This window comes from Lepus europaeus, chromosome 20, assembly GCF_033115175.1.
Source record: "Lepus europaeus isolate LE1 chromosome 20, mLepTim1.pri, whole genome shotgun sequence".
In the NCBI taxonomy this organism is placed as follows: Eukaryota; Metazoa; Chordata; class Mammalia; order Lagomorpha; family Leporidae; genus Lepus; species Lepus europaeus.
In genome coordinates, this window is record NC_084846.1 from 18,914,368 (window position 1) to 19,491,083 (window position 576,716).

The 576,716-nt window shown below is 40.5% G+C and overlaps 2 protein-coding genes across 2 annotated transcripts; both read right to left on the minus strand.

Annotated features, from left to right (window-relative positions):
- Positions 1-19,847: 19,847 nt before the first annotated feature.
- On the minus strand, positions 19,848-383,305 carry AGMO (alkylglycerol monooxygenase). Its single transcript, XM_062178333.1, has 13 exons — positions 382,933-383,305; positions 381,305-381,435; positions 371,932-372,083; positions 260,360-260,463; positions 237,861-237,956; positions 209,430-209,496; positions 206,764-206,829; positions 206,596-206,675; positions 203,304-203,438; positions 200,512-200,628; positions 186,066-186,148; positions 185,472-185,577; positions 19,848-20,720 (listed from the first exon to the last, which is right to left on the minus strand). Exons 1-13 carry the CDS (start codon positions 383,056-383,058, stop codon positions 20,646-20,648), a joined length of 1,338 nt encoding a protein of 445 aa, XP_062034317.1. The 5' UTR covers positions 383,059-383,305; the 3' UTR covers positions 19,848-20,645.
- Positions 383,306-465,147: 81,842 nt separating this feature from the next.
- On the minus strand, positions 465,148-540,852 carry MEOX2 (mesenchyme homeobox 2). Its single transcript, XM_062179218.1, has 3 exons — positions 540,339-540,852; positions 481,701-481,873; positions 465,148-465,372 (listed from the first exon to the last, which is right to left on the minus strand). Exons 1-3 carry the CDS (start codon positions 540,850-540,852, stop codon positions 465,148-465,150), a joined length of 912 nt encoding a protein of 303 aa, XP_062035202.1.
- Between the last annotated feature and the right edge of the window lie 35,864 nt (positions 540,853-576,716).

The following is a 576,716-nucleotide window of genomic DNA, read 5'->3' on the forward strand; positions in this document are numbered from 1 at the left end:
CAAAAAATAAGCAAATAGAAAAGTCAGTTTCTGAGTGAAATAAAATAAAAGGTGATCCTTGTAGTTTGATTGCACAAATGCCTTCAATCTGGTGTTTCCTTTAAATCAACTGTTTTCATTTTTATCAAAAATACATTTTTTAAAATTATCTTCCAGCCTTTCAAAAATTCTATTCACCCACAAGCAAAAGTCCTATTACCATTTTCAAGTTTTGGTTCCACTAATTTGGTTCACTATCTCTAAATTTTCTTTTGTATCACTTTTTCTTGATTCACAAAATGTAGATTCTGTCTACCGATCTCATGATAGGAAATTCGTTGGGTCCCACAGATCACCTGCTACACCTTTCGTACTAGTTCTGAAGACTTTCCTCCATCTGTTATCCACTCACCATAAGCATCCCATGCGGACCCTTCACTCTGTAAATGGGAAATCCTAGTTTCCACCATTCTCTCCACTTTTCTTTACCCTGTTCTGTCTCCCCACTTACCTTCTGAATCGCCAGTTTCATATTTCCAGGATTAATGATATATATGTTCTGTCCAATAGCTATAGTTAACATTGTCCATTATTATCTTATGGGGGATTCTAAGAGGTGACAATCAATAAAGACAGTTTATTATGTCATGATACATCTTTCTTATAATATAGCAGCACCCATTCCTGTGTCTCTCAGTGGAACATGTTCTGGGCACCAGTCCTCAGTTGTCTCCAAGTTCCCAATCATATTTTCTGTTTTTCTACCCCACCACTCCCTGTCCCTACTCTCTCAGCAGATCTCTTTCCTGGTTCAGTCTCCATGAGTGGCACTCAGCATTATCCAGGGGCATCTTCCTACTGCTCTCTTGGAGGAGCTGAACCAATCTTGTCCTTGACCACCCTTGCTTTGCTTTTGGCTTATTTGCTATTTGCCAGATCACTTCCTGAAACAGCTTTCTAAGAAAGGAATTCTCCAGTTCAGGCTCATAGGCCATTGCATGACTGTAAATTTACTCTACCTACTACATTGATGGATTGGCTGGCATTGCTTTCCAAGGTAAACTTCCCTTCATCCCAGACCTGTGGAGGCACCGTTGCATTGGCTGCCTGCAGAGTCTCACTACTGAGAGGTCTGAAACCCATTTCCTTCATAACCTGGCTTTTTCTCTGGAAACCCTCATGATCCTTAGATCACACAAATCTTAGGTGAGGAGTCTGTTTCAGATCTTTGTTGTTATTTTTGTGGCTCCTGTTTGTATGAGCCAGTATCTCCTTTTTGCATTCCTGGCTTTTCTTATATAGCTGCCGTTGAGTATTAAAAATGGCTTATGCCTTCATTGCCTGAGTGTAACTCCTTAACTCTCACAGTTGCAGGTGCATGAGCAAGAAGACTTACGTCACATTTTAAGGCATTAAATGAAGATGAAGAGGCTTTTTCCTGGAGTACCGACTCTTACACTGAATTCATTAGAGAATTATTTTTACTTTTCCTTTCCTGGCAATTATCACCTGGGTATTAATATTTCATGTTCCATATAGAAGAAGTCTTGGATACAAGATTCCACTCCTTTCTGATTTTTAATTCCCACATTTCATTCTTATCTTCCATTTCTTTCTGCTGAGATTCTTCAAGGAAAACCTATTTTTTCCTTAGCTGGAGTCCTTGGCATTCACATTCTTTTGTGGGCCTCTTGACAAACTACTACACCGTTCATCGTCCGTCTCCAAATGTGCTTTCTATTTGGAAAAAAAACTTCTGGCTACCAAGTCCTTTCTCCACTAATCTATTCTTTGAGGTAGATACTTTTCATTTCACTCAATGTGATAAATAGGTTTTTAAGAAGGAGTGGAAGATAGACTTGTGTAGTGTTTGAACTTGGAACCATTTATTGTTTTTCTTCAATTTCAATATTCACTGTAATAGGAGTTGACAGTTTTGGAAATGTGTGATTGTTGATGGTAGTTGTTTTGTTTTTATTTCTTTTGTTTAGCTTTGGTACATGCAGCTTCTGAGTAGGTAAACAGAAACTTTTTTTACTGCACTACTAGTAGGTGAAGTTGAACTCGGGGATTTCCATAGCTTCTAAAGGTATTGTAGATAAAACTTATAATCACTATTGTGAATAAAAACATATATGGAGTACTCATTATTACTTTTCATAATAACTGAAATGGTGAATCAACCAATGAAAGAATAAACAAAATAGGTATGCACAAGGGATGGAATACCATAAATTCATTCAGCCTTAAGCAGGAGACACATGACACAAACGAGTCTTGAAAACATTTTATTAAGTAAGATAATCTATTCGATTAAGGACAAATATTGTTAGATTCTACTTATGTGAGTTGCACGGAGCAGTTAAGTTATTAAGAAAGACAATAGGACAGTGGTTTCTTAGGGTGGAGGAAGGAAGGAATGGAGACCTAGTGTTTTCTGGGTGTAGCGTATCGTATAGGAAGATGAACTCTTCTGAAGATGGATGGAGCCACACTTCGACAGTCATGGAAATACACTTAACATCACAGCAGTAAGCACTTAAAAATGGCTAAAATGATACATGTTATATTCTGGTGATGTTTACCAAAGTAACACATTACTAAAAGCATATTGGAGACTATCATTCCTTTGTTGATATTTTTCAATTTTTTTGGTCCTGACGGCAAACATTAGTTATGGAGAAAGGTCTGCCTTGTGTTTATTTTATCTGCTCTATACACTCCTTGCTCCTTCTTGACTTCAAGGAAAATCAAATCTTTGCACTTCCCACACCTACACAGTTGGAAAATGGCACATGTAAAAGGATCTTAACTAATACCACAGGAGTGTCGGGCATTCGCCAGTGTGGCTGAGAGCAAGGGTCCAGGTCTTTGAAATTTGCGAATATTCATTGTTTTTACCTGTCACAATATTCTGACATCTGCTTCAATCTCCAATATACAAAATGTTAATTTCACATTCTACATAAATAGCTTTTTTGAAAAAGGGGGGGGGGGCTACTTTTTCAATTGCATCCTCACTTAAGCACTTTTGTTTACTTAGATACTCTTAGCTTTTAGTTCAGTGAGAAATCATGGAATATGACTATGATACTATCTAGCTTAAAGCACATCTGGTTCTCCTTTAAATTCTCGTATTTACCCACCATTTGACTTTTGAAAAGTTGGTGAACCTCTTAGAGGCTCAGTTTTCTCAATTACAAAGTAGAGATAATAACTACTTAAGAGGATCAATGTGAGAATTCAACGAATTAATGCACATGACAAGGAACTTATCATCAGTAGCATCTATTATCTATTTAGAGGAAAATGGAAGTGAGTTAGAGAAAACTGGGCATTTCAGCATCAAGTAGTTGTATTCTAATGACAATTGTATAGAATGATTTCTTTTTAATACCACAAGGGACTCAAAAAGACAACATGAGATTTTAATAATTTCAGTTTGTTATACACAAAAATTAGATAACTGCCCTTTTGCAAGCAGTTTTCTATAAAGAGATGGTTGTTGTTAAGCACATTTTAATTAGGCACCAAAACTCAGCATGTTTTAATAAGCTGTTTACAAACATTGTTAGCAATAATACCTCCTGGGAAGCAGTTTTTTTAATCTCCCCATTTCCTCCAATCTCACTGCTTTCACACACTTAATTTGTGTCAGATTTCAAACCATTTTCCAAAAACAGGGTGCCCATTTTTAAAGTATTGAAAGAAATTAAAATTGGATGTCCTTTTGAAAAAATAATTGAAAAGGAGAAGTAAGAAAGAACAAGAGAAGAAGGAAGGAAGGAAAGAGGGGGAGAGGGAGGGAGGGAGGGAAGGAGGAGGGGAAGGAGGGAGGAAGAAAGGCAAGAGGAAGGAGAAAATTCATATTATAATTCAACTTTTATCATTTTGAAAAATACCTCCAAAGAGGTCATCGTCTTATTTACTGTTAGTCTTCAGTGCTCTATTTTGGTTGAATATTGATTTTTACTTATTTTTTCTGTTTCTCTTTTCAGAAGTATAAAATAATAGATGTGAGACATTTGAATTGCAAAATCCAGGGTTATGGTTTAACTGGACTTTCATTTGCCTGGCTGATTATGGCCATACACACACAGGGTCTCAATATCACCCTAAACAGGATAATTTTTTCAAAACTCTTCTTTTGTTTCTGGTGGGTGAGCGAGGCTTGTCCAGGGCTTCTGAGCATGCTTAACTCTTTTTTTTAAAGAGATATTTATTTATTTGAGAGGCAGAGTTATAGACAGAGAGGGAGAGACAGAGAGAGAGGTCTTCCATCCACTGGTTCACTCCTGCAATGGCTGCAATAGCTAGAGATGGCCCGATCCAAAGCCAGGAGCCAGGAGCTCCTTCCAGGTCTCCCAGAGAGGCGCAGAGGCCCAAGCACTTGGGCCATTTTCTACTGTTTTCCCAGGCTATCAGCAGAGAGCGGGATTGAAAGTTGAGCAGCTGGGACTCAAACTGGCGTCCATATGGGATGCTGGCGCTGCAGACTGATGCTTAACCTACTATGTGACAGTGCCAGTTCCACATGCTTAACTCTTGCTAAAGCATCTGTGTGGATATGCAGGAGGCACAGACCCAGCTGGTCTTTCATGATGCATAGCCCCAGGGCAAGGACTTAACTTGTTCATGGGACACAATGTGAGGCTTTTGCCTTACACCTGCCAGGCAGCCACCCTGCTCAAGAAAGGTGACAGCTGGAAGAGAAAGTAGAGGATTCCTCTGAAACTCAATCACAGCAGCATTCGAACTTTCTTTTCGAAGACTAGAGCCCCAGAGCCTGGATCACTAAGCTTCTCTACCCAAGGTGAGTATGAAAACTGCAATCTATCAAGAATCTGAATTTCATTTCCTAAGAGAATAAAGTTAACAGAAATTCAGTACCACCACCCTTAAGAGACATCAAGTTGACCTAGGATCAGAAGCAATTAAGCAGGTTCCAACTGTTCATGGAATTCTTTCTTCATGTCCAGTCTTCTTCTTTTTTTTTTTTTTTTTTTTTGACAGGCAGAGTGGACAGTGAGAGAGAGAGAGACAGAGAGAAAGGTCTTCCTTTGCCATTGGTTCACCCTCCAATGGCCACCGTGGCTGGCGCGCTTGGCTGGCACTGATCCGAAGGCAGGAGCCAGGTGCTTCTCCTGGTCTCCCATGGGGTGCAGGGCCCAAGCACTTGGGCCATCCTCCACTGCACTCTCGGGCCACAGCAGAGAGCTGGCCTGGAAGAGGGGCAACCGGGACAGAATCCGGTGCCCCGACCGGGACTAGAACCCGGGGTGCCGGCGCCGCTAGGCGGAGGATTAGCCTATTGAGCCGCGGCACCAGCCTAGTCTTCTAAGTATAACTCTGCCATGTGTGATTTTCAAAACTCTGTACAATAAACTTTAATCATGCTCAGATATAAAGTATTTGGTGGGCAGGATGTCCAGGCACAAGTGCTGTAAACTAAACCAAACTGATCCACAGAGCTCTTCCAAGAGCCTCTGACAGGTGGATAAATACTCTTTCCCTCTCAGTACCTCGGCCCTTGCAGTCAGAAAGTGTCCCCTTTATTGGAAAAGTCAACGCTAAGGCTGGTTATTGTTTCTCTAATATTCTGTTGGTAACATGCCACTTTGTAAAGCTTTCTTCATCAGTTCCAGAAAGCATTTGGCTCCCAGCAATACAAAGGATGATGGCAAGCCTTTCTGGTCAGTTTTGATTGAATGCAGATTGCAGGATTGTTTTGCTAGACCACATTATTCTTTCTAATGTTTCTTCAGTAGTCCCCTATTACTTTCTAATGATAATCATTTGCATGTCCAGAGCTCTTTCTGTCCCTGATGTTTCATAATGAATTCACCCGGAATTCCTCTCTGTCTTCCCTGTGCTTCCCTCTGATCTGAGCTTGTGCTTGGCCACCGTAATGAGGGGCTGCAAAGGGTGAGTAGGACGATAATCCATGAAAACCACCCCCATTTAGGCTCTGGAGAGGGTGCTGGGCAAAGCAGAACCTTTACGGTTCTCACAGCAGGAAAAAAATCCTAAAAGCATGCTATGAACTGGACTTCTTCGCCACCGTTTTTCAAACTTGTTTTCCATGTGAATGCTGTGTGGCTCTTTGAGTTCTTATATAATGCGAAAGGTGAAGTGAAGGTTAGGCAATTCAGCTGGAGGACTGGGCCTTCCCAGCTCTGTTTTCCTTTTATTGTCTGCCGCCTCCGCCCCCACATGCTCCCTTCTCACTCCACTTCTGGTGGTCCACGGAGCGCTGAGCAGATGTTTCTCCCACACAGTGGGAACATTCCCGAATCTGTCTGTACGCCCGTCCAGGCTCTGCTCATATGGGAAAAGGAAAAGTTGGAGCGAAAGAACAAATTTCTGAATTGTTCTAATTTCCTTTTGTATCTTTCAAAAGAGCTGAAATAGGGGAAAATTTTTAATATAGACCTATTCACCTTTCCCACACTAGTAGCCATGTAAGCCGTTTTTAAAGTGATTTCCTTTTCACTTTAACAAATAAATAAATAAGCAAATGAACTCTAACATGCAACCTTCTAGACGTCTTACAGTAGCTTTACCTTGTTAGAAAATTGTACAGAATGATGTCCAAATTTTATTATATTTTTAATTCTTACAAATATTTTATTATAGTCTATTAGAAACGCATTACGTGCTTGGAAAACAGGAGTATCTGTAGGCAGTGATTTTCATATTCTTCCTCATTTACAAAATGGAAGAGAGGCCGGCATGCTGAAAACCCAAGACTTGTAGATAACAAGGCAGACATGGTTTCCATCTTCTCCCTTCCTCCATCCACTCTGCAGAGCTCTCTCTTCACCCTTGGATGACATCTTGGGTAGCATTTATGTTTTTACCTGATGACTCCTTAATAATGATACTTCATTGGTCTCCTTTGCCATTAAAAGCAAATCATCATTTCATGTGGTAGGTATCTGGCCTAGTGGTTGATACACCAGTAGGGACACCAGCATTTCCCCAGCAGAGTGACTGGGTTTGAATCTGAGCTGTGCTCCTGATTCTAGCTTCCTGCTAATGCTGAGCCTGGAAGGTTGCAGGTGATGACACAGGGATCTGGGTCCTCTTTACCAGTGTAGGAGACCTGGATTACATTCACAGCTCCTAGCTCTGCCCTAAAACTCAACACTGGTCATTGTGGGCATTTGGAGAGTGAAGAAACACACTCTCTCCTTTTTTTTTCTGCCTTTCAAATAAGTACATTTTAAAAAAGTAGAACATAATAAAAAGCCAAGTAAAGTAAAGGCATGGATTGGACAATTGGCTGAACCTGATGTTATGCTGGATGAGAGCAGTTTAGTGGAGCAGTGAGAAGGAAAGCACAGCCAGAGTGTGTCCAAGGGAGAAGGAGGGAGACATTGGAAGCACTGATTCCAGAAAACTCTTGGAAGGAAATTTGAGGGGGAAGAGATGGAGATAAATACAGCTACCTGGAAGCAGAGAAGGGTGCTAGAACAGTTTTAAAGTGGGAGGAGAATAGTAGCATTTTTCTGTGTGTTAACAGGAATGTTGCAGAAGATGGAGAAGCCTGAATCATTTTAGAAACTTGAATCAATCAGGTTTCTAAAGTTATACCCAAATGGGCCAGGGTGCAAGGGAACTGAGGCTGCAGTGCCGAGATAAGCTCCATTTAGGAGCATGGGCCTCTCCCTAATAGGAGCAGGCGTGGACGCTGGGTAAAGCAGGTGAAGTCCTCTTCGTTGGCTTCTGTTTGCTTCTCCAGCGAAAGAGGAACAAGGTTATCAATCAAAACAAAGGAGGTGTTCCAAGTTTGAAGGGTATGGAGCAGCTCTCCAGGAGGCAGAAGGATTGGGAGCCTACAGAAAGGTTGCTGGACAAAATTCAGAACACTGGAGGCGTGGACTCACGCTCAAGGGACACAGGTTTCAGGGTTGTGTGCTCCCCTTTGGTCACCCTCAGGTCCACGGGTACAGCTACAGCAGAGGCCTGGGTTTCTACTTCATCTGAACTGTATTTCAGGAAGACGAAAAGAGCAATGATACATTCTGGCCTTGTAAATCAGCCATGTATGGGAGACAGGAAATGCATGAGGAGGGCAGAGACAATGGAAGGTGGCAGCAGAGTCTCCTGGTGTGGGATCCCAGAGAGAGCAAGATGGAAAGAGAGGGTGCAGGATAAAATAGTAGTGTGTTGAAATCTTTACTTGGTATATCCTAAGTTGATCTTCTGTATATAAAGATAATTGAAAATGAATCTTGATGAAGAATGGGATAGGAGAGGGAGTGGGAGATGCGAATGGTTGCGGGTGGGAGGGAGGTTATGGGGGAAAAGCCGCTATAATCCAAAAGTTGTACTTTAGAAATTTATATTTATTAAATAAAAGTTAAAAAAATAGTAGTGTGTTAGACTGTGGCAAAGCTGCTGTTGTGGGTAAGGGCAATACACCTGACACAATCACTAGAACACGAATATTGGTGTCAGAGAGAGCATTCATGTGGATGTTGAGTTCCTGAAGATAATCACAGAAGGAATATTGCAGACTATGACAGTGAAACATCAGCTGAAGTCTATAGGAAACCAAGGAATGACCAGGAGCAGTGAGAACCACCATGTAGTTTTATTTATTTATCAGTCTGACTACAGAACTAACAGTTATACAAACTAAAACACAGAATGTTCCAGCTGACTTTAATATTTTTACTGTTGTTAAATATTTTTTTTAATTTGTCTTCATTTCTTTATTTGAAAGGCAGAGAGGCAGAGGGTGATAGACAGAGATTTTCTTTCTGCTGGTTCATGCTCCAAAGCCTTGAGAGAGCCAGAGCTGGGCCAGGTAGAAGTCAGGAGCCCAGAACTCCATCAGGGTCTCTCACAAGTACTTGAACCATCAGGGCTGCCACCCTAGATATGAATTATCAAGAAGCAAGATCACAAGTGGAAAACCCCAGACTTGAACAAGGTACTCTGATTTGGAGTGTGGGTGTCTCACTGTGATAAATAATATTAACCACTGTAACAAATGCCTTCCCATGATTTTAATATTTCTTTTTTTTTAAGATTTATTTATTTATTTGAAAGGCAGTTACACAGAGAGAGAAGGAGACACAGAGAGAGACAGATAGACAGAGAGACAGAGAGAGAGACAAAGAGAGAGAGAGAAAGGTCTTCCATTCGCTGGTTCACTCTTCAAATGGCCGGAGCTGTGCTAATCCGAAGCCAGGAGCCAGGAGCTTCCTCCAGGTTTCCCACGTGGTTGCAAGGGCCCAAGCACTTGGGCCATCTTCCATTGCTTTCCCAGGCCATAGCAGAGAGCTGGATTGGAAGTGAAGCAGCCGGGACTCGAACCAGTGCCCATATGGGATGCCAGTAAAGCAGGTGGCTGCTTTATGAACTACGTCACAGAGCTGGCCCCAATTTTAATATTTCTTTATGATTTTTTTTCTTTTCTAATGACGAAGGAAAACTGATCAGTTGTTTCTGAAAAAAGGTTATCCTAGTTCCTTAAGTAAATGCTGTTTACCATTCATAGTACAGATTAAACATCTCTAATCAAAAAAATACGAAATCTGAAAATCTTCCAAAACCCACAACTTTCTGAGCAGCAACAAAATACCAGGAATGGAAAATTCCACAACTGAGTTTATGCCATACATCATATACAATTTCCTTCAGACTATGTGGATAAGGTGTCTATGAGACAAATAAATTTCATGTTTAGAACTGGGCCTTCACCTCAACAGATCTCATGGTGGGTGTCCACGTGAATACTCCACAATCTGGAAAACTCCGAATTGCTTCTGGCCTCAGGCGTTTTGGAGGAGAGATGCTCAGTCGGTCATGGTATGAAAACCTGTCTTCTGACATCCCCGGAAGTCGTGGTCTGGGAACTTTCATCAGCTCTGCAGGGTTGTCCCTACCCCTATGCTCGGGTGACATGAACTCTGCTTGCTTTTGTTGTCCATATCCTCTATTTCCAAGGGCTATCAATGCAGCAAACAGCTGTTTGTTAGTAGCATCAGAGAGAATCCACATGAACAGTGCTATTTAAAAGTTCAAAATAGTGAATGGAAGAGCAGAGAGGCAACTGATCAACTAGGAAATCAAAATGTGATCGTCAAGATAGACACACAGAAGGTAAAGTAGACCATATTTCATATATAACATCTTTAATTTAATTGTAGTAGAAAGAATAGGAAAGGTAGAAAAAAATAGAAGTAACATAATAAAATACACAGAGCAAAGATGGGGAAATAGGTGCTAGAAAGGAAAGTGTACCTGAAAAACAAGAATTAGAATTTTTAAGTTCTTTTAGGAATCTTAAATGGAAAAAGGAAATTTTGTTTTTGAGTTATGATTTCTCAATTCCCTTATATTCTTTCCAAGGTTATACCCATTGGCTTGATTCTGTGATTGTACTATGAAATAAAACCTCATTAATTAATTACTGATGCAGTGTAAGTCATTGAAAAGTCCAAAATTGGTGATTAAATAAATGTAGTTTTATTTATTTAAAATATAAAATCAGGAAGGGTGTTAGGCACAATAGTGAACTCTCTTCTTAGGATGGTCGCATCTTGTATTGGAGTGCTGGGTTTGAGTCCAAGCTGCTCTGCTTTCAATCCAGATTCTTGTACATGCACACCCTGGGAAGCAGCAGGTGGTGACCCAAGAACTTACATGTCTATTACCCATCTGGGAGACCAGGTAGAGTCCCCGGATCCTGGATTGCTGCAGTCATTTTGGAAGTGAGCCAGCGGATGGAAGATCTGTCTACCTCTCTGCTTTTCAAATAACTATGTATATCATCTGAATTAACTGCTCATAGGAATGGCAGAGGTGGTGATGACCACAGACATGATCTGACCCAGGGATCTCACTTTCTTGATGAAGAACTAAGGACAAGGGACCAGCAGACGGGATTGTGAGGCTTACGTTCTAAAGACATCTTGGCCATGTTCTCTGTTCAAGGTCATATAGCTAGCAAGTGGTTAAATTGGCATGATAAACTAAACACAATTCCTTCTACAGTTTTCTCTCACCAAGAAAAAGTCATCTTTAAAGAACTCCATGAGAGGCTGATGCTGAGATGCTATGACTTAAGTCTCCTCTTGCAACACCATCATCCCATATGGGCATTGGCTTGTGTTCTGGCTGCCCTACTTCCAATCCAACCCCCTGATAGCGTGCTTAGGAAAGTACAGGAGGTTGGCCCAAGTATTTGGGCCCCTGCCACCCATGTGGGAGACATGGATGGAGTTCCAGGCTCCTGGCTTTTGCCCAATCTGGCCATTGTGGCTATCTGGGGAGTGAACCAGCAGTGGGAAAACTTCCCTCTTCCTGTCTGTCACTCCGCCTTTCAAATAAAATAAATAAATCTTTTTAAAAAATTCAATGCCTGTGTTTGACAATTAAGTCATTTCTTTGGGGGAAAAGTTATTTTAAGTAGCTTAAATATGACCTAAGGTATTTGGCTGAAAGTACTACTTATAATTCATTAAAAAAAAAAAACACAGAGAATAGTTTATTTGTACAGTGGGAAAGGAAATTTCAGCTCAGTCATGAAACTGATCACAAGCTTAAAGGGAAACTTCTTGGGGTGGGAGTTTGGCCTCACAGTTAAAATGTCAATTTGGATGCTTGCATCTCCCATGAGACTGCCTGGATTCAATTCCCAGTTCTGGCTTCTGATTCCAGCTTCCTGCTAATGCAGACCAGGGGAGGTGGCAGGTGAGGGCACTCATGGTTGGATCCCTGCCTCCTATGTGAGAAACCTGAGTTTCAGGCTTCTAGCTTCAGCACTGGCCCAACCTGGCCATTGTGCGTATTTGGAGAATCAACCAGCAGATGGAAGCTATGCCTGTCTACAAAAAAAAAATCTCTAGTTATAATTTGACTATATGCTAATTTAACATTGAAAATATTGGTAAGGCTGGCGCCGTGGCTTACTTGGCTAATCCTCCGCCTGCGCCGCTGGCACACCGGGTTCTAGTCCTGGTTAGGGCACCTGATTCTGTCCCAGTTGCTCCTCTTCCAGTCCAGCTCTCTGCTGTGGCCCGGGAAGGCAGTAGAGGATGGCCCAAGTGCTTGGGGGCCCTGCACCCACATGGGAGACCAGGGGCAGCACCTGGCTCCTGGCTTCGGATCTGCACAGTGGGCCAGCCACAGCGGCCATTTGTGGGGTGAACCAACGGAAAAGGAAGACCTTTCTGTCTCTCTCTCTCTCTCTCTCTCTCACTGTCTAACTCTGCCTGTCTAAAAAAAAAAAAAAAAAGAATGGTAAAAAAAAAAAAAAAAGGAACAAGGGTGACAAGACCTCTGGCTAAATCTTAGAGGGTATGTGGAAACTCTTTGCTTCTAGAGCAGAGATATAAAATATTGGATTGCAAATAATTCCTCTAGGGAGCTCCTTATTTATGCAGATACAGAGCTCATTTCCTGAGGAAGAGATTCCAGGAGCAGCAGGTGCTGCGATGCCCGTGAACTTGACTCAGTGCACAAACCCAGACACCTGCCCCTGGGTCAAGCTACTCAACAGAGGTTTTATCCAATGTGTTTTCCTGAAGGAATGATCCAACATCGTACAACTAAGAGGTACAAGATGAGTCTTTATTCAATTCAACAGAGGCCAGAATCCAACCATTGAAGGGCTCAATATATTAGGTCAACCTTTTGTCCCTTAGCAAGTGTTGCTGAGGCACGAACTCATTAATTCTCTCATGAATAAAGTAATGCCTGTAGAATATAAGGCATCAAAAGTGTAGAATAAAGGGGCCGGCGCTGTGGTTTAGTGGATAAAGCCTCCCCCTGCAGTGCCAGCATCCCTTATGGGCGCTAGTTCAAGTCCCAGCAGCTCCACTTCCGATCCACTTCTCTGCTATAGCCTGGGAAAGAAGTAGAAGATGGCCCAAGCCCTTGGGCCCCTGCACCCACATGGGAGACCCTGAAGAAGCTCCAGGATCCTGGCTTTGGATTGGCGCAGCTCCAGTCATTGTGGCCAGTTGGGAAGTGAGCCAGTGGATGGAAGACCTCCCTCTGTCTGCATCTCCTTCTCTCTCTGTGTAACTCGCAATAAATAAATAAATACTTCTTTAAAAAGTGTAGTGTAGACTGTAAGGTATCAAAAGCTCCATTTCTGGCACTTCAACACAGGACCCCTGAACTAGTGTGAGTGTAGATGGAAAACGATCCCTGCCCAAGGAGAGCTGTGAAGAGCTTCTGGAGGGCATATTGGTAGTGATGAGCTGAGTTATGGACTAGACAGAATCTCCCTCTGCTCCTTCATATACACACAGACAGAACCTATTTATCTACCAGAAGCTATGTTACTATGTTGGCAGGTTTATACATAGCAAATCCAAAACTTTTCACAAACACATACAAACACACACACACACACACCCAAAAAAAAAAAAAAAAAAACAGAATAGGGGCCTGCGCTGTGGTGTAGTGAGCTAAGCCTCCACCTGCAGGGCCAGCATCCCATATGGGCACTGGTTCATGTCAGTGCTGCTCCTCTTCCGATCCAGCTCTCTGTTATGACCTGGGAAAGCAGCAGACGATGGCCTAAGTGCCTGTGCCCCTGCACCTGCACGTGGGACCCAGTAGAAGCTCCCAGCTCTTGGCTTTGTATTGACTCAACTCTGACGGTTGCATCAAATGGGGAGGACCGTCCTCTCTCTCCCTCTTCTGCCTGTAACTCTACCTCTCAAATAAATAAAATCTTACAAAAAATTAGAATAGTTATCCTTGATATGTGTTAATCTTAATCAGTTTCTCAGTCACTTCTATCATTAATCACTGGTACTTACCTGAGGATGTTTCCAGCATGTTGTCACCATTGTGAGTTTTTACATAAAATTGCTTGTCCTCTTTTGTCAATGTTAACTGGGTTATCATATTCAAGAGTATTGGGACTTTGTGTTACATGTTGCGGCACAGTGGGTTAGGCCTCCTCTGAGGATGGCAGATTCCCATAATGAAGTGTCTGGTCGTCTGGTCCAAGTCCTGGCCACCCTAAGCTTCCTGCTAATGTGTACCCTAGGTAACAGTAGGTGATGACTGAAGTATTTGTGGGCATTTGGGGAGTGAACAAGTGAATGGTAAATTTCTCTCTCTCTCTCTCTGAAAATAAATAAATCTTTTTTAAAGAGTACTTTCATTTAGAATTGACTCTTCCGTACAATATTTTTAATGTGAACATACTCTTTGCAGTGACTGAAGTATCTGGTAAGCTCAGAAAAGTAAAATAAATGGCTGGTATTTTCTGTTTTAATTTCTTTTTATTGCATAATGCATTTTTTATGTCCAAAACTTATCACAGATCTTGTAATTTTACCAATTTTTAGAATAACTTACAAAATATTTTCCAAAGTAAAATTCAAGAAATTCAATTTTTATTGGTTTAACTAAAGATTAACTGCTGCAAAATCACAAGCTTTTTCTATTTGGGTCCTTTTAATGGACAATATAAATTTATTATTGCAAAAATAGGACCTTCACACACACATATACTTTTACAACAATACACATATGTAGTCCTCAGAAAGGAAAATATTCTTACGCTCCACTGGGCCCACAGTGTCCTTCTAATCTGTTAAGAGTCCTTTGCTGTTTTCTCCCTAACTCTTCCCTGATATTGCACTCTCTCCACTTTTTTTTTTAACTATCTTTCTTTAGAGTAGAGCGGCGAGCTCCTTCTCTATTCCACCATTTTGGAAACCTTTCCCAAGTCACATCTTAATTACTGAGCCAAATGCCCATATCTAGGCTTTTTAATTCGCACTTGACAAGATGGGCTGTTAGATATTACTCTGACTCCAAACTGAATAGAAATGCTGCTCTGAGCTTAGTATAAGTTGTCTTCATTAGGATTATCAGATGGCGCAGAGACAAAACCAGTATCTTGGGGTTGACGCTGTGGCTAGTGGGTAAGGCCGCTGCCTGTAGTGCCAGCATCCCATATGGGCACTGGTGTGAGTCCCGGCTGCTCCAGTTCTGATCCAGCTCTCTGCCATGGCCTGGGAAAGCAGTAGAAGATGGCCCAAATCTTTTTGCCCCTGCAGCTGTGTGGGAGACCCAGAAGAATCTCCTGGCTCCTGGCTTCTGGCTTTGGATCAGCGTGGCTCTGGCCGTTGCGGCCATCTGAGGAGTGAACCAGCAGATGGAAGACCTCTCTCTCTCTCTCTCTACCTCTGCCTCTCTGTAGCTTTTTCATTAAATAAATAAATCTTTAAAAAAATAAATAAATAAACTGGTATCTTTTAGGTGATCCCAGACCTTTAGCTAACGCTGCACATATTAACAGCTATATTTTCACTTCCTGGTTGTGAAACAGAAAATAACAATAGTTAAGTCGGTGAAATGAACTGAAAAGAGCCTTATAAATGAAGTTAGGTCTCAGAAAGTACAGAAACATAGCAACTACATGTTACATCTCCTGAAAGCACTGAATTTGGCATAGATGCTGATACCTTATTAACAAATGTATTTTTTTCCTGATTTTTGTGACTCAGTGGTTTCAGTAAGGCTGTTCCACTCAGGAAGAATACAAGTTTACAAACACTTATTGCAAGTTCAATATTTCGCATATATTCTCTAGAAAACAATTCAATACTTAGCTTATTCATCATACCTTAACAATTTGGGGGTGGAGTGGGGTTCAGTGGCGCAAACTATCAGCCTTGTGATGTGATGCATCTCATGGCTTGCTGCACCGGCCCAGGCAAGATTTCCTATGTGCCACATAGCTGCAGGTACCATTGATTGATGACCTTCAGACACCAGTTGTTAGCAGGTACTAACATCCTGGAACACCTATTGTCTCAGGACAAGCAATCTTACCCTGGGTTAAAATAAAGAGTGGGCAGTGTCTGAAAGGGAAGTGCTCATCCAACTTTGTTTACCAGTTCTGGATGAGATGAGTTACATTGTATCCTGATAGGATGGGGGTGGTTCAAGAACTGTTCCATGTGGACATTATTTATATACAACTCTGTGTGAAGGGAAGAGCTCTCTTGGCTGCACACAATTCTCTCACACCACCACAAGAGACCCTGGCAGAAGCTGGAAGTAAGGGTCTACCAAAATCCAATATATTTTAAAATCATAATCAATTCCTTACTCAAAATGGAAAATTAGGCAAACACAAACATGACCCATAGTGACAATATTTTTAACAGGTCTCCAGCTGTCATTCCCCATCCTGCTGAACATTTCCAGCTCAGTTTCTTTAGAAGCATACAGAATCATTCCATGCTAAACTGATACTCTTCTTTGAGCAGTGAATCTCAATATCCAGGGCTCCGTAATCAGCATCCCTCCTTATCTGTCCTTCCTTGGAGTTAAAATCTTTCCTAGAGGAACAACATTCCGTTATGTTGTACTTCTTTCCTGCTTGTTTCTAAAACTTAAGATGAGAACTTCAAGAGATCTTTCATTCTGGATTGGTTATAACTTTTTCACCCATTTATTGGCAAAGCTTTGAAAAACACAGACAGGCATCACTTTAATTTTATTAATCTCATGTCTCAACCAGGCCTTTGCATTTTTACAATGATCCACAGGTAATTCTCATGCATTAAGAGAAACATTATGGCTTTTTGTCTGCTGTAATGTAAATCTGTAATGTTGATGTATTGCTGAGAGAGAAAGAGAGAGAGAGAGAGAGAGAGAGAGAGAGAGAGAGAGAGAGAAACACATCCAAGAAACGAACTTATGGATATAAGGCTTCCTGGAAGAGTGGGAAATTATGACTTAAGTGGTGTTAAATCTGTGGAAGTTCAAAAAGAAGCATCCAATAAGAGGAAACCATCTACGCTGGCCAGTTTACACATCACGCTCTCTTATTCTGTATTTGGGGAGGGAGGCACATAAGTTGTGCTGTTGCTGAGAAGAAGGGATGGAAAAATAGAATGAAAAAAAATTTTAAAAAAAACCTCCAGTAATGGATAGAATACTGTTTGCTAATTTTCTTTCACTGAGGCAGGTGTGAGTTGGGGCCCAGTCTGTTTGCACATTGTCCCTGGGGATCATGGCAGCAACAATAGGTTAGGATTCTGAAAACCAGACTCGCCTTTCTGTTCTGTATCTTACGTTGGGATTCTGGGAGCTCTGGTTTTGAGACCATAGAGGTGGACCATAAGGAAAAGAAGTGCATGGGGGAGCCCTTGGCCCAGCAGTTAAGGCACAGCTAGAGATGCCTGTTATCTGTCACAGAATACCTGGGTGCTAGTCCCAGCACCACTCACGATTCTGGCTTCCTGTTAATAGGTGCTCTGGGAAACATCAGGGGAAGGCTCAACTGCCTGAGTTCCTGCTACCCACGTGGGAGTGAACACTTGTACAAAGGGAGTTCATTTCTAACTATTGTCACTCTCTTAATAAATCATGTTATAGAACATCATAATGTTCACCAGGCCTTAAAGAATATCACTGGGTTGTATCACAGATTCCATGCCGAATGACTGAATTGCATATCTGTAGGACAGTGAAATTTGAGAGCTCTAATAAATGATAGCATAAGTCTTGGGGCCGGTGCAGTGGTGCAGTGGGTTACCACCCTGGCCTGCATGCTGGCATCCCATAGGGGCGCCAGTTCGAGACCTGGCTGCTCCACTTGCAATCCAGCTCTCTGCTATGGCCTGGGAAAGCAGTAGAAGATGGCCTAAGTCCTTGGGCTGCTGCACCCACATGGGAGACCTGGAAGAAGCGCCTAGATCCTGGCTTTGGATCGGCACAACTCTGACCATTGTGGCCAATTGGGAAGTGAACCAGTGGATGGAAGACCTCTCTCTCTCTGCCTCTTCTCTCTCTGTGTAACTCTGATTTTCAAACAAATAAATAAATCTTTAAAACAAAAAATAACAAAAGCCAATAATGTTAAATGTAACAAAAATTCATATACCATGGTGATTAACTGAACATTTAACGTATATAGACTTGTACACTACTAACGACCGTGTGCCTGAGATGATTAGATTATGTTTATTGGGTTTAGAGGTGCTGAGACAGAATGAAATGATAGGAAGTAAATGAAGTGACAAATGGAACTAAAATAAAGGAAGATTCTAGAGAAAATTTAACAAACCAAATACAGAGAGAGTCTCTTTTAGAAATCCTGAAAATAAACTGATGGCTTATCCACTTTCAGACGGTTCAGAAATTCCACACTCATCCCCCTTGTCAACTAATATTTGCCATGTGAACTTCATTTTGCATCTTGAACCATCAAAGTGAATGGGAAACACTCTGAGCACAAACTCCTGGGGCTACACTTCCAAAGATTTGCCTTGGATATCTGAACCTGTGGGAGGGAGAAGCCTCCTGAACTGTGACATCATACTTCAGAGACTTTAAGCTTTCTTTTTGTCACCTTTTGTGCATCATGAGCCTCTTGTAGCCTCAGAGTTTTCATCCCCAAATGTGTTAACAGCGACTAGTCCACAAGACTTTAGAGGTTAAGTTAAATAATGTTGGTAGAGTAATACTCCATTCAGAGAAAAAAGTGCCCCTTCCCTCTGTATAGTCTTCCTATTGTTGATTAGCAAAACTGACTATCATCCTAATTATTTGTAAAGTCACTTTGCCTCTGTCCATTAGAAGTGCTCAGCAATGGATGAGACCTATTTTTAGGGCTTTCTGTCTTGGGAGAAAGACAAAGAATTAAAGTCCTTCTGGTCAAGAGCAAGCATAAATTACATGGCATCACTCAAGATTAGTTTACAACATTACTAATAGTTATAGGACCTGTCATCATGGATTAGTGCTGTGCAAGAGAAAAGGGACTGGGACATTAGCAGGGTTGAAGGTGAAGGGCAAAGCAGCCTGGTACATGCTGGCAGGCCCAAGGAACACTGCATTTACCTGGAAACTGCCTCCACGTTCAAAGACTTGGAGTGTTCTAGGTTGAAAGTACCTGCATTTATCAAAGCAAACTATTCCCAATCATAGTGAGCAAAGCAGATGGAGAATACAGAATGGGTAAATTTGAGGTTTCTCAAAGGAAACTAACCACTACCTCAAAGGTATCATTTATCATTTTTAATTATTTATTTCCATCATTAAATTCAGTTTAGGACACTCTTATAAATCCACATATATTCAAAAACCATTATAAACATATGCATAACTTTTTGGACAACCATTAAACTATTCCAACTCACTAAAAACCCATTTAAAGATTTTTTAAAAAAAATATTTTCTTTGTCATTACTGAATGACGTGACCTATAGATTGAAAACTCTTTTAAGATGCAAAAATCTGTGTCTTGAAATTTTCAAGCCATAAACTTAATAGTTTTAAGCCAGCAGAGGGCTCACAGCCATAGCAGGATTCTTTATAAGCAAAGTCCAGTGTGAATTGTTGGTGGGGACAAAAGTAGACTTTCATATTTGTTATGAGCTAAAGTACTTGCTCAAACTCTGTGTTTAATTAAGAAGTATGAAAGGATGAATGAAGTAAAGCCAAACCCCAGTTCTGACGCTTGAGATATAATTTGTTAATTCTTCCATCATGCAAACTGTAATTGGCCACTGCTGTTCCAGTGTGAGGGACAAATGTGCTGGACTCTTGCATCCTGAATGGACACCTGCAGCCAGACGCGGTTAACAGCCACATATTTTCCTCTGTTTATGGCTCAAGGAACGCATTCATATAGTGAGGTGAACAAACCCACCAGACTCCCTAACCCAGTGATGAAGACGTGCACAGCCCAATGACCAACAGCACTTTTTATGATTTAAATTACAATTTGAAACCTAAAAAATATTGAAAGGAGGAAGGGATAATTCTCTCTATTTTATTCTGCTTCTCCCTGTCTTTTCCCTCCTATGGAAATCCTTGGCAGATTTTCACAATTCCAGTGAACAGTGTACACATAACACTGTGGGCAATTTTATTTAGAGAATTTTATTAATATTAATCGTGACAACTCTTGATACAGGAATTATTGATAAGGAATGGTCCTTAACTGGCAAAGCAAATTGACCAAGCATATTAGATGAACATATCACAATTTAGTCAACTGAACAAACTACTTTTGACAAAATTTATTAATTTTCATTTCAGTGATGTCTTTTTCTGTAATGTAGCTCTTCATTTTACATGAGTTTGAAAAGATAAATCCAGCTTTAGGCAGACAACTAATTAATAAATTTTCATGATGACAAACACAAGGGTACCTTCAAATGAAATATACAGATAAGCTTATTTTGGTGCAAAGCATGCCTGAACCCCAAGCACGATTTTTTTTTTCATAATATGCATGTTCTGTGAACTTTTGACAATCCCTCATTTGCATGAATTTCAAAATTTTTGGCCAAAATTAGCTTATCATTTTAGTTTCACTTTGCCTTAGCTTTTTGTAAGTCCTTTGAAACATCAGGGCAATGTTGTCAAAAACAAAAAAAGCAAATGCAATATTCATCCTTTGTTCTTTTTTTTGCATTTTCTCTTCTACAAGTCTAAGATGCTACCAGTGAACATAGCTTTGTCATACTTGAAATCATTTGTTTTTCAATTATCAAAATAAAAGTAATTGTAACTGCTTTTAATTTTAATAGAAAGCCATAAATGTGAAAGCAAGAAAGCATAAAGAAGTAGTTCATGTAAGCATTACATAAGACAATCATAGTTCCACATGCAGGAATATACATTGTTATGAACGGACTCTTGTGCACAAACTCAGCTCATTTCCACGGGCTGGAGGCAAGTTGTTTCATGCTCCTCACTCCCCAGAAGGCAACGCAAATGGAGAAAAAAATCTGAAGAAACAGAACATAAAGAAAAAAATCAAGTAGAAGTGAATCAGTACTTTTGTCCAACTGAATTAAAAACATCTTAGGGGAAAACGAACACCAACATTTTAAAAAGGTAAATCATTTAAAATGAACGTAGCTGTTATTCACGAATAGAATTCTGCCAATTCAACTTAAAACGTGCTATTACGTGAAGACAGAAACAAGAGGAAAACGTTTTGTTTCTCTGGCTGTTTTCTTCTGCTCACAAATCTGAGTCATTTCCAGCGATGGGGTTCGCATCAGACAGCAAATGACATAAAACTCTCTTTGCATGTGGGTGGGGCTACTGCAGGCCCCTATGCACCTGAGGAAATGACGTCATTGCTTGTGTGCAGGAACCCTTTGGAATAGGAGACATGAAAACACTGGGAAAGAATCTTTGCTGTCTGAGGCAACTTGACCTTGCTTCAGAGGGACTGCATCCAACAGGAATTACATTCTAAGCACCACCGCTAACCTACCTTCCCGGGCTTTTGATCTTATCAGGTGTGAAAAGGTAATGGGAGAACTCCTTATCAGATGAAAGACATAACTAAATCATCACATGCAGCCTCCAGAGCACACTGAGACCACTCCCTCAGGCTCAGGAAACAGCAGAAACTCAACAGTAAACCTCAAGTCAGATGCACTCAACGCTTGAGGTCTAGGGATTCTACCAAGAAGGATGACGGTCCTGGCTGTGATTGTCCATTTTGCATAATCTGAGCCCTACAACGCCCGTTTACCCACGCCTTCTACTCCTGAGAGAACAGCCCGGTTAGCCTAGCCTTCTACTCCTCCTGCAGGAACACCAGGTCAGCCCACCCTTCTGCGCTCCAGAGATAACATCTGGCGCCAGTCACAGTCTCTGCACCCCTGAGATCTTCCTAAGCCAACCTCCCCCTTTCCCTTCCTGTATCTCCAATCACTAAGGGAAGGGGTTGCTTTCCCCACCCCCACCGCCGTGTTAGGGGTGTGGCAGTTAGAATGCGGAGTAAAGAGAGCTTTGTGTGAGGAGCTCTCTGTATTTTTTCTTGTACAAACTTCCTGCCAAAACTACTAAAATAGGATAGGTTCTCCTCCCCAGGAAAACTGTCACTATTCTTGGAAGATCTTTTAAAATATCACAGGGGCGCACGTTCAAGTACTAAAACGGAGGCACAGAAGCTAGTGTTCTTGGATTGGAAACTAAGGCAAAGCTGGAGCCATAAACTGAGGCAGGACATCAATGCACAGAGAATGCCCCCAGCCAGTGCTCAATCTACTATTAAAGTTTGAATAATGGCAAGGAATCTACCAATGATAATAAAACAAAATCACTCCCACCCGCTGATGCTTAGATTGATGACTGGGTTGTCCAGCTTCATGTGAGACTTCTGGTTCTTTCTAGAGAACCATCATCCTTTATGTTAGCTAGTCTGATAGCTCGCTTCTGATCTACACATTCCTTCTGGCCTATAACACTCACAATATGAAAAGGTATGAAAAATAAAATCAGCAGCAATTCCGAAGTTGAAGTCAAGAATAATATTAACATTTTGGAGTTGCCTCAGAAGTCAAATACAATATATTTAAAAGCTGGACTTGATTTTGTTTCTTCTGACTGTAATTCAAGAGAGATGACCTCATGGGATTTCTCACAGTGGTGCCAGGTAAAATAATGCCAGGATTGGAGAAATACATGTGAAAGCTTAGACTTTGCAAAGAATTGTCTTTATGGATGTGGATTGGCTAATGGTGACAGAGATGTGGCTAAGAAGACAGCCACTCAAGTGAGATGGAGGTGAAAAGTCGTTCGTATTGGAGCGAATGGCTTCATTTGGATCCAGAATATTCTAAAAGCACTTAATAGATACCTTGTGTTGTACAAGGTACTGGAATCTGAAATATATCTGGCAAAAGAAATTTTATCGGTTTTTGAATCTCGTGTCTATAGTTGCATGGATCAACCATGGAGAAAGGCTAAGGACTATTATTTCAGTGACAACTTGAAATCTGTATGTAAAAATGTGGGTGTCAGAATTTCCCTCTTGTCCACTTCTTATCCTCTATTCCACCCATTCTTTCATGTGGATGCCCAGTAATATTAAGAAGTCTGACCTAAAGAGAGTGGAAGAGATTGCAAGGCTAGTTCATGACGTGCTAGTTAATCTATGCCAAGAGTTGGACCACTGGAAATGGACCTGCCCTGGAGTCGAAGGATGCCCAGGTCAGAGCCACAGATCTTATTGGCTCTAAGCTGAAAAGCCCTTCACTCAGCCCAACTTCCAAAGTGACCACTGCAGCTGAGGGGATGGCCAAGTAGGGTCAGCAACATTGCAGGCAGAACTGTAAATTTCTTGTTAGAGATGCCCCCTGCCTTTACCCAGCCAGCTCTCCTCCCAGGCCAGCCAAGTCATGAAAGTCAACAGAGTGCCTTCCCCTAGGAGGTTCACACCTCCCTTAGGATATACCCCATGTGAAGAGATAGATAGGTCTGGGCCTCTTAACTTACAAGGCCTAAAGCCCACCAGATTATTATCAAGCCCCTTCTGTCAGGTCCTATTTGCCTCTCAATCAGAAAACTTAATTGTAGCTTAGACAGCACCTTTCTTAGCTCCTCTAAAATAACTCTGTCCTTTGTTCTAGACCCTGTCTAGCGCACTTGGGCCTCATTCCTTTGTAATCATAACCTCTACCACCAATGGCTCTACTCCCAACCTGTGTGTACTGATGGTCCTCTTCCCCCACTTAATGCTGTATAATTGTTCAAACCTGGTAAATGCCACTCTTAGGATCATTGGTTACTATCCTCACCCTGTCTTTTATGACCTTGTCTAAATATGATCAGAGTCGGCAAACTTGGAAGGCTTCCATAGCCTTGGCAACTCATGACAACAGCCTAGGGTGATTACTGGCGCCATAAACTAGAGTGTCAATTTGTTGGGTCAACAACAGGAGCCACTGTTCACTTGCTCCTCATGTGGGATCTCTGTCCTTAATGTGCTGTACATTTTGATTTAATGCTATAACTAGTACTCAAACAGTATGTTTCACTTTGTGTTTCTATGTGGGTGCAAACTGTTGAAATCTTTATACTAAATTGATCTTCTGTATATAAAGAGAATTGAAAATGAATCTTGATGCAAATGGAGGGGGAATGGGAGCAGGAGAGGGGAGGGTTGCGGGTGGGAGGGAAGTTATGGGAGGGGGAAGCCATTGTAATCCATAAGCTGTACACTGGAAATTTATATTCATTAAATAAAAGTTAAAAATAAAATAAAATAAGGGTTACTTGAAAAAAATTATTAAATGAAGACAGGAGAATTCCCAGTTAGGCAAATAGCATAATAAATGAAATTCCAGTGTGTTTTTTGCAATATTCTTCTGAGATCTACAGATATGATGTTTCTGGATATGTATGAACTCAGTGTACACTTATTTTGTCCTAGGTCTGAGCAAGCCCCATGATTTTCACAGCTGGATGCAAAATAGGAAACAAAGGAAGTTCATTCTCAGTGTCAAGTCCTCCTTGTGCTAACACATCATTAGTGGCCCTTGTCTTCAGTCCGTTTCCTTGACTTCCCAGGCATTTCAACTCGGATGCCTGAAACTTGGCCTGTACAGATGCTCTCGACGCTTCCTCCACTACTTTCCAGAACCTTCATCAAGTGGCAGGTGGCTAATCTAAGCCACTAATCCATATTAAAATGCTAGTGGGACATGGTGTGCTGTTCTGCTGCCCCTCCCAATTATGTCTGTGTTTTAAGAGGCTTTATTCCAAACGGCTGTAAGGACGAGGAGAGGAATTGCTTCTTAAAGGTGAGAGAACATCATCCCAGAAGCTGTGGTTTTTGCATGTGGCATGTCGTCAAAGCACAAAGCCAGTGCATTTGTCTTGCACCAATATACATGTCTGCCTCTACTGATTTTAACCCACACATTATATTACTAATTAATGACTTCATAAGCAAAGCAAGTCGAATATAACCTAGAGCTTTGGGCAATGTCAATTACAACTAGCACATTCCACAGCCTTCATGGCAGTGATGAGATGAAGTACACTTATCAACTCATCTAGCTTTTAGTTCAACTTGAAAATAAAATGAAAGCATTAAAGTAACTATTCATTAGACAAATTAAATCTCTGAAAAGTCATTTTGATTCTCAAACATGTATACTTAGTGTCACAAATATTTAAATGGGGAATATTCACTGAGATATCAAGCTACTTCAAAGTGCTTATGAAAAATTGAATTAGAAGAAAACTTTATTTTGTTACAAATAATTAAAATCCATGCATATTTTTTTCATGCCACACATTGTCTGCAAAATTTCTGAAGACCTCTTTTATATTTAATTTAATTTATACCTGTTGGCAGTAACAGTAAACTTATGTATACACCCCTGAGTCACTGATAATTTGAATAAGTATTTTGTTTATTTTTATAGTTTTATATTCTATCTTGCCAAGGAAAAAGCTAGATTTACTTTAAATATGAAATGACACTTTTGTTAAAACTTGAGACAGTCACCTTACAAAATATTAGAAAAATAATGTATGTTTCTCTGTTGATTTCCTAAAATTCTTTTGGAATGGATATAGTTATTTTATGTCCCTATCAAATTTGAATATGAATATGTTATAACCTAGTAGTTATTCTGACACTGACAAGACTCAGAAAAATGACAGTTAAGTGACTGATTGACAGAACTAAAACAATTATAACCGGAAGAATTTGTTTTTTGTTTTTTGTTTTTTTTTAATTTTTGACAGGCAGAGTGGACAGTGAGAGAGAGAGACAGAGAGAAAGGTCTTCCTTTTTTGCCGTTGGTTCACCCTCCAATGGCCGCCGCGGTAGGCGCGCTGCGGCCAGCGCACCGCGCTGTTCCGATGGCAGGAGCCAGGTGCTTCTCCTGGTCTCCCATGGGGTGCAGGGCCCAAGCACTTGGGCCATCCTCCACTGCACTCCCGGGCCACAGCAGAGAGCTGGCCTGGAAGAGGGGCAACCGGGACAGGATTGGTGCCCCGACCGGGACTAGAACCCGGTGTGCCGGCGCCGCAAGGCGGAGGATTAGCCTAGTGAGCCGTGGCGCCGGCCTGGAAGAATTTGTTTTAAGGGAAATGCATTGAACAGGTATTATTTTTGACTTAATTATTTGGAAAAAAATTAAATCCATTCTTTGTTAAGACAACAATGTTTTGTTATTTGCATGGTGATTATTCTTGCTGTAGAGATAAAAATACAGAAAGTTCAAACCTGAATTCTACAGCGCTTCTTTATTTCTTATTAATGCAAGAGAATAAATAAGCACAAACAAAACTAAAGTAGAAATTAGAGCCCAAAGTACTGAAGGAGGCTCCTACAATGAAAACTGCAGAAAGGTATTAGGTAGTGACAGATTTTGAGATTTGTAAGAACAAGACAAATGTCAACTCTGAAAAAATAGGAATTCTCAGTTTTACTTCTGGAATATTCTCCCAAAACACTTGGTCCTATGCAGCCAAAAAAACAAAGCCCCAGAGAGAAAGTTTCCAGACAATGCACCTATTACTTGGAAATCTTGCATTTTCTTTTTTTGCATATTTCTATAACCCCTTCCAGGGACAATTCCATCACAGCTGTGTTTTATATAAGATCATGGGAGGATTTATTGCTATTTAGATTTTAAATCAAACATAATTAGTTTTCACTAGTTTTAAAATATGTATTAAAGTTCTTAGCCGAGGAAGAAAAGTTTGCAAAGAAAGCTCATTGGAATCCCCTTGTGATAACAATGGCTGGTTTGAAAAAAAAATTTATCTTCCGCACCCTTAACTATTTACTTACACTTTCATTTTAAATTTATTTGATAGGCAGAGAGACATAGATACAGACAAACAGAAAGAAAGAGAGCTCCCATCTACCATTCCCAAAAAGCCTGCAAAGGCTGGGGCTGGGTCTGGCAGAAGCCAGGAGCTAGGAACTCAATCCAGGTCCTCAAAGTGAGTGACAGGAGCCCAATGCTTGAGCTCTCATGGCTGCCTTCCAGCGTTAACAGGAAGCCAGAGTCAGGAGATAAGTCAGGAACTAACTCCATGTATTTTGATATGGAATACCAGCATCTTATCCACTAGGCTAAATGACTTCTGATACTAATTTTTAAATGAGAGGTTGTAATAAACATGCACAATCAAGCTTTTTTTAAAAAAAAAACTGAACACAAAAATTAGAGTAAAGCTTTATAATCCCTTAGCTAAACTCTGAAAACAGAGAAATCATCTATCTCATTATTTGACTAGTCAACAGGAGGCAATTAGCCTGACAAAATCTCGAGGCTCAGTTTACACAACAAATGCAGCATCTTTCACCTCAGCTGTTTCTTAAGTTCCCCAGAACTGATTCTGTCTTATTATGCACAATGGTTATTCACTCCTAAAAGTCTAAACTTCCCAACAAAATGTGCATCCTTTGCAATGGTACTTCTGAAGACAATTCAACTGTTCATCTGGACAACGTCTGTGCTATCACAGTTACATTCGAAAACCATAAATACTAGAAGCAAGGTTAGAGATCACTTAGAGGTCTTGAAAGCATAACTACAATTCAGTGAATATATTTGAACACAGTTGGCATGAATTAGCTACCGTACATGCAAATCCATCTGGTCGAAATTGTATGAATCATAATTAGCATAAAGTGAAAATAGATGCTACATGTCTCCAAAACATCTGTGGATTTTTCATCTTTGAATGCAAACTTTTGAGTAAAATGCCTTTATAGTTAGTTTTTTTTTTTTTTTAATTTCCAATACTGCCCATGCTGTTGTAAGGATATAGGAATCTGATAATATGGTTTTTAAAATTCCCTTTGGTTAATTAGTACATTCTTGCCTCTCCTTGGAATCAATGATGTGTTGTCTTTGTCTAGTCACATTCTTTTCCTGGAAAATTTCTAAATGTTTTTATGCACAAACTCTGTATCTTTTCAATTTTATCTAATTAATTTTTTTTGTTTGAAGTCAGTCAAAAGGACAAATGTGAAGACAAGCCCAACTTCCTAAAATTAACATGTAGAAAAAATAGTTGGCAATCAAAATTGATTAGACACAATTGATATTCATGAGGCAGCCAACATATATCTTAAAAAGGAGGCTGACATATATTCATTTATTTTTTCATCATTCAGGTTCTCAATACTTCAGAACGATTACACTTTTTATCACTTTTCCTTCAACTGCAAAAGAGAAACAACACAAATGCAAGGAGAAAAGGGTTGCAATAAGGTGAAATTACCAAAAGGTCCAATATCATTTGTAAGAAGTTATGTCAGAGAGGATGTTGACCACTGTGTTGGGAAGAATATCTTAGGAAAGGTGTGCTTTTATTAAAAAGAATATTTTTACACCAAGAATCTTCCCCGTACTTGTACTTGCCATGGAACCTTACACTTTACTTTTTATGATTGTGAGAAGGAAGTGAAAAAAAGTGCAATGACAACTTTCAAGGATTTTTTTTTATAAAACTGGGAATAATTAAGAGATGGAAAATTACAAGGGACTTGGTGAACATTACCTAGTTTCACTCTGTGCTGAGATTCTTAAGCCTTCACATTTGAGATCAGCAAACCACTCGAAATAACCTAAACCTCATACCCTAAAAAATCATGGCTGAACTTTTTCTCTTTCAAGGGTTAAGAGCCCAGAGAATTTGAAAATTCATTATTTAAAGTTCCTTCTTTCCACTTCCATATTTCTGCAAATAATTTTTGGTTACAACTAGAAATAAAATTTCATCAGCACAAAATTATTTGCCTCATACTCAGTATGTTTTGCAACTGAAGAGGTTGGAGTCAAATCATGTGTCCTAAAAGAACTTTCTCAAACAATGAGAAACATGACAATTCACATAAATTCCAAAACGTTATGCCTTTCTAATACTCTTTTACTTCTATGAGGTTTAAAACATTCTATAATCCTAGCTCTGTTGTGACACAACTCATCAAGAAAATCAGTTCTGATCTTCTACTGAAATACTCACCCCAATTCTATCACAACAGCCCCCTGATCACCATTCTATTCTAAAGAGAATGCTTCTGGCATTTCTCTGACACATATCAAGAGCCTGAGGCATCTCACACGGATAACAGTCTTTAATACTTGATATACAGAGACTTAAATCCACAAGAGCATGTGCTTAGAAACATAGAGTATCAGCCAACACTGAGTCTCTGGAATTCTCAGTCTGCTGTAAAAATTTCTTGGTACCTGTCTACTATCTAGGAAGCAAAACAAGTTATCTTGAAAAACGAGTTCCATTTTAGGTCAAAAATACCGCATGTTTACAGAAGTCATCGCGATGTCTAGTTTTGAAAAACAGGACTATCTTGGAAAGCTGTGCTTTGAAAACATTGCCTCGTCCTGTGTGTGCTGTGTCAAAGCAGGAGTGGAGCCCCAGTTAATGGGAGCCTCCCCAAGTCGGCTGTGCGGAGGCCAGCAGCTCACAGATGGCTTGCAGCTTGGGGGATTGCTCTCCGTGTTCTGCCAGAGATGGGGCTGCCCAAATGGTGTCTCCTAAGTCATAAACCGCATCCTCCCCAGCCAGCCATGCCAGAACTGGGCCCGAGGGGGTGCACAGTCTTGGCTGATGGGAAACCAAGATGGCTTCCTAAGGAAGCCACAGCTGCTTTCCTGCGAGGCGCCCCTGAGGCCGCCTTTTCCCTTCCTTTCCATTTTTGACTACCTGTTCTGGCAACAGTTCCAACAAAGGCCGAGGCAGGCGGCAGGCACCCAGCTGTTTTCAATAAGCCTTGGCAACATAGGTGCTGATTACATAAACATTGCAGACATTTGAAGAGCAGGTTTTCTAGCTTTCAAGCTATAAAAAAGGTGTGAGCCTCTACCAACACCCCACATCTCTGTTCCAAATAATGGTGATGATGATGAGGATGGTGGTGGTGGTGGCTTTAATTATGAAAGCAAAGATTATTCAAGAAAATGATATCCCTAGCTGGTGGGTAGGACCTCAAATTATACAGCGTATTGGGAAGATGAGAAATCTGCTTTTCACAAGAAAGGAAACTCATAATTTTTTTTCCTCTTAAATGAAGCAGCAAGGTCAAAATGTGTACTTAATGTGACTTCCTATCTTTCCCATAACCAAGGCAGAAAACAATCAGATGTGACATTATCCATTTGAATCATATGATACATTTTTTTCATTGACATGCATTTAAAAACTGAATTTTAAAGTCTGTTAATATCTCCGCCTAATATATTAATGAAATATCATTATAAAATCCTTTATTTATGTTAATATCAACTCTAGAAATCTAGAGATGTGGATATTCATTTCAATTAAGATGAATTTTCTGAGCTTTTAGCGATTATAACCATTTAATAAATTTAATATCTGAACACTGAAAATGTAAATAATGCCCTCATATTTATAGTTAAAAAATGCAGTTTTTAATGCTTTCTATATTTGACATGAAAATAATAATTTAATACTGAAAGAAATAAATTGGAACTGCAGTATTCTGTATCTCCAGGTGACTGTTCAATTTCCTGTGAAATACAGTGATGTTACTATTAGAGTTGCATTTAATCTAAGATTCCCACTTATTTTGGATCATGCAGCTCACAAAAATGATCTTTGGCTATGTCAAGTCTCTTTAATACATTTCCTGTTCTTTCAATAATTTTCTTTCCTCTTGAGGTGGTGGAATATGTTATTTGATCTGGATTTTAAAATGGACCGTTTCAAAAAATGAATGCTACTGAATAAAAGCAGCCCAGGGAATTGTTTTCAGGTTCTTTTAGAAGTATAATTTTGGACACAGTGATTAATTGCTAATGCAAAAACACGAAGCTATTCATCATAAAATGAAAATATCATTGGTAAATTAGTGAAGAGACTATGAATGATGTTCTGAATAAACATCACAGTTCACTCAAGACACAAAATGACCTATTAAAACCAAAAGACTTCTGGGAAAAGAAGAGTGAGTTGTTCCAGTTCAAGGCTTTGCTTCATGAGGTTGTTTGGATTGTAAGTTTCTGCATCATCAATAGCTTCCCCAATTTTTCACACAATTACAGTGAATGCTGACGTGACATTTATAAATTGTAAAGTACTATCAAGATGAAAAACATAGATGGTTAAAGGATGCTAATTTTTGTTATAATGACAATATAGCAAAAGTAGAAGCAGAGGGAAAAGAAGATATGAACTATCAGCAAAATTTGGAACACAATAGATGTTAGCCAACAGGTCGTAACTTAAAAGGATGCCTTTGAAGTTTTGGATATATAATAATTGCTGGGAAAATACAAATCTATTACAATCTGAGTTAAGATTTTATTAACTACAATTATAGACCCATCGTTATTTGTTATATCCATTATGTAACTTACACTTTAAGAACATGGAGTTTGGGTCTGGCACTGTGGCTTAGAAGGTTAAACCTTGCAGTGCCTGCATCCCATATGGGCAACAGTTTGAGTTGCACCTGCTCCACTTCTGATCCAACTTCCTGCACCCACGTGGAAGACCTGGAAAAAGCTCCTGGCTCCCGGCTTCAGCCTAGCCCAGCCCTGGCCCTTGTGGCCATTTGGGAAGTGAACCAGCGAATGGAAGATCTCTCTCTCTCTGTATCTCTGCCTTTCAAATAAATAATTGATTTTTAAAAAATGGAGCTTAATGTATTTGTTGAGCTTTATGCCAGCCCTTTGTTATTCATCTTAGTCCTAAAATCATTTTAATAGTAATTCCTTCCTTATGTGTGATGCAAAAAATATGGAATAAATTATTTTTTAAAAAACCTTCCCACCCACTCCTATCACCAAACTTCTGTTTTCAACATTCATGTTGCATTAAATGCCTTATTCATAACCAAAGCCACTTCAAAACAATGATTTGTATACAGACCTTTTTCCAGAGAGGATCCTGAGCAATATAAAGAGAATATGTACACTAAAAGTTCTACAATAAACAGACAACTCTTCAGTGGTGGTGTTTCTTGAAACCTTCTTTGACAAATATAAAGAGTAGTACATTGAGCAAAGCCGAGTCATTCTGAGCAGAGACAAGACAATGAAATGCTAAATCCTTGGACCAAGCAATTGAGAACTGAATTGCTTAATAAGGGACTAAATTTGAAAGAAATAATGAAGAAAGGTAGGAAGACTGCCATGGAGGACTTTTTAATCCCATACCTTTGCTGTTTTGCAAACAATACCCTACTGCACGCAAACAATACCCTACTGCAACTCTTGAAAACTTATTAAAATTTTCAGTATAAACTCTACATAGGAAAAATGAATATATGAAAATCAAAACTGACAGCACAGTAAACTTCCAGGTTCTTTTCTAATCAATACATTCTTGTATTCATTCACTGTTTGGTTAGTGCTAGGTGTAAAATACATAAGGAAAAAAGAGCAATATCTACTTTAAAGTGAATGGATGTGCAAAAAATTACATGGACTCAGTCCCCACTAGGCAGCATGAATTCCCAAACATTTACCATAGTCTTGCTTTACTCTAGGTATTTCACCGTTATTGAGAACTTACTGGTGAGTAATACAGTCCTTTAATTCATGGAACTTAAATCTACAAAGTTGTGAATGACTGTATCTATTAAAGTCTGGTAGATTTGTGTCCACATATTCAAAAGCTCAGAGTTCTCTTCACAATGATATCATTAAACAGAAAAGTGTTTTCCTAAAGCTAGATCTATCACAGGGTTTAGGACATTTTCCACTGACTTAGGTTATTTGTGAAATGAATCACACTCCCTACAGTTGCCTACAGAATTCTTATATTAGGAAGCGATGAGTCATCTTCGTGTAGCAGATAGAGTGTTCCCTAAAGGAATCATAACTCAGCGCTGTGAGTGGCATTTCTGGATACAAAACAAGTGCATTTAAATCACAATTCCACCTTGGGCAAGTGATTCAATCTTACCAGGCCTCAAGATCTTCGCCTGAAAAATAGTAATGCTATAAATTTCTCCAGATGATTACTTGAAATCAGGTTAACGAATAACTCATCACAAGGCTTTCTAGATACAAACTTGCAGCCAATGTTAGTTTGTTCCTGTGTTTTCATGGTTGTTCTTGAGTTGCTGTTGATAACGGGCCAGCCCTGACAGCAATGCTTTCCAAACTCCGTTCTGTAAACACATCATTGCGGTTTCTCAGCATTATGTTTAACTTATTTATTTTTCAACTATTATTTACATAAGACAAATACAAAGCCATCATTTTTTAAGGGATAGGATGAAGCAAGTATAATGGAAGTTCCAATATTTACTCTTTTTCTTCCCAGTGGATCCTCTCACTGGTCATTTTGGAAGCCACAATCAGAAGTATCAAGAGGAGTGGGCATTTAGCTGAGTGGCTAGGACACCGAGTAAGACAATGGGGTGGGCACTGCAGCACAGTGGGTTCAGCCACCGAATGGGACACCCATATCTCCTAATGGTGTCTTCCTGGGTTTGGCCTGGCCCAGCCGTGGCTGTTTTGGGTGGCTGGGGAGTGAACCAGTGGATGGAAGATATCTCTGTCTCTCTCTTTTGTTCTTACAAGTAGATCGAAATATATGAAAATTTTAAAAAGTGACACTTGGGCCCCACATTGGAATGCCTGGGTTCAAGACCTAGTTCTACCTTCCAACTCCAGCCTTCCTGCTAATGAAGACCCTGGGAAGCAGTAGTGATGCGTTCCTGCCATCCAAGAGAGATCTGGATTGAAATCCTGTCCCCGAGAGGGACATTTAGGCAGTGGAACAGCGGATGAGATCTCCTCCTCTCTTTCTCTCCTTCCCTCCCAAACAACTAACTATCTAAACACATTTTAAAAAGAAGTATAAACAGATCTTCGAATTTCCAAAGTTTGCTGTTCTGGAAAACACCTGAGTAGGATCTCTAAAATCTGATTTCTCATCCTGTCACGGTACTCTGCATCCTTTTATTTTCTCAAAGTATCTTTCTTTTTCTGTCTGCTAAGACTGAAGAAATAGAAAATCTTTAGGGTCTGCTCTAAATCCTATTAACTCAAAAGCTAATAGATTGACCCCTATCCTGTTGGAGACATAGAAAGTTCCCAAGCTAGGTTCCAGAAATAGTTCCATGTGTAATGCAAATAACACATGAGAAAAACTTTGCCATCTTGCCCTAATGGCTAGCATTAAAAGATAATTGAAATAACAGAGGAGAAGACATGAAAAATACTTTCATAAAAGAATTCTCCACATGTTTGGAGTATGTGCAGAGCCTGGCCAGACTGGAAGAGGCAGATTTTCAACCATCAGTTCCTGATCTGCATGGACATGAGTGCCCTTTAGGAACCCTGCTACCTGGAATTCCATCCAGTTAAGAAACACAGAGGTTACTGATGAAAAATAACTCAGTAGACATTGCCAATGAGATGGCAGATAATGGATCCACAGCAGCACTGATTCTTATCAAGATGGTGTCAAGGGATTCACTGAAATAAAACCAAGAATTGATCATTTGATGGCTATTGGTAATGATGATTAATTTTAGGGACAAATTTCAGGGACAAATTGGTTTTAGGGACAAAATTTCAGAGCTGAGACACTATGCTTGCTTGTATTATGAGTCACAGAAAAATAGACTGTGGTCATTTATATTTAGCTATGTTGAGTTACAGAATGAAGCCCTGATTTTTTTTTCATTTTTTCCTAGTTCATAATTCTTTGTTGCTTATTTGTTTCCAGTGACAGAAAAAGGAGAGACAGAGAGGGTGGGAGAACACTTTTTTTTTTTTTTAGAAAAAGATTTATTTTATTTGTTTGAAAGGCAGAGTTACAGAAAGAGAAAGGAAGAGATAAAGAGAGAGATCCTCTTCAAATGGCCACAATGGCTGGGGCTGGACCAAGCCAAATTCAGGATCCAGGAGCTTTTTCTGGATCTCCCACGTAGGTGCAGGGGCCTAAGCACTTAGGCCATCCTCCGCTGCTTTCCTGGGCGTGTTAGCAGGGAGCTGGTTCAGAAGTAGAGCAGCCAGCACTTGAATTTGTGCCCACATGGGATGCTGAGATTGTAGATGGCTGCTTAACCTGCTACCTCACAACACCAAACCTTAGAAATCTTAAATTTATTAATATGATGATGTAAATAACCTGTTTTTTTAAAAAAAGACATTTATGGGAAATTCATAACATATATAAAATATTTGATAAGGGAAAATGATGGTTTTGAACAGTGTGAGTTTGCACAAAGTGACTTCATAGCTACAATTATGCTCATAATCACGTCAAAAGGTATAGTTTCAGGCTTCTAGGCCAATGTATTAATCATTCTCATGAATAAGTAGGGTAAGCAGAACCTTCTTGGTTAGTGTTTGAAGGTCACACATGCAACAAAAGTTGTCCAGAGTTAAAAACTGTGGGAGAAAAATCCTTTCAATAATCTCTGTAGCATGATACACATGATTAGTGATATGATCTCTCCATGGTAATTCTTGCACATGTTCAAGTTGAGAAACAATTTTTATTAGACTGAAGAAGGAACCCAAGGAAAGCCCTTGTGTGCACGTTTGGCAGCTCAGCCCAATCCTGCATGTAGGTGAGTGGGAAAACAGTGGAAGAAAATGAAATGGATGACAGATTCTCAGGAGTTCCTGCTTCTTGGTAAGGCTTCTTCACGTTATTTTCAGTGTTGAGCCTCTGTTGTTCTGTCCACGTGGGTTGGGTGTGGTGGCTTTTGTGAGGGTCACAGGATGGTGGGATGCATCTTGTATATAGCAGTGAAATCTGTTTTCAGAGTAGCTTAAATGCACAGCCGGTGTCACTCCACTTAATCTTAAATACAGAAGGATATTTAGTTTGGCTTCTTTGAGTTAGAAATTGTGTTTTAAAATGATGCTTTAACTGCTTACAGCTTTATGCACCCACTGCTAATTCCAACTGTGTCTCCAAGAGCAGGGATCCCATAAGAGCCTACACAGGCAGCAGTTTCATTTCAGACATTCCAACGAATAAATCCAATATAAATTCTGTCACAACAAATGTGATGTTTCAAGGCTTTCTGTTATAAGAAGAGTTAGCTAATTTTAGATTTGAATCCTGACTTTTTCTTTACCTAATTCTGATCCCCTGCGATAAACCAGTAGCCCATAATATTTATAACAGGGATTCCCTTTGCCAGGAAACAGGAGTCCTACAGAGAAACTAGAGGGCAACAGGGGAAGGGCTCTTGGGACGCTTGACAATGTCCCAAAAACAAATGTCTAAACTGTGTCCTAATGCATTGCATTTCTTTCTGTTCTTATCAGAAGAAAACACATATTTTCAGAAATGCTATCTCTCTCCGTTTTTCTTCTTTCTCTTTCCTCTTTTTTCTTTGCTTTGCTCTTTGTCAAGGGAGTTATATGTTCCCATAAGACTTGGAGACTCCACACAGCCTTGGTTGTGGATGGGAATTCTCCCACATGAGTCTGGCAGACGGGCAAGCCAGAACAATATTAGCGCATTTAATTCTCAAAACACATACAGTTGGAACACATGTGTTTTACAGAGACTACAGAATGAAGTTCAGAAGTAAAGCAGTCTGGGTAATGTTTCTGTACGACGTGCTTAGAGATCACTCCATGAAACTAATTCCTGTTGATAATGATAACTTGTCTCTGTGAAAACTAGTTTATAATATCTGTGTATAGCACTGTGGAGAATATCAAAGCTACCAAGGTTTGAAACAGTCCAGCAGGAGTTCCAAAAATTTATGTAAATTAACCCCACAACATGGAACACATTAGCTTGAGGGTTTTAGGAATTTGGAACTCAGAAGGCCTAGGATGTGGGTTTAATTGAAACACAGCAGTAGGACGATGGGTTTTTCTCTGGAGACAGAATTTTTTTAAGGTGCATGCACATGTCCAGTTGAGCACTGACATATTACATCATGGTGATAGATTTTAAACAACCCGTATCTGCTTCCCAATATTTGCTTCACTGAAACACCACTGGATGGTGGAACAGTCCTTGCTTCGAGTCAAGGCATCTGAATCAGTGAACAGGGCAGAGGTGGGCCGGTCCGCTCCCCAAAGGGGCCAGGCCTCAAAGGCTCACAGGTAAACAGAGAACTCCTTCTGGAAAAAATGTTTCTGGGTTTGCACCATAAATCAGGGTCCACACATAATACAATCACACTCTCTTGCATTTAAAAGCTGGAAAACAGGCTAACTAGTGCTGGACACGCCCAGTAACGCTCAGGGCAGGCAGAAATCAGAAAGAGTTCATTGGCTCCTGATCAAGTTCCAGCCCTGCTCTACCCAGGAGGGAGCTGCTTGCTCCCCTTGGGCTTCTCAAATGGGTGTTGGAAAACTGCCTTTTCTCCAGCGCTGTGGTTTTACAGGGTTTCTCTTTCTTTTTGTAACCTGTAGACACAAATGTCTACATTTCCAAGAGCTTTGATTGAATTTCAAGAGCTTTGATTGTCACATTGTAGTAAGAATGAACCTTTCATAATTCTGTAGTCAAATAAAAGACAATTTTTTCAAGGGAAAGTCTATATACATCACTCATAATAAACAGGAATAACAATTAAATTGAAGAATGACAAAAAAGGTTTAAAATGTCATGAAAATTCTATAAAATAACAAAGATTCTAGTTGGTCCATGTGCATACTAGATTCAAGAATGAAATAAAAAAATGCAGACAAAATGAATCATTTTATTGTTCCTTTTGATATAAAATTTATGTATATACTACATTTATAGATAGATAGAATAGAAAGACAGTGTATTTGCACTACACTGGAGGAGTAACCCTAGCTGGGACTCAAATGCCGGCATTCTGATATGGGACACAGGAGTCTTAACCGCCAAGCTAAATACCCTCCTCCATAATAAAATCTTAAAGGCATGGGCACACACATACCTAAAAAAGATATACAACCTGGAAGAGATTTTAACATAGGCAATATATGCAGAGTTCACATAAAAAGTAATGAAGTTGGGAAGGTATTATACAGTAAGAATTTTTTAAAACTTCACAAGATTAAAAAACAATAGAGGGGCTGGCACTGTGGCATAATGGATAAAGCCACTGCCTGCAGTGCCAGCATCCCATATGATTACCGGTTTGAGTCCCAGCTGCTCCACTTCTGATCCAGCTCTCTGCTATGGCCTGGGAAAGCAGTAGAAGATGGCCCAAGTGCTTGGGCCCCTACACCCATGTGGGAGACCTGGGAGAAGCTCTTGACTCCTGGCTTTGCATCAGCCCGGCTCCAGCCATTGGGGCCATTTGGGGAGTGAACTTGTGGATGGAAGATCTCTCTCTCCCTCTCCCTCTCCCTCTACTTCTCTGTGTAACTCTTTCTTTTTTTTTTTTTTAAAAAAAAGATCATTTATTTATTTGAGAGGTAGAGTTACAGTGAGAGGGAGAGACAGAAAGAAAGGACTTCCTTCCATTGGTTCACTGCCCAGATGGCTACAATGGCCGGAGCTGTGTTTATCTGAAACCAGGAGCTTCTTCCGGGTCTCCCATGTGGGTGCAGGGGCCCAAGCACTTTGGCCATCTTCTACTGCTTTCCCAGGCCATAGCAGAGAGCTGGATTGGAAGAGGGGCAGCCGGGATTAGAACTGGCACCACAGGTGAAGGATTAACCTACTGTGCCATGGCGCCAGCCCCCGTAAATCTGACTTTCAAATAAATAAATAAATAAATATTAAAAAAATAAAGTTAGGGGCCATTGCCGTGGCTCACTTGGTTAATCCTCCACCTGCAGCACCTGCATCCTATATGGGCACCGGGTTCTGGTCCCAGTTGCTCCTCTTCCAGTCCAGCTCTCTGCTGTCGCCCGGGAAGACAGTGGAGGATGGCCAAGTGCTTGGGCCCTGCATCCACATGGAAGAAACACCTGGCTCCTGGCTTCGGATGGGTGCAGTGCCGGCCATGGTGGCCATTTGGGGAGTGAACCAATGGAAGGAAGACTTTTCTCTCTGTCTCTCTCTTTCACTGTCTATAACTCTACCTGTCAAATAAAAATTAAAAAAAAAAATAAAAAGTTAAAATTAAATTGGTTGCTAGAAGAACTGGTCATACACAGAAGAAAATAAAATTAGTAAAATGGAAGATGAAATTACTATAGAAAGAATTCAATAAAAAATTACTAAAATGTTTGAGACGAGGAAGTTAAAATGGGAAATGCAACATATCTCTAATAAAAGCTCAAGAAAGGAAAAATTAAAAAATAGGTGACAAGGTAGCAAAGAAGTTGCAAAGGATTAGAATATTCCAGAACCCAAGTACATATAAAGACAAGCATCCCCTAACCAAAGAACTAAAATGAATCCCAGGAAAGTGAAAAAAGAAAAGACCACATGTATCTCAATGATGTTGCGAAAGTCTGATTTAAGGAGAAGAATTTGGTTGGAAATCAGAAACCAAGGACATATTATATTAAAAGGAAAATATGACTATGTTAATCAGATTTTTAGCTAAATAATAATGAAATGTATTCAAACCTCAACAGATCTCCTTAAGTCTTAATTGTCAATCTAATTGCACAATCCTGGCTAACCTGTCATTTAAGATTGAAGGTAAAATGAAAGGTTTTACGAGGAACAAAATCACTTCACTGTCTAAAACCTTTGTCGAATTACCCTGAGGAATTTATGCCTCAAATGAATGAAACTCAACCAGAGGGAGAGTGTAAAGCAGAAGAAAGAAAGCAATAAGGAAAGAAGAAGGGAGGTAGAAGGGAAGACAGGAGGGAGAGAGAAACAGATGGATGCAAGGGAGGAGGGAGGACATAAGTCATCAATCTATGATAAATTGAATAAAACAAATCTGTAATAACTAATGGGAAGCTGGAAAGTAGACATAAATAAATACTACAACTTAATACTGGAGATAGATGAGTTGGAGTTAAAGCATTATTAAATTCACTAAATGTTTAAAACGGAAGACTAATCACTAAAAGAATAGAAACTATAACTTCCAAATCAGTGAAACAAAAGTTTGTGAAATACACACACATGTACTCAACACAATCAATGTATTACATAGCATGGGGCAAAAGGGACGAAAAAAAGAAGCATAGTAAATGTATGGTAACTCAAAATCACTAAACTAAAATGTTAAAATGAGGTCAAATGCCAGGAATTGGAATGTATGTAAATGAATTTTACTTGTCAAATAAAATCCAACCCATGTGAACTAAAACGTTCAAACTGTTCATGTGATATTTATAAGGTGACTATTCTCATACACATTCACATATATACACACATGCACATGCAAATATAATGGCATAGAGAGATTTAAAGAAAAGTGGATGATATATATCAAGTCAATTATGTGAAAGAATAGCAATAGTGATATTTAACAAGGTAGATTTTGAGGCAAAGAGTTTAAAGATAGAACATTATTCTTATCATTCATGATAATGAAGATGAACAATTCACCATGAACATAAAATATATACTACATTACAATATAATTCTGATTCTCAATGTGCCATACAATATAATCTCAAAACCAACAAACAAAAATGGTAGAATTACAAAAAAAGAATTGATTAGAACATGAACAACACGTGATCTTAACATCTGGAAAAAAGGCATAGGTAAAGCAGATGCAATTTTACCAATGTGGATTTAAGTGTGGCTGATCAGATATATACACACATAGACACTCCCGTGTATGAGTTGATCAAATATACAAATTAATTCTAAACAATCAAGGAACATTAATATGAATCAAACACACATTAACCATTTATTTTTAAAAAATTCATGTATTAGGAATAAAGATTTCTCTCTTTTTCCTCTAAGATTTATTTAGTTGTGTAAAGCATTGCAGAGAGAGAAGGGGAGACACACAGAAAGATCTTCCATAAGGTGGCTCACTTCCCAATTAGCCATAACAGCCAGAGCCAAGCTAAAGGGCCATCTCTGATGCTTTCCCAGGCACATCAGCAGGGAGCTGAGTTGAAAATGGAATAGGAAGGACTTGAACTGGCAACCATATGAGACGTCAGTGTTGCAGGCAGTGGCTTTACCTGCTAGGCCACAACATCAGCCCCAAGATGTCTCATTTTATACTAATATAAGATGTCATAAAGACCTCAGTTTCTGATAAAAAGGAAATTACAATATAAAACAATAACAAAATTAGTATCAAATACTGTCTTAATAGCATATCACTTAACTACAGGTCACTCTCTCCTTTCCTCTTAAATCTTAAAAAAAAAAAAAGGAAAACAATGAATGGAAATCGATTATCATGCAGAACAAGAAACATTCGTACTATATTGACTACAGTGTGTGCGTTGCAGGGATGTGCAGAAATTTCACTTTGCCATTTTGGATGCCACAGAGTTCAGTTCTTTGCATGACTGTCTTCCAGTCAGCGGATCATCTGCATAGTGAGTACACCAGACAGAAAGAAAGAGGATGATGTTGAAGGGAACAAGCTCCGAATGTTCCAACAAAAATGCATTTCCTTAAAAATTGGAATAAAAGTCAACTCTACTTACACTGTAGATAATGTTAAATCTTTGATAATTTTATTTGTTTTATTTTTAGGTATTTATGCATTTTACACTGAGATCACAGCCCTGCTGGCCTGGGAGCTGGATGGGATCTCAAGTGAGTTAGTCCAGCTTCAATGAAACCCGTTTCAGGGAGTGCATAACCAACCTGTCACAACTGGCCTGACCCTTTTGAGAGTAAGGTGGAAATTAGCAACTCAGGAATCCCTAGAGAGTATGCAAACACATGGAGACTGAACTACATGCTTCTGAATGAACACCGGGTCATAGAAGAAATCAAAAAAGAAATCAAAAACTTTCTGGAAGTAAATGAGGATAACAACACAACATATCAAAACTTATGGGATACGGCAAAAGCAGTGTTGAGAGGAAAGTTTATAGCAATAGGTGCCTACATCAAGAAATTGGAAAGGCACCAAATAAATGACCTTTCAACGCATCTCAAGGATCTAGAAAAACTGCAGCAAACCAGACCCAAATCTAGTAGGAGAAGAGAAATAATTAAAATCAGAGAAGAAATCAACAGGATTGAATCCAAAAAAAAAATTACAAAAAATCAGCCAAGCGAAGAGCTGTTTTTTTTTTGAAAAAAATGAATAAAATTGACACACCATTGGCTCAACTAACTAAAAGAAGAGAAAAGACCCAAATCAATAACATCAGAGATGAAAAAGGAAATTTAACAACAGACACCACAGAAATAAAAAGAATCATCAGAAATTACTACAAAGAGTTGTATGCCAGCAAACAGGGAAATCTATCAGAAATGGATAGATTCCTGGACACATGCAACTTACCTAAATTGAACCATGAAGACATAGAAAACCTAAACAGACCTATAACTGACACAGAAATTGAAACAGTAATAAAGGCCCTCCCAATAAAGAAAAGCCCAGGGCCAGATGGATTCACTGCTGAATTCTACCAGACATTTAAAGAAGAACTAACTCCAGTTCTTCTCAAACTATTCAGAACAATCGAAAAAGAGGGAATCCTCCCAAATTCTTTCTATGAAGCCAGCATCACCTTAATTCCTAAGCCAGAGAAAGATGCAGCATTGAAAGAAAATTACAGACCAATATCCCTGATGAACATAGACGCAAAAATCCTCAATAAAATTCTCACCAATAGAATACAACAACACATCAGAAAAATCATCCACCCAGACAAAGTGGGATTTATCCCTGGTATGCAGGGATGGTTCAATGTTCACAAATCAATCAATGTGATACACTACATTAACAAACTGCAGAAGAAAAATCATATGATTATTTCAATAGACGCAGAGAAAGCATTCGATAAAATTCAACACCCTTTCATGATGAAAACCCTAAGCAAAATGGGTATAGAAGGAACATTCCTCAATATAATCAAAGCAATTTATGAAAAACCCATGGCCAGCATCCTATTGAATGGGGAAAAGTTGGAAGCATTTCCACTGAGATCTGGTACCAGACAGGGATGCCCACTCTCACCACTGCTATTCAACATAGTTCTCAAAGTTTTAGCTAGAGCCATCAGGCAAGAAAAAGAAATTAAAGGGATACAAATTGGGAAGGAAGAACTCAAACTATCCGCTTTGCAGACGACATGATTCTTTATTTAGGGGATCCAAAGAACCCTACTAAGAGACTATTGGAACTCATAGAAGAGTTTGGGAAAGTAGCAGGATATAAAATGCACAAAAATCAATAGCCTTTGTATACACAGGCAATGTCATGGTTGAGAAAGAACTTCTAAGATCAATCCCATTCACAATAGCTACAAAAACAATCAAACAAATACCTTGGAATAAACTTAACCAAGGATGTTAAAGATCTCTACGATGAGAATTACAAAATCTTAAAGAAAGAAATAGAAGAGGATACCAAAAAATAGAAAAATCTTCCATGTTCATGGATTGGAAGAATCAACATCATTAAAATGTCCATTCTCCCAAAAGCAATTTATAGATTCAATGGGATACCAATCAAAATACAAAACACATTCTTCTCAGATCTAGAAGAAATGATGCTGAAATTCATATGGAGACACAAGAGACCTCGAATAGCTAAAGCAATTTTGTACAACAAAAACAAAGCTGGAGGTATCACAATACCAGATTTCAGGACATACTATAGGGCAGTTGTAATCAAAACAGCATGGTACTGGTACAGAAACAGATGGATAGACCAATGGAACAGAATAGAAACACCAGAAATCAACCCAAACATCTGCAGCCAACTTATATTTGATCAAGGATCTAAAACCAATTCCTGGAACAAGGACAGTCTATTCAATAAATGGTGCTGGGAAAACTGGATTTCCACATGCAGAAGCATGAAGCAAGACCCCTACCTTACACCTTACACAAAAATCCACTCAACATGGATTAAAGACCTAAATCTATGACCCGACACCATCAAATTATTAGAGAACATTGGAGAAACCCTGCAAGATATTGGCACACCCTGGAGGCACAGGCAGTCAAAGCCAAAAGTAACTATTGGGATTGCATCAAATTGAGAAGTTTCTGTACTGCAAAAGAAACAGTCAGGAGAGTGAAGAGACAACCGACAGAAAGGAAAAGAATATTTGCAAACTATGCTACAGATAAAGGATTAATAACCAGAATATACAAAGAGATCAAGAAACTCCACAACAACAAAACAAACAACCCACTTAAGAGATGGGCCAAGGACCTCAATAGGCATTTTTCAAAAGAGGAAATCCAAATGGCCAACAGGCACATGAAAAAAATGTTCAAGATCACTAGTAATCAGGGAAATGCAAATCAAAACCACAATGAGGTTTCACCTCACCCCGGTGATAATGGCTCACATTCAGAAATCCACCAATAACAGATGTTGGCGAGGATGTGGGGGTAAAGGGACACTAACCCACTGTTGGTGGGAATGCAAACTGGTTAAGCCACTATGGAAGTCAGTCTGGAGATTCCTCAGAAACCTGAATATAACCCTACCTTCAACCCAGCCATCCCACTCCTTGGAATTTACCCAAAGGAAATTAAATTGGCAAACAAAAAAGCAGTCTGCACCTTAATGTTTATTGCTGCTCAATTCACAATAGCTAAGACCTGGAATCAACCTAAATGCCCATCAACAGTAGACTGGATAAAGAAATTATGGGATATGTACTCTGTATAGAATACTATACAGCAATAAAAAACAATGAAATCCGGTCATTTGCAACAAAATGGAGGAATCTGGAAAACATTATGCGGAGTGAAATAAGCCAGTCCCAAAGGGACAAATATCATATGTTCTCCCTGATCAGTGACAACTAACCGAGCACCAAAAAGGAAACCTGTGGAAGTGAAATGGACACTATGAGAAACGGTGACTTGATCAGCCCTTGCCCTGACTGTTGATGAACAACTTAATACGTTATCCCCCTTAGTATTTTTTTTTTGTCTTTTCTACTTAATACTATTGGTTAAATTCTGTAATTAATACACAGTTATTCTTAAGTGTTGAAACTTAACTGAAAAGTGATCTCTATTAAATATAAGAGTGGGAATAAGAGAGGGAAGAGATGTACAATTTGGGACATGCTCAAGCTGACTTGCCCCAAACAGTAGAGTTAGAAACATACCAGGGGAGTCCAATTCAATCCCATCAAGGTTGCATGTACCAATGATATCTCACTAGTCCATTTGATCAATTTCTGTTCACAATTGATCATAATGATAGGACTAAGAATCAAAGGGATCACATAAACAAGACTAGTGTCTGAAAATACTAACCGATAGAACAAAAAAGGGAGAGAATGATCCAACATGGGAAGCGCGATACACAGCAGACTCAGAGAATGGCGGATGTCCTAAACAGCACTCTGGCCTCAGAATCAGCCCTTAAGGCACTCGGATCCGGCTGAAAAGCCATGAGAGTATTTTAGTCATGGAAAGCCAAGGCACTCTGTCAAAAAAAAAAAAAAAAAGTGACCTAAATGAAAGATCTCCACGAGTGAGATCCCAGTGGAAAGAACAGGTCATCAAAGAAGGAGGTACCTTTCTCTGAAGGGAGGAGAGAACTTCCACTTTGACTATGACTTTGTCTAGATATGATTAGAGTTGGTGAACTCAAGAGGCTTCCATAGCTTTGGCAACTCATGACAAGAGCCTAGGGTGATTACTGATGCCATAAACAAGAGTGTCAATTTGTTGGGTCAACAACAGGTGTCACTATGCACTTACTCCTCATCTAGGATCTCTGTCCTTAATGTGCTGTACATTGTGATTTAATGCTGTAGCTAGTACTCAAACAGTATTTTTCACTTTGTGTTTCTATGTGGGTGCAAACTGTTGAAATCTTTACTTAATATATACTAAACTGATCTTCTGTATATAAAGAGAATTGAAAATGAATCCTGATGTGAATGGAAGGGGAGAGCGAGCGGGAAAGGGTAGGGTGGCTGGTGGGAGGGAAGTTATGGGGAGGAAGCCGTTGTGATCCATAAGCTGTACTTTGGAAATTTATATGCATTAAATAACAGTTTAAAAAAGAAAAAAAAAGAAAATATACCTGTATCAATCCAGACATACGAATAGTAATCCAATGTGCTTCATTAAATTTAAATTTTTGAATTATCTCAGTAGAAAGTTAATCTCATGTTAAAACAGTTTATATCTGGGGACTGATTGTAAAGCTAAACCTAGCCATTGGTTGATATCAATCTATGCAATTATCTTTAATGTCAGATTTGATTTTAGTCTAATTTTCAATGAAGTAGGTATTCAAAGAAGTATGTAGATTGACAGTGATGCTACTGTATATGACAATGAAAGCATTCAATAGAGTTGAGAGAATAGAAAAATAAAATTAAGATATTGGAATATTTAATAAGTCGTTTTACAGCCCTGGTGATAGAAGACGAGAGACACATTGCATGAACATTTTCCACGTTGCTTCTTTCTGGCTCAGTCAGCCTGCTTGGGACTGAGCCAATAAGAGAATGTAGAAGAATCCTTTGGCCTCTATTTGGCTTCTGGATATTGAGGACATGTGTGTCGGATCAGAGTTACAGGGTGATTTCCACGACGCTATTCCAATCCCTCTGGAACTCAAGTCCATCTGTCAGTTCCTTGAGCCAGAGCTGAGCTCTTGTAAGTCATCTATCAAAACTCTGGAACTGGCCGATAATGCTGACTGCTGAGGCGGTACAGTTCATGAAATAACAACTTTGCCTACATCATCATCACAGAAAGGGAGGGGAGCATGACATGATTCCAAAAAAAAAAAAATCCCTTCTTGTTTTGCTCTTTGGGTTTTTTATTCCCCTTGCAGAGACAGAGGGCACTGGTGGCAGCCTTACACGTAATCCTCTCCCTTTGCCAGGAAAATCACCACCAGCATCTTGAATTCCTTGCAGTCAACTCTAATATATATATATATATATATATATATATATATATATATATATATTTTTTTTTTTTTTCCCTTCCCAAGCTGCTTTGCCTCTTCTTGCAGGCACACTGCAAGGAAGGTGCTGAACTGGTGAGCATATGGAAGCTTTCTTTTGTAAAACAGTTGTTCAATTAAATGCTCAACAGATTAGCCATAAAATGAATGCAAGCATTTGCTTCCTTCAAGGAATAGCCACTTGCTCTCCCTGTAGAGAGAAACTTAACAGAAGGAAGACAGTTTCAACTCTTTTGCAGTATCCGTGACCTCACAGGTAATTGCTGGGTTTATGTGGAGCACTTTTACCAATTTTATAACAATTTCTCTCAATGTCAAAGTCAAGATTCTTAATATTTAGCCCTGTCCTCTTCACTTTCAAATAATCTCAAACTTGACAAAGTATATAGAGAGTTTACATAATTATCTTTCAATTAGTTATTCAGATCAGAAAGTAAAACTTGTAATTTAAACCTGCTGTTTCCTTTCAGATATTTTTGTTTGAAATAACATTCCCTGGGCAAAATGTAAGCTTCATACTAGTGTGTTTCACTTCTTTTTAATCATTGTTTTAATATATTTTGGGAAGAATATTAACACTATTAATACAGTATGCTTTGGGAACAGAATTTTTTTGGTCTAGGTAAACAGGATCCTGTGGTTACTCAAAAATTAGTGATCAGCCCATGTGAGAGTAGCAGGGGTCCAAACACTTGGGCCACCCTCCACGGCTTTCCCTGGCCATTAGCAGGGAGCTGCACTGGAAGTGAAGCAGCTGAGACAGGAGCTGGCGCCCACATGGGAGGTAGGCATCTCAGGCAGCCGCTTTACCTGTCCTGCCACAATGCCAACCCCTGAATTTTGGTTTTGGAAATCTGAATAAATTCAGACTCTGCTTGATGAATAGCAAACCTAGACAAGAAGCTCAGAGTATGTTCAAAATAAAACAGAAAAAGTGCAGTAAGTCGGGTGAGGGGATTAAAATTCGGTGATCTCAAACATTCACCCAAATAGTCCCTTAAAGCAAAATCATTTTTTCAAGGTTTGCACTCTTGCAATTTGCTATTTGGAGACTGATTTGCAATGGCCAGCAGTTATTAACAACCATTCTAGATACTTCTTTATGGAGGCAATTGTTACAACTATAAGCCTACTGCTTACATTTGATAAATATTTTACTTTTCCTGTTTTTGTGAGTAATGTAAAGCTTACAGAAAAGTGGAAAGAATAGTACTATAAATACTTCTGTCTTTACATCTTTGACACACACAGACATTGCTCAGTAGTCACAAGGACTTGGCTCCAGAACCTTCCTATGAATATCAAAATCTGCGAATACTTAAGACTCTTATATAAAATAGCATAGTATTTGCATATAAATTCCACGAATCCTCCCATATTCTTCAAGTCATCTCTAGATTACTTACAATACCTAATTGTTAGGGAACCATTCATGGAGAAAATAATTGTAGCGCCGTTTGAAAGAAAGTAACTGTGCAGTAGCACTGCTTGAAATAAAAGCAGAAAGGTAACCACGCTAGCTGGTAAGATTTGAAAACCGACAGCCTAACTAGAAGGCCTAACCACCAACTGTCGTTGCCATGACGACGGGACCCTGAGAGGTCGGAATGTGGGCGGGGCTGGCCTCTAGAAACTGTATATAAGGGGACCCTCAGACGCTGTAAACCGGAGGTTGCTCAGCCTCTCTGCCAGGTCTGTAGTGCCTAGTGCCCGGGGGGGAGGAGCTCCTGGTCCGTAGCGCCTATTTGCCCACAGGAGTAGGCTTGAGCGATCTCTCCTCCTAGTCGCCTAGAGTATCAATAAAGTGTGTTTAGCTTGACCTTCCTCAGTCTCCTCGACTCTTCCTTCCAGGCAACCTGGCCAGTTCCCGGAGGGGGAAATCCTGTCACTAATAAAATGTAAGCACTATATAAATTGTTATACTGTATTATTTATGGAATAATAGCAAGAATAATAAGGCTGTGCATGCTCCATACAGACATGATACTTCTTCAAGTGGTCTTCATCAGAGGTTGATCGGATCTATGGTTATGGAATCCATGGATAGAGCTTGGATTTCATTTTTCCAAGTCCTTTCTCCATCTGTGCTTCTTTCTCCTTTCTCTGCTTCTCTCTCCCAAATGTGGGCAGGAGGAAGGGTAGAGTAGGAAGTATCATTATGTTCCCAAATCTGTATATGCGAAATGCATGAAACTTGTATACCTTAGATAAAATTTAGATAAAATTAAAAACAGAAAACAAAAACATTTCTAACTCTGAATAACAAAACATCTGTTCCTATCAGTTTGTACTTTAATATGTCTTCACTAAGAACAAGAACTTCCTGGTACACACTTACAAAAATGCCATCACATGCAAGGAATTTAGTATTGATAGAATAATTATCTAGTATACAGCCTACATTCAAATTTCCCCAAAATTCTTAAAAGCATATCTCATATAGCTATGCAGGGAGATGTGCATGTATGTGTGTGTAACCTAAATTGCTCAAGAATCAAGCACTGCATGTGTTTAAGTCCTGTATTTACTTTAAAGAGCACTTGGAGAGTTTTCTGGGCATCAACAAATCACAGTAGTTAGAGTCCAGTAACTTTACAATTTTTAAATGAGTGACCAGAGGAAGTTTTAAAAAATACTGAAATCCAATTTTAACCAAGGCCCACAAGGTGAGGAGAAAATCCAAAATATCACAGTAACTAGCATTTCTAACTTGATCAATATTGTTGTCAAAGTTCATATTGATACTCAGAGTTACTATAAATGTTATCTGATATCCAAGAGATAATTATCAGATAAAATTTTTGATAAAATCAGTTTCATTGCTGTCATTATCACTAACATACTGAATTACCACTTTCTTTATCCTTATAAAATAATATCTAGAAAACAGTGATTCATATGTAGAGGTAAGAATGATGATATGTTAAAGATTGTATTCAATGAGGAAACCAGGCAAACACTGTAACTTGTTTAAAACAGAATATGAAGAATAGAAACATTTATCGAATATTAAAAGAAATGTCTGTGGGGAAACAAAGTTATATTTTCCCCAATAGGAGGTGGGTAAATCTAGACAGGACAGCATTCAAATGTCTACAGTTCAGAATTGTGTTCCCTTACTAACAGGTATCTATAATTTATAGAATTGTAGAAAACTTTCATGGAACAAGACTTCTACTCAAGGAGGTCTTCTGTAGCGTCCACACGATGCAATGTGTAATTTCCCACTGGAGCATCTATATTTTCCTACACCTTTATTAATTCCTGCCCCCATCCATTTTAACACTTTTATGATGCTGACTACATTTAACATTGGAAGAACAGCACTATTAGGACACCAGGACATGTGAACCATTTCAATCCATTCAATGATTTCCTAACCCACAGTAAAATGAGTTATGAGTATGCTAATATTAAAAATGTTTTTATCAGCAGTTTCATTGAAAACTGTGCTAAGACATATACTCCCGGCTAAATCAACGGAGCTGGGGAAATCTCACCTTTGGACTGTTAAATAAAAGCTTCATTTTGATGAAACTCTAATATATAACATTTCTTCACATTGATATGGCAGAATCATTGTATATGGATAGTAGGAATGGAGAGAGATCTAACTAACTTCAACAGAGAAACTTCATCATAGTCAGTGTGGTACACTTCATTGTCTACAGGTTTGCAAAGACTTTTACAACCTGCTCATAAAAAGGGACATTTTCACAGAGTTATACCATTTTTGGCAACTCTATACTCTGGCCAAATCTTTGAACTTCTATTATGGACTGAAGCTTTTGCCGTCTTTCAAATTGGAGGTTTGAAATATTCACCTCCAATGAGACGGTATTGGAGGAAACAATGACATTAGTACTCTTATAAGAAGAGGGAGGGGAGAACTTGCTTCTGCTTTCTCAGCTTTTGACAATGTAAGGATACAGGAAAGACAAGCACAGACATAGCAAATATTTCAATGTATTTTTATTAATTTTTTGAAAACTGTTTACACTCACTGATCTAACTTTTTGCATTCATTCTGTGAAAATGGACTTTTCTTGCTAGTTCATTTCTGCCCATATTTCTCTTATCTGGGCATCTAGGCACCCAGTCCACTATTGAACTCATAGTGCATCCTCAATTCATAGTTACTGAATGCACAAGAGATAAGTCAGCTTTTATTGCAGTGTGCAGATTCTCTGCAAATTTTCACAGCTATAAATGTGCCCAAAGTTTGTCCCTGCTTTATTTGCCTCAGTCTTGTTTATTGTCTCTCCTAATAAAAATTGGCTTTTCTCACATCAGATTTTATTGACTAAATCTTATCAAACTTTGATCTTGAGGATGTCTGAAAAGCAGGTCTGTGAGTTCCATGCTACCTCTTCATAATGCCTGGTCATCTACTCCTTGCTCTAAATATTACTGGATGAGACCAGTCTCTAGAGATGAAAACACCAGGATGATAACTCACTGGGAAGAAATCAGTTTTCCTCTTGATTTTAAACTATGATTTTAGCATCAGACCTGACCTTAGAAATACCAGTGAAACTGTAAGATGCCAATTTCCTTTAGAATTCATTCTGGGCCGGGGCCATGGCTCAACAGGCTAATCCTCCGCCTAGCGGCGCTGGCACACTGGGTTCTAGTCCCGGTCAGGGTGCCGGATTCTGTGCCGGTTGCCCCTCTTCCAGGCCAGCTCTCTGCTGTGGCCCAGGAGTGCAGTGGAGGATGGCCCAAGTGCTTGGGCCCTGCACCCCGTGGGAGACCAGGAGAAGCACCTGGCTCCTGACTTTGGATCAGCGCGGTGTGCCGGCCGCAGCGCACTGGCCGCGGCGGCCATTGGAGGGTGAACCAACGGCAAAGGAAGACCTTTTTCTCTGTCTCTCTCTCTCTCACTGTCCACTTTGCCTGTCAAAAAAAAAAAAAAAAAAGAGTAAAAAAAAGAGTAAGAAAAAAAAGAATTCATCCTGAGAAACTTTCTGTGTTCATTTTCAATAGGAAATAGTGCATAAGAAATTAATCACACCATGGTATTCTGCAGGATGTACATTAACAGATGACCCTTGATGTTCCAGTCTACTGCTTAGATTAGCAAGCCACGGGACATTTTCAGAGTTAAAATATGGGGTCAGCACTCCTGTTTGGGCAGATCTGGCATTTGTGAAAAAACATTCTCTGCTTAGGACCTTGACTTTATTATCACCAAGGAGACGAAAGGCCTGGTGCTGGCACCCAGGGGATGTCAGCTCGCTCTCTGACCCACAGCAAATCATGTTGATACCCAGAAGTCCATTCAATGACTCTCATTCTTTAACTTCCAACTAGGTTTAAGAGGAGAACTTTGAATTCTGATTATTCGGGATATCACTCTCTATTACGGATACTTTCTGAAGAGTTTCATATCCCTGGAAAAAATCCATCACTACAAAATCAATGGAAAAGACAAAAATCTGAAACATCTCTCAGACTGAATTATCTCCAATGAAATACCATCTACCAGAGGGAAGGAACTTCCTAGTTAGCTAAGAACGTTAATAACCAAGTTAACTACCTGAACAATGTCATCAGATAAAGGCAAAAGCCCTGCTTTAACCTCATCCTTTTTCCCAGAACCAGTTTATCTCTGATACCAGCTTCACCTACTGATTGGGATACAATCTGTGTTTCTTTGCACAGGAAATTAAAGTCCATACTTTCCAACAGGCCAGAGTCTGAGTCTCTAAACTGGTGGGCTAGTGATAAAATGTATGTTAAATTAACAGGTAGCTCCAGGCACATGTGGTTAAAACCTGAGTTGAAGGTTTTCTAACAGTTGATAAAAAACACTTCATGGAGGGCATGGGGCACCCTGAGTGATCCACAGAGGAAAGATAATTAAAAACAATCCCAAGAGTGGGAGAAGAGCCTGAAGGGAGGCAGAGTGTGAGGAAACAGGGATCCATGGAAGGAGAGGTCAGCAGAGATTGGAAAAATAAAAAGGGCAGGAGGAGTGGGCATGGAAGGGTCAACGGAACCAGCTGGTATATGCAAGTAGAAAATAAAGTACTAAGGGTTAGACAAAGTCACAGATTGGTGACAAGACAGAGAAGCAAAGAGGCATGAAGAGGATAAAAGGAAGGAAATAAAATATCTAAAGGAAAATAAGTAAAAGTCACCAAAAGATAGAAATGATCACTTAAAAAAAAAACACTTTCTGGCACTTATTCATGTTTTGCCATAGTAATTATCCACCAGAGCTGAAAGTAGAGAATTCCTCTGTGATTTCGCTTAACAGACTCACCCAGGTGCATTATCTGTAAGCATTCTCATCCTGGATACAAATCAGCCAATCATGGGTCTGGATGTGAATTGAAGGGACCAGAATAAGTGAAAGCTCTCCAAATGATATTTATGCAGTGCTCCAATCAAAATTGCATAAATTACTGAATTTCAATTGCCAGGAAAAGGGGTTAAATTTAATACAGCTAGACAGCTGAGCAGCTGCTTTCATGATTTAAATAAAAACAAGCTGAAACCCTTGCTGTCAGCTCAGTGATATATGACTTGTAATGGGATGTTTCCAACCTTTACTTCCATATGTCCGCCTACACTCTAGGTAATGCTCCCTGCTGCCCGTGCAACCAGCGTTTCAGAAAACATCTGGGTCCCATTCCTGCTCTATTAGCTACGACGTTGCCTCCTACAAACACAAATGATTCATTGGACCACATCCCTTCACTTCAGGATCAAATTAAGAAGTTTCATTGATAATTTTATCATGTTTACAGCCAGAGATAACTATACGCAAACATGGCATCCATTCAACCCACAGACTCCCTTCCCACAGTGCTCACATAGGGATCATTTTCCTAAGACTAAAGGTAAATTTTAATGGTTGGAATTAAGAAAAAACAGTAAAACTTCCACTCAATGTTGTGCTACCTTCTAACTACCTTATACATGCAAACCTTATCTCATCTACACATTCCATCTAATTGTTCAAAAAAAAAAATATGGGAAGAGGAAAACAACACAGCCTCTTGTAAAGTGTGTTCAGCACAGTGGAAAACTGACAACTTTGCAACCTTCACAAAATTGCACAACCTCACCCATTTCAATGTCAAAAACTTAGAACTGATTCTTTAGCAAAAAATTAAAATGAAATTCCTTTGCAAAAATATAGAAAAATGCAACACACTCACACACAGACACACACACACATGCATTGCTCAATGTTTGAATCAGGACATTTGTGTGCCCTGCAAACCAAACTTACTGGGAGGCTTACATTTTCTAACATGTTGGCTACCATAAAACCCAAAATGCACTAGATGATTCACTTCTGTAAAGGGAATTAAAGCATCCCTTTGATACACGATTCTCTGAGAGTGTGCCTCCAATTGTCCATTTGCAACTCCCAACAAGAGTTAAAAACAAATCCCATTTCCCAGTAGTCATTCATTAAATCGACTTTGAATGATAACTTTCACAGTTCACATGAATTCCTCCTCTTACAACAGGATCTATCCCTAGGCACACACTACATTTTAAACCCAAATTTGTCAAATGAGTATTTTCCCCATCTCAAGATGACAAAGACAAGGTACAAGGGAGAGGAGATGACATCCCATAGCATATTGGTGGCCAACTACAGAAACTAAGAATTTTGTGCCAGGAAAGGAGGGAAAAGACAAAAGTTGTCCTGTTCCTTGCACAACAAAGGTAGCAGGTGACACCATTTCTCCTCTTACAGTCTTAAGTTTATTGCTGCTCTGCAAAACTCAAGTTGTTGTGGAGTGCAGCTCCTGGTTGAAAACCTGTGTGTAATTTCTCAGGCCTACACAGAGGCAGATTGCATCTGGCTGGCATCTCAGGGTCAGCTGTTCTCACCCAGGCCAGGTGTGCAGCCAGGCCAGGTGTAGGGATTTCCCATGAGGGACTTGGGAGCCCCAGGTTGGGACCTTGCTCCTTCACATACTTCTGTTCCTTTCTGGGCAATTTCATTCCCAAGCCTCTTCAGTCAAGATGCGGGCAGAAGTCTTTCTCCGATACCCTGAGAGCAACCTCATCATGGGGGAAGGAGGAGAACCTTGCAGCCACTTTCCCTAATTGTCACCTGGTGCCTGGAAATTTTCACTGCTAGCCTTGCCTCTTTGCTGTTGCCTCAAACCAGAGAGCCTAAAACCAGTGGTGCTTTTTGTTCAAGGCTCCCTCAGAAGCGACAGGCCCACCAGGTCTGGACTGATCGGCCACACCCAGGACCAGAGCACCACGGGGCATGGGTAAAACACAGAGGGGGAGCCCTCACTCTCTGATTTTAGAATCTTGTGTATACCATCACGGTATTAACAGTGTAACTCTTTCACCTTGGGCTTGTTGCTTTCATAGGCTGTTTCAATCCTTGACAGCTCAGCTGTTCCCCAGCTTGGTTGAGTTCTGCACTAACTAATGAGCCAAACTGTCTCGTTTGTAATTGAAAGCACACCAGAACAGTTCATTCAGAGTGTCACAAAGTGTAGGTGGCCCTTCCTTAATTTCTTATTAAGTCCTGAATATATGAGTCTGATGGTTTCCCTAGTGTAGGACAGGAATAGGATGCCTCTACCTTTTGTTATATCGGGAGGTTTGCTCAACTTCTAATAGGTTGTGTCCTTCTCGTTTTACAGTTAAAACCTTTAAAAAGGATAGTTGCTGGGCTCAGCTTCCTTTGTTGTCTCCTGCCATCCCTGCAGTGTAAGCCAGTTCATACTCTCTGACGGACCACAGTCTCCAGCTATCTGAAAGCACTGATCAAACGGATACCTCAAAGCATGAGCTGTCCAAGGAGTCCCTTTATTTGAAGATCGTGCAAATGCTGTGTTAGACTTTATGATGTTAGTTTGTTTCAGATATCATATGCTAAGCAGCGTGCCATCTAAGAAATTGTCCTTCAGTGTTTAACAGCTTTGCCTTAACAAATGACCCAAATCAATTGATAGGCATATTCCATTTGGCAAAGCAAATTCTGAAGGAGCTACAGAGATCTGGGGTAGGATCACGGACCACATATGCATTACGGATTTATCTGTGAAGATAATATGACCATGACCTGTCTGACTGTGTCCACTTCAGAGCTTGATTGCCTATTTTGGCTCCTGACTCCAGTTTCCTGCTAATGCAGACCCCAGGAGACAGCAGTGGTGGCTCAAACAACTAGGTTCCTGCTACCCATGTGAGTGATTTGGATTGAGTACCCAGCTATTGTAGGCATTTAGAGTAGTGAATGCATGGATGGAGTTTCTCTCTCTCTCTCTCTCTCTCTCTCTCACTCTCCCTTTAAATAAATAAATAAATTTTAAAAATATGGATCCATAATTTTTGATTTTCTACACTCTTATAAAAATGCCAAAAGTTATGTATAAACAGAAAGAAAATGCTGTTAAGATGCATTTTTAACTGACCTTATCATTTTTACCCCTGAAGTCACATTTATCATATCATTGTATCTGCTTTCACTCTCTTAGAAAAATCTCAAAAGTCTTTGTTTCTTCCTTCCTTCATTTCTTTTTTCTTTCTATCTTTCTTTCTTTTAAATGATTTAGGCAGAGTTATAGAGAGAAAGAGAGAGAGAGAGAGAGAGAGAGAAACAGAGAGAAAGGGAGAGAGAGAAATAAATCTTCCATCTGCGGGTTAACTCCCCAGATGGCTGCAAAGGCCAGAGCTGGGTCAGGCTGAAACCAAGACAGGAGCTTCATCCTGGTCTTCCAAGTGCTTGGGCCATCCTCTGTTGCTCTTGCAGGCAGATCAGCAGGGAACTGCCTAAGAAGCGGAGCAGCCAAGTCTCATACATGTGCTCATGTTTCTCAAACTGGCACTCAGCCCGAATCCCAGGTGACAGCTAACGTGCTGCTCCACACCCCTGGTCCCATATCTTATTTCTTATCCTCCGACTTCCTGAATGTTTTCTTTTCCTCTCATATCAAGCCAGCCTCTTCATGGCAAGTGTTCTCCCTTTGCTCTTCTGTTATTCATTTGTTCACTCTGTACAACAGTGTCCCAAGACCTGGCTGGCTTTTCCAGTCTCCTCCTTACCAGGCATGCGAAGTCGAGGTGCACTGATTGTCCACATGCAGGAACAGGATTTGTGAAGCAAAGTGACTTGCACAAGGTCACAGACTTTGGAAGCGAAAGATAGATTTAGCACATGGGTTTCCTCCTTCTTCCGTCTCTCCTCCCTTCCTCCCCGCTCCTGTGCCACTTCTGCCCCCATCACACAGTAACATGTCAGAGCATGGGACAGTCAGAACACATGATGATCAGAACACAGAACACACAATGCTTACAAACGCGAGTCTTGTGCCATGCCTGACTTGATGGACAAGAGGGTTGTGGACAGGTTGGGAATGTTTAGTCACTTAAAATTAAAGTGTTTCATGGTGAAAACAGTTCTGCCTTCATGACATGGAATATCTATGCTAAGAGTGAACACTGTGTGCTACACAGCAGTGAATAAATATCCACCATTGAGCAAAACCGATACCAAAGGAAGCTTTACGCAACAGAAGTGACTCAGTTATAATCCTGCACTTCAGCAGTCCATAAAAATACAGCAATTACACCAATATTTAACTTTATCCCCCAGAAACCTTTTATTTAAGGTATGCAAACTTCATGCATTTCATAAATACAACTTTAAGAACATACCTTCCCTTCCATGCGCAATCTTGCCCTTCTTCCTCCTCCCTCTCCTATTCCCATTTTTTTTTACTATGATCTATTTTCAATTAACTTTATACATATAATATTAACTCTATGCTAAGTAAAGAGTTCGACAAACAGTATTAAAAAAGAAAAAAGGGGCTGGCACTGTGGTGCAATGGTTAAAGCCCGGGCATGCAACACAGGCATTCCATAGGGGCCTAAGTTGGAGTCCTAGCTGCTCCACTTCTGATCCAGCTACCTGCTAATGTTCCTGGGAAAGCAGTAGAGGATGGCTCAAGTGCTTGAGACCCTGCACATATGTGGGCGAAGCTCCTGGGAGCTCCTGGCTCCCAGTTTTGAATCTGCTCAGTTCTGGCAATTGCAGCCATTTGGGGAATAAACCAATGGATGGAACACCTCTCTCTCTTTCTCTCTCTCTCTCTCTCTCTCTCTAGCTTTCAAATAAATAAAATAAATCTTTAAAAAAGAAAAAATAAACCTGTTCTTCATTAGTTGAGACAAGAGCTATTCAAAGTTATCACATCTCAAAGTGTCAATTTCATTTCTATAGATTATATTTTAGGTGCTCTATTAGTTACCACAGGTCAGGGAGAACATATGGTGTTTGTTCTTTAGGGACTAGATTATTTCACTAGGTATAATGCTTTCCAGTTGCATCCATTTTGTTGCAAAAGACAAAATTTCATTTTTTTTTACCACTGTGCAGTAATCCATGGTGTACATATCCCATAAGCTCTCTATCTAGTCTTCAGTTGACGGACTTGGTTCCATATCTTAGTTATTGTGAACTGAGCTGCAATATACATGAAAGCACAGATAACTCTTCCATGTGCTGATTTCATTTCCCTTGGGTAAATTCCCAGGAGTGGGATCTGGATCATATGGTAGGTCTATATTCAGATTTAAGAGATATCTCTGTACTGTCTTCCACAGTGTCTGTACCAGTTTACATTTTCACTAACAGTGGACTAGGGTAAACACCCCCCCCCCCCGACATCTTCATGAGCATTTGTTATTTGTTGATTTCTGTATGAAAGTCAGTCTAACCAGGGTGAGGTGAAACCCCTTTGTGGTTTTGATCTGCATTTCTCTGATGACTAATGATCCTGAGCATTTTTTTTTTTTATGTTTCTGTTGGCCACTTGAATTTCCTCTTTTTTAAAAAAGGATTTATTTATGTATGTATTTGAAAGGCAGAGTTACAGAGAGGCAGACGGGGGGGGGGAGAGAGAGAGAGAGAGAGAGAGAGAGAGAGAGAGAGAGAGAAATCTTCCATCTGCTGGTTAACTCCCCAGATGGCCAAAACAGCCAGAAAGGCAGTGATCTGAAGCCAGGATCCAGGAGCTTCTTCAGGGTCTCTCATGCAGGTGCAAGTGCCCAAGGACTTAGGCCATCTTCCACTGCCTTCCAAGGCCATAGCAAAGAGCCAGATCAGAAGTGGAGCAGCTAGGATACTAACTGCACACATAATGGGATGATGGCACTACAGGCGTCAGCCTTACCTGATACACCATAGTGCTGACCCTGGATTTCCTCTTTTGAAAAATACCTGTTTAAGTCCTTTGCACATTCCTTAACTTAGTTGCTTGTTTTGTTGCTGTTAAGATTTTTGAGCTCTTTCTATGCTGTGGTTATTAGTCTTATTAGTCCTGTATCAGTTGATTAGTTTGCAAATATTTTCTCCCATTATGTTGGTTGCCTCTTCACTTTGCTGAGTGTTCATTTTGCAGTTAAGAAGCTTCTCGATATGATGTAATCTCATTTGGCAACTTGGCCTTTGATTGCCTGTGCCTCTGGGGTCTTTTCCAAGGACTATTTGCCTATGCCAATGTCTTTCAGGCTTTCAGGGTTTCTCCAATGTTTTCTTTCTTTCTTTCTTTCTTTCTTTCTTTCTTTCTTTCTTTCTTTCTTTCTTTCTTTCTTTCTTTCTTTCTTTCTTTTTTTGAAAGGCACAGTTAGACAGTGTGAGAGAGAGAGAGAGAGAGAAAGAAAGGTCTTCCTTCTGTTGGTTCACCCCCCAAATGGCCGCCGTGGCTGGCACACTGCACAGAGCCGAAGCCAGGAGCCAGGTGATTCCTCTTGGTCTCCCATGGCAGAGCAGGGCCCAAGCACTTGGGCCATCCTCCACTGCACTCCCGGGCCACAGCAGAGAGCTGGACTGGAAGAGGAGCAACTGGGACAGAATCCGGCGCCCCAACTGGGACTAGAACCCAGGGTGCCAGCGCCGCAGGTGGAGAATTAGCCAAGTGAGCCATGGCGCCGGCCTCTTTGTATCTCTTTTTTTGTTTTGTTTTCCAATTTTCCTTTTCTTTTTTTTAACTTTTATTTAATGAATGTAAATTTCCGAAGTATAGCTTATGGATTACAATGGCTTCCCCCCCCCATACCTTCCCTCCCACCTGCAACCCTCCCCTCTCCTGCTCCCTCTTCCCTTCCATTCACATCAAGATTCATTTTCAATTATCTTTATATACAGAAGATCAGTTTAGCATATATTAAGTAAAGATTTCAACAGTTTGCACCCACACAGAAACACAAAGTGTAAAATACTGTTGGAGTACTAGTTATAGCATTAAATCACAATGTACAGCAGCACATTAAGGACAGAGATCCCACATGAGGAGTAAGTGCACAGTGATTCCTGTTGTTGACCCAACAAATTGACACTCTTGTATCTTTTAACAGTTCTTGTGTTAAAGTCTATTTTGTATGATATTAGGATGACTACCTCAGCTCTTTTTTGTTTCTGTTAGCATGGAATATCTTTTTTTTTATCCTTTCTCCTTCAGTATGCATGTATCTTTGTTGGTGAGATGTGTTTCTTTTTTTTAACTTTTATTTAACAAATATAAATTTCTGAAGTACAGCTTATGAATTACAATGGCTTTTCCCCCCCATAACTTCCCTCCCACCCACGACACTCCCCTCCCCCACTCCCTCTCCCCTCCTATTCAGAGATGTGTTTCTTACAGGCAGCAAATAGATGGGTCTTTTTTTTTTTTTTAATCCAGTCAGCCAGTCTGTATCTTTTAACTGGAGAGTTGAGGGCACTTACATTCAAAGTGACCATTGGATAGGTCTAAGAGTCAAAGAGATCACACAAACAAGACAAGTATCTGCTAATACTAACTGATAGAATCAAAAAGGGAGAGAAAGATCCAACATGGGAAGCGGAATACACAGCAGACTCATAGGATGGCAGATGTCCTAAACAACACTCTGGCCTCAGAATCAGCCCTCAAGGCATTCGGATCTGGCGGAAGAGCCCATGAGAGTATAGCAGGCATGGAAAGCCAAGATATCATGGAAAAAAAAAAAGACCTAAATGAATGATCTCTGTGAGTGAGATCCCAGTGGAAAGAACGGGGCCATCAAAGAAGGAGGTACTCTTCTCTGAAGGGAGGAGAGAACTTCCACTTTGACTATGACCTATCGGAATAAGATCAAAGTCAGCGAACTCTAAAGGCTTCCATAGCCCTGGCAACTCATGACTAGAGCCTAGGGAGATTACTGACGCCATGAACAGGAGTGTTAAATTGTTAAATCAGCAACAGGAGTCACTGTGTACTTACACCCCATGTGGGATCTGTCCCTAATGTGTTGTCTAAAGCGAAGTGATGCTATAACTAGTACTGAAACAGTATTTTTATACTTTGTGTTTCTGTGTGGGCACAAACTGATGAGGTCTTTACTAATTATATACTGAAGTGATCTTCTGTATATAAAGAGAATTGGAAATGAAAAAAAAAAACAACCTGGTGTTAAAATGGAAATGGCATAGAAAATTAATTAATTTGAAAAAAAAATATGTAGGATCTCTGTCTTTAATGTGCTGTACATTGCTATTTAATGCTATAATTAGTAATCCAATGGTAGTTTTTTCACTTTATGTTGCTATATGGGCAAAATATTGAAATCTTTACCTAATATATACTAAACTGATCTTCCGTATACAAAGAGAATTGAAAATGAATCTTTACATGAATGGAAGGGGAAAGGGAACGGGAAAGGGGAGGGTTGCGGGCGGGAGGGAAGTTATGGGAGGGGGGAAGCCATTGTAACCCATAAGCTATACTTTGGAAATTTATATTCATTAAATAAAAGTTTAATAAAAAAAACAACAAAGTGACCATTGGTAAATAATGACCTGGCCCTACCATTTTTCCATAAATATTCCTATTGCTTACTTTGGATTTCCTTCACACTTTTCCTGGAAGATTTTCTGCCTTCACTTTGTCTCATAGTGATGACCATGTTTCTGTGTTTCTGTGTGTAGCACATCCTTAATCCCCTTTTATAAGGCTGAACGAGTAAACACAAATTCTTCCAATTTTTGATTGTAATGCAAGGGCTTTATCTCACCTTCATTCCTAAGTGATAACTTTGCAGGGTATAGTATTCTGGGTTGACAATTTTTCTCTTAAAACTTGGAATACATCTTGCCAGTGTGTCCTATCTTATAAGGTTTCTGATGAGAAGTCAGCTGTGAGCCTCACTGGATATCCTCTGAAAGTAAACTGGCATTCTTGGTGTTTCTCTAGTGCACATTTTAGAATCTTTTCTTTATATTTTACTCTGGCGATTTTGACTACAATATGTCATGGTGAAGATCTTTTCTGGTTCTATGTGCTTCCTGTACTTGGACGTCCCTTTCTTTCTGCAAATTAGGAAAGTTTTCTGTAATTATCTTACTAAAAATGCCTTCTAATCCTTTTTCTCTTTCCACATCCACCGGTTCACTCTTTAGAGTGACATGAAAAGAAGGAAGCTGTCATCATTCATTTAAAAAGTAAGAGATGCTCTAGCGACGGTGGAGGCAGTGTAGAAATTAACCATTGCAATGTATCGAGAAGCTTCCTCCCTAGGCTGAGGGAACCCAGGGAGGGACAGAGGTTACCAGATTGTGGGAGTCCATGTTCCAGCAGGAATGCAGCCATGGGAGCTGCTTTTCCAGCAGAAGCCGGAACCTCAAAGGAGACTCAACCAATCTGAAAATGCTCCCACACGGAGAAGGGGAAAATCCTCTGGCTTCTCTCTTCCTCCCAGCCACCAGTTTCCCCCTGGTGTCCTAAGGCAGCCAGAGTTCAGTCCCTATTCAGTGCACTAAGGCAAGGAAGGCAAAAGCAGGATACACCTGGGACCAGAAACACCCAACAGTCTGTCTCTCTCAGTGTAGTGGGCCACTTCAAAGCATTGTCATTCAAAGGGTCACATGCTTTGCCCAAAGTGTAACACATTTTAGAGAAGGGAAGTTCAATATAAATCTTCCCTGGAGACTCAACCTCTGATGACAACCTCTGTGAAGAGGATGAAACACAGCCCTTCCACTACTTATTTTTTTGACCATAGGCAAATACATGCTGATTAAATAACTCATGATTGGAATCTCCCAGTTGAAAACTCATGATTGTCTCTCTCAGGAGACTTCTTTTGCCATCCCCGTGCACTTTATTTTGGGCTAATGTTCTTCTTTCCCACGGTTAGTGTCACACTTTTCTTTATGCCTGCCACCACTTTCCTAGCACAAAAAAAGTACCCAATTATAGGCTTCAGCCTTAGTCTGCTCAGACACTGGTTCTGCACATATTCAAACTAACTTCCAAATATGCCATTTAAGAGAATAGATTGCAACACCACTCTACACAAGATACTCTCACCTCTAACATTTTTCGTTTGGGTTTTTCCTCTTGTAGCATACATTTCCAAAGTCTTTGGTCTACATTAAGGGTCAACAAATTTTTCTTGTCTGGGAAGAACTAGATAGTAAATAGTTTAGGCTGTGCAAGCCAGATGGTTTGTGTCATAACAACTCAGCTATGCCATCACATGCCAGAGGTACCTAATAGACAATTTGTAAATGAAGGGGAGTGGCCAGGCTCCAATAAAGTTTGATGAACCTTGAAATTTGAGTTTTACATCATTTCACTTGTCACAAAAGATCTTCTTTTGAATTTTTTATTCTACTATTTAAATGCCTATAAGGCATTCTTAGATTGTAGGCAGTACAGAAAGAAAATGCAAGCTGTGGACCCCCAGCTTCTAACAAAGTTTCCAAGATCTGATCGTAGCTAACTTTTTCTTTTTTTAAATTTATTTTCACTTACATAAAGATAAATATTTCATATACACAATTTTAAGCCCATAATCAAATTCTCTCACCCTCCCTTCCACTTCCTTCTCTCCTTTCTTTTTTTTTTCTTAATTCTTGCAAGAACATGCTTTCAATTTACTTTAAAGTCACAGTCTTGATACTTCACTAAATAAATAATTCAACAAGTAGAAAGACCACTGTTCCACAGGAATACAGACAAAGGCTATAGACAACAAACAAATCTCAAAATGTCAATTTCACTCATTTATATTGCATTTTTTGTAGTCTGTATTATAAGACCCCTGCTAAAAGTAAATATTAAAATAATTCTAGCAAGGGTTAAAAAGTTTGGCTGCTGACAGTAGCCATTCCTTAAGATAACTGTGTCTCCACCTGCCTGCAGAATAACCTTGGGAAACTGCCTTGTGAAGCTGCTCTGTGTAACGGTCTCACGCGATAACACTTGCAGGAGTCTGGAAAAGAGTTACAATAAGGTTCTGTACTGCCATCCTCGTCCTTGCTTGCTTCAGCTGATAAGAAGAAACTGCCCGTGACCCTCATCCCAAGCCCCTTACCTAGCAACCATTAACTTACCCAATAAAATGCTAGTAACCTGTAGCTTGCCCAATAGGATTGTAACACAATTAAGTATGCTAATGTTGTGGTTTTTAGCTTTAAATACTCTGTAAAGCTATTGTTCGCGGCCGCTCTCTCTCTCTGCACCTTACCAGTAGGTGCTGCTGAGACGGCCCATTTGCAAATGTAATAAACTTCCCTCTTGCCTTTTGCATCGATTGGAGTGGAGTCTGTGTTTCTGGGGTCCGGTTTGTGGGTTTGTGGGACGCCTGCTTAAGGGGTCTTACATTTCATTTGCTACAAACAAAACAAAACATGATATCTGTCTTTTGGGGTCTGGCTTATTTCACTAAGCATAATGGTCTCCAGTTGTACCCATTTTGTTACAAAAGGTAGGATTTTATTCTTTTTTATGGCTGAGTAATATTACATCATGTATACATAACACATTTTCTTTATCCAATCATCAGTTGATGGACATCTGGGGGGATTCCATAGCCTAGCTATTATGAATTGAATTGCTATAAACAGGGGGTACAAATAACTCTTTCATATTTCATATTTCATTTTGTTTGGATAAATTCCCAGGAGAGGGATGGCTGGGTCATATGGTAGATCTATTTTCAGATTTCTAAGGAATCTCCATAATCCACAACGGCCATACTAGTTTACATTCCCACTAACAGTGCATAAGATACCTTTTCTTCCATATTCTTACCAGCATTTAAACTCACTTTTTCAATTTTGTACTTTCCCATCCTCCCTCCATCCTACCCTAGATTTAGTTATGCCGAGTCACTTGGGTTCTCTGAGCTGATCAGGACATTTGAACAAACTTCTTGTCCTTTGATGGACTCAGCATCTGTCCATGGATTCAGCATACCCCTGTTCAAAGCGCTCCTTCTATGAGACTCTCACCCAGGCCCTTTGGCCATATTAACCCAACATTCCTCTTAGAAGCTCTTACGATCTCTAATGTCTGTTTATATAAACATAGCTCTCACTGCATTTAAATTATTTGTACATGTTTGTCTTCTCTATGGATTCTTGCAGGGGTGGGGAATCTTTATCCTGCCAAGTACCATTTAGATATTTATAACATCGTTCACTGGCAATAGAAAATTATCAACTTAAAAATTAGCCAGCTGTAGATTTACTCAATTTCAAGACCTGCCTGAAGTTGCCTTGGCAGGGCCAGATCAAATTATTTTGGGGACCTAACATGGTCCCCCAGCCAGACGATCCCCACCCCTGAATGAGTCAGAAACCTTGCTTTAGTTTCCTTTCATCCCCACAGTTTTGCAGATTTCATGGAGTATGACAAATGCATGGAGAATAATTTTACATTGAGCAGAGTGCTCATGAACTAAAATGCAATACACCTCTGTTTTATCAAGTAGGCACTCACTGCAAAAGTTGAACCTGGCAGTGTTTCCTCATCTGCCCCTTGGGGAGGGAGTTAGATTCTGAGGCTCATAAGGAATCCCCCAAACACACTTTGCTGTGCACACAGCCTGTGCAGCACTGGAGAGCAGTGGCTTCTATTTGTGTGCCTGTGATCAGAAATAAGCTGTTGCTTTTCTTTCATTTTGCTTTCCTAGAGATAAAATGAATTATTGTTTTTGGAAAACAGATCCTAAACCAGGATGATACAGAAGGGGCTCCTTGCAGGGACCAATAGTCATGGACCCCCTGGGACAGGCCATTGAGGTGTCCGGTAAACCAGGCAGGTGAACTCTCTCTATTTGACTAAGTATTCTTGGGTTTGAATAAGGGAGTCATTCCCTTTGGAAAGTAATTTAAAACATTGCTTTTTGGAACATACTGGTGAACAATGCAACGCTGTCTTTTTGAAAGCAACAAGTGCAAGGTGATTTTCTTTTCTAAGGACACATCAGCAGGTAGCAAAGAAATTCCCCCACCAAGGTAGCTTATTCTTCTCTGTCCTTTGTGTGCATTCCATGAAGCTTCCTAGGAACATTGTGATTCACAGGCAGGGCTTCGACAGCAACTACACAGGAGCCTTCGAACACTCTACAGAAATATTAAATAAAAGCCAGTGATATGCAGTTCTCTGAGTCCTGAGCAGGAGAGGAGTAAGGAATTCCCGTTACACACTGGAAAATATTACCAGTGTAGAAGGATTTAAAGATTTAAAGGCATTGGAATGATTCCTTAACTGAAGGCAATAATTCTGAAGATTTCAAGGAAAGTGGTAAACTTATATCCACGTGAGGTGGTTGGATAATACTGTCTAGAAATAATTAACTGGATTTAATGAAGTAAAATATCGCTGCGTAAATCTTGTTTTTTAAAAAATAATTTTGTACTGTTTATAAACAGGACTGTTTGTATTTTTCATAAATTTGAAGGATGACATAAGATGACCATGTGCATATTAACAAACAAAGGAAACAGCTTTTGACATTGAGTCTGGCAAAGGAACTTAAAGATCCCTGCCTTGAACTGTCTATATCAGCTTTTAGAATAAAAGCTCTGCTTTAATGTGCACATAGAAATATGAAGAGAAAGGAAAATAATTTTCAGCACTGAAGTGTGGAACTCAATAGGTTTCAAAGGTCAGCCCATAGGAACTGGCATTTGGCTCAGATGTGAAGACATTGCTTGGAAAGCCCATATCCCATATCACATTGCCTCCATTCCCATTGCAGCTCCACCCCCAATCTTAGCTTCCCACTAATGCACACGCTGGGAGAGAGCAAGTGATGCTCAAGCAGTAGGATCCTTGTCACCCATGTGGGAGACCCAAGGCTGAGTCCCTGGTTGCAAGCTTTGTTTGAGTCCGGTCCTGTTCACTGTGGATACTTAGGGAGTGAACCAGTGGATGGAAACTCTGCCTCTTTGTTCTCTCTGTCTTTCCGCCTTTCAAACATAAACAAATAAGTAAATAAAGAAACAAACAAACAAATGAAAGAGACCACCATAGATGATATAATTGGAAGGTTCAATGAAAGGAAAACCAACTATAGTGTATGTTGGGAATATATAGTTTAAATAAATAGATCTAGAGCAGCTTTCTCCTGTTAGACCTTATAAGTTGTCCTAATTAATTAACAACAACAAAACCCAACAGTCTACTTAGTAGTCACTGATAAAATGTTACCCTGATTCTCTTTATATACCTCTGCTTTTCATGCCATTTCCTGTCTCTTACAAATGTTCCAAACACTATGATTGCATGACAACTAAACTCAAGGGCATGGCAAGTGCCTCCATGACCTAAAACCTGACCAGTTCAGACTCAGACATCTCAGAAATGGATGATACTGAAACCCCAGTACAGAAAGTGTCACGATCCTTATGATTAAGGCAAAGAGAGTCCCTTTGAGCATTGTCCTCTCATCACCATTGCAAAATCAACCTCAAGGCTGCCTGGCAGCTCTTACAGCTTTCCTGAGGATGATTTTGCAGGGAGGCTCTGGGCTGCACATATTCACAACAGACGACGGGCAGAAAGCAAGTAGATTCCAGGAGCAGCAGCTGAGAGCTGGAACATGTAGGTGGGAAAATTATGTCTTCCATGTTTTGTGTCTTTTCTTCTCTGGCTTGTGTCAGAGTTTGTCAAGGTCATTCTGACCAGGATGGATGCAAGGGCCACAGGAAAGGGATGATGTTCATGCAGGCTTCTTTGTCATTACACCACCCATGTGTTGCACTCATTGTGCACAAAAATATCTCTCCTGGGTATTTAAGATCCTATCTCGAGTTTTGCAACAACATGCAGAAGAAAGTACTAGGTTTACATCTGGAGAAAGATATTTTTCTTGCATATAAAATAATTTATTTTCACAGTCTGACCATACCAAACTACAGAATGTAAAGCCTGCTGAAGGAGAGAGAATGGGAGAAGGGAGAGAGAGAAAGATGTGCTTTGCTGAGAATAAAGTCAAGATAGAAATTGGAATGGACATTTCCCTCACAGGTGCAAGTGTGTGTGTGTGTGTGTGTTTATGTGTCTGCCTCTCAAATAATTTTTAAATATATGCATACTATTTTAAAATATGTAAGTAAAATTACTATCTGTACTAAAGAATGTAAATTCAAAAGTCTATATTTCAGAGAAATGGAAAAGTAAAAAATTATATAACTTAAGGAAAACAATTCCAATTTTATATTCTATTACTACAAAGGAAGTGTTTCCATTTTATACAATAAAATGTTATAATAATCGATAAGTATAAGCAGATTTGAAATATAAGAAGCACATTAAATGTACTTTTGGGGTACATTTAATGGGTAGCTTACATCTTAGTTGTATATACTACCTGGTCTGAACTGTGGCATAGCAGGTAAAGCCACAGCCTGCATTGCCAGAAACCCATATGGGTGCCAGTGCAAGCCCTGTTTGCTTCACTTCCAATCCAGTTCCCTGTTAATAGTCTGGAAAAGGAGAGGAAGATGGCCCTAGTGCTTGGGCCCCTGCTAACCAGGTAGGAGACCTGGAAGAAGCTCCTGGATCCTGGCTTCATCCTGGCCTACCCAAAGCCATTGTGGTCATCTGGGGAGCAAATCCAAGAATGGACAATCTCTGTCTTTCCCTTTCCCTAACTCTAACTTTCCAATAAATAAATAAATTTTTAAATATATATATGCATTTTTAAACATATATATGCACATATACACATATACACCCCCTATTGCTACATGCCAAGCACTGTTTAAAATTGTCTGCAGAGGTAAATTTGTCAATCCAAAGGATGACTGTTTGAAGTAGGCATCATTATCCCCCATTTCACACATGGGGACATGAAAGCACAGGAAGAGATTTAAAAATATCCAAGGAACATAGGTAACAGCTGGCAGAGCTGAGATTTAAAGTCAGGATCTGACTCTAGATTTGAACTCCAAGGATGTAAGCCAATGAGGCAAAGTGTGCTGACTGTTCTGCAGGAACACTCTACCTCCAGACTCTGGCAGTCTCTGAGGAGCCAGTGCCAGGTCAGAATGTGTCAAAACTGGGAGGAAGTTTAAGGCAGGGCTGGCAAGGTGGTATCTTAGTTAGGTTTGGGTCAAGAACGAGACACAGTGGGTTAAGATCCATGGAAACAGCTAGGGGATGATATTTGAGGCAAAAGACTTAACGGAACTCAGAACATCAACTTTCCGCTCATGACTTCTATGACGATGGGTCAATTCAGAAGTCCCTATAATGAGATATTCAACAATTTATCAGGGCTAGAGCCTCCAGGGAGAGTAAAGCCATGATAGAAGAGAGTGGAGCCATAAAGTCATAATACTGCACACACAGTGGATGAGGTGAGCTAATTCTGTCCTGGGAAGACTAGGGAGGGTCCATGGATTCCTTAATCTCATAAAAGAACCCACAGTATTTCCTGTTTTTGCTTGAAACCAGTATGCCTGCTGCATAATTTCACTTTTTTAGGTTGACATTTAATGAGTTCAAAGCACTGTTTATGTTAATGAGCCATTCAAGACAGCTTGTAAATTAATTAGGGTGTTTTATAAATCATTTAACTTGCTGTCAATTAGCTCTCTGTAAATGTTTTTATGTACATTAATAAGTACACTTATTCTTATGTGCAATTCAGTATCTTAATATGTAGATACACACAGAATGAGCACCCTGTTGGATTGAATACAACTGTTTATTGAGCCTCACTTTTTTTTGGTCTTCCATCTAAACCTTATAGTTTTGGCTGGGACATGCATGAACAGGAAAAGTGACAGTGAGAGAGATACAGAAAGAGAGATTGATTGATTGATTGATTGATTGATTTTTTCATCAACTGACTCACTTCCCAAATGGCTGAAACTGCCCGAGCTGGGTCCAGCTGAAGCCAGAAGCCTGGAGCACCATCCTGGGAGCCCAAGTACTTGGTCCATCTTCTGCTCCTTTTTCAAAATGTTAGTAGGGAGCTGGATCAGAATCAGACTTGCATTGGTGATCCAATATGCAATGCCAGCCTCACAGAAGGCAGCTTAGCCAGTTGCACCACAACACTGGCTCCAGGCTCTTGTCATGTACAAATTCCCTCAAGTATTCATGTTGAAACTTATATCCCCCTTGAAAGTATCTGTTGCTTTGTTATTTGTTATTGGTGTTTTAATTCATTATCAGATGATAACTAGTGTGCCAACAGGAACGTAGAAACAAGAAACATGGCTTTCTCGCAACTGACAAAAAGTGGTAACATAATTAAATAAATACCTATTGATAGATTATAAAGGCCTGGTGTTCCAGGACTCTCCACATTTAACAAATAAAAGCATGGGACAATAAATGGTTTTAGATTGTTGGAAGGATTGAGCTCCTTGAGATTATAAAACTAAGGTTCTCTTCTTGTTGTGGTCAGTTTCACAATCCTAGTCATATCACTTGTCCAACTTCAAGCCAACAAGGGTGAAACATGGAACAATTACAACACATGGGGCATATATGACATATGGGGCATGTATGACACATGGGACATGCAAGTCACACAGAACTATGTGCAATCTCGGGAACTCTGAGGTCTCCTCCTCTGTTATCAGAAAAAAAATTCTTGTCCTTAAAGAACTAATACCATTAAATTAAACCCAGCCTGATACTTCTCTTTTGAGTAACACAAAATCAACTATCAGTAGTCTTAATTACATCTTGTCAAGCATAATCAGGGCATGATATGCACAGTTGTCAGATCAGGGCAGAACATTTTGGGAGGAAGTGTACTTTAAGATTTTTACCTCCTACATGTAATTTCTTGGACTCAAGAAAACTTAGAATGAATTGAGGGATCCTCTAGTTGATGGCTGCATTTAATAGATTGTGAAAAACGGATGCAAATCCTCACTCAGTGCATAGACAAGCATTTTCCATCATCAGGTAACAGCGATGAAATCTGGTATTGGATCACATTTATATTTTTAATGATAGTGCTTGGGATCAAATTATCATTTAGTAATCAGTAATATCAATAGTCTCTAAATGCTGGAGGAATGGGGCTGGCACTGTAGCATAGAGGGTAAGGCCACTGCCTGCAATGCTGGTATCCCATATGTGTGCCAGTTCGAGTCCTGCCTGCTCCACTTCCAATCCAGCTCTCTGCTATGGCCTGGAAAAGCAGTGGAAGATGACCCAAGTGCTTGGGCTCCTGCACCTGTGTGGGAGACCCAGAAGAAGCTCCTAGCTCCTGGCTTTAGATCAGCATAACTCCAGCCATTGCAGCCAGCTGGGGAGTGAACCAGCAGATGGAATACCTCCTTTCTCTCTCTCTCTCTCTCTCTCTCTCTCTCTCTCTCTCTCTTCCCCTCTCTCCCTCTCTCTCTCTTTCTCTCTGCATCTGCCTCTCTGTAACTATGCCTTTGAAATATGTAAATAATTCTGTTTTTAAAGATTTATTTATTTATTTGAAAGTCAGAGTTACATAGAGAGAGAAAGAGAGGCAGAGAGAGAGAGAGAGGTCATCCATTCGCTGGTTCACTCCCCAATTTGCCACAACAGCCAGAACTGCGCCAATCTGTAGCCAGGAACCAGGAGCTTCTTCCAGGTCTCCCATGCGGGTGCAGGGGCTCAAGGAGTTCGGCCATCTTCTGCTACTTCCCCAAGCCATAGCAGAGAGCTGGATTGGAAGTGGAGTAGCCGGGACTGGAACCGGTGCCCATATTGGATGCCAGCACTGCAGGAGACAGCTTTACTCACTACATCACAGTGCCAGCCCCAATAAATCTTTTAAAAAATAATAATGTTAAAGTAACCTGCCTCAGGTATTTTAGAAAATTTAAAAAAATAAATGCTGGAGGAAAAATACAAAAGGTTGATAAGGCTGAGCCTCTAACTTGCGGTTGTAAAGACCCAGTACCTCACCTGGGTGAATATTGGTTCCAAAGACCCAGACAGGGAGTTAAACTCATTGCTAAATAACTGGGTTGTGAAGTACATATCATAGAAATAATTGAGTTTCTTGGAGTCATCAGTTAAGCTGAGATTGTGTTGGAAAAAGACCTAAATATTTACGTGATTACCACCTTCCTAGGGACATTGTAAAATAAAAATATTCATGAGAAAACACATGGTGAGACAGATATCTAAAATATGTAATGAGAGTGTGAGGGCTGGTGTTGTGCCACAGCAGTTTAAGCTGCTGCCTGTGATGCTGGCATGCCATAAAACAGCTGGTTCAGTGTTGCTGCACCACTTCTGGTCCAGCTCCCTGATAATGCACCTGGGAAAGCAGTGGAAGATGGTTCAAGTGCTTGGGCCCCTGCCACCCATGTGGGAGACCCAGATAAAACTCTTGGTTCCTGACTTTGGCCCAGACCAGTCCTGGCCATTATAGCCATTTGAGGAGTGAACCAGGAGATGGAATATTACTTTATCTGTTTCTCCCTCTGTCTCTAACTCTGCTTTTCATATGCATAGAGAAATACATTTTAAAATAGTCTGGAATAATGATCAGAAGCAATATAATTTGACAATTATATTTTTGTAGTTATACTGAATTTATTCACTTATAGATACTACAATATTTTACCAGATTGTACTTCACCAAATTCTACCAGATTTTACTAATCTAAGATGTAATACAGATTTTAAGTGAAAAACAAGCATTATTTATAAATATTGGGGGAGGATAGGAGTGATAACATCTAAGTAGAATCATATCGCTTTAAAAGCCCATCCTAGTGGCCGGCGCCGAGGCTCAATAGGCTAATCCTCCGCCTGCGGTACCGGCACCTTGGGTTCTAGTCCTGGTTGGGGTGCCGGATTCTGTCCTGGTTGCTCCTCTTCCAGTCCAGCTCTCTGCTGTGGCCCGGCAGTGCAGTGGAGGATGGCCCGAGTGCTTGGGCCCTGCACCCCATGGGAGACCAGGAGAAGCACCTGGCTTCTGGCTTCGGATCAGTGTGGTGCACCAGCTGCAGCAGCCATTTGGGGGGTGAACCAACGGAAAAGGAAGACCTTTCTCTCTGTCTCTCTTTCTCTCTCTCTCACTGTCCACTCTGCCTGTCAAAAAAATAAAAAAATAAAAGCCCATCCTATCATTTTGTATTTATAACTCTACAAAAACTGAAATTTTTACTTTAAAAACTCATTGATATGCAGAGAATGGTCTAATCTCATGGGATTGCTTTTTTACAATCCCACTCACTAGATCCAAATCATCAGGAAAATGAATGTCTTCAAACTAAATCCTAGCAAAGTATCCTTTTAGAGTTGGGTGTTAAGCATTTGTCCATGGTTCTTTGTCCTGAGAAGCAGCCACAGCATTCTTATTCTCTAGACCACCACATTATTCTATCATCTGGAGACCCAGACAAGCATCTGGTAAAAACGCATGGACACAGAAGTCTCCCCAGAAGGCAGGGCAAAAAGTTAAATCAATCCAGATCCATCCATTTTATTCTCTGTTTGGGACTTTGCGAGTAGAATCTCTGGTTTCCTGGCGCTGCTATGTGATGTAGCTACGGGTAGCACAGAGGCCACTTGGCACCAAGCGGAGCTGGGCTTCCAGTAATCGACTCCGGAGAGTTTCAAAGAGAGAAGTTGTACGGTGACCAGAGATCCACCAGTGAAGCTTTCTACTAGGTTTTAAATGTTTTAAGCTGTAAAATAACAGCCACTGAATGACCAGAGGGGGAGACGGGGGCAATCATGGGAAATTGGAAATCAACAGCTCCAAGAACACAGGGGCTGCACGTTTTCAAAGCAGAAAGTCTCAGGGTCACGTGCGCACAGCTGTCCATGACTTCCCCTAAGCCGCCTGTGTGTCTCTGTCTCCCACTACCCTCCCCTCTTAACCGCAGTTCAGTCCACTACCGGGTGCTCTGAATCACTCCCAGCACTATGCTTTTCTGCTTATGGGTACCTTATACTCTTTCTGTATGGAATACTCTTCCCCTGTGCCTCCCTATCTTAGGTCAGAAATCAAACACAAAGTCCTCCTTGAAATAGCCCTAGCCCTCAATTTTTTTCTGCACTAGAAAACCCCTTTGTCCTTCCTAAGGCATTTTACTTAGAATTCCTTTCATACCTTGTTTGAGAGGCAAATTACATATAAAACTATATGTAATATTATATAATATAATATTATATATATTACATAGAACTATATAATTTTCTATATAGTAAGTTACATGTATAAGAAAAAACATAAAATAAAACACAAATATTTACTTAGATGTACAGAAAGAAATATTTGGAAGGTTTTAAAGCATAAACTATGAGGGGGAATACATTTTCTCAGTTGCAAACATTTGTCTATCAACTAGATATTTATTTTATCTTTTTTCAAAAGAGATCTTTTACTTAAGTAATACAAACTTCATGCATTGCATCGGTACAACCTAGGAATATAGTGATTCTTTCCACCATACCCGTCCTCCCACCCACACTCCTGACCCTCTTTGTCCTCCTCCCATTCCCAGACCTATTCTCTACTAAGACCTATTTTCAATTAACTTTATACTCAGAAGACCAACTCTATACTAAGTAAAGAATTGATACTTTGAGAAGCAATGATTTTGACGTGCAACTTGATTTTTAAAATCAGGTGGCAAACGCTGACACTGTGGCACAGGGGGTGAAGCATCCCATGTGAGCACAGATTCCAGTCCAGGCTGCTCCACTTCTGATCCAGTTCCTTGCTTATGTGCCTGGAGGGCAGGGAAAGATGGTCCTAGTGCTTAGGCCCTCACCATCTGTGACAGAGACCTAGATGGAGTTCCTGGTTCTTGGCGTAGGCCTGGCCAAGCCCCAGTATTGCAGCCATCTGGGGAGTGACCCAGCAGATGGAAGATCTCTCTCACTTTCTCCCTCTCTCTCTGCACTCTGCCTTTCAAATAAATAAATAAATCTTCAAAAAAACACAACAGGTGATAAGCCATTCAACAATGCCCTCAAATATAAAAAAGAGTATCTCACATCATGATTGTTTATTTATGAACATTCTCTCCTATATTTTTTGTAAATTAGTCTAGAAAAGGGTTATAAATTGCTCTTTTTATCCTATATGTTATTTATTATTTATTTATCTCAAAAGACAGAAAGATTGAATGAGAGACAGCTCCCATTTGCTGGTTCACTCCCCCAATACCTATAACAACCAAATGAAAGATGAAAGCCAGGTGCCAAGAACCAAATCAAGGTCTCCCAGGTGCATGGCAGAGGCCCAACTACTTGAGCCATCACGACTGCCTCCCAGGGTGTGCATTAGCAGGAGGCTGAAATTGGGAGTGGAGCCAGGACTTTGACCCAGGCATTCTGAAATGTACGTGGGCATCCCAAGTGGTACGATCTGCACTCCAAACACCTGCTCCTCCTGTCTCATACCTGATATCTGTGTGGTTTATGCATTAAGAGCATTGCAAAACAGCACCACCACCCTACCTGCAATCCAGCTTATATAGGGCATGTCCTAGAGCTAAAGCTAAAAAATATCAACACGAAATAAAAAGGATCCCTTCTTTATGCATACTAGTTCACAGAATAAACAGATTGATGATGAGACCAAAGCTGCTTTCCTATCTTAACTGAAGACAATATTTACTGATTCTTAAAGAGCTGAAAATACAATCCTAATTGGTTTAGCATCTTGAAAATAGTAACATATCCCATTGTTAGATTACAAAAGAGAAAAGAGTCTTACAGGCTGGAAAATTAAGGGTGTTGTGGACTTACCAGGAGAGGAATGATGGTCTGAGAACTCCAATTACCTGCAAACTGTAGCCCTCTGTAGCTCACTGTGTATCCTATGTATACGTTTCATTAACCATTGTTTCCTTCTCCTTGGACTACAATGAAAGATTCCCTTCTTCCATCTATTCTGTTGCCCCTGAGGTCTGAGACTTAACACTGAAACTCTCTTTCCCCTTTGACCTGGGAAACACTTAATAGACTCTAAATTAGAGCCCAAATTAGCCTAATTGACTGAGAGAGAAGATTTGCAGCCTTCTAAATTAGCCCTGGATTCCTAATTAGCTCAACAGGGACCCAAACAGTGTTTAGCCTTCCTTCCCTCTTCTGATCCTCCCCCAACTTGGCAAGACGCTCTGCAGTCTGCAGAGGCTCAGCAAAAATAAATCACCATTGCAGAGGTATAGCGCACCATTAATATTCACAACCCAGAATCACTAACCTCAGACTGCCAGGGTTTCACATGCATTTCGAGAGTGCCCAGAATTATAGACAATTTTCTCTGCTAAAAAGGGAGAAAATGCCACAGTGATTACTCATAATAATTTAATCACCTTTATTTTTAGTTAATTAAGGATTATTTAACTTTTAAGTGCAAGTCTAATTTGTCCGTGCAGAAAGAACATAAGTGCTGTATTTTCTCCATAGGCTTAGTACAAAAACCAGAGCTTCAAGGAATAATAGGGGAACAGAAAGGAATCCCCCAAAGTATTAAATAATAGGTCTGCATCTTATAGCTCATCATCCCTAGACAATCAGACACTACATAAATGTTTCCATTGTTCATTTCCTTTGTTGCACATACAATGAAACTGTCCAGTATGATTAAGGGATGTCTTACCCTAGGAAATAGAAACGTTTTCCTAGAATACATCACTGAAGGAACTTTTTAAGCTGATTAGACGGTTCATCTGTTTCATCACAAACCCTTACTTACTAAAGATAAAGAAATCATGCAATAATTCAAACTGCATTTTTAAGGATTAAGTTTTATGCCAAAATGATTACATATTCCAGCAATTGCTCTCCAAGGATGCTGGTTTGACAAAATAGCTTCCAGTGGTTAAAACAGAAAAGTATTTCCAAACTGAATGAGCTGCACTTGGTACACAAGAGAATGAATGCGTTCAATGAATGAAGAAATTTGCTCTTGTGACCTGATGTTCATTAAAACCACCTCCTCAAAGGTGTTGTATGTGTGAACATTTGAGGGGGGAACAATTATTGATAAAACGTTGTTTCTTTTTTTAAGATTTATTTATTCGAAAAGCAGAGTTACAGACAGAGATCTTTCATCCACTGGTTCACTCCCAAATGTGTCTACAATGGCCAAAGCAAAGAACCAAGAGCTTCCTCAAAGTCTCCCACTTTGGGAGCAGGGGTCCAACCATAGGTGGTTTCCCAGGCATATTAGCAGGGAGCTGGATCAGAAGTGGAACAATGGGGACTGGAACCAGTGCCTCCATGGAGTTCTGGCATGGCAGGCAGCAGCTTCACGTGCTGTGCCACAGGACTGGCCCCAAATCTTTGTTTTTTACAAGTTCATGATAAAGCAGATTTTTGTAAGTATCTTTTTTTTTTTTTTTGACAGGCAGAGTGGATAGTGAAAGAGAGAGACTCTCTCTCACTGTCTAACTCTGCCTGTCAAAAAAATAAAAATAAATAAATAAATAAAAATTAAAAAACCTCTATCCTTTGGTGTCTTTGATATGATTTTCATGTTTTCCCCTGATCCTTCAGACTAGAAAGTAGGAGCTTCAATCTTCTTTAATGGCAAATAAACATTTCTTTTATGTGGAAAACTCATGGGGAATTAAAGTGATAAAAATTAAAACTGAGCCTATAACACATCCTCCAAGCTCAGGTCCTGGAAGATCACCCCCCAATGTGATGATGTGAGAGCTGGTGGAGCCTGCTAGAGGTGGGGCTTCCTGGAGCGTGGTTACATCACCAGAGGTACTGATGGTGGAAGGATTAATGTAGTTCCCACAGGGTTAGTTTCCCAGAGAGCAGGTTGTTAGAAAAAGTTCAAGCTCGTCCCTGAAACCCTCTTGCTTCTATTTCACCATGTGACTGCTTTCTCTCTCATGCACTGGCTCCCACCACAGTGCCATCTGCCATGTGACATAACCAGAAGACCCTAACCAGAGGCCACACAAATGGGACCTCCTGATCTGGGACTTTCAGCTTCCAAAACTATAATCTCCATAAGTATGCTCTTTATTCACTAGCAAACTTAGAAAGTGAACTGAGACAATGGTTTTTCTATAATATTTATAAGGAAAACAATTCATACATCACTAGCAAGAATAATGTTGAAATAATGATTCTTAAAGGCAATTTAACAAAGTGTTTCAAAAACCTTAAAAAATTCAATTTAATTATATTGCTAATAATACAGCTTATGGCATGAATCATAAACATTTTAAACATTTTTCATGACATTTTACTTCACGGTACTGATTATACCAAGGAATTCATAAACAACTTAAATGTCCAATAGATAAGCCATAGATTATCAATACAAATAAATGCTAAGCAGCTATTTAAAATGTTGCAAATAATTATGTGTACCTATGATCACAATGCTTACTTTAGCACATTCTGTTCTGGGATGCTTTTGCTGAAGATAACTTTTCTCCGAAAAGAGTGTCATGGTACAAAATTACCTTTTTAAGAGTGGGCATCTAGTCTAGCATTAAGATGCTGGTTAAAAATACCCACATCCCATATGGGAGTGCCTGGGTTCAATTTCTGGCTCTAGCTCCTTATTACAACTTTTTGCTAATGTAGACCCTGGGATGCAGTGATAATAGATAGTTCAACTAATTGGGTGCCTGCTACCATGTGGGACACCTGGATTGAGATCCCTGCTTCCATCTTTAGCCTGGCTCAGCCTGGTCATTGAGGGAATTAGGGGATGAGAACCAGTGGATGAGAGCTCCCTTGCTCGCTCTCTTTCTCTCTACCCCCCCGCCCCATTCTCTATGTGTGTATGCATCTTTGTCTCAAATTTTTAAAAATTACGTTTTCAAAGGTATTCTAATCTTAAGGAGATCCTTATTAATTCATGTCATCCTACCCTCAATTTACATGTTCCCCCAGGTACTTCCTCTTTCCAAACCTGCACATAAGAATAGACAAGACTTCAGTTAGTTGAAGGACATGTACATTTGTAGGGAGCCACATAGACGTGAAGGAGGAGCAGAAGCCAGGTGAAGGGTTGCAAGAGATAAAGCATATCTGTTTCCCAATGCTTCCTAGAGCCAAAATCAGGCCTTGTAGAGGGGATAAGAAACTCCCTTCTCTTACAACATTTTCCCCAGATGTGAAATCGGGAAAGAAGTATGAACTAATAGCATAGGTTTAATGACTTCTAAAATTTAACTTGAGAATTTTTAGACTTACAACATTTATCTTAGGAAAATGTACACACACATACACATACAAACATGGGATTTTCAAACCTGAATTAGAAAGTAGCTTCTGCTAAACAACCCTGTATAGAGTTGCCTCTGTCTGTACTTATTCTGCAGCAGGAGACAGAAATTACCGTTCCACACGTGGTTTTGCCCCCAGTCTTTTAGCAATTACAGTTGAAATGTTCACAATTTAATATAATTGCGCTGAGTTATCACATTTTATAAAATTATAAACTGAAACTTACTATTCATATTCATTGGCTGACCCAGGATTCCCAAGCTGATCCTTAGGGGACAATGTCTATGAAGTTTGAGTTTAAACTATCAAAATTCATGAGTTTGTCTTAATGATCAAGTTAGTTGTCAAAAATTAAAGTCTCTTAACTATGTAGGAGTGGCTAGATTTTCTAATAAGACTCATATACATTAAGGAATTAAGACACACAACAGTAAAGTAGCATATACTTCTTAGGAAAAGCAATGATCTGTTTGCCTTGTACTAGGTAGACTTGTTATGCCCAGATAAGTAGATCCCCAAGAAGCTATCAGCGACCTGATCACACTGAAATGCAAAAGCAAGGTTTATTCCGGAGTACAAGCCGCGACAGGGACCCCATCCAAGGAAGGAGGGAGGCCCTGGTCTTTGTTTGGGAGAGTTTCCTTCCCTCCCCTCCCCTCCCCTCCACTCCCCTCCCCTCCCCTCCCTTCCCTTCCCTTTTTTCTTTTTTTTTTTTTTTTTTTTTTTTTTGACAGGCAGAGTTAGACAGTGAGAGAGAGAGAGACAGAGAGAAAGGTCTTCCTTTTCCGTTGGTTTACCCCCCAATGGCCGCTGTGGCCAACACACCGTGTTGATCCGAAGCCAGGAGCCAGATGCTTCTCCTGGTCTCCCATGCGGGTGCAGGGCCCAAGGACCGGGCTACAGCAGAGAGCTGGACTGGAAGAGGAGCAACCGGGAAACAGAATCTGGCGACCCAACTGGGACTAGAACCCGGTATGCCGGCGCTGCAGGCAGAGGATTAGCCTATTGAGCTGCAGCGCCGGCCTTGGGAGAGTTTTTAAAGGAAAAAAACCACAGGGTTACATCAGCGGGTCTTACAGTACGGGGGCTTTTGGTGATTGGACAGGGCTGTTCCGGGTTGCTCTTAGTTGGAGGGTGGGGTCTCCATTTGGCTTGGGTTCAGGGAGTTACCTCATTTGGTAATCTCTACTGAGCTGCCCTTGGTCTGCTGAGCTAGCAGTCCTTGGTAAGCTTTGATATCTCCCGAATGCCTGAATGCCTGCTTTTACAAGGTTTCGGGTCTGCTACGGGAAACGGAGGCTGCTTTTTATTTTATTTTTTTAAATGGAGTCATTGTGGCTCTTCAGACTCACAGTCTGGTAGCATTTAAACATTCTTCAAACTGTCAGATGCTTTGATAATATTTTCCAATAAGTACAATGATCAGAAGGAAATGACTAGAAATCACAGCCCTCACCCCCCACACATGTATGTACACACACAGGCTTATTTCACTGCATTGATTTGCTGATAAAAATCTAAGACTGAAGAAACTCTGAGATGACCCAATTAAAGACATTTAGTTTTTGTTTTTTGAACTCTTTCTTTAGAGGAGCATTCAGCCTTTGACTATAATACAAATTAAAAATGTTTTCTCAAAAAAATAAAAATAACCCTTGAAAAATATTCACCCCCAATTTCAAATGTGTGGAGTTCAACAGAGAAAGTTCAGTGAGATATGCAAATGAAAAACCTTATAGTGGGCAAAAATTGTTTCGGAATCAACAACATTTATTCAAACATATATCTAATATGCTTTTTATCTGAGACTATTTTGCTTGATTATATTAACATATTGGACAGCTCAATTAGAATAGCAGATACTCCACTTCATTTCAAAATGCTACCTCTTTTTCTGGGGAATAGCATTTTGTAGGTCCAAATAGCCATACCCTTACCACATGGCCCTGTCTCTTTGCCCATAGCTGACAAATTCAGGAATGGACATCTGACCAAACAGGAACCAATTAATGTCTCTCACAGAGATCTGGAATTCTTAAGTTAATCAGAGACTGGGGATTTCTGCCAATCCGAAATCAAGAAGGAAAATGAAAAATATCCCAGATGATTGACACAAAGAGAATTTACAGCAGGAAATTGGTTACATTTGAGATGAAAGAGCACAGAAACCAAATGGGGAAAAAGACCCAAAGCAGAAGGGAAGCCACTGTATTCCTGGAGTGGAGACAACAAGAAGGGCTGGCTTGATTAGCATCTCTGGGGAACAAAGCAGTCAAAAGATCTTGTTCTTGGGGAGCAAATGCTGTAAAAGAAAACATGCAGACAGATAATAATTTTAATCTAGGAGCCACCATTGTGGTGCAACAGATTAAGCCACTGCCTGCAATGCTGTCATCCCATATGAGCACTGGGTTGAGTCCTGGGTGCCAACTTCCAATCCAGCTTCCTGCTAAGAAACTTAGAAAGGCAGCAGAAGATGCTTCAAATACCAGGGCATCTGCCAATCATGTGGGAATACCAATTGGAGTTCCAGGCTTTTGACTTTAATCTAGGCCAGTCCTAGACACGGGAGTGAATCAGCAGATAGAAAATATCTCTCTTGGAGCCAGCACTGTGGCATGCTGGGTAAATCTGTTGCCTGTGACACCAGCATCCCGTATGTGTCCCAGCTGCTACATCCAACCTAGCTCCCTGCTAATGGCCTCGGAAAAGCATCGGAAGAGGGCCCAAGTCCCTGGGTCCCTGCCACCAGTGTGGGAGACCTGGGTGTAGCTCCTGACTCCAGGTTTTGGCCTGGCCCAGCGCTGGCTATTTGCGGCCATCTGGGGAGTGAACCAGTGGATGGATGATCTCCCCCACACCTCTTTCTGTAACTCTGACTTTCAAAAATGAATGAATAAATCTTTAAAGAGAAAAAGAGAAAATATCTTTCTCTCTCCATCTCTCTGCATAACTCCACTTTTCAAATAAATAAAGCTTTAAAAAAAATCCTGGTAGAGGATATTTCCTTTTTTTTTTTTTATTTTATTTTTCACTACTAGGCATTCAGACTTAACTGACAACCGATTCTATGGAGAAGGATATAAGATAGGAGCCACAGTTTTCTAGAAGGGCAGTGTCAACTCATTTACAGTGGAGCTCTTGTAGCAGCCGGTTAAGGTATAATGAGCCAGCGCCACGGCTCACTAGGCTAATCCTCTGTCTGCAGCGCCGGTACCCTGGGTTCTAGTCCTGGTCGGGGCGCCAGATTCTGTCCCCCAGTTGCTCCTCTTCCAGTCCAGCTCTCTGCTGTGGCCCGGGAGGGCAGTGGAGGATGGCCCAAGTGCTTGGGCCCTGCACCCGCATGGAAGACCAGGAGGAAACACCTGGCTCCTGGCTTCGGATTGGCGCAGCGCGCCGGCTGCAACACGCCGGCCAAAGCGGCCACTTGGGGGGTGAACCAACAGAAAAAGGAAGACCGGAAGACCTTTCTCTCTGTCTCTCTCTCTCTCTCACTGTCTAACTCTGCCTGTCAAAAAAAAAAAAAAAAAAAAAGGTGTAATGAAAGCAGGTGCAAAAACCACTGGCTAGCATAGCTCTGTCTAGAAATGTCATGCCCTAGAGGAGTTAAAGCTTCCTTTAACAATTACACAGGGATATCTTTCTATGTTCCTTACAAGAAGCACCATAGTGAATAGACTGGAGGCATCCAGATAAGCCCAAACTATCTTCTTATGAGCTACTTACAGTTTATTCTTAGGTTTTCCTATTCTGATGGAAGTTGCCAATCTAGGACCTTAACACCGTCTCTAGATCTTTTCAATCAAATAGAGCCAGGATTTTAATTGAAGGTCTGATTCCCGTACCGTAGGGAAAGAAAATTAAGTCTTTTACCCACAATAACCCCAATTGACAGATAATTAGACAATGTGTAAGGAGTTGGTAAGTTTTACAGAGAAAAGAAATCAGAAGCAGATGAGGAAGAAGTCCAAGGTGGTTACAGTCATTGTTTAGGGAGATGGGAGGTCAAGTCTAACCACCAAACTCCTAAGTCAGGTTCCCTGATCCCTGACTTCTATTTGTGATGCCCTTGTTACATCCTTTCCCTTTAAATGTGGATGGAGCCTGTGGCTTCTTCATAACAAATCAAATAGGGGGCATGCTGTGGACTACCGCTTCTGCGATCCCATTGCCTGTAGCAATGGTGATTTTCTCTTTCTGTCTATGATGTTGGAAAGGCCCATGTGGAAAGGAGCAGTAGGTGGGCTCCAGCCTAGGAAGTGAAGCTGTCACTCCAACATCCCATGAAGAATTGAACGCTGCCCGCAACCACGTGTGTGAGGAAATGGATCCATCCCCAGGCAATCCTCAGATGTGACCACAGCCCCTTTTACCTAGCAGAGAGCATCAAGCCAAGTCATGTCTGGACTCTTGTCTTTTAAAAACACTGTGAATAAATAAATGTATGCCTTCTTTAAAAAAAGATTTATTTATTATTTATTTGAGAGGCAGTGTTACAGAGAGGCAGAGGCAGAGAGAGAGAAAGAGAGAGAGGTCTTCCATCACTCCCAAAATGGCCTCAGTGGCCAGAGCTGAGCAGATCATGTATGCTTTCCTAAGCTGTTACATTCGTGATAACATTGTTATGCAGCAGAAGCAACTGAGACATCAAAGGAGCTCCTCCCTGTTCCCCCAATTACTGTTAATGATGTGCTCAAATGTCCTGTTGCTCTCAGGAGGAAGATGATTAGGGGCAGAAGAAACAGAGGGAAAGTCATCAGGAGGTTGGAGTGTGTGTGGAATATTCTGTAACCCTCCAGGAGACAGAAGGCTGTGGGAACAAAATGAGCAGGGAGATGGTGATGGGAGAATAATAATTGTGTTTCGGGATTTATAAGCTAGAGTAGAGACTGAGCTTTTAAGTAAAATTGAGTCTTATTTAGCATGTACTAACCCAGAAAGGCAAAAACTGAATGTTCTCCCTGATATATGGGAGCTAAAATTAAAAACAAACCAAAGAAAGAAAGAAAAAAAAAGAAATGTTTGTGTGTATCAGCATTCCTGCAAAATTTTATAAAACTTTGTTTTATACCTTTGTCCAACCAATGGTTAAGAATGCTATAGTACTATCGTTTTACAGATCTGTGATTACGTAAAATTTTTTCTGTTGGGTGAAATCGTCATTTTTCCATTCAATTATTGGTTATAGCCATTGTCTATATTCCTACTAAACTTGTTTATTATTGCTTTTTACCTGTTAAACTTATTACGCAAAGCATTTAGCCTAGTTACTGTGATATATATTAAAAATGTAATCTCAAAAACTAAATAAAAAGACAAAGAAAGGGAGAAGGAAGGAGAGTGGGAGGAAGAAAGGGGGGAGGGAGGCAGGGAATATCTTTATGTCTTAGAATTGTGGAGCCGGCACTGTGGTGTAGCAGGTAAAGTCCCTGCCTACAGTGCTGGCATCCCATATGGGCACCAGTTTGAGCATCCCATATGGGTGCCAGAGCTGCTCCACTTCCGATCCAGCTCTCTGCTATGGCCTGGGAAGGCAGTGGAGGATGGCCCAAATCCTTGGGCCCCTGTACCCACATGGGAGACCCGGAAGAAGCTCCTGGCTCCTGGCTTTGGATTGGCACAGAGCTGGCCATTGCAATCAATTGGGGAGTGAACAAGCGATGGAAGACCTTCATCTCTCTCTCTCTCTCTCTCTCTCTCTCTCTCTCTCTCCCTCTCTGCCTCTCCTTCTCTCTCTGTGTGTGCGTAACTCTGACTTTCAAGTAAATAAATAAATCTTAAAAAAAATGAATTGTATGTACAAGTCATACTGAATGTGTTTAAACTAATCAAAAATTAAAGTGAAAAAAAATTTTAAAATTTTAAAAGATTTATTAAACTACCAGGGTATAGTAACACTGTTATACTGGTTGTTGTGTAGAAAACAGCTTCAGGATGTTACAATAGTATAATAAATGCCAGCTAAGAGGCCATTGCAATACTCTGTATTAGAGAATTGGGCCATAGTGAGAACCAAAGCTCTTCCCTTATTCTTCTTTAATCAGTGAGAGGTGCTTGGACTCTGGTTGTGTGTTTGCAGCTATTGCCAACAGGAATTTGTGATTAATTGGATAGGAGTGTGGAAAAAAAAAAGAAGAAGAAGATCCAAGGATGACTCCACAGTTTGGGGCAAGAACAACAAAGGTGGGGAAAAAATATGTTTGTAAGAATTGATTGTGTTTTTGTCTTATTTTTCCACGGGAGGGTGATGAACATCAGAACCTCAGTTAAGTGCACATGGCACACGATACTTCTAGCTGGCTAGTGCTGTTTCCACATCATTGTATCAGGAGTTCTGAGGGGAGGTGTGGCCTGAAGGAGGCAGTCAGGCAATTAAAAACTTTCAAGAACTGTACAGTTCAGGGGCCGGCGCCGTGGCTCACTTAGTTAATCTTCTGCCTGTGGCACCGTCATCCCATATGGGCGCCAGGTTCTAGTCCTGGTTGCTCCTTTTCCGGTCCCACTCTCTGCTGTGGCCCGGGAGGTCAGTGGAGGATAAGCCAAGTGCTTGGGCCCCTGTACCCGCATGAGAGCCCAGGAAGAAGCACCTGGCTCCTGACTTTGGATCAGTGCAGTGCGGGCTGTGGCGGCCATTTTGGGGGTGACCCAACGGAAGGAAGAGCTTTCTCTCTATCTCTCTCTCTCTCACTGTCTATCTGTCAAATAAAAATAAATAAATAAAAGAACTGTACAGTTCAGACATTTTAAGAAAAGAAGGAATTGGTGTTAGAGATGGAGAAAAAGAGACTGAATTAGAAGAAAAATAAAGAGAGTGTAGCTTACAGGGAGCCCAGTGGAAACAATGTGTCCAGCGTGAGGATGTGAGTCATGATATTAAATGCTGGTGAGAACTCAAAGTAATTGAGAATGCTGGATGTAGTAGACATCATGGATGGACTTCCTAAGAACAGATTCAGAAGGGTGGTGTGATTAAATTTGGGCAGTGGCTCATGGGATGTAGAGCAAGGATTCATTTATTACTGTAGCTGTATTGAGACAAGAGAAATAGCAGCTTAGAGAGACTGACAATGTGGAATAGAGAGAAGAGTGGGTGGTGTGACAGCTTTGTGTAGCTGAGAGAGGATGCCTTCTGTAAAGCAAAGGCTTGGGTTAGGAACAAAGAGAATGTGTCTCAGAACAAGAGAGGTGGCAGTATTTGGAGATTTGGAATGCTGGTATGTTAAGTTCACCAAAGTCCTTTCCTCATTCTTCTGATTTTCTCAGTTAAATAAGAAATGAGATTGTTGGGAAAGAATGAAGATGAAGGGAGTCTATTGGCAGCTCTAGTAGAAGCCAGGTGATGCAGAATGACTTTTTGAGAGAATGGGAGAGAGAATAGATGGGAAGGGAGCAAATTGTATTTGCTGATCACAAATTTGAAATGAAATGAGTTAGGACAGTATGCCTTTTCCCCTATCCACATGTAGTTGGTTAGATGCAGGCAAGGAATAGATGGAGGTATGGAGTTGAAAAGGTCAGTGCTTTGAAAAGCAAACTCGACCATGTAATGGTGGCAAGAGGTATTGACTGTACTGATTATCTAATTGAAGCTGAATAACGAGGGTAAATTGGACATCAGGGATATACAGACAATGAAGAGACAAAGCACTCCATCAGCTCAGTTCCACAGTGTAGGGAAAGGACTGCCACAAATTGGAGTCAGTGACCAGAGAGTGAGATGAGTGAAACTGGGAACTTGTAGGTGCCACCAATTGCTGACAATCATGATAGCCTTGATATCTCTAAGTGTCCAGGCAGGCTATCAAGTGAATCCTTTGAAAAATAGAGATCAGAGTTCTGGAATGAATGTAACCCTGTATATTGCAATTGCACAGAATTTAGTTTAGATTTGTATTTGGTAGAGTGAATATACCCAGCGGTTAGAAAACGTTAGGAAATGAGGGGATGTGTCCTGGTAATCTTAGGAATATAACCGAAAGAGATCGTGATTGATATAGTCAGACCACATAAGATTAAAACAGAGTGATTTTATTTGTTTTGTCTTGCCTTGTTTTCCTTATTTATTGGAAAGAGGGAGGGAGAGAGGGAGGGGAGGCGGGAGGGAGGGAGGGAGGGGAGGAAGGAGGGAGGGAGATAGAGAGAGAAACAGAGAGAGAGAATGAATCTGCTGATTAGCTGCCTGAATGCCCATAATGACAGACTGGACTGGACCAAAAACAGGAGCAGGAAATGCAATCCAGTTGTTCCACCTGGGATGCAAAAACCCAATTACTTGAGCCATCACCACTGCCTCTGAGGGTCTGCGTGGGTGGGAAGCTTGGGACAGAAGCCAGTGCCAGTAATCACACCTGGGCACTCCAGTGTGGGCTTTAACTGTTGAACTAACCACTGTAAACAAAGGAAGGATAATGGGCTCAAGACATCAATAAAGAAAAAGGAAGCCACACAGCTCATCCCCAGACACCCTGGTTCGATGGATGTGGGAGAAGGAAAAGCCACCATCTGTCAGAGGACTTGGGGAAGCAGCATCCCAGGGGAGTAACTGTTTTCACTTAGACAGGAAAGTGAAAAGAATTTTCAGATTGGCTTGTTCAGAATTCCATTTACCAGTGCCCCTTGTACTCATCAAATTATTCTCCAAAGCACAACAAACCCATTTTTTTTTTAATAAGATAACTCCGACTGTGGGAATCCTTCCATTAAATTGCTTTAATGGCTTGTAATTCCTCTCAGTATAAAGTTCAAATCCCGTAGCTCACACAATCCACTCAGTCTGACACTTGCTCATATCCCAAGCTCAACTCCCACCACACTGCCCCTTCTGTACTAATACTAGGCAAACTAAAGTCCTTTAAGTTCCCTGAAAATCCCAGCCACGTCATCTGGCCTTCCAGTCTTCACAAACGATGGGCTCTTTCCTTTACTTAAGCCCTCTCTGAAACTCCCCTCTCCCACAGTCCTGGTCAACCATATCTCCTTGGCAAGATTCTTTCAGCTCCAAGCTTTTAATACAGCTAATATATTAATATGGTTCTAGCAAGTTTTTCCATGACTCTCGCAGTTCAGGCTGTGCCCCTCTTATGTTCGTCTAGAACAAGGTATGTAGTCTTCTATCTCCATCAGTGCTCTCAGCCCAATTTTAAGATTCGTGACCAGGTAAAATGTCCATGTTCATTCTTCCAGATGTGGTACAGAGCATCATGCCACGTAGGAAACACATTCTCTATAACTAATTGATGAATATGTTAATGGATGACAAAGTACATATCAGTGTATTAATTTGAAAGAAGAAATATCAAAGACATCTCCAAAATGTCCAACTTATTTGTATTCAAATAAGTACCATAGAACATAGACCAATATGGAGCAAACGCTTAGGCTGGCAGTTAAGATAACCACATCTACTGTTAGGATACCTGGGCTCAATTACCAGCCCCAGTTTCTGATTCCAGTTCCCAGGCAGCAGTGCTGGCTCATGTAACTGGGCTCGTCTCAGCCATGTGGGAGACCTGAATTATGTTCCTGACTCCTAGTTTTGGCCTCAGACCAACCCCAGCCATCGTAGGCATTAGGATAGTGAATCAGATGAGAGCTCTGTCTGTCTGTGTCTCAAATACATTTTTAAAGAAATATAAAGGATTGGTGTTTTAATTTGCTATGAAATTAACACTGTATTCACAGAAAAAAGTAAATAAATAAATTCTAAAATGGTATTGGAAAAATAAAAATTATTTAACTGTCTTGTACTCAGTAAACTCCCATGAAGACACATTTAGGAATGTGTGTGTGTGGATGTGTGGGTGTAATGTACGGTGTTCTTGTAGTAAGGCTTTAGACAAACAGGTTCATTTCTTTGCATTTCCAAAGTCCTATATTTTTAAAGGTAAGAAAAATAAAAGCAATTTTTGTTTACTTTTTAATTTTTTTTGCTTGATTTGTTTTTAGTATGAATTTTACTTTTAATAGAGTGGTTCAAATGACCACATGCACAATAACTCATGAACTGCAAAGAAGTGAAAAAAAATGCTGTAAATGTATTATTTACATAAATATTTGGATCAATATGGAATGAGTGGCTGAGAAAATCACTATAGCAAACATAGTGAGCCTAATTCACTGGATTGTGTATATAATCCAACTATTAAGGTAGGAATTAGATATCTATCATATTGTAATGTTTTAATGCCATAATTATAAAGATAATTTGAGAATTATTGTATTGAAGTGCCAATTCCGCAATGCTATTCTTAGAACAACGCAATATTTATTGATGTTGCACTATTCTGAGCCATAGGAAAGAAGGAGTTTTAACTAAATCTGAAATGTCTTAATTGCAAAACACAAAGAAAGCAATTTTGTACTTGTTAAGTATAAAATGCTGTTTATTTTTCCCTTTTAATAACTATGAAGACAATTTCTTTAAGGCACATAAATTATTACAACAATCCAATATAACAAGAATAGTTCTAAAGGATATTACATTTTCCCTATGAACATAATTTATCTGAAAAACTATCTGTTTAGGAAGTTATAGTAAAATGAAAGGTAATTAAAAGTCTTGGGTTTGGGGCATGGAAGGATAGGAAGAAAAACTTCAATGGCTACCCTATCAAAAAGAAATCCTACACTTTCAGACAGCTTGCTAAAACCTCTCTGAGCAATGGCTGTGGGCAGTGGAGTTTGCCACCCATCTCATAATTTATGCTAAAACATAAAGCTGCTATTTAGTACCACACCCAACCACATATCCCAAACAGATTTACTTTATGGTGTCTTTCTTTGTAGCTAGCCAAAACTGTATTTTAAATGATCTGTTTAGCATAATATAAAAATTCAGAATCATGAACTAAAAACACATGATTCTCTATTCTTCATTAAATTTCTAACAGTACTAACCAGATTGCCATCTTATGATAATGTGGCATCACTAACCATACAAATTCCTAATATCAAACTGCTGTGTTAGATTATAATTTTAAGATATCATCTTAAATGTCAGCCTGCATGGTTATGTTTTTCCGTGGTTTCTAATTTTAAGCACAAACTCTGAAATGCAATCTTGAAGTAGGTCTTGTCTATGTAGGAGCAAAGATGAACTTTGCAGCTGGAGGGCTTTGGATATTGACTCATTATCTTTTCTTTCTCTTGTTTTCCTTTAATTATTAGATAATCAAATTACCTACACTGGTTTTAAAGTACTATATCTGTTTTGAAATACTGATTCCACTCAGATTTTATTTTAGTATGTTACAAAATCCCAATGTTCACCTGAAATACCTTCTACAATCTTATTTCTTTGCTTTTGTAAGATCAGAGGGTCTAGCCTTGTGGCACAATGGGTTAAGCAGAGACCTGGCTGCTCCATTTGACCCAGCCACCTGCTAATGAGCCTGGGAAAGCAGCACAGGATGGCCCAAGCACTTTGGTCCCAGCCACCCATGTGTAAGACCAGCATGGAGCTCTGGTCTTTGGGCTTTGGCCACGGCCTAGCCCTGGCCATTTAGGGAGTGAATCAGCAGAAGGTTGGATCTTTGTCTCTGTGTCTGTCTTTCTCTGTCATCCAGCCTTTCAAATACATAATTTAATTAATCTTTTTTTTTTTTAGCAATGAGATCCTAACAGATTTAACAAAAGTACTCTTTTGAAAATCGCTGCCATTTTCCTTAATGAGCATAACGTCAGGAAAACAGACTGTAAATAAAATCATGAAATAATATATGCCACATAGGTAACTTCTCTGTGGATTAGAATGAGGATATTAAACAGAGTATTAAACAATAATAAAAAATAGAGGTTCAAAGTGTCAGAAACAAAAAGCAAAAAATATTTTAGGGCTTTATTCCTTAATGAGATGCATACATCTAAAATATTGATCAACTAGAAAAAGCCTTTTAAAACACTGATGTTATACATTTTCAAATGATAATTTTAGAAAGATCAAAAGATTTCATTTTATTCCTCAGTCAAAAATGGCAGAAAAGGAATTTCCTCAGTGAAATAATTGGTCTATATTCCATGTCACTTTATCTGCAGTAAAACTTAAGTCTTGAGTAACACCAGCCAAAAAATACTTAAAGTTGTATTTGCAAAAAGAAAGCACCTTAGATTAATGCATCATCAAAACTTCTCTGTGGTGTTAATGAGCATTAAATGCATCAAGCAGATTTTTAAGTAACAGTGAAAAACTGATGCCTATTTCTACCCTCATTTAAGAAATAATTCCAATGAACTGCAATGGGGCGATTATTGTGGAAATCTCTGCCATTGTAACTGTCAATCACCCTGTGTGCAGGGCTGCTATTTCCACTCTGTCCTTTGCTCAGTATTTGTGCTGTACAGATTCCTCCCCAGTAACTCACAGTTTCATAAACATAACTCAGAAGACTCTAGAGACTGACACAAACTTTTTATTTAGGAAGATTTTCTTCTTAAGTTTCAATGAAATTGTTCTCTTCAATGGCATAACTAGTACAGATAACTACTTCCATTTTTTTTTTTTAAAAAGAGTTATCTATTTATTTGAAAGAGCAACACAGAGAAAGCAGGGGGAGGTAGGGGAAGAGGGAGAGAGAGAGAGAGAAAGAGAAAGAGAAAGAGAAAGAGAGAAAGAGAAAGAGAGAGAAAGAGAGAGAAAGAGAGAAAGAGAGAAAGAGAGAAAGAGAGAGAGAGAGAAAGAAAGAAAGAAAGAAAGAAAGAAAGAAAGAAAGAAAGAAAGAAAGAAAGAAAAAGAGAATCTTTTATCCACTGTTTCACTCTCCAAATGGCTTCAACAAGTTGATGTCAGGAGCCTGGAAGCCCATCTGGGTCTTCCACATGGATGGCAAACATACAGCACTTGGACCATCTTCTGCTGACTTCCCAAGTGCATTAGCAAGAGGCTGAATCAGAAGCAGCCAGGACTTGAATCAATGGTCATGCATGATGTGGGCAATGCAAGCTTAAGCGGCTGCACCACAATGTGCACCCCTAAACGACTTTCCATACTCTTCCTTTATATACTTGCACTTGCCACTCTTCATTAACAATCTTTAAAATAAAAAGATGGTATTTGATGTGTCGACTAGTTTAACAAAAGATACAGAGATGGGATCACAGCATCTAGAGAGACAAAATAAAGGATCTACAATGACTAATCTCAAACTAGCTTAGCCAGTTTTAAAAATGGCAAGGAAGGTGCAATCTTCTGTCTAGTATGTCAACATAAGGGTCAATAACCTCCTTTACTTTTGTTACAACTGTCACTTAGTGGAAGAGAGAACATAAAACAAAAAGCTACTTTCTTTGACCTCTGCATGAAATGGTCCCATAGGAATGCTTCCTTTGTCTCAGAGAATTTTAGTAGGTGGAAGGGTGTTTCTCATTAAGAGGAAATCCATTAAGAGTGGGCTAAAAACATTTGCCAAAAAGTAGCAAATGTTTTATGTGTTAGAGCTAATCCTCATTATTTTCTTACTTAAGGGGGAAAAGCCAATTATACCCAGTTATTTCTTTCTTGGAAAAATACAGCACAGATAATTATAGAAAGATACATTGACCCTGCTGAACTGTGTCCTACACATCAATCTACAGAGAGCTGGAAACACTATTAAGCAAAAAAGTCATAGAATAAACTGAAAGTATTTTCAACTGTATCATGAAACAGTATAATTTCCCCTTATGTCAAAAAAGATCTTCAGATATAAAAAGGCATCAAGATTATGACATTAACAAGCTCCAATAACTATTTCAGCCAAACCCACGCATATTTATTTACATTCCCAGTTTTACATGTGGTCAGGGCATTATTCAGAGACAGATGGGAATATCTAGCTCTGACACTGCTTGTTCCCATCCATCTTTTGTCAATGGCTCCTTCTGCCACTGGATTCTCTAGGAAGAGGTCATAGACATCTATTTAAAACAGTGAGGAGCTGGAAGATAGAAAATGGTGCACTTGCTAAGAGATAGAAATGAGCAACACGTAAGAGCAGGGGCTTCCTTATTTAGTGAAGATTTAAGCTTGTGATTATGAAATAAACAGAGAGTGTGTCATTGTAAAAATGAAGGAGGAGGGAGTGGGAGCACGGGGTAGGGTGGGAAACATTAACGTCTTAAATCTGTATGTATGAAATACATAAAATTTGTTCACCTCATATAAATAAAATATTTAAAAGAACAGTGATGACACAAACTGAAAGCTTAGAAAGTCAAAATTTACTACCTTGTTCCCCCAAATGCTAAAGTAATATATTCCAAGATATTGCAAGCATTTGCAACTCTTAGAAATGTAAGAACACATCCTTCACTATTCTGAGCAACGTGGGAGGCAATGATACGGACTGCAATATAACCAGTCAACTGACTTCTACACTAAATTAAATTTCCACATCACCATCTCAAAGTCAGAAGCAAACACATATTAACAACTTAGTTGGGTACCATATCTAGGCTCTATGGCGTTAAGGAAGTGTTTTGGTTGTTCTTGACTGAACATAAATAGGATCATAACTTGTGGTGTTTTTGTCTCTGGGTCCCTGATAACAGGAGCCACATTACTTTGCCTTCTCCGTTGCTATCATGAGTAATGCAATGAGGAAAAACAAACTCACTTTAACTTCATGAAGTATTCATTGCCTTATCTTATAATCAGGATATGGATTTGAATTGTCTTTTAAAAGTTTATGGAATTAATCTTCTAGTTAAATCTCTTTTTATTCCCTAAAGATCATTCGTTTCAAACACACCTTATTCAATTTTTCACTGTCATTTCTAGCCCCAAACACAATCTGTATGATTGTCAACGTGGAGGCGAAAGTCAATTTAGGTTTTGAAGATTTAAGTTGGTGCCTACCGCCAATTGCTAATGTGTCAAAAAAGAAACTTTCTGTGTCTGTTCTACAGGGTTATGTAACTGTGTGGCGTCTTTTTATTTATTTGTTTGGTGTTTGAGGGGCCTGAGAGTATGTCAGATAATAATATAAAAACAATGAACTGATTACTTAATGAATACTGTTTTAAAATAAGCTTCGGGCTGGCACTGTGGCGTATGGAGTAAAGCCGCCACCTGCAGTGCTGGCATCCCATATGGGCACTGGTTTGTGTCCCGGCTGAGCTGCTCTTCTTCCGATCCAGCTCTCTGCTATGGCCTGGGAAAGCAGTAGAGGATGGCCCAAGTCCTTAGGCCCTTGCACCCACCTGGGAGACCTGGAAGAAGCTCCTGGCTCCTGGCTTTGGATCAGCACAGCTCTGACCATTGCAGCCATTTGGGGAGTGATCCAGCAGATGGAAAACTCAACTCTCTCTCTCTCTCAACTTTGCCTTTCAAATAAATAAATAAATCTTTAAAAAATATAAGCTTTTTTTAAAACTTGAAACCATGGGCAAAAGTTACTACAAACTATCAAAAGATTAGGACGAAGGTGATTTAACTTTTTTATGACTTCTGTTACTACAAATGTCCTGAATTTGATGTTCCTACTCCTACTCCCTTTGTCACCAGCAGGTCCTCTTTATCAGAGAGAGCAATGCTGTCATCAAGTCATCTACCCAGATCAAGAATAGAAACATTGACTTTAAAGTCCTCTGGCTCCCAAGACAATTCATAGTTTGTGCCTGCACACAACAGAAAGTAGATTATTTTCCCTAGCTTGTACCGGCCTCCATGTGAGTCAATTCATGAGCAGAAGAGAGCACATAAACAAAATGCTGAGAGTGTATATACTGCACTTGAGAAGTGAGTTGTAGCAATTTAATACAAACTACACTGAGATTTTGCTATCAATATGTTTATGTATAAGGGCACTGGTTCAAGTCCTGGCTGCTCCACTTCTGATGCAGCTCTCTGCTAATGAACTGGGAAAAAACAAGTACTTAGGCCTCTGCCATACATATGGAAGACCTAGAGGAAACTCCTGGCTCCTGGCTTTGGCCCAGCCCTTGACATTGTGGCCATCTAGGGAGTGAACCAGTGGATGGAAAATCTTGCTCTCTCTCATTCTCACTCTTCCTCTAGCTTTCTGTGTGTCTCTCTGACTTTCAAGTAAATAAAAAAAATCTTAAAAAAAAAAAAGAATATTAACTTAGACTAACTTGTAAGCACCAGAACTTCTGAAAATAATTATTCTGATTCATCAAGTGTATATAACTGTATTAGGGATATTTTAGATACATTAACATGGTCAAAAATACTTTTATCCAGCCTGGAGCCGTGGTATAGTAGGCTAAGCTTCAGTCTACATGCCAGCATCACATTTGGGCACCAGTTCATGTCCCAGCTGCTTTTGTTTCAAACCAACTCTATGCTTATGGCCTGGGAAAGCAGTGGAAGATGGCCCAAGTGCTTGGGCCCCTGTACCCACGTGGGATACCTGGAGGAAGCTTCTGGCTCCTGGCTTCAGATCTGTCCAGCTCCAGTCACTGTGGTTATTTGAGGAGTGAACCAGAAGATGCAAGACCTTTCTTTCTGCCTGTAACTCTGCCTCTCAAATAAATAAATAAAATTAAAAAAAAATTATTTTCTGGTTCTTTAGCATACCTCACCAGAGAGCCAGCATTGTGGTACAGCCAGGTTGTGCTTCCTTGTGCTGGGCCAGCACCTGAGTCCTGGCTGTTCCATTTCATATCCAGCTCCCTGCTAATGTGCCTGGGAAAGGAGCAGATGATGGCCCTTGAATGTAGGCCCTGCCACTCACATAGCACACCCAGATGGAGTTCAAGGCTCCTTTCTTTGACCTGGCCTAGCCCTGGGCTGCTGTGGCCATTTGAGGAGTGAACCAGCAGATGGAAGATCTCTCTTTCTCTCTCTCTCTCTCTCACATTCTCTGTCACTATGTCTTAAAAAAAAAAAAAAAACCCAAATCTTTAATAAAAGAATACCTAGGCCAGCACCGCGGCTCAATAGACTAATCCTCTGCCTGCGGCGCCGGCACACCAGGTTCTAGTCCCGGTCGGGGCCCCGGATTCTGTCCCAGTTGCCCCTCTTCCAGTCCGGTTCTCTGCTTTGGCCCTGGAGTGCAGTGGAGGATGGCCCAAGTTCTTGGGCCCTGCACCCGCATGGGAGACCAGGATAAGCACGTGGCTCTTGGCTTCAGATCAGCGTGGTGCACCAGCCGCAGCGGCCATTGGGGGTGAACCAACAGAAAAGGAAGACTTTTCTCTCTGTCTCTCTCACTGTCCACTCTGCCTGTCAAAAAAAAAAAAAAAAAAAAAAAAAAGAATACCTGTTGTGTTTTCAATGTGAAAAATTGGCCTTCCCCAGAACTGCACTGCTTTCAATCATTGGCATTATTATTATCAGTCAAACAGTTACGTACTCAGAATACATATTTTCTTTTTTTTTCCTTTTTTTAATTTTTTGACAGGCAGAGTGGACAGTGAGAGAGAGAGACAGAGAGAAAGGTCTTCCTTTGCCGTTGGTTCACCCTCCAATGGCTACCACGGCCGGCACGCTGCGGCCGGCGCACCACGCTAATCCGAAGCTAGGCCCTCCTCCTGGTCTCCCGTGCAGGTGCAGGGCCCAAGGACCCCGGCCATCCTCCACTGCACTCCTGGGCCACAGCAGAGAGCTGGCCTGGAAGAGGGGCAACCGGGACAGAATCCAGCGCCCCGACCGGGACTAGAACCCGGTGTGCCAGCACCGCAGGCGGAGGATTAGTCTATTGAGCCGCGGTGCCGGGCTCAGAATACATATTTTCAAGGTGTGTTACAGAAATCTTGACTCTCAGATTAATTTAATGAGTTTCTTACTTTCATTTTCTAACAATGCTAATAATTTTTTAAATTAAAATTTTTTGATTAAATTCTCACGATTTAAGATACAGAAATACATTATCTGTCTTTTAAAAATTATGCTTACATGGACTTTAATTAAAAAATTTAAATTTTACATAAAAATTGCTCATGTTTACTTTAATACATGTGTACACTGCATGATGTCCAATCAGGATAGTTATATCTATTTGCTCAAACATTTAACTTTTTTATGGTAACAACATTAAAAGTATTTGAGGCCAGCGCTGCAGCTCAATAGGCTAATCCTCCACCTGCGGCGCCGGCACACTGGGTTCTAGTCCCGGTCGGGGTGCCAGATTCTGTCCCAGTTGCCCCTCTTCCAGTCCAGCTCTCTGCTGTGTCCTGGGAGTGTAGTGGAGGATGGCCCAGGTCCTTGGGCCCTGCACCCTCATGGAAGACCAGGAGGAAGCACCTGGCTCCTGCCATCGGATCAGCGCGGTGCGCCGGCCGCGGCGTGCCGGCCGTGGTGGCCATTGGAGGGTGAACCAATGGCAAAGGAAGACCTTTCTCTCTGTCTCTCTCTCTCACTGTCCACTCTGCCTGTCAAAAAAAAAAAAAAGTATTTGAACTAGTTCTCTCTTTTGCTCTCTTTTAAAGAGACCTGCACAGGTAATTTTCATCCAGTGTGGTCATTCTACCACCCAGAACAACACCAAACTTCTCAGTCCTGCATTTGTTAGTGTTTTCTGGATAAAAATAAAGTGCTCCTTTCCTCTACTTGTCCTAGCTCTGGAATCCACCATTACACTATATTCTACGACATCACCATTTTTACTTTCCACATGTGAATGAGATTCATGCAGCAATTATCTTTCTGTGCTTGGTTAATTTCACATAATACAGTGATCACCAGTTCCATGCATGTTTTTCAGGTGACAAGATGTCATCCCTTTCAACGGCTGAATTGCATTCTGTTGAGGAAATGTACAACACACATTGTCTTTATCCATTCACCTGTGAATGGACACTTCAATTGTTTCCATTTTTTGCCTATTGGGAGTGATGCTGCAATAAACATGGGAGTGCAGTGGTCTGGACAGGCTGACTGTAGTTCCTGTGGCCATGTCCCCAGTAGCGAGATGATCGGATCACAGGTAGTCAAATCTTTTGCTTGTTGAAGAACCGCCATACTGTTTTCCACAATGACTGTACTCACTTTGATTCCTCCCAATAATATGCAAGAGACATTTTCCACCACATCCTCCCTATTGCTTGCTATCGTTTGTCTTGTTGATAACGGCCAATCTAACTGGAGTGACAGCTCATTCTGATTTTTATGTGCCTCTTCCCAGTGACTAGAGATGTTGAGGATTTTCCCATGAACCTATTGGCCATTAGTATATCCTGCTTTGAAAAATGTCTATTTATGTCTACTACCATATCTACTGCCTCCTTTTTAATTGAGTTGTTACTATTATCATTATTATTTTTTTAGTGTGTAGCTTGAGTTTCTTAGACATTTTGGGTATTACACTTTTGTCATATTTATATCTTGCAAATACTTCCTACCATTCTGTTTGTTGTCTCTTCACTCTGCTCTTTCCATTGCTGTGAATCGCAGTACTTCCTAAATTTTGAATAAAGTTTTCCTAATTTTAAAACATAAAACATATGAATGAAAGGATTTTCAATAAGTTCATGGAAAAATGGAATTAACAGGTAAGTTTATTTTGGTGCAAAGAAAGTCAAAATCCATGCCTAGTTTTTTCATCATATACATTGTTCCATGTGCTTTTATAGATCCCTCAAATATATGAATTTAAGTGTTTTGCACAAAATTTATCTTATCTTTTGATTCTGCTCTTCCATGTACTTCCTGTCTGTTTTTCCATATACTTCCTGAAGCTCTTTAATGTAAGACTTCATGTTATTCACTCACGTTTATCTGCTGAGCTGGAAATGTTTTGTGGCTGTGTGTTTCATTATGAGGCAGTTCTTTCCCATAATAGCTTGTGATACAATGAATCTTCATAAAAACTATGAATTATACCTTATTTTCTTTTTTGTTCCTATTAAATAGGAAAGGGTGAGTAAACAATTACAGAATTAATAAAGACAGGATTTTTTGAATCTAAATCAATCTGTGTATATCTTTATTTACTAAGTAATTTAGGTAAGTAACAATAGAAATCTCATACTTCACTATATATAGGTGCAAATTCTTATGTTTTTGTAAAGATTCTCATGCACAATTTTGTTTTTTATCATCATTTTTACATTTTTTCTAAATGAATTATTGAATGTGACATGAAAAAATTGTTTTAGTAATTAAGTCATCCCACAGAAGAAAAAAAAAAAATCGGGAGAAGAAAGAGCATTTCCATCTTTATAAACAGAAAGGTTTTTTTTCAGCCTTTTTAGGGCCTCCATCAGTTTTGGCAAACATTACACAAGTTTCATCCAACTTCTGAAGCTGGGAGTTGTTCCAAAACTCTGGTAGTCAGAGGTCTGTGAGTGTGTTGGGGTTCTATCACCTGACACTTTTGGCTCAAGTTGAACATTTTTTTATTCACTCTTTATATTTTATTTTCCTATTGTTGATGAATCCTAAGAGTAATGGAAGAGCTAATTTTTTCTTCATTACAGAAGACTTTTAATGCTGCATCTCCACAAACAAAGAATTTTTTAATATTGTAGTTCCATAGACAAAGTAATTCATTTGATTTCTAATTCAAATCATTGATATTTTTCTGGTTCTTTGTTTTAATTATACCAAAAAAAGGTAGAAGAGGAGGAGTGGAATTGTAGTTTTTGTAAAAAAAAAATCATTTAGTTGTAAGATAGACTTAACTGAGAGTACTAATTATAGCCTTTTATGGAACTAAAGAATGAATTACTATCTACAGTCTAATTTTACAATGTATAGTTGTCTCTGTGATTAAGACTGTGAGCTTATTTTGTCATAGTAGATATATTTTGAAGATTTTAAAGATCCTAGATAATACAAATAAATATGCAGTTTTACTCCAATATAATATGTCTTCAAAATATATATTATTTCATGAGAACCTCTATGGAATATTTAGTATCAGTTTCTTCTGACTTCCTTGGAAAATGAAACATGCCTAAGCAGTAAATCAAAGACAGAGGTAAATACTGAATCCTAGTACTCTTTTAAAAGATTGTTTTATTCATTCATTTGAAAGGCAGAACAATTGACTGGGGGACATTCAGAGAGAGAGAGATCTTCCATGCAATGGTTTACTCCTCACATGCTGCAACAACCACATCTGACCAGGACAAAGCCAGGAGGCAGGAACTCCGTGGGATCCAGGTGGCAAGACCAAACCTGGATCAGAAGCAGAAAAGCTGGAACTGGAATCAGCACTTCAATATGGAACGCTGACGTCAGGAGCAGTTATTTAACTTGATGCGCCACAATGCCAATGCCTGAATCTTAGTATTTAAGACTAATTTTTCATTGCTTCAATTAACTAACATATTAAAACACAGAAAATAAACAATGCAAAAACAAATAAATTCACTGTAATAAAAATGGATAAATTCTTATTTTCTTTGGTGGACATCTATGTAATATTTTGTCTTATTTTTTCACTTTTAAATGCCTGTTTTGAAATCACATACAAGAGTAGTATTTATTACAAAATTTTCTAAACTGTATCTCATGAAGCATTTTTCTTGTAGTTTATTATCAAGTTTTACTGAGGATAAAGGAGCACAGAAAAAGTTTCTAAGATATTGACTGTTGAGTTACATAAAAATGATTGCGATTTTTTTTTTTTTCTGTTTAAGGTCTAAAAGAAAAAAATCAACTGCAGTCTTTATTATCTTGCTACAAGACACAGCTCAATGGTTTTGGTGTGCTTCCTATTGTTCTAAGCAATTGAACCCTGAGTAAAAGGAGCAAATGTTGGGCTTCCTTGGATAGACATGGAGGAATGGGGCATCTGGTAGGCACACGTGATTACATACACATAAGCTTACATAGACATAAGTATAGAAAAATACAGCCAAAAGGCATACATTCAATAATTGCAGAAGAAAATCTTATAGTCCTACAATACCAAGTTATAAACATCTGAACTATGAATATGTATGCACTGTTGGCATCTTCCTCAGTCCTGAAACTTTTCTCTTTTTTTTTTTTCTTTTTTTAAGATTTTTTTAGGCCAGCGCTGTGGCTCAACAGGCTAATCCTCCACCTAGCAGCGCTGGCACACCAGGTTCTAGTCCCGGTCAGGGTGCCGGATTCTGTCCCAGTTGCCCCTCTTCCAGGCCAGCTCTCTGCTATGGCCCGGGAGTGCAGTGGAGGATGGCCCAAGTGCTTGGGCCCTGCACCCCATGGGAGACCAGGATAAGCACCTGGCTCCTGGCTTCAGATCAGTGCAGCGCGCCAGCCACGGCGGCCATTGGAGAGTGAACCAACGGCAAAGGAAGACCTTTCTCTCTGTCTCTCTCTCTCTCTCTCACTGTCCACTCTGCCTGTCAAAAAAAAAAATTAAAAAAAAAAGATTTATTTGTTTTATTTGAAAGGCAGAGTTACAGACACACACACATACATACACACACACACAGAGAGAGAGAGAGAGAGAAATCTTCCATCTGCTGGAGAAATCCAAGATGGAGGAATAGGAAGGGAGCACATTGATATTCTTCGGCAAGACACAGGTTAATAAAAGTGGAGATACTGCAGGGTCAAGGAAGAGTAGGGGAAGAAACAGCAGAGGAAACTCTTCCGGAACTAGTGATTCACAGTGGACCTGCGTGGAGAGCGTGGGAGCCCAAGTTCAGGACACCAGCAGCAGACTCAACGCACCAGCGCTGGAACGCGAGGTGAGCCGAACCTCCATAGCCCGAGACACCAGCGGGCAAGCGGAAAGAGTAGGCTAGAGGGAACAAGGCTTGAAACTCCGTGGGGAAAAGTTCACCAGGCTAACTAGAAGAGAGAGAGGGAAAAAAAAAAAGTGACCGAAACGGACACGAGTTTCTCTCTCTCCGCTCACCCCTCAAGGGCGAGCAAGACAAAGAGCAGGCGCCATTTTGGACATACGTCATAAGCAGGGCGACCTCAGGTCTGCACCAGCCCTGAGCCTAGCAGAAAAACCTGACTCGGGGGGAAGGGGTGAAATAACTGGAGATTCGCATCTAACTTGGCAACCCAGTGAGAGACTGCAGGAGAACTGGAGCCCACACCGAGGGCAGCAGAGATTCCCTGTGTGGTCCTTGGGAAAGAGCTTCCAATCTCTGGCTCCTGTGGGTATATCATTTGCCTGCTAACTACCTCCAATTACATTCAGCTGTGCGGAATTATTTCCCTTTTGAATCAACAAAAGAAAGAGACATTTACCACACCTAACCTGGGAGTGTCATCTTGACACACCCTCAACCCTGAGGAACCAAACACAGCTCTCAGTCCACACCCATCTCAAGCCTCTAAGGCTCCACCAAAAGCAGACAGTCCACTTAATCTAGAGTCATAGTATAACAAGAAAAAAAAAAAAACACCACAGTGAAGAAACCAATTATCTCCAACATGCCATACAACAAACGCAAAAACCGAGGTAACAAGAACAAGGAAGACACTATGACGCCCACAAATGAAAAAGACACCCCAACTCAAGATTATGAAGATGATGAGATAGAAGAAATGCAAGAAGCGGATCTCAAAAAATTGATAAGAACATTAAGAAGTTCTCAAAAACAAATTCTTGAACTACAGAAATCCTTTAAGGACAAGATAGAAAATCTCTCATGAAAATGAAATATTAAGGAGGAATCAAAATGAAATGAAACAACTAGTGGAACAAGAAATGGTGATTGTGATGAGAAATCATAATGAAATGAAGAATTCAATAGATCAAATGACAAACACATTAGAGAGCCTTAAAAACAGAATGGGCGAAGCAGAAGAGAGAATATCAGACTTAGAAGACAGAGAACAGGAAAGGAAACAGGCAAACCAAAGAAAAGAAGAAGAAATTAGAAATCTAAAAAATATTGTCGGGAATCTACAGGATACTATTAAAAAATCTAACATTCGGGTTCTAGGAGTTCCTGAAGGCATGGAGAGGGAGAAAGGATTAGAAGGCATTTTCAGTGAGATACTAGCAGAAAATTTCCCAGGTTTGGAGGAGGACAGAGGCATCTTAGTACAGGAAGCTTATAGAACCCCTAATAAACATGACCAAAAGAGATCCTCACCACGACATGTCATAATCAAACTCACCACAGTGAAACATAAAGAAAAGATTCTAAAAGGTGCAAGAGAGAATCGTCAGATTACTCTCAGAGGATCTCCAATTAGACTCACAGCAGACTTCTCATCAGAAACCCTACAAGCTAGAAGGGAATGGCGAGACATAGCCCAGGTACTAAGAGAGAAAAACTGCCAGCCCAGAATATTATATCCTGCAAAGCTCTCATTTGTGAATGAAGGTGAAATTAAGACTTTTCATAGCAAACAGAAACTGAAAGAATTTGTTGCCACTCATCCTGCCCTGCAAAAGATGCTTAAAGATGTGTTACACACAGAAACACAGAAACATGGTCACCAATATGAAAGAAGGTAAAGGAAGGAAACCTCACAGCAAAAGATCACAGGAAGCTCAATTTCTCTTTGACATAGAATTAAACTCTGATGCACTGTTAGAGCAATGTGTTAAAGTAATCTATTATGTTCTCTTGATGTCTGTTAAATTCTAATTGTTCAAAAACAGCTGAATTTTTATTCAGAGCTATGGGTTATTTAACTATGTGCTTATTTTCAAAGACTTGAATAATCACCTTGTAACAATGATCAAATTTGGTCTATGTTATGTCATGATTTTAAGGAATCTTAGTTCAACCAGATTTTGATATTGGTCTATTATGCTATGTTATATGTGTGTACATATTGTATGTCCACATGGGGAAATTTTATTAAGAGTTTTATTTTAAATGGCTTTTAGATAAGATTGTCCATAAATTTAAGCTGCTAAAATCAATCAAAGATACATTTTAATTTGTGTGACCTGAATCTGTGTATCATACGTTTTAAACTTGTTGGTAGAAAGAAACTAAAAACAATTTATATGGTTGTGCTTAAGTTTACTGGTTAAACAAACTACACCATCTTAGATATTTAAGAGGTGTTTTCAAATACATGATTCTTAAAATTTATAGAAGGCATTGGACCTTCTGGTAAATGTTTTATTAAGTTCTTATCTAAGGGTTGAAACGGTTTAATAAGTATTCATGTAATATTGCTATTGTCAGCAAGTGATCTAGGACTCGCTCCCTCATTTCTCTATTCTAAGCCCAACTTGTTCTTTCATTTCTCTATTCTCTTCAAGGTAGGGAACTAATTCTATTATGAAGGAATCTGTAGGACGCACAATTTAATCTTTAGACCTTATAAGAGATGGCTAACATTTTTCTGTAATAGCATAGCCAAAATAAGAGCTTAAATAATAATCTCATAGCTAGATTCACATCGCCATCAGCGAAGTATACAGTAAGTAGAAAAAAAACCTCCCTTTCAGACCAAAGGGAAAGAAAGTTTTAAAGTGAGAATATAATTTTCCTCATGGGCATTGTCTACCTTAGAAAAACTACTACAGAACATGCCTGTGACTATAGACTTGTAGTTCAGGCCACCGAAGATTAGAGATGGGACATGGGCACTCCCTTGACTTGCATCCTCTGGTCTGCTTTAACACAAACCAGGAGGAAAAGAAAGCTAGGCATCAGAAGCAATGGGTGGCAGGCCTATTAATGGCTGATCTGTACGGTGATCTGCCCTCAAGGAGACCCAACAGGCCAGTCCACTGCAGTGGCTTTCAATGTGGTAAGTCTGGGCTTCAGCAGAAGTCAGCTTGTGAAGAGCCCTGGCAGCTCTGCCAAGAGTTGGGTCACTGGAAATGGACCTGCCCTGGAGTCGAAGGATGCCCAGGTCAGAGCCACAGATCTTATTGGCTCCAAGCTGAAAAGCCCTTCACTCAGCCCAACTTCCAAAGTGACCACTGCAGCTGAGGGGATGGTCAAGTAGGGTCAGCAACATTGAAGGCAGAACTGTAAATTTCTTGTTAGAGATGCCCCCTGCCTTTACCCGGCCAGCTCTCCTCCCAGGCCAGCCAAGTAATGAAAGTCAACAGAGTGCCTTCCCCTAGGAGGTTCACACCTCCCTTAGGATATACCCCATGTGAAGAGATAGATAGGTCTGGGCCTCTTAACTTACAAGGCCTAAAGCCCACCAGATTATTATCAAGCCCCTTCTATCAGGTTCTATTTGCCTCTCAATCAGAAAACTTAATTGTAGCTTAGACAGCACCTTTCTTAGCTCCTCTAATAATGACTCTGTCCTTTGTTCTAGGCCCTGTCTAGTGCACTTGGGCCTCATTCCTTTGTAATCATAACCTCTACTCTACCACCAATGGCTCTACTCCCAACCTGTGTGTACTGATGGTCCTCTTCCCCACTTAATGCTGTATAATTGTTCAGACCTGGTAAATGCCACTCTTAGGATCATTGGTTACTATCCTCATTCTGTCTTTTATGACCTTGTCTAAATATGATCAGAGTCGGGGAACTTGGAAGGCTTCCATAGCCTTGGCAACTCATGATGACAGCCTAGGGTGGTTACTGGTGCCATAAACTAGAGTGTCAATTTGTTGGGTCAACAACAGGAGCCACTGTGCGCTTGCTCCTGATGTGGGATCTCTGTCCTTAATGTACTGTACATTTTGATTTAATGCTATAACTAGTACTCAAACAGTATGTTTCACTTTGTGTTTCTATGTGGGTGCAAACTGTTGAAATCTTTACTTAATGTATACTAAATTGATCTTCTGTATATAAAGAGAATTGAAAATGAAAAAAAAAAAAAAGAAATCTTCCATCTGCTAATTCACTCCCCAAATGCCTCAATGTCCAGAGCTGAGCAGATCCGAAGCCAGGAGCCAGGAGCTTCTTCCTGGTCTCCCATGTGGGTACTGGGGCCCAAATACTTGGACCATCTTCCACTGTTTTTCCAGGCACATTAGCAGCGAGCTGGATTGGAAGTGGAGTACTTGGGACTCGAACCAATGCCCATATAAGATGCTGGCATTGCAGGCAGCAGCTTCACCCACTGCAACACAACACTGGCCCTAAGTCCTGCTATTTTACGAACTTTACAGGTATAGAAGTCCTCTGAAATATGATCAGTCTTGGTAATACAGAATTATTTTTAAAAACTTGGAAAATATCCTCATTATTTCCCTAAATTTTTTTGAAAGAGAGATACAGAAAGAGAGTGTGCAAGAGATCTTCCATTCACTGTTTCACTCCCCAAAGGGCTGCCAACAGCCGAAGCTGGGCCAGGCCAAAGTCAGAAGCCAGGAGCTTTCTCCAGGTCTCTCACATGGGTGCAGGGGCCCAAGAACTTGAGCAATCTTCCACTGCTTCCCCAAGCCATTAGCAGGTAGCTGGACCAGAAGTGGTGCAGCCTGGACTTGAACCCATGCCCACATAGGATGCCAACACTGCAGGCAGAGGCTTAACCTTCTATGTTACAGTGCTGGTTCCTATTATTTACTCTTTAAAACCATTCACTTACATTAAAATATATTCACTTATATAAAAGATTCACTTATTCATAAATAAGTTAATTGAATATTTGATTAAAAATATAAAAAAACTCAAAAGACGGTGGCACCGCAGCTCACTAGGCTAATCCTCCATCTGTGGCGCCAGTACCCTGGGTTCTAGTCCCGGTTGGGGCGCCGGAGTCTGTTCCAGTTGCTCCTCTTCCAGTCCAGCTCTCTGCTGTGGCCCGGGAAGTCAGTGGAGGATGGCCCAAGTGCTTGGGCCCTGCACCCACATGGGAGACCAGGAAGAAGCACCTGGCTCCTGGCTTCGGATCAGCATGGTGGAAGGAACCAACGGAAGGAAGACCTTTCTCTCTGTTTATCCATCTCACTGTCTAACTTTGCCTGTCAAAAAAATAAAATAAAATAAAATAAAATAAAATAAAATAAAATGGCATGATATTTATCCTTCTTATTAAAAAGTAGACGATTCTTATTAAAAGTAGAAAAAACTAAAATCTAACAGAATTGATATTTTAGATATCTCAACAATAAAAAATAAGCAATTCTGATCTTGCAAGCTATAGAAATATTCACAATTACAAAAGAAAATACATTTCTACATTTAAAACATTTACATTGAAAAATGCACATACAAAATTATAAGTCAAACAACTAGGAAAAAATTTTCAGAACAAAACACATAGAAAACAACAGTCTATATGTTGTATTTAGACTTCATTCACTTTAAAAAAAGCATATACTCATTGAAATATGATTGGGCTAAAATGTCAGTAAAAAGAATATAGCTATCCATTTCTTTATTTAGCAAATATTTACTCGAGCCCATACTATCTGGTTATCACTGTTCTAACTCTGAAGAATTTGCAACAGACAAATAAGCAGAACATGCCTTCCATTCACACAGTATGGACAGTATTAAACAAGGTATGAAACCCTGATCTAACGTTAGGTGGTAACAATTGTCACGGAGAAAACTACTGCACAAAAAGATAAGAATTGCATGATTGGTTGGAGCAGGGGAGGACAGAGAGTGTACTTTATGGCTTCCAACTAATAAGTAAATGGTCAGGGGGCAGTGCTGTTGTGTAGCTGATAAGGCTACTGCCTGCAGTGCCAGCATCCCACATGGGCACTGGTTCAAGTCCTGGCTGCTCCACTTCCAGTCCAGCTCTCTGCTGTGGCCTGGGAAAGCAATGGAAGATGGCCCAAGTCCTTGGGCCCCTGCACCTGCATGGGAGACCCAAAAGAAGCTCCTGGCTCCTGGTTTCAGATAGGCACAGCTCTGGCCATTGAGGCCAATTGGGGAGTGAACCAGTGGTTAGAAGACCTCTCCCTCCTTCTCTTTCCCTCTCTCTCTCTCTCTGTCTGCCTCTCCTTCTCTTTTGGTGTAACTCTGACTTTCAAATAAATAAATAAATCTTTAAAAATAAATAAATAATAAATAAATGGTCAGAGAATGATATGTGACCTAAGATTCATAATTTTTATTGTAAATATATTTTGAATTATCCACGTAAATGTATTTTGATAACAGAGAGTGAGTACCTGTCATTCATGGAAATGTACAATGATATGACACTTGTGTAAAGCATAGTGATGCATTAGAATTTTTAAGACTTAGACCATTTTCACTCAGGAACGCCAATTCCAGAAACTGTTGGAGGAAAGAGTCAGAAATATAGAAATAGGCCCCAGAAATAACAAGACTTGACCCAGTTTTATTCATAACAGTCAAAAGTTAGAAATTTGGAGACCTGATTCTCCATCAACAGGGGATCTTAATAAAGTTCGATGCCATCTTCAGATACATGTTTTCTGTGATTATTAAAATTGTGCCTTCAAGTCTTAAACATATTTGAAAATTATAAGCAAACATGAGAATATTGTATATACTTATAAAATTAACCTTAGGCATGGGAACAGTCACAATACAAATATTTTATGAACTAAAATAATCTTCTTTAAGATGATACTTTTTTTTCCAGAATTACCAAATTTCACAGTGGATGACGGAATACAATCAACAGCTCTCACCTCTCCATTCTATGGAAACCACTCTACATTTTGCTTAAAAAAGATTCAGACTCCCTTTAGATAATGTCTGACAAATGTGCAACTCCCTCACAAGCCCCAGATTTTCTTTGGCTAAGGTCCAGGTTTCAGTTGGGAAACGTGTGGGAAGACATCAGACAAGGTGAGTTGCCTCATCTGCCCACCAGCCCATAAGTTTTCCTACTAGAAGCTCTACAATATTAACGGCTCCTTCTAAGCACACCGTGGGTGGTGACCAGGTGCCCACACAGTGGCAATTCCACCCCCAGGCTCATAGCTCTTGTCCACTCTTTGTCCCTGTTAAAGTCTTCCTCGTCTTTTAAAACCTACCTTCAACTCTCCTTGTCCAACGGTAAAAATAACCATTTGTAAAAGTAAGCAAGGCAATGACAGCAGCACAAACACTATAAAAGGATTATTGAGAAATAACAAGAGCCGATGCTTTATAAATGTTCACTCTGCACCAGTCCCTCGCCACCCCAAGCCACAGAGCGGGCATTTTCATTTCTGCTTTCCAAATTAGGAAACTGGTGCAGTGAGAGACCAAATGGCTCACCACAGTCAGACAACTGCAGAACTGTCTGGGATGGGATTTGTCCTTGGGCAGCAAGGAAGCCAGAGCTTGTGTTTTGTGATTCTTCCTCCCCAACACCACCATGGTCTTCCTGAGCTGGCTCAACTGGGAGAAACCTCTGCCTTCCTTGTTTCTCAAATGTGCTTTGGACTTAAGTACAGTGCTGTGTTTACACAATACCTTGAAACATGGGTCCCCCCCCACCCCATTCCACACACACAATCAGTCCACGGTAGAAAATCCTTGCTCAATAAATCCTTGCTCTGTCCAGGTAAAGAGAATCACGTTTTCACCCATCACTAGGAGGCGTTTTTTCACGTTTCTAATCCCAGTATAATGATAGCTGGGGAATGCGGACCTTGGAGTATATTATCAAAGAGCAGCCACACTGATGCAGAACTGGAGTGGTGCACACGGGAAATACTTCTAATACTTCGCAAGGACAGGAGCATATAAATCCTAGGTAGTACTGCATTTCACTATTGTAGTTATTGGCATTATGGAATGCGGTTTTCAATGGACTTTTCTCAAGTCAAATATCTTAATAGAAATGGAGCTGCAAGCTTACGGTGTGCTACGTTTTCAGCATCTAATGACGTACGAATGCTTGCCAAGATTGGTAGATTTTGAAAGAAAAGGTTCACCTCTGTCGTGATTTACTACAGAATAAATCACAGACAAGTTCATGTTGCATTTGGCCATGAAGCAGAGAATAAGACATACAAATCAGCACAAGAAAAATATCTAACAAGCGTATTCCCCTCCCCGGGAGATATGGACCATTATTGTGTGAGGATGTGAAAGGTTTTTAAACAATTATGGAAGGATTTACCTTGAGGGTATTTCCATGAAATCATTGACATGAATAAAAAGAGAAATATATGCATTTAATGAGTTCACAGGAAAGTAGGCAAACATGGAAGAGGGAGTTCTGTATAAAGAATAACTAATACATGTTGAACTAACATGAAATCCAAATAAACAGAAAGGTTATTCTAATTGGCTAAATATTTCTTCTTAGGACGAATGCTGAATCCAGTGTTGAAAGGGAATATTTCAGCCCATTTGTTCGATGATTCTCTTCTAAAAGCACTATATCCTTTAATTCAAGATAAATCAATAAAATATCCAGTACATTTGCTTTGGAATATTTGAGTAAGTTCATAAAAGGAGCCATGAAAATTATAGTCCCACGAGTTTCTGAAGAATAAATGTTTAAAATTGAGAAATAATGTGAAACATACACATACATAAGGAGATTACACTGGCAGACAGTATGCTAATCGACTTTCTTACAGTTTTATCAATGTGATATAAAAGGCATAAAGGATAGTTCTTGAGCTAAATACACACTTTTTTTTACTTTATCATCTGACTCACTAAATTTACTTTCTCTTCTCTTATTATTTATCATCACACTATTCCAATCACTCAAAAAGTCTGATCAGCTTCATTCTCTAATCACCTGATATCTCTTTTTGTGTTTTTCTATCATTAACCCAGTCACTCATTTCAAGCTATTGCCTCTTGTCATTCCTGTCTCCAATACATTTTATTCTTCTGTTTAAAATTTATGATTGTTGAGTTGACATACGAATGTCTTAGTGTAAACACCCTCTATGCTATTTCTCACCTCACGTCTGTCTGCTCTCATTGTCCCCAGGCCTGGCTCCTTTGCCGTTTCTAAGCACCTCGCAGTTCTCAGCTCAAACGTTGTCTGCTGGTGGAGTTGATCTCTAGCCTGCCTTTTCATCATCACCCCAAACTGTTAGTTATTTCTTCACATGCTTCTTTTCATTTAAGATTGGCTAGACCCGAAATTCAGAGCTTGTCTTGGCTACTTGTGAGTTAGTTACCGTGAGCAAATTAACTTTATTTAAGCTTTGGTTCTAATATCTGTAATTCCTACGTAGTATTGTTTCAATGAAGGCAGAGAACACTGTCTGGAGACTTTGGTTTCATTCCCCTTTTCTGTGCCTCCGATCCTTCCTCTATGATGATACTGATAAGAATGCGTTGTTATAAATTATTTTTTGTTGGTATTCCCAAGTTGATCCAGAACTTCTGGAGAGAAGATACACAGTAGATGACTCAACTCTGTTCTCAGCACCTACTCTAGCAGCAGAAAGGAGTGGTTTTGTTTTTCTCACATGAGTATCTACTAAGGGCGAAGTCTGTGCTCAGAGCTGTTTGGGTGAGAAGCAAGTACTCAACATACTGCTTCCTCTTACTTAGCAGACGAAAACACAGAAAGCCTAGGAGACAAGGACAAACAATTACATAGGACAGAGAGATGTAAATATCAATAAATAAACTTTACGAAATCCCCAGATTTCAGAAGAGAAAAAAAAACATTCCCATCCTAATAGGGAAGAATGAGGGGTAAATAAAGGTGGGAGTCACAGAGAAGGAAATGAAGAGCAATTTAGGGAATTTGCAACATTTGAATTGAGAGTTGAAAAGTTACTTAGGATATGAACAGGGAGACATCCAAGAGGTGAAAGTAGAAACATGGGGGTGGATTGGGGGAGGGGGGCGGGGAATACAAGTTCAATGAGAAAAAGGCTGAGTGTGTGTAATTGCCAGCAATTGGTTACTACAGAGCAATGTCCACAACAGCAAAAGTCAGGAGTGACCAAGGAGCTGGGGCCAGTGACTTGGTGGCCTAACTGGATGTGGATATGTCGAATGCCAAGGCTTCCGTGATTAACTAAGTAAGGTGACAGAAACGCAAACATTTTTAGGAAAACAGTTTTCTATAATTACTTAAAATCCTTAAAGAGTGAAAGCACCGCATTAGTCTTCAAAACAAAGCAGCCGTTTTTAATTGCTATCCTTTAAATATAATACCCACACTGCACTCATGTGTGAAGAGAGACAGAGGGTGACCTCATCTGGAAGAAGCTATTTTTTTCTACCCCTGACTGGCACGAGAAAGAGCAACACTGCTGGAGGAAATGAATACATCTTAAAGGTGTAGATGACATCCTATAGTGCTGCTTGTCCAAAACAAATGCCACAAATTATGGCGCTCGTCTCCTCAGCCAAACAACAGCAGAGGTTCCTGCCAGGGCGACATGCGCCTGTTCCAAGGGCTGCTCTCCAAACATGCCAGCATTTCTGTGTGGGTTTACTGTATGTTACACTTGAAGGAGTCGCTTGGATCTCTCTGGCTTCTCGACACACACACACATACACACACACACAGGAATTTTCCAGTGGAGAACACAGCAAAGCAACTTATAGTCCAAAAAGCAGCTGAATCTTTAAGAAATCCTTCCCATATTTGTATTGCCTTGTGATTGTGTTTTGGGCGCAACTTAACTGGTCATCAATGGTTATCAAAAAGCAAATGTTGACTGTGCCTATAAATTAAAGGCAAATACTGCTTTCCTTGAAATGCCAAAGCAGCATGACCACAACTAAGCAAATAGTTCTCAAAACATTACCTAAGGATTAATCATTACAGAGGAGTAGATAAGCAAAAGTACAGGAATGATAAAGACTGACCTTAGCCTTGACTTATCTACCAGGTACAAGAGCCACTGTACCGAGGATCCATAAAGCTTTTAGGGGATCATGGAAATATCTGTTCTCAAAACCAGGAAAAAATGAGTATTATATTCCACTGATAGTGGAACACTGAAGCCACACTGGGTTACCTCCATTTCTTTACTAGTATAATTGTGGAATACAAATTTTAAACCATTTTTTTATGATCTGGATGGGAGCTCAGCAACACAAAAGGGCCACAGGCTCCTGAAAGTCAGGAGTTTTCCTGCCTGTTGTTAGTTCTGGTGCTGAAAGAAGGGAAACAGGATTAGAGAGTAGGGAGAGAGAGGGAGTATGCCCCTCAACTGTTTTTGCAGTATTTTAACTACTTAAAGAGTCGTGAAGTTGACATAGTATAAGACATTTGATAAAACTCTTGGGCACATATAAGTTTGCAATATTTTCTCTATCATTTTGTCTTATTTTGCAATAATTTACAATTAAAATATTAATAACTAATCCTTTACAATTAATTAATCCATTCATACTTATTAGAATGTTAATAGTAACATTTAAGAATTTATCCATAAGATATTAGTTTGGTCTTCATAAATAGTTTTCATCTCTGAAATAAACTTTCCTCAGAAATATTTCATCTAAAGAGAAACGTGGTTGTAATTGATCGAATTGTTCTTCCAACCAAAACACTAGACACTGGACTTTTATTGAAAATCATGTTGATTTATGGATTTTTATAGGGTATTAATGTCCCCCAGTAAAACCGGTATGGTTACAAATGGTACAGGGTATTTTTGTCATATTTCCTCATTTAAAAATATAGTATTTTTTTTTCCAAATTCAGAACTAAGCAAGAGCAAACTCAAAAACCTTTAAAAAAGGCTGGAAATGTAAAAATGATTTAAAAAGTTACATCTGTAGAAATGAGACTTAGAACACATACATTGAGGAGACTCATATAGGGACATAGTTCAGTTTTCGTTACCAAGCAAATTGTTTTTTAGTATTTTAGCTGCTTTTCTTAGAAAGTCCATTTTCACTCATTAGCCTGCAAACTCCACAATCAGTAGCCTTTTAGATTTGTTTTGTTCATTGCTCTACACCCAGCATCTGCAGTAGTGCCTACTACATGCACATTTTTGATTAATATGCACCAAAAGAACCAATCAACTAGCATTGAACCTCTCTAAAAAGATGAGGTTCAAGCCACAAAATTGTTACTGGTAGAAATAATGTCTGCAGACAAAATTTCCTGACTGCTCTTATAAAAGAAACAAACAGAATTATCTATGCATTTGTGATCCGTGCAAGACTTCTACAAACATAGTTGTATTCAATCAGAAACTTCAAAGGATTGTGAACTACAGAGGCTGTCTGAGATGGTCAATGACTGGACAGGCAGAATCCACACAGAGGGACCGAAGTACATGCATTCGTAGAGCTCCTTCTCAAAAGATGGACCAGAAATGAAGGGGATCACGAAAAAAGTACAGCCCACAGTCCATATTCACGTGGCAGCATAGATACAGAGATAAATGCATGTTGATAACGAATACACGATATGCTAAAAACACCAAGATGTGTTTGGAATTATACATTCAATGTTCCCATCCAGTATTTATTCCCCAAATTGTATTTAGGTGCCAGGTGTTTGTTCGTTTGTTTTCTGCATTTAAAATGCATGAGGTAGAAATAAAGATCAATCTTTTGTCAACAGAGTGGGAGACAACTGGCAAGATGAACATCCAAGTATGTGTGTTTGGCCCCGACTAGAAGAGCACAAGCAGCCAAGAAACGGCATGGTGAACATCTGGGGTATTTTCTTTTCTAGGAACAGGAAAAAGGTTATATCCCACCCAGTGAGAAGAAGTGACCCCCTAAGAAATGTAAGTGATCTTGCGTGACCTGTGACACGAGCAAGGCGTGACCTGGGCTGTTTGACTGCAATGTGTGTTTCTTGTTAGAAAAAGTGAGAGAGCCGTGCTCTGCCATGGAAGAATGTGAGGGATAGGAAGGTGCTGAAAGGCAGAGGAAAAAACTGGAGCAGGGGGAACTTGAAGCGAGCTATGGAAAAATGGAATATTGGGTTGGCCTTGCCTTTTTTTAAAAATGTGAGATGGAAAGGAAAGATTTTTTTTTGAAACAGAAGCATATACAGTTTTACATATGTACACCCACAAAAGCACAGTGGTTCTTTGAGTGGCTTGGGAGGATCCATTCTCTGTCTGATAATCTCCTCTAAAATAGCGAAATTTACCTGCCTAGGAGCTCAAACTGTCTGGTCCTATTTTCCATGAACTTTTAGCATTCAAAGTCTAAAACATGAATTTGTTAAGTCAACTTTCAGTTCTTTTATAGAAAATAATATCAAGTCAGTAGCTGTATCCCATGCTTCATAGGAGCCCCCAGAATTTTGTATTCTATAAAATATGGAGGCCCTTTGGTCAAAGCAGATGAAATCCCCACATTGCAATATAAACGAAAGCCAACTTTATATGTCTTGACCTACATAAACTCATAACATTTGTTTCATCTTTTAAAGTCTCTTTCATCCCCTTCTCTTTTCCAGCTCTCTGCCTCCTCTCAATTCCCCTGAGATCTTCTCCACAGAGCCCCATTATTGATATAAGAATGAGTCCAGCAAACAGCTGTGAATAGGAACAGTTGGACTGAAGTTCAAGGCCAAACCAGGACAGTGATTTTAGGTATAATTTCAACTTATGTATTTCCATCAGCATAAGGAAAATTAAAGACTTTTTCAATTTTGTTATTATTAAATGAGGGCAATTTAATGCTTGTTGAATCACCTTTACAAAAACACAGAGAATATTTTACCATTGAAATATTTGAGTTTTTTCAGGTTATTATATAATAAAAAAATTCTATTTACTCAGTTATTGGTTATGAGTCAAGTGTTCTGTTTATCCATTTCAAAAGTTCCTGATTGAACTGTTATAGGGCTATGATTTTTAACAGTGCAATGAACTCAAAAAATCAGAAACATTTATTTTTTAGGATGCTTCCTACATGAACAGAAATGAAACTATTGATCAAGTTGTTTAAATAGAACCAGGAAATGATAACTCATTCTCTTCCCCACTGTTCAGATACCCACATGACAATGTGAGGCGATGTTAACTCTAGCAGTTACCTAAAACACTGAACAAGAAAATCAGCTCCTGCCAATGCTTTAGTTATACCCCAGAAAGCACTTGGAGAACAGTCTTCCTCTTAGTTTCTCCTTCCTCTGGGATTTCTTCCCATAGTCTTGAGGCTGCTGAAGCTGAGGAGGTAGAACAAAACTGGATATTAAGAAAATGACCTTATTTTAAAATATACAAATAAGTCTTGCTGGTAGTGATTCTCCAGTGACATGTGGTGACACCTCTCACGAAGCCTGTCCCGCCACTTGTCTTTCCTCCTTTCTTTTAATCATCCTACTGTTTTCCACAAGGGGGCAGACAGGGGCAAAGAGAAAGAAGGCAGCTGTTGGAAAATCTGATTTAAAAAAAAAAAAAGTTTGCCAGGACAGGAAGGGAAAGGTTTTATCTGAAACAAGATTTGAAGATTATCTGTGGCAGATTTTTTTGTATTATTCCATATCCCCATCTCTTCTTGGTATGGAAAAATAAGGATTGGCACTTATTGTGAGCAATTTGAAGAAAATGCTTTCTGTGCGTTTAGGTTCACTGGTGCAACACGGATGATCAAAGTTCAACATGTTGCATCAATTTCTTTTCACATGGCAAACGAGGGATTGTGCCAGTTGTTAAACCTTGTGATTTTATAGTTATTTCCTTTGACTCAGATGGCTACATTAAATAAATCTTAATAATAATTCCCAATTTCACTCTGAGGAAAATTACTTCAAAATTACATTCCTATACCTATATGATTTGGCTAAAACATCTAGAATTTGGACAGAAAAATCTGGATTTTACTTTAGACATACTAAGAATTTCCAAGGGTACCACGGTTATATAAGTGGTTCTGTTTTTGTACTATGTCACTGAAAATGAAGACAGGAGTTCTGGAGAAGTCTTATGGGAGAGTCCGTGACTCCCACATGTAAGAGGAATATGCAATGCATCATGGGTAAAAAAAGGCGCCATGGGTACATGGATGGGCACAAAGAACAGACCTTTAAAAATTGCTTTTATTTTCAATTTCTAGACAACACAAATTTTAAAACAGCAAAATATCAACTGCCTTATTTTGGGGGAAAGCCACAAACTCTAAGCATTTAAATATGAATAGGATAAATTTTACATTAAATAGAAAAGAACAATTTTCACTTTCAACCCATGAAAACTTTTCAGAATAATTTAAAGGCTACCTGGATGCATCTATCTTTAAGGAACTACTTCCATGATTCCTTTCTCAGTTCCATTCCCACCCTACTGCGCTCATCTTGGAGAAAATCAAAACTTCTGACATAGTGACGCAGTGACATAGTCTTCATTAAACGCAAAGGTCTGACGTTTTTGGAGAGATTTCCTTATTCCATACTAATAAATGGAAGGGTTTTGAATTTCAATAGCCGAAAGGAAGTCGGATTTTAGTTATATGAATCCAGGCTAACTTCATTCATGGATCAAAAAAGGACCCCTTGGGGCTTACAAAATCTTTATTATTTTCAAGCTACAAGAAATAGTTTGCTAGAGAGCTGGATAATAGGAAACACATTCTTCTCTGATCAATCCACTTTGGGGCACTTTCCAGGTGTGAGACAGTCCCTCAAACTCAAAAATTCTCCAGATTCTCTTTGGCCTGCAGCCTAAATTTACTTATAACAGAATATGACTGTGTAAAAAAATACATTACCAAATATAGCAATTTTTGTTACCTTGCTAAAAAGTTAATATGATTTATGACACGATTAAGGATTGTTAATGCTTCAAATAGTTAGATGTTAATGTTCAGAATTAGCGCAATTTAAGTTTTCACCTACTATTTTAGATCGCACTAATTCTTATAGGCTGAACTGTATGTTCCTAAACTGAGCTTTCTACTTTATTATGCTAAGTATGCTACTTTGGAAAGGGTTGTTGGAGAAACATGACTTATATATCCAGTATATAAAATATGAAAATCAATTATAGTCATTATAACAAAGTTAATGAACTCTTTCTTTGTATAAAGAAGTTTGCTATTTCAAATGCGTGAGTTATAATCATAAGAAATAAAGGTGACTGAAGTACATTATATTTGGGAGAGCTTTAAATTAAAAAATCAGTCCATTCTGAAAATTATCCAAATGTGAAGTGATAATGAAATGATTCCCAAAGGAAATACATAGTAACTTTTTATTTATATCTGTATAATTTTTCCTTCATTAATGACAAATCGACCAGAAATGATGGTGAGATTCATGTATCACCTAGTCCAGTTGCTTTCATTTTAATAACCCTACAACAAATAAAGACGTCATTTACATTTCTTTATGACAGATGGCTTTGGGGGCCCTAAAGTGTTGGCATTTTGTTTTTTTTGTTTTGTTTTGTTTTGTTTTTGACAGGCAGAGTTAGACAGTGAGAGAGAGAGAGAGAGAGAGAGAAAGGTCTTCCTCTTCTGTTGGTTCACACCCCAAATGGCCGCCACACTGGCAGGCTGCGGCCAGAACGCTGTGCCGATCCGAAGCCAGGAGCCAGATGCTTCCTCCTGGTCTCCCATGCGGGTGAAGGGCCCAAGCACTTGGGCCATCCTCCACTGCCTTCCTGGGCCACAGTGGAGAGCTGGACTGGAAGAGGAGCAACCGGGACAGAATCTGGCGCCCCAACTGGGTGCTGGCGCCGCAGGCAGAGGATTAGCCTAGTAAGCAGTGGCACAGGCCTATATTGGCATCCTTGATTGATATCACTTGTCTTCAGCCAAACCCATGCTTTTGGAACAGAATTTGAGTCACCAATTTTATCCATGATAAAAAGTTAAAACAGGCACACACCTCAACTTTAAAATACAGTTCAAAATAATCTAAAGGTGATTGGAAATGGTGGATATAGAATCTATTATATTTGGAAGAAAAAAATAATATGACTTGGGGCCGGCTCTGTGCTGCAGTAGGTTAATCCTCCCCCTTGCTGTGTTGGCATCTCATATGAGTGCCAATTCTAGTCCTGGCTGCTCCTCTTCTGATCCAACTCTGCTGTGGCCTGAGAAAGCAGCAGAAGATGGCCTAAGTGCTTAGGCCCCTGCATCCACATGGGAGACTGGGAAGAAGCTCCTGGCTCAGATTGGCCCAGCTCTGGCTATTGAGGCCATTTGGGGAGTGAATCAGAAGATGGAAGATCTTTCTCTCTGTGTCTCTCTCTCTTAGTCTGTAACTCTACCTCTCAAGCAAATAAATAAAATCTTTTTAAATAATATGACTCCTTCATTGACTTATTTTAAAGCTGTGGATGTTCTTAGATCACTTACAAAGCCTATAGGAAGGAGGCATCACAATTCCCTATTCATGTAATTGCACCCACGTGAGGAACAATGAGGACTTTCCTAGGAAGATTGCTTCCTCACATATGGTTTCAGCTATCATCTTCAACAGGATGCTCAAACCTACACCTCCATGTCTGACCTGATTTCCAGAGCTTCAGACTTGATGCAGATTCAGATGTCTCCTAGGTACTTTAGTACAAACACAATAAAAAAAAAATCAGTTACCTTCCCTTCACACCTTGGCCTTTCCCAACTCCCAGTGATAGAGCTGATAATCCCAGGATCCTCAGATATTTCCTGAGACATCCTCTCTGTTGTCTGACCCATCAGTAACCAAGTGTGGCGCAGTTAATTGTATCTGTCTCCATCCAGCCGGTCCTATTCACTCCTACTGTCTTACGTTTTGCTCTAATTCAATGCTATTTCTGCTTTTTCAATTCCTAGACTTTCCAGGCATTCCAATGGCTCCAGTCTTGCTTGTCCTTTTTTTCTACCATTCTCCTTTGAACCTCTGCCCACTAACCACAGACTACCAGAAAAATCTTCTGAAGGAGCAGATCTGCTCATGTCACTAAGAATTTCAGTTCTTCTCATAAGTTTTGAATGGAGCGAATTCTGCTTACCCTTTGTGTATAACCTTGATGACCAGAATGTTTTGTAAAATATTTATTTATTTATTTATATATTTATAGATCAAGATGCAGGGGGGAGAGGGAGAGAGAGAGAGGGATCCCATTCTTCTGTTTTCTCTCCAAATGCCCACAGTGTCCAGGGCTGAGCCAGAACAAGGCTGGGATCAGGAAACACAATAACACAATCCAGGTTTCCCCTGAGAATGGCACAAACCCCATTAGTTGATCCATCATGCTGTGTCCCAAGGTTTGCCTTGGCAGGAAGTTACAGTCTGCAGTCAGAACTGAGATTTGAACCCAGGGACTCAGTGGATATGCGCCTCTTACACTCTAGGCTCAACACTTCCTCCCAACCAGACCCCTTTTACTCCTCTCAGAAGTTCTCTGAATATTGATAACTCATTGTGACTGTCCATTTTTTTCCTAATTACAACGTTATCCTAACCTCTTCCTCCATTTACTTGGATCTGATCAAGTTCACCTCATTTCAGGGGATGATTCTGGAGACAAGATTGGGTTTCCCTTCGATCCCCTGTGGCATCTGATTTGTCACCTGCTGACTCACTTACTTGCTCAATCGGCAAACATTTTGTAGACAAGGATCATATCTTTAAATTCCTTTTCATTTTGACCCAGTGAAATCATAGAAATATTTCTCCTAAAGCAAACTCCTTTGATTTTCCCTGTATCTGTTGAAATCACTTTATTATTACACATAGAATGCAACTATAACAACTAATAACGTATGCTTCATAATTTACAAAGGATTTCATATAACTCTTGGAATCAAAGTTTCTACATTTTGTGAATAAAGAAACAAAGTTTCACAATGGTTAAGAAACTCATCTGAAAATTGAGTTTCAGTCCAATTTAAGTTTCGTTTCAAAATCCCGGGTGTGCTTTGGCTTAAATTCACAACTTCAAAACTCACTGTTCTCTTCTTCCTATTAAGCAGCCATAGGACTCATCCCTTCATCCCTGGTATTCAGGGTATAAGGCTGAAACCACTTGCAAGAAGCAGCCACATCCAGCGATAATTCCCCAGCAGTGACTCCTTACCGTGGTCATTTATCAAATGCTCTGGGTAGCAGAGCCTATTACAGAAAGGCAAGACCTGCCAAAGTCTTCTGGGGGAGCATCCTAATTGCAGCCACAGACGCACATGAAGAAGAGCTCTCATTATCCTGACAGAACACTTTCCCAGACGGGCAGGATGAGCGGAGCCAACATTTTTTCCGGAGGAGGACATCTCCGCATTTTTGAGTAGGTACCAATAAAAGGTGATCAGCAGAGGGGAAATAGTTCACACGTTTTAAACAACTCTCTGTAGGAGTGACAGGCTTCAGCTCTATCAAGAGTCACAAAACGAACATTCTAGTTGGGAGGAAAGTAGCCAGCCTTGAAGCCCCTTGCCCTCAGTATAAAGAAACACACTTGCTCGGTCTCCTCTCAAAAGACCACATCGAGCCAGAATTTGTCATGACTGGATTTGTCATTCAGGATGTTTTAAGAGATGGATGTAGAATGTTAGGGAAATAGGATCTTTCCTTGTTACTCTACTGCATAGAATATCACAAGGGTACTTGAGAAAGTTCATGAAAAATGGAATGACAAGATACATGTGGTTTTGGTGCCGAAAATCCAAACTCTGTACACAACTCTCTCATTAGTATACATTTACATGAACTTTTGGAAGAGCCCTTCTATGTAAACATTTCAATTTTCTTGCCTCAAAATTCATTTTTGGTTGCTTATTCCATGGACTTTTGAAGAACCATCAGACATGCATTTAGGGATGTTTTGTGTGTGTGTGTGTGTGTGCATGTGTTCTCTAAAGCAGAATACCAGTGAGGGAAGAACCTTAGTTATTAACATATTTCCACTTTATCATTTCACAGCTAAGATAAATAAAGCCAAGAGGACTTAATCGATTTGTTCAAGATCTCTCAGAGATTACAATGAAACTTCCTACACTCTATTCCTTATATTTAATAAAGGCCATCACACATAAGCAAGCACCCCGAGTCCAGGTTTAGCAGAAGTAAGCTCTGGTGCCATTTCTGCAACACTACACACATCTACATTCTTCAGCTTCGTATAAGTATATGCTACAATGAAACAAATCCATCTTCTAGGCCACCTGAAAGGAAATCTTTGCTCATCATGGTGTCACAGGATCCTGTTCCGGATTGCTCACATGCTCTGTGCCAGTCCTTTTAGGATTAGCAGCTGCTATGAGCAAACACATAGCAGGAAGGCTGAATAACGAGGCATACTCTAAATAGATCAAGTTTGGTTTCAATTTAAAGAATAATTTCATTCAGTAATGTTAGTTAAACAAATGTAAAAGCTCTCACAAAAGCTCACATGCAGTAAATGATCAAAGCTGTGGTTATTTAGGTTTTTATTTGCTAAAAATGTCAAGGTAATATTTTTAGCAAAAAAATTTCCATTTGATTCTAAATTGTGACTTTGGAATAAGGGGCCTAAAAAAAATTGAAATTTCTATCACTTTGCCAGAAGTAAGCATATTTTTTTAACTTTTATTTAATGAATATAAATTTCCAGTGTACAGCTTATGGATTACAATGGCTTCCCCCTCCCATAACTTCCCTCCCACCCACAACCCTCCCCTCTCCCGCTCCCTCTCCCCTTCCATTCACATCAAGATTCATTTTCAATTCTCTTTATATACAGAAAATCAATTTAGTATAAAGATTTCAACAGTTTGCACCCACATAGAAACACAAAGTGAAACATACTGTTCGAGTGCTAGTTATAGCATTAAATCAAAATGTACAGCACATTAAGGACAGAGATCCCACATGAGGAGCAAGTGCACAGTGGCTCTTGTTGTTGACCCAACAAATTGACACAAAAGCTCACATGCAGTAAATGATCAAAGCTGTGGTTATTTAGGTTTTTATTTGCTAAAAATGTCAAGGTAATATTTTTAGCAAAAAAATTTCCATTCGATTCTAAACTGTGACTTTGGAATAAGGGGCCCAAAAAATTGAAATTTCTATCACTTTGCAAGAAGTAAGCATATTCGGTTACCATTTGGAAATTTCTGTGTTTTGGCTTCAAATCAATCATCAGGATTTAAGGTTGAAAACATCAATCACTAATCCTAAAAAGTAAAATTGTTAAAGAAAAAATTGGATCAGACAAAAATGCCCTTACTCTCCACGGTAACACATTATTTTACTATTACAATGTTCTAAGCAGTAATAAGTGTCTGAAACACCAGAAATATGGAGATCACACTGCTATTTTCATATTTGAAATGTTTGCATTCTTTATAAAATATGGGGATTCTTTTCTTTCTAAAACATAGTATTAGCCAATCCTCGCTGTTAAAAGTTGCCACGAATCTCATGGCTTTTAACTACAGAAATGAAGGATTGCACAGTTCTGGAGGTCAGGATTCTGGTCAGCGCCTCAGTGTTGGAAAAGAAAGGCATTGGCGAGGCTGGGTCCTTCCCGGTGCTTCTCAGGGGAGTCAGGTCCTTGCCTTTTCAGCTTAGAGGCTGCCTGTCCTCTTTGGCTGAGTCCTCGCCCCACACCTTCCCTCTTCCCAGCGGTTACATACAGCAATACCCAGTAGGTCTTTCTAATGTCACCTCACTCTGACTTTCCAATCTGTTCTCCACTAACAAAAATGCTCGTAGGGAATGAGTGTTTGGTTCGCTACTTAAGACAACTTGGAACACCCATGTCCCACACCAGAAAGACTGGGATATAGTCCCAGCACTGCTCCAGGCTCAAGATTTCTATTAATGCAAACCCTGCGAGGCCAAAGGTTCAAATACTTGGGTCTCCTACCACCTACATGGGAAACTTGGGCTGATTTTCCAGCTCTTGGTTCAGTTTGGCACAGCCCCACTCATTGTGAATATCTGGGGAGTGAACCAATGGATGGCAACTCACTCTCTCTCCCCACCCCCTTTCTTTCTGTTGGTCTGTCTCTTTCCACTTCTCAAATAATAAAACCGAAATGAATTTTAAATTTTTTAAAATTTAAAAGCTTATGATGGCACTGAGCTTAACCAAGCAATTCAGGATACTCCCCACATTTCAAGGAAGCTGATTAGCGATTAGAATTGCATCTACAACCTTAATTTCCAGAATTAAAAGATGAGTTTATTTTGGTGCAGAGAAATTTGAAGTGCTTGCAGCGATTTTTCCACGGATGTTTTGAAGACGGCTCATACAAACATATTCATTCACAGATTCTGGAGTTAGAACATGGGCATGTTTGGAAGCCCATTATTCTGCCTACCACATTGGAGTGAAATGGCTGGACTTCTAAAGCCAGGGACACAAGTGCTAGATTTTTAAAAGAGTACTCAAAGCACAAAAGAGCTCATGAGAGAGTTACAGAGCCAACAATACAAGAGGAAGCAGTGATTCACAGCCTGTGAAAGTGGCTTTTGGGTGAGGACGAGGATGTCTGGTCCAGAAAGCACACCTTGTTTCTTAATGTCCTCACCTGGCTGGAATCAATGAAAACCCAGGAGCCATGAGCAGTGAGATCTAACAGGAAATCTTCCTCACATCCATCTGGAAACCAAATGGTTCAACGGTGCCTTCCAACACAAGGCTGCTATAGGGAAAACTGCTTAGGGCCGCTCTGAGCAGAGGCGGGACAAGAGTGTCCCAAAGAATTTACAGTTGCAAGCTGGCCTTGCTCACATGTGCAGCCAAGCTGACATCACTTAGGTGGGCTAAACATCAGGTCCGGCAGATGCTCCAGGCAAAAGCAGACACAAATGCTCTCTGGAGGATGTCACCCTCAGTCTAGGCCCTAGGGAATTACTGTAAATATATTCCTAAAATCAGTGACCAAAACATAACAAAAAGGAAACCAGGGGAAAGTATGCCAGTCAGGATGCTCACATCCCATATTAGAATGCCTGGATTCGAGTTCTGACTCTGGCTTCTGACTTCAACTTCCTGCAAATGTGTATCCTGGGAGTCAGCAGGGATGGCTTAAGTAGTTGGGGCCATGCCACACACATTTCCAGCTCCCCGCTTGAGCCTGGCACAGTCTGGTTGTTGAGGGCATTTGGTGAATGAACCAGCAGATGGAAGATATCTCTCTCTCTTTCTGTCTCTGTCTCTCTCAAAAAATAAATAAAATTTAAATGTCATTAAGCTCACAAGAAACCAAAGCAATTGAGAGCAAACACAAATAGAAGAAAACGGAAATATGTTAAAAATAGCAGACATATATTCTAAAATACCTATCTGCCATGTTTTAAAAAAGATAAATTTGAAACTATTTCCAAGAAATGAGAAAATACAAAGTAATATATTTTAAGAAGATAAACCTTATAGTAATAAAATCATAAAAACCAAAAATTTATAAAGTAAATTGAAAGATTATCAGCAGATTGTAATAGCAGATTTAGACACATGGGAAGAAAATAAATGCAAATTATTAAGGAAATCAAAATGTGACACAGTGAAAAATAAAGAAAAAACATAAAATGCAAAGAAGAGAAATATAGGAAAGAGAGAGAGAGCTAGAGAGACACAGCACAGACTAAAGAAACCTGGAGGGTATAGTAGAAGGCTTTACATAAATTTATCAGAGTTCCAAAAGGAAAGGAAGAGAGAATTGGATACAGGCAATATGTAAAGAGAAAGTCTGAAGATCTTCCAGGACTGCTATAAACACCACTCACAGAGTCCAGACACTGGTTGAATCTGAAGCATGATAGACAAAGTCAAGCCTGAACATATCATATTAAAAAGTGGAAAACTCCAAACAAAGTGCTTAGAGCTCCAGCCCTGAGGGAGAAGCAAAGGCAGGTTTCCTTCAAGTGACTGACTGCTTGGATGCGAGCTGGCCTCTTGGGCACTGTCGTAGATGTCATGGGACGATAGAATACACGGTCAGCCGGAAAAACAGCTGCCAATCCGGAAGTCTCCACCAAGTGTATGGAGGAGATTATCCATGTCTCCCTAACAGAGTTGTGAAATGAATCTACTTAAAGCAAACAGGACTGGGAGAGTTTACTGCCGGGGAAATTCTACAGAAGGAACTTCATTAGGAAAAAAAAAAGTGATCCGAACTAGACAGAGATGAAGAAAGAAGGCAGAAAAAAATTATAGAATGTACACTGAACTGTATGAACAGCCACTGTGTCACATAACTGTCATGGGAGACTAAGTGTGGACAAAGTTCTGAGTGCATAGAGAAAACCCTTCCTTAATTTGCCCTCTTTTCTGACAATAGACAAGTTTCCCACTGAGCCATTGCAATAATCACTTAACCTCTCACATTGATCGTCTATTTACTATATTCTAACTACAGTGCTAAGCATTTGTTTTACTTCTTTAAAAATTTACTTTATTATTTATTTGAAAGGCACAGTTACAGAGAGAGGAGGAGAGACGCACAGAGAGAGAGAGAGAGGTCTTCCATCTGCAGGTTCACTCTCCAAATGGCTGCAATGGCTGGAGCTGGACCAGGCTGATGCCAGGAACCTGGAGATTTTTCCAAGTCTCCCACGTGGATGCAGAGACACAAGTACTTGGGCCATGTTTCCGTTGCTTTCCCAGGCACATTAGTAGAGAGCTGAATCAGAAGTGGAGTAGCAGGGTCTCCAACAGTGTCACAGGTGGAGTTTTTGTTTTTGTTTTTTTTGTTTTTTTTTTTTTTGACAGGCAGAGTGGACAGTGAGAGAGAGAGAGAGAGAGAGACAGAGAGAAAGGTCTTCCTTTTTGCCATTGGTTCACCCTCCAATGGCCGCTGTGGCTGGCACATCTCGCTGATCCGAAGCCAGGAGCCAGGTGCTTATCCTGGTCTCCCATGGGGTGCAGAGCCCAAGCACTCCTGGGCCACAGCAGAGAGCTGGCCTGGAAGAGGGGCAACCGAGACAGAATCCGGCGCCCAGACTGGGACTAGAACCCGGTGTGCCGGTGCCGCTAGGCAGAGGATTAGCCTGTTGAGCCACAGCGCCAGCCCTCAGGTGGAGTCTTAACCTGCTATTCCACAAAGCTGGCCTCAGTGCTACGCATTTTACAGTCACTAAGCACAGTTCCCTAAAGCCTCATTCTACTCGTCAAGTCATTTTCAAATAAGGAAACAGAACAGTAAGTTTACATAAATATTCAAAGACCCTGAAACTGATAAGCACTTTGGCATACGTTTAATATTACTTCTGACTACCTTAAAAAAGCAAAACAAAACAAAACAAAAAAAACCGAAACTCACCTTTTAACAACTAGATACAAAACTTAAAAACTGGAAAAACTGGACTTTTTTTTTTTTACAAACAGATGTTTTACAAACAGCCTATAATTTGGAGAGTCAAAGATTTAAAGTTCTGGCAAAAACTAAAGTTGATTCAGTAACAAAACTGCTTCATGAACTTTTAACTTCATAAGAGGAGACAGAATGAAAGTGTAGTATAATGACATAATGCACAGTCATACAAGTTCTTTGTTCAGTAACTTACAAAATAGACAAAAAGAACCCATATGGAATGTAGATATATTTAAAGGTTTTGGTTTTTGTTTGTTTGTTTGTTTGTTTTTGATAAGCAGAGTTAGACAGTGAGAAAGAGAGAAAGGTCTTCCCTTTTCCGTTGGTTCACCCCAGAAGTGGCTGCTACGGCCTGCGCTACGCAGATCTAAAGCCAAGAGCCAGGTACTTCTCCTGGTCTCCCATGCGGGTGCAGGGCCCAAGCACTTGGGCCATCCTCCACTGCCTTCCTGGGCCACAGCAGAGAGGTGGACTGGAAGAGGAGCAATCGGGACAGGTTCTGGCAGCCCAACCGGGACTAGAACCCGGGGTGCCGGCACCGCAGGTGGAGGATTAGCCTAGTGAGTCTCGGCGCCGGCCAGATATATTTAAAGTTTGTAAGTGTTTATTTTATATAACAAACTAAAATTTTAAAAATAAAAACAATACACTTTAAATCAAATTTTATTCTTCAACAATTTCACCAAATTCTCACCATGTCTAGCCGAATCTTAAGGGTCTTAGTTAATTGCAACCTGGTTGAATAAAATTTTTTTGGTTTATTTCTAATGTTTTATTTATGATATATCAAAAAGCAGTCTAACAAAATGCGTAAGCTAAATGCTGAATGGTGGCCTTGCTGTGGGTGCCCATGCCGTAATCATGGGATGCTCTGATCACACTACCACGCATGGCAAGGAAACCTTGCAGATGTAATTATTACGAATCATAACATAGGTAGTGCATTCTGAATTATCCAAATGGAGCTAATCTCATGAAATGAACCCGTAACAGCAAATATCTGTCTCTGGCTAGAGGACAAAGAGCAAAAAGAGACATGGTTGAAGGGGAAAGTGGAGAGAGATTCCAAGAACGAGAAGGATTTGACACTCTGACACGTCATCACAGACTCTGCCATACATAGGGGTCCTGAGGCAGGTTTTGCAAGAAAGTATTTTGGAGACAACAGCAGCCTCCAGCTGACAATCAGCAAGGAAATGTGAGCCCCAGTCTTGCAACCACAAGGAGCTGGATTCTTCCAACAATGTGAGTGAGTGACCTTAGAGTGAACCTAGATTTTGCTCTTGTGAAGCCTAGAACAGGAATAACGACGGAACCAAGTCAGACTTCTGACAAAGAAAGGTGTGAAATAATAAATGTGTGTGTGTTAAGCCACTAATTTCATGATTGTTATGGTAGCAAAGAAAATTAATATATGTGGCAACATTTTAAAAGTATAATTAAAATAAAAAGAAAAATATATGGAGATATTTGTTGATTTTAGCAGTCCATAAAATATTAAGATAAAACATAGTTTTTTAAAATTTATTTGACAGATAGAGATATAGATAGTGAGAGAGAGAGAGACAGAAAGGTCTTCCTTCCATTGGTTCACCCTCCAAATGGCCGCCATGGCCAGCGCTGTGCCGATCCGAAGTCAGGAGCCAGGTGCTTCTTCCTGGTCTCCCATGTTGGTGCAGGAGCCCAAGCACCTGGGCCATCCTCCACTGCCTTCCCGGGCCACATCAGAGAGGTAGACTGGAAGAGGAGCAACTGGGACTATAACCTGGCACCCATATGGGATGCCGGCGCCACAGGCGGAGGATTAACCAAGTGAGCCACGGCGCCAGCCCCAAGATAAAACATAGCTTTAAAATTAATACTGTATGCATGAGAGATATGGATGAATTATTACTCAAGTTGAACTATTCTACCTGATATTGAGATCAGAGGAAGAGTCCCCTTCATAAAGAAGACAATAATATGACCTCTCCCCACCAATAGCTCATTAATCAAATAACCAAGAAAGGGTTCTCAATGAAGAAGGCATATTTTCTTTAAGACATTTTACAGCCTTTAATAGGCTAATGTGCACATCCTTTAATTTAACAGTAAGAGATGCAATTTTTAGTCAAAAAATCTTTAAAAATGGTTATGTGTGTAACTGAATAAATCTGCTAACTTTTTAGGTTTATAGTTCATTAAGTGCATACACTTAAATTATTTGGCTATGTAAGGTAATAAATCAAGTACCATAATCCATTGTCTGACAATGGCTCAAATTTTGCGGTAATAAAGGTAAAGCACCTTTGTGTCAAGAGATATTCAGCTTTTCTCTCTATATATCTGACAGGATTGACATAAGCAAAGGAAAGCAGGTCAAAGTACATCCATATGTGGCTTTGTTACTGAAGGACAAACATTTTTTTTAAAGACTTTCAGTTTACAACTCTGTTTCCCCTAATCAGTCAAGGGAGTCCTCTTGGTGATTCTCACCCTCAATGTAGAAAGTCTGACTTTCAACTTAGCAAATTCCATCACTGTTCCAAACAAGTTAGAAAAATATCTCAATATACTGGGGATCATGGTTAACTTGAAGTCTTTATCCTTTCGTTGAATATCATTTTTGATGGAAACTGTAGATATGCACTATATCTAACATATATAAGGTATGAATTTATGACCCAGACAACTAGTCAATTCCATAATCCCAAGACAGTGTAAAAGCTTTTTTCACTGTAACCTGACCATTGACAGATGTCTACATGAAACCAGATGCTAATATTTAGCTTTGGGACATAAAAACAAGTGCAAGCTAGAATAAATCATAATAGAGTAATCCAGCTTTCTTTATTAAATCAGGAGTGGGGATAGGCAAAGAGGTTCAAATTCCACTCAAGTTATTGGGTATAATATCACCTTGTAATAAGAGGAGCGTTCTAACCTATTGGTTGTTCTAAAATGTCTTACCATTTTAAACACCTGTTAAATCCCCTTATAATGAATACGAATCCATAGTTATTGCAGCTACTACTAATAAAGTAAAATGTCCCAGGAGACTCTGATTCATTCATGACTTTCCAGAGTAAACGTGATTTGACACCAGTGTATGGTACAGCAAGTTGTAGAAGAGAGTTTGCTACTCAGTAAGACAATGGTAATGTTCAATAAATAGATGATGCCATTGAATAATTTCCACCAAGATGGATTTAAAAAACTTCTATTCTTTGCTGCGTATGAATCAAAAAGGTAACAAAATCTAAGAATCATCCCTTATGATTTCTATTCTAACAAAAGTTAACCAAGTTCAGATTTCTGCTAAAAAACAAGAGTTCCTTATATATGGTATATAACTCAAAATGACAGGATTTTAAAAAATGGATCCCTTTATAGATAAAAATACCTTCCTGATCTTACATCCCTTGTCTACACAGTCCAGCAAGTTGATAAAATTGATTCAGATGAGTTCATTAATACTTGATCAAGTCCATAGAAATTAAGTGTACAAAATTAAGAAATATATGAAAACTATAATACTTCCCTCCATAAAGATATTGATTACAACTTAATTGTGTTATGACCTAATTTAAATTTTTTAAATATATGGCCTAAAATTATATTCCACATTGATTCAAAATTGTTTACTTTTCTTTCTTTTATTCAAAGTCTTAAAGAATTTGCAAAATAGGGTTTTTAGCTAACTAGCGGTTTTGAAAAACTATATTCAGGCACCTTCTTGAAGTTACCCACATTAAACTCAACTATCTTCTTAATTATAAAATTTGGTAATTGTATTCTCAATTCACCCTATTTATTCACTCCTACAGTGTTAATTACAGGGATCTTTTTGAAACTCTGTCTCTTTGACACACATGCTCCCTTTCTTCCTATTCCTAAGACTCATTTTTCCCAAAATCTTTCACTGGCTCTTTCTCCCTCCACACATATCTTCTTCTAGCTTTGTCCTATTCTAGCTCCCTTCTTTCTTTCTCCTTCCGTTCCTTCTTTTCTTTCATTCCTTCTTTCAGAGTTAGTGAGAGAGAAATACAGAGTTAGATCTCCCATCCACTGACTCACTTCCCAAATGCCCACAATAGCCCCCAACTGGGGCTGCAGCCAGGAGCCAGGAGCCAGAAACTCAATCCAGGTCTCCACATGGGTAGCAGGAACCCAAAGAGTTGAGTCATCATGCAGCCTCCCAGGGTGCTCGTTAGGAGGAAGCTGGAGTCAACAGTTGGAGCCATGAATCCAACGCAGACACTCCAAACTGGGGCATGTGTGTCTTATCTGATGCCTTTACCAGTACGCAAAAACACCCACCATTCATCTCCTTTATTCACATAGGATTTCTATTTTGTGTAATGACAATCTTGGTAACAAACTGCCCCACTAAAACTATTAAAAGCAATACAAAATGATTTTAAAATAACATTTGAGGGACATCATTGAATGCTAGTGCTGGACTGACAGAGCAAGAAAAGGAAGAGAAAGGAAATCCAGAGAAATGAGTTCCACTTTCAAGACCATTTTGCTAAGAAAGAAAGAAAATCAGTTTTGGGTCTTTGACAGGAGTAGCTCAGGGGAAATAACCTTGAATTTGTACCAGTTCTCCAAAGAGATGCACTTTACACAATAAGTAAGTAACTTGTGCCTGTTCTGAAGCTTGGTTTGGAGTCATATAGTTTTACAAAAACACCGCAGGCCTCAAGGATGAATTGAAGCCCTTACACTGATAAGGATGCTGATAGTGGTGTCTGAAAATCCACTTTGGTAGAAGTGACAAGTTGAGCTAGGAGTCAACACTGATTTCTAGCAATTGACCTTTAATTCAATACCCACCATACAATCAGAGATTACCAGAAACAAACAAAGACTTCACAAGTGAGGCAAGATAAATGTCAGACAACAAAATCTTACAGGTTCTTCCAACTCAAAAATTGGAATAACTTACATAGATTATAGGTATGTGAGTTCTCCCGAATAATTTTAAGAAGACAAATGCACAGCTTTAGTTTTGGGAACAGAAAATGATAAAGTTACAAAACATTTTTGGAAAAAAAATTTGTATCTTCCAAAACTGAAAAATACAACTAAAATTTAAAATGTAGCGATTTTATTTAGGAGTCAATTAGATATACACCCAGTGAAAACAAGTGAAGTAGATTATGAATCTCTAAGGAAATAATCCCAAATGAAACCCAGGAGATGGGGCAGGAGTGGAAGTGTGGAGACTGAGAGGGAGTGTCAGAGGGCATGGGAAGAAAGTGTTAAATACGTCCAATTAGGGTTTCGAAATGAGAGGACAGGGAGAACGAAGCAGAGGCAGTATTTAAGAGTTAAAGGTAAAGATTTCCCAAACTGCTCAAAAACATCAATTTACAATTTCATGAAACCAGAAGAATCCTAAGCAAGAGAAATTCACTTAAAAAAAAAAAAAATCAAAAGCAGGCCAGTGCCATGGCTCAATAGACTAATCCTCCGCCTGTGGCGCCGGCACAACGGGTTCTAGTCCCGGTCGGGGCACCGGATTCTGTCCCGGTTGCCCCTCTTGCAGGCCAGCTCTCTGCTGTGGCCTGGGAGGGCAGTGGAGGATGGCCCAAGTCCTTGGGCCCTGCATCCCATGGGAGACCAGGAGAAGCACCTGGCTCCTGCCTTCGGATCAACGCGGTGCGCCGGTTGCGGTGCACCGGCCACGGCGGCCATTGGAGGGTGAACCAAGGCAAAAGGAAGGCCTTTCTCTCTATCTCTCTCACTGTCCACTCTGCCTGTGAGAAAATTAAATAAATAAATATCAAAATCAAGATTTATCCCACTAGAACTAAGGAAAACAAAACCGAAATCTCTGAAATAGTCAGAGATAAACCAGAACACAACCACTGCCATTGATGAACACCCTTATTTCTGGATCCCTCCACCCCGTGGGTTCTCATGCAACTACACAGAACTTAGAATTTTTGCTTCTAGTTATTCTAAATGAGTTATGGTGAAATTATTAAAGAAGGTTTTACATCTCTCCACTCTCCATTATTTGTACAATACCAGACTCACGCTGAATCTTCACAACTGGGAAAGAATGAAAAGAAGCATCAAATGTAACCTTGGAGTTCATTTTCTAAATGGACAAAGTTTTACAGCAGTTCAACAGGCTTGTTTTCCCTGTCTTTACTGGAAAATGAGCTGACTGCGGTCACTGAATGAGATGCGGACTATCATACAATATTATAAATGTCTTATTAAATGTATGGATATAAATGAGCTTGAAATCTTTCTGATCAAGGACATCAAGTTGAAATGACTGTGTGTAGCAGAATCATCTAATATATGCTAAATTTGAGTTATATGGCTTTTTTTTTTTTACTTTTTACAAAGTATTAAAGTTGAACTGTTTCATAATTTAAATGAGTTAAGTATTTAGGCGAATTTTTGAAGCAGCTCTATTAGAATACCGTCTCCTGCCCTGAATCTCTGTCCTAGAAACAGAAATGGAAACAGATCTCAGAGGATTACCTGGCATGCATTTACAACTGTTTTTTAAGCAGTTCTGAAATACAAAAGCTCTGAAATTCAGCTGGGGTTTGGTTATTTTGTTTTTATTTGAGTCTGCCATAGAATCAAACTGGAATTGACAGAAGCCTGTTTCTATTTTTTCATTTAGACAATTCAGGAAGAAAATTCATTTAACTTTTTGCCAAAAACTATTGATCATCAGACACAAGGGCAGAACTGCTAAAGGCCACAAGGTTCCATGGCACCTTACACTCGCACCTTTCTAAAGTTCTGAAGTACTCCCAACTCTAAAAGCAGTTGCCACAAAAGGTTTCTGAGTGCAATATACTCTTGTACTAACCAACAGGGACCACCTGTTGGTTGGCAAATGTTGACAAATACATCACCACCTTTAGAGCTCCTACAGAATTTCTGGAGGCATAGAAGACAATGGAAAATAGAAGGAGAGAACTGTCACCGTCACAGCTTGCATGTGTGGCTAAGACACTTTGCTTAAAGCTTTGTATGTAATGGTTCAGGACCTGAACGTTTCTAAAAGGCATATATCACTGCTACATCTGGAAGACCGTATCTATCCAACAAAGTCAACTCTGAGTGCTGAGACTTTGTTTCCATAGTTTTTTTCTGCAACTGGAACTTAAGGAGATTGCAAAAATATGAGTAGAGTGGTTATTACTCTCTGTAGGCTAGTCAACTGGTGATTTTTCTCTGCTTTAGCCTTTATTCCAGATTCACTCTCTGAGCCCAAAATTTTGAGTTATGACAGTGGAAAATTAGGGGTCTATTTAATAAAGTTTTTTTTTTTCCTACAGGGTTTTCTAGAATAAATAAATCATTGAAAGTGGACATTAAGCAAAAGTGGTCAGGCTTTTAGAAAACCACCTTTAGTTACTATAGAAAATATTATTTCTTTGTTAAATATAAATATATGAACAAGAGAAATGAGATAGCAAGATAATCATGATCAGAAACCACTTTAAAAATTAAAAGTACTTATGTAAACTTGATAGAAAATTGGCAGATTTATGGTCTAGCAAATGGGAGGGAGAAAGAATAAAATCAAGGGACCAAGATTGATGTGTTTCAATTTAAATATATATTGATGTTTTCTGTAAAAGAAAGATTAGCAAATACACATCTGTGAAGGTTCTCTTGTGTGGCTAAAGGGTAGAATTTAGCAAATGTACTGTTTAACTAAACATAATTAGGGTATGTTATAATCCTTAGAGAATAAGAATTTCTTTCATAGCATAGATTAAGAGCAAGATAATTTTGCTTACTGAATAAGCTTCACAAACAGACACAATTTGCCTTGAGAAAATGTTTTAATGATCAGAAAAAAATTAACTGTGACTATGCAAGTTTTCATTTGTATTGCTTTATTTATTTACTTTTATTCTTTGGTTTGGAAGAATTGGAGGCAAGCAAACTGGAGGGAAATAAGCAGCATGGGAGAAAACCTATTACCTTCCTTTCCAGAGTGGTAAGAGACAAACTGGGAGAAGAAATAACATATACACAATATAAACACTTCACAGAGAGATGTCACAAGTGATGTTGTGAAAGGGTATTGATCAACTGTGCTTTATAATGCTCTTGTTTCTTTTAAATTATCAGATATGTCCAAATCCATGCTACAGGCAGCTGCCCTTAGCAGGGAGCTGGATCTGAAGTTGGAGCAGCTGGATCATGATCCGTGGCCCATAAGGGATGCTGGTGGCGCAGGCGGCGGCTTTACCATACAGCTGTGTCAGAATGCTGGCCCACCAATTCCTTTTCAACTCTACTTCTGTTTAATAAATTTGTCATTATTATTTTTTCATAATAAGTTTATTGTTATTTTATACATCATTAGAACCATAAGGCAATTAGAATGCTAGCTTCGATTTTCTGCAATTTCTGCCTCCTTGAGTTGTCACCATAAGAAAAACAAGAAACCAAAAAAATAAAGCTATATAAATGAATAGTCACTACAATAACTTTGTAAGCAGCAGAAATAAAATATTTTCAGTATAAGTAGCATAAAGCAAAATGCATATATGCTTTTAGTCCTGAATATTCATCTTGCTGAGTAATAATATGGGACTTCATCCATGAGGACCTCAAGGTACAAGTTCTGTTTACTCAGTCAATCTGAGTAAATCGCTGCTTAGGAAAATGGTAAAAACTTAGTGACTGATTGCCACTAGATGGAGCCTAGGCTTCTATCTGGCCCAGCTCTGACCATGTTTACACTTGGGTGTGTTTAATTTCTTAGAGAAACTCACACATGAGCAGGATACGCTGAAATAGCCAGGGCAGGGGTGAGAGGATGGACATAACACTCTAGACTCTAGGATCCTGACAATGTGAGTTCATGAAAGCAGACGTGACTTGTTCTCTCGAGGATCCTCTGCCTGGGTACAGACTTTCCTTCACACAGAACACACAGAGCTCTTTCCTTTTGTGCCTGCTTCTCCATGTTCTAACTACTCCCTAGGACGATCAATAACCTACTTAAGCTTACTCCTAGCTCCACTTTCCCTATGCTTTTCTGAACCCATCAATCATAGGAAACATTCACTCTTGATCTTGATTGGATCTATCTATTACATGTGGCTACAGAGACTTCAACACAGCCTTTCGCCTGTGACAAAATTCTACGATCATCCATATGGAATGGGTATCAGTTTCAAAAATACAAAGTATTGGCTTTGAACAAGCATGTCGCAATGGTTTTGTTATGTCTTTAGTCTTCAGCGAAGCAGGGCAATCACAGAGGAAGTGCTCTCATGCACTCAAGGCATGGTTAGAAAGAAGGCATTGGAGATTTGATGCCCCTGCCATTGATAATTAATGTGATAGGACTTTCGGAAACTATCTTGGAGAAAATTCAGAAACTAGAGGCCCAGAACTAGGATAGTAAAGCTTTTGTAACCTGCTGCAAAGTTTGCAACCTCCCGAAGCAAAAGGTTTTGGCATTTGTAGACTCAGTGTAAATTATTTTAATTGTTTCTGATCTGTGCTGAAAGTTCAGGACACAGAGTGTTTGCCGTTTTGTGGAGGCAGAGATTTGAATTCTGTGTTGTGTATGAAACCGTTGTGCAAAGTGAGCCTGCAAGCTAAAGAGAAGGTCTAATGAACATCCCAGAACATTGCACCACGACTTGGCTCTGTTGTGGTGGAAGAAATGGTTTTGGATTCATCTACTGAATCTCTAACTTGATATTTTTAAATGCTGGCATTTTACTTTATTTTTAGTTTTTAAAATCAGAGTTATTTATTTATTTGACAGAGGAAGAGAGAGACAGAGATAGAGAGAGAGAGAGAGATCTCTTCCATCAGCTGGTTCATTTCTCAGATGGCTGCAATGCCCAGGGCTGGGATATTCTGTTCCATATTTGCAATAAGTAGAAACATAGTTAAAATGAAAAATAATTGAAGTAGGGTTTTGTAAAGAAGGGAAAATTAGGTTGCAGAAGACAAAACACCCAGGGTAGGGAGAAACTATCAGAGTATTTAGGGGGGCAGCATTTTGCTATACAGTTATTGGTTTGGACATCCACATCCCACAGTAGAGTCCCTCAGTTTGACTCCCAGCTCTGGCTCCTGACTTCAACTTCCTGCTGATACAGTTTCTGGGAGACAGCAGTGATGGCTCAGTGTTCGAGCTCCTGCCACCCACATGGTGTGGTGACCGGGGTTGAGTTCCAGGCTCCAGGTTCTGGCCCTGGCTCTGTCCCAGCCATTGAAAGCGCTAGGAGACTGAACCAACAGATGGGAAATTCTCTCTGTCTCTTGCTCTTGTCTCTCTGCCCCTCAACTAAATAAATGCAAACTTATACAATTTAAAAAGGAGTATTTGGACCTGGACAGGAACAAGGATGGGATTGACTGGCCTGAGCCTGTGCTATCTTCCCATAGCTTCATTCACTCACATGCAAAAATCATTTGCATAGCGCTAACAATATCTCTGTGTGTGAACTAGGCACGCACATCCAAGGACACTAGACAGTCAGAACATGCAGGAGTTCAAAAAGGAAAGACTAGGAAAGAGGCTACTATAGCACAGCCAACACAGGAAATGTAATTAACAGTGGGGGACCATAGGATGGCTGCCTCTCTTTCAGGTGTGTACACTGGAGAGGTGAGAGGCCAGAGGAGACAAGGCAGCCATGAGGCCACTTCAGGCACTTCTGCGTCAGGCACACTAAGGGAGGAGGCCTATGATTGAAGAGCAAGGGAAGGAGATGCTTCCTAGGGAGACAGAGTTAACCATAAGCACCTACTTCTTTCAGTGAAGGGGGGACACTACAAAGAACAGTCTGACACTGGAGCACATAGCCCAAAGGAGTCTTATTTTGCTTATGTCTATTGGCCAGGGTTTTTACACAACTCCTGATGCTCTTATTTCAGAATAATCAATATTGCATTTCAAAGGCAAGTTTGAAGAGTGGTCTTTTTAAAAGGTAAGGTAAATCACCTTATCCCTTTGCTCACAGGTTTCCATGAGTTTTCTTAGGCCCTTATGCTGTAATCCAATAGGTGTCTGGACAGGCCACCTACCTGATGCCTCTTGTACTCCTCTCTCTCTGTCCATTCTTCCCAGTCACTCCGGTCATCCTTCTCTTCCTCCTGGAGCAAGGCTTGGAGCCTGTCCTTTCCCTCCACCTGGATTCCTGCTTGCTCCTTTGTCTCCTACAGGTATTGGCAGAGATCACACAAATATCCCTGAGAACTCATCCGCCCTGCGCCTGACTCCTTAACTGATCCCCTTGCCTGGTGGTTCCTCTCATTTTACTCATTATCATGGGATACGTGGTGTATTTTATTATTAACATATTATCTCATCCATAGCATAAAAAGCCACAGGGCTTTCTTTCTTTCTTTTTTTTTTTTTTTGGACAGGCAGAGTTAGACAGTGAGAGAGAGAGAGACAGAGAGAAAGGTCTTCCTTTTCCATTGGTTTACCCCACAAATGGCCGCTATGGCCGGCGCGCTGCACCATACGAAACCAGGAGCCAGGTGCTTCCTCCTGGTCTGCCATGTGAGTGCACGGGCCTCCACTGCACTCCTGGGCCACAGCAGAGAGCTGGACTGGAAGAGGAGCAACCGGGACAGAATCTGGCGCCTCGACTGGGACTAGAACCTGGGGTACTGGCGCCACAGGTGGAGGATTAACCTAGTGAGCCGCGGCGCCGGCCCAGGGCTTTCTTTTTTGTCCATACTGTGTTTAGTATTTCTTTCAAACTTACAATAGTTCCTGGCACATAGTTGATGCTCACTTTTTTTTGATGAATTAAATCATTGGTGGTGAAAACAAGTCATTAAAACTGTCAGAAATCTAGGAAAAGAGGTGATGAGGTTAAGTTTTGTTGTACAAAGAAACTCTCTAGTACTAAACCAGAAATTCCCAAAGAACAGGATACTCTCCTCATGCCATCTGGGGCCAGGTAAATGGTAAGCACTTGCACGATGGGAAAACATCTATTTCCTGAAATAAAAGGACAAAAGATAAACTCAAACATTCCTGAGCTATCAGAAAGGAATAATGCAGGGACTGGAAGGTGTCGTTGTATATGTTTAACACTTACTGGCACCACAGGTGTCATTTAGTGGCATCTATAACTGGTTGTTCTGTCCATCATCACATTTCATCCTCTCAAATCCAGTGCAATTACCTCCTCCCCATTTTATGGCAAGAAAAATGGAGATTAAGTTACTGGGTCAAGGAAATGGCCTAGGAAGTGACGGGCAAATGGTCTGAGTTCAAGTTCTGGCTCAGATGCTGTTTGCTGGAGTGGAAGGGAGTTCTATATTCCATGAACATCCTTTCTTTGCCTAGTTTGTAAAGAGCAGAACTTCAGCTCCGCTCAGTTAATGAGTCAGCAGCACTGAAACACAGATGCAGATAATTATTTGAGCCTAGGTCACGTGCACATGTAGTTTATGGTCTGCTGGAGGAAAAAAAATCATATATGGATAGAAGTTTAGGGCATCCTTGACATAGTAGAATTAGTAGTAGAATCCTTGACATAATAGAATTAATTCATTAATAGTAGAATTAATTCATTACAGGATGTTAAAGGATGATTTCTTACATGTTTTGAGTCTACTGTCTTAAACACTATATTATTGATCCTGCAGTCACTAACAATAAATTGAATTATTTCATAGTGCAACTACCTGATAACTTACAACAAGCAATAACAAAACAGGATCTTAAGCTCATAATTCAATTGCATACTCCCCACACTTGACATCAATGGCAAACTTTATATTTGGAAAAGGAGAACTTTGTTCAATTATCCTTGCTTCAGAAATAAACTCCATCCAAGTTGAATTCCAACCCTACCTGTAAACCCTACATACGTCTCAGTATCAAAATCAGAAACGATGACTTAGTAGCAAAACCTGTATGTATAAAACACAATGTTTTGACAATTGTTTACATTTTCATTTGTGGGTCTGAAAACTGGAAGTTTTTAAGTTTTCTTTTTCTTTTGATGTTAATCTTTCTTCTTATTTCAGATTCTTTATCTGAAACTATCTGTTCTACAAAACCTGTACTTTATGTTGGTGCTCAGTAGCTATACATATTTTTCTGGTAGAAACACAAGCTTACCCATTCTTTTTGCAATGGAGATACTATGTTTTCGTTGTTAATCTCAGGGATTTCAAAGCCACATATTCTTGCATGAAGGTGTAGGCTTCTAGTTATGTGACCTCTGGCAACTGACTTAAGCTCCTCCTAACTTTACCTTGTTTGTCTGTCCAATGAACAGGGAGGAATGAGCTTGCAAAATGGTTTCACTATCTGGTAGTCGCATTGCTACATGAGACCTTCCCAAATGAACCAGGGCTGCGACTACCTGACCTATAGAATATGTGGGAAATGACCACTTGTGAATTCTAAATTTAAGTTATAAAAGGCATTTCATTTTCTCCTGTAGCCTCAGGGGTCACTCTCTCTGCAGGAAGCCAAATGCTATAAGTTGAGGATCTCGAACCAGCCAAGAGGAGACTCTAATGAAGGAGTAATTGAGGCTACCCAGTATTTTTATTCCAGCCTGGGAAGAGGACCCTCCGACCCTACTCTAGCCTTTAAATGACCTCATCACCAGTCAATATAACCCCAACTGCATGAAAGACACTAAGAGATGACTGTCCAACTAAGCCCTTCCTGAATTCCTGGCCAATAAACAGGAGGTCTGAGGAATAAAATGGTTGCCATGGTTTAAAACACTATAGTTCAGGTCTGTTTGCTGTGCAGTCAATACTATTGGAACAGGAGTGACAGGCTGAACTGTCATAGGGAAGCATTGAGAAAATACATATAAAGGAATTAATATAATAACCAACACATACTGTGTGCCTGAGAAGCTGTGACAAGTGCTATTAAAATTGTGTGTGTGTTGTCTGAATAGCCAGATGCAAACCTCGGCGGGACTGCAGTGGACTTTCCAGATCCACTCCTAGTGCACCCTACTCCTACCAGCAGAAGGACAACAGAGATTGTATGTGATGCCCTAAACCTTGCAATGGGCAATCTTCTACTCTCTCCCCACTATTCCTGCAGAACAGGGAGGTGGGTGAAATCCTAAGATATCAGGACCCTGATTTCCCAAAAGACACCAAGGAAGGATAAGCACCAAACAGGAATAGTCACACTCTTCTTTTGTGAGCAAGACAAAACTTCAATTGTGTTAAGTCGCTAATAATTTGGAGTTTAGAACCTGCCTCCATATCTACTTCCTTCTGTTTTGCACAGTCTACTCTGTGTGCCTGGTTCTGTACATAGAGGCACTTAAGTATGTGAGGAATTAAATTGATCTGAACTATTAGGTTCCCTGGAAAGTAAGCCCTCCTACAATTTGGAACTTCCACTAAATCAGACTAAAGGAAACCACGCTTCAACACTAGATCCAATGTATTTTGCATCAATTTTTCACTGTTCTAATGGAATCATTTTGGGCCCTTTTTGATGTTTTAGTTCCTTGTTCCCCTTTCCCTTGACCAAGTCACCTATAGCTTCGGGCCCATCCTAACCTGTTATCCTGATTTCCCCATTTCCTAGCTGTGTGACCCTAGGCAAGTCCAAATGTAACATTAGGCCTCCCTGCTATAATTCCAAGAGTCATTAAAATAATAGGATAAAGCTAACGAAGCTAGGAGGCCTGGAATTACTAGGTGCTTAGTAAATAATACTAATTATTCAAAAGGAAAATATTTGCTCAAATGGCCTCTATTCACTACCAAAATGAAAATAGATTTTACTTTTTGAGGGATGTCTAATAATGTTTGACACCTTCCATTTTCATATCTCTGAGAGATATTCCATAGTAATATCTTATCTTATGTCACACATTGCATGGTGCTTTCAGGGAAATTGAAAGTTAAATGGATCAGTGTCTCTCTTGCTGGACTTTTTTTGTTCACCTTAATTTGAAATCTCTCTGGCACCTCAACCTTTCAGGAGGACAAGGAGGCAAAGCTTACAGTCCAAACAAGGACCCAGAAAGCTGCCCTGAATTTGACTTCACTGCCGTATCACTCATGGGATGACGCAGCTGACGAAATTTCATAAGCCTGCTGATACCTATTTCAGAGCTCCACTTTGTAGGCTGAAATGGATACTCGGCCCAGCAGGTGGCAAGACTCAACACTGTCCCCTTCCAAAGTTAAATGCAAATTTCACACTGCAGTTGTAGGGATTAAAAATAACACTCCACCACTTCTCCCACCACCCCACTCCCACAGGCTTCTAGTGCACCCTTCACTAAAGAGAGTGCTCTTAATTGATACAGGGACTGAACTGGGAACAATAGCTTCTGGCCTATGGACATCAAAGTCCATTTCATGAATGGGAAATCAAATGTGACTTCCTTTCAACCAAACACCTTGATGATGAGTCTTTATGACATTAACAAAGGACTTTGAACTTGGTAGTAAGTTTCAATGTGTGCAGCATGTTGGTGTTAAATGTAACCCTGACAAGTGCTAATGTACACCCTTTGGATTACTTGACACACTACAGAGATGCCAATACTGAATTAAAAAAAAAAAAAAGAAAAGAAAAAGAAAGAAAGAAGAAAAAAGTGAAAAAAAAAGCTTCTACTTGGGTTCAAACATTCATTTGTAACGAAAGTGATAAAAGAAAGCCATGAATGTTTTAAGCGTTTGAAAAAGAACTCCTTGGGCCGGCGCCGCGGCTCAATAGGCTAATCCTCCGCCTTGCGGCGCCGGCACACCGGGTTCTAGTCCCGGTCGGGGCACCGATCCTGTCCCGGTTGCCCCTCTTCCAAGCCAGCTCTCTGCTGTGGCCAGGGAGTGCAGTGGAGGATGGCCCAAGTGCTTGGGCCCTGCACCCCATGGGAGACCAGGAGAAGCACCTGGCTCCTGCCATCGGATCAGCGCGGTCCGCCGGCCGCAGTGCACCTACCGCGGCGGCCATTGGAGGGTGAACCAATGGCAAAGGAAGACCTTTCTCTCTGTCTCTCTCTCACTGTCTTTACTCTGCCTGTCAAAAACTAAAAAAAAAAAAAAAAAAAAAAAAAAACTCCTTGTGAAAATCATTTTACTCTTATCTAGATATCACCATCAATAGATTTTGAGATTATTGCAGGAAACAGCTACAACAAGTTGTTCAAGCGATTGTGGTTTGTTACTTAACAGTTATTTTTTCTTTGCAGAATTTCCTAACTTGTATTTATTCCTAAAATATCTCTTCCTGCAGTCACCTTGATGTATCCATATTTATGAATGATGTAACTTCTTAAGGTTCTCATGAAAGTTACTCCAGAAAACAAGTAAGTGTGAAGGAAGCAGTTCCCCAAGCAAAGTGGACTGTTGATGGCAACGATGCTCCACAATACAGTTGGATGTTTCACACCCACCTGCATTTTCTCATCATCTTTTATATGTAAAAACTACCAGCAAATTACTTTAAAAATTGCAAAGGAAAGGATGTAAAGAGAAAAGTAGGATTCAAAGAAAATTCGAAAGTCTAAACATCATCCTGAAAAGATACATCACAATGAAAAATGCCAAAGCATCCCCCAAATTGTTAACAATAAAAATACCCAACAGCATTATTTCCATCCTGTTCACTCATTTGTTAAGGAATACACATGTGATATATCGTTGATTTACAGTCACTAGGCTCTGCTTTCAAATAGTCGTATCTTTCATGCATTAAAAAAAATGTCACCTTATTCTCTTCTGCATTGGTGATGGGAAAGTGATTGCAATGTGGGTGATTAGAAAACAACAATCTGTTGTACTTCAACTTCTTGCTTTCCCCTGGGGGAAGCGGATTATTCCTTCATCATAATATCTGTTAGTTAATGCCAGAGGCTTTGCCCAACTTCAAAGCAGAGATATTAAAGGCTCACTTTCCACTACAAGGCAGGTGTATTTTTATTAGCTTTCTCTTTCAAAATTGCTATGACTTCACTTGCAGATAGCCCGCCAACAATCATTATTGAAAGCCTTGCTATAATTGCTAAGTTACATGCAGCGTCTGAAGCTGAAAACCAATGTCACTTGCAGCCCTCCAACAATTGACTGAAACCAAGTGTTACATCATTAAAGCTGAATTACAACACACCCATGGCGTGTTTGCCATGTGTGCTGTATTTTAAACAATAGTAGAGCAAAACCTGGCTATAAATTCACAGATCCCCAATTTGTTCAAATTCATGAACAATAAGAACTGTCTGAGAGCCTTTGCTGGCTCTCTTTTAGTCAGAAATGTCATGCACAGAAATTAAATGTCTGTTTGGATTTTATTGGAGATGGAAATGCTAGCTTTATGTTGTAAATTTAAACAGCCTGCCATGAAGGGAGCCTCACATTTGTATCGCTTGGGGAAACATATTCATCTCTAATTGCTCCGGGTAACACAAATAAACGAATGTAAAGTGTTCCATTTCTTAACTGGTTCTGTGTAGAATAAATCAGCGGAAGTGATGATAGCACAGGTTTTCTGTGGGTTCAGATTGGATTTCTTTTCTTTGATAGAGCTGGATGTGGAATCCTTGCCTTCAGCTATTGTTAATGATTAGGAAGTTTTCTGGAAGTTCACGAAAACCCAAAAAGACATCCATTCATGCTGATAAAAAAAAATATTGGCAGCCTGTCTGTGATACTGTCCTCTATTTATTTATTTTTTTCTAATTAGGTTCTACACATTTCATTATTTGGTGATCTAAGTGGAAATATTTCTTCTGTCATAGTGGTATGCAAAGCTATTATAATTACTTTTTTAGAAAGGTCGACAACTTTGTACTTTGCTTCAGGGATTTTATGGTGCCTAGATTCCACCGGAAAATATTTAGTCACTCGCCGACTTGGATAGAAATCCGTCACCTGGAATAGAAATCACGGTCAACGTGCCAGCATCTTGTGCAGACAGGCTCTGAAAATATATCCCAGGCAGAGCCACTGCCAAATGACTTGTGTCTGGTCAGCACTACCTTTGAAATGTTCCCTTCATACTAGTTACTGTTAAGATTTATTGTAGCCTGTCTAGATAAATATAAGCCTAGCTTTCAAATCCATAACTTAGATAATGCAGTAGCAATCTGCATTTTACCTATCACCTGCCCATTTTGGAAGCTTTAATATTCATTCGCAATATTCCAGTTCCTCACCCAAACCTAAAAGTAGTCATCCTATTACTCCAAGTAGATCACCCTAAACCAAATGTAAAAATCCCTTGCTCATTTTCTTTACTAATCTATAGAGAAATCAGCTTAACTTTTAAAGCCATGACCCCATCATGAAAAAAAGGGACAGCATAATAAATGAAACAAAATACATAAGTGAAGTGGGGCCTTATAAAAATATACAGCAATCTTAAAGCTAAGTGTGTGCCATGTAAGGCTAAATCAACTGCTCCCATACTTTCTATTTATTTAAATACTTGCATTCATGCGAAAAGTAAATAGCACACACACACCCCAAATTCCACAAGTCATCTGCAGTAACACATTCAGTTCACAGCACAAATTATGATCGCAAAAGAAATTCATCACAACCCACCAAGGAAAACAAAAACAAATGTATGCACTTACCACAAATATATATTCCCCCGAATCTTTTCTTTATTTAGAAAATATCAGTGCCAACTGAATCAAAGCAGTGATACCACTTTAGGGATTATTTGCTTTCTTTAAATTTGGTGGACACTGATCTTTCCTGTAGAATTGATGAGTCAATATGGAAAAAATATACACTGTTCTTCTTGAATCCCTGAATCAATCTTACCAATTCATGTAGAAAGATTGCTGTTGAATACAAAGTATTTTATGAAATTACTAGTTCCCAGTTAATGGTTTTGGGAAATTCAATTTTCATGTAAATTGTGCCATTGACTATATTAATGCTATTCTCTAGTTTCTAGGATATGGACTGTTATACTCATCAAGCATTTGTAATTCTGCTACATTGTGTGTTCTAAGTCCCACTGAGAAAATCCTAGAAAAACCATACTCTGTGTTATTTCCAACTGAGATGTTGATGGTGTCTTAAATTGTAAACTTTGCATCAGAATGCCCATTCTATCCAAAGTAATTTACAGATTTAATGGGATCCTAAATGAAATGCCAAGGACATTCTCTCAGATCTAGAAGGAAAAGGGACTTAAAATTCATATAGAAGCACAGCAGACCCTGAATAGCTAAAGCAATCTTAAACAATGAAAACAAAGCCAGAGGCACCATAGTACCAGATTTCCACACATATAACAGGGCTGTTATAATCAAAACAGCCTGGCACTGGCACAGAAATAGACACGTATACCAATGGAACAGATTAGAAACCCCAGAAATGGATCCACACATCTATAACCAACTAATCTTTGACAAATGAGTTAAATTCACTCCCTAGACAAAGGACAGTCACTTCAACAAATGGCGTTGGGAAAATTGGAAGCATGAAACAAGACTTCTACCTTATACCCCATAGAAAAATCAACTCACAATGGATGAGTGATCTAAGCCTAAGAACAGACACCACCAAATTTCTAGAGGAAAACATAGCAGAAGCTCTAGAAGATATTGGCATGGGCAAAGACTTCTTGAATAAGATCCAGAAACATGAAACAAAAACACATAAATGAGATGAAGTCAAGCTAACAAGCTTCTGTACAGCACAGGAATCACTGAACAAAAGAAAAGGTAATGGACAGAGTGGGAGAAAATATTTACAAACTAGATATCTGATAAGGTATTCATATTCAGAATCTATAAAGAGCTCAATAAACTCAACAACAGAAAAACAAACAATCCAGTTAAAAAATGGGCAAAGGAGATAAACTGGCACTTTTTCAAAGGATGAAATATAAATAATGCTCATGATCACTAGCTCTCTGGGAAATGATAATAAAACACACAGTGGGCTTTCACCTAGTTAAAACCATCTAAAAATAAAAAGAAGACAAATGCTGGTGAGGATGTGGAGAAACAGATATTCTAATACACTGGTGGTGGAAAGGTAAACTGGTACAACCATTCTAAAAGACAATATAGAGATTCCTGAGAATCTAGAAGTATATATGCCACATGACACAGCCATCCCACTCCTGGGAATTTACCAAAAAGAAATGAAATCAGCATACGGAACAGTTATTTGTAAACTCATGCTTGTGGCAGCTCAATTCTCAATAGCTAAGATATGCAATTAACCCAGGCGTCCATCAACTGATGATTAGCTAAAGAAATCATGGTATACATACACAATGGAATACTAAATGTTTTGCAACTAAATGGATACAACTGGAGAACATTATGCTTAGTGAAATAACCCAGACCCCAAAAACCAAATATCACATGTTTTCTCTGATCTGGGATTGCTAATATATAATACTAAAAGAGAAACATAAAACATTTGAGTTAAATCGATATCTTGGGATTTGAGTACTGTCAATTGCCCTTGTTAGCAATACACTTTGCTAAACAGTGGTTTTTCTACTTTTTACTTGTTGAGCTTTTTGTTTAGTGGGGCAATATGCCTGTGATTATAAAGTAAATTAAAAATATGTTATCACAAAAGTTAAAACAGAGAAAAGAAAGGAAGGATGAGGGTACAAAGTAGGGAAATATCATTATATTCTCATAATTTTATCTATAGCTACTTGAAATCTGTTCTGTTTTTAATAATAAAAAGTTAAAGAAAACAAAAACATTTTTAAAGTGCTTATGAAGAAATTGCTCATCAGTTCCTACATACATTCCAACAAATCTAGATGACCTAGATCATATTTTTGTTTAACATGTAGAGTAATTTTCCCAAACTACATAAACAAAACCATTTTGACACCTGGTCCCTCAGAGTTCATGAACTTGAACATCTAAATGCACGTGCGCGATTATCAAACATTCCAGTACCCTCCCTGGGGCACCCAGACATATGTAACTGTGTATATCACAGTGTCATAGCCCATCAAGTTTTCTTGAAAGAAAATTAGAGTCCTTTTATCAGGGTAGTGAGATGTCACAGCTTTGACTCTATGAGATAAGGAGCAAGGATTTCAGAAAGATGACGTTGAACTGCAACCCCGAATTTCTATAGTTTGTGTCAGGCATGCCCACTCGAAAAATTCCCTTTCATTCAAGCACACACAGTCCTTCCAAATGGGAGGGGCTTCAAAAATTTCAAGGAAAATGGAATTGAAAAGTAAGCTTATTTTGGTGCCAAAACATTTGAATTCCATATATATATATACATATATATATATATATATATATAAAGGGATCTTCAAAAAGTTCACAATAAGCATATCATGAGAAGCAATGCATACATTCCAAAACTTCGGAGATCAAAAGAAATTACTCCTTAAATTCTATTTTCACAGATTTTTCACTTTCATAATAATGTTGAAAGTGCACAAAAGGGAAGCCTTTAAGCCAAACATTATATTTCAATAACCAAATATATTTCCTAGTTGTATAAAACATATTCTCAACCATAGCAGGAAGGGAGGGATACAGAAGGGAGGAGAATAGGCAAGGAGAGGAGTGACTGCCCATAAAACAGCGGTATGTCTGATAGCTCAACACAGCTCAAGCAGTTACTTGATGAAATGCACTCCAGCTCTTAACCCCTGCATGCTCAGTCTCCCCAGCTGAGCACAGGAGTTTGGAGAAAAGAGCAGGTGAGAAGATTGATTGAATCAAGCACTACCTGCAATGCTCATGAAGCAGCTCCCCAGAGAAGAGCTTTTATGCTTCTGCGAAGAGCAGCAGGGAGGACCAATTGCAAGCCAGCTGCTCATCCTGAGCCATCTTAACTGTTGGTTAGCAATAGGCTCACAAAATGCAACAGCAACAGCAGCAGCAACAACAGCAACAGCAGAAGATCCAAGAGGCAAAAATCTCTTTAGTAGTAGTTGTCCACCTGTCTGAGTGCAGCAACTGGCTGAGTCCTGCCAGCTGTTTCTCACATCTAGCAGATTACTCACCCTTTGAGTCATGGGCAGATAAATCAAGGCACCTGGGCCGCAGCGCCCCAGCTTTGAACAGCAGGAGGAAGCCTCTCTGCAGTCAATTCGTAGCTCCAGCAATTAACTGGAGAAGCTACAGACATAATGGAGGATCTGGGGTTGTAATTAAGCAGTGACTTGGGACGGCAGCAGGGAATACCAGGGAACGTGAAAACGTTTGTGGAAAACAGAATCAGAAAGTGTTAAATGTTGTGCAAAAAAATCTTTAAAATTCATGCATAATGTCTCATTAAATGCATTTTTGTAAACTGTCTGAAGACCCTTGGTTTACACAGATTTTAAAAACTTTTTTTGTACCCAAATAAACTTACATCTTAATTTCATATTCCATGATTTTTTTTTTTTTATTTGAAAGGCAGACGGAGTGAGATCTTCCATTCCCTAGTTTGTTCCCAAAATGTCTGCAAATTTCGGACCTGGACTCTCCACCTGTGCCTTCCACAGGGGTGGCAGGAACCTGACTGCTTGAACCATCACCTGGCACCTCCCAGGGTATGCATTAGCAGAAATCTAGAATCTGAGCTGGAGCTGCGACCAGAACGCAGCTATTGCACACGAGGTGCAGGCATACCAAGCAGTCTCTTAATCACTGTGCCAAAGGCTCACCTCATCTATGAAGTTTTATAAATCCCCTCCTGTACCAGAAAAACTTAAAAAAAAGATTTTATTTATTTAAAAGACAGAGTTACAGAAAGAGGTAGAGACAGAAAGAGAGAGAGAGAGGTTTTGCATCAGCTGGTTCACTCTCCAAATGATCACAATGGCCAGAGCTGAGCCGATCTGAAGCCAGAAGCCAGGAGCTTCTTCCAGGTCTCCCATGTGGATGCAGGAGCCCAAGGACTTGGGCCATCTTCTGCTGCTTTCCCAGGCCATAGCAGAGAGCTGGATTGGAAGTGGAAAAACCGGGACAAAAACAGGCATCATTATGGGATGATGGCGCTGCGGGCCGGAGCTTTAACTCACTGCATCACAGTCCCGGTCTCATCAGTAAAACTTTAACCTTGAGTGAACAGGACTCTTTTCTAAGTACCTTAAGAGTGCTTTCATATATGAGAACAAAGGATGTTTTAAAAAATCATCTAGAGACATTTAATACATAGATTTCATGTTTTAACTGTGTAATATTAATTTCAAACATTTTTATTAGGATGATATTTGCATAATTTAAAATTAATCGTTTGAAAGTACATGAGGATACACCAAAAAGGCCTTAGGAAAAAACAGAATTCAAAGATAAGTATTTTGGTGCAAAAATCATTTTTTCATAATAAGTATTTTCCATTCATTTTGAAGACCCTGCGTGCAACTCCATGCAATTAGTACATTCACAATGCTATGTCACGGCCCCCTCTTTCAAGTTCCAAAACTTATCATCCCAGTGTTTGCCTATTCAAATGATAAGCAAATATTTAAAAGGAATATGAATATATTTAAAATGCAGATAAGAGAACTATAATTTCCTTGTGTTCATTCAGAATATTGTTAAATAAAATATTTTGTTGCTAGATCTCAGTTTTGGGATTTGGTAGCTGTGAAGCTTGGATTATAAATTATTTATGTTAAAATCTACACTTGATGGAGAGACACCCTCAACAGTCCTCCAGTAGGATCTAACAATCCCACTAGCGGGTAAACACCCAAAGAGGGTAAAATCAGTCTGTCAAAGAGACATCATAACTCCCATGTTCATTGCTGCAGTGTTCACAACTGCCAAAAAATGCAAACAATCTTAATGTCCATCTGCTGATGAATGAATCAAAAAGTGCAGTACAGATGCACAATGGAATACTACTCAGCTACAAAAGGGAGGAACCTCATCATTTACAATGATAGGGTTGGAATTAGAGGTCATTTTGTTAAAGAAAATAAGCCAGGGACAGAAGGACAAGTTCCACATGATTTCACTCATGTGAGGAACATTTAAAAAAAATTTGATCTCATAGAGTTGAGAATAGAATGGTAGTGACTAGAAGCTGGAGAGAGCAGGGGGAAGGGAGGAATGGGGAAAGGTCAATTAATGGCACTGAAATATGTAAAATAGATTTAAGAAGTTCTGATGTGCTATTGCACAGTAGGGCAACCACAGACAATAACATAGTGTATATTTCTTTAAAACAAACATAAACCCAAATCCAGGAGATAGGATTTGGAATTTTTTCATCATGAGGAACTGCCAAACGTTTGAGGAGATTGTTTAGGCTGATGGGACACCACACAATGAACACATGCTTCAAAATATCACATGGCACCCCACTGATATGTACAACCTTTACACATCGGTTACATTTTTAACTATCTTCCACAGGTACTCAACTTTATAGGTTTTCTCCCAATACATTCTCTACTTGGGAAACAGGAAACCTTACACTTCTGAGCTTCCTAAAAGTTCAACCAACCTTACAGCAAATTAATAATTTGTGGACACTCTTGCTAAAGATGTGTCTCCATGTGACGAGGAGCAAGGGCTGCATGCAGTCAGCAGCATGTGCTTCTAGAATGATCCATGCACACGCGTGCTCTTTGGGTCATTTGCGGCTAATGCCCAGTGTACTCCCTCTGGAAAAGGGTGCTCTCGTTCTAATATATTTCAGCTTCACCTTCACTTTACATATCCCACTCAGCAAACTCAAAGCAAAACAGTGGCTTTTAGCTGTTAGATAAAAAGTAAACCCTTCTACCTCCAACAGTACTGAGGAAACGGCTGCTTGTCAGGTGTGAGGTGGTTTCAGTTCTCCAGATGCGCTTTCCTACCTGGCTAACTCACAGAGTCAGCAGGAACGTTTGGGTGTTGTGGCCAGCGTTCTGCCGTTTCTCTAGGAGACCCTGGTGGATGCATTGCATGCAGTGGCACCTGCTGCTCATCTTCAGCTCTTTACTGCAGGAGCCGCCACCCGTTAGAGCTGGCAAATGAGATGCAAGAAGGCAGGGGAGGGACATTCTAGGTCAAGATTATTTGTTGATCAGTTCTTGCTGAGACAACTGCAAAAAAATATCTACAGTAGCAGGATCTGCCGCCCAAAGCCCTGAGAAGGGAGGAAAAATTTGTATAAAATCATCCTTATTGCTGTTTACAGAATTAGAGATTGGAATGGAATGCTTTTTTGTCCTTGAGCCTGAAGATCTGACCATAATGAACAGAAGTTTATAAGGATAGCTACACCTTAGTTTGAAGTACTTCCCTGCATATACAAGTGGGAGACACCAGTTTATACTTCTGTCTGGCAATTATAATGACAATGTTGGTCAGGGTCCTTAAGTCGGGAGTGGCTGCTCCAAGCTCAGTCAAAGCACAGCACCGTTTGTCAGATACAGACTTTGTCACTGAAAAGTGGGCACTCGCCACCCACTATAACAAATATCAGAATTTAATTTCTCCTGTTGGAGAAATTAAAGCTATCAAAGATACATGGAGGGGTTAAAGTGTCTAACTTTGCCACCTAGTATGAAAATTGTGTAAAGACCTAGTGAGAACTATAGCCCTTTTCCTTAAGAAATACCTTAAGCAAATCCAGCCCCTCTTTGCAAGTTCCTATGCTCAGCCACTATTTTTTCAACCACATTGTGTAAACAGGAGTGTGGGATTTTTAAGTAGGTCTTCTTAAACCAAGACTCAATCGTAATTTGCTATTCCTGCACCCTAGTTAACTGCTACATTCATCACTGACATTTAATGGAGGTCAGTAACTGCTAAGCTTATAATTTATCCAATAAATGCTAAGCTATCAACATGAGCATGTGACCGAGACAGTTAAAATGAACAAAGTGCACATGGCTGTTAAGACTTCTGCTCTCTTGTCAAAGGTGCCAGTGCATATAGCTACACACTCAGATTCCAGTTACCTCAGCCATGTGGATGAAGAGAGAAGGAAAATTACAAACTGACAAGCGAATAAGTTAAATAACTATTCATACATTACTCAAAAACTATTATTTATAAATAGTATTTGTTATTGATGTTAATTCTATAGCATTACTTACAGTAATATATTATAATACAGTATCCCAATAATAACAGTATGTGCTTTTTATTTATAAGTAAACTTCATTATTTGTACAGCATTTTTTTATTTAGTGTTTTGTTTCCTGTGCATTCAGCCCATAATGTAAAACTTGGATTCTCTAATTTTATTGCTTTTGAAATAAAATAAGAAGTAGTTGTTCTCTTTCAACCCTGTCAAAAACATCTATTCTGCAGTAGCGTGAGATGTGCTGCCCTCAAGAAAAGTCTCCTCCAGGTACCCCTATGGGGTAAAGACCTCCCAGGACTGTCCAGGCCAGGCACCCCCACTGGCACAGCTCAGCACCTGTGATGCCCTGATGACTGGACCCTGCATAGTCCTCCCTCGCAGCACATAGAAACTAAGCACATCCATCCCCACACTCTCAAGAAGATCCCCTCTCCCTCTGGGTGGTCCCCTAAGGGGAGTCACCTGTGCCTTCAATCTTTTGCCCAGGTTACAGGCTGGCCTCTAGATGTAAGGAGTTCTGAAAATGTATTCTTTTGCTTTTTAAAATATAACACACACACACACACACACACGAGAGAGAGAGAGAGAGAGAGAGAGAGAGAGAGAGAGAGGCTCTGATTAGTAGGTTCACTCCCCAAATGCCCTGAAGGGCTGGCCTGGGCTGGAGCTGAAGCTGAGAGAGGGGAACTCAACCCAGGTCTCCCACATGAAGGGCAGATATCCCAGCATTTGAGTCATTGCTGCACCTCCCGGTGTCTGCAAGAGCAGGAAGCTGCAATCAGTATTGGGGGCCAGGGATGGAACCTGGATGCTTTGATGTGGAGCCAGGACATCTTAAATCCTAGGCTGAATGCTTATTTCCTGCATTTTAGCTTTCCAGTTACTGCAGCAAACACAGGAGGAAAAGAGGCTTAACAGGAGAGAAGGACAAACCAATCTGAGGTGTTTAGCAAAGATTGATAGCAAGTGAGTTCTAACTCACTTCTTAAAATCTATCACAGCAGAGCACCAGCTATAGTGAATTTCTCCTCTAAATTACGACAGCTGCGTCCGTTTCAGTATATTTATAAATTTCTGTTCATGTTGGAAACTATGTAATCCCTTCTACTTTTGGGACACATTCTAAGTTTCACACCACTGTTGAATTTTTCAGTGCATATAGAAAACTGTCTTGTATTACAGAAACTTTAAAGTAACTACTTGCTGAGTTGTAAATGAATGAAAGAAAGCTTTTTTTTTTCAAAGTAGCTATCATTAGCACCTCCACTGAATTTTTCACTAAAAGCGCAGAGATCAGAAGGAATCATCTACAACTCACCACACTGCCTTTAAGTGTTCGTGTTAGGCCTGGTAGCTCTCCACTGCTGCTTGGACGGGTTTAAGAAACAGAATGTCAGATGCCTGATATAGTATTGAAGAAATGATGATACCAACTTTGTAGCTAATCCGGTCTCTACGTTATTTATTTGAAAGTGGGGGAAGGAGGAAGAGAGGGAGAATGCTGCCTCCTGCTGTCCCACGTGGGTGGCAGGGACCCATGTACTTGAGTCAGTACCTCCTGTTTCCTAAGGTGTGCATTAGCAAAAAGCTGGAATCAGAGGTGGAGCCAGGAGCCATAGGATGAGGACAGAACCCTGAATCACTGTGAGAGTTGAGGTTGGAGGAAAAGAGAACTCTAGCCAATGAGGTGGCACGGGGCGGCATGTGGAACAGGAAGCAGGACTACAACCTGCATGTGACTGTTGCCCTGGAGACCAGAAGACAGAAAGGTTGAAGTGGTTGCTCCAAAATTCAATTGAAACAAATTCTTCCAAATCCTTCTCCACCTAAGGAAAGTTCACTCATCCTTAAAATCCAGCACCTAAGACTTCACTGGCAAACTCTCCTCCTCTCCAAGGTTCCCTGCTCTGCCACTGGTCAGAACCTATCATGCCAGGGAGGGCAGAAAGGGCACACATTCAGCCTCATCGCGTCATGTCCTCCACGGTTTCACTCAGGTTCGTCAATAAAAATGCGCAGACTGGAAATATTTTGTTAGTGAGTGATTGACATGTGCTTCTTCTAATTCTTTTTTTTTTCTTTTTTTTTTTTACAGAAATAGCTTATTTCTTATTATATATGGAAAAGAAATTGTCCGGGCCGGCACTGTGGCTCACTTGGTTAATCCTCCACCTGCAGTGCCGGCATCCCATATGGGCACCCGGTTCTAGTCCCGGTTGCTCCTCTTCCAGTCCAGCTCTCTGCTGTGGCCCCGGAGGGCAGTGGAGGATGGCCCAAGTGCTTGGGCTCCTGTACCCGCATGGAGACCAGGAAGAAGCACCTGGCTCCTGGCTTCAGATCTGCACAGCGCCGGCTGTAGTGGCCATTTGGGAGGTGAACCATCAGAAGAAAGCCCTTACTCTTTGTCTCTCACTGTCTATAACTCTACCTGTCAAATAAATAGAAAAAAAATCGTTAAAAAATTGTTATGTGTATTCATAGTCCAATGAATAAATTCATGATTTTAACTCCTTATGTGGGAAGATAGTATAGTTGCAAAAAAGCAAAGAGGAAAAGGAGCTGAATTCTACCTAAAAGCCGACAGCTTGGCCAAGGGAATGGATTCTCCAAGTCTCAACAACCGTACTTGAACACTGTAGCTAACAATAGGTATTGACATGCACTACAGTAGATACAAAACAGCCAATGAAAATACAAGTTTAGAATGGAAGAAACACTTGGAAAATAGTGATGTGCTTCCTTTTTAGGAAAGTTTTGCTCTCTATATCTGCTGTGCTACATAATATTCTACTTACACAAATGGAAAATTTGAAAAAGAATCTATTGCCAAATGTCTCTTACACCAATAAGTAGAACCTGAAATTTACATGATATTCTGTTAGATACTGAAGACACCACTTACAATAATATATAAGCGTGATAATTTATCAACATAGTCCAATGTAAAATGAGCAATTCTATTTATTCACAACTATTTAACAGTAAGATGTTTCAAGGCCTATTTTGTGAACAACTTGAAAAGAAAACTGTCAATGAGATCTTATGCTTTCATTCAGTCTTTTTTAAAAAAGGTTTATTTATTTCTTTGGAAGTCAGAGTTACAGAGAGAGAGAGAAAGAGAGAGCAAGAATTTGCCATCCCCTGGTTCACTCTCCAGATGACTGTTAGGGTCAGGGCTGAGCGAGTCTGTAGACAAGGGCCAAGAGATTCATCTAAATTTCCCATATGAGTAGCAATCCTCTACAACAGTTGGGTCATCTTCTACTGCTTTTCCCAGGAACATTAGCAGGGAGCTGTATTGGAAGTGGAGCAGTTGGGACATGAACTGGCATCCATATGGGATGCTGGCATCACAGGTGGTGGCTTTACCCACTACGCCCCAATGCCGGCCCCTTCATTCACTCTTATTCATTTAAAATTAAGCATTCAATATCGCACAGTACTAATTACAGACCGTACTGGGTCAAATGTTTAGTTCCTATCCCAACACCAGCCTGCCTCTAAGCGATATGAAATGTAGGTCAGACAACCCCAAATCATGGGGTTTAAAGGACTGTAGAATGAAAAGAGTTGGAAAAGGAGTATAAAGAACTTTTAGTCGATATAGGTTTACTTTTAGAGCATTTGTGATAGCTTAGTACTTCGGGACTTGTTACCATCAGCTGAAGAAATATTCAAAAGCTCAACTTACAAAAGCAATACAGAACATTCTGAGTCACCCACCCAGCTCGTTATAACCACCTTCCTTCACCTCATTGCTGTTTTATTTTCATCTACATATGCCTGAAAATGATATGAACTTCATAGTTTGCTGTAATATTAACCACAAAACTGGTGCTTACCACTCACAAATGGTTCTGCAACATGGCTGGAGAGAAGAGACACTCCTGACCCAGACTGGCAGCAGTGGATGGAACTTGCCTTCCTGTTGAGTGTCTAAGACAAACACAGCTTAAAAACTGAAATGCGCACTCACTAATGAACACAAGGAACATGACATTTAGTCAGTACTGATTGTTTTTTTCCATTCACAAAATGCACCAGAAGTCTCTGGCTCAATTTTCTTTCCACAGTTTTGGGAACCGAAAAATAGAGATGTGTCAGTCCCGGGGGCTGACACAAACAATAAAGGAACAATTGCATGCTTGAGAGTCATTCAAGAATTTCCTGATTACTCTGAATAAACAAGACACTGGGGCTGGTGGTGTGGCATAGCGGGTTAAGCAGGTCTTCTCTGCCTCAGCCGACATCCTGGCTGCTCCACTTCCAATCCAGCTCCCTACTAATTCACCTGGGAAGGCAGCAGAGGACCACTCAAGTGCTTGGGCTCTCACACCCACGTGAGAGACCTGGAATAAGCTCCTGGATCCTGGCTTTGGCCTGGCCCAGCCCCGGCCATTGTAGACATTTCAGGAGTGCACCAGCAGATGGGAGATATCTCTCTCTCTGTCTCTCCTTCATTCTCTGTAACTCTTTCAAATAAATAAATAAATAAACAAACATTTATGATTGCTTTTATTTCTGAAGCCCTATAACAGTATAACAGTATGCCACATTTGTCAAATGAACAAATTGCATCATATGAATCATGCAATGTGTATATAATTGATATCATATGCATTATCTGAATATGATTTGTAAGCTTGTAATCAAATAATTCACAAATATAATTTATTATATATATTTTTAAAGATTTATTTTATTTATTTGAAAGACAGAGTTACAGAGAGAGGTAGGGTCTGAGAGAGAGAGGTCTTCCAATCGCTGGTTCACTCTCAAATGGCTGCAACAGCGGGAGCTGCACCGATCCGAAGCCAGGAGCCAGGAGTTCCTTCTGGGTCTCCCACGTGGGTGCAGAGGCCCAAGGACTTGGGCCATCTTCTACTGCTTTCCCAGGCCATAGCAGAAAGCTGGATTGGAGTGGAGCAGCCAGGACATGAATCGGTGTCCATATGGAATGCCGGCACTGCAGGCCAGGGCTTTAACCCTCTATGCTACAGTGCTGACTCCTATAATTTATTATATATACAAATAGAATTTGCATATACTTCAAATCTGCATACCCTACTTTTCTGAAAGAGTTTCTTTCACCTTCTCTACTCAAACTTACAGCAACACTTACTGAGGTGCCAACAAAACTGATTTTGCAACCAGACAAATGGTTTCAGTCCAGAGTTTATCCTCATAATAAAAAGATGTCACCATTTGAAATTAGAACTATGGCTGCAGATTTTCTTTGCTTTCAAGGAAGATTTTGCATTAGAAACAAGGCAAAACTGCCTGATTTGTATGATTTTTTTTTTCAATGTTTAGGGTATCTCCCAACTTAAATAAAACACCTGTCAACATTTTATCTGTACTAATGTTCTACTGTTTATCGGCTTCCTTTGTCTTGTGAATTTTTGTTTTCTTGATATGCAGAGAATGAGATGAATGGTCCTAAATTTCTTTCAGCTTTCTGATTCTATGCCTCTAACTTCACAGTGACTACTCAGGTTCAAACCACTGTCAGATCCTACCAGGATTACCGCAAAATATTCTTGGTATGTGTCCCTGTCTGTGACCTGTTCCCCATCAATTCCTTCTTTACCAAACCATTTCAGAGATTATGCAAAATGCAAATCCAATCAATCAGTTCTCCTGCTTAAAATTATAAAATGCGTTGTTGGCATGCCCTGAGGACAAAGACCCAAATTCATGTATGTTCCTTATGCATACACATCTTTTTCTGATGTCACTCTTGTTCATTTTTCTAGCATTATTCCTGGCAATGCTTCCACCCTCACTTAACACTCTCACCATAAGGAACTATTTTCAATTCCCCCAGGTATGAGTGTTTTCTCACCTCCTGGCCTAGGTCCAAGTTGCTGGGTCTGGATGCCCTCCCTCACACCCTTGAGTGTGACGGGAGCACAGTGAACTCATACTCCAGATATGAATCTTCCCCTCAGGAGATCTTATCACACACCACTGCTGGATTATTTATGCTTCCCTCTGTGTCCTTTCAGAGCACACTGTGAAGAACCCTAACATAGCAAGTACCAAACTCTACTGTAATTACTGCTTGGACCAAATGCCTCGAGGCTGGCATCATGTCTACATTGCTATTCCCCCCAGCATCTGTCTCAAAACTTGGTACTGTTGACATTATTTTTCCTCATCATCAACAATCGTAGTTGGCAACTGTTGAATATTTACCACAGATATTGACTGTGTTGCATCACTGTAGACCATGTAACAGTTGATACATATTTGGTGTACTCTAAGCCCTTGACACATAATATAATATTGAGTTCTTGTAGCAGTCCTGAGGGGTACATATTCTTAGCTATAGCAAACTTGAAAACTTACCAATATTCACACATTTGATAAATGCAAAGGCAGAGTTCAAATCAAATTTATAGCACAGGCATCATAATTTCCTTACAAAGTTGATACTTAATATTTTTTGAGTATGTGAGTGAGGGCTGGTGGATCTAAGTAAGATGAATGAAACATCAGTGTTTGAATAATAGTATGTTAATTCCTATTAAAAACACCAATACAGGGGCTGTTGCCATGGCTCGCTTGGTTAATGCTCCACCTGCTGTGCCGGCATCTCGTATGGGTGCCAGGTTCTAGTCCTGGCTGCTCCTCTTCCAGTCCAGCTCTCTGCTGTGGCCTGGGAGGGCAGTGGAGGATGGCCCAAGTGCTTTGGGTCCCTGCACCAGCATGGGAGACCAAAAAGAAACTCCTGGTTCCTGGCTTCAGATTGGCACAGCGCCAACCGTGGCAGCCATTTGGGGTTGAAACAACAGAAGGAAGACCTTCTCTGTTTCTCTCTCTCACTGTCTGTAACTCTACCTGTCAAATAAATAAAATCTTTTAAAAAATACTAATACAATGGTTGCTCTGTATAGGTGAATATTTTCCTTTTAAATCAAATAGTTTGTCATTTAAGCAAATTTTGTTATCAGTAGCAAGAAAAATAATGATCCATTCGTGGTAGCTGTAGTCAAGAATGTGTGAAATTCAGGTAAGTTTGAATATAAGATGGTAGTATCCTTTTCCATGTAAAAACTATACTTCTCAAACTGGAAACAGGCATCTCCAACTGCGCAGGGTGTATATCAGCTTTCAATCAGCAATGTAAACACTGTAATATAAGCATTACATGTACTCTATATTAAGATAAACCAAACCACTTTTGCCAACACATATGTAATTACTCAAATTCCACTGGGAAAGAGGTAACAGCATTATTTGGTCTACATCCAATATACTTTATTTAGTAAATAACTTGAGCTTTGTATACTCATTTCTTCAAAACGCCTATTTACAGTATCTAAACACTACAGCATTTCAAGTGTTCTGAGTGCAATTATAAAATAAGAAGTTTGCTACTCTCTCTTCATCAGACTGTTTTTATTTGATAGTTATAGGAAAAAGTTATTTTAATGACTCTTTCTCATATAACACCTACATAATAAAAGGAATACTGAATGGAATACTAAGAAGGAAAACATCATATAATAAAAAATACTACTCAGAAAAATTAAACAATTTGATTGTAGTCAAAGGGCTAATTTTAAAATGATTAAAGGCCAAAAATTGAGCCAATCATATGCAACATATAGCTTCAGAAAACATTTATTTTAGTGATAATCGTAAGTAAAATGACATTATATGAACTGCATTATACATTCTTATTCTTTTTTAAGCATTAGGTTCATTTGTTTGAATTAAAATGGTATTATCAAGCAACTGATATATCTAAATTTACATGCCTATGAATTATTATTTCTATTCCCTATATATTCATTGAAATCATCCTCTGGAGTGTCAGTTTAGGTTATTTAAAAACAGAATAGGTGGCACATTCACATGAATGAACTTTAGAAGATGTTCTTCCCACGAGCCAACATGGGAAGTGGGATACACAGCAGACTCATAGAATGGCGGATGTCCTAAACAGCACTCTGGCCTCAGAATCAGCCCTAAAGGCATTCAGAACCAGCTGAAAAGCCCATGAAAGTATTTTAGGCATGGAAAGCCAAGACACTCTGTCAAAAAAAAAAAAATGACCTAAATGAAAGATCTCCGTGAGTGAGATCACAGTGGAAAGAACAGGTCATCAAGGAAGGAGGTACCTTTCTCTGAAGGGAGGAGAGAACTTCCACTTTGACTATGACCTTATCTAAATAAGATAAGAGTTGGTGAACTCAAAAGGCTTCCATAGCCTTGGAAACTCATGCCTGGAACATAGGGAGATTGCTGATGCCATAAATAAGAGTGTCAATTTGTAAAGTCAACAACAGGAGTCACTGTGCACTTACTCCTCATGTGGGATCTCTGTCCTTAATGTGCTGTACATTGTGATTTTTTTTTCATTCATTAAACTTTTATTTAATGAATATAAATTTCCAAGTACAGCTTATGGATTACAATGGCTTCCCCCCTCCCATATCTTTCCTCCCACCTGCAACCCTCCCCTTTCCCGATCCCTCTCCCCTTCCATTCACATCAAGATTCATTTTCAATTCTCTTTATATACAGAAGATCAGTTTAGTATATAATAAGTAAAAATTTCAACAGTTTGCCCCCATATAGCAACACAAAGTGAAAAAATACTGTTAGAGTACTAGTTATAGCATTAAATAACAGTGTATAGCACATTAAAGACAGAGATCCTACATAATACATTGTGATTTAATGCTATGACTAGTACTCAAACAGTATTTTTCACGTTGTGTTTCTATGTGGGTGCAAACTGTTGAAATCTTTACTTGATATATACTAAACTGATCTTCTGCATATAAAGAGAATTGAAAGTTTAAAAAAAAAAAAAGATGTTCTTCCCCACATCTGTCCCCTTCACATCGCACTTTTTCTCCCAAGAGGGTTTCAATGTTACTGGTTTTTTGTATGAACTTCTGACAAATTTTATGCTCATGCCACCCTATGTACCTACAAATATTAAAAGACCTATACCCATGCACTGGAGATTCCCTAACCACGTATCTCAGAACAAGGAAGTTGGGCCCTAAGGTGTCCTTTTATATCTGTAAAACCGCGATGCTAAAAATGACAATTAGGCTTCTTCCACCAGCATCAGACAACAGTTTACCCTCCATTTAGTTCCATTTCAAAGTATAAACAACTTCTTTATACTGTAGAAAATAGAGTCTGATGTCCCAGAGGCAAGGACTCAAATTTATCAACCCAAAACGGTTCCTTAGTCCAACACATGGATGTCCAGAGAGAATGCAGGCTGAGAGCAGGCAGATCTTTGAGTTTTTCAACAGAAACTCTTTTTTTTTTTTTTTTTTTTTTTTTAATTTTTGATAGGCAGAGTGGACAGTGAGAGAGAGAGACAGAGAGAAAGGTCTTCCTTTGCCGTTGGTTCACCCTCTAATGGCCGCCGCGGTAGCGCGCTGCGGCCGGCGCACCGCGCTGTTCCGATGGCAGGAGCCAGGTGCTTCTCCTGGTCTCCCATGGGGTGCAGGGCCCAAGCACTTGGGCCATCCTCCACTGCACTCCCTGGCCACAGCAGAGAGCTGGCCTGGAAGAGGGGCAACCGGGACAGAATCCGGCGCCCCGACCGGGACTAGAACCCGGTGTGCCGGCGCCGCAAGGCGGAGGATTAGCCTCAACAGAAACTCTTAATCTAATTTCAATCGAATGCATTAGTAAACTGTGAAACTTTAAGTTAAAAATAAATAGCTCTGTGGAGAGTACACAGAGTACAACCCAGGCTTAGATTTAGCTTCTGACTCTGAAGTGTGTTTCAGCCTAGAACCTCTATTGCTAGGCAGCACAAGTACACAGTCACTGCTATGGTGCCCACCTTGATCCAAGATAGGAAGCTGGACCTGCCTTTGTGTCGAAAGTAGCTGCTCATAACCTCCTCTCTCACCTTCACTCAGAAAATAAAAGTCACTCACGACGCTCCCAACAGCAATTTCCCCACTTAACTGTTGTTGCTTTGTGACTTCTGTTTTCCCAGAATAGCCTTGATTTTCATCATGATGGTCTTTCCTCTTACAATCATTATTTTTAGCAGAAGTGGGGAGAACATGGACGTCCCCTTGATGTGTTAATCAAAGGGCATGGTGTACTGTTTCATACTCTCTCATTCTCCCCATAGCCTATATCGTAATGACTCAACCCCACTTCTAAGGACGGCTTGAGCTCATTCATCGATAGCCTGTCTCCTGGGAGACTTCCCCATCAGCATGCATCTATATGAGATCAAACACATGCTACTCAGAATGATCCTGGCCAGGGATAAGCAAGTGAAATTGCAGTCGACGACACATGAACCTGCTTGGTATGAAGAGGCAAAGAGAACCAAGGGAAAAATGTAATTGCCAGGAAAAAAGAAAGTGAGGAGCAGATGAAAGAAGGTTTCATGGAAAGAGTAGAAAGAATTTGAAACTGTGAAGTAAAATGAGATGCCTTGGAATCTACTCTCTGGTTGCTTGGGAAAGCTCTTCTACGATATAGACTATTCTGCCCTAGCTTTGTCTGAATTCCTTTGCACAGGCTGCTTTGTATATTATTCTTTGTGGACTTATATAGACAAAGAATCTATGAAGATACTTCAAAAAATCTGTGAAAAATGGAATTAAAAGATAAGTTTATTTTCCTATAAAACTTTTTGAAAGCATGCATGGTTGTTTCGTTATATACATTTTTGATGGACTTGCTGAGGATCACTCTGATTCTTTCAAGGCATTTTGACTGGAGTTAAATATAAGTAAAGCATTGCCTTGCAAATTTTCCTGCAGGTAATGCAATAAGCATAAAAGGACAACTGTAGGTAGAAACAAGTCTGCTGTTCAAGTTCAGGTGGGGTGGACTAAATAGAAAATGGAAACCACACACAAAATTATCCATAGCTTTCAGCAATCATCGGAAGTGTATTCCACAAACTGAAAAAGAAGTTAAGTTTTGCCCTGTGATTTCCACATAGGATTACCAGTAAGAAATTCAAAAGCAAAGCTCAAAGTTTTTCTAAATAATATGTCTAATGCATTGTGATTAATCAATTCCTCATGCTTATCAGAAACCACTGAAGTGTCTTGCATTACAGCTTCTTCCTATGAGTGACACTGAGCTCAGAGATTTATAAGTAAGTTTATGGGAACAACGTGGAAGAAATACTCATATATACCCATGGCTGCCTTTACTGTAGGCATATGGACCATTACTTAATCTTGCTGCATGTTCTCTAGGCAGAGCTATCATCAGCTCTTGGCACAAGGATTGTCAGAGAGCCTTCTTAAAGACTTGCTGTCATTTACATCAAAGATACCGGCTGTAGGGCTTCAGTCTCCAATGTTGTCCTCATCACAAATCTCTTCCAGGCTGCTGTCCAGTGATCTGACTCCATTTCCCCTGCACTGGACCCCTGTCAGCTGCAGCCTTGCCAGGAAATGAGCTTGCCTGGAATGGACTTAGAGAAAGCAAACTGCCCTTTATCTACCTTGATTACTCACTTATTTGGATGGACTTTGTAGGTGGAAATGGGACTTGTGGTGACTACACAGAGGTGCAGTAATTCTCTCAATGCACAGTTTGAATTATTACTAGCAAGTCCTGCTTTGCATGTTTTTTTTTTCATCATATACTGAAAAATCTCATGAACCTATAACTGTTGCCTTCATTTCTCACAAACTGCATTGTAATTTCACTCTTCTTGGTGAGCTGATAGGATGAATGTGGACCAATAGGAATTCTTTATCTAAAGCTTGTAATTGCACATCTAGTAGGAAATATTACACATGGAGCTTACTGCAGAAAGTCACTTCCTAATCCAAACAAAAAAAAAATTGGGGAATTTGGGTGTGGTTCATTAATTATTACAAATATACTAATGTAAGATGTAAATAATAAAAGCTGAGTGAGGGATAGATGTGAATTTTATTACTTCACAGCTTTTGTTTGGTAAATTTAAAAGTATTCCAAAATTCAAAAAAAAAGGTCAAGAAAGAAAATCCCTGTTTCCTTGATTTCAAAGATACTGAAACCGAGAACCCCGTGACTCTCCCTGCAATGTTAATTCATGACTGCCACATGTCTGGAAACTGAGTCCACTCTTTGCTCCATCTCATTATTTATTTTATAATGATATATTTATTAATTTATTTATTTGAAAGGCAAAATGGTGGAGTGGGGTGTAGGGAAAGGGATTTTCCACCTGCCGGTTGATTTCCCAAATGGCTACAACAGCCAGATCAGGGCCAGAACACAGTAATTCCATCTGAGTCTCTTACATGGGTGGCAGGGGCCATCTTCTGCTACTTTGCCAGGTGCATTAATAGGAAGCTGGATCTGAAGAAGCCACTGCCATAAGTAGGATACTGGCATCTTGAACGATGATTTAACCTGTTATGCTATAATGCTGGCCCTTCCATGTCATCATTTAAATATTTGTGTCAAGCGTAGGCCAAGCCAATGTCAGATGCTGTCAGACACAAACACATCTGAGCAGAGATACTACCTTCTTGCACTATCTCCTGCATCCTATAAAACGATTGATCAGTATTAAATTTTGGTGGAAAATTCAGCATATACAAAATGTAGGCAATATAAAAGATTACATTTTGTGGAGAAACTCACAGTTCTCATGTCTATGCATGGACCACGTAAACGTGCAGAGAAGACGATAGCACTTGCACACCAAACTTCTTTTTTTTTTTTTTTTTTTGACAGGCAGAGTGGACAGTGAGAGAGAGAGACAGAGAGAAAGGTCTTCCTTTACCGTTGGTTCACCCTCCAATGGCTGCTATGGCCGGTGCACCGTGCTGATCTGAAACCAGGAGCCAGGTGCTTCTCCTGGTCTCCCATGGGGTGCAGGGCCCAAGTACTTGGGCCATCTTCCACTGCACTCCCTGGCCACAGCAGAGAGCTGGCCTGGAAGAGGGGCAACCGGGACAGGATCGGTGCCCCAACCGGGACTAGAACCTGGTGTGCCGGCGCCGCTAGGCGGAGGATTAGCCTAGTGAGCCGCGGCGCCAGCACACCAAACTTCTGAGTGGCAAGTGTGAGGGTTTGGGGCAGTCATTTTCCACGGACAGCCACTTCCCCTGACATTTGCATATCCGAATGGTGCCTAGAGAGCTTGCACTATCTCTAGACATCTAGGAACAAGCTCATATTTGAGAGATAAGAGAGGAGATTTCTGCTTTCTCTCAAAAGAGCATGCCTTAGCCATCAATGGGTTCAATGTCAAGTGCAGATTCCAGCTCTTACATCTGAATACATTAAGGGAAACCTGGTGTGTGCCATCTTTCATTTCAGAGGAAAGCAATGAACCACAGTCAGCTTTTCCTTGTTGTGTCATTCTGACCACAGGGAAGTACATTCCAGAATATTGTTAAAAAATGATGTACAGATTTTGCTTTTTCTTAGCAGATGAAAGCTTGGTTTACCAGTAGCATATGGGGGACATTGAGAAAGAGAAATGAGGCATTGCTTTTTAAAGATGGTAATTAGAAGTTATGCAGCCTTGTTTCGTTTTGGTTTTGCTGTTGCTGGTATGTGTAACTTTGTAACATTATCCAGGAAATTATTAGGCAAAATATGTCTTTTTAATAGACTAAATCTCACAGTGACATGCAGAAGACATTGACTATTAAATATTACAAGTCACTGAATTTTTCAGTCACCTTAAGGTTATTGGCTATACCACAAGGTTATGACTATATGACTATGTATAACCTATACTATAAGGTTAACGACTATACCACAATTATAGTGTATTTTAGGTACACTTGATAATGCAACTGAATTAACTTAGTTTTACTACCTGATAAACTGAAGTCTAGAAATCAGTCAAGGCAAATGTTTGCACAGGGAGAAATGCTCTTTTTGATGAAGTTTTATGGCTACTTCTCTGTCTTTAACTATGGAGATGCTGCCAGGCTTCCTCACTCATCTCTCCAGAAATTGCAACACTTTGCAAAGTACAAACGGGTGTTTGAAAGTCTGATTTGATAATAGAAGTTAAAGGTAGATCTTGGGACTGAAGCTGCATTTAACAGTGATTCCAGAGCAGGAAGAGATGGGTATCATTCTGTATAAGCATGAGCGATAAGTTTGGTGATAAAAATGTACACTGGAAATCCTTTCTGATTGTTATCCCACAGAAGAAACCAAAGCAGACTTCCAAGTGGCAACTCACATAAGGGAAGAAAGAAAAAACCACGGAGCTTACCAAAATGACCTTAGTTGAAGGGGAAAAAAAAATCCTTTTTTTAATTAAATACTTAGGAGCACATTTAGCAAGAGAGTAAAAGCAGGCAAATGTACACAGCAGGTTATTTTCCAAAATGCCATGTTGAAATGAGTCATTGGGAAAGTGTTAAAATAGAAGGATGAACAGTGCCATGCACGATGATTTCTTATCATAGCAGCGTTTGAGTTGGGTAACATTGACTTGTTAAAGCCTACACAGTATTTAAATTAGACTAACACATAAGTAAAGCATTGTACTAATTCACATTTTTTGAGAGAAGATGAATTCTGATTTCTATTAACCTCAAAATTAGCATGATAATAGGAGAAATTTAAAAAAATGCCCCTTTACCATAAACTGACAGCAAGGGATCTCATTCCAGTATACGACACAATCTAAGAAGGCAGTCACAAGATCCCCAACTGAAAATCTTCAGTGTGCTCACTGTGGATTAAATAAATACACACTCCTAATTCAGCCTCATTTTCAAAGGCATACATGTCTTGCCTATTTAAAAAATTTTTATGATGGTAAATAAACCCTGGAAAATTCCTTCTCGGATTTTACCACCTGAAAACGCAGCTGTTGGCCGCTGCTATCGGAGCCTCACAGCTCCGTGCTCACGTGCAAGCCTCATCAAGGGCAGACATTTCTAATTGATTCCAGAAGTATTGCTTTTGCTTAGATCAGGGGGCAAAAGAAGAATAATGAGCAGCTTTTCAGAGGGAATTGGGGGCTAGGGTGTTGAGGGGAGGCGGGGGGTGGGAGCTTTTAAAATCTCGGGCTTGGCCAGAAATGCATAGCAATTTTACGGTCAATTGGCTAAAGCATCTGGAACCAGGCATGTTGGCCTCAGAGCTGATGGTAGTGAAACTAGCTTACAGGCAACAGCGAGCCGGTAATGAGTCCTTGTCATGTAAGGGTGGAAACCACTCTGACCCTCTGCCAACCATCCCTGCACCTTCTTCTCAGGGGCAGTGTCCTCCGGTCTGGGGTATGAGGTCCTGACCACACAGGAGTCTTCGTCTAACTTGGCCATTCTTAAAGACAATAGAAAAGGAGAGACTGAAAATTAGGAGGTATGTGTGCTAGCTTCTTGGTGTGCTGACAAGGCTTTATATCACACGGCCATGTTTGCTTTCATTTTGCAGATATATTTCAAACACTATAGGTCATCTTGCTAGTGCATGGCCAGGGGCTGATGCTCAGGTCATAAATCACAGGACAGTGCAGGGCACACACAATCCAGAGCAGGCAAAATGCCAGGCTCTTTGTTATCTCAAACCTAAGACAGGTGAATATTTAAAAATAAATAAATAAAACAGTGTGCAGTGTTTCTTTTGAAAACACCAACCATGGAACCAAGAGTGATAGAAAAGTAAGTTCTGAGGACTAGCTGATGCTTGCTTTAGACTTTGCCCCTCCTGGTGCATCCTGACAAAGGTGGATTACAGCCACAGTAGGTCAGAGGGAAGGACAGCCTAGAGAACGCAGATGTGAGTCTGCCGAGGTTGAAACTGGCTCTGTGGTGGAGAACGGACCACGGGGAGAGCTTGACTTCTCACAATCCCAGTCCCTGCCGGGTCCCTGTTTTCACCCAGAGAATACAACGCACAGAGATTGTATCCATTTTAGAACTGACTTAAAATCCCAGAGTTTGCAACTAAACTCAATGTGTCAGTTCTAGAATGATCGACTCTTGGCAGGGAAACACTCCCTGTTTGCGTATAAAAGGGAAACAAATCAACAGTCAAGATGAAATGAAATGAAACAAACAGCTAAAATGATGCATTTAAAACACATTATTAAAAAGCACAGTATGTTTTTGGATGTAAAATTTTCTTTAAAACACCTATATTCTGATGATAGCAGTAAACATTAATGACAAAGCTATAAAACTAACTTTGAATGCAGGAAAAGTTCTGTACCTGGTGGATGGTTGCACTCGTTTTTGTAAAACAAGGCCCCCAGTAGGAAGGGATAAAGGGATAAAAATATTCCTGCAAGCTGTGTGTATATCTTTCCATTTCCAACTATCTGAATAAAGGTGAAATATGGGAAACCATCATGTATCAACATTTTCTTGGATATGACTTCAATATTTGAAAATCTCACACAAAGACCAAAATGTTTCAGGAAACTTCATGTAGTAATCTGCACTCCACTGTGTCAAAACTAGTCTATTTCTCTTTCTGTGGACAGAAAAAGCAGTCCTCTATTCTAATCTTGCTTTATTAGTTTCTTGCCTGGTTATTGATCTAGTATTGTGGTCTTTATGGAAATAAAAAGAGATTAGCGGAAACGTAGGAGGTGGACAATATTTTTTAAAAAGAGATCACCTCATATAAATCACCCTACATGGTTTATTTTTACTTTCTAGTTACCTTGCTACATAAATCAGAACATCCGTTATTTTCCACCCCTCCTTACAGAACAGCAGGCCACTAGTACATGGGCAACAGAGACCCATTATGAATGAGATTACACAGAGACTGCTCTCCTCAGAGGATCTAGAGCAGAACCATTGGCTAATCAATTGTATATGGTGATTATGATAAATCTTAGGCCCTAAAACATGTGCAAGGACAGCAAGTGGAAGTGGAAGAATATAAATACTTTTACAGAAAGTGGCTGGATGCTTAAAGCACTGAGTAAGAGATGAGGAAGAGAGGAGCTAAGGAGTTTTGTTGTATTTAATGCAACCCAGCCCCTGAGATTTGCTATCAGCCATGCCGTTTGTGTATTTTATGCTATCCTCAGAGTTCTACATCTTTGCTAGAATTAAAAACACAGCATGTCCTATAAAACAAGGTCTCTTCTATGTCTTAGGAAGGAAATTTTCATATACAGAAGAACACTAGAAGGACGCCATCTGGGGCTATAGTTGCAGGTGGAGCATCTTATAGTGACCTGTGGATGGCTAAGGAAGAGCAAAATGGCTAAAACTTGGCCTATTTAAGAGAAAATTCATGGGCTCAGTAATATAGCACCATGGATATGGGAGCACTTCCAGTGGGCTTCAGAAATTTTGATAGAATGCAGGGTTAATTTTGAACTCATTTTCAATGCAAGTTCTTACTCCTATACAAGAACAGAGGTACAGCTATGCACTTTAAGTACATCTATGTACTTAACATTTGCAGAATAAACTTTGCTAAAGAAATCAAGATGGTGAAATTAATCTCAAGTTACAGAGTTTTTATATTTTCACATAACTATAACCTGTATTCATAACCCTGCTCAAAAGTGCTATAAATTTACACATGTTGCTACAGGAGAAATTGTAGCTGAATGAATCTAGCAGTATATGGGAAAAGTTTATATTTATCTGAATATTAGTGATTATGGATGGCTCAGTAGCTTAATCTTCAAATGTAGAGGGAGAATTATATTATTTGGTAAAAATATATTGGAGTTCAAAGGAGGACTGAAGTGACAGTACAATCTGGGAGATATTTTCATAAACATAAATGTCTAAAGATTAGACTTATCATCACTTTCAGAATTACTAAAAATCAAGAAGCAAACAACTGAGTAGAATACTGTGTAAAAGACATGGAAAAACAGACCACAGGAAAGGAAACACGAATGGCCCATAAGCATGAAGTCATGATTCAACCTCAGTAATAAACAGAAAATCAACAGGACAATAATAAGATACTTTTTAATTCCCCAGATGGACAACGTTTAAGCAATTGGATAACTTCAGCTTCGGCAAGGAAGTTTAGACTCTGATACTCATAAATTTTACTATACTTAGAAAACAACTGGGCATTTCTTAAGGATTTGAACAGATGCATCTCCTGCCAATGGCAATTCTACACTTTACAGTATACTCTAGAGAAACAACACACCTGACTTGTGAAAACAGATTCCAAGATGGCAGAATAGGGAGGGCACTCACTAGGAGAAGGTAGTTTACAAAAAAAGTGAAGAGGGTGAAATTTCAAGGAAGAGATAAGGGGAAAACTGCAGTTGAAACGCCACAGAAAGAGTTCTCTGTGGCTCCATGCAGAGGGTGTGGATGCACAGCACAAGCATGAACAGAACCCAGGACACCAGCAGCCAAGAACCTGAACATCAGCTTTGGAGAGTGAGGCTTGATCAGACTGTAGCATCCCAGGCCACTGGCAATAGCTGTGGGGAGAGCCTGCATGAGTCTGGCCTGGAGCCCTGTGGGGGACAGGGTATATGTCAATCTAGAAGAAAAAGGGGGCACATTTATCTTTCCTAGTCCCCCAAGAATGGTGCCCTGCAACTGGCTGATAGGGGGCAGGTGCCATTTTGGTTATACATTGCAGATGCATTAGCTTGTGTCCTCACACCCAGCAACCAGCTGAAAAAAGACAACTGAGTCTGGCTAGGAGGATTGACAGGAGTCTGAGCACCCATAAAGTACTGTGAGGAGCCACAGCCTTCCAACACATCCTAGGCTCTGGGGCTCAAACTCCCTACATGAAGTACCCATAGGCGGCTGGCTCTGGGAGCATCTACACCTCTCTGTAGACAGGACAGATTGACAGGGAGGAGTGGATCCTCAATATCTCATGACTGTGGGAGCCTTTTGTGCTGGGACTTTGGAAACATTTTCATTGTGTGGGAGGGTATAGAGTGTGGCAGGGTCTTTGGGCAGCTGCTGTGGGCGGCCCCACCTGCTCAGGGCTCCCTGATTGCCTGGGGTAGGATTCATGCTCACACTGAGGACTACATGCATCCTCTGCGTGGTTCTTGTAACACTGGGGGTGAATATTGCAACAGCTGTGGCTAGTGCTTGGGTGTTAATCACCTTGGATGTGAGGAGGTGAGGGTGAAACTATGCAATCAGAGTTCATAAAACCCTGCCTTCTGATTAAAAAAAAAAAAAAAAAAAGAGGGAACTCTACCATGTCCAACTTGGGTTTCATCCTGGATATTTCCCCTATCCTGGATCACTGAACAGTTACATGGCCCTACCCTGGACATGCCCCTGAGTATTCACTGAGAGAGAAGACCTTCCACTGAGCCACAAAGGCATAGTCTAAAGATAAAGCCATCAGAGGAAATAACAAAAACAACAAGTATCTCCAAAAATGCCTAAAATTAAATGCAGAAACTCAAGAAACAAGAATAAGGAAGGCAACATAATGCTCTCAAAGGAATACAACAATTCTTCAATACTAGAATGTGAAGATAAAGAGATGGATGAAATGTGGGAAATGCAATTCAAAAAGTTAATCATAGATTACTCAGAAGCAATCAGAAGCAAATCCATGAATTAAAGAAAGCAATACATGACATGAATGAAATTTTTCCTATGAAATTGAGATTTTAAAGAGAAATAAAAATGAAACATTAGAAAAAAAGAATGTAATATATCAAATAAAAGCCTTAAGAACAGACTTAGTGAGGCAGAAGTAAGGATATCCAAGTTAGAAGAAAAATCTATGGAAATTTTGTAGTCAAGCCTAAAACAAAAGAAGAAATTAGAAAAATTAAAAACAGTGTTGGAGATTTTTGGGATGCTATCAATGACCCACATATGGGTCTTAGGAGTTCCTGAATGTGTGGAAAAAGAGAATGGATTAGAAGGCTTATTTAGTGAAATAATTACAGAAAACTTCCCCAATTTGGAGAAACAAAGGGATGTCCAAATACAAGAACATAGAACTTTTAATAGACATGACCAGAAAAGATCTTCACCATGATACATTGAATTCAGACTCTCCAGAGTAAAACTTAAAGAAAGGATTATAAAATGTACGTGAGAGAAATTTCAGATTACTTTCAGAGGATCTCCAATTAGGCTCACATATGACTTCTCATCTGAAGCCCTACAGGCTAGTGAAGAATGGTGAGATACTGTCCAGGCTTTAAGAGAAAAAAATTGTTAACCTAAAATACCTTGCCCTGCAAAGCTCTCATTTATGAATGAAGGTGAAATAAAGACCTTCCATTAAAAACATAAATTGGAAGAATTTGTGGCCACTCATCCAGCCTTACAAAAGATGCGTAATGATGTGCTACATTCATAAACATATCATCACTATGAAAGAATGTGAAGGCATAGAAATCTCCCAGTAGAAGTCCCAAGGAAATCCAAAGTAAACAACAGGAATATTTATGGAAAAATGGCAGAGTCAAGTCATTACTTTTGATTAGTAACCTTGAGTGGCTACAATTCTCCAGTTAATACAAACTGACTGAATGGATTAAAAAAAAACAAGACCTGGCCAGCGCCGTGGCTCAACAGGCTAATCCTCTGCCTTGTGGCGCCGGCACACCGGGTTCTAGTCCCGGTCGGGGCACCGATCCTGTCCCGGTTGCCCCTCTTTCAGGCCAGCTCTCTGCTGTGGCCAGGGAGTGCAGTGGAGGATGGCCCAAGTGCTTGGGCCCTGCACCCCATGGGAGACCAGGAGAAGCACCTGGCTCCTGCCATCAGAACAGCGCGGTGCGCCGGCCGCAGCGCGCTACCGCGGCGGCCATTGGAGGGTGAACCAACGGCAAAAGGAAGACCTTTCTCTCTGTCTCTCTCTCACTGTCCACTCTGCCTGTCAAAAATTAAAAAAAAAAAAAAAAAAAAAGACCTATCTATTTGCTGCCAACAAGAAACACATCTCACCAACAAAGATACATGAGATTTAAAGTGAACTGATGGAAAAAGATACTCCATGCTAACAGAAATAAAAAATGAGCAGTTGTGGCAATCCTAATACCGGGCAAAATAGACTTTAACACAAAAACTGTCGAAAGTGACAAAGAAGGGCTCAATTGATTAAGGGATCAATTCAGCAGGAAGATCTGACTATAAAAAACCAATTACAGGGCATGTGGCTATTTAAAAGAAATGTTAATGGATCTACAGGGAAAAATTGACTACAACACAATAGTAATGGGGGACTTCAACACCCCACTTTCAGCAATAGTCTGATAGATCAACTGGACAGAAAATCAGCAAAGAAAAAACAGAGTTAATTGACACTACAGATGAAATGGTCCTAATTGATATCTACAGAACTTTTCCTTCTACTGGTACAAAATACACATTCTTCAAACCAGTGCATGGAACTTACTCTAGCAAATTAAAAAAAAAAAAATAGAAATCATACCATGCATCTTCTCTGACCACAATGGATTGAAGCTGGAAAACAACAACTCAACAATCTCTAAAAAATATGCAAACACATGGAAACTGAATAACGTGTTTCTGAATGAACAGTGCGTCATAGAAGAAATCAAATGATAAACAAAACAAATCTAGATATGAATGAAGACAACAATATAATATATCAAAACTTGTTGAGGGGGGGCTGGCGCTGTGGCTCACTTGGTTAATCCTCCACCTGTGGCGCCAGCACCCCATAAGGGCGTCGGGTTCTAGTTCTGGTTGCTCCTCTTGCAGTCCAGCTCTCTGCTGTGGCCCTGGAAGGCAGTGGAGGATGGCCCAAGTGCTTGGGCCCCTGTACCTGCATGGGAGACCAGGAGGAGGCACCTGGCTCCTGGCTTTGGATAAGCATAGCGCCAGCCGTAGTGGCCATTTGGGGGGTGAACCAACAGAAGCAAGATCTTTCTCTCTGTCTGTCTGTCTCTCTCTCACTGTCTAACTTTGTCAAATAAATAAATAAAACTATGAGATAAAGCAAAAGCAGTATTAAGAGGGAAATTTATAGCAATTGGTGCCTATGTCAAAAAATTGGAAAGTCACTAAATAAATGAGCTATCAATGCACCTCAACAACATAAAAACAACAACAAACAAACCCAGAAGTAGTAGGAGAAAATAAATAGTTAAAATTAGAGAATAAACAAAATTAAAACAAAAAATAGAAAAGCTCAGTGAATTGAAGAACTGGTCTTTGAAAAAATTTAAAAAAAAAAATTGATACACCATTAGCCCAACTAACCAAAAAAAAAAAAAAAGAAAAAGAAAAGACCCATATCAATAAAATCAGAGATGAAAAAGGAACTGTAACAACAGATACCACTGAAATAAAAAGAAGCATCAGAAATTACTAAAAACAACTGTATACCAACAAATCAGGAAACCTTGAAGAAAGGGATAGATTCCTAAACACAATAAACCTACCAAAATTGAGCCACAAAGACATAGAAAACCCAAACAGATCAACAATCAATAGTAATAAAGACCCTCCCATCAAAGAAAAACCCACGACCAGATGGCTTCACTGCTGAATTCTACTAGACATTTAAAGAAGAACAATTCCATTACTGATCAAGCTATTCAAAACAATTGAATGCAAAGAAATCCTCCCAAATTCCTTCTATAAAGCCAACATTCACCAAAAATCATAAACCCAAAAAAGATACAACAGAGAACTACAGATTAATTTCCCTGAAGAACACAAAAATCCTCAACAAGACACCAGCCATTCAAATCCAAAAACACATCAGAAAGATCATTCATTCAGCCCAAGTGGGATTTATTTGTGATATACACAGACGGCTCAACATTCCAAATCAACGTCCTTGAACCTGAACTTCTCCTCCAGTCTTAGTGACTGTGGAAGCAGAGGAGCTAGGGATTGACGCCATGATAAATACTTCGCTGTAGAACTGAACTCACGCAGCCGTTCTCTGATGTAGGTTCTATTATAATTATCTGCACCTTACAGAAGAGGAAATAAAAGTAGACAGAAGTGCTTGTAGTTGCAACGACTGACAACAAAATGAAAATGGCTATGAATGGCATCAAAGTATTATGTAGTTAAAAGTATGTATGCAAAATTGTACTAGCTTTGGGACGCAGTCATTTAGAAAGGCAAGTAGCTCCTGGTTTTTTTTTTTTTAGTAAACAGCAAATACATGTCCTCAGGCTCACAACTGGAATCCTATGCAGATAACATCAGGTTATGATCCCCATGAAAATAAGAAAAGCCAGATAAAAGTGATTTCAAAGCAATAATAAGTAGTCAGGGGCTGGCATGTGGCATAGTAGGCTAAGCCTCTGCCTGTGGCGCCAGCATCCCATATGGGTGCTGCTTCATGTCCTTGCTGCTCCACTTCCAATCCAGCCCCCAGCTGCTGACCTAGGAAAGCAGTGAAAGATGGCCCAAGTGCTTAGGTTCTTGAACCCATATGGGAGACCTGGAAGACGCTCCTGGCTCCTGGCTTCAGATCGGCCCAGCTCTGGCTGTTGTGGCCATTTGGGTAGTAAACCAGCAGATGGAAGACTTTTCTCTCTGTCTCTCCCTCCCTGTGTCTGTAACTCTACCTCTCAAATAAATAAACAAAATCTTTAATTCCTGTGCTGCCTCCCCCTCCGTGAGGCGTGCAGGATTCCCAGCACTGACATTTTTCAAAATCGTGTTTCCTTGGAACCATTCCAGGTACTCAGTGAACCCTCCTGTGACCTGGGTTCCCTGGAAACTGCATTGTCAACAGCGAGCTGATGCTTTTTGATGGAAGCGGTGACAATTCTGTGGTCACCAAACAATATTTATTTTACATTTCTTTGGAGCACCTATTATAAACTCTAAATATGCAATCTTAGTTGAAAAATACCAGGACTTCAAGATGTTAGATTAAAGGTCTTACATGTCCATTAAACACATCACAAAAAAAAAAAAAAAAAAAAAAAAAAAAAAAGGAAATGAGAAAGAAAAAAAAAAATGTTTAAGCTGCAGCACACAAAATACAACCGGTAATAAACTATGGGAAAAACTTCTTACCAAACACTTTCTCTGCATTGAACTGCTCATTTGTTTACACAGATTAGCAAGCCTTTCAGAAAGAAGATAAATAATTGATAGACAGAATCCCCCCAAACAAAATTGAGTTTTCATGGGGGTAGATATTAGGTACAGCATTTTAGATGCCTCCTGCTTTCATCAGAGCAGGAGTCTGAGTACAAGGTCACTCCCAATTCCACCCTATGCTAATACACCCCTGGGAGGCAGCAGGTGATGTTCAACTGTTTATGTCCCTGCCATTCACGTGGGAAACCTGGATTGAGTTCCCAACTCCTGGTTTGGCATGGCCCAGCCCAGCTATTGTGGGGATTTGGGGAGTAACCAAGTGGATGGAAGACCTCTTTCTGTGTCTCTCTCTACCTTTCTAATATATGATAATAAATAATGATTTTTTTTAAATTGAGCTTTGACCCTGCTAGTGGCCTGGGCAAGTAATGAAAGATGGCTCAACTGCTTGGGTCCCTTCCACCCATGTGAGAGACCTGGATGGAGCAACTGGCTCCTGGCTTCAGCCTGGCCCAGGCCCAGCCATTGCAGCCATTTAAGGATTGAATCAGCGAATGTAAGACTTCTGTGTCTCTCTGTCTTTCAAATAACCAAATATAAATAAGTGACAATATAATAATATATAATATAATAGATATGATATAAAGTAACTATAAAGAAAGAAAGAAATGAAAAATTAAAAAAAACAAGCTTTGAGACCTGTTAACCCTCCCAGTTCTTCCTCCTAGATCTTTCCTTCTCAACTCATGGAAACTCCACTCTTTATGATCTTCAGGCCAAACTCTCAACTCATCCGGTTTTTAGCGGACCTGGCAGCTAAATGTGGCTCCCTCTCCACTTTGAAAACTGCTTCCTGCATCCTACATTCTCTAGGGTGTCACTCAAGAACAGCAGCATCTGTCACCTGTGTGACGACAGTCTCCTGACTGCCATCCTTGCTTCCTCTCTTGCTTCTCCTCTTCCATGCGTCCTCAACCCCTCGGTGAAGGGACCTTTTAAACAATGTTAAGTCAACTCACGGACACCCTGAGCTCAAATTCTTCAGGAGTTTCTCTTCTTAAGGATTGAATCAGCGAATGTAAAAGTCGAGGTCATTACAGTAACCCTAAGTTCCTACGTGATCCAAGCTCAGTGCTGCTCTGACCACATCTTCTGCTTCGTTCCCTTAGTTTTGCAGGTGCACTCGTCTTGAGCACACCAGGTATACCCTGCCCCGGGGGCATTTGAGCTCAATATTTCCTTTGCTTGCTCTTTGCTAGGACTCAACACAGGTTTTGCCTCCACAACCAATCATTTTTTTTTTTTTTTAAGGAATGCATTTATTTCAGAGGCGGAGATATGAAGAGAAAGACAGAGATACACAAAGAGAAAGCTCCCATCCTCTGGTTTTTTCCTCAAATGCCTGAACCGCTGGGCCTGGAGAACTCATTCAGGGTCTCTGATGTGGGTGGCAGAAACCCAATCACTTGAATCATCATCCCTTCTTCCCAGGGTCTGCATCTGTAGAAACTGGGGTCAGGAGCTGAAGCCGGGAAAATTGAGTTCATACACTTCCGTGTGGGATCCAGTTGTCTTAACTGCCAGGCTAAACACTTGGTCGTCTGGTCAATCTTCAGTGAAATGCCACCAGCCTTCCCTGAGTAATGCTTTGTCTTTGACTTTTGTTTTTCCTAATTTGCCTCCTGTACCTCTGATCATTTTCTTGACAGTACTGACCATTTCCTAATAGATCATGTATGAGACCACGCATGTGCATGTATAGAGATGTAAACATTTGAATTGTACACATTCTCCCCAGCTATGACCAACAGAGTCAAGCATGGCTCTCAATTCTACCTCTGCTGTTCATGATGTGTCCTGAATCACCCCCGCCCTTGGAGTGGGAGTGGGCCCGTGACCTGCATTAGCCAACACAATGTGGGAAGCATGAAGAGATCTTGCAAATAGAATTCAGGTCCTCACTTGTTGTATTTGATTCTTTGAAACCAGAGACCACCCTGGAGGAGCCTGACTTCATCAGGGCAACACCTTTAAGGGAGATCCTGAGCTTCCCTGAAGCCAGTGCCCTGCCTGCCTGGATGGAGCAAGCAGTCTTGTTGTGGACGCACACATATTCAGGAGTACAGGCACCCTCTGGGCCCTCGAGCAGCCTCCAGGCCAAGGCTAGCACAGGGCACAGCCCAGAGTCATACACCTGTGGCAGGTGGATTCTGTCAAGTCCTGAGTAGGTGTGAAGTGATTTTTTCCTTCGTTGAGCCTCCTGATAATCCTGCAATGTGGCTGACACCTTCAATGCAGACTTTTGAGACCATGAGCAGAGTAGGGGGCCCACAAGGATGCCTGACCTCCTGAACTGTAGAAATTTACATGATTATCTAATACATGGATGTTGCTGTAAGCCACTACACTTGGGGTAATTTGTTGAGCAGCAGTTAAAAATTAATGTAACAATGAAAACGTAAGCTCCACAGAGACAGGGCTTTTGCTGTGATTTTGATGGACCAGGCTTAGTTGAATAAATGCTTCGGCTTGCAGTGGAGGCGCTGGGTGGGCAGATTCCACCTTATGTGGGCATTTGTTCATCTCCACAAGGACCCAGGTCCTGAGCTGCTGGTGCAGGTACATAGCATCCCTTCAGTGCTCCATGGCCACCCCTGCTTCTGAACTCCTCACTGCCTTCTTTCCCTTCCTACCCATCTCTTGTGTGTATTCTCAGCAGATACAAGCTGGTTTACCATTTAGCAGTGCAAGCTTCAGTTTTCAGTATTGAAACTAAAAATCTAAAAACTATAAGTCAGATTTTGTTTTACTGAGTTCTAAGTTTAATTTTAAAAACCATTCATCACTGGGTCTGGCTCTGTGGCACAGTGAGTTAAGCCTCCACCTCTGACAGTGGCATCCCAGATCAGAGCACTGATTTGAGTTTCGGCTGCTGTCCTTCCAAACTAGCTTCCTTCTAACATGCCTGGGAAGGCAGCTGATGATGGCCCAATCACTTGGGTTCCTGCCACTCACGTGGGAGACCTGGATGGAGTTTCTGACCCAGCTCGGCTGTTGTGGACATTTAGGGAGTGATACCTCTACCATCCACCTTCTCTCCCTCTCAAATAAATAAATAAGCCTTATTAATTTAGTTGAGTGGGAGGGAGAGAGAGAGAGAGAGAGAGAGAGAGAGAGAGAGAGAGGAATAAAGTCAGAGTGATGAAGAGAGAGAGAGAGAGTTCCCATCTGCTGGTTCACTCCTCAAATCCCTGCAGCAGCTGAGGATGTTTGGAAACTGAAGACAGAATTTGGGAACTCAGTCCATCCCCCCCCTCCCCCTTGCGGGTGACAGAAGCTCAGTTAGTTAAATGATCATCCCTGCCTTTCAGGTCTGTATTAGCAGGGCACTGTAGTCAGGAGCTAGAATGAATATTGATCCCAGGCACCCCATCTTACTTAACTGCTAGGCCAAACACATGCCCAAGATCACTACATGTAAAGTCATTACATCTTCTTGTAATTACATCATTTGATATTGACGAGCAGATATTCAGAGGTACATGTTTTATTTTTTAAATGACACAGATCTCAAAATAGTGTTTTAAAGGTACTCATATGCTTGTATATATGTGTGCATGGTATAGATCCTTAGGTGTAATTATTATTCCTAATATTCACACTGAAGCTGACGCTATGGCTTAGTTGGCTAAGCCTCTTCCTGCAATGCTGGCATCCCATATAGGCACCGGTTTGTGTCCCAGTTGCTCCTCTTTTGATCCAGTTCTCTGCAATAGTGTGAAAAAGCAGTGGAGGATGGCCCATGTGCTTGGGAGACCTTGAGAAAGATCCTGGCTCCTGGCTTCGGACTGGCCAAGCTCTGGCCATTGTGGCCATTTGGAGAGTGAATGAGCTAATGGAAGATCTTTCTCTCTGTTTCTACCTCTCTCTGTCTGTAACTCTACCTCTTGAATAAACAAACAAAATCTTTTAAAAAATAATATTCACATTTACACTACAGATACAATGTTATACTCTAGATTGTCTTGTTTCTTCTTTTGAATCTCCAAAGAACCTGCTTTGGTTATTAGTATTCTTTTTGCTGGTAGACTTAAGCTTTCCATTATCTTCTATATCTACATACTTATCAAAAATAACCCTTCACCTCTTCTCCTAACAGGTGTTCATCAGGCTGGACATGTTTAATGCTACTGACATGAGGGAATTAATTCAAAGATCAATTTACAGGTGTATGTTAAAAAGAACACATGATATGTGAGGTAGCAAACAAGACACCTGTGTGTGTTTGTGTGTGTGAGAGAGAGCGAGAGAGAGAAAGAGAAAGAAAAAGAGAGAGAGACAAGTGAGAGAATGCAAGGATAAGAAGCCTTTACTTTCTTTCAACTTTGTTCTGAATCAGAAAGCCAGCAGAAATGAAGAGATGTGAATTGTTGTGAAAGGGCACATACTAAAGTGACCAGTGCACATTTGGGGATACATTTGTATCATGTCTCATGTCTGTAAGTAGCAAGAACCCCCCATCGTTACTAACATTCGTGTGGATATGAGTTAAAGGGGTGTGGGTCATAGGATCAAATTCAAATTACACCTTGTATTTCTGATCCAGAATTGCCACTATAATCTAAGTGAAAAATAACTTTAAGGTCAATTTTCCATTTTCTGTGTGTGTGGCATGTGTTTTCTTGGTGCAGAAGCACTAATACCAAGCAAACTTTACATGATAAAACAATAAAGCAGAACACCATTCTAGACCCAGAGAGAAGGGCCACAGGAATACAAGCTGCTTATGAGAACAGACACAATGTTGATTTACAAGAGAAAGGGGAGTGATTGTTTCACTGACACTGGTTCTCCTGATAGCTTCAAGGAGAACAACAAAGACATTGTATCCTCTGGCCTGGTCACTCTTGGTCCAGCAGCCTTAGTTCCCAGTGAATGAAGCCACTGAGATGTTTGATGAGATATCTGTACTCTTGGTGACATGCTAGGAACAGTTGTTTTAAAAATATGACAAATGGCAGAGGCTCACCTACTGTTCCCAAAGGTAAACATTGGAAGAAAACACAGCTTTGAATTTCACAATTAAGAACTCCAAAATAGATAACTGTGTGATGCTTGGATTTTAAACAAAAAGTAGAAATGAGGAAAGGCTACTCCACAGGGCGAAATGTTGATAGTTAAACAGTTGCTTGATTTTACAACTCTCTACCTGTTAACCCCTGGTAAACTTTCTGGGATCACAAGTGGGGATTCAGAGGCCTAGTTTCAATAACAATAATGATGCTACAGTAACATTAATAAGCAATATGTAAATAATAGTAATAAGAGTGATGACAGTAACCAAAGTTTGTACAGCATTACCTCTGTTCACTCTTAATTTTTCTGGTGAACCACATGATATCAGCACTGTTCCAAGACAAATTTTGCTGCGAACCTTGGACCGTGTCTATTCTACGCTGATTTTGACTGTGTATGTGCCAAGATGGACAGAAACAGGTTCTAGGCAGAGGATGTGGGCATCCTGAAAGAGTTCTCCGTAAGTGACCTCTCCTTCTTGAATCATAAAGCAAAGCTAGCTCAGGGATAGAACTGTTTGAATGACCCGTCTTTCAGAATATGTTTGCAGTGAAATTCATGAGACATGCTTCACATTTTCCAACCTTGTTTTGCTACATTGCACCTAGGGCCTTGAATAGATAAGCATTGCTATCATTGCATGTTCTCTGAGGATTAAGGGTGATGGTGTCTACTGCCTGCACCCCTATCCTGAATGCTTTGCTTATAATCTCTGTGCATCATAACAGGTTCTTTGTCCTCCTTAATTTTCTCACCGTGAAAATAAAGATGAATTGTGCCACATCAGGGGGTTGGTAGAAGGGTTGATTGGACTGATACAATGAGGCCTTTGGAACACAGTAAGAGCTAATGCATGTTGGCTGCTTGTAGCTGCTCTTCCCACTCCTCATACCAGGTGTCTACACATTTGACTTGTTGATCTCAATGCGAAGCAAAGAATTATTTCCAAGGATATTAAGTTCATACACAATCATCATTGTAGCAATAAAGGTAATAGTGCCTAAGACTTATGAAGTGCTAATTGCTGTACTGTTTCTTTTATATGTAATTTCATTTAATCTTCAAAATCCTATTAGATAAATACCATTGCTCTGTCCTTTCACTAATGAGAAAGCCAAGGCTTTAATATTTAAGAGGCCAAGCACTGTCTTTGGGCACATAGTTGGTGAGTTCCTAAGTCAGGGACTTCAAACTTTCTGTCTTAACCATTCACTTTCACCTATGAACTACTTACGCATTTCACCTCTGCAGTTCATCGAACACAAAAGCTGCACAAACTACCCAGCCTTCCACCATCCATCATCAAAGAGCACCACACTGAAGGGGTTTTGGTAAGCACACACTCCCACATGTTTGAAACCACTGCTCGTTTAAAAGCCTACGTTCTCCATTTGCTTCTGAAGCATGTAAGACAAACTGCCACCACGTACCCAAGATGCAATTCACTAACTGTTAGAATTAGAATGTGCCCCTTGTTTAGAGTTCAATAATTTTATTTTTTTTCAATTGTATGGTTTTTTTCCTGGCATAAAGATTTATGAATTTCATTAAGTGGTACAGGTTATAGTCCCCCCCCCCAAACCCACAAAATATCTGTACACATTATGTGAGTTTTGTTGTTGTTGTTGTTGTTGTTGTTGTTTTTGACAGCCAGAGTTAGACAATGAGAGAGACAGACAGAGAGAAAGGTCTTCCTTCTGTTGGTTCACCTCCCAAATGGCCACTATGGCCAGCGCTGCGCCTATCCGAAGCCAGGAGTCAGGTGATTCCTCCTAGTCTCCCAAGAGGGTGCAGGCACCCAAGCACTTGGACCATCCTCCACTGCCCTCCCGGCCACAGCAGAGAGCTGGACTGGAAGAGGAGCAACCGGGACTAGAACCCAGTGCCCATATGGGATGCCGGCGCTGCAGGCGGAAGATTAACCAAGTGAGCCACGGCGCTGGCCCCCACATTATGTGAACTTTAATAACTATTTGATTACAGAATGTATGGGGCTGGAAATCTGATGCAGTGGTTAAAGCTGCTGCCTGTGACACTGGCATTCCTATGGGCATTGGTTAGAGTCTGATCCAGTTCCCTACTAATGCACTTGGGAAAGCAGTGGAGGATGGTCTAGGTCCTATGGCCCCTATACCCACATGGGAGACCTGGAAGAAGCTCCTGGATCCTGGCTCTGGACTGATCCAACTCTGGAAGCTGCAGACATTTGGGGAGTGAACCAGCAGATGGAAGCTCAATTTCTCTCTCTCTCTCTTGCTCTCTTTAAACTCGGCCTTTTAAATAAACAAATAAATAAAAAATAAATACAGAATGTATTTGGTTAGATGGTATCCAAGATACTGATTCTAATATTTTATGTTTCACTGTTTATATTCACATTTAAAAAAATAAAATAATCCCCATTGTTCAGAAATTTAAAGGTGGTAGGTAATATTAATTTAATAATAAATTTTCATCCTCTCTCTTTCCTCTAGTATACAATTCAGATTTACTCTCACAGGCAATCCTGCAAGTTCTTTTTGATCTTAATAGATATATTTGCATACACATAATAACACACATTTATACATTTATATACACATGAGTGTATCTCATGATATTTATACATATACATATTGAATGGTAGCATACTCCACATGTCAACCAGTATCATGTTGGATTATTACATATTATTAAGATCGCTTCATATTGATACCAAGGAGTTCCTGTTTTTATTTTATAGATGTGCACTTTATTTTATGAATGAACTGTAATTTCCCTCAGTCCCTTATTAATGGCCATTAGACTTTAGCAGTTTTATGCCATTCCAAATGAAGCTGCAATGCATAGGCTTGCATATCCATCAGTGCACATAAGGATGAGCCTTTCACTCCTGCAGCATAAATTTCTAGAAGTACAATATAGAAGTACAATACTGGGTCAAAGGGTATCCTTGTTGTCAGTTTTGATAGATACCGCCACATTTCTCCAAAGGAGACTATTCCAAATTATATTTATTATAAAGTGAGGAAAGTTTCTAAGTTAGTTTTCCACTGATGCTTGGCAGGGTAAGTACTGGTGTTTCATGCTTACTTGAACTTTCACATTATACATTTTGATGACATTAGTAGGCTGCTTAGTAACTACGGAAAACAATATAACCCTTAGATTAGAAAAAAAGATAGCAAATAATGGAAATAAAGACTTTTTAACTGTTGCCTCAGATCTGAGCTGGTAAACTTGCACCCAAAGCCCAGTGCAGATCTTGGAAGACAGCTTCAATCATCTCAGAAGATCATCTCACTAACATAACTTTCAGTTTCAGAAAAACCACACTGCCCTCAATGACTTTATTTCTGTACAAATATAACTTTTTGTAGTAGATTGACAAGGCATCTTACTTGCCATTTGCCCTTTAAGAGATTAAAAACCCTATCGAATAGCAAAGTTTACCAAAAAGTGTAAAATCACTTCCCGAGAACACACAACGTGATCTGATTTTTTTGTGACTGACTCGCCCAACAACTCCACCATGTATCAACCCAGATTCAGGGATGAGAGAACTTGCTCAGCACACTTAGCTCCAAGTGATGCAAGTAGCAAGAATAAGAAAGGAAGGGGAAACTCCCATAAGTACTGGGCACTAATGAAGTAGAAAAAAAAAAAACATCATCTAGTGAAAGAATTCAATATGCAATAGATGTATAATCCATGCTGGAGTCCTACCTCCAAAGCAAATGACAAGGAAGGGACCAGTGGCTTCAGATGACCAAGTCTGAACAGCATCAGGAACATCAAGCAACGAAGGGTTTCCACACTAGCAGCCTTGGGTCTGAAATAACATGTCATTTCACATGCATCAGCTTTGAATACATGCCTCGTATGTTCATAGGTTATTGTCAATATAGTAATAAGCATTTCTTTTAATTCTAACAAATATATAGTATTTGGAGATACTTGCATATCCGTGTGAAGCTGAGAAAGATAATGTGTCTTTATACAGAAATTCTGTTATCAGTTTATTGCTTAGTTTGAGCATTGATGGCCCAGTGAGGGTTACTGTCAGCTGTTCAGCAAAGTATTCAACTTTGAACCTCCAGCGTGTGAAATGAGGCTCCCATCACTGCCTCAATACCCTTTGCACTCACTCCCTAACAAAATGACCCATTTGGGAGGACTGATATGGTAAACGACTCTAAAATAACAAAGAGATAAAAACCAAGATCTTTATATTTATAGTAATTACACTATAAAGCCACACAAATACCAATATTTTACTGCTTTGAGTAAAAGAAAAAGTGAAATATCTTCACTTCTTGCCTTTGATCCAGAAGAAATCCAATGGATGTCAAGGTCAGGATAATGAAGCAGACCCTCAGAAGGAGCGTTACCTGTGACAGCACCTGTCAGACAAATACAGAGCTCAGTGGTCCCATTAGCAGTTATTAGAAGGAGCAATAAGAGTTAAAGCTGGCAATAAAAGAGCCCGAATTTTATTTCCCACTGCATCCTTCATCATATTTTTTTTTGACAGGCAGAGTTAGATAGTGAGAGAGAGACAGAGAGAATGGTCTTCCTTTTCCATTGGTTCATCCCCCAAATGGCCACTATGGTTGGCACACTTTGGGCGCGCTGCGCCGATGCGAAGCCAGGAGCCAGGTGCTTCCTTGTGGTCTCCCTTGCAGATGCAGGGCCCAAGCACTTGGGCCATCCTCCACTGCACTCCTGGGCCACAGCAGAGAGCTGGACTGGAAGAGGGGCAACCAGGACAGAACCCGGAGTGCCAGCGCTGTAGGTGGAGGATTAGCGAAGTGAGCCACGGCGCCGGCCTATTTTTGTTTTCTTAACGTCTTTTACTTACCTTGTTGGACACTTGGAGCATGAATGAGAGAATTCTATCATGATATTTTCTTAAATGTGTCCTTTCTAAATGTTCTCCTTTAAAGTTTTCATTTTGAGCAATGTAAACCCCCATGTGTGTAGAAATCACTCAACATTTTTACAGATACTACATTCCAGTAATGATTTTCAAGATCACCAGTTATTTTGCAGCTTAAATTCAAAGTTTTCTTAAATGCAGAAAATATATAAAGGAGAATAGATTATGAATGCAAACACATAAATGAAAGGGACTAGACTTATACACTTAAACACTCATATTTGATGAAATTTGCATATTCAAATGCACAAGATTGTATTTTGCAAGAATTAAAAATGAAGCATGCATTTAGTATACATGAACAAATTTGACAATGTTCACTGAGCATCTACCATTTTATAGCTTCCAGCTACAAGATTGATACACTATAGTTCTTTTTATTTTCCCGATAACCTTGCACAGTTGGTGCCATTATACATGCATTTTATATATTAAAGGAAAAAAATCCTAGGAATCAAAGTCTTATGTGACTTTTCCATCATCACACAGAAAATGAATAGCATCACTGAAATTCAAAATAGATCTGCTGATGTCAAAGCATGATAATGGTAGAACAGATTTAAAGGGGCCAGTGGCAGAAATCTATGTCACGTTATGCAGCCAAGGGTTAGAGCCAGGTGAATAGTGGTTCAGAATGAATGGGCATCAGTGAATTCCATGGTTTGTGTGCACACATGTTAGATGATTTTCCTATTCACAGATGGTACTTAAATAAGCAGTAGAATACAGGTTGGCTACAATAGTGGTCAAGATATTGTGAAAACACTCTCTCTCCTCTTTTTTCCCTTCCAGAAATAACGACAGGTAGTTTTAACTCAGTATTAGGCAATATCTTTACCTATAACTGCACTGCATCCATCCAAAGTGATGAGTAATAAATACAAGCCACCAGCTACAATGGCTGCTCACATACATCTCAACTCCACACCACCTTACAAACCAGCCCTGTCTCTTAGGACCACCCGGAATGGTAGCCAGAATTGTCAAGAGAAGCTTTGCTTTACTTTTTCTTGATTCATTTGAGAGGCAGAGAAAGAGAGAGCACACACACATTCCCATTCACTGGTTCACGCCCCAAATGGTGGCAACAGCAGGGACTGATTGAAGCCAGGAGCCAGAATGCAATCCAGGTTTCCCACATGGGAGGCAGGGACCCAACCACTTGAGTTGCCGACTCGGTCTCTCAGGGTCTGCATTGTCAGGAAGCTGAAATCAGTAGCTGAAACTAGGAATTGAACCCTGGCATTCTGATGGATGTGGGCATCTTAACTGCTCACTGTCAAGATATTTTAAACTCTCCAGACCAACAGCTTATTGAATCAAAAGTGGCAGACTTTTTTAGGAATATGGGGACAATGACAGGAATCAGATATAAAATGGGGAGCTCCATGGGGGCCCAGCGCCTTACAGGAGAGTAGGACAGTGCTGAATCTGCAGAAGTCAATCTTGAAAGAGAAAGGCAAAATATACCAGAAAAATATTGTATTGGTGTACAGTAACTAAGTTGTGCTTGAGTAAATTAATGTTCATTTAAGGGAAACTTTTTGCCTTGAAAAAATCTTTCTTTCCCTCTACTGCTTCATTCTGATTTTTTTTTTCAGGAGAGGGCAGGGAGATATTTATAGGGAAAGGAGAAACAATTTGCACCAAGAAAGCAAAGTGGGACTGCAAATGTTGTATAAATACATAGAATGTGCTGTCCATGTAGCTATGGGCAAATGACTTGATGTTTCTAAGGCTTGGTTCTACATTTGGTACATTTGAAATAAAATATGAGTTTGGTGGAAACGGTAATAAAACATTTGGAAGGTGCCTACCCCAAGTAAAAGTCAATTAATGCAATCACTATCAGTGTTGCTATGCTCAGGGGCTTAAGCAATTTTAAGGAATTACCATGAGATTAAGATGTGAGAGATTTAAATAAACAATCTATTTGTTCTTCCAAATATCATAGGAAGCTTACAGACAGGGTAAAGTACATATTTTGCTTTGGTCAGGATATTTACGCGCTTGGACCAAACTAAAAAACCCTCTTTCCCAAATTGCTTCCTAATTCCTGGATTCAGGGTGGAAATCAACCTAACATGACATCCACATCTGTGTATGGCTAATAGGGACTCGAAACCCAGCCTGCCTAAAACACTGACTTTGCTTTCGTCTTCCGCATCACGGATTCCCCAGTTTTCTTCATCTTAGAATTTGACACCTCTGCTTCCTCAATTGCTCAAAACAAAACCTGCGACTTGTCCTCAACTCTCTCACGTCCTTCTAATGCTTCAAAGGTGCATGTCAGCACCATACTGACTTTGTATCCAGAATAAGGGCATTTACGGAAAATAGCAGAACTAATGTTCTGTTCCACGCTCACACAATATCCACCACAATCATTGAAGTACCCGCCTAACAGTCTTGCTGCCTCTCAAATTTCCTGTTCACGTGGCCCCCTCACCACCCACCATATGTAAGGTTATCCTTTTAAAGCTTAAATCAGATCACATCAGTCTTGTTCCAAATCCTCCAGGAACATCGTCACTCTGACTCTGACACACAACACCCTAGCATTATCCCCTACAGTCTCTCTCTTTCATTCTTAAACCACATCAGTGCTGTTCTTGGAACATGACAATCATCTTCCCCACACAGACTGTTCCTTCTGCTTAGAATAACTTCTTCTGGGGACCCATAGGGTTTATCTCATGCAGGTTTCTATATAAACAGATATCTATCTCCTTTCTGAGTAGCGCAATCCTTTTCCATAAGGCTCTGTGGTCCTTTTTTTTTCGCCTGCCCGCCATATGGACGTATCACTTCAATATCCGTTGGTTGCTTGTGCCTTTATTTTTGTTTATTGCCTGTCTTCTCTCACTGAATTGCAATCTCTATGAAAGCTTTTCTCTCTTTATTCACTGCCATACTCCTAAATGCTGAGAACACTGCCTGGTACATAGTTAAGTACCCAACACGTGTTTGTTGAATGGCCAAATAAAAGAATATTTTATGTTTTCTATAATAGTAATACCTTCCACTTCAATAACTGACTACATTATTGATTTAATTACTCAATAATCTAACAATATTAAATATTTAATTATATTATATTAATTATACTATATATAATTAATATATAATATTAATTATATAATATATTAATATATAATTAATATGTATTATATTTAATTATATATAATATATAATATATTGTATATATAATATATAATTATAATAAATAATCTGATATTTTAATTGCTTAAGCTTTGAAATAAGTTCAACCATTCAATCAATAATTTAATGTTAAGATATTTTTTCAAATATTAAATATTTCAATTATGAATTACTTTAATATTCATTTGTTTAATTCCTTAAAGAATAGAGTTGCCCCATAAGGTCTAGGTTTAAAGGCTAAGATACTAAACTAAGATACTAAAAAAAGTAAATTCAATGTTTTCTTAAGAAAGTGTTTTTTTCCCATGAGGTTCTAACCTTTCTCCATATAAAATCCTTTGATAGATTAACGAAGGCATTTAGCCAATGGATTTCTTTCTGACTTCCACACATTTATTCCATGAGTATTTGTTGAGCATGTGCTGGGCACCACTATACCAAATACAAGCTTAAGACAGTGAGCGACAAGGACAAAACTGCTCTTGCATTCACAGCACTGTAATCTATGCAGATGGGACCTCAGCTGAGTTACACCAGAGCGGCAGAAAAAAAATATAGCCTTGTCCATTGTACATATTTAGTCTCCTGTGTTTTAGATAATACATAAGAAAATGTATACCTTGTTGGCTTTTTATAAAAGGAAAGGCTTTAGCTTTCATTGGTCTCACTCCCATTTCATATCTTGCTGCTGCATTAGTACACAGTCATCTTGGAAATGCACAGGGGATGGGTTGCAGGACCCTCCTGAGGATGCCAAAGTTCATGGAGCCCAAGTTCCTTATATGAAATGGTGCAGTGTTTGCATATAAGCTATGCACCTCCTCTGGATGATTTAAATCATCTCTAGTATAATGCTAAAACCTATTACAATACAACTGCTATGTAAATAGTTGTTCCAGTGTATTGTTGCGGGAATAATTACAAAAAAAAATTCTTTACATGTTCAGTATAGAAGCATTTTTTTTCAAATGCTCTCCATTCATGTTTAGTGCAATCTGTGAATGTGGAACCCATAGATAGGCATCACTGACTGTATTTGACATCAAATATCTTTGTCCTAAAGCACTAAAGTGGAGCTACTTTCGATTGCCCCATGAAGGTATCATTAGTTCCTGTGAAAAGTCTATGAGGAAGGTCATAACCATCAAAAGCTGAATGAAGCAAGGAATGACTTTTCCCCCTTTGAAATCATGTCTCAAATTCCAAGCAGTTCAGTAGCCCTTATTTCAACAGGTACTGAATAGCATCCTTCCTCCAGCTTCCTGCAACTAGATGGGAAAAATAAGGAGAGGCATGAAGTCCAGGAAGTCCAGTACTATGCGACTCTAGCAATCCATGAACGCTTTGGAGTCCTTCCTGTGCCCACAGACAGGGTAAAGGCCATGCTTCCCCTCTGTCCTCAGACAGGGCTGTCTCCCTCTTCCCAGTCCTCGGGAAAACTCTGGTGATCAACAGAACCACCTTTTATATTTGCCCACCCAACAACTCCCACCAAAGGAATGAGCAGCAGCATATACCATGTGTTGAGATAATAATATGCATGTATGCAAAATGGTTCCTGATTGTAAGCTTTATAAGTTGCCAAAAAATGATTTGGTAATATTTCTCACAATTTCATTCTAAAATTTAGAAGGGATTTGGTTATTATATCAATATGGTGCATTTATAGAATTTTCTCTAGAAGATGTCTGATAAGAGCTACAAAACCATTATTTCAATTCAAAGTACTCATTCTCCAAACATCTGTAATGTGAAGTTAGTATTTCCTAAGCCCTAACCCTCTATAGTTTCTGAAGTGAAGACAACAGATTGGGTTTGTTGGCCCCGCTACGTAACTTCTGTCATCCCTGCGTGACTATGAAGGTTGCACCCAGAAGAATCTAGAAGAATCTCAAGCTTCTGGACTTGTCATATGGACTCCTAAGAAATGAAGACACTTCTCAGTGTTGCAGCATAAATACAAGCACAGAACTCAACGGACACTGTCACATAGCTTCTAATCCTAGTGGATCTCATGAATCTCCCAAAATGAGACATAGCTCTCTATTTTTTTATTTACAGACCTCTTTAAGAGACTTCCACTGAAGTGTATTAAAAGTGATGATTAGAATGAATATTTCCTAGAATTTCAAGCAACAGCAAAAATGAGAACTATACTGAAGGTGAAAAAATATTAACTGAAAGTTCCAACGCAAATACAGTTCAGAAACATTGACTTGACCTGGAGTTAGTTTCAACAAAAAATTGAAAGAATTAAAAGCCAAAAATGACAATTTTAAAGAATTTTACTACAAGATTTGAGGTATTACAGTTATACTTTAAACTATGGCTTCACTCTATTGAAAAAAAAAAAAAAAGAATGCACATTGGACAGGAGAGAGAAAAAGGGAGTAGATTTACCCTTCAACCTGAAGAAAAAAGTAACAATATTGGAAGCAATTAATTTATAAATACTGGACACCAGGCCACAAAGGGCAGTGATCTCAGAGAAATGGAATATATGAGACAGGATCCCTGCAGCCATAACTTACCACCTCCAGAGCTCTATACTTTGATAGAAAACTTCTATTTTTTCACTAACAAGTGCAGATGTAAGTAGTATATCCTTCAGTTGTTTTCAAAAATACAAAAGAAAACAATGTTAAATACAGCTTCAGACAAGCATCCTTTTCGTGTACATCACTTTAGTAAGGGAATATGATTCCGAAAAGAACTGTTAGAATTTGAGCTTTAAAAACTGAATTAAAGCTGGCGCCGCGGCTCACTAGGCTAATCCTCCGCCTTGCGGCGCAGGCACACCGGGTTCTAGTCCCGGTCGGGGCACCGGATTCTGTCCCGGTTGCCCCTCTTCCAGGCCAGCTCTCTGCTGTGGCCAGGGAGTGCAGTGGAGGATGGCCCAAGTGCTTAGGCCCTGCACCCCATGGGAGACCAGGAGAAGCACCTGGCTCCTGCCATCGGATCAGCGCGGTGTGCCGGCCACAGCGCGCCTACCGCGGCGGCCATTGGAGGGTGAACCAACGGCAAAAGGAAGATCTTTCTCTCTGTCTCTCTCTCACTGTCCACTCTGCCTGTCAAAAAAAAAAAAAAAAGTGAATTAAAGTGTTTAATTTTTACATGGAAGAGGGGTCTTCCAAAAGTTTGTGGAAAATTAGTATTATGAAAAAAATCCATAATTTATTTCATTTTTAAATAATTTTGATTTATTTTATTTAGTTGAGAAGCAGAAAGAGAGAGAGGTAGATAAAGAGAGCTTCCATTTGCTGGCTCAGATATCATACCCCCCCCCCACCCAAATACCTCAGCAGGACTAAAACTGAATTCACAGTTAGGACTTGAACTCAAGTACTTGGTCATGGAATCCAGGCAGCAGCTTCACTTCCAAGCCAAATGCCCATCACATATGCATTTATTTAAAAAAAGAAAGTTTTTAAGCCAAAATAAATTCATGATAACTTTTGTAAATTGTCTAAACAGGACATAGCTTCAGGCACTAAAAAGGCTAATAAATCAGTTTGAAAGGACTCCTCATCAAAGCAACATGAAATCTGCAAAATTGAAGCAAAGACAGACATCAAATTTCTGATAAAGATTAGGTGGGAGAATGATGAGATCATTGATGTTTTGTGAAAAGTTTATGGGGACAATGTCTAAAGAAATCTGTTTATAAATGGATAACTTGGCCAGTGCCACGGCCCACTAGACTAATCCTCCACCTGCAGCACCAGTACTCCTGGTTCTAGTCTCGGTTGGGGCGCTGGTTCTGTTCCGGTGCCCCTCTTCCAGTCCAGCTCTCTGCTGTGGCCCGGGAAGGCAGTGGAAGATGGCCCAAGTGCTTGGGCCCTGCACTTGCATGGGAGACCAGGAGGAAGCACCTGGCTCCTGGCTTAGGATCAGCACAGCACACTAGCCGTAGTGGCCATCTGGGGGGGGTGAACCAACAGAAGGAAGACCTTTCTCTCTGTCTCTCTCTCACTGTCTAACTCTGCCTGTAAAACAAACAAACAAACAAAATGGATAACTTATTTTAAGAAGACAAAAGATACTATGCAAATAAGTTTCCCAGAAAAAGATTTATCTCATTTGTACCATGGTAAATAGGACTGACAATTAACAGCACAAACAATAGCAAATTCCCTGGGCTTCTCAGTTGGTTCAGCTTACACAGTTCTGTCTGTAAATTACAGCAGAACAAACTTTCTGCTGGATCTGTGCCAATAGGTTTTACCCAGATCATCTGTGGACAAGAGTAGAGCTTTCGATGGAAATTTCAAACAAGTGGGATCAAGATCTTGAACATTGCTTTGCAGAATGAGAACAGAAGATGAGAGACCCCTTTTCCAGGGTAATCCTGAAGGCAAAGAGCAATCAAAGCAACAGCTACCTAGAAGTAGAAGCTGACCAGTCAAAGCCAGAGTGAACCAACGCAGGGTGAAGCTCATGGCAACAGGATTTGGCGATGCTCAGGATATTTTCGTATTGACTTTTGAAGACTAAAGCACTAAAACATCTTCTGAAGATGAGAGTGTTTTGAGAAAATCAGACAAAGCTTTAGCAGGAAAACGTCCAGGTAAGCTTCTCCAGAGCACCATTGCCCATCTTCGGACAATGCTCCTGATCAACCCACTCATCAAACAATGTTGAGTTTTCAATAGTTTCAATGGAAATATCAGGCCTCCAAGTTACAGCCCCAATTTGCTCCTTCTTATTTCTTTTTGTTTCCTAACCTTAAAATATTTTCAAGGACACCTACTTCTATTAGTCAACATTTTACAAAGACTGCGTTGACAGGGGAAGATTCCCAGGACTCTCAGTTCTTAAAAGACAGACTAAATGGCTGGTATCATCCCTTGTAAAATTGAACTTGAACTTGAAGGAATCTATGCTAAGAAATGAACATTATATTTTTAATTTTCACTTTTTCTTTCCTTGTCTCCATATACTTTCTGAGATCAACTCATACTTAATGAAGTAAAAATAAAACTATGCAAATGACAAGCAGTGTGTCTTGATTGTGCTTATTACATCACAATGTTTAATAGAGCTGTTGCTGACACTGGACAAACCCGGGGACAACACTAACAGCATGAGGAGATATTTAATTTCAAAGTGAGCCTTTCATTACCTGACACATATGAGAGTCCTAAGTGTGCAGTTTCCCACTTCATTATAGTCTTTGATTCTAGTGGACAGGCGTTCCAATTTTCATGGGAGTGCACAATGATCACTCTCCTACATTTCTGAGGTCCCTGCTTATTGGAAAGGCAGTCCGTGCTAATAGCCTTCCCCCACCACACTTGCTACATTTATTTCATAGCTTTAAGTTATAATTGATGCTCATTGCAGATCACATTTCTTTTTTTCACGTTATGTTTGTTACCACCTAAAAACTTTAGGAAATTAAATGGAATCCCCAGGGACTAGACTGGAGGAAAACAGCGTACTCTGGATATTGACTTGAGAGGCTTCACTGGGGACCTAAGCTAGATCTAATCTAGTGCTAGTAACACACTCTCTTATGAGAGTAGAACTAAATATATTGACTTTTTTTTTTCAGAGGGTCTATTAAAAACTGTCAACATGAAAACATGAGTTTCAAAATTGTAGTGCCCATAATGTTTTACAGACCACAGCATCCAGGGGAATTTAAAACTGTGTAAATCTGTTTTCCAATTTATTTTGGATACTCTCAGATGCCTTGTTAACTTGAAATATATAATCAAAGTAATCTGTGTTAAAACATATCTGTAGAAACTTTATTACACACTCTATTATAACACATTATTAGCTATCCAAAGATAGCATTGCTTTTAGTGTAGAGATCATATTAGTATAGGCCGTATTTTTATTTCAAATGTGTACTCACGATATCACCCCATGAAGGAGACCCTGGGAGTTGACGGATTGATTTCTCAAGCATTTCTAAACCAAAATCAACACAAATGCCTGTGGTCGTATCGCTAAACTAAACTTTCTATATTCAAACGTACTCTTTGCAAGCTTCGGTGAGAAAGAATTGTGCCTTTTACACCTTTGTGGTGGCCATTTCTGGACGCCCAACATTATTTATACAGAACTTGCACACATACAAGTCAGTATTTATCTATTCTACTGAACGCATAAACAGTAAGGGCTCTGGGACCACAGCAGGATCCCCAACTACAAGTCAGACACAATTTTTCTATGTGATTATTGGCCACAGCAAATCCAGAAAACAAAATATTGCTGTTGGATTTTAAAGTCTTCGTGAGTTTTCAGACATGCCTGAGACGAGAATGGCACTACAGAATCTTGTGAATAAGCAACCTTTCTTCCTAGTCGCACAGCAAGTTTTTAGCAAAGAAAAATACATGTGGGGAATAAGCAAATGAACCTTTCAGAATTAATTTGTGTCAGGAATGAAGCAGTCTCCGATTCTGCCTCCAGTTTGAAAAGGGGTTTAACACTATTTATCTTCACCAACACATCTATACAAGTTTCTCATATAGTTTTAGGACAGTAGAAAAATCTTGTGAATGCCTTGTGATAGATCATATCTTCTAAGATACACAGTGCCTGGTAATATTTTCACCTAACAAATACTCAGACATGCCTATACATTCAAATTTTTAACTTTAACGTTAAGGAATTCTATTTCAAAATCATAATGGAGTCTCACACAGCTTTAAATGGGTAAATTTCTATTTTTCCTCCTATAAATTAGTATCATTTATTTAGCACAACTAACAAAGGTATCAGTAACGTAAATTTTACTCAATATTGGTCAGCGTATCAAGAGTTGGGCATTTTGACAGATGGTCTAAATTTTCTTTTGGTTTCATTCAAGTCTCCAAGGTCTATTAATGCTTGTATATCTTAGTCATAATTGGGGTGAATGTATTAAGATAACAAATGGGTATTAAAGAAAGCAATCTTGATAAGTTGATAATGTGAAGTAATGATTATGTGAAATTAGATTAAGTACTACAGTTGGGCCTCCGTAACCATGGACTCTTCCCTGTGCAGTCAGCCAACTGAAGGTTGAATATATTTGGGTTAAAAAGAAACTTAAGTTTGTACTTAAGATGTATACACATTTTTTTTGTCATTATTCCTTAAGCAATACAGAATAACAACTGTTTAAACAGCATTTACATTGTGTTGGGGATTATAGGGGATGTAGTAACTGAGGAGTTCCTGAGAGGATATGGACAGGTTATATACAAATACTATGCTATTTAATATAAGACACCGGAGCATCTTTGCCTTTTGATACGTGCGGTAGGAGAGATGTCTGTGTGAGCTTGGTAGTCTGGCTAATTGATGTCTATGTGTACAGTGCAAAGATTGAAGCAGTTCATGCATTTCTGTGAAAGCTTTGCTCCTGAAAGAAATTTTTGGGCTCAAATCTTATGTTTTGGGGGGCTAAATGCAAACAAATCTGGAACAGCATGGAGTCAGGTTCATCATTAATTGCAATACAGATAAGAGCAAGTACTGAACCAACCATTATACCCTTGACATTTCTGCTCTTTTTGCATCCTAGCTCTTATTTTCACTTTACAAGATGGAAGCTCAAATCTCAGGCATTGTCTCTGCTACAGCTGGGAAAGTCTCTTACACGTTACCCCATAGCATTTTCTTTACTTTTCCTTTAAAATCTTTTGTGGATAAAGAGTACATTTTGGAAAAGAGTCACTATATGGAGACATTTTGGTCATTAACTTTGAAAGTAAAAAAAAAAAAAAAACATAAAGGACAACACCAACCCTCAAGGTCCTTAAATGATGTTAAAAATTAAAATGGGGTGAGAGTTGTGACACAGCAGGTTAAGCTGTTACTTGGCACGTTCACATTCCATTGAAGTGCCTGGAATCAAGTCCCTCCTCTGCTTCCCACTCAGCTTCCTGCTCATGGACCTGGAGAAGCAGCAGTGATGGTTCAGCTACTTGGGTTCCTGGCACCCTCTCAGGACACCAGGGTGGAGTTACTGGCTGCTGGCTTCATGTTGGCCCAGCCCTGGCTGTGGTCGGCATTTGAGGAGTGAGCCAGTGGATAGAAATCTCTCTTTCTGTCTCTCTGCCTTTCAGATAAATGAACAAACTTTAAAACATTAAAAATAGGTTTCTTTAATATATTGTCTTATAATCTCTGTAAAAAAAATCTTTCCAAGCAACTCTTTTAATTTGGAGGACTCGCAAAGACATTTTCTACAGACCGAAAATCTTCTGTACTGTATCCCTGCAGATTTTGTCCTGCTCAAAGTCAAGACACTTCAAAGAGGGAAGGTGAGCCCTCTACCCTGAGGGCATGAATTATGTTTGGTATAATCCCCTGATGGTTAATTCGTATCCTGATGTGAATTATTGGTTCAGTGTGGGCTGTGAATTTGTCCTGAACAGTACAACACGAAGGGAAAGTTTGCTGGGGAAAAAAATCTGCAAGCATTAGGTTCTCATTGTAAGTGAAATGAGCAAGACTCTCTAGGAGAACAGAACTTGCTGGCTTTGGTCAAGGTCTATGAGGTCAGGATGCCTTATCTCATGGTAAGGAAATTCAGGACAATTAGGGAGAAGTGCTTGTGTCGGTTCTACATGCTTGAGCTGCTGAACTAGTCCCTTTGAGAAGCCCTTGCCTGAGAGTCTCCAGTTACATTCCAGCTGCCTTTAATTGCACATTCTTTTTCTTAGAGCACAAGACACCAAGTGAACATTCACACCAGAGAGACCTTAAATCAGATGAGATCCTAAAGGCAGGTCTCTCTGTCACTATGCATTTTTTTTTTTTTTTTTTGGACAGGCAGAGTTAGTGAGAGAGAGACAGAGAGAAAGATCTTCTTTCCGTTGATTTACCCCCCAAATGGCCACTACGGCCAGCGCGCTGTGTCGATCCAAAGCTGGGAGCCAGGTGCATCCTCATGGTCTCCCATGTGGATGCAGGGGCCCAAGCACTTGGGCCATCCTCCACTGCCTTCCCGGGCCACAGCAGAGCTGGACTGGAAGAGGAACAACCTGGACAGAACCCGTGCCCCAACCGGGACTAGAACCCAGTGTGCTGGCACCGCAGGTAGAGGATTAACCTAGTGAGCCGTGGCACTGGCCTATCACTATGCACTTTATAAGTGATTAAAGAACAATTTTTTGGAGACAATGTAAGTCATGTATTTGTGACATAGGAGGATTTACCTAGATCTAACATTTGTTACTCTTGCCTTTTCAGATCTATTTCCCTTTCTCTCTAAATAATTTTGTGCTGCATGATTGCATATTTAATGGCTACCCCAGAAGGAAATATCACCCATTGATGTTGCGGCCATGTCAGCTGCTGTGAGTACACCCTGCAACGCCTGCACAGTGGCAGATTCCCTAACGATGTATTTCTCATAATGCATCCTTGTTATTAAGTAATGGAACTTGTTATTCCTCCAAGCCCTCCCACCCCTCCTCTCACACTCAGCAGCTCCCTGCCTTCTGTTCCTGGCCTGGGAACAGGCCTTAAACTGTTGTAATGACCTGTTGTAAACCCCCTGGCCTTGACCATGTGTAATCTGTTCTGTGATGTGTACACGAGCCAAGCCATCCCACCAGGTCCAGTTTTGTTTGTTTGCTTTAACAATGGCCAGCACCACGGCTCACTAGGCTAATCCTCCTCCTGCGGCGCCGGTACTCTGAGTTCTAGTCCCGGTTGGGGCACCGGTTCTGTCCCGGTTACTCCTCTTCTAGTCTAGCTCTCTGCTGTGGCCCAGGAAGGTACCTGCAGTGCCAGCATCCCATATGGGTGCCGGTTCAGCTCTGATCCAGTTCTCTGCTAAGGCCTGGGAAAGCATTAGAAGATGGTCCAAGTCATTGGGCCCCTGCACCCACGTGGGAGACCCAGAAGAAGTTCCTAGCTTCGGATCGGCTCAGCTCCTGCCATTGTAGCCATCTGGTAAGTGAACCAGTGGATGGAAGACCTCTCTCCTTTCCCTCTCCCTCTCCCTCCCTCTCCCTCTCCCCCTCTCCCTCTCTTTGTCTCTGCTTCTCTGTAACTCTGCCTTCAAATAAATAAATGGATTTTTTTAAAAGCTAACTTTGTTTGTATGTGTTTCACATCTACAGTGCCTTTTGTACTTTCGTTATTTTTGTTCTCTCTAAATACAGACGATGCAAGTGTTCTTTTGTGGTCAAAAATTGGCTTCTGAAGTGATAATGCCTGAACTAAACCCTGATGCAGCACTCCTACCATACAAACAAAATATCCTCCGTGTTCTCAAAGGATCAAATAAAGGAAGTCAAGCTGGCATTGAAAACTCCGCAGTCATTCTATCAGGGTATTCTCTACATGAGGACCAGTGCATTGAAACTGCTGAGAAATCGGTGCTTCCCCAAGCACATCCTATTCTAATATCCGATGCATTTTTTTTAGAGTTGTTGTGAAACTTATGCCCGGCAAAATATTGCTTGTTGTCCCTTGGATAAATGGAATTTGGTATTCATGCTATACAGCAGCACTTTGGATGCAGTTAATTCATTTACATTTAGCAGGCTAGAAGAATCAAGTTAACTGTGTACATGTGAGATATCGCCAAAATTGAAGCAGAGAATTACTTAGAAGAATAGAACATAATCATAATAGGGGGAAGCTTAATTTCATTTGCAAACACAATGACAGAGAGGTTCTCCCACCCTATGCAAAACGGGTGTCACTTACAGCCGTATCTGCAAAGGTGTCTTCGTAAAATCCAAGCATCAGTGCAAACTGCACAACTGCGTAGAGCTTTAGCAGTTGAGATGCAGATGAGGAGAAGGGAACTTCTTTGCCTGTAACCTAGGGAGACAAGAAAGAAGTCTTTCCTTTATTTTTTCAGGGTTTACTCCTCTCTCAGAAATCCACACTGAGTCAAGAGCTATGCAAAAGCAAATGGAAAATTTGTTACTCATTCTTGTTTAAAAAAACACTGGATTTGGGAGATGGAAGATGGTGCATAAGTTGAAAAACTTGTTTCTCATTTCGGAAGCACTGCAGGGGAGCTTCAAACTGCTTGGAAGGGCAATGCAAGAACATACTGCACGGTAGGTACAGCCAATAAAGACAGTCAAAGTGAATGGGTCGGATCTTCCCCACCTGCCAATATGCCCAGCATCATCGCATGAGACAGCAAGCAAACAGGAAACAAAAGAAAAATGGCAGGGGACTCTGGGAAGTCATGATTCAATGGGAAATGGTATTTTATTAGAAACAACTTTCCTAATCTATCTCAGAAACGCTATACTTCTCTTGTCATAGTGTAGGCTTCTGCACTCATACAACTTTACTTTTTTCAAAAAGATTATTTATTTGAAAGGCAGAGTTACAGAGAGGCAGAGGCAGAGGGAGAGAGAGAAGAGGTTTTCCATCCAGTGGTTCACTCCCCAGATGGCCGCAATGGCCAGAGCCGAGCTGATCTAAATCCAGGAGCCAGGAGCTTCCTCCAGGTCTCCCAAGGACTTGGGCCGTCTTCTACTGCTTTCCCAGGCCATAGCAGAGGTGCTGGATGGGAAGTGGAGCAGCTAGGACTAGAACCAGCACCCTTATGGGATACCAGCACTGCAGGCGGCAGCTTTACCCACTATACCACAGCGCCGGCTGCACTCCTACAACATTGAGATACTCACTTTAACTATGTGTTGATAAAAAGAAAAGCCTAACTATAAATATAAACAAAACTGTCTAGAGAAATTTAAGCACAGTGTTGGTAAGAGGATAAGAAGGCATTTTTATTTTAGGACTGTTCTAAAATAATAATACTGAAATAAAGCAAATATATGATTTCATTTACTTGAAATATCACAAGCAGACCTTTACCTAATTTTGGAAGATTTATTTGATTTGAGAAGCAAAATGACAGAGAGAGAGACAGAAAGAGAGTTCTTCCATCTACTGGTTTCCTCTCCAAATGGCTGCAATGGCCACTGGGGTTGGCACAAGTCAAAGCCAGGAGCCTAGACCTCCACCCAGGTCTCCCACATGGGTGCCCACTTGGAATGGAGCAGGCAGGATACTAACCAGGGCTCTGATACAGGATGCTGGCATTGCAATCAGGGGCTTAACCTGTTGTGCCACAATGCAGGCCTCAATGCTAACGTTTACACTCATAGTATTATGTTTAAAATCTTTAGGGGTAGGTGTTTAGCCTCATAGTTAGGATGCCTGCGCTCCATACTGGGATATCTAAGTCTGGTCCTGGCTCTGGCTCTAGGCTTCAGCTTCCTGCTAATGAAAACTTTGGGGCTACGGCGATGGCTCAGGTAACTGAGTGTCTACAACCCACGTGGGAGACCTGGATTGTGCTCCGTGCTCTCAGTGTTAGTCCAGCCCAGGTCCGGAGACATTGAGGGCATTTACAAAAAGAACCAGTTAAATGGAGAGCTCTGTCTGTCTGTGTTTTCCCCCTCTCTCTTTTTCCTCTTTGACTCTCTGCCTCTCAGGTAAATAAATAAACAAGTAAAAGCAACAGTTTTATACATTTCTGTTGTTGTTTCTGTACTACTCTTCATGATATTTATTTGATAAAGATTTGACTTACGGGGCAGGTGCTTTGGTGTAGCTGGTAAAGCCGCTGCCTGCAGTGCCAGCGTCCCATATGGGTGCTGGTTTGGATCCCAACTGCTCCACTTCCAATCCAGCTCTCTGCTATAGCCTGGGAACGCAGTAGAAGATGGCCCAAGTCCTTGGGCCCCTGCACCTGTGTAGGAGACCGGGAAGAAGCTCCTGGCTCCTGGATTCAGATTGGCACAGCTCCAGCCATTGTGGCAAATTGGAGAGTGAACCAATGGATGTAAGACTTCTCTCTCTGCCTCTCTTTCTCTTTCTGTGTAACTCTGACTTTCAAGTAAATAAATAAAGCTTTTAAAAAGATAAGATTTGACTTATTTGCTAGAGAATCATATATAATCAATTACTAAAACAGAAATTTATTTTCTAGAAAAGAAACTGTATATTGAAACTGTATTTTTCATTTGATGCCCAGTGTTTAAAATTTCTACATTTCTTATTTCTGTATTTACTGCTTCTCTTTTAATATAGACTGCATATAGTTATAATCTGATTATCTAATTTGCACTCTGTCTTGAGGTGATTTGAGATCTTCCAGGAATCGCAATATGTTTATAAGCAAAATGAGGGCTACACAAAATCATTCCTATGCCCCCTGCATCTCTGCAGTCTGAGCATCCTCTGGGCTGTGTGAATCTGTGATGCTGTATTCTTGCATGGAAACTCTTGGCTCTGGGTCTGAGTGGGACTGCACACCAACCCCCACTGCTCTGCTCCCCAGACTGTGTTCCCTGGTGAGAGGCAGCAGAAGGCATGCCTTGTCACTGTTCATCCCTTTACACACCACAGGGCTGCATCTCAGGTCAGCCTGAAGGCAACATGTACAAGTGCTGGACAGTCTGACTGTGGACCTGACGTTAGGACATTGCTCTCCACCACTTCCATCTGTCTGCCTCAGTGTTGCTTACCTGTGGAATTTCTTCACTCAGCCCAAGCCTTGGTTTACCTGGACCCCATCCTGGTCCTTTAAATATGACAGAAAACTTATTGAAGAATCCAGGGGTGGCCCAGAAGGTAGTCCACATGTACAATAAATGATGGAACTAGGAAGAATTAAACAGAGTTTATTAAAATAAGACAAATGTAGCAAAATGTATTGAATGCAACACAGTGTTAACTAGTGATTAGATACGAAAATCATATATTTGATATTGTTCAATATAATTTATATACTTTACATATATTTTAGGTGTGATTATATTGATGCAGGTGGATAAGCAAGTACATTCCTTTTGTCATTCATTCTATGCTGCCTGTGTACCTCGAAGTGTGTTCTTGTCACTGCTTCTTAAAGTCACCCAAATTATAATTTGGGAATAAAAACATAGACTTTGTTTGAAAAATCAGCAAGGTACAAAACAATTTAAGTGGCTTTGCTTCTGATCTAATAAATGAGCAGCCTATGCCTCACATCCTTACTTGATTACACTTTTTCTTTCTTTTTTTTTTTTTTTTTTGTTTTGACAGGCAGAGTTAGACAGTGTGAGAGACAGACAGAGAGAAAGGTCTTCCTCCCATTGGTTCACCCCACAAATGGCTGCTACAGTCGGTGTGCTGCGCTGATTTGAAGCCAGGAGCCAGGTGCTTCCTCCTGGTCTCTCATGCGGGTGCAGGGCCTAAGCACTTGGACCATCCTCCACTGCACTCCTGGGCCACAGCAGAGAGCTGGACTGGAAGAGGAGTAACCAGGACAGAATCCAGCGCCCCAACCGGGACTAGAATTCGGGGTACCAGCGCCGCAGGCAGAGAATTAGCCTAATGAGCCACTGCACCGGCCTTGATAACACTTTTTCTAAAGTCTTGCTAAATGGATATTAAGGTGAGTTAAACATGGACATATATGATATTTGCATATTTGCCCAAATATGTCAAAAACAAACCTATACTTACTGTATTGTGCTATGAACAATCATATCATATACCCAAACTATTCAGAGATATTTTTGGAGAACAGACATTTGAGTTTTTAAAGTATCTTTACTCTATAATTAGAAAGGAAAAGTTTGCTTCTTAAGGGAAAAATTACTTTGAGTTTCTTAGCAGGAATCCACATTTCATAAAGAAAACACATTCAACAAAATATTCTTGCAGAGGATAAGTGTCCAGAAAATGTTAACTCTGGATAATTAGCTGTGTAGATGTGATTGTTATGCTCCATAGGATTGAAAAAAGTTCTAGTGTTTGGGCATCAGCTATAGATTCCAGAGATAAGTTCTGCTAGAAGTGTGGAATGCATACATGGAGAGGAAAATGTTTGTTTTTTTTTCAGAATCTATGGTCTTGTTGGTATTTTCATTCTGTCTTGAAGCATGTAAAATGCTAGGATTATACAAATGGATTTTAAAATTGCTTGAGATACTACAAAAACGCATGGAAGAAATTAAGGAACAAGACAGAATTTAATGGATTAAAGCTTTAGTCTGGGACATTGAAATAATAACAACACAGACAATTAATGTGTTAAGAGTTACAACACACGTTAGAATACTGACCTGTTTGCTTTGCAAATTGACTGCAATTTTATTTCTATCATTGCAGATAAAAGTCATAACAGTTTAAAGTTAGAGGTGTTTTTTGGTCACTTATTTGCTTCCCAATGCTGTGAAATGGTAGGAACCCCAGCAGAACAACATGAATGACAATAATAAAGAAATCATAATGATAATGTAGAAAGAAAACACTGGCCTGTCTAGAGAGAGTTATCTGGTATAAGTTGCTGTCGATGCTTCTTAGCCTTAGGTGAGAAATTTAGCCACAATAAAGGCAAAAACAAGGGAAAGTGACTACAGGTTTTTGTAAGCTCAAAAACTCCCAGTTGTCGCAACCTGCTGACTTGGTGTTCCTGACAATATAAATGAGCATGAAGAAGAGTAAACCTCACACCCACTGAAGACACAGTAAGGCTAAATTAAATGTTTACGTGAGTCAGGTGCAAACCCGGCGTCTTGGCCTAAAACCCACTTTGATTAAATTCAAGCTAAGAAGCTGTGGGAATTGGGTGAATTATGGAAATCCTGGGAGCCTCCATCAGCAAACAGAAATAACAAGAGCCACTGTTTCAGAAAGGTTTTTAGTAGTGGTTTTGTTACAGATTCTGGCAGAGCTGTGAGCAGTGCCCTATAGCTTCCTGACTTGGTGAAAGGAGGGTCCTGCATAGAGCTGTCTCGTCAGCTTCGTGTGAGCATTTTTATCTTTTTCTCATTTAGTAGACCCTGACCCCAGAAGGACTGGTGGCAGGGGTTGGGGTCTGACTCTGACAGACTGGGGCTCCACAGACATTCTTCATTTCTCTAGCACCAACCGTTGACGCCAAGGAACAAGCAATGCCACGTGTCGGACTTAGAAGCCAGTCCTGTGCACCAGCCATGAGCAGGTGGGGGATCGTACAGAAGGATCTAATCTGTAACAGCTTCTGACACTTAGAGCCATGGAGAGGAGGCGAGGGCTGCCCGGTGTATGTCTAACCATAGTCACACAGCCTGGAGGCAAATGATTTCTCTGATGTGGGATCTCTTAATTATCCACATCACTACTGCGCCTTCTGAATATATTTCAGGTGTATTCTGAGAAACAAAACAGTTGCTAAAAAGCCTCTTTCTTTACAATCTTGGTAGTAGCCAGATTTGAAAATTCTTATAACAAGTTCACTTCAAATGCACTTTGCCTGACTTGATTCAAAGTTTTGGTTGAGTGCCAGAGGTATTGACAGATTCTTTCACAGTTAATTTTTTTTTCTCACTGGAGGGTAATAGTCTCCATGTTTCCCGATTATTCTCTTTACTCTGTGATTTATGAAATGGTAGAATGTTAGAAAGAACAAAGCCAGCCGGCGCCGCGGCTCACTAGGCTAATCCTCCACCTTGCGGCGCCGGCACACCGGGTTCTAGTCCCGGTCGGGGCACCGATCCTGTCCCGGTTGCCCCTCTTCCAGGCCAGCTCTCTGCTGTGGCCAGGGAGTGCAGTGGAGGATGGCCCAAGTGCTTGGGCCCTGCACCCCATGGGAGACCAGGAGAAGCACCTGGCTCCTGCCATCGGATCAGCGCGGTGCGCCGGCTGCAGCGTGCCAACCGCGGCGGCCATTGGAGGGTGAACCAACGGCAAAAGGAAGACCTTTCTCTCTGTCTCTCTCTCACTGTCCACTCTGCCTGTCAAAAAAAAAAAAAAAAAAAAAAAAAAAAAGAACAAAGCCAGTTAAATTACCTGGACCTTGAAGGGTTCAAATGTATTGATGGGATGTGTTAGGCCATAGACAACCTTCTCATTCTCTGCTTCAAACGTCCCTGGAAGGTAAACATTAGGGAATAATCTTTGGCTCTTTATGAATGGAGAAGCCATATTAACTATTAGATTATCGTACGTTTTACTTACCAAACAGTCTATCCCAGATAATAAGAGTGCCAGCAAAATTTTTGTCGATGCAGTAACGATTTCTACCTGGGAGACAAAATAGTAAAAGATTTTTTCAAAACACTGAATAATGCTTTTTGAAACACTTTTTTGCCTTGTTTTGTGAAAATATTCAGCATGCTTCTCCTGAGAATGCCTTCTCACTGACAACACCAGATTTTGTTTGCCAATAATGCAGGTTTTGTTTTATTAATTTTTCAATTACTTTTAATTCAAGGGCAAAGGTTTTCTTAAAACAAAATGCATGGTTTTTTTTCTCACAACTTTTCTGTTAGGGAAAAATGAGATAAATTTAAATAATTGCTTTTCAGGATTATGAAAAAGTAATATGGGGCCGGTGCTGTGGCACAGCAGGTAAAGCCACTGCCTGCAATGCTGGCATCCCATGTGGGTGTTGGTTCTAGTCCTGGCTGCTCCACTTCTGATCCAGCTCTCTGCTATGACTTGGCAAAGCAGGGGAAGATGGCCCAAGTCCTTGGGCCCCTGCACCCGTATGGAGGACCCAGAAGAAGCTCCTGGCTTCTGGCTTCGGATTGGCACAGCTCCGGTCATTGCAGCCAATTAGGGAGTGAACCAGTGGATGAAAGACCTTTCTCTCTCTCTCTCTCTCTCTCTCTCTCTCTGCTTCTCTTTCTCTCTCTGTGTAACTCTGACTTTCAAATAAATAAATAAATCTTTAAAAATTACCTATTTAAAATATTTTTAAATATTACCTATTTAAAAAAAGGTAATGTGTAAAAATTAAAATGTGCCAAGAAAAGTAAATAGGAAACAGACTTTACAATAATACATGTGTGTATGTTTTTAGAAGTTTTATTTTATTTATTTATTTGAAATTGGGAGAGAACGAGAGCTGGAGAAAGAGGGAAAGAGAAAGAACCCACCTACTGGTTCACTTCGCAAATGCATGTACTGTCTGGATTTGGGCCAGGACCAGAGCCAGAAGCCATGAAAGTGCCCCAGATCTCCCATGGAAGTGGCAAAGACATAACTGTTTGAACCACCATGGCTACCTCCCAGGGTCTGCATTTGCAGCAAACTGGAGTCAGGAGCAGAAATCGGGACTTGAACCCAGACACTCTGATGTGAGGTTTGCACATTTTTACCACCAGGCTAACCACCTGTGCCCTCTGTATGTGCGCTGATTTTTAATTTTTGGTATGATGCACCCTTCCCCTTTCCCCTGCATCTGTTTTAGGATGAAAATTCTCTATTTAGAGGGAGACCCAGCTTTTTGTTTTTATACATAAAAGACAAATTAAAAATGAAATTACCCTTGCTTTTTAACTCACACATTTGAAACCTTAGACACAGGGAAATTTCTTTCCCAGTGAAAAGTGGAGTGAGATTGGTTTCTGGTATGCCCATCCATCGCCACACACCAGGGAAACAATGGTTATCACCTGGGTAGAGGAGCAGGTTCGCCCCTCAAGTGACACTGGGCAATATCTAGAGTTGTTAGTGGCAGGAACAAGGAGGACAGGGCACTATCAGCTTCCAGTGGGTAAGGCCAGCAATACGTTGACTGTCCTGCTGCACACGGCACAAGCCTAGAGAGAAGGATCAGTCTCAGGAGAAGGATTAGCCCCAAACTGCCCATAGCACTGAGGTTGAGAAATCCTGAAACAGCACCAGCAGCGTGAAACTCAAGTCACACACAGCAAACCAGCAACAATTATCAATACATTAACTCACATTTGCTCTTCTCCACTCATGCTTGTATTACAGAGGGAGCCAAAGGGTAGGATGCTGTTGGCTTCTCCTCCACAGTTGCCTGGGGATGGGAACACATCAAGGGGCGACTCGGCTTGTGCATCGTGCCTGTGCCCTAGCCTAGCCTCAGCTCTTCCCCCGTGAGATTTTGCTTCTGCTCTGCACCTGCTTGCTCCAGGGCTGCCTGTGAAGCCTACAGACTGACACAAACACAACAGGTGTATCTGTTCTCTAATTACTGGCTTCCTTCTCCCAGTGTAACATTTGTAAGATTTTTTTTTTCAGACCACTGAATGTAGCAGTGGTTTGAGCATTTCCATTGTTAGATGATTCTCCACTACATGATTGTGTTCTGCCACTGAAAAAAATTTGAATTCTTTCTCTTTTTTTCCCCTGATTTGCACATTCTTGGAAAGGTCTTATGAACAAATATAAATATTTCTGTTGTTTCTGAGGTTGTTATCTTTAACACTTAGCCAGGGGGATTTTCCCCTTGTCAAGTGAAAGTAGGTTATGTTGTTTGTTTTTGGAACTTAGAAAAGGAAGTTGCAATGATGTTTATCAGGTGATCCTAAAATCTCTACAGTTTCCAAGGCCAAGAATTCTCTAGACACAGGCAGGGATAGCCCTCATGGAATAGCCTTCAACAAAGTGACTGTCTCCTCAGCTGCTTCACTCATTTTTCTGCTCTTGCTGAGCTGCAATGGAGGAAGAAAGGAAAATCCAAAAGTCAGAGAGAGCTTCTGTAACCCCTGCATAGCCCATGCTTTGGGGATGAGGCTTGTCTGGATTCGCAAGAAGAAACTCTATTTGTGCAATGGGTACCAATTTCATTGGGCAATCCTGAAGAGTTAGCACAAAATTGTGACATTATAATTGTTAAAACAAGCAAGAAAGAAATAGATCCTTCTTACCATGGTGAACTCTATGGTGGCTGGGAGTATTAAGAATCAGTTCCAAGGGACCTAGGTTACTGATGACCTGTTTTAAACAAAAAGAATATTGATACACACAGTCATTATTGAAGGTATGTACAATGTATAAATATGTGAAAACCCTATGGGTTATGAGACACAACAAATTTTAGAGCTTGCATCACAAAGAAGTTTCCCTATCTGACTTGCAATGATAATCTGGACACTCTATAATGAGAGGCACTGTATTTATATTTTATATTGTGTTTTTGAGAACTACATTGACACAGTTTGCTTCTCAGATCCTCCATTTCTTTCTATGTGATGTTGGGAAAAGCAGTTAGGCTTTTTTTTTTTTTTTTTTTTTTTTGACAGGCAGAGTGGACAGTGAGAAAGAGAGAGACAGAGAGAAAGGTCTTCCTTTGCCGTTGGTTCACCCTCCAATGGCCGCTGTGGCCAGCACGCTGCGGCCGGCGCACCGTGCTGATCCGAAGCCAGGAGCCAGGTACTTCTCCTGGTCTCCCATGGGGTGCAGGGCCCGAGCACTTGGGCCATCCTCCACTGCACTCCCTGGCCTGGAAGAGGGGCAACCGGGACAGAATCCGGTGCCCTGACCGGGACTAGAACCCTGTGTGCCAGCGCCGCAAGGCGGAGGATTAGCCTGTTGAGCCGGGGCGCCGGCCGCAGTTAGGCTTTTTATAGCTCAGTGTCCTCAGCTTACAAGAAGCTATAACAGGACTATGTAGGTAGTAACATCCTGAGCATTGCAAACCTTACTGAACTATTGACAAGGCACATTTTCTTTGGGTTTCATGCTTTGTTGTGTGAGTGTGTGTGTGTGTGTGTGTATGTATTTTTTTTTAGTTTCAACTTTGGTAATTTATGTAAGCAGAACATAACTATAAGAAGTGAGACAATGTGCTATGCTTGTGTTTGGGAGTTAGTTTTCCCCTACAATCACTTACTATGTAGGTGTTGTCTATTGCATTAGGGTGACCCTGCTTATCCAAATAGCATCCTATGTGGCCTCTCACCTGTCAGAGCACGGTCATTCTCTCCTGGAGGCAAAATTTTGAGTCCAATATTTAAAGAAACCTTTGATTGCCGTTAATGCTGCTTCAATTCTGGTTTCTGATTCTCCCATGATTTCTCTCGGCATTTCTCAGTAAGAACTCCCTAACCCCAGATTCTCAGGATAATAGGAGCCAGGGTGATATCACAAAACCAGTTCAGAAGGTCATGTGTGAGTTATTTGGTGTGTTATACGATTAATACTGGGCAGTTTGCAGCAACTTTTAAGCTCAATTACATTATTCACTCTTTCACCAATCATGATAGATAACAGAATATTTTACATTCTTTTAATCACAATATAAACAGATTTGTCATAGCTACCAACAATAAAATCAATACATTGTCACGACAATCTTTTCCCTTCCTTTAAAATTTACTTTTTGAAACCCTAAAAAAATTCTGACTGACATATCTATGGGGTACAGTGTGGCATTTCAAAAATGTATAAAATGAGTACCGATCAAATCAAAGTAATCAATATTTTATTCTTCTTTATCATTATTTCGTGATTGGAACCTTGAAATCCTTCTTTACTATTTTCTCAGAAAATATACAATAGGCCACTTGAACAAGCCAAATATAAAAGACCTATTACAGGCAGCGAGTGAAATCTGATCACAAACAGGCTACTAGATAATTTTTTAAATACTGCTTCTTTGGGGAGTTCTGCTGGCCGTTTCACTCTGTAAGACAATGCAGTTCTTTTTTAAAGTGTATATCTGATGTGTACATGACATGATATCTAAAAGATTTGCTACAAAATATAATAGCAGAGGAAAAGGATAGCTAATCCAAATGAATCAAGATCTTGATTTCTGAACTCAAATGATAGGAACACATAAATGTACTCTATTAATCTCTCTTCTGAATGTTTGAAATTTTTAAGAGTTTAAGAGAAAACTTTCCATGAAAGAAATCCCTGCCCCTGGTCGTGTATAGTAAATGTGCATTAAGCCAAATTGATAGTATGACTGGATCTTCACAAGTCCCAAACCAAAAACTGTTTATCTAACAAGGTTGGTTAAGTGTTTGGCAATCTCTAACTTCAAAACACCCAACTTACAACTGATCTGCAAATGCAATTTGCAGCCACGCTGTCTTCAGTTTGTTGTACCTTCATTAAAAAAATTGTAATATTCTTTTAAGGATTTATTTATTTATTTGAAAGGCAGTGAGAGATAGAGAGATTTTCTGTTTGTTGGTTTCTTCTTCAAGAGGGCTGGAGTTGGCGGTGCCATGGCTCACTTGGCTAATCCTCTGCTTGCCCTGCCAACACCCCGGGTTCTAGTCCCAGTTGGGGCACCGGTTCTGTCCCGGTTGCTCCTCTTCCAGTCCAGCTCCCTGCTGTGGCCCAGGAGTGTAGTGGAGGATGGCCCAAGTGCTTGGGCCCTGCACCCGCATGGGACACCAGGAGGAAGTACTGGGCTCCTAGCTTCAGATCAGCGCAGCGCACTGGCCGTAGCAGCCATTTGGGGGGTGAACCAATGGAAGGAAGACCCTTCTCTCTGTCTCTCTCTCTCTCACTGTCTAACTCTGCCTGTCAAAAAAAAAAAAAAAAAAAAAAAAAAAAAAAGGGCTGGAGTTGGGCCAGGCCAAAGCCAGGAACCAGGAGCTTTCTCCTGCTCTGTCACCTGGGTAGCAGAGGCCCATCTTAAGTTGCTTTCCCGGTTGCATATCAGGGAGCTGGAATGGACAGGGAGTAGCTGGGACTTGAACATCCCATATGGGATGCCAGCGTTCTTAAAGCGGAAGCTGTGGTGACACTGCCACAGGCAATGCTGTGTGCTCCCTCAGACAGGTACAGTCATCATCACATTGACATTAGGCCCTGAATCCCTGCTCCCCAGCTGACTCACTTTCCAACGTGGAATAGACAGAAATGTTTGCATGCAAAGAAAGTGTCATATTATATATTGTAGGCTCATTTGGGTGTCTTCTTCCCCTCCCTCCCCTTGCTTCTCTCCCTTCTTCCCTTCCTTTTCTTTTTTCCTCCTCTTTTCTTTCCAATTTATTCTCTCTCCTTCGCTATCTCTCTGTCTATCCTTCTCCTCCCTCCCTTCCCCACCTCCTCCCTTCCTTACTTTTATTCCTTCTTTATTTTTCTTTATTCTGACCTCAGGTCTTATCTACTTTTTGATCATTTCAATAAGGAATTTAGTTTGAGCTCCAAACAGCAGACCTTTCAATGAATTCATAAAACTGAATTCATTTGTACACCAGAAAGTCTCTGCATTTTAAAATTTCAGGATTTCAAATGACTGTGAATGGATCACCCATATATCTGACTATATTCTAATGGGAAAAGGCACAGGAGAGATTAGTCGCAATTCCAGTTTTAAGCTCTGGGCACTGGGAAGGGAGCGTGTGGGAGTAGCCCTGTGTTTTCCTGGACTTCATTGCTTTGTACTTGGTGGGAAAACATTTGTGAAGGAGAATGGTGATGGATAGAGAGGAAGAAAGTGCGGTTCCCTGGCAGTCTCAGCACTGAAACCCGATGCTTTGGTGGGGCTTGGTATCTCTGGTGGAGTACCACATGGGGAAAGGAGAAGCCATTTTATCCTGTTTGTTTGGGGATAGCATATGTCACAAAAACAAACAACAAAAGGAGGTAGCATGGACTACACTGACCAAATTCTGCTTTCCAGATGCATTCCTGATTCTGGGCCCTAACATGTGTGCAACCAGTTTGAAAGCCACACAAATGGTGAGTGCATTCATATGACGAGAGCCTTAGCTGTGGTTATTATTATTATTAATTATTATTAAATGCCAAGCTCTTTTTGTCAGAGAAAACCTTTAGCTCCTGTAGGCTAGTGTGTGGTGATATCAACATTGAAGGTTCTATTTTTTTTTTTTTTAATTGAAAGCCAAGTACAACACAGGGAACCACAGTAAAATTTCCTGGTAGTGCCTGTGAATGTTGTGGAGCTGGTCAAGACCACCTCTGAGAGGCAGATGACTCATCTTTCACATGAGGGCCTCTCATGGAGAAAGCCCTTCTGATCAAAGTCATGGAGAATTCATTAATATTTAATAAGAGCTGAGCGTCACGACTTAATTATCGCCCACTTCTGCAGATTCAGCCGTTTACAGTTCAACCACGTCTAGTTTTGAATCACTTCCTGAAAACATGTTCCTCTGGGAATAATTGTAGCTATTCCCATTTTCAGAAAAAAAATATTTGTTTGTCTTACTTTTTAAGAATTAGATTAGTATGTTTATGTTATAGAATCTTAGAGCACATCAACACAACAGGGATTTAAATGTAATTTACTCCAGTTCTCTATTATAAAAAAGCATCAGACTGAAGCTCACAGAGATTAAATCATTAGCTTAAGTTTAAACAGCTCAGAATAAGACCTAATGCTTTTTTTTTTTTTTTTCAATTTCAGCTCAGGAATTCTACTTTTTCTGTCGTGATGCTTTTAAGACACACCATAATTTTCCATCAAATAAAGGTAACTGGAACTTTCAGTTTTAATAGAAAAATGACAATTAAATCACTCTTTATTATTTATCAATGAAAGGGATTTGCAGGTGTTTATAAAGAACCAAGGATTTCAGTTTCTGAACTGTCCCTGGTGGTATTTTAGTGATTTCTTGTGCTTTTTTTTGACTTCCAATTTTTTTATTTTAAAGTATTTTAAATAATACAGAGAAATATAAGTGAGAGGTCAATGAGCAGATGTAGATTTCACAGCATTTAACATTTTTCACCTTCACTTCCTATGTAAACATATACATACATTTTTTCTTGAAATAAAGGATGGATATATCAATATCACATAAAGTGAGATTCATGATAAAAATAAACTGATGAAAAAGGTGAAGCATATATTATCATGTAAGAGATATAATTCAGTAAAGAAAATATAAGTATCTATATTCCAGAAAATATGGCATCCACTATATCTATACATATGCATATATTCATATGTGTACATATGTGTGTATATATATAAATTTTCTCTTGTGTAAATATATATATATATTTATATATATACATATATATAAATATAAATAAACTTGTAGTATTGGTCTTTCTGTGTCTGGCTTGTTTCCTTTGGCATAATGATCTCCAGTTCCATGCATTTTGTTGCAAATGTCACTCTTTTTGTGGTTGAGTAATATTCTTTGACTTCTGGCACTTCTGAAGTCTTAGAAGGAACGTTCATGTCTTGCGCCCTGTGTGTTATTTATTTATTTTTGACAGTCAGTGTTTTTTAACCTGAAGACCACATATGCTTAGAAAGACCACGTATGCTTAGAAAGACCACAGATGGGTTTTAGAAGATCAGTGATATTATGAAAATTTTACTAAATTTTATGATTAAGTGATTTGTGTATTTAGGGGGAGAAAACTTCTACCATTTTCATTTCCATCAAATCTTCAAACAGAAGTGTAAGTCTCCAAGGGTCAAGAACCATTGAGCTGGACAGAGATGAATTTAGATTATTTCCTTTCCCTTCTTACTTACACTGTGTTCATTTTCATAACATTAAAACTTGGACTTTCATGGAAATTTCAAAACAGAAACTTAAATATATTTTGCCTACTTCTTGAAATCATTGATCTTTCCAATGACATCTTTTCTTAAGTGCTCTATGTTTGTATAGCAACAATGTGTAATAAAAAAAAAATACCAACCTTTCCACAATAAGCTCCACTGGTTCTATTAACTAACTTTGATGGGGGATGGGGTGGGGAGAGAGAGGGAGCTGCCATCCACTGTCTAGGACTGGGGCCAGGCAAAAGCCTTGAGCTGGGAACTCAATCCAGGTCTCATGTGGATGGTAGGAATCTCATTATTTGTACCATTACAGCTGCCTCTGAGGGTCTGCAATAGCAGGGAGATGCAGCCAGGAGCCGGACTGGGAATCAAACCTGTGCACTCCAATACAGGATGAAGCTTCCCTGCCCCTCAATTAACTTATATCCAACAGAAGTGCCGAGGCTCATTTTTTGCACTGGTCACAGACTTCTCATTTTTCCCCCTGCAATCCCTGGTGGGGATGGAGTAGCAGAGTTAACATCAGAGTAAGAGACCAGGGACTGCATGGCTGGCATTTCATCCTGTCATTCCCCCTGACGACAAGTAGAAATATGTTGAATGAAAGGCTTTTTGCAATGCAGTAGACAATGTTCAGAGCCTTCAGGATTCCAGGCTATTTAGTCTCTCCTGAGAGTGATTTGCAGTCTTTTGTTCTTCCTTTCAGATCTGAACCTACTGTCATACAGGCTGAGCTCCTGCTTTTCCCAAATGCCACATTCTCCAAACTCCCTCTTGATTTCTCCAAGGAGGACTTTTCTTTCCTTCCTCTGAATAAATGGTGACAGCATTAACTCTCATGTCTTCCTGCTCTGTGTTCCTAGTGATTTATGTTGCTTTCTCGTACCACGTTGCAAATTCTGTGAGCACAGAATCTAGTCTTACCCCTTTTCAGAGCACCCACTCTAGTGCTTGCACAAAGTGATTATTCAAGAAGATGCTGTTCAGTAGATAAACGACCCTCCCGCTCTTACACTCTCATGCCCATGTAGCAATGTCCTCAAGTAGAGGCCATTTTGCTTCCCAGGTGATCCTTAGCAATATTTGCAGATTTTTTTTTTTTTGTAGTTGTGACTGGAGGAAGTGTTATTGTCAATCCAGCTAGCTGCAGGTTTAGTGCTTCTCAACCTAAGACAAATTCCACAGTAAAAATGGTATGGCTCAAAATTTCAATAGCACCAAAGCTGAGTTTTGCCTATGAGTACAAATATATTTCAGAGAAGAACATTGCATAATTTCCATCTTCTAATAGGGTGTTGTAGGGAGGGACACCTTAAGGAGTGAGCACAGTGGTCAGAGGTCAAATATGATTCTGATCCCTTGCAGCTTAAGTTAAGGAATTCAGATCAAGCACAGCTATAATCAGATGAGTTAGAGGAATTGAGATAAACAGATAAGAACAGAAGGGTCAGTAAAACAAGAACAAAATGTCACAGAGTGGGACCTGTAAACCTGGTTAATGCCACAGCTGAATTCTAGTGAGTGCTTCCAGGAGAATACCTTTTCTGTTTGCAGTCTTTGAGGATAGCTTTGTATACCATTCATTTCAATTCATGGAGCCAGAGGTGGAGATAGCAATCTCGTATCACCAGAGGATGCCAACATTTCTTTTGACAGTTGTGATCTTCTTGCCCTACCCTCACATTCTGCATTGAACGACTTAGAGAGCTAACAGATGAATGAAACTCTCATTGTGTCTAGGTGACTAGTCTGGATTAATTTTAATACGGAAATAGACGAACCAAATACCTATGTCAAACTAATTAATTAATTGGCAGCTGTGAACTTATTGTAATTTTTTTCTACAATATAATTCTCCAGAGTTTTCTGTGTAGCATATGTTACCTGACAACCTATTCCTATAGGTATTTCCAATTTAAATTGAAATATTACTGATTGTTGAATGCTATCAAAGTAAATATTCAAAGCATCAAAGTAAATATTCATCATACATGTCCTGTCTGAAATTATTTCTTACACAATTAGCTCATTCTACCTTTCTGACTTAATTATTTTTCACAGGCTATTTGATTGGGAAAACACTGACTGATTAGATTGTTGTAGCTTTATTCAGAGTTCAAAAGTAATTAACCAGTGATCAAGATGGAGAATAACCCTTGCCTTAAAAAACGTGGTTAATTCAATGCAAATTATTTTGTTTGTTTGAATTTCTTTGAAAATGGCCTCATCTTACCTCATTGTGGCTACCAAGATAGAGAACAGACTGTCTAAACTTATTAAGAAAACTCTTCATTCTAGAAGGATACTGAAGGTACTATAAATTATTTCTATTCACGGGGTGGCACTGTGGCATAGTGGCTAAGGTCTCTCTGCCTGCAGTGCTGGTCCCATATGGGTGCTGGTTTGAGTCATGGCTGCTCCACTTCTGATCCACCTCCCTGCTAATGTGCGTGGGAAAGCAGTGGAAGATGGCCCAAGTAATTAGGCCCCTGAACTCATGTAGGAGACTTAGAGAAACCACCTGGATCTTGGCTTCAGGTCAGCACCATTCCAGCTGTTGTGATCATTTGAGAAGTGAACCAGCAGATGGAAGATCTTTCTTTCTCCCTGTCTCTTCCTGTCTCTCCCTCTCTCTCTCTCTGTAACTCTGCCTTTCAAATAAATTAATAAATATTTTTTTAAAATAAAATATTTCTATTCAGTTTTTCATCTGAAAATTGGCACTAAAATACTGAATATATATATAGGAATACATAGATTAAATGGACTGACAGTAATACATAGGAATATTTAAAATCATTTGCTAGTCAGGAAAAAAAAAGGCATGAGCCTAAAGTTAATTGTAAACTTCTTTCCAAATAAGAGCTGCTTAAAAATATTTAAGCATCTTGTCTGGTAGGAAAAACATCATAATAGGGAAAATATGTCCTAAGAAGTCTGTGTTGCACCAGAATCTCCGTTATAAAAATGAATGTGCAAGCAGTATGATGAATGCTGAGGGACAGAGGGGTTGCAGGTGAACTAAAACGAAATCTGCATGAAGAGTTTTCTTAATAAGTTTAGACAGTCTGTTCTCTATCTTGGTAGCCACAATGAGGTAAGATGAGGCCATTTTCAAAGCAATTCAAATAAACTAAAATGAAACCCACACTCACGTGGGTGCTGGTTCCACTGAGGGTGCTGACGGTGATGACACAGGCCTGTCCTTGACAGTGTTATGCATGAGGGGTGTTCCAGAAAGATCCATGTCATTATGGATCTTCTTGTTTCACTATTGTCAGTATTTAAGAGAAACACTAAGTCAGCCAAAAATACAGTCAGGAATAATGGTTTTATTTATTTTTATTTTTATTTATTTATTTATTTATTTTGACAGGCAGAGTGGACAGTGAGAGAGAGAGAGACAGAGAGAAAGGTCTTCCTTTGCCGTTGGTTCACCCTCCAGTGGCCGCTGCGGCCGGCGCACCGCGCTGAGCTGATGGCAGGAGCCAGGTGCTTCTCCTGGTCTCCCATGGGGTGCAGGGCCCAAGCACTTGGGCCATCCTCCTCTGCACTCCCTGGCCACAGCAGAGAGCTGGACTGGAAGAGGGGCAACCGGGACAGAATCCGGCGCCCCGACTGGGACTAGAACCCGGTGTGCTGGCGCCAGGGGCGGAGGATTAGCCTGTTGAGCCCCGGCGCCGGCCAGGAATAGTGGTTTTTAAATTAATTGTTGAATTCTTTATTTAGTGTGGATGATTTAAACACAACTTTTTAGTGTGATGGTGTGAGCATAAAGTAAACTGAAAGTATGTCCTTGCAAAAATTAAAAGGAAATTAAGAAAGGAAGGGGAAAAGATGATGGGAGTGAGGGAGGCAGGGAGAGTACAGTGGGCAGTATCATTATGCTACAGATATGAAATACATGAAATGTATTCCCTTTATATAAATAATTTTAAATAGGAAAGAGAAAATGCTTCTCAGGTAAATTTTTGACAAGATTCAGCACATGCCTAAACTAAAATTAAATGGAGTAACAGTAACAGCATGATTAGTTTTCTCCTACATAATATTCTTTCCTGTACCTTGTTCCTTCTCATCCCCCTCCCTCCCTCTCTATTTTTTTGGTTTTTTATTCCTTCATGTATTATCTACCTACCTACCTACCTACCTGGATGTATGCATAGCAAGTTGGGTAATTTTTCATCTTTAAAAGCATATATATTTTGGAGAAAAGGCAAACCTTATTATTGGTTAGAATGTAAAGTAGTACAGCCATTATGAAAAAGTATGAAGGCTCCTCAAAACAGGGAAAATTTACTGCATGATCTAGCTATCCTCTTTCAGGGGTATTTCCAAGGGAAATGAAATCAACATTATAAAGTGATAGCTGTACTCCCTATGTTTATCGCTGAATTAGTCATAGTACCTAAGATATGGATTCAACAGATGAATAAAGAAAATGGATACATAGGGGAATATTATTCAACTGTAAAAAAAAAAGAATGAAATCCTGTCACTTTCAGGAAAACAGATGGACCTGGAAGATTTGTTCAGTAAGTAAGTCAGACTCAAAAGAAACAAATATGGAACTCTCCCTTGGGTTAACTGAACAAAGTCAATCTGAATGTAGACAGTATTAGATGTTATGATAGGTGGTTGTGTAGAGGGAAGAAACATGGACACTGTGTCATGGGTATCAAAACAGAGTTAGAAAAAAAATACTTCTAGTGTTCTGCAGCAGTGTGGGTGAGCTCTATTTCACTATAAACTATTACCTATTGTATGAACATAGAGAAGAGCTCAAAGATTCCAGGCCTAGAGGATGTAGGGATAGGGGACATTGATTGCTTTGATTTGATTGGTGTACATTGTATATATTTGTTGAAATATTATAATGTATCTCATGGGTGTATACAAGTGTTGTATGTGAACCAAATTTTTTTAAGTTTAGGAGATAGAAATGCTAACTAACCTGATTTGGTCAAAATCCATTGACTACATGCTGTTAAATTATTACACTGTTCACAGTGGAGATAATTTTTAAAGATGTTTATAGTGAACTATAGGCTCAGGCATATCTTTTTGAAAATTGCTTATGAATAATTCTAGGATTCTCAGATTTATTTTCATGTATTTAGTCCCATTTAAAGACAGATAACCTGCAAGATACAAATACTAGTGAATATGCATGCATTTGCTCATAGATTCATCATATGTATTAAGTATTAAGCATATATTCAAATCCCAAACAACTACAATTTTAACTACCCAAGTATCATTCAGAGTTTTCTGTTAGCAGTAGGAATAATGTGTTTCAGAACACTAAACCCTATATTCATGAACCCTTACCAGAATCTCTTACTAAAAGCTATTTGCATAGTCAACAAAACAAGCAGTCTCTTGTTAGCCTTTCTATTTCTTTTGTAAGCATTTATAGAATTTCTATAGAATTTACTAGATTTTAAAACTAAAATGGAAATAAAGTAATACAGGAGCATTTAATAAAAGAAACTTATTTATACTTCAATAGATTCTTCAGTGAAAAGTTAAAACTGTTTCAGCAAAAAACTTAACCTTCTTCACTTAATTTTGTAGTCTCCAGATCAATAAAATTATTCAACTTTTTTTTCCAATTACTACTTCACAAAAAGAGATTTGGATTTATAATCAGTTTGAATTTAATAAGCAAAGAAATTACATAATAAGAAGAAAGTGAGTTTTCTTTTCAGGTATTAAGCTGAAAGCCACCTGTAGTGAAGAAGTTTGCTTTTATTTTGCTTCTTATAGTGAAGCTGTGCAATGAGCCACATCGATTTATTCCAGGACAATGCTTTAGAGAAATCTCCTGTTTTCATAGCTTTCTTCAACTGATTATGTGGAATTCAAAATAATCTACATGGGTATCGCTTACTTACTTTTATTTACTGAGTGCAAAATATCGTGCTGAGAGCTTTTGAAAAGCCACAAAGTGGAACAATGAAAATTACAAGTTAGTATCTTATAGTTTAGCTCTTTCCTAATTTAAAGATAGAGTAGCAACATAGATTTTTTTGTTTGAATATATGTGTGTCTATGTTTCTGTCTATTAGTAAAATCTATAGGAAGTATTAGGTAAAGTTTTAGAAAAAAGGCGAAATTTGTGAATATAATAAGTTGACATATTAAGAATTCCACTTCTTATTCTAAACTAATTGATCTTCAAATACCCATTAATTACCTTGTTAAAAGCTTAATCGATTTGTACATTTACAGATGACTTTATATTGAAGTGCATCTGGTGATGAAATATAAAAATAAAATCCTAATTATATCCCTCACTAGTTCTGCTGTGTTAATTCCAGACAGCATACTCAAGTATTTAGACAGATGGTAGTGGCAGCCATATTAGCCTTGAATTTCTCAACAGGGAAGCAGGGGAAAGCAGTGCTCTTAGGATATGTACTTGTCTGCCTAGTTTCACACTTTGAAATACTCAACAAATGCTGATTTATTCACAGCCAAATGTTTTCCTATCTGATTAGGCAGTTTTCTACTTCAGTAAGCATGTAATATGGAGGTAGCTGAATTTCCACACAGAGGAGTGAAAAAACAATATTTATAGTTTGGAAATAAAACAATCTGGAGGAATCTGGACCGTTGGGATCATAAAGAGCTTCATAGGGAGTAAATTTCTGATGAATCCATTCTGTAGGGTTAAAGAATGAAAGGCTTACTTTTAACAAAGAGTGGGACCAGGCAATGTTTAGACAGTAAACAACAGTGGTTGAAGGACTGGCTTTATAATAAATTATCTTGAAGGTTCAGCCTTGTCACATAGGATTACATTATCCCTCAAACAAGAGGACAAGGTCTGGACATGCTAGCATTTTATTTGAATTTCTTTCAACATACATTTTGAATATTTTTGGGGGGTTTCTGTTTAAAGAAATGAATAAAAGTAACTGCTAAACATGTTCCTTTAAAGGGAGGTAGATTCTGATTGCCTTTTTTTTTTTTTTTTTAGTTTTTTTTAGCAACACCAAAACTGGAAACCTATTTGTAAGCAAAAAATGTCATTCTTACAACAATTTGGCTTCCAGTAAAAAGGAACCATAATATTCTAAGAAATAGTAGCTCTGTATATTAAAAGAAGGCAACAGCCAACCTGAGGGATAAGTGGTTCATGTTCAACAATCCAATCCAGGAGTCTTATAAACCGTCCTCCACACTGTCAACTCATTAAAAACATCACATATTGTGACTACCCATATAACAAGATTTCCAATTTCAGGAAGACTTCTACCTTCAACAAAAGTGAATGGGTTACCAATCAGGTGCATGGCATTTCTGAGTTTTAATTAATACATTTTCCACAAAACCAAAGTGAATCGGGCTGGTGCCGTGGCTTACTTGGTTAACCCTCAGCCTGCTGCACTGGCATCCCATATGGCAGCCGGGTTCTAGTCCCGGTTGTTCCTCTTCCAGTCCAGCTCTCTGCTGTGGCCCGGGGAAGGCAGTGGAGGATGGCCCAAGTCCTTGGGCCCCTACACCCTCATGGGAGACTAGGAGGAAGCACCTGGCTCTTGGCTTTGGATCAGCGCAGCGCGCCAGCTGTAGCGGCCATTTGAGGGGTGAGCCAACGGAAGGAAGACCTTTCTCTCTGTCTCTCTCTCACTGTCTAACTGCCTGTCAAATTAAAAAAAAAAAAAAAAAGTGAATCGACATTTCACCCTCCATTCTCAAATGTCAGATTTCTGCACTCTTTCCCATCATAAATTTTGAGGCTCATTAAAATATTTCCAGTCCTTGATATTTTTAAAATAAAGACCTTCTCAGTGAGCACATGAGAATCCACAAGGACCTGCGTACCCTAAGTGCGCGTGCCCGCTCATGGCCATTTGCCTAAAGTCCCTGCTGAAGCCCTGCCATTTGCTCTGGTGTATGCTCTCCCATTTGTCCCTTCTGAAAGTGTTTGGGGATCAGTATATCCTTTCTGATCCAAGCCTCTGCTATGAGTACAAGTCTTTGCTATGTCTCTCCCTCTGCCCCTGTCCAACGCACACTTGCATCACAGCAAATCTAGTTGACACAATCGATTCATTTATTAATTTAAAAGATGCTTCCCAATGGTCAGCCCAGTTCTAGACATTGGGAAAACAGAGATGACTAAAACAGTCCTTGTCCTCAAGAAGTTTACTGTCAGCTTCCATATATATGGTGCTAAGCTTAATCCCATCTGTATTGTCTCATCTCTCTGTGTGCTAATGTGGATACCCATATTCACCCAAACAATCAGATTTTGTGCTTCTTGGAAGGAGAGTCATTCTATATCCTGAGTTAACATGTGCACAATTTTGATGCATCCAGGTAGTTCACACAATTTGCAGTTCTATTCTAGCTCTGACTTAATGTACCAATTTCAATACATAGTTAATTGGCTTTGGCTTTGTTACTATCTTCTATTTTTTTCATTACTATTACCATTTCATTCTTACTGCCATTCACTGTGGTTACTATTTCATTATTACTACCATTGCATTATTGCTACCATTTGTATATGAACTTTATATTTATTAGTTCATTAATTCTTAGAAAACTTTTATGGTGTGTCTTTAGTTAATACGTGAGGAAACCAGGTCAGAGAGTTTAAACAAAAGTTTAGTAAATATTCATATCCCTTCATTCAACAAACATTTATTGAGCTTCTACTATGCAGGTACTATTTTTGGTACTAAGAACTCACTGATAACAAGGTGAACTTCCAATGGAGCTAAAAGAGAGTGATTTCTCTTTAATTATAAAATGTGTACTCTTGTCCATTACATTACACGACTCTGTTGTCCATGAAATATCCCCTTCTCCAACTGTGGTACCTGGTCTCCGCTGTGTTCCTGTGTCTGCAAACTCAAATAGCGATGTTTTCACCAGCAAAATTTTAAATGGAAGTCCACGAAGGTTTAGACAGTCCACAGATAAACTTAAAGAAGCTCAATAAAATGCCTGAAATTTTGTTTTATATTTATATATTTCCATTACAAAAGAATGACCACAACCCAAAAGATTCTCAAAGAGGCTGTGATCCTCCAAATGTTAGTGGCAAGGAGTACCAATTCATGTCAGGTGAGTCCAATGGTATGTTTACATCTTTCTCTCTCTTTTTCATATTTATATGAGAATGTTTGTTGATTCAATGTGTTGTCAAACATTGCTAAAATATTTTATATCAGACACAGGAAACAATGATTTTTTTAAACTCATAAGAGAATTTGACATTACAGCTGTAAACTAAATAATCAATTACTTATAGACAACATGAGACGATTGCAGTAAAGTCAACTCTGAAGAAGAAAACCATAAGGAGAATGAGAGATGGAGCAAGAAATTCAAGAAGGAGTTAAAGGGAGTTGAGGACAGCAATACGACAATAGTGTCTTGAAATTTCTCAATTTACTTCAAGGGAAAAATGGACTTTCAGATTAGATACCACTTGGATAAATGTTTAAAGAAAAAGAACCATGAAATTTAATTTTTGTTGAAATATTTTCAAAAGCATCTATTTTGAAATAAAATTTACTTCTCACCCCAAATTTGCTAAATTTCCAAAAGGTAGGTGATTATAAGCATAAAAACAATTAAATTCTATTAGAGGAGCTATGGTATATTCCAAATGTAAACACGAGTGCACATATATATGATGTAATACAGTTACTAATATTTAGAGCTAATACTAATTATTATTACTTGTCCTTATTCAAACTTATGTGTGTATATACTCATATACCAGCATACACTCACATAACAGATGAGAGAATTTTTCTTTTGCTGTTAAAGAACCCAGATTAAAAATGGGAGAGACAGAGTTCAATAACAAATCCAAGAGTGGCATAAGAATTAGACGTCAATATTATTAACTGGATGACTCCCGTATGCAGGAAATAACGTGCTAACTCACTTATACCCCTCAACCGAGCTCATGTTGTAAACCCATAACTATCATTGTGGAAATAGAAACAAACACTGAGGTTGGGCAAAGACAAGTGCACTTAACTCTCACCACAAAAAAGGACATTCTTGAGGAAGTGGTCAGTGAGTTCTATTGAGGAAAATGGTTGGGAAAAAAGCAACACAGGGAACAGATAAATATTTGATCCACTTCAGGAGAAAATGCTCATGTACTTTAGCTGGACCAACTCACCCATGGAATGGGATGGGAGAGGTAAGAAAGGGCCTTGAAATCTTCTCATGAACCTAAGTTTTAAACATTTTTGTAGGCAACAGAATCCTTTAAGAATGCTCATTGTTGATGTCTGTTCTTGTGCTAGGAGCACTCTAATAGTACTTGTGTTATAAAATGGCATTCACTGTTCCTTGAAAAATATATAGAAGAGAAAAACACCTGCAAGGGTAGAGAGCCAGAGAATTCTGTTGTAAGCATTTGTGTAACCGATGAAGGAGCATAAATTAAGATGGAATAATAAAGATGGAAAGGCTCAGAGGGATCAAAGCACTGTTGGGGAAGAAAACTCCACATGTTGATTCTGAAAATTCTTCAAAGCCCAGCTCAAACACCCCTTCTCCATGAAGAGTTTTGCCAAAGCACAAAGACCTGCATTGCTCAGACCAGGTGTCAGTCACCATCCTAAGTATTTTTGATGTGTACTCTTTACTTAATCATAAGACAAGTTCATTGTCAAAGTGAGGAAATGGAAGTGTGTTGAGTTGAAGTGATGTGTTGTTATTTCAAAGAAAGCATGAGCTTTCTGACTCATGATCTGAGCTGAAGATGGCAGGTTTGCTCATAAGAGGGGCATATTTTATGGGAAAACAGGGAATTGAATCGGGCCTCATAAAAGGGGTGGGTGTTGTGGTGCTTTGGGTTACTGCTGCTTGGGACTCTCCAGTACTGCGATGCCTGAGATTGGGTCACCACTTCCAGTCCAGCTCACTGCTAATGTGCACTCTGGGAGGCAGCAGATGATGGGTTAGGTCCCTGAGTCCCTGTCACCAAGCATGAGACCCAGATGGAGCTCCTGGCTTCTGAATTTGGCCTGGCCTTGCCTGGGCTGTTGCAGGCATTTGAGGAGTGAATCAGATTTAAGATTCTCTTTCTCTCTCTCCCCAACCCCCCAGCACTGTCTGCCTTTCAAGTAAATAAAAATAAATAAATACAGCCAGCGCCGCAGCTCACTAGGCTAATCCTCCACCTAGCGGCGCTGGCACCCTGGGGTTCTAGTCCTGGTCAGGGCGCCGGACTCTGTCCCGGTTGCCCCTCTTCCAGGCCAGCTCTCTGCTGTGGCCCAGGAAGGCAGTGGAGGATGGCCCAAGTGCTTGGGCCCTGCACCCCATGGGAGACCAGGAGAAGCACCTGGCTCCTGGCTTTGGATCAGCACGGTGTGCCGGTCGCAGCATGCCAGCCCCAGCGGCCATTGGGGGTGAACTAACAAAAAAGGAAGACCTTTCTCTCTCTCTCTCTCACTGTCCGCTCTGCCTGTCAAAAAATAAATAAATAAATAAACTTTAAAAATGAAAATGTACAATGTGGAAAATATGAAAAGGAGATACACTGCAATGATTAGATGTTGGATGCATTTGGGAAAAAGAATATAGTCCTGTTTGACTGAATTGTACAGGATGGAAAGCAAGGGGATGGAGAACAGCAGATGTCAACTGGAAGCAACAAACAGGGAACGTGAAATGCAAAAAATTGAGTCTTCATTCAGTAATCAACCAAACATTGTCAAAACATCTGCAACACTACTGGTCTCTGGGAATGTGTTAGATTTTAAAGGTGGGAAGCAGATATGGGAAAAGGCCACAGATAGAACCTGTGTAGAACCTTGTTTGGTAGAACCAAGATTACTACTGAGCTCTGGTTCATCAGCAGCCTGATCTTTTCACTGTACCCATTCATTTCTTCACGAACTCGCTGTCTTCCATGGTACAATGAGGTATAAACAAATACATATCCTTTGAAGAGGAGGTGTAACGCTGAGTAGTGTCCAAAAAAAAAAAAAAAATCTCTGAAAGCAGCTGTTGTCGCCTTTTATAGAAACCACAGAAAATCAATATTCTTAGCCTTAAGAGGGATGGTGTTTGCTCACCGTTTGGTGGATGGAAAAATTCCAGTTTTTAGAAACGTAGTTTGTAAAATTCCTGGAGTAGTTTCCTGCTTCATGTCCTTCTACATGTACCCGTAACATAAAGTCCCATTACTGAACTAACTTGAACTTACATTTGCTCTTTATAACCTGTAAAAATTTAATTAGGCAGTAGTGATCCAAATTATTTTGTAAGAATTAAGCAATTCTTTTTAACCTAGCACATATGGCATATTTAATACATGGTGACTATTTTAATGTAAATTATAATCAGAAATGGCCCACGTAGAGGGACACTCCATAGCACAGTCTATGAAAGCCAAGAATTTGGGGGTTGAGTCCAAATTCCCTGCTCCAACCCTTAGTAGTCCTGGGACCCAGGGCAAAGGAATGATTCCAGAGAGCAGTTATGAAGATTTAGGTATTGCTTGTTTAAATGCCTAAAACACTTTCTGAAAAGTAAGTTCTAGATAAATACATAAAGAACCAAATGAAATAAATATACAGCTAAGTAAAAACAGCATCTCATCAAATTTCCCTTCAGAATTATCAGATCAATAACAACTATAAATGACAAAGTTCTTGGCCTTAATACCTGTGACATCTAAAGTTCAGATTTTTTTTTTTATATCCTTGGAAGTCAGCTACTTTCCCTTCATGCAGAATATCATATTTCATAGTTCCAGCTTTTAATTCTTTTCTGTACTTGTTAATATAGGCATGAGCAGAACTGCAATTGACACTCAGTAAGTATCTATAGAATGTAGTAACTCAAATGTCAAGAGTTTTCTTAACCTGGCAAATTACATAATTAGTATTTTCATCAGCTTCAAAATCAGAATATAAGAATATAACAAAAATTATGGGCCGGCGCCGTGGCTCAATAGGCTAATCCTCCACCTGTGGTACCAGCACACTGGATTCTGTCCCGGTTGCTCCTCTTCCAGTCCAGCTCTCTGCTGTGGCCCGGGAAGGCAGTGGAAGATGGCCCAAGTCTTTGGGCCCTGCACCTGCATGGGAGACCAGGAGAAGCACCTGGCTCCTGGCTTCGGATCAGCGCAGTACACTGGCCGCAGCACGCTGGCCGCAGCAGCCACTGGGGGTGAACCAACTGAAAAGGAAAACCTTTCTCTCTGACTCTCTCTCTCTCACTGTCCACTCTGCCTGTCAAAAAAAAAAAATTCTACTCAATCCATTTGGTGGTCAGAATCCCAAATGCTCACAGTGAAGAACGCATTTTCTAAAGTAAATCTGTGGATTAACTGTTTAAGTCTGAATCCAACTGTATTTATTCATGTTAGTATTTTATATTAAACAAAATACAGATTTCATCAAAATTGTCACAAAATATACACAAATAATCATAACAATAGTTGACATATAATAAAATAGGTATCTAGACTACAAAAAAAATGCTAAATAATACTGAAGACATTTTTCTCTTCTTTCTGTGTGTCAAGTACTGATCTAATTGTCAGATGAGAACATAAACTATCTTTTCTAATCCTGATGACAAAGCAATACATTGTTATTCTCTTCACTTAACGTATGAAGAAAATGAGAAATAGGAAGATGAAGGAAACTGCTCAAGTTCATAACCATAGTAACAAATGTAGTCAGGGTTTGAATTCAGGTGATTTAATCCCAGAAATCACAAAGGAAGATACAGTTTAGATTATAGAAATCATGTTGCTTATTTGTAATTTGTCTTATTTTTTTTTTTTTTAATTTTTGACAGGCAGAGTGGACAGTGAGAGAGAGAGAGACAGAGAGAAAGGTCTTCCTTTTGCCGTTGGTTCACCCTCCAATGGCCGCCGCGGTAGCGCGCTGCGGCCGGCGCACCGCGCTGATCCGATGGCAGGAGCCAGGTGCTTCTCCTGGTCTCCCATGGGGTGCAGAGCCCAAACACTTGGGCTATCCTCCACTGCACTCCCTGGCCACAGCAGAGAGCTGGCCTGGAAGAGGGGCAACCGGGACAGGATCGGTGCCCCGACCGGGACTAGAACCCGGTGTGCCGGCGCCGCAAGGCGGAGGATTAGCCTGTTGAGCCACAGCGCCGGCAATTTGTCTTATTTTTTAAAAGCACTTGAGATGACTTATCGTGTGCTTACGATATTCACATTTAAGTTTTTGTAATCAAAGTATGTGGAATGTTCAAGAATGTTTTCCCAGATGTCATCTTGCTTTATGCAAAATAAATATTTAAATTGTTAATGAAACCGATTTGCTGACTGCTTAATAATCCCAATACATTCTCCACCTAGACAAAGGGCCAAGTAGCAGCTGCAGAAAGCTGAGATAGTAAAAAAGATGAAACAAAATGTCTGCAGTTACTTTAAATACAATTGCATCTTTACCCATGACAGTGTCTTGAGTAGACGCTGTGTAAGATTTTGAAGAATAAACTCTTCCTGACTTTTGCAAAAACTAATTTTGGACACAAAAAGATAATAATCAAAACACTCGGTTGTATCCCTCAGATATACTAAATTCCTACATATGCTGATATCATCTTATTGTTCTTGCAGTCATAAAGTAACATTTTTGTGTTCTCCCCTATGTCTCCTAGCTTCTAACCAGTGTCTCATTGGTTACATTTCTTCAACTTTCTTATTTTGCTTATTACCTCTCTGCAGCTCTCCTAATACTCTGATTTCTTTTGACCTTTATTAATCAGATCTACATATCTCCAGAGAAAAGACACAATTGGACCAACTGCTTATGTACAGAGTACTGCTGACAAGAACAGTGTGTTTTCCTCACAGCTTCTCAAACAGGTCACCAAATGGACAATGTCATCACTCAATGTTTGGTGGACACAGTCAACACAGTCATATCCTAGCAGAATGGCTGCCCTAAGGCATGCCCTGATTGCAAAAAAAGGGAGTAATAGTCAAAAAGAAAGTATTAGACTTACCAGATTAAGAGTCAGGGATCAATGTTTGCAGCTACAACTGTGACTGGAAACCAAAAGAAGAAATTCCAGAAAGGAAGTCCAGAAGGAGAGCCATGTGTAAATCTCCTTCCAACCTTGACAGAGTCAAATTATTCGTGCTATGGCTCAGCACTGGGGAACCTGATGAAAAGCTACGAAAGCAACAAGCCAGAAAACTGCTGAGCAGGTCCCTTAACTGCTGAATGATGCCAGCACAGAATTTAGAGTTCAATTCTTAGCAAGGGAGGCATTGTAAACACCGCAGGCATTTCATTCAAACAATGTCGGTCTTTCCACAAGACCTAAGACTCCCCCAGGATAGGGAAGGTCCTTTAGTCCAAGGACAGGACTAAAGATTGTGTCAATGGACACACCTCCTAAGAAGGTCTATCCAAATAGACAGGACAGTTAGTTATTGCACTGCCTGCTAGAATGAACATAAAGAATGATCGGAGGAATATAAAGCATTCCAGAGCCTGTACAGCACATTTGTCTAAAAGAAAGGCATATATGATAAAAATGAATACCAAGACATTTGTCATGGAGATTGGCATATATGATAAAATCAATGACAAGACAAAAAGAAATGAAGAAATGTGAACAATGTAAAAGACAATTTGAAAAGAGCTGAAATAAATCTCAATACCACAATCAGATGTTAGATTTAGGAGACAGGAATTTTGACATAATTATTGTAATTGAGAAATTAAGGGACAGACAGTCATAATGAGTGACACAGAGACTCTCAGAGAAATGAATGTCATTTCTACATGAAAAAATTGAAACTCTTGAACTTGAATGTATTATATCCCTTGAATGGGCTTAGTAGTTGATTAGAGAGAGACCAGGTATAAGGGTAAATAAAGTTGGCTGGCGCCGTGACTCAACAGGCTAATCCTCCACCTAGCAGCGCCGGCACACCAGGTTCTAGTCCCGGTCGGGGCACCGGATTCTGTCTCGGTTGCCCCTCTTCCAGGCCAGCTCTCTGCTATGGCCCGGGAGTACAGTGGAGGATGGCCCAAGTACTTGGGCCCTGCACCCCATGGGAGACCAGGAGAAGCACCTGGCTCCTGCCATCAGTTCAGCGCGGTGCGCCGGCCGCAGCAGCCACTGGAGGGTGAACCAACGGCAAAAGGAAGACCTTTCTCTCTGTCTCTCTCTCTCTCTCACTGTCCACTCTGCCTGTCAAAAAAAAAAAAAGGGTAAATAAAGTTGAGGATCTGTTAACAGAAGTTGATAAGACTTAACAAGAGAGAAAGTAAAAATAATAGAGTGCTACTTCTGATGCACTATCAAGAAATATATTACATGTGTTATTGATGCCTCAAGAGATGAGGAAAAAAGAGATAGAAATACATTTAAGGAAATAACAGCCAAGTTTTTATGCTTCAAATTGGATTTTAAAAATAACAATGGCTAGGGGACCAGTGCTATGGCATAGCGGATAAAGCTACCGCCTATAGCACCTCCATCCCGTATGGGCGCAGGTTCAAGTTCCAGCTGCTCCACTTCTAATCCAACTCTCTGCTATGGCCTGGGAAAGCAGAGGAAGATGATCCAAGTTCTTGGGTCCCTACACCTTCGTGGGAGACCCGGAGGAGGCTCCTGGCTCCTGGCTTCGAATCAGCGCAGCTCCAGCTGTTGCAGCCAATTGGGGAGTAAACCAGTGGATGGAAGTTCTCTCTCTCTCTCTCTCTCTCTCTCTCTCTCTCTCTGCCTCTCCTTCTCTCTGTGTGTAACTCTGACTTTCAAATAAATAAATAAATAAATAAGTATATTTTTTAAAAATAACAATGGCTGGCACATGGCCCATGAGTAAGAGGTTGCTCAGGATGCCCAAACTCCATATCTGATTGTATGGATTTGCGCCCCAGTTCTGCACCAGATTTTAGCTACCTGCTAATGTGCACTCTGAGAGACAGCTAGTGTTGGCTCAAGTACTTGGTTTCCTGCTGCCCATATGAGAGACCTGGATGTTGTGGACATTTGGGGACTGAATCAACTGAGAAAGGTCTCTTTCTCTCTCCTGCCCCTCCCCTGTTTTCAAGTAATAAAAAAAAATGTAAAAATAATAAAATGTGCATAACCACAAATCTTAGTTCAGATTAATAGAAAGGAAAAGCATATATAGTAATCATAGTCAAGTACCAAAGCCAAAATAAAGAGAAAAATCCTGTAAACATTTAGGAGGAAAAAAACATATTACATATAGAAAAATAGTGGTAAGAGCATCAACTGAATTCTATGAAACTATAAAAGTCTAAATAAAGTAAACTGCTTTTACATGCTGAAAGAATGTAACAAAAATATCAATTAAAATTCTTACATCCATGAAAATATCCTTCAAAAATGAAAGGAAAATAAAGACATCTTAAGATACCTGAAAACTGGAGGAATTTGTTACTATAGATCTGCCTTACAGGAGATGCTCAACTCTTCAGAGTGAAAGTAAATGATAACAGATGGAATTTGGATTAAAAGAAAGAGTGAAGAGTAGTAGTGTATAAGGAGAATATAGAAGTGTACTTCTTTTATTTTCTTGATTTCTTTAAAAAAATGTGACTGATTAAATTCAGAATAATAAAAGTAATATGAGATTTATATCTTGTGAAGGATTATCCCATGTAAGAACACGAGCCTAGGTTGGGAAAGCATCAATTAAAGTATACTGCCATAAGATTATTAAATTTATAATAAATATTATTTATGTTAATTCCAGGTAGAATGTATACTTAACCTTAGAGCAACCACTAGCAGGTGTGTGCCTGTGTATATATACACACACACACACACACACACATACGCACACTATATCTGGGGGTGGGGAGGAGAGAAAATGAGAAACACGTTTAGTAGAGGATGCCAGCATCTTTCTCTAACCACTTCTTTGTGTTTTGTGTATTAGCCTCTTGCCAGAGGAACAAAGCAAGAAAAACAAATAAATGACATAAGTATAGGAAAGAAATAGAACTACTTTTGTTCAAAACCACAAAATTAAGCAAGAAAAAAATCCTAGAGAAGTTTGAAAAAAAAAAACCCTACAAATTATAGAAACATCTTTTCCTCGAAAGCTATAGCAATCAGTAAAGTGAAAGATTAGTATAGGAAGAGAAATCTATCAATGGAAGAAGAGAGCAGAAGAGTAAAAATAGACCTGACCATATACTGTCAAGTTCTTCTCAACAAAAGCATCAAGGCCATCTAATGGATAAGGAAAGTCTTCACAATGAGTGAATTTGTGCATATTGATGATGAATCTTGATCCCTACCACACACCGTACATAAAAGTTAATTCAAGAATATCTCACACCTAAAGCCCAAAGTTAAAACTGCAAAGTTCCAAAAGGAACCCTTGGGGAATACCTTTCAGAGTTTGTCACAGTGACCTCTTAAAAAGAATATTGCAAGAAAACGAACCATTAAAAAGGAAATGATAAACTTCTTCAAAATTCAGTATTTTTACACATCATCAATCATAGTGTAGAAAATGAATAGACTCCTACATGTTGAGGAAATATTTTAAAATACAAGTATCTCACTAAGGACTTGTGTCCAGAACCTATAAGTAATTCCAACAGATCAATTAGGCAAACCATGCAACTAAAAACTAAGCAACATGTTAAACAGACAGTTCATTAAAATAAATACACCAAATTCTAGTAAATGTAGGAAAAGCTTCCAGAGTCATTCAGTATTAGGGAAATAGCAGGACATGGAGATTATTCTTCATCCACATTAGAATGAACACAGTTGGTGCAAATGTCTCACGCCTTTCCTTGCCTCTCAGCCTCCCCGTGGACCCTTCTCTGGAGGACATTGCATCTATGGGTATCTTATGCATATCTGAACATATAAAACACCACAATGTGTAAATATTAGCACAGAGTGTATCCCAGTGTGTTACCAGAGCAGCCATGATATTCATCATATCTGCACATTGTTTCTCTTAGGAATTTCAGGTTGGCATTCTACAAATCATTGGCTCCGGTGTTTCAAATCTTCAATATCAATGAATGAATTTATTTCACTGTTGCAACATTTTTTTATTCAAATACCATGTGATATGTGTATGAATGATATGATATAAAATTTAAGAAAAATCCCAGGTCATGGATAATGTTATTGCTACTACTCGACTACATCAGCTCAGCTAACTCCAAAGTAACACCTAATATTTCAAAAACTACAACATCCTGCAGTTACGAAGTTAACAGCATGCATTAAATAAAAAGGTTTTCTTATTGTAATCATTAAACTTGAATATGTGCTGTGGACACTTTAGGTCAAAGAACAATAAACAAGCAGAAATGCGGTCATAAAATTTAAGTAACAGAATACAGTTTCAAGCCAAATGCTCTATAACTTCGAAAAAGAGGTCAGGAAGAGACTGTTATTTTTTCATCAAAATAGCTCAAAAGCAAACAAAATTTCAATAAACTATTCAATTTACTTTACAAGTTATTTTTTCCTCTCGTATGCCCTCTTCCAAAAGCATTTTTAGGTTTTTCTTTCCTCCTTCCATCCTAACTCAATTGATTTTAAGAGAATCAACTTTTCTTGATTTTTGGGTGACCTTGACCCCTTAAAACCAGATTTCCTTTATAATGAGAATTAGTCTAGAAGTCAAATCACCCTAAAAATCAAACCTTTAGAGCTGGCGCTGTGGCCTAGTAAGATAAGCCTCTGCCTGTGGCCCTGGCATCCCATAAGGGTGGGGCTGTGTGTCTGTTTTACTTCCGATCCAGCTCTCTGCTATGGCCCAGGAAAGCAGTGGAGGATGTCCCAAGTGCTTGGGCCCTTACACCTTGGAGAATTTGAGGAAGCTGCGGGCTCTTGGCTTAGTACTGGCCCAGCTCTGGCCATTGCAGCCATTTGGGGAGTGAACCAGCAGATGCAAGACCTTGCCCTCTCTGCCTCTGCTTCTCTCTGTCTGTAATTCTATTTCTCAAATAAAGAAATCAAATCTGTAAAAAAAAATGAATCAAACCTTCATGTCTGAGCCAGGCTCTTTGGCCAGCCCTGTTGTATCCATAGCTAATACAGTCTTTCTGTGGGGGCAGTGCCAAGTATGATGCCGATCTTAAAGTGTGTGCAAGTGGCTTAAGGGGGTTAACACATTTTATAGCAGTCAAGTGGGCTGTTTCTAGGCTCAATGTTATTATCCTCAGGCTTTTTTATTTTTCAATTCTTAATCTGTGTGTTAACATTTAATTGAAAAAGCAAGGCAAGCACATCATAAAAATAATATTTAAAAAATACTTGAGTCCTCTCCTCATTGCAATTCTCTCCTCCTGGTGCCCCCTCTCTGACAGCAGATACTGCTACACATCTCTCAGGCCTCCTTCTAGAAAAATCACTATTTGTAAACAAATGGCTGTGCATGGAATACAGTAAACCAGTGCAATTACACAGGTGTGCAAGAAAATCCAAGATGTGTTCCTGCACCTGTGCCACTCAACTGACGTGAATATGCTTGGCTGAAGGATGAGAGTCATCAGAAGTTTTCTTTGCATTCTAATTCTCATAATGGGTGGGGTGATGATAGTTCCCAATAACTGACTATAGCTGTATATAGGACTAGGGATCGGAAAGAGCATCCAAGACTCCAACATGAACCCATATGAGATGCCAGCACCACGGCCAGAGGCTTAGCTTACTACACCACAGTGCCGGCACTGAAAACATTTTTTTAAATCTATGCATACTAAGATCTTCAAAAAGTCTGTGGAGGGGCCAGCACCGTGGCTCACTTGGCTAATCCTCCACCTGTGGGCACCGGGTTCTAGTCCCGGTTGCTCCTCTTCCAGACCAGCTCTCTGCTGTGGCCTGGGAGGGCAGTGGAGGATGGTCCAAGTGCTTGGGCCCCTGCACCCATGTGGGAGACCTGGAAGAAGCACCTGGCTCCTGGCTTCAGATTGGCGCAGCGTTGCCTGTAGTGGCCATTTGGGGAGTGAACCAACGGAAAGGAAGACCTTTCTCTCTGTCTCTCTCTCTATAGAGAGAGACTCTCTCTAGATTCTATAACTCTACCTGTCAAATTAAAAAAAAAAAAAGTCCATGGAAATGTATACTATGAAAAAAATGAATCATGGATTTCTTTTTTCTTTTTTTTTTTTTGCACAACAATAAACTTATCTTTTAATTCCATGTTTCCACACACTTTTTTTTTTTTTGACAGGCAGAGTGGACAGAGAGAGAGAGACAGACAGAGGGAAAAGAGAAATGTCTTCCTTTTTGCCATTGGTTCACCCTCCAGTGGCTGCTGCGGCCGGCGCACCGCGCTGAACTGATGGCAGGAGCCAGGTGCTTCTCCTGGTCTCCCATGTGGTGCAGGGCCCAAGTACCTGGGCCATCCTCCACTGCACTCCCGGGCCATAGCAGAGGGCTGGCCTGGAAGAGGGGAACCGGGACAGAATCCGGTGCCCCGACCGGAACTAGAACCCGGTGTGCCGGCGCCACAAGGCGGAGGATTAGCCTAGTGAGCCGCGGCACCGGCCCCACACACTTTTTGAAGTGGCTTTGTAATTTCAAATGCATGAGGTGTCACACAGGCCAGAGGACTAATGCTTTGCTTTTGAACTGACAATAAAGCCACTGGTGGTGTGAATTTAAAAGGGCGCAGCCACCCCCCCCCACACACACACCCCCCCCCCCCCGGCTCAGGAGATGGGACTTAGTCTCAGAGGTTCACAGGAAAAGGCAGAAGTTACTTAGACACCATTGTTCTGCATGGAGAGTGACACCTGAGCCACACGTGGCATGACCCTGGGGCTGTGCCACTATAAAAATGTAACCCCTCTGTGTAAATCACCAGAAAGCTTCCCTCTACTGATTTAAACAAATTTGGTCTCTGACCTCTCGAGTCAGAACTGGCCTCAACAGTTCCTTCTGATGGTTGTTGTACTGACTGTTTGATGCATGCCAGCTATCATAAAATATGATAGTATTTCACAGCAGATCTTCACAGAATGCCCCATACATCCAAAGTCAGGGCAACAGTCTCTTTATTCCAGGTAAGTCAGTAGCATGAAATACTGCAGATTAATGAAATAAATGCACTTTGTTGCATCAGGATTTGGTGTCCAATGGCAACTGTGATTTGTGGTATTGTTCAACTAGCTGCAACATCCGTCAATGTGCTTCCTATAGGAACTTCAAAAGGTTTCAGTAAATACCAGAGTCTTGAAAGGGTTCTCATGTGTGCAAGGCAGAATTTTTCTGGTTCTGTGGTTTTTAATAGTTAACAACAAAGCTAGTACAATAGTACATAAAACCATCAGTCGCTTACTGCAAAGCATGCAGAATCTGAGAATTTGAGATGTCACTGACCCATGAAATTATATAGGTGCTATTTTCTGAAAGAAATCCTAATAGCATCTTGAACACCTTACATAAAACCTAAACTCTATAATGAAAGCAAGGTTTCCAATCAAAGAAAATATTTTACTAATTTCTGTAAACAAATTTTTCAAGGAGTTTTCAGAGAGTTCTCACTGATACATATGTATAAGATTTCTATCTTTAGATGGAAATGAATTTCAACATGTCCTAGGAAGTGATGTTTAATAAACTGTAATACAGGAAGATATGCTATTGAACATAGTATTAAAATGTTTTGGTACTTCATAGCTCAAAAATTGTTTTATTTAATTGAGACCAACTGGCCTCATTGGTTCTTATAAACTTTGCAATATATATTCAGAAAAAAAGGATAAAAATGAACAGATGTTTCTCCTTAAAGAAAGCACACAAAGATTTTTCTTACACAATAAATCAGCCGCTAGTAGACTTCCAGGACATTGCTTCAGGCTATTTAGGTACAAACTTTAAAAAAAAAAACAAAAAGGCTTACCTCTGTGTGGATCCAAAATTGGTAGAGGAGATTGAACTGGAGATGCACAGCATACACTGAAGGTGGTATGAAGAGTGCCAGAGGACAGTAGAAAATCTGCAAGATAAAAATTTTGCAACAATTTAATTTGTGTATATGCTTTCCCAACATAAATATTTTTCTATTATTGGCAGTTCAACCTTCTGAGTATATATTTCTCCAATGCATACACCTTATTCTGTGCATTTTATTACCTATTTGATTTTGAAATATTAATTTTCCATGTGGTGATAAAGCTGCAGATGTACTGGATTTTGTATTTAATATTATCTACCTACACTATCATATGTTGTGTATTATTCCCTTCATCTTGAAAAGGTTGGATATATTTCCTGGAAGTAAAGAAGGTGTTTTTTTTTAATATATACACACAATATTTATTTTATTTAAGTAAAAAAAAATGTAAGAGTATTTCCTTTATATCTCTGACCTCCCAAATTTTCTGTTATTATCTGGCATTTTCAATAATGCAACTAAATAAAAATAGGAAGTAATGTCATATAAGGGAGGACTAAGGAACTTTACTTCTTCACTCCTGCAGCTAATACGGAAGGTGGTAGGCTGTAGTGCCTTAGTGGAAACTAATTTTAAAGATCCATATTTCCGCACAGCCGGAAATGCCTCCACCTTGGAAAAACAACTTATGCTTAAGCCACAGATTGGTCAGAATCTACTAACAAGCATGCTCTGCTGTGTCCTGCTAATCACTTTGATCCCCAAGAGTGGTTTCATGTTGGAAGGAAACATTTTATTAAATGAAAAATTCAGCAACCAGGTCAAAGTCAAAGGAATCCGACTTCTGCTTGACATTTTTAATTTTGTACGGTCCTTATTTCTAAAAGACTAGGTACTTTTAAAACATTTCTTCTAAATATTAGCATTTTATTTCTACATTTATGATAAAGCATTAGCTCTCAAAAGAACAACATGTCTTTTCAAGTGTTTTGGCAAAGATCACGCATCTCCAATTGGATGTTTACATAAACCCTGTTAGTTTTCTCTTGTAAATGTAAGTCAGGGAAAGCTCAACTCTCACCCCAAGGCCTTCAGCTTTGTTATTTACTAGCGGATTATTGGATTATTCAGCAGTGGAGTAGATCAGTGACCAGCAGAATAGTTCTGGGCTATTAGTGTAGATTGCACTGTGAGCACTTCTGCCGTGACAGGCTACACTTGTAATAGTAGCAGAGTTCTTATACTTCTTTAGCTTCCCGTTGCCTCACATCAGTGGTGAGGGGAAAGCTTTTTGCAATCCAGCATTCTTTCAGTTCTGCAAAGACCTGTGCTATGATTTGTTTTGCTTTGCTTTTTTTTCTCACCATTTAAAGACAATTATCGTACGATAGGTTAATAAGGAATGTGGCTTGGGACACATATAGGGCCTATGACAAAACATTTTTAAGTTAAGGGGTATTTGGATTGAGAACTATAAGTTCAGGTCAGGGAATAATTCACAAAAATCACAAGTGGAGGTTTTTTGTAAGATACAATGTTATCAAAAGATTCCTGACAGAATCAAGGTCTTAATTTTTATAACTGGAAGCAGCTGAGTAAATGTGGTCCAGAATTCTCATTCACCTTCTATTCTACCTCTACTCTTTGCATTCCCAAATCCTCTGTGTCCTTTCAAGCCAATCCAAATGCCACCTCTGGTACGAATCCTTATATGAAATTTCTCCTTCCTCAAACTCAGAGTAACTCTGAGTACCTCAGTCAAGGTCTTCAAATTGTTTATCAGATATAACCGTTTCTATCGTGTGTCCAAATGCATTTCATTCCAATTACCAGGCTCTTTAATCTTTAATTACACTCTTAACCATGAGTCATTATATAATAATAAGGCAGAAGTCATACACACCAGGATCAGAAGGCAGAGAAATAACAAAGATCTATAAGCGCAGGGAAAGAATGAGGAAAAACTAAGAGGTGATCTTAGGCTAACAGGCAGGAGTTGAGTGGAAGTTCTGTTACAATTGAATGAGATTTGCAAGGCTTGTGTGACGTGGCATCAGAAAGCAAGAAACACCATGGCATTTAAGGGAAGCTACAAGTACAGGGGTGGCTTGCCGAGGTGTTGGAGAACCGTGTGGAAAGAGCTGGGTTAAATCATGGAATTCATGGGCAGAGCTCAGGCTGTCCACCAACCCTGATATCACCACAACGTGTGAGCTTGAGTGTGTGGGCAAATGTGCCATTTCTAAAGAAACAATCTGCACCTTTCATCAAGGAGCCTCCAGTGTGTCTATGACTCACCATAACAACAAAAAAACAAAAACAAAAACCCACAAAAATCACGCTAGACCATGGCCAAACTTGAGGAAGAAGCCGTCCAATATCATTCTAAGGAGATTGGGCATGAAGGAAAAATTAACTTCTTTTTAAACATTTAAGAAATATACAATACAAAAGTCTGTTTGAAAGTCACAAGTATATTTAATCACAGCAGTATACATGACAGTGGAGAGGTAAAATAAATATTTAATATATATAAGGACTCAGTTATTATTTAAACATAAGAGTGGGAGGGACTGAGCCATGTGTGATAAGATGCCCAGATCTCTGGTTTGTGTGTAGGTGATGCTGTACAGTTCCACTTTGGGAAGGTTGTGTTAGAGCCCTTGGGGTAGGTCACGAGGAAGCTACTCAGAAAGTAGCTGGACATGTGTATCAGGAACCAGAGTCCCAGGAATCAGAAAATACCTGGGTTGACCTTGCTGTTATGTGTGTCGTGCAAATATCAACTGTATTTGAGCTGTGGATAGATCCATAATGGGACAATAAATAATACCCTAAGATGCAACTCCATGATCTCCAGATAAAATAAAAGACTGCTAGTAAACTAGGTTGAAACCCAAGAGTCAAAGATGTAAGATCATCAGAGACCAGCAGGCAGTTTTTAAAGAAGGGCATAGAAGACTCCCACTGAACACTCAACTGAGGTGGTGAAAGCGCAAAATATCACTGGATTTGCAAGCAGGGGTCAAAGGAGTGGTAGGTCTAGAATTCAGACCCCAGTAAGCTAAGAATCAGCCAAGGGAGATGAGAAAGTGGAGGAAGGGATTGCTCATTATGAATATATTGATGGTTGCTCACAAGGAACCAGTGGAGACAGAGAGCAACAGAGGGTGGGGTCAGCTGTCTGGTAAAGACCACAAGTGCTGAGAGGAAGTAAGACAAATGCAAGGTTAGCAACCAAGAGTTAGAGCTGCTGAAGGTAAGTGAGCCTTTGTTTTTGTAAAACAAGAGGTAATAAAGCAGATCACTTGTCAACTCACAAGTTTTAACTGAAGATATACAAACTGGAAGTAGAGAGGTAGAAACCAGCAAAGCCCCCATTTTTGGTGAAGCTTTAATACATTCAAGAGGTAGCAGTGGAGAAGACATACTGAGAAAACTATGATATTTTATCTTATTTATTTATTCATTCATTTATTATAAGGAAGGGGAGAGAGAGAGAGAGAGAAATCAGTCACATCCAGTGATTCACTCCCCAGATGCCCACAACAGCTAATGCAGGGCAGAATTGGAACTGGGAGCTGGGTATTCAATCTGAGTCTCTCACTTGGGTGTCAGAGGCACAACAACTTGAGCCCCTACCAGCTGCATTCCAGTGTGTGCATCAGCAGAAGAAGGACACAGCTGAGACTTGAACCAGGCACACTGATATGACATATGGGCATCCCAAGTGGTGTGTTAACCACCAGGTCAAATGTCCATCTGAAGACTGATATTTTAGCAAGGTTTCTCCAAGGTAGAGAAGTGAAAATGAAACCATCTTCCAGTATTTCAAGGAAGATGCAATATAGGCTATAGGTCATACTGCTGGAGGAACAGAACTTAAACATCATAGGTTAGCTGATGCTGACAGTCAAGTCAGAAACAGGTTACAAAGCAGGAGAAAAAGCCGAGGTTAAGGAAGAATGCTTCTCCCAGATAAACTGCTAACTAAAATGGTTTAAGCTTAAGAATACATGCAGCTACATTGAAAGAATAGAAAATACACTTTCAAACTCCAGGATTCATGTCAATTATATTTTAATAGTTTAATAATTTAATTTACTTTATCAGTGTCAGCACTTCTAGCATTCTCATTTATAAGTATAATAGTATGATAGAAAAGTTTAATTTTTCTTCTAAGGAAATCACATTTTAGCACAGGTGTTAAGCTCGCTTGCCATTCTGACATCCCATATCCAAATGGCAGTTGGAGTCTCAGCTGGTCCACTTCCCATCCAGCTCCCCACTAATGCTCCTGAAAGGCAAGAGAAGATGGTCCATGTGTGTGGGCCCCTCCCACCCATGTAGGTGGCCTGAATGGAGTTCCTAGTCCCTGGCTTTGCCTTGGCTCAACCATGGCTGCTACAGCCATTTTTGGGAGTGACCCACCAGATGAAAGATTTTTTTTTCTCTATTTTTTAATCCCTGCCCCCTACATGGAACTCTTTCAAAAAATAAATAAATATTCTAAAATAACTTTCCTCTTGAGTACTGATCTCTATCCTTCAGACATTCATTTTTTTAAAAAATAGTTAATTAATTTGAGTTTTTTCTTTTTTTCTTTTATTTAAGGCATATCTGTTTCATGTATTTCATGTATATAGATTTAGGAACACAGTGATACATCCCCACCTGCCCTCCCTCCCACCCATGCTTCCATCCTTCATCCTCCTTCCTTTCATTCCCATTTTAATTTTTACAATAATCTACTTTCTTTTAGTTTACTTTATACTCATAAGATTAATCCTACATATGTAAGGAGTTCAGCAAATAGTATCTTATAGCTCTTTTCGCATCCTTGGCTAACTTCATGCTAAGATACCTAATTTTTTGTAAATATTATGAATGGGACTGATCTTACAAGTTATTTCTCAGCCATAGCATGGTCTGTGTATACAAAGGCTATGGATATTTGTGTGTTAATTCTGTATCCTGCCACTTAACCAAACTCTTTTGAGTTCCATTAGTCTCTTAATGGTGTCTTTTGGTTCCCCTATATATAGAATCATGTCATCTACAAACAAGGATAATTTCATTTCCTCCTTTCTAACTTATATCTGTTTGATTTCTTTTATTGCCTAATGGCTCTGGTTAAAACTTCCAGAACTGGCCAGTGCTGTGGCTCAACAGGCTAATCCTCCGCGTAGCAGCACCGGCACACCGGGTTCTAGTCCCAGTCGGGGTGCCGGATTCTGTCCCGGTTGCCCCTCTTCCAGGCCAGCTCTCTGCTATGGCCCGGGAGTGCAGTGGAGGATGGCCCAAGTCCCTGGGCCCTGCACCCCATGGGAGACCAGGATAAGCACCTGGCTCCTGCCTTCAGATCAGCGCGCCGGCCGCAGTGGCCATTGGAGGGTGAACCAACGGCAAAAGGAAGACCTTTCTCTCTGTCTCTCTCTCTCTCTCACTGTCCACTCTGCCTGTCAAAATTAAAAAAAAAAAAAAAAAAAAAAAAAAAAAAACAACAACAACAACAAAAAACTTCCAGAACTCTATTGAATAGTAGTGGTAAGATTGAGCATTCTTTTCTGGTTCTGGATCTTAGTGGGAATGGTTTCAGTTTTTGCCCATTCAATAAGATGCTAACCATGGTTTTTTTTTAATTCCTAATTGCCTTGATTTTGTTTAGGAATGTTGCTTGTATACCCATTTTGCTTAAGGTGCTCATCTTGAAAGGATGTTATCTTTTATCAAATGCTTATCTATTGAGATGATATGATTTTTGTTCTTCAGTTTTTTTAATGTGATGTGTCACATTTATTGATTTGTGAATGTTGAACCATTTCTGCATACTAGGGATAAACCCTATTTGCTCTGGGTGAATTATCTTTCTGATGTGTTGTTGAATTCAATTAGCTAGTATTTTGTTGAGGATTTTTGCATCTCTGTTCATTACAGATTTTAGTCTATAGTTTTCTTTCTAGGTTCTATCTTTTTCTGGTTTTGGAAGTAAGATGATATGGACCTCATAGAAGGAGCTTGAGAGGATTCCCTACCTTTAAATTATGTTCAATAGTTTGAGAATAATTGGAATTAGTTCGTGAAAAATCTGGTAGAATTCATCCATGAAACCACACAATCCTGGGTTTTTCCCTGCTGGGAGGGTTTGTGTTGCTTCTTCTAGGTTACTTGTCTGTTTAGGATTTTCTGTCTTTAAGATTCAATTTTGGTAGATTGTTTGTTTCCAGGAACCTATCCATTTCTTCCAATTTTCCAATTTGTTGGTGTATAGCTGCTTGTAGTAATTCCTAATGATTCTCATTACTTCTGTAGTATCTGTTGTTACTTTTTTTTTTAATCTCTGGTTTTATTGATTTGGGTCTTCTCTTTTTTTTTTTTTTTCTTTTTTGGTGAGTTGGGACATTTCAATTAAAATTCTGTGTCTGGAATAAGCATTTTTTTTTTTTACTTAATAAGTCATTTTCTTTATTTAAACTAGGACTACTTGTGGATCCATGATCTATTTCCCCTTTTCCCTTTCCATCTTCAAATGCATCCTGGATTCTAGCTATACTCATACATAATGAGTTTAATTATGACCCCTGCCCAAAGCTGTATGAGAGCCTAGTGCCCCCCCCCCCCCCCCGAGTTCACATATTGCTGGAGCTAAGTTAAAATAAGTGAATTAAGGTATGTGATTGATATCCTTATACAAAGGGGAGCTTTCGATGCAGAGACCTACATGCAAGCAAACACCATGTGAACATGAATGCAGGGGTTGCCATGATGCACCTGTACATGGAAGCATGCCAAGCTGAGTTGCAATGGTGTGCACAGAACTGATTATCCCATATGTCTCTCAGAAGGAACCAACACTACCAATGTCTTACACAACTCGTTTCTGATGTTCTATGCCATCCATTTTGGGGCACTCATTTACAGAAATTCCAGGCACACTCCATAATTAGGGAACTTACTGTTCCCTAAATTAATCATATTTCTCCATAAGTTTTATTTCTAAAGACATTGTCCTCTTCCACACTTTCCATTGTATACCTTGACCATAGCCAAATGTGTGCTTTTCTGACAGATTTGGTTCAAGTATCACTTTTACTGTGAAGCTTTTTTTGGCCGTTGGTGGTCCTTAGTGTGGCTGCTTCCCTCTAACACTTTAGCAGATGATAACAGTGCCTGTTAACCTGTCTGACCTCCTCCAGGAAAAGTGATTGCCTTGAGAACACAATGTCTTCTGTACTTCATATTCTCAACCTTGGCCATCATGATTGGCTAAGTCTGTTAGGAAAGAGTTGCAGATTGATGCCTCCTCACACAGGGCACCAAAAATGTTAGGAAAAAAGGTGTGGAATAGAGAGGATACAGTATATGAATCTACAGCCAAAATGAATTTATTCAGAGGAAATAAATTCTTATGTCCTTGTTCCACAAAAGTCCATCAAGAATATCAGGGTATTTCAAAAAGTTTGTGGAAAATGTAATTAAAATGCAAATTTGCTCTAGTGCCAAAAAATATTCAAAATCCATGCATAGGTTTTTACAATATGAATTTGCAGGCATTACTTGAAGATCCCTCATATACATGGATTTCAGTATTTGTGGCACCTATACCTTATCTTTTAAATTCATTTTCCAAGAGCTTTTGGAAATACTCTCACATATGTGGAAAAAGTGAGTGACTGCACTTCTCAAAACAGAAGCAACAGCATAGAAAGGCAGTTGAGTATTTTAGCCCACTGTACATTTTATAAAAGTGACGATAAGACGGTGCTGACAGCAAGCTCTTCCCTCTGCTTTCCCTTGCCCATTCTGAGGGCTACAGGTGGTGATTGGATATCTGTAAAGAAAAACACTAAGAACGAGAGGACAATTTTGTTTGTGAACATAGTGGCACTGCAGGTTAAGCCACCACTTTGGGAGCCTGGCCTCCCATGTCAGAGTGTCAATTCGAGTCCCAGCTACTCCACTTCCAACTCCAGCTTCCTGCTAATGTGCCTGGGAGGCAGTGAGTGATGACCGAGCAGGTTCCTGCCACCACATGGGAGACCTCGGCTCTTGGCTCTGAACTTCGGCCTGGCCCTGCACCAGCTATTGTGACTATTCGGGGAGTAAACCAGGGGATGGAAGATCTCTGACTGATTCCTCCTCTTTTTCTGTCACTCTGCATTTCAAACAAATACATAAAGAAATATTTTTAAAGATTTTTTTAAAAAATATTTATTTGAGAAGCAGACTCATAGAGAGAGGGAGAGACAGAAAGTTCTTCCATCTACTGGTTTACTCTTCAAATGGTCACAATGGTCAAGGCTGGGCCAATCTGAAGCCAGGAGCCAGGAGTTTCTTCCGGTTTACCACAGGGGTGCAGGGACCCAAGAACTTGGGACATTCTCTATTGCTTTCTCAGGCCATCAACAAAGAGTTGGATAAGAAGAAGAGCAGCCGGGACAAGAACTGGCTTCCATATGGGATGCCAGTGCTGCAGGCAGAAGCTTAGCCTACTACGCACAGCACCAGTTCCAAGAATCTTTTTAAAGCCAATGGCATGCAATAGCTAGCTCCATTTTCCTGATGTGGGCTAGAATTGCGGACCCGACGTTAACAAAAACTCCATCAGTTGAGCCACCTGTGCCTGGTGGTTCGGGTGGTTGAAGGGATGTCTTGGAATCCTCATGCCAGGCTCTGGGAAAAGTTATATTTCTTCACTCCATGGGGGCTCAAGGCTTGCTTTGCTTGCATGACAAAGAGTGATGGGGCTTTTATCCCTAGTGCGTTCATATGTATGACATCAAGGTTGGTAGTTTCTCGTATCTGAATTTATTCACATTTGTCTTTATATCACTCCAACTCCCACCTATTGAAAAACAGACTTTGCTTATGTAGTTTGGCAGGGAGTATGGTGTAGTAAAAAGATCTGAGATTTCACTAAGTTTCCTCTGATGCTTTGCACTTAATAGAAAAACAGTATCATATGGGAGAATAACACTTGGTGGATTTCCACACTCATTATTTATGGTGATCTTCAAAATATCCACATGAGAAGGCAGAGCAAATATTAAGAGCCTCATTTCACACATGACATCTCAAAGATTCTGACGTTAATACATTGGTTCAAAGGGGAAAACCTAAGAACTGAGTGAAGCCTAGGCTGATTTCTTTCCTTTGAAAAGATTTAGCTATTATTTTATTTGAAAGGCAGAGTGATAGAGAGAGAGGGAGATACGGAGAGTGAAAGAGAGATCTTCCATCTTCTGATTCTTTCCTCAACAGGCCAAACAACCTGGGCTCAGCCAGGCAGAAGCCATGATGTAGGAACTCCATCAAGGCCTCCCACATATGTGGCAGGAGTCCAGGCACTTGCACCATCCTCCACTGACTTGCCATGCTCATAAACAGGAAGCTGTCTAAGAAGTGGAGCAACCAGGGCTCTAACTAGGGCTCTGATATGAGATGCTGGCCTTGCAAACAGCAGCTTAATCCACTGCACCACAATGCTACCTTCTGACGTCAGATTTATCAACTGCCATGCACTATTTCCTAAATATAATGAAGATATTTTTAACGTATTACACACAAAATGTTATATTTACGTTTACAGCAGTATAACAAAAGTCTTCAAAATTCTGTAACTATATTTCTTTGTGCTGATGGTGTGTGAACTTCCCCTTGTTAGATTGCTAAGATGTTATAAGCATATTTTATGAATTCTTTTTTTTTGAGATTTATTTTTTATTTATTTGAAAGCCAGAGCTACAGAGAGGCAGAGACGGGTAAAGGGGTTCTTCCATCCACTAGTTCACTCCCCAAATAGCTGCAACTGCAACAGCTGTGTGGATCTAAAGCCAGGAACTTCGAGCTCCTTCCAGGTCTCCCATACATGTTCAGGGGCCCAAAGACTTTGGCCATCTTCTACTGCTTTCCCAGGCCATAGCAGAGAGTTGGATCAGAAGTAGAGCAGCTGTTATTTGAACTAGTACCCATATGGGATGCCTGTACTGCAGGCGGCAGCTTTACCTGTTACACTATAGTGCTGTCCCCTTATGTATTCTAATAAAATTAACTTCATACCAACATAAAGAACAAAGAAATTTTAATGATTGAAGAGACAAAATAGAGCTAAAAAGTCTTACTTAACTGACTCATTGAAATTAAATGCAATCCATATTGGGTGGATTTTTATGTAAGGTGTAAGGCAGGATTCTTGCTTTATACTTATTCATGTGGAAATTCAGTTTTCCCAGCACCATTCATTGAAGAGACTCTCCTCGCTCCAGGTGTTGCTTTTAGATCCTTGGTCAAATATAAGCTGGTTGTAGATGTTTGCATTGATTTCTGGCATTTCTATTCTGTTCCATTGGTCTATCCATCTATCCATGTTATTTTGATTCTAACTGCCTTGTAGTATGTCTTGTAATCCGATATTGTGATGTCTCCTGCTTTGTTTATGTTGTATAAGATTGCTTTAGCTATTTGAGGTCTCTGTGTGCTCATATGTATTTCAGCATCATTTGTCTATATCTGAGAAGAATGTCTTTGGTATTTTGAATGGTATCATATTGAATCTGTAAATTGCTTTTGGAAGAATGGACACTTTGATTATATTGATTCTTCCAATCCATGAACATGGAAGATTTTTCCATTTTTTTAATATTTTCTTCTATTTCTTTCTTTAATGTTTTGTAATTCTCATTGTAGAGATTTTTGACATCCTTGAATAAATTTATTCTGAGGTATTTGATTTTTTTTTGTAGCTTTTGTGAATGGGGTTGATCTTAGAAGCTCAATTTCAGCCTTTGCATTGTCTGCGTATACAAAAGCTGTTGATTTTTTGTGTATTGACTTTATATCTTGCTACTTTACCAAACTCTTCTATATTTCAATAGTCTCCTCAGTGGAATCTTTTGGATCCCCTCTATATAGAATCATGTCATCTGCAAATAGGGATAGTTTGACTTCCACCTTCCCAATTTGTATCCCTTTAATTTCTTTTTCTTGCCTAATGGCTTGGATAAAACTTCCAGGACTATATTGAATAGCAATGGTGAGAGTGGGCATCCTTGTCTGGTACCAGATGTCAGTGGGAATGCTTCCAACTTTTCCCATCCAATATGACTGGCTATGGGTTTGTCATAAATTGCCCTGAATGTGCTGAAGAATGTTCCTTCTATACCCAGTTTGCTTACAGTTTTCATCATGAAAGGGTGTTGTATTTTATCAAATGCTTTCTCTGCATCTATTGAGATAATCATATGGTTTTTTTTTGTTCAGCAGTTTATTAATGTGATGTGTCACATTGATTGATTTGTGAATATTGAACCATCCCTGCATAGCAAGAATAAATTCCACTTGGTCTGGGTGGATGATCTTTCTGATCTGTTGTTAGAACATAGATTTTTCATCTATGTTCATCAGGGAAATTGGTATGTAATTTTTCTCTGTTGCATATTTTCCAGGCTTAGTAATTAAGATGATGCTGGCTTCATAGAAAGAATTTAGGAGGATTCTCTCCCTTTCAATTATTTTTAATAAATTGAGAAGTATTGGAGTTAGTTGTTTAAATGTCTGGCAGAATTCAGCAGTGAAGCCATCCATTCCCAAGGTTTTCTTTGTGGGGAGGGCCTTTATTACTGATTCAATTTCCATCTTGGTTATGAGTCTGTTTAGGTTTTCTATATCTTCATGGCTCAATTTAGATAGGCTGTATGTGTCCAGGAATCTATCAATTTCTTCTACATTTTCCAGTTTGTTGGCAGACAGCTCTTTGTAGTGATTTCTGATGATCCTTTTTATTTCTATGGTGTCTGTTGTTACATTTCTTTTTCATCTCTAATTTTATTGATTTCGGTCTTCTCTCCCATTTTTGGGTTGGTTGGGCCAATGGTGTGCAAATTTTGCTTATTTTTTTTCATAAAACCAGCTCTTCGTTTTCTGATCTTTTGTAATTTTTTGATTCAATTTTATTTCTTCTCTAATTTTAATTATTTCTTTTCTCCTACTAGTTTTGGGTTTGGTTTGCTATTGTTTTTCTTGATCATTGAGTTGCATTGATAGCTCATTTATTTGATGTCTTTCCAATTTCTTGATGTAGGTGCCAATTGCTATAAACTTTCCTCTTAACACTGTTTTTTCTGTCTTCCCTATGTTTTGATATGTTGTGTTGTTGTCATCATTTGTTTCTAGAATTTTTTTTTTATTTCTCTTTTGATTTCTTCTATGACCCACTGTTCATTCAGGAGCATGTTGTTGAGTTTCCATGTGTTTGCATATGTTCTAGAGATTCCTGAGTTGCTTATTTCCAGCTAGACTCCATTGTGGTCCAAGAAGATATGTGGTATGATTTCATGATTTTTTTTTTAAATTTAATTTGCTGGGACTTTATTTTTGGCCTAGTAAGTGGTCAATCCTAGAGAAAGTTCCATGCACTGGTGAGAAGAATGTGTATTCTGTGACTGTAGGATGAAATGTCCTGTAGATATTTGTTAGGTCCATTTGGTCTATAGTGTTGATTAATTGTGCTATTTCCTTCCTGATTTTCTGTCTGGTTAATCTGAGTATTGCTGACAGTAGGGTATTGAAATCCCCCATTACTATTTTTATTTATTTATTTGACAGATAGAGTTAGACAGTGAGAGAGAGAGAGACAAAGATAAATATCTTCCTTCCATTGGTTCACCCCCTCCCCCCCACCAAATGGCTGCTATGGCCAGAGCTATGCCAATCTGAAGCCAGGAGCCAGGTGCTTCCTCCAGGTCTCCCATGCAGGTGCAGGGGCCCAAACACTTGTGCCATCCTCCACTGCCCTCCCGGGCCACAGCAGAGAGCTGGACTGGAAGAGGAGCAACCAGGATAAGAACCCGGTGCCCTAACCGGGACTAGAACCTGGAGTGCCGGTGCCGCAGGCAGAGGGATTAGCATAGTGAGCCACGTGCTAACCTTGATAACACTTTTTATAAAGGCGGAAGATTAACCAAGTGAGCCACGATGCCCCTCCCCCATTACTATTGCAGTGGGGTCTATGTTTCCCTTTAAATCCTTTAACATTTCTTTTAAATAGACAGGTGCCATGTAAGTAGGTACATATATGTTTATAATAGTTGCATCTTTCTGTTGAATTGATCCATTAATCATTACATAGGGCCCTTCTTTTTTTTTTATATTGACCAGTTCAAATGCATTTTTATTTCACCATAAATTTACAAAATTTTTACATACTGTGAACTCTAAACACTTAGAGCATAATTTCATTTTGTATTTTTTCAAAGGAGGGAAAACCACTGTAACATTAATTAGAATTTTTCCTCAAATCAAGTTGATAAACTAATACTAATTAAATGTCATCTTCCACAGTTAGATAATGAGAAACAAAAATTAAATCCTAATTATGGATTTCTAAACTTAAAAGGGCAAATATATAAAATTCACCATTTCTTGTTATGTAAACAAAGTCATGTTTCTAGATAGTATATATGCAGTATAATCCTTTTTGAACAAATTTGACACAAGAAAAATACATTTATGTATACATAATATAGAAAAATAAGAATGTTTAATTTACAGTCAATGGCCATACCACTCTGAATGTGTCCTGTTTCATCTAATTTAGAACAGAGATTTTACTTTCATGGTAGGTTCAGATATAAATGTTTTTTGTTTTTGTTTTTGTTTTTTAAGATTTTTAAAAAAACTTTTATTTAATGAATATAAATTTCCAACGTACAGCTTATGGATTACAATGGCTTCCCTCCCCCCATAACTTCCCTCCCACCCGCAACCCTCCCCTTTCCCACTCCCTCTCTCCTTCCATTCACATCAAGATTCATTTCCAATTCTCTTTATATACAGAAGATCAGTTTAGTATATGTTAAGTAAAGATTTCAACAGTTTGCACCCACATAGCAACACAAAGTGAAAAATACTGTTTGAGTACTAGTTATAGCATTAAATCACAATGTACAGCACATTAAGGACAGAGATCCTACATGATATTTTTTAAAATTTGATTAATTTTCTATGCAATGTCCAATTTAAAACCAAGTGCTTTTTTTTTCCATTTTCAATTATCTTTATATACAGAAGATCGATTCAGTATATACTAAGTAAAAGATTTCATCAGTTTGCACCCACACAGAAACACAAAGTGTAAAAATACTGTTTCAGTACTAGTTATATTCTCCTCCTGCAGCGCCAGCACACCGGGTTCTAGTCCCAGTCGGGGTGCCGGATTCTGTCCCAGTTGCCCCTCTTCCAGTCCAGCTCTCTGATTACAGCTTCCAGTAATCTAATTAGTAGAGACCCTGGAAGGCAGCAGCAAATGCTCAAGCAGTTGGGCCCCTGTAACCCATATGGGAGATCTGGATCACAGGCTCCTGTCTTCAGCCTTCTTTTTCTCTTTTAACAGTTATTGTGTTAAAGTCTATTTTGTCTGATATTAGGATTGCTACATCAGTTCTTTTTTGGTCTGTTGGCATGGAATATCTTCACTTTCAGTCTGCATGCATCTTTGTTGGTGAAATGTGTTTCTTGCAGGCAGCAAATAGATGGATTTTATTTTATTTTTTAAGCCAGTCTGTGTCTTTTAACTGTAGAGTTGAGACCATTTACATTCAAGGTGACTATTGATAAATAATGGCTTTGCTCTGTCATTTTTTCAAAAATATCCCTATTTTTTGCTTTGAATTTTCTTTGAACTTTTACTGAGAGATTCTTTACCTTCTTTCATAGTGATGACCATGTTTCTGTGTTTCTGTGTGCAATACATCTTTAAGCATCTTTTGTAGGGCTGGAAGGGTGGTGACAAATTCTTTCAATTTCTGTTTGTTATGGAAGGTATTTATTTAACCTTCATGCATAAATGAGAGCTTTTCAGTGTATAGTATTCTGGGTTGACAGTTTTTTTTCTCTTAATATTTGGAATGTTTCTCGCCATTCTCTCCTAGCTTGTAGTATTTTTGATGCAAAGTCCACTGTGTGTCTAATTGGAGATCCTCTGAAACTAATCTGGCATTTCTCTCATGCACATTTTAGAATCTTTTATTTATATTTTACTGTGGTGAACTTGATTACAATGTGCCTTTGTAAAGATCTTTGCTAGTCATGTCTATTAGGAGTTCTACATGCTTCTTGTACTTGCATGTCCTTTCCTTTCTCCAAATTAGTTAAGTTTTCTGTTATTATTTCACTTAAAAGGCCTTCTAATCCATTTTCTCTATTCACGCCTTCAGGAACTCCTAGAACTCATCTGTTGTGTTGTTTGATAGTATACTGTAGATTCTCAACAATGTTTTTTAGTTTTCTAATTTCCTCTTCTTGTTTTTGGTTTGACTGTATAATCTCCTGTGCTTTGTCTTCTAAGTCTGATATTCTTTCTCCTGCTTTACTAATTCTGTTAAGGCTTTCCACTGCATTTTTTATTTGTTCTATTGAATTTTTCATTTCATTTTGATTTCTCTTTAAAATCTCAATTTCATTGGAGAAATTTTCATGTCTTGTACAGATTTCAGTAGTTCATACATTTGCTTCTGATTACTTCTTCCCTGAGATTGCACTCTTCACTTTTTTTAAACTATCTTCTAGACTAGAGTGGTAAGTTCCCTCCCTACTCTGCCATCTTGGAAACACCTATTAACATGTTACTTTGCTACAGTTGCTACAACTGATAATCTCATTTTGCATTTCTTCATACATTAATATGAATCAATATGGACTAGTATGTAGCATCTGGTACATTTGTATAAGCTAACTTCCACACTTTATTTAGATTTCACTGACTGTTTTTTCTGTGGGTTTTTTTTCCTAATACCCCTTTTCTGGTTTTTTGGCCCCATCTGGAATGCAGCACACTTTTAGTCAGAAAAGTAACAGTTTCTCAGATGGCCCTTGTATTTCTTGAGCTTCATCATTTTGAGGAATACTGGCTGGGTATGTTGTAATGCGTTCTTCGATTTGGATTTGACACGTCTTTTCTCATTGGTAGAATGAGGTGGTAGATTTGAGAAGGAAGACCATACAGGTAAAGCATCCCTCTCATCACATATTGACAAGGTGCTTTCCAATAACATGGTTACCACTGACAAGGTGAACTTTGATCTGAGATCAGCGTGGCCAAGTTTCTCCCTCTGACATGTCCTTTTCTCAGTCAGCCTATACTCAAGGATGGCAGGGGTGTGGCTAGTTAAGCTCATTCACACATCTACAATATGTAGAGCTATGAAAGTATTTACATACATATAACGTGTAGATATAGCACAAAATCTGCATATATTATTTGAAATTCTTTAAGGAAAGTTTTTTTTTATTTATTTGTCCTTATTGATGTATTTATTCAATCATTTATCAACATCAAAAGAAAGTGATTTTAAAGATATATATTTCATATTTTGGGTTAAATCCCAAATTATGTCATATATTTTGTTGGTAAGTTTCAGATTTTATTCCATTAAGAGCTTCTTTATTTCAATTCCTGGGTCTCCTTGACATACTGTATTCTTTTATTTTTCTATATCTGTGTTTTAAATATAAAACTGTAACATTCAAATAATTTATCTATAAAGTTACAATGAAATGTGAATCCTGGCACTATTATAAATTACATAATGTCCATGGGTAAACATATTTCATTATTTGCAAGCTGGTTAGACTATTATCCTTAAAGCATTATATAAAGATGTGTCATCAGAGATTGAAACGGTGTGAAAAACCTTACATTTCACTATGTAGTAAATAAAATGGCACTGTATCAATTGAAGCTATTTTGGGTGGATAACATTGAGCTCAGAATTGGCTAGAAATGCAACTATGATGGTTAGAAATTCTGGAAAGCTGAATCTGAACCTTTAAGTATTTTAAATGACAGATCTGCCACCTAATTTTTCTTAATAATGAAAGAAACACATTCTGAGATTAATTTCACTTTTCTTTCCACAAAACAATTTTCTCCTCAAAAACAGGAACCCAGGACCCATTTTTTACTTGTAAAATACATTGTTACCTTGGTAACTGCCAAATTATAGGTGTCATGTAAGAGCACTGAATGAGAGAAGCTTACATACAACGCAAAGAAAATATCAAGACCTGAAATCTGCACTTTGATTTTATTGTCTAGAAAGACTCATTGCCCACCATTAACCAACACAGACCCTCAAACTGTCTCTTTGGTATTGCAAAGCACATAGAAGTGCTAGCCAGGAATGCATGCTGATTACAATCCCCACCTTACAGGTCCCATCATGCAAACTCCCATTCCTCTCCTACAAGGTAATGGACCAACTGGCAATGCATTCTCAATGCTCATTTCCTTATTTCCATACATTTCTCTGTGTCCCTGACAAAGTGGTGTGAGGCTATAAAGAGAATTAATTCTGGTTTTGAACCTGCCTTTTGCATAGAGTTCCACCGGTCTGCAGCTTCATTAGAAGGAATCTCCAGGGTGGAGGTTACTATAAACCAAGGTTCAGGATCTGGACTCTCATTCTACTTTGGAAATGTGCATTCCTACACGATGCAGTGGACTCCTCTGAGACCCAATTTTCTGACCTTTAAAACAGATGATTTTTCCTTTTGTAATTCCTCAGGTAATTAACTCAACAACTGCATTGATTTCCCTGGAGTAACTTCAAATATAGCTGCATCCTTTCTTGGAGATATTCTCTCCAAAATGCAACTACTGGAGATTTGAGCTGTCTTTAAAGAGAGAGGAATATCATAAGTCTAGAGAGAGTAAATATTGTTGAGATTATTATTTTAACCAGTTCTATATTCAGCCCATTTTGTACAAGATGACAACAGACAGGATTTAACACTGCCATTTCTGAAGAGGGGAAGGTGTCCATGCCCCCACCCTGCTCCAACCCGAGTGCTATTACCTGCATTCCATGCACTGGAGTCAGGCTTCATCCAGTCTTGAGCAATGCGGCTATCAAATAGGCAATATCTTCTTCTTCATTTGGTCATTCAGGGTTTCATCTCCATCCAGGAGATAAAAGTGTATTTATTCCTTTTCAATACATATTGCTTAGAACTATGTTATAGTTCAACTGGAAATCATAGCCTTTAATACCCATGAGTGTGGTCTATCTGATAATAGGGTCCTTGGTGGTATAATTAGTTAACTTGTGATCATGCTGAAGCAAACTTGGGCAGTGAAATAGGGAACAACATATGAGGGCTGGAGTTCTGTTGTCATAGACCAGAAACTATCAGGACTTGGGAGAAGAACCTAGAACAGGTGCTGCCACCAGCCACCTCTGCCGTTGTGACTTCTGGCTCCAGAACTGGGAGACAATAACTTCTGTTTTTGTAAGATGCCTGGTGTGTGATATCTAGTTATTGCAGTCCTAGCAAATGAATACAAGTTTGTGGTATGGAGGGACCCAGATGGATTTCTTCTATGATCCATTAAATACCATGTATGAGGGTACTTTAGAAAGTTTGTGGGAAAGTGCAATTAAAACAAGTTCATTTAGATTCAAAAAATGTTGAACTCTATGCATAATGTTTTCATAATTTGCATTTCCCATGAGTTTTATGAAGACCCATTTAATCAGTATCACCACTGGCCTGTGATTTGTTTTACATGTGCTGTGGTTTCGTTACTACACAGGAAAGTATATTTCTGTGTCAGTTATGAGGCATTTGGTTCCAAGTACCTGTGGCATTAGTGACAATGACATTCAGATCTCTGATAGGAGTAATATTTGATCTAGAGAAACATGGGTTCATTTACAAGGCTCAAAGAAGAGAACATAAATGAGAAACAATCCTGATAGAGGTGTGATAGAGGAATTAGAAAGTAAAGGTTAGGAATTGGACCCTGGAGCCAGGCTGCCTGAGTTCAAGTCCTACTCCATCACTAGATATATAATGGAACAACAAATACAATCCTACAATTTTAGAATGAGAATTCTAATAAATTTTGCTATAAAGTTTGTTGTGCAAATGAAATGAATCAGTATACGAAACCATCTTAGGAGATGCCTGGTACCAAGAAAGCACTCACTGAATGGTACTCAATTAGCACCCCCTGAAAATGATCTAGAAGCATATAAATGTTCAGATATTATTTATAGCTTATAAATAGATCATTGATTATACACACATCACTGAGAATAAATCAACATTTATTGCACACATTAATAACTGACTTTCTAGTGCACTTCTCAGCATTCATTTTAGTGTTATGTATTTTATTAGCCAAGAAGAGCCAAGTAGGGATGATCTTAGGAAAGCAACCAAGTAAATCAGGGTTGCTCAGTGGCTTGGAACAACTTTAGACCTAATGGCTGCTTCTGGAATTCATTTTTCTTATTATTTCCTTAAATGAGGATACTTTACAGCCAAACTTTTTGTTGTGCCATACTGTACTAATTGATATAATATGATTTTTTAAAAAACTAAAGCAAAGGAGACTGTTTTTTCCCCAATATGTGTGCTTGGCACCATTTTGAAACATCAATTGTTAGTAGACATATGTGTTTATTTCTGGGCTGTCTACTCCAATGGCTGATGTGTCTGTGTTAGTGGCAATACCTTGCTAGTTTTGTTACCATATCTTTTTTTTTTTTTTTTGACAGGCAGAGTGGACAGTGAGAGAGAGAGAGAGAAAGGTCTTCCTTTGCCGTTGGTTCACCTTCCAATGGCTGCCGCGGCTGGCGTGCTGCAGCCGGCACATCACACTGATCTGAAGCCAGGAGCCAGGTGCTTTTCCTGGTCTCCCATGCTGGTGCAGGGCCCAAGCACTTGGGCCACCTCCACTGTACTCCTGGGCCACAGCAGAGAGCTGGCCTGGAAGAGGAGCAACCGGGACAGAATCTGGAGCCCCGACCAGGACTAGAACCTGGTGAGCCAGCGCCACAGGCGGAGGATTAGCCTATTGAGCCGTGGCACCGGCCTGTTACCATATTTTTTAATGTATTTGAAAGTATAGTAGATTGAAGCCCCCAACTTTACAGTTTCTAGTCAAGATTGCTTTGAATATTTGAAATATTTTGTATTTCCATATAAAGTTTAGGATCCTTTTTTCTATTTCTGACATTTTGAGAGGGATTACACCGAAGAACAGATCACTTTGTGGAGTATGGACATTTTAATAATGTTGACTCTTCAAATCCATGAGCATAGGATATCTCTTCATTTATTTGTGTCAGCTTGTTTCGTTCATCCAGTGCTTTATTTTTCAGTAGACAGATCTCTGATTTCTATGACTAAATTTACTCCTAAGTGTTTTATCATTTTGGCACTTTTTAAAGTGGTGATTTCTCAATTTCTTTTTCAGACAGAGCATTTCTATTACAACATGCACTGCTGATTTTTCTAAGTTCATTATCTTGCAATCTTCCTGAATTAATCAATCAGCTCTAGCAGTTTTTTAAGGGGTCACCAGGATTATCTATATAGGGGAATGGGTCTTTATAGAAGAATCAATTCAAAATGTCTTGACAACTTAATGTAAGAACTGAAACTATAAAACTATTAGAAGAAAACAGCAAAAGTTTCCATGACCATGGTTTGGGCAGATATTTCTTATAGATTACTCCCAAGTTACAGGCAATGAAAACAAAAGTAAAGGAGACTGCTTTTACCTAAGCAGCTTCTACCCAGCATAGGAAATCATTAACAGAATGAAAAGACAGCCCATGATTTGGGACCAAATCTTTACAAATCAAATATTAGATAAATCACTCATATCCAAACTATACAAAGAATTCATACTATTGAGTATCAAGGAAACAAATAATCCTACATTAAAATGGTCAAAGTATTGGAATAGGCATTTCCCAAAAGAAGAGATACAATTGACTAATAGAGATCTGAAAAAAATTTTAATGTCACTTATCTTGAGAGAAATGCGAATTAAAACCTCAATGGGTTTTAATTTAACACCTTACACCTGTTAAATTGGCTGTTTAAAAAAATATGAAGGATAAAAATGTTGGGTGTGAAGGAAAAGGAACCTTCATACACTGTTGATAGTGCTATAAGTTGATACAGGCACCTTACAAAACAGTATGGGGGTTCCTCCAAAAACTAAAAGTAGAATCATCTTCAGCTCTGTCAATCCCAGTACTGGATTTACTACACCCCAAAGAATTGAAATCAGTGTTCTGTAGAGATGTCTGCAGTCCCATGGACATTGCAACCTCATTCACAATAGTCAAGCTATAGAAACAATCTAAGTGTCCGTCAGGGGACAGACAGATTTTAAAAGTAGAATCTTGTATAGACTGTAGAGACTTTAAAATCAAGTAAGCACTGTCGTTTTTAACAAGATGGATGAAACTGCAAAACATCATGTTCAGCCGGCGCCTTGGCTCAACAGGCTAATCCTCCACCTAGCGGCGCCGGCACACCAGGTTCTAGTCCCGGTCGGGGTGCCGGATTCTGTCCCAGTTGCCCCTCTTCCAGGCCAGCTCTCTGCTGTGGCCCAGGAGTGCAGTGGAGGATGGCCCAAGCGCTTGGGCCCTGCACCCCATGGGAGACCAGAAGCACCTGGCTCCTCCCATCGGATCAGCACAGTGCGCTGGCCGCAGCGCGCTGGCCACGGCGGCCATTGGAGGGTGAACCAATGGCAAAGGAAGACCTTTCTCTCTGTCTCTCTCTCACTGTCCACTCTGCCTGTCAAAAATAAAAAAAAAAATTAAAAAAACACATCATGGTCAGTAAAATAAGCCATGCACACAGTGAAAAATCTGGGTGCTGCATGATCTCACTTACATGTTTAAGCTGTAAAAGTCAAACTCATAGAAGTAGAGTAGAATTTTGGCTATCAGAAGCTGTGTGAGGCTAGAAAAGGGGAGATGCTGGTCAGTGGGCACAAAATTATCTTTAGGAGGAGTAAATTCTGGTGTTCTCCTGCACGATAAGATGACTGGGGTTCATGCTATGGTTAATGATGGTGGAGGGCATGATTCAAGATGGCTACAAGAGAGGAATTCAAATGTTCTTATCACAAAGACATGATCAAGAGGTGATGCATATGCTAATTACTGTGTGTTGTTTCACAAGGTTTATATATATATATATATATATGTATATATATATATATATATACATGAACATCACATTATACCCTATACATAAATATAATTATTATTTGTTAATTCAAAATTATAAAAACCCAAATTTTTTACTTGGACATACAGAAGAGGAAATTGATTTTCTAAAAGTTTCTGATGAAGTCTTTACTTGTATATTTCTGAGTTGAGATATGTTGCCAATCCGTCATCTTTCTAGTTTTGGCAGTAAGTGAAAAATAGCCAGAATTTTCCCACATTTCTGGATACCTCAGAGCAAGTTCTTGGTTCACACAAAACAACTACCATTGGAAAACATAACTTGCTCCTTGTGTGTCTGGCTTTACTTTGAAGAAAGACATTTTTCATGTCTGGCCTTACAGAAGAGAAGGAAGCATTTTAGCAAAACACCTTCTATTAGTTTACTTGGAGGAAACAGAAACAGTTGAGACTTCAAAAACAAATTATAGCCTCACATTTATTCAATTTCACACAGCTTCAACTTACCCAGGAAGTATATATCTGGAAGACAGATTGTCTCAGTGCTGTGGATAAGTTATAGTCTTCAGAACTGTGATGTGCTTGGTGTCCAGCCCACATAATATTAACCTCTGCAAAACACATAATTTGAAATGAGCCATGAGAAGAAGAACAAAGCGACTTCCATTTCCAGTTATGTCTGCTGCTGTGTTGAGTGTGGAAGAAAAGTCTGGAACATCTCTGAAAAAGCTAGCCAATACAATTATGATTAAAATAAGCCACCTCAAATCATTTTTGGAACAGGGAGTGTATAGATTATAAATAAATTAAAAACTGGAACACAGTAAATATGTTGAGTGTACATGATAATAAGCAAACACCTCAAGTGAGCTGAAATGACTTCCAAAATTTACACTTTGTCAACATAAAACACCATGATAGATCATAAAAGCTAACCAGGAAAGTTGTAACAATGGATAGCAATGATTTTCCAGTATATAGCATACTTCTAATTAAAGAAGAAATTTATGATGGGAGAAATTGGTAAATAATTTTGGAGTGAGATAATATATAATATTATTTCCTGGTGACTTTTTGAGAAGTCTCAAAAACTGTATATAGAAACAAGAAGCAACACATAATAACACCGGGTCCTAAGATTTAAAGTTTCATCTTTGTTTATCAAAATACATTAGCTCTGGGGCTGGCATTGTGGCGCAGCGGATTAAACCCCTGGCCTGAGGTGCCAGCATCCCACATGGACACCGGTTCTAGTCCCGGCTGCTCCTCTTTCGATCCAGCTCTCTGCTATGGCCTGGGATAGCAGTAGAATATGGTCCAGATCCTTGGGCCCCTGCACCCGCGTGGGAGACCCAGAAGAAGCTCCTGGTTTCGGATTGGCACAGCTTCAGCTGTTGCAGCCATCTGGAGAGTGAACCAGCAGATGGAAGACCTCTCTGTCTCTACCTCTCTCTGTAACTCTTTCAGATAAATAAAATAAATACTTAAAAAAATTACACTAGCACATAGTTATATATGATCCTTCCCATACCTTACCAAAATACTATACCATTTCTACAGCTTGCCCACATAATTGCTCTGTGTCTTCCTAATGAAGAAAGATGAACGTTGCTTATTTTCATCAAGCATTGCAGACAGCCTTCATGCTGCCTTGCAAATCTTATGTACCCAGCAGAATTGATTATTTTTCCCACGATAACCATGACAATATAATAGCCACCTACACAGACAGAACAGAAGCGGATAAGTCATTCCTTATTCTGCCCACAGTTTTCATTCTGTTGAAATGTTTCATTTCCCAACAGCATTACAGATCAAAATGCCATTATGTTCTATTCAGTTTAAAAATATATATATGTCTTACTTAAACTAACTGACATTTAAATGTTACTACATATCAAAAAGTGAGTTCATCATGTGATATGATCAAAGTATTCTTGACAGTAAATATGAAAATGAAATCTTTTGAGCTTGAGTGATTGGGACTGGAGCAGTAGGTGTAATCCTGGGAATATCAGGGCATTGGTCTCTATAATTGCCATGCGCTGATAGGCAAAATGTCAGAAGAGTAACATGTATGGTGCAGAACAGAGTGTGTTGCTGGAGATTATTATGAAGATCATGTATACATATTTATAAATTCAATATGGGTGGGATTTTGGATTTTTCATTTAGGAAGTCAAAGCTCTCTGGACAATCTGTGTAGACTGTTACCAAGCCAACTTTGCAAAAATAGAAGGATCTTGGGAAACAAAGGATGACTTCATCGATACAAGAAGGACCAAATTCTGTGAGCGTGAGGAAACTGAACAGGATTAGAAATAGAGAGCCCCATCACATTTCATCTCTATCAAAATCATGTATCTTCAGGTGGGGAAATCATCTTCATTAACCATTAGCAAATTTGTGAGCTTTGGTCCTAGCTGTTTAATGTTTTAAGCAACTTAATCATTCCTAAAAATTGCACTGCCTTTAGGAAATTTAGCAAAATGCCCTTACATAAATGAGAACTAGGACATGACAATGAACTCTAGAAGCACCCAGGTCTAATCTTTGAAATAATCTAGCTCCTAAATCTTTGACTTCCAGATTTGCCTCTATGGCTGTGAATAAGAGACACACACAGACTCTTGTGGTGCTTTGCATCCCCAGGTATTTTGTGAGAGTTGTTTTTTAAGCCATAAACCAATTTCATTAATCTCCTAATTTTTTTCAACTGCTTATAGATTGAGCCCCTACCATTTTCTCCATAGAACACAGCCATGACTAACCATTTCTGAACCTGTGGTTTCAATACCTTTGTTGCAAATCAAAATGGTGTCTAGTTTTTTGGGGTCCTTTCAGGATTTGTTTTCTAAAACTGTTACAAATGCATGCACCCACTGAGCTTAGAATGGGACGAGCTGTTCAGATGTGGTTTAATTAGAGGATAATAGGACATATTAGGGTTACTTCCTTTTACCCTCCACAGAAGCTCCTGGAGGAACAAAGGTGGAGGTTAAAGACCTGTCTCTCTAGTTGTTTTAAAAGCATTGACTTCCTATCACAAACTGTGTGTAACACAAGCCTTCCTGCAATGAAGCACAGCTGTATAAACAGGGGAGAGAAACTGGATCCTACTGCCTTACCTCTGTCACTTTCCAGAATTGGGAAAAACAAAAGAGGAATATGGGATTTTCCCCCACAGTCTATATTCTGCTTATTGGAAGCAAATGATTTTCTAAGAAGCTTTTTTTTTGAAAATTGCTCCAATAGCTCTTTTGTGAACTAAATGAGAAAAAGTTAACAATTTATTTGTTCATCTTCACTTATTCTTGAACTCCTTGAATTGAAACATTTGTTCTAAAGAGTGAAAACAAACATTAAGGAAGAAAAAGGAAAGATACTATTCTGAATAAACTACTTTTCTTGAAAGACAATATAATTATAGATTTCCTCCAGTCATACTATTTTTATTTTCCTATAAAAAATTGCAGATTATATATGCAAATGATAAGTTATTACAGCTTTTCCATAATCTAATTAGAGACAATTATGCTACATTCCTGAACTAAAAAGTTAGATTTGTATGAATTTATTTTATTAATACACTGGCCTGTAACTCCACTCATTTGCCCCAATGTAATGTAATATTTGTATGTGTGTTATATTCTTTAATTTGTTAACTGTTTTCAATATTTTTCAGTGAAGGTGTAAGTCACATACAGTAAAATCCACCCTCCTAAGTGGATTTTTCAGCTCTGTAAGTTTCCAGCAAACAAGTAAAGCTGTACAATCAGCAGCACCCCAAGACACAGAGGACTCTGCTCACCCCAAAAGTTCCCCATCCCTGCCCCCAACCCCCACCTTTGTGGCTGTGTCCGGAAGGTTCTTTCAGGGCTCATGGACCAGATGGTGAGATTCTGAACTTTGAACTGAAAATGCAATGGGATGGAACTTCAGGAGCCTTGGGAGAGGTGAGTGTCTTCTGAGTGTAGAGAAATATGAGCCCCTGGGGTCTGGAGGGCTAGCTGGGGGCAACAGCCTCTGTGAGACGGCTGCCGGCCAAGCCTGTCCACTGACATCCATGCCTTTTATGATGCCATTTCTTTGAGCATGAGCTGGGTTTAGTGGCTCCCTTCGTGGAAGCAGAATTTGGGGAAAGGCTATGGGCTGTCACTTCCGATATTAGGTTATAAAAAGACAGTAGCTTGTGCCTCAGGAGCTCTGTCTCATGTTATTCCAGGCTCTGTCTGAGGACATCAGCTGCCAGGCTGCAGGCTGCTCTCTGGAGAGCAGTGTGGTGGGGCATTGGGAGAAGATTCTGGTCAACCAGCCTGGCTGAAACGAAGAATCCCTGTTCAAGCCCCAAAGAAACGGAATCCTGCCACCAATCACATGAAGTGAGCCTAGAAGGAGCTCCACCCCAGCTGAGCCTTCAGATAACATTGCAACCTTCAAACAGCTGAACTATTTAACTGTGTCATTATGAAAGACCTCGAGCCAGAAGCATTCAGCTAAGCCGTGCCCTGATTTCTGATCTACAGAAACCAAGACAACATAAAGGGTCCTTGCTTTCAGCTGCTTATTTGCTAACAAAGGAGCACAGGATTAACACAGTGGTTATTCCAGAATCCTCCATTCTCAGTCCCACCATTCATCGGTTGGTTTTCTTTCCTTACAGTTTTGCCTTTTGGAGAACATCATATAAATGCAATCACAAGGCCCTTAGCTTTTGCAGTGGCTTCTTGCATTTAGCATACTGCGTTTGAGACTCCTCCATTTTGATACCTTTTTATTGCTGAGTCATATTCCATTGATATGAGCATACCATGGCTTTATTTTTACCTATTCACCATTCAATATAAATTCCAGTTGTTTCCATTTTTCAATAATTGTAAACAGAAACTTCTATTAACATTATCATTGAGGTTTTCTGTGACTGAGGTTTTGTTTCACTTGGTAAACACCAGTTATTTTTCAGAATTACTGAGTTGTATAGTATGTTTACATTTAACTTGTGAAGAAACTGTCAAATTATTTTTCAAAATGATCATGCATTTTTGGGTTAGCATCTGCAGTGTGTGAGAGTTCAAGTCCCTCTATGTCTCTGGCAGCACTTGATAGCATGAATTTTATTATTCATTTAATTGCTAGTCACTATAATATGCTTATAGTGTCATTACATTGGAATTTTAACTTTAAAAAATTTTAAAACTTATTTGAGAGGCAGAGAGTTTCGTAGCAAGGCAGAAAGACATACAAGGGGAGAACTTTCGTCTGCTGGTTCACTTCCCAAATACCCACAATGGCCAGGGCTGGGTGAAGGCCAAAGTCTACAGCTGGGAACTCAATCCAAGTCTCCCATCAGTTGCAAGAATTACATTACTTTGGGTGTCACCCCTGCTCCCTAGGGTCCACATTGGCAAGATGTTGGAGCCAGCTGTTGAACCTAGGTATTCCGATATGGAAAGAGGGTTTCTTAACCAACATCTTAATTGTTAGACTAAGTGCCCAACCATTACACTGAAATTGTTTTTAAGATTTATTTATTTTTTATTAATTTGACAGATAGAGTTAGACAGTGAGAGAGAGAGAGACAGAGAGAAAGGTCTTCCTTCCGTTGGTTCAACTCTCAAATGGCTGCTACCGCCAGCGCTATGCCCATCTGAAGCCAGGAGCCAGGTGCTTCCTCCACCCCCCATGCAGGAGCAGGGGCCCAAGCACTTGGGCCATCCCCCACTGTCCTCCCAGGCCACAGCAGAGAACTGGACTGGAAGAGGGGCAGCCGGGACTAGAACCTGGCTCCCATATAGGATGCTGGCACCACAGGTGGAGAATTAAGCAAGTGAGCCATGGCTCTGGATCCTATGTTTTATTATTTGAAAGGCAGCATTACAAAGAGACGAGGAGAGAGATAGAGAGAGAGAAGAGAAGAGGGAGAGAAAGATCTTCCATCCACTGGTGCACTCATCAAATGACTGCAATGGATAAGGCTTGGATAGGCCAAAGCCAGGAGCCCAGAGATTCTTCCTAGTGTATCATGTGGGTGCAGGAACCAAAAGACTTGGGATATATTATGCTGATTTCCTAGGAGTATTAGCAGGGAGCTGGATCAGAAGAGAAGCAGCTGGGTCTTGAAATGACACCCATAAGGGATACCTGTGTCACAGGTGGAGGCTTAACAATGCTGGCACCTCACACTAAAATTTTAAATCACATTGTCATACTGGCTAATGACAATAATTGTCTCTCCATATACTTATTTTCCACCTTTATACCTTCTGTTTGGGGTTTTGATTCAAAATTTTTAATGATTCATTTATATATATTTAATTTATATATAAATATTTAATTTATATATATATCATTTATATATATTTAATATTATATATATATATATTTCAGAGGCAGAGAGAGAGAGAGACAGAGAGAAGAGAGACTTCATCTGCTAGTTCACTCCCCAAATGATTGTTACCATCCAGGGTTGGGTCAGGCTGAAGCTAGGAGCCAGGAACTCCATCCTGCTCTCCCACATGAATAACAGTGGACTAAGTACTTGGCCCATCTTCGCCTGCCTTCCTGGGTGCATTAGCAGGAAAATCTGGAAACAGAGTATCTGGGACCCAAATGGGCACCCCCATATGGGATACTGGTGTTAATTAACCCCTGTTAATTGTGTTGTTTTTTCTTTAATTTTTGAGAGACCTTCATATATTCTGCACCCATATTTTATTAAATTTGTGATTTGCATATTTTTTATCCTAAGTCATAGCTTGACTTGATTTTCTTAAAGATTATTTATTTGAAAGCAGAGTTACGGAGAGAGAGAGAGGTTTTCCATCCACTGGTTCACTCCCCAAATCGTCGTAATGGCTGGAACTGGGCTGATTTGAAGCCAGGAGCGAGAAGCTTCTTCCAGGTCTCCCACATGGGTACAGGGGCCCAAGGACCTGGGCCATCTTCAACTGCTTTTCCAGGACATAACAGAGAACTGGATCAAAAGTGGAGCAACTGGGACTAGAACTGGTGCCCATATCGGATGACAGCACTGCAGATGGAGTCTTAACATACTAGGACACAGTGCTGGCCCCTTGACTTAGTTTATAATGATATCTTATAAAAAATAAAAGTCTTAATTTTCAGTGAATGCAAATTATATAATGGAAAGTTTAAGATTTTTTATTGTGTATAACAAATAACAATAGCTACTTTGAAGAAATTTTTCAGAATATTAAGTTTCTACATGTGTCCAGAACTGTCTATATGTCCTACACAATGAAAAAAAAAATCTAAATAAGTATCTTGCCTCCCACTTTGTCAAGCACGAAATGGAAAGAAGTGATCTTGCGATTAATCTGAGACCAAAGCCAAGTGCTATAAGGAATTTTCACAGTTCTATGAGCCAGCTCCAAGGGCATCCTTGCCATGATGGGGTTACCTTTACTGATAATCTGAAAAACTCCCAAGTTATTATGGAAGAAGTGTTTCCATAATACCTTCCAAATGGTAGTGATGCTTGGCACCACTGAAGGCATGTTAGTTACACTTTATGCAGCTTAAAGCATATTATGCAGAGACTATGGAACCTGACCACATAGGACCTGTGTCTCTCTTAGTTTGACTCTGCTGTAACAGAATGCCTGAGACTGAGTAATCTATACAAACAGAAATGTATTTCTCACAGTGCTGGACAAACAGTTAAGCTGTATTTTTCCCCCAATGTGTCTTTTACTCGATATAAAAACAAAATTTGTATGGCAGGCATTTGGCCTGGTCGTTCAGATACTATTTAGAATGTCCATGTTCCCTATCAGAGTTCCTGGGTTCAATGCTCAGCTCCACTCTACTCTTGCGAATGCAGACCTTTGAAGGCAGCAAAGGTTGGGTCCCTGCCACGTATGTGGGAAAAACAGAAAAGCATAAGAAGAAAAGTGAATCTATGGACTCATGTTGTGGCCCAGCAGATTAAGCTGTAGCTTGTCATGCCAATACCCCACACTGAGTGCTGGTTTGAGTTCTGGCTACTGTGCTTTGGATCCAGCTTCCTGCTAATGGGTCTGGAAAAGCAGTAGATGATGGTCCAAGTACTTGAGACCCAGCCACCCACATAGGAGACCAGGATGGATTTCCTGGCTTTTAGATTTAGCCTGAACAGATGGAAGATTTCTCTTTTTCTATCTCTTGTCTGTCTCTCCCTCTCTATCTCTGTCACACTGCCTTTCAAATAAATAAGTAAAACTTTTTAAAAAGGTGAATCTGTGAAGAGAAAGGAAAACGGGATATATTTCAAACCAAATGAGACAGGGAAAAGCCACAATGTAATTTGCCCCCATATGCAATAAGCATACTATGCATGTATTGTATATCAGTGTGTTTATTTGTTAAGATAGACAAATTGTGGGGTGGTGCCTTGGCATTGTAGGATAAGTTTCCATCTGTGACACCAGCATACTATATGGGCACTGGTTTGAGTCCTGGCTGCTCCACTTCTTTTTTTTTTTTTTTTAAGATTTTATTTATTTATTTGAGAAGTGGAGTTACAGACAGTGAGAGGGAGAGACAGAGAGAAAGGTTTTCCTTCTGTTGGTTCACTCCCCAGGTGGCTGCAATGTTCGGAGCTGCGCTGATCCGAAGCCAGGAGCCAGGTGCTTCTTCCAGGTCTCCCACACTGGTGCAGGAGCCCAAGCACTTTGGCTTTGGCCATCTTCCACTGCTTTCCCAGGCCACAGCAGAGAGCTGGATTGGAAGAGGGGCAGCCAAGACTAGAACCGGTGCCCATATGGGCTGCTGGCGCTGCAGACGGAGGATTAACCTGCTGCGCCATGGCACCTGCCCTGCTGTTCCACTTCTGATATAGCTCCCTTCCAATGGATTGGAAAAGCAGCAGAGGATGGCCCAAGTGCTTGGGTCCCCGCACCTATATTGGAGACCTGGATAAAGCTCCTGGCTTCAGATTGGCCCAGCTCTTGCTGTTGCAGCTATTTGGGGAGTAAACCAGCAGATGAAAGACCTCTCTCTCTGTCTCTCTCTCTCTGTAACTCTGCCTTTCAAATAAAGAAATAAATCTTTTAAAAAACAGAAAATCTAAAATAAGATAAACAAATAGTTATGAAAATATACATGGATCATATTACCTTCCATATTATATTACAGATATGTGCTATGGTGCTAATGGATTTTTATGGAGAGATTAGAAAGAAACATTGTGCTCCATTTTGCATCCAACATTAAGAGCACATTGAAATTTACTGTACGTCATCAACCAATACATTCTCTGCAAAACTTTCCACCTATGAGATAAAGTAGTTTCCTATTGGCCTAAGAAAAACACAGTGTAGGTTTTGACTTGAACACCCACTCTGTTGCAAGGTTATGGTCAAGGTTGACTGACAAGTACTAATTTAAGTGAGACAGTCTGCTCTCAGTATACACCCTCCCTTGTCTTGCCCCATCATTCTCCACTAATAACGCTACACTACCAGGTACTTTGTGTATTGATACCAGCAAGTTATCTCCTAGACTTCTCTCTCCTCAACTCAGGCTCATCATCTGCTAGAGGAGCCTGACATATTTTTGATAATCAGGGCACTATTCTCAACAGCTAAGATAGGGAATCAACCTAGGTTTTCTTCCAGAGATGAATGTGGTATATAGAAAATGCACTGTATATACCCAATAAAATATTATTCAGCTATAAAAAATGGAAATCTCTCATTGGGAGCAAAATGGAGTGAAATGGAAGGCATTTTGTTAAGTGTCATGCTCTTCCTCCTGCATGGAAGTTAAAACATATTTGATCTAAGCATAGAGTAGTGGTTGCTAAGGGCTTGGAAGGGCAGTGTTGGAGGGAGGGAATTGACTAAAGGGGAGCAGAGCACAGGCAGATGGGAAGAGTTCCACAGTACAGTGGGGTGACTGTAGATCACAGCAACCTATCAGGTACATATGTTATGAGCAAATAGAAGAGAAGAATTTAAAGGCTCCAAGTACAAATTACTAATGACAGGAAAGCATTAATTACCCTGGTTTGATAGTACACACTGCAAAATTTTGCTATAATATCAGAGTACTCCATAAATATGTATAATTATTTAGTGTTTATCAGAAAGTTTTGTAAATGTTCAAGAGCTAGAAATGCTAACTCAGTTGGTTTGATCATCATACATTGAGTAAAAGTATTGACTTATCCTACTACATCTCATAATAATGAACAATTAAAATAGCAAAAGGTTACCAGTGTAATGTTTTAAAAATAATAAACACAGATTCTAGTGCATTTGGTTCATGATCATAGCAGCATAGCTCACCTTGTGACCTAGCCTTGGTGTAGTTAGAGATTTTATCACGCTCACAACCACATTCAGCTGACATGGATTTAACACAAGAACTCTTCTTCCAGAATATTCCACAGAACAGATTTGTCATCCATACCGACTGGAGTATCACAAAGATGAGGCAGCAATGGGGTCAAAGATCTGTCTTTTTGCCAACAAGGTTAGCCAGGACTGGCAGGCACCCCCAGGACACCCTTTCTGGTGCAGCAGGTGCACCAGCAGGAGACACCATGAGCAGCCATTGTACCATGTTGGAACAATGAGAACCAAGAATAAATAACCTGTGAAGCTTGAAAGGAGAACAACAGGAAGAAGGGAACAGAAGAGCCAATCAATGATTGTTAGAAAAGTAAGGGAAAGTATCAAAATCTCTGGGTAGAAAGTGGTTTCAGGGTCTCCCTAATGGGCCTCCTGCAATGAAGTAGGTTGTTCCTGTCAAGAACAACAAACACCTCCCAGGGGCTCCTTGGCACCCCTTTGAAAACTTCCTATTTGTCTTACCACTTCCCCTTGTGTTTGGAAACTAATTGTTAGCACTTCATAGCAAAGTATCCTAGTTTTAACCTTAGAATTTTTCGGTGCTACTAAATTTGCAAGGAATAAGGTTGTGGGTTCAAGGAGAGTACAAGACTGAATCAGACCCGAATGCCACATGGAGACAGGACAGCCTGTGCTTCTGAATCCTGTCCTATAGATTAGCGTTGTCACTGGCCTTTGCAGAAGCAATCAGCACCACTGGTAGATTTCTATCTGTGCATTGGGAACTGTTATCTCTCACCCACAGGACATAGAATGGTTTTGCTTCTTTCTTGCATGACTTTGCCCTTTCCTCTACTCCTTGTTCAGTGCTGCCTCTATCTGAATGCCTGACTGATTGCAAAGGGAGGCTACCAAAGACTGTCAGATCTTGTGCCACTGCAGGAAGAGGTCTCCTGCGACATTCTTCATCCTTTGGGAACTGAGAGAGAGGTACAAGTAATCATGCAGGAACATCTCTCCCAATATCCTTTATTGAAGATGTAAAAGTTATTTTACTTATTTGAGAGAGAGAGAGAGAGAGAGAGAATCTCCCATCAGCCATGTTACTCCCCAAATGCCTATGACAAGTCTTGTTTGTGCCAGGCTCCTGGTCAAAACCTGGATCTGTGAACTCAATCCAGTCTCCCCACATGAGTGACAGGGACTCAAATGCTTGAGGTATCATCTGCTGCCTCCCAAGGTCTGCATTAGATGGAAGCAGGAATACAGTGTTTATGCAACCAGGGAGTCCTACAGGACAGTTTAACCACTACTCTGAATGCCCCACCACCGATAATCTAATAGGGTCACTTTATCTTGACACCTTACACCCTGCAACTAACACACTACACTGTTGTTACATGCACTCAAACCTAAAAGCTATTTATTGACTAAATTATTTATTTTCTGCCCACTCTCTTGGTTTATGATCTTGTAATGCAACACTGTGTCTTCACTCATTCTTCCCGACCTTCATCAAGACTCCATTCTTGACTTTCATAAATCTCCTGTGTTACTGGCAGCATCTTTTTCCTGCCCCACCCCTGCTCTCCTCATGGCCTTTCATGCAGTGAGCCCATGCTTGCCGAGTGAGTCCTTGTGTGAGACACACTGCCTTCCCCGCCCTAAACATCCGGTGTCAGTATGAGCACACACCAGCACCATGGGCCACTCCCAGCATGGCCCCAAAGAGCTAGGAAGAGGTGCATATTTGTAAAGGCTGAAGAGGAATAAGAGTAATAGCTTGTGACAAAAGGAGATTACCTGAAAAATCCTTTTTCTCACATCCACTCATTCTCTGGGTGTTTTGAACACCTTAGCACTGTCACAGTCCCCTACCTTTGTGCCAGCTGTCAAAATGTTCTCCATCTGTTAAGAACCCCTGTGTATCTCATTTTCTTCAGGAAACTCCTAGTCCACCCAGTTACAATTATTAATTAATAATTGATTAGTGATATAGAATTGATTAGGATTAATAATTAACCTTTATCCTCCGCTGGCAGGTCTCTGGCATCACAAACACTGTTATTTTGTGTTCTTCACTATTTTATAAGCTTTTTTTTGTGAATGGTGACTTAATTATTCCTCTTTGTATTTCTCAGCACCCACCAATATGTTCCTGTGTAATAGACACTCCCACAGATTGCTGGATTAAATATATGCTTATCAGAAAAATTGGTTCACTTAATTATCAATAACCAAGTCACACAACATATGTTTTTTGCTAAATGCTTCTATTTTCATGAACAAAGTCAACCCTTTGTTTGCTTCCCTTCACAGTGACTCCACCCCCCAAGTCACATCTGAGCATTCCATTTCACGATACATGGTCTCTTGACCCTCCCTTTCCTTAATTTGTTTTCATCTTAAGCATCTTCAAAAAGCAGATTATTTATTTCCTTACCTCCTATTCATTCTTAAGCTTGCTGTTACCATCTCTTGACTCTTTGCAAAGTCATTATTGAGCTCCTCCTTGCCAAAACCAAACGCCTTTTAAAAAAATGTGTCAACCTATCTGACCTTTCAGAAACGTTTGACCATTGCTTCTGTTTTGAAAAATCTGTTCCTTTGGCTTCAATAACATCCCTTGCTCCCAGCTCCCCTCAGCTCCAACTGGGTGCATTTCCCTCATCTTTTCCCTTGTTCTCATCCATCCTTAAGGGACTAATGCTTATTTTTCCTAACAACTCATTCTCCTTGTTTTTGATGGCTGTGCTATCAGATAATGAATAACCACTGCTCTAATAGTTCATGGCTCCCAGATCCGTAGCCTGCAGCTCTCCACTGACTTCCAGACGTGAATTTCTTTTGTGAGTCCTGTGCATATTATTCCTGTGCCTCTGCAGTTGACTTCCTGCCTGATCCCTGGTTTTCTTTCTTGCTTAATGGATCATCATTGTTTTGATCACCCAGGCGAGTACACTAACAGCCAAGGAGGGTCTCCAAAACAGAGCTGGATCAGAGTGGTATTTGTATCCTCTGACCTTTCCTTAGGTATTTATACAGTGCTTAGCACATAGTCAGAACTAAAATCAATATTCTTAATGAATACTGTCTTATTTATTTTGCTTGGGAGGTAGACAGATTGGCAGAGAGGCAGAGAGGAGGGCCTAAAGAGCACCCATCTGCTGGCTTATACCTCAAATGCCCGCAATGGCCAGGACTATGCCTAGGGACACAGCCAGGCACCAGAAACCCAATCCACCAAACAACTTAAGCAATCACTCCTGCCTCTGAAGGTGTAAATTAGTAGGAAACTGGAATGGAAGTCACAGTCAGAGCCAGGAATGAAAACCCAGGTCTCAACCAGCATCATAACTGCTGTGTTATGTGCTATGCCCCGAAAGAATACATTTTTACAGTGACTTCACATTAGCTTATAGTATTGTCTTCTAATACACTGTAGCAAATACGTATAAAATTTTGGTTTCATTCTTCACAGGAAAACAAGAAAAGAAACATGGGGTGGCAAAAGCAACATGGAGAAGCAATATTTGTGAAAGTCAGTAATAAAATATGTGGTTTCTTTTAGAAATCAAAGACATGTTTTAGGGAAATTTATTTTAAAAAAGGTTTATGAAGAACCCTGGAAACTATAATGCATATATAAAATTTGTTAAATTCTGAGCTAGCTCTCCCACTGGAAGATCCTTCCCTCTAATTCCACAAAGTGTCATCTCCAATGTGACACTGGCTGTGTTGCTCTCCCTCTGGTCCAGGGGTTTGACTATCACACTTGGGGCCTGACCACCTACAAGTTTTTTTTTTTTTTATTTTTGACAGGCAGAGTGGACAGTGAGAGAGAGACAGAGAGAAAGGTCTTCCTTTTGTCGTTGGTTCACCCTCCAATGGCCGCCGCGGTAGCGCGCTGCGGCCGACGCACTGCGCTGATCCGATGGCAGGAGCCAGGTGCTTCTCCTGGTCTCCCATGGGGTGCAGGGCCCAAGCGCTTGGGCCATCCTCCACTGCACTCCCTGGCCACAGCAGAGAGCTGGCCTGGAAGAGGGGCAACCGGGACAGGATCGGTGCCCCGACCGGGACTAGAACCCAGTGTGCCGGCGCCGCAAGGCGGAGGATTAGCCTAGTGAGCCGCGGCGCCGGCCACCTACAAGTTTTTTGTAGACGTCTTCATCATTCTCAGGACATCACTACAAGAGTTCACCCTGCTTGTTCATAATTAAGCTTATCCCATGTTAGAATTAATCACTACATGAAGATATGCATGGGTTTTGGTGTACTTTCATGCTTGGGAAATTCATGAATGTGATTCTTCACTCTTTGAATCATGTTTTCTTCTCTGTGGCATCAACCATGAAAACAAAAAATGGCTTCACAGAACTCCTGAATGATTTGCAAAGCCCCGGGTACAGAGGAAAAAGATGGTCAAACACACAGAGATGTCCCCATGGCCCTGCTGCCTGTGATCTCTGCTTATTCTTTATCTGAAGGACATCAGTCCTGTCTCCCAGGGGCTCCTCCTTCCCTCTCTTCGCATTCCAAAGCTGCATAGACCTATCACAAATAGGACTTAATCCTACTGCATCAAAAACCAAAATAAATTACCTTTGTGACTGAAAACAATATTCTTCCCTGAGAGGACCACTTTATATTTAAACACAATTTAAAAATCTACTTTTTGGAAACATTTAATGATGTCATCAGCTTCAGGAACTGTTCCATTGTAAATTATTATGGATGTGGTTAAGATTCATTGCCTTGATTCAATGTAGAAGAGAATGAGGCAAAATTCTAGCAAGTTCTAAGCCCTGTGTGGAACAATCTAATCTTGGAGCACGAATTTGAGTAGCTGCGAATCTATTAACAGGTAATGAGACAAATTGATATTGATCAAAACAATGATATAAACACCTTTCTCCAAATAATTCTGTTTCTCTGGGATCACCTTGCATGAAACTTGGTCAAACAACAAAACAGCAACTACAACCCACCACTCTTCTGGTGTTAGAGAATTGCATACCGTGATTTCCCAGAATGATGTCACATTGGATGCTGCAGACCATGTGAAACACATTAACTGCGACCAAATTAGCATTTTTCTGTAAGGCCAGCTGATACGCACATGTCACACATGAAATGCACCCGAAACTTGAGATACAATTCAACGATTCTCAAATGTTATGCTATAAATCATTTAATCCTCTTTAATATCCACCTTATAAAAATGACATTGCTCTCTGGTTATTTCTTTAGTGAACCGACATGAAAAATCTCAGTAGATTCACTGCGTGTTTCCCCCTGAGGAACTTACTAGGAAAATGCTTTGGTGGCATTTCTTTTCTTTCTTTCTTTCTTTTTTTTTTTTTTTTCTTGTTCATTGAATAATGCCTCATTTGTTCTTGTTTAAAGAGTTCTTATTTTCATGTGTCCTGGGCTGTCTCGAGGCAAGATTGATGTCCATGTCACTGCTAGGAAGTGCAAACTGTTCAGCCCCACTGCAGTCCAAGTCCTCATCCTCTTGCCCGGCAGGACACCATAGATTTTGGCAGTCGTAGTTCAGAGGGCAGCTCTGTGGTGGCAACAAGCGATGCCAAGTAAACCTTTCCCATAATGCTCCACATTCGTGGTGGCTGGACCCTGAGACACCCAATGGTGAGACTAAAGGGAGTAAATGAATTTTTTAGCCCAAAGATACTATTGCTGTATATCTAGCCATTGCTAAAAGGGATTCACAATTGAAAATATTCTCTTTTGTTAGACTTTTTGCCAAAATATTGTCCCTGTGATAGCCTGGGAGAATCTGGATCAGTTTATCAACGCATTGACCCTCTTCTTTCATACCTAAGAGCTTAGTGATCCATTGCGTTAATAATAGCAATTGTCAGTGTGTATTCTAGAAGTAATTTTCACAGTATAACATGTTCCAGCTCCACTTCCACCCCTACAGAGAGCAGAGCCGTAGGAGGGAACCCTTTGCAATGTGAAATGAAAGGAATTTATGCAAGCTGACATGGAGCAGGTGTTTAAGAACCACTGGGCTCTTACAGAGGGAAAAAGTGTTATTCTAGAAGCAAGGTGTTCAGGAAAGTGGGATCCTGGCACAGTCACGTGGCACCAGAGCATTCTCCCTGCCACCAGTGAGCTAAGGTCTTCCTTTCAGAAAGGATAATAGGGCTACATATGCAATACTGAACAGGAAAGGATGTGTGATTTTCTTTCTTTTAGGTAATTTGGATTCTGATTAATATAAACACATGACTGTTTCCATTGCCTTGGGTTAAAAATTTGCTCAGAACCACCAATACTATTGAAAAAAATGACCCACATGGGGACATTTGTCTCATTAGTTTTGTGCTTCAAGTAAATGACATGATTCTAGGAACCATGCAAACAAATGGATTGCTAATGTGTAAATGTGTGTGCCTTTAATAAACATGTGTTGGGCCAGCACTGTGGCACAGTAGGTAAAGCCACTCTGTGTGACTGCAGCATCTCCTGTGGGTGATGTTTTGTGTCCTGTCTGCTCCACTTCGGTTCTAGCTCTCTGCTCATGGCCTGAGAAACCCAGTGTTGGATGGCCCAGTACTTATGCCCTTGCTACCCATGTGGAAGACCTGGATGAAGCTCTTGGCTACTGGCTCCTGGCTTGGCTTGGCCCAACACTGGTTGTTGTGGCCATCTCAGGGACTGAACTAGTGGATGGAAGATCTCTCTCTCTCTCTTTCTGTATCATCTCTCCCTCTCTATAATTCATACTTTCAACATAAATAAATCTTTAATAAAAATAAATGAGTAAAATGCATATGTTAAAATTCTCACTCCCAAGGTGATGACAGTAAAAGGGGGTGCCTTTGGGAGGTGATTTGGGAGGTGAGTAGGCTATGACATTCATGTCCTTACAAATGAAACCTTGCTCCCAGGACTCCCCTTGCCCTTCTGCCAAAAGAAGATACAAGGAGATGACGGCCATTGATGGACCAGGAAGTCAAACCCTACTCACATCTTAACTTGGACTTCCTGTCCTCCAGAACTGTGAAAAATAAATGCATTTAGGCCTCCCAATTTATAACATTTTGTTAAAGCAGCCAGAAGGGGCTAATATATGAATGTCAGACAAAATGCAAGTACAAACCTTGATCATGAAAGTACTCACTGACCCTATCAGATAATGTCCCTACCAAATTCAAATTGCTTTTTCAAGTTTTGCTTTGGCTATTGCTAAGACTTCATCAAATATCAGCAAAATGCTGCCTGTTCCTTTATTTTGCTTTTGAACTTGGGTCCCTGAGAAGCCACTGTTTAAAGAGAAAAATAAAGAAAGTGATGAAAAAAAAATTTCTGACATCAGTGAATGTGACATGATTTGAAGGAGAAAAAAAGAAAAACATGAATTGAAGATTGAAAATGTGCAGAATCTTGGCAGGTTCTTGAGATGAGCCTCACTAATCATTAGGATATGTGCTAAAGAAGAGGAAAGTGACGAAGCAATTTTTCAAGACCATGGCTATTAGGTGCCAGAGCTTGGGTTTAAAACTTCTCCCTGGGTTCTGACACAGCTATCTTCACTCTGCTCTCCATGGGATGGGGCACACAGAGGTACTGGATGCATCATGTCTGCTTGAGTTTGCTCTGTAGATGGAAAGAGGAGATCAACCAAAGACATTCACATAAAAACGTTAAGTAACAGAAAACAGTAAATCACTAGCACCAGATGAGTCATGCCACTATTGCTTATCACGGAGCTCAACGAAAGAAAAATACACTTAAACTGTGACTGACAGAGTAAGTCCTCAGGAAAAGCTAGGACAGAAGCTCTGCCTGAATATTAGAATAACTATTTTCTGGTAAGACTGGAAGTTAGCATATTAAGTCTCTCTCTCCCTTTTCCCTCGGACCCTTCCCCACACAAAGAAAATTCAAAAAGTTCATAGAAAGATAGAATTGTGAGTATGAGTTTATTTCGGTGCAAAACTTATTGAAATCCATGCATTGTTTTTCCATAATGCATATTTGGAGTGTACTATGAAAAACTGGCACCCAAATAAATTCATATTTTATTCAATGTTCTGTGTAATCTTTAATGCACACTCATATATACAAGTAAATATTTGCTGCACATTGGCTTCTTTTAACACAAATTCAAAAAATGAATATTGAGATGAACTCAATTAACATATGCTTCTTGGTTTTAACAGAGATAAAGCACCACATAGTTTAAAAAATCATGTGCATTTTTTTACAAAGAATTCTGTTGAATAAAGTAAGTCTGCAAAATATGAACATCTAATAACATTTCATTTAAAAAAAGGAAAAATGGGATTCAAATAGAACTTATTTTAAATAAAGGACCAGTTAACCACATCGGAAAAGCCTCCTTTCTCACATTTCACAAAAAATTGTTCTAAGACACAGATACTTGGTGAATTTCCACTCAACTCCCTCTTCCAACTTAGTTTATATAATTATGGAACTTAATTCTTTAAATTCCTTAGCAGAGTTCTAGTTAAAATTCATAAATACCCTGTATTGTGCATCCTGAAGATTTTTAATTTCTCTTTCACAGTTTATGAAGTTTGTGAAAAATTATATTATTTTCTCAAAATGTTTATGCTGATGTTTTTAAAATGCTTCCAAACGTATTTACTCAAACATATTTTTTAGAAAGAAAGAACAAGCCTATCTTTGTATTACAGAGCAGCATATACATTAATGAGTTATGAATCTTATCCTTAAATAGGACCAATCCATGGGCAAATTTCTGACTTTTATTTTAAAGAAATATGAATCAATAAATGAAATATTAATAACAAAACAAATAACTACTTTTATGCAATACTGGAGGGGCAAAAATGAAATAAGAATTGACATAAAGAAAAATTCTAATTATGTTAACAGACAAATTACTTAATTGCACTGCTAATTTATATCAGTGAGGAATGAAGTTTAAAATGTCAGGAAAATTATCTATCATCACATTTTACTGTATGAAAATTAAATTTTTAGCAGAAGATTCTAGAAAGTCAATCTTTTGCTTTTTTGTAAGCTGAACTCGTCTGGGTTTCCAGTCTTCTCATCAAGGGATCAAGCAATAGTGTGGAAGGCTATGATGTTCAAGATGAAGGCACTGGCAGGTTCAATGTCCAATGAGGGCCCTCTTGTCATAATGGCACTTTCCAGCTGTGACAAAATCACATGGTGGAAGGGACAAGGCAGCTCCCTGGGGCATCTTTCCTGGGGGCACCAATCCTATTCCTGAAAGCAGGGTCTTCAGGATCTGACCATCTTCCTAAGGCCTCATCTCTGAACACCACCCAAAGGAAGATGAGATTTGAGCATATGGATTTTGGAGGTGCACTGACTTTCCAACCCCAGCAGAGCTGTCGATCTCATGAACTATTGATTTTCAAAGAATTAGGCTAACATAAAAAGACCACATGAATCTATACTAAATTAATTAAATCTCTGGTGTTTCCAAAAGTGTGTAATATTTAAGTCGTTAACAGTCTCTTCAGGCCCCAAGCAGCATCACCTAGTGTGTGTGTGTGCGCAGACAAGGCAATTACTGTAAGCCCAGGGGTATACACAGCCTGTGACAACATTTACCTGTTATCACAATGTGTTGATTGGCTTTGGGGAGTTATTGCCCACCGTGGAAACAAACAACACGTTGACCTGTGGCATTTCTGTTTATGGTGGTATCAATAGGCTGTGTGGTGATGGTGCTGGGAGAGTGGAAACTTAATCCAGTTTGTGGTTTGAGGAGGTCTGCTAGTGGCAGCCCCTTGGGTCACTGGGGCACGCCTCTTGGGTTGTCATACAGGCCTAAGCGTGTCCAGCCTCTTCCTCTGCTCCCAGCTCACCAGATGACCAAACCAATGCAGGCTGCCTAGCTTTGGACTGTGAATCTCCAAAATCATGAGCGAAAATAAACCACCTTCCTGCCTAAGTAGCTTGTGCAGGTATTTAGCTGCAATGATGAAAAGCTAATACACAGCTATTTGTTCAGAGCTGCTTCCAAACCAAATATTGTTAAGTATTGTCTAATACTTGGGTGTATGATAATTTTTCTCCTTTCCCATCCCTCCCTTCAACTTCCCTCCCTCTCTTCATCCTTCCTCCTCCTCCTTCTGTCTTTCACTACCTTTTGACCTCTCTTCTTAGTCTCTCCCTTCTTCCTCCCTCCCTTCCTCCCTCCCTCACCTTCCCCTTCTCTCTCTTTTTAATTCTTCCCTTTTCCTACTTCCTCCCTTGCTCCCTCCATCCCTCCTTCCCTTCTAATTCTCATCCCTCCTTTTCCCTCTATCTCTTTTCCTCCCTCCCTTCCCCTCCCCTCTCACTTTTTTTGGTCCACTGTTCCTATTAACCTATGCCTTCTTGGTGCTTTACTCTTAGAGAGAAATTAATGGACTATGTCTGCTTTCAAAGAGGATACAGCAGCTCTCTAATCCAAGGTGAGGATTTTTCTAGTAATGCATAATGCATGAGATTTTAAATGCTTTGATTTCTAGTTTAAATAACCACTGCATCACCTTAATTTATATTCTTATATCTCTTTTGGCTTCAATGTCTTCATTACAGGGGCAATGTCAAGTGTCTGCAGAAAAGCATTCTGACTCCACAGACTCCTATGTCAGCATATAGGCTGCCTTCTCTTTGATAGGGAACCAACAGTCCCTGCCTACTAATGCATTATATTCAGCATCTCTTTCCCTAGATAAATATAGGAAACTGGAACTCTGAAAACTAGAAATAAAAAGAAAAAAAAAATCGTTGCCTGATAGTAACCAATTAATAAATGTTACAGAGTTATTGCTGCAGTTACAACATCATTATTTTAGAATTAAATCTTGAATCCCAATTTTCACTATCAGTAAAGAATTAACATGCTGCTGAATTTTGTGTAAGCAATTCATTGCTTAGTCTTGTGTCAAAATATTTTTTTAAAATTGGGGTCTGGCATTGTGGCATAGCAGGCAAAGTTGCCAACTGTGATGCTGGTATCCCATATGGGCATCAGTCTGTGTCCCGGCTGCTCTACTTCCAATCCAGCTCCCTGCTAATGGCCTGGGCAAAGCAGTGGAAAATAGCCCAAGTCTTTGGGCCCCTGCCACTCATGTGGAGACCCAGAAGAAGCTCAGGGCTTCTGCCTGGCCCAGCCCTGGCCATTGCAGGGAATGAATCAGCAGACAGAAGATCTCTGCCTCTTCCTCTCTCTCTTTAACTATGCCTTTCAAATAAATAAATAAATAAAATAATGAATTATACACCTTTTCATTTGAATAAAAACTATTTTTAACATTATGTTCTTTCCTTCTCCTAGTTACGTGAATATGCTAGTCCTCCAGAATCATGTCCAAGATACTTCCTGAATGCCTTACTTCTTGGTGCACCTTCTTCCTGTTTGCTTTCCTTAAATATCAGTATACATGACACTTTGGCTCTGTGCTGGTTTCTTTATTCTTCTCACTACAATAAATGCAACCCCTGGACATTATCAACTTTTCACAAAGAGAAGAAAAGTGAAAGAGAAAATGAATTGTTTTCCCAAGAGCACAAAGCAATTTGGCAACAAAAGTGGACTAACACTACAAATAATTATCTCTAATATATGTGTCAAAATTTAGTAGTGAGCCACATGTTTATTATGTGAATTACAGCCACTATCTCAAAATTCAGCCACAGTCTCAGGTTCTAGAATTTTATTTCTATGTTTATCCTATATAACGTGATTGATGTGGTTTACAACTTTTTGAGGGATTTTATTTGAGAGGCAGAGATACAGAGTTCTCATCTTCTGGTTCACTCCCCAAAGGCCCACCGTAGTCTAGGCTGGGCCAAGCTCAAGTTGGAAGTCTGAGAATTTTATCCAGGTTTCCCCATGAGTGGCAGAGGCCCAACTACTTGAGCTATCACCTGATGCATCCCATGGTGAGCATTGGCAGGAAGCTGGAAAAAACAGTAGACCTGGGACTCAAAACCAAGCACTCTGGTCAGGAATATGGATCCTAAGCAGAGAAAGAACCACTGAAGCAAGCATCCATTCTTGGATTGGGATTCTTAATATCTACCTTTCGTCACCTAATTAGATAACTCTAAGTTTATATTTCTCAGTGAAATAAAATTCTGCCTAAAGACAACGGTATGGTCATCTCTCACTCATTTCCATTTTACCAACAAATGTTTTCTGTACATCATCCATTTATAAAATACTATATGCACATTATACTCAAAATTGATTAACTCAAAATCGATTCAAAGACCTAACTGTAAGAGCTAAAAAGATAAAACTCTTAGAAGAAACCATAAGTATATATCCTCAAGATCTTTAATTAGGCAATGGTCTATTGGATATGATAGTAAAACCCCAAGCAAACAGCAAAAAAAAAATTATGTTGTGCTTTATCAAACTAAGAACTCTTGTTCATCGAAGAACACTGTCAAAAAAGCAAAAAGAAAATCCATAGAATGGAAGAAAATATTTACAAGTTTTGTGTCTACTAAAAAGCCTAGTATCTAGAATGTATAATGAACTCTTACAGCTGAAAAGCAAAAAGACACACAATATGATTTTTACATGAGAAATGCATTTGAACATAACTTTCTCCAAGGAAAATATATAGACGGCCAATAAGCACATGCATAGGTAGTCATTTTGTAAATGCAAATAAAAACACAGGGAGATATCACATTGCATTCATTAACATTGCTACAATAAAAAAAGGACAATTAGAAGTGTTGATGAGGATGTAGAGAAATTATGATTCTCTTATGTTGCTAGTGTGAATGTAAAATGGTTCTTCTCATTTGGAAAACAATAAGAAAATTCCTCAAAATGTTTAATGCAGAGTTATCATACGGCCCTATGATTCCACTTCTCCTTATGCACAGCAGGGAAAAAGTGGAAACAACTCAAGTGTCCATCACAAATGGGTAAACAAAATGTGGTATAGCCATACAATGGACTATTATTGATTTATAGAACATAAATAACCAGGGTGTGCCATGGTGAGGACAAACCTAAAAGCATTATGCCAAGTGCAGGTGGTCAGATGCAAAAGACTTCATCTTTTTTTAAGTTTTATTTATTTATTTGAAAGTCATAGCTACAGGGAATGACAGGCAAAGGAAGGGAGAGGGAGAGAGGGAGAGAGAGAGAGAGAGCGAGCTTCCATCTGCTGGTTTACTCCCCAAATGGCTAAAACAGCCAGGGCTGGGCCAGGCCAAAGCCAGGAGCCAGGAGCTTCAACCAGATCTCCCATATGGGTGCAGAGTCCCAAGTACTTGGACGTCTTCTGCTCTTTCCTAGGTGCATTACCAGGGAACTGGATCAGAAATAGAGCAGCTGAGACTTGAACCAGCTCTCACGTAGGGTTCTGGGGCTGTAGGTAGTGACTTCACCTGCTATACTGCAGTCCCGGCCCCAAGACCTCATCTTTAATGATGGCATTTATATGAAGTGTCCAAAATAGGCAACTCTACAGAGGTGGAAAGCAGATTAATGGTTTCTAGGGGCAGTACGTAGAAAGAACATGGTCATGGCTAACAAACATGGAATTTCTTTTGTGTCCTGGCTCCTCTGCTTCCTGCTGATACATACCCTGGGATCCCTGGGATGCAGCAGGTGATGGCTTAAGTGCTTGGGTCCCTGACACCCCTGCAGGAGAACTAGAATGAATTCCATGCTCTTGGCTTCAGCCTGGCCTGGTCTTGGCTATTGCAGGCATTTGGGGAGTAATCTAAAAATAGCAGATCTCTGTGTCTCTGCCTTTCAAACAAAATGAAAATTATTAAAAACTGTAGAAACTAATAAAACATCACTTTTATTCCCTGTGTTTTTCTTTGACATGGCATTCTATTCTCATTTCATAAATTTAGTACCTCCTCTTTCCTCTCTAAAGATATTAATAATGAAATTTTGAAACTATTTTCTGCCCTTGACAATGTGTCTATGTTATTTTTGCTGTTAGTGTGCTTTCATTTCTTATTTTGATCTCAGAGAGACAGGCTTCAGTATTCTACTGCAGGGGGAAACGGTTTTATATTGGTGCTGTGGATGTGGGAACCACTACTTCTTATTCAGATTTCAGCCTATCCTCTGGTTTTCATTCTCATCCACATGTGTAGGGGATCCCCAGTTTTTGATATTTTTCTTGAGTTCTGTAGGGGCAGATCATCTTGTTTCTTGTCTCTAGTCCCTAGTGCATGGGTTTCAGCTTTCTTGGATAATTAGTTTAATTGTCCATCATCTCTCAGCTTTCCAAGGTTTATTTCAGGACTGCCCACCAACTACTCCTTGTTGGTGGGGATCCTGACTTTTTCTGTCCCATTATTGCAATGTTCAGGAATCTTGCTGAGAGAGTACAGATGAAAGCAGGTGATCACTCAGCCAGGCTTGCTTGGGAGCAGGCACTCAGCTGCTCACACAGTAACCTGTAATAACAGCCTACAAGGTCACCCTTCAGTAAACGTGATAATGTAACCGACCAATTGCAGAAGCTTTGGTATTCCAATAAAGGTTTGTGATGTTTATTTCAAGCCTATCAATTTTTCTACACACACTTCGAAATAGTGATTTCCGTGGCATTCCATATTGCGACTTCAGTGTTTACTAAAGTTCACTGGTCATGACATGCTCACATAACTTTCATGTATGTGTATTCTTTAGAGATAATTCATATTAGTCATGAAAGTGACAAAGTTTCAGATACGTTCTGCAGTTATAAGAAAAGGGTTAACTGTATTTAAGCTTGGTTTTCCTCAACTTGGTTGGCCATTCCACTTTTTTCTGCAAAATCCCTATCAATCTCCAGTAGATACTTTTCTGTGTAATACATTCTGGGAAACTCTGAACTGGGCTTAATATTCCCCTGAATACAGTTTTTTCAGATACAATTTGCAATTACCATTTATTGCCATTATGATCAATTTTTTTTAGTTAATAAATTTATTTATCTGAGAGGCAGAGGAAGACACACAGTTAGATGGAGAGTGCTCCCATCTGCTGGTTACTCTCCAAATGCCCATAATGACTGGGGCTAGTACATGCTAAAGCCAGGAATCGGGAACTGAATCCAGTTCTCTTTCATGGGTGACAAGGACCCAAATACTTGAGCCAGCACCAGCTGCCTCCCAGGGTCATTAGCTGGAAGTTGAAGTCAGAAGCTGGAGCCACAGTTCAAACCCAGACACTCCGAACAGCCCAGGTCAATTGTTATAAACATGTTAAAAGACAGTTGTAGTAGATTTTGCCTTTGATTTATTTGATAAACTTGGTAAGGATAAGAATTGGTTCTTAAAAATGCATATGCCTTTCTGGATGCCTACTATCAAGCATCATAGCTATATTTACTCAGAACAGACGAATTTGAAGGATAAACTATGCCTGTGGTGCTAACCACTTTAATCTCACCCTACATCTAATGCATAAGTCAGAACTTTTCCATGTTTTTTTCTTCAGTACTGACACATTTGTTGAAGATGTAATCTACTGGTGATGTCCAGTGTTGTTGTCCCAAGTATATACTATTTCATGGTATAAGATGGACTAAATTTGCATAGTCTAGTCATGAAGCAACAATTTTTTTAAAAAAATTACCTAAACCTTGGGACTATTTATCCTCTCACTTGCCTGCAAGAAAGCATCATTTGATTTACCAAAGTAGCTATTTTTCTGCTGCTAGCTCTTAACCAAATATTGGCACTTAAGAGCACTGTCTCTACTTCAGGGGACCAAGCCAAACACAACTACAGCCCAAAAAAAGACATCCTGTCTCCCTTTCGACAGCCAGAAGTCTCCTCTCACAGTTCCAAAGAAAAATAAGCATAAATATTTGCAAAGATTTTTGTCTTGTAACAAAACAAAATCAGCATTAATAAAGTCATGCTTAGAGCAAAGTGCTGAGAGACTATAAAAGTGATACTGTAATTTCAAAGTGGGAAACATTAATTCATAATATGCGAGAGTATTTTTAGATGGTACCGACAGTTTGCACGAAGCTTGGGAGTGGTGTGACTTGCTTTCATAGGAAAGGAATGGCCTAGCCTGGGAATTTTATTGGCAGATATCATGGCTTAAGTATGCACATGGGATGTCTGTCTTATAAAGCAACAAGTATAATCTTTTATTTTTTTCCTTCATTTTATGATAGGAATCGGTCATTATACAAGAGAAACGTTTCTTGCTTTTCTCATTACTCATCTCATTTTTGCTAGACAGTATTAAACAGAAGTCTGCATACACTCTTGAATTTTAATGGCTCTCCATGGTTTGCAAAATACTTTCACATACATCACCGACTTTCACGCTTGCAACAACTGTTGAGGGTGTTACTAGTATTTTCACTCTGTCTAGGAGAAAATTGAGCATCAGAAGGGATCAGGGGATTACCTACAAGACAATCTCCATAAACAGCCGGGTCCAGTTTGGGACACCCCTGAACTTCCACCCAAGTCTAAGGAGGACACTCCCCTCCACACCCCTGTAACACAGTCTTTCTTATAATTAGCTTCACATAACTCTGTACTTTCCAAAACTCCAGCCTGCATTAGGGAGTTGTTTTCCATCATCTATCAGATTGAAGTTCTCAAAATTACCAATTTTTCCCGAATATCCGCGATTTCCATAGTTCAATGGAAAGATATTGGGTTATTTATACTAAGTGTCCTGTTTCAAAACCCACCACAAAAATTGAACAAGTTCCTTTCTTTCCTTTTCCACTTTTGCTCTGAAGCTTTAGTCTTTGCATTTGAAGCTGTATTCAAGCACACATCCTGGATTGGTTTAGATAGTGAATTCTAATACAAAGCAACCAGCGAATTGTTTTATTTTGAATGACAGTTACTTCTGCTATTGGCGGTTTTCTAATGAGGGAATCAGGGGGGGAGCTGGTTTGAAGGAGCTGATGTGGATGGAAATGGTTTGAGGACGCGGCGCGGCGCGGGGGGCTCACAGGCGGCCCGGGAGGGTCCTCCGAGGACAGAGGCCCTTTCGCAGGCCTCAGGATGCTGGGAGGGAGGGAAGCGTGGTCGTGTTCCGAATGCTCTCATTTCCTGCTCGCTCCCCAGAGAGGCGTAGATATCATAAAAGGTCCTGGAATGAACTTCTCTGAATCTCAAAATAATTCTTTTTCAACTTTTAAGGGATCAGTAAAGTTTAGCTTTGGCCTCTCTTTAAAATTGCCACTCATTAACAAAAGAAGTCACAGTACCCAAGCCATGACGTTAATAATTTTTGCTCATACGCTTTATAATGATTCTGAGCAGTTATGTTTTTTTAAAACGCCTATATTTGCCTCGGCTTAAACCGAGATAGAAAAAAACGGTTAGAAAGAGAACTGACATACCTCTATACCAAGCTACGCAATCAACCTGTAATCCTTATTACTGAAGATAAAAACAAATATATTCTTTATTCCTTAAGATAAAAGCAGCCCATCGGTTCCCCTCGATTCTAGCAGGTGGTTGGCAGGTTTACAAGGTTTACAAGGCATGCTCTTTATTTTATTGTAAGTTAAACTGATTAATAGTTAACAATTTTCATAAATGAATTAATTCATTCACTGAATAAGTATTGAGTCATTCGCAAACATACATCTGTTGAGGGCTTTCTATGAGTACAGCAAGTGTATGTGGGTACTTTATGACCTTGGGAAGACAAAGATGGACAACAAAACCTATAGAAGGTTCTAAAGCAGCCACTGATGCCATTTCCTATAGGTGTTTTCTTATGGAACATATTTACCAAACCTCAGAGACAAGGCCTCACTTCTCAACTTTTCAGACTCAGAGTTTACAATCATACATTTCATAGCAATGTTTCTTTACAAATTACACTTATCATGATTATGAAAAATACTTTATTTGAATTACATAGAGTTCAAACATACTTGTTATTTGAAGAGATGAATATAGCTGTTACATGATTTATGTAAAAAATAATTTTATTTTGTAAGAGATGTATTTATTTATTTGAAAGGCAGAGATGCAGAGAGAAAGGGAAGACACAGAGATCCTCGATCCGCTGATTCACTCCCCAAATAGCCACAACAACCTGGGTTGGCATAGGCCAAAGACAGGAACCAAGAACTCCATCTAAGTTTTCAGTGTGAGTGTCAGGGGCCCAGGCACTTGTGACAGCCTAAACTTCCTTCCCAGGCACATAAGTAGGGAGCTGGATTGCAAGTGGAGCAGCTAGTACTCAAATGAGCTCTCATATATGATGCTGGCATTGCAGGATGTGGCTTAACCACTATGCTACAATGTTGGCACCTCAAGGCTCCTCAATTTTAGCAAAACATTTTAACGAGCGCTGCCAAGTTAGATAATGAGCTAGGCATTAATCTAACAAAATAAATATACACTGAGCTATATTAGCTATATAATTTCTTCCCTGAAGAATGTTCTAATAATTCATGCAACAGATATACTTTGTAGGACCTACTTTCTAACAGAGTCACTGTTGATAGAGACAGATGTAGTTCCTGTTAAACATGGATATGGGTGTTGTGCATGCCCAAAGATAATGGAAAACCCCTTAATGGAGCTTGATTCATGCAAACAAGCCATTGCTTCAAAATAGTTAGAAATTTCTGCCATGCAGATCCCTGCTTCATTATGATCATGCTGTAGACTTTTGAGATTGGGAAAATATTTGTTTGGAGTTTTATATCTAAGGATAATAATGTTTCCTGTATTTTATCCTATATATGTAAAAATGGCCTTTAAAATATTGCTCACTGATTTAATTATTTCATTTTATGTGAAAGGTAGAGAGAGGGAGAGAGATCAATATCCTCTGGTCCACCTCCCAAATGCCTGCAACAGCCAGTGCTGGGACAGGCTGAATCCAGGATCCCAGAACTCAATCCGGGTCTTCCAAATGGGTGGAAAGGACCCTATTACTTGAACTATCACCACCGCTTCCCACTGTACACATCTGCAGGAACCTGGAAGTGGAAGTGGAGTTAGGACTGGAACCGAGGCACTCTGAAATGAAATGTGAATATCCCTAGAAGCAACTTAACCTCTGCACCACCACCTCCTCAATGTAAAAATAGCCCATTACATAGAGGCTGCTGAGAAATGGCATCATTACTTCCTCTTGGTGTTACAAGTTCATCTTTAGTGCACTTATTTAGCAATAGCAAATACAAATAGCATTCGACCAACAGTCAAGCATAAAGAGATTCAGTGTAGTAAGATACGCCATGGTGATCTGCTCATTACTCAGGAGGGTCATGAAGGACCTGTTTCAATAGAGCCCAACTTGTCAAGACCTGAGCATCAGAGGCCGTCATTAACCTTCATCCAGTCCCTCCCACAGAAAGACCCAAGCAGCAGGTCTCCTTAGAAAAAAACCATGTCTTCTGGCACCTTGCATCTCAGCTCTCTTTAAGACAAGAAGGAAAGTACCCTGCACAAGTGGTTCAGGATTTCAGAGCTCATGGCCCTTGGCTAGAAGGGAAAATCAGTATCTTTGGGGTGGTGGGCTGAGAAGCTCACACATTTACACATGTATTTATTAAAGGAGTGTAGTGCAAATTCTTAGGACTCCTAGGAAAATACAAATGCTCTCTTGTGGTTGTATTTGGCAACAGGGCTGGAGATTCAACGTCATGATAGACAAATATAACCCACTTTGAAATAAATGAAATAAGACCTTTTTTCCTTATTTATGCACCACAAATGTTTCTAATAATTCACTATGCTTCTGCGAATGACCGCAGATCCCAAAATTCAAGGTTGAAAGATATTAGGGTAGACTCAGAAGAATCCTATTTGGAAAAGGTAAAAAAATTCTCTGAAATGAAAACAAGATGCAAAATAAAAAGCACTGCAAGTCCATTTTATCACTCACATCATCAGAAAATTCTAAGATAAGCTTTGGGGAATATCAGACAACTAACTTCATCATATGAATTCCCCAGCACCCTAATTATGCTTTATGAGCTCAAGAAGTGTTCTTGATGTTGAAGTATTGTAAAATTTCTTGTAAAGTGAAATTATGTTCTAATTGATATACTTTTCTGAAATAGAAGGAAGGCCTTAAGTCTTTAAAATCAACAAATATTTTATGCTATTGTTTAATTAGATATGTCATTGTGTTTATTTATTCTTTTAAAAAATTTTTTTTTCTAATGTGATACACATTTTTCTTTCTGTTGTATGAAGTCATTAGAAAAATTCTACCAAAAAATCTAATGAAGTAGTAAAAAATAAGTTGTTCAAAAGAAAAAAAAAATACTTCCTGCAGAAAAATAAATCTTGGCCACTGAACTCCAAGATCAATAGTTAATTAATGTAGCTAAATTACAGTAATGCAGATTGCAAGGTATGCAAAACCTGTATCCGCTCTAAACATGTCCACAATTTTAGCTCACTAACCACAAAAAGCTATAGATTTCTCTTTATTGAACTCTTCCCAACTGTGAGGAGAAATTAAGCTCTGTCATGTGATTGACCAAAATATCCTATATGAGAATTTCATTGATCCATTCAATATATGAATTAGAATAATTGATTATTTATTGATCAATCAATCCATGAAAAATACAGGGAAAGCAGACAAATAAACCAGTTTACAAAGTACAGTCACACCTATGTTCTCTAAAAGCATTTTGTAAAATTCATCAAATCAGATTTTGTCAAGGGTCAAAGAAATCAAGAGACATCAGCTGTACGATATCAGGCTACTGTCTTCTCTGAGTGGGACCCCTTTCATGGAATTCTTATAAAGATATGAATGAAGTTATCTGGATTGAAATATCTGACATATAAAGTTACTATGAATTAGATGATTAGAATAATTGAAAAAGGAAGGACTTTACACTGTGTTTTCCTCTAAATCACCAGAAAGGTTTTAGCATGCCTATTAAGGATATAATGCTTCATCAGTACACAGTAATTATTTAAAACATGAGGGCACAACAAATATATGAAAAAAGCACAATGTCACTAGCCATTAGGGAAATGCAAATCAAAACCCAATGAGGTATTACCTCACTCTTGCCTAATGCCTATTTTCCAAAAGACAGAGAGTAACAAATGCTGGTGAGAATGTGAAGAAATGGGAACTCGTATACACTGTTGGGAATGTAAATTAGTGCAACCACTGTGGAAAACAGTATGGAGATTTCTTCAAAAAATAAACTAGAAGTAGACTTGTCCTATGATCTAGCAATCCCACTACCTGTTGACTGTTTTTTTTTTCCCAATAATATACTCTATCAATCGCAAGAGAGATTATTTAAAATTTCCACTATTTTACTTAAATATGACAGGCATAATAGTGATTCCTTAAACAAAGTTCTAATGCCCAAATGCCTCAGATAACATGCATTCTATTTCAGGTTCCTGAAGTTCTTTGGCTGCACTAGAATGGGCCAGTAAGCTACCAGACTCCTTTAATTCAACCCTGTACGGAATCATGTAATCTTAGCCAGAATTATTGACTATTTGCCATAAATAAACTAGGTGATTGGCTGTTGACACCTTCTTAATATTAAAAATAATCCCATTGGTTCAAAGACAGACTGCTGACATGGTATGACTGGAAATAAGACACTCCTCATAAAAAGATTTTGAAAAACAAGTCAGTCATGTCCATGTTCATGAATTCCTTAATTCCTCTGGTAGTTTATCTATTATTATACTTCCAACATAAACCATGAAGACGCTGGCCAATTTAGCCTTCAAAAGAGGTAGTTGATTAATCTAATAGGAATGTCTTCCAATATAGAAACATTCAGTGGAAGGCCCTAGAAAAATCCAGGGTGAGGTGGTGGTTGACTGAGGGTGTCAGATCATGGTGGTGATCACCATTACACATTGTGTTGTGACTGGGAGCACAGACTTCTTATTAACAGGAATCACCAAGTATGATCAGAAATGAGTGAAAACTACAGAGAAGATCATAAAAGCAATAATGGAATTTCTCCAGGACAATAACTGATGAATAGAAGGTAATAACTTGTTGGTGACATAAAGCCATGCAGCTTTGGCAAGAAGAAATGTTCCATGCTAACAGCAACTGCAGCACCGACCAAAGTCACAGACCAATGGCACGCCTTGCTGTGCTGGCCTTTTCTTCAATAATTAGAAAACACAGCTTATGGGGGAAATTTATTGTGATAGAAATTTGACAGTAGAAAAGATTCAGTCTTTAGTATTTCTTGAGAAGTCACTTCATGCCCCTAACTTTGGCAAGTTCAGTGTCAGCCATTATGAACCAAACTCACCAACAGTGGGCTCCCAGAAACCCACCTGCATCACATTCTCTCTGCTTACTTCTTCCCGAGACAAACACCCTCACATTGTATGTGAATCCTACATCAGAACAAGTACAGGCATCTGCTCATATTAGCCGGAGGTTGCTATAGGGGGTTTGATATCGCATTGATAATATATTTCATTTTGACAGTCAAAACCTCAACATGAGTTTAGTACTAATGTTCCCATTTTTCAAAATAGTAAATCAAGTTTCAAAGATTATGATGAACCTGCCCAAATCACTCAACTGATAAACAATACTGACAAGCCCTTTCACAAAGTGCAGGGTAATATGGCGTCATTGGTTAGGACTCTTTGTCATGTTCAAGTGGCTTCTGTCCAAAGGTCTTCTTGGTGAGCCATTGTGCACAACACAACTGTGAAAGGCATCTGTTTGCCAAAAGTACAGCTCTGACTGTGACACGGAAAATTGTGAGAAAGTCAAAGTCAAACAGGGACAAGAGTCAGTCTCACATCTGCCTAGTCCTAGATGAAGCAGTAGTCATGTGGCTGTATTAGTGTAAATTATTATGTGGGAAGCTACCTCACTTCCATGTTTATCAGTCTCAATTCAAGACAAAACAAAAGCTTTTCATCTTTTTAATCCCAGGAAACAGAAACAGTTAAGATCAAATTTTCTACAATGCACACAGTTTAAATACAGTAACTACATATATTTAATGGTTAATGTATGCTGCCAATAATTGTTTTTCTTTCTTTACTTGATGTGTTGCTAGGATTCAACTAGGAAGAGAAACTAGAAAAATACAATTTTTTTCAACTAGGAAAAAAATAATTTAATATTGCAAAAGCCACTGAAAACTACAGGGAAAACCTCTAAGTAAGAATAAGACGCAATTTCAAGAATACAGATGGAACAAAAATACTGATATGTATATATTTTTAAAGATTTATTTTATTCATTTGAAAGACACAGTTACAGAGAGACAGAGAGATCTTCAATCTGCTGGGTCACTACCCAAATGACGACAACAGCTAGGGCTGGGCCAGGCCCAAGCCAAGAGCCAGGAACTTCACCAAGCTCTTCCATGTGGGTTCAGGGGCCCAAGTACTTGGGGCATCTTCTGCTGCTTTGCCAAGCTAGTTAGCAGGGAGTTGTATAGGAAGTGTAAAAGCCAGAACTCAAACTGGTGCCCGTATGGGATGCCTGTATCATAGTTGGCCCTGATATCTGTTTTTTCATTCATCTAATCATTCTGAAAATTTGTGTTGAAATACCTTCTAGGCAATACCTTCTAGGCACCCCTCCCCTGTAGGTGCAGGGATACCAATGAATAAAGATGAGGAAAATCCCAGTGTCCAGGGATTTCATGTTTTGTGATTCCAGAATCTACTCTGTGTGCTGGATCCTAATTACTGAGGGTACAATGCTAGGTGTAATAGTGATAGCACAGATGACAGTTACTATCTAACTGAGCCTGCCTCCTTTAGTATCCACAAAGTCCTGTATGCATCCTGATGAACACTGTGGATATGAGGCACAGAGAAATGAAGCAACTTATCTATGGAAGTCAGTGATTGCTGGAGCCAAGATCCAAATTCAGATCATCTGAATCTTATGCACTTTGCCTGTTCTTAGCATTCATTTAGTCTAGTGGAAGAGAAAAGTATTAGAGGAAATAATCTCATGAATAAATATATAATTGTTGATGATTAGGAACATTATAAAGGAAGGGAGACCTGGAAGTATAAACATTTACAACAGGGAATACTGTCCTGGATTTTGTACCATCACACGAGGAGCAAGTGATTTTCTTTATAATCCTAGATACCCTCTTCATGTTCTTCCTGAAATGGTAGGGCTAAGTTGCTCTTTCTGCTGCCACCCATGGCTCCCATTATGCACCGGGAGCCTGCTGTTGCGGCTGTTTCAGGTCTTCTGTGATCCATGGCTTTGGAAACACCCTTACACTGTCACCTTGTGGATTTGTTGTTGCCTTTAAAGACAGAGAATCTACTGGGTGCCCAGGCTTGCACATAACGACACTGCCTTTGACTGATGGAATGCAAGGGCTAGCGGAGTAAACTCTCTTCCCTTCCTGAGCTTGATGAACTGCTCTGGGAGTTCATGGTATCTCTGGTTAGAGGTCATGGTGGGTGGAGTGACCCATTTATTCCTGGTATGGGCTACCTCCTTCCTTCATCCTGGCTTTCTCTTTGCTTTCCCTGGGAAAATGCATATGCTTTTGTCTCAGGCTCTATTTCCTAAGGAACTACCAAAGGGGAGTTGGGAGGATGCTCACCTGGCTTGGGGTCAAGCGAAGCTTCCGTGGGAAAGGTACTTTCGTTCGAAGGTTCTCCTATGCAGACTGAGGTCAGGGAGGTCTGAGGTGGGCAGGGGTGAATGGCAGCTTACATGTGAAAATCTCTGTACAGGGCAGGGTGTAGGTAGTGCTTCTGAAGAATCACAGAAAGTGAAAAGGAAATCACAGAAAGGAAAACCACGGGGAAGAGAATGTATGCAAGTGTTGCACACACATATGTAAATGTTTTGGGCCTATTAGCATAGCTAATGTTCTCAGCTCTCAGGAGGAGGTGCCATTACTAGGCCCATTTTGTAGATGAAGAAAGGCTGAGGAAGCTTGGGAGTTTGCCTAGAGGCAAATAGATAAATGGAAAGGCAACATTGAAAAATTTAAAGACTTAAATTAGATTTAAAAAGAGTTTGCCTGGATTTGAATCGCTGCTCTCCTACCCATGAGCTATGTCACATTGACTTCTCTGTGCCATGTTTCTTTATCTGTTAAATGGATGTACAGTAGTATCTATAGCACAATATTACTACAGAACAAAATAAATGAATGTATGTAAAACATTTCAAAGAGTCTTAAGTACTCCATTTTGAGTGCTGTCTGTTTGGATAAAGGATAGAATGAGTTCAGCAGTTCTGAGTCCAGGTCTGTGCCTTCCATTCACTGTCTTTGAAGATGTAAACAGAAGGGAAGACAATGGTTAGTCACCACAGAGCAAGTACAGATTAGATGTATAACACAGCATTTAGTAATTTGGACCTGATGATTCTTACGTACTATTGCAATAAAATCCTAAAATATGAATAATGGAGTTTTACAGTGCCACTAAATTTAAAATATATATAACAAAGGGTGAAAGAATGTAAATCCTATTCAACATAATAGTCTCGAGGGATTTTTACATTGAGAGCACAACCCAGACAACAATGAAATGTTGTACTCTTACATGCCAACGGATGTTGAATTTACTATGACTTCCCCATTGCACATGGACATGTGGAATATATTGAGTTGCAAAAAAAAAAAAAAAAAAAAAGACACATTTAGGGAATGTTAAAGGCCTAAGAGCAAAAGATTTCTGTTTTTGGAATACAACTCGACCAGATATTTAAGACTTAATTCATGTGAGAGGAAGGCCAGGATAACAGCTATAGTATTTGTCTTAATAATATTAGTTACACTATTTTTATTTGTTTGGACATAGATGTTTCTTAATTAAGCTTGTTTTAACTGAAGACATTGTAAAGTTCTTAGTTTTTGAAGAAACAGAATCAAAGACATTTTAAATATATACAAAAGGACTAAACGTTCACAACAGTGCATGGAAATTTAATAATAGCAAGATTCCTGAAAATATTTACACCCCTACACTTGTGTCTATAATGGCTCTTCCAGGCAAATAGAAAATCCAGAATTTTACACAGGGTATTTGCACCATATTAAATAACAGGTATCTGTATTTTTTGGATATTATTTCTGAGAAAGTTATGGGATATGTTAAATAAGTCTACATTTGAAATCACTGTCTTATTTATAATTCTATGATTTTAAGGAAACACAAATGAAGAGGAAGATATTTAAGTATTTTTGAAGAGTGCTTTCCTATGTTCCTGTTTTAGGAAAACACTCATCTTTGAATAAGGGTCTGAGACTCTGGGTGAGGGATTTGTCCCACCCCTGACCCCTATCAGCCCCCTGCCACCCTCCCACACAAACTCAACTTCCCCTTTGACCTCAGCAGACCTAACAGTCTGTTTCTCATTTGTAACTCTTCCTTTACTTAACAAGATTCTCTAACAGATCTGCACAACAGTTCATCTCCCCCTTGCTGACTGGGCAAGGTGGGCAATTCATTGCATTCTCATATGCTTCTAGGATAACCCCTCGAGAGATACTGAAGTGCTGTCTCTAGTCACTAATGCAAAATGGTGATGGCAAAAATATGGTTACACCTCTCACATCCATTGTAATGTTCTCAGAAGTGACAGTACTATGTGAAGATTGCTTTTGTTGTTATGTTTGCCCTGGGTGATGACAGTGCCAGACACTGGCACCAAGACGACTCTATCCAGAAAATATTTCCTGGGAGTGGGTTTATAGCCTAGTAGGTAAGGTGCCCAGGCCCTTTCAGAGTAGTTGGGTTTGATTCCCAGCTCTGGTCCTAACTGCAGCTTCCCAGTCATGCAGACCCTGGGAAGCAGCAAATACTGATTCAACAAGTTTCCATGCCACCACGTGGACTGAGTTCTGGCTCCCAGCTTGGGCCTGGCTCAGCCCCAGCCCTTGCAGGCCCTGGGAAGTGAACCAACAAATGGGAACCTCTATCTGTCTGCCTTTCTCTCTCTGTGTTCCTCAAATTAATTCAAAAGAAAAAGAAAACATTTTCTATTTAATCCAACAATTACTTTTATGATGATCCAAAAGCAAGTTCACTCACATTTGGAATTTCTTGTGCTGCTTAACAATTGAGAAAAAGTGTAGTCACATTAATTGTTCAGTTATATGTTCATGTGTAATATGCACACACATATAATGAACATTTGATATTATCAATGTGCATTTAATATATATGTATATGTGTGGGTATAAACAAATATCATATATACATATGTGCTTTTGTTCTACACTTGGTAGAAACATACCTTACACATAAATTCAGGGCTTCTTCAAAGATATAGAAATATGTCTTTACATATTATATGTAAACATAGCATTTATATAAATTTGTATGAATACAGCACATGTTATTTGTCTTTATTTGTAAAACTACTTATCTGTGGGTGGTTGCATCTGATTTGCTTATGGAATGTTTAGAGTTGACATGGATGTGTGAATTGGGTTAAAATGCATAGAGATGATGATTTTACTCTTCAATTTTTTCTCCAATGCCGTGAACCAGGTTTTTTTTTTTTCCAGTATATTTGATACCTATTTTTATATTAACAAGCATATCACCATATCTATTTGCAGTTCCAGTTAATTTCCATATTATTTTCTTCCTAATTAGAATACATGTAAATGCATATGATATTTAGAAGTGAACTTTTATTTGAGAGTGCTTTGGGTTGCTCCCCTGGCATGTTGTGCAGTGAGGGTGCAATAATGTGGTTTGGTTTGAACAATTCCACATTGTACAATGACAAGGATCCAGGCTGAAGTCTCACACATGTCTGAGAGATGCCCCATACTCCTGGAGAGCATTCTTGGCAGTAACAGAACTACTTTTTGATATGAAAAATATTTTATCTCAACTTTCCTTTTCACTTCTGAGATGCTCCTTTTTATTAGATGTTTTAAGCTCTTACCACTTTTAGGGCATTTATGTTAAAATTGACTGGGAAACCTCATATATGACCATACAGTTTATTCTTCTTGTCTCAAGTTAGGCAGGTGAAACTTGTCACTAAATAATAAATCGATATATTATCTTAATCGATATCATTTTATCTTAATGTGCAAAAGCTGAGGAAAATTAATTAAAATGTATCCATAATGTCTAACCAAGGTTTAATTCAATAAAATCATACTTAACAAAAACAACCACAGCTACAGCAACAAAATCAATCACAAAAAATGAGTAGGCTACACTTCTCACTCTCTAAGGAAGGAGGTAGGAGTGGGAAACTCCCCAGGGGTCAGCGGCACGCTGTGACACACTCTGGCTATGAAATCTTGTTGATCAAAGGAGCTCTTCACATCTCATGGCAACAGTCTGAAACAGAACAGTAGCAGTGAAAAGGGATAGGGAGACTTAAAACCACCTTAGCAGCAAATTGACAGGAGTTTATCACTGGTTGCATGAGATAAATTAAAGAAAATAGCCGATATTATTTTTGGATGACAAGGAGACGCCTTTGAGAGTTATGAGATGGTGATGTTATTCATCGAGATGGGAATACACATGAGCCAAGGAGTTTTTTTTCTTAAGTTAATTTTGAGGAGGCTAGGAGATACACAGAAGACACGTTTGTTAAACACAATTAGAAAGAGGACTCCAGAACTTAGAAGCGAGAGAACAGGTTAGAATGGAGAATTGGATGACTGTTGTGTCTCAGTCATCCTTGGAAGGCAATTAATGGTATAGAAAACTAAAAGAATGACTTGTCCCATTCAGGAATAGCTAACTTATAAGTAAAAGGACCAAATAACAAAACCCTCCCTTATATGTGCAAGATAAATTTTTAAAAAGGAAAGAAAACACACAAAAAAAGAAATACTCAGATGTATCAGTTTTTGCACATACAGTGTTTTGTCAAACTGTTTTAAATATTGTCAAATTGATAAGAATTATATACTACTGTATATAATACTGTTAATGATTTTGTGACCATTTTAAAACTTACTTCATATGTGTGAAGGTGAACATCTTTTCATTTGATTATTACTTATAGTTCTTGCCTATTTTCTTTTTTTAAAGATTCATTTATTTATTTGAAAGTCATACACACAAAGAGAAGGAGAGGCAGAGAGAGAAAGAGAGAGATCTTCCATCCACTGGTTCACTCCCCAACTGGCCACAACGGCCAGAGCTGCACCCATCCAAAGCCAGGAGCCACGAGTTCCCTCCAAGTCTTCCCACGTGGATGCAAGGGCTCAAGGACTTGGGCCATCTTCTATTGCTTTTCCAGGCCATAGCAGAGAGCTGGATCAGAAGTAGAGCAGCCGGGACTCGAACCAGCACCCATATGGGGGGGGTGCCAGCACTGCAGGGGGCGGCTTTACTCACTATGCCACAGTGCCGGCCACTTGCCTATTTTCCTTCTAGATTATGGTCTTATGTTTTTTAGCAATCACACTATTTAGCAGAGCCATTAAATCTTCAACTATAATGTATATTAAAATATGCTAACTTTTAGAAAAAGTTTAATGAAAAGAATAGTAATTGGGCAAATTTCGTCTTGTTTTGACACATACGTGTACTATGTTCTTAAATCTTTCTACATTTTGAGATAACAAAAATTAAAACTTACAAATTAACAGAAGTTTATTTTATGAAGTCACTAGTGCTTTGATTCATATCCTTCCCCCCTTGGTTCATTTTATAATTTTGAAAGGGCAAAAATGGCAGGTGGAGCTTATTTTGCCAGAAACATCTTCTTTAATGTGAAAAATATATCTTTTGATAAGTCACTCAACACAAACGAGCCTACAAATATAGCTTCTTTTTCTAAGTTAAAAAAATTAATAGAAACAATTTTTAAGGTTTAGGCTAAAAAAATGGAATGTGCTAATAACTGAGAAAGTATAGTCAATGTAAGAAAACTAGACGAGCTGTGATGACACAACAGGTGGATTGTCCAGAAAAACAGGTAATATGTAAACTGCTCAAATAAAGAGGGAAAAAAATAGTATTAGGAAGCAGGCAGTCTAGCAGTTAAGGTGCCAGTGAAAAGGTTCTCTTCCCACATTGGAGTAGTTGGGCTTGAGTCTGGCTCCTGACCCCAGCTTCCTGCTCCTGTGGCTCCTTCGAGGCTGTGGTCACGGCTCATTAGTTGGGTCCCTGCCACCCACATGGGAGTCCTGGATTATGTACCTGGCTCTGGTCTGTGGACCTGGCCAGCAGCCATTGTGGGCATCTGGAAATGCTTTTTGTCTATCTCCATCTCTGTGTGATTCTCAAGGAAATGCATCCATTAATTTTTAAAAAGTAAGGTCTGGATATGTTAGGAGATTGCTTTGTGGGAAGAATTCTTGGTAAAGTGTTGGAAACAGAAAGTAAAGATGGCAGGAGTATACAGCACAAAGTTTGCAACTGGGGGCTGGTGCGGTGAGGTAGCAGGTAAAGCCACCACCTGCAGTGCTGACCCCATATGAGTGCCAGTTTGAGTACCAGCTGCTCCACTTCCAATCCAGCTTCCTGCTAATGCATGTGGGAAAGCAACAGAAGATGGCCAAGTGCTTGGATTCCGTACCTATGTGGGAGATCCGGATGAAACTCTTGGCTCCTGGCTTCGATATGGCCTAGGCCTGGCCATTGTGGCCATTTGGGGAGTGAACCAGCAGATGGAAAATCTCTCTCTCTCTCTCTCTCTCTCTGTGTCCCTCTATCTCTGTAACTCTACCTTTGAAATAAATAAAATAAATCCGTTAAAAAAATTTGGAAGTGAAGATAACACATTAATAGTCAAAATGACAACACTAAAATATCATTAGTCCTCAATTTTTATTTGTTAAAAAGTTTATCTATTATATTGGATTATGAATTTTAAGTAGCAAGAAATAATAAATCACTTATAATTTTTTCACTTTTAGCATGCATAATTAGAAAATTGACAGACTGCCTTTCACATGTGAAATCCCAACTTACAATCATTTTAAATTAAAGATGGAAAAAATTTAGAATATTTTAATGTGATCAAAGAGTTTTTCTTCTCAAACCCATTTAATATTAAAATTAAACTTCAAGCAGCTTTATCTCACTTAAATAGTCACTAACTTTTCATGATTATTTTAGATTTTTAAATTCTCTAGGACAGCAAAGTGCAGAAACACAAACTCTTACAGCATTTGAAAAACAGTGTTTTCCAGAGAGAAAACTTTAGATTTGGCCATCCGTCCTTATAAAAACCATCAATACCAATATACACTTCAAAAATAATCTTTTTTGTGGAGAATGAACAACTAACATATTTCATTTTCTGTATTGTAAACATAGATACGTTTGTAAATAATAAATGTGTTAAGCATTTTAGACCTACACTGTGTGTGTTTTGAAGGCATCTTCAGACCCTGTGGGACGGTGAGCGTCCTCTGAGTAAAAATGAAGTCCTCCGGGAGATCCATTTGCTCCCTGGCTCTCGTGATATATTGCAACTCCAACACATGAAAATGAGCACATTTCCCTACGTGGTTTATGTATGCCTCTAGAAGAGTGTGCACATAAATCAGAAACGTACACAGTTGTCATCATTATCAGTTCTCGATTGCCTCCAACATCCTTGGCACGGCTCTCACACACCCGCGCAGTCTCACAACACTGCAAGCTGGAGATGGGATTTTAAATACCATGGCCATTCGAGGATGGGGTACCAGTCTCAAGGGTAGAACATTAAATGTAGTATGTTGAGACTCCTTTGTATCTCCAAGCACTATGATACACATAGTATAAGAAAATGCAGCCTAATAATGATGGGTCTACATGGACTCCCAGAGCAGATTCTATTCTCTGTAAAAATGAGGTCATTCCCCACGATCCTTCCTTCCACTTTAATTATCAGTGAATAATGTCATGATTGTCATGTCTCAGCCATACTTGGCAAGGCATGGAGGAGAATCTGGATTCTTGAATATTTTTAGTAGCTTTTGCTATAAATGAGGATTACCCTGCAATAAAGCAGCATTGTTTCAGAGACAATGTTAACTTTGTGATTAACGAGGTGATGGATGAGGAACATATGACTGTTCCCAGGTTCACTGCAGCATTTTTCTTAACTCCGACCTCAGCCAAAACTGTCAGTACTAATGACGAGATGACCAGATAATGTTTCACCTGCAATTTAAAGTTTCCAAAACTTCCACAAGGCACAGCTCTTATGTAAAGCCAAGATTTTTTTTTTTCTTCCAAAAAACTTAAAAACAAGTGGGACTGCAAATCTCTGAGGAGGAAAAGAAACAGTTTAGTTTGAACTCTTGGAAGTCTTAGAAGTACAGGCTGATTAACAGGGTGATTAGGCTGCCCAGAGACCAGAACATGGAGACAAAGAATTTTCTATGATGAGGACTCCTGATAATAACCAGGGACCTAATTCTGAGTGACAAAGTCATTCAAACACTGGAGCCTACACTTTCTGATGAAAATTTTGTCAAAGTTGTGCTGAATTCTTCCTTCTTATGGTGCACTTAACACAACTTGAGGTTATGGACTCTGTCTCATCAAATCTATAAATTGTAGCTCCTACTCCTCAGAACTGTGGACTCTTGTCAGCCCTGGTAGGTGAGGTTCTGGCTCAGAAAAAAAACAATTGTGTCAACAATGATCACAGCATCATCCAGTCTCATGCTATTACCAACTTTCTATTATATCTGTACGAAGAACAGTTCATAATATCTCTCAAAATATTTTCAAAAATCTGAATGGGAATGTATCTTGAAGGTCCTCAGTTATACTCAGATGTACACAATCAGTCCCTTATTTTAACCCATTCCTTGTCTGTGCAATGAAATTACAGACCTACAAATGAGAGATCCCTTCTAGCTCACCGGGATACTCTAGAGCCACAAAAGTCCAGACTCAGCCATCCGTTTTATAATCGGAAGGTAATACACAGCACTGTCTTGATAAAGGTCACAAAAACCCCAATGTTCTGGTTGATTAAAAAAATTCTTTTCTGAAAAACATGATGCTATGTGATCATATTTCCTAGCACTAGTGGTTGGAACTTTATTGTGGCCGCAATAACTTATCCACAGTGCCAACAACACCCAGTGTTTTTCCAGTATGTATACATTCCTCAATCCCAATATTGCATCTCTCCACGTGAATTTACATTTTTATAAAATGGCTTAGCCTGTTCAACAACTGAGCAGATCTCAAAGCTGCTTTCTTCTGTGCAGTTAGAATAAAAGCAAGGACGAAAACAAACAGTGGGGAATCTGGTGTTTTCTTTTCAGCAGCAGGGAGAACTCTTTCGGTGTCTGTCATATATTTCATTAGCGTTGCCAAACCCGATTTTCCTCGGTGGAAAACATCAAGAAATAGGAAAAGTCTGTAAATCTACAGTCAGAAGGAATTTAGGTTTATTCAATGTGAGGGTACTAAAGCCTTTTCACCTCACACAGCTCAGCTAGACAAGAGCGTAGCCTAACAGAGAACAGTAAAATGATTTGAGAAGCAGGATTTAAACAAGAATGCAGTGAGATGCATTTTTCATGTAAGATCGGAACACGCATGCACTCATTTCTCCAAGAATGAACTGTGAGACCCTGGAGTGGGAATGCTGCCGATGCATCACACAGCAGGACCAGCAGTGAACTGGAGTCCCCTGCCCAAGGTAGACAGATAAGATTCCAAGTCTGCTTGAAGCTGGATGGAGGCGAAGATTTGGGGTAAGCCTTGCGCCAGTGTCCCTACAAGTGGATACTGATTGATAAAAACAAAGAGGCGAGAGGGGATACCTTATGCAGTCAAAATCCGATTTCACTCCAGGTTTGCCTTTAGCCATAAGGAATGGAAGATGAACTCATCATCCAGAATCCCTGGTATGTGACCGGAAACCCAGGTAACAGCTTTCCAAAAGACCATCTAAGATTTCAAAGATTTCGGTGAGATCACGTGGGTTCACATATGGCTCCTATCAACCTTGAGCCCCTGTTGAATGCAGGGGGGCCACAGCTTCCAGGCAGAGTTCAGTCACTGAGGATAGTCTTTCCGTGGAATGTTCCATGCCACAAGAAGTGTGCTTATTTCACAAGACGGTCTAAGTTGAAAAGGGTGTGTATCAGGGAAGTGGGGCTGTTTCATTCTAATCATTCTTTGGGCATAAAGTTATTCTCTCCATAACATTCTCCAACAAATTAGACTCTTTTCAGGGCAGGCATGTGGCCTAGTTGTTAGAATGCTGGGCAAGACACCCCCATCAGAGTTTTGGGGTTCAAGTCCCAGCTCTGCTTCTGATTCCGGCTTCTTGCTAACACACACCTTGAGAGGTGTGATGATGGCCCAAGTCATGGGACCGTGCCACCCACAGGAGAGACCTGATGTGATCCTGGCTCCAAGCTCTGGGCTAACCCAGGCCCAGTCATTGTGGGCATTTGCAGAGTGAACGTCTGATTCAGAGCTCTCTGTCTGATCACTCCCTCTTTTTCTACAACTCAAATAAGGAACTAAAAAATATTTTAAAAATTAGATTCTTTTCAAATTGGAAGAAAAACACAAACCTTTGTGGAGGCAGTGGTTTTGTTGCTTGCTTTTTCTTTCTGTAAAGAGGCCTTTCTGTGTATTTGCCTTGTGGAGGATAGAGTGCTTCAGAGCAAGTGAGCCTGTTTCTTAATTTAGGGCTTTTAAGTTGCTGACAAGCTCATGTCCACTGGACTTTGCCATTTTGAAGCACGTTTCCAGATATTGTGAAATACATGTCAAACAAACAGCTGAAGGCTTGTGCTATTTGTAAAACTTTGCATGTCGTATCATTTCATCCATCCCTTGGAGGTTAAGGTTACTATTATTATATCCCCACCAACACCGTGTTCTGGATAAGAAAATGGAAACAGAGATATTTAATATAGTTTGTTAACTGAGCCAGGATTTGAACTCCAGCATTGTGAATCATGATCTGTTCCTTACATAAAATCTACTTCTGCTAAGCCCCCAACAAACTCAGTGCTTTTCAAAGCTATTTGAGAGGCAGAGAAATAGATACAGAGGTAAAGACAGAGATTGAGAAATGGAGACTGAAGAAAAGAGAGAGAGAGGGAGAGAGAGAGAGAAAGAATCTCCCCCATCTTGTTCACTCTTCCCAAATGCCCACAACAGCTGGAGTTGGATCTCAGCCAAAGCTGGAGGCTGGGAACAGTATCCGGTCTCCACAGGAGTGGCAGGAACCCAACTGCTTGAGCCCTCACCGCCACCTCCCATGCTCTGCATTACCAGGGTGCTGGAATCTGGAGCTGAAGGGAGGAACCAGATCCAAGGCTCTCTGCTACTAGGCAAAGGCATTGCAATCAGTGTCTTCACTGCTAGGACTTGAGAGTGCTTTTCTATTGAGTGACATCAGTTTGGTCTAACCAAATTACGCCTATACAAGAAAATGGATTAGCTTACCACTCAGGGTCCATTCTACAAACTTCTTGTTTTTGTTTTTGTTTTTAAAGTCACATTCTCAAAACTACTTTAAGTGTTAAGGAAAGTTGAGAATCCCAAATTAAAGATATGAATAAGACATTAAAGCAAACCACTGAAGAACAACAAGGAAAACAAACAATAAGGTATAATTAAAAAAGAGTATTTTGACTATAGTAGCTGGATGCCACTGAAACAGGCAATGAAATCAAATTTTCCCCATGGATAGCAGGAGATGAAAGCAGGTGCTTTGATGTATGCATTGGTGTATGATCTTGCCATGTTTCAAGGTGTAATGACATTCAACAAAGCAACACATCATCAATATAGATGAGTGAGGTCATGGGGCAAATAACTATGAAAAGACTGCATACTGTTAGCAGAGTAAAAAAAAAGTCAGCATATAGACAGTGAAAAAACCATTAGGTGATTCCTGTGAGCCCCTAATATTGCTGTGCAGTTAGCATCTAAAATGCAAACTGCAAATAGTTCATGACGCTCACTGAGCCAGCAAAGTAACTTCTGTTCAGATTTCAAAATGGGCACTACTAATTATCTTATGAAATATCCTTGTCTCTGCATTCCAGACACCTGAAAGCGATGCTTCCTTTCTTTTCTAATTTGTTCATATCTCATTCAAATCACTGCCAGGAAACTAGTTTTCTCATATCTGAGATAAATAGAATGCTTAAGTCAACTTCCTCAATGCATAAATAAAAATATCAATGCCTCTGGTGATTCTGATACCTAGCCAAGACAGATGAAACTCGGGGTCACCTGAACCAGACACTTTTGTTATTTGCAGGGAATTCTAAAGTATAGTGGGGGCAGGCAGGCGCTGTGGCTTAGCAGGTAAGGCCGCTGTCTGCAGTGCCAGTATCCTATATGGGTGCCGGTTCAATCATTCTTTGGGCATAAAGTTATTCTCTCCATAACATTCTCCAACAAATTAGACTCTTTTCAGGGCAGGCATGTGGCCTAGTTGTTAGGATGCTGGGCAAGACACCCACATCAGAGTTTTGGGGTTCAAGTCTCAGCTCTGCTCCAGGGCAGGTTCAAGTCCTGGCTGCTCCACTTCCATCCAGCTCTCTGCTATGGCCTGGGAAAGTAGTAGAAATTGGCCCAAGTCCTTGGGCCCCTGAACCTGCGTGGGAGACCTGGAAGAAGCTCCTGGCTCCTGGCTTCAGATTGGTACAGCTCTGGCTGTTGCGGCCATCTGGGAAGTGAACCAGAAATGGAAGGTCTCTCTCTCTCTCTCTCTCTCTCTCTCTCTCTCTCTCTCTCTCTCTGCCTCTGCCTCTCTGTAACTCTTCTTTTCAACTAAATAAATAAATCTTTAAAGAAAAATAATGTATAGTAGGGGTATGAATCCTTGCCAGCCTGAAAGACACCTCCTCCAGGGAGGTGCTCTCTCTCTGGCCAGGTATTATCCACTTACGTGTGCTGAAAAATTAAATTTGCTTATACTGATGGTTTACACATATCAATGAATTATAAAAAAGAGGGAAATGAGCACAGAAGGGTAGAGAAAGTCTTGGGCTAAGAATTAGGAGTGGAAATCTAGAATCTAACTCCTTGTCTAGTCTGATATAGGACTTAGAGTGAGTCACGTAATCCCACCAGCTCTCAATTTCCCTGTCTGTCAAATGAGAAGGAAGGCTTAGTCTTGACTTCCATGAATATAGACTAGTGATCAGCAGAGGATGGAGAGGTTGGGAGGGGAGGGACAGAGAGATGTTGAATAATGGGTCCCAAAAACAGACAGAAGCAATCCAGGGCTCTATTGCATTGGGGAGTTGATTGAGGTTCACTTTAATCTATTACATATTAGAAAATGGAAGAGAGGGACATGGAGTCTCCAAACATCAAGGAATAGGGAGAGGTGAATGTTGATTGCCCTGATTTGAACAATACACAATGTATAAATTTATTGAAATGTCAAGCTGTAGTCCATAATTTTGCAAAATTTGTATGTTGATCAAAAATCTTGAAAGAAATGTTTAAGGAAACAGACATGCTAAATAACCTGAAATGTACACAATGCCCTGTAAACTTGAAATGTCACATTATACTCCATAAATATTCATGATTAAAATTTAAATAAATTTAAAATTAAATAAAAAAGAAGAAAAAGGAGCATGTCCCTCAAGTATCCTTGGAAACACATTGAAATGCAAGGGAGATATGTGAGTGCCTCTTTTGTTTCTAACCTCACTGTGGATCAGACTGTAAAGTAATCACCAGACCCAAAGCAGCCAGTTCATTTACGAAAACCAGGAGAGTCCAGCATTGCATCACAACGTGGCTGCAGCCTTCCTGCCTGCTGACAGACACAGATCTGTCACCAGGGCAGTGAATGGGGTGCAAAGTCCTGTGGAATGTGCTGTGCTGAACAGGACAGCACAGGCAGCCATGCAGTCTCAAGACACCAGCCACATCAGCCGTTGTCAGCACTGACTGTGTTCCTGTTCTCACTCCAGGGCCAGCCAGAAAGTCTGCTTTTTATATCAAAGACAAGGCCATTCAGACCAGATCAGATCTTATGCAATTATTTTTAACTTGATCAAGGCATTCTCTTCTATTTTCAAGTTAGCAATTGGATTCTTGCAAACAATACACCCCAGAAAAGTAGCTTTGCCCTACACTTGGTGCACTAGAACCCTAGTCTTCACCAGTGTAGATGCTTGAACTTGATCTTGTAAAGTAACTTCATAAGCTGTTATGGAAGACAAATGAGCTGATACACATTGTGCATACAGGTGATACAGCCCTCACCCTTGAGTTAACCTTTCAAGCATAGCTTCCATCAGAATCCATAGCAAAAGCTGTATATGAGGAAGCTGGGATGCACTGTGGTACTTAGTCAGTTGCTATGCAGAAAATACAGACATTAAAGTTATTTAATTGGCATGGAAGTGAGAGGGCATCCCCAAATAATGAATTCTTTTACATTTGAGATAAGAGATTTGAAAGTGGCAAAAGAACAACAGAAGGGCAATGTGGGGAAAGAGTAGAGCCAAATAGAATGGACCCAATGCAGGGAAGTCAGATAAAGGTCATCCTCAGTGCACAGAATTTTACAGGTAAAAAGACCTGAGAACAAGACATGAGAGAAAACAAGTCTGAGAGATTCCATGGCTAACTTAAAATCACGAGAGTACTCCAGACTCCCAGCCAGGATCCTTCCCACTTTAACCCATGGTCACCAGTTTGGATGAGTTATATGTGTCCATTGAAAAGAAATGGATCCAGTTTGGAAAAGATCATCCTGCTTTCTTCATGAAACAGCATGGAAGGAAAGCAAAGTTTAAGTCAACGCTTGCAAAACCCACTAAGAATCACTTAACAACAAATTGGCCTCTCTCCTAACACTTCATGCATTCTATCAACATTGAAGGCCTGCCATGTTCAGGGCTGTAGGCAGTGTTAAAAGACACAAAACTGAAGGCAAAAAGAGCTGTATTGTTGGAGCATTTTCTCTCTAGGACAGGAATAAGACTTTGTAAATGCAATAGGAATGAGACTGTGCAGGGGAACTAAAATCACAAGGAGGAGTCAGATAAGAAAGAACCTGCCCATGATGAGGATCTCTTTCTTTTTAAGACTTATCTATTTGAAAGAGTTACAGAGAGAGGAGATAGAGATAGAAAGAGAGCTTCCATCACTGGTTCACTCTCCAAATGGTTGCAAGGGACAGAGGAGGGTCAAGCCAAAGCCCAGAGCTGGGGGCTTCATCAGGGTCTCTCACACATGTGGCAGGGGCCCAAGCACTTTGACCATCCTTTGCTGCTTTCATAAGCCAAAAGCAGGGAGTTGGATCAGAAGTGGAGCAGCCGGGACTTGAACCAGCGCCCATATGGGATGCCGGTGTTGCATCTGATGGTTTCACTCACCACAGGAAAGTGACATGGAATGTTTGAAGCCACAGTCAAATGCCCTCTATGGTTGGGGTAAGTGTGTGCAGGCCAGGATAATGCACACTGATGAATGAGCAACCCTGAGAGGTCAAGTTCAAGGGCCAGAGATAAACGGAAGCATTACAGCCTTAATCTATGTTGCTCCATCCCTACAGAAGTAACTGTAAGCCTGAAGAGAAATTCATCGTATATTTCAATTCTGTCTTTACTATTTCAAACAAAAAATATGGTCAGTATAAGGAAAAGGAAATGGGGAAAGTAAGAGCTGATAATTCTTAACACAAAATACTGTTCAGTGCTAGGACTCCACCAGCAGGTCCTAATGAGGGCTGGGTCTGGAAAAGTGCAGCAGGCTCTCTGTCAGCAGAACAGGACCCTGAGAACACGGTGATGGAGACATAGGTGTTGGGAGTTACCGCCCAGTCTGCAAGCCTCAGCCAAGTCCATTACAACTCAACATGGAGAAAACGGACAACTTCTTCTATCTTAAAATGCCAAAAGCCTCTCTAGCAATGAAACATTTCATAGTGTGAACAGGTCACACCACAGGAAACTACAACAGTTACACCTTGTAAGGCATTTATTTTAATGTCCTTGTAGCTTTAGCATCTCCTGGTTTTTGTTTTGTTTTGCTTTGTTTTGTTTTTTGTTTTGGCTATTGTCATTTTATTTGAAAGACACACAGAGAGAAACAGCCAGACAGCTGACAGGGGTGGGCCAGGCAGGGAACCAGGAACTCCATCTAGGTCTCTCACGTACCCTAGTACTGGAGGCAACACCAGCCGCCTCCGAGGGTGCACACCAGCAGTCCCTGGAATTGCAAGTGGAGTCAAGTTTAAAATCAAGTTTCCATCCACTCCCCCCACTCCCAGCACTCTGCTAATGGATTCAGGCGTCTTAACTGCTGTGCCAAATGCCTCCCCTAACAATTCTCAACTTCTTACACCCAAGGACATAGCTTTCCAGTACCTGTGGTGGGGAGTGGGACTGGGGGATGGGGAGTGGGACAGGACTAAGGGATAAATAGGAAAGTGCACATTTAAAGGGGGCATTTAGCACATCTCTCAATGACAAATAAATATGCAGACAAAAACTTAATAAAAATACCATAAATTATGTCAAATTCATGAAGTGTGTTGTTTAGGATCCACCAATGCAGAATTGTTCTTTTCAAGAAGCTATGTTGGGGCTGGCACTGTGGCATAGCAGGTAAAGTTGCCGCCTGCAGTGCTGGCATCCCATATGGGCACCAGTTCGAGTCCCAACTGCTCCATTTCCGATCCAGCTCTCTGCTGTGGTCTGGGAAAGCAGTAGAAGATGGCACAAGTCCTTGGGCCCCTGCACCCACATGGGGGATCCAGAGAAAGCTCCTGGCTCCTGGCTTCGGATCAGCACAGCTCTGGCTGTTGGCAGCCAACTGGGGAGTGAACCAGCAGATGGAAGACTTTCTCTCTCTCTCTCTTTCTCTCTCTCTCTCTCTCCTTCTCTCTTTGTATAACTCCGACTTTCAAATAAATAAATACATCTTTTTAAAAAAAGAAGACATGTTGCCTTTTTGTACTGGATGCAGGATTGTGAATCAAGCTTGATACATTTCAAAAAGTTGAAATAAATTGTGTTCAAACACAGTGGGATTATTCTCAGAACCAATAGAAAAACTGAACTGGAAAACTTCCAACTGTGCAGGAAGCAGCCATATACTTGACAATAGCACACTGGTCCAAGAAGAAATCTCAATAAAACATTACAAATTGTGAAATGCAGAAAAAAGTTGTACTTTGAGGCTAAGTTACAGTTTGAGCACACACACTAATGGGAAAGAATACTGGAAATCAATAATATGAATATTCGTATTAAAAAGTTAAGAGTGATCAGTGTTTGGTACGGCAGATGAAGCCACCACTTGAGATGCCCACCTCCAATACTGGGGTGCCAGTGGAGCCCCAGCTCCTCTGCCTGACAATGCAGGTGAGAAGACACCAAAAGATGATCCAAGTACCTGACCTGGCCACTGTGGTCATTGGCGGAGTGAACCAGCAGATGGACAAGGTCTCTTCTTCTGTCTCTCCCCCTCTGTCATTCTGCACTTCAAATAACTAAATCTTTTTAAAAAATGTTAGAAAAGGAAATCAAATGAAATAATGAGTATAAATGAAGAAATTTAAAAGAGCAAAAAATGTATGTATAATAAAATAACAACATGGAGTGACCATGAAAATGGAACGGAACCAAAGCCAATGATAGTTCTTTGAAAGGATTAAAAAGTTGATGCATCGCTAACCAGGCTGATAAAGAAAATATGAAGAGAATACACATTATCTACACCAGGCATGAGAAATAACACTAAAAAATCTCACACACATATGAAAATGAACACACTACCGAGATGGTATTTTAAATGTTTTCATGCAAACGCATTTGAAAATTTAGGTAAATCAGACATGTACCTACAAGTAAAATTTTACCAAAAAGGAAACATTAGCATAGATAGTCATATATTTCCTAAAGTAATTAAATCTGCCTCAAATTGAATATCCAGGCCCAGATTATTTCAGAAATGAATTATCCAAAACATGTGAAGAAGAAATAGTGACAAATTTAAATACTCCCACAGAAAAGAAAAAGCGAGGGCACTCCCCACTTCTTTTAAGGCCAGCACTTGTTTTGCAGCAAGTCTAGAAAACAAAATTATAAGAAGGAAAATCATAGGACAACCTCAGTCATGAGAAACATTGCAATACCCACCTGTGTGTCTACTATATAGTATGTATGTTATATAGTATGTATATTACATAGTATGTATATTATATAGTATGTACAAAAAGGCTAGCAAGTAGAGGGCAGTTTGGATATGTTCCTCCCCAGCCAGGTTCGGTTAATGGTAGAAACCACAAGAAGCTAAATTGATTACATTAAAAACAATCAGAAGAAAGAATCATACAAGCATGTCAATGGATACAAAGAATTCTTTAACAAATTCAACATCCATACCTGATTTTTAAACATTTAACAAATTAGGAGTAATTCTCTTTACTTCATATGTATCTAGTTGGAAAATACCTCCCTACTCATTGTACCCACAGCATGAGACAACATAATCAGGCAAGAGAAATTACAGGGATTGTAAAGGTAGAGTTAGCCCTCCTACTATTAGCAGACACTAAAATTGCACTTTTAGAAAATCCAGAACTGTCAACTATTAAATCTGAAAGAGAATTTAGCAAGGTAGATAAAATTCAATATTTTAAATGGTGAAATTCAAATTGTAAATGATATCCAAAACATGAAATTCCTAGGATATGAGCAAGCACTCTACACATAAAATCAGAAAGGATTTCTGAAAGAAAGGTCACTACTGTGTAGGTGAATGGGTAAGCTATTTTCTATTTTACTGGATAGCCACATCCACAAATCTGTTTATAAGTAAAAGCAATTGTAACTGCAAGAAAAAAAGCAAAGCTAATCAAGGCAAAGCTTGAGGTTTATAAAGAGATTCAGGGTGGGGGGCGGTGCCGTGGCACACTTGGTTAATCCTCCGCCTGCGGCACCAACATCCCATATGGGCACCAGGTTCTAGTCCCAGTTGCTCCTCTTCCAGTCCAGCTCTCTGCTGTGGCCTGGGAGGGCAGTGGAGGATGGCCCAAGTCCTTGGACCCCTGCACCTTCAAGGGAGACCAGGAGGAAGCATTTGGCTCCTGGCTTCGGATCGGCACAGCGCGCCGGCCGTAGCAGCCATTTGGGGGCTGAACCAATGGAAGGAAGACCTTTCTCTCTGTCTCTCTCTCTCTCACTGTTTAACTCTGTCAAATAAATAAAAAAAAAAAAAGGGATTCAGGGGTCATGAGCAGTGAAGACAAATATGAACAAGAAGAAAATCAGAAAACATACACTTTAACATTAACTTATTATATTCCCAGTAATTCAGGAATGTTGAAGCAGGTTTCTTATCACATTGGGACAATAATAAGCTAACTAAGAATTCAGGTAAGATTCTTTTATTTTTTAAGCTTTTATTTAATGAATGCAATTTTCATAGGTACTACTTTAGGAATATGGTGGTTTTGCAGATAACATTCTAATACATGTCTCCGTGCATGTATTCATTTGTTTTTATTGAGGCTATTCCCTGTAGTAAAATTTCTGGGTCTTAGGATATGTGTAGGTCAAATGTTAACAGACAGTGCCAAATACCTTTTGAAAATGGTCTAATTTATATGTCCACAGGCAAAACGTAAGACACTATGACAGTACTTGAACATAGCCAAAAATAAAACAAGACACACAGGAAGCATTGAAGTCAGGATGGATTAAAGCAGCTCTCCTAGATCATTGCATACACTCATGGCAAATATCATCTCCCATTTTGTGGGCTGGCACATCGGAGTCCGTTTGTATCAGGTTCACAATGGAACAAACGCACCATAAATAAATAACCAGAATCCTGGTTATATTGAGGAGATAATGACTGATGTGGGTGAGGGAGTGTGAAGGATACCTTTAGGATACTGAGAAGTTCCACAGGGCTGTCCTGACCTGGTTCCCTAGTCACGTACACATCATTGATTTCGTCCAACTGCACACTTCAGATTCATGGAATTTTCTGTATAAACACTCTACTCAAAAGTTGCTTGCCAGAATTTAAAATATGTAAAAATAAATAAATAAAGCATCAACTAACTATCCTACCCCTGAAAAGCTTTTTCACAAGTAATAAAATCTTTTATTCCAGCCAAGAAACGTCAGTAAAATGAACTAGTACTGGAGAGGTAACAGAAACTTAAGATCTTAAGAACAGGTTTTCGTGAGTTTGCATTGTGGCACAGTGGGTTAAGCTGCCGTGCGGTAAGTCAGTATCCCATGGGGCCGCAGGTTCCAGTCTCAGATGCTGCACTTCTGATCCAGCTCCCTGCTAAGGCACCCGGGAAAGCAGCAGCAGATGTCTCAAGTGCTATTTTAGCCATTTGGGGAGTGGACCAGTAGAAGGAAGCATGCTCGCTCTCTCTCTCTCTCTCTCTCTTTTTCTCCGTAACTCTGTCTTTTTCAAATAAATACTTTTAAAAAGAAAGAATGGGTTTTCAGAAATGGGAAGACAAAGATTGCATATCCAAGGATGCCTGAAAAATGTGACAAAGGACAAATACAGGATGTCTTACAGCAGGACAAAATGGATAACTTCTCACCCTTGAAACTGTAGGTAAGGTCCAGTCTGTTCAAAAGGTCTCCTGATTTCCATTTAGCTGGATTTATACACCAGGGAAATAGGCAGAGCAGGGCACAGAAGTCCTAAGGGCTGGTAGGTAGGAAGCAATCACTGAGATGATAAGGAAGTAAAATATCATGGTACGAGTAAAGACAGAACCAAGAAGACAGCGGCAAGAAAACATGTTTTGTTTGAAAGTAAGGGAACACAAGAAGAACCAAACAGGAGAGCTGCAGGAGTGCTGGTCAACTGTGCCAACTGGGAACACAGAAACAAAGCCAGAGCCCAAATGACCTGGCTGTGTGGCCATGAGTTCCTAGCAGACCTCATCAATTTTCTCAGTTGGAGGAGGTCTCTGGAGGCGTCTGCCCTGTGGCAGGCAGGGAACTCTGCTCAGTGTTAACAAATGCACATTGTAGCTCCTTCCTTAAAGCATAACAGAGAGATTGCTCCCACTTTGGTGGGGAGTATGTGAGAAGCTGGGGTCTGATGGAGATGGATGGCAGCATGGAAGAAATCATGGATGACAAATGGCTGGCTTCACAGGCCTCGCCCGGTGCTCCCCTGGGCATGACCAGGGCTGGGTTACTGTTGCTCGCTGCTCCCATGATGGGCGAGGGGTAACTGTTGACAAGTAGGGCCATTCTCTGGGAAGCTTGGTGTTATTTCCCCATGCGGACCTCTCTTTTCCAACAGGGTTTCTTGGGGAATTCCAGAGTCTGGATATGCGAAGACATTTGGTACAATTCTAGTGATTTCACTGAAGTTCAATTCCATTTTACTGCATTTTTACAAGGTCCATGCTCGGGGAGGCTAAGAAATGCTCATTATCAGCAGTTTCTCAAAAATATTTATTTATTTATTTATTTGAAAGGAAGAGAGAGATAGAGAGAGAGAGGGAGAGACAGAGAGAGAGAGAGATCGATCTTCTGCTGGTTCACTCTCCAAATGACCACAACAGCCAGTTATGGGCCAAAAGTCAAAGTCAGAAGACACAAACTCCATCCTGGTCTCCCACATGGGTGGCAGGGACCGAGTACTTGGACCACCACCTGGCACTTTCCCAGGTGCATCAACCGGCAACTGGATCAGAAGCAGAGCAGCCCGACCACCATATGGCATGCTGAGACAGCAAGTGGCAGTGTAACTGCTGAGCCACAGCACTGGCCAGACGCAGCAGTTCTGAGTTTTGCACTGAAAGTTGCAAAGCTTGGATGCTTTGTGCTCTACCATGCAGCTCATACATTGCAGACTCCCTGCAGCATCTGGGAGACAATTCCACCTGCACACTGTAGAAACAGGTGTTTCCACTAAGTGTTTGCATGCAGACACTGGCTGGCAGGATGCTGCTCTGTAGCCTGACTCTACGGTACACACTCCGTCACCTCCCAGAAACAATCAACAAATAACTGGACTTGGGAAACAGAATATTGTTTGGAGAAAGAGATGTTGCTATGGGCACTTGAGACTTGTGACTCTGGGTTTATTTAAAAAAAAATTTACAGGGCAGGAGCCAGTGTTAAGTCACCCCTGTGACACTGGGGTCTCATCTGAGCACCGGTTCCAAGTCCTGGCTGCTGTTCTTCCCATCCAGCTCCCTGCTAATGTGCCTGGGAAAGGAGCAGAAAATGACTCAGGTGCTTGGGCTCCTGAAAGGAAGAGACAGAGAGACAGGGAGACAGAGACAGAGACACATGGGAGACCCTGGCTCCTGGCTTCAGCCTGGCCCAGTCCCGGCTGTTGTGGCCATTTGGGGTGTGAACCAGTGGAAGGAAGAGCTCTCTCTCTCTTGCTCTCTCTCTCTCCTTATTTCTGTGTAACTCTGCCTTTCAAATAAATAAATTAATCTTAAAAATAGAAACCTCCACAACACGTAGTAAACATAAACACATGGAGATTTTGCTTGACAGGGCAAAACAAACAACTCCTGGATTTCTATAAGCCCATCTAAGTAAGTACACAAAGAAAGAAAAACACCCCACAATGTCAGATCTGCAAAAAAGGAAAATCGAAATACAGACAGACAGCATCTGACAGTTGAAAAGAAACACTGCTATTAGGAACCGTAAACAAGTTTTAAGAATCCAGTTGTAATGTACCTTGCATTCCAATAGGAATTTTACTGTCATGCCAAATAAAATTAGCAACAGTCACTTTACATTTCTGAAAAGAAATAACAATACCTCATGGTTTGTTTTATCTTTGAAAGAGTCATGTTGGCTAAAATGGGACCACGATGGAGGAAAATTAGCTGTGGAAAAAAATGGACAAAATTATTTAGCTTTCACATACTCTTTTCTGTGCTTTCTGCTTCAGTGACATTCTGCCTTGTGATGCCAAGGGCCACTGAGGCACAAGAGTCTGTCTTTGCTGCTCTGTCTCCTGGACAGCCGTGAGGTGCCTCCTGCATCCTCCAGACTTTCCACCCTCTCTGGAAAATCTGTAACTCACATTCCACTCCGGTCAATGAAGAGAAGTCAAGAATTAACAAAGAGGATTCGAATTACTTATTCCAAGATGTTCTCTATTCAAACTGACGGTGGACTAAATTTCTCCAACAAAACTTTTTAAATAAAAAAAGTTGCATTTTGTGCTCCAGTTTGTGAAAAAGAGGTTCAAGCTAAGTTGTATGAAATAATTGAGCAAATGGGAAAATATGAATGCACAACTAACTGAAACGGTAATGATATTAGGAGTTAGGGTGCAGCCAAGAAACCTGACACAAATAAGGCTGTGGAATCATATACTGGGGCCGGCGCTGTCTAATAGCATGTAAAGCCACTGCATGCAGTGCCAGCAGTTCAAGTCCCAGCTGCTCCAATTCCAACCCAGCTCTCTGCTATGGCCTGGGAAAGCAATAGAAGATGGCCCAAGCCCTTGGGCCCCTGCACTCCTGTGGGAGACCTAGAAGAAGCTCTTGTCTCCTGGCTTCAGACTGGAGCAGCTCTGGCCGTTGCGGCCAATTTGAGAGTGAACCAGTGGATGGAAGACTTCTTTCTCTCTTTCTCTCTCTCTCTGCTTCTCTTTCTGTGTAACTCCGACTTTCAAATAAATAAATAAATCTTAAAAAACAAGCATTTGTGACAGACATAAGCTTTGCTGCTAGAGTACCTATGACCTCCTTGTTGCATTAACTTTAAATAGAGGGAAAAGTCAATGCATTAAATAAAATTAACTAGTGTAATTAATGTGGTGATTTCATTATAATTAACATATTTCACTTTAATAATCACTAGCATCTGATTCACTGAACAATAATTCTATATCTATGACCTGTTGTAATTGGGCAAACAAATTGATACATAATTATTTTTTAATTATATATTTCAATATTTGTGTTGTCTGTTACCACTAGGAAAACTAATAACAAATTTTATTATTTAATTTAAATATATTTTAGACACTTTTTGTTTCATATTTTAACTCTTATGCCAAATTATGTCAGACATCTTGAGGGGAAAAATCATATAAAATGGGCACGGCTTGCCAAAGTCATGAAAACTATATTCAGAATCCTTAAAAATATTTGGAAACAGTTTATACGTCCTTGGACTGCCAGTGGGAACTAAAGTATTTTCTCACCTACAATGAGATTACAACAGAAGCTGGGAACAGTGCACCAGCTCCTGATAAAAACAAACTAACTAAAGTCTCCAGAAGAAAGATCAAGTCTTCAGGCTTAATTCTTCTGTGATTTCCCCTTTTAAAAACATACACATAACTTTCCCCAAGCCATGTTTAGAATGGAACTGTTTCTCAGAAGCAAAGGGAGCGGCTCTTTTTATTGCCAGCCCATATCTAAGAGCCAAAAATCCACCATGATGATTGAAACATGGAGCACATTTCTCCAAGCTATCAAAGACTATTCCCCCTGAAATTCAGGTGAGGGGCCAGTGCTGTGGCATAGCGGGTAATACTGCTGCTTGTGGTGCTGGCATCCCATATGGGCGCCGGTTTGAGTCCCAGCTGCTCCACTTCTGATCCAGTTCTCTGCTATGGCCTGGGAATGCAGTTGAAGATGACCCAAGTCCTTGGGCCCTGCACCGGTGTGGGAGACCCGGAAGAAGCTCCTGGCTCTTGGCTTCAGATCGGCACAGCTCCAGCCATTGCAGCCCACTGGGGCGTGAACCAGCAGATGAAAGACCTATGACTGCCTCTCCTCTCTCTGTGTAACTTTGCCTTTCAAATAAATAAATAAATCTTTAATAGAAAGAAATTCAAGTGAGTAGATGGGAAAAGGGAAGCCCCAAATCCTCTCTCCATTCCTAGGGACTCCGTCCAGCTTTGGTTTTTTTGTGTAGAACTGTAGGTTGTTGGACAAATTGCTGTTTACAAATCACGTCGAATCTTTGGTCACTCACAATGCAAACTCAGAGAACTTTGTACGAAAGAAAGTTTGTTTTGTGCTGTTGTTTTACAGGGGCGTGCACCACAGGGCAATTGATTGTTTTACATTCTTCATGTTCTTGGTAATATGTGAAGGTTACTTGGAGCTAGTCTCAATGAACTTTAAACAAGTCCATTCTTGGCACTATCTAGTTAATTATGGAGCACATAACATAAACCTTATTTCATTATTTACTTGGCAAAGCATGGAATTACTGGATTTTGGCCTAAACTTAAAAAAGTTGCTAACCACAGCAAATATTTCATTTTTAAGTTACAAAGTATACATTAGAAGGCTGACCAGATAGTAGGTACTCAATAAATACTTAATGATTATTGAATGGAATTCTCATAAACTGTTTCCAGAATAGCTTACTATTACAGGCAAGAAAGTCTTTATCATTAACCCATTCATGTGCAACTGCTATGCAAAAAATATATGGCCTTACATACATATAAAAAGCATAGAAATACATTACATCAAATATTCCTCTTTGTTATGTTAATACTGAACAGATAATGATAATATTCAATAAACTGTATGCTGATTTGATTCAAATAGAGCTGTTTGGAAAGTTACCACACGACAAATGTGTTTGTCCTTACTTTCACTTGCAATAGCTGAGAAAACACAAAGAACCTTGGAAATCACATCCCACCCTCAAACTATGACTCCTGCTCCAAAAAGGGTGACATCTTTAGTTTTTACTGATTGTTTTAGAACTTAGGAAAGACTCTTGAACATGCTCAATACAAGTAGCTGAGAAACTTGACTTTCATGATGGCCATAAAGAAATGAGAAAATAGCTAGCCTTTGCTATAAAACTGGGCAGAATCATGGAGAAGCCTTCCTGGGAGGAAGAAAACCTTCCACTACCTAATGCAAATGGAGGATGACTTTAAGAAATTTCTGCAATGCAGAAAAGAAGAGGAACCTAAAACTTGAAACTGTTATTCGAAGCAGTGAAAGCAGGCAGGAGCTGAAGCTGTGCCATGCAGTCTTGGCCATTGTTGTATTATTGCACGGTCCCAGAGGCAACCTTCACATGTACAGTACATCCTGGATCTTTTGATTCTTTTGTCCGCCCTCCAATCTGCACGGCCAGGAACCTTCAGCCAAGAAAGATTTATGGAGCTCCCACTAATAGGGTCAACCCTGTTTTATCACCAGAGGCCTTCTCGTAACAATAATAACATCCATCTACAGCTCTGCTGGGCCAACCCTCTTGGCATCAACATTTCATGTTTATCTTAGCAACCAATGCACACTCAAAGCCCTCAGCGGAAACGAGCCTGTTCGTCAATTCTTTGAGGCACAGTAGCCCGGACTCCTGTGCTCTGTCACCCCGATGTCGTCTGGGTAATGGATAGGTCAGAGTGTTTGTGCACTGCAAAGGGTGGGTAGAGTTCGTGTTTTGGGATGAAGATAAGGGAGTATCACGGAGAAGAATTTGCAATGACAAAGGTGAAAGCTATCTCAACAGAATCACAACTAAATAACTTTCAGGCAGAAGTGAGATGTGCTAAAATGCAAATAGCAAAAGGGAGACGATCTAAAATATTTTACGAAGTGAATGGTTTTTTAGAACATCCTTTTTATGAACATGACACAGAATTGAGAAATGTCTAATTTGATGACACAGATCAATCTTATTCCAGCATAATCTTAGTCCTACCTCTACATATCTTCTGCACACTATTTTAAAAGAGTAGAGTTATACAGAAATAGACTTCTGAGCTGTACGCATTCCATATTTTAAGATGGGAAAGGCTCAGTCATTCTAAGCAACTCAGTATTTGGATATTTCATAAATCAATTAAATTATTATTCCTGAAATTTTGATAATTTGTTTAAATCATTACTTTTACTTTCGGGTAGTATTAAATTTGTAAGATTTCGCAAAATGTTTTGGGATTTCCTCTTGGACAGGAATGTGCATAAAAATCCAAAGTAATGCTCAATATTTTATTGTAATTGCATAAAGTAGTTCTTTCACAAAGATCATTCTTAACAATCCCAGTCCCCTCTGCTATGATGAGAGAGGCTTTTCATGGGTATTTGGCCAAAGGTTTTTTTTCTTTTCTAGAGTTAATACTCCCACTCTTCTTCCTTAAGTGTCTTGGGATTTTTAACATCCGCAACACAGACAGGAACTTGGTTTTATGCCTCAAGAAAAGAATGGATCTTTTTTCATATAATGATCTGCAGTGCAATTACCAATGAAAAAGTAATAGTGTGCACCATAAACTGAACAATCTGCAAGGAACATTTCAGCAATAGACAATTCTAAATGCAGAGAGCAGACGGAATTCAAATCAAGTGAAGAGGGAAATCAATATAAGAAAATAAAAAATAAGCCTACCATTTCATTTACAAAATATATTTAAGGGGACAAATAGAATACTTGTCTGCCCCAAATCTTAAACTCATCAGAAGCCCACGTTTATAAAGGAGGAGTCTTCAATTTTAAAAGTCAAGTGGCACAGACTGCTTGAAGGCAGTACAAACTCACCCATACTGGCGAAGCTAGTTGTCAATATGAGGTTAGCCTGAGAACCAATACTTTAGTGATGGTGTCCCCTGCCTTCAAGACTTCATGCCTCACAGAGGGTAAAAGGAGAGTCCAAGTGCTCTGGGGTCAGTCTACACATCTGAGAGCTCTAATCTTCCCATTCTGACAAACAAATGGAATTACATTTGCATCTTGTTTCACTTACTTCCCAGTTTCTCAATCAACCGAAATGTGTCAAAGCACTACTGTTAGGTTAATTTCAGGCCCTGGAAGAAACAGTGATGTGTAGAGAAGATCCCCACGCAGCAGCAACTCTAATTAGAAGATGCCCACTCAGTAGCAACTCTAACAGTCTAATGGATGTGGGCAGAGCAGAACAAACCTACGCAGTTGTTAAGTATCGGGGACATCCTGAGGGCTAAGAAACAGTGCTACAAAGTCTCAAGCCCACGGTGATCCTAACATCACTCGCTGAACTGACCTCACGCTGGTGCCATACTCTTTTCTCTCCATTAGTTCTGAGTCTGGCAATAAGTGACTCACTCAAGTTTCTTTTATTAGACATTGAAACCTATATACAGTAATGATTATGTGTCATTCCACAAAGACAGTATTTCCACAAGTTCCTAAGGACTTCTAATAGTATTCACTCTTCAAATTCTGTTAATAATATTATTAACAGAAAATAAGTTACCATGCCATATAGTGAAAATTTAACAGGAAAGTCTAAGATCCCATCCCTAAAGCAAAACGGATTATTATTTGGTACACTGTAAGGACATGGTATGCACCAGTCCATGCAAAAGTCACACTTTGTGAAGACATAGCAAAGGAAATTAAGAAGAGCAGGATGAAATAATCCTTTAGGGTATTTTAAATACCAATTCTTAGTGATTAAACAACAGGTAACTTTCCAGGGAGGCACCAAGCACAGGTTGTTTTTGATCCTACAAGGAGAGCAGCTAGAGCTGATTACCTTCCAACTGCATGGAGGGAGGGGAGGTATTCTTCCTGGTTCCACACCAGTTACTCTTGTTTTGATGCAAGCTACAAATATTGGCAGCACAGTTCGAATGTAAAGGAGAGTGAAAGCGTGGCTGCCGTCCTCTGTTGACCTGGCATGATGACAAGGTCGACAGCGACAGGAGTCAGCTCTGCAGAGCTTTCAGTTTCTGAAGTGCTTGGGACCACATCTCATTCGGAACTCATTACAGGTTTGTAAACAGGGAAAAGGATGGGTTTTGTTTCTAGAAGCAAAATGAGTCTCTTGACATTACACAGAATCAATGTGTTGTTACACATAATCCACCTAATCTCTAGGGGTGTGCAGTTCCCCAGTGGAGAGAAGACAAATCCTTCAGTTGGCTAGTAGGGTGGGTAAATGTAACTTATTCCAAGCTGCAGTAGGTGCATTAGGGGCCCAATACAATTACAAATGATAGTCATAATAAATTCACTGTCAGGCAGTAGGGAACATTTAAACTTTCCCCTGGGCTACACAAATCCTAAGGAAGCCAGATACAGATTTCAGGAATTGAAGTATCCAATGTGGGTTAGGTGCCTGATACATTCCTTGTCCCTGGCGTCTGATGACACGGAAATGGTTTGGACATTTCATGGCACGGCAGTTCTTTCCACGATATCCTGTCTTCAGGAGGGGGTGCTCAGCGTTTGCCCTCACAGCACACAAGTACTAGGGAAGAACGGAGGGCACTTGTGTGCACCTGACTCCCAGAGTGGTCTAGGACCTGCTATGCACACATATTCTGTTAGGAAGCATTGTGGTCATTTAAGAATGAAATACTACTTTTTCATTTTATATGTTTTTTTCTTCCCAGACAACTATTAAGTCGTGAGGACATAAGTAATTCTTAAAGAGTTTAGACTTAACAACCCAATAAACCAACTTGCTGATTACTTACCTTGGTTTAGGAGTGCTATGAACAAGCAAGTGAGACATAAGAGCAACAAAACCAAGAAAGCTGGGGAACTTCCATCCTAGAATAAATATCTAAAGTTCTCAGGATAATAGACTCTTACAGTCCCTATATTAAGAAAGAGGAGGGCCAGCACTGCGGCTCACTAGCTAATCCTCCACCTGCGGCGCTGGCATCCCAGGTTCTAGTCCTGGTTGGGGTGCTGGGTTCTAGTCCTGGTTGCTCCTCTTCCAGTCCAGCTCTCTGCTGTGGCCCAGGAAAGTAGTGGAGGATGGCCCAAGTGCTTGGGCCCCTGCACCTGCATGGGAGACCAGGAGGAAGCACCTGGCTCCTGGCTTCAGAATGGCGCGACGCACCGGCCGTAGTGGTCATTTGGGGGGTGAACCAACGGGAGGAAGACCTTTCTCTCTGTCTCTCTCTCACTGTCTAACTCTGCCTGTCCAAAAAAAAAAAAAAAAAAAAAAAAAGAGGAAATCCTTTTATTTTGAAAAAACTTTATTAAAAGTACTTTCTACTTTGCCACCAAATATGAGATATTAGACCCATAAAAATTAAATGACCTTTTATTTTAACAAAAGATAGAGTATGTTCACATAGTAAGAATTCAGGGGCTGGAGTTGTAGTGCAGCTGATTAAGCCATCACCTACAATGCCAACTTCCCATATGGGTGCTGGTTCGAATCCCTGCTGCTCCACTTCCAATCCAGCTCTCTGCTAATGTGCCTAGGAAAGCAATGGAAGATGGTCCAAGTGGTTGGGTCCCTGCACCCACATGGTAGACACTGATAAAGCTCCTGACTCCTAGGTTCAGCCTGGCCCAGCCCTGGCCATTGCAGCGATCTAAGGAGTGAACCTGTGAATGAAAGCTCACTCTCTCTCTCTCTCTCTCTCTCTCCTCACCTTCTCATTCCCTCCTCTCCCTCTCCAGATATAACTCTGCCTTTTGAATAAATAAATAAATCTTGTAAAAATTCAAATATGTCAACATTGAAGGATATTGCTGCTCTTTCTGTGTCCCATGTCTCCTGAATGTGAGGGTATAAATGCTTCTTATCTTTATGTGCTATCTCGCTCAGTCTCTATATCATTAAATACTCTTTATTATCTTCTTTTTGTTATTATTCTTATTAATTTTTAATACACCATAAGCTCAATGAGGACAGGGACCTTCTTGGCCTTGTTCATCATGGTTTCCCCAATGCTAGTGCAGTGTATACTTTGAGTTTAGGAGGCAGGTGGTCTGCTGCTATACCTGTTCACTTAACAGATGGATGTAAGAGAGGAAGAGAGGGAAGTGGAAGGAAGAAAGTGATTATTTCCATATGCTTTCTCCACCTTTCCTTTTGGTCCTGTTTTTGAATATTTATTTTGTTTTCATTTTCTTGCCAGTCACTTTACCCTCTTCTATACTTTCACTGAAGTTTGCCATTTCTGACTAACTCTCTTACATATTTTGGAACATTTAGGGTGTTAAGAGGTTGGCTACTGATATCACCAATGCTGTAGTGCTGCAATCAACAATTATTGAGTTATTTTCCTAGAACAGATTCCCACTAAGAATGGAAATGTGATTTCAAACTTCACATATGTATATATTTATATATATTATAGATCAATACATGACTCTGATGAAGGCTTGTATCAGCATTGCAATGATTTTTATATAATGTCAAACCATTAAAAATCGCAGACAAATTACAATGGACTCATGCATAAATGTTTCTTAAATTTACCTCTTGCTTTTTTCCTTTCACTGCATTTGTTTTAGTACTTTCTGTCTTATATACACACACGCACACACATGCATGCACACATGTGCACCCATAGATAATTTTTCCTGATCATGTGATAGGAACTTGAAGACTTCACATCCCTTTCTCCAAGGGGAAAGATGAAAACATTTCATTATTAATCCCAGCACAATTTTCAAGATCCGAGCATGGTTTTACCAGTATTTATGTGTAACATATGTTTCTTATTTCCTCCTCCATGCTGGATTAAGGCATTTAGGGACAGTGAGTGGGCACTGTGGTGCCATACACCTTTAGGATATGGCACAGCCTGCTATACCTTGCAGGCACTAAACAAGTGTCTCCTGATAATATTCGTAAGACAAAGAGCAAAGAACTTTCAGAAGGCATTTCTCTACCGAGTTTTGATTTGAAAACGGACGCTCGTCAAAGCAAAAAAGTTCAAGTGATTCAGGCCGTCAGAGCACGGCTATTCCCAGATTGCAGCATCTGTTAAAACGGAATGCAGTACAAGATCCAGTGCATTAAGGTTGATTACATTCATGCTACAATTAAAGTAATTACTTCACTTTAACATTAATGCACTCTAAATATGTTTAATGATGAAAATTAAAAAGTGCAATTATAGTATAAATACATGAAATGATGTTGTAGTGTGTTTCTCTCCTAATTACCGTGTGTCAGCTAAAATAGCTGGAGTGAACATTCAAATAAATGCCCAATGAGGCTACTCCCAGCCTGTGCAGCAACAGGGCTCAGACCCAATGCCACACTGGTCCAATGCCACAGTGGTGCAAGAACCATGCTTTCTGTGGCTGAAGGGTTAGGCAGAAGGAAGGTGGCCTTTCTCCTCACTCATCAGATAATTATGCAAAATGTGTCACTTGCTACCTGCAAGGATCTTCACTAGCAGGAAATTGAGTCAGGAGCTGGAATGCTGTACCGAACTCTGGCACTCCAACGTGGGACACAGCATCTTAATTGATGTCTTAACTGCTTTGCTAAATGCCAGTCTTGTTGCCATGAAATTCTTAAGTCTATGACCCAAGAAGTTTTAAAATGACAGTAAACCTTGCAGTAGGACTTTGCTTGCTTTGGCAAATAGCATTTAGGGAGATGTGTTATCTTACATATAAAGATAAAATTCCACATCACCAGTGCCTTTGTTAGTAGGGGAGTACCTCAGACAATGTGTGGGAAAACGGAATTAGAAAATGTTTATTTGGATGCAAAACAAAATTAAATTTATTTATAGTTTTTTTTCTTTTTTTAAGATTTATTTATTCATTTGAAAGAGTTACGAAGAGAGAGAAAGAGACAGAAATAGAGAGAGAAATTTTCCATCTGTTGCTTCACTCCCCAGATGGCCACAATGGCCGGTACTGGGCCAAGCTGAATCCAGGAGCCTCGTCTGAGTCTCTGACATGGGTGCAGAGGCCCAAGCACTTGAGCCATCTTCCACTGCTTTCCCAGGTGCATTAGCAGGGAGCTGGATCAGAAGTGAAGCAGCTGGCCCTCTAAATGGTGTTCATATAAGATGCCAGCTCTGTAGGCAGTGGCAGCTTTACCCACTATGCCACAACCCTGGCCCCATGTGGCTTTTTTCTTAATGTGAATTTTACATGAAGTTTTTAAAGACTTTGTAGGCATGAGTTTAAATTTTCTTTTTGTACCCAGATTAATTTATCTTTTGATTTTCTTTTCTATAATTTTTTTTTTAATTATCCTGGTACATGCGTGACCCACAGCTTTTTGCCTGGTTCTTAAACATATTGAAATTCTATGACCTTAAATTTCTGGGCCAGAGACTTGTTGTGCCCTTAGAGCTGTAAATCCACCCCACTCCACCTCTCAAACTCACATTTGACAGTGCCCACTAAGATTTGGCATCTTTCCAAATACCACCTCTTCACCTTGGTGTTTATGCATCTATGTGTGTCAGACAATTTGATCCATGTGTTTCTGATTTATTTACTCTGATGTCATCAAAAATCATTTGCTTAGATTTGCGTGATGTCCAAGTAGTCTTACCAAAAGACTTCATACATCATGACTCTTTAAAATGGAAGTGGAGGTTTGCAAGGCTGTACAAGGGAGCTAACGGAAGGAAGTGGCTTTGATACCACATTCCTACAAATCAGAGCTTCCCATTCCTCTATTTTTAAACACATCTGCTGTCTTGGTCTGCTCAGGCTGCCTCACAAAATGCCCTAGACTTGAAGGTTGAAACAGAACACACTTCTTTCTCAAAGTTAGAGTGGCTGAGAAGCGCAAGAACAAGGTGCTGGCAGATTTGGTTGTTGATGAGGGCCCTCTCTGGCTTGGTGGCATTCAGTTGCCTTCTATCTTGCTATGTGCTACATGGCTTTTCTTTGGTTGCTGAGGCTCTCTCTCTCTCTCTCTCTCTCTCTCTCTCTCTGGATCTCTCTCTCTCTTAATAAGCACATAAATGACTGCCATGAGCTAGTCAAAACCTAATTGTCTCCCAAAGGCCACACACCCCCAACACCATTACATTGGAGATAAGGACTTTATCATGTAAATTTGGGGGAGAACATAAAAGTGCAGTCCATAAAATCTACCAGATACTTAAAAGCACATAAAAGAGGCCACAGCATTGGATACTGTTTTGTAAAGCAAGCTGCAGCATCCATGTCCTAACAGTGAATGGAAAAACTACAACTCCCATGTGACCACCCTACTATCTTGAGAGGGTGACAGCCAAGTGAGGAAAGCATTGACCATGCATATCTGAAATGTGCCTGGTCAGCTGACAACCAATTCTGCCACTGGCTTAGGACAGCAGCCTTGTAGGGAGTTCTGTGAAGAAGTCAGTTATAGCTCGACAATATCACAAATCACTACATCTCAGAAAGACATTCTCTTCAGAGCAAAGGGCAGGGATGCTTAATGTTTATTATAAAAGGCTTGGGTTCCCTAATCTCAGAGTTCCTCCCCTGTAATGGAAGTCACTGTGCCTTCTGGTGTGACCTGGCTGTCTTTGCATGTTGGATTGTGGGAATTGAGGCTGTAGAAACAGAGAAAATGCTAACACTGTACCTACTGCAATTGCTACAAGGATGGGAAAATGGATAGCTCTGTGACCAGAAAATGCAACACAAAATCAGCTGTAGAATGTTGGGGGACCGTTGTTGTATGGATTCCTACCATGCAGATCCATCAGCTTCTATAGTTTATTGAAAATACGTGAACTAAAATATTGTTCAAATATATACTTTTAAAATGCTACTTCAGAGTTAGTAGTAGCTCAGGAATTGAATGAAATTAGTAAGGCTCACTTGCATTCTCTCAGCCCTTATGGAATAGTCACGCATTCACAATCGTTCACCCCTTTATCAGTCACTAAGCAGGCCCCTATCTTCTCTGATCTCCAGGGCACTTCATGGGGGTCCACTGTTCTTCACCATAATCGTAGACTGAGCCTACTGATCTGCTACCCTAATTTATCTACACTATCTTCTGTTCTTGTCTGTACATTTTGAAATGGATTTCACAAGAAAGCATCCAAGGTGAGCTCAATAAGAAAGAACAAGAAGCCCTCTCTTCAGTTTTGCACAGATTCCTGCAGGTAGTCACTGTTTTTTCAAAAATAATTTTGACACACATAATCCTCAAAACAGCCTATCATTTCCATTTTACAACTAAGTAAAGGTGAGTCAGATAGGTTAACTAGCTTCCTAAGGGTTCCCTAATGGAGCCAAGATTTGTGCCCTCACAACTCCACAGCCTGGGACTATGATCACGTATTTATATTGTCTCCCAAGCCTCAGTGCATCTTTTTTTTTTTTAAATACAACACAAATGAAAATAAAACTCCCTATGTCGTGGGACCTTTTTAGCAGCAAGTATAAAATGTAGTTAAGAAAGTATATATTTGATGTTAAAGAATGCTATAAACTCAGCTACAAACCAAGGAGTAAAGGAACTCAGCTAGTGTGGATTATAACTCATGATAGGAAAGCCTCAGAGAAACACCTCCTTACTCAACAATGGGACACTCACTCCCTGGACAATTCCAGTACAGAGCATTCACATTTACTCATATTAGCTCTGAAGCTCAAGTGGGAGCACAATGTTAGCTTCTCTGTAAATGATACATTGATGATGGAGAAGAACCATGATGAGAAAGGACGCCTACAGAAACACGAAGAAGCCACAACAACTGAAGAAAGAAAAAAGAATACCAAAGCAAAACAAAATAACTAATAACTGTCATTGAGAATAATGCATGGGGCTCATTCTCCTTGTGACTCACAAGTTACTGTATCCTCTCAGACAGTCATCACAGTTTAGCAAAAGTCTTAAGATTGCTTAAGTTCCTAACTCAGTGGTCATCAAAATTGAGTCTATAATAATTAACAACAAAGATAACAAAAATTAATGACAAATAATATTTAGGGTACAGCTCTAGGAGACTCTTACAGTGTGCACTGGAGTGGGATTTGATTGTTAAAGTTTAAAAATATTTTGAAAGTAGATTTAGTGAGAAAAGGCTTAACAGAAACAGTTATGTTTGAAATCATACTGTGGTTGCAAGGAAGAAATCATCTGTGGCAAGAAGGCTCTTCAAGTTCTACAGTGTTGGCCGCCCCCTTATCTACGTAGGAAGTTAGCATTGTTACTTCTCTTTCTTGAATTAGATCATGCCGATTAATCACAGTGTGTCAAGATCTTATCAACATCATTAATAAGTCTACCTAAATAGTTACTGCAATCACTGTTTTAGAAAAAAAACCTGCAGAATGTAACAGCTTTCCAAAAGAACTTTTTTTTTTCCAAAAGCAATAGTTCAGATTCTTTAGCACTTCATAAAATAGTTATAGTTCTTTGCAAAAGTTTTTTGTGGAGAAGAACTGTGATAGTGATCAATTATTTGGTATATGACCAAAAAATGGAAAGTAAAGGGGATAGTTAATGGTTTCAAGTCCAACTCTAATTTTTTGCATCAGCAAACTAATGAATGTCTTTTACTGGAGACATTATTCTGCATATTTACATTGTTTAAGTCACTTGTATACATAGAGGAAGCATAGAATGGTTTTTCCATGCTTAAGTTTCTGCAGTTTGTTACAGATGAAAAATAGTTTCATTTTGTGTGTGCAGAATATAAGAGGTTAGAAGGTTACAAATCATGTTTGTATAAGGTATTACAGCATCTCTCCAGTCAATTGGAAAATTAAACTTACTGATGCACTGACCAAATCAAAACAATGTGCTTTATTTTTTTCCTCTAGAAAATCTCCAGCCCAAATAGCAATTTGGCTTCCTATTCCCTGACTTAGAAAAAAATACATCTTGATTTACCACAAATGTCTAATTTAATCAAAGGTACAAACACGTAAAGGGTGTCTGGTTCTTGTTTCATTGTGTTTTTGGAATACAAATGAGAAACAGTAAAAAATGTACTTTCTGAAGACATCTACTGAATAATTTTTCCAGCAGTGTTTATAAATTGCAAATTTTTTGAGCAGAATCTAAAATGTAGGAAAGTTTTGTTCGTTATCTAAATATGAAAAAGATATCTCTGAGATAAAAATCATTTCATTCCCAAAAGAATGAAGTTGTGTGAGTCAGGAGTGGTTAGAGCAGAAAACACATAAAGAGTCAGAAAAGTCTCCTTATTTAAAAACGAACAACACTTAGAGTTTTTTTTTTTTTTTTATCGTGATTCTTGGAGCTTTTCAGAAAGAATCATTATTCAGCAACAACCTAGACAATGCCACATAAAAATTTCATTGTAACGTATTACTTCCCTTCTTTTCTGCCTGAAGTAAATGTGACAGCAAGATGGACAAGGTTCTTATTCCACTGCAGCATGTCTATAAAGATATCATATGAACCTCAGTAAAGATCTCAACTCTGCATGTGCATAAAACCTCGACCTGGAGGTGCTCGCTCTTCTGATCAACCAGTTACATTCCAACTGGGTTCCCAAGCCACTAAAATCATCATGAGATTCGTTTTTCAACTCTCAGGTAAACTAACACATAGAATATTAAAATATACGTTTTCTGGAGATACAGTGTGGAAAATGGCTCTCCCATACAAAGTTGATATCTATATGCAATGGCTCAACCCTACCATAAGGGAATAACTTTTTTTTTTTGCAATGACTACCAAAATACATATTTAGTTTCCTTTGCAGCCTCCTTTCTGAAATCTATCTTGTATACACACTTCCAAAAATAATAAAGAATATACAGACAAGGCTATTTATTGCTGCCCAAAACTGGGATAACCCAACTGTCCAACAATAGAGAACTGCCTGAATAAACTATGATACATCTCACAAAGTACTAAGCAACTGTAAAAGGGAGCAAAGCATAGCTCTGTAAGCTACTTCCAAATTATCTCCAAGATATCCAGTGAGAAAAGCAATGGTACAAAATTGTGCTTATGGTGTGTGGTTTCTGTGAAAGGATAGGGATACACTGATATGGATGCACCCCCACACATTTACTCATTTTTTCCAAAAAAAGAAACTGAATTTGGAAATAAGCATTAGTAGAACTGTTAACCCAGATGGAAAAGGACAGAGTGCGGATGCAGCTATGTGGGTGTAGGAAAGCAAAGGTTTCTGAGTGCACCCCACCTTACAGTTGTAAGCTTTGGCTGCAAATGTTTTATCTAATTAAGGCATAAGATTGAAGTTTTGAAAAGTGGTTTTAAGAAACCGGAAGTAATTAACAGTGGACTTATCTGAATGTCACATGAATGGAGTACCAGGGAAGCTGTATCAAGTAATTTGGAACACAGTGTTTATTTTGAAAATCCAAAGGACAGAAAGAGCCACAAACTAGATTGAAAATGTGTTAAGTGGTCCTGTTTGTGTAGATGATAGAATAAAATGGGTTAGTAATTACATGAATGCTATGAGGACCCACATTTTTCATTATAAATTAAAATATTTGTAAAAATTCACCCAAGAAGGGGCTGGTGTTGTGGTGTAGAAGGTTAAGCTACCACTTTCAGGGCTGGCATCACATACAGGCACCAGTTCAAGTCCCGGCTGTTCCACTTCTGATCCAGCTCTCTGCTAAAGAACCTGGAAAACAGCAGAAGATGGCCCGAGTCCTTGGGCCCCTGCCACCTATGTAGGAAACCCAGATGAAGCTCCTGGTTCCTGGCTTTGGACTGGCCCAGCTCCAGCCATTCTGGTCCTTTGGAATGTGAACAAGTGGATGGAAGATCTCTCTCTCTCTCTCTCTCTCTCTCTCTCTCTCTCTCTTTCTCTCTCTCTCTTCCCCATCCTGAAACTCTGCCTTTCAAATAAATAAAATAAATCTGTAAAAAAAAATACTTTACAGAGCATATCAAATGGCTTCATTTAGGTTCAAATTTAAACAACGATCAATTGGAAAAAAAGTACAATGTGTTTTCTATATGTATTAGGAAACTATCATGAATTACGTCACATGTGATAGATGACATTGCTGCTGTCAAATAGAAGTACTGCTGTAATTACAAACTGAAATTTTTATGGGTACATTATGACATTTAGACTAGCTTCAGCATACCTCAGGCAGAAAAGTGCACGCTTCTGATGGACTGAATAAGGATGGCAGAATGTTGATAGCTCTTTTTTCTTTGAAAAATTTCATTTATAAGGAATGGGGTGGGGCCACTTCCATTTGCTGATTTACTCCCCAAATTTCCACAACAGCCAGCATTGGAGCTAAGCTGAACCTAAGAGCCAGGAATTCCAAGCAAATCTCCTACATGGGGTGGCAGGGGCCCCAGTACTTGAGCCGTCATCTGCTGCCTCTCCAGACACATTAGTAGACAGTTGGATCTGAAGCAAGGGAGCCAGGGCTTGAGTTGGCTCTCTGGTGCAGGATGCTGACATCACCAGCAGTGGCATAACCCACTGTGCCACACACTGGCCCCAGAATGTCAAGATTTTGAGATTAGGAAGGGAGTAATATAGGATTTGGTATGGGATTCTCTCCACATGTGCATGTATTTGAAATTTCTCATAAAGAATTAAAGGAATAGCAATAAAGTGTCTGAACAAATGACTCAATTGCTTTCATGACATTTCATGTCAAAATAAATGAGCACAAAAGAACTCCATGATTCCACCCCACAGAGGAAAGAGTGGAATGAAATAGGGCAGAATGCAGTATGGGAAATTGGTGTTGATGGGAGGAGAGCATTCCAACAACATAAGATCTTTTTTTAAATCAAGAATAGGCTTATTACATTCATTCTAATTTTAATAGGAATTTGAATGTAATTGAACAAAGTATAGAAAGCCAAATAATATTTGTACACACACACACACAGGTTAATAAAGACAAAAAAAGCTTTGTAAAAACTTGAGTCTTGGGGCAGATGTTTTGCCACAGCAGAATAAGTCACCTCTTGTGGTATCTGCATCTCATATCTGAGGGACAGTTCAAGTCTTGGCTACTCTGCTTCTGATCCAGCGTCCTGCCAATGCACCTGGGATACAGTGGATAATGATCCAAGTATTTGGGTACCTGCCACCCCTGTGTGAGACCTGGAAGAAACTCTTGGCTCCTGGCTTCAGTCTGGCTCAACTCAGGCTGTTGCAGCCATCTGGGGAGTGAAACAGCAGATGGCAGATCTCTTGCTCTGTGTAACTCTGACTTCCAAATAAATAAATGAACCTTTAAAAAATGAGCCGCAGATGCACCTAATTTCCTGGGCTTTTCTTGTTAGGGTGGTAGCATTAATTCTGTATCAAGTTACTACCGTAGTATCATTTTGCATTTACAAGCGAATTTCTTCAAACTACCCAATGAGAGCAGATAGAAAGAACAAGTCAAGGGAAGCATGGTATTTCCAGTCTTGACGTCCACAGTCCCAACACCAGGCTCAGGGCCAGGTGACAGAAGAAGCCATTGACCCTCCTGGACTTGCATTTTCTCATCTGCAAAGTGAGGAGATTAAACCAAATGATCTCTCAGTGTTTTACACCCAAGACTGCAATCAGACGCCCAGAGTTTGTGTTTTCTTGTCTCTCCAGGTTGCTCCGATCCTTCACACCATCTCAGTCCTGAGGCCATCAACTGAATCTAACCCCGCCCTCCCTGACATTTCCAAGCATTCTTTCAGCCCCACCCCCATCCTAAGACCTCCCCCCTCATACACACACATTCTGGCAGCATGAGTGAGTGCCAGAGACAGGAGGCTGGGAAGCAATTTATAATCATCTATACCACAGCTGTCACCTCAGAGAAAGAGACAATTTATAATAAACAATGGGCCTCTTAAAATTATCAAAGCAGTGGTCCCCAGCACCCGGGGTCAGGTCCCCAGAGAACCCTGAGGATTTGAGGGTCTGGCTAACATTTGCATCCTATGCTTCCTCCTCATAAAGCTGGCTCTCGTCTGTCCCCTGGGTTCTGTAAGAGCCACCCTAAGAAGTGCCAGGGCAAATTAGTCTAAGGAGAAGTAGATGAACTGCAGAAAAGAAGGCTAAGATGAAAAGCAATCCTTTAGGTAGGTGGATGCTAGGTATGTAGAAACAAAAACATGGAAAGCAGACTGAGTGAACATACTTAATGAAATCGAGGAATTTTTTTTCTTTTGAGTTTATTCATGTATGGGGAGGAAAATTTAAATGTGTTAATAAAAGAATGTCGAATTTACTGCCTCAAGACCCATGTCCACATGCAACTCCAGCAGGTGTTAGGTTTCTGACTCTGCGCTGGTGCTGCAGGTTCACATTTGGAGACTTGGAATGTTGGGTATGATTGGCTCTACCTCTGACTCCAGCTTCTTGATCTATGATGGTTCAAGTAATCAGGTTCCCAGAACCCACGTGAGAGACTTTTATTGAGTTTTTGGATCCAGCCCAACGCTAGCCATTGCATACATTTGGGAAGTGAATCGGCAGAGGGAGACTTTCTCTCTCTCTCTCTCTCTCTGCCTTCTTTCAAATAAGTATATAGAAGTGTTTTAAAAGAACACAAACCAGAGACAAATTAATGCACCACTCCTGAGTCACTCATTCATTCCAACTCATTTATTCACCCAGTGTTTGCAGTTGGAACCCACTCCATACAAGGTATTGAGCTGTTGGGGGTAGTTTGGAGAGTTTATCTGTCCATCTAAGATGCAGATCTTTGTTCCACAAAATGGTCATGCTGCACAGGCAGCAAATCACAGCCACCTTGCAGCAAGAGTTTTTAGATGCAGACAGTTGGATGAAAAGAAGTAAATAAGCCTTCGGTGTACAACTGCTACGTGACAGAGCAGGGACATGAGGCCAAGCTTACTTATGCCATCTGTTGATTTAAAAACTAGCATTTTGAGAGGTGCTTCAGCTTCCCAGTCTCAACTAATGTCACAGAAAGAGCAATGCTGATTACCTTGATTTGATAAGTACACATTGAACTCACCTATTGAAATGTCACAATGTAGGCCATAAATATGCACAATTATTGATAATAAAAAAATTTGAAAAGCTAACCTGTTTCCAAAAATGCTATAACACAAATGTTACATCTGAATACTATTGAAATGACCTAAAATTATAATAAAAATGCTTTATTTATATAACAGGAATCAGGGCATGTAATAAATGCAAACATTTATTAGTAGTTCATAATAACAATGAAAAACTTTTTTCTGAAATGAATAAGAAAAAATGAATACCATTTTTTGTCCCCATTTCAAAACATATAATTCAAATATTACATTTTGCTTTGTAATCCGTCAAATAAGAATACCTTTTCTTCAGATTATATAAGGAGACTGATTCTGCACAATGTTGAAAAATGTACTTTCTCTTTTCAATCATCCCCAAAGCATCCACAGAGGCAGTTCCACCCCGGGTATAACAAAGCCCATGGGTCTAGGCAGAAATGCAGGCAAGTATTTAATACCAGTAAAGGGAGTGGACATCGAAAAAAGATTTGTCTTTGGATGGAAAAGAAGGGAGCATTTTAAAAGGCTTTGCTTATTTTCTGACCCCACACACCAACTGCAGAAATCATGCTTTCAATGCATAAATTCTAATGCTAACACTGTCTCTTCTCCTTCCTTCTGCAGCTGAATGCAACAGAATTTATAACCAGAAAGTTTATAAAGATAAATGGGAGGGGGGGGGAATTAGGACCACTACTCTCCAAAGAACACTTGATACGTCCCCATCGCGGGCTCCTCTGATGGCTTCTGCAGTGCTGTGTGTTAAGAAGGAAGGCTTTAATCTGCAAAGATGAATTTCAACCTCAAACCCCCCACTGGTTTTAATGGGAGTGACATAGCTAACATGTCACAACAGACTTTGGAAAGGTACCCCTGAGTGTCCAATTATTTTAAGTGCTTTTCCTATTCACTGTCACTCAACTGATCATAGTGGATTTATTTGGCAATAACATTCCTCTGACACGAACTTCCGGAGGAATTGCTCTATAACTCAACGTCGGTTAATGTTGCCTTAAAAATTAAGTGTTTCCGTAAGTTTTAAATAGATAACAGTACTTTCTAACAACTACATTCTGGGATACAAGTTTATTACTTAGACAGGGTTAAGAAATCTGGAAAGAAAGGTTTTTCCTTTTCTAGTTAAAATGGAGAGGGGGGTGAGGTTAAAAGAAAACATCCTGTCGTAAGTTCCAGAAGAATTTTCCCGATCTGGAAATGCAGAACTGTAGATGCAATCATTTTTCAATATTGCCTCAATAAATGTGACATGATCAGTTCAATATTCATCTCTTTAAAAAAAAGATTATTAACTTTTCAATACTGCCAGTAGTCTCTTCCCTTCATCTCGAATGTGCTTTTTTTTAGGAGGGGGGATTTTTGGGGAAGCTCCAGGTCCTCAATTTTGTAATATCAACTCTAATTTCCTGATTATCATAGATGGCATAAAACCAGTTCCCCAACTGCACTCGCCGGTGGACAGAGGTGATTCATCTGGCTTTTCCATGCTTCAGCTCAAATCAACAACCATTAAACTGCCCCACATTGTCACACAGGAATTCATTTATTATATTCTTACAGACAGGGATAGCATCCATTTAAAATACCTGGAGAAATTAAGGCTATTTGGTTTTCCTTTTGTTCCTTTAGAGGCCTTCATTATGCACCAGCAGAATAGATGGTGGCTTTGCAATCAGGTGGAGTGATACCCAGACTTTGCTTCCATGTAGCAAAGTGCAAAGGTAGCAGCACACGTGTCTCTCTAGGTGAAATGCAGTCAGCTAGGGAGCAGAAGTGGTAGAAGCCCAGGTTTACTGAGTGGTATAGTTAAAACTCATCTTTCCCACTCCAACCAAGCACAAGAGCTGTGTCTCTCTTCTTTTTGATTAGTTTCTTGTGTTACTACAACACACAAAACATAAGCACCAGGCACCTACTTGTGCTACAAAATGGCAAGAAGTCTTGAATTTTTGTTTCTGGAGATAGAGAACTTGACACGAAAATAGTAAATGTGAGGGTTTCTGAAAAAATAAGTTGATGTTAAGCCCCCACACGGTAGTAACTTTAAAATGTTTTATATAATTCCCACGTATTCATGAATTGGGGAAATATTTTTCTTCTCTAAATTATTAATAATGGAGAAGGTCTAAGAAATCCAAATAGACTGTATTTCTGTTTTTTAAAGAAGTAAAATAAAAATTACTATCAGATGAGCTGTCTGATGACTTTTTAAAATTTAATAGTTTCAGCATGAACCTAATTCAGTATTTTAAAATGAAGAGTCCACCTACACACTTGGAAATTTGCCAAAGTCTAGACAACCACACTGGAAAATTTAGAAAAAGACAGGAAAACACAAATTTGATCTTACAAAGATCAAAACTATGTAGGAAGAATATTAATTTATGTTTTAGAGTATGATTTATGTGATTTTTATTAATATTCAAAAATAAATCAAATTAGTACATTTATTTGAAAACATACCTTGAGTTTAGGGACTTGAATTTTCCTCAAAATCTCCAAAGATGCACAGATTCTAAGTGATTGAGCTGGGATTCTGAAGCCGAGTTCCAGAGTCCGTGCTCATCCCCAGAGCTCACCTAGCATCCCCTGGGACTGTGTTGATGATGCTGGCATCCTCACAAGCCATTTCTCAGTGGCCGTTTCCATCCATCTGCATGGATCTCAGAGAGGAATTATTCTCTGGTAGAGAACTACTCATCATACTTTGTGTGTGCACCTGCTCTTTTTTTGTTCTAGACCTCAATTCACGATTTACATCTCTGTTTTTATGGAACAGAACAAAGATTCCTCAGACAATAGGAGACAATTTTATTGTACATGAAATAGTCTCCTTCTTCTGTGGGCTAACTCCAGCACCACTGTTAAAGGAGAATCTGCTTCAGAAAATAGGAAATGGGAGATTTAGATAAAAGCCGGAGAAGAAACACAGCCAAGAGATCCTATGAAGTAAGAGAGGGAGGAAAACACATTTGCGTATCTGCACACACACACCCCAGAAAAACAACACAAAAAAGCTCTCCTGCTGTCAGACTGAGAAAGCTTCCCTAGCATATCCTTTCCTCCTAAAGTTAAGGAAAACTTGTTTACCATACAACGAGTAATAGCAAAGAATCATGAAAAGATTTTTCCGGGTCACTTGAAAAGAAGTCAAATTTCCATCAGTGACATGTTACGCAAAAAAATGAAATAAAAAGGGAAGGAGTCATATATTTAAGATACTCAAGGAAAGAAAATGTGAGCCAAGGATTTTATGTGGCCAAACCAACTTCCAAATACACAAGTGAAGGATCAACTGTTACCAGTATATCAAAACAAAAATCAAGAAATGTTCTCAGTGGAGTCTGCTGGAAAGAAGGTCCAGAAAACCATGCTGATTGGAGACTCATGAGGGTGACAACTGGTGGCACAAATGTCATTGCTAACTCATCAAAGAGGGAGGGAGAGCATAGCAGTGTGTGCCTCTTGAGGAGTGAAAGTAACATTGTTGAGGGGCTCTTGTGCCCCCAAATGGAGCTTGAATCATGTCCAGTCTTTACGGTTCACCAAGAAGTCTGAAACGATGGAGGACTAGGTCACATCGAAGCCCACAACTCACTATGCAAAAGAAAATTAAAAGAAGTCCTCACAGACATGCTGAACTATGTGTAGATCAAAGGAATGGACTTATAATGTCTGAGTTTTGCTTCAGAGTGATTTTGTGTGGATAGATAAGGGTGAGGAAGGCGTAGAATAGGACTGATGAATGTGGGGGTGAATGATGGATCCCCAAGTACCTATTTTTGTCATTGTTGAAAATTCAACACCATAATACAATTTAGAATGAAAATAAAGTGAATATTTTCAAACAAACAAAAGCTGAAAGAATTCATTACCTGCACATCGGTCTTCAGAGTAGTGTCAGAAGAGACTTTCAGAAAGGAAAAATATGCCATATACACATGAAATGATGGAGGCAAATGAGGAATCTGTGCAGAATGCAGCATGGTGTATAAATGAATATTAACCATTTAAAGCAACAAGGCTTGTCTTCTGGAGTTGAGCAAGAGAATTAAAATACTCAGCAAAAAGTGCACCCAAGGTAGAAAAATTAGTAGAGTAGTTCTGAGATGCTTGCAGTGTCTAGAAAGTATTAAAAACACTAATTTCTATTCAGCTGTCAGGAATCAAGGGTGCTTACTCATTGCCATCTGTAGGGTAACATCCTCTTTCCTTGAAAGATTAGAAACTTTAGTGGGTTGCTCATTTATTTATTTGTATAAACATCAACACTATTAAAATGAATTTGTTTGGGGCAGCTGCTCCTAGCAATAAAAGCACTCTTTCATCTTCCAAACATGTTCTATTAGGAAATGGATGACATACATACGCAGGGAACTAAACAAAGCGGATGCAGAGATAAGAATATGGGAACAAGGTTGAACTCCACCCAGTCCACAAAGGAAGAGGTACAGATGTCATGGAAAACTCACTATCAGACTGCTCACAAGAGACTTAAGCTGTGGACACCCCACACTACAAGAAATTGTCTTCCTCATATTTTTGTCTCCTCTCACCCTTGCTAGATTTGGTTTAGTGTGAAACTTTTTTTTTTTTTTTGGCAGTGAGAAAACAAAAATTAACTACATTCTTGGTATCTTTCTTTAAGTCATGTAAATAATAATGTAAAGGAATTTAGCATAAAAATGTATACCTTAATATGTTCCATTCTCTTGAATAGAACGTACATAATATATCCTAAATAATTTAGATCCTTTTAAAAATGTGGATAATGAGACAGACATTGCAGTGCAGTAGGTTAAGCAGTCACTTGGGATGCCCACATACCATATGGGAGTGCCAATTTGAGTCTTGTCTGCTCCACTTGAGATCCAGCTTCCTGCTAATGTGCCTGGGAAGCAGCATATGATGGCTCAATTATTTGAGATCCTGCCATCTACAGGGGAGACCAAAATGGACTTTCTGGCTCCTGGCTTCAGTCTGATCCAGTCCCAGATGTTGTAAAAATTTAGGGAATGAACTAGCTCATGAAAGCTCTCTCTCTCTCTCTCTCTCTCTCTCTCTTCCTCTCTCTCTCTCTCTCTCTCTCTCTCTCTCTCTCTCAAACTCTTTCAAATAAATGAATAAATACAATAAATCTTTTAAACTATGGATGAATAAAAAAGAGAAATTCAATCAAATTAGCATGATGATCTTGCCTTTGTGGGAACTTCAGAAGCTCTGCATGTAAGCTCCAGGAACAATTATACAGCCCTTAAAAATCTGGCACAAATAATCTCTTGAGTTTCACAGCAATCCGTATAATGTAAAAGGTGCTAATATTCTAGTTCCTAATTTTATATAAGGAAGGAGAAGCTCCTCAAGATTAGGAAATTTATCTGACTACAAATCATTTGATGCTAGGCATGGAGAAAAGGAAATAAAACAATATGGCATTGGTTTAAAAACATACATATAGACCACTGAATAGAGTAGAAGTCCTGGGATTATATCTAATAACACGTAATCAAGTCATTTCCAAAAATAACACCAAGAATACATAATGAAAGACTAATTCCTTCAATAAGTGGTCTTGGGAAAGCTAGATATTCACATGCAAAAGAACGAAGTTAGTCTGTAACCTTTTACTATACAGTAAAATCAACTTAATATGGATTAAAAACTGAAAAGCTAAAAAACTGTAGAACTTCCAAAAGATAACATTAGGGAAAACACATGTGTAGCAACACATATTTTGATCTGACACTAAAGCTCAGACAACAAAGTCAAAAATAAATGGGATTATATCAAACTGAAAAGCATCTGCACAAAAGGAGTTACCTAAATATGGGCGCCGGTCGAAGTCCCAGCTGATCCACTTCCAATCCAGCTCTCTGCTATGGCTTGGGAAAGGAGTAGAAGATGGCCCAAGTCCTTGGGCCCTTGCATCCACGTGGGAGACCAGGAAGAAGCTCCTGGCTCCTGGATTTGGATCAGCGTAGCTCCAGTCATTGCAGCCAATTGGGGAGTGAACCATTGGATGGAAGTCCTCTCTCCCTCTCTCTGCCTCTGCTCTCTCTGTGTAACTCTGACTTTCAAATAAATGAATAAATCTTTAAAAACAAAAGGCAACTTTCAGAATGGGAAAAATATTTACCAAGCACAAATATAGCAAATATATATATATATATATTTACCAAACATAAATATAGCAAATATACATAAATATTGCAAAATATAGCATAAATATAACATATATATGTATTTCTCAATAGCAAAACAAATAAATAAAAACAGAAACCTTGATGTTTTTCCGAAGAAGGAATACAAGTGGCCAACAGGTACATGACAAGGTGCTCACCATCACTAGTCATCAGGGAAAAGCAAATCAAGAACCTCATGAGCCATCACCTCATTCTTGTTGGGAAGGGTATTATCAAAAGGAAAATAAACAATGATGCTTGGGGAGGCTAAGCAGAAGGACAGCCCTGCATTGATGCAGCTGTTATGGAAATAGTATGGATACTTCTCTAAGAATTATAAACAGAACTACCACTTGATTCACCAAACCCTCTTCTGGGTGTACAGGAGTACTTGAAAAAGTTTGTGTTTACCTTGACTGGACATTGCACAATTCATCCACATGGAAATAGCACATAGTAACTCATAAATATGTATATTTTAAATATCTATTAAAGTCTCTAAAATAAAAAATTAGAATAACAAAGTTAATAGAAAAATAAAATATAAAATATAAGATTATTTGGTCCAAACATCTTTGAAATCCAGGCAAAGATTTTTTTCATAATATACATTCTTCCATGTACTCATTGATGATCCCTTGGATACATGAATTTCAAAGATGCTTATACTAAAATAAACTTATCACTTGATTTTCTAGAAACTTTTTCAAGTACTCGTATATGCCAAAAGGAAATGAAATTAGTACCTCAAAGAGATACCGGCATCCTCAAGTCCATGGTAATGTTATCCAAAATACCCAAGATTTTGAATCAATCTATATATTTGTTGCTGAATGAATGGATAAAGAAATTGTGACATACAATTTTCCCTTGGTATCCATGATGAATTGGTTCCAACGTACCTTGTGGATACCAAAATCCTGGGATGCTCAAGTTCCTTACATAGGTCGGCCAACTATTTGCCTGCAACCTAAACAAATCCTCCCACATACTTGAAGTCATCTCTAAATTACTGACAATAGTTAATACAATGTAAGTGCTATGTAAATAGTTGCTATTCTGTATTGTTTAGACAATAACAAAAAGAAGAAAGTCTGTACATGTTCAGGAGAGCCACAGTATTTTCCTGATATTTTTGATGCATGGACGGTTGGATCCACAGATGGGGAACACATGGATGGAAAGGGTCAGCTGTATGCATATACAAAACCCCAATTGATATTATTCACCCTTTAAAAAGAAGATCCTGCCATTTACAGCAACATAGGCAAGTCTGGAGGACATTAATGCTCGTGAAAGAAGCCAGACACAGAAAGATAATACTTCACGCTCTCATTTACATATGGAATCTAAAAACGTCAGAAACATTGAGAGACCAGACTAGCAGTTAGCAGAGTTTGGAGGATTAAGGGAAAGGAAAGATGTTGGTCAAAGAGTACATATTTGTACTTACAAGCTGAATAAGTCCTGGAGACCTAAAAATACTGTGGTGACTATGCAACAATATGTTGTATACTAAAATGTGTTGAGAGTGTAGATCTCAAGTATTCTTACCCCATCAACAAAAGTAGGCATGTAATGTGATGGATATGCTAACAGGTTAACTGTGCAATCATATCACAATATGAATGTCTATCAAACAGGTATACATTATGCAACCTGAATATACACAATTTTTATTGGTTAATTATACTGCTATAAAGCTGAAAAACTTTGGAAAAATAACTTTAAAAACGAAGGAAGAAAGGGGAAGGGAGAGGAGAGAAGAGATGGAGGGAAGGAGGGACAAAGGGAGGAAGAATAAAAGGAAAGAGAAAGGAAATGAACATGAAAATATTCTTATCAAGTTCAACATAATTTATTTTCTAGCAGTGTGTATCACTACATGAAATATCACAGTTTGTATAGATGCCATAATAATTACTCTTTAAATTTACCAACATTTTGTGTTCCCTTATAAAATAAAAATGGCAAGTAGCACTGATCTCTCCTATTGTAAGTCTCTGATGAAGTCTGATATTTCTTTTTCAGGAAGAAACATTGAAACTATTTGGAGTATCTCAAAGATGGCCACTTTTTTGCTATCTGAGTCAGTGTTCCCTGGTAGTATTTTCTAGAAATTTTTCTATTTCAATACTGTTTTTGTTTACTTTAGGATTTAAGTTGTGTATGTATTTAGCATAGAAATCCTTTCTCAGACAGGTAGATTGCAAATATCTGTTCCCGTTTTGGATTTATCCTCACCCCATTGATGCAAGCTTCTGAGTTTGCTATAATCCTATTTGTTTAGTTTTGCTTTTGTTGCCTGTGCCTTGGGGGTCTCATCCAAGAAGTTGCTCCTACACCAATGTCTTGAGGTGTTTCCTCTACATTTTCTTACAGAAACTTCAAAATCTCAGGTCTTACATTTAGGTTTCTGATACATCTTGAATTGATTTTTGTATATGGTGAGAGGTATGAATCTAATTTCTTCCTTCTAGATAGATACCCAGTTTTGTCAGCATGATTATCTGAAGAAATTATCCTTAATCCAATGTGCTGTGGTCTGAGCACTTTTATTTTTATTATTTAAAGCAAATGTCACAGAGAGAAAGAGAGAGTATCTTCCATCTGCTGGTTTACTCCTCAAATGGCCACAATGGCTGGGGCTGGGCCAGGCTGAAGCCAGGATCCAGAAGTTTCTTCTGGGTCTCCCATGTGGATGCAGGGGCTCAAAGGCTTGGGCCATCTTCCATTCCTTTCCCAGGTACATTAGCAGGGCACTGGATAAGAAGTGGAGCAGTCAGGTCTCCATTCAGTACCCACATGGAATACTGGCATGACAAGCAGTGGCTTAACCGAATATACCACAACACCATCTCCAGTCTGGGCACTTTTGTACACAAATCAGTTGGCTGTATGTTCATGGATTAATTTCCGGGCTGTTTATTCTGTTCCATTGATCTATGTGTCAGTTTTTATGTGAATACCGTGCTGTTTTAATTATAGCTTTGTAGTATTCGAGTATTCTTTGAAGTCAGGTATGCCTCCAGCTTGTTCCCCCAAGCCCAGGACTCAGTTATTCTGGGTTTTTTGTTTTAGGATTTTTTTTTCCTAATTCATGTCATCAGCATGTTGAAAGGAATTGTATTGAATTTGAGATTGCTTTAGGTAGTATAGACATTTTAATGATACTGATTCTTCCAATCCATGAGAAAGGAATACCTTTGCATTTTTTGTGTCCTCATTGATTTCTTTCATCAATGTCCTCTAATTTGCATTGTAGAGATCTTTCACTTGTTTGGTTAAATTTATTCCTAGGCCGGCGCCGTGGCTTAACAGGCTAATCCTCCACCTTGCAGCACCGGTACACCAGGTTCTAGTCCCGGTCAGGGCGCCGGATTCTATCCCGGTTGCCCCTCTTCCAGGCCAGCTCTCTGCTATGGCCCGGGAAGGCAGTGGAGGATGGCCCAAGTCCTTGGGCCCTGCACCCGCATGGGAGACCAGGAGAAGCACCTGGCTCCTGGCTTCGGATCAGCGCGATGCGCCGGCCGCAACGGCCATTGGAGGGTGAACCAACGGCAAAAAAGAAGACTTTTCTCTCTGTCTCTCTCTCTCACTATCCACTCTGCCTGTCCAAAAAAAAAAAAAATTTATTCCTAAATATTTGACTTTTTGTATGTGTAGCTATTGTGAATGGGATTTCTTTCTTGATTTCTCTTCCAGGGAGTTCATCATTAGCATATAAAAGAGTGACTATTTTTGTATGTTTATTTTGTAAGCTGCTGTAGGGAACCAGACCGGAGGAACCGTGCCCCTAAGATGGCGCCGACTCCCTGCTTCCGGGTTCTTCCTCATCTCAGGGAGTTCCCGCTCTTGCTCGCTCCTTCCCGCCTTAGATTTCCCGCTCTAGCTCGCTCCTTCCCGCCTTGCCACGAGATTGTCCTATCCCCGTGCTTCTAGCCTATCACCTGATTTGTGACGTGTATTGTGCATATAAACCCTTGCTACGCGGGTGTAAGGGAAGTTCCTGCCCAGAAGAGATCGAAGCTGGATCTCCTGCTTGCCGAGCAATAAAGGAACCCCGTGCAAAGTGTTCGGTCTCTGTCTCTTGCTGGACGAGGACGGCGCCGAGCAGCTGGTGGCCCGTACGGGGAGCTTCCTCTACGTTGCCCGGTAAGTAGAAGGTAAGCGAGGTCAGTCTTACCGTCTGGGCCCCGCGAGTGAGGTATATCTCGTGGTTGGAGGGTGGACGCACCCTAAGATAGCGGACGTGTTTCCCCGCTTTAAACTGAAAGAATAGCGGACGTGTTTCCCCGCTTTAAACTGAAAGAATAGCAGACTTGTTCCCCCGCTTTAAACTGAAAATAAGATAGCGGACGTGTCTTCCCGCTTTAAACTGAAAATGGGAAATTCATCTAGCCATTCAATGTTGCTTAATCCGTTAAAAGCATTATTGCGTAGCAAAGGGATTAAGGTTTCTAAGACCACACTTGTCAGGTTCCTTGGAAGTGTTGATTTCTTTGCGCCGTGGCTCACCCACGAGGGCCAAATAACTCTTGAGTCTTGGGAGAAATTAGGAAAGGATCTCCGGCGCACAGTTAACGATCCCCAGGAACCCGATATCGACCCCGTTGTTCTCCCCTTATGGGAACTACTGCGGGCGTGCCTCCAAGAGGAGAGGTCGGTGGGAGCGGACCGCCCGACTCTTACGGCGGTTCGCGAGGCTCTCGAGGAAGTTCGTTCTCAGAGCTCGGACGGCGCCCGGGACCTCATACAATTTAAGGACACGGGATGCCAGACTTCCTCACTGGCCTCAGGCTCCGAATGTGGCTCCGCCTCCTCTGAGTCTGAGGGGGAAGGGGACGGCGATCCTAAATCCCCGCCTCCTACGTATGCGCAGCTGCGGCAAAAGTTAAAAGATGCCTGTTTACGCCCTCTAGTGCCTACGGCTCCTCCTATCGATGTCGTGCCCGCCCATCAGATTAAAGACGCAGCGCCTCCTACTGGCGGTCATGTAGGCGTGCCTCAGCCCCATCTAACACCCGTGCCGCCATGGCCATTAAACGTCCCAAATGTGCCACCTTTTTCAGGCAGACAGTTTCATCAACAAGCCTGGAAACAGTTGCGAACTGGCGCTCCCGCTGCCCCCGCTCAGGCTTACCCTGTTTTGGCTTTGGGCACGCGAGAGGCCCGGCACGAACCATTGGACATGACAGTATTAAAACAACTTAAGGCTGCGGTCCATGACTATGGACCCACAGCCCCATTCACATTGTCACTCCTTGAATCAGTCGGCCAGTCCATTTTAACACCTAGCGACTGGACCCAATTGGCTCGGGCCTGTTTAAGTCCAGGCGGCTTTCTTTTGTGGCAATCTATGAATACAGAGTGCTGTCATGACCAGGCAGATGAAAATGCTGAGGACGGCCACCCTACGTGGAATGCTGATATGCTTTTAGGGCGTGGACCTTATCAGGCTGACCAGACCCAATTCCCTAGACAAGTATACAGGCAAATTTCCAACTGTGCCCAACGTGCGTGGAGGCAGGCGTCCAATCCAAGTGACTCAGCTAGCCACCTCACCAAGATCGTTCAGGGCACGGCCGAACCCTTCGCTGATTTTGTCGCTCGCATACTTGAGGCTGCGTCGCGTATTTTCCCTTCCGAGGTTGACGTTCAGCCACTGGTCAAACAAATTATTTTTGAGCAGGCTAATAAAGAGTGCAAAAACATTCTTCGACAATATAGACATAAATCTCTGGACTCCTGGTTAAAATACTGCAGAGATACCGGTGGGCCACTTACTAATGCGGGCCTAGCTGCGATGCTGGCAAAAGTCAAAGAAAACAGTCCAAAATCTAAATCGACCCGACCCCCCATATCTTCAGGACTTTGCTTCCAATGTCATCAACCGGGTCACAGAAAACGCGATTGCCCCAATCTCAGCCATGGGTATTCCACGGCACAGCCTTCAGGCATAGAGCCTTGTCGCCGTTGCCGCAAGGGCCCTCATAGGGCAGAGGTATGCCGTTCTGCTTTCGATATCGATGGCAACCCACTTACAGGTAGCGCCCAGGGGCCAAAAAACGGCCAGAGGGGGCTCCCCAACCCAGCGAGGAGCCCCCAAAATCAAATCTACTCTCAGGTTCCACCTCCCGTGTCTGCGCTACACCCAGTGCACCCTCAGCCCGTGCCACTCACGGGTCCGCAGGCCTGGACCTCCGCGCCACCTCCCCTCTCCTCTTAACTCCGGAGATGGGGGTACAATTAGTGGAGAGCGACTGCTCCGGTCCTCTGCCCCCGGATTCGGTTGGATTAGTGTTGGGTCGGTCCTCCGCCGCCCTCCGAGGGCTAGCTGTGATCCCCGGGGTAGTTGACTCTGATTTCACTGGTAAAGTAAAGATCATGGTTCAGGCCCCTCAGGGACCTTTAGTAATCAATCCTGGAGACCGTATCGCACAAATGTTATTACTGCCCAGTCTTCACTCTTTAATCCCAGCTAAAAACCACGTTCGCGGCGCTGGTAACTTTGGGTCCTCTGGCATTAATTTTACCGGCTTACATATGCTTTTAAATGAACGTCCCACTTTAGTGTTGCAGATTAATGGCAAGGACATTAAGGGACTTTTAGACACAGGAGCCGACAAATCCATTATAGCAACAAAGGACTGGCCTAGTACATGGCCTACAAATGTGGCGGAACAAACCTTGCAAGGACTTGGTTTTGCTCATTTCCCAAAAATCAGTGCAGCCTTGTTGTCATGGCAGGATAGCGAGGGTCATAGAGGACAGTTTTCTCCATTCATTTTACCTCTACCCATTTCCCTTTGGGGGAGAGACGTCCTGGCCGAAATGGATGTTGCTTTGGTCACCACTTCCCCTGCAGTACGATCTATGCTACAAAATATGGGTTACGTCCCAGGCAAGGGACTCGGTGTCCAGCTCCAGGGCCACCCTTCCCCCATTGAACCAAAACAAAGACCAAGTAAAGTTGGCCTGGGTTTTTCCTAGGGGTCACTGTTTCGCCTCCTAAACCAGTGGAGCCTTTACCCATCTCGTGGCTAACGGACGTACCCGTCTGGGTTCCACAGTGGCCCCTATCTCAGGAGAAACTGGAGGCAGTCAACACTCTGGTCTTGGAGCAGGTCAACGCTGGTCATTTGATCCCATCCACCTCTCCATGGAATACGCCTATTTTTGCCATCCGCAAAAAATTAGGTCAATGGAGACTCTTACATGATCTTAGGGCAGTCAACGCACAGATGCAGCCTATGGGCCCTGTGCAACGTGGTCTTCCTCTGCTTTCGGCACTTCCCAACCAATGGCCTGTTATTGTAATAGATCTTAAGGATTGTTTCTTTTCCATTCCATTGGACAAAAAGGATACCCCACGTTTTGCTTTTACTGTCCCCACCCAGAACCAGGAACAACCGGACAAGCGTTGGGAGTGGACAGTCTTGCCTCAGGGTATGACTAATAGCCCCACCATGTGTCAAGTCTATGTAGCCCAAGTACTAAAACCTCTTAGAGACCGATATTCCGACTGCAGGTGCCTACATTATATGGACGACCTACTGTGTGCAGCCCCCACAGCAGAGAGGCTCCTGGCCTTATACAGTACACTCCAACAAGTGCTGGAAGGGGCAGGGCTGCATATTGCACCTAATAAGGTGCAATTGTCGTCTGTAGTTTCTTATCTTGGGGCTATAGTCGCCCCTACTCAAATTAGACCTCAAAAAATTCAAATAAAAATCAATGCTATCTCCACTCTAAATGACTTACAAAAACTTTTAGGGGATATCAATTGGATTAGGCCCTACCTTAACATTCCTAATGCTGCATTGCAGCCCCTCTTTAATATACTTAAAGGAGACCCGGATCTTGCTTCCCCCCGAACCTTCACCTCTGAGGCCAAACAAGCACTGTCAATTGTCAACGATGCCCTTAGTAAAGCTGCCCTAAAACGTTGGGACCCTGCGGGAGACCTTACTCTTTGGGTCCTCGACACCCTTAAACAGCCCACCGCGGTCCTATGGCAGGATGGGCCTCTCCTCTGGATCCATCCCTCAATGTCATCTACTAGATCTATTAGTTACTATCCCGTGGCAGTGGCGGAGATAACTCTCCTAGCCATTCAGAGGGCTATCCAACATTTTGGACGCGAACCATCCACCATTGTTGTCCCCTATTCCATGGAACAGGTACGTGTGCTAATCGCTTGTACTGATGCTTGGGCGGTTTTAGTCTGCTCCACTTCCGCAACTATTACAAACAGAACACCCTCTGATCCTTTGCTAACCTTTGTTCAGTCTCACCCAGTTATTTTTCCAAAGTCCACATCCCAAAAGCTCTTACAGGGAGCCCCAGTAGTGTATACCGACGGTTCTAAAACAGGAGTCGGTGCATATGTTGTTTCAGGATCTGTGCCAAAAACATTCCAATTCGCTACTAACTCCCCCCAGGTAACTGAACTTCTTATAGTTAACCAAGTCTTCTCTGATTTCCCCGGACCTGTCAATATTGTGTCTGATTCACGCTATGTGGTTAATTCTGTGTCTATCCTTGAGGCCGCAGGACTAGTCAATTCTTCATCCTCCGTAGCGACAGTTTTCCTCACCCTGCAAAAATCTATTTGGAATCGGTCTGCTCCTTTCTTTATTACTCATATTAGAGCTCATTCTTCCTTACCTGGACCCATGACCACAGGCAATGCTATAGCTGATCAAGCCACACGCCCCATTTGGATACTCCAATTTTCTTCCCCAGAAGAGCAGGCTATCCAGTTTCATTCAGAGTTCCATGTAAACGCAAAAACCCTTGCCGCCAAATTCGGTCTTTCTCGTGCTGCCGCTCGCGATATTGTTCGCCATTGTGCCGCATGCCCTACTTTAACCCCTGTGCCTTCGGTGGGGGTTAATCCCCGAGGATTACTACCAGGACATATCTGGCAGATGGATGTCACCCACATATCCGAGTTTGGGACCTTAAAGTATGTTCATGTGTCAGTTGACACCTGTTCCCAAGTAATTTTTGCTTCTCTGGAGACGGGTGAGCGTACCACCCATGTCATTAATCACTGCCTTGCTGCATGGGCAGCCTGGGGCAAACCAAAAACTTTAAAAACAGATAATGGTCCTGCATACACAAGTAAATCATTCCAAGATTTCTGCACCCGTATGCAGGTACAACATAAAACTGGAATCCCTTATAACCCTCAGGGACAGGCCATAATTGAAAGGGCTCATCGAACCCTCAAGGCTTTTCTCTTAAAACAAAAGGAGGGAATTGCCACGGGCAAAACCCCTCGAATGCGCCTCTCCCTTGCACTGTTTACTATAAACTTTTTGAATTTGACAGATCATTCTATGTCCCCCGCTGAGAGACACATGTTAAAGGAGCCATCTTCACGAGGCTATGTCCGTTGGAAAGATGTCCTCACGGGAAAGTGGTACGGCCCGGATCCGGTATTATGCTGGAACCGAGGCGCGGTCTGTGTCTTCCCACAGGAATCTGGAAGAGAACCTCTCTGGATACCGGAAAGATTGGTCAGAAAAACAGCCCCGCCGCCACAAGATACACCTCTATCACCTACGGACGACATCTCCCCCGAGATAACCGAGATTACCACGCTCTCACAGGACGACAAATTGCAACAAAACAACGAGACGTCCCTGTGTACTTCGCTGGGTGAGCTCCTTCATCAACAACAAGTTGGAGAGCGTCAGACATCAGTTCCGCGCGGCAGCGTATGCTGCTCTCCATCACCGTGATCCGGATGCATATGCCATGCTGGCTCGCATGACTTATGACCGGGTCCATACCAGCGATTAAAACCCTCGTCCCCCCATCCCTACTCACGCCTCACATATGGACAATGCCTCCATCAGGCACACACCTTCCTCGAGTTGTCTTGTTCCCCCTCTCATTCATTGGGCTGTATCACCCATCCCTGACGGGGAGCGAAAACTGGGTATGCGAGACCAAAGGTACTGCAGCAGGAGTCCACCCGGGGGTTCCGGGGGTCCTGGGAGAGCATATGCATATGCATGCAGGTTCAATTCCCAGCCTGCCCCAGCAAAAGGGAATAAAAACTGATCCCTAACGGAGACATCAGGGGTTGTGGCCAGGCCCTTGAAGTTCCGTAACTAACGGATCACAAGCACGCTGGGTATGCACCTCTACTCTCTGCCTAGTAAATATTCTCCCGGCCCTCATGAGCCAGGGCCGTCGGGGATGTGATTTGTGCAAAAACAAAAGGAGGGAGATGTAGGGAACCAGACCGGAGGAACCGTGCCCCTAAGATGGCGCCGACTCCCTGCTTCCGGGTTCTTCCTCATCTCAGGGAGTTCCCGCTCTTGCTCGCTCCTTCCCGCCTTAGATTTCCCGCTCTAGCTCGCTCCTTCCCGCCTTGCCACGAGATTGTCCTATCCCCGCGCTTCTAGCCTATCACCTGATTTGTGACGTGTATTGTGCATATAAACCCTTGCTACGCGGGTGTAAGGGAAGTTCCTGCCCAGAAGAGATCGAAGCTGGATCTCCTGCTTGCCGAGCAATAAAGGAACCCCGTGCAAAGTGTTCGGTCTCTGTCTCTTGCTGGACGAGGACGGCGCCGAGCAAGCTGCAACTTTATTGAATTGGTTTCGGTTCTAACAGTGTTGTGGTGGAATGTTTAGGTTTTATGTGATGTTTCATGTCATCTGCAAACATAGATATTTTGACTTCCTCTACAACAGCAGCAACACCAAAAAAAAAAAAAATCCAGTTACGAAATGGGCAAAGGACTTCAATGAAGACAGTTTTCAAAAAAATAAATATGAGTGGTCAACAAATACATGAAGAGATTGAAATATATGAAGATCACTAGCCATCAGGGAAATGCCAATCAAAACCACAAGGAGATACCACCTCAACCCTACCAGAATGGCTAAAATCTGAAAGACCGGGATTAACAAACGCTGGCAAGGATGTGGACAAAGGTGAGCACTTGTACACTATTGGTGAGAATGTAAATTAATGCAGCCACTGTGGAAAAGAGTATGGAAATTTCTTTAAAAACTAGAAATGGACTTGTCATATGATTCAGCAATCCCACTATTGAGTATATACCCAAAAGACTTGAGCACATTGTATCAGAGATACCTGTACCACCATGTTCAAAGCAGCACTGTTCAAAATAATCAAAATATGGAAATCAATGTGTCCATCATCAGATGATTGGTTAAAGAAAATACAATGGAATATTATTCAGCTATAAAAAGAACGAAATTCTACCATTTGCAGTAAAATGGACACAACTGGAGGACATCATGTTGAGTGAAGTAAGCTGGACATAGAAAGAAAATAATTCATTTTCCCCTTATATGTGGGAGCTAAAATTAAAAACGAAAATAAATCAAAAAACGCAAACGAAAGAAATGACTGTGTGTATCAGTATTGCTGCAAATAAACTTTTGTCAAAGTTCGTTATAATTTTGTAAAACCAATGGTTAAGAATTTTATGCTACTATAAGAATATGGAGGTGGGAAGATTCGGCACTGCAGAAATGAAAAGTTGTCTGTAAACTACAATAGGGGAAGGTTTACAGTATGAAATGGGATGTTCTGAGTGTAATGACGTGCACTTGGAAGGAGAGATTAAGGTTTCTCACTTAATGTTCCTAGGCAAGAAATGGACGTGACTTACATGTTAGCATTAAGGAGTTTGGCTTTTTGTTCTTCGGGGAAATGTGCAATTGTTGAATGACTTTCAACAGGAATGACCCTCCTTTAAACAGATTAAACATGTGTTGTATGCCTGATATTCTTGAAATCTGCAGATGAGCCCTTAGTTGGACTCATCTTGTTTTGATGTGGAAGCAAAATTGGGCAGTCAGGCAAATGTATAGAATATCATCACGATTTACGACAGCTAGCTTTATGTCAACCTGGCTAGCCTATGGAGTTCCCAGATATTTGCTCCAACTTTATTCTGAGTGTTTCTAAAGCACTGTTTTGAGTGACATTACCAATTCAACTGTGGGTCTTTGAGGACTTAGGGTAAAGCAGATTCCTCTTCCTAACACAGTGGGCCTCATCCCATCAATTGAAGGCTGCATTGGAACGAGAAGTCTGACTTCACTACCAGCCCAGCCTACAGAATTTTGGTGTGTCATCCTCCCTAATTGCATGATCCAAATACTTTTCACAGGTTTCTTTATATAGATAACATTAAAAAATGATTGAAGTCATATTAGAATTGACTTCAGGAACTATGGCATCCTAGGGAAATAATGTTGCTGAACATCATGGGACTTTATCCCCAGTTTTCTATCCTTCCATCCATATCTCCATCCCTTTTTCCACCTTCTGCACTGCATTCTGCATGGTTTTATTTCAATCTGGTACAGAGTAATTTTCTCTTGTGACTTATATTTGCTTTTTAATTTTGCTTTTGTAATTTTCATTTCTGGAATTTCTTTCCTTTGCAAATCTGCCTTGTCACTGAAAACTGTTTTCCTAATCTATTTATTTGCAAAACTGTCCTTTCCTCCTTTAAACAGATTAAACACATGTTGTGTGCCTGATATTTTTGAAATCTGCAGATGAGCTTCGTTTGTCTGTTGCTTTTGCTGGTTGTCAAACATAATTGCTTATTTCCTTGTGTGCTTGATTTCCTTTGATGTGTGCTGGTCGCTGTTGTTGAAAAAATAATTGAAACAGAGATGAGCATCACCATTTTCCTAGAGGCATTTGCCTTAATTTTTGTCAGGTACCTGGAGCACCAATTTAAGCTGCATTCCTGATTTGACGTGTCTTGGATAAACCTGACACTTCACATTTTAGCTACGATTATCTGTTTAGGCTGGTGTATGATTTACAAAATCTTAGACATGGACTGGTTTCTATATTTCTGTATTTCCTCCATCTCCCAAGCTTCAAGTTCTGGGCTCTATTTGTTTGGCTTTTACTTTGTTAGATCTCAACGTAATTAACAGAATCGGCATCTTAGGCAGATCCTAAGCTGTGACTTTTTGCTCAGTGTCCATCAAGACAATCAAAATCACCACTCATTTTCATGGCTGTCTCTGTGACTTGTCAGATGCTCACACAATAGTCACGGATGGAGCGCTACCTTGATTTTCTGCTTACCATCTTCAAGATTTGGCCTTGCAATTCTCATGGTTTTGAGCCCTCTCTGAAGACTTCTTTGTGGTGCCATGCAGCCATTTCAATATCCTTGCCTACCATTGCCTAAGCAAGAAAGTCTCCACGGCATTCAACACAGCTGATCGTTCCTGTCGTGAACACTCTCTCGGGACCCTGCACCTGTGACACCTGTGATACTTTGTTTTATTGCTGCCTCCCTCAGTCTGATTTGCTGGTTTTCCTCCTCATCCTCCAAAAGTTTAAACAATAGACCAGCACAAGGCTAAGCCTTTGGAGGGTCTTTTATCTCTAGACTCACTGCTTTTGTTGTCACTCTCCTCTGCAGCTTTTAATATCCACAGTATGCTAAAGATGTGTATGTGTGTAGCTCTAGAATGGGGCTCTTTCCCAGACACTGGTAGGAGATCCCACTTCTTCCTTGATGTTTCCATTTGGAAGTCTAATAGTTATCTCAACTTTCACTTTTTTGAAATAGACAGCAGCAGCTGGCTCACTGAATCTACTTACTCTGCTCATTTTGATTTAGCCTGTTTTTCTGTCCTTTGAACTATCTCTTATGGATTCTGGAATGGTTACCACACCCTTGGTACATGTATGACTAACAATAATAGTAATGAAAATAACTAGCATACTATGATTTCTGATATCACTCGCTGAATGCATAATTTCATTCAATCATACAAAACTTTGAGAGGTGTGTAGTATTTATGACCACTTCACAAATAAACGTGAGACTCAGAGAATTGACGCTATCTGTGCAATCTTGCAGTAATGAACGGATGATAGAGTCAAAATGGGCAATCATATCTACCCAAGTTTAAACTTCTCTAACTCTCTGTGTGAAACTACCTCTCTGAAAAGAATGGGCATTTAAAAATTGGGAAAGAAAGTACACGAATGCCTTAAGAGCATGTAACTGTCAACATGCATTGGTATCTCAACTAAAAGAATTATCCCATGCTAACTGCTTCATGTCAGGAAGAAGGAAGGTAACAGATCCAGTGGTGTATTTTGTATGAATAACTAAATGATCTCTTCTGTCCAGCAACTCTCCCTTTTGGCCTTTAGAGAGATTGGCTGAAGTACAGGGAATCTTCCAGACAGAAGTCAACTTTGCACAGACCGATCACTCCCCTCTACTGCCCTGACTCTGCACTCAAACCCAAAAAAGGGAAGGATCCAGAGAAATCCTCCCAGGTGAGGCTGTTCATGAGTGTCACAATTCCAGGGGCAGCCTCCTCTCTCTGCAGGTTCTCCATCCACTTCTGTTCCTACCTGTCCATCAGTGCCAAGAGGAAATTATGCCCCAGAGAAGTAGCTGTTCTACCGAGTACATCAACAAAGACGGAACAGCCAGTGCTGTGCCTTTTAAAGTGACTCTTTTAATATGAAGAATCTCAAGGTTTCGCCCTAGCACTAACTCTCTAGTGAATTCCTACTGGCAACTTTGTCTTTATTAAAGACCTCCTACCTAATTGACTTTGAATTAACTTCCTGTTATCCTACTTATACTTTGAACATAGTTTTTCCCTCCAGATTAGCATGAACTTTAGGAAAACACAGAATCCCAAATGGTCCCTTTCTTCTCCCTTCTCCTGCTGGAGCCCAGCCAAGGAAGTGTCAGCTTCAAATCCCAGAGCACTCTGAATTCCTTGGAATTAGGATGTGCTCGGCTGTCATTCCCAGTGATGTGTTTTGGCTTCTATGAATCATACAGAACATGGTAACCACATAGAGCATAAAAGAACAGTTCACTGTATAGGAGTGATTGCTTGAAGGAGGGGCAGTATTATCTCAAACTTTAACATTCCCTTATAATGCTCCAATAGCTTGCTCATGTAGCAAGGATGGCCCTTCCCTTTTGTATATATATCTTAAGATATTAGTTCCTAACAGGCGCTAAAGATGACATTGTGCTACGGGATTTATAAGCAGTAGAATAATTTTTGTTGTTTCTTCCTAGGGTAGTTTTCTGTGTTATGTTAGCCTAAGGGGACTCAGAGTGTTTGCAAGATGGTCAGTACTCTATCAGAAGGAAGCTGCGTGGAAGCATGGAGTCAGTAGAACGATGGCTACCAAGGACTGGAAGACCAGGGGCTGCAGAGATGGTGGTCAAAGGAAATCAAAGTGCAGTTAGGAGACAGGAGGGATAAACTTGAACGATCCATTGTACAACATAGTGACTAAAGCTAATAGCAATGTGTTGTACCCAAAAATCTCCAAGAGAGTAGATTTTAGTGTCCTCATCTCAAAAATACTAAGTGACTCAATACCTCTGGTAATTAGCTCAACTGTGCCATTCTGCACTGTGAGATATACATGTGTATGTGTCTGTGTATCTCAAAACATCACATTGTACACAATAAATGTATACAGTTTTATGTCAATTAGAATTTAAGTTGAAAATAAAATATTGCATCTAAGCTAAACATTATAATTTTAAAAATAACAATAGAGCTTGAACTTAAAAAAAAAAAAAGAAACAGAAAATCATCAGTTGCAGATGAGTAAAATTTGTTTTTAGAAATTTGACTTCCAGGTTATGGAAAATGTAAATTCATCAAGAATGTTCATCCATATAGTAAAGACGATACAGCAAGATTTATCATGTCCTAAATCTCCATTTGATTTAATTCAGTTTCTGGTCTTTTTTGAACTGATCTTTCATATATAATGATTTTTATGTCACGGCTAAATGGTTGAAAGAGTTGGAAAAGAGCATTTTACTTTGAAAATCTTAAAAGTCACATCACAATTGATAGCTGAGTTACGTGTTTACTATTTACAACTTCCTCTCTGTAGATGCAGGTACCGCATTCCTTCTCTTTTAAACTGTAACCCCATACATCTGTGGAGTCCACATCTGGACATTCAGACCAACTCATGATTTCCTTCTGTATATCCAAAACCTGTCAGTCGTTTCAAAGGAGATTCGGCCCCTGGGAGAACTGAAAAAGTTACATCCTTTTCTCGTTCAGGTTTTATAAACTCTTCTTTAGCTCTTTCCCCAGGATATCAGTAAGCACAAAAATAATCAGTCTGAATTCCTTCTGGTTCTGGCAAAGGCAGGAGTGGGGTGAGGGACAGGAGTTTCATTAACATTTATTCTTCGTGCAGAATAAAGAGCCAGCCTTCATGTGGAAGAACAGACATGGGCTGTCCACAGAGTTAGCAAGTACGAATCATTTTCTTGACAAAGTAAATACGATTTGAATACAGAAAGGAACAACAATGAGGACGGTTCTCACCTTTTATAATGGTTCATCTGCAGCTCATTAAAAGCACAGGATTGTGAGTGTGTACAACTAAGATCACAGCCTCAAAACATATGAACTCAAGCTTAATAGAATCATAAGAGTTTGAAATTATGTGCATATCATTGTAAGAGAAAGACTACGAAAGGGAGCAGGAGGAAGGGTGGGAACTTCTAAATCCATATATATGAATGACATGAAATTTGTTCACTTTATATAAAAATAAAATACATTTTAAAAAGAACTTAAAATTGTATTAGCATAGTGCAACATTTTTGCACATCTCTTGTTGACAAAGAGCAAGACAAAAAATAGGAAGTACGAATAATATGATTAAGATATTTAAGCTACTAGAGTGTGTGTGTACTCTTATGTTTTTATTAAGACACATAGGAAGGATAAAGAATAAGGAAGCAATTAACATACAAAATGGTTAGCTGTGTAATGTGGTAATAATCAGGTGGAGAGATGATGGATGGAACAATACCTGCTGTGCATTTTACATGCTCTTGCATGATTTTAGGTACATGCGAAAATAAAAGTGAATGAAAACAACTGAAGAAAAATGAAACAAATTAAATACATCTCAAAATTTTTACCATAACCAAAGGAAAGAATGACCTCAGTAACTTGTGAAACAGTTCTCTGAATACATCTATAGTGGGACATGTTCTAAAAGGAAGAAAACAAGAAAAGAAAACTGAAATCCTAAACTTCCATCAGTAAGTTTCCAACAATAAGTTTCTGTTTGATATTCTCACTGTGAAAAAATCAATTTGTTTACTATCTGACGTACAAAATAATGAAATATATTAACATTGTTAAAAACCAAGATTTTAATAGAAATACACATGAGAATTTGATAACAAAATGCTAAAACTTTAAACAAAGTTGGCATATCAATATAATGTTATTTACGCACATATATGCTTATGAAATGCATGTACATAATTCTAGTTATGTCCACTAGAAGAGACAGAAAAATTCTGGCTAATAGTTATAGAAGCAATAATAGATTATTTTTAAAATCATCATTTTGCACCCTACTGTAATAATTGAGCCAGGCAATTTTCAACAATGTAAGCTAATAACATTATATGGGGCATTTGATAGGAACAGAACACACATCTCACAGAATCAGTTAGTTAATTATTCACAAAAAATGCTAGTTTTTGAAAACTAATAGTATTCTTGAATGGTCTATAGAAAATTTCTGTTTTTCCTTAGGTTACTTAGTCAGCTTAGGTATGCAACAATTTTTTCTAGACATGTCATTTTTTCCAATTCATATACAGACTTGTATGTACAATTATACTTCTATACATAGAGAATCTTTCATTACTCAATGCATGTCAAACACTGAAATGAAATAAGAAGATACATTAATTTTTTCTATAAAAATTTGAAATCCTTTTGTAGTTTTAGCATGATACATGTTTTTCAGGCAGTGTTTTAAGATCTCTACTATGCATCATTTTCAAAATCTTTGCACCAAAATGAACTTAGCTTTTAAGCTAATCTCACTTATAATTTATTTTCCCCATAAGTATTTACCCCCAGTGTAATCAATCCAGTGGATAGTCAACATTCAGTTTTCAGAGAATTCAGAGGACAAAGGGAACAGTTAAGCAACAGTGAAAGGAAACAGATCAGTCTACAAGGTCGCCTGGACTCTTGGAACAAAAGCAGCATAAAGAAGTTGGGTGACAGCATGGATTTAAAAGACAAGAATGACAACAATAACAACAACAAAAATCTATAGGTCAGCCATGTGAGTTAACAGTGAATATTATTTCAAAAGTGACAGATCCATAGTGCCTGAGAGGAGAAGGGGCTTGGTACTTGTTCGACCTTAACACAAACACAGATATTTTGTTTTACTATAGCTGAGTTCGGTGAAGACAGGCAAAAGCTGCAGCCTCTAAAGACCTGAGATGTGGGAGAAAGGCCATCTTGTCACCTACAACACATCCTCTGTCCATGTCAATGTCAGGGACCCCCGGGACTCGCCCTTCACCCACAAGCTTCGGCAAAACCCCTTAGAGTAATAGACTTCATTGCTTCCTGTTGAAGTGCTGGCTTTATGGACACACTGAAATATGGATTTACAGTGACTTGGAAGATGCTGGGCACTTGAGATTTTAGTAAAAAATTCTGCCATTCCTTGGAGCTCCTTTTATGCAGTGATTGTGTATTTAATACAATGACATATTCATCTCTGTTCTCATAAAATATTCATCAGTCTCTTTTCTTGACAATAATTGTATCTATCCCTTTTCATTTCCTAGTTTGCATTATGACATTTATTTAGTCAAGAAAAATTAAGCAAGGACAATAACTTAATGTGCCTTTATAAGCATTGTCTGGTTTTATTCTTAAATTACATGATTGCCTGTATTATTCTTTCTCAGTAAAATTTCAAAATTTGTTTTGCAGATGCTGCTATTAATATGATTTATCTATCACCACATCCATGCAAATATCCTCTACTCAACCTTCTTTGCCCTCTTCTTTGTTTTCTGCTTCCTACGTGCTTGGTTTTATGTTTTCCATAGAGTTCACCTTGTCCTTTTATTTAGAGTCTGATGTTTTTCTTAAGCCATGTTACCTCCAAGTGAGAATCCATTGAATTCTGTGTAATGACTTATTTTCCCCAATATTCCTGAATTTCTCAAGAAGAAAAGATCACGCTTAATGAAATCCAATACTGATGAAAGAGAATTTCTTGCTGATTTAACTACCACCTGCACATCTGGTGTGTTTTCCTGGAGATCCTCTGTACTGTTTGTTTAACTCACAGCCTAAGCACTTCCCATAGAGGACGTGTCATCTTCAACTCTTCAAACAGTTCCAAAGCACAGAGCTGGCAAGAACCGTTTGTTTTAAAAGATGATGTAGCACAATCTCTGTACCATGGTACTATACAATTGTGAGGGGTTTTGTAATATCGAGATTTATGGATTTGAAGAGAAAAAATTACATACATGTTTTAGGAATGCCTGTGACACAAAATCACATTTTGCAAAGTATTCCAAGAAGTTTGAGGCTTCAAGAAAAAAAACAAAATCAAGTTACCTACTAACATTAAGAGAAGGAAGAACAAATCTGTTTTAGTAATTGTTTCAAAGTCATTTGCTAGGTTCTGTAAAATAAATTTAAATCTCTAAGCTGCAGAAGCTTTTTTTAAATAGATTAATATTTAATTAAGGTGAAAGACAAAAAAAGAATCTTTTAAAAATGTGGATAAAATGTATAAATTCTAATAGTGTTTCTTCCAAAATCTCCCCATATTTTTTGAAGAGCCAGCTAGAAACATTGACATACTAAAAGAGAAGGCGCATGAATAAGTTTGATCAACCCCAAGAGAAACTCAAATTATTTGATATTCACCTGAGGAAAAAAATGCACATTTTAATAGTATTTATCATAGACAACATCGTTCAGGAAAAGCTGACTTGGTGGTCTCTGTTGACCCTAAGTCTATGGTGAGACCTGAAATGTTTGTTTTCCTATTGTGCATCTTATCAAAGACAAAGATGACTTCATTAAATTTGACAACTAGAAATCCATATGGCAGGCTTCATATAATCAGAGCACCCTAGCTTTAATTTGCATTGTACAATCATGAAAACATGTACTTATTTATGCAAATACATAGTGCACCCTGACAAGATCCTTTACCTTATGGAGTGTTATTATTACTGCCAACTAACAATGAAAAAACTCAGTTTTTTTTTTTTTTTTTTTTTATGAGGGTCAGCAAACTTAGCCACAAACTTTGGCAATTCTTTTAACTACTTGGGTATATGCTATCATTGAAAGAAACCATGATTGTTTTATATTATTATTATTATTATTATTATTATTACACTTCATTATGTATCACACATTATATAAATGAGAGGCCAGACAGCATATTAAAAAGTAGTCACTGTCACTTGCTTTGTCAGACTGTACTTGGAAGCATATTCCTGCATTTTCCCTCATTTGACCTTGCAAGTGACCCTAAGGATTCTACACGACTACTGTTTCATCTGACAAGGAAGCACACACAGGAGAGGCTCTAATGCCATCCACTTAAAGATGGAAGGGCTAGATAAGAATGCTCCAGAGAGTGTGTTCCTACCCTGTTCTTACCGTGGGTGACTCTGGGGACAGGAGGGGTGGAGGAGAAGGGGGATGAATTTGGAATTTCATTTCCTACTGTTTGTTCACTTGTCTTTTTTTTTTTTTGAAATTATTTCTCTGTGAATGCTTTGGAATAAGAAAAATGAGTTATTCCTGTTCTTATATAAATTTTGTTGAACTGATTGTTACCACACTGTCTTTGTATCTTCAGAATAAAATAATCAGCATCAAAGAAATACATTACAAAATAAAGTTGATATGAAAGACTTATCTGTTTTTGAATAAATGGCAGAAAAATAACTTAGGAAATTAATCCAACTTTAAAAAATAAACATTTCAAGTTAATTACTTGGAATTCCTTACTGATATTTTGGAAAAAGATGGAAATATATTCCATAACATTTACAGGAAGTTTAGAAACAAAAACAGCTGGAAAATATATAGCACCTTAATAATCATTTCAAAGTAAGAGGATTGTTATCCCATTCCACAGATGAGAAAACTGAGCTTCAGAAAGAGTCAATGGGTTGGAGACCAAATATCATTTATATAGAATGTGTCCTGAAGCCAGGGAAACAGCTCTAAATACAAAGGCTTCAAAAAACTGTGGCCAAACGGAATTTAAAGACAAGATTATTTTGGTGAGAGAAAATTTTGAAATCCATGCATAGATTTTTTTTATTCATCATATGCATATTCCATTAACTTGTCAAAGACTCTGTGAGGGTGCATGGAGAGAGAACAACACTATTTTCTCAGTCAGCTAGACTACTGCTGTGAGGTGAATGGAATCCCTAACCCCAGACTGGCCTGTGTGATGGTATATGGGCACAGAGTCTCTAAAGAGGTATGTACATTAGAAGAAGGCCATTATGTTGGGCCCTAATCCAATATGTCTGGAGTCCTATACTTAAAAATACATATATATGTTTGTTTATGTATGTATGTATGTATGGGAAGACACACACAGAGAGAGAAAGTTTGGTTTACTCCCCAGATGGTTGCAATGGCCAGGGTTGGGCCAGGCAGAAGTCAGAAGCCAGGAGCTTCATCCAGGTCTCCCACATGGATAAGCAGGGGCCCAAGCACCTGTGCCAACCCCTGCTGCTTTCCCAGGGGCATTAGCAGGGAGCTGGATCAGAAGCAGAGTAGCTAGCACTCCAGCCAGCATTCCTGGTATGCAGGCTTCAAAAAGGTGGTGTAACCTGCTGAGCACAGCACTCACTGCTAGTATCCTTTGTCCAACTACAAGATCAGGACGCAGACACACACAGGGGGAAAACACATTGAGCACACCACTCTGACAACGAGTGAGGCCTTGGAAGACATCAATCCTGCAGGCATTTTGATCTTGGAGTTCAAGCTCCTATAATTTTACAGAAATGAATACCTGTTGTTTGTTGTTTTCTTACCCCTTGAAGTAGAACGTTTCCCCAAATTATAGAACCACGATAACCAATCTCAGTCCAAATGTTCTAATAGTGAAGAGAGATAACTCTCATGTTTTAAAATTGGAACAAAGCAAGGAGGCCTGACTGTTGAGGATGCCAGCTTCCTGAGGCCGGTTGTGAGTCTCCACTGTGGTCCATCTGGTCCTCTGCCTGGCCCTCTGGTATACTCAGCACCACAGCATCACGGGAAACAGAGCCTGCCCTTTCTTTCACAGTCTGCATCTTTCAGTCACACTAAACCTGGATTGAAAACATACACGTGAGACAAGCATGGTGGTGTAGCAGTGAATTCACTACGTGGGGTGACTACACCCCATAGCAGAGTTCCACTAGCAGTGCCAGCTACTCCACTTCCAATCCAGCTTCCTGTCAGTGCGTCCTGGGAGGGAGCAGATAAGGCCCACGTGTTTGGGCCTCTGCCACCCTCGTGGGAGACATGGATGGAATTCCTGGCTCCTGGCTTAGGCCTGGGCCAGTCCTGGCTGTGGCAGATACATCAAGAATGACCATCAGATGGGAGATCTCTCTCCCCACCACTCTTCCCATCACTCTACCTTTTGAACAAATAAATCAATCTTAAAGTAAACAAGCACTGAAATGTATTAGCTTTGTGACCTGTTGATTATTTGAGCCCACTTCTTCTCTGTAACAGGATAATAACCACATGTATTCCCTTATATGTGGAGCTCAAAAAAAAAAAAAAGAAAGAAAGAAAGAAAAGAAAAGAAAAAAACACTCAATCTGCACACAGAATGCTGATTACTTAAGGCTGGTGGCAGTGGGAAAGATACAGGGAGCTCTGATTAAGAAAAACAAGAGCGGGGGCCGGCACCATGGCTCACTTGGTTAATCTTCTGCCTGCGGTGCCAGCATCCCATATAGGTGCCGGGTTCTAGTCCCAGTTGCTCCTCTTCCAGTCCAGTACTCTGCTGTGGCCCAGGAGGGCAGTGGAGGACGGCCCAACTGCTTGGGCACCTGCACCTGTATGGGAGACCAGGAAGAAGCACCTGGCTCCTGGCTTTGGATCAGCGCAGCGCAAGCCGTAGTGGCCATTTGGGGAGTGAACCAATGGAAGAAAGACCTTTCTCTCTCTCTCTCTCTCACTGTCTATAACTTTACCTGTCAAATAAATAAACAAATAAGAAAAACAAGAGGGGAAGCTGAGTGTGGTTCACTAATGATAATAAATATACTAATAGAAGATGTTAATAATACGGGAAGCTGGGTTTGGTGTGTGGGAGAACTGTACTACCTTGCAATTTTGTTTTGTAAATGTAAAACTATTCTGAAATAAAATATCAATTTCAAAGTAAAAGGATTAAACAGGAGAGTCAGCATCCCTCCTTATCCCTCAGCATACTCAGTAATCTGTGTCTTCTTTTTTTTTTTTAAGATTTATTTTATTTATTTGAAAGACAAAGTTACAGAGAGAGAGTGCGGTAGAGACAGAGAGAGAGAGAGGTCTTCCATCCGCTTATTCACTTCCCAAATGGCCCCAATGGTCAGAGCTGAGCTGATCTGAAACCAGGAGCCAGGAGCTTCTTCCAGGTCTCCTTTGTGAGTGCAGGGACCCAAGGACTTGGGCCCTCTTCCACTACTTTCCCAGGGAGGTGCATCAGCAGGGCGCTGGATTGGAACCAGCTCAAACCAGCGCCCATATGGGATGCAGGCTGGGGCTTTAACCTGCTGCACCACAGCACCAGATCCTGTGTCTTCCTTCTGAGTAGATGACATGACTCAGGAATTTGCTGAGCCCACATTTTTTGGAGACTTTGTGAATTTCCTCTTGTACAATCCACATCTCAAATGTCCACAAGCCCTTCTGGGCATTAGATTCAAAATATATCCAGAATCTGACCTGTTCCTACTACTTCAGTTTTGACAATAATGATCTAGTCCAGAGCCCTTCATATTGGAATAGGCACCATTAAGAACCCCAAATGCAGGGTAGGTGTGTGGCACGGTGGTTAGATGCCAGTGAAGCTACTTATGTTCCACATTGGAGTACCTGGGTTTCAGTCCTGGCTCCACTCTCACTATGAGCTTTCTGCTAATCAGAACCAGGGAAGGCAGCAGGTGATGGTTCAAGGAGCTGGGTTCCCCCTGCCCCTATGTCAGAGACCCAGATCTAAATAGTGGCTCCTGGCTTTGGCCTGGCCCACGTGCTCCTAGGCATTGTAGGCGTTTGGGAAGTAAATTAGTTGGTGGTCTCTCTCTCTCTCTCTGTCTCTCTCTCTCTCTCTCTCTCTCTCTTTCTCGCAAATAAAAAATCCTAGAAGTTATTCAACACAGTGATAGCTTTCAAGGAATACATTTCTAGATGGTGAACTCCTATAAATATATAATATTCTTACACTTTACAAAAGAAAGGTGTAACCTGGGATATGAAAGCTTCCAATGCACGAAGCAAAGGGACATAACTAATGATTGGTTTGAGAAGACTTCTGTAAAGATTAACACGTGTATTTATTTTTTTAAAGGATTTACTTCATTTATTTGTAAGACAGCGTTGGGGTGGGGTGTGTGCAGAGAGGTCTTCCATTCACTGGTTCACTTCCCAAATGGCCACAACAACCGGGGCTGGACCAGGCCAAAGTCAAGGGCCAGGAGCTTCATCTGGGTCTCCCATGGAGGCAGCAGGGTTTCAAGGATTTGGCCCTATTCTGCTTTTACACCTGGAGCTCCATCCCCACTAGGATATCCCCTCCATAAAGGAAATGACTATGATGCGTTGCCACTGTTTAGCAACTGGAAGACTGGTGTGGGGGAGGTACTTACTTCCTGTGTATTCAATGACTGCCTGCGACTTTGTAGGATTGTTCTGGGTATTAAGTGATACAACATTGTGTTATTAATATAAAGTACCAGGCCCACTACCTAGCAATATAATAAATATTTATTCAATAATAGCCGGCGCCGCGGCTCACTTGGCTAATCCTCCGCCTGCGGCGCGGGCACCCCAGGTTGTAGTCCCAGTTGGGGCACTGGATTCTGTCCTGGTTGCACCTCTTCCAGTCCAGCTCTCTGCTGTGGCCCGAGAGTGCAGTGGAGGATGGCCCAAGTGCTTGGGCCTTGCACCTGCATGGGAGACCAGGAGGAAGCATTTGGCTCCTGGCTTCGGATCAGCGCAGTGTGCCGGCCGTAGCGGCCATTTGTGGGGTGAACCAACGGAAAGGAAGACCTTTCTCTCTGTCTCTGTCTCTCTCTCTCACTGTCTAACTCTGCCTGTCAAAAAAAATATTAATTCAATAATAGCAAGAATGCTTACCTATATACCAATCACTTCCCTAAGTTTTAGTCACTTAAGCTTTATCAAAAATCCTATGAGGTGCATGTTATTATTATTATTATTATTATTATTTCATAGATGAGAAAGCTAGTGATAGAGGATCAGACCAGGTCTCAGTTAATGAGTGGCAGTTTTAGGAGTAGAACTCAGGCAATCTGGTTCTAGAATCTTTGCTATCCTTGCTCCTTAACACTCTGCCTATTGTTTTTCCAATGGCTATCAACGGCAGCTGACTTGGAGTTGTTGAGTCACCGGTACCACTCACTTCAGTATCACCATTTCTTGATTATGAATTTTAAACAAAGCCCATTTGGTTTTCACCCATACTGCTTCAGCTTGCTCAGAAACTGGGAAATTAAAATGCAATGGCAATGACAAGCGTCAATTTTGGAATTCACTTCATAATCATCTTTGCACTTAGCACATCACTAATGTGATGATGTACTGATTCTATGATGATGAAAAAGTAAATAGTCATGGCCGGCGCTGTGGCTCAACAGGCTAATCCTCCGCCTTGCAGCGCTGGCACACCGGGTTCTAGTCCCGGTCAGGGCGCCGGATTCTGTCCCAGTTGCCCCTCTTCCAGGCCAGCTCTCTGCTATGGCCCAGGAGTGCAGTGGAGGATGGCCCAAGTGATTGGGTCCTGCACCCCATGGGAGATCAGGAGAAGCACCTGGCTCCTGCCTTCGGATCAGCGCAGTGCGCCGGCCGCAGCCCGCCGGCCATGGCGGCCATTGGAGGGTGAACCAACGGCAAAGGAAGACCTTTCTCTCTGTCTCTCTCTCTCACTGTCCACTCTGCCTGTCAAAAAAAAAAAGTAAATAGTCGTGATCATACCTGCTTGTAAGAAAGGTGTTCTGCCATTTAGTATGGTATTAGCGTAAGATAGCTGGTCTTAAATATGAGTGGAAAAAATTATTGAAGAAATGAAGTTTGTGACTTTAGAATGATCTGAGTTTAGTTGATGATTCCTTTAGGATTAGTATGCTAAATTAAATCACAAGCATACTTATTGAGAAAATAAAAGAGGATGGAATACCACTCAGTCTGGCTTTCTGTGGTCTAAAATTTCCATGCTCAAATATGTTGTGTGCTACTGTTCCATATACATCTAGTAGGAAATATCTAAAATCCCCCTTTTGAACAAATTACTTGGAACAAAACCTTGCCTACCTAGTTCATATTTCTTGAATATTGTTCCCATAGAGTTCTAAAGGCCACCCTACACATAAGCTTTTTCTTCTTGTACTCATTTGAAATATGGCAAGCCTCCACATCAGCTTCTGTCTAGCTTTCTTTGAGTTGGTGTGTTCCTCCGTTAAAACATATCTCCTTAATTCCACCACTTTCAAATAATTTTTCATTTAATTTATGCACAAAACTATTGAACTATTGTTTATTAGCAAGTCTATGATTTCCCTGTTTAATAACTCAGTGCCAATCCTTTGATCACAGTCATCGTTTTTGCTTCAAAAGTACCTTTAAAAATTGATTTATTTATTCTGATTTATTTGGGAAGCAGAGACACAGAAAGGAAAGAGAGAGAGGGAGAGGGAGAGGAGGAGACAGAAATCGCTTCCACCTGCTGATCAACTCCTGACATGCTTGTAAGAGCTGGGACCCTGGGCCTGGCTGAAGCCTGGGGCTCAGAATCATCTGCTCCCTCCCAGGGTGGCACTGGCAGGAAGGTGGATTCTAAGCAGAACCAGGACTAGAATCCAGGCACTCCCATATAGGATGCATGTGTCCCAGGGGGTGTCTGCACCACGGCACCGGTTCCTGAAATGTGCTTTTTGTACCTTTTCTGTGTACAGAATCTAAGGACAGCAAAGGCAGCCGAGGCTCTGACTTTAAGACTGAACCTGCCAATGGTTAAGAATAAGCTCCATCTGGGCGGGCATCCCCTTCACACTGGGGTTTTGGAGCGGAATCACCAAGCTCCTTCCCTGCCTCCACATTTCAGAGGCAGGAGATGGGCCTATCGTGGAAATATCTCAGAGGGAAATGGTGCCCATGTTTTCTAGTAGGAATTAACAGGCAGAAGCAATAAGTCCCAGTCCTTGACCAGTTCTCGCTGTTGTAGCCATCTGGGAAGTGCACTAGTAGATGGAAGAGCTCTCTCTCTCTTTCCCTGCATTCTCATTCTCTCTCTCTCTCTCTATCTATCTATCTCTCCTTCTCTCTCTCTCTCTCTCTCTCTCTCTCTCTCTGCCTTTCAATAAATCAATAAGTTTCTAAAAATTTCAATTACATAGCTAACTCTATGCAACTACATACACTTATGGAATCACCATGCAAGAGTAGATACAGTCTGTTACCCACACACTGGGAGCTTCATGTTTGTGTCTCTCAATTAATTCTTCCTGGGTTAAATGTTCCCTTCAAAATCCCTGCTTGTTTTTTTTTTTTTATGTTTTGCACAGCTTACAAGTAGGAAGGAAACTAGTGCACCCTTTTGTAATGCAACACATGCCCCCAACAAGATACTTTTAAGATTCAATTTTATTTCCTGTTTGCTTTTAAAAGCATCAAAAGGCTCTGCAGACAGTGTTGTGCTACCTTTGCTTGGGTGTGTTGACAATGATGACCAATTACTTTCTCATTCCAGAGGAAGAGAATAAAATATAAAGAACACATGCAACTTCAAATATTCCTGTTTTTAAATGTAGAGATGAATATGGAATTAAAAATTTTAAGAATAAACTCTTTTAAACTAATATGTGTCTGTCCTCTAAATAAAAAAAATAATGATTTATATCTGCAAACCAAACAACAGAAACAACAGGGAAGAACCTAGCAGTGATTTTAAATGCATGTATAAACAAAATTTCAAGTATGCAACATTCCTACAGTGTGTCTTCAACACTCATATAGTTAACATATAAAAATGTATATATTTTTATTATATAATTTTATTGAAAGTAGTGGAAAGAAAGTGACACCCTAAGTAGAAGGAGCCAGAGGATTATTTTGCAGTATTTTGAGATGACATTTGTATTTCGGAACTGTTGAAAACTTTCAGTTTAATAAATCAGCCCAATTAATCTATTTTAGACTCAGTAATCTAAAAGCCTCAAGAAATTTGGTACTAGAATTCTTTCTTTTCCTTGTGCATTTGTATATATCACAAACCTTTATGTTTGTATTTTACACCATTATTTGCATGTAGAATTTTAAAATACACTATGATATCGAAGGATGACACAGTTAACTGCATAATTTACTTCTTTCCTACCAGCTTTCCATTACAAGTCACAAGTCTTTGAACTTCTGATTAGGCTCCACAGCCTGAAGGTCCTGAGTGTTTTTCCAGAAGCTTTTCACTTTTTTTTTTAATGCTGCCTCCTTCACTGGAATCTGTTCAAAATTTTCTAATGGGAAGCATACTTTAAATGGCCTTGATTCCACATTTCTATTGTTGTTTTATTTTATTGCTCTTCTCTTGCTAAGAGCACTTGAAACTGACATACTTTTGAAGATTTGTATTTATGATACTAAGTTGGTTGTTTCTTGTTATAATGGACACTCATAGATTAAGCAAATTTGCAGATTTCCCAAACTTGTGATACAATGGCAACATTTTCAGCAGTGCCCCTTATTGCTTAAAAATGAGGGATATTGTCAATGGGGTTATTTTAAAGAGAAAGCTATGACTTTGCAATAAAATACAAAAAGTTTGCTAGAAAGGCTATATTTTATCCTTAATCCTGCTTGACTTGGGAGTCTCCTCTTGCATCTTTACACAAGGAACTGAGGTCAATAGCTGGCATCTTATTTTAAAAGACAACACTGTGACACAGAAAATCAATAACTTATTTTGGCTTCTCTATTTACTACAAGTCGTTTTAATAAATTAGCACTCCCTCTAGTCTCAGAAGAGGCATATGTTTAAAGTGCTCTCTAATATTGCTATATAAAAAGCTCGTGACACTAGTCCATGCAACTCCTGTTTTCCTTCATCCTTGCTGGGGAAGGATATGCGGTCACGCACACTCCTACACACACAGCTTGGCAAGTCACCCTGATCTCAGGTCTCTCCTTTCCATCTCTCATCTATTTTTTATTATTATTCCAGCTTTCTTCCTTTTCCTTCCTTCCTCCCCACCCACTCATCCAACCGCCCACTGCAATCCTAAGTTCTGCTGTTCAATACTTTTTCGAAATGAGTGCTTCCCTTCAGAGATACTTTGGCCAGCCTGATTCCTCCAGAGACCACTGATGCCACTTGGCTCTGCAATCACTCTCAACCCCTGCTTTCCCCTGCAGAGGTTCAGACCCTTCCAACAAGGAAACTTTTCTTTTTTTGTGGAAACTGCAGTCAAGAATCCCCAAAATCAAATTCAGTGAGCTGTGCCCTAAGAAGTCTTTGTCCACAATAACAAATTTTTGCAAAACTGCAGTAGCTTTTAAGTGCATATGGCCAATACCTAGCTGACTGCATACTCATTTGTAATGCAGAAGTACAGCCAAGACATGGAATCCAGCTGACTGTGGCAGCCCACATTACCCAGAATCCCACACCTTTCACAGCTTTGCTGAATGACCCTTGACAATCGGGATATGAAGTTTGATGCGGCATGTAAGTGTGTGCAGCCTCTACCAAGCAGGTTCATATAAGAACTAGGTAAGGTGGTACGTTAGAAGGCCAGTGCTATAGCTGTGCATTTTTTAAAACTAGAAGCAAGAGGTGAGGAGAATATAATTTCAATGATTCCACACTTTTTTGAAAAATGTCTTCCGATTACTCTTAAATTTCAAAGTCAACGTATATAATCAGTCTCTATGTGTTCTGAACTGGACTACTTGGTTCACTTACCTGTTCAGTCAATAAATATTTACTGGATGTCTACTGTGCACCAAACGCCATTCAGTATAAATGACCAAAAAGGTTTTCTTACCATGAGCCATGCGATGGAACCAGTAGTAGCCAAAGTCAACTCCTAAGAAGGTCAAGTACCAAGTCCATGGGGAATCCCAAGGCAAATTGCAGAGCCTGTAGTTCTCCCAGACATAAATGTAACTGGTCACTTCGATGCTCCTGAAAAACAGTCTGGAAAAGAAAATTCAGAAGCAAGGATTACACCACATTTTATACATAAGATTGTGCTACGGCGTTGTAGACAGCACCTAAATACTAACACACTCACCCAGGGACGTGAAACCTTTCCTCCTTCCACTTTCTGCCGCATCACATTTTAGAGACCTGCTTCCCTGATTGACAGGGTGTTTCCTTCTGTTCACAGGCAGCACCAATACTAGCTGTGTGCCCACTCAACTCTGAGGAATTCAGGAGGCTCTTTTTCCATGTCTCTTGAAATACTCCTCATGGAATACTCTGCACCAGCACTGTGGTGCAACAGGTTAAACCACTGCCTGCATGCAATCCAGCCTCCCAGGGGAGAGTCCTGGTTTCTAAGCTTCTAACCCAGCTCCCTACTGATGAACATGGGAAAGCAGAGGATGATGGCCCCAAGTACCTGGGCCCCTCAGGTGGGATACCTGGGTAGCTTCAGCCTGGCCACACCCCAGTCATTGGGACCATTTGTGGAGTGAAACAGAGGATGGAAGCGCCTTCTCTCTCTCTCTCTCTCTCTCTCTCTCTCTCTCTCTCTCTCTCTCTCTCCTTCTGTCTGTATCACTTCGCCTTTCAAATAAATAAATATTTTAAAAAACACTCTGCATGGAACCCATACAACAGAAGTTAACATAATATGACCCCCTCCTCCTCCTCTTCCTTCTTTTTCTCCTTCTTCCTCTCTCTCTTATATACACACACACACCCATTCAATGTTTGGTGGATAGAGAACTTTAGAAAACATGTTGGAATCTCATAGAATTTCAATATTTCTGGTAAGCAATAAAAGCTAGAACATCCCAGATGTTAGGGGAGAAATGTTAGGGGAGAAAATTTCTCTAGACACATGCTATACAATCCTAGTTTTAGTAACCAATTATTTTTGAAACCTAGATACTAGAATTCTATCAAGCTTCTGCAAATTCTTATTTCAATTACTTTCAAAATCAAGATACTATACTACAACTTTATAAAAACTGTAGTTTTTTTTCTTTTAACATTTCTATGGTCACATTTAAGATCAAATTAAGGATAATTATTTATCTTAACACTTTGATAAAAGAATGAATTGAATTTTCCTTCCATATTTATTATTAAAATGTAAAATGAATTGGTCATTTTGCCCAATAATGCTTGATTGATAATCCTTCAACAAGCTTGGGAATCAAAGTTCTGAGAAAATTCTTAAATATTCAAATTCCAGATGCAATTTGAAGAAGCAGCTCAGATTGTTATATTAATAAAATTTGTTTTAATACTAAATGTAGCATTTTATGGTCAGTTTCTGTGAAATAGATGTTTCTAGATATTTTAGAGAATCTTGTCTTTAACTTTATTCCTGAATTTAATTCTTACATGACTATACTTCTGACCAGGTAACTTTAAAATAAGCTCTGATATTTTGAGTGCTTTAAGTTATTATTTAATGTATAAAATAAATAGTAGGCTGTTTCACAACTGTACTAAAATACATGATGCCCAGAACTGTCTAATGCTTGTAGTTCTGAGCAGGACTAAACAGCACATTATTTAAGATTTGCTTTCCACTTTAAACTTGGTTGCCTGCAATTAGCAAATGGTTGATCTAAAGGAGCAGCCCAGGCTGGATCCCTCCCACAGTCCTGGCCTGAACCCTGCTGCACACACTCCAGCATCTTCTGCCAACGCTGCCCTGCACCTGCTTGCAGGGCTTGTGCAGGGACCAGTTCCTAGTCCAGTCCCAAGGGCAGACTCTGCAGGGTGTGGCCTCCTACACCGGACAAAGCATGGACAGAGCTGGAATAAGACCTAGTGAATGTCCACACACCTGCCCCTCATGCGGCAGGACAGGCCATGGGCCGGGGGCTCCCTCAGTAGTTTGGAACTCTAAGGAATAATTGGATATTTAAAACCTGCCTTCCAAGTTGCTATCCAGGTGGGGAGGTAGAACAAAGTTCATTTGAAAGTGTCTTAGCTTGGTTGGTGACTTTTGTATGTTTCTCAACCTGCCAACACTGACAGTTGGATGAATCTTCATTGTGGGGGTTGTCCTGTGCAGACATTTCCTCAGACTGTGAAATCTTCAAGTCATCCTCTATTGCCTACATAAAACTCAAGTGTTGGGTAAAGAAACAAAAGGAAGGAAATCAACACCAGATGGGTCGATCTCATCTGAAACAGGATGTCTTAGCCTTGACACTGTTGCCATTTGAGGCCAGGTGATTCTCTGCCCTGATTTCCTGTCCTGTGAATCACAGACTATACAGCAGCATCCTTATGCTCTGGATTCAATAGCACTTCATTCTCACACAAGCTATGGCAACCAAAATGTCCCTAGCAAAACTGTCCCTACCTGACAACTGCCTAAAAATAACAAATCTGTTTTTAAAAATGTAAAACTTATAAAATATAACAACATGCTGCCATCCTTGAAAGCTTACAGGCTTTATTATGGGATGTCCAAGTAGAGACATCCATGGATTCATTCAATCATTCCGTGTGGAGCTCCAGGGTCAGTGAAAGACACCAAGGACACGTTGCTGGACAGAGCAGTGGGAAATCACCATGCTGGCAAACGTTCCATTTCCCCCTCCACCCCCATCAACGGGTAGTCAATTTGCTATCTTCCTTGTCAGTTTCAGTAACAATCGAAACAGGCATGAAGATGCGAAGACCCCAATAAAATAAAGCAGGGTCCTGAAAAGCTCCCATTCGTAAAACACAGAGAACCTGCCTGCAATGGAAATCCGTTTTTATTTCCTGTACAGGTGCCAGGTCTGGAGCAGACATCCAATTTATGACTCTGTCAACTGACTTATTAGGGTGGACACAAATCGAGCTGAAATATGCCTGACATACTGCAGTCAGGGGATGTGTGTGTGTGTGTGTTTCACACTTTGGCATGAAGTTAAATTTTCCACAATGAGACACAGCTCACCAGTGGGATCCAGCAGGGAAATCTTTATCAGGCTCTGCAAAGCCCTCGAAGGCAGGAAAGCGCACCTACTTTTTCCAAAATGCTCCCACCAGACATGGAGTCATAAACCAGAACTCCTCCTCGGAGCAGGTGACTTTGCACCCAACAATTCAAACCTCAACTTTCCAAAACCCCACTGGGAGGAGACTTATCCCCTGTGTATATGCACACTCAGCCAGCGAGCTTTATCACAGATTAACAAATATCAAGGGCTTGCACAAAGTTCACCAAAAGTGCATATTGCACAAAAATTATGTGTCGATTTCAAATATTTTTGTACCCAAGTACTTTTCCTTTCTCATCCCATTTTCTTCTGAACTTTTTGAAGTTCTCTCATGCTAGATCCTCTTCACTAATTAAGTGTGCATAAACTAAGCAAACAGCCTAAATATAAAAGGACACTAGAATCCTCTCATCAGCAGCTTGTGGGCTTGCACACTTTCCTTCCACTGGCCTGTTTGCTTCACAAATCCCCCAAAGAGTGATTCTGTCTTGGGCCTGAAGGATATCTTTTGCAAAGGAAAAGCAGCTTATTTTTCTAACTAGTAACACAATGCGTTATGTGTTGCCTGTGACGGTTTCTCTCTCTCATTAGAAAGTAATTTATAAATACGCAGTTGTTTCAAAATTTGATAAGATATTAAACTGCTCTTCAAGGCTGACCTTGAATATTTTTAAAGACAGTTCTATAGTAATGATGACATTAAAAAGCAATCAACAAAATGTTTATTTGGAGATTGAGGATCACAGGTATTTAGTTTTCAAAGTCATCTCAGCCTGAATTTACCCATCAATTAAAGTAGAAACGTGACACTGGATGTGTCAGTCTTTCAGGATCTCACTTTAGAAATTGAATTTAAGATATGAGAGGACTAGGAAAAATGGACGCTCAAGTGAATTGTCTTTCAAATACAAGTTCCAGGCATTGCTAGCATGGATGACATTGCTGCAAATGGTTACGATTTCAAAGCAACTTTCAAAGTAATGAAAGTTAGTGAACAGCCTTAAAGCTTTAGCCGTGTGTGCTTGCAGATTTGGTCAGATTGTGCAAAGTGGAAGATTGTTTACCTCAATAATACAAGAAATGTATCAGTATTTAAATGAAATAAACATAAACATCCTTAAAATTCCAGAAAGTTGTAAATACATTGGAAATCTATGAAAAGAAATAAATATGTGTGTATATGTAATTTCCCTGAAAAGTTTTGTCATTTATTTATTTCAGAATCCCGTCGACCTGACTCAGGAACTTGCACTGCTCTGTGTAATGCTTCTGCCCCTTTTGCTCCATCTAGTGGAATACTGACTTTTGCTACTAATCACACAAGAGATGACACAGTCTTTACCTTCTGTAAGCAAGTGGCATTTGCTCTGGTACTTTTTAGTTATGACATGATATGTATAAGCTATTCATGCAACTTCATGTCTTTTAACAATGAACTTAAAACTGCAAATTTTATAGTGTATAATAGATTTGGAAGAAATGTGTTTCCTTTACTCTTTACAAGAAAAGTATTCTCTGCTGCATAAGCACACAAATCCAGACTAACAAACAATGAAACTTGCACTCATTAATTGAGATCATTCTAAGGACACTTTCTGAAGTTTTGCAATTAATAACAAAGTATTTATAAGGTACCATAAGTAAAAATTAAGAGGAAAGAAGGCATTCTCCTTAGCAATATATTTAACAAGCCAATAGGATTTAAACATTTAAAATTTTTTTAAAGTTATTCTCTCAGTTGATAAAACATGATATAGAAATTATAAAGTGTTATGATGACGATTTAAATTTGCTGATCTCTGATTTTGCATAACGAATAACTGCTTGTTAAAGACATCATCCAAAATGCCATGTGCTCATTTTTTTGTGGACACGTCCAGGGCAGCTCTGTCTCAGAGACTATAGCCTCCATGAAAATCCCACAACACGATTTTCTTTATTCTCCTGCCTCACCCCAAGGAGTCAAAAACATTTCAGAAAAGCTCAATTTCCTCCCCTTTAATTTTTTTTTGTATTTCGTAAGTTGAAACTTTTTTGTTCAGAAATGGAAAATTCCATGGCAGCCACAGCCTGTAAAAGCGTCCCTATGTATGGCTCAACATAGTAGAGCCAACGACACACTGAAAACTGGCCGAGGTGCACAGGTATTAAGAGTGTGGTGTCCCAAACCTATTTGAAAATTCAACTACTTAAATTATCCCTCTAACCTATTGCAATTTGATTTATCATCTGCTGTTTCAACAGAATAAATGAACCCATTAAAAACAAACATACTGTAGATATTTATTTCGAGACTGCAACTTCTCTGGGGAGCCTGCAATTCATGGACGCAGAGACACTGGGAGGAAGTAACAAATTGAAGTCCCGGCATTCTAATGAAGGATTGGAAACTGAGTTCTGCTTAAATAAGCTGGGGGGGGGGGGGGATGAAAGATGTGATTATTTTTTCACTCATTAACATGTAAGTCAGTAGCTGAATTTTTCACAAGTTTTAAGTGTGCATTTTTTTAGTAGATTTGGAAAATATGTTGTTACATCAAATTTATAGTTGTATGGTCACATAGGCAAGTAACTGATAAAAAATTGGATTATTTGCCTGTGAGGCACTATGGCTAACAATATGCCAGAGAAATATCTGTTTATAATGACAGGATTAGCTTCTGAGTGACCAGGCTGCCTACTGGATTTCAGAAGAGCGAAATAGATGCAGGCCTGCCCAGAACGTGGTTCTCAGGACAGATGAACTTTTATTACAGCTTATGGTCTGTTCCACAGACTTGTAAACAAGACATCATTTTATCTGTGATTAACATGTTCCCTTCTATGAAGATTTGAAAGCTGCAGCCTCATTCTTTTCTACCAATACAGTCATCACCATACTAATCTTTAAAATATTTCAAATTTTACGCAATCGTAAGATTGGGATCCTCAAATAAGCGTTGTTTTCCCTCAAAGTCTGCTACTGCATTTGCATGACATGAATGGCAAAGTGGAAAAACATGTTCTCTTTGTTTTCCACTCCTTCTTTTGTCAGAGGCCATATGCCCATTTGGAATTATTAGCTAAATCATAATTCTCTGCAACCGGATTAACAAACAGTATACCGCTATTTTTCTTGCAGTCACGTATTTTAAGGACGTGGCAAGCCCTGTTACCAGTGAGAAAATGGAATGAGTCCCTGGGAGAGGATATGACCAATGCTGTGATAGTCTACCCCTCAGCTAATCATTTGACCAGGGATCCCCCTTCATGCTGTGGCTTTAACTGAAATGTTATTTTTAAGAACTGATGTCAAATTCCCCTTCTTGTTCTTTTGCTGAAAGTTTTTTCGGTTTTCTTTATACATTTGGTTTGGTTTTTTTTTTTTTTTCTTGTTGATAGTAACAAATAAAATATTTTAAAATTTTATTTTTGGATAGTTTGTCTTCCTGGTATCTTTTAGCTCAAAGGCTACGCAGAGTGAAATCCTTAGTAAAAACTTCTTAAAAATTACCAATACTTCTTAATTTAGAATTTTTCTCCACACTTTCCATGAAAAAAAAAAAAAAAAGAATACTTGCTGTCTTCATTCAGAATGCCACTACAGAAACATATTCTCCAAATTCAAGTTCATAACCTTTTACCTTTCTCTCAAGGGGCATCCAAGTTAACAATTATGTTAGTTTAAGCAGTGTTATGAGTAGTGGGTGAACGAAAAGAACTGGCTGTTCTATTTTTGAAAGTGTGATATGTTATGCTCTCTCTCGCTCTCTCTCTCTTCCCTTCTCCCTCTCTCTGCTTTTGAGATGCACCTTTTTGCAAAAAAAGAAAAAAAATTGATTCATATTTTCCTATGATAACTGTGTCCTTTTTGAGGTCACCCTGCTACTGTACTGAGAATGCATCTTATATTTCTGATACTTACCATGTTTGGTTAAGAGAATTTCACTTATAGCGAAAGAAAAACGTGAAAACAAAGCTGAATCATCCCCTCCAAGTGCTGTCTCCGTGACTGTGACATGCATTGCAACTCAGTAAAATCAGTGATGCACCCACAATTGCACCCACTGGGCACTTCTCAGTCATCAAGTGATTTTAACAGTTTATCGGTTGTCTGATTTCTATAATCCTATACACTTAACATTTTCAAAATGAGCTCCGGCAACCAACTGAGTATTTTTCAATAACCACTTTACATCCAAGTCCCTTTATCCCTCGAGTACGCTGAATATATTCATCATCTCCGTTCCAGAGAGACACGTAGTAGAGGAAGTCGTCTATACTTTTAAATTCTTACTTAAGGCAATCTGGGAATTCGTTGCAAGTAGCTTGAGACGTTACGCTCCTTAGAGTGAGACTGTAATATGTAAACCTACAAGCATTTATAAAGAGTCCTTAGCATTGCTATCACTACCACGATCATATACCTAATAACCTACGTGACTCCTAGGAACACTATTGAAAAAACTTTCTTTTTGTATCTACGTCGTGTTAAGTGATTGTATGAAATTATTTCACCTTTTCTCAGATATCTGTAAGCTTTGATTGCATTTTTTTCATCTACCTTGGTTTCTGCCTGGGCGGTTCATACAGACATTCCAAAGCAATGAGCACTGGTCAGAAGTAAAGCTCTTAAAACAGAAAAAGACGCAATGGGTGGGCAACTGGAATGAGAACATTCCTCAGCTCAAAGCGTAGACTTCTCCTGCAATTTCTTTCACCCTCCGCCTCTGTGGTAAATCCTAATGTACTGAAGATTCCGTCTAGTCATTGGTCTCCCTTTTTGTGCGTTTATTATTTGCTCAAAAAAAAAAAAAAAGCAGATCATTTGCTGATTACAATTGTTTGGCTGCATCTTCATGCAATTTCATCACTTTCATGACAGTAAAAGACCATATTATTTTTGTGAACATTTTCCCATGCACCAGGCCTCGCTCCTGCTAAAACCAGGAGAGCACGCCCCTTGCTCTCAAGTTGTCGGCAGTCTAGGAGGAAAGGCTAGGAGGGAGGCAGGAAAGCATCACGTGATGATTCCCTGTCTGGGGCAAGCATGGGATCCCATGGGAGTGTTAGGTGACATGGTGTCTAACATAGGATTGGAAAACAGAGAGGCTCGATTAAGAATATGATGTCAGTGCCACCGCTGTGGCATAGCAGGTAAAGCTGCCACCTGCAATGCCGGCATCCCACATGGGCACCAGTTCGAGTCCTGGCTGCTCCACTTCCAGTCCAGCTCTCTGCTGTGGCCTGGGAAAGCAGTAGAAGATGGCCCAAGTCCTTGGGCCCTGCACCCACATGGAAGACCTGGAAGAAGCTCCTAGCTACTGACTTCAGATTGGCATAGCTCGGGCCTTTGTGGCCAGTTGGGGAGTGAACCAGCAGATGGAAAACCTCTCCCTCTCTCTCTCTCTCTCTTTCTGCCTCTCCTTCTCTCTCTGTGTAACTCTGACTTTCAAATAAATAAATAAATATTTTAAAAAAATAATATGATGTCTATTCAGATCTAGTGAGTGGTCAGAGTGGCCCACTTGGAAAGGTCTCCAGCACCTGTGGCAGGTGGGTAATGGTGGGTAGAAACCCCTGATGGAACAAAGGGACAGCAGGTGGGAGGCCAGAAGTGTGAACAGAGAGACAAAGTCCTCCGTGTCCAGGAAAGGAACTTGTACCTTATTCTTAGGGCAATATAGACCCATTGAAGAGTTTCTATCAGATTCCTGTGATGCAAATGTGTGGCTGTGTTTGGGACAGTACAAGAGACAGGAGGTAGTACTAAAGACAGATGAGATATTATTAGAGACAGATGGCAGAACCGAGATACACATGAGATAATACTAGGGATGATTTTAGTACTAATATTCCAGACAGATGGAGCAGTACTAGACAGGACACCAGTTAGGAGACCATTGCAGTAATCCAGAGATTTGTGTGACTGAAACAGGAGTGTTTGCACCCTACAGTGATTTTACATGTGAATTTGGTTGATGCAAAATTCAGTCTCCAGTAGACCACTAGATCACAACTCTGGGACAAGCCTGTGGTAGGGCAGGTGAGGTACTTACTTGGGCACAAGGTTTGAGGGGGGTGCCAAAAACTCAGTGAGCAAGTGAAATAATAGGGTGGCTTTTTTGTGAATGAATACAAGATATCAACAAACCAAATATACAATTTAAATAATGAAAAGAACATGTATAAATTAAGTAATTCCCTATCCAGCAGGTTGCAGGGTATTCACTCATCATTTCTAGCCATCAAACTCACCCTGGAAGCCGGGACAGCACACCTGCTGACATGGATGTTAAAGCATCATCCAGACCACCTGGTAGCTTCCCTTTGCGAATCCAGCTGACAATCAGTTCCAGCAGCATCAAGGAAATGAAAATCGGAGTTGCCTGGGAAGGAAATGGAAGAGAAGAGATGTTGCAATGATCAGTATGAAGTTATTCCACATTCCCTGAGCAGTCTTTCCTGAATCGGGAGGCACAGTGTCAGAGGTGCAGCAGGAGAGTGTGTGCACATATCCATCAAGTTTATTCCCTACCCAACAGACTTTTAAAAAAGTCCAGCTCTTTTGGACATACACCAAATGTGCCCAAATTCTATTGCCAATTTGAAAATAAAATATAACCATGGTTGTGACCATGGTAAGTTATGCCAAGAAAATGGATTAGGAGAGACATATTTGAAGTGAGATCCAAAAAATACATATACAATAAGCCAATTCTTCAGAAATCTTTTATCTACACTTCATGAAGCTTTCTCTAGGAATACACAAAAATCCAGCCTTTTAATTATATGCTTATTTACTTTCCTTTTTTTAACTATCTTTCTTTTTACCTATTTTAAGAGTTAGAGTTATATATATAGAGAGAAGGAGAGACAGAGAGAGATAAAGAGAGATCTTTCATCTGTCGGTTCACTTCCCAAATGCCAGATGTTCATGCTAAAATTATCAGAAGTACTTCTAATGATGATGTTCAAAGAGTAGGGACAATTTTTTCTGAGAAATTCTGATGACAAGGTCATTTTACATATTTAAAACACCATTCAAGTTTTATTCATTCAATTCTGATTAAGTATTCTTCAGGCTCCACTACTGCCTGATGTCTCAGACTTGGATTGGGTTTGGTGTTGTAATATAAATCGTAATGATTTATGAAGATATGAGCACCACACTTTTTCACTGAAGACTTGGAAACAGCATTATCAACTACTCAGAAGTATGTGGGTTTTCCTCATTTTGGAGTTTTCTGAACAGAACTCCCAAGAACTGATTACGTGATGTCATTTTTGTTTTCTATTTCTGGCCTGCACTAGTCAAGTGTTGTAGGAGCAACTTTGACAGAGTGGAGAATTTCAGTGTTCAAGTTCTAATTCTGGATATTTCCACTTCCAAGCCCCGCCAGGAAGCAGCAGTGAAAAATACCCCTGCATACTTGAGAGTTTCAGAGAAAACTTGGTGCAAGTTCAACCTTGGGAAGGCAGAGCTGGACTCTGTCGGGCAGCGCGTCTTACATCCTGCAGAGCAGCGCCACCAAGTTAATAAGGACACAGTGCACAGGCTGAGCGCTCCAGAATGCCACTGCCACAAAGTCTACTGATGGCCTCTCCCGCCTGTTCCTCACTGAGCTCCCACCAGCCCGCTTTTCAATGGCACAGTGTCCCAGGAAACTTTCAAAAGCTTGTCATATCCTAGAGTGATTCATAAAGGAGGGCGTTTATACATAAAGACAGCTGTGCCTATGGCTTGCAAATCCAGCCCCATCGAATTGAACGTTAGAATTCCATCGTTTCAAGAACGAGAGTGAACAAATCCGCAGACTGTGTGGCCCTGGCTTTTACAGAGAAAGGAGCCAGAATAGCTTCTCTCTCTCTCCCCACGGGCTCACCTGTTTTACGTAATCCGGCACCTCTTCTAGGGTCTGAAATGTTGTCTCATTGGGCTGTACCATGTAAAACATCACGCGGAAGCCCTGGGAAACCGAGCCGGCCTGGGGAGCTCCTGGGTTCCTCATCTCTGCCCTCGGGAGACGCCCAGCTGGAGGCTATTTGAGATTCCGTGGTGGAAGCCCGTGGCTGAACAACCAAGACGACTTGTGCAGCAGAGAACAAGCCCTTTGTCTGCGGACAGCCAGAAACAAAGCTTACAGAGAGGGCGGCCAACAGCAGAGACAGCAAACACAGGGACCACGGTTCCGTCCAGAGTCCAGCGGGCGCCCTCGCTCACACCCAGGTCGCAGGTGCACAGCGCTGCGCCACCAACTAAGGAAGAGGAAGAGAGCAGGAAAGCCGCTGCGGTGCCTTGGAAAGCGAAAGGAAACCAGACGCTGAAAACGCAGGTCAAAGTTCACGCTGAAACCCTGGGCCAACATTCCGGAGTCAAATCACAGGAGGAAAGAGTTCCTTCTCCCTTCGAAAAGTTCATTTGCTCAACGAAAATTATTGAAGTGCACTAGGAAGCAGCGAAAGTGATTGATTAACGACAGACCTGTGAACCCAGTGTAGGTTGAATTCAAAGCGCCTACACTTATTAGTATATAACCTGCAGGTGCAGATGTATATATGACTCGTATATAATACTCGTATATAATATTGCTTGAGAAGAACATCTCAGAGCTTGCCTGATTTTTCATTGAAGATAGGACAGCACCGACATTTCTGTTTGTTTTGATTCCAGGAAGCAATTTTGATTACATTGAAGATAACTTGTTGGCTGTGAGAAAAAAGAAAAACAAAGTGCACTGGGTTTAAGTTGACAGTCTTTTCATTGAATTGCATTTCCTATAGGGACAAGGTGCCTGCATCTGAGTATTAGCTTGAAAGACAGTGAGCACTGAGCATGGAACTTGTTATTTATTGCTTGTGTATTTCTGATTCTGAATCATATCTTCTGAGTGTCTGTTGACCGATTTAGAGGCATTTGGTGGATGACTTAATCTACCTTGTTTACTGGAAGGCTGGCCAGTGACACCCTATTCTTATCACCAGAATGAAGAAGCTGCTGAACTGTTGCTGTGAGACCTTATCTTTGTTTTCCAGAAAGAGCTTAAGTGATTGCACTTTTTAGGTCAACTATAAGGCACCACAGGACCCAGTGAGTTTCGCCAGTGAATGAACAGAGCTGTCAAGAATAGCCCTGGATTTGACCCTGAATAATTGTGTTAATGCTGCTTCTACCTCATCTTTTAAGCATGTTTACATGAACTTACTGAATTTTTTAAAGATTTATTTATTTATTTGAAAGGCAGAGTTACAGAGAGGCAGAGGCAGAAAGAAAGAGGGAGAGAGGTCTTCCATCTGCCGGTTCACTCCCCACATGGCCACAACAGCCAGAGCTGAGCTGATCTAAAGCCAGGAGCTTCTTCCAGTCTCCCATGTAGGGCGCAGGGGCCCAGGGACTCAGGCCATCCTCTGCTGCTTTCCCAGACCATAGCAGAGAGCTGGATGGGAAGTGGAGCAGCCAGACACATGGGATGCTGGCACTGCAGGCAGCAATTTTCTCTGCTATGCCACAGTGCCAGCCGCAAATTTACTTAAATTAGTAATACAAGGTTGTTTTAGGGAAAAAATGGAGACTAGTTAGGCATCAAGTAAATGACTAGTGAGAAAAGCTATTAACATTGTAAGTGCAGTCAGTTCTGCCTTCATGTGGCATATGTGTTCCTAAAAACCAGCAGACTTCGCAAAACTGTGCAGTAGGAACCCCAGGACTTAGGAAAAAATGGTATTAGGGTACAATAACCAAAAAGTTCATAATTGCTCACAAGAAAAACAGAGATAGAGCCAAATAAATATGGGCACATACTTCCACATACTTCCACATGGAAATGCATTAAGGGGCTGGTGCTGTGGCACAGCGGGTTAAGCCACCACCTGCAGTGCCAACATCCCACATGGGCACCAGTTTGAGTCCTGGCACTCAACTTCTGATCCAGATCTCTGCTATGGCCTGGGAAAGCAGTAGAAGATGTCCCAATTCCTTGGGCCTCTGTGCCCACATGAGAGACCTGGAAGAAGCTCTTGCCTCCTGGCTTTGGATTGGCCCAGCTCTGGCTGTTGTGGCCAGTTGAGGAGTGAACCAGTGGATGAAAGATCTCTCTCTCTCTCTCTCTCTCTCTCTCTCTCTCTCTCTCTCTCTCCTTCTCTCTGTGTGTAACTCTGACTTTCAAATAAATAAATAAATCTTTAAAAATGCATTAATACTGGAGTAAGTACAGCATTTTACCTTGAGAAAGGCCTGGAATGTGTTTGTAGAAAGAATTTGGAAGATTTGCAGATTGTGAGTGATTGTGGAGTGGTGGGAGGAGAGTTATGTAAAATTAGACAGAAAGTAGTAAGGAACTCATATACAGATACAGTGATGTAATCACTCCTAATGCATAATTGAAATGAGAATGCTGGGAGATGTAAAATGTGTGTGTTTTTGCATGCACTTCGTGTGTTTCTAAGATGCCTTCAGATGTCTTTCTATCCACGTGTCCCTCAGATCTTTGCCCAAAGCTTGCTAGCAATGGGAACCTGCTATAGAGTTTTGTTTTCTATGTACCTTACAGGGTACAAGGTGGGGAGGGCCTGAGCTGGGACAGCCCAGTAGCATGCAGAACCTGAGGGAAGTGCTCACCCCCAGTGCTCACATTTGCAATTAAGTGTGTACTAAAAGACATCAGATTTCTGCATTGAAATGACAGTTTAAAGAATCTTACTAGGAGTCTCTGGTAAATACTGATATTTGTGATCTAGAAAGAGAAAGCACACCGTTATTTGTTACTGTAAAAAATTGTCAGCCACAGCAGGGAATTGCAGTATTGAGGAAGCAGCTAATGAAAAATGAAGGGTCTTCTAGTGGTAGATAAGGTGCCGCCACTACTCCAGGGGCTGGGCTCAGAAACATGCTTATAGACAGAAAAAGGAGAGAAAAATCGGCCCACCAAGTGTCTTAGCAGAGGCAATTCCCCGCACAGCAGCCTGAGCAGGTGCCAGGCAGAAGCTGCTGCTGTCACCACAGATTCTACCCACATTGAGTGATCCTGCCAATGACGCACTCAGAGATCCAGAGAAACTCCTTCTTCAACCATGACTGCCCCTGGCCCACTCCTGACAGTGCTTCACACCAGGTCATCTGGGAAAAAAAAAGAAGTGGCTACTCAGTTCCTAGGGCAGGCATTATATACAGCAGATAGGACTGATTTAGATGCCCACATCTTAGATCAGTGCCGCATTCAAATCCTGGCTTTGCTCCTGATTCCAGCTTTTTGCTAATATGTACCCTGGGAGGCAACAGCTGATGGCTCAAGTAGCTGGATCCTTTCCACCCATACGGGACCTGGATTGAGTTCCAAGCTTTTGGCTTCAGCCTAGCCCAGCTCTGGCCGTTGAAGGCAGCTGGGGGAATAGACCAGCCACTGGGAGTCTTCCAGTCTGTTGGTCTCTCTTTCTATATTTGTCTCTCAAATTCTCATAATAATGATAATGATGATGATAATCATGACGATTCAAAAAGAACCATGGATCAGGCAACTAAGTGTGAATCAGGTGATGAAAGCCAAGATATCTCTGAGGACCACAGGGCAGAAGGATCTTTGGTAATTACAGTCAACGTTAGCATCCCTCATGCACAGAATGCTTGGTCTCAACACTTATGAAGCTATAAATCATTTAAAACTCTTTTCTGGAAGATGCTCATTGTGAGGAAATGGGAGTAAAGGGGACTCAGAAATTGGAGATGTGTATTTTCTTTGGCATCAAATATTTCAGATTCAAATTAAGCCTGGGTTGACTCTGAATTTTTTCTTTTTCCTAAGTCATCCATTTCTGCTTCCTGGCTAATTGAAGGATGGTATGTGTCTTGGAAATTAAGTGACTTTAGTGCGAAATCTGGGTAGACTATCTTGAAGACAATATCCCCCATCAACCTCAGGTTTCCATCTTCCTTTGCTTTAGGGAATTTTTCCACCATTGTAGTTTTGTCTATCACTTCCGTTCCATTTCTATTCCCTTACCTTTCCTCACACATGGGATGTATCTGTGTGTCAGAGCTCATTTGTCTTCCACATCATCACACTCGCATCATCTTTATTTTCATCTCTCTTTTTGCCCTTATCTTCTTTGATATCCCCAAGCCTACCTTTGGGCACATTTTTCTCCACAGATTGCAATCTTCCTTCTAGTTCTACTTCAAATTCTCCAAAGACATTATTTGCTGCCTTAAATCTTTGCCTTAACTCTTGTGGTTCATGGTTCCCCTTTTTTGTTGATTTCTTTCCTTGGCACCTCATTTGTCCTCAAATATATTTCCTAGGTAACTCTGTTGAGTGTATGAAGCAGTTAACCCTACAAGGATCTTAGCTTCCCAGGGGGCAACTCTGCAAAGCATACTCTTCATCTATTTTTGTCAAGCACTTCCTTCTCCCAAATGCTCAGCATTTTTTAGCTGGGATTGGGTGTGATTCTTACATGTCCCTTTTACCACCCAAGAAAAACAGACAGAAATATTCCTGGGACTTCTGCTATTTGAGGCACTGTGAAGCTCAGGGCTGTTCAGGTCATCTCGTCTCATTGCTCTAAGGTGGGCAGGTGGAGGAGGGAGTGGGACTCTGAGTACTTGAGGCTGTGCCTGCACCTTCTCAGTGAGGTGTGGCCACTGAGGGAGCGGGGCTCTTCCTTCCTTGGTTTGGTCCTCCTTGGCCTCTGTTTTAAATCTTCTTCCTGTAGTTTTTTGTTTCCAAGGGCAGCTGTGAGAGCACCCAGTCAGAGCCCTGGCTATTGCTTTGGAATCATTTGATAAATGGAACAAAAGAGAATCTTGTCTGGAAGAAAGCTTCCAGGACCAGGGGCTTGCTTTCTAATTTTTGCAAGAACTCCTGTAACGACTCCCTGCTCCACAAATGATCCCAACCCCTCTGCTGCCACTGGCACTGATGGGTAAAACAACTCTGAGCAGAATGGTTCCAGATCAGCTCTAGTTCTCACCGTCAGTCCTGACCGCACGCAGATCACAGCAACAGAAGAAGAAAACTCTACAGAAGAAGAAAACGGCTTGTATGAAAGTAGGCTGGCATGGGTGAGCGGCGCAGCGATGAGATCCCTGCTTGAGATGTCCACGCCCTATGCTGCAGTACCTGGTATCTGTCCGAGCTCCTCTGCTTCTGATCCAGGTTCCTTCTAATCCGCATCTTGTGAGACAGCAGGTGATGGCTCAGGTGTTTGAGTCCCTGCCACCCATGTGGGAGACTGGGATTGTGCTCCAATCTCCTGGCTTCCCTCCAGCTCAGCAGCCATTTGGGGGAGTGAACCAGTGGATGGAAAATCTCTGTCCATCTGTTCTCTGTTTTTCTGTGCTTGTCTCTCTGCCTTTCATATAAAAATAATATTTAAAAAAATTAAAAAGAAACTGGATTGAAGAAACAGCTCATTGAGTGGTCATTTTACTCCTAAGAGTTACAAATAACAGAGTTGAAGTGTGTGGGAAATCTAGAAAAGGAGACCTGATCATTTCCTTGGAGCTGCTCTGTCTTAAGCCTTCACTTCTGCAAATTATGGGGTATTTGGTTTGCCAGGTTTCAGTCTAGAACTGACCCAGTTTTTTTTCCCCCTTGTCTGTAAGTTCTTCTCCTTGGTCGTTAGGATCTGTTTTGAGGGATTAGACTGGACATGTGCTCTGACATCACCATCTTATAAGATTGGCTGATATTTCTGAGCTACAAAAACAATCCATGATTTTCACAGAAATATAGAAAAATGCAGAGGATGTGTAAGAAAGAGTAATTCATCACAAACTTGCCAATTTGACTACAGTCTCATTAGTCTTTTGGTGAACCTCTGCAGTTTCAGGTCTTTTTCAGGAATGCTGTTTGCACAGATGAGTTCACACTCTCTGTGGGATCTGAAGTCCAGCTCTTTAAAAATTTGAAAGCCACGTGAAGAAATTGCAGAGCCTCAACTGCAAAGCATCTGAGTCACCACTCAGAGGACAGGTGTCCATTAATGAGGACAGTCTGTGAGCAATTATCAAACTTGGACTTTGTGTTAAGCTTGCTATCATTTGACCCTTACTCACTCACCACACAGCCAGCAAGTAGAGTATCCCAACTGATAGAGAAGCATTTTGGAGGGTTTTGAACAGAAGATCAACTAGGGTATTACAGTTATCACTCTGGATTCTGTGGGAGGAATGGTCTTTAGAAGGGGCCACTGGATGCAGGGGACTGATTAGAAGGAATCAATGCCGGAGACTTTACGGTTGCAGTAGGCGTGAATGTGGGAGGTGATGCTGGATACATTCAGTTGGTGGAGCAAACAAGGTTTCCAAGCAGATGAGATAAGGGGGGATGAGACAAAGAGAGGAGGCATGGACAGTTCCAAGGTTGATGTAAGCTGTTGGAAGAATGAAGTTATTATTTATTGTGATGGACAGACTGGGGATTTGTTCTAACACACGGTGTGGGAGGTTGTAGACATCTTAGTTGAGATGGTTCTGGAAGCTTGGATGTATAAATCTGAGTCAAAGCTCAAAGTAGAAGTGTTAGCTCTGAACAAGAAAGAAAGTGTACTGACAAAAACAGCTATGCACCAAACACAAGGATTATGTACACATATAGTGCTGCAACTGTACTCATATCAGCAAGAAATACTCATTTTAATGTAAAATACAAGAGTATTATATTTTTAATGACTGATTTTTTATGGTTGAAAAATAAATACCATAAAATACAATAGTATGCACATTGAAGTGTGAAGTAACTGTAATAAATATCCTGTTCTTATTTTATAAACAGGATGGTAAACACATATTTTAATATTGTAAATGCCAAAGTGTTCATACTACTTAGGCTTCCCATTAGGCTGTTTCAGTCACTCTGTCTCTTTGCCAGAACTTGCCATGTCCAGCCCTGATTTTATTTGTAACTGTCTCTGTCTGATCTAATCGCCTTTATTATTTGTGTAGAATACTGTTGTCATAATGTAATATGTTAATTTTTCCTTCCTTTTCTATTTATGTGTACTTGAGGGCATTAAAAAAAAAAGTCTGGCGTGTGTTCCTGAAATGTTAACATTATCTCCAAGAGTCTTTGAATCTTTTGTATTAATACTTTTCATTAGAAAATAGGAGCATATGAAACACAAATCTCTCTCTCCCTATTTTCTCAGATCAGATTTTATTACTTTTGGCCAAAGTTCTTTCCACGACTTAGAAGGCAAAGATCAGGTAGAACATGATCTTTAAAGAAATTTATGGCATACACTTGAGGTCAGGGCATAAAAAATAAACAGCATTTCAGAAATTATTTCTTTAAAACACGATTGAGCTAATACATCTCATTGTTATTTTTAACAGTAGTCAGTGCCAAAAGATCAGCTCCAAGTGCTGCACACACAGCAGTGTCAGAATGGATGTAATTCTCTCTTTATAGGATTGATTTTGAGCTCATGTTGGAATCACTCCAAATTCACGGTGCACAATAAAAGAATGTGGAAGATCTCAAGAGTATTTCTTGAAATAGCTCATGAGATGCACAGCAAAGAGAAGTTATCTTGTTAAGGAAGTTTGGGAAAGACCAGATTCCACACTTGTTCTCCAAGATGAGATTTTTGTGGACATATTTTCAGGGTTCCACAAAATGCAGCAACAGAAGCATGTATTTTGATTTGTGCCCATCTCCAGTTTCTCACTTACAACCCACGAGAAAGTTCCTGTGACTCTAACACATGTGAATGATGCTGAGAAGTATCACATGGGGCTTGAGTTGAGGGTTGCTGCTGGTACTCTCTGAAGGGCCCATTTCCCTGATTCAAAAAGGATAAACATCCTTGGTAATGGTAACTAAAGCCCTGGATTTGGGGGAGAAAATGTTACAAAAAATTGTTTGTGCTTGAAATAAACGAGAAGAAAAGATGAGCGAGATGGAGCTCGCCACTGTGCTCAGAGTGTGTTTCTAATAACACCAGCACATCAGGCAGGGTCCTTTACCTAAATATTCATCACAGGAAATGCTGCCAGCTGATGAAAGGACCTGTGAACCTTCTTTTATGAAACAGAGTTGAAGCAATTCATCGTAGACATAAATCCAGCTCTTATCATTCTCTAGGACATGTGGTGAGGAATTCCTCTCCAGTTTCTGTACCAGAAATAATGCATTCCTCCTGAAGAGCATTTGTGTTATTTAATTTTATAGACATCATGAATCACCTACCTAATCATGTTTCCCACTTCAGATGGTTTAATAGGTAGCTTAGTGTCAAATGTATGGCATAAATCTAGCAAGGGTAGAGACTCAAGGGGTGGCATACTGTCTCCAGTCTGTTCCGACCACTCTGACAGAACCATAGTGGGTGTTTTGTGAACACAGAAATCTCTTTCTTACATGTGGGAGACTAGAAAGCCAGCAAGTTGGAGAGTGGTGAGCTGCTCAGCAAGATGCCAGCAGGTTTGGAGCCTGGTGAGCTGCTTCTTGATTTGTACACAATGGTTTTCCACTGTGTCCCCACATGACAGGGGGCAAAGGAGCTCAGTGGGGCCATTTTGAATAAAGGCACGGATCTCAGTGCTGTGGTTCATGACCCAGCCACCTGCCAGTGGTCCCACCGTGGGGGTTAGGACTTCAACATGAGAATTTGGGGAGAGGGTGGAGTTAAGATCATCTAGCTCATACCACACACTAACCTCACTCCTGCACCCACATTCATTGCTACCCGTAACCTCCTTGCCTCCATTTTATTACTTACTTCTCTTTGTGCTGTTTCTGTTCTTTATGAAATGCATTGGTGTATAATGTTTTAATTTTTCTTGGTAATGAGGTAGGGAATCTTAAAAAATTAATAGATTATTTAATGAATAAAAAATTATCTGGTTAACTGGTGCCTCATTTAGATCAGGATTTCTCAGGAGACATGTATACTTTTTTATTATCCTCATGAGATCACAGTCTGTGATTAAGATGAACCAATACCTGCTGGGAGCAGCCTGCTGGTGACACTCATGGACAGAGAAAATGAAAGGATTTTAGGATACCAACATCACCTGGCAAACGGATACACTTTTGGATTTCTTTCATTTGAAGCTTCAACCATGCGTCAATACGGTTGCCTTTTATTTTAGACTTTTTCTTGGGGAAAGAAGATTGAAACTTATCCAGTGTTCTGTATAAGGTATTGTGCTGCTGCATCACTCGAATGTGTAACTTGATTGTCCCATATGAACCATTGTGCTGCCATTGCTATCACCTGTTCAGGAAGTCTGAAACATCTGCTATTTCTGAATATCTGAAAGGTATCTTTGGTCAATTTTCACCACCACCACTGAAACATGGTTGTACTTCAGTGTCACCTGTCTTGTTCAAAGGAATGAATTTGAGGCCTTAGGATCTGCTTGATGCATTTGTCACTACTGTAAAACCTCCTTGGGGGATTGGCATTGTAGCACAGCAGGTTAAGCTACTGACTGTGATGCAAGCATCCCACATGGGCACCAGTTTGTGTCCTGGCTGCTCTGCTTCCAATCCAGCTCCTTGCTAATGTCCTGGAAAAAGCAGCAGAAGATGGCCCAACTGCTTGGGTCTCTATCACCCACATGGGAGCTCCTGGTGAAGTTCCTGTCCTCTGGCTGAAGCCTAGCCAGTCCTGACTGTTGCTGTTATTTGCAGGTGAATCGGCAGACAAAAGATCTCTCCCCTCTCTCTCTCCCTCTCTCTCTCTCTCTCTCTCTCTCTCTCTCTCTCTGTGTAGTTCTACCTTTAAAATAAATAAATAAATATTTTAAAAAGAACTACTAAATAATAGTTCTCCAAAATAATAGCAGAGACCTTTCACACAAACACACCCAAGGCCACTTGGCTTGCACCTCTTCCTAACTAACTCAGGACAACAACAAAGTATAAAAGCTCTATCCTTCGAAAGTCACTGTCAAGAAAATGAAAAGGTAATTCACATGCTGAGAAAAATGCTTGCAAATCCACATTTAATGAAAGCCTTAGGTTCAGAACAAAGAACTAATTCAAAGCTCAAAGGCCATCTACTGTAATTTAAAAAAAAAATGGGCCAGAGATTTGAAGAGACACCACACTATAGATCATTCATATGGCAAATAAGTACTTAGACATAAATATTCACCCTCTTTAGTAATTAGGGATGTGCAACCCACAGCTACTCTGCACCTCTTGAAATGGGTATAATTAAAAAGATATGCAGAGGAAACGAAGCCTTCCTATACTGCTGGTGGAAGTAAAAAATGACACAAACCAACATGCAAATCTGTGTGGCTGCTTCTCCAAAAATTAAACTTGGTTACTTAACATACATCAAGCCATTCATGTTCACCCAAGGGAAGTGAAGTCATATATCCAAGCAAATACTAGCACATATGTGTTTATAGCATATTTATTTTTGCTCAGTACAGACACATCATATGAATTCATAGATTTGTTAGATATTCTGCTAAATGCTTTCATTGTAGTGCTGGCTTGTTGCAATGCACTGGGGTCTATTCATCTGCTCTGTCAAAGTTCATTGCACAGCTTATACCTGGGAGTATTCCTGATGCTTCTATTGTCTTATTCCCTGCATCTAGTTTAGCATCAATGCCTGTAGGTTCTGCTGCTAAACCAGAGTATGATCTTAACAGATTAGTGGATTGTAATATAATTTTAATAGGCCATGGGTAGAATATAGAAAAATAAATAAAATCTTTGGGTATTTGGTGCAGGCTGACATTACTTAGGACACCCACATCCCATATCAAAGTGCCTGGGTTCCAGTCCTTTCTCATTCTTGACTCCAAGTACCTGCTAATGTGCACCTTGAGAGGCAGCAGATAATGGCTTAAGTATTTGAGTCTCTGTCTCCCAAGTAGGAGGCCCAGTTAGAGTTTCAGGCTCCTGGCTTCAGCCTGGCCCAGCACTGGCTGATGTCAACATCTGGGGAGTAAAACATTGGATGGGAGATTCTCTCTCTCTCTCTCTCTCTCTCTGATTTTAAAATAAATAAATAATATATTTAAAGATTTGTTTATTTATTTGAAAGTCAGAGTTACAGAGAGAGGGAGTGACAGAGATCTTCCATCTGCTGGTTCACTCCCCAGATATCTGCAACAGGAAAGCTGAAACCAGGAGCCTGGAGCTTCAGCCAGGTCTACCACGTGTGTGAGAGGTACCCAGGAGTGTGGACCATCTTTCACTGCTTTTTCCAGGCCATTAGCAGGGAACAGCATCAGAAGTGGAACAGCTGAAACGCAGACTGAATTTGAGTGTATCTGATGAGCTGGCTGCTGAGTATCTTACTCCAAAAGCAAACCTACCTGCTCCTACCCGCTTCACTTCAGCCCTTGGGGCCCTACTGTCAGCATCTCAAAGGAACTCAGCAACTTTGAAGCTCATTTTGACCTCCACCCTGGCTACTTTTCTTGGCTTTTCTCATTTCTTGTGACCCAGTGTAAATGTCACCTCCTTTGAGTTGTCTTTTTTGAGTGTAAACTGACTACTGACTGTCTCCACTAGACTACTCACGCACTGTCAGAGCAGAGCATGTCAGTCCCGAGCCATGGGTGCTCCTTCTTGCTTGGCATTCATATAGCACCATCACCAAAGCTGAAAATCGTTCCCATATCTCTACTTTTGTGAAACTGTTCTTAGAGTCAAAATATTTCTAGACTCTATCATATCTTCCCTTCTCCCATCCTTCTACTACCATATGCATTCTATTTCCAAATCTTGCAGATTCTACTTCTGCTGTGACCAGGTGGATATCCCTTCTCCATCAAGAGGTTAGTACATCAGCTTTATATATGTGAAAATAAAGGTGGGAATGTTGAAGCATACAAGTTCCCAGGACTTTTCAACTGTTTGGGTTTATTATCATACTATGACATAAATAATAATAACCATGCTTATCTCTAGGACTGTCCACTGTTCAGTTACTAAGTGCACCCATGACTTGGGATAGATCATGAACCCAGATTATGCCTACATTAAGGAAAAAGGCTCTAAGCCCAGCAGCAAAGAGAGGAGAGAGTCTTTCTGGAAAATTCTAGCTTTGTATCAGCTCCAACCATCACCCAACCTTACTCAAGTACGTGGCATTCTTGAACTTTCATTTTTATTTAATCCATCAATAAACTCATGATTTCTTCTGGTCTTTCTTTCTCCTCATTTTTGTTTTTCTTGATTTTTTTTAAGATAAGAAATGTTTATCAACTTAGTTTAAACTACCAGCAAATTTAAAGCAAATTGTGAGTCAAACTTATTTGTAATATTCTCTAAGAATATTATAAATTTTTCTTAGAAAGTCTCTTTTCAAAAAAGTTTATTTTCTAGTTCATGTACTGAACATTTTATCTCTGAAACACTGAATATGTCAGAATGAGTCTTCAGCTCTGTGATTGATGGTATGTTTTTGGTAATTCATCCCATCTTGACTTTTCTGAGGTTAGCCAATCCTGAGCTGTCTCCTTTATTTCCTATTATATTAATAACTATTTTATTTTCTTCCTCTTTGAGGCAGTGAGTCATGGACATGATGTTCACTTTGCTCGAATGAGTATTATCTCTAGATAAGTTCAATTGGCTTCTTAAAGCACCTACCATTCTCAATGTATTATAAATGGCTCAATATTCTACTAGAATTTTTTTTCATATTGAAATAAAAGATGTGATTTCTGATAGCATACATGTCAACTGAACTGAGTAAAAGGGAATTTTTTAAAAGTTATCAGCTGGAAAGTTCATTTCTCATTAAAAGTGAATGTATCACTTAGATGACTTATCCAGGAAAATCTGGTGACAAAGAAAAGCAGTATTCACACTGCTGAGTAGCATTTTCAATAGGTACCAAGGAATTCAGGAAAGAGAGAGAAGTTCGTATATAATCCAAGAAAGGAAAGAAAGGCAGCTGAAATGAACTTAAAAGACAAATTAGGAAAATTCTCCTAAAATACATGTATGTTACTTGAGAGTAACACCCCAGTCAGCTTTATTACTGATGTATTTATGCAAATTTATTTGAGAGAGTGATTTCATATACAGCCAATGACAACTGGGCTGCAAAGAGGCACTGAGGAATGACAAATGAAACAAAAACATGTAAATTAATCCATTAATACTGAGTATCTCTGGACTAGAACTGGTATATAATGACAGTTGGGGACTGCCGTGGTTTCCTTTATATGAGGGCCATAAATGCTCTCTATTCAGTTCCATCACTGCTACAACCACTTGCATGGTACTGAGAACAGCCTGCACAGTGGCAGTGGTTCTGCCCCAGTGAAACATTGTTTATAAGTATTCCCAGAATCGTATCAATGAACTACATGAAATCTACTCTCTTTGTATTAATAAAAATGTAAATTAAAAAAAGAATAAGTTTGACCTGAGGGTTCTCATTCTCTAAGTACCCTTTTACACACTGATGAATTATTTGATATAGGTTTGATCCTGTATTTCTTTCTGTTTACAAACAAAAACAGAGGGGCTGTCATTGTGGCATAGCAGATAAATTCACCACATGCAAGCCTAGCATCCCATATGGCACTAGTTGAAGACTCAGCAACTCCACTTCTGATCCAGCTCCCTGAAAATGGCCTGAGAAAGTAGCAGCAGATTGCCCAAGTCCTTGGGCCCCTGCACCCATGTGGGAGACCCAGAAGAAGCTCCTGGCTCCTGGCTTCAGGTCTGACTAAGACCTGGCCACTGTGGCCATATGAGGAGTGAACCAGTGAATGGAAGATTGATCTCTCTCTCTCTTTTTCTTCCTCTCTCTCTCCCCTTCCCCATCTCCCTCTTTCTGAAACTGTCTTTCAAATAAAAAAATCTTAAAAAATAATAAAAGCATAAAATTGAGCATTACAACATTTTAAAAGCCATACTATAGAAAAAGTAGCAAAAGAGAAGATGAAATTTAGATTTTATTTTCAAGTCTTTCTAAAAGAGTCAGCTGATAATAAGAGATATGATGGGCTATCTCCTTTAATTCAGTCTTTCTCTGTTGCCTGTTGTGTTAGTTGGGGTCTCCAGAGATACCAAACCAGTAGGACAGGTATGGAGTCATGTGACAAGGGACTGGAAGTCTCACCACAGGTCATCTGCAGGCTGGAGACACTGGGGTGCTGATATCATGGCTCTGTCCTCTCTGACAGCCTCAAAAATGGAGAATTTGTAGGTGTAACTCTCTGTCACAAGCTGGAAGCCTGCATATCTGGGGAAAGGTCTGTTCAGGAGGGCCCTGGAGTCCTATAGTCAGCAAGCCTGGAGTTCTAATGTACAGAGAAGAGTGTGTGTGAGCTCTCGGGGAAAGAGACCAATTCACCTGGTGGATATCTTTCCTCAGGGCTGCCAGCCAGTTGGGTTGTGCCTGCCTACATGGAGGGGGTCTTTTTTTTGGGGGGGGGTGTAAAATGTTTTATCATATTTAGAAAACTGATTAGTAGCGACTAACAATGTTATACGTTGGCCTTCCCCAACTCTTCCTTTCCACTCTTAAGCACTGTGACAAAAATATTATTTCCAAAATGCTTTACTCAAATAATTATAGCATCTCCATGAATAATAGTAACAACTCAGAAAAAGTTCACATATAAGTATTTTATATGGTCGTAAAATTGTCCAGCATGATTTATACTTTAGGAAAGTATGAGTGAATGTATGTTCTGCTATACCCTGTTGTAAAGCAGTGGATTTGATACATACCATGAGAAATAATGATGCAAATGTATCGGTAAGAATATCGATATTGTTGATATGGAAAACTAATACTTGTGGATTATGGACATTTGTTTTGGTTGACAGGCATAAATAATGCCACTGTGGCCTAGGTAAACAAATTCTATATTTACTGGAAAAATGCAGTTTATCACAAAAGGATTTATACTTGACCAGTTCAGAAAAAAATCAGTATAGGTCAGTTATAGCCAAAGCTTATATAAATTATACAAAAAGCATAAGATTAAAAAGAAGTTTATGAGGGTGTGAGACTGTGGAGCTGCTTTTTATAGGAATGGAATGTTTTTAAATTTGTCCTGAGATTTTATAGATAATAAATAAGTGAGATATTTATTTTAAATTGTACTTTCACTTTTTATTTAATTGAATAGCTATCATGTCATACATTTTTAAACTCTATTATATTTTCAAATAAAAATTAGCTTTCTCTTTCACTGACATAAATGATGAAGAACTATTACCATACACTTTAAAGTCTGAAGCAATTTATATGATAATTTGATTTCCTAATATTCCAAAGAAAATCAGTATTTTGTCCATAAAAAAGATAGCAATGGCTACATTACAACTAGTTAGGAAAAGTCTCCTTTCTTATAAATGAGGTATATGATGGAGGTTTACTTACACTTTGACAGAGACAATTTGTCACTTGTGTGACAGAGAATTGACAAATCACCTTTGGCACAACCCTGATAGGTTAGACAAAAGATCAACAAAAACAAGAGCTGGTTCTTTGAAAAAATAAACAAAATAGACACACCATTGGCCCAACTAACCAAAAAAAGGAGAGAGAAGACCCAAATCTGTAAAATCAAAGATAGTAATGGAAATGTAACAACAGACACAACAGAAATAAAAAGAATCAACAGAAACCACTACAAAGAGATGTATGCCAACAAAATGGGGAACCTGGAAGAAATGGATAGATTCCTGGACACATACAAGGTTCCTAAACTGAGCCATGAAGATATAGAAAACCTAAACAGACCCATAACCATGAAAGAAATTGAATCAGTAATAAACACACTACCAAAAACGAAGAGCCCAGGACCAGATGGCTTCTCCCCTGAATTCTACCAGACCTTTAAAGAACAGCTAACTCCAGTCCTTCTCAAATTATTCAAAACAATTGAAAGGGAGGGAATCCTCCCAAATTCTTTCTATAAAGCCAATGTCACCTTAATTCCTAAGCCCGGAAAAGACACAACAGAGAAAGAAGACTACAGACCTATCTCCCTGATGAACATAGATGCAAAAATACTCAACAAAATTCTGGCAAACTGAATCCAACTGCATATTAGAAAGATCATTCACCCAGACCAAGTGGGATTTATCCCTGGTATGCAGGGATGGTTCAATATTTGAAAGTCAATCAATGTGATACATCACATTAACAAATTAAGAAACAAAAATCATATGATTATCAACAATAAATGCAGAGAAAGCATTTGACAAAATACAAAACCCTTTCATGCTGAAAACTCTAAGCAAATTGGGGTTAGAAGGAACATTCCTCAACACAAGGCAATCTATGATAAACCAATGACCAGCATAATATTGAATGGGGAAAAGTTGGAGGCATTTCCATTCAAAACCGGCACCAGACAGGGGTGTCCACTCTCACCATTGCTATTCAATATAGTCCTAGAAGTGTTAACCAAAGCCATTAGGCAAGAAAAAGAAATTAAAATGATACAAATGGGAAAGGAGGAAGTTAAACTATCTCTATTTGCAGATGACATGATCCTTTATATAGGGGATCCAATGAATTCCTATAAGAGACTATTGGAACTCATAGAAGAGTTTGGTAAAGTAGCAAGATACAAAGTCAACGCTCAGAAATCAACAGCCTTTGTATACACAGACAATGCTGTGTCCGAGGAAGAACTTCTAAGATCACTTCCATTCACAATAGCCACGAAAACAATCAAGTACCTTGGAAAAAATTTAGCCAAGGATGTCAAAGACCTCTATGATGAAAATAGATACAAAAATAGGGAAAAATCTGTCATGCTCATGGATTGGAAGAATATCATCAAAATGTCCATTCTCCCAAAAGCAACTTACAAGTTCAATGCAATACCAATCAAAATACCAAAATCATTCTTCAAAGACCTGGGGGGGGGGGGTGTCTTCTCACTTGGTCCACTCAGACTCACCTGAGAATCTGTTCTGGAAACAGCTTCATGGACATAACACAAGCAAGGCTTTTCCAGCTGTGTGAGCATTCTTTAGGCCAGTAAGGATGATACCTAAAATGAACCATCATACCACTGTCACAGGGCATTGTAGGAGAGCAGAGAGGATTTGGTGGAGGACCAGGACCTGTTCAGATTTCTCACTGAGCCATTTAGGAAGTATGATTTTGTCTTCCCCACAAGACACGAGACAACTTAGGAGGATGAAGTAAGGGCAGGGATCGAGTCATTTTGAATTCACACATTACTCAGATGTCACTTTCCTAGAAAACACAGGTGACGTAGGAGGCAGATATGGCTGCATGGGTCTTGTGAGGGTTGTGCCTGGTCTGTGTCCCCTCCATTCACAGTGTGACTGTCTATCTTTGTAGAATTTTCAGTCACTCCGGGTATGGTGTGATTATTCCTGCCACACATCCCTGGTGTTTGGTCTCCCTGTGCTAACTGCTACCAAAGAAAACACCAGAACATCTTACAATAAAAGCACTTATTTTCATCTCCACAAAATGACAGTTGGGAATTTTTTTTCAGTCACACATTGTATGAATTAGTTTTTAATTAACTTTTATTTAAGATATTCTTATTTGTAGTTAAAATATTTAATGACATTTTATTTTGTTGTATTCATTCTTAAATTACCATCAGCTGGCCTGTGCCGCAGCTCACTAGGTTAATCCTCCGCCTGCGGCACTGGCACACCAGGTTCTAGTCCCGGTCATGGTGCCGGATTCTGTCCCGGTTGCTCCTCTTCCAGTCCAGCTCTCTGCTATGGCCCGGGAAGGCAGTGGAGGATGGCCCAAGTGCTTGGGCCCTACATCCACATGGGGGACCAGGAAAAGCACCTGGCTCCTGGCTTCGGATCAGCGCTGTGTGCCGGCCGCAGCGGCCATTGGGGGGTGAACCAACGGCAAAGGAAGACCTTTCTCTCTGTCTCTCTCTCTCACTGTACACTGTGCCTGTCCAAAAAAAAAAAAAAAAAAAAAAGAAATTACCATCAGCTTATATTAAAGTAATACAGAATATTCACTTACATTTATTTATAACACAAAATTTCCTCTTTAAGTCATTGAATGTATTTTCAAAATGGAATTAAAAGCATTTACATAAATGATGGCATTGGCAATATTCTATGTTGATACTCATATGATTAAAGTTTGGTTAAAATTACATTCATTGTCTTACTTAAAACTTTGCTTCTTATTGAGCTCACCTAAAGTGTGGCTAATATTCTATTTCCTGACAACTATTTGGATAAATACAGGAACTCGTGATATCTTTCAGACTCGAGTGGTATTAGAAGTGTAGCAGGCAGCACTCCAGGTCTCACTCTATTGCTGTCCCATTCACACTCCAAATCAGAATCCCCAGATGCTTCGCAGAGTACTCGGCCTGAACTAAGCACAGCTCATAAAGTTTAAATTGGAGCGAGGCTACCCGGAGCAAGGTGAACTGTGCAGACACTTGCTCGATTTGCAATGCTATTTAGAACTGAGCCAGTGTAATTTATTTCTATCATTTAACAGTATCTTGGAATATTAAAGGAAATAGCCTTGAAAAGATGACTTTTATATTGTTTTTCCTAGGCATACTATATCAAAACTGGCACTGCTCTATTTTTAGGGATTTACATGACACTTATTATTAGTCTGGTAACCAAATGTAACACAGACCCTTGGTATGCCAAACCAAAACCTGCCTTTTGGCTAGCAACAGTAGGTTAGGCGAGGGTTCCTTTGCTTGGTCTGTGTGTGCTGTACTTTAAAAATATGGCACTGACATAAAAAAACTGAAAATGGAATATGCTTGGATTAAATCCTCATGACTGAGCCAAGTCACTTGGTAAGGCTTCAAATTCAATGATAAGTCAAGGCCCAGTTTATCCCTTAACAGGTTACACAATGAAAGACATGCAGTCAAATTCATGTAGTTTTTCAGAATGTCATGCATTATTGCTGTTCTTAGAAGTATCTTTAAGGGAAAGTGGGTGTTGAAATGTGCATCGATGGACTCACCTGGATGCAGTACAGTCTGGGAACATGACTCCAAGAATCAGACTGTCAGTCAGCAACAGAACAGGTACTGTCATCGTTACTCTGTTCAGGGGACAGACACAAAGTCATGCTCCTGAGGTCACATAAAATTAGATCTACTTATTAAACGATGTCCACAGTACTGAACTATCACACATGTGGCTGCTGCAAGGGTCATGATGGGAAGCCCCAGGCTCTAACAGACAAGATGTGCTTTTCCTTCCACTGCTTCTAGTAAAACTGACACGATGTCACCCTGTTCTCAGGCTGTCTGTCTTCTGCTTTCCAATTAAAACTGCATTCAAAAATAGTCATTTATTAAAGGATAATATGTTGAGATTTCCATGTGCCTGGATTCTCTAAGCAAGGCGTGAAAGAGGACTGTGACAGTTTTGCTGCCATAATTCATACAAAAAGTCATTCTGAAGACTTAATACAAGGACACAGGGAGCAAGGAGTAGGCACTCAAAAAATTACTTTCTTCCTTTCTTTTCTTCAAGACTGGCTTTCACGACCTTTTATAATTCTGTTGTGGTGCAAAATCCCTAGAATGATAGGTGGGGAAGGCACAATTGTATGAGAGGAAGTTACGCACAGCACGACACAGGAGTCCTTGGGGCTGCACCGCCATCATGGCAGCTGTACATTCACTCAGTGCTTACTGAGCACTTCCTGCACATTAGACATTAGAAGATACAGAAGAAATAAAGTCAACAAACCCATAGGGGTTAGACTTTAAAGACTTTGGTGGCATCTTTAGTGTAAAATCAATGCATATGAGTTAGGCTTCAGAGAAAATGTTATTGATTTATATAATAATTTATGAAATTAACTTCTATTGTGCATAAAGTATATAAATATAATGAATTATGTTTATAAAGTCAGTGTATAATCTATAAATTTACATATACAAATGCATTATGTGATTAATATATAAAATATATTCTTTATATATTGAGTTTCATATATAATTATCTGTAGAATTATTTAATAACTACATCTATTAAAAAAAGCGCTGAAGAAGACATAATGTTGCAATGCTTATGTTTCTACCCTCTCTTGGTCCTGGTTCCTAGAAACAGAATTCCATCAAGTTTTGGGTTTTTTTTAAGTTTTTTTTTTTTTTTTGACAGGTAGAGTTACAGATAGTGAGAGAGACAGAAAGGTCTTCCTTCTGTTGGTTCACTCCCCAAATGGCCACTACAGCTGGAGGTAAACCTATCTGAAGCCAGGAGCCAGGTGCTTCTTCCTGGTCTCTCATGCAGGTACAGGGGCCCAAGGACCTGGGCCATCCTCCACTGCCTTCCTGGGCCACGGCAGAGAGCTGGCTGGAAGAGAAGCAACCGGGACTAGAACCCAGTGCCCATATGGGATGCTGGCGCCACAGGCAGAGGTTTAACCTAGTGCGCCCCTGCGCCGGCCCCTCCATCAAGTTTTTATACTGTTCATTCCATCAATAGGTATTTCTTTTCCCACTATGTTCTAGTTCTATCAGTAGCCACTGATCACCTTGCCCTGGAGACTGAGAGTAGATAAGACTCATGTTATTACTTGTCCACATCTTCATCTATGGTACTTGATTACTTATATTGCTACAATTGTAATTTAAAATAATGTATTTTAACTTATCTTCTTGTTCCAGTGGCTTTCAAAGATCTCTCTTGCCTCCTATATTTTAGAAAACTTTTTTCTCCACCTTCCCTGCCAGTTCCCACTGCCATGCCCCATCCTTGGTGAGCCCTTCTTTTGTGCAGACAATGTGAATAAGTGAATGGTTTTGCAATCCCACCAAAGTCTTATGCAATTTGTCCATGTTCAAGGTTGCAAGTAAATAAACAGGACCTGAGTTACATGGTTGTAAAAAAACCTGCTCATTGCTGACCAAAATAATACACAAGGATTAGATCTCATTTTTCTCTGTTCTGGTATCAGAAATGCTAGACTATGCAAGGAAAATGTTGCTGGCATGGCTAAGATCATTGCTCAACTGTTTAAAATCACGCTACATTTTAGTATGCTTCATATTTGGAGCATAATTTAGTTGTACAGCTTTTAGATTTTTTTCCCAGGTGTTTTTAATTCTACCTCATCGTTTCTCCTACTATTGGCCATTATTATAACCTCATTTTTTGTGATTTTTTTTTATTTTTTCAGTTACACCATCATATCCAAATTTCTCAAAGTATGGTTTCCAAAAACCTGTGGTTCTCCAAAATGATTTGGAAAAGCTGAAAGGTGAACACTATTTTCATAAGAGTACTAAAATATCATTTGCCTTTACCACTGTGTACAAAATCAATGGTGAGTAAAACTGCTTGCAATTACCTGTGTTAGGAATTAGTGGATGATTCACAATGACCTCTGGCAGTGAAAAGAAAGAGAGAAAAGACAGTTATGTTGAAGCAGTTACAGATGTTAATTTTAGTAAATTTCATTCCTTATGCACATGGCTTTGTGATATCCTGTGTGAGAAACAGGGGAGGTGTCCATACAGATTTGTCATTGCATACTGCAGTATAAGGGATGTCTCAAGAAACACCGCTTTTATGACTGATTCTCCTGGGAAAGCATCTGGTTGTAGAATTGCTAGATCATCTGGCAAGTGTATGCTTAAGTTCTTAAGATCTTTCTATCTGTGTCCCAAAGCCGTCATATTCTTTTACAACCTTACCAACAGAGAATGAGAATTCCGGTTCCTCTACCTGTGCAATAACTGATACAGTCTGTCTTCTCAATGTTAGCCTTTTAAATGAGTGTGTGATGATCCCATTGTGACCTTAGTTCACATTTTCCTAACGAATATGGAAGTTTCTATCTTCTCTTGTGCTGGTCATCTGTATAACTTCTTTGGTGAACTGGCTGTTCAAACTTTTTGCCCATCTTTTTAGTGGGCTGTCTTTTCAGTTGTCATTTTATTCATTGAGTTTGAAAGTCTTTCATATCTATATTTGATGATGTCCTTCATTAAATGTGTGATGTGAATTTATTTTCTCCAGTCTGTGGCTTGTCTTTATATTCTGCTAACATTGTCTGTGGAAGCAGAAGCACACCCTGAGAGACAACAGATGGTGGCTCAAGTCCTTTGGTCCGTGGCATCCATGTGGGAAATCTGTATTGAGTTAAGCACCCAACTTTGGCCCTGCCCAGCACCCTGGCTGTTGAGAGCATTTGAGGAGTGAATTAATGGATGGGTGCCTACTGTCTTTCTGTCTGTGTCTGTCCCTCAGTTCTTCTCTTTTTGCCTTGCAAATATTTTTTTTTTAAAAAAGAGTAAACAAAGTTTTTAAAAGAAAGAAATCAGCAAGGGCTTGTTAAGCCTTTTTTAAAAAAATAATGTGTCCCAGGTAGGTAGGATATAACTCAGTCTTGCTTTTATATCTAATCTGAATAATGCTCCTTTTAATTTTGGTATATGGAGCCTTGGCATTGAACATGATTATTATTATGGTTAGCTTTAAGTTTATAGTCTTGCTATTTGTTTTCTACTGGTTCTATTTTTTGCTATTTTCTTTTCTTTCTCTCTGTGTGTACTTCTGGAGAATTCTTCTAGAAACAGAAGCAAAAGAAGTTGAAATTTTTTATTTTACTTCTAGTGCTTCTAGTGATTATTAACAGAGGCTGACATGAACATCTTTATAAAGACACTTAATCATGCCATGTAATTTTTAAGAGCACTGCTTAATCCAATTTAATTTTTTTGCAAACCTGAGTAAATTACCAGGGTTTAGGTACTAATATAAAAACCATTTTGAAGTGAAATTGTTTCTAACTCCCAGCAAAAATCTAAAGGGCATGTATTTTATAACTCCTGCTGCAAATAAGTGTTATATAAGACACCGATTCAAATATAAAATCCCCAAAAACTTTGGATGAACCAAGACTCAATGGAATATGACTTTTACAGAAATCATTAATTTTAAGCTTCATCACTAAGTACAACCCTATTTCAAAGCAAGTTAGAGGAAGTTCAGAGAAAATTCTGACTTTGTGAACTCTGAAAACGGAGATGTTTGGGTGACTTCTGTCCTCATGGCTCATGAGTTCCTAAAATAGGAAGACCTGTTCTCTAGATTTTCACTGCAGCAGAATTGGCATAGACCCTCGCCTGCCTGGAAAAACTCCATTGTGTTGATGCATAAAGCAGAGTTAAAGACCTGTCTCCTTGGCATAATGTGGCCACATAAAGAAGGACACATATTGCTCTCCTTTAAGTCAATTTTCCCACTCAGTGAATGCTCATGCTGCTTTGAGGTACAGGATTTCCCCCCCTAACCTTGTAAATATCTACACAGATTGTGGAACATCATATTCTCTCTCTCTCTCTCTCTAAGGCATAGGTTCCAAAAGTTAAGAAGCCATAACACAATGTGCCTGGAACAATAATTAATAAAATCATTTTAGTGTTTTTTCTTGATTGCTAGTGTTCTAATTTCTTCTCATAAATAGTAAGTTGTTGGTAAATGCTTTTGGTTAAGTAAATGTTAAGCTATGCCGCTTTTAATTCAAAGGAGAAAACTTGTTCATGGCTTTTTCTGTCCTGGGCTTTGTCTAACTACAAAGTCACCACTCAGTGTAGGCAATGCTGAACCCCAGCAAATAAATTATGGCTGTTATCTGGGCTAGGAACAAGAGATCCCCTCACCATCCTTCAACAAGAACTTGCAATAGGATTGTGGAATTAGAACATAAAAAAGATAGTCACAAGAGAACGTGATAGAAAAACCAGTAGGAGCTACAAAAATTGAGCAAAGTGACCATTTCGGGAAGGTTCCCAAGACAAAAAGAAATGTAAACAGATTATTTGAATTTCTGGCTAGAATGAAAGTAGGGACAACTGATCATGGAGAATGCGTGTCTTAAGACCTGGAGGCAAAATCAGTGAACAAATCAATAATTTCATTTTGTTAGGGCTGTGCTGGTACTTTCCTATAATGAGAAAGAAATTTGAAAGGATCTCAAAAGGTAAAATTATGAAAAAAGCACAAATGCCAATATATGACAATTGAACTCTGTGCTTCAGAGCAAAGCTGGTGTGTGACAAAGATGAGAAAACCCACCCCACTGAATTTGATAGGGTGTGTTGGAAGGAATAGAAGGCTAAAGAAGAATGACCTCCTGCAGGCTTCAGCCATCACTCAAGGTATGAGAGGCTCAGGAAGAGCTGTGAGAGTGGAAGCCTGCATGTGGGGAGAGGGAAATCTGCACGGGAATTATTCCAAGCATCCAGGACTGTGTCACTGTAAGAATGAGGCCACATTTCACTAGAATTGGAAAATGCTCTTTTTGGAAAATGATGGTAAATTCAGTTTTAGTAATGTTGAATTTTGAGGTGAAAGGGCAAATGGGAAGAATTTTGTAGCAAGATGTCAAAATTCCAAGTTAGAAGTTTAAAAGAAAATGGACGGGATCCGGAGCTGTGGTGTAGTGGGTAAAGCCACTGCCTGCAGTGCCAGCATCCCATATCCACTTCCAATCCAGCTCTCTGTTACGGACTCAGAAAGCAGTAGAAGATGGGCCAAGTCCTTGGGCCTCTGCACCTGTGTGAGAGACCTGGAAGAAGATCCTGGCTCCTGATCAGTAGAGCTCTAGCCTTTGTGGCCAATTTGGGAGTGAACCAGTGGATGGAAGACATCTTTCTCTCTCTCTCTCTCTCTCTCTCTCTCTCTTTCAAATAAATAAATAAATATTTTTAAAAAAGAAAAAATGGACAAAGCTAATTTTTCAACTACATAGGCAAACACACAAAAGTAGGATTAAGTAAAGAGAACTGTAAATAAGAATTGAACAGAAACACAGGACCACAGCTGTGCTGATCCAAAGCCAGGAGCCAGGAGCTTGTTCTGAGTTTCCTAAGTGGGTGCAGGGGCCCAAGGACTTGGGCCATCTTCTACTGCTTTCCCAGGCCATAGCAGAGAGCTGGATCAGAAGTGGAGCAGCCAGGACTTGAATCAGCACCCTTAGGGGGATACCAGCACTGCAGGTGGTATCTTTACCTGCTATGCCACAGTGCCATTCCCTGGTTTCTCTAAGATTTAATTACTTATTAGAAAGTCCCTAAGTGATAGAGAAAGAGATTGGGAGGAGGAGGAGGAGGAGCAGGAGAGAGAGAGAGAGAGAGAGAGAGAGAGAGAAATCTACCATCTCTTGGTTCATTCCCCAGGTGTCACAGTGGTCAGGGCTAGGCCATGTGGAAATCAAGAGCTCCATTTGGGTCTCCCATGTGGGTACAGGGGCCCAAGTCCTCAGTCCATCATCCCTTGCTTTTCCAAGTGCATTAGCAGGGAGCTGGATCGGAAGTGGAGCAGCTGGGACATAAACCTGTGCCCATATGGGGTACTGCTGTCACAGGAGGCCACTTAACCCCCTTGGCCACAACACTGGCCACACCTGGGTGAATGCCACTTTTTTTTTTTTTTCGGATAAAAACTATCACAATAATGAGCTGCACAGAGACCGTCTTCTTGGCCCAAGTAACTTAAGGAACTGTGCAACATAGCATAGATGAAGTGCATTAGAGCTCATTCAGGAGGACCACTTCTTTCTTTTATATGAGTGGACGGGCCAGGGATGTGCTACTGTGGGTTAAGGCCTCACCTGTGACACCAGCATCCCATATCGGTTCAGGTCCTGGCTGCTCCATTTTTGATCCAGCTTCCTGATGGAGTTCCTGGCTCCTGATTTCAGCCTGCCCCAAATATTCACAACCTATTCTGAACTTTTGGGGAGTGAACCAGTGGATGGAAGACCTCTCTCTGTCTCTCTCTCCGTCTCTGTCTCTGTCTCTCTCTCTCTTCAATTCTCCCACTCTATGTGATTCTTTCAAATAAATAATTTTTTTAACTTTGAGGGTAATCAGATTTCCAGCAAAATTGCTTTGTTCAGAAGATTGCACCAAAACTATATCCCCCTTCACTCTGCAAGAAAAAAATTTTTTTTCTCTATTCACACATACCTACTATGGAATTGCAAAGTAGCTCCAAATTAATATTCACTTAGCCACCCTTTCCTTCAGTTGTTTTTTGTTTGTTTGTTTTAGTTTTAACAAAGACAAAAGCAAAGCAGTGGATTGGGGGCCAGCATTTTGGCACAGCAGATACATCCCTTATAAGCATTTGTTCCAGTCTTCGCTTCCCCGCTTTCAATCCAACTCCCTGCTAATGAGCATGGGAAAGCAGCAGAAGATGGCCCAAGTGCTTGGGTTCCTGCCACCAACATGGGAAACTTGGAAGAAATTCCTAGCTCCTGGTTTTAATATGATCAAGACCTAGCCTATGCAGCCATTTGGGGAGTGAACCAGCAGAAGGAAGCTCTGTGTGTGTGTGTGTGTGTAATGATGCCACTTAAAAATTAAAATATTTGTTTTTAAAAAGGAGTGGATTAAAGTATTTCTTGGAGAGCCTTTTGAAGAAACGCTCAAATATAAGTAAGTAATACATGGTACTGAAACACACCTAAACATGTTTTCATGCAGCGAATGTTTAAAGATTCAAAAATGGAAAAGCTCTGGTCTCTATAGCAGCATTCAGATAAAGTTCATTAGTTTAAATAAAATCCAGAGAAATGCAAGTGTCGGGGGCAGGTGTTAAGACCCCACTTGGGATGCACACACGCCCTGCCCAGCTGCCTGGGTCCGAATCTTGGCACTGCATTCAATTTCAAGTTCATACTCACATGCAGTCTGAGAGGCAGAAGGTGAGCACTCAAGTCCTTGGATCCCTGACACCCAGCATGAGAGACCCAGGTGCAGATCCAAGCTTCAGGCTTGGTGACTTTTGTGACTGCTGGCTTCTCGGGGAGGAAAGAGCATGTGCAAAGGCCCAGAGGTGGCCCAGAATCTGTGTCTAATAAGGCCATCCAATATGTGCAGAGGGAAAGGTGGGCAGGGGGCAGGTGAGGGAAGGTCCCCAATGTGAGGGGAAGAGCTGAGTCCTGCCCTGAAGGGGACAGCGCCCGGCACGGGTTTGAAGGACAGCAACAGTGGGAGTCCACACTTTGGGCTTCTGGGCATAAAGAAAATGCACACCAGGGAGAAGACGGGGGCAACAAGCCTGCCACCCTATCCCTGCCTGCTTCTTGTTCCCTAGCCCTGCCCTCGGGGTGAAAGATAGTCTCACCTGAATGGGGAGGACCATCTCTATACCTGGCCATGACCACTGTAATTCACCCCAAAGGAAAGACTAACCCAGAGAAAGCCCCAGAGGCACCTCCCCAACCACACATTCACTGTCTCTCGTGGAAATGCAGGTGACTGGGGCCCCGGAACCTGACTGAGCAAAGGCACCAGCCCACCAGCTCTCAGGACTGCTGTGTTTCACCACCCATCTCCCTTCTGGCTCCCAGGGTCCAGGGAACCTAAAGGAGAGAAGTGGTGAAGCCTCCCACAAGTATCCAGGACACAGCTCCTGGAGGGAAACACACCGTGAGGAAAGAGCCAGGATACTGAAAACAGTCACACAGGAAACTCAGCAGTAAGGTTAGGAGAACCAAGTGTAACCGGGGCCCTGCCCAGCACACTTCTGTGACTCCCGACAGGGCCTGCTTCTAGTGACTTGTCCTTGTTTTGTGGGCTTCGGACAGGTGCACACACACCAGCAGGACCTGTGTTCCCATTTCACATTCTGACACCAGTAGCCAGGTCACATACATGCAGGGAGCCCACACAGAGTGTCTGCATGTCGGCCCTGAACAGGGCTCACAGTGCTATCCTGTCAGGATCACCATGAACCATCTGTCAGTCCTGGGGGTGCCCTTGAGATTTCTCTGAAGTCACTTGTCCCTGTAACTTCCCAGAGGTCCTCATGGAATGGCCTGACCACTCACTCAGCTGAAGCACCCAGCCCTGATTCTGTCCCAGGAGGAGGCAGAATAGCAAAAGGGCTGTGATCCATCATGGCGGAGCATCCTTGTTACCTTCAGATTTGAAAGAAATGATCATTCCCTAGGAACTGTCTCCCAACCACAGGAAACATGGAGTTGAGATATGTTACCTGGGAGTGGAGGGCTCCATGTCCACAGCTTCCCCAGGTGGAGCCCGAGGGGCCCTCTCCTCTACAGGCAGCCCCCAGTTCTTCTGTTACCTCCCTCCTGTTTGCACTGGCAGCTTTGGAAGGCCAGCCTGGAGCCAGGTGACTCAGTGTCCAGAACACTTGCAGAGAAACCGCTGCTACATGGCCCCCTCTGTTCTCTGCTGAACCCAGGCCACAGATGGAATACCTGCCCATTTCCCACCAGTAGCTGTCTGAGTCCACACCTGGCCAATCCCATACACTGTGATGTCAGAGTGCTTGGCCTTCAGGGTGGGGTCTTGTTCTGAATTGGCAAGGGCGGTGGACATTGGGTATGGACACTCTCAGCTCTGCCTCCATGCATCATCACTAATGACTGGGACCTCGCTGCTGTGTCACAGATCCATGGACTCTCCTTATTGTGTAGCAGCAACTGTGCATGATTGAGCCTCTCACTCTCCCTTAACTCCCTCCCCCTCCAAAAGCCTCACCACGCTCACCTGCTCACCTCCCTCACCTCCACTCCCCGAAACACTTCAGACCTCCCCCCACCTTTCCCACACCTCAGACCCAATCCACCACCCAGCATTACCCCACAGCTACTCCTCCACTCACTCCCAGCCAGCTTCTGGGAGCCATCACTCTCTTCTCCGGTCCAAGAGGTCAGCCTTTGGGTCAGCCCCAGAGCAACGAGAGGGGACCGTACTTGTCCCGGGGAGATCCATCTGGTAGGCAACTTCATCCAACCATGCCAAGGTGCACACAGGGACACAAACACCACACACGACAGTTCCATGGATAAAGTTAAGATTTTTATTGGTGAGAAGCACAGAATGTCTCAAGCAAATGCGAGCCCTCAGGCAGCTCAGCTTGCACACCGAGGCAGGCTACCTGGGGGCCACCTTGCGGCTGCGGGGGCCAGGGCTGCGAGCTGGGGCCGGCAGGCAGCAGGCACGCAGGAGGAATCTGAGGATGCTCCTGCCAATCCTCCTGCCCAGCCCCTGCCGGCCCTTGCTCGGGACAGAGGCCGATGCTGAGGTCCCAGGCTCCTGAGGCTCAGCTGCTGGGACCTCTGGCACCGATGGGTCCCCACTGCTCCTGGGGCTGGGGGTGGAGGGGGCGGCCAGGGGGACGGGCTCGGGGGCTGGGCTGGCACCAGGATTCCTCTCCTGCAGCTGTCCAGGGATGGGAGAGGCCAGCACGGGGGCGGACACTGCAGGATCCGGCTCAGGCTGGGGTGGCGACTCCGACTCCGGCTGCGACACAGACTCCGGCTGCGACCGGGACTCCAGCTCTGCCTCGGAATCCGACTCTGCCTCGGACTTGCACTCAGGCTCTGGCGTGGGCTCCCTGTGTCCCTGAGGTGACAGGGGAAGGCAGGTGAGAAGGACAGGTGCACGCTGGACCTCCCTCTTGCCCCAAACCCGGGGAGACCATGAACAGACCCGCGCTCTGACACCGGGGCTCTCTCTACCTGCTCCAGGCGCTGCGAGTCCAGCTGCAGGGACATCCGGCTGGATCCTCCAGGACCAGATGGCTCTGAGGCTCCAGCGTCCGGAAGCAGACCCAGGCCCGCCAGGTATTCCTGGGCCTCTGGGTCCTCGGGAACCCCCAGGGGCTGCACCACGGACACCTCCTCGCCCTCAGCTCCCTCTTGTAAGGGGTCGAACCACCAATGCTGGCGGGCGAATTCCGCTGTCGGCCTGTCGCAGGGGTCCGGGCTGAGGAGTGAGCTCAGGTGCTCCTCCAGGGCTGGGCTGGCCACACACGGGAGCTCGTAGCTCCCCCTCTGGATGCTGTCCCGCAGCTCCGCCAAGTCCTTCCCGCTGAAGGGCATGGCCCCCGCCAGCATGGCAAAGAGGATGACCCCCAGGCTCCACATATCCGAGGCAAAGGCGTTGTAGGGCTCCGGCTGGAACACCTCCGGGGGGCTGTACTCCGGGGTCCCGCGGAAGCCCTGCACCAGCTCGCCCTCGGGCAGATGGCTGCTGAGCCCAAAGTCCGCCAGCTTGATGTTGTGCTGAGAGTCCAGCAGCAGGTTCCCCAGCTTGAGGTCCCTGTGCGCCACCCGCTGCACGTGGCAGTGGCCCACGGCCGCCAGGACTTGGTCAAACATGACCATGACTTCGGGTTCTGGCAGGCCGCCCCGGCTCATCACGTACTGGTACAGGTCGCCCCCGTCCACCAGCTCCATCACCAGGCAGTGGTAATGGCCGACGCGACCCACCTCCAGCAGCTCCACGATATTCGGGTGCCTCAGGAGCCTCATGATGCTGGCCTCTTGCGTCACTCGCCGGGTGCCGAAGGGGTCGCCGGCGTGTAAATGGAAGAGCTTCACAGCCACCTGCCGCTGGCTGGAAGCCTGGCGGGCCAGCACCACCATGCCGAAGCTGCCCCGGCCCAGGGCCGACAGCAACTGGAGCTCAAGATGAGAGCTGGCCACGGCAGCCAGACCCTCAGGGCCTTCCAGGCTGGTGTCCCTAACTACACTCTCTGCTCTGCTCTGACTACTCTTCCTGTCCATGTACACTACCTAAGGAGCTACCCTAACTACAATAACTAACAAAAGAAAGGGACAACAAGGGGACTACCTGCTGATCTGACTACGGTGCCACACTACCTATACTAACTACACTAATCAAACACACAGTGGCAAGACTAAGCCCTATCTAACCAAAACAGAAAACAAAAACCAGAAAAACTCCAAAACAACAAACACTAAATAGCTACACTAACACTCAGAGATCTAGCCGCGCTGCCTAGCTAAAGAAGGGGGAAGCCAAAAACGAAAAAAACTGCAAAAAAAGACACAATGGGCCAAAAAAGAAATAGGAGGAAAAAAACAAACTAAATCCAAATGGGAGAAAGAAAAAACCAAATAGAACAAGAAACAAACAAACAAACAAAACAGCACACCACCAACAACCAGCTCAAGCGCACGCAAAGATGGGTCCAAGTCACACAGGTCACCGAAATAGCTCCCTGGTAAAGCGGACAAAAACCTGGGCCGCGCAGCTGCGCTTATATAGGCGTGTGGAATTCTGTCATCACAGGGCTCCTTATGAAGTCAGAGCGAGAAATGGGCCAATGGCAGTCCAGCAGGGACTTGCACGAATTTCCATTTCATCACAGTTGGTCCTTATGAAGTCAGAGACGGGCGGGGACCAATCACAGCCACAGCTAATCCTCGGGGGTTTCCTCAACCAGCTTTCTCTTAATATCAAAGACCCCAAGAGCTTCTGGCTTAGATTGGCGATACAGACTGATGTTTATAATTTGAACTTTAAACACGTAGGATGCACCTATGGCCTTTTCATTTCTCCTTAAGAAGTGATAATAACTGATGGGTCTTTAAGACCTCTGATCGTCTACACTCCAGAGACACATCCCATTGCCTTTAACCCTGAGTGATAGGTCCCAGAACGATGTTACAACTTCTCTGGCATCATGATGACCTTGACCAAGTGTTCCATTGCCCCTGACACCACCAGGCACATTATCCACATCGACAGAACCGAGAGGAAGGCATCTCTCATCATCCTCTCCCCCTAAGATCCTCACCAGATTTCTCATTAGAACCCTGGAGGACAAGAAGGGAGTTCTGGGTGGGTATAGTCTAGGTAGGGAAGGCCAACCAAGTGTCAGCATTCTCCAAATTGTGCTTAGAAAAGCAGGGAGAAATTGATGCATGTTAGATGTCTCAGGGTTCCCGGGCTGCTCCCACAAAGTGTCTTGAACGGAGTCATGGGAAAAGAACAGAAATCCATTCCTCAGTGTTTGTTCTGCAGGCTGGAAGATGAAGGTCAGGGCTCCAGCAGACTTGATGTTGAGAAAGAGCTCCCTCTCTGCTGCTGCTGAGCCTTCTTCAGAGAGAGATGGTAAGATGGAAAGGCTGGTGGTTTGCTGTGGTTGGTTGAAGCCAAGTACATGTGTGGAGAGTGGCGTTGTAGTCCTTAAAAAAGTATCACAGCTTAGTCCAAAACTCCCCAGTAAATTGTAAGGAAAGATCATGGCTCCCTGGGGTGTCCTCAGATGGCGAAAGCACAGGCCTCACCCCGTCAAGCCCTTTAGACAGACAGGTAGCCTGCGGCTGACACTGCAGTCCAGCAGGTTAAACCCTGCTCCCCCAGCATCCCATGTGGGCGCTGGTTGGAGGCCTGGCTCCACTTCCAAACCAGCTCCCTACTATTGTGCCTGGAAAGCAGCAGGAGGCGGCTCAAGCAGTTGGGCCTCTGCCACCCATGGGGAGACCTGGATGGAGTTCTGGGCTCCTGGCTTTGGCTTGACCCAGAGGTGGCAACTGTAGCCTTTGGGGGAGTGAACCAGCAGTTGGAAGTTATCTCTCCCTCCTTCTCTCTCACTCTCGCCACCCTCTCTCTCTGTCTCCCACCTTTGCTCTCTGTAACTCTGACTTTCAAATAAATAAATTGTGTGTGTGTGCATGTGTGTGTGTTAGAAAAGAGAAACTCATTCATCCTGTAAAAGAGAGTGGAGCCCTAGCCCTGGGTTCCCCTCCTCTTTACACTGTAGCATCAACCTTGAAATTCGATCATGAGGTTTGGAGGGACGTGGACAGTTTTCACCACTAGACCTGCCCTGCATGAAAGGGATCTTTGAGCCTGAATGACAGGACCCTGCACAGGACCCAAAGCCATAAAGAAAGAAGATCTCTGGGAAGGCTAATTGTCGGGTAGGATCACATTGTGCTGGGTATGTGCATTGGAATAGTGGACTGTAGCCCATAAATCTACAAGTATTGCATGCTGCTCCCCAATTTAAAGATACTCTCCAATTTCTTTCATCTATGTTTTTAGGCTTTGTTATCAAAATTTTTTGTCTCCTTGATTACACTTATTCTTGGGTATTCTTTTTCTTTATTGTAGCCCTTGGGTATGGCATTGCTCTCTATGTTTCTTTTCCGGATGATTCAGTATCGGTGTGTAACAGTGCTACTGGTTTTGTACATCGACTTTGTAGCCTACAACTTTGCTGCATGGCTTAGTTCTATCAGGTTCTTGGTTGCACCTTAGGGGTTCTCTAAGATCATTTCAATTGGCAACAGTGACAATTTGACTTCCTCCTTTCCAGTTTGGAGGTCCTTTGTTTTTCTTGCCCGATTTCTCTGGGTAGGCCTTCCAGTATCATGCTGAATAAAATTTCAGTAAAAAAAGGAATTTGTGTACATTTTAGTGCCTTTTAGCATTGATCTGGGATGGTCAATGTCTAGACACATGTTTTCATTTCAGTGCATATTGTTCCTTTTTTAACCTGAATTTCCCATTATAGAAATCAAGTTATAATTGTTAGAATTTAAAAGGAGGGAATTATCCAACATGGGCAGCAGGCCACACAGACAGAAGACTCATAGAAAAGGGACCAATGGCAGTCCAGCAGGGACTGGTGTGAATTTGTATTTCATGACAATTGGGCATTATGACGTCAGAGCAGGCGAACACCTGGCTAACTTTTGCTCTTTTCCCAGGCAATGAGCAAAGAGTGGATCAGCAGTGAATCAGCCCAGACACAGATGGGTGCCAGTGTCTCAGGGGGTGGCTTTCCATGTCGTCCCACAGTGCTGGCCACATCTGGGTCACTGCCACATTGTCTAGGGTAGGAATTATCACAGTGGTGATCTGCACTGGCCCCTGGTACTGTACAAAGCATCAGAAATTCAGACCATAAGTGCTGTTGCAGCAGAATGACTTGTTCCTTTTCAAATGTGAGGGGGAGGGGCCGGTGTCAGGACTCATGGGGTTGAGCTGCTACCTGTGACACCAGCATCCACATCGAATGGAGTGGTCTGACTTCCCGATGGAGCTCCTGGCTCCTGGCTTCGGCCTGGCCTAACCCCAGCTGTTGCAGCCATTTCAGGCATGAACCAGCAGATCTCTCTCTGAGGCACGTCCCCAAGCACACATTCACTGCTTCTCATGGAAATGCAGGTGACTGGGGCCATGGAACTTGACCTAGAAAAGACATGTACCCGCTAGCACCTTGGGTCTGCTGTGTTTCACCATCCATCTCCCTTCTGGTGCCCAGGGTCCAGGGAACCTGAGTGGTAAGTGGCAAAGCCTCACAGAAGTGCTCGAAGTCACAGTCGGGGAGGAGAACACGTCTTGGGGAAACAGCCCAAATACTGCTCATGACCAGTTAGGGAATGCAGAAGCAAGGTCAGGAGTACCAAGCCCCTTGGGGGCCCCACCTAGCCCACCTCTGTGAACTCCCGCAGGGTCTTCTTCTAATGATTTTGTCACTGTGTTGTGGACTTGGGGCAGGTGCACACTGCCAGCAGGATCTGTGTTCTCATTGCACCTCTGACAACAGTAGCCAGGTCACGTATGTGCTGGGAGCTCACACATTCTGTCTGCACGTCTGCCCTGCACACAGCTTACAGCCTTCTCCATCAGGATCACCATGAACCATCTGTCACTCCTGGAGCTGACCTTGAGATTTCTCTGGAGTCACTTATCCTGTAACTTCCCCGAGGCCTCCAAGAAGGGCCTGACTCCCTGCATAAGCTGGGGCACAGTGCAGCACCAATCCTACCCAGGGAGGAGGCAGAAGAGCCATAGGGCTGTGATCCAGCTTGGTGGAGCACCCATGCTACCTTCAGATGTGACGGAAATGATCATTACCTAAGAACAAACTCGCATCTCCTTGAAACACGGAGTTAAGACATGTAACATGGGTGTGGACTGCTCCGTGTCCACAGCTTCCCCTGGTGGTGCCCGGGAGGCCCTGTCCTCTATAAACAGCCCCCAACTCTATTTCAGTTCCCTATGTTTGCAAAGTCAGCTATGGATGTCCAGGAAGGGGCCAGGTGAACCGATGTCCTGAACACTTTCAGAAAACTACTACATGGCAGCCTCTGTTTTCTGAGGACTCAGGCCACAGTAGGAATTCCTGCCCAGCTCCCACCTGCAGCTGCCCGAGTCCACACCTGGCCAATCCCACACACTGTGATGTCAGGAACATGGCCCTCGGGAGTGGGGTCTTGTTCTCCAATGGCAATGCAAGTGGACATTGCCTATGGACACTCAGCTCTGCCTCCATGCACATCACTAATGACAGGACCTCCCTGCTGTGTCACAGATCCAGGAACCCTTGCTGCGGAGAAGCAACTGTGCACGTTTGAGCCTCCCCCTCCCTCCCTCTACCCGTCCCCCTCCACAAGCCTCACCACGCTCACCTCCCTCACCTCCACCTCCCAAACAAAAACTCCCACAACCCAGACCCTCCCTGCTACTCCCACCACCCACACCCAATCCCCCACCCACCAATAACCGCCATCCATCTCCCCTCCAGCCAGCTTCTGGGAGCCATCCCTCTCCTCTCAAGTCCAAGAGGTCAGCCTCTGAGTCAGCCCCAGAGCAACGAGAGGGGACTGTACTTGTCCCGGGGAGATCCATCTGGTAGGCAACTCCGTCCAACCATGCCAAGGTGCACACAGGGACACAAACACCACACACGACAGTTCCATGGATAAAGTTAAGATTTTTATTGGTGAGAAGCACAGAATGTCTCAAGCAAATGCGAGCCCTCAGGCAGCTCAGCTTGCACACCGAGGCAGGCTACCTGGGGGCCACCTTGCGGCTGCGGGGGCCAGGGCTGCGAGCTGGGGCCGGCAGGCAGCAGGCACGCAGGAGGAATCTGAGGATGCTCCTGCCAATCCTCCTGCCCAGCCCCTGCCGGCCCTTGCTCGGGACAGAGGCCGATGCTGAGGTCCCAGGCTCCTGAGGCTCAGCTGCTGGGACCTCTGGCACCGATGGGTCCCCACTGCTCCTGGGGCTGGGGGTGGAGGGGGCGGCCAGGGGGACGGGCTCGGGGGCTGGGCTGGCACCAGGATTCCTCTCCTGCAGCTGTCCAGGGATGGGAGAGGCCAGCACGGGGGCGGACACTGCAGGATCCGGCTCAGGCTGGGGTGGCGACTCCGACTCCGGCTGCGACACAGACTCCGGCTGCGACCGGGACTCCAGCTCTGCCTCGGAATCCGATTCTGCCTCGGACTTGCACTCAGGCTCTGGCGTGGGCTCCCTGTGTCCCTGAGGTGACAGGGGAAGGCAGGTGAGAAGGACAGGTGCACGCTGGACCTCCCTCTTGCCCCAAACCCGGGGAGACCATGAACAGACCCGCGCTCTGACACCGGGGCTCTCTCTACCTGCTCCAGGCGCTGCGAGTCCAGCTGCAGGGACATCCGGCTGGATCCTCCAGGACCAGATGGCTCTGAGGCTCCAGCGTCCGGAAGCAGACCCAGGCCCGCCAGGTATTCCTGGGCCTCTGGGTCCTCGGGAACCCCCAGGGGCTGCACCACGGACACCTCCTCGCCCTCAGCTCCCTCTTGTAAGGGGTCGAACCACCAATGCTGGCGGGCGAATTCCGCTGTCGGCCTGTCGCAGGGGTCCGGGCTGAGGAGTGAGCTCAGGTGCTCCTCCAGGGCTGGGCTGGCCACACACGGGAGCTCGTAGCTCCCCCTCTGGATGCAGTCCCGCAGCTCCGCCAAGTCCTTCCCGCTGAAGGGCATGGCCCCCGCCAGCATGGCAAAGAGGATGACCCCCAGGCTCCACATATCCGAGGCAAAGGCGTTGTAGGGCTCCGGCTGGAACACCTCCGGGGGGCTGTACTCCGGGGTCCCGCGGAAGCCCTGCACCAGCTCGCCCTCGGGCAGATGGCTGCTGAGCCCAAAGTCTGCCAGCTTGATGTTGTGCTGAGAGTCCAGCAGCAGGTTCCCCAGCTTGAGGTCCCTGTGCGCCACCCGCTGCACGTGGCAGTGGCCCACGGCCGCCAGGACTTGGTCAAACATGACCATGACTTCGGGTTCTGGCAGGCCGCCCCGGCTCATCACGTACTGGTACAGGTCGCCCCCGTCCACCAGCTCCATCACCAGGCAGTGGTAATGGCCGACGCGACCCACCTCCAGCAGCTCCACGATATTCGGGTGCCTCAGGAGCCTCATGATGCTGGCCTCTTGCGTCACTCGCCGGGTGCCGAAGGGGTCGCCGGCGTGTAAATGGAAGAGCTTCACAGCCACCTGCCGCTGGCTGGAAGCCTGGCGGGCCAGCACCACCATGCCGAAGCTGCCCCGGCCCAGGGCCGACAGCAACTGGAGCTCAAGATGAGAGCTGGCCACGGCAGCCAGACCCTCAGGGCCTTCCAGGCTGGTGTCCCTAACTACACTCTCTGCTCTGCTCTGACTACTCTTCCTGTCCATGTACACTACCTAAGGAGCTACCCTAACTACAATAACTAACAAAAGAAAGGGACAACAAGGGGACTACCTGCTGATCTGACTACGGTGCCACACTACCTATACTAACTACACTAATCAAACACAGTGGCAAGACTAAGCCCTATCTAACCAAAACAGAAAACAAAAACCAGAAAAACTCCAAAACAACAAACACTAAATAGCTACACTAACACTCAGAGATCTAGCCGCGCTGCCTAGCTAAAGAAGGGGGAAGCCAAAAACGAAAAAAACTGCAAAAAAAGACACAATGGGCCAAAAAAGAAATAGGAGGAAAAAAACAAACTAAATCCAAATGGGAGAAAGAAAAAACCAAATAGAACAAGAAACAAACAAACAAACAAAACAGCACACCACCAACAACCAGCTCAAGCGCACGCAAAGATGGGTCCAAGTCACACAGGTCACCGAAATAGCTCCCTGGTAAAGCGGACAAAAACCTGGGCCGCGCAGCCGCGCTTATATAGGCGTGTGGAATTCTGTCATCACAGGGCTCCTTATGAAGTCAGAGCGAGAAATGGGCCAATGGCAGTCCAGCAGGGACTTGCACGAATTTCCATTTCATCACAGTTGGTCCTTATGAAGTCAGAGACGGGCGGGGACCAATCACAGCCACAGCTAATCCTCGGGGGTTTCCTCAACCAGCTTTCTCTTAATATCAAAGACCCCAAGAGCTTCTGGCTTAGATTGACGATACAGACTGATGCTTATAATTTGAACTTTAAACACGTAGGATGCACCTATGGCCTTTTCATTTCTCCTTAAGAAGTGATAACAATTGTTGGGTCTTTAAGACCTCTGATCGTCTACACTCCAGAGACACATCCCATTGCCTTTAACCCTGAGTGATAGGTCCCAGAACGATGTTACAACTTCTCTGGTGTCAGGATAACCTTGACCAAGTGTTCCGTTGCCCCTGACACCACCAGGCACATTATCCACATCGACAGAACCGAGAGGAAGGCATCTCTCATCATCCTCTCCCCCTAAGATCCTCACCAGATTTCTCGTTAGAACTCTGGAGGACCAGAAGGGAGCTCTGGGTGGGTATAGTCCAGGTAGGGAAGGCCAACCAAGTGTCAGCATTCTCCAAATTGTGCTTAGAAAAGCAGGGAGAAATTGATGCATGTTAGATGTCTCAGGGTTCCCGGGCTGCTCCCACAAAGTGTCTTGAACGGAGTCATGGAAAAAGAACAGAAATCCATTCCTCAGTGTTTGTTCTGCAGGCTGGAAGATGAAGGTCAGGGCTCCAGCAGACATGATGTTGAGAAAGAGCTCCCTCTCTGCTGCTGCTGGGCCTTCTTCAGAGAGAGATGGTAAGATGGAAAGGCTGGTGGTTTGCTGTGGTTGGGGAAGCAGCAGAATTTGGTCCAAGTATGTGGGTCTCTGCCACCCATGTGGGAGTCCTGGATGGAGTTCTAGTCTCCTCCCTTAGACCTGATCCAGAAGTGGCAATTGTTGCTATTTGGTGAGTGAACCAGCAGTTTGAAGATATCTCTCTTTCTCATTCTCTCTCTCTCATTTACTCTTTCCTCCTTCTCTGTCTATAACTCTTTGAAATAAATATCTAATTCTCTTTTTTTTTAAGAGGAAAAGAAACTTACTCATCCTGTGAAAGAGTGTTGAGCTCTACTCCTAGGTTCCCCACCTCTATATACTTTAGCATTGACTTTGAAGTTTGAACATGAAGTTTGGAGGGACATGGACAGTTCTCACCACTAAGCCTGCTGTGCATGAAATGAATCTTTGAGGCTGAACTACAGGACCCTGGACAGGACAGCAAAATGCCCTTTAATTTCTTTCATCTATGATTCATAATTTTCATTGTAGAGATCTTTTACTTCTTCGGTCACATTTATTGCCAACTATTTTCTTTTTCTTTAGTGTAGTTATTGAACATGGGATTGCTTTCTACTGGATGTTGTATGTTGACATTGCACCCTGACTTTGCTGAGTGTATTTATTCTCTCAGGTTTTTGGTGGAGTCTTTGCGGGTTTTCTATATGTAAGATCATATCATTAGCCAAAAGTGATAACTGGGCCTCCTTCTTTAATTTAGATGCGATGTTCCTGATTTTTTTTCTCTTGCTAATATCTCTAGCTAGAATTTCCAGTACAATGTAGAATTAAACTTAAATGATAATAAAAAAAACTCTCTGCATAAATTTAGTATCTTTTAGCATTGATCTTGGCTTTACAATGTCTAGAAATATGCTTTAATTTTGAGCTGTATTTGCTCATTTTCAACCTGAATTTTCTAATATAGAAATCAAGTTATTAAATTTTGATAAGTAATTTTATATATGTTAAACATGTAGAATAAACATGATTTATAGGTATATTATCTCTGAGATCAGCCAGTAATACTTCTCTTTAAGAAATACAGAAAGCAGGGCCAATGTACTGGCATAGTAGGTAAAGCCATTGCTTGTAGCATCCTATATTGATGCTGCGTTGTGTCATAGCTGCTCCACTTCTGATCTAGCTCCCTGATTATTGCCTAGGCAAAGCAGTAGATGATGGCCTGTTTTCACCCCTGCCACCCACCTGTAAAACCTGCATAAAACTCCTGGTTCCCAGATTCGGCTTGGCCCAGCCCTGGCTCTTGTGGCCATCGAATGAGTGAACCAGTGGATGGAAGATTTCTCTGTCTTTCTCTCTCTGTAACTCTGACTTCCAAATAAATAAATAATAAATAAATCTTTTATAAAAGGGAATTATTTATTTGAAAGTCAGAGTTACACAGAAAGAAGAGAAGCAGAGAGAGAAAAGAGAGAGAGAGAGGGAGGGGTCTTCCATCCCTGGTTCACTCTCCAATTGGCCACAACCACTGGAGCTGCACTGATCTGAAGCCAGGAGCTTATTCCAGGTCTCCCACGCAGGTGCAGGGGTCCAAGGACTTGGACCATCTTCTACTGCTTTCCCAGGCCACAGCAGAGAGCTGGATCAGAAGTGGAGCAGCTGAGTCTCAAACCAGCGCCCATATTGGATGCCAATGTTTTAGGCCAGGACATTAACCCACTGCACCACAGCACTGGCCCCAAGTAACCCCCTTTTTAAAAAAGACAGAAATACAGAAAGTATTTTAAATTTTATTTTAGTTAATATTTCTAGCTCAGGATTGATTTAGTTTGACTAAAAGTGACATTTTCTTTTATGACACATGGTGAATGATATTTTCAGATTCTGTCATTGTCAAAAACAATGATGTCATAAAAGCTTAATTGTGAGCCGGCGCAGCGGCTCACTAGGCTAATCCTCTGTCTTGCAGCGCCGGCACACCGAGTTCTAGTCCCTGTCGGGGCGCCAGATTCTGTCCCGGTTGCCCCTCTCCCAGGCCAGCTCTCTGCTATGGCCCAGGAGTGCAGTGGAGGATGGCCCAAGTGTTTGGGCCCTGCACCCCATGGGAGACCAGGAGAAGCACCTGGCTCCTGCCATTGGATCAGCGCGGTGCGCTGGTCGCAGCGCGCCAACCGCGGCGGCCATTGGAGGGTGAACCAATGGCAAAGGAAGACCTTTCTCTCTGTCCACTCTGCCTGTCACAAAAAAAAAAAAAAAAAAAAAAAAAAAGCTTAATTGTGGGCATTTGTAATAAGCACTTTCTCCTATGAACTCCAGATCATTTCAAAATCACCCAACTTGGGGGCCGGCACTGTAGCTCACTGGGTTAATCCTCCATCTGTGGTGCTGGCATCCCATGTGGGCACAGGGTTCTAGTCCCGGTTGCTCCTCTTCCAGTCCAGCTCTCTGCTGTGGCCCAGGAAGGCAGTGGAGGATGGCCCAAGTGCTTGGGTGCCTGCATGCGTGTCGGAGACAGGAAGAAGTACCTGGCTCCTGGCTTCGGATCGGCATAGCTCTGGCCTTAGCGGCCATTTTGGGGGTGAACCAACGGAAGGAAGACCTTTCTCTCTGTCTCTCTTACTGTCTAACTCTGTCACACACACACAAAAAAATCACCCAACTGGTGATAGCAATCTTCACTTAGTCTACTGATTCAAATGCTATCCCTTCCAGAAACAATGTTTTACCTGGTATCTGGGAATCCCTTGGTTGAGTCAGGTTGACTCTTAAAAATTTACTGGCATGACTGGCTCACTAGGCTAATCCTCTGCCTGCGGCGGCGGCACCCCGGGTTCTAGTCCCGGTTGGGGCACCGAATTCTGTCCTGGTTGCTCCTCTTCCAGTCCAGCTCTCTGCAGTGGCCTGGGAAGGCAGTGGAGGATGGCCCAAGTCCTTGGGCCCTGCACCTGCATGGGAGACCAGGAGGAGGCACCTGGCTCCTGGCTTTGGATCAGCGCAGCGCACCAGCTGTAGCGGCCACTTGTGGGGTGAACCAATGGAAAAAGGAAGACCTTTCTCTCTGTCTCTCTCTCTCACTGTCTAACTCTGCCTGTCAAAAAAAAAATTTACTGGCACAGGTCTACCCCTATCAATTTGTCACCCATATTCACCTATGGATTAAGACACGCTTATCTCCAATAAAGACAGTAACATAGTCACAATTCTACTTAACACAGTTTAACCACCCTGCATAAAACCAAGATGCATGAACCATTCCCCAGAAGAGAGAAAAGCCCTTGCATGGCATTGGCTCTTCTTCCAGTATCCCACAACTTAAATATTATAATGTGAAATTAGCAATAATTTGAATATAGCTGTTGAATCAAACATCTTATGTTAAACAATGAGGGAATAAAGAATCAAGTATATAATTGTGTGTTATACACACACATGTATTTATAATAATGAAAAATTCTTCATTAAATTATAGTAATCATTTCTATTTTAAAAAGTATCTAGTTTTATTTATTTGAAATGCAGTGTTACAGAGAGAGAGGAAGAATAGAGAGATCTTTCATCTGCTAGTTCACTCCCCACATGGCTGCCGTGGCTAGCCTGCTAGAACTGCACCAGGCTGAAACCAGGAGTCTGGAATTCCTTCCAGGTTTCCCTTATGGGTGGCAAAGGCCCGAGCACTTGGCCACCTTCAGCTGCTTCCCCAATCCCATGGTCAGGAAGCCAGAGCCCATATGGGAGGCAGGCATCTCAGGCAGTGGCTTAACCCACTGTGACATGACACTGGACCCTGGTACACATTTCTGTAACTGTCCATGTGCTCATGCAGGCTGGAACTAATTTCCTTGACTGTTCCTGATGAATTCCTTTGCTTTCCAGGAAGAAGCTGGATCAAGTACGTCAGCTGACCCAGGTTCTTTCCTTCGTGGGAACACCTAAACCATCGTTCTTGAAGGGTCTGTGCCATTAGTTCTTCTGGGTTGAGTTGTTGTACCTTGATTTCTACTTACCTTTATCACATGGCCTGATAATATTGAGATGCTTAGTGAAATAAACAAATCCCAAAAAGACAAATAAGGTTTTCTCTGATTTGTGGTAGCTAATATACAGAGCACAAAAATGTTATGTGTATGAGTGAGTGAGTGAAATTGACATGTACGGATTTGATTCTTGTTTACAGCTCTTGTCTATACTCTTGATGAACAGTGGGTTTTCTACATACTACTTGAATTTTTTATTAGTGGAGAGTTAAGCTTGTGATTATAAAATAAACTGAAAGCATGTCATTGTAAAAGTTAAAAAATGATAACAAAGGAAGAAGGAGGGAGGGTGGGAGCATAGGCATGAGGGAGCACATGGTGTGAAGTATCATTTGCTCTTAAATCTGTATATATGAGATTTGTTCACCTGATATAAGTAAAAATTTAAAATAAAAAATTGAAAGATGCCATGAGTATTCTAGAAATACTCTTCTTACCTCCAGTGGCCCAATGTCCTCCTCGGCGTCAGGAGAATCCTAGACAGCTTTATAGTTTCCTTCTTTCCATATTGACTGGAAGGAATGAGGAGCTGAAGAGGCTGAGTGGCACCTGAACTTCCACTTCCCTGGTATCACTGTGTTGTCTCCTGGTGGAAGTCTTCCTTTCTCTGCAACTAAGAACATCACGGCAGCAGAGCATGAAGTCATGAGACTAGGAAGCAAGATTTGTGCTCCTGGGTCACTAGGAGTAGTACTAGGTGGTGCCACCCTGCTGTCTAGCCCAGGATTCCTGGCCCCATAATCCCTGGCTATTAGGGGAAAAGCCCTGAGTCTCAGATGCTGATTCAGAATATTTGCAGCCATCGGAACAACTTGCCCCTGCTCTCCCAGTATGGCCACGTGGCTGTTGTCATAGCTGAGCCTTCATAAGACAAGGCCACCATTTCATCAAATGAATCCATGAGGATGTAGAATGCTGCACTGGCTATGAAGTCAGTTTCTAGCCCACAAACCATGCCGTACAGAATACCACAATGGTAGGTCAGCCATTCCATAAGTCCAAGCTGGACAGTTGACAGAAGCACAGAATGTAGGCAGAGTATCCATGGTGGGCGTCTGTTCAGGGAAACACAAAGTGTTGGTCCTACTTGACAAGAGGAGTCCATTGTAACCAACCTGCCACCAGGTAGATGATGGATTTCCTCAGCAACTAATGTGATATTGACGTGGAACTGGTCCCTAATTGCCACAGTTGTTAAAACTATCCATTGACTTATTATGAAACAAGAACATGAAAGTTTAGCTTTAAAAACTGAATATGGAGGGGCCTGGTGCCATGGCATATTGGGTTAAAGCTGCTGCCTGCAGTGGCAGCATCCCAGAAGTTCCTGGATCCTGGCTTCTGGCTTCAGATTAGCCCAGCTCCGGCTCTCATGGCCATTTGGAGAATGAACCAGCAGATGGAAGACCTTTCTCTTTGTTCCTCCCTCTCTCTGCCTCTCAAATAAATAAAATCTTAAAATAATTTTTAAGAAAGCAAGGAACATGTATTCATATTCTGAATATCATCTTTGAAAATGTTGAGATGATGGGACATCTTATCCTGTAAATTTATTACACCTACCTTTGAACCCCAGCTGCATATTGTCTATTAATATTGAAGAATATGGCCTACTTCAGATGTAAATATGGTCTGTATTTATGCTTTAAGATACGTTTTCCTTATTTTGAAATTCAAAATTTATTTGAGGGCAAAGAGACAGAGAGAGAAGCAGACAGACAAGCTCAAAGATAGACAGGCAGATGGACAGACAAAGATGTCCCATCTGCTAATTTACTCCTCAAATTCCGGCAACAGCCAGGGATGTGCTGGGGCTGGGAGCCAGGAGCTTGAGTCCAGAACAAAGGAACACAATGCAGGTCTTCCACATCATTCATCAAACCCCAATCTCTTTAGCTGTCATTGCTGTTTCCAGGATGCATATGAGCCAGAAGGGGGAATCAAGAGGCAGAACAAGGAATCCAGTCCAAGCACTCCAATGTGGAATGTGAATGTCTTTTAAAAAAAAGATTTATTTTATTTGAAAGAGTTAATAGGGGCTGATGCTGTGGCACAGCAGGTTAACGCCCTGGACTGAAGTGCCAGCATCCCATATGGGTGCCGGTTCAAGTCCTGGCTGCTCCACTTCCAAACCAGCTCTCTGCTATGGCCTGGGAAAGCAGTGGAAGATGGCTCAAGTCCTTGGGCCCCTGCACCCATGGGAGACCCAGAAGAAGCTCCTGGCTCCTGGCTTTGGATAAGCTCAGCTCCGGCCTTTGCAGTCATTTGAGGAGTGAACCAGCAGATGGAAGACCTCTCTCTCTCGCTCTTTTTCTGGCTCTACCTCTTTCTGTAACTGTCTTCAAATAAATACACTAAAGGAGAAAGGGGAGGGAGAAGCAGAGATAGAGAGAGAGAAAGAGATGTCTTCTAACAGCTGGTTCACTCCCAAAATGGCCACTGTGACCAGGGCTGGGCCAGACCAAAGCCAGGAGCCAGGAGCCAGGAGCTTCTTCTGGGTCTCCCACATGAGTGCAGAGACTCAAGGACTTGTACCACCTCCTGCTGCTTTCTCAGGCCATAGTAGAGAGCTGGATCAGAAGTGGAGAGCAGCTGGGACTGGAACCTATAATGGGATGCCAGTTCTACAAGTGGCAGCTTTACCCTCTAAGCGACAGAGCCAGCCCCATAGAATGTCTTTAAATATATATATATATATACACATTTATTAATTAATTGAATTAAAAGGCAGATCAACAGGAGCCAGGGGCAGGGCTCGGAGCTGTGGAGAGAATCTTCCATTGCTGGTTCACTCCCAAATAGCCATCAGTGTAGGGCAATTCAGGGTTGAAGCTAGGAATCTGCAACTCCACGCAGGTCTCCCACATCAGTGGCAGGGGCCCAAGCACTTGGGCCACCTTCTGCTGATTTTTCGGGCACAGTACCAGGGAGCTGGATTGGAGGCAAAGTAGCCAGGCCTAAACCCTGTCCTCTGATATTGGATGCCACCATTCCAAGTGGCAACTTAACCCATTATGCCACGACATGTAATAACTAGGCTGTCTACTCCCTAAATTTAAAAAAAAAAGTACCTTAAATTAGCTATTACTATAGCTTCAGTGTGTCTCATACAGTACAACTAGGGTTGGGCCAGGTTGAAGCCAGGAGCCAGGAGCTCCACCCAAATCTCCCATGTCAGTGGAAGGGGCCCAAGTACTTTGGCCATCTTGCCAGGCATACTCGCAGAAAGCTGGAAGGGAAGTGGAACAGCCAGGACTTGACCTGGGGCTCTGATGTGGGATGCAGACATCACAAGCAGGAGCTTAACTAGCGGCACCACATGACTGTCCTCTGCATAGTACGTTTCTTTTTATTGATGGGTAATTCTCCAGTGTATGGATGTACCACAACCCGCTTATCCACTTGTCCATTGAGGGACATCTTGGTGGCTTCCAATTTTTGAAGATTATGAAATAAATTACTATAAGTATTCCTATGCTAGTTTTTGCATGAGTATAAAATTTTAAATCGAAAGGGGACATATCTAGGAGCATGATAATGTTAGGTTTATTTTATTTTATTTTTTACAGGCAGAGTGGACAGTGAGAGAGACAGAGAGAAAGGTCTTCCTTTTCCGTTGGTTCACCCCCCAATGGCCGCTGCTGCTGGTGCACTGCGCTGATCCAAAGCCAGGTTCCTCCACTGCCTTCCCAGGCCACAGCAGAGATTTGGACTTGAAGAGGAGCAACCGGGACAGAATCTGGCACCCCGACTGGGACTAGAACCCGGTGTGCCGGCGCCTCAGGCAGAAATTAGCCTATTGAGCCACAGTGCTAGCCAATGATGTTAGGTTTATAAGAAACTACCAGACTGTCTTTCAAAGTGGCTGTGCCATTTTTGTACCCCTACCAGCAATAAATGACAGTTCCTGTCATTCCATGTTCTTGCAAGCATTTGCTATTCAGTTCTTTGGATTTAAGAATTTCTAAGGTACTTGTATCTTTTTGTTGTTGTTGTTAATGTTCAATTCTTTAATGACGTATACCATTGACTATATTTCCCTATGCTTTTTGTCATGTGTATATATTCTTCCATCTAGTGTTTGTTCAGAACTTCTATCATTTTTTAATTTGGTTGTTTCTTAATTGTTGAATGTTATGATTTCGTTGTATATATTATAATAACTTCATCAGGTGGTTTGCAAATATTGTCTCCAGTCTTTGCTTTATATTTTTATTCTCTTTATACTGCCTTTCATAAAGCAAGCGTTTTTCACTTTAATAAAGTCTAACTTATGTTTTTTTCTTTCATAGAATTTTTTTTTATTCTTTCCTATAAAAAGTCATGGTCAAGTACAGTATCAGCAAGGCAGTCTCCAATCTTACCTTATGAAAATTTTGTAGAATTGCATTTTACACTTCAGTCTATGATTCATTTTGAATTAGTTTATGTGAAAGGTATGAAGATTCCGTCTAGATTATCTTTTCATAAAGATGGCCATTGTTTTAATACCATTTGAATGCTTTACATCTTTGTTAAAGATCACTAGACTATATTTATGTGAACATACTTATGGAATTTCTTCTTAAATTATCACATAATAATTGTGCATATTTAGCAGGTATGGTGTAATAATTCAATACACGTATGCAACATGCAATGATCAAACAAGGGTAATTATCATTTGCATCTTGTTAAGCATTCACCATTTCTTTTGTTGGGAATCTTTGACCTCTTCTCTCCTGGCCCTTTACAAAATAGATGATAAATTGTAAACCTAGAGCTTCTTCCTCCTACCTAACTGCCTTTTAATACCCTTTTAAAAAATGTAGCCTCCCTTCACCCCTCTATCACCCCTCCCTTCCTGGCTCCAGTAACCCTTTTCTACTCTCATATTCCCTGGAATCAACTTTTTTAATCTTCTACATATCAGTGGGAACTGACATCTCCCTGTTACAGTTTATCATTATATGCACTAAAATACAGTCATCTTTCAATTCCATTTTTCCACAAACCTTCTGAAGTCCCTTTGCACTTGAAAAAAAAAAATGACCAGCATCACAAATCTTTAGGGAAAAGCAAATCAAAACCTCAATGATATACTACCTTTTCCAGTTGGAATTGCTTTTATTAAACAGACTGAGAATAGCAAGTTCTGGCAAGGATGTGGAGGAATGGGAAACTTTGAACACTGTTGTTAGGAATGCAAATTAGCCAAGTTGTTGTGGGAAACAGTATGATATTCCTTAGGTAACTAAAATTGGAGCCACCATAAGACTGAGCTATTTCAGTAATAGGTATATATTCAAGGACTCTCTTTTCCTATCAATTAATGTATTTTTTAATTCTTTTGTTAACACCACATCACCTCTGTCACTGTAGCTTTATGTTGAGTTTTCAATCTGGGTAACATCAGTCTTCTGATTTTATTTATAATTTTCTTCTTCAATAGACTGTTTGGCTTTTCTGGGTCTTTTGCCTTTTTGTATGAACCACAGAATCTAAAGAACATACTGGGACCAGTGTTGTGGTACAGGAGGTTAAGTTCCTACTTGTGATGTTGGCATCCCATATTGGAGTGCAGGTTCACATCCTGGTTGCTTTGATTCCTACCCAGCTTCCTGCCAATGTGCCTGGGAAAAGCAACAGAAGATGGCCCAAGTGCTTGGGCCATTGCTACCCACCAGGGAAACCTGGATGGTGTTCCTGGCTCCTGACTTCTGCCTGCTGCAGCGCTGCATATTTGAGAACTAAACAAACAAATGGAAGACAGATTCTCTCTCTCTCTCTCTCTCTCTCTCTCTTCCTCCTCCTCCTCCTCCTCTTCCTTCTCCTCCTCCCTCTCCCCCTCATCACTCTGCCTTTCAAATCAATAAGCAAATGAATCTAAAAAGGAGAATTTAATGGGACTGAGTGGGATTGTGTTGATTAAATCCTGTTGTGGAAAAACTGACATCTCAGTAAAGGAGTCTTCTTAAGAACATGGAGTTCTTTTCCACTAATTTTCATTTTCTTTCATGTGAGTTTTAAAGTTTTCTTCATGTAGAACCTGTATACTTTCTTTATATTAAATAATTTTATTTCAAAATATTTTCTTTTCATGCTAATGTGAATACTGTTATATGTTTAATTCTCAATTCCAACTGTTTGTTGCTGGTTGTTATGATTTGAACAGGATTTGGAGACATTTAAACATCAAAGTTGATGGATTAAGGATGGAGACGTGATGTAATTATGGTATCTGAAAGGTGGACCTGAAGGGAGGTCGTTAGGTCATTGGGGGCTAGTCCTCTGAAGGAAGTTCCCACAAGAGGGGAGGCTGAATAAGCCAGGAGTCCTTCTTTGTCTCTGTTTCCAGGCTCGCCATGTATGGTTCCTGCATACATACTCCATCATTGCTGGCTTCCGTCACACACCAGGCTAATGGGGAGACTTGATCCTGAACCGCAAACCTCCAACTGTAAGACATAATGAAGCATCCACTTTGCAAGAAGTTGTATTCTGATATTTAAATTAGCAAGTAGCTGACTATCACACTGATAGGAAAGCAATTTGCTCTGTATGTACCTGGTTTACTGGGAACACGATATAATCACTTAATTATTCTAGGAATTTATTTTCTATCAGCTGAGGTTTCCTTCATTAGCTAATCATGCCATCAGTAAAAAAAAAAAGACAGTTTTATGGCTGTCTTCCTGATTTTTATGCATTTCTTTTATCATTGCTTGCATTGCTTCTTTTCTTTGTCTTACTGCATTAGCTAGGAATTATAGCAGCCTGTTGAATAGGAGAAGTGAAAGGCGGCATCTTTTTCTAGTTGCTGATTCTAGAGGGCAAGTGTCTGGTTTCTCAACATTAGGTACAATATGAGCTGCATTTTTTGTAGCCATTCTTTATCAAGGTGAGGAAGATTTCCTCCATTATCTTTATTTTACAGTCACACTTAAGGATTTTATTGAATAACCCACAAATGATCCCTAAATTCAGAAACAACTTGAATGATTCGATGATGCTAGACCCGTTCTTCTACAGGTGGACCAGTTTCTGAATCAATCTATTCACTTATATATTTGCATTTCCAATATTCAGTGCATTCATTTCAGCATTCTCTTGGTTCAAACTATGTACAGAAAGGCATATAATCAAGGTAAAATTAAAGGAATCCATATGAAATAACTGAGTTTGACTTTTAAAAATATTTATTTTCGTTATTTGAGAGGCAGAGTGACAGAGAGTGAAGGAGACACACACAGACACACACACAGAGACTGAAAGAGAGAGGAGAGAGAGAGAGAGAGAGAGAGAGAGAGAGAGAGAGAGAGAGAGAATTTTCCACCTACTGGTTCTTTGATATGGGATGCAGGTGTTACATGCAGCAGCTTAACCCATTATCGCACCACAATGCTGGCACCTGATTTTGATCTGTTAAACGAAAAAAGTGGTTTCTGTCCAAAGTTCTGGCCTATTGTTTTGTAACAGTATACCTATTTCTAAAAAGAAAAGGAAAATGAAAAGAGTACCATGGGAAACAAATATCATTTTAAACATTTTTATTGCTTTTGGAAATAGAATTGATATCCAATAATTGCACTTTTTAAAGCACAGGACTTGGTGATTTTTGACATTTAGATACTCATGAAACCATCACTAGAAGCAAAACAGCAATCCTACCCATTGTCCCCAAAGTTTCCTTGTGCCCAAGAAAACAGCAGATTTTAAGGTGGAATTCATGCAGTCCATGCTCTGATGCCTAATTTTATAATATACACTTGAGACTAAACTCTCTAGGGGTCATATGTATACTTCTTATCACTGTCCCAAGCATTGTAGTTCTGTGGGGGCTGTTATCACAGTCCAGATTTCACATTGCCATGCGTCTGGCCTTCCTATGGTAGATTTGTGAATGGCACCAAGGATAGGCCTATTATAAAAAAAAAAAAAACAAGATAGCACTGCTTTATTAACAACATTTTATTTTCTTGTTGGAGACTACTACATGTGTGTCTATGCATGTGTTTCAATAAAAATATATATGACATAAAGGTAAATGCAGACATTCTACAGCTTAGGATGGCTTGAGTTACAGTATTTCAGCTTTGTAATGGCCTGAAATTGTACTCATATTTCCTACTCTGTTTTTCCACTTGAGGGATAGTATTCAGTAAGTTATGTGAGATATTCCATGCTATTATCAATTAGACTTTGTGTTAGATAACTTTAACCAAGTGTTGACAAGTGTAAGTGTTCTGAGCAGGCTAAAGGTAGACTTGGCTAAGCTGAAGTTCCGCTGTATTAAATGCATTTTTAACTTAGTTGTATTTTGAACTTGTCATGATGTAATCTCCCCATGAGGAGCATCTGTGATGCAATTTATTATTGATTAACTTATAATCCAATGGATAAGTGCATATGGACTATAAGCATACACAACATAATATTCAAGAATTAATAGGGTCTTGGAATTAGGTTTTAGCCACGGGTGTGTAGCAAGCACATAGCAGAATTCTTGGGCAAGAGTAAGTGACCAGTAAACATTTGGTAAGTGTTTATCTCCAGTGTGATTTAGGGTTACACTTTTGGTAATGGACCACAAGGAACTGTCCATAGAGAAAAAACAGATGATGAGGAAAAAGTGGTAAAACTTCTATTTGATTATCAAGGAATTGAAAATTAAAATAACAATAAGGTATCACTACATATTGATTCAAATGACAAAAACCCAAAATATTAACGATACCAAGTACTGTTGAGGATGTGGAGCACAAACTCTAATTCATTGCTAGTAGGATTACAAAATGGTTCAGCCACATTATAAGGTAGTATGGTAGTTTCTCCAAAAAGCAAACAGACTCTGACCATATGACCCAGCAATTATGCTCCCTGGTATTTACCTAAGTGAGTTGTGAGTTTAAAACTCACATTTTGAGACTGGTATTGTGGCATAGCAGGTAAAGCCACCACCTGTGATAGAGGCATCTCATAAGGGTACAGGTTCCTGTCCCTGCTGCTCCTCTTCCAATCAAGCTCCATGCTAGTGACCTGGGAGAAGCAGCAGAAAAAAACTCCAAGTGTCTGGGACCCTGGTACCCATGTAGGAGAACTAGAAGAGGCCCCTGTCTCTGGGCTTCAGCCTGGGTAAGCCCTGGATATTGCAGCCATCTAGGGAGTAAACAAGCAGATGGAAGATTCTCTCTCTCTCTCTAACTCTGACTTTCAAATAAATAAATAAATAAATCTTAAAAAAAGAAAACTTCACATTCCACGTGAATACCTGCATACAAATGTGAATCCCTGCGCACAAATGCACAGAGTCACTTCATTCATAGTTGTCGCAATATGGAAGCACTCAAGATGCCCTTTAGCAGACGGAGGGTTCAATGGACTGTGGTAGAGCTATACAATGGAATATCTTTCAGTACTAAAAAGAAACGGGCCATCAAGTCCTGCAAATACAAAAAGAATCTTTAAAAACATATCACACATTTGAAAGAAGCCAATATGAAAGCCTTCACATTGTATGATTCCAACCCTGAAAAGGCAAAATTATGGAGCGAGTAGAAAGGTTGAGCGATGGCAAAGGCAGGAGAATGGTGGTACAGATCAGAGGAGGGAGCATGGACATTTAGAGCAGCAAAGCCATTCATGCTGTACTGGTGGATCCACGTTGTCACCTGTTTGTCCAAAGCCATAGGGTGTGAAAGACAGAGTGAACCTGAACATCTAGTAGAGACTTGGGGTGCTAATGATGTGTCAATGCAGGTTTATGGACTGTAGTGAAGGTACCCCTCAGGGAGGGTGTTGACAGCTGAGAGGGCTCTGGGGGACAGGGAAAGCAGAGAACATCTGGAACTTTCTGCACTTTGCTCAGTTTCACTCTGAAACTAAACTCACTCTAAAAAAATAAGATCTATTAGAAATCACTCAGTTTGAGGAAACTACAAAATATTTCTGAAATAAATGTACAATCACAGTAAATACAGTCATGACTTGGAAGTTTTACTGTTAGTATCCTGTATGTGTGAATTGGAAGAATCACTAAAGTTAAGACAGTGACATTGATACAGGCAAATAGGTAACTAGTGAGGAGAGAGCTGAAGTCACCAGGCCCTCCCTATGACCCTGTGGACTCTACCTAAAACCCTCACATTTTGTGCTGTGCCTGAGGCCCAAAATTGTTACTTCTACAAAACTGCTTCTCAGACCTAGCTCCAACTGAAAATACCCAATATGGCTGCTGATTCTTTCCTTGTGATCCCCTGTAGCTAATTATATAACATTACAAGACGGCTGTGGCTGACACTCCCACTCCCATCATTCACCCAACGCCAAGACACTTCCGAGATTTCAAAAAAAAAAAAAAAAAAAACAACAAGAAAATGGTTGCGGCTCAAACCCCACCCGAAATACTACTCCTTATGACTATTCAATCCCTCTGCTCTTTTGAAATCACAGGAAGAGCTATCCCTGAACTTGTTAGACACAGCTCACACTGAAGAATGCCCACACTCCCTCTCCAGTGTTTACTTTTTGCTAACAATATCTTATTATTACTCTACTAACCTTGACTTACATCACATTCTTAAATTCTTTCCTGTATCAGAGACAGGAACCTGAACCCAGACATCCAACAACAACAATATAACTGAAATGTTTTAAAAATCTAACGGCCTTTTTGTATATTCTATATATTCTATATTCACATTTAGAATGGCGAAAGGGCCAAAAGAGCCAAAGCAATATTGGTCATGAAGAATAAGGTTGAGCTTTTTCTTTCCAAGGTTACATAGGCATCTCCTAAATGGATGTGAGACCTCCTAATCCTTTCTGAAGGAAGATCAAATTCATCCAGATCTCTAATAATAATGAAGTCTCTGTCAAAACAGTGAAGCCAGACAGAGTCGAGGGGATGAATTCCATGCGGTGTTAACTGAACTGTGTACCATCAGTTCAAGTGTGAGTGCAGGGAGACAGGGGAAGAGACGATTTTGACTTGAATTACAATTTCAGCTCGTAGGAGGATGGTGACCATATAAATCGAGTAGGATATAACACAGGAGGAGTGGGTTTAGGAAATGAAAGATCTAATAAGTTTGGATGGAGGTTTATTACACTTTGAAGTATCTGTGGATTTATTCCAGGTGGAGGTGTGTCTTATTTCATGAGTAGTGTCTCGGAAAACAGTATTTTTTATATGTCTGGACCTGACTCTTTGCATTTGCAATCACTGGTAGCCTGAGTATGCATGATATGAATGCTTTCCCACCTGTTGCAGCTCATCTGAAATAGCTGTGGGGGAAGTCTAAAGCACACACATTGTCACGTTAGTAATGAACTCTTCTAAGTACATACAGAGAAAACAAAGTTACATTAAGTAAAATGAAAGTTACATATTAGAAAGAGAATTCATAAAATCCTTAATCTATTTTTTCAGTATAGTTTTCCATTCTAATGTAGATGGCCTGTTACTGATACATTGAGTATGTCCTGGAAATATATTCTTTTTAGTCTGCAACTACACAGAACACATTCCTACCTCAGTCCCAATACATACAAAGTTTTTTTTTTAAGATTCATTTTACTATTTATTTGAAAGTCAAAATTAGAGAGACAGAAAGAGGTCTTCCATTCAATGGCTGGTTCACCCCACAGATGGCAGCAATGGTCAGAGCTGGGCCAGGCCAAAGCCAGGAGCCAGGAGTCAGGAGCTTCATCTGAGCCTCCCACGTGAGTGCAGGGTCCCAAGCACTTGGGCCATCTTCAGCTGCTTTCCCAAATGGATTATCAGGGAGCTGGATCGGAAGTGGAGCAGTTGGAACTTGAACTGGCACCATATGGGATGCCGGAGCTGCTACTATGACACAACACCGGCCCCCCATATAGTTTTAATAATATGTGAAAACTGTAAATGACTAAAGAGTTTTACATTCTAAGTTGATTGCAAGCCAAATATCTAATGTATAACTATATATACCTAAACATGTTAAATCTGTCATTTTTCCTGTTTCTCTTGAAATATTTGCAGGAAAATCCATCCCTAATAAATTTTAATAATCTCCATGGAGAATGAATAATTTATAAATCAATCCCAAACCATAAAAAGAAATAATTGACAAAAGTGGTAGATTTGATTAGAAACTAATCACTAAAACACAATCAGCATTTTTTTCACTTTTAACACAATCATATACCTTATAAAGATGTTCTTTTCTTTATTATAATATGGAAAGTGCTGTAGAGTTCCAAAAATAACATCTTCAGTGAATACAGGTGAAGAATGAATAAAAAGAGGGGAGGGGTTCTCAAACTTTCATTACAGGAAAATTTTCCACGTTGGTTTCAGTAGAGAAGCCAAGTGGTTAATTCGGGCATCGTTCTCTTTTATGGAATGATGTCTGCTCTCAGAAACCTGGGGACAGAGGGTAAGAGCCAAGCCAAGCAATCAGCCAGAATCTCAGCCCTGCTTCTCAGGTTTCCTCTCCACCTGTGCCCTCCCCTCCCATCGCTCCCTGGTGCAAAGCAGAGCTGTGCAGCTCCTCAGAGGCTCCCTGTGCGTCTCCAATAAGTGGAGGCCCGGAAACATTTAGTGGTGTTGGGGATTGGACAATGACACCCCTAAAATATGGTAGTCTTGGCATGCTGAGTGATTTGACCTAAAGGAAATTAAAAGGCCTTAAAAGCAAGCTCAGAATAAAGGACCCTCTGACCTTGGCTGGCTTCTCCCTGGACTCTCCCACTGAGCTCAAGGAAAGACTCCATGAAGTCCTCTTTCCTGCCTAAAGACAGGATCCACCAAAGAACAGACAGCTACTCCAGCTCCAGGGCCCTTCCTTGAGCCTTCATTAGCTCCACTCCTACCACAGGTCCCTGCACACCTGGACAGCTTGTTCCCTAGTTCAGTCTTACAACCATCGTCTGCTCTATGGATCCCATGGCCTTTCTTCCTATTGAGTTCAAGAACAATAATGGACCCTTCCCCTGGCATTCCCATTCTCCCCCTTCCTGATAGAAAATGGGGAGGAGGTGGATTAGTCTGAATTGTATTGGACCTCTGCAGTGGCCCCCTGTGATGTGATTTTCCCCTTTTGCACCTTGATATATGTGTGTGCCTTTTCTCCCCATTCATTCTAGTTGCTGTCAGTTCATTCCAGCAAAGCTTCACAGGGTAGAGGGCAATTTCCATTCCACCCTACATGGGAAGGGGGTTCCAGCAAAGGGAGGAATGAATTTTGCCAAAGAATTGTTCAGGAAAGTCGCAAAAAGAAAATACAAACACAAAATTTGGAGCACCAGCTAAAATGCTAATAGCAGAGAAAAATTTAGACTGTGAAAGAGAAACCATTTATTTTTGGTTGGCAATTTCTGCAAGATTGCTTACCAGGAAGGTTACAAATCCCTGACATCATACCAAATTCCCAGAACATTTTAGAAAAAAGTATTACTACCAACAGTAAGGGGTAATTCATCTACTCAGGAAGTAACAGTAATTGAAATACAGACACCAAGTAGAAACAAGAGCAGAAAACAAATATTTTTTCCCAAGCAGTGGAAAACCTAGCATTGAAAAATCAGTGCTGTGTTATGAATTTCTAACAGAAAAGGTAGAAATGAGATATTGAAAAATAAGAAATTGTGTTTAAAATAAAAATAAGTGTGTCAGAGCAAATTATGATTTAATAAAATACCACCTTAGCCATGAAGGCAAAATTATAAAACAAGAATTATGTTTCTAGCAGTGTTGTCTCCCCCTACACTTTCATATCATGTTTCTTTTGCTTGTGAAAACAAGTCAGTTGTATTCTCATTTCATCTCCCATTTTAGAAAGAAAAATTACCACCTTCAGTGGATTTACATGGTAATATCCTGAAAAAAATTACATTTTCAAAGGTTAGAACTCAAAGCAATTGTTTTAAAATTGAGTAATATCAAATATTTATGGAGTTCAGTGGGCCAGTCTTTCCAGGTCCCTCTAGTTTGAGCTTAGTTCCAATGTCAAGGATATGTGATTTTCAGCAGACCTGTGTTCCTTCAACGATGACTCGGGATCAAAGAATATACCTACAATATTGATATTTGGAGAACCATACACATTCTTACCCAACTCAGTTCACCCAGGACTAGATAGAACGAAGTTCATCTGGTTGTGGTCACACTGTCAAGTTCAGAGAACAGCTGCAGATAGAAAATATATGATGAAGAGTGTACAATTCTGTGAGTTATGATTGGCCAGAAGATGAGAAGGTTTTAAGCAATTGGCTAGTTTCTTTTCTTTTGAAAAAATTTTTATACCTTGTCTAGTTTCAGAAATATATGTAAGGAAATAGAATTTAGAAAGTGACATCGAAATGAAGTGAATGAAATATAATTATAATTTCCCCTTGAATAATGCAGTAGAATTTTCCTCTAAGGATCCTTAAGATGAATTTGAAAGCAATTTAAGAAAAAAGACATAAAGAAAGTAAGAACATGTTTCACTGTTGACAATGGTGACTCCCTGTTTATATCCTGGGTAGGCCTCTCTGTGTGGGGTTTGTGTATGTCTAACTGGTAGGTGCAATAGAGCCCTCTCTTTACCACAGGGAGTCTACAGTGCTGGTCCAGGGCTAGCCAGCACTTTGTAGAATCTTGTCATTCTGCCTTTAGCGGTACTAGACTCTTCCCTTACCTTTGGGTGCTTTCTTACCTTCTTAGAGATGTGTTTCCCTTTATCTAATTGGATGTGTAGGATCCCTATGGTGTCAATGCTCATCCAGACGTGAATCCTGCTTCTTCCTAGTTCCTGGGTGTGAAAGGTCATCTGCTGCCAGGTGTTTTCAAGGAGCTCAGGAGGAGCAACCCCAGACGAAGGTGGGAGTCACAGTGCAAAACCAATGAACCCTTCTCTCTTGAGAAATTCTTTCTAGTCTTGTCATATGTCACAGATAGATGTGGTGTTTTATTAGGAGCTAAAATTGGGAGACAACTATAAATACAGTGCTTGGTTAAATATATATTGGAATGTTTTGTTGTTAGTGTGATATACTAATTTTGCTGTTAAAATTAAATTGCATGTAAAAGAACTCAAAATTTCATAATGTCACAAGGATCTTTTTTTCTTTTGAAGAACTGTACTTTTTATTTTATTTTTCAAAGGTAACTCATTATAACTTTAATGGTCAATTTAGAATTTAATGAATACTAAATGTTCTATAAACATCATAAAAATATTAAAACGTCAAAATGTTCCAAAAGGATACATTTTTAAGCATTTTATTGAAATATGGTATAAATACCAAGAAATGCACAAAAGTACACAGAAAAATGAGTTTTTGGTCCTCTGATCACAAAACTACTTTTTAAAAAAAGATTTGTCATATTTATTTGAAAGGCAGAGAGATAGGGAGAGACAGACAGACAAAGAGAGAGATCGTCCATCTGCTGATTCACTCCCCAAATGGCTGTAATGGTCAGGGCTGGGTCAGGCCAATGCCAGGAGCCCTGAACTCCATCTAAGTCTGCCACACGGGTGCAGGGGCCCAAGTACTATCTTCTGCTGCTTCCCTAGGCTCATCAGCAGGGAGCTGGATCTGGATATGAAGCCAAGCAGCTGGGAGTCACATCAGCACGCCCATGTGAGCTGTTGGCATTTAAGCAGCAACTTAACCTGCTGCGCCACAGAGCTGGTCCCTGTCACTGTGACCTTAACACCACATGTTCTAGTTACTCATTTGTCAAGTTAGCAGCACTGTCGTTTACCCTTGAAGCCTAGAATCAATTTGTAGAGCAGAAACAGTGGGATAATTTTCAAGTTGCTGGCTGGTATTTGTTTGCAGAGAACACCAGGCAGTGAACTCTTAAAAATAATTAAGAACAGGGGCCAACGTGTGACAGAGCAGATAAAGCTCAGCCTGCGACTCTGGCCTCACATATGGGTACTGGTTCATTTCTTGCCTGCTCTACTTCTGATCCAGCTTCTTGCTGATGCCCTGGGAAAAGGACTGGAAGATGGCCCAAATGCCTGCAACCCACGAGAGAAACCCAGATGAAGTTCTTGGCTCCTGCTTCCACCTGGCCCAGTACTGGCTGTCACTGCCATCCAGGGAGTGGCCTGACAGATGGAAGATCTCATTGTCTCTCTTTCTGTCTCTATAATACTGACTTTCAAATAAACAATTAAATAATGAAGATTAAATAAATGATTGAATAAAAAGATAAAATAGAAAAACAAATAATGATGATTAAATAAGAGAAATTTGGACTCCAGGTATGAACACTAAGATAAGTGGACTCACAGCTGTTTCGCAGTTTGAAGATATTCTGAGTCTATCATTTCACAGTAAGCAACATTGCAGTCCGCTCTGTTTTATTCTCTACTGAGGGAAGGTATCCAGGGGAACCTGTGTGCACTATTTTATAAAATATTTCAGACTATCTGCATCTTATTCTGTGGGTTTAGGTAGTGAGTGTCAGAGTCCCCAGGCCTGAGATGTGAGGGGTTAAACTCCCAGGCAATGTGCATCCTCTGTGTGCATCTCAGTGTCTGCAGGGGCACTTCCAGGACAAAATGCAAGGAAAGATCCCAGCAGGCAGCTGAGGTTGCCTTGCTTTCTTGCTGCTGTTTCCCCCTCCTCATTCTAATGGTGGAGTGGTTACTGTGGGAAGTTGCAGGGAGATGAAATTTGGAGAGGAGCATACAAGACCTGCAGGGTAAGGACTTCATATGTTTTGTACACAAACAAATAAGAATTACATGTTTTTCAGGCAGCTGTATATTCTTATGGGATGCAGAGGAAACAAACAGAAACCTCCTAAATTCTGACTTTTTATGATTTTCTTTAGTGCTTCAGTGCTGCAAAATAGAAGTACTGTTTAAAAGGGGATTCTGACTTCATGAAGAACACACATACTACATAGGTTATCAGTGACTCGAGCTCAGCATTTCCTAAAATACTGACACAGTAAGGAATGTCTCTTCTTGATGTGTTTGCTTTTAAAAGATTTATTTTAAGAGATGAAAGAGAGAGAGAGAGTATCTTCCATCCACGGGTTCACTCCCCATCTGAAGCCAGCAGCTAGGAGCTTCTTCCAGGCCTCCCACATGGGTGCAGGGGCCTTGGTACTTGGGACATCCACTACTGCTTTCCTAGGCTTGTTGAGGAGGCTCATGATGCCGGCCGCGCGTTCGGGTCCCTCTCACTCCAACCTCCTCCGTGTTGCTTCTGCCTCTGCGAGCTACCTGGTTTCTTAATGCTTAAATGAACATTTCACTTAATGTCCTATTTTTTAAAATATTTATTTATATATTTATTTATTTGAAAGGCAGAGTCACAGAGAGGAAGAGAGTGTATGAGAGAGCTCTTTCATCTGCTGGGTCATTTCTCAAATGCCCACAAAGCCAGGGCTGGACCAGGCCAAAGCCAGAACATGGTAACTCCACCTGGTTACCCACATGGATCCAGGGCTGTCATCTGCTGCCTCCCAGGTGCATTAGCAGGGAGCTAGACTGGAAGTATCCAGGAGCCAGGAATCAAGCCTGCACTCCATTATGGATCCAGGAGTCCCAGTAGCGGCCTACCCTACTGCACCACATGTCCATGCCTCACTCTGTGCTCTTGCTACAACAGCCTTGCCTGCCTTTCCTCTTTTCATGGTTGTTTCCAATGGGGTTTTGGTCCTTGAGCTTAAAACCATGGCCGCTATTTCTTAGTAGTTAGATATGAGGGTGGATGTCTATATGTGTGGAAATATATATGTACATGTGAACGTGTATTTTTTATTAGTGCAAAGAATATGAGCTATGGCTGGCGCTTTGGCTCACTAGGCTAACCCTCCCCCTGCGGCGCCAGCACCCCAGGTTCTAGTCCCAGTTGGGGTGCCAGGTTCTAGTCCTGGTTGCTTCTCTTCCAGTCCAGCTCTCTGCTGTGGGCCAAGAAGGCAGTGGAGGATGGCCCAGGTGCTTGGGCCCTGCACCCGCATGGGAGATCAGGAGGAAACACCTGGCTCCTGGCTTTGGATCGGCGCAGTGCACTGGCTGTAGCGACCATTTGGGTAGTGAGCCAAAGGATAGGAAAACCTTTCTGTCTCTCTCTCTCTCTCACTGTCTAACTCTGCCTGTCAAAAAAAAAAAAAAAAAAGAGAAAGAAAGAAAGAAAGAAAGAAAGAAAGAAAGAAAGAAAGAAAAGAATATGAGCTATTCCAAACTACAATTAACTTTGTTGCTGTCTATAAATGTATTTAATATTCTTTGCAGGTTTTAGTGTGGCACATGCCTTCATGCTCCAAACTAGCCTTGGTGTCTTAGGTATTGGGCTAAGTTACCATTTAAAAAATTTATTTATTTATTTATTTATTTATTGGTGGCAGTTAAAAGTAATTTCTGTTCTGTGGGTTGCTAAATATGCTATTTCAAAATTTCAAATATGTAACTTGAGATATTTAAAACACATTACAAAGTTAGCCTCCACAGGTTACTATTTTAGAAATTTGGCTTATTCACTAGCCAAAGTAAGACTAAGGGTTTATGGGAGCTCATAAAATGAATTACAAAATATTTGTATTCAGGTCAAGCAATGATCACATCATCACAATTCAAAACTCTTTGTTTTTTGGAAGACCACTTTCCTTACAGTAGCATCATAGGGTGGTGAGCCTGTCTGCAGGACTTAGGACTCAGTAGATCAAGGTGGAGCCTGAGAATTTCACCTCTGGCTCAGTCCCACTGCAGTTAATTATTCACGCTACACCTCCTAATGAGCCAGGTCCTCTCACACTGCTGTGTTACAGAGGCTTTTCATCTAAAGTCAGTTAGTTTCACGTTACTTTGTATTATTTTGTGTTCTGCTTTGATGTTTCAGTGGCCCTCACTTCTGGTCATAGTCTGGGTCCAGTGGCAGAATGCTCCCACTTTCTTTTTTCTTTTTAATGGACTGAGTTTTTTTGGGAATGCATTGAATCTACAGATGAAATTGGGATAAAATCTTGATAATATTGAATTTTCCTACCCACGCATTGGGGAATATCTCTCTATTATATCTTATTTTGTATCAGTTTTATAGTTTTATTCACATAGATCTTATACTTATTTGGTAGATTTGTATCTAAGTATATTCTTTATATTTGCTAATATAAATGGAATTTTGCTTTTAACTTAAAATTCCAATTGTTTTTCCCCCAGAAACCTTTTTCTTAAGGTATACAGACTTTATGCTTTTGAAAAATACAACTGTAGATTATAGTGATTCTTCCCAATGTACCTACCCTCTCACCTGCTTACCCATCCTTCTTCCTCATCCCTCTCCTATTACCATTCTTATTTTTTACTAAAATCTGTTTTCAATTAACTTTATACACAGAAGATTAACTCAATACTGAGTAAATTATTCAACACATAGTATGAAAGAAACCTGGTCCTCAACAATTTTTTTGATTTCTCTTTTGATTTCTTCTATGACCCACTGTTCATTCAGGAGAATTTTCTTCAGTTTCCATGTGTTTGCATATGTTCTAGAAATTCTTGAGTTGTTGATTTCCAGTTTCATTCCATTGTGGTCAGAGAAGATGCATAATATGGGGGCCGGTGCTGTGGCACAGTGGGTTAATGCACTGACAGGAAGCACCAGCATCCCATATGGGTGCCGCTTCGGGACCCAGCTGTTCCACTTCTGATCCAGCTCTCTGCTATGGCCTAGGAAAGCAGTGGAAGATGGCCCAAGTCCTTGAACCCCTGCACCTGCATGGGAGACCAGGAAGAAGCTCCTGACTCCTGGCTTTGGATTAGCGCAGCTCCAGTTGTTGCAGCCAATTGGAGAGTGAACTATTAGATGGAAGACCTCTCTCTCTCTCTGCCTCTCCTCTCTCTGTGTAACTCTGACTTTCAAATAAATAAATAAATCTTTAAAAAAAGATGCATAAGCTGATTTTGATTTTTTTGAATTTGCTAAGACTTGCTTTTTGGCCTAGCCTGTGGTCTATCCTAGAGAAAGTTCCATGCACTGGTGAAAAGAATGTGTATTCTGCAAGTGTAGGATGAATATATATATATATATATATATATATATATATATATATATATATATCTGTCAGGTCCATTTGGTTTATAGTGTTGATTAAATGTTTCCTTGTTGGGGCCAGTGCTGTGGCTCACTTGGTTGATCCCCCACCTGTGGTGCCATCATCCCATATGGGTGCAGGGTTCTAGTCCCAGTTGCTCCTCTTCCAGTCCAGCTCTCTGCTGTGGCCTGGGAGGGCAGTGGAGGATGGCCCAAATGCTTGGGCCCCTGTACCGCATGAGAGACCTGGAAGAAGCACCTGGCTCCTGGCTTCAAATCAGTGTAGTGCTGGCCGTAGTGGCCATTTGGGGAGTGAACCAACAGAAGGAAGACCTTTCTCTCTGTCTCCCTCTCACTGTCTATGCCTCTACCTGTCAAAATAAAAATAAATAAATAAATGTTTCCTTGCTGCTTTTCTGTCTGGATGATTTGCCCATTGCTGAAAGTGGGGTATTGAAGTCCCCTATTACCATTGTATGGGAGTCTATGTCTCCCTTTAGATGCATCAGCATTTCTTTTAAACAGCCAAGTGCCCTGTAATTAGCTGTGTATACATTTACATTTAATATAGTCACATCTTCCTGTTGAATTGATCCCTTAATCATGGCATAGTGCCCTTCATTGTTTCTTTTAACAATTTTTGTGGTAAAGTTATTTTGTCTCATTTTGGGATGGCTACACCAGCTCTTTGTTGGTTTCTGTTAGCATGGAATACCTTTTTCCATGCTTTCACTTTCAGTCTGCATGTATCTTTGTTGCTGAGATGTGTTTCTTGTAGGCAACAAATAGATGGGTTTGGTTTTATAATCTATCAGACAGTCTGTGTCTTTTAACTGGAGAGTTGAGGTCATTTATATTCAAAGTGACTATTGATAAGTAATGACTTTGCCCTGCCATTTTCCATAAATATTCCTATTGTTAACTTTGGATTTTCTTTGTACTTTTACTGGGAGATTTTCTGCCTTCACCTTCTTTAATAGTGATGACCATGTTTCTGTGTTTCTGTGTGTAGCATATCCTTGAGCATCTTTTGTAAGGCTAGATGAGTGGTGACAAATTCTTTCAATTTCTGTTTGCTGTGGAAGGTCTTTATTTCACCTTCATTCATAAATGAGAGCTTTGCAGGGAACAGTATTCTGGGTTGACAGTTTTTTTCTCTTAAGACTTGAACTGTATTTCTCCATTCTCTCCTAGCCTGTAGGGTTTCTGATGAGATGTCTGCTATGAGTCTAATTGGAGATCTGGTTAAAGTACTCTGGTGTTCCTCTCTTGCACATTTTAGAATCTTTATGTTTTACTGTAGAGAGTCTGACTACAATGTGTCATGGTGAGGATCTCTCTATCAGGAGTTCTATGTGCTTCCTGTACGTGGATAACCCTTTCTTTCTCCAAATTAGGGAAGTTTTCTGTAATTATTTCAATAAAAAGGCCTTTTATGCCATTATCTCTCTTCATGCCTTCAGGAACTCCTAAGACCCATATGTTTGGTCATTTGATGGTGTGCCATAAATCTCCAACAGTATTTTTTAGTTTTGTAATTTTTTTTGGTCTGACAGTAAAATTACCAGATATTTGTCTTCTAACTCAGATATTCTTTATTCTGCCTCACCCAGATTGTTGTTAAGGCTTTCCACAACATTTTTTTATTTGATATATTGAATTCTTCATTTCCAATATTTCATTTCGAGGCACTGAAGGTAGCAGGATAGGGAAGGAGGTTACTGCTGTAGTATAGGGGAAAATAGTTTTAAAAATGCAGATAGAGGGGCCAGCACTGTGGCGCAGTGGGTTAACGCCCTGGCCTGAAGCACTGGCATCCTATATGGGCGCTGGTTCGAGACCTGGCTGCTCCACTTCTGAGCCAGCTCTCTGCTATGGCCTGGGAAAAGAGTAGAAGATGGCCCAAGTCCTTGGGCCCCTGCACCTGCGTGGGAGACCAGGAAGAAGCTCCTGGCTCCTGACTTCAGATTGGCATAGCTTCAGCCATTGAAGCCATTTGGGGAGTGAACCATCGAATGGAAGACCTCTCTCTCTGCCTCTCCTCTCTCTGTGTAACTCTGACTTTCAAATAAATAAATAAATCTTTAAAAAAAATTAAAATGCAGAGAGAGTGCAATCTCAAGGAACAGTTAGGGAGAAAACAGCAGAAACACTATGCAAATCATCAGAGGGACACTATGGATTTATGTGGAGGGTATGGATGAACACAACTCTGGACCCCAGAAGCTGAGAGCCTCAGCACCAGCTTTGGAGAGTGAGGTAAGACCAGACTGCAGCAGCCCAAGCCACTGGTGATAAAACTGTGGGAAAAGCCTGGCGTGAGTCCAGCTTGGAGCCTTGTTGGGGACAGTGTACCTGCCAACCTATAGGGAAAAGGGGGAGGGCATGTTTCTCTCTCCCTGATCACTTGGTACCAGCATTCTGTAACTATCCAAGAGGGGGTGGGTGCTATTTTGGACGAATGTATCAGGTGCACCAGCTTGTGTCTGCACACCCAGCAACCAGCAGAAAGGAAATGCCTGAGTCTGGCTGAAGAATTGACAGGGAGCTGGGTGCTCGTGACTGTGGCAGTCCTGTGTGCCAGGACTGTGAAAGCACTGTGACTATGTGGGAAGTCACAGTTGTGTCTGAGTCTTTGAGCAGTCACTTTGAGTGGCGCCACAGGCTCAGAGCCCCCTGATTCTCTGGTGAGGGTCATTTCTGTGGGATCTGTACTCGACTGAGATCTGCATGGATTTTTCGTGTGGTTCTTGTGGCAGCATGAATGAATCTTATACCCACTAGGGCTCGACCCAGGGACCCAGGCATTGGTCTCCTTGGAGGAGAGGAGGTGAACATTAGAGCAGATTAAACCTCCCCTCTGATTAATAAAAAAAGAGATTTACCACGCCCAATTTGGGTGTCACCTTGGACACTCCCCTCACACTGGAGCACTGAACACAGCTCCCTGACCACACCTAGCACACACTTCGGAGTATTCATTGAAAGAACAAATACAGACCAGCACTGCAGCTCCCTAGGCTAATCCTCCGCCTGCAGCACCGGCACCCCGGGTTCTAGTCTCTGATGGGGCACCGGTTCTGTCCTGGTTGCTCCTCTTCCAGTCCAGCTCTCTGCTGTGGCCTGGGAAGGCAGTGGAGAATGGCCCAGGTCCTTGGGCCCTGTACCCGCATGGGAGACCAGGAGGAAGCACCTGGCTCCTGGCTTCGGATCGGCACAGTGCACCGGCCATAGTGGCCATTTGGGGAGTGAACCAATGGAAGGAAGACCTTTCTCCCTGTCTCTCTCTCTCACTGTCTAACTCTGTCTGTCAAAAAAAAGAAAAAAAAAAAAGAAAGAACAAAAAGAACAAATACTCCACTAATCCATGGAGGCATAATCCAAAAATAAAAGCCATCAAAGGGAAAAAAACAACAAGTATCTCCACAAATGCCTAAAAATCAATGCAGCAATTCAAGAAACAAGAATAAGGAAAAAATATGATATCTCTAAAGGAAGACAACAATATTTCAATACTAGAATATGAAAATGAAGAGATTGAAGAAACTACAGAAATAGAATTTTAAAAAAAATTGATCATAGGATTAATTAGAAGTAATCAGAAGCAAATCCACAAATTAAATAAATCACTACCTGACATGAATGAAAATTTCTTCAGCTTCTTTTTTTTAAGATTTATTTATTTATTTGAGAGGCAGAGTTACAGAGAGTGAGAGGGAGAGACAGAGAAAGGTCTTCCATCTGCTGGTTCACTCCCAAATGTCCGCAACAGCCAGAGCTGCGCCGATCCAAAGCCAGGAGCCAGGAGCTTCTTCCAGGTCTCCCACGTGAGTGCAGGGGTCCAAGGGCTTGGGCCATCTTGCATTGCCCTCCCAGGCCACAGCAGAGAGCTGAATAGGAAGAGGAGTAGCCGAGACCAGAATCGGCGCCCATATGGGATGCTGGCACCACAGGTGGATGATCAACCCACTGTGCCACAGCTCCGGCCCCTCTCCCACTTCTCTTGGCTCTTTCTTGTGCACTGCACAATGGGAAGCTAGGTAACTGAGCTACCTGGCCTTGGAGTCAGAATAGGCTTCATTTGGGTGAGACCATGGGCACTCGTGTCTGTCCTTCTGTGTCTGGTTTATCCCACTTAGCATAATCTCCAACTTCAGCCACATTGTCACCAGTGACAGGATTTCATTTTTCTTTCAATGGCTGAATAGCATTCCATTGTAGATTGTCATGGTTTGGATAGTAGACTGGTGCTCTCTGATCGCCCAGTGTGTTAACTGCTAATGATGGCCTAGCCACTTCAAAAGACATGCCAATGGAGCTTCTCCGGTCAGAGTGGCCTGTGGCAGATGGGCTGCTATAAAAGTCTGGGTTCATGTTCAGCCCCTCTCACTGCTTCCTGGCCTGTCATGGGATGCTGCTTTGACATGCCCTCTGCCATTGCCATCTATCATCTTCATCACACTAGAAATCAAAGGGGCTGCCTAATCTTGGACTTGAATCAGCAAGGCTGTGTGATAAATAAACCTATGGTTATTATAAAGACAGTTGTCCCAGATACTTTGTTTTAATAATGAATAACATTAATAAATGTCTACATACAACATTAAAAACATTCATCCATTGATGGACGCTTATGTTGGTTCCAGGTCTTGGAAGTGCAGAAAACAAGGGTATCCACTTGTCTCTTCCATGAAATGATTGAATTTCTCTGGCTGTATGCCAAGTCGTGAGATTGCCGACACCCATGGTAGTGCTGTTTTAAGTCAGGAATAGGAACATATTGGTCAACAGGTTATGAATTATAGTTAGACAGGAAGAATATGTTCTGATGTTCTATTGCAAAGTAATATACAGTTTAAAATAGCTAGAAGAGAAGGCTTTGATGTTCCCACCACAAAGAAATGTGAGCTTTGTTTGAGGTAATGAACAGACTAATTGTCATGACTTGTCCCTTACTTAGCCTGAAAATGCCTTAAAACATCACAGTGGGGACTAGCATTATGGTGCAGTGGGTTAAGCCTCAGCTTGCAATGACAACATCCCATGTCAGAGTGCTGGTTCAAGTCCCGCTAGCTCCATTTCCTATTCAGCTTCCTGCTAATGCACCAAGGAAAACAACAGAACATGGTCCAAGCACTTGAGCCCCTACCACCTTTGTTGGAGACCTGGTTGGAGTTTCCGGTTCCTGGCTTCGGCCTGGACCAGTCCCAGTTTTTACAGTCATTTGAGGAGTGAACAGTACATGGTCATTCATTCTCTCTCTCATTCTCTCTCTCTCACTCTCTCTCTCTCTCTCTCTGTCACTCTGTTTTTCAAGTAAATAAATAAATCCTTTTAAAAACCTCATTGTGGGGCCGGCACTGTGGTGCAGCGGGTAAAGTGCCACCTGCAGTGCCAGCATTTCAAGTCCCGGCTGCTTCACTTCCAATCCAGCTCTTTGCTATGGCCTGGGAAAGCAGTGGAAGATGGCCCTAGTGCTTGGTCCCCTGCACCCAGTGGGACACCTGGAAGAAGCTCCTGGCTTCGGATTGGCTCAGCTCCAGCCCTAGTGGTCATTTGGGAAGTGAATCTTCAGATGGAAGACCTCTCTCTCTTGCTCTGCTTCTGCCTCTCTGCAACTCTGCGTTTCAAATAAATAAATAAATCTTTAACAAAAATGACATTGTATGCCATAAGTGTGTAGATTCATGTCAATTAAAAACAAAACAAAAATGGATCAAGCATCCTCATTCAGTCTCTCAGCTTTAAAAGGCTCAACCAAAGACATGTGATGAGGGAGTATGGGGAGCTTCCTGTTTGTGGTCCCCTCTGCTTTGGAGACAGTGGCTAAAGTTTTGACTAAAGCCATGTGACATGTGAGTTACAACAGTTTGCTGTGCCAATGACGTTTCCCTTGTGATTAGAGGGACTAAGGAGGAGAAAGCCTCTACCTAAAATACTTGTTTTGGGAAGAGGTCAACTTTGAAATAGTTAAAACACAGGATGCGAGATTCAACAGCCCAGACTTATGTCCCAACTCTGTTGATCACTAGCATGCAGCATACTTTAACTTACAAGCCTGGGATACCCTTAAGACCTAGCTAGCAGAAGATCTAACTAGCACAGTTCTGAAAAGATCAAGTGATTAATGCATTAACCACAATACAAATAGCAATAGAGCAAACATAACTTTGCAGTAGCAAAGTTAAATGCATATAATGATAATGAATGTTTTATCATTGTGGCAATATTTATAATTTAAACTTATGCACCTTGCTTTATATGAATTAGAACAATGTCAAATGAATCATCATGGTAAAATCTGTTATACTGCTAATAACTAATATACTTCAAGAAAATAAGTTGTTCATTTTGTCCTGACAGGGACTAAATATTCTTGGTCCATTGAAGCCTATACACTGAAATGATATAATGAATTCAAATGAGTAACAATGAGACTGATTTTGACTATTTTTTCAAAATTAATTAATGGATTTTGGAATTGGCTGCCATACTTTTCAGCTCACTATTTCTCCACATTTTCAGGAAAAATATATGTATAACTGGAAACATTTTTTAATGAGGGAACTACAACATGGATCTTGTGTCTATCCTTGGTTGAAAGTAAAGCTTGCTTCCACTGTTGATGGTGAAAAGTGGTTTGCAGTTTTTACAGCTTCCTCTTCAATCTGACCTTTGCAGCACCCCAAAAATGGAATGCTTGCACACCATGCTTACATTCCATTTTACAATATGGCGTGCCATTCTTTCTCAGCATAGCATAGTCGTTTTAGGCAAGTGTAAGCTTGACACCTGATTTCACTTTAACAGCACCTGCCCAGAGTGTAATTAGCAGTCCATTTTTTACAAAAGGACTTCCACACGGCACAGATGGCATTCTTCATACCAGACAAGCAACGATGGAGGTTGGAAACCAGCCAAATCGTCTGCAAAAAACTGTGAGAATTTCAAGACAGACATCGGAGTGGAAGGAAAATGTTCCTTTTCCTCCAAATTGTATATGAACGTATGTTAAAACCTGTTCTTCACTTTTCTTTCTACTTCTCTTCTTAGTGCATTTTACTGCAATTTCAGTGTTCATAACCAGATTTTTATTTCGATTTAGTGATGCCTATAGCACTGCCGTTAAAACTGTTGTAGCACTCCATTTTCCAACTATATTAGCAGAGATTTAAAATAATTTCCTTGGATGGATCTCATGCCTTTTCATTCATCCATTTATTCAAAAATGTTTACTGATCATTGCAAACTCTCAAGTGCAGCATCAATGGTTGTGCTAGGATACTTCAAAAAGTTCATAGGAAAAGAAATTAAGAAGTAACTGCTTTGGAGCAAAAAAAAAAAAAGATTGAAATCCATGTAGTTTGTTCATTGTACACATTTTCCATGAACTTGTTGGAGATCCTTCTACACATGGCTTTCAATACTTTTGTGTATAAAAGATGTGTGACCAGGGTGTAACCGGATTTCATAACATCTTGAGGTCCAGATAAATATCTGGAGATTATTCTACACTACTGGAATTCCTTTGCAAAGAAATGCTCTGTCTTGGCCAAAAGGTGAACAAATGTGTGAATTCTACATTTGCTAAAGTCACCACGAGCTACTTATTAGTGTGATTTGCATCTAGAGACCCACTCTGGCTGTGTTGTGAAGGACTGACTACACACAGCAAGAGAGGCTTGGAGAGCAGGAGGAACAGCTGGGTTCTCTGTTGGTTTTCCCTAAAGAGCCTGTAGGTTGCTCCAGGGCCACGGCGTTCCTGTGTACTCCTACCCAAGTATCCCAATAGAAATTCCAGTTCTGATCCATACAGATTTGTTCATGCTTTGGTTTTTAAACTGAATATGACCTTTCTCTTTTATTTAAAGACTTCCTTGTTTATTTGAAAGGCAGAGCATTAGACGGAGTTGGGTGGGGTCAACGGGGAGAAACAGAGAAAGACAGAGATCTTCTATATGCTGGTTTACTCCCCAAATGGCCACAAAATCAAGGGCAGGACTAGGCCAAGGCCAGGAGCCAGGAACTCCATCTTGGTCTCCCACATGGTTCGCAAGGTCCATTGTACGTAGAGCCATGCTCTGCTGCCTTCCCAGGCACATTGGCAGGAAGCTGGATCCAAAGTAGTGCAGCCAAGACTCCAGTAGGCAGTTAAGCATGCAAATGGCAGCTTAACACACTGCAATATGATGGCAGCTCCAGAAGACCTTTCTTTAATTTTGAATACCTTCATTAAAAATTATTTTGGACAGAGTTGGGCATTTAGCCTAGCACTTAATACCCCAGTTAAGTTGTGTCTTAATTCAATTCCATTCATATTCAATTTCTGGCTCTGGATCCAGATTCCAGCTTCCTGCCAATGTGCACCCTGGAAGTCAACAGGTGACAGTCCAAGCACTTGGGTTCTTGCCAGCCATATGGGAGACCCAGATTGAGTTCTGGCTCATGCCTTCAGCCTGGCCCAACTTTGAGTGTTGCAGGAATTTTGAAAGTAGACCAGCAGATGGGAAATCTCTCTCTCTCTCTCTGTCTTCTCTCAAAAAAAAAAAAAAAAATCTAAGGGTACTTAAGTCATTATTAAATTATTTTATATAATTAGTTTATTGATTAGAAAGATTAATACAGATAACTCAAATTGCTAAAATAATTATTTATAAAAAACATTGTATGATCTAATAACAGGCTAATAAACATGTGTATATGTACTACTGTAAATAACTACAGCATAGTTTAATAGCAGTAAAATATCTAATTAAAATAAAGTTCAAAGTATTAAACATAAATGATCAGAACCAATACTGGCTGTGAGAAAAATAAGTATGGTTGAAACACACAGAATAGATGGGTCACCAATGTTAGCCAGCCCTTGTCAACTTACTCTTCTCTGAAAGGGCCTAGAAGTGCAGCTTTGGCTGATCCTACCCAGCACACAGAGAAGTCACAGTTTTCTGCATTAACCAAGCAGAACTGGACTGAACAAGGTCCACAGAAATGTTGAATAGGTTATTTTTCTAATGTGGTTCCAAGATTAATGAATATACTACAGAAAATAAAATGATTCATGAGCACAGCAGTATATAGATATTCATAGCCTGAATGAATAAATTGACCTAATTATTAGCCAAATATGGATCAATTTGACTTGAAAAAATTAAAGCAAATTTATGGGAAAATTGTTTTTAACAAATTCATTAATGTACTAATTTTGTAGTTATCAGAATGTTATATAGGCTTCTTCATGAGGATGTCTTCTAATAATTAAAATTCTGTCTTAGCTTTAAGGTACACTTTTAAGACCTAAACACCTAAGTAGCCTGAAGAATGAAAAATAATCTTCAATTTATTTTCTAGCTGGTTTTCATTATAGCAACTTACTGCATGCTTTGCCAGCACTCAAACAATTTCAACACATGTTGGATTTTTATTATCACCCACAATCTCATAGATAACACCTAAACAAGGTCTTTAATACATCTGTCATCCATTTTGATTTCTTTTTTTAAACACAAAAGACCAAGGAAAATTTTCTCAGAATATCTGTTTCTTCCTCTTTCTAAGGCATGACACTTTTGTTTAAAGGTACCATCCCTCCCCAGTGCCCATGTCTCTGTGTCTCTTTCTACTGCTGTTAAGGAAATTTACCACAATGCTACTTTTTAAAGGTTTATACACACACACACACACACACTCATATAAAATGGTGCAATCCTATTAACCAGTGTTTTCTTAGCTGCATATGACTTGCTTGGAAGACATGGCTGGTGACTTACAGAAGAACTAGTTGCAGTAATGAAATCATTAGAAAACACTTGTCATTATGAACAAGACGTTGTGTTGTTGTTGGTTTATTTTTCTAGGACAAAAAAGCTGTTCACTCTATATTTGTGTGACTATACTACTGTCAGTGAAAGGAGAACATGCTTAAAGACAGATCAAAGTTTATTGTGTTAGTGATGTTTTCCCCAAATCAAAAGACCTAAAAGTTGAATAATAGTTGTACTTGTTAACATTAAAATATCATCTGGATAGCCTCCTATTGGGCCAAATAATGTAGTCTTTTATTATTTTAAAATGTCTTAATACATATGAAACACATTGTGTATGAAATTAAAGATGTGCTTCTTCAATCGAGTGCAACAAATGAGTCATTACAGAATAGTTTTTTCTTTCATGTGTTCAATTTCTTAAGCTAATTACTTATAGCTGTTTATTTTAAAAAACCTACCTTGAAAAAATGTGAGATGTGAAGTTTTAACACTCAGATAAGGGGGCTTCAAATATTGTTTGAAAAGTGGAATTGAAAGTCCATGTGTGGATTGGGTGCTCAGCTCAGCCCTGAAGATACCCATTGAAACACCTTTGCTCCCCATTGGACTGCCTGAGTGGATATTTAGAGCCCCACCTGACTCCAGCCTCTTGCTATTACAGACTCTGGGAGGCAGCAGTAACAGTTTAAGCAATTGGCTTCCTTCCATCCAGGTGGGATATCTGGATTATTGTGTTCTGGCACCCAGCTTTGGCTAGAACTGGGGGGAATAAGCCATGATGGGCATATGAGGAGTCAACCAGCAAATGAGAGTTTGTTCTCTCCCTCCCTCCCTCTCTCTCTCTATCCCTACACCCTCACTCACCCTCTTCTTCTCCCTCTTCCTATCTATCTCTGTCTCTGTCTCTTTGCTTTTCAAATAAATCATGTTTTATAAAAAAGATAATATGCATTTTTCATGGAATTTTCAATGACCTGTCATCCATCTATACAAAAATGCAACTAAGTACTTTGCTAGATTTTTTGACAAAGTAGCAAATTGATCATTTTTAACATTATAATTTTACAAATGTGTAATATATAACAAGTAAGTAGTAAATATATGAGATATTTTAAAATCTCTTATCTAAGAAATCGGGACATTTCAACTGAAAAAAAAAGAATATTATCGATGATGTTTAAAATAGAGTTGTCAGAGGTCAGCACTGTGGCTTAATTAGTTGAGCTGCTGCCTGAAGAATGGGCCTTCATGGAACTGTAGTTGGTGACTGTAAAATGCTTAGCACTGGGGGCAGCTTTGTGGTGTGGCTGGTTAAGCCTCCACTTGCGAAGCAGTGGAGACCCTGCTGCTCCATTTCCCATTCAGCTCCCCGCTAATGTACCTGGGAAAGCAGCAGAGGATGGCCAAGTGCTTGGGCCCCTACATCCCTGTGGCTCCTGGCCCAGCCTGGCTGTTGCCACCATTTGGGGAGTGAACCAGTGAATGGAAGATCTCTCTGTCTCTCCTTTTCTCTCTGTAACTCTGCCTTTCAAATACAATCAATAAATATTTGAGTATGAGTGTATATATATACATAATTACCAGTAAACACATTAAGATGTTTAATTTAATTAGATATTGAATGAATACAAATTAAAGTATGTGTTTTTTATCAGATTCAAAATAAGTATTATAATGGTTGACATTTTTATATATATGAGGCAATGGCATTGAATAGAGTGTGAATTTGCAAAAGAAATTGGTGATGTGTACCAAGTCTTAGCAATACAGATTATGTTTATTATATACTCTTGTCTCAAATAAGTACTTCCTAAAAAATACTGTCTATGGAAAAAAATAGGTTTACTAAGGATATATGGAAATTTTTGTTTAAGGAAACTTGGGGAAAGAAAAATAACTATCTAACAGTAGAGTATTCATGAAATAGTATATGATAAATCCATATGAAGATACATACTGTTTAGCTATAAATATATTTACATTATTAAGCAAGAAAAACCCTTGCAGAGCAGAATGTATGGCATATTTCCACTATTTTTCAAAAACACATGTTTATATAGATATATTTCCTCAAGCCTTGTGTTATGTGAGCAAATTCATCTGTTTGACTCACATAAGTGTACCTTAAAAAGATTGTGGAAATGGAATTAAGTTAAATTTATTTTGGTTCAAAACATGTTGAGGGGCTGGTGTTGTGACTCACATGGTTAATCCTCTGCCTGCGGCACTGGCATCCCATATGGGTGCTGGGTTCTAGTCCAGGTTGCTCCTCTTCCAGTCCAGCTCTCTGCTGTGGCCTGGGAAGGCAGTGGAGGATGGCCCAAGTCCTTGGGCCCTGCACCTGCATGGGAGACCAGGAGGAAGCACCTGGCTCCTGACTTCAGATCAGCACAGTGCGCCGGCCGTAGTGGCCATTTGGGGGGTGAACCAATGGAAGGAAGACCTTTCTCTCTGTCTCCTCTCTCACTGTCTAACTCTGCCTGTCAAATTAAAAAACAAAAACATGTTGAAATCTATGTATACATGGGTTATTCAAAAAGTTCATGGAAAGCACATATTATGAAAAATACATATTTCAAATTTTATGCAGCAACATACACTTAACTTCTACTTCTATTTCCCATGAAATTTTGAAGTCTGTTGGAAAAACACAAGGTGTTTCTTTCTAGGAAATATCTGTACATGAGTTAATATATTGTAGAAATGCCTAAATGGGCTTGAAGCTACTAAAAGAATATGGTCATGATTAGACACTTTTTCATTTAACCTCTCTGTGTTATGACCAATCATCACATTGAACAGCATTAAGAAGACACTCTCTGCTTTGATGTTTGTACCATAAACTGTACAACACCTCGAAATATTTTATTTCAGATGCAAGTGCTAACATTTTGCTCCATCGTCATGTTTTTTTGGATTTGATGATTTCCCAAAAAATGTGGCAGTAAGAAGCAAATTTGAAAAGCATTCACCTAAAAAAATTTAGTTTTTTATAAAACATGCAGTATTATTTGTCGATTTTATATTTCTATTTTTTAGTTTTTCGTGTTTTCATTTGAAAGGCAGAGAGTCATGGAGAAACATACACATAAAGAGAGAGAGGGAGAGAGAGTGCTCCCATTTTTTGACTCATTTCCCAAATACCAGCAATGGCTGAGGCTAGGCAGAGGGCAAAGCTAGGAGATAGAAACCTAATACAGTTCTGCTATGTGGGTAGCAGGTAACCAATTCCTTGAGCCCTCTGGTGCAGCCTCCCAGGGTCTACATGAGCAGGAAGCTGAAGACAGAAATGGAAACAACACTCAAACTCCTTCACTCCGTTGTAGCAAGTGGCTGTCTCAAGACGATTCTTAACCACTTGGCCAAATGCTCACTCCTGCCTACTACTCTTTTAACACCACTCTTTTACATAGGCCCAGGATCACAAAAATTACCAATTCCAATGTTGGCAAATCCAATGAAAATAGAGTTCTCAAGAGAGATGAAAGCCAAGTGAATTGTTTAATTAGAATTAGTAGCTTGAATGCAAATAATAGTTTGAGTTTAATGTTTCATCAGGTTAGGTAAGTAAGTGATGGATTTTCAAAATCGATATGCACTAAACATAAAACATGACATAACAGTATTTTCAACCAAAAAAATTACTTTCACATTTGCAAAAGCAGTGGATGCTTGAATAGTTCCACAAAAATGTGTTCTGAAATCATGTGATTAGTCTTTAAATTAAAGGAAATGCATGTTTATTTCAATGAACAATTTCAAAAAGGGCAGAAATACAAGCTTTAGCCTTTAACATGAACTGGATGTGACAATAATTATCTGAAAATTTATTTTGTTTTAAGAACTGTTTCTGAAAACTATATTTTTAAAAAAGCAAACAGTATTTTAATGGGGAATTACTAACCATGATTTAATAAAATATTTTCTGGAATTCTTGACCACAGTTTGAAGCCAGATTTAATGTAAAAAGTTACTAAGGTGGGAAATAAGGCATAAAAGAAAAAAAAAATTTTAATTTCTTAAATGGATCTATATCTTTAAGCATATCAAATGTCAAAATGAGATTATTGGGAAAACAGTAATAGATAATTATTAGATTTATTTTAAAAATTCTTATTTGAATTTTTTATAGGCTCTCAAAACTTGATGTAGCAATCTATTTTTTCTGGGACAATATTTGTTCCTTTGTCCACTCCTGTTAGCATTATTTGGCAAAAGCTGAACGTTGAGGTACACATGAGAACTACTACTCAATTAAACTGGCCAGTTTTAGGTAGGAAATCAGGAAACAACCACCACCACCACCACAGCAAACACCACTTTCTCAAGAGCATCTGCAAATCAGTCTGCAGACTTCAAATGTTTCCAGATTTAGAATGTTCAGACTACTGCTCTCAATGTTGAATTCTCAGTAGCTTTGTTTTTATTTCTGAATTGCTTTTTACAAACAGAATGCAATGAGGGCCGGCGCCATGGCTCACTTGGTTAATCCTCCGCCTGCGGCACTGGCATCCCATTTGGGCTCCGGGTTCTAGTCCCGGTTACTCCTCTTCCAGTCCAGCTCTCTGCTGTGGCCAAGGAGGGCAGTGGAGGATGGCCTAAGTGCTTGGGCCCCTGCACCGACATGGGAGACCAGGAGGAGGCACTTGGCTCCTGGCTTTGGATTGGCCGTAGTAGCGGCCATTTGGGGAGTGAACCAACTGAAGGAAGACCTTTCTCTCTGTCTCTCACTGTCTATAAATCTACCTGTCAAATAAAACAAAAACAAAAACAAAAAAACAAAACAAAAAAAGAATGCAGCATAAGGAACTGACAACAAAATGCAATTGTTCCCCAAATGGTTCAAAGAATAACTATGCCAATTAAGTGTTTGTATTTGTATTCCTATGTTCACCTAAGTATCACTTACCTCTAATGTTAACTGAATAGTTTTATAGAATTGTTTTTTAAGATTTATTTTAATTTCCTTGGAAGGCAGAGTTACAAGAGGAGAGAGACAGAGACAGAGTTACAAGAGAGACAGAGACAGAGAGAGGTTGAGAAACAGATTTCCATCTGCTGGTAGGTTCACTCCCCAGATGGCCCCAACTGGGCCAGCCCTAAGCCAGGAGCCAGGAGTTTCTTCCTGGCCTCCCACATTGATTGCAGGGACTCAAGCACTTGGACCATCCTCTACTGCCTTCCCTAGCACATTAGCAGGGAGCTGGATGGAAAGTGGAGCAGCTGGAACTCAAACTGGTGCCCATATAGGATGCCATTGCTGCAGGCAGCAGCTTAATCTGCTAGGCCAAAGTGCTGGACCCCAGAACTTTTTTATTTTTAAGTAAGTGGCTTGTTCTTAACCATTACCAGCTTAAGCATATTCAGAAGTGGTGGAATGAAATTTTATAAATGTGTCTATTCAGTAACAGGATACTTTTTTGACTGTCTTGTTACTGTTAAGGTCTAACCATCAGCTGGTTTACTCCCTAAATGGCTGTGATGGCCAGAGCTGGGGCCTATCTGAAGCCAGGAGCCAGGAGCTTCTTCTGGGTTTCCCACATGAGTGCAGGAGCCCAAGGATTTGGGTCATCTTCCACTGCTTTCCCAGGCCATAGCAGAGAGCTGGATCAGAAGCAGAGCAGCCAGAACTCGAACCGGTGCCCATATGGGATGCTGACACTGCAGACCAGGGCTTTAATCTACTGTACCACAGCACCAGCTCCCTCATAGAAGTTTAAGTCCAGACAGACAGTGAGGCATTTTCTAGCTAACTTACTCATTGTGTTGAGTTGGAGAATATTAAAATACTGCCAAAAGATAGCAACTTCTTCTGATTAAAACTCTGTTGGAAGGGCTGGAGCCGTGGCATAGTGGGTAAAGCCACCACCTGCAGTGCTGGCATCCCATACGGGCGTCAGTTTCATCCTGGCTGCCCCACTTCCAATCCAGCTCTCTTCTATGGCCTGGGAAAGCAGTGGAAAATGGCCCAAGTCCTTGGGCCCCTGCACTCATGTGGGAGACCCAGAAGAAGCTCCTGGCTCCTGGCTTCGGATTGGTACAGCTCTGGCAGTTGTGGCCAATTGGGGAAGTGAACAAGCAAATGGAAGACCTGCTCTCTCTTTCTCTGCCTTCCTCTCTCTGTGTAACTCTTTGAAATAAATAAGCAAATCTTAAACAAAACAACAACAACAACAACAAAAAACTCTGTTGGAGGCAGGCATTTAAGTTACCACTTGAGACCCCTGTATTTTTGGTTTACATTCTGGGTTGTATCCTGTCTGCTTTTGGTACCAACTTCCTGCTAATGCACACTTGGGAGTCAGCAGGGGTAGCTCAAGTAATTGAGTCCCTACTGCTCACATGGGAGGCCTGGATTGAGTTACCAGCTCCCAGCTCGGTCCCCCAGCCATTGCAGACACTTGGGGAGTAAATCAGCAAATAAAAGATTTCTTTCTTCTTGTTGTTTAGAGTTTTTTTTTTCCTTTAAAGATCCATTTATTTATTTATTTGAAAGACAGAGTTACACAGAGAGTGGAGAGGCAGAGAAAGAGGTCCTCCATCCGATGGTTCACTCCCCAGTTGGCCACATCGGCCGGAGCTGCACAGATCCGAAGCCAGGAGCCAGGAGCTTCTTCTGGGTCTCCCACGTGGGTGCAGGGGCCCAAGGACTTGGGCCATCTCCCACTGCTTTCCCAGGCCATAGCAGAGAGCTGGATTGGAAGTGAAGCAGCTGGGTCTTGAACTGGCACCCATATGGGGTGCTGGCGTTTCAGGCCAGGGCATCAACCCACTGCACCACAGCGCCAGCCCCTGTTTAATTATGGAAGATTTCTCCCTCTCCCTCTCTCTCTAACACCTTTACTTACTTCTCAATATGTTGACAATGTGTAAATGTGTCCAACGTCCGACAGAGTGGATCATATTAATGCATCAATAATAAAATGATAACCCTTTTTGGTTAGCCATGAAGTCTTCTGAGCTCTCTGGAACCAAATCTCATTTGAAGATAGATCACTATTCTCTCACATTTCCTACATGGCATAGCTATTCATAGGCACGTTTCCTGTTTTATTTGTATAAAATCTAATTTCTATTTCAAACTAATAGATGACACACAGACTGACAGCTCCCATTGATGGGGCTCACTCCCCAAATGCTCGTAACAGCTGAGGACCTGCAGCCCAAAGCTGGGAACTCAACCCAAGTATCCTCCATGGGCCCCAAGAATCCAGCTACTTCAGCCCTCGCTGCTGCCTCCCAGGGCCTGCGATACCGAGAAGCTGGAGTCAGGAGCCAAAGCAGGATTCGAACCTGGTACTCCAGTGTGGGGTGCAGGCCTCTCGTTAGCTCAAATGCCCACCTTGCTGAATGTTAACCTAGGTAGAAATCATCACTACAAACAATTTTTATTCCTTCAAGTGATTGATAGAAAAGTGTGTTTTGTACCTTCAATTTGAATAGGATCCCCCAAAATAAAACTAGATATACTGTTTACCAGTGTGAGAAAATGCATTTCACAAAGAGAAAATGTGATATGAAATTATAATTTCTTTCTTTCTTTTTTTTTTTTTTTTTTTTTTTTTGGACAGGCAGAGTGGATAGTGAGAGAGAGACAGGGAGAAAGGTCTTCCTTTGCCGTTGGTTCACCATCCAATGGCCGCTGTGGCCGGTGTACCACGCTGATCCGAAGCCAGGAGCCAGGTGCTTCTCCTGGTCTCCCATGGGGTGCAGGGCCCAAGCACTTGGGCCATCCTCCACTGCCTTCCCGGGCCACAGCAGAGAGCTGGCCTGGAAGAGGGGCAACCGGGATAGAATCCGGTGCCCCAACAGGGACTAGAACCCAGTGTGCCGGCGCCGCAAGGCGGAGGATTAGCCTGGTAAGCCACGGCGCCGGCCTATTTCATTTTTTGAATACTCATGTGTGTCTTGCTAGACTAAGTCAGAATAGAATCAATATATTTTTGTCAATCTAATCATCCTAAAAAAATCAAATAATGAGTAGTTTGGAAATGTTTATGAATTATTTTTCTCTGTTTATTTCTATGGAGAAAGATGGGATTATGATAATGTTTCCAAATTCTTCTGGTTAAATGTGGAACCGTTAAAAAATAACCTGATATAGTTGTAAGGAGGTCTTAGGCATCCAATACATGTGCAACCATGCATGACACAAAATGTATTAATATAATCATTGACTTCTGATACCTGTGGTGTCCATTCCAATGAAGATTCTGATTTGCTATTTAGTTCATAATAACATCAAGGACTCTGGATAGTGTGACTTTAGAACAACTACTGCATCGATTCACATATGTTAAACATACATTTTAAAATATATGACTACTTTACTTATTCATTGTGGTGAATAATGTTACCTTTTCCCTTACTTTTATCTTTGATTTGTAAAGCATGCAAAGATATTCATTTGCCATATTCTTCAAATTAAGAAAATGGTTTACAGTGTGATGATGTTTAGATTCTCTTTGATCACCCAAGGATTGATTTTTTTTCTTGCCATAATAAATCTACAAACGAAAACCTGTGATTCATTGATGATCTGGATCTGAATTAGCACAAGAGCAGATGAGTCTGGGGCTCTCTTAGATATGAATATTAAAGTCTATAGAAATTAAGGAAATCACAATCGGGAGACCAAAATTATTTACAAAGGATCATTTATTAAACATTTTTTACAAAATACAAAGATGGTTGTTCTGCAAGAATACATCACATATTAAAAAATAATGTGTTTTTACTGAATTTAATTTGAAGACATTCAGAATTGTTTTGTCTATCTCCTTGGGGAGCCCATTTGGCTTTGCTCCTTTTCTGACACCATTGCTAAGAAGGAAGAAACATTTTCTTGTTAATTAAGTCATATTCATAACAGCTAAAATTTTACAGAAATAAAATCAGACAGTGTCTGCCACAAAAAAGCTCTTTCCACAAAGTAACTGATTTGCCTATGGTCCTATTTTTTTTTTCAAGCTACAAGATAGGAAGAATCGAGGAGGAGCTAGGTAAGTTGTATAATAATGTATTAGCAGCAGTTGATAGTAAATGCAACATAAGATTTGTTTTGTCTGTGGTACAAGAATATGTCGTATCAGACTCTACTGTATTTTTCTCTACTTGTACACAAGGAAGCACATACGGATTGTCTTGGAATGACAAATGCATAGAAAGGCAGGAAGCTGGCCTGGCTGGCATTATCAGTGCCTATTTTCATCAGCTAATATGAATGTATTGCTAAAATTAGTGAAGACAGGAAAATGGCTTAAGGATAATATATACAGAGTTAAAATACATCCTTTTTAAAAATCCACTTGAGTGATCTCAGGCACTTTGGCTGTTCGGGATAAAAGGTTTTATGTTTTATTCTTGATAGCGATTTCTCAGTGCAAGCAAAAGCAAATACCTGCCCACAGTCATAAACATGAACTCGTACATCTGGAATGTTTAAAGCAAGTTCATCTTCAACGTCTTCACCCTGGAGGCATCTTGTGTAGAAATGTGTCATAATTTGCTCTTGGTAGCCATTTAATTTTTCAGTGCAAGCAAAAGCAAACATACCTGCTGACTGTCATACACACAACCAAACATCTCTGGAATATTCGAAGCAAATTCACCTTCTGCTCTTCATCATGGAAGCATCTTGGATAAGCGGCACTGAATGTAAACCCTCTATAAATCATGCAAAACAGACACACGATGCCTGAATTTAATAATATTAAAAATCACGGCCATGGCCATCTCTCTGTGTAAACGCTGTTGGGTAAGGCTTGCCATCACGACGCTTCTTTCCTGAGAATGGAGCTGGTCCTGTCTGTGTGGATCATAAGTGTGCATGCTCTGAGCTGTGGTCGCTGTCGTGGCTGTCTTCGTTGGCCAGAGAGTCCCCTGTTTGCTGGAGCGTGGCCGCACCGATCCCCGACAGCTCTGAAGGGAGCAGGGTTCCTTTCTTCACGTTCACCAGTTCCTTTTCTCGGGCGGCAGCGCCCTGCTGGCCCCCTTTTACCCTCTTCCACTTCATCCGCCTGTTCTGGAACCACACTTTCACCTTGGACAAAGAAAGAGAACACACAAAGCAAAACAGAACATTAAATTCGAGTGATTTCTCCTTTTGGCCTACCTAGGAGGAACAGATTCTCAAAGGCTTACACGAAGACACCATGTAGGAGGCGTAAATTCAAAAAAATAAATCCGTCCTGTGTTAAATCAGGTTGCGTGCTCATGATGATAATTTATAAACATTCAGAAGATGCATGCAGATGGTTACCTTTCATATTTTACAACAAAGGGAATTCATTGTAGTATTACCTCCCAGTTGTTTGCCTTGTGGATTTAAAATTAAAAATCACAACAATAAAAAGTAGACAAGAAAGGACTTATCATTCAAGATGTCTCCAAGGTATTTGGCTCTGCTCTTGCATTGGTGCCCTGATAAGCATGGGAACGGACATACCTGGTTATGTAGCCAGGAGCTTCATCAATGGGTTGAATGTTAGGTGCACACTCATCTTAACACACTAATGTGAAAAAACTGTTTTCCGAGGTTTTATCAGCTTAGTTTCCCTATTCATTCCAGGGCATAAAAGTTCAAGTTAACCCACATCTATGCCAGCGTTTGGATTTACCAGGTTCAACTTTTTTTTTTTCCAACACAATGACAATAAATGTTATCTCAGTGTGCTTTTATTTTGTCTTTCCTGTTTTCTAATGAAGTGAAGCAACGTTTAAGAGTTTAGGATCCAGAGCTGGTGTCGTGGCTCAGTGGGTTAGACTGCCGCCTGCAACACCACCATGTTCCATGTTGCAGCACTAGGAGTGCTGGCTGCTCTGTGTCCAATTCACTCCCTGCTTCTGCACCTGGGAAGTGCTGGCATTTGAGGAGTGAACCGGTGTGTGGAAGGCCTTTCTCTCTCTCTCTTTCTCATAGATAAATGAATTTTATTTTTAAAAAAGCTAATAATAGCCCACTGTAGTTATATGAAATACCTCCATGTCTCTGGTCTGAATTCTTTTTAAAATTAATCTTACTCTTTATGGACTTTTAAAATATGTCTGAGTTCTAATTTAATACATTCAGTTGTATGGAAGCTACTCTCTTCTCTCACTTTGTGCCCCCCCCCCTTTTCTTAGAATATTTGTTGATGATCAGAAGCTCTTAATACATTTACTTTTACACACTTTCTTTAATGGTTAGAGCTATTGAAGGATACTCTATGCTGAGGCCACAAATGTATTCTACGTCTTCCAAGAGTTTAAGGTTTGCATTTCAAATTGAACCTGTCAAACCAGGAAGTATTGGTTTTAGTATACAGAGGAAAGCAAATGCTTCCATTTATTCTGTATGAATAACAAGTTGCTCTAGGCAGCTTCATTACATAGGTCACCATTTTCTCAGTGATCATTGTTTCAATTCCATCATAAATCAAGTTTCCCTATAGAAAGTGGCTTCCAAAAGCTCATGGAAAATGGAATTAAATGATAAGATGTGCATTCCAAGAGGTTTCTGAGGTTTCTTTTTTCCTTTAAGATTTATTGTATTTATTTGAAAGGTAGAGAGACAGAGAGAGAAGCAGAGAAAGAGGGACATCCTCCATCTGGTGGTTCACTCCCCCAAATGGCTACAACAGTCAGGGGCTGAGCCAGTCCAAAGCCATGAGCCCACAACCACGTCTGGGTCTCCCATGTGGGTGGCAGGGAGTAAGTACTCAAGGCATTGTCTACTGCTCTCCCAGGTGCATGAAAAGGGAGTTGAATCTGAAGCAGGGCAGCCAGGACTCAGACTGGTGCTCCACATGGGATGCTGATGTTACAAACAGCAGCTCAGTGCCCTGCACAACAGCACTGGCCCCATCCGTGATCTTTTGAAGGCCCCTCACATGCACAGCTTTCTGCTCTACTCTGTTCTGTCCTTGTGCCAGTCTTTACCTGTGAGAACATCGTATTTTCATTCTTGTTGTAATTTTATACCAGATCTTTGTATCTGATAGGGATAGGTCTGCTTCACCACCAAGTATATTTCTTCGTTCCTCTACACCAAATATATTTTGAATGTTCTGCATTTTCATATTGGAAACAATATCAATTTCAGTGAATACACAGCACCAACTGAAATGTGATGAGAACTATCTCAAATTTCAAATGACATATTTGTATCTGTAACCTTCAAATCATATGATTCATAAAAGTTCATATAAATTTCTCAGACATTTACACAATATTAAAATTGAGACATGTCTCAACTCTGGATTGTCACAGCTTTCACTGCTGTGCTTAATTGTCATCATGTCTCATTTATTACCTATCCATATACTAATACATTTGACAATTAAAAATAATACCATATAGTAAAAAATTGATTTAAAAATCGATGGTGAGGGGCTGGTGCTGTGTCATAGCAGGTAAAGCTGCTGCCTGCAGTGCCAACACCTCACATGGGTGCCAGTTCAAGTCCTGGTCACTCCGGTTATGATCCAGCTCTCTGCTATGGCCTGAGAAAGCAGTCGAAGATGGCCCAAATCGTTGGGCCTCTGCACCTATGTGGGAAATCCAGAAGAAGCTCTAGGTTCCTGGCTTCAGATCGGCTCAGCTCCGGCCATTACTGCCATTTGGGGAGTGAAATGGTGGATGGAAGATCTCTCTCTCTTCTCTGCCTCTCTGTAATTCTCTCCTATGTTATAAATAAGGCACTTGAGTCAAAGTTTACATGAACATGACACAGATGGAAACTCTAACACCAGGATTTAAGTGTTAATTCTGGCTCCAGAATTAGGGTTTGGGATTTTTTTTATTCTCAAGCTCCTGTTTTTAGAGCATTCAGGATAAGAAGGTAAAGTACAGGAGCGTGAACCATCCATGACGACTCTCGTTCAGGTAATTCCTCCACTTGCTGTGATTGGGTTGGTAAATGGGGCGCTATTTTCCTGTTCTGTACTTTAGGTAATTACACTACTCAGCCTAATCACCGTGCGAGCTTGACAGCGCAGGCTGCATTAGATCTGTTCCACATGAGCCGGGTCCTACTCTTGGCTTCACTTCTGAGTTTCTGTGTGAATTTGGGAAAATTACACTTTTCTCTGCCTCAATTTTCATATTTGCAATATTGGAATAATGAGGCTTTCAAGAATCTCCATAGGGATATTTTCTCCATTGACCATTCCAGATGGGAAAAAAAAAAAAACAAAAACACGTAAGTCATCATCATAATCACTGTCACCAAGACTGAAATGTTCAGACAAAATAATCTTGACAGGGAAAAAAAAACCCGGGAGGAATAGCGTTCTCGAAATCCATGCTTATGTTCTTCACTAGGAGAGGAGATACAGTAATTCTGTAATACCAGCATCCATCTGTGCAATTTCTCATGTGCAATTCCACATGAGAAAAATCCAAGAAAGTATGGATTTTAGGAATATCACTTTGTATTTAAAAGACAATACGTCCATTTGTTTTCTTTCTCACCATGTGACAATTTACTGTTAAATTTTTAAAAATTGCTTTTATTCAATTGAAAGGCAGAATATGGAGAGAGAGAGAGAAAGAGAGAGAGATTATCTTCCATCTGTTGGTTCAGTTTCCATGACCACAGGAGCCAGAGGTGGGCCATACCATATTCAAGAGCCAAGAACTTCAACTGGATCTCCCCCCTGGGTGGTAGGGATCCAAGTAATTCAGCTGTCATCTCCTCCCTCCCAGAGTGAGCATTAGCAGGAAGTTGGATAGGAAGTGGAGGTGGGACTGGAATCCAGGCACTTTTCATTATATGGACATCCCAAATAATGGCTTAGCAGGTGCACCACAACAAATGACCTCCATTTCAATTTTTTAAAACAGACATCATAATGGAAAATAAGAACTATGTACCTACAAGTATTAATATACATTTATACAACATACTTATGTGGGGAAAACATTTGATGATTTTATAGTCATTGTAATACCTCATATACTATTTTCTTTAAGAGTTGCATTTCATATTTGATATCAAAACTCCACAAAGTTAGTAATGGAACAAAAAAGCAGATTCATAATGGACACATTTACAGAAAATGGAAGGACAAGTACAGAACTCCAAAAGTCAACACATTCACATTTCCTTTCAAATATGCTAAGAAGATTGGGGTGAATTGAAATAAGAGGAAGATTTGGGGGAGACGTGTTTATCATCATCTCAACATGAACAAACACAATCTGAAAATAATTCCAGATTATAAATATTTCTATTAAAATAATGGCAGCATGGTAGACTTATACATAACAGAATTTTATAGTTCAAATTAGTATCACTTTATTAACCCAGCTGCATTGACTGGAATGAAAAATTTATTTTTCTATTTTTGTTTTGAAGGCAGCTGAAGTATGATGTATCTTCAAAATGTTTAGGGAAAGTGCGTGTTCTGAAAAAAAATTATTCACTGTGTTCAAAACTTTTTGCACCAAGATAAACTTTTAATTCTGTTTTCCACAAACTTTTTGAAATGCCTTTGTATATTCATCCAAATGCCTAAGATTTCAGCTTTTCAAAACAAGTATTCTAATGCTTTTAATGAAAATGTACAAGCACGATTCATATAGTATGCTGAATTTATGAACCATATAAGCTTTATAGAATGAAAAGAATCCATTTTTCCTGATGACTTGTGATCTCTAGTTATTCACCTATTCACATATTTTTAAGATATTACTGAACGTCCAGCTACCAGCACTGTGTAGATCCATGATGAGAGGGGTTGAGTGAGGAATGCACAGATAAATAAAATGTAGACCTTGCCCTTAAGGCATTTACAATGAATAAATGGGAGGCTTGTATATAACAGATGGTTGCTGGCAATACATGAGACTTTCATCAGTGCTGAGAATTGTAAAGGTTAGCTCCATACTCATATTCTATAGAATGTCCCTAAACCATTCACTCTTCTGTGAGGTGTCATTGAAAGCCCCCCATCCATGTGGTGGCCTAAAACTCTATACTGTAGAGCTGTCACAGGACTGAGAATCACACATCCTTGCCATTGTTAGCATCCTGTATGCCTTCTGCATTTTTTCACTCCAATAACCTAGACTAGAACCTGGGGTTCTAGGAAGCTGGCTTACCAAATATATTACATACAACAAAGCAAACAAACTCTCTGAGCATGGTATGTGCGTTTTATGAACTCTGATGATGATTTTATTTGGGGTTCAAGTCAATGATATCTTCTGATCTACAACTTTTCTGGAAAGTGCTGGATAAAGGAGGGTTTTTAAATCATTTCTTTCAAGATTGGATTTAAGGTAAGACTCGGTGTAAAGTGTGTTGTGTTATATAGTGTGATTAACAACTCAGATAAAATCAAACCCAAATAGGAATAATGTAGAGAGGTTGTTATTCATGAAATCAAAAATACATGAGCCAAACCTTCTATGTTATTAATATCTGTGCATACAGATGGTATTTTTCAACAAAATCTGCCTAATAAAAAATAACTAAAGCATGAAATAGATTGTTATAGTGGTAAATATTTAAAATCCCCAATTACAGACTTTCCTCTTCAAAACATACTACCATGAAGAAGTCTCCTTAGTCAACTAAGTATTTAATATTTACATTGCTTAGATGATCCAATTACTTCTCAAGTAAATAGAAAAGTCCACGTTCTCAATCTTGACTCTGTTTAATGAAGAAAGCAGCCAAGAGAATTTTGCTCTGTAATTTGTTTCAATGAGTACATTTGAATTTGAAAAACACATTTTCATTCAATGTGTATAATATCTGCTTTCCGAGGCTTCACATTAGATTTAGAGAAGAAAACAAATTAAATATGAATCTGTAGTGTCTCATAATTTCCTATGGTGGCCACAGTGAATTAGGTTAATGGGAAACTGAATCTATATAATGTCATAGTCCATATTTATATTGTACCATAAATGTCTGACTTTTGTAGAAACAAACAATCATAACACCAAACATCTGGATGAAAACTGAAAATTTCAGTGACATATCCAGATGTCTCTACACATCTGGAATTTGTAGATTTAATGTTCCAACTGTTTCCATTTTTATCTGGGCACTTGAAACACTGTAGACACTGTCTAACAAATATTTATTCACATCTTAAAGATGTGAAAACATGCAACGAATCATTGTACAAATACAATTTTCAGATTTAATCACATCCCAGCGATTAAAGCTGGCTCTGGCAGTTAATGTAGACAACCCAATGTCAACAGACCCTGCAAAGACTTACCCAAGTAGTTCAGTGGCAAAGTGGGGAATTGAAGTGAAGAATTCGAACCAAGAATACTTTAAGGTACAGATGAAAAAGAAAGAAAAGAAAGCTTGTCTACTTCTCCTGCCTGCAAGGATAGACGCATGTCTGCCTGAGAGTGGGGTCCCTCAGCTAGTTCCAAGCCACAGTGAACTCTGCAGATCTGCAGCCATGCATTGAGGTTGGGGTGCTTGATGAAAGGGGTATGGGGATAGAATACATTGCATGACTAACAACTGAATCCCTATTTATTGGGCTGCCTCTTGCCTTTATCACTAATTTTAGCACAAAGCTGGTGACAAATTAATCAGTTTTCTGCCTCTAGAATTTTCAATTTTGCAGCTTGTTCTTCTCCCCTACAAATCAATCTTGCAAAACAGGCTCTCTGAAGTAGTCATACAAATTTTACTCTATCACTTTTTTTTTTTTTTGCATTTTTATTTATTTCAAACACACACATACGGAGAGGGAGACAGAGAGGGAACTCTCACCCAGTGGATCACTCTCAAATGCTAGCTACTGCCGAGGCTGGGGCAGGTTGAAGCTGGAACAAAGAATTCAGTCATTATATCCCAAGTGTAAGGCAGAGACCCACAACTTAGACTTCACCTGCTACCTTCCAGGGTGTGCATTATCCAAGAAACTGGGCTCAGGAGTGGAGCTAGGACTTGAACCCAGTCTCTCTAATTTGAGATTGCAGGTGTCCCAAGCAGAATCTTAATCTCTACACCAAATGCCTCCCCGACATGTTTTTAAGAAAACTGAAGCCGGCGCTGTGGCTCAACAGGCTAATCCTCTGTCTTGCGGCGCCGGCACACAGGGTTCTAGTCCCGGTCGGGGCACCGGATTCTGTCCCGGTTGCCCCTCTTCCCTCTCTGCTGTGGCCAGGGAGTACAGTGGAGGATGGCCCAAGTGCTTGGGCCCTGCACCCCATGGGAGACCAGGAGAAGCACTTGGCTCCTGCCATTGGATCAGCGCGGTGTGCCGGCATGCCATGGGCAGCCATTGGAGGGTGAACCAACGGCAAAGGAAGACCTTTCTCTCTGTCTCTCTCTCTCTCTCACTGTCCACTCTGCCTGTCAACAAACAAACAAACAAACAAATAAACCTGAATGCTCAATAGCTATTGTGAGCTATGGATAAATAACATGTTGAACAATAAATAACTCTTGTTGTGACAAATGAAATTCGACATAAGAAATGTTAATCTTTTGATATTATTAAAACCAATCTCATGAAATCTCATTCTTGCTTCCAAAAGTGAACCCAAAGTAATAATGAGCAAAGTTGTTAGAAGTTTCATTCCTTTTGACTTGATCTTTTTGAAATGTCACAGTCATATAAATGCTAATAATGTCTTCTTACCTGATGAAATTCAATGAAAATTACTTATTTCATTAACATTTAATTACAATGGAAACTCACTACTTCTAATAACCACACTTTCATACAAGGTGAAAGTTATTCTAAGTGAAATAAATATCATTTACTTAGTACACCATGACTTTTGCAAACTGAGTGAAAATATTAAAACTAAGTTACTTATTTTTTTCCCTTACTTTGTTATAAAATTCCTAAGTGGTAATATCTGAAGATAGGGAATCTTCATATTCTTTTTTTTTTTTTTTGACAGGCATAGTTAGACAATGAGAGAGATAGAGAGAGACAGAGAAAAAGGTCTTCCTTTTTTCTGTTGGTTCACCACCCCCCAAGTGGCTGCTATGGCCTGAGTGTTGTGGCCGGTGCACTGCGCTGATCCGAAGCCAGGAGCCAGGTGCCTCCTCCTGGTCTCCCATGGGGTGCAGGGCCCAAGCACTTGGGCCATCCTCCACTGCCTTCCAGGGCCACAGCAGAGAGCTGAACTGGAAGAGAAGCAACCGGGACAGAATCCGGTGCCCCGACCGGAACTAGAACCCAGGGTACAGGCGCCGCAGGTGGAGAATTAGCCTAGTGAGCAGAGGCACCGGCCTCTTCGTATTCTAAGTAATTACTTTATTCCTGTCTTTTTCAAACTAACAAGACCAACTAGAATGACAGCCTTTTTTTTCCTCTCCTATTCTTGCCTAATCTCAATGGTGTTTAATAACAATTAGAAACATCAATATCAATATACATTATTATAATTAACAACTTCTGCTTTACCCACCATCTCAGCTATCAAATGTATTTAGTTAAAACAGCAAAACTCACAGTTTTATGAGTAAAGAACCATAGGACATTATCAATATTACAGTTGAATCTAATTGAATTAATACTGATAGGTTCTGGTTATTTATCAGTGTATATGTGAGCCCTTACTGATCGTTTAATTTACTAATTTAGAGACTACCTCCTTTTTTCCAAGATTATTATAAGAAATCACAAAGATTATCATTGCTATTGTATGAGTAGACATTGATTCTTTTTCTCTAAAAGTAGTCAGTAATTTCAATAACTGGAAGAAAGCAAAATACTAAAAAGTATATATCATGCATTAAAAATTAGGAGTGAAAAAATGATTCAAAGTACAACATTTATTTTAAATTGAGTGCATCTCTGAGTTTTTCATAAGTTATGGGAATAAGGAGATCAAACAGCATAGTCATTTATAGACAAAGTCTACAGAAAGCTCTCTTCAGCCTGGGTTCATTAATTTATAGATAACATAGGATTATGCAAATATGTTTGAGCTCCGTATATTGATTTAGACAACTGCAACTCTTATTGAAATTAAAGATGTCAGCCCAAAACTTGCACTGGCTGTTCAAACTTTCTAGAATTTTCTCAGCTTAGGAATTCTTTTCCATGAGAAGAAAAAAAAATACATTCAGGGCTAGTGTGAAAAGGAGTGCAGGAAGTGTCCTTTCACAACCAAAGTTCCTTCTGTAGTATCACATGTAAACAATGATACTTCCTGTGATCTGAGACAGCCTTCAGAATGTAATTGCTAACATGTTGATTAAATACAAATTAATGTTTGAATTGCTTATTGAAGAAATTCAGAAGAAAAATGTGGAGAATTCTTAGGCAATGATGTCTTTGGCAATGTTGTTTTTCATTATACTAATTTGATGAATGCTCACGACAGCAACAAGTACAACAAATTTCAATGTTTTTTTTTAAAAACTCATTTTATATATATATATATGTACAGGTATATATGAACACATATACACAGATATGCAGGTCTGTATGTGTACACAGAGACTTATTTCTGCATCTCTATAGCTATGTGTCTATCATCTATCTACCTCTCTATTATCTATCCAGGGAAAGAATAGCATTTTAAAAGAAAAAGACCAGCCGGCTAATCCTCCGCCTTGCGGCACCGGCACACCGGGTTCTAGTCCCGGTCGGGGCACCGGATTCTGTCCCGGTTGCCCCTCTTCCAGGCCAGCTCTCTGCTGTGGCCAGGGAGTGCAGTGGAGGATGGCCCAAGTGCTTGGGCCCTGCACCCCATGGGAGACCAGGAGAAGCACCTGGCTCCTGCCACTGGATCAGCGCAGTGCGCCGGCCGCAGCGCGCTACCGCGGCGGCCATTGGAGGGTGAACCAACGGCAAAAGGAAGACCTTTCTCTCTGTCTCTCTCTCACTGTCCACTCTGCCTGTCAAAAAAAAAAAAAAAAAAGAAAGAAAGAAAAAAGACCATTCTCAAGGGCAGCAGTTAGGCTATGATCTCATTTTTTTGAGTTTTTTTCCTTTATCATTTCAAATTTGAATATTATAGTTATGAACCTATTACTTATTTCTCAGTCTTCTACTTCACATAGGCAATATTTTTTGAAAATCAGTGTATGAAAGGCTTGAAGTATTGGTCTCTGTATAGATCTGTCTTTAATGTTACTATTTCTTAAATGATTTTTTACATACCATAAACTTTTTGTGTATGTGGGACCTACACAAATAAAGTAACTGACTTTTACTCCAGGTAACTGCTAAATATTGATCCAAAGAAAGAAGCACTATTATAAAATCATTGTTAAGAAAGGTCATCTCAGAACAACTTGAACGGACAATATGTCGGCTCATGGAAACAAAACTGATTAAACTAAGTGTATTCATAGAAATTTACAGAAACAAACCTAGAATTGGAAAAATTCTGTTAAAAATGAGCAAAAGACAAACCCACTGTTTATGTGGTATACAAAAATATTTCCTTCTTTATAATCATCCAAAAAAAAAAAAGTGGATGGCTATTTTGAAAATACTTGGCATTGGGCCACTGAATGATTTATGAGTAGCAAACAAAACATAATCCCTCTCATTACCGCTAATGGAGTATAATCCAACGAGGTGGGGATTTTCCATTTATCTTGGCAGAGGTATTGAGATCTCAGTATGTTTATTCCGGTCATCTTAGCTGGTTTACAAATTCACAATATTGCACCTTTGATTAGCGCTGTGGAAAAGATTTTGTGAAGTGGCAGGATCTCCCACTCCTTCTATATTTGGCAGCCTTCACTCTATAAAAAATGTCCATTTTACCACTCCCTGTTAAACTCCCGTGCAGCTGCTTTCTCTTTCTTCCCGCTGTCAGATACCAGATATCTGGCAGGAGACTTCTCCAAGCTTATCTGGATGAAGAAAAAAAGCCAGCATAAGCTCATCAGACTTCAAAATACCTTGGCACAGGAAGATCTTAAGACTGACTGGCTCTTCAAAATATTCTAAGTGGCCCTGCCAACTGAAGATTATTAGCCGTGGCTCTTGGGGACGTGGGATGTTAGGTCATAAACTGGAAGCTTTGAGTTAGAAGCTGAAGGGTGACTGCAGTGATAACTGCTCCACAACGCAGCTTTAGAATTAAAAGACTTGAGCCTCATCTTTGCTCTAAGGTTAGCATTTTTAGTGGAGCTGGTTTTCAATATGAGCCTCTTATTTTCTTCCTGGTTGACCTTTAGATTATGGAGAAAAACACCATCTAAGAGTCTGTCTTCTTTGAGAAACTTCACAACCACCCTTAAAGATGGAATTCTGAAAATTTGAGAGATATTTAGGGATTTAATGCATCTTATTAGGTTTTTTTCTAAAATGAGGCCCAATCATTGCAAGCCTTCGGATGACACACATAAGGCTTATTATGGAATGCATCACACACAATTTAACAGGTGATATAAATAAATAAGGTAGGGGTAGCTATAAATGTCATCAGTTACAGGAATGGATGTTTTATAGGTAATCACATAAAGTTTATATATGAAAACATGTCAAAGTCTAGTTCTGATTTTAAAGTCAGTTGTCATTTAAGAGAAAATTATTTCTCTTAAACAATACTACCATGCAGCTAGATGAGTTAACATTTATTGTTTTTCCCATTTGCAGGATACAATTTCTATCTTTGTACTTAAATCTTGAAAAGCTTTGGCAAAGTCAAGACAAGCATCTGTTAGATTTAGAGGATCTTATTTAAGTGAAGGAAAACATTGATCAGTATGAGGTTAGATATAATATTCCTTTGTGAGTATGTGTAAGTTCCTGTACTGAATTACAGTATTTCAAAGTGTGCTTTAAAGAATGCAAATGAAAAGGATGCATATATGTAGTTAGAGTTTTTAAAGATTTATTAATTTATTTGAAAGTCAGAGTTACAGAGAGAAAGAGAGAGAGAGAGAGATAAATCTTGCTTCCTGTAGTTAGAACATTTTATAGGTAGAAATCCTACAAAACGGTATCACTCAAGAACAAGATGAGGGTTACATGCTAAGCATGTATGGCATTAGTGAAAAATAAAAGTAATTGAATAGCTATGTTGTAATTTGAATATTTGTACCTTCCAAAATCCAAATGTCAGAATCCTAACTCTGAAGGTGACCACATTAAAAGGAGGTCTGGGACCCACACACTGGAGCAGTGGGCTAAGCCTCTGCCTGCAACACTGTCATCCCATATGAGCTCTGGTTCAAGTCCCAGCTGCTCTACTTCTAATTCAGCTCCCTGCTGAAGTGCTTGGGAAAGCAGCAGAAGATGGCCCAAGTTCTTGGGCCCTGCCCCAGAAGAGACCTAAATGGAGTCCTGGACTCCTGGCTTCAGTCTGGACTAGCCTGGGGCAGTTGCAATCATCTGGGGAGTGAACCAGCAGATGGAAGATCACCCTATCTCTCTCTCTCTCTCACTCTCTCTCTCTCTCTTTATCATTCTGCCTTTCAAAAAATTATTTTTGAAAAAAATGAGGGTTTGGGGAGTGATTAGCTCATGTGGGCAGAGCTCTCAAGATTGGGCTGGGTGCCTCGTAGAACAGGTCCCAGAGAGCTTAGCCAAACCTCTCACCCGTGTGAGACGATTGCTGTCCAGGAAGAAGCAGGCACTCACCAAGCCCGAACTCTGCCTTCAGCTGGGAGCAACAAGTTCATGCTGTCTGTAAACCACCCAGTCTATGGGATTTTGCTCTGGCAACCCCAATGAACCAACATAGGCAGCTTCCCAATTTAAGAAGGTAGGATTCTGTGTATAACTCTATGTCTATAGCTCTAAGAGCCCAATCTTCAGAAAATAAATTGAAAATATTTTACTAGGGTGAAAGCCTGGCATTTTGGAGAAATACATCTTGGGATCACTAATATTAGAAAAATTGATGGTTGAAACCTGCAATATTTCTACTGATAAGTTCAGCAGAGTAAAATTTAGCCCAGAAAACAAAAAATAAAGCCTTTAGAATCTTAAGATGCTGTATAGGTGCAGAAGGCTGAGAATAAAATTAACACTTGATGAAACCAGGAACATATTCTAATATGATGCTGTCATTCTTCTCTTGTGACATTCAGTGCTGATCACAGCGTTGTTACTAGTCTAGTTTTTGCCTCTTCTGTGCATTCAGCTTTTCTAGCTTACCTTAACAATATTTTATATCTAACACCTGGCTCAATGTATATTTCTATTATAAAATAATTAGTTGACATGTATATCAAATGTTTTCCTCCTGTAACTGATGATTAAGTTTTGTACTTCATGCTAAATATTCTTTCATATGCATTATGAATAGAATTCTAAGGAAAAGAAAGAGCATACAATTTGAATCTCCATGCTGTGTCTTGAAAAGGTTGCCACTTGCCTAACAATACATAATTCTAAATGGCAAATCTCATAATTCTAATCAGATTTTTGCATAACAATTCAATTCTTTCTGAGAAGCCCTATAGCCTTAATTTTAATTAGGAATTTACATTTCATACACATCCATCTCCTTTCCATATTATCTTGCAAAACTGCACCTAAATATTTGTGGAATAAATATAATCTACATAATATCAACTGTTCAGTTCTTTGAAAACATAATTATTTCTCAAGTGTTTTGCTGTTTTTGTTTTTGTTTTTTTTTCCACCAAGGCTATGCTTAGATTATTATAGGAATGACTGGCGATGACATAATCTCCTCCTCCTGTCCACACTGAGTTTGGTCGTGTGACTTTCTCTGGACAATGAAATTAAATCAGCAAATATGATTCAAGCAAAGACTTGAGAAACCGTTGTGTGTTGCAGCTTTCCCTTTCAGTGCCCCTGGAAATGCTTCTACAACCGCTTGAGGATTGGGATTCCACTCTCTTCCTGTTAGAAGATGGAACCACACGCAACAGAAACACGTTGTTTTAGCGGAGGCCCAACCAGCTCATAGTCAATCCACCAGCCAAGTGCAGATTCATGAGGAAGCCAGGTACTGCTGGCAAGAAGACTGGCCAAGTAATTCCAGTCCAAATCTGACACACGAGGTTGTGAGTGAATTAAAGCTCTGTACCCATTAAAATCCAGCAATGTTTAGAGTGGTTTGTTACACAGCATTGGCTTAGTGACATGATATTGAAAAGGGACTTCAAAAAAGTGAATAAAATTGTGTGTGCAGGTATGTGTACATATGTAGATATATGATTTTAACCTATTATTATTTTTCAATCATGTCAAGTCGTTTAGGAAAAAAAAGAAAAAATATCCATATGCCTTCAAAACCTCTCAAACTAGGCTTATAGAATTACTTTTCAAAAGGAATTATGCTCAGACAAAAGTGAAACCTCTGTTCGATGAGTAGATAGTTGGGTAAAACCATAGATCATCCCCAGATTAGTAAACACAGAGTTTCTACTTGGTTCTTCGCTGAAGGCTCAGTATTGCAGCCATCATTACAAACACTGGAAGTAAACTCCAATTTCCGACTTCCTTCATGCATTATATAAAGCATAGTTACCTTTCCTGGAATTCACTGCCTCTCTATAATGACAGAAATTTCTAGTTCCCCCTGCCTATTGTCCCTGTTCCCAGTTAAAGAAATAATTAAACAAGAACAACACACAGGATAGGCTTTAGTCTTGCAGTTATGATGTTGGTTAAAACACTTGCATTCCAGGTTGGGTTTAGCTCTGCTCCTGGCTCCAGCTTCCGGCTAACACAGACCCTGGGATGCCACTGTGGTGGCCTCAGTAGGTGAGTTCCTATTACTCACAAGGGAGACCTGGATTGGATTCTTGGCTCCCAGCTTCAGCCCCCAGACAAGGATCATCGTGTACATTTGGGGTGTGAGCAAGCAATAATTGTACCCCCCTCTCAAATAAGTAAATAAATAATAAATTTTTAGAAATTCAAAAATAACAAAACAAATGCCCCCCTCTCTTTCTCTCTGCCTCTCAAATAAGTATATAAATTTTTAAGTAAACATTTTTTTAAAAATGAAAACAGAGCAAAACTATTATCTGATGATGTAGATTTTGGAACAGGTTTCCTGCATGCCAGAAGCTGTACACTTATAGAGGGAACTTTGTGAAGTTCAAGGGAAGGAAATGTTGTGCTCCATAAGTTAGCTACTAGTCATAATATTTAATAAAGCACAAACTGGCAATGTATAAAACCACATCAAAGTGTTCCTGTATGTATTTTCCCCACCCAGAAATAACCTACCAGGGCTGAGATGTAAAATTAACAGAAGGAAAGAAGATGATTTAAGAAACTGGATGAAGCAGCTTGCTCACCTAAGATATGCAGTCGTGTGTCCACACCCTGTTGATATTTCCTTGGTTCCAGTGGGATCCCGGAGGAGGTGTGCACAGTGAAAGAGGAAATGAGACTCCAGCCCTCACAGTGCCAATCATAACTGCACTGTCCATAAAGATGTTTGCATTTGCCTTTCAGGAATGTTTTTCTAACGCTTAACAACTGGTATCCGTCAGTAGGCTAGATTCTCCCAGGGCAAGTCACAGCCCTAACAAGGAGTGTGCTGGGAGCACTATAAGAGGAGACCGTTTCTGTCATCCAAATAAAATTCAAGAAGGGGATCTAAGAAATGATTAATACAAATTAACATAAAAGTACTCTTTAGGTCTTACTATTTGAGATGTGAAAATTTTGAATAATTCCATAGTGTTCTCTGAGTTAGTAGCAGAATTTTGCATTACCAAGACCAGCACAATTTCAAAAATATTTGGAGTAATGGGACAAAAATATTCATGAATGGTCTACGTGCCCCGTGTCCCATCATTTCCTCTAAGCTGAACCATCTGACGATTTCTGAACCTGAAACACTAAATGGAAGTAACACGGGTCATTACCCATGCAAGCATTCGAGGGCCAGTGTGTGAACTTGCAATGCCTTCTCACCTCCCGCGGTTCCCAAGGACACCACATGTGGAGATGCCAGAGAGCCACCACTTGGGGAGTGATTATCTGGAAGCCTGAACTTAGGAGACTCAGAATGGAGAGTAAGCAAATAATGAGCATTTTTGTATCATGCCACTGAAGCTCGGAAGCTAATGTGTTACCGCAACATAATATACTCTATTCTGACCAATACAGGAAACTACTCAAGGGTTGCCAACTTTCTAACATGCCAAATAGGAGATTTTGAAAGGACACAAAATTCCTCACCACATTCCATCATTATGTCAAATAAACATTTTCACACACCCCACTGCCACCACCACCGCCAAATGCAAGAAGAACATTATTGAAGAACACAGAATTCTTCTATAAACTCAATAAATGTAGGGGTTTTTCCCCCATAAAATCACTCACTGATTTTTAATTTTTTCATCATGTTCTGCAAAATAACTTAATCATGAAATAGTATACCTGTCTTCCTTTTTGATAATTAAGAACCACGATTCCAGATATAGATATTACAAAAATGGTACAAGAGGGTTATTGAACCAAAGCAATAAAAACTGCCCAGCTTTACCTGTCTTTCGGTGAGATCCAGATTCACTGCTATCTCGTATCTCCTCAGTCTAGTCAGATAGTTGTGATGGGCAAATTCAGCTTCTAGTTCTCGGATTTGCTCTTTGGTAAATGCTGTCCTTTCCTTCCTGGGTTTGCTGTTGACTTCAGACTTGTAATTTCCTTCCTGGGAATCTGAAAAAAAATTAGTTCCATTCAATCAAATACATGCAATCATGTACTTTACTGTATTCATTGTGGCTGAGTTATTGCTTTCCCAGGTGCTGTGCTGGTCTTGGGACAAATGGAGAGCAGAGGCAGGAAAATCCTCTCACTTCCACCATGCACAACACATTCCTTGGTTTTCCAATCTGCCTTCAAGCAACTGATGACCTAATTGGAGATGTGTCAGATTTTCTCCTTACAAAACATGAACCACATTTAACCACTCATCAGATGATATTATAATAAAATGGACCAAATTCTCTCTAAAAGACAATTTTAGATATGAAATATAGTAAGTTCTTAACACACATTTTCGAGGTCTAAGTATAAACAGAGTGATTCTCCATTTTTTAAGTGTTATATATTTATTTGAAAGGCAGAGCAAGTGATAAAGGGAGAGAGAAAGAGAAAGAGAAAGAGAGAGCGAGAGAGAGAGAGAGGGAGAGAGATTCTCCATCCACTGGTTCACTCCCCAAATGACCACAAGGCCCAGGGCTGGGTCAACCAAAGCCAAGAGCCAGGAACTCCATCTGGATCCTTCTGCTACTTTCCCAAGAGCATTAGCAGGGAGCCTGTTGGGAAGCAGAAGAGCCTAGAATTGAGCTGGCTCTCCAAGATGATGCCTATGATGTAAGCTGCGGCTTGACTGGTTGCAGCACAACAACAGCCCCTTAAACAGAATCATTCTTAAAAAAAGAAAAAAAAATACACCTTGGTATATGAACCTTTCCACAACCCAAGTGTTTAGCAAATGGACAATAGAAGTCCAAGCTCAAACTAAGTAAATGTTTGTGTGTACTTACTGGCTTTTTGATTTTTAGTTAGATATGATCTCCTTGAGGCAAAAGCAATGCTTTTATCCATTTTATATCATACTTACTCCAATGTGGAATACATAAGTAAAATTGTGATCACGTGTCTTAAAATATGAATTGTAATTTTAAAATATTTCTCATCACATAAAATAAATATAAGATGCACAATGCCCAAAACCAGCTAGCTAACAGTACCAAATCTTATAAAATATCACATAAAAAAATAAGCAAATAAACTTTAAAAAAGAAAAAGAAAGGAAGGAGGGAACCAGGAGGATTGTGACCCTGAAGCCAAATAAAGAAAATGTTTATATATATATATATATATATATATATATATATATATATATATATATATAACAATAGGGTCCAGCATTGTGGAGCAGCAGTTTGAGCCACTACCTATGACATCTGCATCCCAGGAGTACCCAGCTGAATCCTGTCTGCTTTAAATCCAATCCAGCTCCCTGCTAATGCAACTGGAAAAGCATCAGATGATGGCCCAACACTTGGGCCCTGCCACCCATGTGGAAGAGTTGGATGGAGCTCCAAGCTCCAAGCTTCAGCCTGGCCCAACTTCAGTGGCAGTCATTTGTGGGGTGAACCAGTGGATATAAGATCTCTCTTTCTGTCTCTTTCTCTCCCTCTCTCTCTATAATACTGCATTTCAAATAAGTAAATAAATCTTTTTTAAGAAGCTTTAAAAAGTAACAACAATCATTTGGAGATATCATTCCATCTCTTTTCTTAAGAGTTCAAGACCTACTTACCATGGAGTATATCCCTGAGATGTAGGATAGGAGACATTCTTAAGAATAAAATGTGTGCCTATCATGGAGAAAAAACTATACACATACACCAGGTAAAAAGTAATGACCTTCAGCTCTAGTAAGTCATGTCTAACTTGTCCTCAGGGAAATACCAACATAGTCAAGTTAAAGGGCACGTTTATTTCTGATTTATAATCATCTTTCAGCTTGGATACAACCATCTTTATCAGGTGGACAGACAAGCAACCCTTCTGCGAGCCCAAAGGTGAGAAACGATAGAGAAAAATTAAGGTGAAGCCTTTGTTGAAGATTAACCTTTTTAAAAAATGACAAACGTAATGTGCTACACCTTCTAAATGATGTCTTCAACCACATTTGTTTGCTTTTCCATCTGGTGAAGTTAATTATTCCAAGAAGTACAAAAAATTATTATTTCTTGGACTAACTCCTTTCCTTCCTGTCAGCTTGGGAGAAGTCTACCTGAAAAAGACACTGCATCATGGAAACCCAGTAGACGAGGCACAGTAATGTAAACACGCTGGTTCTGCCTTGCACCAGAACCTGAGTGAGCAGACTGGAAAGCGTCCTGTGTCTCAGAGCTGCAGCAGCAGCAGCAGCAGCGGGCTTGCATCAACCTCTCAGCGCACTGGCTGGTTTTTTCCCCTCTCCGTGGGATCACAGTGTGGGTCTCACTGACTGCAGTGTTGGCACTGTGCACAGCTCCCCCTCATTCACAGGCTGCATTGCTGGGCTTGTTTTCTGACTGCCCGCCTCTGGCCAGCACAACAGCATTTTGTGATTCCTTCAAACACAGGTGGCTGGCTCTTCACAAGGAGATGCAGGGACCAGGCGAATTACGTCACAGAGGACATGTGACTGTCAGGTAGGTGGTACTGCCACAAGGCTGAGCTACCAGGCTGTAAGTGGTAGCTACAGTCTCTTACCCACATTTCTTGAGCTATAGATTTGTCAACTTCCGCCCTGGAAGATCATTTAGCCTTCCTGGCAGTGTGTAAGCAAAAATCCCCTGATGACTTGTCTTTTTAAATTTTGCTTGGTCTCTCTGGCAGACAACAAGGTCAGTTCTAGCTCAGAACGTTCAGATCACAAGCCCCTCTCACAAGCATTCGTGTTCTCACGTGAATCAAAAGGATTTGTGCCAACTTGGAGCCACCCTGGGCCTGCAATCTGTGGCTGATTATTCTCTGTGTGGGGACAAGGCGCTTTCCCCTTGAGTCAAACCACTCTGGAAACTGACAGCAAAGCCAATGCATTTTTTCTCATGAGCAATGCAATTTGAATGATTCATGGTTCGCACATTCCCTTATGTAAGCATGAATGAACAAATTCACATTGAGGAAAGCCTATTCCCTTGTATTTATTTATATTTCTCTAGGATGGATTCCCTCTGACTTTTGCAAGATTCAGAGCACTTTGTAGAGAGCATGTATATACACACACACACACACACACACACGACATGGCCCAGTGTTTGGAAGGACAGTCCCACGGAAGGGATCCATATGCACAACCACTGTAACTGGAAATACACAACAGGAAGATTATATATGCAGTGACAGCATTGAAGCAAAAATCAATCTGCCAATCAATGTTGAAATACACAGTTTAGCACATGCCTGAATTCCAAGCTGAAATGGCTCACACGGTGACATCCAGGGACAGAAATGGCAGTCATCACAGAATCAGCCATGATGCTCTAATGAACATGACAGAGCGTGGGTGGGTGGGTGTTTTTGACATTGTCACCTAAGGGAGAGACTGTCCCTGTAGCTGAGGCCGCACAGTGGCATTCATCAGCACACACTTGCATCCTCGCCTCCTCCATTCTGTTGTGGTTTTCACCCACAATACTTCCACTCTTTTATTAAAAACACACTCCCTGGAATTGCACTTCTGGACTGAGATTTCCTATAATTTTGACTTTTTTTTTTTTTTTGCATGATTTTTGTTTTACAGTTTCTAAAGCCAATCATTTGCTGGTCCTAAGGTTTCCCTCTTCCTCTTCCACCCACCACCATTATCACCTGACTGACTATTCTTTGATGGAAAATGAGTGGGAGCTGTGGACGAGGCTCTTGGCAGATTTCTCTTCAGCTTCCATCTGTTTCCCAGCTGTTTCAGCCGAGGCAAAATGCCCTCTGTTTTCTTCAGCCTTCCATACTCTGTGCCAAATGGTAGGTGTTGAGGGGGTCTCTGGAAACTGCTTTCCTTTCTTCCCTTCAACCACACACAATGTCACCATCTGTAGGGTGCATTCCAACATAAAATACTGCGATTGTTACTTTTCGCCCCAGGTACTTTAGTGCGCCTGTGGGTGCACCCGCACACTCTCACCTCAGGGAGGAATTGCTGACTTATGTGTTCAGGTAGAATCTGCAGCCCCTCCGGGTGCCCCACCTTGAGCTCCCCAGGACTATGCTAATGGGCGGAGTCTGCAATGCTTCCGTAGAGGATGAAAATTGCCCTCCAAGGACCATGTCTGTCTGATGTTTAGAACTTCTCCACATGTGACTTTGTATTTCCCCTAGTGCAAGAGGATGCCAAAAGATAATAATGTTTTATTAAGGAAAATCATGGGGGGGAGGACTTGGTCTGTCCACAGGTGGTGTAGAATGCTTTTTTAGTAAAAGAGAAATAATAAAGTATGATTGAGTATGTTTCTGGCTACTCTGGGTAAAATTATTAACTGACTGGAACGAAGAGCATAATTTACCTATGTCTGCAAAATATTAAAATGTAATGGAGCATCCATACAGCTTAGACTACAATGAATTCTTATTTCACATTCTGGAGAAAAAAATGCATACTAGGGCTCAAGTACACTTTGGCCCTTTTGGATTTCGTGCATCAGTGTTTTGTAAGCCATTCAAACTGAGTGTTATCCTGTTATTTATTAATGCGCTGCACAGGCCTGTCAGTATAGGAAGCTAATAACCACCTTTGCATACATAGGGATTGTGGATGGAGGCAGGAAAATGTATAGAATAATCTAATTGATGCTAGTAATTTTCACATTTAAACGGGAAATTGCCTTCTGATGGGCATTGATCCAACTTGCTACTCTAGCTCCTTAATGAGTGAGCATTTCAACCTCTCTCTCTCTCTCTCTCTTTCTACCCACCCCCTCTTTTTCAAAGTAAACAGCATTCCCCAGGGTTTCTTAAATCCTCTTGCCAATCCACTCTCCATGTTGGTGAACCACAGTCATAGACTCTCTTAGTTGTGAATGTGTCTACACTGGGGCTTGACAGCTGCAGAAGTGGCTCCAAACCACACTGCCAGATCTAGAAAAGAATAGCTCCAAAAACATCCATTATTTCTTGTACCTCCGAATGAGAGCGAAAGTACAGCTATCACAATAGTTTCTTTTAAGCCGCCCATCTAAATTTCACATACCACAACAATGAACTCCACAGATTTTTTTATGAATTATGCTAATAACTCTCTTCAAAAGGCAAAACTCAACCCACTTGCTGGACCCACGTCTGTCATGGGTAGAACTGCTCTTCTTGGCTATCTGGGTTCCTTGTTCACCACTTCCTTGGTGAGTCATGGGAGTGTCTAATACACTCCCAGAGATGAGATAAATCAGAGAAATCCCCATTTAGTTTAACTGAAGACAGATTCTGTTTTGTTAAATTGTGTAACCGATTGTATATCTTAAATGAAACTTGCATAAATGATAGGCCATTTGTTTTTGTTAAGGGCACTGAATTTCCTTGGGGTCTAAGTTGAAAGATTACTATGTGGAGCTAAACATTTTATGTAATATCCCTTCAGCTTCAGCTTCTGTACTTCACTTTTTCCCATACATGTAGGATCTTTTTTATATAATTCATTCTCAAAATGTAAATGAGGGGCCAGTGCTGTGGCATAGCCAGTAAAGCTGCCGCCTGTGGTGCTGGCATCCCATACGGGTACCAGTTCAAGTCCTGGCTGCTCCACTTCCAATCCAGCTCCTTGCTAATGTGCAGAACATTTCCCAAGTGCTTGGGCCCCTGTCACCCACATGGGAGATCTGCATAAAGCTCCTGACTCTTGGATTTGGTCGGGTCCAGCTCTAAGCCTTTGCACCCACTTGGGGAGTGAACCAGCAGATGGAAGATATCTTTCTCTCTCTGTCTCTCATTCTTTCTGTAACTCTACCTTTCAAATAAATCAATAAATATTTTTAAAAACTGAGATAAATATAAACGTAACATACATAAATGTATCAATATTTAGCAATAAAATATTACAATGGCTAATTTACAGCATAAATCATGCTATACAGAGTAATGATATTAAGGGAAAAAATATGGAGACTGGAGATGCTTTATAAAATCTATTTTTGCAAGGCATTTTTTAAAGATGTGTTTTATGTATTTGAAAGGCACAGTTACAGAGTGAGAAGGAGACACAGAAAGAGAGATCTTTTATCCTCTGATTCACTTTCCAAATAGCCATAATGGCCAGGGCTGGGCCAGGCAGAAGCAAGGAGCCTGGAACTTCATCAAAACCTCCCAGGTGAGTGACAGGGGTCCAAGTATTTGGACCATCTTCTGCTGCTTTCTAGGCTGCATTAGCAGGGTGCTGGATGCAAAGTGGGGCAGCCGGGACTCAAACAAATGTTCCAATATGTGATGCCAAAGGAGCAGGTGGTGGCTGTCCCACCATGCTGACCCTTAGAAGGCATTTTAGAATAAAAAGAGAATTCAGATTTCCAGAATTATCATAAATTCATTGAGGGCTATGAAAATATACCAAAAAGAAAAGAATGAATTAGGTTAAGTTTCTGTGTATCTGAGAGAATAGGAAGAGAGAGAAAGAGACAAGAAAAGAGCATTTAAAATTTTAAAATTGGTACAAATTTAATAAGTCATCATGAATTGGACATGAAACTTTTTAGACACATCGTAATTTACATAAAATAAAACCTCCAGGTCTTTGAAGTCATCCACACCTTAGATGTAGATGTGTGCTGTGAGGAGGTAATGATCTTGCCTTGGCATTGCACTGCATTCCTGGAATAGACTGGCAACTGTTATAACAAAGTCTCTGGTTCCTCCTCTCTCCTCTGTAATTTTGACATGATGGCAGTTATAGGAATTTAGGCCAACTTAAAATAGGTGCCCAGTCCATAACTCATTTCAACTGCCTACTTTCTGTGTCCATAAATCTATGAATCAAGTTTTGCTTCCAGTCTATTCTTAGTGGAGTTCATTTATTTGTAAATAATGGGAGTTTAAGCACGGGTTTTGTTTTAATCTCATCATCTTGCCCTTTATATGATTTATTTACTATGTAATTCTTTCAGATAGACAGAGGTGTCCAACCCAATGGTCCTTCCTCCGTGATACAAATACACAGTGAAATCCACAAAAATTTAAAAAGTTAATGGAATCACTTCCACAATTAAAAAAGTACATTGAAATCAAAAGTGCTTTGTCAAACATTCAAAAACAGGTCAAAGACACAGAATGGGAGAATGTAATGAAATTCACTTCACTCAAATTAGCACAAATTTAATTCTCACTAGGAACTGCGAAACACCTAGCCTGGAAATGTAAACAGTGCATGTCTTCTAGGTAAATCTAAACTTTGCGGACCTTGCTACACATTTCTAGGTTGAGAAACTGGCCACAGATGCCCACAGTGAACTTTATGTCTCTTGCTGTGTTACAGAAAGAAAGCATTAGTTGTAGATATATTACAGCTGTGCATCCAATTATACAATGCATATGTGCATGGATTGTGCTTGATAGCCAATTACTTCTCCTGGTATTCTTTTGTAACTCCAGTGGGGCTGGTAATTTCCAGTGAAGGCTTTTTGATATGCAGCATTCCATTCCATTTCTCCAGGTCACAATAGTTTAAGAGCATACCCCTCCCATGGGTTTCCAGCAAATTCTTTCTGTTCCTTTCTTAAGTGCTTACCACATTGTGCCACTACATGGAGATTTCTTCCTCTGTTTTCCCAGGTGCAGTAGCAGGGCGGTACTCCACTTCCAGTGGAACAGCCAGGACTCAGTGGGCGCCCATATGGGAAGCCAGTTATGCAGGTGGAGGCTTTACCCACTGCACCACAACGCTGGCCCGGATCTCATTGTTATAACTTGTTCGGGCATTCAAAGTGGATAAAGATGATAATGACAATCACACCTACATTTAATCCAGACAGAAGTATCAGGCAAGGTCATGAAATAGATTCTAACCTCCACACATGTTCACCATTCACCCTATATCCTGCCCTTAGTCAGCAGTTAGTTTGGAGTTGCATAGTGCCACTGCCTCTCCAGGGACATGGAAGGAAAAGAAACTCTTCTCACTAATAAACAAAAATAAGTAACTTGACAGGAGCCAGAGAAATTGTGATACGTCTAACTGACTGCTGTCAACAGGGCAAAAAGGACTGAGCTCTCACACAATACCATGCAATACACAGAGCTGCAGTGAGGTGCCAGATAACTCGGTTTCAGTTGTGCCAGCAGCATTAAAATGCCTAGGTCACAGAACAGGTGAGTTGCCATAGAGTTTTCTTTTTGTTATGGAAAACAAGTCTTTTCAGAGTGCAAGGTTTGAATTTATGCACTGATTCTAAGCCAAATTTGGGGGTAAGTTATTATCCTGATGAACATATTTTTGTAGTAGTAACATACACTGCTGAGCTTGTCATTTAACTTCATGTCTGGTGTGTTTCTCTAGACTCAAAAGTCTAGGTAATTGAAGATTCTGAAATTTTCCTTATTCATCTTTACATTCATTGTGCTAACCACCTAATTTTGAAACTGTTGGATTTTTGGTCATGATTATGATTTTAAAGGTGACCCTAAGAGAGTTGTTCTTTATAGGAATTTAAGTGAATTTCAACTTGAAAAAGAAGATGAGGGAATAGTTCTTCAATATTGCTTTGCAGAAACTTTTCAATGTGCTTTGTAGATCTCCCATAAAACCAACAGAAGATGGGGACAGGTAAGATTACCTCCACCTTTACCTACAATGATGTCTCTAAACATGTTCAGACAGAAGCATGCCTAATTAGAATATGGAAGGAGTGAACAATAATATAATGTATATTTCCAAATAGCCAAAAGAGAGGATTTTCCATGCTCTACTGTGAAGAAATGATAGGTTTGAAGTGAGAGATATGCTAATCACCCTGAATTGCTTATTAAACAATGTATACATAAACTGAAACATCACATTGCACTCAACAAATGTGTACAATTATTGCAAAAATGTTTGAGAAAATTCCAGAATATTCCTTCCCACAACCACCAAAGAAAAAAAAAGAAGAGAAAAAAAGTAAAATACACCAAACCAGTGTCACTACTGTAACATGTAAAACCCAAAAGATTGAATGTTGCACTAACTGAATGAATAGACTTCTCAAAGATCTTAATTCCTAACCCCAGTACTTCAGACTTGTGGTGTTGGACAATTCTTGCTACATCTGTAATCAGTGAAATGTAAACACCTGCAAGACAATGGTGGCCTGGCTAACCAGTACTTCAGACTTGTGGTGTTGGACAATTCTTGCTACATCTGTAATCAGTGAAATGTAAACACCTGCAAGACAATGGTGGCCTGGCTAACGGTAGGAGAGCTAGCAACATCCCTGGTTTCTGTAAGTAGGATACCTGTAGCAACCCTCAACCTTTCCTTCTGTTGTTGTCAGATACCATACAGGACTCTCAAACGAACTTGAATTTCATAGAGAGAGTGAATAATGTTTTAGTGAAGTAGAAATATCTCATGAAACACACTACATTAAAATTATTGAGGTTTGAGGCAAAACCAAGTTCAACTGAACATCTGTATTTGAACTAGCTAAATCTAGCAAATATGATCCTAGTTGTGACGTGAAAAGTTATCTCCAGACATTGCAGTCTAGGGAGAAAACATCACTCCCAGTTGAGGTCTGCTACTTATAGATAATGTTGGTATATGAAATCAATGACTCTAAGTTACACAATTCTCTCTAGGATGACCAACCTTAATTAGTGTGAATTTCTTATCTGAGTAATATCACCTTAATCCTAAGGTCAAGCCACTTTCTAGATTACAGGTAAAACAGCTGAAGAAGATATTTTGTCAATTAAGTACCTTTTATAACTTCAGAGCATTATCCATGCCAAGCAGTACATTGGTTCATTTGGCTTAGCTGTAGAATTGGTTTTGCCATTTCCCTAAGACGTCCCTTTAGTGGTTTGGTAGATTCAACAGATTTCAGAGGGAAGTATCACATATTTACAACACATCAAAGCACAGACGAACTAGAAATAAGTCAACCATTTTGTTAAACACATATTTAATTAGAAAATATGGATTGAATTTAAGAACATTGATTTGATATGCAACAATTTTAAAAACTGAGAAAGTGCTGACAAATCATTTATTTCTACCTGCTCTAGTTATACATGGAAAAATGATGCTTAGGGTGGCAGAAGGATTTTTCAGAAATCTCAAAAAGTCCACACAATTCTAGGTGTTGAGGCAATTCTAAAGCTTTGTCATTCGGTTATAGAAACTGTTATGGGCCGCAGGGGCCGCTCTGGCCGGCGGGCAGGCGCGCGGTGCACCTCGGGAAGGCGGCGGGCTGCTCCAGCCCTCGGTGTCGAGGGCGCCATGGTAGGTGGCGAGGCTGCCACCGCGGTGGAAAAAAAAAAGAAGAAACTGTTATGGTACTTTTGATGAACTCCTTTGACATCTACTATCTATCCATGATCTTTTTACAGGAACAAAAAATTTCCCTGGCCATTGTGGTCATCTGGGTAGTGAACCAGCGGATAGAAGATCTGTCTATTTACCTACTCTGTCTTAAATAAATAAATAAATCTTTTGGGGAGGGGAAGGAAAAAAGTGGAGCAGATATTGTGGCAAAGTGGGTTAAACAGCTGTCTGCAACACCAGCATCCCAAATGAGCACTGGTTTGCATCCTGGCTGTTCCACTTCCAATCCAGCTGCTTGCTAACGTGCCTGAGAAAGCAGCTGAGGATGGCCCAAGAACTTGGGTCCCTGCTGCCATGTGGGAACCCAGATGGAGATCGGGCTTGTTGATTCAGCCTGGCTCAGTCCTGGCCAGTGTGGCCATTTGGGGATTGAACTCGTGGACAGAAGATCTCTTTTTCTAGCTTCTCTCCCTCTCTCTGTAGCTCTACCTTCTGAATAAATGAATAAATCTCTGAAATTAAAAAAAAAATCAAGAGTTTGAAAACACCTCTATTTAATTATGATACTAAGTATTGCTATGAAAACTAAGACACACAAACAGACTCTTGGTTACCCAAGAAGCCACATTCAGCTGATGTTAAGAGTACACCCTCGGGCTGGCAATGCAGCTCACTAGGCTAATCCTCCTGTGGCGCCAGCACCCAGGGTTCTAGTCCCAGTTGTGGCGCCGGATTCTGTCCCGGTTGCTCCTCTTCCAGTCCAGCTCTCTGCTGTGGCCTGGGAAGGTAGTGGAGGATGGCCCAGGTCCTTGGGCCCTGTACCCGCATGGGAGACCAGGAGGAAGTACCGGGCTCCTAGCTTTGGATCGGTGTAGTGCGCCGGCCGTAGCGGCCACTTGGGGGGTGAACCAACAGAAGGAAGACCTTTCTCTCTGTCTCTCTCTCACTGTCTTAACTCTGCCTTTCAAAAAAGAGCACAACCTTTGCTGCTCACCTGCTTATTCAACCCTACTACCTTTATTTCCTGATCCTTAGCCCAGAATTGATGTGTAGAGGGTTAAATTAAGTAAACAATTTAGATAAATTCCTGCATATTGTAAGTATTCACTGATTAATTGTAAACTCTAACCTTTAAGAGAGGACTGTAGCCTAAGGCCTTAGTATTTGGAAATAATACATTTGATACAATGAAGAATTAGAAAACTTAAAAAAGTGGGAAAAATTTGTTCTTAAAATGGAACTCAGTCTAAAATGTAAGACGTTTAGAATTCACACAATGGATAACTGTGTTCTAATTCACACTGAAAAATAGATGAGCTCCTACAAGGAACTGTATGTTATTTTCTGCCAGCCCACAAATGAAACAGAAGGTATAATTATGATTTCCAAGGCCCAGTAGCATCCACAGATGAATTTTTGTTCCCTCTGAAAGTTTTTTTTGGGAAGTTTGATGAAATATAACTAATTCTAGTCTGCCCAATTAACTAGAATCAGATAGTATGACTGTGTGTGTGAGAGTGTGTTTGTGTAAGTATTGGTGAGTGTGTGTATGAGTGTGTTTGTGTGACTATGAGAGTATGTGTTTGTGTGACAAAGTATGCGATTGTGTAAGTATGAGCATGTATTTGAGTGTGTATATGTGTGAGAGTATGTGTGTGAGGGTGTGTGTGTAAGCGTGTAAGTATGGATGACTGTGTATATGAGTGTATGTGTGTGTGAGAGAGTGTGTGTGTGAGGATGTGTGTGTGACTGTGTAAGTATAGGTGACTTTGTATATGAGTGTATCTGTGTGTGGGAGTGTGTGAGGGTGTGTGTGTAAGTGTGTAAGCATGGGTGAGTGTGTATATGAGTGTGTGTGTGAGAGAGAGGGTGTGTGTGTGATTTTTCTCCTTTAAAGAGTCCCAGCAAACAGACACATAGATTTAATAAGAGTCACATCATGCCTACATGTTAGAACATACAAAATGCTATAACTTGTACTCTTAAATGATTTTTAATCAAGAAAAAAATTTACTAAAAAACACTTCTTAGCCCATTCTTTGAAATACTATGCCCTTATTATGTATAACTTTCTTCACATGGAGGGTTTGAGATGTAAATCACTCAGGCATTTCTTTTTTATTTCTGGATGATTAAAAGTCAATCATCGGCCTATTTATTTCACTTGACTTCACAGTAGAAACTGTAAATTATAAAAATAAACAATATGTAAAAGTAACGATATAAAAATAATCTTAAAATCTGAGATAACCAGAGTTTCCAGCCCATGTACTAAACATCAGTTTGCTTGCATCTGCTGCTGGAAGGAAATGCCTTGTGATCCATTCTCTATTGCAGTGGCACTAGAAAGAAAAAACATAGTCTTGGGGTGAATCTTCTGCAACACATTTCTGATTGCTTTTGTAAAAGGACTTTCCCAATATGAGAATTCAAAAATCATAGACGCTTCATTTGTAGGACACTGCTTAATACCCTTCACAGATAGAATTCTGTTCACATTGACTAAGTAGTACTTGCTTTCCAAAAAAGTAAAATAGCCAAAGAGAAAAGCAGTGCTCTGCAATGAAGTCAACTTCTTGTACAACTTAATGATTTCCTCAAATAACAGGGAAGCTCTGATGTAAACATGTTTGAGCAAAATAATATGCAAATGGCAAAGAAGGGCTTACTCTTCCCAAAGTGTGTAAGTCGGGGCCAGCACTGTGGCACAGTGGGTTAACGCGCTGGCCTGAAGCACCAGCATCCCATACTAGCGCCGGTTAGAGACCTGGCTGCTCCACTTCCGATCCAGCTCTCTGCTATGGCCTGGGAAAGCAGTGGGAGATGGCCCAAGTCCTTGGGCCCCTGCACCCATGTGGGAGACCCAGAGAAAGCTCCTGGCTCCTGGCTTTGGATAGGCGTGGTTCCAGCCATTGCGGCCAATTGCAGAGTGAACCATCGGATGGAAGACAACTCTCTCTCTTTCTGTCTGCCTCTCCTTTCTCCATTTGACTTTGACTTTCAAATAAATAAATACATATTAAAACAAACAAAAACCAAAGTGTGTGAGTCATATCTCCATTGTCTTCTTCATCATCATTACTATTACTTTATATGGGGGAGGCTGTGTCCAGGAGGGAGGGGAGAGAGAGAGAAGAAAACATTAAGTGACATTTACTTAGAAAAAATACTGAATGTGGGATCCAACTGGAGGGAATGAAATGATCATCCAAAGAATTTCTGAATGTAAAATGTGAAGAATTGCTGACTTAGCCTGTGCAGAATACGCAAGCAAAGAAGGTTGGTAAGGAGACAGAATGGTAAGGCAGAATGGACACAGTAGTAATGATTATGAATAACAGCAAAAGAGGCTTTCGTGTGGTGCATAAATGCCTTTCTGGAAGAGGAAGAAGAAGGTGAGGTCAGAGGTGCTGATCCTACTGCATTTATGTTATAAAGGAGGCTGTGAAGGAAGTAAAGTGTAGGACTGGCTTACATGTGTGGAGAAGGGGGACTGGGGAATTGACTATCTTGCTGAAATAGGAAACTCAAAAATAAAGTATCTTTTAAATACCATTTGATACTATAATCCCTTTTAGAAACATGTATACACACCCTATACCCTATGGTGGAAGTGTGATATGTGACATATGTGATACGTGACAATCACAAGTAGTTTGCTGTACAATGTACTATGAAATACACAGATTAATATGACATACTACCTATCCGAAAGTACCTTACAATCAAGTTGGGGATAGAAGCAACTTAAAATCAACCATAAATATTATAAATAGTAATCCTTCCGGTACTATCAAACTATCATGTGTTAAGGGTTGATACTTTGGAATTCATAACCTTTTTCTTTGCTAGACCAATCTATGTGAAATAGCAATAATAATACTATGGAGTGGGCATTTTGTTGAGCAGTTAAGAAGCTGCTTGGGACACCCACATTCCATACTGGAGGGCTTGGGTTCAAGACCTGCCCCTGCCTCCAATTTCAGCTTCCTCTGACTCCCATTCTGGGAGGCAGCCCCATGTGCTTGGGGCCCTGTCTCCTCCATAGCAGATGAGGTTTAAATTCCCAGCTTGAGGCTTTGGCCTGATCCAGCCAGGGCTACCGCAGGCATTTGTAAAGTGTATCAACAAATGCAAAGTCTCTCTGTTTCTCTTTGCCTTTCAAATAAACAAATAAATACAAATTTTAAAAGGGAAGATTAATTTCATTATTACATATGCATTTCAGAGAATAACGTGAATGTTATGTTAAAATTTATTTTCCTGGGACAGTAGCTTTAACTGAAATATGATATATTTTTTAAAAGTCAAATTTTAGATTAGATACAAAAAAGTCTTCTATACCTACTTCTAATCTCTACCAAATGGTCTATGAGTAAGTTTATTTAAATCTGAAGATTTCACCTAGGTTTACAGATAATCCAAAGGCACTAATTGTTTATTGAATAGAGGCACTCCATCCAAACCCATAATTCGATATTTTTTTCATATGCGATATATCATGGCTCATAACTTTTGAAATATTTAATAAGTTTTAGAGTTAGACATTAGATAGAAGATTGTTAGATATTAGATAGAAGAACTGCATTTCATTACACTAAGGGGGGAAATGAACTGGAATTGTACATTTTTCTTGTACTTAACATGTAAGCCATAACTCTCAAAAGAGGATGTGATTTGTTCCTAAATGTTTATTTACCAGCATTCCTGCCCTTGCACACACACAGCACACAGAAACATGAGTTAAGCACATCACTTGTTTCTTTTTTTTTTATTTTTTTATTTTTTTTACTTTTGACAGGCAGAGTGGACAGTGAGAGAGAGACAGAGAGAAAGGTCTTCCTTTTGCCGTTGGTTCACACTCCAATGGCCGCCGCGGTAGGCGCACTGCGGCCGGCGCACCGCGCTGATCCGATGGCAGGAGCCAGGTGCTTCTCCTGGTCTCCCATGGGGTGCAGGGCCCAAGCACTTGGACCATCCTCCACTGCACTCCCTGGCCACAGCAGAGAGCTGGCCTGGAAGAGGGGCAACCGGGACAGGATCGGTGCCCCGACCGGGACTAGAACCCGGTGTGCCGGCGCCGCAAGGCGGAGGATTAGCCTGTTGAGCCACGGCGCCGGCCCTCACTTGTTTCATATGGCAATAACTGTCAGAGTAGAAAGTAAATCTTAGTAGCCATAAATAGAAGTTTTGCATTGATTAACCGAAACTCTGGTTACAGTTACAGTTTATAATGGGCATATTTTTGCTTAAAACATTTACAGACTCAGAAAAGAAGAATGACTTGGGGAAAATAGCAGAAGGTTTGACACCTGGAGACTTGAGTTGAAAATCATTGCAATTTGCCATGTTCATGGTCTCCTAAGCCAATTCTCTTTTCAAGTTCAGATTTCTTTCTCTCTCTCTCTTTCTTTCTTTCTTTCCTTTTTTTTTTTTTTTTTTTTTTTTTTTTGACAGGCAGAGTTAGACAATGAGAGAGAGAGGGAGAGAGAGACAGAGAGAAAGGTCTTCCTTTTTCCGTTGGTTCACCCCCCAAGTGGCCGCTTTGGCCGGCGCATTGCGGCCGGTGCACTGCGCTGATCCGAAGCCAGAGCCAGATGCCTCCTCCTGGTCTCCCATACGGGTGCAGGGCCCAAGGACCTGGGCCATCCTCCACTGCCTTCCAGGGCCACAGCAAAGAGCTGGACTGGAAAAGGAGCAACCAGGACAGAATCTGGTGCCCCAACCGGGACTAGAACCCCATGTGCTGGTGCCGCAGGCTGAGGATTAGCCTAGTGAGCTGTGGCACCGGCCCAGATTTCTAATGTATAGAATTATGCATGATTGTTGCAAACAGAAAATTGAGAGAATTTAAAGTACAGATGTGGGAAATGGAAAATAAAATTAGTAATAATACTTACTATTGATAATATCAATGAAAATGTGCCATGAGTGGGATTTAATTAACTAAATAAAAAGTAAGGATTTACCTTAGTTTTTTTGAAAGGCAGAGTGACATAGAGAGAGGGAAAGACAAGGAAAAAGACATCTTCCATCTGCTGCTTCACTTAGCAAATGGTTCACTCCCCCAGATGGCTGGACCAGGCCAAAGCCAAGATCCTGGAAATCCATCCAAGTTTCCCAGGTGGGTAGCAGGGGGAACCCAAGGACTTAGGCCATCTTCTACTATTTTCTAAGGCACACTAGCAGGGAGCTGGGCTGGAAGAAGAGCAGCTGTGACTCAAACTGGGCTCATATGGGGTGCAGGCTTTGCAGGTGGCAGCCTAACCTGTCGCACCAAAATGCTGGCCCCTTCACTGAAATTTTTTACTGTCACATTTATCGGTATTTTAATTCCATTTAAATCACCTCACTGTCATTTGACATGTAGCATTTAGTAAAATGCATCTTTCTTTTCTTAAAAAAGGAAATTCATTTTAGAAAGGAGGAGATGCTCTTTCTACTAATACATATTTTTAAAAACTTGGCTGTGTTCATAATTCCTTTGGCCAGTGAGTTAGGGTTAAGTATGCTTGCTTTTAAGAAATAAAAGTGTTTTAGCAGGTCTGAGTGCTTTTATTTCTCTCACACTATCTTTTTATAACTCTGTCACTAAAAATTCATCAAATTGAAGCATAAATCAATTTTTAAATATAATTTAATGGCATTGTCTTCTACTTTCAAAGTAAGTCAAACTAAAAGGTGTTTATATGTTTTTTTATGTGTGTGCGCAAAGACTTCAGGCAACATGAAATTAAAAGATAATTTTCTGGGGCTGGCACTATGGCATAGTCTCCACCCTCAGCACCAGCGTCCCATGACCCCAGTTTGTGTCCCAACTGCTCCACTTCCAATCCAGCTCTCTGCTTGTGGACTGGGAAGGCAGTGGAAGATGGCACGGCCGGCGCTGTGGCTTCTTGGCTAATCCTCCCGCCTGCGGCGCTGGTACCCTGGGTTCTAGTCCCGGTTGGGGCGCCGGGTTCTGTCCTGGTTGCTTCTCTTCCAGTCCAGCTCTCTGCTGTGGCCCGAGAAGGTAGTGGAGGATGGCAGCGTGTCAGCCGTAGCAGCCATTTGGGGGGTGAACCAACAGAAGGAAGATCTTTCTCTCAGTCTCTCTCTCACTGTCTAAATCTGCCTGTCAAAAAAAAAAAAGAAGAAGAAGAAGAAGGAGAAGGAGAAGGAGAAGGAGAAGTGCTTGGGGTTCTGCACCTGCATGGGAAACCTGGAAGAAGCTCCTGACTCCTGGCTTTGGATCTGCCAAGCTCCAGCCATTGCAGCCATTTGTGGAGTGAACCAGCAGATGGAATACCTCTCTCTCTGTCTCTTCCTCTCTCTATCTGTAACTCTGCGTCTCAAGTAAATATACAAATCTTTTAAAAAAGAAAATGCATAATCTGAAAAAGCACTTTTTCTATGCAAATTAGTTTTAATAGCATTTATTTTAAATGCATGATACCTTCCTAATCTGAAGAAAGTAAGCCTACAGAAACACACTATATTAAAAATATTTTTCTGAGCCAGCCTTGGATATAGAGAAATATGAAGAGACATTTTGTTGTTAATCACTGTATACAAGATAAACTTGAATGTTTATAATTGCTACCTAGTGTAATTTAAGTATATTGATATAATCACCTCTACCTCTCAAATAAATAAATAAAATATTTTTAAAAAGATGTTTCTGTCAGTGTGAAACAACTTTTAAATCTACATACAATTTTAAATAATATGCCATTTTCATGAACTTTAAAGATTCCCAGCATGCATAGCTCCATATATTTTCTGCACTAACATAAAGTTACACTTTAATTCCACTTTCCATGAACTTTTTGAAATCCTCTCAAATTTATAGTTTAAATATTTTAAATGTTTTAAATTTAGTCATCATTTATCACAGATGCATTTAGTCAAATTTATGCAAGTTTTTTGGTACATATATAAAAACACTTTTAGAATTCTGATCATCACTCTAAAGGAATTTCTGAATCCTCTTTTTTTTAATAACTAATTTAGAACTAATGTCAGTTGTGTGGTGGCAGAATGGGGAAATTGCTCTGACTTGTACAATTGGCCATGTTCCATGGGACATGTACCCTCCACACAGGGAATTTCAAAGCTGTAAGCAAAGATGACGTCAAACAGCTCTTGAACTTCCTGAAAATTTAACAACTGGCTCCCTGAAGCCCCTATGAACCTGTTCCAGCACACTCAATACTGCAACACTTTACTATTTCAAGAAAAACTAAATCCTGGTGTTCAAAAGCTGTCATACAATGTTGGATAGTGAGAACACGTTAGGAGAGAAGTTTGATGAGTCTAAGAGGATATGAATACTTCATCTACAAGTGATGCTAATGATCAGACACCAGTATTTAGAGTGGTATTCTGAAGTCCATCTGTAATACTCAGAACATTTTTCTAATTCATTAATTATATTATTGCTGTGTTGTTCTGACAGGGAATCCATTGAAGTGTATAAATTGCTCTGCTGAATGGTGTACAAAAAAATCTTCAGCACTGTTGTACATGGTGAAATATATTTCTTTTCAATTATATGTAACACAAGTGTACATGCATTAAAAATTGCCACTCATAGATTATTGGGATATCCAGCAATGATCACCACATCCAAATGTTTTGTTCTTTAAATAAAATAATAGCTATGTCTTGCCTAAAGCAGGGAAAAAAATTATAGCCCAAAGAGCTGCCCTTTGAGATCTCAATATTGGAATGTGAAACTAGAGAAATGGTTTCACACCAGTGGGAAGAAACTACATATTTCTCATGACTGTAATAACATTTTTCTTCCAGGATAGCTATTGGAATCATTTACAATAATTCTACACTGGTGTTACTTGAGGAATTTGCAACTCAGCTTTGGAAGTAATAGAGAGTCCAAATTGGCAAGACTCAATGAGAAAGAAGCATTGCTCAAATCTCACTTGACCACCGTGCTCTTTGAAGCACTGTACAATGTAGCTACAGCATACAAGTACCTGCTCTCTAGAAAAGAGCTGCCTTACATAGGGTAAACAGAGGGGAAGTTGTCACAGTGACACACAAACACATCTCGTCTTCTGGGTAGTGTGCATGGGTATTTTTGTGTAGTCAAATTTTGTGTGTTTCTACACATGGAATTCCTAAAGAGAAGTTTTCCTATTTTATACCTAATGTTAACTACAATATCAAGGGGAATCTTCCCTAAATGGGCACTTACTGTGAAATACTGAAAGTGAAGAAGAATTTTTTTTTTTTATTTTATTTGACAGGTAGAGGCATAGACACACAGAGAGAAACAGAGAGAAGGGTTTTCCTCCCGTTGGTTCACTCCCCAAATGGCAGCCATGGCCAGCGCTGAGCCAATCCAAAGCCAGGAGCCAGGTGCCTCCTCCTGGTCTCCCATGCAGGTGCAGGGCTCAAGCACTTGGGCCATCTTCTACTGCCCTCCCAGGCCACAGCAGAGCACCAGACTGGAAGAGGAGCAACCGGGACTAGAATCGGTGCCCATATGGGATGCCTGCCTCACAGGCGGAGGATTAATCAAGTGAGCCACAGCGCCGGCCCTGAAGAAGAATGTTTTTATGATTAAATTCCCTGTTAGTAGCCACACAGCATAATTAATCTGCCCTGCAGCTCTATTGTGTGGTGATAGTTACAGGAATGAAAATGGCAACAGCCTTGGCATGAAAACCTCATTTCAAGTGCCTGTTTGCTACCTAACAGTTGTAATCCCTCTACTTTTAATTTATTGCCTGTTTTATAGATTCCTTAAATGGGCAAATGTGATAATATCCAGGAAATCACTTTACAATCTGCCCCATAAATAAATATGGAACTTCATCTGAGAAGAGTGTCTACAGCATGTTGGAAAGGTATTTTCACAACACAGTTGTACTTTATTCCACCCCAGATCTCAGATGAACTGACAACCGTTCTCTAATCTCATCTCTCTCACATAACTACACAACCAATTCCTTCTATTCTGGAATATACTATCCCTCAATTGAGGGAGAGGTTCCCCGACAACACAGAAGACTTAAGTATGTCAAATTTGGTAAAGTTCATGACAGTGAAGGTCTGAGTGTTAGAGACACTGTTCCTTACTTGATTATATTTTAATGCCTTTATTTTGAAAGAGCTCTGTTATAGACTTAGCTATAAAACAATGTCACATGAAAGGAGAGTACTGCATGGAACATGATAAGGTTTCTGTAATGAAGAGTTGTACAAGTCAAATTTATAGCTAATAACAAATTTGGTGAGATCTCCAGGATTTTTCACTTAAAAAATCACACTGACATAAAACTAAAATCCAGAGTATGAAAAAATGATGAATGAGTTAGCAAAACTGTGTCCATCCCTCCTTTTGAAGGTAGTAATTTTTTCAATGGTGTTTTCTCTTATATTCCAATGTTCTCAATTACTACGTTCACTGTGTTCAAGTGCTTAATTCAAAATGTATTTGCCACATTAAATGCAATTCTCATATAATATTATCCACGCATCCAGTGGGTTTATATAGATGGGCATATGCACTGAAAAATAAATATAGCATACCTATTTATCATGATAAATCAACTGTAGGTAAAGCTTACACTTTGTCTGATATTCACAGATAAAACTCAAATATTGGGGGAAAAAGCCTTAATTTAGGTATTTAATTTGTCCTCAGAAAAAAGCATTTTTTTCAAATTAGGTGAAACATTGAGATATCTGTTCAGAAAAAGGAACCATCATGCAATTCTCATAAATCTCTAACACTCAAACATACACAGAGTGGGTGTTAGAAGAACACTCTCGATGATAATATTTACCAGTAACATAAATTTGCCTCAGGAGCTCACCAGGAAAGTGTCTCAAAGACATCCCATACTTTCAAGATTAAATGGTAAGATAGTTCCAGACATCTGGTTCAAAAACAAATTTTAGTAAATTCTACAGCTAAGCTCAAAAGGCAAGGGTCTACATTAATGGTTCTATTTCTTTGTCTTCTCATGTTACACTATTTCCTTTCCTTAGCAATCTTACGGATTCATGGAAATTCTCAAGGATCATGTTCTAGGTTCCAAAAGGTAAAGACAGGAAGCTCAATTTTATGGAACATGAAACTAAAGTTGCTGTGTACAGTCCCTACATACTAGCAGCAATGCTACACAACTGGAACTTTCTGTTTGTAGGAGCCAACAGCAAGAAGAAATTATGAAAAGTTTCATTACCGCAATTTTCTCAAAATGTCTAAAATGTAAATTTCTCATTTTAGGAGATAACCATTTACTACAACACTGGACTTTGAAAATTTATTCAACTTTAATAAAATAATCAATTTTCCTAGGATTACCATGAGTGCATTAGCCCATCTTCTTATAAAGAAACAACTTCAGAATTCTTTTTATTTTTGAACGTCTCAATTTACAAACTGTTTTGAAGGGCTCATAAGACAAACTCAACTAATGGAAGCAGAATAACATCAGATGAATGTCTTTTACTCCCTTGTTGAAGTAGGGGAATCTGGTCTTCAAAATGGTGACTATTCATTTGTTGATCGTTATCAGGTTAGGGATACTCCCATGGCATTCAAATCCTTACTTAATAATGTCCGCTCTTTATTTTAAAAATTAATTAATATCTATTGCGTCATGATACCATATAATCATATATATATATATATCAATATGATTGTAATATTTAAGGACTTAGTGTAATGCTTCTCTGAATTATCATTAACAGCATAACCAATGAGTATTCATATAAAAAACAACTACTTTGAAAAATAAAGTTGTATTAGCATTCTTTAGTTGAATAAAAAGACAATTTTGAGCCATCCACTACAGATGTGGGGATTGCTTTATTTCTTTAAAATGTAGCCAGTTACACATGGACAATAATCGGAGAAGGAAGGAGAAATCACATCACCAGCCTTTGCAGGAGGGACTGTGCTCGGGAGGCTCAGATGGCCCCTCTTTTTGGAAGCTGCATCATCCTCGCTGGGACACAGAGACAGGCAGGGCAGGCCAGAGAACTGATCTGGGTCCTTTATTGTCACTGTCAAAGTCTTACATAAAACTGTCTCCACATTCCATAAAAACGCCACGGTGTTTCAGGAAAAATACAGACCTGAGACAATAGTTTATTTTGGCTCAACTACAGTTCCCGAACTGAAGAGTTACTGCCAGAAATAGGAACCAGCTTGGAAAAAAAAAAAGTTTCTCTGAACTGAGATGCAGCAAAAGTGCTCCTGCATTAATTCCCTGGTGCTCTGGGACCCGAATTAAGGGTCCTTTGTTAAGAACCTGGCAAAGTGATGAATCACCCAGGGGAAGTGGGAAGCTGTGGGCCTGCAGTCTATTTACCAAGGGAATTCCCTCTTCCTCGGGCAGCCCCTTGCCAGCACAGGTAATAAAGGACAGCAGCAAGGCCTCCCCCATGATGATGAAGCATCGCCCATGTGCGGGCAGCCAGGTTATTCACTCGCTAAGGCACAACTGCCCTGGGCTCTCGGCAGGGCTCGCAGGACTCCCTGAGTCCTCTAAGCATCCGCTGCTCCTGGGCTTCCCCATCTTTGTTTCCCTGTTCTCTTTCATTAAGCAGGGCGACAGCTCCCGGAGCTGATCTCCAGGATTCATCCCCATGTCTTTCACAATTCGCCATTGTCAACATGTTACTTACCATGTGAATTCCACTCAACACATATTGAATACTTGCAGTGGGAGCTATTCTGTTCCTCCATAGGAAACCAGGGAGTAATAGACCATGCGACTTAATTAAGTAGCTTGCGGAAGTAGTGGGCTTGTGTTGGGTGGAGGGTGGGGTGTTGGAGAGTATGGGGAATGGGGGTGGTACAGGAGGGCAAATCAGGAACAAGGATAAAAATAAGTTCATAAATATCTAGAAACGTCAAAGAACTGATTGAGTGACTGAAGAGAGATGCAAACATCCATGGGTCATCAAAAAAGAAAAAGGCACATACAACTGGGGAGTCACGAAAAGTTTTCATGAACAGATCAGGTACTATGGCTCTTAAAGAAAGGACAGAGCCTCTACAGTGGCAGAAAAGGGCTTTCCAGGTGACAAGAAAATAGAAGCAGAAAACATGGCCAGCGCCGTGGCTCAATAGGCTAATCCTCCGCCTAGTGGCGCTGGCACACCGGGTTCTAGTCCCGGACGGGGTGCCGGATTCTGTCCTGGTTGCCCCTCTTCCAGGCCAGCTTTCTGCTATGGCCCGGGAGTGCAGTGGAGGATGGCCCAAGTGCTTGGGCTCTGCACCCCATGGGAGACCAGGAGAAGCAACTGGCTCCTGGCTTTGGATCAGCATGGTGTGCCGCCCGCAGCACACTGGCCACGGCAGCCATTGGAGGGTGAACCAACAGCAAAGGAAGACCTTTCTCTCTGTCTCTCTCTCTCTCACTGTCCACTCTGCATGTCAAAAAAATAAATAAATAAATAAAAATAAAATTTAAAAAAGAAGCAGAAAACATGAGCAGGAGACAGAAAACAGTATCTGGAGTAGGAAATATAGATGGGAGCCATGAGAAACACATTCCAGAATGATAGGTTAAGGCCATGCGGGGCCTTGAATGAATGACAGGCTGAGAGAGGCAGTTGTTTGTGAGCCTAAAGTGTTGTCACAACAGAGAGGAAGGGGGGTAGCAAAAGTACAGACGTCAGATCTAAGGAAACATGGGGCCCTGAAAGCTAGACAGGGACATGGTGCTGCTGACAAGCCATCATGAAGTCAGGAACAAGCTGGAGTCCAGCAGAGTCCAATATTCCCAGAAAAGTGGGACAGAATCTCTCCGAAGGGTTTGAATTCTTTCCACTTTTCTCCATACTCAGTGGTCGATCAGTCACAGTGGTCTGTGTAAGTCTCCTTGGAGATGGCAAACACTGGAGTCAGAGTTAGCATCCTGTGCTAATATCACTGCAATAGCCTCTTAGCCCAATTCACACTTCTAAACCTGTCATCTAGGTACTTCCCAATTTGTATTTAATCTATCATTTTAAAAAGAATATTTGCAAAGCAGAGAGAGAGAGAGAGAGCTGCCTCCTCAAACGTTTATAATGGCCAGACTGGGCCAGGCCAAAACCAAGCAACTCAATTCCATGAGTCATCAATGCCTCCCAGAGTCTATGCAGTAGCAGAGAGCTGCTGAAAACAAAAGCCAGGTATAGAACCCAGGTACCATGAAGTGAGGCCTGGGTCTATCAACCACTAGTAAACGCCCACCCCTACTCTACCTTTTAAAAAATGTCCTATTGTCTTATGGTAAGTGCCATATGTACAAACAATAGTGATCTCATTACTATAATTCAAGAACATTCAAAACTCATTTCATCTCTTGTGAACACATTATTCCTAAATATCATAAAGGGCACATCCAATGTTCAGTAATGGGGTATGGGCCACTGAGAGGCTACAAAGATAAATAAGAAATACTCCTTCCACTAGAAGCTCAAGGAACTTCAGAGAGGAAAGAGGAGGGAAGAAACAGGGAGACAGAGAGAGAAACAGTGGGAGAAATGTGAATACCTATGATTCTCTTGTTTGCATTTTTCCACTTCGTGAACATATTGAAACTATAATTGTTTTGAAAGCAATTAAAGTGGAAAGATAAGTAAACCTGTAGTGGAAGGACTTGCACTGTGGTCTGAGAAGAGGAGACAGGCACTGGATCTGCCCCGAGGGGCTCCCAGGAAAGGGGCTTGGGAACCAGGACTTGGAACGGAAAGAGAAACCAGGATTGTACATACATCCAAGTGAACAGAGGGTGGAGATGCAGCAGGCGGAAGGCACTGGGCCACTCACTTGCTCAGCTGAGAAAAACAAGGATGAGGTAGAAAGAGTGGAGATGAGGCTGGGCCAGCCTGGGGGAGTTCCTCAATTCCCACACTGGGTGTTTGCTCTTCATAATGGAAGCCTTGGGAGATTTAAAAACAGGTGGGGCAGAAAATTGGCTTGAATCTCTAATTCTGATATCTGTAAATGAAACATGATATACTTCCCATCAAGACTGCTTTGAAAATCTTCCTGTTTCTTTGATATTCTGAGAATTTCTTCCTGTTCAGAGCAATTAAAGTCAGCGATGGATTTATATATTGTGACTCATGCACGGCAGGCATGGAACAAAAATACTACCAGTTCATTGTGGTACAGTCTTGATGGCCAAAAGATGCCAATATATCATCTCCAGCAAAGTGGCAATAAGGGCATCATTTCCATTCCTCACTGAAGTGAATTCTGTAAGAATGTATCATTTCTACAGTGCTCTTGATGTTGACATAGGAATAATATCTCATCACTACACAGTGCTGTGGTTGGTCCACTCAATCCTTCACATGTGGTGTAAGGGAATTAAGGCACAGGGGGATTCAGTAATACATGCAGGATCACACAGCCAGCAAGGGCTGGGTTTAATCCTGAGGAATCTTGCACCAGATTCTCTATTTTTAAATCCACACCAAAGCACTCCACTGAAGGAGATACAGAAGAAAGAAAAGAGCCCTGAGCGGCCGGCACTGCAGCTCAATAGGCTAATCCTCTGCCTAGCGGCGCCAGCACACCGGGTTCTAGTCCCAGTCGGGGCGCTGGATTCTGTCCCGGTTGCCCCTCTTCCAGGCCAGCTCTCTGCTATGGCCCAGGAGTACAGTGGAGGATGGCCCAAGTGCTTGGGCCCTGTACCCGCATGGGAGACCAGGAGAAGCACCTGGCTCCTGGCTTTGGATCAGCGCGATACGCCGGCCACGGCGGCCATTGGAGGGTGAACCAACAGCAAAAGGAAGACCTTTCTCTCTGTCTCTCTCTCTCACTGTCCACTCTGCCTGTCAAAAAGAAAAAAAAAAAAGCAGCCCTGAGCATCATTTAATAGCTTGTGCCTTCCCAATCTAAAAACATAAAACATTATGTGGTTTCAAAATTCTCAGTGTCTTTAACTGCACAAGTGGCCACATAATTAATAGAGCTACATCATTACCTAGCAATTTGCAGTTCCTTGTAGGACAACTGAACATTGACAAGCATATCTTGGGAAGCAGGAATTGTCAATGATTCATTCAACTTCTTCCCAGCATGGGATCTAAACATCTTGCAAAATTCCAAAAGTAATAGAAGATATCTTTTAATATGGCAGGGTATTACTGCACAATTGTTTTAAGTCTGTAGGTTTCCCAGCAATTACCTTTTTTTTTCTTTTTTGAAAATGCGGTTTTGAATGAAGGTGTGTCTTTTTATGATTCATAAGAAGCTGTTTGGTGCCCCAAGTGTAACTGCACTAAGCTACCTTTAGGATGCCCCTTTAGAATTGTCAAAGTATGAAATTCCAATGTAATTATTCGTGCATTCTGAACACTCTCATTAAGTAATTTACAATATTTTCAACAAATCTATGTAACACAAAGCCATGACATATATAGTGCAATATCTTTTGAAAGCACAAGTCATGTGAACTGATCTAGGCTCAGCCAGAAAAAGCATTTACCATTTTGAAAACATCAGAGACATTTCATATTGGAAAAGAAAGTATTTACTAAGAGAGAAAAGAGTACCACAGCCCACCTAGTTAAATAAACCCATATGATTTATATGCATGAATACTTTTATTTGGGGCTAATCATTGATTCATGTGCAAGCTTCATTTTTGCAAGTTCTCCATTTCTGTCATTGTAATCCTTTTAAGAATGTTATTTAAATGGAATCACACAACATCATCCTCCTGGAATTGGCTTTTCTTACCGCAATTCTCTAGAGATTCATCAAACCCGTGTCTGCATCAACAGCCAGCTCCTCTTTAATTGCCGAGTTTGTTTAACCACTTGTCTGCTGGAGGACATGTGTACTGTTTAAAGTTTTTAGTTATTATGATTAAAGCCACAATTTCTTAAACATGTTTTGTAAATATAATTTTCACTTCTGATATGAATGTAGTTTTTGAGTCACATGATAGTTGCACATTTAGTTTTGGATTTTTTTTGTGATTAATTTTTGAGGGGCTGAGAAACACAGAAGAAAAGAGTTGACTACCCAAACCTCCAATAACCAGTGCTGAACCCATCCCACATTGAGAGTTGGGAACTCAATCCTGGTTCTCCATGTTGGTGGCTGGAATCCAACAATTTGACCCTCCAGATTCCACCTTAGTAAGTATTTATGAGATACATGCAAATAAATGAACAAATAAAAATATCTATTAGAACAACAACAACAAAAAAGCTGGATTCAGCAGCTTGGACCGGGAATTAAACTCAGCCACTCTGTTGTGAGATATGGACATCCTAATTAGCATCTTACCCACTAGAATAAATGCCTGCCCCATATTAGTTTGTTTAAAAAAAAAAACTGTCATTCTGTTTGCTGGAGTGACTGAGCCACATAAAACTTCTCCTAGCAGTATACGCCATCACTTAGTATTCCTTTTTTTAAGTATTGTAGCCATTCTGTCAGATAAATAACATATCGCAGTTGGTTTTAATTTGCCCAATCCAGTAGCTAATGACTTCGAACCCTTGAAATGTTTTTATTTGCCATCCTCATAACATTTTGGTGAAATGTCTTTTGATGTTCTTTGCCAATTTCCAAATTGGGTTTTTTATTGTAGTTGATGAGCTCTTTATATATTCTTTTTTAAAAAAAATTTTTAAAGCTCCAACTCATTGGGTAAGTTGGGGGATTTTTATTATTATTATTATTAGACAGAAAGAGTTAGACAGTGAGGGAGAGAGGCAGAGAGAAAGGTCTTCCTTCCATTGGTTCACTCCCCAAATGGCCGCTATGGCCAGAGCTACGCTGATCCAAAGCCAGGAGCCAGGTGCTACTTCTTGGTCTACCATGTGGGTGCAGGCCCAAGTACTTGGAACATCTTCCACTGCCTTCCCAGGCCACAGCAGAGAGCTGGACTGGAAAAGGAGCAGCCGGGACTAGAACCTCGTGCCCATGTGGGATGCCGGCGCTGCAGGTGGAGGATTAACCAAGTGAGCTATGGTGCCAGCCTAGCTCTTTATATAATCTAGATACTAATCCTTTGTTGTAGATGTGACTTGCTAGAAGGTTCTGCTATTCTGCATTTTGTCTTTGCTTCCTCCTAGCAAGGTGTTTTGCAAAGCAAACACTGTTAGATTTGAGGAAGTCTGATGTCTTCATTCTTTCTTTCTGCATTTATTTGAAAGACAGAGTTACAGAAAGAGATAGAGACAGAGAGACAGAGAGAGGTCTTCCATCTGCTGGTTCACTCCTTTAATGGCTGCAATGGCCAGAGATGAGCCAGGCTGAAGCCAGAAGTCAGGAGTTTCTTCCAGGTCTCCCACCTGAGTGTAGGGGCCCAAGCACTTGGCCTATCCCCCATTGCTTTCCCAGGCACATCAGCAGGGAACTGGATTGGAAGTGGAGCAACCAGGACTCAAACTGGCACCTATATGGGATGCTGGCACTGCAGGCCGGGGCTTTAGCATGCTGAGCCACAGCACTGGCCCTTCTATTTTTTCTTTTACAGATCATGATTTTGGTGTAAAATCTGAAAACGCTTTACCTACCTTTACAGATCCAAAATATATTCTTTTATTATAAATTTCAAAAGTTTATGTTCTCATTTTGAGCTACTTTATTTATTTTATTTTTTTGTTAGTGAGCAGAGACAGGTGGGCGGACAGAGCTTCCACCTAACCATCATTCTCCATCATGTCTGAAACAGCTGAGGCTGGTCAGGATGAAGCTTGGAGCTAGGACTTTCTCCAAGTCTTCCAGGTGGCAGGAAGGAATCCAATTAGTAAGAAATCATATGCTACCTTCCAGAGTGTGTATTAGCAGGAATCTGAAATTGGGAGAACTAGGATTTGAACCTTTTCATTGTGATATGGGATGTGAGTATGCCCAGTGGCATTTTAACTGCTATAACAAGTGCCTACATCTAGAACTAATTTTTGCACGACATGGGAAATTCCTTTTTTGTTTGTGGTTGGCCACTTGACCTAGCACAACTTTTTGAAAATATTGTGCTTTCTATTGCTTTTAGATCTTTGTCAAAAATCAGATGGGTAGGGGCCGGTGCTGCGGCATAGTGGGTAAAGCCGCCACCTGCAGTGCCAGTATCCCATATGGGCGCCGGTCCAAGTCCCGGCTGCTCCACTTCTGATCCAGCTTTCTGCTATGACCTGGGAAAGCAGTGGAAGATGGCCCAAGTCCTTGAGCCCCTGCACCCGCATGGGAGACCTGGAAACAGCTCCTGGTTCCTGGCTTTGGATCAGTGCAGCTCTGGCTGTTGTGGCCATTTGAGGAGTGAACCAGCAGATGTTAGACCTCTCTCTCTCTCTCTCTCTCCTCTCTCTGCTTTTCCTTCTCTCTCTATTGTAACTCTGACTTTCAAATAAATAAATAAATCTTTTAAAAAAATCAGATGGGCATATTTGCTTGGTTTGTTATTTATTTCTTGGGTTACCTACTTTGCTTCACTTTCCATCAATACAATCACAACATTGACCAATGTAGCTGTGTAGTAAGTCTGCAAATAGACTGTATGGCTTCCCACACTTTTATTCTTCTTATTGAAAATCATTTAGCTTTCTAGTCTTATTGCCTTTCCACACATAACTGAGAAAATTTTCTTACATCTAAAAAAATTGCTGTTGATATTCTGTTAGGAATGGCGTGAAACTACTGTATCAGTTTGGAGAGAATTTACATCTTTATTATGCTAGTTTTTCCAGTTCACAAGCACAGAATTCAGTTACATTTCAAAGTTTGTAGAACATGCAATTAAAAGATAAATTGGTGGTGCCACACTGGGTTAAGTTGTTTGTGATGTTGGCATTCCATAGTAGTGCCAGTTCAAGTCCCAGCTGCTCTACTTCCAATCCAGCTCCCTGCTAATGTGCCTGGGAAAGCAGAGGAAGATGAACTGCCACCCATGTGGGAGACCTGGTTGGAGTCCTGGCTCCTGGGTTTGTTGTGGCCATTTGGAGAGTGAGCCACAGTATGGAAGATTCTCTCTCTCTATCTGCAACTCTGTCTTTCAAATAGATATATATAAATCTCTGTTAAAAAGACAAATCTGTTTGATGAATTTTTAAATTATTTTCTTTTTGACTTAACAGTAAGGTGAGAGAGAGAGAGAAAGAGAGAGAGAGAGAGAGAGAGACTCTTCCATCTACTGTTTCACTCCTCAAATGCTCACTGTGGCTGGGCCGGGCCAGGCTGAAGCCAGGAGTCACAGATGCAAATGAGGTCTCTCACATGAGTGGAACAGACCCAGCTATGTTGAGCCGTTATCTGCTGCCCCCTAGAGAGCACATTAGCAGGAAGCTGGAATTAGGAGCACAGCCAGGAATGGTATCTATTCACTCTGCTGTGAAATGTGGGCACTTAAACTGATATCAAAGCCAACAGGCCAAATAGCCACTACTTGGTGCAAAAAAATGTAAAATGTGTGCGTACAAATGGTCTCCAAAAAGTCTGTGAAAAAAATGTATGTTACAAAAAACTTACATACAAATTTCAAAAGTTTTTACACCCAAATAAAATTATCATTTAATCTAAGTACTCTCATGTATCTCACCATTTACAATATGTTGGTGTTCTTTGATTCTTTTTATTCAGAATTTTGTAATTTCAGCCTTTAATATGTACACATTTTGTATATTTTTCAAGCTATTATAAATGGAATTGTGTTTTAATTTTAAAGTTCATTGCTCTAATTGCTTGCAAACAAAGACATAATTTTTGTGTGCTTATCCTATATTTTGTCGCTTTGCTGAACTCAATATATAGTTCTGTGGGGACATTTTTTTGGTAAATTTAATGGCTTTCCATTGATCTGCAAATAGGGAAAAAGTTTTTTCTTTCCTTTTTTTGTTCTGAAAATATTTATTTTCTCTTCTTGCCTTATGCACAAGCTATAACTTTCAGTATTATGGCAAGTAAGAGTGATGAGAGAGGTCATCTTTGTCTTATTCAAGGTTTCCATGGGAAAGAGCTAAATATTTCATGATTAAGTGTTTAGCTTTGGGCTTATATTTTATCAGGTTGAGGAAAATCCCCTCCACTCCAGGAATATACCTTGAAATTTGTCAAGTAATTTTTCTGCATCAATTGGTATGATCATGACAAGTTTTTGTTTTTGCTTTTACATAGTAAATTTTTAAATATTGACTCAGGCTTGTGCCCCTACAATAAATACCACTTGAGTACAGTACACAACTGCTTTACAATCTGAATTTTATTTGGCAATATTTTGTCAAGAATATTTTAAGTGTTCTTGGTATATATTTTCTCATTATTAGCTTTCAGTCTACATTTATCTTTAATTTAAAGGAAGATTCTCATAGAAAACAAAAAGTTGAGTCATGTTTTGTAAACTATTTTGTCAATTTCTTAATTTCAATTGGTGTATATTTAAATAATTATATAATTATTGATTAAACTAGAGTTTATGCCTGCCATGTTTTCTTTTTATTTTCTCTTTTTCCCTCTGTTTTTCACTTCTCTCTATTTTCCCAACCATTGTTTTTGTTATTTGAACATTTACTTAGAATTCAATTTTGGCTTGTCTATTGAATTTCTGTGTGTCTATTTGTATAGCTTTTAAGAGTTTTTTTTTTTTTTTTTTTTTTTTTTTTTTTGCTTATTTGAAAACCAGCATGATAGAGAATAATCGTGATCTTTCATCAGCTGGTTCACTTGAACCAGCTGCCAATGGCCAAGTTGGGCCAAGCTAAAGCCAGGAGCCTGGAACTCCATCTGGGTCCCACATGGGTAGCAGGGGTCCAAGCACTTGGATAATCCTCCTGTTTTCTCAGGAGCATTAGCAGATAGCTAGATCAGAAGTGGAGCAGCTGGGACTCAAACCAGTGCTTCACTATGAGATGTCATTTTCACTAGTGGCGGCTTCACCTGCTAAACCACAATGCCACCCCTATTCGTATAGCTTTATTAAAGTTATACTTGGTACTACATTATATATAAATAATCATATAATAATGACATATTCATTTGATTAATTTTGTGGAGCATAGAATTCTTATCTCCTCTTTTGTCCCTTTACATTTTTCAGCTTATATTATCATTGTCATAAATATGCCCTTTATCTACTCTTAGAACCACACTAGATAATGTTATAATTTTTTGCTCATAATTGAGAAAACTCAAAAGAGAAAATGTGCTGTATTTACCTATAATTTTACTCCTAACATATTTTTCTTCATTTTGATAATCTGGGGCTGAGCCTTTTATCAATTCTTTGCATTTTAAAAAAATTTACATTTGTCATTCTGTTTCTGCAGTTCCACGCAGAAAATTTTACTTTTCATTCATTTGAGAATTTCTCGATTTCCCTTCCATTTTTGAAATATTTTTTTTTCTGAACATAAAACTGAGATGACCTTTCTTTTCACTCTGAACTTGCAAAATGCTGAATTTTTTTTTTCTTGTCCTCCTAGTTTTTCATGGTAAATCCACTAGCATCCAAAAATTTTTCCTGTATGGGAAAATTTTAGTACTTTTCATATTCATTTTTGTTTTTCTTTAGTTTTCAAAACCTAATTATGATGAGTTTAGTGTGAATTTGTGTTTATCATTTTGGGGTTTCTGTCAACATATTTTATCTTCAAGTTTATGACTTGCTTTTTGGGAAAATTTCCAGCCACTATTTTTTAATTACTTTTTCACCCACCTTCATTCTCTCTTGAGAGAGGAGACACCAAGGACACAATGATAAGAACATTAGAATTTTTCATTGTCCTACAAGCTCCTGAGGCACTATTTTTATATACATTTCTTTCTTTCTTTCTTTTTTACAGGCAGAGTGGACAGTGAGAGAGAGAGAGACAGAGAGAAAGGTCTTCCTTTTGCTGTTGGTTCACCCTCCAATGGCTGCCACGGCTGGTGCATCACGCTGATCCAAAGCCAGGAGCCAGGTGCTTCTCCTGGTCTCCCATGGGGTGCAGGGCCCAAGGACTTGGGCCATCCTCCACTGCACTCCCGGGCCATAGCAGAGAGCTGGCCTGGAAGAGGGGCAACCGGGACAGAATCCAGTGCCCCGACTGGGACTAGAACCTGGTGTGCTGGCGCCGCAGGTGGAGGATTAGCCTATTGAGCCGCGGCACTGGCCTATGTTTTCTTTCTGTTGTTCAGATTGAATAACTGCTGTGAGTCTATTTTTAAATCTATTAATTCTTTCCACTGTCCTCTCTATTCTGCTCTTCAGCATATGCATTGAGATTTGTACTTTGGATAGCATATTTTTCAGTTCCAAAATTTTCACTTAGTCTTGCATTATATATTCTGGCTTTGCAAAGTTTTTTTTGTTTGTTTGTTTACTTCTTTGCTGAGATATTTTAATTTTTTCCTCTCAAGCATGTTCGTGCTTCACCATGGAAGAATATGTTTGTGACTGTGTTGAACTTTTATCAGATGATTCTGCCAAAGTATCTTTGCTATGTGAGGATTCGTGTGTTGTTGAAGGTCATTTTCATTTAAGTGTAGATTTGCCTGGTTCTTGGTATGGACATTTTGAGCGAGTTTTCAACTGAAGCCTGGATATGTTGGTTCTCTGGATCTTATTTAACCTCTGACTTCTATTGACATCGTTCTGATAGTAGGGAGAGCAGCCTCCTCATTGCCTGGGAAGCAGCCAAATCAAAGTCCCCCACTCAGCCTCAGCTGAGAACATAGAGGAGGAGAGCACCTGATTGCTGGCAGAAGGAGGTGAAGTGTCCAGCTCTCTATTCAACCTCATCTGGGAAGGAGAGGAGTAATATGTGAGTGACACTACCCAGGAAGGTGGGATTCACCTCATCACCTCTGGGTGGTGATGAGAGTCCTGCCTCTCTGCCACCCTTCCTTAGATACCTCCCCTGGAGGGCAGAGGATGAGTGGCTCATCACTGTCATGTGTGTGTGGAGGTCCAGACTCCACACATAATCTCCACTGAGTGTGTGTGTGTGAGTGTGTGTATGGGGGGTGGGGAGGGCAGGTGTTAATTAAATCCCAGTAAAGATGGTTCCTTACTCAGCCTTCTCTGACATTGGCCCAATGGGACTGGGGTAGAGACTGCAGTGCCTCTTTAAAGCTTGGCGGGAGTAGAAGTCCAGGCTAACCACTCAACCTTTGCTAGTCTAGATGGAGGAGAGGTCAGAGTTTTCTTCACTTCCCAACATAGAGGCTGCTGTCTCGAGGTGTTATGATATAGGGGGCCACCTATGTCCTGTACTTCTTACTGTGTCTATTGGTGTTTGGGAGCTGCTAACTTCAACTCCAAGTCTGAGATAGATGAGGCCAGAAGCAAAAAAAAAAAAAAAAAAAAAAAGAAAGAAAGAACTCAACACCATATTGTTCCTTGGGTCTCAAAGTACCCGGAGACTATGGACTGAAAGTATGTGTTTCTCAAGTTCGTATGTTGAATCCTCAGGCCTCATGCTGATGGTGTTTGGAGATAGAGATTTGGGGAGATACTTAGGTAATGAGGGTAGAGTCTTGATGGAATGAGTGCCCTTACAAGAAAAGACTAGAGATAAGTGATCTTCCTTAGATGTACGAGGACACCAGGAAGAACGGCCTCATCAGACAGTGGATCTGCCGGCACCTGCATCTTGTACTTCCCATCCTCTGGAACTCTGAGCAATAAATTTTTTCAGCCACTCATGGACAGTATTCTGTTCTAGTAGCATGGTGGCTCTCTCTTCCTCTCTCTTTCAGAATCTCCTTATGTTTGTTTTATGTATAATGTTGATAGTTTCTAGGTGTACTTAATACAAGGAACTGAGAAAAGCAGATTTATTTCATCTTCCTGGAAGCAGAGGTCTGAAAACTCACTTTTAATTTATAAGCTATGAAATGTTATTTAAAAATATGATTATGAGTTGTAGGAGAACCATAATATTGATATTGTATCTTTTTTTTTGTTTTTTTTTGTTTGTTTGTTTGTTTGTTTTTTGGACAGGCAGAGTGGATAGTGAGAGAGAGAGAGACAGAGAGAAAGGTCTTCCTTTTTGCCGTTGGTTCACCCTCCAATGGCCGCTGCGGCCGGCGCATCACGCTGATCCGAAGCTTGGAGCCAGGTGCTTCTCCTGGTCTCCCATGCGGGTGCAGGGCCCAAGGACTTGGGCCATTCTCCACTGCCTTCCCGGGCCATAGCAGAGAGCTGGCCTGGAAGAGGGGAAACCGGGATAGAATCCGGTGCCCCAACCAGGACTAGAACCCAGTGTGCCGGCACCGCAAGGCGGAGGATTAGCCTGTTAAGCCACGGCGCCGGCCGATATTGTATCTTTTTTACAAACGATTTCATGTACTTATTTGTAAAAGCAGAGATTAGTAGTAGGAGAAAAGGAAATGATCTTGAAATCTGTTGTGTATGCATGGAATTCAAATTTCAGATCTATATCTCTTACATGTCAAAAGATATAAAACGTCAGAATGCTGAATTTCAAACACATAGAAGAAGATCAGGATTACTTACTTTTACAATATCCATGTAATATAGACCCTCCAATCTCTTCCCACATTATCCATGTACTTGTCTTATTCTTTTATTAAATATATGTGAAAGTTCTGTTCCAATAATTGTACTGAGCACTTATAGCTAAAGAGTTAGTCTCAAAGATCAAGTTCAGAATATACATGAATAATGTAAGTACAAAATGACTCCATATTAAAGATTGCCCAATAGGCTACAAGATCAGTGAGAGGAAGGGAAGGATATCTTTGAAAGCTGGAGTGGGTCTTAAAGAATGAATGAGATTTCTGTAGATGCAGTAAGAAGCTAGTCCAGACAAAGGAAATATCAAGGACAAATTCTAGAAACACAAAAGAGCACTTAGGAAAGTCACACTGTCTTGGAACTGAAGCCTAGCACATGGAGAATGGAAAGGAAATAGCAGTAGAGTGTGGGCTATGACCAACACACAATATAAATTCATCAGTTCAAGGGTTTAAGTCAGGGTGGACTGAAGAACGGGAATCTAAACTTCTTCTTAGATAGCCTCCATCCTCTTTCCACAGTGTTTCTACTTTGACACCATTGGCATTTGGAGCAGATGATTGTTGTGAAGGACTGTCCTACATACTGCAAGCTGTTCAGTAGCATCTTTAATCCTTAACCCATGGATGCCACTCCCCTGCTACCTCCAAGTTGTGACAACCTTGTGCCGTTAGACATAGTCACATGTCCCTTGGAGGGCAAAATCATCCTGATTTGAGAAACACCAATCCCACCTTAAAGTTGTAGCACTGTTTGACACAGAGTCAGTGCTCAGTGAACAATAGTTAAATCCATGGTCACAATTTCATTAAAAAAAAAAAAAAAAAAAAAAAGGAAGGAGGCAGCATTTGGATAAACCAGTGAAAGCTACTACAATGACTCAGGTAAAAAAAAAATGCACCCCAGAAAAGAAAGTAGAGTAAGGGAAAAATTATAAAATATCATAGAAAGTAAAATCAACAGACTTGGTCACAAAATACATAAATATCTTATCTGTTGGTCAGTTAGTATCTTCTTTCCTAATTAGAGTTCTAGGATCTGTAGCTGAGCTACTTCACATAATAAATAAAGGCCAATGTTCACCATCATCTCTAGTTTTTCTTAGAGCTAAGGTTATTGTGGTTTGATAGATATTTAAAGTTTCTCAATTTCCTCCAAATTGATTAATATAAGGGCACCGTGACTAAAGTGATGTGATTAAGTAGGCACTTATATAAAATATGGGGCTTGAGCTTTTAGAACACATTTTGCTGTTAAAATCAACCACACTGTTTTTTGGAAGTACATTAGCCTGAGAATGGGAGGCACTCAATCTGCAATTTAAAATGACTAAATGCCTGCAGGCGTGCAGAGATGAATCAATCATCCCAAAAACACCGTCACGTTAAAGAGGCGTCCTCGAATGGGCTTTCCATTTGTGACTAGACCAACACACTCCGTTCCCTCCGTAAGGCAAGATGCATTTATTACACAGCTGTTAATGAAGAGGATAGTGCTTCTCTACCTCCAACCTCGGAGAAAAGCTAGCCTCGCCGCACAAAACCCAAGCTTACAGTTTTGGCAGTATTGGTTTGACTCTACCTACATGAGCTAAGGGACACATTTTCTAGTGATCCACTGAGGCAGCAGGTGGTAAGTGTTACCACCATCATAGTTATATAATCATATAATAGCATCTAAACAGTCAAGTTACGTAGGGTAATTTATGGTGATACAGAACTTTGCAATATTAACCATTTCATTTTCATTTTAGGCAAAGCCTTTTTCACACCCCGAAATGAAAAAGCATTATATACACTGTGGTATGTTCTCTCACCCTTTATTATTTATTTAATTGTTTGTTTGTTTGTTTATTTATTATGGTGTTGACTAATAAATCTAGACCAGAAAAGCAGCACTATCTCTGCCATTTGCTTTCCAGTTAATTTTTGGAAAGAAAAGAAAAAAATCAGTCAAAAACTGTTATTTAGAGAAGTCTACATTTAGCAACTTTGAAGTCTTCAAAGAAGGGTCCCACACTAACTTCACACAATATTTTTCAAGAATGTGTATGCCTTTTAGTGGCTTCTGGTCCTCCATTTTCTTAAACTAAAAGCAATTGAGTAGCTATGGAAAGAAATCTTGAAACAACTCTACTTATCTTCAACTTAAAATGTACTTATCACACTGCTCCAACAGTGTGAACATCAGCAGAGCAGTCGAATCATGAGATTTGACCTATCAGGAAAAAGAATCTGAATGATAATAGGCTCAAAATCAAGAAACAAAGACAGAAAAGCTTGGGATATTAAAGCATATTTTGTAGTTGCCAGGCAATATAATTTTTCAAGGTTGAGTAATGCATTAATCCCCTATAGGAATAAGCAGACTTTCAGTTTCCATGGTGTTATAAGCCAAATTCTGATATTTTTGGCTTACAACAATGGATCAGGCCCCCATTCCTTCAAAGATTTTCCACATCCTCTTTAATATCCACACTGTGCAGTAACTGAGAGTACTTTGGTAATTTATTTGTATTTCACCCTGAGATTTATAGAGAATGAAACCACTCCACAAGATTTATGATAGAATGCAGTGCATATGAAAATCTTAAAAGCATAGTTCCATTAAACCAATCAACATTTCCCATGATCAGAATGCAAGAAGCTAACACGCAATGTGCTTTGCACGCTCTGGAGGGCAAATCTAAAGTACTATCAATACTGTGGGAACCTATTCCTCAGAATTAAAAGACCTCTATCACTTATCATCCAATAATTCAGAGATCTAGTTAGCTCAGGCTTCAAGCACACTAATATAGTGTTCTGTCCTGTATCTATGGAATAGCCCATCTAGAAGTCTATCCAAGGGTGGAACACAGCCTTTCCTAATTCAATCCCAGTGACTGAGGCCAGAAAGAACACACAGGCAAGACTCTTACATATCCACTAGCTTTATTTTCTTTAAAAAAAATCAGAGATCTCAGAAAATTAGCATAATCATAAAGTAACTGATGATAGCTGAAGAGTAGAAAGATTCAATTTTCAAAAACAAGCACTTGTCTTGTGACCAAATCTGTGATTATCAACCAAGAGATATTCCTATAGTATCTTAAAATATAAGAATGGCATAGCACTAAATTTATTTTTAAAATAAAAAGTGTAAGCTTCCAGAAGGCATGGATTATTATAAATAGTGGCAGTCATCCTATGAGAAAGTCAGATAGGCTATGAAAAGCAGGAAAGGCCATAGGTTGTGGCAACAGCATCATCCCAGGCACTGAGCCACTGGCAAAGACAAAACGAGTCTCTGTTTTGATCTCCCTACTGACACTCTGGTGGTCTTAACACCTCTGTTTGAATGTGTGCATGTGCACACACACATGCCTGTCTGACTTCTTCATCTTCAGTTGGCGAAAATTCTCAAATAGAACATTTATCTCAGATCAATAATTTCCTTTTTCTTTCTGTTTTATTATGATTATTAAATATAAACTACAGTTGATTGTGCTAAAACTACATATGCAGGAGATGGCTTAAGAGAGATTTGCTCAGTTATTGAGACAAATACATTGCTTAGTCTAAAATCAGAGATTAATGAAAATTTAGGGGAAATTGCCGTGTGTCATGCTTTTACATTTAATTTGGGGATACACTTTCAGTTGTCCTCTTAGTGTCTAGTTATTTCCTTTGAATTATTTTTTGCATAGTGAATTGCCAATTAGAGTGCATATATATTTGCCTTAGAAGAATTTATTTGATGGAAATAAATGATAATGAAACATAAATCTGGAAATGGCTGGAATCAGACATGTAAGCAAACAACAACAAAAAGCCCTGAGCAATCAATAATTGATTTTTACTCTCTTAGTGGAGACTCCATTTTTCTAATAAAAGTTCTTGTCAAAGGTTTAATCACTATTTCACTTAAAAGTAGAAAATAAAATAATGTAGGTACAAATCTATTATAGGATAATTCAGTTGGAGGGCACAGATCTCCAGATAAGATTTCTAGCCTTCTCTCTACAAATTACCTATGTTCCCACAAATCAAGTCTTCTTCTTCACAAGGGACCAAGGAGCCTGCACATTTTGTTGTTGGCTTTCTCTCCACACTGTTGGGAGTATCAGGATTGAGGTTCAGCTGAGCATCTGGGCTGTAGACACCTGCTGACTTTCTAGCCAGTGTGACGACCATGCTGCTCCTTTTCATGCATCTCATTTCACTTATTAAATACTTTACCTTGGAGGATGAAGCAAAAGTGGCTTTTGTGTTTCCTGGCAGTCTCGTGCTTCAAAGGACTTAACAGTGATTTGTTTATTTCAGAGGAAATGGAAACCAGTCAGTGATGACAGATTTATTGGTTAAGTGGACATCAGAAAAAAAAAAAAAAAAAAGGAAAACCAACAAAACTTTTTTTACAGTCAGATTTCTTCTAACCACACACTCAATGTTCAAGGCAATGTTATATGTTTTGGCAAATCAAATCCATGTGATTCAGTATAGTCAAATTTGTGAATTTAAATGACTTCCTCTGCCTACATTTGCAGAGTAACCTAGCAAAAAGAAAATGAGCAAAGAAAGCTAAGGTTATACCCTAAGTAAAAAGGAAAAAAAAATTACCCTGATGGGTGGGTAACTTGGAGTATCTTTTGGAAAATAACTAAAATTATATTAAAAATACAGTGATAAACTGTAAGGATTCCAGTAAAATGTCTGGTATTTAGGAAGGGAGTATTGGAAAAACCTCAAATTCCAGATCACAAAGCAATTTCAAGTGCAACAACACTATAGATTTAGTTTTTCATATCAGTCACTGATGAAATATCCATTAATGCTAATTTAAGTTGACAGAGTAAATTCAAAGACTACACATCAGCTCCAGAATGATCCAAATTATTCCTCCCTGGTGAATGATCAATTTTATCAGGAAGTAAATGACATGCAGGGCAGATATGAGCTTGCATCAACAAAAATTCCATCCTTTCCAGACTGAATAAAAAAAAAAATACCATCCAATGAAGGTTACTGTGCATTCAAACCAAATGGACATCAGCAGTTAAAGTATACAGTAGACTGGGCAAGAAGGTGCACTTGCCATCAATCTCCCTGATCAGTTGAGCAATTCTCAAACACAGAACTTCAGCTACTTGGCATCTTAACAAATACACGGGACAAAATTTTCAAATATCAGAAGATCAAAATAAGAGAGGAAACTATTGGTCTCAGCTCTATGTACCTAATATTAGGGGTTCCACCCTCTCAGTCTCACTCAATCACCTTGTCTTTAAGATCGGGGGAGTGGTTTAGATGGATTCTGGAAGCCCTTCCAGTCCTAACATTCTGCAAAGATAGACTGTAGGAAAGTCTCACCAACTTTCAGGATCAACATGGAAAGAAAAGAGGAGATGAGAAGAAAGTCAACAGAGGGAAACCTAGGTTAGTATTTAAAGTCATTTCAATTGCTTCACCATTTTCATCTAAAATCTGTTCTTCAAATATGGGAACACCAATCACGTCCAACTCGTGCCTGTAAATTGCTCCAAATTATCTTTCATTCACCTGACTCTGCCCTTGCCTCATGAGGATGGCATTGATTTCATGTCAAGAATGATGCAGCTTCTGTATTTAACCAGCTAGAAAAACCTCTTATCTTTAATGGTGATTTCAACAAATGATGTCCTGAGAATAATATTTTTTAAATTAAAAAGTTTACTGGCCTCAGATAAATTACTATCTCATTAATCATAGCACACGAGACAAAGGACTTTTTAAGTTGTAAAAATTAAGGATATGAATAAGAATAGTCTAGAAACAGATTGTGTGATGATTCCAGGAACCCCAAACACATCCTGCCTTTAATGTTCTCATTATTTGACCAGGATCCTTGTATTTCCCTCCAAGGGTGACTAGATCCAGACTGCAGTCTAACAGATTTCCATAAGCTCATTACTTCAGCTGTAAGAAGTGAGAGGAACTGAGGAAGGTGTCACTTTTTTTTTTCTTCTGAAATCTCCCTGGATTTGTCTGTCACTGTCATCCTCTATCAGACAGTTGCAAGGATTTGCTCCCATACTTATCTTCCTTTCTCTTCCCTGGACCCTTCCAGGAACCTCAAAGTTCTATTCATCTTGGAGTACCCACAAGACAGAGTCAAGTCCCAGGCACATCAGGGGCATTGAAGGGATTGTGTATGAATTACCATGCTCCTGAAATCTCTATGGCACTGGCAAGTGTGCTGCAAGCTTGGAAGAGATGGGCTACAACTTAACACTAATTTCCATTCAGTGACACGGTCCTTAGCAACATTTTAAAGTACTTCAGCTTGATCTAAAAACCCAAGGCTTCTTCCTAAGGTTAGTGGGAGATGAAAAATGAAGTATTTCCATGAGAATATGAAAAATGGAGGAGTTTAAAAAATATTTGGAGAAGTGTAGAGAAACTGTGAGGGAGGCTTTGTGTGTATGCTGAGCCTAACACAGTAACTTCACAAGGAACTCTGTGAATAACAATCTGCTTGAGACTCAGCTTAGGAGGCCACTGCCTAGTACATCAGCTTCTTGGGGCACAGTTAAATGATGGACTCATTTCATTTCACCTCCTTTGAATCTTGAGTTTTTAAGTGAAGCCATTCAATGAGGGAATCTACCTATTTTCTGTGATGCACTGAACTACTTCATTGCATTGCATAACATGGCTCTGCTGGTTCTCTATAATAGAGATGTTTTACAAACGTAGAATTTCTTTTCTGTGGTTTCTACTACAGAAATAAACTCTTAGCTCTAGTTACTATAATCATGGAAAAAGCAATAACTTTTTTAATTGGGGAAAATCAGATGCATTAATATAAAGTAAAAACAATTGGCATTAAGAACATAGATTACCACATCCACACACATGTGCACTGATGGCCACTGATAACATAGGACAAAGTTTCAATATAAAAATAAACTCATAAATTTCACTCACTTAAAATGACTAAAGTGTTTTCCCGCCCCTTTTTTCTACACTGCCAATAAAACTTTACTGCAAATTATATTTGGTTTGGATTTTTTTTTTCTGTTCCAAAACCCCTAACAAATAATGAGAGTTGCCTAGACACTTATTTATTTGGTTCATAATATGTGTACATATTTCTTTCTTGGGTTCCTAACATATCCTGAATCTAATCTTTAACATTTTTCTTCATTTCCATACTTTTAATGCACAATCTCAACCCATAAATTCTAACATAATTGCACCCAGAGATATCTTTTTCAGTAGTAATAATGCTTTTTCCACCACACAGGCTTACAGAGCAATCCTCAATTAATTCCCAATTAATCTCTATTTAAAAAAAAAAAAGAATTTAGCAGTGAATAGTCCTTCTGCTTCCCAAATCCTCATGCCGTGCGGTTGGGGCAGCTTCATTGCACAATGTATGGCCAAAACCCCAGCAGGCCCAGATGTGTCACGGGACAGACGCTGCACCCCTCACACTTCTCTACATTGACTTTCCGCAAATCCAAGATGAATGCTTTATCTCCACCGTCCTGCTAAAAATGCTTCAAGTCTCCTTTAGGAACTGCTTCTGCTTGTCAGCTACCTGACTGGCAATTCTGGAATTCAGACTAGGGATTCGAAAAGACTGAATCTTTTGTGAGGCTTTAAAAGTTAATGATTCTATGTTGTTAATTGCCACTGTCTGATTCTATTAAGCTTTCATACTTTTCCCCTGGAAAATCTAGCCTAGTTCCTGGCATGTTCCCCACCCTTTCCCAGAAAAATGTTCTCCTCCCTGTTCCTCTAGGGGCCTGGAACTCTCCCTAGTTGACCTTACATTTTTGAATATGTTTTATTGTTTGCCTTCCCACTTCCAAAATTCCATTTTCTGACACTCATATCCATTGTCATGGTGCATTTGACTGCATTTTAATTGCATATCTACAACTTACTTATCTAACATCTCAGTATGTCTGAATCCATCTGTCTTTTGATAACTGCCCAAATCCAATGCTTATACATTGTCCTCAATTAAGAATGACTTTAGGACGCACATCAGCCCTCAAATCCATGATTGCATTTTTTTCTAAAGAACAGCTGGTTGATGCAAACGTTTATTTCTAAAAGGTTCTTTTGTAAAATTGCGCTCTTTAAGTTTTACTTTTAAAGATGCTTTGACTTTTTATCATGTTTAGTTTCTCTTGGTGTTGGAGTTCTCATAAGCTTTCTCTGTTGAGAAAGCTGAAGATTAAGAAGGTTGGTCATTATGTCTAGACACTTTAGTGGAAACTGGACACTTTAGTGGAAGGAAGGGTTCTGTATTTGCATTATGCCATACATTAACCAGTAGCCACACACAGCCATGGTGAGCATGGAATGTGGTTAATTGAATCAAGGGATTGCATTTTTAAATTTGCCTAATTAAAATTTAAACAGCCATAAGTGGTTAGTGGTTCCCTTACCACACAGCATGAAAGAGTATTATAATGGGACAGGCAGGAATGCTTTGAGCGCCTGGTTTGGCATCCTGGCTACACTTCCAATTCCACCTTCCTGCTAATGTACACCTTGGGAGGCAGCAGGTAATGATTGAAAAATTTAAGTCAGGGCCACCCACATGGGAGACATGGATGGAGTTCCAGACTCCTGTCTTTGCCATGGCCCAACCCCAGATGTGGCAGCCATTTGCAGAATGAATCAGCAAATAAGAGATCGCTTTCTGCCTGTGTCTGTCTCTGTGTTCCTCTGCCTTTCAAATAAATAAAATAAATCAAATATTTTTATAAAGTGGAATTACAATTATCACTGATGACCACAGAGACAAGCCATGCATTGTAGTAAATCTGTAATGCTTAGTTGGGCAGCCATGTCTGGAAAGAATGACATCCAGAGAACAAGTGCTTGTGTCTTAGGACTTCTCATTGAAAAACAAGACTCTTCTTGTCTTGGAATTCTCAACTCTGGTGATGTATAAGAATTGCCTAGGAATTTTTGTAAGCTGGCAGTGTCCTGATGAAACAATGAAACACTTGGGACTTGCACCAAGTTACTGGGAAAAATGGGAGCAGAGACAGGATGGCAGAAATGAGCTGGCATTTGTCACGTGCTGATAAACACTGAACAGGACGTGCACACGTCCCATACCATTTCTTTCTCCCATTTTATGCTATGATTTCCGTGTATTGTCAAATTTAACAAATGGCAGCTCCACTCTAGATGAACTTAATTGTAATCCGATGGGCTTCTGTATTTTTGGAAAGGGCTTGTATTACTCCAGTGCTCACAGAGTTTGAGAATCACTGGTTTATGAAGAAGTCCTGATGCATGGAGGATATGAACTATCTTTATTTAAGATCTGGAGAGATCAGGGAAAAGGAATCAAGAGCTAAGTCAAAGAAGACAATATTTATTAAAAAAAAAAAAACAAAACACTTTGTGGCATGGCTGGTTAAGCCATTGCTGGTGACACTGGTATCCCATATCAGAGTGCAGGTTTGAATCCCATCTGCTCTGCTTCTAATCCAGCTTCCTGTTAATGCACCTGATGGTCCAAGTACCTGGGATCCTGCTACCTGGCAGACTAGAAAGGAATTCCTAGCTCCTGGTTGCTGGCTTCTGCCTGGCCCAGCCCTGGATGCTTTGGGTATTTGGGAAGTAAACCAGTACATGGAAAACCTCTCTCTGTCTTTCTTTTCCCTCACTATCACTCTGCCTTTCAAATTAGTAGATAAATAATCTTTTTATAAAAAGAAATAAATAAAAAGACAGGACAAAATGCATTGCCATGTGCATTATCTTAACTCCTTAACAAAAAATAATGCTAATGGTGTTGCACAAGTAGAATTACCACCAACTTTTCCTTTCCAGGTGGTTTATGGGACTTATCTCAGAAGACCTCATGAGATTACTGCTGGTCTGCCCACCCTCTCTTTCCTTGTACTTTATTCACTGGCCAGGCCACCCATGTGGTTATCAGTCAGTGTCTTAGATCCATGTTCCCTAATCCTGTAGCACTGTTGGACAATGGTTAGCAATGATCCTCTGAAAAGTGGATCATACAGACACAGACATCCTGGACTGAAGCAGCATCATCCTATCAAGGTCCTCATAAAAGGGAATTTTAAAATTATTTTTTAGTCAGTCAACTTAAAAAATTTGAAAGTAATCTATTTTTCTTTAACTGACCAATGTGTGTGCCCCTATCAAATAGTACAATGCAGCTTGCTTAATAGTCCTTATTTTTCCCTAATGTCCAATAATTTCAAGTTTGATTTAGTGGTTGACATTTTAAAAACGATGAACTGACTATATATAATGTCCAACAATGCATAAATGTATAACATGCATAAAGCTCAACAATGCATAACACAGCTCTGCATAGATCACTATAGAATCTCATGTCTCACGTAAAAGTAATGCCACAAGATACTCATACATATTGGTTAATAGGAAATTGGATTTCATAGTTAGCAGATTATTAAAAATATAGACACCTTATCTTTTAAAATACGTGTTTCTTTAGCTTGGCTATGATAAACTTTTTAATAAACATGCACTCATTTTTGTCCAGACTTAATCAAAAAATTGTAAATATATCACATGTAACCAAAGGCATTAGATGTTAGAAAGCATCCATTGATATCAACCAGACACAAATACAAACAATGAGACTTTAGTGAATGTTTGTCTACTTTTCCTGTGAGTTGACCATACATTTTCCAAATTCGCCCTACTACTAAAAACCTGGATCTAGGAGCCTCAGAAAACTTCAACCATGGAGGATTCATTCATCACTAGTGCAGCATTTTCTATACCAGATGTAAGATTTACCAAACAAGTAGGATTTACCTGACTCTATGCAAGTGATAGTCTTTACTACTAGTGGAAAATGTAATGATTAATTTGGGAGGTATGCATTTGACACGGTGTCATGCAGATTTTAATAAAAACAATGCATACAGATTGGCAAAAAGATACTGCAGTCTGTGGGTAAAAAAATAAATAAATCTGACAGACAACATAGAGCTAAACACACACACACGAAGCATGTAAAACTAGTGAAATCTGGGTAATGTTGGTGAATTATATCAATATGAATTTCCTGGTTGTGCTATTATACTGCAATTATTCAAATGACTACTGTCGGGGGAAGCTAGGTAAAGGATTTATAGGATACCTCTACATTATTTCTTTAAATACTGCACATGAATTTACACTTGTCTCAAAATAGAGTTTTTGTAGTGAAGTGCTAAGCAGAAGCAAGTCTATTGGAAAAAGATTTGTTAAAACAAAACAAAATCAGTTATCAGTACAGACGTAATCAATTATTCAAAAAGGCTTTAATGATTGGGTTAAGAAATTCTAGATGAAAGCCTATTAATAGATACTCCAAAATTTCCTGAATGAATCCTTCACAGTGAGTTCTAGGTACTCACATCATGAAGTAACAGAACACTGTCTTGAATGCTAACCATGTATAATCGTGCTCTAAAGAATAATTTCGCCAGAAAAACACTGTACTCAATAAAACTTGATTGCACTCAGGAGCCAACCCAAGCAAAGTTGCCTCGTGTGTCAGCGATGGATATTATTAGTCACTTTGTGTGTCATATGCATCAATGTTTATGATTAAACATTTGTATAGCAAGTGTGGAATAGCTTCAGGTTAATGCAGAATTCTATGAAGAGAAATGATCAAGTCAACATATTACTGTGTGTTATAGTAAAGAAATCCTACAAGATCCCACTAGGGAAGAATAAAAACAGATAAAAATGCTCAGAGGACAGTTAACTTGGGCGTTCTGTGGGGAGGAGAATACATTAAATTCCAGAGACACAAAAGTGTGAATAGGAACAAAAGAAAGGATGATGTCAAGTAGAATACATTTGGTCCGTGCTGAGTAGAATAAAGCCATTGCACTGAGGACCGAATGTAAGTGTGGATGAGAAGAAGTCACCAACGGGGAGATCATTAATGTGAAGACATTTGGAAAGCAAATTAAAATTAGTTACGTAAAGCAGGGATTTTTATGTGTGTGTTTGGGATTAGAGTCAAGATTAGACAAAAAAAAAAAAAAGTGGAATAATCAACTCTACTTTCCATACTTGATTTTGTTTTGAGAGTCTTGAAAAAACAAGGATCTGGAATAACAATGAGAGGTCAGAGTTAGGGTCTTTGCAGGGCTCAGTGATTTATTGGAGGAGGAAGGAACAGATGGGCCTGGTGTGCACAGGTTATTGGGAAGATGATGTGGACAGGAGAGGGGGAGAAAGAAAGAAAGCAAGTCTGCTTAGTGCAAACAAAATGGCCAATCATGAATATTTTTGAGCAGCTGCTGGTCAAGGTAACTGTTCAAGTTAAGAAACCAGCAGTTATCTAAGAATGCAGAGAGAAAGTTAAGTACTTGAGACCAGGAAGGCTGCTGGGTATAATTGCAGCTATTTTATTTATTACATTATCTGGACACAAAGACAAATAAAACTATAGGTAAAATTCAATTTCACAAAATTGCCTTAAATTAAAAATTTTAGAATAGGAAATAGATTCTTCAATTCATCAATGGTTATCCAAAATATGAATCTATTTATAAAATTATCTCTAATTTATAATAGATAGATCCCGTGTGCATATAAGCAGATATGAAACATTAAAAGGCAATGGTATTTTTCATGAGGTGTCAAAAATATTCAGGCACTTTGTTAGCAGGAGCTACATCATTGGAATGTTCAAAAACTAAAGCTAAGAAATTTTATCAGTGTTTATGTTCATAAAACAAGGATCAAAATGACTTAGGTAATCATAAAACCTGATTCAGAGAATGGTATTTTACACCCAAATAAAGCGTTTTGTCAAATTCCATTGTGTCCACTCAATGGCAGTAGCCGACATTTTAAATGATGCCGAGATTTATTTTTATTGGGAAGGCTAAAAACTTAAGGTTTCAAAATATTTTACGAGATTTTCCTTTTAAGGGCGCTAGGCTGCAGTCAGGATACGGCAGTCAGTTGCCACTACTTGGCGGAATGGACAGACATTACTTAACTTCTCTGGGTACACTCCCCCATCCAGAACGTGCATTCATGGAAATGAGTAGTACCTGAGTCCCTGTTAGTAGCTGATACTTCTGAGTCCCAGGATTTGTCTAATTATAAACTATAACTCATTAAGACAACTTTGACAGAGCAGATGTATCCCGAAATCTGAGAGTTAATGAAATAGTGGACGTGGCTGAGTCTTACTAGTCACTTCTGCATACTACTGACCGTTTATCATTCTGTTCTCCCCACCCCTTCCCTGATCTTTCATTATCTAGAAGACAAGCAACCACTGGTCCTTTCCATTTCCCTCATGCTAGGGATCAGATTGTTGTGACTCTGAGAACTCCAAAAGAGTCAACTCTGTATTTTGGATTCTGATATAGTGCTTGATTGAATTACTTATTCAAAGTCAACTGCTGAAAAGCATCACCTATAATAGTTTAGAATTTCTCTGGAATACATTTCCCAGCCCTCAGCATTGTATGGTGGATGTCTAGGAAGTAAACAGAGTCAGTTTCCCAGGACTGTTCCCCAAGGAGTTTTATTGTTCTCTGATGCCTCAACTTTAGCAATATTTCAAATAATTTGTTGAATACACATAAGTGAACAAATAAACCATTGTCATTGTAAAAAGTCACTTTCTCCAAATTGAAACATGTTTTTATCTGTGTATTAGGGATATAATACATTTTTAGTCTTTACTAGTATTTGCATAGTTGTCATTCATGAAGGTCTTCAAACACAACTTCTAAAAATACCAATGACCTCCAGAATATATATTTTCTTTGCAGTAAACTTCATATCATAGCAGGAAAATTTTATGCCTGCTTTCCTGGTTAACAGCTAAAACAAACACATGAAATTTCATTGTCATCTTTGAGGCTTTAAGTTCTGTTTTTCTTGACTAATCGTCTCTCTGTACATTCCTTTTTTTTATTGGACAAAATTTTATTCTTTATTTTATTTTACAATATTCTTCTCGAGAATAGATTTCGATGGAGAAGTGGCAAAAGACACCTTGAGGAGGAGCCTAGGGAATCCCCAAGCAAAAGAGATTGAGAGGTGTAAGGGCAGAGAAGGCAACTTGAAGTTATTATATGACTTGGCTAGAATTCACTCTACGTTTCAGGAAAATATCATGCAACTTATTAAATTAGTAACCAGATAAAATAATCAATACAGGTTTTTTCAAATCCTTAGCAATCACTTAGGCAAGCAACATCTTACAGAAGTCTTTGTAGTAAAATATGAAGTGGGACAACAGTGCAACTCAGAAGATCATCACACTTCCACTGATCCATGGTAAAGACAGTCCCTGATCTCCCTGACTCGCAGGTCGTTCTAAGTGCTTTAAGAATATTAACTCCGTATAGTTGTTGGGAAACTAAGGCAAGGACAAGTTCAATTGCTGACCATGAGGTGACGGCTGGTGTGAGATGGGGCGAGGGTCTGGCCCTCATGGCTGGGTTCTCCCAGATCTACCGGCCACAGTCCTCCTTTGGTTAGCTTCTATGTATTTCATCATCAAACCTGCAAGGATCTGGCTTCTCATTGTGTTTTGCCAGCGGAGGGCAAGGAAAGAGATTGGAGGACACAAAGAAGACAGGTTAGCGTCCTTATTTGAAACCAGCTGCCAACCACCTCCACCTGAAGTCTCAACTTTGCCAGAAGCTCTGTCCTGCTACTTTCATTGGATTCTAGCAAAAGCTCTGTGTGTCACCTCAAGTTTAGGGGAGTATTTGGGAGCACCTCATCTGTAATTCATTTTATGTTGCTTCCCTGGGCACTGTGCACCATCCAATTGTCATCATCAAGCTGTTTTCTGTGTTCTCTTGAGTTTGGCACCTGTTTCCCTGTCTGATAGGACCACTGAGAAACATAAGTCCTCTATGATTTATCAACTAATGACTTAACTATGCAAAAGAAGTGTTGTCATGTTTTTTCATCTTCCCAAACATCTGGATTCCCAATAATAAATTTGTTAAAAGTTCCACCTCCAGGAACAAAAAAAAGAGTCCTAGAAGAAAAAGATATCTCTAATTGCCTGAACTGAAGGTGGACATTCCCAAGGAAATGTAGCCAGCAGCAGGCCCCAGATTTGAACACATGAACTCTGGCTTTCCTGCCATTTCAATCTGTCCAAATAGTTTACATCTACATGCTGTCTAGTTTAATGCATCCAGATCCGTTTATATTTCAAATAAGAAAAAAAAAAAAAGCCCATGTAAACATAGTATATGGTTGCAAAAGATTTTAATTGTCAAATGAAGTAAACATACTGAGATCTCATTTTACAGTTGAAAAATATCAAATAAAGATAGATGTCACTCGATTTAAATTCACCCAGTTAATGGTAAAGCACTGCGCACATGGTTCTTGAATTGTGAAAACTATTTGTTGAATTACTGGTGTCTTACAAAATCAAAGCTAAGTTTTATCCATTTGGTTTCCACTAAGTGTTTGATGGCACAATTTTATTTTCATGGACCGCATGTTTTAGCTACCAAAATAAACCAGTGATGTGTGAATTTTACTTTGCAGTCATATCTATTTGATAAGTCACTGATCATTTTGTTATTTTTCTTCAATTAATAAGAATATGCTGTTTTATTTGCTAGTTTTTCAGGCAGCTAAGAATAATACAAATGTTTGCTGAGCAGTCCAGTGTAAAAAGCTGCCTCTACGGATATGGGATACACCGCTGCATTCACAAATAACTGCCAATTTTCAAAAGTACACTTTTATTTGGGTGTCATTTCTGGCAAAGCTTGAAGGCTGTATTTTCAAAGAGGAAAACTACAAGGCTTCAAAATACAACTGGCCTCCGCCAGCCTCGGCTGGACCCTCCTCTGGGTTTCAGCAGAGCCTCAAGGATGACTTCATCTAAGTCATTCTCATGCCCACATTCAAGGAAGATAACTGTGGATATTTTTTATTGGAGAAAATGGAAGTCTCTTGAAGACTGTAGAAAATAATGGCAAAAGGAAGGGAAAAAACAAAAGAAAATAAAAACTACAGGGAACCTGGCAGTTCTGACTTTTATAACTGTCATTGATCATCACTTCCAGCCTGCTGGATCTCTCCACACAGCTGTATATTATGCAAGCTTAATATTTTATTTTGTGATTGTAGCACTTAAACATCGTATTACCGCATTTAATGTCGATTCTCTAATTCAGACTTACTGTTATGAAGAAATCTAATTTGGATTTCTATTTACCTATTCAGGTACATATATACAAATATTAAGATTGTCTATAAAGAAATTATTTTATCTATAGCTGCCAGATGTTAATTAATTCAGTATTCATTGTTATCCTCTCTTTGCCACTAAACTTTACACCAGAATACAATAAAAACCAAAAACCATAAAATAAACACTTTGCATTGAGAATTTCAACCCCTATGTGCTATGTGAGCCTCAGAAAACATATCTATAGTATCTTCAGTTTAAAGCCTATAAATGCACACACAAAATAATATTTAAATATATTTGAAACATTGGAACTTAACTGATTCTATGAAATTCTGAGGAGCCACAACTTATGAATTTAAAGCTGTAATTAAAACTCTGAAATTTTTACCACTGAGATATTACATAGTAATGTATATTTGCAATCAAAATAAAAATTTCAAGGAGGTTAAGAATAAAGCCATCGATGTACACAAACCTCTCAGAATTCTTACTTTTGAATAAATGTTAATTTTTTTAACATAACACTACAATAATATCCCATAAGTTGAAGAGCCAATTTAGTAACTTTTAAATGTACATGGTATGGAGAAAGCAAAGTGAATATTTTGAAAGTCTTTTTATTTCATACAGATGTTCTCCCAAAAAATGAATAGTTACAATATAGATTTTATCTGATCATTTTTGTTCATATGCAGATAGGAGACCCAAAAACATATTACAAAATGTAAAAAACAAGAGTCCAAAACACAGTACTCAATTTGCAAGCAGTAGCACGTATAAATTCAGAAATATTATATTGCTGTGGGAAACATAACATCATAAATGAAGGTTTCATGAACAGTTGGATACTTTATTATTGTGTATTTACGATTTTAAGTATAGACAGAAATTAATTATTAACCCATTCAATCACACTGTAGACACCAAGTTATTTTCTGTAGATTTATACACTTACCAGTTAATTTAGTAACACACATGTCAAAAGATTTTTAAGTAGAAATGCTTACTCTGAAATGTAAAAACAATGTCTGGTATTTACGTTCATCAATTTTATGGTATTTATATTAATGTTACTGATTATTTTCTATCATAAAATATTACTTACTACCATTTTCTTACAGGGAAAATAACTTGTCTATACTCTGATAATGTATGTAAAACAGGAAGAACCACTTGGGTAAAGGGCATCCTATTTAGATTAATTCTGTTGCAAAACAGGTAGTGTCAACTAAAGCTGAGCTCTGAATGACTTACCCTCATACATTTCACTACATCACAGCAATAAAGTAATCCACAAGGTTTTCTCCAGTTCGGTTTTGAACTTCATGATGTAGGAGTAGTGTGGAGAGTTTTGTAACTCATTTTTCTTTATGCTATTTCTGTTTCAATTGGAGGCCTCTGTTCAAGCAAAGCTATTTAAAGAAACAGTCCTAGGACCACTCAGCCAAACCAAATATAAAAAAGTTAGTGCTTCATTATCTTTACAACCTTTACCAAAAAAAAAGAGAAACCGCCATATTAATCAATAAGCCATGTTAATAGCTAAAACACATGATATAGAGAAATAAGTAGTGAGGATAAAATATGTGTTTTGGTGCAGAATTATGTTGTGGAGGAGACATGTCATACCTACCTCAATTTCTGTTTTGTGATTTGTCCTTGGTTTGTATTTCACCTTTGTTCCTTTTGATTTTTAACCGTTGGAGTAGGTCACAAACATAAGTCAAGAAATGCAATGTAGTTTTTAAGTCAATAGCGGATCCTTGTTATTTTAAGATTATAGCTAAATGGGAAATGTTATTATTGATTGTCTCACTTCACGGACTCACTTCATGGACTAATGTATCTTCCTCAAAAAATGCTTTATTGTTACAAAGATCAGTGTGCAAAAATACAGGCTATTTGGGAAAGATGGCTTATACACAGCTATGAACTCAATCAATATTAATTAATTTTGTAATATCTGTTTTCCAATTTTTCAATCTAAGTAACATTTATCGATAATAGATATTTGCAACCCTCAATTCAATGCTTGTAAAAATAATAGGCTCAGAAATTCAGAAATTAATTACTAAAGTGAGCACAGCCTAAGACTTAAATATATTGTCATATAATGTTGATTTTTTTTCATTCGAAATGGAGATATAAACAGCCCTCACATCTTTGCTCTGTATTTCAAGCTGCCATTTTAAGACCATTAAATGAATCAAATTGTCCAACCAAGACTACATTACCAGACCAAAGACCTACAATAGATTTATATATAGGGACTTTTACACATGATTCAGCTATTAGTTCATCTATAGGTTGACATTTTCAAATGAAAAAAGCGTTAGTTCTTCCATTACCTTTGGAATTAGCCTCTCAAATTTCCATAAGTATAAGAGAGAGAATTGATCCTTTCTGGCATTTTATATATTTTCATTTAAAACTAATTTCTTGAAATAACTAGGCCTTATAGCAAATATTATAAGTTGTGACTTCCAGCGTTGTGATAAAGGCCAATGTTTTCAAGCACAGAGAGGAGAGGAGTAATAAACAAAACATTTTTTTTTTCCCAGTTTAAGGGTAGAAATCAGCTTACAGGGTGTCAACATAATGGCCTCCATTGATAGTTGCTATTAAGTAAAGATTAAATATTAAATATTTAACATCAAATTTCTAACCTGAGGGGAAGCTTATATGTTGTCATGTCTTGCACTTAATGGTTTTCCTTTTCAAATGTTTTAGAGATTTACATAGAAAAGGAAAATATTCCTACTTTTATTTACATTCTTCCTTTCATTCATTGATGGCATTCAACAATAAAGCATCTTCATTTCAAAGACTTCTTACTCAAAAATTAATCTACTACTCCAAGAAAAAGAGTGAAAACGGTGCATTCTATAGTTTTGAGACTTTAAATTGTTCAACATTCTCCTTAATCTTTGAGATCCAACAGAGTATTATTTTCCACTCTAAAGCGAATACTAAAGACACAACTCAGTAACACAGAAATGAATAATAAAACACAGTCATGGAATACCTAGGAAAAATTACAATATGATGCACAATTAGCTTGAGTAAGATGTAACTTTGGGTTTAACTTTCAGTTTGTTAAGTGCAGTGTGTACTTGTCATTCTGCAATGCCAAGCATATAGACAAACACTGTTCCACAACAAATGTTTTATGAGTTGGTAGCTATAAATAAAATATTTGCCATTTTACAAGAATCTAATATAATGCAACGTCTAATAAAATTCATGTCCCCAAATCATGCCCTGTTTTGGATTAAGTTCTGACTTTTAGGAAATACAAACTTATATTCACTAATTTGAAAGAATATATTTACAATATATATTGTATGTCCCCCACAAAAAAACTGGCATTACATCGATTAATCAATTTTAGTTTTTTTTAACTGAAAGTGGGCAGTGTATACCCTGTTCCTACACTGCCTGGAGAACAATCAAATGTAATTGAAGCCAAGCAATTGACACTATTTATAGACATTGCTCAGAATCACCTGCTTTGTACTGATTGTCGTAAGCACCATTGTAAACTTTCGATTTTTAAGAGTCCCTTTGAAGACGTAGCAGATGTTGGCTTGCTAATCATGCTGGAAAGCATAGCAGGTTCAAAGTTACAAAAATGTTAACACTTATAAAAAATAATGGTGTACTTTCCTATTAAACTTGGTTATTTTCAATTGTCAATAAACTATAATGGAGGCCTAAAGTCCATAAATATTTGCTTCTAAACCCCTAAGCTTCCATGATTTGTACATGTGTGCGTTCATGTGTGTTTGTGAAGGGGAAATGCATTTAAATCCACACTGGGGAATGTTACGCATTGTACTTTTAGCATCATTACTATGGATACAGAGGTTTATAAATATTTGGGCTGCTTTTCAATATTTTCTAGTGATTCAAATTCTGTTAGAATTTAGCATGGTCACAAACACTACACATACAGTTTGATGTTAGATGCAGGCGTTTGGACTTCGCCGTGTTTGGACTTCGCCGTGGTTGTATGCATCGTGTTCATTCTCCACTATAACTACACAGTGATTATAAACTGTATGACCAAATGCACATGATCTCCACAACGCATGATCTGCATTTCACTTAACACAATTTCAACTTTCCAGAGTTCAGAAATCAACTCCATTTTAGGTTTTAGAAATATTGCAATATTAAAACTGTGTTATAAAGCAAGAGTTATAATGTTAATATTCATGATAAGAATAAACCAGAATAAGAATTATTTCTACTGTTGCTTCAGTTTCTGCCCTTATAACACTAAGGAGTAAAATAAATTCTAACATAAATTATGGAAAACCAAATGCAATATAGGCGAAAGATATCTTAAATTTAAATCTACCTAAATGTCTAGTCAACATTAACTCAGAGGTTAAAACTGGCCAATTAAGTTTAATTTCAATAATTATGCCATAAATAGATCGAGCCAGAAACTGTTGTGATGTTTCCTTTTAGTCAAACATTCTTCCAGAATGTACCATCAAAGAAAACCCTCATCTAAAGTCCCCAATGATTTTATCCTTGGTGATGGCTGAGTATATTTCCCACTCAAGCTGTAATCTATCAATTCTTTATGCGGCTGACACAAACTTGCTTTTCAGGGACCCTAAATATCAGCTTCAACATGTAAAAATGAATTTTACTTTGTTATATGGCTAATTTCTCATCCATGAAAAAAGGAGCTAAGGAGCATTAAAGGAGGCCAATTTTTTTTTTTTAAGTTTCATTGAAACAATTCGTGGGCATCAGTTCTTGCATTCCACTTTCTCTATCTGTCCCAAACAAAATCACACTTGCCCTGTGAAATTCGGATTTGCCCTAAGACACTCAGGGGTACCGGGCTGAGTCAGGACGCCTGAGGAGGGAGCCCATCATCCGGTTTCTCCCGTGGAGAGTGAGAAGGGCCGCTCAGAGCTTCTAGTTCTTGCAGGAATGTTCTCATCAGCCTGAACCGCCTGAACTGCCACTGCTTCCACACCAACACTGATATCCTGCGCCCAGTCTGTGCAAGGGCCATTGCTGTGTAAAACTGGCCCTTGTTTATTTATTTATCTTTAAATAATGAAGATGAAAACCTTCTTGCTGGGATTAACCTTTCAACTGGTCTTAAGAGAGTTTCATTTGTAGTTAGTAAAATCCATTAAAAATGAGTGACATCGCTGGTAACTTTCTTAGATATTAACTAATTTGTGATGGGGCATTAATGGTTCACCCCTGACCCTGGAAAGTAAAAGTCGAAAGAAATCCCGCGCAGGCTAAACGGAAGAAAGGTCGGTAGCATCGCTGCAAAGCAATACCAACGCGCACTTCCATCTGCGTCGTTTATGTGGCCTAAAGCTTTACAGGAGATAAACATCAGCCAACTCTTTCAACCCACGGCTATTATCTTCTGGGACTATAGACACCAATTTCGCAAAAGAAACACACGCTAAGTGTTCTATTGCGCAAATGACATCTTCCTAAAACACGAAGGAACCCAGGGTCACAACTCCCCTTCAGTGAAAAACCCTCTTTGAACCATTTCATCACAATGCAGGCAGGTAAGGGCTTTGCAGAGCTGCCTCTGTGGTTAGATTTCCCGGGCAAGCTGCGCGTTCCAGCGCTCCCAGGGCTGTTAGGTTCCGGGCACACAGACGAACGCCTGGTGCGTGCACCCTTGCGCGTACCACTTTGAGCGGACAACACTGGACCTGCCCTTGGCTTCCCAGTTTTTGTCGTATTGCACTCATTGAGAGAGGAGTTGATCTTCCACCCTGAAACCTCTTCGATTCTCCCTTTGCATTGGTACCATACGAATACTACTAACTACAATCATCTTTATCCAATACTTTCGTCATCTATTTGTTTAAAATTTTCTGACATACTCCATAAAAAAAAAAAAAAACCTTCTGAATTCTTAGACACTATCTTCCTTTCCCAAGAAAGGGAAACATTTACCATTTAGAATAGGTTGCTATTTAAGGAATCCTGAAATCCAGAATAAATAAATAAATAACCTAAAACTTTTTTTTTTTCTCATGAGCTCTGCCAAGTTCCATTCCAAGGTTCCAAATGTTGTGCAACGATTTGGAAAGCCAGTTAACGATGGGAAAAAGCGAGCCATTCGGAGTCGGGAACATGCGAGGCAGAAGTCCGGGAGCCGCACCCGCACGCCCGCCCCACGGACACGCATCCCCAGGCGCACGCCCCTCCCGGCGCCGCGCCCGGCCGTCACGCCGCGCAATCGATTTCACAAACTGTCACTCGCTCCCCTTTGGTCTCAAACTTCTGGAGAAGTAGTTTGGGACCTTGGAGAGCCTAGAGCTGCTGCCGCTGCTGGCTGCGTGTGGGTTGCGCACAGGGGTAACACCCCCCCCCCTCCTCCCCAAGTAACTGGGACCACAGCCGCATCTCCAAGACCTGCGCGGGCTGGACACTGCCCCCAGCCTTTGCTCTGCCCCGCTGCCGCCTCCAGAGCTTGCAAACTGCCACCCTGACCCGACCCGGCCGCGTCTGCACTCCGGCGGAGGCTCCCCGGCGCGCACTTTACCTGAGCTGTCGCTTTTCCTCTTGCCCCCGCTTCGCTTCTCCACCTCCGCGGGTGACAGAGTCTGACGACCGTAGTCCCCCGGCGCGCAAGCGGCCCCAGTCGGGGTGCTGGAGCCCAGGCTGGAGGAGTTGGAGCACAGGACCGGCGGGCTGCTGCCCAGCTCCGGGGGCCCTCCGGAGTCCGGCTGCAGGCAGAGGCTGTGGCGCGCCGCGCTGGGCGGGGAGGACATCTGCGGGAGGTGCCAGTTGGTTTGCAGCGCCTGGTGCTGTTGCTGCTGGTGGTGGTGGTGGTGGTGATGGTGGTGGTGGTGGTGGCCCCGGTGGTGCTGGCTGGCGAACATGCCCTCTTCGTTGGGGTATCCCGCGATGATGCACGAGGACGACGAAGTGGAGAGCTCCGGGTAGGACATGTGGTCGGATCTCCCGTGCAGGGCGAGCGACGACTGAGAGAACGGGTGCAAGCCTTGCGCCGTGGCGTGCGGGCTGCGCAGGCAGCCAAAGAGCGGGTGTTCCATAGCATGCAAGTCTCGGGCTCCAGGCGGGAAGACTTCAAGACGACCGCTCCAACGCCGGCACCACCAGCCTGCGGGCGCTTCTCCGTGGCAATCGTGTGGCTTCCCCCGCACCCCACGCCGCCCCTGTGTCCCCAGGCCAGAGCCGCGCGGGCTTTCCGGCAGCGCTCGGGTAATCCCTGTCCTAAACCCTCGGGCCGGTCTCCTTCACATATAAACACTGGGACCCAGAGGAGCTTCCCTCCGAGCGACTCGGATGTCAAGAGTGGGAGCGGTCGAAGCCAAAAGAAGGTGGTCCCAGAGAACTATACGCCTGGGGGGTGGGGTGGGGGGGGGGGAGGAAGGGCTCTGGGAGGTTATAAATAGAGTGTAACGTGAGCCGGGGGCTGGCTTAGGAGCCCGGCGCTGACCACAAGCGAGCTTCTCCAGCGCGCCCGCTCAGTCTGCGCCCCGCGCTCCCAGCCCCGCTTCCCACTGCCGGCTGGACAGTCCTTCCGCGCCTCCCCGCCCGCCCGGCCCTGCCAGCAGCCCCGGGCTGCAAGCCGCGCGCCAGGCGCCGGGATCCCGCCAGTCCCGGCTCCGCACCCCCCCCCCCCAGCCCCTACCCGCGCACCATGACTTGTCAGTGCCATTTGGAAACTGTCACCCGCAAGAAAGCTTAGGGGTGCGCCCAAACCCTGGGGGAGTGAGCGCGGCTGAAAAGGGCGGAGCAGAGCCAAGTCTGGCGCACGCTGCGAGAAGTTTCTCAGACTTCGCTCGCTGCGTGCGCCCCGGGCACAAGGCGCGCCCGGCTTTTTGCTGCCGAGGTGTGTGCGTCGGTCGGGCACCGGGCTCTGGGGTAGGGTCCAGGTGCGGAGTTGCGCAGCGCGGCCCGCAAGTGGGCAGCGCTCGAGACCTAATGGACCGGGACTGGGAGCGGTGAGCCGGCGGAAAGTGCGCGGAAGCCCGCGCCCAGGCATCCCGACGTGAGCCGCCGACTGGTGCCCTGCCTTGGCGTCCCGCCCCCTGACCGTCACCGCGAAACTGGTCCCACTCCATTTCCCAGCCACCAGTCCATCTAGAGCAAGCTGTCCTGGGCCGGGAAGATTCTGAAGAGAGTTTGTCCCTGTCACATGCCACGTGCGGATTTGCACGCGTGCTCCCAGCCTCGCCCCCTCCTCAACCAGGAGGCAACCCAGGGTCCTTGATTTTCCTCCAGAACCCCACCGCCTCTCTCCCGCTCCCACACAAACCAGCTCCATCCACACACTCCTCCTCACTGCGCTATGGTGCCACTGATTGGGAAACCGAACACTCTGATGCGTGCCATCGGCGCTTGAGCGTTTCGGGTTTGCATCCCGCAAACAGGAAAGCATAAAAAATTTGGGGTCCCTGAGCGCATGCGGGCCGCTGGCTCTGTCCCGGGGGCGCACCGGGCCGCGGGGCAGCCGGCTCCCGGCTGGGCCGGTGCCGTCAGGAGCGCGCGTGCCCTCTCTGCTCCCGGCCGTGCCACCAGCGGGGTTGCCCCGTTATTTTCATTGTCTCAGGTGTCCCGAGGATGGGGACCAGGTCTTTGAAGTTGTTCCTGAGATTAATGGGCACAGCAGACGGGGCTGGACATCTGGTTCGAATTAGGGGCGAGTACTGAGCCATCTCTGGGCGGTGTCCCCGACGGACGGGCAGGACCCTCGGGCCCCTGCCCGTCCCCGCGGTCCTTTGGAGGGGAGCCGCAGCGCCGCAGCTTGGCGAGAACCCTGGCATCCGCGGGAAAGATAGAATCCGTTTCCGCGGCCTGGAGGTGGGGTGCAGCGGGGGTTTGATGGGGAATTGGGAGACGTGTGAGCACTGCTGGCTTGAACGGAAATGGAGCCCTATTTGGAGGGAAATTAGTTTTGCAGACTTCTTAAAAAAAAAAAAAAAAAAAAACTAAAGCTTTTGTTGAGCGGCGGCTCAGCCTTCCATTCTGGGTCTGAGCTGGAAGCGGCCGCACGCCGTGGACGGTAAGGTTTTCTGCGCCCGCGTTTCGGCATCTCCTGCGGTTCCAGACTTCCAGAGAGGGTCTTCTGCGGGTTGCACGTTTCTGGGGGTGTTCGCGCTCGCAGGGAGGCATCCAAGACTCAGAGCTTAATGATATTCCTTCCTGCCACTACCTCCACTCTTGGGGCTTTATTAAAAAAAATAATAATAGCAATAATAAAAGGGAGGGGGAGGGGGGTCTCTTCCTCCAAAACCTTCGGAATCTTCTTTGAATTTCCATTGTGTTGATGGCTCCACTGAGTGCTGCGGTAGGGAACTTGAAGTACAAAGAGCAACACAAACTACCCCCAACACCCTTAGCTACTCTCTGGGTTGTGGGTGCAAGGAGCAAGACTTTTTTTTTTTTTTTTTTAATCCAAAATGGAATTGAGGCAAGCACGTCCATGAAGGTAACCAGACACGTGAGCTTGATAAGGACGCTGGCCACCAGAAGCCTGGTGGAAAATGTCAGGCGAGAGGGACCTAGAATGCCGCCCGACCAGCAGACGTGGGGCAAAGCACCCAGAAAGGTCCTTCGGATTTTCCTGGCGTTTGTTCAGCAGCTGCAAAGCCGCGCGTGCCTGAGCGCAGGGGAAGCTGCGTGGTGCAGCGAGCGCACGGCCGGGAACCTGCGCAGCGCCCCAGGCTGGCTGCCTCCCCCTCGCTATGTCGGATGCTAACAGGTCCAGCGATCTCTCCAAGACCTGCTGCTGTCGGCTTTGGGCACCGCGAGGCCAGAGACCTGGGAAGGAAAATTCAAAACTGTTGGAGTAAGGAGGAGGCGCTCCCCCAGGCATGCAGCTGAGGTGAAGCTAGGGAGACAGGTCCTTTAAGGGGAAGACCCAGCACGCTTACCCTGGGTAGAAATTCCGCAGTCCAGAAGTCTTAAAATAAAGCATAATACAAGGAAAATGTATTTGGGAGGAGAAAGAGTGTGACTCAAAGAAGAAAGAAATCAAAGATCGTCTTCTTACTGCAGTCTAGAATTTAATATGACTTCCTTGTTTTTCTCTGAGTTTCGAAAAATATATGAATTATTTCATACCATGTTTTACATTTTCATCCTTTAAGAATATTTGGAATAAAAACAGATGTATTGATTTTTATTTTCTAGGCCATGAAGAATTTTTTCTTAAAAAATGTAATAATGACGGGGGGGAAAAAAAAAAACCCTAGCATTTCCCAGAATAGCTAACTCGATGTTTGCATATATAAAATTTGATGTTGAAAGAGGCCATTTTTATCTAGTTATTTCAAGAAGAATAATGCAAACTACAAAATTGGTTATAAAATTTCTATATAACAGTATGTGTGGTCTAGTAGTTATTCTGTATTTACTATATAATTGTTTTTTCTGAAAAAAAAAGTGCTTTATGCAAGGATTTCATACCCAGGATCACATTAAAAAGAGGTTGATCATATGAAAATGTTAATCAGGCCTTGTAGGGCACACAATCAAAATTATTTTATGGATGTACTGGGTTCTTTAAACTTGATAATGTGTGAATCCATCATTCCCTTGCCAAAGTGAAATGAAATTCAACAGTAAAGGCAAATATCTTTATGCAAAGCAAATTAGGGCTATCTGGTTCAAAGGATAGTAGAACTTACATCAAACAATCTAAAAAGTTGACAGTTAAATTTTATTGTAATATTCATGATGATTCTTTCAAAAGTTGCCATGGACATTTGTAACATGTAGTGTGATGCGAATTAAAATGTGTAAGATTAAATATAATGAAATTCTGCTTTGCATTTTACCTGATAGATAAACTTGCCTTGGTAGCATACGGCCAAAACATTTGAATTTAGCTGTGGATCACTAAGTTGAAGCTGGAATTTGTTTTACAAATATTATTAAGCATATTATAAACATTATTTCTGCTATATTTTTCAAGGAGTAACAGCTATGTACTTTGATTGGCCCTTCTGAAATAAAGAATTTTGAAAATATATCCAAATATGCTAAATGCCCAGGGGTAATTTATGTGGTATATGAGCTATTCCATTTCATGAAACTAAGGAATTGCCTTTCTTAGGGAATTACTCATTATAAAATTTAAGGAACAATTTTGCTATGGCTTATGCATACCATTCAGTGATTGTTTCATACTTTACCAGATTTTTTAAATGCTGCTATTTTCACGTAACACCAACTGATGCTTTCACAGTAAAGCTTGCTGTATTTCTCCATATACTATAAGAAATAAATATGCTACCTCTGAAATTTAAAGCAATATCCAACATACTTGGTTTTTCTAACTTCTAGGTCTTCCTGCACTTAGATTTATGATTTCTTTCAGAAATTGGTGATTTTTTAAGTTAAATTTGGTGCCTTATACTAAACAATACTGCATGAAATAGTAAATATAACTTTATGCCAAAGCAATGAGACAAAACACAATGTGTCAAAATAATGCAAACTTTTTAACCAATAATCTTCAGAAAACCAGCACAAAATAAAAATTATGATTGGTAAAATCAAATGTAAAAGATTGCATTGAAAATTCAAAACATAGACCATCCTCCATACTTCCAGTTGCTTTCTACAATCATTCATGCATTTCACCTTTTTTCGTTCTTTCGTTTTTTGTTCTTTTCTTAGTGGGCAGCAGTAACATAGGGAGGACAGTGACTGCCCTCAGATTTCTCAGACTTCTAAGTGCACTTCCTTCAGTCCACCTGTTTTAAATCCAGACTTAGTGCACGGTCACCTCTTCATGATGCAAATGGGAATAATTGCATAGGATTCCTACATTTTAATTTGCATTCACCCCGGCCCTTCTTATTTTTATTGATAACTTTAGATATTTTCAAAATTCTGTAGTTGAAAATTTCTCTATATCTCTATAATAAAATGCCATGTATAGCTATATAATACGTTATAAATTCCACAGGCTCAAACTCATAACCATTCCATTTCTATCCACAATTTAAGGAAATTCTACATTTACTTCTCCCAGGTCATAAAAAGCAATGCGATCCTTTTAAATGGGTTGAATTTAGATCAAGTTCATAAATTCAGAGAGCAAAAGCTCAGTGGAAACTAAAGATGGGAATTACGGGTAAAACCTTACTCTTCAAAGTTTTCCAACTTGAAGAACTGAGCCTGCCTGGTGTCATCTTGGCGCTTAGATCAGTTGTTTTTTTCTTGTTTGTGTTTTTATTTTTCGTACTTCTTCCATTTGTCGTATGTTTCATTCTAAAATTTGCTTTTCCCTTATGGGCTTAAGTTTATGACTTGAATCGCTAAAGCCCTCCTGTGTTAGTTGTGTTAGTAAGTGCCTCCAACCATTTCACTGCACACTCTAATTTTATAGGAGCCAGACTCAGCAAGGGAACACCAGCTGCCTTTGATGTCAGCCTTCTTGTTTAGAGACACAAAAGAAAAAGTTCTGCATTTGCATAGTGAACAAAGTGGAAGTTATGGCCAAATACAGGATCTCTCATAAAAAAAAAATTTCAAAGTTTAATATTAGTACTTAATTTATAAAGCTTGGAGTTTTAAAGAAGATTTTGAGAAGTGCTATGGAATATTTTATGTATGGCAGTGGCCCAGGGACATGGATGAAAACAAGGAGGAAAATGACTAAATCATAACTCTCAGCCTGTGTCTCCATTGACCTGAGAATTAAGAGATTATAGGAGATCAGATTAAGCCAAAGGAAAATCAGGAAACAGTGTTTAGCAAGTGAAAAGGCAAAAAGAAAGATTAGTTGAAAGATACAGGGGAAAAAATGCCCTATTTGTTAATACAAATACGTAAATCATAAGCCACATGCATATGCTAATGGTTAAAAGATCTCAGGAACATATCTCAATTAAAAAATTAAGTGATCAGAAAAGCTCATGCATTTAATCATACGGCATATGTATTTTTGATTAAAATAAAAAAGAAACAGCTTTAAATAATCGCTTGTGCCTAGCGAAAACCCTGGGTAAAGGCCTCGCTAATGCATGGACAGGCAGGCACTACCCAAAGCCTAAAGCCTGAATGATCCTTGCCTTTTTGTCTCACAGCTTGGTAACCTGAAACTCACTGTAGTTGAGTGTATTTTTTTTCTAAATTGTATTTATTTTTAGGGGCTGGTTTTTGAAAAGCTAGGATAAGAGCATATACATGTATTGGAAGGTTTTCAGCAACTGTTGGTGGCTGAGTGAAAATTTTCAAAGGTTTTATGCCAGCTTTACCCTAGAGCACTTCAGGGAACAAACAAGGGGATACTGGTAGAACCCAGCGCTCAGAGGGAATTCCAGTTCCAGCCCAGGGGCCCAGAAAATGAATTGCTCAGGTGGTCAGACCCACTTTCACCAACAGAGGGACTTGTCTGGCCCAAGTAAAGCTCCCTGGGAACCACACAGCATACAAATACTAAAGGATACTCTTCCACCAGGGAGAGAGGCAACAGAAGATCCATCCTCCCACAATACACTTACTTTATATGACCCCTGTCCTGCGATCACCCCAGGCCTTGGTCCTATTCCACATTTCTAACCACTGACTCCTGTGAATATAAATAACTAGAGCACAGGAAAGCAGCAGGGACCGAAAAAGTGAAAATGATCCTGAAACCCTTCAGGATAAAAAGGAATAAACTCACTGCTGACGTTGAACATGGCCTCAGGGGTGAGGGGAAACTGGTCAGTCCTTTCCTGTCATTTAGGGCATCTGTACCGCTCTGCCACAGCATTTTGGCAACAAAATTTATTAAACAGATTAAGTGTGCTGGTTATAGTGAGATGGATGTTTCTGTGAAGATAGATACACAAGGTCAAATCGAATAAATTGATCAATAATCAAACACCATAATGCTGTTGATCGCAAATACCTTTTAAGAATATTCTTCAGAAATGGTAAATATAAACAAATTAAAATACCATAAGTATGACTTTCCACCATAATATGTTTTCATTTTTCCCTTCATAGCTATCATTCGTAAGACAATAGCACCTGTCAATAGCTTATGAGATGCTTGGATTCCTACAAGTTCTGTTCTTGGCCACCTCTTGTATCCTTTGGATTTTTAAGATCAGATCTTCCAAAGTACATGGCATAGCATAATCTGATGGATTCTGCCCAGGTAGATGGCTCAGGCCCAAGTACTATCACTTGACATTCTTTCAGAAGCAAAGATAAGCTCAAAATTACAGAATTCGTCAAAGCTCTTGCCTATTGTATGTGTGGTGGCTCAGAGCTCATTGAGTATCTATAGAAGAGATAAAAAGAAATCCATTAAAGCTTGCAAATATTACGCACTGTAAATTTTAGGCTGTTGAATTAGCTATGGGTGTTCTTCTTTCTATAACTATATTACAAACACACCAGCCCATGCATCCATGCATCATTCTGTTGTTACGTAGATGCCTTTTTTTATATAAGTAGTGCCCATCGAATAGTTGTCACCCGGCATTTGTGCCAAATATAAAGGAGTCACGGCTAAAACAAAAATTGGGTTCAGTTCCTCATACTGTACCAGTAATTCCAATGATCAAAATTTGTTAAATTTCAAGTTCTGTTGAACAAATAACGTGATAGTGTCTCTCTTGATCCCAGTAGGGACAAAGCAGTTGCTTGAGTCAGAAGTGGGAAGCCACTCTACACAAACTGCTTTTCTTCTTCCCTTGCACAGATACAATCAATCATCAAGAAGAGTGTTCCCAAGTAGAGTTCTTTAATATTCATTAACTACAGCCTTCTCTCCATCACCAGTGTCATGACTTTATTTGAGGGTGTCACCCCCCTGGCTTGAATTACAGAGAAATCCCAGGGTACTGGAGTAGCTCAGAGGGAGGGCAGAGAATTGGTTAGGATCTTAGCTCTGACACTTTCTAATTCTTGGAGTATACCCATTTGTTTACACAAAATAGTATTCAATAAATTAGACAATGTTGCAATGTGCCTATCACAGTTCTAATAAAGCTAAACAAACACTGAGTAAGTCTAAGTTACCTTTAGTGCTGTACTGTTCGATAGACATATGGTTTCAGTGCAATCTTAAATGTGGCTATTCCAAATGGAGTTTCACTTTAAGATTAAAAAGTACATCCAACTTTAAAGAATTCCCTGGAAATTAACAAATTTATGTTGATTATAATGCAAATGGTTACTGTTGGAACACTGAGCTAAATAAAGTTACTGTTCATCACATCCCTTTCAGTCTACTTCTTTAGTGAGTGGAAAATTGAAAATGACATACGTGGCTTGCATTATACTTCTCTTGGACAGTGCTGTGCTAGAGAACGTCATTTAACTTTTTTTCCCTCTTTTATTCCTTCCCTTGCAAATAGGTACCAAATTACATATATATCTGTCAAAATGATGTAGGGCCAGAATCCCTGTGTAAGTTGATCCCCTTGACCCCATGATGAGAAGCTTCACAATGTGGCACCACACCTGGAAACCTCCAGAGCAAGAGCTCAAGGAAACACAGGAACTTCCTGGAGCAGCAAAACATCCTACTTGAAGCTGTTCAGTTACTCCTCTGGGCATCAGAGTTAATTCACTGTTGAGCTGCTTGAAAGAGTCGGTCTGGCAGTGGTCTCTGTGAAGAAAGGAGAGGCAGGTGGATTACTGGGGATGCGCTGGACAATGCTGTCACCATGGTTACCCTCTAGCTTTTACTGCCTTAGCACAATTTCAGTTCCTACTCCTGCCGATTTTGATGCAAGCTGGCTGGCCCTCAGGGCAGCAGTTGCTCCTGCGAATTCGTCATCTCAGCGTGTGTCTCCTGGAAAGCACAGCAGGGGAAGACAGAGGTGGAGGGTCACATACCTGCTCTCCTATTCTTTGATGCCGAGGTGAAACATGTCATTTCTGTACTCACAGCTCAGGGACCAGAACAAAGCTATGTAGACCTGCAAGAGAATTGGAAAATATTCTGGACCACATAGCCCTGTGGAGAGCATTAAACGTTTCTGTCACGGCATCGTACATTTCCTGAGTTATCCCAGCATTCTTATGTTGCTTTTTTCTGGTGTAGTGTCTGACACAGACCGAACACTCAGTGCAAGTACACTCTGCGGAGCATTTAAGTCCACAAGGTACACTGAATCATCACACTTTAGCTGCCAGGTGGCTGCTGTATCATCAGGAAATCTATCTGCAGCTACAACTACAACTCATCCAGCTTCCATTTTTAAAGTTTTTTTTTTGTTTGTTTGTTTCTCATGTTTTATTTTGTTTTTGTTTGTTTTGCTGTGGTTTTTACTGTGGAGCAGAAGACCATTCCTAGTTTTCTTCGAAGCTAGAACAACAAATATGTTCATTTGCAAGGGCAGAGGTTCAAATTCTAGGGGATTCCATGCACAAAAAGCTGCAACCATGGTATGGCACCAGTCTTTCTTGGTGTAAATCAGATTCATTCCTTGTCAGATATTGTATTTTGTTTGCTGTCAATATCATAAATTCTTTCATGGTTGATTCACAATGTAAACTCTGAAGATAATACCTTGAGTTGTTTTGTGTTTGTCACTTACTAGCACTTACTTAATATCTTTACATCTAGGATTTCTCATCCCTAAAAATAAATCTGCTGGGGTGAGTGTGTAGTGCAGCTGTTTGAACTGTTGCTTGGAAATCTCCAACCCATCTCAGAGTGCTTGGGATTGAGTCACACCGCTGCTTCCAATCCAGCTTCCTACTAATGCAGCAGATCATGGCCCAATTACTTGGGTTCCTGCCACCCACATGGTGGACCTGGACAAAGTTCCTGGTTCCTGACTTCTGCCTGGCCCACTGGCTATCTCCCCCCGCCCCTTCTCTCTCTCTCTCTCTGTTACTCTACCTTTCAAATCATTAAATAATTAAATAAATAAAACGTTAAAAATAAAAGATGTTTATTTCTATAGCTTCATATTAACAAATTATATTGTTTATATGTAATTCTACTAGCAAGTCAAATTATGTGATTCTATAAATGTTATATATTACTGCTATTATAACTTTTATTACGATCATTATCATTAGTCCCATGGTCCTTGTTCTGTATAAAAAGATCTATAGTTTGTCTAAAACAAAGTGTAAAAGAATTTTTGAATTTTTACTTATATCTAATTATCCATTCAATTTTTTTCCAATTAGTATGACAATATCTTGAGGCATATTGGCTAGGACAAAATTCCAATTCCAAAATTTTAGAAGGAATAAATTATAACTTTAATTATCCCAACATTTTAATGTAATTACCATACATTTAGATTGTGCATGTTTCACTTTACTTTTATATTTGTTTTGAAATAAGATTATAGCAAAAGCTCTCAGCAAATAGAACCTTGGGTTTGAGATGACTGACAAGTTGCTCCATGTGGCCAAAAGTTATACTGATCCCAAGTTATTTGACTTCCTTCCAATGGAAATTGATAAGAGGCCAATGTGCAATCCAGACAGGTTTAATGGGGGCTTATGTGCAAACTCAAAAGGGGTCTTTTGCAGGAAGGGTCTGGACAGTGCTTGCTTCTGACTAGTCTGGAGCTGGCATTGGATCCAGGTCTGGTCAGGAAGGGCTAGATTGAGTTAATCCTGCTTCTACCCTATCTCAAAAGGACTATTAGAGTCCAAGGAAGAAGACACACTGTTGCAAGCCTATAGCACTTTGGAATGACTTTTCAGTGCTATTTGACTCTTATAACCACAGGTTTTAATGGACCTAGCCTTTGGCTTTCAGATAATGAAGAGTCTGCTGACAAAAGAGATTTAGTGAGACAGACAAATCGTACACTCAACTTCAATGTCATATTCAACTCCCTTACATCCAAATAATCAGGCATACCAACAATAAAATAAAATGTCCCTGAAACAATACAAAATTTGGGATTTAACATTTATTTACATAATATGTTTATTACATAATATAATTTATTTACATAATTTAACATTTATTTACAAAATAAAATTTATTTACATTTATTTACATATTTGTACAGCGAGTTTATATAATTTATGCTAAAAGCTGCTTATACTAGTTAGTACTGACTAAAATGCATACTAATTTATAATTGAACTCCTTCCTAGTTCTAGAAAGATTCATAATAAAATATGCTAGAAGAAAGTAATTTAAAATGAACACAGGAGAAGTTCTAAAGTTGTTTCCTAGCCTTAGTTATAAGAAGATCTCTTTTTTGCCACTTGAATTTGTGATGGAATCCAGCTGTGAAAGAGACTGTGGGAAGTGCAGCTGCTGTGGAAGATGCAGTAAAAGGGACCCCGGCTTCTTTTGCAGTGGTTTCCCTTCTTCACACCTATTATAGGTTCACGTGTGGCAGCTACAAGGAAGTTAATGGATCTGGGCACAACTTGAAAATTACTCATCTCTCCAATGCCCACAGAAATACCATACCTAGGTTTTCCAGGTCCATTACTTCACTTGAATATCAATTAAGAGTCAAATAAGAAATACATATCCAGATGGGCTTTTGCACTGGCTCAATAGGCTAATCCTCTGCCTGCAGCGCCAGCACACCAGGTTCTAGTGCCAGTTGGGGCACCGGATTCTGTCCCGGTTGCTCCTCTTCCAGTCCAGCTCTCTGCTGTGGCCCAGGAGCGCAGTGGAGGATGGCCCAAGTGCTTGGGCCCTGCACCCGCATGGGAGACCAGGAGAAGCACCTGGCTCCTGGCTTCGGATCGACATGGTGTGCCGGCTGCAGTGAGCCACCGGAACAGCCATTGTTGGGTGAACCAACGGAAAAGGAAGACCTTTCTCTCTGTCTCTCTCTCTTACTGTCTACTCTGCCTGTCAAAAAAAAAAAAAAAAAAAAAAAAAAGAAGAAGAAGAAGAAGCCCACATCCTGCACCTGATTACGTGGGCTTGATTCCCAGCTCTGGCTCCTGATTCCAGCTTCCTGCCAACACAGACCATGGGAGGCAGTTAGGCTAACTGAAGTGGTTGGATACCTGCCACTTACGTGGGAGATCTGGATTGGGTTCTTGACTCCTGGTTTAGAATCTGGGGAATGAACCCATGGGTTAGAATGCTTCTCTCTCTCTCTCTCTCTCTCTCTCTCTCTCTCTACCCCATGGAAATAAGTAAATAGTTTTTCAAAGTCTATGTGAAGAACAGCTCTATAAAGTCAGAACAATAAAATATTACTCAACAGGTCTAAGCAAACTGAATCCCATGATATCCAATGCCAGAAAATCAGATTGACTAGTGGAAAAGGAGATGAAGGACAGGAATCCCTTATTTCAGTGAAGAAATATAAACAATGGACAGCAGAAAACTACTGTAGCCTCACTCGCAAGTAGTATAACAAGTCAAAGGGGTAGGGCTTACCAGTTACTAAGCTGACAAAGTCGAACCACAGTAGGCAGTAGTAGCAGAGGTTTAGGAAAATCATAAATCACATTCACTACTAGTGAGATGATATGCAAAGCGCATCTCCAAGAGGAATTAGCTGCACATCAAATTCTACTAATTCCAGGTGAATCAAATATATTAACTTTAAATGATCAGGCCAGCACCCCAGCTCACTAGGCTAATCCTCTGCCTGCGGCACCAGCACCCCGGGTTCTAGTCCCGGTTGCTCTTCTTCCAGGTCAGCTCTCTGCTATGGCCCGGGAAGGCAGTGGAGGATGGTCCAAATGCTTGGGCCCTGCACCCACATGGGAGACCAGGAGGAAGCACCTGGCTCCTGGCTTCGGATCCGCGCAGTGGGCCAGCTGCAGCGACCATTTGGGGGGGTGAATCAATGGAAAAGGAAGACCTTTCTCTCTGTCTCTCTCTCTCACTAACTCTGCCTGTCAAAAAAAATTTAAATGATCAGACATATAGAAATAATTCTCTGTGTCTCTGAAGTATTATCATATTAATATGTGTCAAACAGTAAAAACTGATTAAACGCATTAAGGTAAATCATTATAAATGCACTGCAAGTACTAAAAATCAGATTCTAAAATAAGGAAGAATATGAAAAGCTAGTCATGATATAAAACTAAGGGTAGGTTAGAAGCACACATATAAAATAATTGAAGTACACTCACATTTTATGTGGTTTTTTATTTATATGTGATTTAAATAGATATCTGATATCAAAGATATACTCAAAAGAACAACAATTTAATCCCATCTCTGGTTGATGGGATTAGTGAATATTTATGTATTATATCCTAAAATGTTTCAAAATTTTTTATAATTAATATAATTATATTATACCTATAATTATATTATGATTTATAATGAACATATATTCTTGTACTTCAGCATCAGGAAAATAACCCTTTTATCTATAAACAATGAAATGGTTTGAATAAGCTTTTCAGATGCTAACAATGTCCATTATACATACACACACACACACACATATATGTGGACATAGTTGTCACATGGCTATGGATTGGCTATCAGCTCTTCTAAATACATTGATTATCTTTGCTGCATCTTTATCCTGGAAACTATTGCTCCTCTGTCTACATAACACTCATTCTTCCAAAACTATGTTATTATTCTATCTTCATTTTGCAGTTCATGTAAGCCAACTCAAATGTGAAAGATTCAATTGTCTGCTTGTGCAGTACTGAGAGGCATATGGAGTGCATTACACCTAAGACCAAGAGTTGACACCGGCTGCATGGTGCTGTCTGGAGTATAAACCAAGGTGTTATCTTAGACAAATATAATCCTTGATGGTTTGAGTTATGGTAAATTTGAAACCAATTCTTCTCCCACGTGTGAAAGTAGAGATTGGGCGAGAGGCTTTTTTTTTTCCCAGTGGCAGGGTTGAATCTTTAGTGGGGGTCAGAACAGTAGAAGGTGTTCTTGTATTAAGATCTGACAAGGGAAAGTTCAGACAGTTACAAGACACCTTCTGTTGTCTACAAGGCATGAGCAGCTGCAGCATGGATGCACAACTTCACAGGGCTGCTGACTCCTGAGATTTTCCATAAAACTTCAGACAGAACTTAGAATGTGCCCTTTCGTCCCAAGTTGATTTTGGGCAAAATACATAATATTTAACAAATATAATGCAAAAATAAGCACATTCAAATACCTAACACATAACCAAAGAAATTTCCTTTCATTGTTACTGAATATATTGCATGAAGAAACAGTTTTTTATCAGTAGTAAAAAAATATTCTGGGTTAATGTCCCTGCCTGCAGTCCCATATGGGCTGAGTCCATATGATCTATATGATCCAGCTCTCTGCTATTGCCTGGGAAAGCATCAGAAGATGGCTCAAGTCCTTGAGCCCCTGTGCCCACGTGGAGACCTGGAAAAAGCTCCTGGTTCTTGCCTTTGGATTGATGCAGCTCCAACCACGTGGCCATTTGGGGAGTGAACCAGCGGATGCAATACCTCTCTCTCTGTCTCTGCCTCTCTCTGTAACTATTTCTTTCAAATAACGAAAAACAAATCTTAAAAAAAGAAATATTCTCTCTCTCTCTCTCTCTCTCTCTCCCCCTCCCTCTTTCTTTCTCTCTCTCCCTCTCACCTATTCTTTTATCTTTTTGTCTGCACTTCTGACCACCCCTACTTCTCCTAATTCTTCTCTGTCTCTCTGGCATATTGGTATTTTAATATTAAAATGCCTTTGGCATAATGAGAACTAAACTGTCCTGGCATTTCACTGAAATGTAAAATTAAAACAAATCTAAAGTCCAATGGAAGGAAGTACAAACTCATCTAATTCAATTCTCTGTTTAAAAGAAGGGTTCAGAGATTATTGACAACTTATGAATGACCTATAAAATCCCAAATTAAATTAATAGTAACTTTTTAAACAAAGTGACAAAATTTAAACCTCATAGAAACAACAAACCTGGTATATTTCAAAACAGTATAGATATTTGCTATTATTTCACTGCTATCAGTTTTAAACTTTCATTAAGAATCTGAAAAAAGTTCTCTTGCATTCTTAGGTACATATCATTGTTTAGCTGGAAAGGGAGAAATATTTTTAAAAATTATATTCATTAATATGAGTATAGTAAATCACAAAAACCTACATGTATAACTAACATAAATGGTAGCACAATTCTGTGTCTTCCTAAGCAAGTGTACAAGGTTCTATTTTGATGACAAAGTTATTTTAAGGATTTCTTTGGCAAAATAGACTCAATATACATCTTTATCCTCAGATATACAGATGGAAAAAATAATTTCACCAATTTGTTTTACTCATCATGACTTTGTTTTTAAAACATATTTTTTTTTATTTAAAAGGCATAGTGAGAGAGAGAGAGGGAGAAAGAGAGAGAGAGAGAGAGAGAGAGAGAGAGAGAGAGAGAGAGAGAAAGAGATCTTCAATGTTTTGGTTCACTCCCCAAATGACTGCAAGAGCTAAGGCTGGGCCAAGCCAAAGCCAGAAGCCAGGAGCTTCCTTCAGGTTGCCCACATGGGTACAGGGGCCTTAGCACTTGGACCACTTTACACGGCTTTCCCAAGAGCATTATCAGGGAGCTGGATTGGAAGTGGAGTAGCCAGGACACAAACCAGCACCCATATGGGATGCTGGCATCACAGGCAGAGGCTTTACCCACTACCCCACAGCAACGGCCCCATTCCTTGTGACTTTCATCCCAAATCCTACCTGAGTGGCTCCCAGCCAGCTCACACCTGATAAGCAAAACAGCACAACTCTTCCTCTGGTGCTGCCTTTGCTGAAGATGGTAATGTGATCAGAGCCCCATGACAACTGCAATGTTGCTTAATATTGCCACCATAGCCCAGCTCAGGTACAGGGGATAATTTATACAAGCACAGAAGAGTGGCTTGTGCTATATTAAGTGTAAGGAGTGTTATCTGGGAATAACAAAAGTGCAAGTAATGAGCTTTTAATTCCCATTGCTACAAATGCCCCCAACTGAGCGTGTTTTACTCCATTACTATTATTGCTTACACTTTTTTTTTTTTTAAAGATTCTCATTGCGGGTGGTCATTTGGTGCAGCCCTCCAGATGCAGGTTAAGATGCCCCCATCCCATACTGGACTCCTGGCTCTACTTCCAACTCCAGCTTCCTGTCAATGTGAGCCCTAGAAGGCAACAGGTGATGGCTCAAGTACCTGAGTCCCTGCCACCCACATGGGAGACTCAGATGCAGTAACCAACTCCTGCCTTCAGCCTGGCCCTGCCCCAGTTGTTGCAGGTCTTTAAGGAGCGAATCAACTAGCAGATGAAAGATCACTCTTCTTTCTTTATCCATTCTCTCTCTCCCATTCCCTCTCTTCCCCCTCTCCTTTGCTTTCAAATAATAAATAAATTCAACAATTTTCAAAATGCTAATTTTAACATTTATGTTTCCTAGTTTGAGAAAAGTTAAAAAAGCGTAGTTTGTGTTTAATATCAGGTTCAATTACACAATTAATTTAGTTGTTAATGGTTTTACCTCACCTAATATATATTTTTTGTGGTTTTTTTTTTTTTTTTTGACAGGCAGAGTGGACAGTGAGAGACAGAGAGAAAGGTCTTCCTTTTGCCGTTGGTTCACCCTCCAATGGCTGCCGTGGTAGGCGCGCTGCGGCCGGCGCACCACGCTGATCCGATGGCAGGAGCCAGGTGCTTATCCTGGTCTCCCATGGGGTGCAGGGCCCAAGGACTTGGGCCATCCTCCACTGCACTCCCTGGCCACAGCAGAGAGCTGGCCTGGAAGAGGGGCAACCGGGACAGGATCGGTGCCCCGACCGGGACTAGAACCCGGTGTGCCGGCGCCGCAAGGCGGAGGATTAGCCTAGTGAGCTGCGGCGTTGGCCCTAATATATGTTTAAAGCTTGAAAGAACTAATCTAGGTACTGAGAAAAATGGAATTCCCTCACCTATATCAGCAAGTCTTTGTGAACAATCAATATTTCACTGTCCTGTTAGCCTTTTAAAAGATTATTCTTTTATTTTATATTATCAAGATTAACTAGAAGTACTTTTCCTAAAAGTCTGCTTATGTGTATGTGTGTGTTACTAAAGCACCACTATAAGTTACATTTAAGGAAAGGAAGTAGTGAATACTTTCTGCTGACTACAAATTATTATATTATCTCAAATTCCCATTGTGAACTAAAGCATCACCATTCTTATACTTTAAAAAAGAATTTAAGGGGCTGGCACTGTGGTGTAATAGATAAAGCCACTGCCTGCAGTTGCATCATCCCATATGGGTGCCAGTTTGAGTCCCAGATGCTCCACTTCTGATCCAGCTCTCTGCTAATGTGCCTGGGGAAAGCTGCGGAAGATGGCCGAAGTCCCTGGGCCTCTGCACCCCCATTGGAGACCCAGATTAAGCTCCTGGCTTCATACAGACCCAGCTCTGGCTGTTGCAACCATTTGGGGTGTGAAACAGCAGATGGAAGACCTCTCTCTCTCTCTCTCTCTAACTCTGCCTTTCAAATAAATAAATAAATAAATAAACCTTTTCAATATAAAAAATAATTCCTGCCAAAGAAGCCATGCACAAATACAAGTTTTCTCACATACTAGGAATACCTTGATCCATGCTGTCCACTCGACATATATTTTTCATTATAAAATGATGAAGAAAGCTAAAAGGTTTTTGGAAAGAATGCAGTGATCAAAGGAGAGATTTAAGTTTCTGTAGATAGAAAAGTTGGCTGTCCACTTGCTGCTCTGTCTCAAAGGCCGATCATGAACTGAGTGTCATCTGACATAGCAAGCCACTGGGTGTGCACAGCAACATGCTCTCATCAAGCTGAATACTCCTGATCCACTCTTAGCAGACCCTGGAGGCTCAAGCAAGTTACAGGAAGAACTGGCCCAAATGCTCCTGGACCCCACTGCTGCCACTCTCACTTCCCTGCTCCAGATTCTGCATGTGGCCACCTGAGAAGTTTTCTGTGATCAACAGACTGAGGAGGAGATGTCTTGGGCCTGGTTTGCAGAAGTTCTGCATTGTATTCAGACACTCCCTGAAAGAGGACACTGGCCATATGAATGCAACAAAAAGACAAAGGGCAAGTATGCTTTCTGTTTTTCCCAGGATGTCCTCCTTCTCCTGCCCCTGCAACTCAGCTTTTGCACACAGACAAAAACCTACAAAGTGATATACCCCTGGTTCTCAGGACTTTGAACTTCGACTGCCAACTCTACCAGCTATGGCTATTCTTAAGCTTGCAGAGGATTGGATGCATTTGGGGAGAGAATGATGAGAGATGCTTTCCTCTCGGTTCTGTCGATGTGAAGAATGTGCCTGGTGGAGTCAGGGGCAACGGAACACTTGGTCAAGGTCATCATGATGCCAGAGAAGTTCTAACATCATTCTGAGACCTATCACTCAGGGTTAAAGGCAATGGGAAGTGTCTCTGGAGTGTAGACGATCAGGGGACTTAAAGACCCATCAGTTATTATCACTTCTTAAGGAGAAATGAAAAGGCTATAGGTGCATCCTATGTGTTTAAAGTTCAAATTATAAACATCAGTCTGTATCGCCAATCTAAGCCAGAAGCTCTTGGGGTCTTTGGTATTAAGAGAAAGCTGGTAGAGAAAACCCCCGAGGATTAGCTGTGGCTGTGATTGGTCCCCGCCCGTCTCTGACTTCATAAGGACCAACTGTGATGAAATGGAAATTCGTGCAAGTCCCTGCTGGACTGCCATTGGCCCATTTCTCGCTCTGACTTCATAAGGAGCCCTGTGATGACAGAATTCCACACGCCTATATAAGCGGCTGCGCGGCCCAGGTTTTTGTCCGCTTTGCCAGGGAGCTATTTCGGTGACCTGTGTGACTTGGACCCATCTTTGCGTGCGCTTGAGCTGGTTGTTGGTGGTGTGCTGTTTTGTTTGTTTGTTTCTTGTTCTATTTGGTTTTTTCTTTCTCCCATTTGGATTTAGTTTGTTTTTTTCCTCCTATTTCTTTTTTGGCCCATTGTGTCTTTTTTTGCAGTTTTTTTCGTTTTTGGCTTCCCCCTTCTTTAGCTAGGCAGCGCGGCTAGATCTCTGAGTGTTAGTGTAGCTATTTAGTGTTTGTTGTTTTGGAGTTTTTCTGGTTTTTGTTTTCTGTTTTGGTTAGATAGGGCTTAGTCTTGCCACTGTGTGTTTGATTAGTGTAGTTAGTATAGGTAGTGTGGCACCGTAGTCAGATCAGCAGGTAGTCCCCTTGTTGTCCCTTTCTTTTGTTAGTTATTGTAGTTAGGGTAGCTCCTTAGGTAGTGTACATGGACAGGAACAGTAGCCAGAGCAGAGCAGAGAGTGTAGTTAGGGACACCAGCCTGGAAGGCCGTGAGGGTCTGGCTGCCGTGGCCAGCTCTCATCTTGAGCTCCAGTTGCTGTCGGCCCTGGGCCGGGGCAGCTTCGGCATGGTGGTGCTGGCCCGCCAGGCTTCCAGCCAGCGGCAGGTGGCTGTGAAGCTCTTCCATTTACACGCCGGCGACCCCTTCGGCAGCAGGCGAGTGACGCAAGAGGCCAGCATCATGCAGCTCCTGAGGCACCCGAATATCGTGGAGCTGCTGGAGGTGGGTCGCGTCGGCCATTACCACTGCCTGGTGATGGAGCTGGTGGACGGGGACGACCTGTACCAGCACGTGATGAGCCGGGGCGGCCTGCCAGAACCCGAGGTCGCGGTCATGTTTGACCAAGTCCTGGCGGCCGTGGGCCACTGCCACGCGCAGCGGGTGGCGCACAGGGACCTCAAGCTGGGGAACCTGCTGCTGGACTCTCAGCACAACATCAAGCTGGCGGACTTTGGGCTCAGCAGCCATCTGCCCGAGGGCGAGCTGGTGCAGGGCTTCCGCGGGACCCCGGAGTACAGCGCCCGGGAGGTGTTCCAGCCGGAGCCCTACAACGCCTTTGCCTCGGATATGTGGAGCCTGGGGGTCATCCTCTTTGCCATGCTGGCGGGGGCCATGCCCTTCAGCGGGAAGGACTTGGCGGAGCTGCGGGACAGCATCCAGAGGGGGAGCTACGAGCTCCCGTGTGTGGCCAGCCCAGCCCTGGAGGAGCACCTGAGCTCACTCCTCAGCCCGGACCCCTGCGACAGGCGAACAGCGGAAATCCTTCACCAGCAATGGTGGTTGAAGGGAGCCGAGGGCGAGGAGGTGACCGTGGTGCAGCCCCTGGGGGTTCCCGAGGACCCAGACGCCCAGGATTACCTGGCGGGCCTGGGTCTGCTTCCGGACGCTGGAGCCTCGGAGCCATCTGGTCCTGGAGGATCCAGCCGGATGTCCCTGCAGCTGGACTCGCAGCGCCTGGAGCAGGTAGAGAGAGCCCCGGTGTCAGAACGCGGGTCTGTTCATGGTCTCCCCGGGTCTGGGGGCAAGAGGGAGGTCCAGCGTGCACCTGTCCTTCTCACCTGCCTTCCCCTGTCACCTCAGGGACACAGGGAGCCCACGCCAGAGCCTGAGTGCAAGTCCGAGGCAGAGTCGGATTCCGAGGCAGAGCTGGAGTCCCGGTCCCAGCCGGAGTCTGTGTCGCAGCCGGAGTCGGAGTCGCCACCCCAGCCTGAGCCGGATCCTGCAGTGTCCGCCCCCGTGCTGGCCTCTCCCCTCCCTGGACAGCTGCAGGAGAGGAGCCCTGGTGCCAGCCCAGCCCCCGAGCCCGTCCCCCTGGCCGCCCCCTCCACCCCCAGCCCCAGGAGCAGTCCGCACCTGGTGGTGCCAGAGGTCCCAGCAGCTGAGCCTCAGGAGCCTGGGCCCTCAGCATCGGCCTCTGTCCCGAGCAAGGGCCGGCAGGGGCTGGGCAGGAGGATTGGCAGGAGCATCCTCAGATTCCTCCTGCGTGCCTGCTGCCTGCCGGCCCCAGCCCGCGGCCCTGGCCCCCGCAGCCGCAAGGTGGCCCCCCGGTAGCCTGCCTCAGTGTGCAAGCTGAGCTGCCTGAGGGCTCGCATTTGCTTGAGACTTTTCTGTGCTTCTCACCAATAAAAATTTTAACTTTATCCATGGAACTGTCGTGTGTGGTGTTTGGGTCCCTGTGTGCACCTTGGCATGGTTGGATGGAGTTGACTACCAGATGGATTTCCCCCGGACAAGTACGGTCCCCTCTTGTGTCTCTGGGGCTGACACACAGGCTGACCTCCTGGGCCTGAGATGAGAGGGATGGCTCCCAGAAGCTGGCTGGAGGGGAGGTGGATGGTGGTTATTGGTGGGTGGGGGATTGGGTGTGGGTGGTGGGAGTAGCAGGGAGGGTCTGGGTTGTGGGAGTTTTCGTTTGGGAGGTGGAGGTGAGGGAGGTGAGCGTGGTGAGGCTTGTGGAGGGGGACAGGGTAGAGGGAGAGTGAGAGGCTCAAACATGCACAGTTGTTGCTACATAGGAAGGATTGTCCATGGATCTGTGACACAGCAGCGAGGTCCTAGTCATTAGTGATGTGCATGGAGGCAGAGCTGAGAGTGTCCATACCCAATGTCCACCGGCATTGCCAATGCAGAATAGGACCCCACCCTGAAGGCCAAGGACTCTGACATCACAGTGTATGGGATTGGCCAGGTGTGGACTCGGGCAGCTGCAGGTGGGAGCTGGGCAGGAATTCCTACTGTGGCCTGAGTCCTCAGAAAACAGAGGCTGCCATGTAGTAGTTTTCTGAAAGTGTTCAGGACATCGGTTCACCTGGCCCCTTCCTGGACATCCATAGCTGACTTTGCAAACAGTAGGGAACTGAAATAGAGTTGGGGGCTGTTTATAGAGGACAGGGCCTCTTGGGCACCACCAGGGGAAGCTGTGGACTCGGCGCCCTCCACACCCACATTACATGTCTTAACTTCATGTTTCAAGGAGATGCGAGTTTGTTCTTAATGATCATTTCTGTCACATCTGAAGGTAGCATAAGTGCTCCGATAAGATGGATCACAGCCCTGTGGCTCTTCTGCCTCCTCCCTGGGTAGGATTGGTGCTGCACTGTGCTCCAGCTTATGCAGGGAGTCAGGCCCTTCTTGGAGGCCTCGGGGAAGTTTCAGGGACAAGTGACTCTAGAGAAATCTCAAGGTCAGCTCCAGGAGGGACAAGTGGTTCATGGTGATCCTGATGGAGAAGGCTGTAAGCTGTGTGCAGGGCAGACGTGCAGACAGAATGTGTGAGCTCCCAGCACATACGTGACCTGGCTACTGTTTTCAGAGGTGCAATGAGAACACAGATCCTGCTGGCAGTGTGCACCTGCCCCAAGTCCACAACACAGTGACAAAATCACTAGAAGAAGACCCTGCGGGGGGTCACAGAGGTGGGCTAGGTGGGGCCCCCAAGGGGCTTGGTACTCCTGACCTTGCTTCTGCATTCCCTAACTGGTCATGAGCAGTATTTGGGCTGTTTCCCCAAGACGTGTTCCCCTCCCCAACTGTGACTTTGAGCACTCCTGTGAGGCTTTGCCACTTACCACTCAGGTTCCCTGGACCCTGGGCACCAGAGGGAGATGGATGGTGAAACATAGCAGACCCAAGGTGCTAGCGGGTACATACCTTTTCTATGTCAAGTTCCATGGCCCCAGTCACCTGTATTTCCATGAGAGACAGTGAATGTGTGGTTGAGGACGTGCCTCAGGGGCTTTCTTTGGGAAAGCCTTTCCTTTGGGGTGAACTACAATGGTCATGGCTAGGTAGAGACCTGGGTCCTCCCCATCCTGGTGAGACTGTCTTTCTCCCCGGGGGCAGGGCTGGGGAACAAGAAGCAGTCAGGGATGTGTTGGCAGTCTTGGTGCCCCCGTCTGCTCCCTGGTGTGGATTTTCTTAATGCCCTGTTGCACACAAAGTGTGGACTCCCAGCACTGCTGTTTTTCAAACCCATGCCAGGCTCTGTCCTGTTCAGGGCAGGACACAGGTCCTCCCCTCACATTGGGGACCTTTCCTCACCTGACCCCTGCCCGCCTTTCCCTCTGCACACATTGGAAGGCCTTGTTAGACACAGATCGTGGGCCACCTCTGGGCCTTTGCATGTGCTCTTTCCTTCCTGGGAAACCAGCAGGCTGGGGTATTGAATCCAGAATCTGGAACTGCTTCTGGGTCTCCCATGTTGGGTGTCAGGGACCCAAGGACTTGGGTGTTCACGTGCTGACTCTCAGCGTGCATTTGTGTAGAAATGTGACATTGAATGCAGTGCTGAAATGGGAACCCAGGCAACTGGGAGGGCATGTGTGCCTCCTAACCTCTGCCCCAGTCACCTGCACCTCTTGCATCTTACTTAAAACTAATGAACTCTATCGGAATCCTCCTTAGAGACTGTGCTTTTCTGTTTTTGAATGTTTACATATGCACTGCCTGAAAACATGAGTAGATGTATTTCAGGTATCACTTACAGAGATCTTATATTTCAGATTCCCTTCAAAATTCTTGCCAAGAAACCCTCACAATTCATTAATCCATTCTTTTGCAACTGTGACATTATTTTTGGTTCTGTCAAAGAAAAAAAATCTGAAAATAGTGTTCATCAGTAAATTTTAATTTGCATCTATTTTATAATCCACCAATAGGTATGAAGAATAGTTTGAAAATACTTCTTGGGAAGTAAATGGGGAGACATTTTGTTACAATATTCCTGAGGCAGTCAAAATTGGTGGAAATATGTTTCCTATTACATATATTTAGAGATTTGAATGGCTGTGTTAGAGAGAGAGGACAAAGAGAGAGAGTGCCAGAGAAAAAGGGGGGGGGGGATTTCATCAGCTCCTTCACTCCCATAAGGTCACAGTACCAAGGCTAGGACAGGCTAAAGTCAGGAGCCAGGAGCTTCATTGAGGTCTCCCATTTCGGTGGCAGGGCCCCCAGAATATGGAACATCTTTTGCAGCTTTTCCCAGGCCATCAGTAGGGAGCTGGGTCAGCAGTAGAGCATCCTGCTCAGGAACTGGTGGTGCCCACTGGGGATGTCGGCACTCCAGAAAGCAGCTTAACTGAGTATGCACAATGCTCCTTCTCCTTCACCCAATCCTAAAATATTTTAATGATTTTTTAAAATCATTTTCTTCAAAGGCAGAGCAGTAGAGAAGGGGAGAGTCAGGGAGAGAGGGAGATCCGCAGGTTCACCCCAAAAATGGCTGCAACAGCTTCTGTTAGGCCAGGCTCAAGCCAGGAGCCAGGAGCTCCATCAGGAAGTCGGATCAGAAACACAGCAGCTGGGACCTATACCACACCATCCGATGTTGGTGTCATAGGCAGCAACTTAATCTACTGTGTCCTGACGCTGGCCACTCCCCTCACATTTTAAAGGAACTAGTCAATCTGCAACAGCATTTATGTACTGCATTTGTGATGCTTGTACAATACCAGGGGCTGGGGTAGATCACCACTGTGCTAATTCCTATCCTAGACAATGTGGCAGTGACTCAGGATGGGGCCAGCCTCGTGGGATGACATGGAAAGCCACCCCCTGAGACACTGGCACCCCATCTGGCACCCATTCGTGTCCTGGCTGCTTCCCTTCTGATCCATTCTTTGCTCATTGCCCGGGAAAAGAGCAAAAAGTGGCCAAGTGTTCACCTGCTCTGACTTCATAAGGACCAGCTCTAATGAAATACAAATTCATGCCCGACCCTGCAGAACTGCCATTGGTCCCTTTCTTGCTCTGACCTCATCAGGAGCCCTATGGTGACTGAATTCCACACATCTATATACGCAGCTCCCTGGCCCAGGTTTTTGTGCACCTTACCCTGAAGCTATTTTAGTGACCTGCATGACTTGGACCCATCATTCTAGCATTTGTGCTTGTTGGTGTTGGTGTGCTATTTTATTTCTTGTTCTATTTTGTTTATTCTTTCCCCCACTTTGTATTTTTTCCATCTATTTATTGTTTGGCCCATTTTGTCTTTCTTTGCAGTTTTTTTTTTTTTTTTTCATTTTTGGCTTCCCGCATCTGTAGCTAGACAGCGCTGCTAGATTTCTTAGTGTTAGTGTAGTTATTTAGTGTTTGCGGGTTTTTTTGGAGTTTTTCAGGTTTTTGTTTTCTGTTTTGGTTAGATAGGACTTAGTCGTGCCACCGTGTGTCATTAGGGTAGTTAGTGTAGCAAGTGTGGCACCTTAATCAGATCAGCAGGTAGTCCCCTTGTTGTCCCTTTCTTTTGTTAGTTATTGTAGTAGGGTAGCTCCTTAGTTAGTGTATATGGACAGGAATATTGGACAGAGTAGTGCAGAGAGTGTAGTTAGGGACACCAGCCTGGAAGGCCGTGAGGGTCTGGCTGCCGTCGCCAGCTCTCATCTTGAGCTCCAGTTGCTGTCGGCCCTGGGCCGGGGCAGCTTCAGCATGGTGGTGCTGGCCCACCAGACTTCCAGTCAGTGGCAGGTGGCTGTGAAGCTATTCCATTTACATGCCAGCAATCCCTTTGGCACCAGGCGAGTGATGCGAGAGGCCAGCATCATGCAGCTCCTGAGGCACCTGAACATCGTGGAGCTGCTGGAGGTGGGTCACATCGGCCATTACCACTGCCTGGTGATGGAGCTGGTAGATGGCTGTGGCCTCTATCAGTACGTGAAAGGCAGAGCGGCCTGCAGGAGCTTAAGGCTATGGTCATGTTTGACCAAGTCCTGGCAGCTATGGGCCACTGCCATGCACAGCGGGTAGCCCACAGGGACCTCAGGCTGGGGAACCTGCTGCTGGAATCATAGCTCAATGTAAAGCTGGCGGACTTTGGGCTCAGTTGCCAGCTGCCTGAGGGCATGCTTGGTGCAGGTCTTCCTTGGGAATCCAAAGTACAGCGCCTTTGAGGTCAACCAGCAGAAGACCTATGAAGCATTTGCAGCTGAATATATAGTTTTGGTGTCATCCTCTTCTTTCTTGGCAGAGGCCATGCCCTTCAGTGGAAGAACTTGGTGGAGCTGCAGGACTGTATCCAGAGGTGGAGCTACAAGCTCCCTTGTGCGGCCAGCCTGGCCCTGGAGGAGCTCCTGAGCTCACTGCTCAGCTTAGACCTGTGTGGCAGGCCTACAGAGAAATTTCTCGACAACACTGGTGGTTTGACCCCTTAGAAGAAGGAGCTGAGGGTGAGGAGGTGACCGTGGTGCAGCCCCTGGGGGTTCCCGATGACCTAGAGGCCTAGGAGTACTTGGCAGGCCTGGGTCTTCTGCCAGACACTGGAGCCTCGGTGCCATGCGGCCTTGGGGGATCCAGCCGGATGTCCCTTCAGCTGGACTCACAGAGCCTGGAGCAGGTGCAGCCCTGTGGGCAGAGGGAGCTTCTGGTCACAGCCTTGTTGCACAGCCTCGCCATTGTGTGGGGCTCCCTTGCACATGCAGCCTTGACAAATCCCGAGTGCACCTGCCCTTCTCACATGGTACTCCCTGTCATCTCTGTGCCTCAGAGAGTCAATGCCCAAGCCTGAGTCTGAGTCAGAGTTGGAGCCGAAGTCCATGCCAGAGCTGGATCCTGCCGTTGCCACCCCCGTGCTTCCCTCTCCACTCCCTAGAAAGCTGCAAAAGGAGAGTAGCTCTAGTGCCAGTGCAGCCCCTGTGTCCATCCATCCTGTGGCTGGCCCTTCCACCCTTGCCCCAAGAGCAGTGTGCACCTGCTGGTGCCAGAGGTCCCAGCAGCTGAGCCATATGGGGAGAGGGGATGGGAGAGGGTTCTTATTTTAAAACCCTGTCTTTCAAATCTGAAGGTAAAATAGATGCTCTCCATACAGATCACAGCCCTTTTGCTGTTCTCCCTCATCCTGGCACAAAATCAGGGCTGCATGTGCCCCAGCTTGAGCAGGTGGTCTGGCCATTCTTGGAGAGCCCCTGGGAAGTTGCAGGGATAAGTGACTTCAGAGACATCTCAAGGTCACCCCTAGCATGACAAATGGTTCACCCTCCCTCTGGCAATATGATCTGCTGTGGGCTCTCACATCAGTCTCCAAAGCATGTGTATCTCAGCTGCAAGGGTGCCGTGTTTCTTCTGAGCCCATTCCTGCACGTCTTTACCTTCCACATTGATCCACAGGATTCCTCTTCCTTATGTACAATTTCCACTGGAGATTTCTTCACACTGTTCCCTGTGAATGCATTTCCTTCTCTTTTTTTCTGCCATTTTTCCCGTCTTCTAAAGCTGTTGCCTTCGAATCTCCCTGAAAGAATATAATTTTAAAATCCTTTTATTTGAAAAAATTTAACAGAGATACAAAAATTACATGTATTTATGAGCTAATATGTTATATTTTGTTAACGGTATAATATTCAATCAATCAGTATAAATATATTTATCCTTTCAAGCGCTTAACATCTGTTTGTAGTGAAAACATCCAAAAAATCCTATCTTAGGTTTTTTTTTATTGACAGAAACATACAGTAAATTAACATTAACTATCTTCACCCTACTGTCAATCAAATCCAACAACTTCTTACTCCTATCTAGATACAATCTAGCACTCATTAATCAATCTCTCCCAATCAATTACTCTCTACTTTCCTACTTAATCTCTGCTAACCACAATCATAATTTTAGCTTCTCAGGATACAAAACAGACTTACAGAATGGCAAATGCGCTAAACAGCACTCTGGCCTCAGAATCAGCCCTTAAGGCAATCGGATCTGGCTAAAAAGCCCATGAGAGTTTCTCAGGCCTGGAAAGCCAAGATACTATGGCCAAAAATGACCTAAATGAAAGATCTCTGTGAGTGAGATCCCAGTGTAAAGAACAGGCCATCAAAGAAGGAGGTACCTTTCTCTGAAGGGAGGAGAGAACTTCCACTTTGATTATGGCCTTGTCTAAATAAGGTCAGAGTTTGTGAACTCAAGAGGATTTCATATCCTTGGCAGCTCATGACAAGAGCCTCCAGTGATTACTGACATCATAAATAAGAGTGTCAATTGTTAAATCAAAAATGGGAGTCACTGTGCACTTATTCTCCATGTAGGATCCCTGTCCTTAATGTGTTGTACTATGGAAATTACCGGTAAAACTAGTATTCAAACAGAACTTTAATACTTCGTGTGTCTGGCTGGCGCTGTGGCTTAACAGGCTAATCCTCCACATTGTGGCGCCAGCACACCGGGTTCTAGTCCTGGTTGGGGCACCGGATTCTATCCCAGTTGCCCCTCTTCCAGGCCAGCTCTCTGATATGGCCCGGGAAGGCAGTGGAGGATGCCCCAAGTCCTTGGGCCCTGCACCCGCATGGGAGACCAGGAGAAGCACCTGGCTCCTGGCTTCGGATCAGCGAGATGCACCGGCCGCAGTAGCCATTGGAGGGTGAACCAATGGCAAAAAGGAAGACCTTTCTCTCTGTCTCTCTCTCTCACTATCCAGTCTGCCTGACCAAAAAAAAAAAAAAAGAAAAAAAAAAGAAAATTAATACTTCGTGTGTCTGTGTGGGTGCAATCTGTTGAAATCTTTACTGAGTATATACTAAGTTGATCTTCTGTATATAAAGATAATTGAAAATGAATCTCAATGAAGAATGGGATGGGAGAGGGAGTAGGACATGGGATGGTTTGTGGGTGGGAGGGTGGTTATGGGGGGAAAATCCACTATAATGCAAAAATTGTACTTTTGAAATTTATATTTATTAAATAAAAGTTTTAAAAAATTAGCTTCTATGATATCATCCATCTTTTAGACCCTTGTGATTATTCCAGCACTGTTCACAATATCCAGGAAATGGAAATAACCTAAATGTCCATCAGCTGATTAACGGAGGGAGTAAATGTGGTACATTCCCACAATGGAATATTGCTCAGTCATTGAAAGGATGAATTCATCATTTTCAATGAAACTGGACGTCATTATGTTACGTGAAAGAAGCCAAAAGTGGAAAGAGAAACAGCATCATTTTTAATCTTATAGAATTAACTTTATAAGTGTGGATGCTAAGAAAACAAAACAGTAATAAATTGAGCACAACTTTTTAAGCCATGGAAATAAAGTTCTTCTTAAACTTTACAGGCAGTCTTTTCATGGAAAATCAAAACAAATGTGCCTGCCTCCACTGGACAATCAAGTCTAATTTAAGCTGTCAAGTAAGTCATTGGGATTTCTGAGTCTCCCTCTCTTAACGATAGATGTGTGCCCCTCCTCAGCAGAGGGACACAGACTGCAGGCAGAGGAAGACACTCCTTCCCTTGCATTTCTCTATCTCCTTCTTGTTTCTGCTCTCTAATCCTTCATGGCGAAAGCCCACACTCACCCACTTTTTCCAGGGAACTTAAGTCACATGTTATGGGGTCATCTATTTATTTTTGTTTTAAATCTTTCCCTATGGAAGAGTTACCTCTTGATCAATTCACCAATAAAATGTCAATGCATAATTTGCCCAAGTCTGCATCATTCTGCAAGGCCAGGTTCACACTAAGGCCCAATACTGTCAAACTCCAGTCTGTACACTCAGTTCATGTGAAGACTTTTATTGGTTTTCTACTTTGCCCAAGCACCCACAGCCTTTATAACTGTTCATATGGACTCAGAAAGTGTTTTCCCCTGATTACTCCCATTTTGCCTGTCTTATCCCCAAAAACTGCCTGCAGGAAGCCATCATTCAGTACAAGGAGAATAGGGATATAGAGCAGACAGAAAAGGATTAGCGTTGCACCTTGCTTTACCACACTCTGGCTTCAGGAGCTTGGGCAAGTTATTTCCTGTCTTTGCAGCTAATGTCCTCACCTGGGAAATGTGTCTAATACCTGAAGGATTGCTGGAGTGAGGATTTTGAGATGTGAGGGGACAGAGCCTGCAGAAAGTAAATGCTCATCATTGTTAGCCATGCAGTTGGACCTCATGCTGCCTTCAAGCACGAAGCATGCAATAACTGTCATTTGCAAATCTTCTCATTATCAATAGGACACTGAGATATTTCACTTGGTTGAAAACTGATTATATGTTTATTTAAATATGGTTCTAACATAAAACTAATTAAAAAATGAATATGCTCAATGTTGTGTTTTTAATGGTTTTGAATTATATGTTTTCATTTAAGTGAAAGGCACTGAGACAGAGAAACAGAGACAGACACGGAGAGATCTTCTATCTGCTGATTCATTGAGACAGACAGACACGGAGAGATCTTCTATCTGCTGATTCATTGAGACAGACAGACACGGAGAGATCTTCTATCTGCTGATTCATTGAGACAGACAGACACGGAGAGATCTTCTATCCGCTGATTCATTGAGACAGACAGACACAGAGGGATCTTCTATCTGCTGATTCATTCCTCAAATGCTCATAACAGGCCAGGGCTGGGTCAGGCCAAAGCCAGGAGTCAGGAACTCAATTCAAGTCTCCCAGGTGGCTGGCAGGAGCCCAAGTATATGAGCTGTCTCCCAAGGTGCACATTAGCAGGAACATGGGTTTTAAGTGAATCTAGAACTCATACCAGGCACTCAGATATAGGATATGCATGTTAAAGTTGTGTCTTCGCTGCTGGGCCAAACACTGCCCAACCAACAAAGTTCTTTTAGTGATTTTGTGTATCCCCTGATTAGCAGCTCTTCAAGACACAGAGATGCACACATTTTAAAAATGTTAAACAAAATTTGCTTTTAGGCACACTCTTCAAAATAGACATGTTTTAGCTCTGTTACTCCCCAATATTAACTTCAAAATGAGAAATAGAAGATCTTAGCCTGGATCTCAAAAACATGTTAGTAACATTAATAGATTTCTGTCTAGAAAATATTGATGAAAAAATACTGAGGCCATTGTGTGGTTACTATGAAATAAAAGTAAATATTTAATTGTGTGTGGTATGTACTGTATAAATTATATAGACTATAAAGTTATGGAAACTAATATATGTGAAGGAAAAGCAATATTGCGCCAATGAAGCATACTATTTGTACCTCATTAACTGGAAGTCGTGAAAATTCCTATGAAAGAAGAATTACTCCATGAATGAAAATCTCATGAGAAATTGAAATCCAGTGGTCTGAGGTCACTGAAAAATCTAAGCAATATGTTATATGTTTTGAAATAAAAATTTCATTATAAAACATAATATAAGGATATTCTATACCGGGTTTCACTTTACCTCTTCAATGGGAACTTTTTAAGAGCTGTCCAAACTGGAATTCCAACAATGTTTCGATAAAACGTATTTTATTTGTCACAAAAACCTTCTGACTTAACAATTTGTCATTATTGATATAGTTTATGCACAGAGAAATTTGAAAACTTGGATAACTATTCTAATAGCAATTCTTCTGCCCAAGTAAAGTTCCTGACAAAAACTGGACCAACCAACCAATGAGTCACATTAAGCTCATCTATTTTCACTTAAGTATAGGCAAATATTGATAAGAAACAGTTTATTCAAGAACCTTCCACCTATCTTTACCATAAAAATCTATTTGCCCAGTCTTATCAATTCCATATACAAACTATATTTTTATCCTTTCATTTTTCTCTTTGCAATCACTTCCATATCTGAGTTTTTGTAAAATAACTTCACATTTTTCTGTTAGAATTTTAGGCTTCATCAAATCCAAACTATGTATTATTAGCAGAAGGATAAAAGTTAAGTCCTGCTACAGCTTTTTGTAAATGTGTGAAGTTTACACACAAAGCCTAGCTTATATAAAGATCTAATTGCAAGGTAGCACAATGCTGTTTCTTCTATAAACATTCCCTTCCTAACTGCCACAGGCCTCCTTACTATCTTCAAAACAAAAATCCTTTGCCTGATGAATTGATTGGGTGAATTCACTGCAGGAAGCTCAAACTCAATGAGATTTAACAAGAAGGAATTTTTGAGTCTCAGATAGCCTGGAACTCAGAGAGGGGTTGGGTTCTGGGTCTGCTCCTTTGGGGTCCCTGCCCTACTTCTCAGGTTTTCCTAACTGCTGGCATCTTTGTGATTTCCTCAGCTAATTATCCTCAACCTGGTCCCTCTCATGGAATGGAAACATGGAACATAGCCTCTACCATGCATCTTGTTGGAAAAAAGGTAGCTTCTCTTTTCCATGGAACTAGAGAAATGTTCTCTGTGATTTCAACTTGCTTACAATTACCTCCTCCTGAGACAATCAATAGAATGGGGATGGAATTACTATAACAGATTCATCAATGTTTTGAGGGTGATTCTATGCTATATAATGAACATTGAGAAGTCAGTTGTGTATTTTATGTAACAGATCTGATTTTTGCAAGGTATGGCCCGATTTGCTTGTACATACTCTAAATGTTTACCTGTGGTTTCTGAAACGTGTCTTTCTCCTCTTTCCCTTTGGTTATTTTTTATTTATTTATTTATTTATTTTTTTTTACTCTTAACAGCCTTGGGTCTTCAGCTTGTTGATAAAAAATGAGCTTCAAAAAAGGTGTTTGTTCTTATGTGAGAACTGTTAGTCAAGTGCTTTCTGTGTGCTAGAGCCAACTGCTTACAAAGATAGATGATATGACATCAGCTTTTAGAAGGGCCACAAAGTTAGCAATACCTATCATAATGATAGATGCATTAGCCTTTGCTACTGGAACCTCTAACACTCTGTGTAATAGTGAAAGTCATTCTTTCTTTAAACATTGTTCCACTGTCTTAATTAATTAATTAATAACAATAAGTAATAAAAACTTAAAGTCTTGCGTGTGGATATGTATATGGGTATGTGAAGTCAACTATACATAGCTCTTTATTGAAATATTTCATATTTTCTCTTTTTACCTGGGTTCCAGACATAATCCAACAAGTTGCCCCTTGGTTTATTATTCAAGGAAAGGCAGGTGTTCACCAAACAGAATGCGAAAATTAAAAGCAGCCTAACTGCAGACAGTCCCTTTGAACCACAAGCTTACATTTCTAATGGTTTTACAATCTTCTCAAGCTGTCAATAGAAAAACATGGCTTGACATTGAACACATACCAAGTCGGTAGCGTAACCATTTTATAATGTCTGATTGGTCACTGAAAAAAAAGTTCAAAATTCAATCCATGTGATGGAAATGCCACTTAGAAAAAGACCATTCATCCTGCAGTACTTCAGGAGAACTGTGGTTATAGCAGTTGCCATTTCATTCTGCAGCACAAGGGTTTTTACAGAATTACAAATGGAATGGTTCCGAGAACGTTGCATGTGGAGCGTTATTAATATAAATTTCACCATCATAAAATTCACCATTAGAAGAAAAAAACACAATATTACTTTTTCAGCTTTACAGTTTAAAAAAAAACTTCCTGTGTTAAATGAAGATTTTCAGGTTTATATATGAGAACCTTAGGAATACCCATTCATAATTCCACAAGGGCATTCATTCATTAAGTTAACTGAAATATATTTAACACTTGCTCTGTTGTTTCTCATGTGGAAAGGATTTACCTAGTCATCTGTCCAACTGACATTTATATTAGTTGTGGAATTTGTATTCTATTTGAGAGTCTATGGGAATATATAAATGGTTAGAGATTGCAGGTTACAGATTACCTTAACGAGAATGGCTGTGTCAAAGGATTAATGTGTTTTCTAACCAAAACAAATAAACAAACCAGTAATTAAAATACATTGAATGGTTTTTAAGGTGAAAAACTGAACAGTAAAATCATAAAAAAATTAGATTTCGTCCACATTTGGAAGTAAGACTCATTTCACACAACTCATTGCAGTTAAATTTGGGGGCCTGTAAATCTGAACTTCCCTGTGAATTTCAGCTAAATTTCCATTGATCAATTTTGAGAAATCCAAACTCACTGATTTCCCCACCTTCTAGGTTTTTTGTCATTGTAGACTAGTACTTTCAAAAGGTCAGAATCAAGAACAGAAATTATCACAGAAATCAAAAAACAGGAGGTTGAATGGGGGCTAAAGTGAATGTTACTGATAACAGATCAATTTCTTAGATGTCTTTTATCGCTTTTCCCCATCACTACATAAAATCAAGAATTCATCCTACCATATAACTGAAATTCATTCATGTTCTCATCTATACTATGAAGTCAAGGGTGTTTAAGTCACAGCTTGAAATGCTTGTATCCCATACCATAGCGCCTGGTTCCATCCCATCTCCTCCACTTCTGATCCAGCTTCCTGCTAATGTTCATCCTGGGGAGCATCAGATGATGGCTCAGGTGCTTGGGTCCCTATCACCCATGTGAGAGACCCAAACTAAGGTTCTAGTTCCTAGCTCTGGCCTGGCCCAGCCCTGGCTTTTGCAGGCATTTGGGAGGGAATCAGCAAATGGAAGACTTCACTTTCTCTCTCTCTCTCTCTCTCTCTCTCTCTCTCTCTCTCTCTCTGTCTCTCCCTGTCTCTCACTGTGTGTCTCTGTCTCTGTCTTCTGTCTCTCTGTTTTACCACCTTTCAAATAAAATAAAATTGAATAAATTTTAAAAATTGAAGTTAAACATTATACTCTACCTTGATAATTATGGCAATGGCTAGTAATAACTCCCATGTAATACCTGCACAGGTTCAAGGACATAACAGCCATAAGGTCATGTCTAAAATGCATTTTGAGACCTGGAGATGCAAGTGCTTTACAGCTTCATTATTTTTTTGTAAATTCAATTCCTTAAATGCCAATGTCACACACTTGGGTTTTGCTTTTTTTGCTTTATATAGGATTAATTTTTAGAGCAGTTTTAGTTTCACAGAAAAATTGAGCATAAACTTTACAGAATCATCTTACATCTCTTGCTCTTACATGTGCACAACTTCTGCCACTATCAAACATCCAGCACCAGAGTGGACCATTTGTTCCAATCAACAAGTCTATGTTGTACATAATTTTCACCCAAAGTCTATACTTTATGTTGAGTTCACTATTGGTGTCCTACAGTCTACATTCAAAAGAAAAGATTTATTTATTTAAAAGTTAGAGTTACAGAAAGGAAGAGGGGAAGGAGAGGGAGAGAGAGGGGAGGGAGACAGAGAGAGAAAGAGAGAGAGAGAGATCCCATCCACTACTTCACTCCACAGATGGCTGCAACTACCAAAGCTACACCAGGCTGAAGCCAGGAGCCAGAAACTCCATCCAGATCTCCCATGTGGGTAGCCATGGGAGGTCCAAGCACTTGGGCCATCTCCTGCTGCTTTGCCAGGCACATTGGCAGGTGGCTTGGTCAGAAGCAAAGCAGCCAGGACACAAACTGGACCCTGTATGCCACAATGCCAGCCCCACATCCTACACATGTTGAGAAATCTATGATCACATGTATCCTTCAAGGCAGTGTCACATGAAATAGTGCCACTGCCCTAAAATAGCTCTTTGTCCTGCCTGTTCATCCCTCCCTCCAACCAAACCCCAATCAACCACTCAAGTTTTCAATGCTTCCACAATGTTACGTTTTTTAGAATGTTATATAAATGAAGTCACACAGTACATCCTTTGCAGATCGGCTTTCTTTCCCTGAGCCATATACAGTTAACTTTCCTCACAACTTGATAGCTCATGTCTGAATAGTATTTCATACTGGTGGATTCACCCAGTTTATTTTTCCATTAACTTACAGAAGGAAACCTAGGTTCATTCAAAGTTTTGGCAATCTGGGCTGGCGCTGTAATGTAGTAGGTTAAGCCTCTACCTGTAGCATTGGCATCCTATATGGGAGCTGGTTCATGTCCCGGCTGCTCCTCTTCCTATCCAGTTTTCTGTCTATGACCTGGAAAAGTGGTAGAAGATGGCCAAAGTGGATGGGCCCCTGCACCTTCATGGAAGACCTAGAAGAGGCTCCTGGCTACTGGCTTTTGATCAACCTAGCTCCGGCAATTGCAGCCATTTGGGGAGTGAACTAGCAGATGGAAGACCTTTCTCTGTCTATAGCTCTACCTCTCAAATAAATAAATAAAAATCTTTTTTTAAAAAAAAAGTTTTGACAATTATAATCAAGAAAACATCCATGGGCAGGTTTTTGTGAGGCCACAAGTGTTTAGCTTCCTTAGGTTCATATCAGGAAGTGTGATTGCTGGGTCATATGGTAAGCATATGTTTAATTATCTAAGAAATGTTCAGGTGTATTCCAAGGTGTCTACACCATTTTGAACTCCCAACTGAAATAAATGAGAGTTCTTGTTGCTCCACATCCCTGTCGGCAACTAATAGTATCTATGTTGTGGACTTTGTTCACCTTGGTAAGCACATAGTGTGGTGTGTCATAGTTGTTTCCGTTTTTGTTTCCTTAATGATGTGCAACAT

Excerpts from the sequence above, each read along its gene's own strand:
- AGMO (XM_062178333.1), bottom strand. The coding sequence starts at position 383,058 with ATGAGGAACCCAGGAGCTCCCCAGGCCGGCTCGGTTTCCCAGGGCTTC. Across the intron at positions 209,497-237,860 it reads AATTTTGGATCCACACAGAG|GTCATCAGTAACCTAGGTCC; the intron begins GTAAGCCTTTTT and ends TGTTTAAAACAG. Across the intron at positions 206,830-209,429 it reads CCACCATAGAGTTCACCATG|GTAGAAATCGTTACTGCATC; the intron begins GTAAGAAGGATC and ends TTTGTCTCCCAG.
- MEOX2 (XM_062179218.1), bottom strand. The coding sequence starts at position 540,852 with ATGGAACACCCGCTCTTTGGCTGCCTGCGCAGCCCGCACGCCACGGCG. Across the intron at positions 481,874-540,338 it reads GAGGAAAAGCGACAGCTCAG|ATTCCCAGGAAGGAAATTAC; the intron begins GTAAAGTGCGCG and ends ATTTTTTTTCAG. Across the intron at positions 465,373-481,700 it reads TGGATCTCACCGAAAGACAG|GTGAAAGTGTGGTTCCAGAA; the intron begins GTAAAGCTGGGC and ends TCTTTGTCCAAG.